We start from the raw sequence: 576,716 nt of genomic DNA, 5'->3' as shown, positions 1-576,716 counted from the left end.
AGGAGTCCATGAAGCATCTGCATCCGAATAACCCTGGGGAGATTTTTTTTTTTTTAAGATTTTATTTATTTATTCATGAGAGAGAGAGAGAGAGAGAGAGAGAGAGGCAGAAGGAGAAGCAGGCTCCATGCAGGGAGCCCGACATGGGACTCCATCCTGGGTCTCCAGGATCACGCCCTGGGCCAAAGGCAGTGCTAAACCACTGAGCCACCCGAGCTGCCTAGATTTTTTTTTTTTTTTCAAATATGGAATTAAGATTTTTTTTTAGATCCTCAGATAATCTGACTTAGTGGGACTTGAGAATCTATATTTTAAACGTCTTCATCAATCATTGTCATGCTCAGGTACAGTTGAGAGCCACTGTCTAGGGCAGTGTACTTGGCCAAGTCTTGAAAAGAGCAAAGCCATGCCTTATGTTTTATTTTCTAAAATAATAGTGACAGTAGCTACCACTCAGTTACTTTATGTTTCAGTTTCTATACTAGGTATTCCCCTATATTGAGTTAAACACATAGTTATTGAGAGCCTGTTACGGTGTTGAATTTGCAGTCATCTAACCCTAGAAGATTTCTTTAGCTTTAGGACAATGAATGTTTTTTAAGCTAGACAGCCTATGAACAGGCTTTATTAAAGCATTGCCTCCCTTTCTTTACCTTAGTTTACTTCCTTTTTGTGAGGTGCACAAAGTGGGTTGTGGCTAACTAAACAACTGTCAGATAGCCAAGAAATAACATTGAAATTGATAGCAAGTGCATGGTTTAGACACAAAAGAGTAGAGTGGAGCACAGTGTGATAGGTAAGGAGTTAATAGTCTGTGTTTTCAGGTAGTGCATCATAGATTCCCTTCAGGGTGCTGATAGTATGCATAGGAAATGCCTCCACATATATATTTTTCCCTTGTCTGTTTTATTAATGTAATGATGCAGTTGTGCTGATTTGTGTTGTTGGAGCTGTTAATATTTTTACATCTAAGGTGAGTAAATTGCAAATTGATTCATTCAGAAATATTAAGATCTATTCCAGAGACAATTTCGGGGTATGGTGTTTCATCTTTTTTAAAGTTTGCTCAAGGGATGTCTGGGTGGCTCAGTGGTTGAGCGTCTGCTTTCGGCCCAGAGCATGATCCTGGAGTCCTGGGATCAAGTCCCGCATCGGGCTCCCTGCATGGAGCCTGCTTCTCCCTCTGCCTATGTCTCTGTGTCTCTCATGAATAAATAAATAAAATCTTTAAAAATAAAAAAATAAAGTTTTCTCAAGATCACATTCATTGGCAGTGGAAGTAGAATCAGAATCCTTAAGTCCATCTGCACTACCAGCCACGCTGATAGAAACAACATGGTTAGAACCCACCATCCTTAACTGTTGCATCAAAGTATTTGAGAATGGATGGCAAGAATTGACACCTCCCAGTTTACTCTGTGAATTCCAGTAATCCCAACATAGAAATTATTTTTAAAAGATTAAACGAGTTTGGTTTTAAGAAACTTTGCTCCTTTGGGGTTGTAAAAGCATGGATTATCCATCTATGTGGTTTTAAAGGCTCTTTACATCTCCCTGCATGGTCTGATCTGTTTCAAGTACATCTGCTATGAATGTAACTGAAAGGGAGACTGTCACAATTTACAGGTCTTGGCAATTTCTCCCCAGGGAAATAGAGAAGGGGGATCTGCTAAGTAATCAAAGTTTCAAAGGTTCTCAGCCAATAAATCCATAGCAAAATTTTAAGCATAAGGAAAACAGAACAATTTTCCTTTTATCTATGCAAACAGCCAACCTCATCATCACGGAGTGATTTTCTGACAATAAATAGGAAATGTCTCTTGAACATTGGCTGGTCTTTCATTCAACAACATTTATTGAGTACCTTTCATGTACCAGCATTTTAGGCACTTCAGGTACATTGGGAACAAACAGATAAAGATGGCTTGTCCTTCAGATTTTTCCTGTTAAACTTTTTTTTTTTTTTCTTACTTGAAAATTTTATTGGTCAGGGATAAAGGAAGTCAGGCAGCCCCCCAGGGTTCCACAAGCTCTCACTGCTTCCGCCATTGATGGGGCGGTTCACGTGCTTGGGGGACCCCAGGAATGCCTGAGCTTGGGTCTGGCACTGAGGGGCACCACATAGGCCAAGAGCAGAGGCGGCGGGGGAGTCCAGGCAGTTGGGGGCCAGGACCTGGTGAATCAGCAGCAAGTCCAGCAGGTTGTAGTTCCCAAAGGAGATCCGGTTGCCCACGATGAAGGCCTGGCCCCCCTCATTCTGGGACAGCAGCGTTTCAAAAGGCTTCAGGTAACCTGGTAGTACCTTCACTTAGATCCTCCACACCATCGTTCACTACATCCAGCAAGGCCACCTCCTGCTGGTCCTTCCCGTAGAGCCCAAGGGAGCAGCCTAGGTGTTGCAGGTGGCATTGGACTGGTACAAGGTGAGGTCTCCATCCTGGAACTTGGGGAGCTGCCCATACAGACAGGAGGCCTTGAGTGAGCCCTTCATCCAGGTCTCCATGGTCACCACCTCCTGCTTCCAGCTCTGGCTGGCCCTGGTCAGCCAGCAGCGTGCACATGGCCTCACAGGGCCCTCGAACAGGGAAGTAGATGGTGGCGTAGGGCGGCATGGTTGCAGCACAGGGGCGGTGGCAGTAGCAGTAGCAGTGGCAGTGACGGTGGCGGCAGCACTTCCTGTTAAACTTTTACACATTTTGGAAATATCAATGGAATACAGATTTCGTTGGTCTGTGGGTTGTAAACTGGTAATCAGAGGCTCAGTTCAGCTTACAGATGATTTCTTTGGTTAGCTGGGCGGACTTTAGTGAGTTTGAATGCTTTAGAAGAGCTAGACATTGACCAGAAGACACAAGTCTGTGCCATTTCTTACTGTTTGCACCTCATCGGCTTCACTCCTCCACTTACATGTCTGGCTCCTGAAGGCATCCGGGTCTGTGGCTGCTGGCATTTAGTATGTCCAAGCTTGGAATTGGTTCTTTCTGTGCATCTGGAATTTTCAGTGTAAACTCTTTCATCACCTCAAGGAATTCAGATGCTCTGAATTCTTGGTCATTCATGGGTGTCAACTCCCACACATAGTCACATAAAAGATTCTGAGGCCAGAAAGGCCAGTGGCTTACATGGCTGGTAATAATAGCTAAGATGTTTCTAGAACTCTCTATGCTGTTCTTTCTTTTATGCTGGAAATCTTTTATGGTTTTTTTTTTCCTGTTGGCAAAATGTACATGGTGGTTACAGGGGGGAAACAAGCTCTTGCATCTATATTTTAGGAAGATAATGGAAGTCTTCTCTCATTCCTCTCAAGTGTCAGCCAGCTGCACTGTCTGGACTCCTACACTCGTCCTCTCCTTTTGAAATGGAATGCTCCTCCCCACTCCCTATCCCCACAATTCCTCCCGGTCTGTTCAATCCAATTCATCCTTCCCTTAGGGTTCCTATCTTATTCATTAAAACAATTTATCCTACTTTAACTCTTGTTGGTTTTCCCTTCTCTGAAGTCAAGGCACATTTAGGAAAGTCAATACCATCCATTCATTCTTTTCAACATTGGTTGATTGGCTACCCTGCCCTGCCCCAAGCACTCCAAATTGAGCCCTTAATTATCTATTGTACTGTATGGTTTAGTGATGGTTATGGTCATCCTATTTCCTTAACAAAGTGTACATTTTTCATTAGAATGGACCATGCCTGAGACCACCATTTTCCATACAGTGCTCTTGTAGGAGTAAGAAAAGGACCCTGTCGCCACTTGGGTGCAATGCTTGGAGGCGGAACACACCGCCCCCCTCCCATTGCCTACTCACCTGTGCCCCCTCCCCAGGACTGGAACACCTGCACAGCCATATGGGGGAACCCATGGAGCATCGGTGAATGACCCAGCAAAGAGCAGACCCCTCAGAAAGACTTGACAAATCATTCATCTTGTTTAAAACAGAGAAAGTCCTCAATTATCATTAATAATGAAAAAAATTCTTCCTAACCACATGTTAACCAGGCTCCTGAAGGTACCAGCCAATTTCAGGTCCTATTTTAGAAGCATCACATCCTTGTTCCACTCAGTTTTTACTAGGAGGTCAAACCTGGGTGATTGTGACGGTGAGAGGAGGTTCTGTTAATAATTGCACCAGGACTGGGACGCCTGGGTGGCTCAGTCAGTTAAGTATCTGCCTTTCGCTTGGGTCATGATCCTGGGGTCCTGGATGGAGCCCCAAGTTGGGCTCCCTGCTCAGCGGGGAGCCTGCTTCTCCTGCTGCCCCTCCCTCTGCTCATGCTCTCTTGCATGCACACTCTCTCTCAAATAAATAAAATCTTTAAACATAATAATTGCATCAGGACCACAGGGGCTCAGTGGGCCTGTCCCAGGCAAATGGGGTTATATATCCACAGTAGTAAAATGAGAAGCACCTTTACCACCACCATCTAAGAAAATATGTTAGTCTATTTATCCTGCTGTATCAAAAATGCCTCAACCGGGTGGCTTATAAATAAAACAAATTTATTTCTCACCATCCTGGAGGCTGGAGAGTGCAAAAATCAAGGTGCCAGCAGATCTGGGGCCTGGTAAGGTCCCACTTCCTGGTTCATAGAGAGAGCGTTCTGTGTCCTCACCGGGTAGAAGGAATGAGCTGTCATCCTTGGCCCTCTTTTTTCTAAGGGCACTAATCTCAATCACGAGGCCTTCACCCTCATGACCCAATCACCTCCCACAGGCCCTGCATCCTAATACCATCACCTTAAGGGTTAGGATTTCAACATACAAGCAAAGTGGGGGGAATGTACACAGACCATAGCAGAAGATATCAGCTCTAGTCTCCGACAGACATTGGGCAAAGAAGGGACACCTGCACCACCACCACCACCACCACCACCACCCCCGCCCGGCTGCCACCAGATTCAGATCAAGGACTATAGCAGAGTGGCAGGATACAAAATCAATGCCCAGAAATCAGTAGCATTTCTATACACTAACAATGAGACTGAAGAAAGAGAAATTAAGGAGTCAATCCCATTTACAATTGCACCCAAAAGGATAAGATACCTAGGAATAAACCTAATCAAAGAGGTAAAGGATCTATACACTAAAAACTATAGAACACTTCTGAAAGAAATTGAAGAAGACACAAAGAGATGGAAAAATATTCCATGCTCATGGATTGGCAGAATTAATATTGTGAAAATGTCAATGTTACCCAGGGCAATTTACACGTTTAATGCAATCCCTATCAAAATACCGTGGACTTTCTTCAGAGAGTTAGAACAAATTATTTTAAGATTTGTGTGGAATCAGAAAAGGCCCCGAATAGCCAGGGGAATTTTAAAAAAGAAAACCATATCTGGGGGCATGACAATGCCAGATTTCAGGTTGTACTACAAAGCTGTGGTCATCAAGACAGTGTGGTACTGGCACAAAAACAGACACATAGATCAGTGGAACAGAATAGAGAACCCAGAAGTGGACCCTGAACTTTATGGTCAACTGATATTCGATAAAGGAGGAAAGACTATCCATTGGAAGAAAGACAGTCTCTTCAATAAATGGTGCTGGGAAAATTGGACATCCACATGCAGAACAATGAAACTAGACCACTCTCTTGCACCATACACAAAGATAAACTCAAAATGGATGAAAGATCTAAATGTGAGGGATCCCTGGGTGGCGCAGCGGTTTAGTGCCTGCCTTTGGCCCAGGGCACGATCCTGGAGACCCAGGATCGAATCCCACATCAGGCTCCCGGTGCATGGAGCCTGCTTCTCCCTCTGTCTATGTCTCTGCCTCTCTTTCTCTCTCTCTGTGTGACTATCATAAAAAAAAAAAAAAAGAAAGAAAGATCTAAATGTAAGACAAGATTCCATCAAAATCCTAGAGGAGAACACAGGCAACACCCTTTTTGAACTCGGCCACAGTAACTTCTCGCAAGATACATCCACGAAGGCAAAAGAAACAAAAGCAAAAATGAACTATTGGGACTTCATCAAGATAAGAAGCTTTTGCACAGCAAAGGATACGTCAACAAAACTAAAAGACAACCTACAGAATGGGAGAAGATATTTGCAAATGACACATCAGATAAAGGGCTAGTTTCCAAGATCTATAAAGAACTTATTAAACTCAACACCAAAGAAACAAACAATCCAATCATGAAATGGGCAAAAGACATGAAGAGAAATCTCACAGAGGAAGACATAGACATGGCCAACACGCACATGAGAAAATGCTCTGCATCACTTGCCATCAGGGAAATACAAATCAAAACCACAATGAGATACCACCTCACACCAGTGAGAATGGGGCAAATTAACAGGACAGGAAACCACAAATGTTGGAGAGGATGTGGAGAAAGGGGAACCCTCTTACACTGTTGGTGGGAATGTGAACTGGTGCAGCCACTCTGGAAAACTGTGTGGAGGTTCCTCAAAGAGTTAAAAATAGACTTGCCCTAGGACCCAGCAATTGCACTGTTGGGGATTTACCCCAAAGATTCAGATGCAATGAAACGCCGGGACACCTGCACCCCGATGTTTATAGCAGCAATGTCCACAATAGCCAAACTGTGGAAGGAGCCTCGGTGTCCATCGAAAGATGAATGGATAAAGAAGATGTGGTTTATGTATACAGTGGAATATTCCTGAGCCTTTAGAAACGACAAATACCCACCATTTGCTTCAACGTGGATGGAACTGGAGGGTATTATGCTGAGTGAAATAAGTCAATCAGGAAAGGACAAACATTATATATTCTCATTCATGTGGGGAATATAAATAATAGTGAAAGGGAATAGAAGGGAAGGGAGAAGAAATGTGTGGGAAATATCAGAAAGGGAGACAGAACGTAAAGACTGCTAACTCTGGGAAACGAACTAGGGGTGGTAGGAAGGGGAGGAGGGCGGGGGGTGGGAGTGAATGGGTGATGGGCACTGGGGGTTATTCTGTATGTTGGTAAATTGAACACCAATAAAATAAAATAAAGTAAAATAAAAGGACTGTAGCAGAGAGCTCACATCATTACATTTTAGAGACTTGAGTGGGCTTTGATCTGATTAGTCACCATGTTCTCTATCACCCTGGCTTTAGAGCTAATCCCTTTAGCGTTAATATTGGGACTTTCTAAAATATGTTCCCACCCCAGTGAACAACAGGTGCAAATCCTCTTCTGCGTGGCACCATTTTCAGCGTTGCTTATTCCCATCCGTCATCATCTTTCAGCTTCTCAGCACTCACAGTAGGGTGGTGGTACAGCTCTCTGGAAAATACACCTCAGTGAGATCCAATGTGCCTTTTGATCAACACAGCAAGATGCTTAGCCCCGGGTGGTCATGGGATAAATCCTAATTGGATGTCTGACCGTGAAAAAAGAAGAATTGTTCTCAACCCACACTGTAGGGCTCTGAGATTTTTGTCTCCAAGACCAAGAGAAGTTCCACCTGACTGTAAATGAGGCAGTAAAGAGGATGGCTGAAGGGGGGGCTAACCTATTTCCTGGGACCTTTAATCTCAAGATCAGGGAAGTTTCACTTGACTCCAGCTTCCTTCTCAGAAAGTTACACTCTCTTCCCTTAGTCTTTCAAACGTGGAGGACAAATGTGTAGTCTTCCAGGAGTTTCCAATCTGCTTTGAGGACACCCTAGAATATTTCTGACCCTGAACCTTTTAAAATAGACTAAGAAACTCACATGCAATACACATGCACAAAGCCCCCTGTATTTATGCCTATATGTATAGCTCATTTCTGCGCAAATAGATGCACACAAACACCTTTTATCTCAATAAAGAAAACATGTTCTATTCATAGGAAAATAGTCGGGTCAGGCTTTCTGGGCTTTTTGTTTGTGCGCCGCAGGGTGCCTCCTAGCACGGCAGGGGCAGGCATCCGATGTCACGCCAGCCACCTACAGCATGCAGGGTGCCAGAGGCAGAGATGAGAGTGCTAATTAGGGGGTGTCAGGAGACAAGGCAAGAAGGAAGGGGGCAAAAAAAAAAGCATAAAACTTTCCATGAAGATGGAAAGTAAAGGAGGGTGGGTTTTTCCTTTTTATTTTTGGTGGGAATTGTCTGCTTTTCGACTGTACTTCAAAATAGTACTCTGTCCTTTGTTCTGTAATTCAGAGCCAACATCTGAATTCATGGAAAATAGCTGGATTGTCTTTTGCATGTTGCTTGCATGCTTGTAATAAACATGTATTTATCTGCTTGTATTCCAAACCTACGTCACGATGACTCTCTCCACCTCATACTAGCCATTGCCAACAGTTTGTACTCAAGAGTCTTCAGGAAGGTTCCCCAGTTTCGTGAAAGTGATCTTAAACAATCCAGCCCGCCCTATCTTCCTAGGTGCCACTTGTAGCTTCGCGTGTTTCAGGGACATAGCTTTTTATTTAAGTGGTCCAACCTCCCTCTCCCTGGATGGTTATATTGGACACAGTAGGCATTGCTTTGAAGGACCTTATAATGTTTCTGTTAAATACAATGCCTTTCAGTAACTAAAGGTTTGGATGGTTCCAGTCACCCATTTTCCATGTCTCTGGATCTGATGTTGCCTTCTATTCTCTGCACAGACTTGTCATCTCTTCTAGGTAAGCCTTTCACAAGCTGCTCTGCATATTAAAATCCTCTGGCAAGGTTACAGAGTACCCGGTATCAAAGACTCACATCAGGAAGGAAATCAGAATCTTCAGAGAGGTCATCCAGGCACTGCTGTCTTGAAAAGTTCTCCAGGGATCCCTGGGTGGCGCAGTGGTTTGGCGCCTGCCTTTGGCCCAGGGCGCGATCCTGGAGATCCCGGGATCGAATCCCACGTCGGGCTCCCGGTGCATGGAGCCTGCTTCTCCCTCTGCCTGTGTCTCTGCCTCTCTCTCTCTCTCTCTGTGTGTGTGTGACTATCATAAATAAATAAAATAAAGAAAAAAAGAAAAAAAAAAGAAAAGTTCTCCAGATGTTTCCAGTGCTCAGGCAGGGTGAAGAATCACTGGCTGTGTCCTCATCGTGTGACACATGGGCTTCAGGAATGCCTCTGAGCAGATGAATTTGGCCCTGTTCTCTTCTCTTTTGGACTCCCTCTTCCCACCTACTGCTTAATCAGCCTTTAAAAAAAAATTCTTAATCAGATCCCCAGGAGTAGGGCAGTGTGATTAAGTCATCTGGGCATAAAGTTGACAGAGATGCTCACTCTCGGGGTCCTGAACTTGGCACTTGATTGCTCTTGAAATAAAACTTATGACTTCTATATTTATCCCCCTCATCCCTACCTAAGCCTACCTATCCTCTACCTCATTGGGCAATCTTGTTTAGCAAACACATTTTAAAGAAAAAAGAGACATCTCTTAAATTGTCTTTAGGGCCAGCACCAAGCCACAGTTTAAAAAGCCATTTCCTTCCCTTTAGAAATACATTGTTTTTTTTTAACCAAAATATTTTATCCTGAGTTATTTGCTTCAGTTTTTAACAAATACAAATTTCTCCTCAAGAGACCAAATTCCAAAATTCTTTGTTCCTTTCTGAGACAATGCCATCATGGAGCTCCATCATGGAGCTCCAATGCCATCATGGAGCTTTGGTACCTATATTCTATGTCAACACTCCACATCCACCTTGTTGGGGTGGAATTACTTAGCTTTCACAGTGACTAAGTGAAATGATATATTCCAGATGGCTGTTACAGACCTGGGCATCACAACAGATATCAGTTTTCTTGCCTTTTGACCCTTATTTCCACTTGCCCACTGCATAACCTCTATCAGAAGGTCCCTTGCTGGCCTCAAATGAATGTGTCTGAAACAGACCTCATTGGTCTTCCCTCTAGACTTCCTTCTTCTACACCTCTCATCTCCTGTTCCTGGTGACTTGCCCTACTTGCTATCTCACTGCATTAGACTGGAATCCTGTCACCCTCCCATTCACTTAACCTTCCAGTCAATCCAATCCTGAGACCTTCTCATCTACCTCCAAACTCATCTCTATAACCAACTCACCCATTTCCTGACCTGTCACATTCAGTCACACTTCTTTTTTTTTTTTTTTTAAATCTTTATTTTTTTTTTATTTTTTTTTATTTATTTATGATAGTCACAGAGAGAGAGAGAGAGAGAGGCAGAGACACAGGCAGAGGGAGAAGCAGGCTCCATGCACTGGGAGCCCGACGTGGGATTCGATCCAGGGTCTCCAGGATCGCGCCCTGGGCCAAAGGCAGGCGCCAAACCGCTGCGCCACCCAGGGATCCCTCAGTCACACTTCTTTACAGAGGTTGTCTTACTCCTGAGTGAGTTCTTTCTACTCTAGCCAGCCCAGTACACTGTACTCCTGACCCAGTTAGCAGCTACCTCCCATGGGACGTCCATCCAGAGAGTGAACTCCTTGGTTCTAAGCTCCCATAGCCCCTGGTGAATGTCCCACCTTGGTCCATCTTGGTTTTTATCATAGTTACCATAATTGTCTCTGACTATGACTCCATGAAATCGGGATTCCTTGGGGACAATAGCCACTTACATCTATCTTTGCAGCCCTAGTCTTGAACTCAGTTAAGGACAGCTAATAGGTTTACAAGGGACATTTGTTAAGTGAGAGAACAGTGTGGTGGTGGTAAGGAGTAAGGCATCTTAAACTATCTGAAATCAAACACTTCAGTACCTATACTTACTAGTTGTATGAATCAAGACAAGTTACTTGAACTGTGTCTGCTACAGTTTACTTGTCTATAAATTAAGTAATAAGACTTATTTCATGCGATTATTACAAGAAGTAAATCAGTTAATAAATTCAGGCATTTTCTAAAATTCTATGAAAATACTCCCTCTCTTTTCTTCCCCTAGCAGGTACATATATGAATTCAGAGACCAGGTACGATCTTGAAATCACCTGTGGCACCTAACCCAGGATAGTGGTTAAGATCAGCTATGTCATAGGACGATTGTGAGAATGGATGAATTTAGACATGTAAAGGACTTAAAATGAGGTCCAATACATATTAAGTGTTCCATAAATGTTAGCTCCTTATCCTAATGATAATTTTTGTTATTATTGCCATTACCTTCCCCAATTCCTTCAGTAGCATTCCAATTTTAACCTAGTTAAGTACAAAATCTGTGGCCCAAGAATATGCCTGATGTACATGCATCTCATTTATAATCAACACTTACTACTTTTGCAAATGCTGTTCTCTTGAGCCAGTATTTTTTGCCATTCCTAGTCTTCACTTGTTAGAATCCACTCACTCTCTAAGGCTCATCTCAAATGTTAATTTCTTGAGAAAGCATTCTTTGAGTTTCTAATTCTTCAAAGAAAACATTCTTTGAGTTACATATGAGCTCTTCTTCTGAATGCTCTGTGAACTTTCTTGATATATATATATATATACAAAACATAGGGGTCATGTCATTTAACTGCGAGAAGGAGGGTGAAGTGGGGCAGTATTCAGACTGGACCATCGAGGGCATGCAGTGGGTAAGCAGGTTGTGGCTATGACTGTGCTTGCACCTGTGTCTGGGTTTGGCTTTGGCCTTTTTTTTTTTTTAAAGATTTTATTTATTTATTCATGAGTGACAGAGAGAGGCAGAAACATAATCAGAGGGAGAAGCAGGCTTCTTGTGGGGAGCCCGATGCAGTACTCGATCTGGGACCCCGGGATCATGACCTGTGCCCAAGGCAGACACTCAACCACTGAGCCACATGGGCATCCCTAGCTTTGGCCTTTTATACAGAAAGTAATACAGGTATTATTTCCTTGTTGGCAAAACAGGACCATTTATTTTTGTCTTGGAGGGCAGGAATTGTGCTTCACTCATCTCAGTAGAACCTTTAGTATGGAAATAGTGTATTTTGCAGCCAGTAAATTTTTTTCTTTCAAATTGAATAGTATATATAAATTTTACTAAATCTTAACATTAGAGAAAATGTAATATATTTTCTCTGTGATCCAGACATCTCCTCTGTCATTAGAAAGATCCACAGTTGGGCTCTACAAAACATACAAGTACAAAGAAAGATCTCTTCTTTATGTCACAAATGAGCTATTATTACATCCATTTGCATTTGTTCTTATTTTATTATATTCCCTGTCAGTGCAAAATATGCTGCCTCATTCTCTGATCAATCATCTATGTTCAAAGTATAGCCAGTTGGATTATTAAAACCCTAATTGTGGAACAGTTTGGGGATCAGAGCATCTCCAAATATGTAAATTGTCTGAAGAATTGACTCCCCCAACTACCCGAACAGAGACTATATCATTCTTGGAATAATTCCTAATGTGCGTTAGCCTATGTGGAACGTTAAATATGTTGACGTCTTGAGAGCATTTATAGAACTTTTTTGGATAGCCTGGTGGGCTGATATCCCCTCTCCTTATTCTACTCAGCGCTCTGGAAGGCTGACCTGAAATCAATGAGTTTCTTGATCTTCTGGTTCCAATTGCATTTCGGCCAAGGAGGAGCACCACTAAGAAATGGAAAGAGGAAGGAAGTGACTGAGTCTGTCTTTCCTGGCTCCTCCCTGCAGCAGTACCTTTGTGGTAGTACCCACCAGTTCACACACAGAGGCAGGGGGTTCTGGCTATAGATAACCACGCCCTCCCTCTTGTCTGTTGAAGCCTAGGGGTGGTAACAGCTTGAAGGGCACTAATCTTGTGCCCTGTTGACGTCTTAGCAAACTACAAACGGTTCTTGTATCACAGTGTCCTCAAATTCCCATACTTGGGTATGCCCTTTGTTTTTTTCTAGAGACTGATAACCCATTGTTGCACTTACTTCTCTTAAAGTGATTCAAAGATCAGGTAGGCAACAAAAAGGCACTTAGGTGCAGCAAAGAAGCCTTTCCCAATCTTTAACAAGTTCTAACTTGAGGTCCTACAAAAGCTCTCAAGGAAAAGCCCTGAATGAGTGAGGAATTTCTCATATGGTTCCTACTGTGTCTTCCTTGAATTGGATCCTGAGCAGAAATGCCAGTGAATTTGTCCATTCAAATCCATGTTTACTTGAGAGTTTGTAGATTTGCTGCAGCATGTTTTGAGCAGAAAATATTTGTTTAAAGTGAAAACCTGGAAGCCAAAAACGTATGATTAGAAAATAGAAAATGTCATATTTTAAGTGGGGAAAGATGGTCGCAAAAGCGAAAGATTCCTTTCTGTCCTTAATTATGTGGCTGGGTCTTCCTGGACTCTTCATCTAATCTGCATAGATACAGAAATTACACAGCAATCTGGAAGCTTAAAAAAAAAAAAGAAAAGAAAAGAAAAGAAAAAATGGCAGTAATTAAATGACAAAAAACTATATTCACATAAAATTAAGGGTTTGACTTAAAGCCATGGGGGGGCATCTCCTTTTGTTTCTTCCTATGTAGCATTTAAAGGAGAATGAAACAAAAAGTGCTTTCTGCAAATGTCTGAGCACTAACTTGTAGCCCAGCCTCAGGAGACGTTTGCTGGTCACAGGTACTCTATATGCCCAGCACGGAGACTTGACAATTCTTGGTCCCATCCCTGGGCTTCATGTAAAAGCCCGGAAGAGGCCCAAGAGTCAGAAAGAAAGCAGAAATTCAGAATTCAGTCATTCAGTTTATTTGCCCTCTCAAGAGGTTAAAAAATCCATCTTTGACCAAAATGGAGGTTATGATAATTATGAGAAAGGATAAATATCTCAGATATACAGAAAAGCACCTATATCCATGCCCACCCGTATTTATGTATGTGAACATTGTGCCATTTTGCTTTTTTTTTTTTTTCTTTATTTTTTTAAATAAAATCTTCTGGATATAGTTGGAGCCACCAGGGCAACCCTTACTCTCCCCACCCCTCCCACTCTCTCCAGAGGGAACCACAGTATTGATGGTCATGTCTACCTTTTCTGTTCTTTGTTTTAGTTTTTTACTTTAAGATTTTAAGATTTTATTTTTAAGTGATCTCTACACCCAACATTGGGCTCAAACTCATGACCCTGAGATCAAGAGTCATACCCTCCACTGACTGAGCCAGCCAGACATTCCCTGTCTGTTGTAATACTCTGACTACATAGGTATATATCAGAAATAGTGTACATAGTAGTAGTATTTTGTGAGCTTTTAAACTCTAGATGAATTGTGGTATACTCCATTGTATTTTCAAGAATTATCCGTGTTCATACATGTACCTCTAGCTCATGCATTTGAAATGCTGTACTATATTCTATTATATAAGTATGTATGGTGGTTTGTTTCTTCACCTTCTATTGATTAATATTTAGAATGTTTCCCTTTCTTTCTGTCATTATAAACAGTGTTTTGATGAGCATCCTTGTAAACAACTTCATGTGTATATTTGTGAGAGATTCTCTAGGATCTATATTTTGGGAAAAAATGTTGAGCAAGTGTCAAGTATGCCATCAACTTTACTGCCATTGCTATACCCTTCCTCTCCAGAGTGACTAGACAATTAATGTTCTTACCACAGGACCTGAGAATATTCATTCCTATCCCATCCTTATTGGTAGTTTATATGATGAAACTTTTTTAAATTTTTAAAAATTTAAAAAATTTTGCTAATCTAATAGTGGTTTTATTTGCATTTCCCTGGTTATTAGTAGTGGAATTGGGTTTTTTCTCAAATGTTTATTGATATTTCAAGTTTTCTTTTCTTTTTCTTTTTTTAAGATTTTATTTTTTCATTTGACACAGAGAGAGACAGAGTGCGAGCACAAGTAAGGGGAGCAGCAGAGGAAGAGGGAGAAGCAGGCCCTCCAGTGAGCAGGGAGCTCCACACAGGGCTCAATCCCAAGACCCGGGATCATGACCTGAGCCAAAGGCAGACGCCTAACTGAACCATCCAGGTGCCCCAGTTTTCTTTTATTCAATGATCCATTCATCTCCTCTTGCTCCTTTTTCTTTTGGGTTGTTCTTCTTTTCCTAACTGATTTGCATGGCTTCTTCTTGCTTCATTCTTGTCCTTTGGCAATTATATGTATCAAATAGTTGTCTTGGGGGGAAGTTCCAGGTTCTGTATGCTAAGCAGCAAGCATCCCATATGCCTTTCTCAAATGATGCATTATTCCAGGGTTGATTCTAGGCTTTGCCAAAAAGGAAGAAGCAAACTTTTTATGATATATATTCTCGAACATAATAGAAGGAGAGTAAGTCACAGACCTCTGTGGATCAGGGCCTGAGTTTTGGGGATGAAGCTTGGGAATTTGGGAAAAATGATGGATTAGGAATGTGTTGGAGAATGAGCCAAAGCTCATACAGCCAGGGGAAACCTGGACATTTACAGTGGGACAGAAGCAGAGGGGATTCTATGAAAGCGTGTTAAGTGGTGGGGAGTGGTGTGGGCTCTGTGCTGGGCAGTGTGACTCTATAGTATGATGGCCTCTAATGGCTTTCAGGACCTAGAGAAGGAGCCATCCTAATTCCCTACTGTCAGCCCAGTGTCATAGCATGCCAAGGTAGGCGGGCAGGAGGAGAGAAACCAAAAGGGATTCAAGAGAAAACCTCCCAGTTAACTGCCATGCCCCACTATTAGAGACACTAAGGACTTTGCAGTGATCAGCCAGAGAGGATGGCCAAGAGCCCCTACCAGCCAACTCTCCTGCTGGGAGTGTGACAACTAAGTTGGGATAGGGAATGCGAGCTCTGATCTGTCACCAAATTGGAATTTGGCTTCAGACCATCAAGCTTTGTTTTAGGCCGCCTCCAATCTACAACTAGCAAAGAGCAAAAGTGAATGGTTTGCATTTTACCTTTGCTTTCCCTTCCTGTCCCCCTAGTAGAGGTTGTATGAGTGGCAAAATAACCCTCAAATAGGTGGAGGCAGGTCAGAGGAAATTCTCACTGTATCTGCCTGGTCCCCGAAAGGAGGGTTGATGATAGCCTATTAGCACCAGTGCCCCTCTAGCTTGTACAGTACAATGACCTGTGTTTTCATCCAAGATGGTAGGTAAAGGCTGTAAAGCAGTTAAACACTAAAATCCCCCCATCTCTTAGGTTTCTTACTATTACACGTTCAAATAAACTAATCTGCTTGATAAGTTTTTTTTTTTTTCCACTTGGGCAATGAAACACCGTCTCATAAACCAACCAAGTAAAGGAACTGAATCAACCCATGTCCCAGGTGCAGTGAGAAAATTAGTAAATGAAATAGGGGCGCTCCTGCCGCTTCTGACTTCAGCTAAGTGCACCCTCTCCTTGTTAAGCCAGTCTTCCATCTCTGCTGCTGTGTTGTGTTGGGTTTTGTCCTGGTAATATCTGTGTTCTCATTTGAGTGAAGACTGTATAGCAGATGCGGTAAGGCTTGATAGAAGCACAAATATGGGTGCTAATAAATAAACTAGTCTTGCAGTATTGATGAATTCTCATGAAGTGTTTCCTTTTGTTCTGTTTCATTCAGCAAAATCTGTATTCTCTTAACTTCTACCTTTCTGATCCATCAGAACCAATTCTGCATGTCCTTAAAGCAGGTTTGGAAAACAAACAAAAGTAGATGAGAAAATTCCCAGATTTCTTTCTGGCAGTATCAACTGGTTATTATCCCAGAGCCAAACAATGTTGCCAGAGACTATTAAAAAAAAAATCAACAAATAGGGGAGAATCAAATCAGTTTAGTGTCATAGTCTGCCAAAGAGTGAATAAGCATGTTAGAGCATGTCTCCTGCCTCTTCCAACATTTGGGAATAACAGACAAAATCTTGGGTTAACGTGACACTTCAAACTAAGCAAATACCTAGCTCACCCTTGACATACATCTTTACAATCCTATTAAAAAATCTTGGTAAGAGTAGATTATTGGGTTTTCTGAGATGAACAGTCATCACGATGTACATTTCTTTTCTAAGGGTATCATTTGCACAGTCTCTGGAATTTCTTCGGTCATGCTCCAAAGTATAGTGGGCTCTTAAGCAGTAGCCCATTGTAAATTCTCCAGCCAGATCCCTTTTACAAGGAATCCAACTGTGTCTAATGTTTCTAATTGCACTTCTAAGAAAAGAGAAAAAACTGTGTGCTTTAAATTAGTTTTTATGGAAAATCACCAAATCTGGTTCCCAGTCCTATCCTGATCACCCAGTCATTGTGTACTTGGATCACATTTCTCCTCAAATAAAGCAACATTACCGTTCTCTTCTCTCTAGAACCCAATGAAGAGCCTTCTCCCCTTAGCTAAGAAGTCCTGCAGATGAGACTGAGGGCTGTCCCCTTGCTGTGTGGGAGAAAGATGTGGGCTATGTTGGTCAAGTATGCGTAGGGAAAGTTTCTGCCTTACTCAGGGGGTTCTCCAGCCTGGCTGCAATCACTGGAGAAATGCCGACAAAGAAATACTCAAGGCCCACCACCTGCTGATTCAATCAGGTTCTCAAAGTGACAGCCCTAGACCAGCAGCAGCAGCACCTAGGAACTTATTTGAAATGCATGTTCTTGGGTCCCCAGCCCTGAGCAATCGGAAATTCTGAGGTGGGGGCGAAAGGAGGGGGGCAGCAACTAATGCTCCAACGTGATTTCTGATCACATTCAAGTTTACAAGGAAGTGCCCCTGCAGTTGACTTTTTTTAAAAGATTTTATTTATCTATTCATGAGAGACAGAGAGAAAGAGAGGCAGAGACACAGGCAGAGGGAGAAGCAGGCTCCATGCAGGGAGCCCGATGTGGGACTCCATCCCAGGACTCCAGGATCACACCCTGGGCCAAAAGCAGGCACTAAACCACTGAGCCACCTGGGCTGCCCGCAGTTGACATTTTTTAAGTGGTGATTCTAATGTGTGACCAAGAATGAGAAGCTTTCCGTTTTTCCTTCTCATCCTATTTATTTACTTCTACTTGGTTTCAGCGGAGCAAAGGCCAACTGCTTGTTTTGTTTCTGGTGCTGAAGATCAAATAGCCATAGCTGAGAGAGTTCTGGCTTCCTAGCTATGGTTCTATAAAGCCATTAAGATTCCTAAAAAAAAAAAAAAAAAAAAAAAAGAATATTAGAGTGGAGAAGACTTCCAAACATAATGAAAACCCCAAAGTCAGCCTAAGATGTGTCTGGGAGAACCAGTGTCCAGGACCTACCACTTAGCCAGAAATGAAACCCTCATCCCAGAGTACCAAGAAGTATTGCAAGACCCTAGGAGAAATGGGAAAACACAATATTATTTTATTAGTATAATATTAATTGCGACTTTTTTTTTCTTATTGATAATGTCGAAAATTTCAGCACAAATTTTCGGGCTAATTTTATTCTGGGAGGGATCTGAGAGTGGCTTCCTTACAGCTATTCACTTAATAAAACCTCCCACCTATGTCACTGAGCTTGAAGTCTGATTGATATGCATTCTTGGTGCTTTAAATAGAAAGAGTCAACTGTGAGAGCATTTCCTTCTCTCCAGCTTCTCCCAGTTTTCAACCTCTCCCTTCCCATCCTTCCCATTAACCCTGGCCATTTCCATTCCATTGCCTTTATTGGCAAGCTTTCATTTCTGTGTAAGACAAATGACTCTTAACAGAGTCCCAGTTCCCTTTCCAAAATCCTGAGGACTGGATATCTTTTAAAAATTCATTCTCTTTTCAATTGAAAGAATACTATGCAGGGTGCATACTGTATACGGAGGTCCCCAGTGAAAGGTATGGATAATCGGACTAAACAGAATAGAAGCTATAAATTACTTTATGATGGATAAGTTTAGATTTTGCCATCAAGTGAATGACGACAAAAACTTGTGGGTTTTCTGAGCTTTTTGCATTTCAGTATGCTGAATACGAGATTGTAGACAGTGTTCTATTCTAGAACAGAGAGGCACCAACAGAATTGAAAAATCCTAGAATCTTGAAACAAGTTTAAAACATCTTGGTTCTACAAAGTAGAGATTTTTGACATTTAGGGACAGAAGTTATGAATATGTAGCTTTGAGTATTCATGCCTAGATCCATGATAAATCAGCAGGCTTAAAACACTTCTATGAGATGACAGCCTGGGGCAGTCACACGGCCCGTTAAGATAGACTACGGAACAGAACAGCGTTAGGATAATGGCCAACCATGTGGAAACAAAGTGAAACTGGTTCTTTCACTCTCTTCTCAACTACAACTCATCCCAGATGGATAAAGCCATAAACATTCTTAAATAAAGAAGTGACTATTTTTATAATACTAGAGCAGAGAGGACTTTTTTAAACATAATTGAAAACTCCAGAAAGTCATGAGAGGTAAGAACTGTTAGATTTGCATAACGAGCCAAAAACCCCTTTAGGGTAAACATCATTATAAAAGAGTCAAAAGTGACCCAAAGATTGATAACACAAGCTGGATCAGCATGCATTAAAAGGGTGCTTTTATAAATCAGCAAGACCATCACCCAAACTGGAAAGTGGGTGAAGCAGTGAGCTACAGAGAGAATTTGCAAAGGAAAAATGAAACGATTCTCAACCTCATATTTAGTTAAATAAGACTGAAGTGGAAACCAATCACCTGTCATATTAGTGAGGATTATACTGTTTGGTAAGTCTGTTTTTAGGAATTCACCTTACAGTTATACTCATAAATGTATGAAAATATGCATACAAGGATTTTCACTAGAAAATATATTTGTTATTTTCAATAACACTGAGTTTCTAATTTCCAGTGAGAACCGGAAATCCTTCAGTAGGAGAGTGGTTAAGTCCATGAACATGCACCCACACACCAGCCAAAGAATTCTAGAGATGTTAAACAAATGAGATAAATCTACATGTGTTGGCATGGGAAGGTGTCTGCTCTGTCTGGGTCAGTTGCAGAACAGGGTGTGGAGTATGATTGCCTCCATGAGTGCACTGGTTTAAGCACAGAAAATGTGTGGGATAAGGGTGCCTAGGTGGCTCAGTTGGCTGAGCATCCAACTCTTGGTTTTGGCTCAAGTCGTGATCTTAGGGTGGTGAGATCAACCTCTGTGTCAGGCTCCACACTCAGTGGGGAGTCTGCTTAAGATTCTCTCTCTCGGGATCCCTGGGTGGCGCAGCGGTTTAGCGCCTGCCTTTGACCCAGGGCGCGATCCTGGAGACCCGGGATCGAATCCCACGTCAGGCTCCCGGTGCATGGAACCTGCTTCTCTCTCTGCCTGTGTCTCTGCCTCTCTCTCTCTGTGTCTATCATGAATAAATAAATAAAATCTTTAAAAAAAAAAAAAAAAGATTCTCTCTCTCTCTCTCTCTAAAATAAACAAGTCCTAAAAAAAAAAGTTTAGGATAATACACAACGTACCTCAGAACAGTGGTTACTCTTGGTAAGGCAAGCCCAGAGGGACCAGTGTTTTATACAATTTTCTATACCATTCGATGTGTCTAAGAGAAGCAGGCATTAATTCAGTGTTACGGAAAGCTTTTGATATCTGTGCACCCTTCTTGCAAGTCAAAGACAGCTTTGTATTAGTCTTATTTTGATAGATCCTTCACTGTGCCCTGATGGAGGTAGGGTTGAAGATACAGTAGATTGTACTTTTGCAAGGATGCCCTATTGGCGATGGACCCCTTATTATCAATTTGCAAGAATGCCTTATTTTATATTAGCTTTTTGCAAGAACCTTAGGGAATTTGATCCCATCCACAAAGGGGTTACAGACAGAGACCATGAACTTTATCCAGAAGGAACTCTCTGATGTTCAAGCTTTCTGGACTGAGGAATATTCTTCCTTTCACTCTTTGTATCACGTTCTATATTATCCAGTGTGTCAGGGAATGGTTGGCACCAAATTGTATCCATAAGTGTCCAGGAAGTCCTGTTCCTGGGGGATGCCAGAGCCTGGGCCCATGGACATCCTTCTTCACCCGCTCTCGCAGCTTCTCGGTGTACACATACAGCGAGGCTTGCAGTCAAGCCAGATTGCCCAGGCCCTTCCCAGGAGCTTTTTTTTTTTTTTTTTTTTGCCTGCTGCCTAAGAGGACATGATGCATAAGTCTGAAGCCAAATGGGGACTGCCAGAAAGAGGAAAAATAGGTGCCAGCTATGAGACCCCGTTCGGTTTTATTCCTGTTGGTGTGGAAAGAAAATTGCTGGTGCGGTACTCCTTCCAGGCTGTCCTCCCACAACCCAGCAGTGTGACTGCAAAACAGTCAGAATACACTTGAAATCGGAAAGCTCGTGGTTGCCCTATCTGCCAGGGCCTGCAGTGGAGGAGAGCCAGGAGGGTTGGCAGTGGGAGCGCAGCCGAGGTGGAGACCCCAGGCCCGTGAGGAAAGCACCCCCTGCCCTGTCCCAGGACGGAGACGCCGGATATCTGAAGTCTCAAAGTTTGAGACTATCGAGATTTCCCTGTCATCTTATTTTACATCCCCCCCCCCCAACCACCACCACACTCTTTTAACTCATTTTAAGCTTCAGCATGCAAGTCGGATTTCTATTAGCAGCCAGTCGCACTGTTTGCAAAATAACTGATGAATCAAAAGGGGGATCGACATGGAAAATAAAAGCCATGAAGCTTTTTTATCAGTGCGATTTGCATCCCTGGCTTCCTAGCAATCCATCTGATTTACAATGACGTCTTCCTGACTCCAAATTTAGACTTATTTATTCGGGAGCTTCGCTTCCGCCTCTTCACTGCTACCTCCCTACAAGGCACCGGAGAAGTGAACGCTGTATGTTTTGGGTTCGCTGATCCAACAGTCATTTCTGAGATCCATACAAATGGAAAACATACCAATAAGACACGAAACCCTTCATTATTCTAACGTATGTACCAGGCCCTGCTCTGGGCGCCTGCCCTCCCCTTCTCCCTCCACCCCCACCTTCCTTCCACTCCTCCGGGGGCAACCCAGAAACCCAGAGCCCAAGCATCCAGCCCTGCGCCTTCCCTTGCACGGCTGCAGGAAATTCGTTTTACAAGGCTGGTTTTAACTGAACTACCTGCTGTGCGGCACATTGCTACTGTTTGTGAAATGAATGATGGGAAAGGCAAGTCTGTGATTTCATTTGTTCAGACCGATTACTCACACGTTGCACACGGTATCATTTGCTTGTCACTTAATGACTGACCAGCCTGCCTGCATCATTAGTGCTGTGGCGCAGTGAAAGGAAGACCTCGCCATAATGAGGAGCTGAAGGAAGCGGAGTGCTGTTTTACCTAAAAGAAATGGTGCGCAGAAATCCAGCACAGCTGCAGGTGTTCCGATGACAATGTGGGAAGCAGTTAGCTTCCAATTTAGCAGAAAATTAAGAGCGAAAAAACTGTTATTTGTGAGAGAAGATCCTCATGGCAGGCAATCATCCTCGCTCTGCATCCACAAGATGAGCATTCAGCTGTCTTTGTCCTGACTTAAAACAATTGGTATCTTGGGCTGCATTCAACACCAGATTGGTGCTTATTATCTGCAGTTTATTCTTTCTTGGGATATTTTGTTTTTTTCCCCCCCCCCCTATTTTATGGTTAATTTGCTTGCTTGAATGTAAAGCCATTTAAGCTGAAAAATCTGGATTGTGGCTGAGCATTGTGCCAGGGCTCTGAGCTGTATGATACAAGATAATTGGCAATTTTCAAATTCATAATCCATTTTGTTTCCCTCGTCTCCCCCCCCCCCTTCTTTGTCCCTTCTGCTAGCTTTTTTACCCTGGTCTTTGGCATAATCTTTGAAAATGGTAATGGAGGGAAGGTGAGGCGGTGTAGATGCCTCCAGTCAAGACATCTAGACTCCGGAGGTGACCCTTGAGCAAAGTGAAAGGGCATGCAAACTCGGGTGTGCACCTCTGGGAAAAGCAAACTGGTGCTTTCCCTGGGGAAGAGTGAGGGCCTCTTGAGACCAAAGCTCCAAGTCCCTTTGTAGGATAATCCAAGGATCGTAGCTTTCCTTGGGGGCTTTGTAGTGGAGACAGGCAGGAAAACCCTCACCTCCTACACACCCTACAACACCTTCCCAGGTTCCTGCTTGGTGCTGCTCCAATAGGTCCAACTAATGTAGCATCATCTGGTCCTTTTGCCCTTGGCCGGGTCAGTCAAGGTGATGACAGATACCTCAATCTGTGTCTGCTGATGCTCTTTTTTCTACTTTAAACAGGTCTAGCCCATGGGGTCAACTCCTTAGCGTGGGATCTCTTCTTGTTGCATTCTTTTCTGTGCTCCTGACATAACAGGGTCCCCAGAGTTCACTGATTTCAGCCAAGTGATTCCTAAGCAGCTGAGTCTCTCTTGGGAGAGTTCTTTAGGAATGAGCCAACTGCTGTTATTCTGTCCTGACCCGGACTCAGGACTCAGGACTCAGGACGGTGGTCGTGCTCCTGCTGCACCCCCAAGCTCTCCGGGCCAGTTGCACGGCTGCCACTGCAAGCTGGTGGACAGGCCCAAGAGCTCCCCACCCTGGTGCTCCACTGCCTCGGCTAACCAGAGGAGGCAGGGATTCGCTCTCATTGAGACAATGTGCTTTTCGGTGATACTTTTATTCTTTCAAATGTCCAGGCCTTCTCTCCTGGAAAGCAGGAGAGTAGCATCCTTGCCACTTTTCTGCTCCTTATTCATTACAATGCGTTCATTTCCCCCATCCTGTCACTCTGCTCTTTCTTTGGATGTACCTGCTAACAGCACCAGTGAAAACCGTAAGACATTATGTTTCCCCATTTTGCAATAATTTTCCACTTGGTTTGTAATGTTTTTCGGCTTAAATTTGTGTAAACTCGCAGAAGGAAGATGCGAAAGCAAAAGAATGGAAAGCACGGTGGCCAATCAAAGATCAAACAAGCAACAAATTAGTAGACTGAGGAGGAAACAAGGAGCGGGAAGGGATGGGGAGAAAAGGTTTTCCGCCCTCAGCTTCTATTTGATGTTTGTCTCTCATTACTCTGCCTTTCTGCATTCACCTTCCTCCCCAGCTCAGATGCGCACATTCGCCCTCTCCATAGCTGTGTTTATTTTTCAAAAACGCTGGCAGGCCTCAATTTCCAATTTATGCACTGCTTTCTGTGGTCTAACTTGGATTTCCAAGTCCTCCCCACCGCATGTGTGGCTGTTCATTTTACTACTTCCTCGCGCAGATACTCTGCAGTCACCAGCTGGCCTGAGAACACACTCAGCCACGCTCTATTTTTGTGTCCACTAATAGTCACTCGGTCTTCTGTTCTGCCAATTTGGTGCATAATATTTTCATTTTCTCTATATTCATTTCCAATACTCCTGTCAGCCTTCAGCATCTACTTCATTAAGCTTCTCCTCTGGTTTAACAGCAATCAGCAATGAAGGATCCTTTGTGAGGCCGGGGGAGAATTGATCTTGCTTTCTCGCCACACTTGCCGACCTGCCAAAGCAAGGAGGATTTACTGCGTGTCACACAGATTGCCTGGAGGACGCTCTGTGTCCCCATTTGTCACGGGGCTTCCATTGCTCACCAGGCACAAGGGCTTGTAAACTTATTTCTGAAAATGTGAAAGGATTATCCTCGCTCATAAAATGCAAAATTTGCTTAACTGCCTTAGGAGATTTAAGGCTGCTCCACTTGTTTTTCAAGAGAGGCTTATTTGAATTACAAAGTAAGATTGCCCCGGTGGTGGGAGAGAGGGAGGTGATGGCCACCAACCGGTCATCCTCTTCGTAGGGAAAGCCAGGCAAGAAGTGATGTCAATGGCCCGTAAAAGAAGCTGTTCCGTTGCCTATGTGTGATTCTACACTGTGAAACAAAGTAGTGGATGAAGGCTTCTCTTTCCTTTTAATTTAAGGATTCTTGGTCCAATCTGCCTAATTTTCCTAAAGGGTGAAGAAACTTCAGTGCAAAAGAGCACTGACAAGAATTAAACTCCATTTGCTATTTCACTTTATTAGGCTCCCAAGAAATCATGGATTCCAGAGGGAAGACGCAAAGGCCCAGAGCAACGATAGAACCTCCACACTTAATAAGTCCAGTAACAATTTCCTAAATATGCATATGACAGATTTCCTGTCTTTTATCATTTATGGAATCCCACAGTCAGCTTATTTTTGTACCCAACCCAGACAGAAACCAACTCCTACAAACTAAGTTGGATGTGATGTTTGTAACACACTCCAAATATGACCATACTTTTTGTAAAACCACCAACCAACTAAAAACACAAAACAAAACAAAAAAACCATGGCTCCTTTATTAAATCTAGATCCTTCAAAGAGCACACCTTCTTGCACCAGCAATAAAATAAAAATCCTTATAAGAAGAAGGCAGTTCTCTCTCTCGATGGTCCTTTGTCCAGGGCCAGCCTGGAAAGGCTGACTCATTCATCTCTCTCTCCCTGCAGATTCCTCGGCAACAATGATGAGGTCTTACTGAAGTTTATATCCCAAGCACCTATATTGGCGATTCGTACATAGTAAATTGACAGCTGGGGGATCCCTGGGTGGCACAGTGGTTTAGCGCCTGCCTTTGGCCCAGGGCGCGATCCTGGAGACCCGGGATCGAATCCCACGTCGGGCTCCCGGTGCATGGAGCCTGCTTCTCCCTCTGCCTGTGTCTCTGCCTCTCTCTCTCTCTCTCTCTCGGTGTGACTATCATAAATAATAAATAAAATTTTAAAAAAAAGTAAATTGACAGCTGAATAAATGGCTGAGGAGTGTGCTTCTGTGCTCGCCTAATTCTTCCTCATTCTCAGCGGATAATTTCGGGTCAGATCTGTCCAATCACAGCATTCAGTGAATTCATGAATTTACAAAAGGCTAGGATACATAATTCTGGTAGGGAGTAAACTTTTCTTGAGGCAGTGTGAAAATGTAGAGTTAAAGAAGATTTATAGGGCACCTGGGTAGCTCAGTGGTTGAGCATCTGCCTTCCGCTCAAGGCATGATCTCAGAGCTCCAGGACTGAATCCCACGTCGGGCTCCCCGCCGGGAGCCTGCTTCTCCCTCTGCCTATGTCTCAGCTTCTCTCATGAATAAATAAATAAAATCTTTAGAAAAAAAATTTTTTAATTAAAAAAATAAAGAAGACTTATAAAAGAGAATTTTCAGGTGTAGTGTCATGTGATGGGTGGAATAAATGATAGCTGCAGAGGTAGAAGAAGGAAACAAGGATGTTTATGTGACCAGCTGAGCCAAACGTCCATCTTCATCAGAGGTGAGAGGAAGAAAACAGATTGTGGCATGTGGAAGTGGGCATTTCAGGACCAGGCTGCATCAAACTCATGAGTCAGGGCAGCCTGGGCGGCTCAGCAGTTTAGAGCCACCTTTGGCCCAGGGCGTGATCCCAGAGACCCAGAATCGAGTCCCACGTTGGGCTCCCTGCATGGAGCCTGCTTCTCCCTCTGCCTGTGGCTCTGCCTCTCTCTCTCTCTCTCTCTCTCTCTCTCTCAATCTCTGTGTGTGTCTCTCATTAATAAATAAATAAATAACCTTTGAAAAAAATTTTTAATAAATAAATAAAATCTTTAAAAAAATGTTTAAAAAAAACTCATGAGTCAGGGGGACTTTGCTACTCTTTTCTGTCTTTCTTTCAATTTCTGGTCTTCACTCACGAGGTACACAGTGGCCTTAGGCTGCCACATTCCTCTATCACCAAGGGAACTGCAGGGCGATTCACTAAGTCTTACCAAGGCAGGACACCAGAAAGTCCTGTCATGTCACTGAAATTAAACAGTGTATATCAGGAAAAGGAGCTGGGGATACAGAAACATATAGAGAGCTATTCTGTGTGACACAATCAAGAGTCCCCTCTAAGCCCCATAGGGGCTGTATCCAACAAATGAATATTCTTTTCCTTCAGTTCTCTGTGAGGGTACTCAATGTTTGTCCCATCCCTTTTGCTGATTTCATTTTTGTCTTCAGTTTTCTTCGTGTGCCTCGCTCCTGACTGTCCCCGTCAGCCCCAGCCTCTCATGGGGGGATCTGGTGTTCTGTGTCCAGCCCTCTCGGGGTGGCTCCCTTTCAGTGTCACTTTTACAGTCTAAGTGGCACCATTCTGTGCTTTCCCTCCTGTCACTGGTTTCACCCTCATAGGTCCCCCAAGCTTAAACTGTGAAATGTCCTTGACCCTTCATTCATTTTCCCTTAACTGATCGGTTCTGGCCAAATGAAGTCAACAGTTCACTGTTGAAGTCTTTTCCACTTTTGCTGTCCTACCCCGATTGCAATCTTGATAGCTTTATAACTAAATTACTGCCTTCTCATCGCAAACACTGCTTCCCCACAAATACACACACACATCGTCCCCTTCTCATGCAACTGACATGCAGATGCCAGGTTAATAGTGCAAAAACACAATTTCTGTTAAGCTTATATCTTTCAGAGCTAAAAGTGGTTTTCTAATTGGGAGAATGGCATCAATCTTTATGTAGTTAAAAAAGTACTATCTCTCAATATAAATCTACATGTGACTTTTTTAGTACCTTCATATCAGGAATATAATTCTCTACAGTTTGAAGTGCAACTAAAATGCCCCCAGATGGGGATCCCTGGGTGGCTCAGCGGTTTGGTGCCTGCCTTTGGCCCAGGGCACGATCCTGGAGTCCCGGGATCAAGTCCCGCATCGGACTCCCAGCATGGAGCCTGCTTCTCCCTCTACTGTTCTATGTTTATCATGAATAAATAAATAAAATCTTTAAAAAAAAAATGCCCCCAGATGATTACCTACAGGTTAAAAAAATAATCCTTTTTTTTTTTTTAGAATTTAAGGATCTCCACACTCTGATTCCATTTACCTGGAAGATGCCTTTGTCTGCATTTTACTCTTTCTGCATCCCCACAAAGACAAAACTTTTCTCTTATCCATGTAGATGGTTTTCAATAGGAAGAAGAGGAATATAGATACACTTGGAAGATCTAGAAATTACATAAAAATTAGTACACATTCCACTTAGGAGAAACTTATCTTGATACCCAACTGACACCCAATTAGTTCTTTCTTTCCAAATTCTGCCAAGTTTTGGACAACTTCATGCTTTATAAAAACTTTATTTATTGAAAACCTGTTTTACATAGAGTGCTTTTATATTCAAGACTATATTTTAACATTTCTCACTAATAGGTTGAACCATTCAATGTCATTGATATCTTTTTGTAAAAGAACTATGGATATTTTTCTTTTGGATTATTTTAAAGCACATAGGAACAGAGCAGTGTTTAAACATTTTTTTTTTTCATAGTTTTGCACAGGATGAGAGGTACTAGGGAAGTAGAAGATGCTTTGTTCAGTAGAGATCGTGGCTGGTTTGTAGCTATACAGTCAGGCTGGGACTTGTGTCTGAAGCCAGAGGTGGGAGAGCTAAACAGTGGTGTGTAATAAGGAGAAAAGACTTTGGAACTCCAGAAGGCCAACCTGAGAGGGAGAAAAGGAAGAAGCAAGTAGGGGGTGAGAGAGAAGTCTGGCAACTAGGCTGAGATGCAGAGTGTTGTGTGGATGGGTCAGCCCATGAGACATCCCTAGGGCATGGACAAATGAAAGGCAAATGGAAGGGCTATCAACAGGAATGATGGAACACCCTAGGAGTCCATCAAAAGGATCAACAGAGGGCAGCCCGGGTGGCTCAGCAGTTTAACCCTGCCTTGGGCCCAGGGCGTGATCCTGGAAACCTGGGGTGGAGTCCCACTTCGGGCTCCCTGCAGAGCCTGCTTTTCCCTCTGCCTGTGTCTCTGCCTCTCTCTCTCTGTATCTCTCATTAATAAATAAATAAAATATATATTTTTTAAAAAGCCTCAACAGATTTGGATGTATTCATACAAAGGAAGTTTCCATAGCAGAAAAAAATAAATTTAGCTATGCAAATTAACATGAACTTTATAAGCTTAATGTTCAGTGAAATGTTTGCCAAAGCAGATGTCATATGATGCAATTGGTACAAAATTTTAAAACATGCAAAACAATGTCATAAAGTGGAAATAATAAATACCAAATAAAGGGTAGTGGTTGCCCCTGGCAGAGGGCAAATGGGAGTGTAAATGAGGAGGCATACAAAGGGGCCTTCAATTCTGTTGGTAAGCATCCATTCTTGAGCTGGGAGGTTGGTACATGGTGTTCATTTCTTTTAAACTTTTTTTTGGTATTTCATAAGTACTTCATAATATATTTTACTGAGTAAATTTTATTTCTTAGAAGTTTCAGATTTATAGAAAGTGAAAAGTTCCCATATGCTTCAAACACTCAGCTTCCTCTATCACTTAAGCATCTTACTTCGGTCTGGAACATTTGTTACAGTTGGTAAACTAATAGTGATACAGTATTTGGGGCTGAAGTTCATATATATTTTTTTAATTTTTTTATTTATTTATGATAGTCACACAGAGAGAGAGAGAGAGAGAGAGGCAGAGACACAGGCAGAGGGAGAAGCAGGCTCCATGCACCGGGAGCCCAACGTGGGATTCGATCCCAGGTCTCCAGGATCGCGCCCTGGGCCAAAGGCAGGTGCTAAACCGCTGTGCCAACCAGGGATCCCTGAAGTTCATATTTTATTCACATTTCCTTGTTTTTTTTTGTTTTGTTTTTGTTTTTGTTTTTTAACTAATGTCTTTTTTCAATTCTAGGATCTTATCCAAGAAACTATATTATAATCAGTCTTTATATCTCCTTGGGCTCCTCTTGGCTGTGACTGTTTCCCAGACTTTCTTGTTGTTGATGAGCTTGAGTGTTTTGAGAGTACTGGTGTTTTGTAGAATATCCCTCTACTGGGATTTGTCTGATGTTTGTCTCATGATTAGACTAGAATATGTGTTTTGGGGAAGAAGAGGTAAAGTGCCATTCTCATCACTCATATAAAGGGTACTCAACTTATCACTGTTGATGTTGACCATGATCACCTGGCTGTGATAGTCAGTGTCTGTCACATTTCTCTACTGTAAAGTTACTCTTTTTGTAGTAAAGTTTCCCCTTTTTATACTCTATTCTTTAAAAGGGTGTCACCATGTGCAGCCCCCACTTAATAATAAGTAGTACTGTGTCATGTTCTACCTCCTTGAGGGCAGAGTATCTACATAAGTTATTTGGAATTTAGAATGGGATACTTATTTCTTCTCCCCATTTATGTATTTGTCCAAAAATTTGTCAGTATAGTCTTACAGATATTTATTTATACTTTGAGTTATATTCTAATACTAGTTTGTTTCTGAAATTTTTTCAGCCTTGGCATTGGAAATACTTTCAGTTGGTTCCTATTTCCCTTTGACATGTCCCCGTGGTTGTATTTTGTTTGTTTTTAAATCACTTCCTTACTTTCTGGTACTATAAAATTCTCTAAACTCACCTTGCATATTTCCTGCTCAGGTCCTAGAATCAGCCCTTTCTCCAATGAGCCCTGATTACTTTTATTTATTAATGGTATTAGAAAGCAAGATCTGGGTGCTAGCTGTGCTTGGTGGTACTGGGGTGTTTTTGCTTCTATGTCCTTTCAGCAGACAAAGAAATATATGTGCAACAAACCATGCATAGACACATTTATAAATATTTTCCATGTATAATTATCTGTATCTATCTTTTTTTTTAAGATGTTACTTATTTGAGAGAGAGAATATGAATGAAGTGAGGGGCAGAGGGACAAGCAGACTCCCTGCTGAGCAGAGAGGTTGACACTGGGCTCAATCCCAGGACCCTGAGATCATAACCTGAGCAGAAGTCAGACCTGAGCTTAACAGACTGAGCCACCAAGGCACTCCTATCTGTATCTATCTTAAGCTAAATATGAATTCATATCAATGTCTCCAATTGTAATCTATTATCATATGAATCATTCTAATCTCTTCCCTTTGTAAATTCTCACTTCAACAGTAAGAAAGTGGGCTCCCACCACAATGCATTTTTAAGCCAGTCTAAAAACTGGAAGAAGAAAAACGACTGTATACATGTGGGGAGTGAATGTTAATAGTTCTTCCACTACAGAAAGTTAATTCTACCTATCTTAAGTCTACTCAGGGAAGTGAAAAGCATGGTACCGGAATTGTCATAATACTGTAAATTTCTTAGAAGCAGAATATATATATACATCCTACTTTAGTATACAGCTACACACAATTTTAATGTAGGATAAGAACACTGAACTAAATACGTACCTAAATGTCTCCTACTTACAGAAGAAAAAATTTACAAATCTAGTGAGCCTAAACATTTCCACATCAATTTTACGAATACTCAGTTAAAATTAAAACGTCAACTTGATATTATTTTTACCCTAAATAATTAAGAGCTTTCATATATTAAGAAGAAAAACTGACGTTCCTCATGAGTATGTGGTAAGCTGGGCATTCTCCTAATGACCCGAGACTGATGTAGGTTGTTACTCCTTTCCTAGAGAGAAAGCTGGCAATGAGGATGTTTTTGTCCTTTGGCTCAATGATTTCTCTTCTGAAAGTCTTGTCTGGAAGTTAACACTCCTTCAAAAGGTAGGCAAATATTTCTGCTCAAAGATATTTATCACAGGATGATCTAAATCAGCAAAAGATGAAAACCCATGTTGGTGACTGAAAAGACAGCTTAGCTAATTTATGGCAGCCTCATAGAGACACTATTTTGCCCTGAAAATAATGGGTGTAAGGAGTTTTAAATATGGGAAAAGGATAATACTCAAACAGTCAAGGGAAAAGAATCAAAATTGTGTTAGTATAATCTCATCTCTGTTATAAAGTAAATACCACAGGGCACGTGGGTGGCTCAGTTGGTTAGGTGTCTGCCTTCAGCTCAGGTCATGATCCTGGGGTCCTGGTATTGAGCCTTGCATTGGGCTCCCTGCTCAGCGTTGCAAGGGGTGGGGGGGGAGTGTCCTACTTTTCCTTCTCCCTCTGCTCTCCCCCACTGCTTCTGCTCTCTCTCTCAAATAAGTAAATAAATAAAATCTTTAAAATAAAAAAAAAAAAATAGCACAATTTCATAATATCTAGTAGAAAATTCTGAATGCATATGTCGCCCAGGAATTCATCCTACACTCTGTATTGGCTTAAGCGTCAGATGTGTATGTGCAATGAGATGTATTCTGGAACTGTTTGTGACAACAGAAGATGAGCAACAACTTCAAATATTTATCAAAAGGGGACTGATTAAATAAGTTATAATATACCCAAACAATGACTAGCATGCATTGAGGCAGTTTTATTGTAGAATTATATGTGATCTCAAAAATTTAGTATTTAATGAGAAAAGCAAGTTGTGGTATACAAACTTTTTTTTAAAATATAAGCATTCATTCATGTTGTTTTTATACTGATAGGACAGCTCTTAAGGATATACAAAACTATTAAGCATAATTGCCTCTGAGGAGGAGAACTGGTTAGCGGAGGGTCAAGGGGGTGGGAGAAAGAATTTTTACTTCTTTGACTTTTGCATATTTTGACTATCTTGCTGCAGGCATGCATACCTTTAAGATAAAATAATGTTTTAATTTTAAAGAAAAGAACAAGGGTGTCTATCTAGTAAATAGTTTTTAAGTTGTTTGCGATGTGTTCCAGTCTTATTAAAAAAAAAAAAAAAAAAAAAACTCTCAATCTCTCCCAGACATAACATCAAGGCTTCACTCAATGCCCTCTGGGAATAGGTCTGTCTGTTTGAAAATCAAGAAAAGCAGCTGAATTTCACATCTAGGCTAGAGCAGTGAAGAAAGGGAGGGACAGCAGTTAAGAGAGTAAAGACATTCTCAAAATCAGGTGAAGCCACAGAAGAAGGAACCCAAGGGGCTCAGGATGACTATAAAAATGCAAGCCATCCAGAATGACAAATATCCTGAGGAGGGTTTCAGAATTCACACAAGACAAGAAAGAGCTGGAGAGTGAATGAGGTCATTTTATCTGCAAGGGTGGATGCCTCCATCTGGCAAGAGGATCTGCATTTCTATGTAAAAGCTGTTGACACCCTTACTGATAGTTTCTCAAGGAAAAAAGGCCCTGGAAAAACAACTAACAGAAATATTGTCTCATTTAAAGACAATGAAACAGCAGACTGAGCTGGGTTCAAAAGTTTCCCTTAAAATTCCAAGCAATGTTTGAGACTCACTCATTGAAATTCTTTGATGCTTTTTCAGCAGATGGGAAAGTTGCATACACGGATGGGTGCATGGATCATAGTAATGCACGAATCTGACAGAAGTTTCACAAAAACCTATAAACCCATTAGACACCTAACTAAAGAATATTTATAGCTCTAGTAATTAAAAAAACAAAACATTGGCTATAGATCCAAACCAAAGATTTAGCATGAATGGGTTCTTGGAAGATAATGAGAGAAATCTAATGCACTACTTTTTACTAATTTTTTTTACTTAAGATTTTATTTATTTATTCATGAGAGACACAGAGAGAGAGAGAGAGAGACAGAGAGAGAGAGAGAGGCAGAGACACAGGCAGAGGGAGAAGCAGGCTCCATGCAGGGAGCCCGACATGAGACTCAATTCTGGGTCTCCAGGGTCACCCCTTGGGCCAAAGGCGGCACCTAACCCACTGAGCCACCCAGGCTGCCCACTTTTTACTAATTTTTGATAGATGACTAATTGTTCATAGTAAATACTAATAATAGAGCTAGAAAAAAATCATGAGTTGCTTATGGAATCAATGACTTTAAAAATTTGTGATGTAGAGAAAACTTCAAAACAGCTAGCACACTGCAGTGACATGGGTCATGTAGCTAGTCTATCTGCAGTCTATTTGCAGCCCGTGTTGGATTATCGCTGCTCTCAGAATAATAAACAATGCTCTGTTGAGTATGAGATTTTGAAACTGTCCGAAGCTCTCATGTTGGTTACTGCAGCAGAGAGAAGACAAAAGAAGGCTTGTGGCTTCCATTATAAGGAATCACAATGTGTTGGAGCACATGGGGCTTAGCCTGAGGCAGGAAAAAAATAAAAGTAAGTTCATTTGCAGTTCAGTTATGTCTGAACTGATTAACAGTAAGTATAATTTGTGAACTATTACTATTTCCTACCCCAGGCAGGTTTTATGATTTTCCACAATTATCTCAAACGTATTTTACAAACTTTTGACAGCAATAAAAACATAAAGGTCTACAATTTAGGTGGGTAGAGACAAGCTCTGCAGTAAAACAATTTGACAAGTTTTCCTGCCAAGGTAGAGAAGGGATTTACAACATAGTAACTGAGAAAAAGTGATTTTAGATCCACAGACATTGCTTCATAATTTCCTTTTAATTAGTGGTTGAATTCCTTGTTAAATGGACATTCATATTTCTGATATCATATTATCTTTTCTAAAAGAGGGGATTTATATTATTTTTAACACACTATCAAATTTACTATAAAAAACGTAGACACTGAAATTTTTTCTGGTCGCTGGCTGCAAATCTCGGATTATAAAATCAATGATAACGACTCAGAATTTGTAGCAATGCATTGAGTTAATGGCCTTCTTTGCTGTTGCTAGTTATGAAAATATGTGATTTTAGAAATCACCAAGAGGAAATGTGACCCCTTAAATCACCAGCTTGGTCATAGGCTTTTATACAAAATTATTTTATTGAATCAAAAAGCCCTATTACGTTGAACAATTCTCCAAATATCATTAGTTAGAAAGGTAGTTATGCTGCCTTAAATTTCATTTATTTTTTAAGCCATAGTATCACATATGTATTGCTGCAGACAACCAATCCCAAAACTTAGTAGCTGAAAGGAGTCGCTTATTAATTCCCATAATTCTGTAGTTTGGCTGAGAAATTATTCTTCAGGTTCAGACATTTAGCTGCACTGATCCAACATGGGGCTAAGCTTAGCTATGAGAGGGTGGAAAGCCATTCTCTCTATGCCTGACAGTTACCTGGAGCGGTCAGCTGGGACCCTGTAAATTCTCCTTTCCATGACCTCCCATCCTCCAGTAGGTTAGACTGAACTCCTGTATAGAGTGGGAGAAATGTACCAAAAGGGCAAAGGCAAAGCTGCGAGGTCTCTTGAAACCTACAGTTCTGAACTTGGACAACGTCACTTCTCCCACATTCTATTGGCCAAACCATGTCACAAAGCAGCCCAAAGTCAAGGCATGAATAGACTCCAGCCCTTGATTGGAATAGCTACCAAATATATTGGCCATGTTTTCCAGCCTACAGCCCTATAATTGGAGAAACTCAGTTCCTACAGCTAGTTCTGCAGATTGTGAAAAAGATGACTTGAGGTACTTTACTACTACCTTTTAGAAAATTGTGGAAATGATACAGGTGTATCAGGATTATTCATGGGAATGATGTCTCCTGGAACCATGCAAAGCACATAAACGAACCTGACAATGGTTGTCCTGCCCACTTTCACGTTAATGGGAACTACAGTAAAAGTAATACTGGCTGGAATATCAGGAGACACTTGGACATGATACAAAAATAAAGAGGGTTAGAAACCAGAAATCTGGGCAGCCCAGGTGGCTTAGCAGTTTAGCTCCGCCTTCGGCCTGGGGCATGATCCTGGATGGAGTCCCATGTCAGGCTCCCTGCATGGAGCCTGCTTTTCCCTCTGCCTGTGTCTCTGCCTCTGTGTGTGTGTGTGTGTGTGTGTGTGTGTGTGTGTGTGTCTCATGAATAAATAAATAAAATCTTAAAGAAAAAAAAGAAATCAGAAATCTTACTCTCAAGTATTAATGATGACAATAGATTGTAATGGTCAAGAGCTCAGACTGTAGAGTCAGATGGTCTGAAATGAAATCCTGGTTCCATTGTTCATGAGCTCTGTGATCTTAAGCAAACTACTTCTGTGTCTCAGTTTCCTCAGCTGTAAACTGGTGATATTAATGATACCCCACATCAGCTTGTGCTAGGAAAGTGGCCAACATGGAGGAAGTGCTGCCTCATAAGTACCCGTTGTTTACATTCCCATCACCGTCATCATCATCAGTAAAAGGGAACATCCATCCAGTTCAGTACACTATTGAAAAGGGAGGGAAATAATTCTTCTAAAACCAAAATAATCGGGATCCCTGGGTGGCGCAGCGGTTTGGCGCCTGCCTTTGGCCCAGGGCGCGACCCTGGAGACCCGGGATCGAATCCCACATCGGGCTCCCTGTGCATGGAGCCTGCTTCTCCCTCTGCCTGCGTCTCTGCCTCTCTCTCTCTCTCTCTCTCTGTGACTATCATAAATAAAAAAAAAAAATTTAAAAAAATAAAAAATAAAACCAAAATAATCATATTACATCAGATATCATCTTCATACCCAAGCTAAAGGGAGGAACATTTAAAAAGATCGAAATTTAACCAAGAATTTATCTAGAAATCTTCCAAATTGGGATACCTAGTTCACTTCATCAAATAATTTAAAATGGCATAATGGTGACAAGGATAGAACTAAAAGATAAAATGTAGGAATTGTCCAAGGGCTTTGGTTTGAATATTTTGTTGAAGAAATCTGAAGTTTCTAAGAAGCCTCTGAGTGATCTCCTAGAAATTGAGGGAATGAGTATCATAGTGAGTACTCATAGTATCAGTGAGTTTCCACAGAAAATATGCTAAATACATATCTACATATTACATATTAGTAACCTACCCTGTCCTCTCCCCTCTAAATTTTGTTCCATGAGCACGTATGTATATATATATATATATGTATATATATATATGTGGGTTTGTACTTGGTAACAGTCCAGAAATCCATGTTTATTTTGGTTTTATCTTTGTTTTTGTTTCTTTTAGGAATCCAAATTTTTAATAATCACCTCAGGAGATTCTTAAAATTTACTATGATTGGGGTACACTACTCCCCCTCAAACAGGATCTATGAGCCGGTAGCGTGGGCAGTGTCTGGGAGCTCATTAAAATGCCGAATCCCAGGCTCTACCTCAGACCTCCTGAATCAGAATCTGCATTTTTAACAGGATCTTCATTTGATACCTATATATGTTAAAGTTTGAAAATACCTAGGTAACAACTTTTGTTTGGTTTCATTTTCCAAATTATTCTCAAGCACTACAGTTTGGCATTGAAAGTATTAGCTAGGTGATTACTTGTAGTGTTCTCATATAAATTCCTTCAACAAACTGCCCACAAAATGATAAACCAAATAATCATTTTTATCATACCTGGTGTTTATGCCTCAATATTATTAAGTCTTATAATGGTGGCTTTAAAATGCTATTTTAATAAATAATACAGTATATAATTATTCTGTATATAAAATTATTCCATATAGATATGCACAGACTGAATATAATTATATATACATACACACACACAGAATCTTCATTACTGATTCAAAAAAAGATACCACCACCACAACAGCTATCATTTTATAACATCTTTGACAACAGACTGTTGTATACATTTATATATGCTTAATAGGTATATTAAACACAAACCTCAAATTCTTCATAATGAAACCACAACATTATATTATTATATGGTAGTAATTTATATGCTCTTGCTTAATACATAAGTAAAATCCCCTATAGCTATGTTTTTCCTTCCTCTACCTTTTAAGAAACATTTAAAACTTCCATACTTTAAAATTAATTCCCCTTTAATTATGTTCCTCAGTTATATATCACTTTACCACTAAGCAAGTATTTTAGTAGGTAAGGCATAGTGCAGTCTCTTTTTATGACTTTTCCCCCTTTCTTTTTTTTTTTCTCAAAGATTATTTATTTATTCATGAGAGACACAGAGAGAGAGGCAGAGACACAGGCAGAGGGAGAAGCAGGCTCCATGCAGGGAGCCCGACATGGGACTTGATCCTGGGTCTCCAGGCGCTGAAGCCAGCGCCAAAACCCTGATCCACCCGGGCTCCCCTTTTCCCCCCTTTCATTCACTAATTCACCTAACAAATTATTATTGAACTGAGCATGTTTCAGGCTTTATATTCATGCTGGAGACACAGAGGATAACAAAATATCCATATCTTTGAGGAGCATCATCTAATAGAAAAGATGGACAAGAAAGTCGGCAATCATAAGTGGATTCAATAAGTAGTTTTTAAACACCATTTTCTGTGGTGCAGAGGAGAAGCTCACAACTGGGGAGGGCTCAGGGACCACTTGCACATAATGAAGTGACCCAGGAGCTGAGGCCTAATGCGTGAGCAGAGTTAGCCAGGGGATGTGGTGAGGAAAGGCGCTACAGACAGGAGAAGAAAAAAAAATTGAAAGTGTGAAAGAGCCTGATATGTTTGGGGGAATAGTTCAGTATGGTTGGAGTAAAGTATGTGCATGTGTTTAGACATGTTGAAAATGTTGGCAGAGGCTGAATTGTGGATGCCAGGCTAAAGCATTTGAGCTGTATCCTGACAGCAACAGCAAGCCATTGAAGGATTTATTCAGGGGATCGGGATAATCAAGTGTACAGTTTGGAAAGATCATCCTGTCAGATATGTGGAAGATGGAATGGAGACAGTGGGGCAGCCTTGAATACTAAGTCCATGAGCCAGAGCAGTAGGCATAGACAGGAAAAGACAAATTAGAAGCCTAAAGGGCAAAATGGACTTGGCTTAGTGTCCCGTTGAGTATAAGGGTTGCAAGAGAGAGCCAACTTGCTAGCAGAGGTCCCAGGCGATGGTGGTGTCAGTCACCTGAGTGGGGAACACCACAGGAGAAGCAGGGGGAAGGGGGGAAAATAAGATATGTGGGTTGGCACAGGTTGAGCTTGAGGAGCCTGCCCATTAACCCCCTGGAATTATGAGGTGCTCAGCTAGTGTAGGACCCAGAGGAGGGGCCTCAATTTATTTACAGTGTCTGCTATGGGTGACTGACCATGAGTCACCATTCTCCCTTGTAACCATGTCAGCTATCACACATGGAAAGGGATTTTCTTCCCAAAGCTCTATAGAAGTTCCCCTAGCTGACCTCCACTGAAACAACATGCAAACTTTTTTCTTTCGTGTAAATCATCAACACTGACTTCACCGAACACTGCCAGGTGTAGGTTCCTCTCAAGTAGGACCTGCATCCTTTCCCACCGATTGAGTTGAATACTTACCAGGAATTAGCTGTATTTGTTCCCAGATGTAGTTGCTATTACAATTATGTAATTTAATTAAATATTCTATGGAGCAATGAAATATAAATGTGCCAATAAAGAATAAAGTTAGAGTTTCTATGAAAACAAAAGATGAAACTTTGAAAAGACCTCATAAAAATATATTCAGTTAAAAATTGCTGTCAAATTAGTGATGAGACAAGTGTGATAGATTAGGGGAAATAATCATAGTCTGGAAGTACTCAAGTATTCAGATTGCTTGTGTATTAATTCTCTTCATTCCACTTTGAGGAAAGCAAGCTGGGAGCTGCATGAAGGATTGGGTGTATAGTTAATGCGAGAAAGACATTGAGGAATTCTAATCAGGGGACCCATTTTCAATGACAACGTCTTGGCCTTCCATCAAAAAACTAAATTGGCTGGTTAACGTGCATTTATCATTTTATATTAGAATGTTAAAGCTATGTGTAAATCTTTTTTTTTTTTTTTTAATGTTTCCTCGCTTTAACTTTTTGATTAAGTAACTAGTAGTGGTCCTGGTCCTTCTGATAACAGGGTTTCCAGTATATATGAAATCTGTGTCACATACTATCTACAGATTTTAAAGAAACAAAGCAGCCACAAAAGAACCTAACCTCAGGTCCCCACAAAGCAAAGGATCCTCTGATGGTAGCTCTGCCTTTCATTGTAAGTTTGAGCTCAACTTTTCCCAGGCCGCTACCCCAGTTATTTCTCTTGAAAATGGTAATTTTACTTTTTTCATTTTTTTGGAAGATGAATTTGAGAGAAAGTGCAAGAGAGTGTGCAATTGGGGGAGGGGCAGAGGGAGAGGAAGAGAATCTCAAGCAGACTCCTTACTAAGCATGAAGCTGGAAGCCAGAACCCTGAGTTCATGACCTGAGCTGAAACCAAGAGTCAGATACTTAACCGACTAAGCCACCCAGGTGCCCCCAAAATGGTCATTTTTAAGCAACTAACTGCATTTAAAAAAAAAAAAAAAAAGTTTGATGTGTCAGAGGCAATGAAAATTTTGCTTTAAAACAAGGTAACAAATTTCATCATCTCTTGCTCCAACCAGACCACAAGAGATGTCATTATTCAGTATCATTTAGGATTTCCTGCAGGCATATTGATGTTGAGAGCTGAAGACTTCCTAGGAACATGACCTTGCTGCCTTATTTGCTTTCACTTAAAAAAAAGTGTGTTATGTAAACAAATATACACTATTTGTTCAAGTGAAAGCAATTAAGTGCAATTAAGGCCTATCAGTCAATATTTCCCAAGCTTCCTGCATCATAACACATTATACCTGTCGAAATGCAGGACTAATGGGGCTTAAGTGACACCCCAGTGGTTAATCCATTGGCTAAATTTGGAAACACAGGGAAAAATACTGTGCAATTGAACCAATCTGCAACCCAAACATCTCTAGAAGGAATCTTCTCAATGATTATAAGGAAATCAGCAAAGGAAATGCTTGGTTTTTCATTTTTTTAAAAAGGAAAAATGTCTTTCATTACAAGCTAGTGGCTCTTGGATCAAGGATTTTATGGACATTGTTCTGTAAGACTCTCGTGTTTTGTTTTGTTTTTTCAAACAATTGAGAGATTTCAAATAGGAATTCAGACTTTGAGGCTTTTTTCATATCAGAAGAACTTGCAAGGATCCACTAAAGCTGAGCTGTATCTGCCCATTTTGGCAGAGTGTATGTTCTTTCTTTGAGATTCCTACACATCACCCACGTGTTTCCTGTAGGCATTTAAGCTTGTTACTCTCTCTAGTTTTAGAGAGTTAACATTTTAGGGGTGCCTGGGTGGCTCAGTCCGTTAAGCATCTGCCTTTGGCTCTGGTCATGATCTCAGGGTCCCCGGATCCAGTCCAGTGTTGGAGAGAACCCCTGAGCTGACTGCCTGCTGAGCAGGGAGCTAGAGGCCAGGCTGGATCTCATGACTCTGAGATCAGCACCTGAGCCAAAACCAAGGGTGGGAGGCTCAACTGACTGAGCCCCTCAGGCGCCCCACCCCCATCATTTCATCCTAATTACCTCCAAAAGCTTTATCTCTAATACAGTCCTGTTGGGACTTAGGGCTTCAACACATGATTTCTTCCGAGGTATGGGAGTGAAGAGAGGATTCAATTCACAGCAGACAACATGTAAACGAATGAGCCTAACAGTATTTCAGTAAAACTTCTACTCACAAAAACAGGCAGTGTGGGCTGCTCGGCTGGGCCTGCGTGCTTGCTGAATTCGGGTGACCCCTGTCCTGCATCATTTCTTGATTCATTTTAAAGCTGTATTTTTCCCGGTTCACCTCTTTCTTTCCATCTCTTGTTGCTATTAACATTGGTCTCTCCCTAAGCAGGCGCCCCAGAAGGCGGGCTGTGAAAAATGAAATGTGGGTTTTCTAATTGCCAAGACAGCTTTGTAGGGGTGAGGTGGATGGCTCAGCCCCTTACCCCAACGGGCCTAATCTCCCGTTTCCCCAACAGGTTCCTTTAATCTTTGGGGGGGGGGGAATCAGAGGCCCAGAGGAGGGACTCTTTTTCTTTCCAAGACACCTCGGGGAGGGGGGGGGGCTGGCACCTTTCCCCAAGGCGCCCAGGAGACTCCCTGAGAGTGTGTTTCCGAGGATGCTGCCTTCTGGGCGGGAGGGGGGCGCGCACCGGCCCCGCGAAGCTGCAGGGGACCCCGCGGGGCTCTCCCTGTTTACCTTCTACCCACACAACCTTCCTCCACCAGCATAAACAGTGTCGCGGCAACACTCGCTGCTGTTTTCGTGGCAAGGATGTGTTGACAGGAGCTACCTAGCTGTGAATGCAAACACGATGCTGCCGGCAGCGAGTGCAGACGGGTTAGCAGGTACCGCTTCCCGCGGGCAGATGTTTAACCTTGACGCGGGTAGTAATTAAGCAGAACCTTGGAAACGGGTGCATCCCCGGGAGCCAATTAATAATTTGGAGGGGGGAGATGTTCTGTGCAGAGCTCCCCCCACGAACCACCGCCGAGTGACATTCCCCCCTCCACCCAGTGGACTGGGCTGGGGGATCATTTGTAACAAAGCCCTGTGGTGCGGGTGTGAACAAATTGTAATTAGGCAAATTAAAGGAGTGTTGCATGTACATCAATTAATTTCTGGTCGCAAGATATACAGCGATCGGTATTCCTTTGGTTGCACATCAGAGGCTGTGACTTGGCAGCAGGGCTTACCCTCCTTCCCCCTCTTCCCTCCCATCTACACCCCCAAGCCGTCGCCCCCCTAATTCTCCTAGCGCTACTTCGTCCCAGTTTATTTACTTCTTTTTAACACCAGTGTAGCAGTACACACATTTCCATGCGGTCTTCTGCCTTTTGAAAAAAAATCCCTTAGCCTGCTTAAAATGATGTTTATAAAATGCATATCAAGCATATATTGCTCCTCTGGGCACAACAGTGATAACATCCATTTCCTCTCCCACTGAGGCAAAGAAAATAAAATAAGGCTTCTGTGAAAGAATGGCAGGCGCAAGTTGGGGACTTCCCCACAGAGTAAATTGTCTGTGGAAGGCGGGTGATTCAATGTAATTGTCCCAAGTTAGGTGCCCCTACTGTGGATTTCTGCGGGCCTGAGTCATCCGCCCAAGAAAAAAAGCCTTACAGGAAATGGAGTTAAATAATCAGCCTCTCTTCTTGCTGCTTAGACAGATTGTATGGCGTTAACCGCCCTTGCCCCCTGCACAATGCTGTAGTCATGCCCCTGTAGAGCTGTCTAAATTTGCACACTAAAATTTTATGGAAGAAAAACACGATAATTTCTTTTACTATATAGAGCCCGGCAGGCAAAGAATAAATAAAAGCAAAATTTAGGCCTCCACTATAATTTAGCCCTAATGGTTCCTTCATCTTTGACTGAAGTTCCTGGATGCCAAACATTCATTCATGTACCATTATTTCATTTTTCACAGAACCTATTATCCATTTTTCACTCTGGCAAAACTGAACACTCAAGAGTTGGGTTGCTCTTCTGTCCTAAGCAGGTTGAAGAAGAAAGTTGTCTAGACCATGAGTGAAAGGACGCAGGGGCATCCTGTTCAGTCCTCGTGGCAGAACCAAAGCTCCTCCTAAAATCAAGCCCTCCAAAATACCAGAATGCCCATGTTTAATTTGGGGATACTTTTTATAGCTAAGCATTTTCATTTATACTTTTTATATAAATATCAATCTACATAGATGTGAGTATATGGATAAATGGATGGGGGAGTATTTACTCATATAGAAGTCCCCCTCTGCACCCCATAACGCTCCCCATTTGTGGCGCTCACCTGGTCCTGTCATTCCACACTAGACATTGTTGCCTCCCTTTGCCATAAACACTTCAAACGCCAAGCCTTTCCTTGCTTTTGCATCACATTCCCAGCCCCACAGCCACACAGCATCGGGTGCAGCACCATACCATAGCATAGGTGCTCAGAAAACACTCCTTGAATTGAATAGAGAAGGAAAGTAAAGCCCTGAAGAATTCTAGATGTCAGGGAGCAGGAGTTATATCATAGATACTTGGGAGAAAGCCCCTGGTGATGGGTATGCCCCACATGGCTTCCCCAGCAGGGCCAGCACCTTCTCCAACTGCTCCTTCCCTCTGCTCACTCTGCTCTAGTCAGATTGAGCTCTTTCAGTTTTTCATGGAAACAACCATGTTCTTTCCCAACACCCTTTATCCTTGTCACGTCAACTGATGAACAACTTCTAATTGTTTTTCATGTCTCAGCTGAAAATTCATGTCCTCCGAACCCCTCATTGCCTTCTCAGGGAGAGGTTCAAGTGTCCTATATACTCCCATGGTGGCTGCTTTCCTCCTGATAAGCCTCACTCCATATGTAATGTTCAAGAATTGTCCTTACTGATGTACTTTTGATTTGCTGAGAGGGAAGGGACTGTGGCTGTCAGGCCCACCATGTTATTCCCAAATATCTAACATAGTAGATATATTTGTTGGACATCTGGGTACCTGGATGGGTCAATGGATGGAAGGATGAAGGGATGCATGAATGGTGGGATGAATAAGTAGATGAGTTGATGGATTTGTCTGTCCTGGCCCCCTTTTGGGAGCTGGAGATATAGTGCTCCGCTCTGGGTTGACCTCTCTGGAGTTGAGCCCAGTAGGGACTTGGGCTGTGGGGACCATTTTATTATAAGTGGTAGGTCAACAGGCAGAACCAAAGATATAGAGGCAAAATGAAAAACCAGAAAACTGAAGAGAAGACCAAGAAGGAGAGAGAGGTGTGCTCTGAGGATGGGGGACCATAGCTAGGAAGAAAAGGAGTCTGAAAATTGCCTTGTGAGGGGCTATACTCAGTGTTAGGCCCTATTAAGTAGAGGTTTTCTGTCTTCATCTGATGAAAAAAACTGTTGCTCAAACCAAGCTGTTTTAATGATTTTTTTAAAAAGATTTATATATATATATATATATAATATATAGTGGGGTGGGGGAGATATATATATAGATAGATAGATAGATAGATAGATAGATAGATAGATATAGATATATATATATAGATATATATATATATATAGTGGGGCAGGGGAGAGAATGTCAAGCAGACACCACACTGAGCTTAGACCCAGAAGCAGGTCTCAATCTCATGGCCTTGAGACTATGACCTGAGCTGACACTAAGACTTGGATGTGAGCATCCAACTGTGCCACCCAGGTGCCCCACACCAAGCTATTTTAGACAAGCATACAAACTTGGGAAAAGAGTCACCATTTAAAATATTTTCTCCCAGAAGTTAAACACAAGGATATCCTCTGTTGTTCTACATTTCTGATTTCATCAAGCCAGTGACTTATAATGGACTATAAATCTCCAATTTATCATGCCCTACCTCAGTGGTTCTCAAACCTGGCTGGAAACTGGAATCACTGGAGAGCTCTTAAAAAACAGCCCGCTAAAAAAACAAAAAAACAAAAAAACAAAACAGCCCGCTGCCTGGGTCCCACCACTGAGATTCTAGTATATGACATTGCAAAATTATCCCCTGTGACACTGAAGTGAAGCCACAGTTGCAAAGCAGCTACTCTTGCTCCTCAAGAATGCTACAGTCTTGCTTCCCAAAGTGTGGCCTATGGACCGGCAGCATCAGCGTTACCCGGGATGAGTATCTCAGGTTTCACCCAGACCTCCTCTATCAGAATACATGTTTCAGCAAGATCCCTAGGTGATTTGTATGCACATTACAGTTGGGGGAACACAGCTCTGGTTAACCCAGGAGTTATGAGAATTCAGAGAATGTCCACCAAGCCCTGGACCAAGGGAAATGAGTGTCTGTACTAGTGGGCTAGGGCTGCTGTAACACAGTACCATAAACATAGTGACTAAGACAACAGAAATTTATTTTTTCATTGTTCTGGAAGCTGAAGCATGGGACATTAAGGTATGGGAGGGTTGGTTCTTTATGAGGGCTATGGGGGAAGGATCTGGTCCAGGCCTCTCTCCTTGGCTTGACAGTTGACATATTCATGCTCACATGGTGTTCTCCCTGAGTGCCTGTGACCAAATTAATCCCCCCTTTTCCTAAGCATACCAGTCATATTGGATCGGGGGCTACTCCTACCTCACTAGGTTTCATCCTACCTTAAATAATTACATCTGCAATGACCCTATTTCCCATAAGGTCACATTCTGAGGGACTGGGGACTTCTACATAGGAATTTTTTGCATCAGACACTCCAACTTGTAACAGTGCCCAGGCCAAGGTCAATAATTAGGCATTCCTTCAAATACTCTTGTGTATTTTTCATAATCTCAGATCCAATCTAAAGCAACTTATTCTAAGTCATGAAAAATAAGAAATAAGGACAAAATGAGAACTTTATAGTTCTCCTTTCAGGATAAAGCATATCCCACCCTCCATTTCCTTCTCTTATTTCTTTGCTTCCACTCGCAGCATATAAACAAAAGAATGATCTCAGCAACCAGGGAAATGCTAATTTACAACAGGATATGGTAACAGAAGCTTGCCATAGCAAAGTACCACAGACTGAATAGCTTAAACAATAGAAATTTTTTAAAATTATGTATTTATTTATTTAACAGTTATGGAGACTAGTGTCCAAAGTCAAGATGTAGGCAGGTTGTTTCTTCTGAGGCCTCTCCTTGGCTTGTAGATGGCCATCTTATTCATCTTCCTATGGTTTTTCCTCCATGCATGGCCGTGTCCTAACTTCTTCTTATAAGGATGCCAGTGATATTGGATTGGGGTACACCTATATGACGTCACTTACCTAACTATTTTCAAGGCCAGGTCTCTAAATACCATCCTATTCTGAGGTACTGGGGTAAGGACTTTAACATATGAATTTTGAGGGGACACAATTTGACACAATGTGGCCCATGGCAAGCAAAGTTGGTGTCAACTACTTCCAAAAAGCATAAAACCCAAAGATGAACCAGTATAGAGAATCAACATGTTGTAAACTCTAGTCATTTTGCTTAAATGGTGGTCCCTGTAAATTCAGTGCCCTGCTTGCTAATCATCCTCTCCTGCAGGGAGGGGCCAGGGCTTGTACAGAACAGCTCCTTCGGGGTAGTCCCTCTACCTGGACAAGGTGTGCTGACCAGGTGTGTGGCGGCCTAGGACCTCCAGGTGGAGGTGGGAGTGGGGGCAGAGCTTCCAGGCCTCTGTCTTTTTCTGTCACCAGAATCTCCAGTCCCACTAAAGAAGCTGCGGTCACAGAGCCACTGTGGATGTGAAGCCCTGTTCAGTGAGGCAGAACAAAACCAGCTGCCAGCACCTTGGCGTGGCTCTCTGTTTATATCTTTCCCTTCCTCGGCTGTGCACCAGGATTTCCCAGGAAATGTCAACTTGCTTTTCTGACCAGTTTCTCTGTTTCTTTTTTTTTTTTTTTTTTTTAAAGGTTTAAGGAGCCAGCTTTTTTTTTTTAATCAATTTTTTTAAATTTTTATTTATTTATGATAGTCAGAGAGAGAGAGAGAGAGAGGCAGAGACACAGGCAGAGGGAGAAGCAGGCTCCATGCACCGGGAGCCCGACGTGGGATTCGACCCCGGGTCTCCAGGATCGCGCCCTGGGCCAAAGGCAGGCGCCAAACCGCTGCGCCACCCAGGGATCCCAGTTTCTCTGTTTCTGATGTGTGAGCAGCCAGAGGGAAAGATGGAACAGGACAGACCAGGAAAAGGAGAAAATCTGAGATGAACTGGTAACTGTTTTTTTTCACTTTTACAGGTGGCCTTAGTAGCCATTAAAAATTTTCATACAGAGGAAAAGGCTGGGAGGTTGGGGATACCCCCAGTCCCTCCCTTAATAATTTGCTTGAGTGGTATAGAATTACATTCAAAATCTAAATTTCAGATGAATTCTGGTTTAATAGGTATTCTATGATATGTAGAACCTAATTAAAATTCTTAATCTCAGTTAATGTATCTTAACATACATTTCTATAATGTGTGGGACTACTTAATTTTGCATAATTATCGAGATGAACCACATCTAACATTACAAGAAAATTGCAACCTGTCATAAAATAAGAGGGCCATATTATAGCAGAGTCCTCACCCTCTGAGATTCCCAGTTAGAAAAGCCGAATAATGCAAATAAATCGTCACTCCCCAATTTGATGCTGCTTTGGTGATTTGATTAATTATTGTGAAGTGAAACAGCTAACAAAGAAGGATAAATAAAAATAACTTCTTGCATCCAGAAAAGGGTGTAAATTTTAACTGCGATGCATGACAGCAAATGTAAGCAAGAATTATAAACAATGGGGCGGGCTGAATGAATTAATATGCATCAGCCTTTATTGCTGGAAATAGGCCCCTATGTTGTACTGGTACACTGTGGTTTCACTCAACTGCAGATCTGGCTTTTCTTTTCTACTTTTCTTGTGAATTCAGAAACTGTGTTCTCATTAACAACAATGAGGAAACACCAGGGCAAAAAGAGGAGCCTAGAAATGTGTCACATCTGTTTGGGTGCTTTGCCCTTTTTTCCTAGATCCCGCTATTTTTATAAAATGTTTCTGGGTTTCGTTTTGATTTCATTGGAAAGACAAATGAAATACAATCATTTCTCTTCATTTCTTAATATGGACCAGCTAACTCTGCAGACATTAAAGTCCCACTGCAAATTCCTGCTGGCTAATTTCCACTAGATCCTCAGTCATCTTTTCTTTGGTTCATTCTTCATGAGAAGTCAAATCCCAACCTCAAAAGCTATTCTAAACATTTTACCTTTCTTTAATCCCCTAACCCAGGCTGACCTCTAAGCACTTACTATATCAAGTTTAAGAGAAGTGCCAAGCACAGACCCAGCAACTATTAAGCACTTAATAGTTATCTGTGGAGTGACCTACTACCCCAGTATATATCTGTCTACATATAGACTTCCCTGAATGCTCTGCCCCCAGTTGCAGCTCTTTCTGGTCCTGGGGAGAACTTCTGCCCCATATTTGCATCTTTTATTTTTTTTAAGATCTCTTTAAAAAGATTTTATTTATTTATTTGAGAGAGAGAGAAAGCATGCATACATCGTCAGGGAAGAGGGGCAGAGAGAGAGGGAGAAGCAGACTCCCCATTGAGGAGGGAGCCTGATGCAATGTGAGGCTCCCAGTGAGGCTCGATTCCAGGACCCTGAGATCATGACCTGAACCAAAGGCAGCCACTTAACTGACTGAGCCACTCAGGTGCCCCTAAGATTTTGTTTTTTAAGTAATCTCTACACTCAACATGCGGATCCACCTGAAGATCCCAAGGTCAAGAGTCATGAGTTCCACCCACTGAGCCAGCCAGGCATGCCCCTCACACTTGCATCTTCTGTAGCTTCTTAACTGCTCTTTTTCCTAACAGCTCCCTTTTAGTCTCCAAACATGTTACCAAAAAAAACAAAAACAAGAAAACCCCTGATTTACAAAACAATCACAAAGCAACAATGACAACAAAAACCAACCAACCCACTAAATAAGCCAAAAAAACAAAAACAAAAAGCCAGAAGAAACCCCAACGTTGTAACCTTGCCACTAAGGCTCTCAATCCCCTGAGATTGATTCCATCACAAAACAGCCCCCCATTCCTGCTTGTCAAATATGTATGCACCTGGGTCCAGAGGAGGATGTACGCCTTCCTCTACTGAACCTTTCAGCCCAGAATAGGCCACTTGCCATGGGTATCTAAGAGGGCCTCTCCCTGAATCTCCACCTCTCCTTCTTTTATCCCTTTGTCATCTGTCTGGATGCAACCTGTCATAAAATAAGAGGGCCATATTATAGCAGAGTCCTCACCTCAAGCCTTCTCTTGAGCACTATGTGCATCTTAGCCAGCAACTCCCATTTGTCCTGGATTCTCATATTCTTCAGTGTGGAACACCTTCCACACCAACAGTCCTGTCTCTTGCTAGTATGGATCACCTCTCACCACATAGCATGGATGTATGATATCCTCAACACTGGATATGAAAGAAAGATAATGGAAGAGAAAGACAGCTTTACCTGACCTGACTGCTTGGTCCATCTGCATTTCTATTTTTCTTTATTTCCTGATAAACTTCTCCAAATGGTCAACAACTGCAGCTCCCACCCCCTTATTCTCCAAGATGGGTTCTGGCCTAAATTATCACGTCCCTCTTCCTCTCTAGGGCTACTCTCTAGCACCTTCTAAGTGTGCACGTTCCCCAGCTTCCCCTTCGTCTAGCTCCCGGGCACCCCTTCCATATCTGTTCTTGGGCCCTCAGTCATTTCCTCTTTTCCCCTGTAAACCCATCCAGTGTCCATGGCTTAAAGTTTCCCATCTCTTTTCCTCATCAAAATTTCCATTCCCATCTCCTTGGCACAGGAATAGCTAGGCTGCAAATTCTAACTATTCACATTTAATAGCTCTGCCTGGTCCTCTAGGTTCAGAGGGCTTATGGACTGTGACTTCACCCAGACTCAAACCAGCTTGTCACGAAATCATCAGATTCAGTCACCTCTCCAAAAGAACTAGATGCCAACATTTTTCTTTGGCATTCTGTTTAGTGGGCATCTGGTCTTAGTATTGCTAAGTACCCAATTTCACCAAGCCAGTCATGCATTCCCTACATCATTCACTAAAGCCAGAAGTAGAGTAGGCATGAGTGTGTGCGTGCATGTTCACATGCACACACACATGCACAGACACACGTGTCTGTATGCATACACACAGCTGTGGAAAACTAACCTTGGCTTAAAAGTCTTTATATAATATGGAGGAAATGAAGCAGGGTCAGGCTAAGGTTTTCTTTCTTTCTTTTTTTTTTTTTTTTTTAAGATTTATTTATTTATGATAGACATAGAGAGAGAGAGAGGCAGAGACACAGGAGGAGGGAGAAGCAGGCTCCATGCTGGGAGGCCGATGTGGGACTCGATCCCGCGACTCCAGGATCACGCCCTGGGCCAAAGGCAGGCACCAAACCGCTGAGCCACCCAGGGATCCCCAGGCTAAGGTTTTCAAAAACACATCATGTGTTTTCATTTTTCCTACTATAACTGCAAAGTACAAAAGCCATAGCTTTTGCATTTAAATTTACTGACTATCATATGCCATTCAATTTCCATTAACATTTTATTCCTAGTATCAGTCTTACTTTTGTTAGGGTACTTTGAACCCCATGCTCAGGTGGCAGCTAACACCTTTCAACATCTCTCACCTGACAACTGTCTTGTGGCAACAGAGGTGTTTATCATCCTGTGGCCATTCTTCAACACCACATACATGTGGGACGGCCATGGTGGGACACTATTGAAGAGCTCTGTACCAAGAAGTATGAGGTGAGGGTCTTGCCCTAAAGAGGCTATAAATATATAAAATGATAACTGAACATTCAAAGGATTATTAGAAGTAGAGTGGTAAGTGGGATTAAAACCATTAGCCAATACATATGGATCAGAGCAGAGGGGAGAGGCAGAAAGGACGCTAGGGTTGAGTATGAAGGGATTAAACCTGTTGGGCTTAACTTATCTAAAGAAATAAGCGGTTGGGCAAAAGGAGGTAGGCCAACAAAGAGGATATAGCTCACAGAGAGTCCATGAGACAATGACTGGCCGGGTCCACTGGAACATTGCCAGGGAAAGAAACCAGTGTAAGCAAGAGGTCTAGTGTGAGGATGGAAGCAACAGGCTAGCAGAGCCAGATGCTATTATACACTAAGAGGTTTGCTCACCAAGCAACCCTCTGATAATTTGCGCCCCACCTCTTTTTCCAGTACAGCTTACATACATGAAACAATCGTGTCTAAGACCACCCAGTGTCCTTGGAAAGAATATTTTTCATAGTAATTTTTATTGCATTCTGATTTCACACATCAAGCTTTTGTGACATTTGCAGTGTGAGTCAGCTTCCCTGAGCGTGATCAACTCTGGGATGTTGAAAAGATTAGATCTCTCTGAAGTTTTACAGCTGGTACCAGCTGGTACCAAACTCCATACTTAGGGCAGAGACTGATATTTTTTCCTGAAATTGATTCTCCCTTTTTCTGTAAGTAGCAGAACTTCTGAATTTTAGCTAGATATATGACCTCACAAATTACTCTATTTCCTGCCTCCCTATACCCTGTGGCCATATGACTTAAGTTCTGTAGAAGAAATGTCAGTGAAAGTGCTGTACACAATTTCCAGGTCTTGACCTTACAAGGAAAGAATATGCTCATGTGCCCTGTCCTTGCCCTTTTTCTCCTTCCTACTTGCTGGAAAGTGGACAAGTAGACTCAAGATGAGATAAAAAATGGCTTAACAGATGGTGCATCCAGGAACCCAGGTCCCCAAGACCACCGAGTCAACAATGATTCCCTGAAATTTTTACTCTCAATGATTACATGAGAAATAACTAATGTCTATGCTGTTTAAGCTATTATTATTTAGCTGGATAGAGGAACCATATCTAGCAAATAATGAACCATAATCAATTCTTTTGGAGGATAGTCACTATACCTTCTCCAGGCAATTTGTTTCCATTTATTTCAATGGGGGCCTTTCCACCAGAAACACCTACAGTAAGTCCAGTTAATACTGTAATCAAACAAGCAATATGATGAACATGGATACCAAAGTAATAAGAAAATATGCACAGGGACAAGTTAAAAGGGAAAAATGATAGCAACTACCTTTTTGGAACACTCATTATGCATTGAGCACATTAAAGGATCAGAATAGTCATTTTGTCAACAACCCAATTTGGTAGATATCTCTATTTTTTACAAATAAGTAAACCAAGGCACAGGGAGTTTAAAATTCCCCCCAAAGTAACACAGCTAGAAAGTAGTAAACCTAGGATTATAATCCAATTCTGTTTGAATCCAACCCTGTATGTTGGCCAAGTGAAGCCCCATGAATAAGTCAAAGTGTAAAACAGCAATTCTCACAATTTTACACATCAGCATCCTGGCTGCAGCAGGAGGCCAGCTGGGAAGAAGTCAAGATGATGTGTTTCAGGAAGACTTTATTCGTAACTTATTCAGTCCCCCAAATGCTTATGCACAGGAAGAAGAGGAATTGTTCAGGACAGCAAATGCAAAAAATTCATCACATCATTAACTTGTAGAACAAATAACAATTGCTTCAATTGAGAACTTCCTGTGGAATGACTCAGGAACCTGTGCTTGAAGTCTATTATCCAACCGTGTGATTAAATTTCATTGCCACCACCATGTTGATCAGCGCTAATCTTTTTACCAGTTCCCAGAAAGATGTAAATGTTCTTAACCAAATCATTTTATCTTTAAATAACTCCCATATTTAAACTGCTCTGATTTTTAAAAATACTTTGTTAAGATGCTAAATTACTGTTTTCCCTATTTACTTGTTGCTTCTTAGAATAAATGTTAAAATGGAGTCCTCATCATCATGCCAGGTATTCTGCTAGCCTTTGGGAATGCAGGGATGAATAACCCCAGAGGGGCCCCTCAGAGTGGAAAATATTCATTCCTATAAATAATGAATCACAGAAAAATGCAACAGGCAGATCTTAGAGCATCCACACCATGGGAACTCTTGGCCCTGCCTCGAATTAGGGAGGTTTTCAGAGCTGCCCTGTCTTTTCTCCTTTGGTATGAGACCATTCTCTGTTCCACCTCCACGAGTCTCTCAGGAAAGAATGCTGGGAGAGTGACTGCTCGTCAGGTAGATAGTTCTTTATCAAACATATTATGAAATGTCGTATTTGGGCCAACATATTTTAAATTGAAATATAGGCAGTCTGGTCAATGTTTCTTTCTTCTGGACTGGTGGCTCACCATTGTTGTAGGAAAGGCAAACTTTACATACATATAGTATATACATATAGTATATTTCCTAAGAAATACTACAAAGCTCAATTAACTTAGTAGTTTTTAGAAGATATAATTTGCTTAATTCATTTGGGGACTAGCTTTGTATATCAAGCTGCTTACCTTTATTAAATATACCTATGTGATATTTTGTCAGTGCTTTCTTTAAAATCTCATCAGGAAAGAGACCACAGCAAAATCAACATCAATAAGGACATATCTGGGGTGCCCAGATGGCTCAGTCAGTTAACTGTCCAGCTCTTTGCTTCCGCTCAGGTCATGATCTCATGGGTTGTGAGATTGGGCCTCACATCAGGCCTCACATCAGGCTCCACGCTCAGTGAGGATCTGCTTGGATGTTCTCTCTCTAAAATAAAGAATTCTTTAAAAATAAATAAATAAGGGCATCCCTTAAAAATTATTTAACTTTAGCTTTTTAGCTATGAAAAATTCCCAAAGTGATTAGACAGATGGCTACCTAGCTACCAAAAAAGGGTTGAATATGGAGTAGTAAAGGCAAGCGAATCCATATTTGGAGAGCAATAGCATCAATAAAGATTTTTGACATTATTATATCTATGGGCACAATAAACTACAGTGATTTTTGACAAGTGCTATCAAAATCCTATTGCAATCATCATCCCAAGTATCATATAGTGGGGAAGCAGACCAAAGATAGGACTCAGAATGACAGTAACCAAAAGAATATAAAAATGTTTAAAAAGAAAACCTCTCATTTCCAAAATTTGTATTAAACTTCTGGTTTTTATTTCCATGGAAGGTAATAGCCTCATTTATATGGGTTTATTTGAATATTGAACCAATTCTAGCTTGTAAGTTATGTGACATTTACACTAAACACAATAGAATTTAAAGCGCTAATAGTAAGTTCCATATGTGTTATTACTTTTGAAAAATCACTGAAAGAATAACACCTCAGAGAAGAATATCTATTTTAAACAGATGCATGAAAACAGTTATGAACTTAACAGTAGGAAAACGGTTCAAGAAGCAGTGGTATATTCAAAGAGTAAAATCTTACCTTTATTAGATATACCTATGTGATATTTTTCACATAAACCCATAAAGATGTTCTTTTCAACAGTTCGAACTTGTGAACACACGGGCAGTTGAAGGTGAATTGAAAAGGTGGGATTCAAAATTGAGTCTGTAGTGTGAACCTGTGACCAGACTCAGGTCCGTGGACCCAGCCACACATGTGAAGTAAGCATATTAGGACCTGTGCTCTCAAAGGTCATGCTTCCTCACATGTTGCACACGTGTCTACTTCACATATTAAATCTCCATCCCTGAGCATGATTTTTAGTATTATCCTGAGTGGGGAAAGTTCAGAGCTGGGGGCCATCTGGGTGCAGGCTGCTTCAGACCTGTCTGGGCTTGCTCCTCTGCGTCTGCTTTGTTCCGCAAGAAACATGATAACTGGCCACAGGGAGCTTTCCAGGTGCCCTGGGCTTGTTCTTGTCCTTAGGGTCCTCAATTATCTCAACCAGAGCCTTGTCAACAGTGAACAAAAAAAAAGTGAGCCTGAGGGCACTTGGGTGACTCAGTGGTTGAGCGTCTGCCTTCAGGACATGATCCCGGGGTCCCAGGATCCAGTCCCACATCGGGCTCGGCCTGCTTCTTCCTCTGCCTGTGTCTCTGTGTCTCTCATGAATAATTTTTTTTTTTTTTTAAAGAAGTAATCCTAGAATATGGCTGGAAGAGTAAAGAGAAAGATTCATTCACCAAGGTTATTCCTTGGTGGGATTCTGTGTGATTCTAATTTTCCTTTTTTTGTATGTTTCTGTGTTCCAAGTCTCCAGAACCAGTATATGTTCCTTTCCTTCCCCTTTCCAGTCCTCCTCCTCCTCCTCCTAACCATCCTTCCTCCCTCTGTCTCTCCTTCCTTGCCTCCTTGTATTAATTACCCGCTAGGTGCCAGGCGATAGGCTAGACACAGACAAGAAGCAGATACAAATAACAGCGTCCCCCGAGGAAGATGCTGAGCCCCCGCCACTAAGCCTTGAAACTTCCAAAATGGCTGCAGATGGCCTGAGGATGCCTTTCCCATCCTGGGGCTGTGAGAAATGGGGGCAGAGAGTGGCATTCTGAAACCTGCAATAATGACAATTAAAAAACACAAAAAAACAACCTTCCTTGCATTTTCAAGGGAAATGTAGCCGGCGGTTAACGTGTTGTAAATGGCGGACACCTCTGGACAAACACAGACTACAGATTTTTCCACACAGAGATGCGTGACCTGGGGATGTCGGCACCCATCTCCTGCCACGGGTGTGAAGAAGCACGAGTCATTTTGGGTTCTCCCCAGAGGATCCTGGTGAAGGCTGCAGCTGTGGAGGCTCGGTGGTGGGCGACTCCCACAGGGAGCCACTCAGCTTTGGCGCAGCTGCCACTTGTCACACACCTGCTCCTGACTTACTGCCTTGTGGGTGGACTTCCGGGACTCGGGATTGGAGGGGGAGGCAGCAAGGCAGCCCCGCTGGGTTCTTTTGACCCTCTGCAGCCTGGGGGCCTTTTGTGAAACCGCTGCCTGCTCTCCTGGACTCCCCTCTCAACGTCTGAGGGACCAGCTCCCCAGCTCTCCCCCCAGGGGAGCCCTCAGCAAGGACTCTGAAGGCCCACGGTTGGCAGAGACAAAAGCCATCTATGCCTGGTGACCGAACAGCTGTAGGAGAATAGAAAAGCCTTCTCTTTCTCAGACCTTGCTATACAGTTTCTTTTTCTTTCTTAGTGTTCTTTTTCTCCCCCCACCCCCTTTCTTTTTTCTCTTTGCTTCTGTTTTGGTCTGAGAAGCTGTTGTGAAAGACTAGCTGAATTGTAGCCCGGGAGAAGACAAAAAAATTGAAAAGACAAGTAAGCATCCAGAAACCTGGAAAGAAAAAAAAAAAAAAATCTCATGAATAGGACTCTGACCTCAGCTGACTCAAATAAGGTGTTCATTACCAAACGATTAGAACCACCTACACAGGACAAAGTGAATTTCTAATCAACAGGTAGTAATAGCAAGACCCCCTCTCAACAGCCGAGAAGCATTAGAGTGGATTATCCATGAAGAGAGGATTAGAAAGAGAGAGACCCGGAATCCAGCAAAGGAAACCCCAGCGGGCCAGCTGGCTAATGTTTGGGATAATCATTCCAAACGTATTAAAATAAATTGTAAGAAAGAAAAGGCTGAAGGCAATAAAAGCAAGCTTCACACGATACTGTATATTGTGGATAAAATCATGTACATTTGCAATAATCACTTCCCCAGAGGCAAGCAGAAAAGGCACCGCCAGCAGAGAGTGCTAGAATTTAAAGACCCAAAGCCTGATGTGTGCTAACAAGAGTTGCTAGAAGGTGGGGTGGGGGACTTATAATAGAGTCCGCTTGATAGACATCCTCCTGGTCCATTTTTCTGTGGCCTGAGGACCATTTCACAATGTTGAAATGGGAAGGATTAGGTGTAGACGACTCCACTCCTCCAAGGTCTTAAAGTCAATCTTGCTGGAGAGGACTTCATTCCCATAAGCGAGGACAGAAATGTCTTTTTTTTTTTCCCCCCACACGAAGGGAGTTTTGCCAGCACTGCAGATGTAGAGGGTTAAAACCCCCTTGCCCTCAGGGCTCTGCTCCACCAGGGGAAGCACCAGGATTCAGAACCGGACAGGAGAGTAGGGTGACCTGCTTTTGTTTTCACCTTATCCAGAGCCTGCCTTACCTTGACTGTCTGCCATTTTCTTGTTGAGTGTTTCTGGCCTATTCGAGGTGGTCTTGTTACTTCCAGGAAATCTGTAAACGCTGTTTATTTAAATGCTCCCACAATTTTTTCCAGTTTTAGTCTAGGCCAATAAAGTACAGCAGCTGGCCTAAGCTGGGGGGATGTCGCTGGGCGCCAGCCCTTTGTTCCTGTAATTATAGGCTCCTTCTTAAACGTTTTCATCGTGAAATCTGAAATTCCTTTATCCTTAATTTTTGAGTGATTAAGGGTATCTTTACTGAGGAGGCTCCTTTCTGAGTTGATTTGAGAGTATGTCATGAGTCCTTGGCTCAAGTGAATCCCATCCATTTGATTAAGTACCTAACCTGCAGTAGGCACTGTTTGAGGTGAAGTCGAGTACAAGATGGTTTTATGGTTTATTGGGAAATCAGACACACAATACATAATCAAAGCAGTGGGTGAAGAAAGAGTAAAGGCTTTCAGAGGGCTCTTTGGCAGCCTAAAGAGAAAGCTCCTGATTCTTTTAAGAAGGATGCAAAGAGGTGTCTGGAAAGGATCTGAATGTGAACTAACCTGGAAAGAAAAGCTTATGTAAGAAGCCAGGGGTCGAGCACACATCAGGGAAGAGCAAGAGGCAAATGCACGTATAAGAGCTGGGAGGTTAGAGAGCTCATGACCTGTTCAGGGGATCTGCAGGACATTTGCTGTGGCAGGATGGCAAGTGTGTCCTGGCATTTTGAGGTTGGCAGGAAAGGAGCAGAATAGAGGAAGGCTGCAGAAGATAATAGAACAGAGGGAGTCAGAAACCAGATCAACCTCATTGTTATGCCCCATAAAAAAATTTCACCAAAGCAGAGTTTGCTGGGTACTGAATGTTGCACCAACCTTACTTTGCTCCTATTCTACCTTCTGGCTAATTTTATGTCTTGCTAAAGTGTCCTTTGATTTGGATAGCTGTTCATCTGGTTGGGCTTGATTCATGTTGATACACGAAAGTGTCAGAGTCCCTGACATTTGCTTCCTTTGGGAGATTTCTCAAGGAATCAAGACCAAGGTTAAATCTATTTCCCCAAAACCAGGGATTGCCTTGCACAGCCATCTAACCAAAGAGCTGCAAATCTGTCAGAGTTTAGAACAGAAAACTGAAGACCTGGATCCACCAATACATTTCAAAGCAGAATGGTCTTTCCCCAAGTCTACCAAGTTATTGCGCTACAGAATTGAACCCCCGCAAGAGAGGTCTGTGTTTGTGAGGAGTAAGAAAAGTCAACGTGATAGGTTCAGGCTATTAACATAATAGTTTTTTATTTGTTCGAGATTTTATTTATTTATTCATGAGAGACACAGAGAGAGAGGCAGAGACACAGGCAGAGAGAGAAGCAGGCTCCATGCAGGGAGCCTGACGCAGGACTCGATCTCAGGTCTCCAGGATCACGCCCTGGACCAAAGGCAGATAGATGCTCAACCACTTGAGCCACCCAGGGATCCCAACATAATAAGTTTAGAACAATAATTTTTTTAAATAAAAATTGCTTATTTATGGAATGATGCTTATTGCAACAAGTGAAGCAGCAAAAGTTAGATACCTAGGAAGACAAAATTGTAATGCCTATTAATCTACACTAAACACAGTAAAACAATATAAGAATGGAGACAGCCTGATAGAGTGGTTAATGGCCTGGGCGTATTGGTCAGACAGACCAGGTTGAAAATCCTGAGCATGCCACTTACTAGCTAGGTGACCATAGACAACTTACTAGATTTCTCAAAGCCTCGGTTTTCTTATCTGCAAAATGGGAATAATGGCACCACCCCCTAGAGAACTGGAGTGAGATTTTAAAGAGATAACATGTCTTAGGTGCACGTGTGAGGCTGACCGGGTAATGGGTATCTGTGAGCTGGTGCTATTTTAAACCTGATGGGATGAGTGGAGTCTTAACTCCTCCATTAATTCCTCCAGGAAAAATTGTTGATATTTCTTACTCATCCCTTACCCCACAAGGCTGGGCTGGTGCCCCTCCTAGGAAATACATTCCCATAACATCTGCTTCTACCATTACTTGGGAACACTGTCCATTATGCAGTACAATTGCCCACTAGTGGTCTGTCATCCCTGCTCCCCCAGCCTCTGAGAAACTTGAACCCAAGGGTGTCTTGTTCACCTCTGACTTTCCAGGTCTTGGCACAATGTCTGCCACTGGGTCCACTCGACTTTTCAGAGAATGATTTATCTTAAAAAAAGCTTTGGTTAAGAAGAAATCTGTCATGATCAGAAATGCATCTTTTTCACTGTGAGCCAAACTATTGTTATTATATCAAATAAACAATGCACGAAGGTTATCAACATTTAGGATGCTGTCCTCTGGCTTATAGCTGGAATGGCAACAGGCTTTAGCAGTAGAAAAGTCTGGATTTTAAACCAGTTTTTGCCAGTTGGTGGATATGACCTTAGGAAACTGATTTAATTTCTTTGTGACTTTAAAATGGGGATAAACCAACAAATGCAAGAAAATATGTAACATACCTGACATATAGTAGACCCCAATCAAATGGAAGTTGTTGATTATATTAATGTCATTTAAATTGTGTTAATACTTTTGCTGATGTTTTTGAGTACCTGGAAAACTATTGATATATGATTTTATAGACTATGTCAATAGTAGTAACTAATATTTATTGAAGGATATTAATTTGCCAGGCACTGTTTTAAATGCTGTATAAATTTATTCCTCATTATAACAACTCTATGATAATGTACCATCATTATCATCATGCCATTTTATGGATAAGAATACTGAATAAAGAGAGATCAGCAATTTTCCCAATGCACAGTTAAGTAATATACAGAACCTAGACACACAGCCAGGCATCAGGTCCATACCCTGGGCTATCACCCTTGTCAAGGACAGACCAAGAATATGGCTTCAGACAAGTGCATGGTGGAAGGAGGACTGAGATGCTAGCTGCTGCTCTGCTTCTTCGGAGACAAAATTCCCCTGAGTCGGAGACTTCAGTTCCCTTCTGTAATATATGAGGACTCGTGTTGTCCTCACAGAACTCCAAAGTCAGGTACAAATATCCCACTTTTGCTTTCTACAACGGTCTTCTGGAAACCACACTGTGAAGTAAATCATTGCCAAGTGTTGCATATTTTCCCGTAGGAATGATGTACTAATTGGGGATTGTATTCCTGAACAAGGCCTCAGAATCCAGTAAATCATTAATATGAGCCAAAATATGTCAGGAAGGAGATATAAAACAGAGGGAGATATAAAACAACCATAAACCTGTGGCAGGTTTTAAAAAATAAAACTATCTTCCAAGTTCCTCAATATAGGCACATAGTACTATAGCCAGATCAAGCAACTATGTAAAGAGGAAAGCATTGCTAACAAATTAAACTCATATGAATTCAGTATCCTTTCTTTTCTTTTTTTTTTTTTTAAGATTTTATTTATTTATTTGAGGGAGAGAGTGAGCATACAGAGGGAGAGAGAGAAAGGGAGAAGCAGACCCTCTACTGAGCAGGAAGCCCAGCAGAAGGCTGGATCCCAGGACCCCGGGATCAAGACCTGAGTCAAAAGCAGATGTTTAACTGACTGAGCCACCCAGGCCCCCCCTGAATTAAGTATCCTTGCTACTAGCAACCTCTAATTTATTATTATATTGCTCCGTTTAGAGTAATCTCAGAGGAAATCATTCTCTGGCTTGTGGCTTCCAAATTTCTCTGGAAAAGCAGAGGCATTCAAAATAATTCCAATGACCTTCACATTGCTCTTAGAATTAGTCTTTCCCAATTTAGTCACTACAGCTTCTAAATATTTAAGGAACCATGGAGGACTCGTGGTTCAGAGCCTTTTGAAACTGGTCTTTTAATTTATTTTTTGTTTTGTGATTCAACCTCCCCGCCACCTCACTTCCCCTCATCTGTGTGAGGGACAGCCTGAAAGAGGGGGAAACTGACAGTTGGGGAATATTTAGCTTCTGGTTCCTTTGCATTCTTAGTAATGGATGGTGTTTTAGGGCTGATTACACAAATACATACCCACGAGAGAGCCAGGCCCCTACTTAGAGATGTCCTCAGACCCTGTTGTCCAAATGGAACAGAAATAATATAGTTATGTGCACTCACCTAAACCATGAGAATTGAAATTTTTGAAACAGTTGCATGTACTTTCATCAGAACAGTGATGATTGTATCATTATTACTAAGTGGAAGGAAGAGTTTATAGTACAATTGCTAGGATTTCACAATTGTGAATAATAAAAGTATAAAGAAATCCAAAGAAAGGATCCCTATTTTTTAGTGGAATTTTGATAATTGTGTTCCCCTTTGGCCCCTCTAAATGTTCTTATCCATCTGCAAAGAACAATTTCTTTGCAATAATATTTTTTCAACTTCAAAAGAAAAATCTGGACTGCCAGATACACATCTGTTTCTCTTTATTCCAGTATGAAATCCTTGAGCGACATTTGCAGGCTGTTGTGTGGTTTTAGTGCATACCCAGGAATCGACCAGGTCTTTGCCCTATGAAAAAATATTTATTAATAAAATAGATCCATTAATAACAGTAACTGAAACGTGGAGATTTTACTTTTTAGCTCATTTTAAAAGTAAAGGAAACCAAAAAGAGGCTGAAAATTTCTAGAGTGTTCTGTAATTCTAAGTTATTCCAGTAGATGGCACTGTTGTATAAAACAGCCCATCAACTGGGGTCTAAGGAAAGATTTTTGCTGTCCTACAAGAACGCTTTCTCCCCTAATGTACAAATCACAGGAAAGAGGTGAATAATGAAGAGAATATTTCTGTGGTACAATAGGGATGGCGCTAATGGGAAAGTCGTATTTGAATGTATATATATTGGTCATTCCAGGGACCATACGCTTTTATCTATGATATGAATGAAGTCTACAAGGCTAACGCTCTCTCTTCCCATGCCCCATCCCCAAGTTTAACAAACATTTGTGTTTTTTTAAAAGAAGAGGCCAATATACCTGAGCTGTATTTTGATTATTACCCATTAATTATTTCCCCATTATTACCACTCTTAGATAACAATGTGGACAGACAGATTGACCCAATTTTTGTTGTGGTGGTGGTTCATATTTTCCTCAGCTTGCTCATATTTATGGAATTGCATGGTGGGAAGATGATATGCTCAGGTACCCAAAAGACTTCACATCTTGGGTTTTCCGCTTGCTCAATCCCTCTTAGCCCCATGGTCCTTGTTTGGAAGGAATGAACCAATGACAAGTTCCAACTGTGCAGCTCTGAAGGATTAGACGTCTCCATATACACAGCCAGGCAGCATACACTGCGCAGAGCAGATCCTCAATAAATGGTGGCTATTGGTATTAAAATTGATATTGCCACAGGATCTGAGTAATTGATTATTCAGTGACTAATTTCTGGCCTTATTCAAACTTTGAACATTGACTTAGGGGTAAGAAAATTGAGGTAAGAGAATGGCTAGCCTTTAGGTGGGATCAGTCACTTCTTCAAGAAATATAGACCCCCAATAACTACTTCAAAGTAATGCGAGTACACCCTCATCAGAAACAAAATACTGTTTTAATAAATCAAGATGATCCTCACAGCTCAAACACACCCTGGTAGGGAGGTGATGTTTGTCCAGTATAGCAACTGGGGAGTAAGGATTTCATATCCAAAATGGGTCTTATAAAACACATGCTGCAAAGCACATATTTTTCAGATAAGAATCCTCAGGTTCGGCAAGGTTTTTTGTATTTTTTCCCCTTTTGAAATAGTTTTAAATTTAGAGAATAGTTGCAAAATTGTACAGAGAATTCCTGTACACCGTTCACTCAGCCTCCCCTACTGTATAACATCTTATGTAACAACAGTAGGTTATGTAAGGAAATTAAACTTTGGTTCAATACTATTAACCAACTGCTTCTGGGGTGTCATTGCTTCTAGGCTGTTCCAGCAGACAAAGAGTGTCATATATGTTTACTAACCCATACATACACATACACCTCTATTTATTTCTCTTTCTACTTACACACACGCACACATACACAATTTTACACTGATACCTCTGATTCTAGTTCAATACCACAGTGTTCATTCTTGTTGAGATTGTCTTCCTTCTTTCTTTATTGTGACCTCTTTCTCTGACAGTGACAACCTACTCTCTTTATCTATATCTGTTTCTTTGTTCAATTCTAGGATACACATAAAATAGTTTCAGAATAGCTAGCTCACATCCCTGTTAGAAATGAATTGACTAGTGAAGGCGTTTATATACAGGGTCTTGAGCTTTTAGCTTTATGATATCAAGTCAAAATCATGTTTTCCAAATGTACTCAGCTTAGTTCCTTTTCTCCCCACTCCCATCAGTATGATTGTGTTATTCACCTGTTATACAAGTAGGTTTCTTTGTTGCTGTTCATGTTCCATGTGGTGTTTTCTCCATGTTCCTGCTGATTTTAATTCTGTTTTGAGGTCTGTGGAATATTTCATCATTCTAAGAATTGGAGCTATAAAAGATGTATTCTGAGAGAAGGTGACTTCCCCCTCATTCTTGCTACCCCATTCCCATTCTCCCATCCCTTTTAGCCCATTCCTGCTCATTCTCTCTGGGAACTTACAGAGTTTATATTCTGGTGTTATCATCCCTGTGTTTCTCTTTCACAAGGAAGCAGATACGTGTATGTTTTCTTATGTCCTTTTATCTGTGAAAGCTAATCATACTATATAGATAGGTTTTTGTACTTTGCTTTTTATACCTAACAGTGTATCCTGGAAATGACCTCATCTTGGTTCACAGAAATCTTGCCTCTTTCCTTTTTACACCTGCATAATGCATAGTTTTCCACTAAGTGGATGTACTTTAGTTTATTCAATCCACTCTACTCCATGTGAGCACTGAAGTTGTTTCATATTATCAATTACAAACAACACTGCGGCAAATAACTTTGGACATATGATTTTTACATTGTTGGAAGTATGTCTTCAAGATTCCTAAAAGTAGGATTGCCGAATCAGAAGATAATTACGGCTGTAATTTGGTAGTTTCTTGAAGAGTTGAACATATAATTACCATAGACCTCGCAATTCCACTCCAAAAGAGTTAAAAACAGGACCCAGCAGGTACATGCATAACCTATTTACACAGCAGTATAATTCACAATAGCCAAAGGTGGAAACAACCCAAATGTCCATCAAGAGATGAATGGATAAACAAAATGTGGTGTATACATACAATAGAATAGTATTCAGCCATAAGAATGAGTGAAATTCTGGTACATGCCACAACATGCATCAGAAACATTAGTCTTAGTGAAATAAGCCATATACAAAATGAAAAATATGATTCCACTTATATGAGGTACTTAGAGTCATCAAATTCATAGAGACAGCAAATAGAATAAAGATTATCAGGGGATAGGGAGAAAGGGATTGGGGGTTAATGTTTAAAGGACACGGAGTTTCTGTTTGGGATGATGAAGTTCTGAAAACAAATAGTGGTGACGGTTACACAATGTACTTGTGCCACTGAATTATACCCTTAAAAATGGTTAAAGTGGTCAATTTTGTCATGTGTATTTTAATCACAATAAAAATCAATTTAGGGCAGCCCGGGTGGCTCAGAGGTTTAGCACCACCTTCAGCCCAGGGCCTGATCCTGCAGACCCAGGATCGAGTCCCACGTTAGGCTCCCTGCATGGAGCCTGCTTCTCCCTCTGCCTGTGTCTCTGCCTCTCTCTCTGTGTGTGTTTCTCATGAATAAATAAATAAAATCTTAAAAAAAAACAATTTGAAAATATACACATGTAGTTTTGTTAGGTATCACAAATTCTCCCCCCCCCGCCCCATCGCACAGGAGTTCAGTGTGTTTTCCCACAGCCTTGCCAACAGAAGATATTATTAGCTTTTTAATTATTGTGAATCTGATAGGTGAGAAATGCCATCTCAATATTGTTTTAATTTGCATTTCTCTAATTATGTGGGAATCTGAATATATTTTTAGATCCTCGAGGGCTATTTTATATCCTTTTCTGTGAACTGTATGTTCCTATTTTTTTCCTCATTTTTTTAGTGGATTTTTGGTCCTTTGCTTCTCCATTTTTAAGATATATATGTACATACACACCAGGGATATTAACTTTTTATCTGTAGTACATGTAGCAAATACTATCTTCCAGTTTGCCAGTGGTCTTTGACTTTGACTATAATGCTTTTGCCATGTAGTTTTTTTTTATTTTGATGCAGTAAAATTTACTGAATTTTTTTCTTATATTGCCTCTCTATTTTTGAATCATATTTTAAAAGCTTCCCCCCCCCCAAGGGGCACCTGAGTGGCTGAGAGGTTGAGCGTCTGCCTTTGGCTCAAGTCATGATCCCGGGGTCCTCGGATCAAGTCCTGCATCAGGCTCCCTGCAGGGAGTCTACTTCTCCCTCTGCCTGTGTTTCTGCCTCTCTCTGTGCTCTCATGAATAAATAAATAAAATCTTTTTTTTTTAAAGCTTCCCCCTCTCCCCACACACACTGAAGTTGAAAGAGTCACAGTATATTCTTCTTGTATTTGTATGGTTTAATTTTTTACACTTAGAGTCGCTAAATTTATTCTTGGGAGTTTTGAGAGAAACGGACCTAATTTTATCTTTTTTTCTAAATTGTTTCCCAGTTTTCACAGCACCATTTATTAAAATGTCCATCATTTCAGCAATAATTTGAGATGCCACTTTTACCATATGTTTGATTTCCATATGTACTTAGGTCTTTTTTTTTCTGGGCTTGTACTCTATTCCTCTGTTCTCTATATGCATGTACCATTATCATACCGTTCATCAATGCTTAATACTTTCATTGGGATTGTATTAAAATTTATACATTAACTTATGGGAGACCTATATTTTTATTATGCTGAGCTCTTCTATCTGATAATAGAGTACATCTTTCCAATTGTCTATTTCTGTATCTTTGAGGAGTGTTTTAAATTTTTTCTCATACAGGTTTGCACATTCTTCATTAAATTTATCCCTAAGTATTTTATCTTTTTGTTAGTTTTATAAGTGAGTTTTCTCTACCACGATATAAATTACAGCTATTTATTTTACTATTTGATAATACTTTTGTAATACTAAAAAATCTCTTTTTCAGGGCACCTGGGTAGCTCAGTTAGTTAAGCATCTGAGCCTTAATCTCAGCTCACGTCTTGTTCTCAGGGTTGTGAGTTCAAGCACCACACTGGGCTCCACAATGGGCATGGAGCTGATTTTAAAAAATAAGATAAATTAAAAAGTCTTTTATTTTTTCAATTAAGGCATTTTAGCTATCATGAGCTAAAAGACATAAATGTATCTGCACTTAAAAATTAAGTTAGAAGTTCTGTTTCTCATGAAAGTTGGTGGTGAACTTGTACCTTGCCCAAATTGTCAATCTTTACCACCTACTACGGTCTCATAATTGTATCATATCACTGAGCATGAAAACCAGAAGACACAAATCTACTTAAAGAGTCAGCATCTACTTCAAAAGTTACTGTTTTATAGGAAAAGTTTGCCTGAACTTAACATACAGCCTCAAAGATGCATATATATATATATATCTCAATCTGTGGAGCACAACTTTTCAAAAGATTGTTGTTCTGGAGACCCGGGATCGAATCCCACGTCAGGCTCCCGGTGCATGGAGCCTGCTTCTCCCTCTGCCTGTGTCTCTGCCCCTCTCTCTCTCTCTCTCTGTGTGACTGTCATAAATAAATTAAAAAAAAAAAAAAAGATTCAAAAGATTGTTGTTCTAAATTGGGAGTCCACAAAATTTTCCTGTGTAAGTCTAGATAGTAAATATTTTTGGCTTTGAAGGCTCCATATGGTCTCTGTCACATGTTCTTTGGTTGGATCTTGACTTGGATTTTCAACCCTTTAAAAACATAAAATACAATTCTTTCCTTCCAACTGTGGTCTGTGGTTTGCCCACCTCTGTCCTAAAATAATTTTACTCATTTTCCATCCCACATTTTCTTGTGCTTGTTCAAAAATAAAGCAATAGCTCTTACTGTGTTGATTCCATTATCAAAAGAAGAACTTCAAAAATAAATGATAACATTTTTATATCAGTGGTGTTTAAAAAAAACAGTTAATTTGAATAATTGTCCAATTTTTTTTACCTAATTCATGGATTCAACATAGAGTGTTTGGAAGTTCATTCTGTCAAGAAACCTCTGACATTATTGTGAATGCTACTATAAATTCCATTATAACATTTAACATAAAAAAAATAAGCCCATAAGTTTTTTAGTTTTTTTCATTGGTGATATGAATACAAATATTGGTGGACCTCAGTATCATAAAATCATGGTGAAAACAATATTCTTTTGCTTTGTTTATACATATTTATTCAATAACCTTTCTTACAGAAAAAAATACCACTTGGAATAATGTCAATTGCCGTTGCTCCTATAATAAGTTCACTGTGGTTTTCAACTTATTAATTGTCCTCTTGGTCTTATTCCAGTCTTTTATTGGAGTATTGGGAACATGAAATTGCTATTTATACTTTACACCAAAAAAAAAAAAAAAGCAGAAATCATACCAAAAGACTAGTTCATTGCTCTTAAGTGGATGAATCATGCTCTTCTGAATATCCAGAACTTATGTATTTACTTATTTTTTTACACCAGAGATTTGCTGCTTATCCAGATTCTTAAAATGGGCTTACAGTTCAGGCAGTTCAAATAATTCCACCTCTTCTAGTTGAAGAAAAGGTTCAGGGCAGGACTTTTGCAGAGTGGGGCTTCCACTGCTCACTCCTTGAGAAACTGAAGATAAAACTTTGGTCGTGTGTTGCTTAAAATACATATTACCACTAACATCCTATATTTCCTTAAATACTGCTGAAAAGGCCGATGACATGCTTCAGAGAGGACACTTCCTAGCTATTCTGTGTTTAAAATCTGAAATTTGGGGATCCCTGGGTGGCTCAGAGGTTTAGCACCTGCCTTCAGCCCACAGCGTGATCCTGAAGTCCCAGGGATCCAGGTCCCACATCAGGCTCCCTGCATGGAGCCTGCTTCTCCCTCTGCCTGTGTCTCTGCCTCTCTCTCTCTCTGTCTCTCTGTCTCTCATGAATAAATAAAATCTTAAAAAAAATAAAATAAAATCTGAAATCTCATTATTATTAAAGTGAAGCTGTAGTCTTGGCAAATTCAAGATATGTGGTCATAATATTGTGGTAAAAACACAATGTGCCTTAGCTTAAACCCATAAATAGTTGGAAAGGGAGAAGGAACCTCAAATGAAGTTTGCCTCCAGTGAGTATCACATATCTCATTGAGGGGCTTCTTCACAAAACCTTGAGGACCTCAGAATCATGTCATAAAATTTATTTTCTTTCCCCCAGCTTTACTGCCATATAAGTCACAAGAATACATCTTACATTATCTTACATGTGGAATGTAACAAAATTAAGCTCATGGAACAGAAGAGTAGAATGGTAGCTACCAGGGATTGAGGAGAAGGGGAAAGTGGGTAGATGTTGGTCAAAGAATACAAATTCTCAATTATAAGAGGAATAAGTTCTGGGGTCCAATGTACAGTCTGGTGACAATAGTTAATAATACTGTGTTATACACTTGAAATTGGCTGAGAGAGTAAATCTTTCTTCTTTCTTTCTTTAGATTTATTTATATATTTGAGAGAGAGAAAGCAAGCAGGGAGAGGGGGAGAGAGAGAATCTCAAGCAGAACCTCCGCCATGGACCATGGAGCTCAATGCAGGGTTTGATCTCAGAACCCGGATCCCTGGGTGGCGCAGCGGTTTGGCTCCTGCCTTTGGCCCAGGGCGAGATCCTGGAAACCCGGGATCGAATCCCACATCGGGCTCCATGCATGGAGCCTGCTTCTCCCTCTGCCTGTGTCTCTGCGCCTCTCTCTCTCTGTGTGTGACTATCATAAACAAATAAAAATTTTAAAAAAAAATTAAAAAAAAAAAAAAAGAACCCGGAGATCATGATCTGAGCCAAAATCAAGAGCCAGGGCAGCCCACGTAGTTCAGCAGTTTAGTGTCACCTTCAGCCCAGGGCCTGATCCTGAAGACCCGGGATCGAGCCCCACGTCAGGCTCCCTGCATGGAGCCTGCTTCTCCCTCGGCCTGTGTATCTGCTGCTCTCTCTCTCTCTGTCATAAATAAATAAATAAATAAATAAATAAATAAATAAATAAATCTTTAAAAAAAAATTAAGAGCCAGATGCTCAACTGACTGAGCCACCCACGAGAGAGTAAATATTAAGTGTTCTTACTAAACTTAAAAAAAAAAAAGCTAACTATGCAAGGTGATGGGTATGGTACAGGCTTGATTGTGGTCAGCACTGCACAATGTGTATATATATCAAACCACCCTGTTGTACACCTTTAAACAATAATCCTATGAAAAAAAAACCAGAAGGCACAGAAATGTACTTGGAATTGGTTACATTACATATATACTTATAATTTCATTCACATAAGTTGCAATATTCTAATCAAAATGGAAGCAGTAGTTATCAAACAAATAGATTTTAAATGTAAACAGACTAACTGAAACTCAGAATTTTTGTGATGAAGCTGTTGACTTACAGAAAAACAATAGAGCATGCCAGTATTCACTGTCTCTCCTGCCTGCCACCAGTTGGCTTCTAGAAACTTTCAGCAGTAAGGGGGGGCCTGGCTGGCTAAGTCCGCAGACCAGGTGCCTCTTGATCTCAGGATTGTGAGTTTGAGTCCCACACTGGGTGTGGTAGATTACTTAATAAAATCCTAAAAACAAAAACCTTTAGCATTTAAAGAACCACTTTGTAAATCATGTAGGTGTTCCGTGATGTGTAGAACTTTTAAATAAGTTAGTCGCCTACATTTTAGTTGTATTTTGTCAAAATCAGTTGGAAGTCTTTAATGATATACAATCCTCAATACACAAAAATAGAACATCAAAAAACGTTAGCTTTTGACTTACTTAGTAAATTGCAATGACTAAAAATAGAGTTTGCAAACAGGAAGAGATGGGAATATATTCCTACAAAAGCCGGGGAGGACCTAGGCTAATAAACCAATAAGCACCCAAGGGGGGTACAAGATACAATTTTTATTTTATTTATTTATTTATCTTTTAAAGATTTTATTTATTTATTCATGAGAGACGCACACAGAGAGAGAGAAAGAGGCAGAGACACCCGCAGAGGGAGAAGCAGGCTCCATGAAGGGAGCCTGACGTGGGACTTGATCCCGGGTCTCCAGGATCAGGCCCTGGGCTGAAGGCGGCGCTAAACTGCTGAGCCACCCGGGCTGCCCCAAGATACGATTTTTAAATCCTCCACGTGATTTTGGAATATCGCCACATATAGAAAACATTTTTTGATGGTGCTCCTAATTTAAATTGTATAAATTTATATTCTCTGCTAGAATAGAACATTGAGTAGCATCTTAATTTGGCTTAATATTTAGTAGAATCATAAGTAGAGAAATTATTTGATCAGTGTTGTCTTATAAAAATATTTTTTTAAGAAAGTTATTCAGAGTGGGGATGAAACAGGACACATGAGATTCTTTGGGCTGAGAGATTTTTCACAATTTACTATGAAGTAATTAGAATTGTGGATAACCTCCATTTAGCAACATTTGCTCTGACCTTACCAGGTATAGCAACACTTGTAGAGAGAGTATCTTCTCAATGAAAAATATGGCCTACTTAGAAAGGTCAGTTTCAAATACATCAACCATAAAATATAAATGTGAAGAAGATTGATGGCAATTTTATGAAAAAGTTAAAAATCGGACCACATATTCTCTCTGGTAAAATAGTAATGATTGTGTAGACAGATATAGCCAAGAAATGGATTAAAATGAAGGGATATACGATTTTAAAAAAATACTTACATTATTTTTAATATTGTTGTGGGTATCAGGACCCCTGGGTGGCTCAGACATTGAGCGTCTCCCTTTGGCTCAGGGTGTGACCCTGGAGACCCGAGATAGAGTCCCACATCGGGGTCCCTGCATGGGGCCTGCTTCTCCCTCTGCCTATGTCTCTGCCTCTCTCTCTGTGTGCATCTTGAATGAATGAATGAATGAATGAATGAATAAATGAATGAATGAATGAATAAATAAATAAATAAAATCTTTAAAAAATATATTGTGGGTATAATCTGAAGGATTGTTTTGATGATCAGTATAAAAAGATTTTGTTTCAATGTACATAATTTTTATTTTGGGAATTTTATTATTATTTTTTAATATTTATTCATGAGAGACACAGAGAGAGAGAGAGAGTGAGAGAGAGAGAGGCAGAGACACAGGCAAAGAGAGAAGAAGGCTCCATGCAGGGAGCCCGATGTGGGACCCCATCCTGGGACTTGGAGATCATGCCCTGGGCTGAAGGCAGGCGCTAAACCGCTGAGCCACCCAGGCATCCCTAGAATTTTATTTTGAATAAAATATCTGAATAGAACTATTATATATGTTTATCAACCTCAGAAAAGTTTTTTCTTTAAGATTGTATTTATTTATTTGAGAGAGAAGGAGAAGGGGAAGGAGCACAGGTTGCGGGGTGTGCAAAGAGAAGAGGGAGAAGCTGGTTCCCCACTGAGCACATAGGACTCAATCCCAGGACCCTGAGATCATGACCTGAGCTAAGGCAGATGCTTAACCAATTGAGCCACTCAGGCACCCCATTAAGCAGTTCTTAATAAAGTAATCAAAGTTTGTTTGAAATTATATATTTACTTTGTTAGTATCTTCGTATCTTCTTCATGCTCCAGACTATCCTAGATGGTACGGCATGTGGTTATATATGGTTATCCTGTATCCTACTTAAAGATCATCTCACCTGCAAAAGATAAAACTCACCAGACAATTAAGAGGACTATTTTATTCAGGTTATTACAATAGGGAAAATGTTGATTAAGAGGAATGTCTCAAGAAAAGGAAGAGAGCCTGGATCATATTATCTGGAGGGAGGAAAATACTATACATTGACACAATGAGAGGTAAAGGCCTTTCCGAATTACATAAACATACAACAAAGAGCTTCTGGCTTCTATTCTAAAATTTCAGCCATGGATAAAGTGTGAATACAGAATTTCAAACTTCACTGAACAGCATCGAAGGGCTCTTCTCTTCCTAGTGGGAATGACTTCTTAAGTGAATTGAGCTCTAAGCAGACAAATAGACAGAACAACAGGAGAGACTAACAATTAGATTCTATCTCGTTCACCCAATTGAGACAAGAACTCTATGAACCACCAATCCATTTGCAAAGACCGCCAAATGGTGAGACCATAAAACCAAAAGAAGGAGGTACCAGAAATGAAGAAAGTACTCAAAAAGAATCCAGTTCAAATCCATATAAGCAATGGGTGAGAGCCTGCAGCACAGGGATGCCTAAGTGACTCAACGGTTGAGCATCTGCCTTTGGCCCAGGGCAGGATCCTGGGTTGGGGATTAAATCTCACATCAGGCTCCCTGTGGGGAGCCTGCTTCTCCCTCTATGTCTCCGCCTCTCTTTCTGTATCTTTCATAAATAAAAAAATAAATAAGTAAGTAAGTAAATAAATAAATAAATAAATAAATAAATAAATAAACAAACCTAAAAAAAAAGAAAAAAAAGAGCCCGGAGCACAGGTTAAGAAGTTGGACTCACCACTGGTTTCCAGAACACAGGTCAAGAACAGAGTATAGAGGGCTCCCAGGGCCTCCTTTCTTACATGGAGTGATTGCGCTTCTGAAGGTGAGGTCCAATCCTATCCAAGTCACAGACCAAAATGGGGCATGATGAAATGCACCCAAAACTAAAGAGATGGTTTTATTTAGAGTCTAGCATTCGGGAGAACCTTCAGTAATGCAGGACCTCTCAAAGAAAAGGAAGAGGATCTGGGGTCTTATAGAAGCAAGTATTTTTCTGAAGAATTTCTTCTATAACACTGAGGTAAACAACTTTGCAGACTATTCTTGAAGACGTGCTTTTATGGGCACTTCCCCTTGAGACAGTTCGTTTCACACTGAAAGAGCATTCTTACTGAAAGTTTGAGCTAGAATCTGCATTATCTAAAGTCTAAAGTCTTCAACTCAGTTCACCTTCCGTTTTGGGAAGCACCTGGGCCAGGTCTAATCCCTCCTTCACAAAACAGCCCTTCAGTTATTTTAGGAAATCAATGAAATCTTCTCTCTCTAGACTCAGCACCTCCATTTCCTTTCACTGGGGCCGCCCCCACTCACCCCCATGCTTTTTACCTCCACATCCTGTGTTCTCTTCTAAGCTCAAACTAGAAACTGAGTAAGTTTTCTGGCCCACACCTCAAATAACTTGCCAATTGGGGGTCAGGTGGATTCCCAGTTTTCATTTTAATTGTGGTAAAAACACATACAGCATAAAATTTGCTATCTTAACCATTTTTTTAAAGGAATGGTACAGCAGTGTGAAGTATATTCACATTGCTGTGCAAGTACTCTCCCCAGCTGAAAACTCTGTACCCACTAAACAGTAACTCCCCAATTCCCCCTCCTCAGCCCTACAACCACAGGTCTACTTTGTGTTTCTACCAATTTCACTACTTTAGGTACCTCTTATCCGTAGAATCATACAATCCTTTTTGGCTGACTTAATTCACTTAGTGTGATATTCCCAAGGTTCATCTGTGTTGTAGCACACGTTAGAATGTCCTTCCTTTGTGAGGCTGCATAATCCATTGTATGCGTACACCACACTCATCAAGAGACACTTGGGTTGCTTCCACCACTTGGCTACTTTAAATGACACTGTTAGGTCTGGGTATATAACAGTAATGAAAGACTTAATTAGCTAAAAAAAATACCAGGCACTTCAAGTCATACCTTACATGCTCATTTCAACATTTTTTGAGGATTTGTGGGTATGACACTATTCAGAGCACTGTAGGGAGGAACAGAGATTAAGTCAACAGTAAATTCTACTCTCAATGGGATATGTATCTAATAAACTTGACCATATGCTGTTATTCTCAGTAAGTTATGTTCCCCATGAATAAAGTCTGGCCATTTTCAGGCTTAATTTCAAAAAGACCACTAGAAGAATAACAGAGATCAAGAGATAGTAACTGAGATCAAAGGAGGAAGGAGAACTCCCCAAAATGGCATTTGAGAGACTTCTGAGCAAACACATTTCCACCAATGTGTAAATCCTTGCGCTCCGTTGTCTCTGAGTGTTTTGTGGATTTCTCAAAAAGCCCTGGAATTTGATGAACTAGCAAATTTGAACTTGTGGATCCCCTGAGCTAGAGGATTCCTTACATTTTCTGCTATTAGATAATATTCATCGCATAACTGATAGATTATGTAAAAGTTCTAGGGGAGGGAAAATGATGCTAAGAAGTAAATATTCAAGAATGCTTAATGTAAGTTTTTGTGGAACAAGCACACTTGTATGTGTTTGGAGTTGCCCATTTTGCATAAGTTGCTTTAAAAATAAGGGGAAGCAGGGATTGGAGACATATTAAATTGAAATGGTGATGACTCACTGATACCACTGATAGAGTCCCTCAATTCCAGAATCTCAAGCACTTTACCTACTTTATGCATAAAAACTCAAAATCGTTTTGCCTGTTTCACATTTTAAAATTAATTCTGGTAAGTATATGCTGCTAATTATTTACTCCTGCAATTTTGCAATGGCCTTTCGTCAAATGCATTTAAAATTTCTGTCCCTTACATCAAATCCTTTGGGAGATAGCACAATATAAAGGATAAATAGAGAAGCCAACATTCTACTCTCATAACCTGAGGTCTTTCTCCAGAGTGTAGCCACGTGACAAAGAACTATATCAGGCAAGCCACAAGACAGCACATGGAATAGCAGGTCTGTCAGGCACTGAGCACCCACCCTGGAGTCAACTCAAATGTCCCTCTGGGTGTCTGCAAGTGCTAGGTGTGGTCTCTGCCCTCAGGGACCTTCCTGTCCAACTGGGAAAGCAGCTCTTGGATGAACAGGGGGCAATAACAAACAATAGAGAATAAAATTAAATGCAGAGTTTTCTAGTATGAGACAACAGTTATCTTATCGGAATCGTGACTAATTTGAGGATCTTAAATTTATTCCATCCATTGACTGAATCTATTCAGGAATCAAAATAGCACATAATTGAGATAAAATATCCAGGCCTTGAGTACTTCTTTGCAGCTTTTAAGCCAGGATGGCCTGTCTGGAATGACACTTGTGGTACAGTCTAACCCACTGATCCTCAACCTTGGCTGCATCTTGAAATCACCTGAGAGCTTTAAAAAAATCCTGATGCTTCTGTCCTACTTCAGAGATGTCAATGTAAGTAGTACAGAGTGTGGCCTGGCTTTCTGGAATTTTTTAAAGCCTCTGTAGGGATTCAAATGTGAAGTCAGGTTGAGACTCTCTGATCAAAATGCTTGCTACATCTCGTTCACTTTATGAATATTTATTGGATGCCTACTCTGTGCATGGCTCCAACTGCTGTGCTAGTGTGGCTGTCAGGGAGGTTGTTCACAAACATCATGGTTTTCCTGCCAGGCATGTGGTAGAATTGTATTTCTCTGTTCCTTTAACTTAGATGTGAACAAATGACATGATTTTGCCAATGAAATTTGTGCAGAAATTCTGTGTGATGCTTCTAAGACAATCCTTTGAGAGCCAGCACACAATTTATCACATTCCTTTCCCCCCCTTGATTTGATGTAACTGTTGAGATGATCCCCTGTCATCCTGGGTCCTATCTTGGGATGCTACTATGAGCAGTGTCCATGCTGGCCTGTGTCAGGCATGTAACAAGAATGAGCAAGTTTAGGGGGCTAACCCACTAAGATTTGGAAGTAATTGTTGCAGCATCACATGGGCCACCCCTTAGAGGAGATGGGTTACATGTGAACCTTGACCTCCATCTATTCTTCAAAATAGGTAGTGTAAACCTAACTAACTATAATCTAGGTTGGTAGGTAATATGAGTTTAAAGCATTGGAGTCTTGAGTTTGTTGCTTTGTTTATTGAAATATTATCCATGTAAGCAAATCTGTGCCTCCACTTTCTCACATGTACTAGAGGAGTGTTACACAGATGCATGCTGTGTGTGTGGGGGTGGGGGATAAAGAGGATTAGCCATACGAAGGGCTCAGTCCAATGGCAGAGTCATTTTGCATGCCTGACAAATTATACCATTAGCTAATGCTTACATGGCATTTATTATGAGCCTGCTGTAATTCTAAGACCTTGACATGATGTTCATTCATTTAATCCTCATAACATTTCTAAATACTAATTTTAGCCCCAATTTAAAATGAAGAAACTGAAGCATGGAATGTATAAGTGACTCGCTGGTTTATTCAGCTTGTAAGTAGAGGAGCCCATGGCTCTGAAACCCATGCTGGTCACCACATCACTGCTACTGCTAATGATCACCAGTGGAGCTGCCTCTGTTACAGAGTCTTGTCTGGTAGTGATTAGTGTCTGGACTGTGAGGCTTACTCCTCTGGGGTGAGTGGTAGCCTTCAGTGCCATGAGACTTCTGGTTCTGAGCAATCAGAGACCACAGTAGCCCAAGAGTACATGGGGAAGACCCTACATGGTGGCGGCATTATGCATCAGAAGGTAATTTTAATGATATCAGGACATAGAAATTTAATAGATATTGGTCAGTGTTCAAGCAATTATGACTTTTTTTGTTTGAGAGAGCAAGCTCAAGTGTGAGAAAGAGAGAGAGAGCATGAGCAAGGGGAGGGGTAGAGGGAGAAGCAGGTTCCCCCCTGAGCAGGAAGCCCCATCAGGACCCCAGGCTCATGACCTGAGCTGAAGGCAGATACTTAACCGACTGAGTCACCCAGGTAGCCGGTAATCAAGCAATTCTAAAATCAAAGCAAATGATCCTTCTTTCTATGTCTGAGATTATCCATCCCTGAAAGCCCAGAGCAAAATTTTAGAGAATCAGAGAATAGTCTCCCCAGGCCAAGTAGGGACCTGCTGACAAACCCTTCTTTTCTAACTCTCTTTCTGTGGTCACTTCCACTTACATTGATTGCATTTTCAATTTGTCTCCCAGTGACATAAGGGAGAGGAAACACAAATTTGCTGTTTGAGTTTTCATTAACTCCAGGCCAAGCTCTTAGACTCCTGCTTGGCTTTTACCAAGGCCACAGCTCTGCTGGGGCATTGCTAGTGTAGGAGCAGAAAAATATTCCCTTCTGTTTCATGGCTCTTTGGCTGAGCTAATCACTAAATTGACATAAGACAGATTAACAGGAGAAAAACAAAATTACATACTTAGGGGAGCGCCATAAAGATGCAGAGACCCAATGGGCAGCCAGGTAATGGAAACTTCTATAACATCCCAGCTAAGAAAGTCAGGCTGCCAGTGAAGGAGCTCAGCCAAGGGGTAGGGCTGAGAGGATAGAATGGGGGAGGAAGGCCCTCCAGAGGAAGGCAGAGGCATTTCCTAGGGAAAAGGTTACCTGATGGGCACTGGGGGTTATTCTGTATGTTAGTAAATTGAACACCAATAAAAAATAAATTAAAAAAAAAAAAAAAAAGGTTACCTCTGGTAATCGTCCCCGGTCGCCTTTCTCCCTGGTACACAGGCCCTTTTCCAAAGTCAGTTTAGGCAGTTGTAGAGGAGATAGAAGTTTTCCGAATCTACTGGGTTTTGACTCCCTTTTCTTCAAAATAATCCTCATGCCCAAACTGACATATTTTGGGAGGCAAATTCTGCTTGCTTGCACTGGACCACCTTACCTGTTCTCTTCTTCCTCTCCTCTTTTTTTTTTTTTTTTAAATTTTTTTTTTTTATTTATTATTTATGATAGTCACAGAGAGAGAGAGGCAGAGACACAGGCAGAGGGAGAAGCAGGCTCCATGCACCGGGAGCCCAATGTGGGATTCGATCCTGGGTCTCCAGGATCGTGCCCTGGGCCAAAGGCAGGCGCCAAACCGCTGCGCCACCCAGGGATCCCCCTCTCCTCTTTATTAGATCACACAGCCCTGTGAGTGGCCATGCCTCACCTCACGTTCTGCAGGCACTTTGAAGATAGTGAACTAACCCATGCTAATTAAATTGAAAAGATTTAAAATTCATTTCCACAAATATTTATCAAGTTCCCTGTGTGCCAGGTACTCTTTAAACAACTGGCGATGAGGACAGAAGGATCTAGTATGGTGATGTAAATAAATATCAGCTCAGGTGATGTATGTAGCATGTAGGAAGAGCACAGTCTCTGCTCTCACAGGCTCAACATCTGATGGGAAGTATGGACAATTCAAGACGCCTACTGCCCAGGGTGGGACATGCTGTGGAAAGAGCTGCCCAGGGTGGGACATGCTGTGGAAAGAGGTGAGCACTGTTTGCTCAGGGATGAGGCCTTGACTCTACAAAGGCCTGAATTCAGGACAAGCAGGAGACAAGTTACATAAACAGTGAAGAAGAGTGGCCTGGCCTGTGGAGGCACACAGCGTATGCTGTATTGGATCACTTTCTTTAGGGCTGCAGAAAGGAAGGAGTGTGTGTGTGTGGTGGGAGAGGAGGACAGGAGAGGCCAGCCCTGGATGGTCTCATTTGCATTTTATCCTGGGGAAGCTTTTAAATGAGGGGGGTGAATGATCAGGTTTGCACAGTGCAGAAGGTGGTTGTTATAGGTTGAAAGTTTGTGACTCCCCAAAATTCATATGTGAAATCTTATCGCCCAATGTGATGGTATTAGGAGGTGGGCCTTTGAGAGGTGACTCAGTGATAAGCCCTTATAGATGGGATTCATGCCCTTGCAAGTGAGGTCCCAGAGAGACCAGAAAGTGGATCCCCACCAAACACCAAATCTGTTGGTGACTGCTTTCCATTCTTTTGCATGTATATCCAGAAATAAAATTGCTGGATCATGTGGTAATTCTTTTTTTAATTTTTTGAGAGGTTATACATAGTACCATGCTATATTTGATAGTGGCTGCATCATTATACGTTCCCACCAAGAGTGCAAGGATTCTGATTTCTCCACATCCTTGCCCAAATTTGCTATTTCAGTTTATCTTTTTGTAGTAGCCATCCTAATGAGGTAGTATCTCGTGGTTTTGATTTACATTTCCCTAATGATTAGTGACATTGAGCATCTTTTCATATGCTCGTTGGCCATTTGTATATCACCTTTGGAAATTATTCAGATCTATTTTTTAATCAGTTTTTTTTTTTTTTTTTGGCTGTTGAGCTGTAAAAAAGGTTTTCTATATTCTGAATATAACTTCTTGTCAGTCATATGGTTTGCAAATGTTTCCTCTTATTACATAAGTTGTCTTTTCATTAATGTTAAATGTGTCCTTTAATGAATGGAAGTTTTTGGTTTTGATGTAGTAGTTTGTCTATTTTTACATTTCTTGCTTGCACTTTTGGTGTCATATGCAGAAAAGCTTTGTCATATCTAATTTAATGAATCTTGACCCCTATGCTTTCTTCTAAGAGTTTTACAGTTTTATATACACCATTCTTTAAGATGTTGGACTCTGTAGGAAAGGAGAAGAGAGAACTTAATGCCACGGGAAGATTATTTGGAGATAGAGAAATCTCGTATTTATAAGCTAAGAGGAAAATGCCAGAATCGAGGTAGAGTTTGAAACACAGAAGAAAGTGGATGATAGATAGTGGATCAAGGTCTCAGAGATCACGGAGGTGTGTTTAGAGGGCAGGTGGAGTGTGGAAAGAAGTGATATCCAGAGGTCAGAAGAAAGGAGCAAAGCAAGGTATCTTGTCAGATGGTTTCCATTTTCTCCATGAAGCCATGCCCACATCATTTAATAAGAGGAAGGAGAGGGCAATGGTGAGTGGTGAAGGCTTAGAGAAACTGCTGAGAGGATGGACAGGGAGCTGGCCACAGACATTTTAGAAGGCCTGCAAAGCAGCTAGTCCGTGCGTGTGCGCTGATAGTGGTAACAACCACATAGTGTTATCTTACAGGCTCTAGCAGCTCAGGTGGAGAATGAAGAAGTTAGGCTGTTGGATTGAATTTGGATAAGGGTTTTCATCTCAGACATCCTATTTTTCATTTTTTGATACAGGTCCAGACAGATACAGCCTCAAGTCTTAGTTTCACTAGTTCCTAGCTGCCTAACCTTGGGTAATCGACATAATCTTTCTGAGCTCCAGTGTCCTCACCCATGCAGTATAGATAAAGATTGCTGTATTAAAGGAGATGAATGTAAAGTCAAAGGCATGTAGAAGTCTGATAAATTGTAACTACAGAAAATATCATTTCAGTAACTCTCTATACTCAGTTTTATTATAAAGAGCTTTAGCTCTAGCCTAAAAAAATAGTTCAGCAGCATACTATAGATCATTACATTTTTTTTTATCGAGGTAAGATGTACATAACACAAAATTAACCATTGTTAAATGAACAATGCAAAGGCATTCAGTACATTCATGATATCTTACAGCTATCACCTCTAGTTCTAAAACATTTTTGTCGTCCCAAAATGAAACCCCGTACCCATTAAGCAATGGCCTCTCCTCTCCTCAGCCCCTGGAAACCAGCAAAATGCCTTCTATGTCTAGATTTACTTACTCTGGATATTACAAGTAAATGGAATCATACAATATTGACCTTTTGCACCTGTTTTGCTTTTTCATTGCATAATGTTTTCAAGGTTCATCCATGTTATGGCATGTATCAGCACTTCATCCCTTTTTATGGCTGAATAATATTCCATTATATGAATATGCCACAATGTATTTACCCATTCATCTGTTGATAGGCATTTGGGTTGTTTATAATCTTATTGACATAAGAAGGGAGGAAACCCTCAAAAGGAAAAAAAATAAGCAAAAAGATTTGGCAACCATAGAATTGATGCTTAGAACTAAGGTACATCTAACACCTACTCTAACCACATCATTTTTCAGAAGAACAAGGCCCAAGCTCTCCCAGGTAGCTTAAAGCAGAGTTAAGATTAGAACATGAGGTCTAGGCTGTAGGAAGTAAACAACTGAATAAAATTATCTTAGGAAAAGCCCATTGAATGAGTATCATCAAGAAACACACATTCAGAGGGAAATGTATGAATGACGGTCTTGCCAAATGTGAAAGCAACAGCAAATTCAGCTCTGTTTTGGATTCTGTATGTAAAGACATCAAAAAATTACAGCCCTGCCCATAATGGTCTGAAACTGCTTAGTTTAGCGTCTTATGACTCAACATCATGGTTTTCCCAGAAGCAGATCCTGAGATCTAAAAGCATTGTATGCAAGGGGTGTTATATTTGAGAAAGTTTAAGGAACATTCATAACGAAGTAGAGAAGTACTAAAGTCTCTACCATTAATTCCGCTGCCTTCGTGGGAACTGGAACTTCATCTTCTAGGAAATGGTGCAAAACACATAGAAAAGAATCCTTCCCCCCACCTCAAGGGGACAAAAAACTGGGATATTTACACACAGGTCAGTAAGCTCAGACAGGCACGCAGACCAAATGAACCCTGGCTCAAGGAGGGAATCTAGAAAGTCGTATATTAAAAAGTGGAAGCAAAATATAAAAATAATTGCTACCAGTGTCAGGGAAAAAACTCATCATTTGCTGCTGCACGAACACCACCAAGGCTGAGTGACATCTCTCCTTCCCTTTACGTGCTCGCTTTACCACAAGTAAGAAATATCTGTGGCCACCAGGTGCACGAGCTGTCAACACTAAAGTATGTGGTATTTAGAAGAGATTTGGAAAGTGACAGGAAAATTCACTGCAAGACAGCAAGAGAGAAGAGGGCAGAGCTCTTTGCCTTCTTACTTAACTATGACCTTGTCCATTGGTGCCAAGAAATGATGACAATACAAATAGGGCCTTGGGAGGAAGCAGGAGGTGGTGGGGAAAGCACTAGAATAGAAATCAGGAGAATGTGTTCCCAGTCCTGATGCTGTAGGACAAGTCAGTTCTCTGAATCTGTTTCCACATCTCTGAATTGGTAGGTAGGGTAGATGTTTTGAAGAGGTCTTTCTTTTCCAAACGAAGCTATGTGATTCTCAGTTGGTTGTGAAAGCTCAAACAAAGTCTTTCTGAAAAAAAAGAGATTTAGTTGATTGGCTTATTAATCCATTTAAGCTACTCTTACTGGAGGTAGAGGGGTTTAAAGGATCAATATTAGTACAGGTGTTGAAAGCTAGAACCTGACTACCTGGGTTCAGATCCTGGCTCTGACATGTACTTACTGTGCCATTCTGGGAAAAGTATTCAATTGTTTTGTGCCCACCTTACCAATCTATCAGTTAGGCCTGTTCCCAGGACATGGACTCTAGCACTTTCAGCCATGCACAGGCTTACTGAGCCCCTTGTCATAGCCTAAAAAATCCCCTCAGCTGAGAGGGACAAGAAGGTGTTGGCCTTAAGAGAACCCCGAGAGTGTGATTGAATACAAGAGGATATGGAGTGGGTCCTGACAGTAGCTGCCACATTTCAACCACCCCTCTATTTCTAGGAAAACACCCTTCCTATGATCTATTAGCTGTTGACGGGGGAAAAGTGTGGTGAGAATAATACAAAGAATAAAGGCTTTGGGATCCAGCAAACCTGAGTTCTAATCATGCCGCTGCCTCTTATTAGCTGTGTGACTTTGGGCAAGTTCCTCACCATCTTTAAGTCCTTGCTTCCTCATGTGTGAAACAGCTAAAAATATCTCACAGTAAAAACTCACTAGAGCCATGTATAAAGAATTGAGTAAGACTAGCTCTCTATCCTCTCTCTAATTCTGGGAGGTACCTTCAGTGACATGAGGGAAGAGGTTTTTTTTTTAAGATTTTATTTATTTATTCATTCATGAGAGACAGAGAGAGAGGCAGAAATAGAGGCAGAGGGAGAAGCAGGCTCCCTGCAAGGAGCCTGATATGGGATTCGATCCCAGGACCCCAGGATCAAGACCTGAACCAAAGGCAGATGCTCAACCACTGAGCCACCCAGGTGCCCAAGGGAAGAGTCTTGATGCTGAAAGAATGGGTGGGGAAGTGAGGGACAGAAAATGCTACATGGTGACATAGTAACCAGAACTCCTATTATTCTTGTTTGCGGGCATATTTTTTTCTTTCTGGACAGGCTACTCTCCTCTTCCACAAAATTCATTTATTTATTCATTTGTGTGCTTGGTTTTGCCATTTTTTGGGAAGGCCCTCAGGCTGGGACAGGATGAGGGAGAAAGGATAGGGCTAGAGTAGACTTTGCAAGAGTCTGTGCATGGATGTCACCTGCTGGGACCTGAAGAGACCTATGTAAGGAAAGAGGCCATGGGATTGAAACCACCGGCTGAGATCGGCTCCCTATGCTGTGACTTCATGTCCTATGATCCATAAACACTTGATGAGCCCCAAACTCATGCTAGGCTTAAGCGCAGTTGGGTTTCCTATAGAACCAGGCAGTGGGGTATTCATGTCAAGTTAAGGCTGAGCCAAGATGGCCCATAAGGGACTTAATTTGTGAAATAGAGGAGTTTAGGAGAAAATATAGTCTGGGTTTGCAAGAATTATGAGAAGATGGAAATGGTATTGTCTCTCTTCCATTATATCACGTGACTGTAATGTTTGAATCTGTTTATACACAGTAGGTAAGTGGGGAAATTAAAACCATCGAGATGTGTGTGTTAGTTGCAATCTCTGAGAAGATGCCAAGATGAGGTGGAACATGCCAGAAATATATTAGGAAGAATATCTGTGACAGAAAATGGGGAGGGAGTCAGGGTAGAACCACACTGCAGGTCAAACCTCAAGAGCAGGAGAGGGGGAAGAAAGGGAGGACGTGTGGGTGGGAGCGTCTTAGGCTGCAGCACCGTTCAAGGAAAGTTTGGCATTGGCATCAGGGAGTCCTCCAGCCACACACCATGTCTTCCAGAAGAGCACCTGCTCTGTTGTCTCTGTCACAAAAAGAAATGGGATAAGAAGGTGACTATACTTTTTTGCTAGTTAACACAAAAAACATCATCTAGCTGAAAATAGTGACCTATGGAGGAATATACAACACACACAGGGACACCTGAGTGGCTCAGTAGTTGAGCATCTATCTGCCTTTGGCTCAGGGTCTGATCCCGAGGTCCTGGGATTGAGTCCTGCATTGGGGGTCCCTGCAGGGAGCCTGCTTCTCCCTCTGCCTATGCCTCTGCCTCTCTCTGTGTGTCTCTCTGAATAAATAAATAAAATCTTAAAAAACAGAACAAAACCAACACACACACACACCCTCATCTTTTTTCTCTTACCCCAGTTCACCTTCTCTGTGGTGATATCACACTGTTGTCTCAAGTTTGTGTCATTTTCTCAACAAAAATTTAACACATCAGTTTTCTCTGCTTTCAGTGGAGTTGAAAAGCACTTGCTGTGGACTGAAATTATTGACGATAATGCCAAGTGCAGCAGGCTAGCATTTCCTGGAATCTTGGTCCTATTTGGAACCATACCAGCTGCTTCTGTATAGAAAGGGGGAAACTGTGTTTAATAAATGCGTCAATGTCACTTTCCTGCTTTTGATCATGTCCTATAGTGATATAAGAAATTTTTACTGGGGAAGCTGAGTGAAGGCACGCCTATCGTTTTTGCAACTTGTTAGTCTGTAATTATTTTGAAGTTAAAAGTTTAAAAAGTGTTTAACACAGAATCCCAAACATGAGTAAGCCTACTGGTTTTAGGAACCCACATCATAAATGGGAAAGCCTTAATTATGGAGAAGGGTCTTGAAATAATAAATAATCTTTGAAAGAAATGATAAAAGATGAATGATACCACAAGAGCAACAGGCATAAAGGCATATGCATTTTACTTGCAGGGACAGGATTGTAAACCCAGCTAAAAGGAGAGCTTAACACATTTTCTGGGGATCCCTGGGTGGCGCAGCGGTTTGGCGCCTGCCTTTGGCCCAGGGCGTGATCCTGAAGACCCAGATCCTGGTGCATGGAGCCTGCTTCTCCCTCTGCCTGTGTCTCTGCCTCTCTCTCTCTCTCTCTCTCTCTGTGTGTGACTATCGTAAATAAATAAAAATTAAAAATAAAAAAAATAATTTTCTGACTGTATTTTGATAATATTTCTCCATTTCTTTCAAGATCCCTGCCTCTCCCTGTCCCCCCACCACTCCTTTCTTCCTCTCTATTTTATTCTCCCCTCTATTTTCTCTCTTCTCTTATTCTGAAACTCACCTTCAGCAAATATTGAAACTCCTACCTTAATTCTCTGTGTCTTAGCTTTTCTCGAATATTTTCTCTTTTTCTTTTTTGCTTTATTTTCCAGGAGATTTCCTGAACCTTATCCTCAAAATCTTTCATTGGTGGTTTTATTTTGATGATCATATTTTTAATCTCCGAGAACTATTTGTTATTGTTCCTTTCTCCTGGCATCCTGTTCATCTCTATGAGTATAATATCTTCTAGTACCTCCTTGAGGGTACAAAGATTTTAAAAATATTTCTTCTGTGTGGATTATCTTTTTTTCTTTTTTTTTTGCCAGGTTTATTTTTCCTTTTGGTTTATTCGAGTTTCTTTCATGTTGGACGAGTTCTTAAATGCCAGGTGTTCCTTGTTTTATTGTTTATATTCAAGAGGGGTCCATACAATGCTGATTGGAAGCTCTGATGGCCTGGATCTGACTTGGTGGCCAATGGCCCTCATGTTAGGACAGTAGAACAGAGCACTGAACATTGACTTGGGGACCCTCAGAAGTTAGTAGGTGGGGTTTCCCTCCTTGGCTTTCCAGTCTCCCTGGAGAAGAAAATGCTGATTTTTCTGCCCCCAGCTAGGATTCTAGGATGTGCAAGGAGTAAGGAAAGAATTCTGCAGGTCCATGAAACCACATTCTATGTAGACTTTGAACCAGTCTGCATGTTTTCAGAGTCATACTTCACTCTGCCCGCAGCTGTGCTTCACCTCCAGGCTGTGGAAACAAATTGATCTCCTTTGTCCCCATTCCCCTATGGATTTTCACTTCAAATTCTTCCACTCTGCTAGATCGATTAGCAGTCATCCATTTGCTGGGCTTCTCCAAAAATAGAAAGTGTCTCCCATTGGTATCTCCTATTCCCTTCTCTTTACCCCTGTGAGTTTATGCATTTGATTGACTTCATAAGTATTTTAGTGGAGCCTTGAGAAGGAGGGAGGGTAAAAACAGTCAGTCTGTCATCTTTAGCCAAAGGTTGCTTATCTTTAGATTGACAAAAAAAAAAAATCTGATGGAATTGAATTTGTCAGTATAATGTAAAACATTTCCCCCAGGAGACTCACCAATTATCCCAATAGTATTTACGGGATAGTCTTTCGTTTCCCTATCAATTGAAAGTATTGTATCCTGTACTAAAGTTGCATATGTACATGGATCTCCTCTTTAACATTCTACTCTGTTCTTTTTCTGTATTAAAACCACAGTAATTATTCTGTCTTCCTAGTATATTTTGATATCTGATAAGGAACATCTCCTCTTTGCTCTTCTTGTATAGGATTAGCTTTACTATTCTTGAGGCCTCTTCTTATATATAAATTTCAGAATTTGAAGTTTGTCACATTGCACAAAAATTGTGTTGGCCTTTTAATAGTGATTGATTAATGTGTATATTACATTTATGGAGAATGGAGTGTTATCATTCACCAACAGTGTATAGCTATTTCTTTATTCAGCTCTTTTTTAAGTCCCTCAGTAATGTGATAATTTTCTTCACAGGCTTCATGCATTTGTAATGGTTTCAACCAGTAGAGCCATCTAGCCACCCATTTCAATTTTCTAAAGGCTATTTGGGCTTTGAAGGCAGTCTATGTGATGTAACCGCTTGCCATTATTTCAGACCATGTTTTATATTGTTGACTAGTCAGATGTATATTCTAGATGGAGAAACTTGAGGCTTGAGGTCCTAGTTGATGAAGCATTTGCCCTTGTATAGTGCTAGTGGCTAAGCCTGTGGGGGAAGGAATGCAAATTCTAAATCCAAAGAGATGTCAACTTCCTTTACTACACAGTAGGTGCCTCTCGCCCTGTGGACAGGCTCTGATACAGTCCATCTGCCAGCAGTGGGTAGTTTGTATACATTTGAGATTGTGCCAGGTTGTATTCACTTTGTTCCCTTTCTGCAGCATTATTTTGGTTTTCAGAGATACAATGAGACCTATTGAGCAAGATGTGCAGCCTACCACGTCCTGATACTTTGTGAACCCACTTGATGTTCCGCAAGTTGATTGATAAAACTCTCATCACTATGTACCATTCAAATTAACCTTGGTGGGCTCAGTTTTTTCAGCATCTATTGAGCCCAAACACAGTCTTACACTACCCAACTGTCCATTGTCCACTTGGCCTTATTGGACTTTTGGCAGTTATTCAGGAGCTGGTATGAATATGTACCAGGTGGTTAGTAATGATGGCCAGCCACGCTTTGGCCTAAGAGACTGCTTGTTCTCTGCTCTTTCCACTTACATACTCTAAACTTTTGGCCAGAGAATGGCAGTTTACCAGCAATAGCTATCAACTAATATAATTGGTGAAACAAGCTATGGCTTGTGATTATTTGGGAAGGATCTCAAAAGTAGAGCTCAGTTGAGCCACAGGTGAAGACTGTTCATCCAAGGGCACTAAGGAGTCTTCAGTCTTTGTGCTCTTCTGGCCTTGTTCAGGAACCCGGCTCTCCACCTGGTCTTTCCACTTGGCATATTCCTGACTACTGCCTTCCATTTGGAGGAGACACTCTGGAGTTCCTTTTTATGAGTTAGTTGCTCTGACGTACCTGAGACATGATTGCACACTCCAAGAGGAGAGTAATAAAAGTGCCCATTAGTAGTTAGGGTGAGCTCCAGTGAAGCTCAGTAGAAATAACAATAAATGACGAAGATGATGATAATAATATTGAGGGTTTACTCTATGCCCGGTACTATTCTAAGTGTTTTACATATATTAACTCATATAATCCTCACAACCCTGTTGAGGTAGGTTCTCTCATTATTCCCACTTTAAAGATCATAAAACTGAGGCACAGAGAGGTTAAGAAATTTGCCAAAGGTAACATAGCAAATAAGTACAGAAGGTAGGATTTAAGCTCAAGCCAGGTAGTCCTGTGTCTGTGAGTTCAAATACTGCCTCCAGACTTAGTTCAAATTGTGAGTATCAGTTTCAGGAAGACACTGAGTCCAGAACGCAGTGTTTCACAGCCCACTGTCAGCTGGAATAGTTGAAGCTGATACACCAAATGTCGTTGGACCTCAAATGTGCTACTCACAGTATTGTCCTTTAGTAATAACTTAGCATAGTGGGTGTTCAGTTCTCCATGCGGTCACTCCATCTTCTTCCAGGTTACCTGAGATGTAGGACCCAATAGGATCCACAAGCGTGGGGTAGGATTTTGCCCAAATCCTAATAGTCCTACCAGGGGTCAGACTTCTTACTTGGATTTGAGGACTGTCAGGGCTAGTAACTTATTCTTCAGTATTCAGTATTCTTCAGTAGCTGCGTGTCCCTCCCATGCTATTCCCATGGGCAGGACTGACAACCATTGGACTCAGAGGGCACAGTGCCTGGGGCCCAAGATACTTTAGGGCCTACAAAAATGTTTTAATTTCTTTTAAAATCAGAAGAGAAACATGAGCATCATAATAGTGAACATGTAATCATGAATCCAGGCAAGGTTATATTTGTCTTCATACCAACAAGATCACAAAATAGAATTTTTAAAAAGATTTTATTTATTTGAGAGAGAGAGAGAGAGAGAGAGAGAGATGGAGAGAATGCACGAGCAGAGGGAAGAGGGAGAAGCAGACTTCCTGCTGAGCAGAGAGCCCTCTACTGACTCCATCTCAGGACCCTGGGACCATGACTTAAACCAAAGGCAGATGCTTAACCAAATAAGCCACCCAGGCAGCCCCCTCACCCCGCAAAATAGAATTTTTAATATTTATGGAGAAAGGCACCTACAAAGGTGAAAGTGCCTAGGGCCCACAGAAGTCACAATGAGGCCCTGTCTGTGTGCATTAGTTATTTTTGCTGCATGACACCCTCAAATTCAGCAGCTTCAAATAGCAAACCTTTACTGTCCCGTGCAGTCTCCAAGGGTCAGGAGTCTGGGAGTGGCTTAGCTGGGTTACTCTGGCTGCAGGTTCCTCCCAAGGCTGCCATCATCTGATGGCTTCACTGCAGAAGATCTGCCTCTCGGCTCACTCCTGTGTTTGTTGACAACTCTCTATTCCACACTGGCTGTGGGCCAAATACTTCAGTTCCTCACCACTATGCCTCTTTATAAGCTTCCGGAGTATCTTCACGTAGTGGCAGGTGGCTTCCCTCAGAATGAGTGATCAGAGAGGAAGAGAGAGAGAGAGTGTGAGAGAGAGAGAGGGGAAGGCACCATGACAAAAGCCACAGTCTGTTTGTATTTTGTTTGATTGTTATTTTTGTTGTTGTTTGTGGTTAACCCAGCAGAGCATATTTCACACATATGCTCTCCATCTACCGTGGGTGGGCAAGGAGGTCTGCTCATCACAGTCACCCAGAGACCCAGGCTGCTGAAAGTTCCATCTGGACACATGCTTCCAGAATTGTGGAGCCAAGAAAAAGAAAGTATGTCGAACTGCATGCTAGCTTTTAAAAAAATTATTATTTTTTTATGATTTGAAATTATTATAGACTCACAGGAAGTTGCAAAAAGAATACTGAATTTCTTTTATTTTCCACTTAGAAAACAAGTATCTCTTCCAAAAAAAAAAAGAAGTGCTTCTGAGACCCTCTGAACTCTGTTTTTAAAGCGTCTGTTAGCTTTACCACCCCAGAGAGTTCCAAGGACTCTACTTGTCTTTCTGAAGCTAGAGGTTCTAATCTGAAAAGAGTAGGATGATTGACTCACAAACATTAAAACAGAAACTCTACTTAAAAGTGATCATGTAACACACATGTAGATGGCACTAAAAAGGAGGGGGAAAGATGACTCAAGATCCCCCCTGGGAGTTGATGTGCATGAGTTGGGGGGGGGGCGGTGACAGGAATAAAGAGGAACTTTAAAAGATTTTACTTTCTATATGTCTATATAGTTTGTTTTGTGAGAATTTATCATGTATATATAATCATCAGGAAGTCTTTAATTTTTTCTTTGTATCTACTTCCTTCTTTTGAATCAATCATGCAGGTAGAGTTACATTCAGTAAACATTTCTCAGGTTCATTCTTGCTCCTTCCACACACACAAAAATTGGCTCTGATCCGATTTTTGCCTACAGGTCTCCAATCACAAGTCCATTATGGGTGTGAGGAGCCCTCAGTCCCTCAACCTTTCCTATTTTACTACCGTTGGGGCTCCAGGTGTCAGATATTGGTCCAAGACCCACACTCTCGGCGCCTCCAACTAGAGGGATTCTCTGTTAGCCAGACCACCTCCACCGTGTCTGAGAAACCAGGAAAGCATGTCTCAGGGCACCCTGCCATCAGCTCAGGTTTATGTAACTGCTGGGCAGAGCCAAGTGGTAGTCATGGGAAAGCTGGGTAAATTCCACTAATACACTCCTTTGGGGGTGCAAAGACTATCCTATCTCTCTCTCTCCCAAGTGTCCTTGGTCTTTTCAACTTCAGATGGACCCTTCGAAATATAACTGAAGCAAGGTGGGGAGTGGGAGTGCAGCCAGTCCCAATGATGACACTGTGTGCAGTATTTATTGAACTGCAGATTGATGGAAAGGCAAATGCACAACACATATACAATACACACATACACACACAGATATACACATACATCCAGATATGTGCACAACACACAGATACATACACACACACAGTAAATTACCAGTTTACATTCCAAAATCCCAGCAGAAAGGATGTGGCCAGATAGGACCAGAGCAGGTGCAGTCTTTGGGAAGCTCTCCCCAATCCTGGAAATCTTGTAAGGAGGATGTGAAGCCGCCAGAAACGTTGATGACCCAGGAATGGTCTGGGACAACTGAGAAGGCTTAATTTTCTGCTTTACTGCTCACTTTTTCGCATTACTCTTCAGGAAGAATTTGCCTAAATTCACTGTTTACTGCTTCTATTTACAGAAATGCTTTAAAATATTGGACTTTCCCATATCTTAAACCAAGCAGAGCATCTGGAAGGTCTCATTTCACCTGGGGAAGAAAGCAGTCAGTTTTTTGGGTATTCTTTTTTTAATAAATTTATTGATTTTTTAAAAAGATTTTATTTATTTTAGAGAGAGAGAGAGAGTACATGTAACTGGGGGGAGGGGGGTGGTGGGTTAGTGTGCAGAGGGATAGAATCTCAAACAGCCCTGATTGCAGAGCCCAGCACAGGGGCTGCATCTCATGACCCTGAGATTGTGACCTGAGTCTACAGCAGGAGTTGGGTGCTTAATCAACTGAGCCACCAGTGTGCCCAGGATATTCTTAACCAGAACCTCCTTCTAGCTTCCAGAGGCTCAGGAAAGGCTATTTCCCTGCATTTGTCTTTTCTGTGTCCAGTGTACGGGTGCCTTTTCTCTCTTTTTGCCATCAGCATTCTTGTCAGATGACTAGAAGTTTTTTGTCTCTTCCAAGAATCAGCTTGTTTTTCTATGTTACCACCATTGCTCATTTTATTCATTGTCGTTTTTATCTTCATTATTTTTTTCTTCTATTTTCTTTGAGTTCAGTGCATTCTTTTTTTCTCTGATCTTTCAGCTGAGTGCTTAGCTCATTTATGTCCAGTATGTCTTATATTCTAATGCATTTTAGTTTGAGGCTATACATGTCCCCCCAATTTTTTTACTGTATCCCTACGTTGTGATTAGAAGCACTTTGAATATTTCTTGGTACTTTTTTATATTTTGTATTTTATTCCCTTTGAACCCACAGTTATTCAGAAGTAAATTTGATTTTTGTCTGTTTTGAGTTTCTTCATCCTTCTGTTTCCAATTTCTAATTTGTTTTGCATTGAGATTAGAGAACATGACAGGTGTGATTTTTTACTCTGCAAATATCTGATATCATCTTATTGCCTGCTCATAGTCCATTTTTGAATGTGTTTTAGTTGTATGTGTGTATTCTATATCCTTCCTAATAATTGGTAAACTGGATAAAATTTGCCAGGAGATAGATATGTTTAAAGTTTCTCACATTAGTGTTATGGATTTGTCAATTTCTCTTTGTAATTCTTAAATTTTTTAATATTTGAGATTATTGTTGCAGGTATGCAAAAGCACAATGATTTTACCTTCTTAAGGGATTATTCCATTTATTATTCTATAATCTCTCTTGATCCCTATAGTGCTTGTTATGGACTGAATGGTGTCCCCCTCCCCCACCAAAATTCATATCCTGAAATTCTAACCCCATCCTAGTACCTCAAAACGTAACTGTATTTGGAGATAGGGCCTATAAAGAGGTAATTAAAGTAAAACAAGGTCATGTGGGTGGGCTCTAATCCAACACGGCAGGTGTCCTTGTGAAAAGAGGAGATTAGGGCACAGACATTTACATACACAAAGGAAAGACCATGTGAAGACACAGTAGGAAGACAGCCATCTGCAAACCAAGGAGAGAGGACTCAGAAAAAAGCCAACCTGGCAAAAACCTGAGTTTGGATTTGTAATCTCCAGAACGAGGAGAAAATAAAGGTTGAGTCACCCAGTCTATGGTATTTGGTTATGGAAGCCCTCTCTGACTAATATAGTGCTTTTTATCTTTTATTAATAATGTTATGCTAGTTTCCTTTTTGTTATTACTTGTCAGGTACATCATAAAGATTGGTAAAAAGGAACAAGGGTATTCTTTTTTTTTTTCTTTATTTTTAAAATAAACTTATTGACTTTTTAAAAAGATTTTATTTATATTTTAGAGAGGGAGAGTGAATGTAACTGGGGGGAGGGGGTGATTTATAGATGCCATGATTTTCCTGATAGAAAATCCTATGGAACCTTACAAAAATCCCTAGAATAAGTGAATCTACCAAGATCTCAGGAAACAGTCAATATACAAAAATCAATTGTATTTGTATATACTAGCAACAAACAATTGGAACATGAAATTGAAAAAAATAATCCAACTGGAGATGAAAAAACAGACAAATAAATATTTAAATCAGGAGTCATGGAGTGAGACTGATTAGAGATGAGTAGAAATAGGCCAGGGAAGTGGTCTCAGGATCCAGCTCAGGGTGTTGCGACATTTACACGTGAAACTGAAGAAGAGGGGATCAGCAAAGGAGACCAAGCAGGAGTTGCCAATTGGAAAGAGGAACCAGAGGACATGGTGTCTCAGAAACTGAGAGAGGCCATGTGGCTGAATGAATCATTGCTGCTGAGCACGCATGAGTGAGACAGAAATGACCATCGTTGTTGGTAACACTGATGTCTTTGTTATGAGGACTGAAACCCAATTAATTTGGATTCTGGAGAGAATAGAAAATAAGGAAATAAAGATAGCTACTGTAGGCAACTCTTCCAGAATGTTTTGTTGTCAAGTGGAGGACAGATTTGGACTAGTAGCTGAACAGAGACTGTGTAATCAAGGGAAGTTTTCTTCTTCTTCTTTTTTTTTTTCCTCTTCTCTCTTCTCACTTTTTCTTTCTTCCCTTCTTTCTTTCAAGTTTGGAGGCTTTTCACAGGCCATAGAGAATAATCCAATAGAGAGGGAGAAACTGATTACAGGAAGTAAGGAGATGATAGTTGCAGAAATGAAACTCTTGGGAAGAAGAGAAGAGATGAAAATCAGGGTCCAAACAGAGGGGCTGATCTTTCATAGAAACAGAGTCACATTACCCGTTTTGCAAGAAGGAAAGCAAAAGGTCTACATTCAGATACAGCTAGCTTGGTCTAACCAGTGACAGCAAGTTGAGGGACCCTATTCTAGGATGGTTTTTGTTTCTGCTATTACATGGGAGAAAATGTCATTAGCTGGCAGTGATGGGGAGAGAGGTAGAGTGAATGAGACTGGAGGAGAAAAAAAAGTTGTAAAATGTGAAATAGTATTTGGGAAGGGAGGGAAGAAAATACACCAGGAAGATATAGTCAAATTGTTGAGGAATATTGAGAATCTGTTTGAAATGTATGGTCATGAGATTAAAGTGAGACCAGTCAATGGTCAGCTGTCTTGGTGCAGGCGGGAAGTGGTTGGATTGTTTGGGCTTCACTAGAGATGGCATCTTGATGTACAAGTAGGACACAAGGAGAGAAAATCCAGGGAGTTAAAAATAAGGAAGTGGCTCTCGTGACATGGAATCCAGGCTAAGGAGGCAAATACAGTCAGAAAAAGAGGGATGGTGAATGTCTGTCAAGTGTCAGTGGATCGGAGGGCTTTTTTTAAAAGATCTTATTTATTTATTCATGAGAGACACACACACAGAGAGGCAGAGACATAGGCAGAGGGAGAAGCAGGCTCCATGCAGGGAGCCCAATGGGGGACTCCATCCCAGGACTCCAGGATCATGCCCTGGGCCGAAGGCAGGTGCTAAACCACTGAGCCACCCAGGCATCCCTGGATTGGAGGTTTTAATGAAGTTGATGTGGTGTCGTAATCGAGGTGTTGGAGTGAGTGACCCTTAGGTATGGGAGTAGTTGTCAGAGAGTGAGATGTTTGAGATGATTATATCAGAGGTGGCACAGATATTAGTGGTGACAAGCTCAAGCACATGATCATGGGAAAGACTAGTGAAGGTGAAGTGGGAGAAGTATCATAGGAGATACAGCCATTGCTACACCCTTGTCTTTTAGCTCCAAACTCACCTTCAATACCTCTCTTTGTCATACTGGGGCTGGAACTTTGCAGCTCACTTGTACTTTGCCAAATGACTCCCTGTGACACTCTGCCCGTGAGGGAGTCCAGAGCAAAACTGCAGAGCTGGAGGAGGAAGAAGGGGCTTGCTCCTACCTGTTTCTCATTTCTAACACTGTTACCCCAGCAGTGTTTCTTCACCCAGGCAGCAGTTCCTTCCTATAGCAGCCAACGAGTCCAGTTTGTGTTTTCCCACTACTTGCAGAACCAGCTTTATGGAGCCCGTCTCAGAGATAGCAGCAGCAGCCAAGCAGACTGCCCTTCAGACGTGTGTATTTCAGCTCTGTAGGCTCTCTTCTTCTTAGTGTCTAATTTATTCATGAGAGACATAGAAAGAGAGGCAGAGGCATAGGTAGAGAGAGAAGCAGGCTCCCTGTAGGAAGCCTGATGTCGGACTTGATCCTAGGGCCCTGGGATCACAACCTGAGCCAAAGACAGATACTCAAACTGAGCCACCCAGGCGTCCCTAATTTTTATAATTTTTTATAATCCTAGCCTCCTCCCTTTACTCCACCCAGCCCTTGGGATGGTAGCTGTCTATTCCTTAGTGTTCTCTATTTACCCTTTCATTTACCTTGTTAAGATTTTTATACCTAGCTAACAAGTCTTCATATTAAATTCTCTCTGTGCAAATAACTGGCGTGGTTCCTGTTTCCTGACTGCACTCTGATCGACAAAGAATGTGAGAAAGTCAAGAAACAGGACACCTAGATGTCAAAGTGACCAAGAATGATGCTAGGAGTAGGAGTAAAAAGCAAGGCAGTGATTCAGAGGCAAAGGTTACCATGAATGTGACAAATTGAGCACTGTGAGAAGAGGGACATTAGGTGCTGATGTCTGATTGATTTTGCGTGCTTAAATATTTAACTTGCCATCTTCCCATCCACAATTTAGGCTTGAAAGTGACTACATTTAAAATCCACCAAGTTCTTTTCAAAGGTATACTTTATCACGTCTTCTCCCTCCACCTGGTTAAAATTGTAAGTTAACATCAACTCTCCAGTCACATTTCTCAAAATATGGTCTGAAGATTATCCAGATCCAAATTTACTAGAATGCTTGTTAAATGTCCAGATTCCAGCAGATAGATAGATCCAGAATGGAGGGGTTTCCTAAGTAGCGTGATTTTTGTAAAACCAGGACCATCCTGGGCAAATTGGGATAGTTGGTCATCCTAATGCTGGACCTACTGAATCCACATCTTAAGGGGAAGGGCGGATAACTGCAATTTGAAGAAGCACTTCAGGTAGTTCTTAGGCACACTAACCTGAGAACCACTAATCTAGGTATCCCTGGGCTTGATGTGTGCATCGACCTTTTTTTTTCCCCCAGGCATCAGGCTATCTCCATATTGGGGAGCATTTCTTGACTTATTGTCATGGAATATTGTGGAAATCCTAGCAATCTCTCCTGCTGCTGATAATGAGATCTTGAGGGTAAAAAGTGAATCACACTTCTTTTTCTTTCTTCCCTTGGTCCTTAGAACAAGAGGTACCACAAATGCTTTCTCATGGTAGTGTGGGTTGACCAAGTGTAGTTGAGGGCTTCTGTGCCAGACTATCACTGGCACTATCCAATGTATCAGTTAGCTTAGATTGCCATAACAAAAAACCATAGACTGGGTGGCTTAAGCTACAGAAATCTATTTTCTCAGAGTTTCAGAGGTTGGGATGTATAAGATCTGGGTGCCAAATGATTCAGTGTCTGGTGAGAGCTCTCTTCTGGCTTGTAGAGAGTTGCCTTTTTCCTTGTGTGCACACATGGCAGGGAGAAGGAGTAGGAGAGATATCCTCCTCTTTTTTTAAGCCCATAGTCCCACAGCTCTGATTCTTGGACCTCATTCAACCTTAATTACCTGTTAACGACCTTATTTTCAGATATAGTAACATTGGAGTGAGGCCTTCAACATATAGATACGGGGGCAGGGACAATTAAGTCCTAGCATCCAACAAGAAATGTATCACTTTGCAGCTGTCCCACATGATGCTGCCATGGTGAAAAAATGTAAAGTGCTTGCTCATTAATCCCCACAAGACATGCTAAACTTTTCTCTCTCTCTCTCTCTCTTTTTTTTTTTTTTAACAACCACATCTGTTGACTACTACCTGACATTTTGAATAATGTGCATGGAACAGATGTTCTAGTCATCAAGAAGAGGGAGAGGGTACAAAGAAAGGGCTGCAGAGGAATTTTGCTATTTGCCAGAACCTATAGATAAAGCAATAAAAACTTAGAAAATCCAAACATTTAAAATTATTCTTTTACTCTTACTCAATATTGTACAAGGAGATCTAGCCACTGCAGTAAGGCAAGAAAAAGAAATAGAAGGCATATCATTTAGACAGGAGGTAATAAAACTCTCTCTATTTGCAGGTAACATGATTATCTATATAGAAAATCTCTAAGAATGTCCCAAAACCTCCTAGGAGTAATAAGCAAGTTCAGCAAGGTCAGAGGATAAAAGAACAATGTAGAAAAATTGATTACATTTCTATATAGTATCAGTGAACATGCAGAAGCTGAAATTAAAAATTGTTTGCAACAGCATTGTAAAAATATTATTTACAGTTGCTCCAAAGCAAATGAATACTTAAGTGTGCACTTAAAATCATGTATAGTATCTATATGCTGAAAATTACAAAATGCTGATGGAAGAAATCAAGAGATGTAAATAAATGGATAGATATAATTGATCATGGATTGGAAGAATCATACAGTAAAGATATCAATTCTCCCCCAATTAATCTATAGGCTTAATGCATTTCATATAAAAATTCAGTAATCTTTACGTTGCTATTGGCAAGCTTATTCTTAAATTTATGTAGAAAAGCACAGGCCCCAGAATAGCTAAAATAATCTTTACAAAGATGAATAAAGTGGGAAGAATTACTCCATCTGACACTAAGGTCTTAACTATACAGCTACAGTAATAAAGATAGTGTAATACTGGCTGAGAGGTATCAGTGGAACTGAATAGAGAACCCAATAGTAGACTCATACAAACATGTTCAACTGACTTCAACAAAGGTGCACAGGAGGGATAGCCTTTCCAAAAAACAGTGCTTAAAGCTACTGGGTAAAGGAGGAAAATATGAACCTTGACCTAAACCTCACACCTTATTAAAAAAGGAACACAAAACCGATCATAGACTTAAATTTAAAATGTAAAACTATGACTGTTTTTGGAAGAAAAAGTGGTACTTTGGAATGGCTTCAAGACTAAAAACTTTTGCTCTGTGAAATCACCTATGCAGAGAATGAAAAGACAAACTACCGACCGACAGAAAATACTTGCAAATCACATATCTGACAGAGGACTCCTATCGAGGACATAAGAAGAATTCTCAAAATTCAACAGTAAAGAAACAGTCCAATTAGAAAATGGGCAAAAAGAAAAAAGACAGACATTTTATCAAAGAGGATATGAAAGATGGTAAATAAGCACATGAACGATGTTCTACATTATTAGCCATTAGGGAAATGCAAATAAAAAGCACACTGAACTATCACTACACACTGCTCGGAATGGTTAAGATAAAAAAAATTAATAACAATACCAAATACAGGAGAGGAGCAGGATACTGGATCCGAGAGAGGAGATCAGATCATTCACACATTGCTGATGCGAATGTGAAATGCTACAGTTTGGTAAAAGTTGGAGTTTCACCTGAAACCAACTTACAACTACCATATGACCTAGTAGGTGCACTCACAGAAATGTTCACAGCAGCCTTATCTGTAATGCTCCCGAACTAGAATCAACCCAAGTGTCCTTCCACAATTGATGGTTAAAACCTGTGATACATACATATCATGGAATCCTACTCAGCGATAAATAGGAATGCACTCATTGATAGATACAACTCTTTGGATCAGTCTCCAGAGAATTATGCTGAGTTTAAAAAGCCAATTCCATTTTTAAAAAAGTAGACTCCACGCCCATGGTGTGTAAACTCAGAACCCAGAGATCAAGAATTGAACTGGCCACTGACTGAGCCAGCCAGACACCCCTAACATTTTTGAAACGATAAAATGTTATAAATGGAGGACACATTTCTGGTTACTGCCCGTTAATTTAAGGAGGGGTGTGGGTGTGGTTATGCAAGGGCAACAGGAAGGCTCCTTGTGAGGTTGGAATGTTCAGTACCCCCACTGCTGAGATGCAGGCACAAAGCTACATATGTGATATACACACGTGTGCACACTTGCAGGTCAAATGGGGGAAATCTAAATTCAAATGGTAAATTGTATCAATGTCAATATCCTCAATGAGACTGTACCTTAGTTTCCCAAAATGTCACTATTGGGGGAAACTGGGCAAAATGCACACAGAATTTCATCTCATTCCTCGTAAACTGCATATGAATCTGCCATGATCTCAATAAAAGTTGCAACCAAAAATGACACTTTTAGAGGTGTATTTCATCTCTCTGTGGATCCCTGGAGAGAAAGAAACAATCTACTTTTTAAAAAATGAAGGTACAGTCTGCTTAAGGGCTGTTTGCCACAAGACCACAACTGTGTTTATTTGCAGCTCTAAGGGATGCAGGGGGACTTTAAAGCTTAGAGGTCTGCAGCGATGATCAAATACTGGCTGAAATGTGAGGTTACACAGCAGTTGCTTTGCTGGAGGGAATTGAGAGCAAGATGCTGAAGCAGAAGCTGTCGGTGCAACCATTTTTGCTCATTTCCAAGGTTTTGGTTAAATGATTTTGTGAGGATGAAAGATACTTAAACACTTTCAAGCAGTTTTGCCCAGAAGTTAATAAATCTCAGAAGCTAATTATAGTATTTTAGTGTGTAACTTTTGCCTAATCTATTTCAATTGTTTAGTTTGCCCCCCTTTTTTTTTTTTTGAAAGCAAGAGCAGAAAACAAGTGTTAAATTTATGATGGCTTGCTTGCATTGCTTTTTCTGTTCACCTTGTGGGTGAATACCCTTTTGGCTGTAATGTGGGCACTGCTTTCCCTTCTCTCAGAACACATTTTTTTAGGCTCTGAGTATTAACCCAGGTACTCATCGTCAATAGAACACGAGTAGTTTCTGAAAACGTACAACTCCATATATTACTATTATTATTGGCTTGGTTTCTGTTTGATTGTTTTGCTTTTCTTCCTGTTTTGGAAAGCATGTTTCAATTTTTCAGGTGTAATAGATTCCGTCTGGGTCATCACATACCCCAGCTTTTCTAAACAGTGGCAGAAACTTCTACTGGAAGGAATCCTCGGCCTTTCCTGGGTTCTATAGAGAACTGCAAGCTCTGGTATATATAAAATGCTTGACAGTTTTAGAGTGTTTGGAAAGAAAGTGATGAGGAAATTGGAGTGGGAGCAATTCTAGGAAAGGAGGCAGGGGAGCTGGTATGTTGTTTTTCTAAGAAAACAGAAAGACTGAATACGTAACATTTCAGTTTACTTGGACATGGTTTGAAACAGTCCACCTCCTGTTTATGAGAGGAGTGTGCTAAGGCTGTGGGTGCAAAATGACATTCTGTAATAAGCCACGTTGAACATGCTTTCCCAGTATATGACTTCTAGTCCATATTTCATATACAGATATGACTTGCTTTGGAAATAACAGTCAGAAATGCCCAAGTCCTGTTGAATTCTGTTTCCGGAGCCCACCTTGGAATTTATGGTTATGGGTTTCATTACATAGTCTTAAGATGAGACCTTGAGTTTTACACTGTCAGAAATTTCCTGGTACTGGGCTACAGTTAGCAAGGTCAGGAGCTCATTTGGACTCAAAAGCTATAAACAAATCCAGACGTGATAAGCAAAGTCAGAGCCCAAAGCTGTAGAAGACATGGTGATCAGATTATCAGCTGGGAGTAATCTTATCTCAGTTTAGCCACATGGGAGTCCAGACCATGTGTAGATTTTGGAAAAGAGAGATGATACAGTATGTGTTGTGGGGTCGGGAGGCAGGGGTGAGGGGGGAGACTCTTGAAAAGAATGCAGACACCTGCTAAATGTGCTCTGTAGAAGGAGAAGTACTTTCAGAAACAAGGAAGGAGAAGATGATAGAATTCTAAGGACAGTAAATAAGTAGGTTGCAATGATAGTACATAAGGAACTTTGTTCTCATTTTTTTAAATTAAAGGTTAAATTTCTCTCCCCACCCTCAAGCAACCTGAATCAAAGTAAAAAGTGAGAGTATCCCTTTGTGGTAGGATCCATCTGGGTTCTCTCTTGCCTCTGCTGGGTCACCACAAGCAAGTTTCTTAAACCCTCGCAACATCAGTTTCCTCACCTGAGAAATGAGGATTCTCTTACATATATCACGTGTTACTGGTGGTAACTGAGTGCAATCATGTGTACACGGTTCCTGGAATGTGGTGTTTAATAAATGAAAAGGTTATTACTATTAATACCACTTTACAAGTGTCCACCACTCTAGCCTTCTCAAAATACAATCACATCTGATACTACACGTTCCTCTTTGTAGAAATAGTGTTGCATGGATTGGGCAGGTATGCATGTCCCCATTTTACAGATGAGAAAGATGAAGCTCGGTGATTAGTCCCTAGGTAACCCAGCTGGTGAACAGTAGACCTTGGAGGACAACCACAGTGGTTTTAAGCAAAAATCAGAATCACCTGGATAGTGATTAAAACCCAGATTGCTGAACTCCCCCACCAGAGTTTCCAATTCAGTAGGTTTGGGGTGGGGCCCAAGAATTTGAATTTTTTTTTTTTTTTTTTTTTACCAAGTGATGCTGATATTGCTGGGCGGAGGATCCCACTTTGCAAAACACTGAGTTAGACGAGGGCAATAGTTGTCCAACATCCATGCTCACAAAATCACCTGGAGGCTTAAGGGAATAGATGAACAATAAATGAACCCATAATTGCCCAAGTCTGTGGATTTTCTATCGCAAAGGTGATTTGATTATTCCAAGTAAAGAAATCTATAATAACTTTGGAAATTCTACAAAGTGTGGAAAACTGTGTTATTAAAAAATGCATATATAGAATTAATACAAAATATTTGTAGAGCCAACTGTTTAGAGAAATTTTACTTTTCTGATCCCAAATTTTCTTTTTTTTTCTTTTTTTTTTCCAAATTTTCCATTTCATTATGCAACATTTCCTATTATTGCTTGCCGTATACAAAATAGGGCTAACAAGTAATTGAGATTATGGGCTTTAGCTAAAGCAATAAAATTTCCTTAATATTGTAATGAATAGTGACACTTTGAAATTCTTTTCTGAAATACTAGGTAGTTGGTATTTTAGCTTTGACAAAACAGAAATTCAAACTCTGTTTAAAAAATATTCTGCATTTCACTACCATACTCATGAAATGTTTTAGGACTTTTAGTCACTTAAGAAGTAATTAAAAGTTATGTTTTACAGATATACTTCTTTCTGAACTCTTTATGTTGATATCTTATAGTTTATTTTTTATGTATTTTTTTAGTTTACTTTAAAATAATGTGACACAGGGGCGTCTGGGTGGCTCAGTCGGTTATACAGCTGACTCTTGGTTTCAACTGAGGTCATCATCTCACAGTGGTGAGGTCGAGCCCCAAGTCAGGATCAGGCTCTGTCTGTACTCAACGTGGAGTCTGCTTCAGAGTCTCTCTCCCTCTCTCTCTGGCTTTCTGTGTATCTCAAATAAATAAATAAAATATTTTAAAAAATAAAATAATTCTGCACATATAATCTATTGTGAAACCCCTTAGTTCTTTAAAAACTGCATACCGCAATACTTTTGTTGGTACTAATTAGAAATGGATCATTACTGTTTCTTTTGATAATACATTAAGTTCTTAGAAAAGTAAGGGCTTTGAATAATCTGTTTTCAATGAAAAATCTTTAAAAAAGAAAAAAAAGGGTCGCCTGGGTGGCTCAGTGGTTGAGCATCTGCGTTCAGCTCAGGGCATGATCCTGGGGTTCCAGGATCCAGTTCTCCATCAGGCTCCTCGCAGGGAGCCTGCTTCTCCCTCTGCCTCTCTCTGTCTCTCATGAATAAATAAATAAATAATCTTTTAAAAAAATTTAAAAAATAATGTTTTCATTTTCATCCCTTTATTGTCAATACCTTGTTATAATCATATTTTATGTTCATAGACTAAATTCTTAATATTTTCCAAAAGCCCTATGAAATATGGATTGCATTAATCAGATTTTGAGTTTATATAGCATCTCTAAGAAATCTCAAATGCTTTGAAAATATTTTTTCATTTATTTTCCCAGCACTATTTTTGAGAGCAGATGGGTAACTGTCACAGTTGAAAGATTAAATGAGAGAATGCTTGCAAAGATGAACTCAGTCCAGGGTTTGGTGCCGAGCCAGGGCTCATTTAGTCAGCTGCTGTTACTGATACCATTACTACTATTGGCTTTTTGGTTGAACCCTGGGCATTACAGTTTCATCATGATGTGTACTCTTCTGCACCCAATACATGATGGCATCGATTATTGGTAGTTCATGCCTTTTTCTCCATAGCCATTCAAGTGGTTATTATCAGAATGCATTTAAAGTGGCTGTGACAGCAGTATCTTGACAAGCCAAGTCAGGAAGATAGAATACCAGCTTGTAATTAGAGAAAACTTTCCAGAACGGCACCCGGTTTCTGTTAGATGATGATTTTGCCACAAGAGACTTGATTCTAGATCTTTTATTCTGCAACAACTTGAAGATGTTACCTCTGAGTGTCGCAAATTTAGTGTTGTCTTCCCTTCTAGGTTGAGGTCTTATCTAATCTCAGTGAGATGGAAGTTTCAAGATACCAAGAGAGAGAGAAAACAAGTGGGGGTGTTATCTTATGTAATTATCACTTCATTTATTCATGATCAAATATAATGCTAAGTCGTATTCAGATATTGCCCACATTGCTTCCACTCCTCTGCCAAAGGTGGATTCTTCGCTGGGCGTCTAGAATACCAAACTGGCACACTTCTCTGTTATAAGGGGTGTGCTGAGGATTTGCCCAGAGCTGAGCTCTGTGGGAAGGGCAGAGATACTACTAAAGAGCAGAGGTGAAATGTTTGGACTCATTTTACAGAGAAAAAGTTGTGGACCAGGGCTGATTAACAATCACAACTATTTCATGTCATTTGAAGCATGTGTGGTAGCATTTAATCACACAGTTCTTATCTTCTTGAAGGTACTATGGACTAAGCTTAATCTCATAGAAACATTTAAAAAGCAAGCAAGCATAGATTTCTAGACAGATTCTTAAAGAAATTCTGCAAATATGACATCTCTTTTCCCTCTGTTGCAATATGTATACTATTGCTTCTGGGAAGGGATACTCATTCTTGCATTCTTTGGGGGAGTCAAAAGCTCAACCTGGATTTTTGACTGTGCTGGAGGTTGGCACTCCTCACCTCCATGTTGTTCAAGGGTCAACTGTAAATGGAATGGAACCAAAATCTAACAACAAAACACACCACTACAGAATCAATTTCTAAGTACTATTCGTGTGCCTGGGCTTTGCCAGACAAAGAGAGATTCGAGGTTGCCATGTGAAGATTTAGGACTAGTTACAGCAAATTCCTAAAGCAAGAAGGCTCAGCTACATACAGGTTTCTAAATAAGAACTCAGTTACTCCAGGTGCTTTGCAAAAACCTGACCTATTTCAATTTTACAATCCCTTTTGCAAAAGGGATTTGATGCATCCTACAATGAAAGGAAGTGAAAATAAGATCACTGGTTCACAGTGAAGCAAATATACCCCCCACTCCCCCCCCCCCCCCCCCCCCCCCCCCCGCCAAAGTTCTAATGTAATAAATTTCACTCTTGAGTTTCCCAGCACCCAAAAGGTAAAGAAGAATGGAGACAATGTTGAATTTGGAGGCATAAGGAATGTTTTCCAGTTTGGCAATCTGCAGTTGTTATTTACTAGCAGGGGGACAGGGATCTTTCTCTTAATGTAGCTTCTTAGATCCTGTCTCCATGTTTAAAAAATGTGGGTAATAAGAACCTGGAAGAACACTGGGAAGATTCAAGGAGATAATGAAGGAAATTTCTAAACCATAATAAAATGAAAGTGGCTATAATGAATCGTTTGCATGACCCAATAAAAAGAAAACAAAACATTAAAAAAAATCATACCCTGTTTTATTTTTTTTATTTATTTTTTTAAAGATTTATTTATTTATTTATGAGAGAGAGAGAGAGAGAGAGAGAGAGAGAGGCAGAGACACAGGCAGAGGGAGAAGCAGGCTCCATGCCGGCAGCCTGACGTGGGACTCGATCCCGTGACTCCAGGATCGCGCCCTGGGCCAAAGGCAGGCGCTAAACCGCTGGGCCACCCAGGGATCCCCATACCCTGTTTTATTGATCATTCTTCCCGCACAGTCTGGAACATGGGGAGCACATAACACATGTTTGCTGAACCAATGAAAGTAGGAAGGGCAGTTCCCAGATGTTTTCTCCTCAAGCTTGGGCAAATGTTTGGCCAACTTGATTCACTGCTTCAACCAAAAAAACCTAAGTGTCATCACCAGGGAGGGCTGCCGAAATGTCTCTCATGGTACAGAGGTTTCCACTCTGAACTCCTGACCACAGTGCTCAACAGGCTTTCCACGCCGCCCCGCACACCTGCTATTATTTCAGGCCCACTTCATCTACCTCCCTCCACCAATACCTACTTGGAGCCTTCCGCAATCTCCAGCCACTTAATTCTTCATTCTTCCTACCTGCACTTCAAGAAGTCCTCCCTGACCTGTGCCAAGTTAAGTCTCCCTATTTTAAACCACTGTAGTACCACTTACCTTTTCCCTTGTGGCATCTATCACAGCTCCCAGTTTACATTTATTTGCGTCATTATACATGAACTTCTCACATTAACGGTATCTGAATGGTTGACTCGTTAACTGTTACATCATTATTACGTTTGCTTGCATCATTATTAACACATATCATCGTGCTGGCGGCGGGCTCCCTGACTGTAAGCTCCAACAGAGCAGGGCTCCTGTTTTTTGTTCAATCTTGGGTTCAACACAGTTGACGCATAACTGATGCATAGCCGTTGCTCAGCCAATTCCTCACCTCTAGAACTCTCTGTCTAGTGGGGCCGTAGGCCTACACGTATCAAGGCATGGCAGAGGCTTTCTAAAGTCCGAGGGAATTGTGCAGCGCCCCAACCCCAGGGCCTTGCTAAAGGGCTTGCTTTGCAAAGGGCGAAACCCCGTAGCGACGGTTTTGGGAGGCAGCAGGACCCCGCCCCTTTACAACAGCGAAGCCAAACGAGCTCCCCGAAGTTAAGCTCTAAACTGCGTTTCTGGAGCAGACACTCCGCCTGCCGCAGAGGCTGGCGCTGCTGCAGGGCAGGACCTGGAATGAGCCCTGCAAATATCCGGCGCGCGGAGCCGGGCGTGCCAGCTGGAGGCTGCGCCGGGACTGCCCCCTCGCTTCTCCCGCGCGCAGCCCGGCCGGACCGCTCCACTCCCTCCCTCCGCTGCAGGGGGGGAGCCCGGCGCCCCCGCGCTGGCCGCCGCCCCGGGCCGCGCCCCCCCGCAGCCCCCGTGTCACGCCGCGGGCGCGGCGGAGTTCACCGGCCGCGGACTTCGGTCGGAGCCCCGAGGCTCGCAGCCCGGGGCCGCGGCGCCGAGTGGGCGGCGCGGCGCGCTCCCCCCCGGCCCGGGCGCCGAGTGCGCCCCTCCCCCGGCCCGCCGGAGCTCGGGCGCAGCGCGCGGGCTGCGCGGCCGCGGGGCTTCTGCGTGCGCCGGGCCCGTGGCGAGCCGCGTTCCCGGGGCCGCGTGCTCGGAGGAGGCCGCAGCGCGGGTGGGAAGAATGGAGCTGGCGTCCCGCTCCCAGGTGAGGGCCCCGCCGCAGCCCGGCCCGCCTGCGCCCTTGCGCCCGGGCCTCCTCCCCCTCCCCCGCCCGCGCTGGAAACGTGGCCCTCGGCCGCCGCGCTGTGGACCTGGCCGGCCGCGCCCCGCAGGTGTGCGCCCTGGGTCTCGGTGCGCCCGCGGGGCTGGGGAGCCTGGGCGTCGCCTCCGCCCCGGGTGGGGGCCGGGGTGGGGGCCGGGGCGGGGGCGGGGGCCGCGAGCCCCGCGGGGGTGGCCGCGTTTCGTGGGAAGCGCGGGCGGGAGGCGGCGGGGGCGTGGAGCCTGCGTCTGCACCGGGTGGACCCGGCCTGGAGCCCGGGTGGTGCGCGGAGCCCTTCTGGTGCGCGCCCCCTGCTTTCTCCGGGGATTGGCACAGAGATCAGGAAGTTTCAGAAAAGTGTGATATTTTTCTAAAAAAAAAAAGTCGGGAGTCCGGGAGTCCAGTTCAACTTGGATGATGGAGTGTAATTTACAAGGAATTGCTCTTGTATTTGTTCTAGAGCTTTTATGTTTTGCAAGGGATTTGTAACCCTTTGGGAGGGGGAGATGGCAACGTCATGAGACCAAGTTAAAAAACAAAAAAAAGCAAAAAAAAAAAAAAAAAGAAAAGAAAAAACCCGAGATCACAAACCGTAAACACAGCGGGACCCCGATTACGCTTTATGGTTCTAACTAGGTTTTTAAAGTCTCGTTAACAAACACTTGAGAGAAGCCCCCCCCTCCATCCCCGTCCCCCCTGTTCCAGTGGGCGGTGGGAATGTGGACGTGACTTCAGTTTTCTGTTTTACTTCTTAAAAGAGCTTTTCCTTACTTTCTAGTAACGAACGTACCTAGTATCTTCAGAGGTAAGCAGTACCAAGTTTTTTCAAATGGACTAAAAATAAAACTTTTAGAGGGGGAAGGAAGCAACTTGTGGGAGCCCGAGAGGCTTTGTGTGACGGTTGGGTCCCCCCCCCCTTGTGTTTGTGAGTGCCTTTGACTCACCGCTTGCACTTTATCTTGGACTGGTGCTTCACCTCTTCTCCACCTGGGTGCTGGGCCTTGGAGGCGGGGATCCGATCCGGGCGTTGGCCTTGGGAGAGCGAAGCGACCCAGAAGCGACCCCGCGAGTCAGTGGTGCCTAAGCTCGGGCCGCTGTCACCTGCCTGGGTCCCGGCGCAGATGAAAGCAGAGCCACCCGTGGTCGCTTTGGCTATTGAGTGATATCCTAAAGGCCTCCTGGAAGTAGACATTTGAGAAAAAATTGTTGTGCATGTTGAGAGAGTACTATTTTTCATTTTCCCCAAATGAAGGGAGGTATTTAAAAGCAAGGAAAAAAAAAAAAAAACGACAAGAGTACGAATAAGAAGGACCTTGAGACAGGCTTAGTTTTTTGTTTTATTTTCCACTGACCTTGACCATATAGGTTTAGCCTCCTCTGCTTCTGGGAGGCTTGGGTTTCTCTAGGACTTAACCCTTTCTGCAAGGAGCCTTGCGGCCCATGTGAGTTTCATCCGAAAATGTTTCTTGAGGGGATCCCTGGGTGGCGCAGCGGTTTGGCGCCTGCCTTTGGCCCAGGGCGTGATCCTGGAGACCCGGGATCGAATCCCACATCAGGCTCCCGGTGCATGGAGCCTGCTTCTCCCTCTGCCTGTGTCTCTGCGCCTCTCTCTCTCTCTCTGTGACTATCATAAATAAAAAAAAAAAAAAGAAAAGAAAATGTTTCTTGAGAACATGAGCTGGAAACCTGTTGTTCTGCTCCACCTGTACTTCCACCACTTAACTACACAGTTCATGTTTAGATTTAAAATGTCCCGGAATGTGTCGTCGGGAGTGAACGTTTTACCTTCAAATAATAAGGCTAATTTTTGGTACCTCTAAAACGTTAAATAAACTATTTACCGGGTGGGGGTAATCCGCAAATTATATCTGTCCCATTATACACTAATTAGGGCAAATTACTGTATGTAAGATGATCAGGTCCCCCCCCCCTTTCCAAAGACCTAATTGACAGCACAAATTAAGATGCGTGATGATTTTTCCAGTGGAAATGTTCCTGTTCATCATAATTTAAATGTGAGCAGATTATAGTCTCTTTAAATTAGTGGAGAGGTTCAATGGGGTGGGCAGGTGACTGCAAATAACAGCACTTAATGAACGTTTCAGGCACAGCAAGATGTTAAATTCATGTGGTTCTACCCTGTACCCCGGCCTTATGAATAAAGCAGTGTGATGCACCGCCTGAAGCGGCATTAGTGCACAGTGGCTTTTAGTCTCACACATATACTAAATATAATTTCCATCCCTCGGAAGGGGCACAGCCGGAACCGGTTCCAGCAAAGCAGCTTAGGCCCCATGTTAGGGGAAGACCGTGTTTTAAACTGAAGTCCTTTCTAGCTTCTGCTTTTTTGCAACCCTCCCTCCCCCCAACCCCAGTGTCTTGGATTTGATGTCCAGCTGTGTGGGACCACACCTCCTGTGGGTGTAGACCTTGTTGGGCTGACCACTGTTGTCTTTGTGCCTTTTTGTGCAAGGGTAAGATTAATACCCCATGAAGGCGAGAGAGCTTTCTGAGAGCTCGCAGCCGTGCAGCTTAGAATTGCTGGAGGATCAGACTGCTTCAGCTTCCTAGCAGAGGAATCAGAAAGTCCTGGATGTCGGTGTTACCCTTTTACTAAACTGTTCTTGCTCTAGGGTGCAGGTTGGACCCTGCACCCTGCAGAAGGAAATGAGGCTAAACTGTTTCAGGAATAAGCATGGAGTTTGGGATTGAAGTGGTAAAGAGGAATTTGTCTGGTATGGACCTCATAGCTACAGAGTATACTCTCTGGTTCTCTGACTTCATGTCTGTGTCCAGAGCTTCAGAAGCTGCTTGGGCAGGCCGGGGGTGGTGGTGGTGGTGGTGGTGGTGGTGTGTGTGACTTCTTGGAAGGACAGCACAATAATTTGCCATTTTAATGTCCCATATTTAAAAAAGACTGGTGGGTGGTGGGTTTGATGTATTTCTGACAATCGCATCCATAGAAGAACTGAATTCTGAGTAATGAGAAATTTCAGAGATCACAGCAATTCTGATCTGGGCAGGTACGCAGGACAAAAATCCGTGAGATAATTGTGTGACTTAAAACCACTTTATCGGGATGCCTGGGTGGCTCAGCGGTGGAGCGTCTGCCTTCAGCCCAGGGCGTGATCCTGGAGACCCAGGATCGAGTCCCACATCAGGCTCCCTGCATGGAGCCTGCTTCTCCCTCTGCCTATGTCTCTGCCTGCCTCTTTCTGTGTCTCTCATGAATAAATAAATAAAATCTTTAAAAAAAAAAAAAACCACTTTATGACTATTACAGTAAACTAATGAGAGGTCAAAAAAGCCATTCAAATGGAACAGGCGTGTTCATTTTAAACTGTTCTTGCGAGTTCTGCTTTACCCATCAGCACTTTCTCTGAGCTACAGTTTAGAATTTTTACCTCCAAGATACGATTTTGTTTCATAAAAGACCTAGCTTTATTCACCAACGTGGGATTGACAGAGGCTGATGGAGGAGGGATAGAGATAAGAAAATATTAGTAGGATCATTTTATTTTCTTTTTGGAAAGCAGTGGTTTCTGAATGCTTTATTTATTTTACTTGAAGTTTTTAATTTTAAATCCTGTATCATTAACAGTGTTTATTAGTTTCAGGTGTACAGTATAGGGAACCAACAGTGTCTGTACGTACATCAGTCAGAGCTCATCATGAGATGTGCGCTCTTAATCCCCGTCACCTCTTTGATCCATTCTTCCCCCAGCTTCCCTCCGGTAACCATCAGTTTGTTTTCTCTCTGAATGTTTTTAAATAGGACCACGCAGAGGCATATTTGGTAAATATAGCTGAAGATAGACACGCAGAATACTTGGTCTTCCACGGTGGTAAATGCTACCTTCTGTATTCGGTGCAAAAATACCCGGTGGAGTCTCAAGGTTAGAGGGGCCAGAGTTCGGGTGTAGACAGCTGATGGCTTCCTGCCTGTGCTTCTTCATAATCGCCAGCTGATGACGGAGGGGCTCCCTGACTGGGCTAGTCTGTTTGTCAGGTGTTCTTTGAGCACTTTCTGTGTGCTGGATATTACAGTCATTCTGGAACTCCTTGCCTCTTCTGCCTTTGCTGGAACTCAGCTGGCTTTTGCTGTGCTATGGAGGCCTACAAGTCCTTGGGGTTTGGGGAATGGGAGAAGACCTTAAGAGCCACCCTCCTGCCCCCCATGGAAACTATCCTTTCCTTTTATCAGATTTGATCCTCGCTGTAGTTCTGAAGTGTCTTGTATTAACTCTGTTTTAAAGATAAGGTGAACTAGAGTGATTTGCTCTGGGCAACCCAGCCAGGAAGGGGCTGAGCCAGGATTTTGTCTTCAGAGCCAATGCCTGACTTGCCACTGGACTCACGAGATCTCGGCAAGGCACAATTTTGCAAGTTGGCAAGGTTGGGCAGTCACTTCACTGAAGTAGCGTTAGGAGGATTGAAATCTCTGTCCACCTTCTAGTGCCATTGAATTAATCCAGGGCGGGCAGCCCCGGTGCTCGGCGGTTTAGCTCCACCTTCAGTCTAGGGCGTGATCCTGGAGACTCGGGATTGAGTCCCCTGTTGGGCTCCCTGCATGGAGCCTGTCTCTGCCTCTCTCTCTCTCTCTCTCTCTCTGTGTGTCTCTGAGTCTCTATGAATAAATAAAAAAAAAATCAATGAATTAATCCAGGACATGCTAAGTATAATGTATTATTTAAATATGAGGGGTTGTTAGCACTCTGGGATTTTCTCATAATACCTTTGCTCCTCCCTTTAGCTAGAAGGGCTGAGCATTAATAGCAGCTGGTTCTGGTTCTTTTTTTTTTTTTTTTTAATTTTTATTTACTTATGATAGTCACACAGAGAGAGAGAGAGGCAGAGAGACAGGCAGAGAAGCAGGCTCCATGCACCGGGAGCCCGACGTGGGATTCGATCCCGGGTCTCCAGGATCGCGCCCTGGGTCAAAGGCAGGCGCCAAACTGCTGCGCCACCCAGGGATCCCTGGTTCTGGTTCTTTTTAGACACTGACCAGATTAGTCTTTGGACAGGCTTCTTTTGATACTGTGTAAAAGCCAGCATGGGAATATGAATAAGATCCAGAAAGCTTTTACATAGCAATGATATATAGATGAATTTTGTATTGTACAAGTACTAGAATACTGTTCATAGAAGCTGAAATAAAATAGTTGGCACTAGTGCCCTACCTCCCCTACTCTCTGGGTGTCATTTTCTAGATCTTTCCCATCCAGTGTTTGCTTGTGTTTAGTTACCGTTTTTTGCCTAATTTTGCAGTATGATGGCAGTTAGAATTCTGCTGTCTTTAGCACTGTCCGTGCCATTTCTGGGTAGCTCAGAGTTCATGGTTTTCATTTTTAATGACTGCAGCATTTCACTGAAGGGTAAGTGTTTTATATACTGTTGAAAAATTTTTGCTTTATTAGAAAGACTTTATTAGAAGGAACTTTACAATAAATGTCTTGTGGTGGTACGTGCCTCGTGTTGGAGTCCAGGCTGTTTTTAATTATCATGTATTTAACTATCTCCCGAAAGGAATGTGCCTACTTTGCAGTGGATGGGAGTCTCTGATGGATGTTTTTTCTCCTGTATTGTGCTGTGTTAGCTAAGAGGAGTGTTGGCTCAGGGTAGAACCCGGGCTCATGATAACTGGACTAAAACATTGTTTTATTCCTTAAATTAGAGCACCTGGCAGTGTATTTTTAGTTTAAGGGAATGTGGAGAGTAGTCTTAGAGGTGTGTTCTTTAGCATCTAGGAAATGAGCAGATGCAAGCACGTGCTAACGGATGCAGTGCCTGTGGATTGGGCTGTCCTGGAATTTTGCAAGTTGGTCACGTGGATGTGGAAGGGCAGAGATAGCCTGCTCTTAGCTCCTCTCCTGTATGGCACTGAATCACTTTGTTTTGCCTTCTTTTGTATTGCTTATTTCAACTATAAAGCATCTCTTAGATGTCTGAAAATACGTGTTCATCGAAGGTTGGATGTCTAAAGGTAAAACAGTAGGTTCATAATATGGGGTTTCTGAGAGCTAAGAAGAATGTATCTCTGGATCTGGGTGCTGGTTATAATGGGTTCGTGCCGTTTGTAAAACTTTACCAGGCTGTGCGCTTAAGCTATATGCACTTTCTGTTGTACTTAAAACGCTTGAAAAATAGCATGTCAAATCCCTGTGAGTCCTGAAGCCCATGCTTTCAGGCTGCCCAGGGGTGTGGGTGACGACTTCCCAGGTGGCTTGTGCCCTACCAGTTGTACCGATATCCTCAGCACTGGGTGTAGTCCAGGGATCCCTTCCCATAGACCCCCTCTGATGTTGCCCCAAGCCCTCCAGAGCAGCAGCACAGCTGTTTGGGACCCCCCCCCCCCTCCTTTCCCCCATCTTTAAACCTCTGCTTACAGGAGGGTCCTATGTACCTGGAGAGTCCCTTGCATCTGTGATTGAGCTCTGGCATCTGGGTCTTTTGGCACAGAGCCTGGCCTGGCACTGCCTTAGCTGTCTGCCGGCAAAACTTCTCCGTTAGGAGGGCCCTAGCATTTACCCCAAGGTAGTGGGTGGTGACCCTAAATCATGTGGCAGGCCAAAATGATAATTATTCTGATCTGTGCAGGGCCTGGCATATAGCAGGTGTTAAATATTTGTTGGATTGTAAAAAAAAACAAAACAAAAAAAAACACGATAGTTTATGGCTGTCACTGGGTAGCGAGAGGAAGTATGAGTTAGGACAGGTTGCAACATCCTTTAGTGGGGTTTCTCAAATTCTTCTGTTGGACTGATGGCGGAGGCCAGTTCCAGCCTGCCCCAGAGGCCCGGAGGTGCAGCAGCTCCACCCTGTCAGTGCGGGGGGGATTTTTTCATCCGTTTCCAGTTTTATCTTTGAAAGTTAGGCCTACTTTGCATTCTATTCCATAATATATTTTTATTTATTTTAACACAAAAAGGTTTTTTAAAATTATTCTCCTGGGGGAAAACATTCCCCCTCCCCTATCCCATCTATGGTCTTGAAAGCCTTCGGGCTGTACTGAGTCCCTCAGTTTGAGAAGCGTAGAACTGCTTGCTGAGTGTAAAATTTAGAGAGCATACCTGTAATAAATCCTGAAGTAGAAAAGCTACCTCCCCGCCTAGTCCCCCACTCCATAATATCTTTGTATTGAAAACTCCACGAGTCTGAGGGGAGTTAAATGGGAAAAGCAAAACAAATCAAAAACACTTCAGTTGATATTGAAATAAATCCCTAAGCGTATTTTTTAAAATGCAAAATATCTAGTGCCTTTATTTTGTTCTTGGTAACACTGGTTTAACATGGAAAGTTAAGAAAAATCAAAGTGTCTTTAAAATTAGTGCTTATTCTTGGGACACCTGGGTGGCTCAGTGGTTGAGCATCTGCCTTTGGCTCAGGGCGTGATCCCGGGGTCCTGGGATCGAGTCCCGCATCGGGCTCCCTGCATGGAGCCTGCTGCTCCCTCTGCCTGTGTCTCTGCCTCTCTCTTTCTCTCTCTGTCTCTCATGAATAAATAAATAAAATCTTAAAAAAAAAATTAGTGCTTATTCTTCATCTTCTCTCACTTGCCTTTTTTTCCCCCCTGACAATTGGTTCCAGGCATTTGTTGTTGTTGTTGTTGTTATTGGGAGAGTTTTTAAATTAAAATAAGGGAAGACAATGGGGTTTCGTCCAGCCATTCCTGCACCTGCCCCGGGGCCTCTGACGTAAAGGCCCTCCTGCTGTTGGTCCACACTGCCCGCTTCAGCGTCTCCCTGCAGGGGGTACCTAGTCCTCACGCCCTTCATCGCCCTTCATTGCACCTAGCGTGTCCTCCTCCTTGGCTGTAACTGGGACCCAAGAAGGGACGCACTCAGGAGCCTGTCCGTTCCCTGCGGCACAGAGCCAGGACCTGAGTGGTGTCAGCAGCCTGCACACGCGTGCCGTTGCAGAGGTTGTTCAGAAGCCTTTTCCCGACGTGCGTGCGTCAAGAGGACCCCTGTATCAGGCCCTGAGGCCTGGGCTGTGGGAGGCACATCCTCCCCCACTGCCCTGTCACCGTGAAGGTCCCTTCAGTGCTGGTCTGGAGTGAGCCCAGGGGCGCTCGCCTGCCCTGAAGGACAGGCCCCTCCTGCCTGGCTGTTGCCCACATTCTTGGTTCTTGCTCCCACCTGTCCGCGCCTCCTCGAGCCGACTCTGCCCTGCAGCTGTGGGCACGAGGCGGCCTCTCTCTCCTGTACCCCTCACCGCCTGGTTGTTGCCCTCCTGCACTTCCCTGATGGTCCCATCTCTTGCAGCACATTGAAATTGTGTTGGAGATGGGACGCCTGGGTGGCTCAGCAACTGAGCTCCCGCCTTCAGCCCGGGGCCTGATCCTGGAGACCCGGGATCGAGTCCCATGTCGGCTCCCTGCATGGAGCCTGCTTCTCTCCTCTGCCTGTGTCTCTGCCTCTCTTTCTCACTCTCTCTTTTTCTGTCTCTCATGAATAAATAAATCTTTGAAATCATTGGAGCATTGTCTCACACTACAGGGCATGGCTCATCCCTCATGGGACTCCTTCGCCTGGTGGTACCCTCGTAGTACTCCACTAAGGAGAACACACTCTCGAGTAACTTTCAGTAATGAACGTGGACATAGCCTGCTCACACAGTGCTTTTAAGTCCTAGTTGGGAAGCTGTCAGGGGTCTGTGCAAATGATCTCTCCTTTTCCTTCTGGGTGTATGAGGGGAATGCATTTTCCTGGTCCTCATAACAGGCAATGTTGTTGGACCTGGTTTGACCTATAAGATGTAAGAAACGTTCTGTGTCACTTCTAGGTGCTGTTTTGTTTTGTTTTAAAGAGAGACAGATGGGTGGGGGAGAGAGGCAGAGGGACAAGGAGAGAGAATCTTAAGCAGGCTCCATGCCCAGCACAGAGCCCAGTGGGGGGCTCCATCTCACAACACAACCCTGAGATCAGGACCTGAGCTAAAATCAGGAATCGGAAGCTTAACCTACTGAGCCCCCTGGGCTCCCCTCAGGTGGAATTTTTAAATGCCAGTGCATCATTTGCCACGTCTCCTTCCCTCTGCTGCTGCATCTGCCAGCCTTCCAGATACTGGTAGCGGTGTCCGCCCAGGGCCTGTGTGGGGACAGTGTGGAAGAGTGTAGAATGCTTCACCTGGCTGGCCCAGGATGCCAGGTCATGAACAAGAGAGAAACCTTTTTTTGTCTCAACCCTTTAAGACTTGGAATTGTTACTGCTTTATAACCTGACATGTCCTGACACACAAAGGCTCTCACGTTTCAGTTGTTCATCCGAGTGAGCTGGGATTGTGGTAGCAGTAGAAATATGTGGGCTGCTTTTCGATTCTAAGTGAATGGGGTCAGGCCAGTGCTCCTGTATTAAGGGTTTGGTGTTCAGGGATGGATAGTGGTGCCCTGTGGTAGGCAGGAGAGTCCCACTGGAAGTAATAGTCGTTCTGTCCAGAATGCTGACAGTACCTGGTTGAAAAACACTGAGAGCAGACTTGTCCAATTTGATAATCAGTCTTTCAGAGTCCAGTGAAATCTTGATGTTGGCTTCATATTTCTTGTCTGCTGACCTTTTTGGAAAAGGAAATCACCCAGCACTTCTCAAGTGGTTTGGCTCACTTCCGTCCCAGGACCTCTGCCAAAACTCCAGGTCCTCTTTTACTCACCTGGAAAAATCTTCTAAGCCCTCTGCATATGCATGTCTGTAAGTTTCTCCTTACATTATCACTTTTTGAAATAACAGTGGTCATTTTTTTTGCGATTTGTTTTGGAAAAATATGCATAACGTATAATTTACTGTTTCACCAATTTTTAAGTATATAATTTGGTGGCATTTGGTACACATTATTGTGCAGCCATCACCTTTGTCCATCTCCAGAACTTTTTCATGATCCTAAACCGAAACTCTGTACCCTTTAAACACTAATCCCTATTTTCCTCTCCCCCTCATCCCGCCACCAATGGTAACCACCATTCTACATTTCTGTGTCTATGAATTTGACTATGCTAGGTACAACGTGAAGTGGAATCAGTATTTATCCTGTTGGGTCTTGTTTATTTCACTCAGTTTAATGTTTTCAAGGTCCGTTCAGGGATGTGTGTGTGTGTGTATCATAATTTCATTCCTTTTTAAGGCTGAATAACAGTGCATTGCATGTATATACCGTGTTTTGTTCATCCATCCATCCATGCCCATTGGGCTGTTGCCACCTTTTGGCTATTGTGAATAATGCTATTGTAAACACTGGTATAAAAATACTTGTTTGAATTTCTGGCTTCAATATTTTTGCACATATACCTAAAGTGGAATTAGTGGGTTATGTGCTAATTCTGTTTGAGTTTTTGAGGAGCTACTGTATTTTTGCCATTGCAGCTGCTTTGTTTCACCTCCCCACCAATGCTGCACAGAGGTTCTAATTTCTCCATATATTCACCGTCACTTAATTTGTTGTTGTTGTTTTATAATAGCCTCCCAATGGATGTGAAGTGGTATCTCATTGTGGTTTTGATTTGCATTTCCCTGATGATTAGTGTTGTTGAGCATCTTTTCAAGTGCTTATTGGCCATCTGTTTATTTTTGGAGAAATGTCTATTTAAGTCCGTTGCTCTTTTAAATTGGGTTTTACTGTTGGTGTTCAGCTGTAGGAGTTCTCTATATATTCTGGATATTAATCCTATATCAGATGTATGATTTGCAAATATTTTCTCCCATTCTGTAGATTCCCCTTTTCAATCTTCTTGATAGTGTCCTTAGATGTACAACAGTTTCTGATTTTGCTGAGGTCTACTTTATGTGTTTTTTTTTTTTTCTATTGGTTGTAGTGCCTTTGGTGTCATATACAAGAAATCATTGCCAAGTCCAGTGTCCAGAACTTTTTCCTTTGTTTTTTTTTTTTATAAGATTTTATTTATTTATTCATGAGAGAGACACACACACACAGAGAGGCAGAGACACAGGCAGAGGGAGAAGCCTGCTCCACGCAGGGAGCCCGATGCCGGACTCGATCCAGGGACCCCAGGATCACATCCCGGGCCGAAGGCAGGCACTAAACTGCTGTGCCACCCAGGGATCCCCTCCTTTATGTTTTTTTAAAGAGTTATGTAGTTTTAGTGTCTAATTTTAGGTCTTGGATATGTTTGTGGTTTTTTTGTTTGTTTTTGTGAGTGGTTGTTTTAAGGTAAGGATCTAGCTTCATTCTTTTGGATGTGGATGTCTAGTATTCCCAGCATCATTTCTTGAAAAGACCATCTTTTCCTCCATCAAACAGTCTTGGCACTTTGTCAGAAATCATTTGTTCATCGTGTATGTGAAGGTTGACTTCCAGGCTCACTGTTTGTTCTAGTGCCCTGGTTTGTATGTCTGTCTTTATGTTAGGACCACACTCTTTAGATTACGGTAGCTTTGCGGTAAGCATTGAAATTAGTAAGTATGAACCCTCCTTCATGTTTGTTCTTTTATTTTTTAAAAGATTTTACTTTTAATCTCTACTCCCAATGTGGGGCTCGAACTCAAAACCCCTGATCAAGAGTTGCATGCTCCACTGAGTCAGCTAGGCACCCCTAGTTCTTCTTAAATATATATATATATATATATTTTTGTTTGTTTGTTTTGTTTTGTTTTGTTATTCTGAGCCCCTTTAGATTCCACCACATGAGTTTTAGGAGGGGCTTTTCTTTGCGAAAAAAATGTCAGGATTTTGATAGAATTGCATTGGATCGATAGATAGCTTTGGGGTTGTATTGCCATGTTCACAATATTTGGTGTTCGATTTGTGAATATGTGATGCTTTTTCATCTGCTTCTGTCTTTAATTTCTTTCAGGGATGTTTTGTAGTTTTCAGTGTAGTCTTTTGCTTGTTGCCTCAGTTAATTCCTGAGTGCTTTAATTCTTTTTGATGCTATGTTAAATGGAAATGTTTTCTTAATTTCCTTTTCAGATTGTTCATTGTTATCATGTAGAAATGCAGCTGATTTTTCTGTGTTGATTTTGTACCTTGTAATATTATTGACTTAGCTAATTAGTGCTCACAGGTTCTGTGGAATCTTTAGGCTTGAGTGTGTGTGTGTGTGTGTGTGTGTGTGTGTATGATCGTGTCACTTGCAAACATAATTTTACTGCTGCTTTTCCAGTTTGGGTGTCTTTTATTTCTTGTATAATTGCTCTGGCTAGAGCTTCAAATACTGTGTTGAATAGAAGTAGTGAAAGTGGGTATCCTTGTCTTATTGCTGATTTTTAAGGGAAAGCTTTCAGTCTTTCATGGTTGAATGTGGGGTTACCTGTTTTTCATGCATGATCTTTATTATGTTGAAATTTCCGTTCATTCTTTGTTGACTGTTGTTTGGCTTGGTTTTTACCATGAGAGGGTGTTGAATTTTGTCACATGCTCTTTCTGCACCTGTGAAGATGATCATGTGTTTTGTTTTCTTCCATTATGTTCATGTGTAGTGTATTACGTTTGTTGATTTTTATATGTTGAAACATCTTGAATACCAGAAATATGGCTCACTCAGTCATCTTGTGTAGTCCTTTTACTATGCTACTGAATTTGGCTTGCTGGTATTTTGTTGAGGATTTTTGCATTGATATTCACAAGGGATGTTGCTCTGTACTTCTCTTGTAGGGTCTTTGTCTCTCTTTGTCATTAGGGTAATACTGGCCTCATGGGATGAGATAAAGAAGTGCTCACGTCTTCAATTTTTTGGAAGACTTTGTGAAGGGTGGGTGTTAATTCTTTAAATATTAAGTAGGATTCACTAAGTGAAGCCATCTGGGTCATGGGATTTACTTTGGGGGGCTTTTGACTACTGATTCACATCCTTAGTAGTTAAAAAAGTCTATTCAGATTTTCCATTAATGAGTCAGTCTTGGAAGGTTGTGGGTTTCTAGGAGTCTTTCCATTTCATGTAGCTAACCCAGTTTGTTGGCATTCAACTGTTTCATAGTACTCTTCAATTATCCTTTTTATTTCTGTAAAATTGGTAGTGATGATCCCACTTTATTTCAGTAATTTTTTTCATAATTAGTCTAGCTAAAAATTGATCAGTTTTGATGTTTTTAGAGAACCCAGTTTTGGTTTTGTTGATATTTCTCTGTTGGTTTTCTGTTCTCTATTTATATCTGCTGTAATCTTCATTATTTCCTGCTTTCTGTTATCTTTGGGTTGAGTTTGCTATACTTTTCTAATTTTATGGTGTAAAATGAGTTGGGTTTGAGAGCTTTTTAATACAAGTGTTTACAGCTTTAAATTTCCCTTTTAGCATTGCTTTCTCTGGGTAGCATACATTTTGGTACATTTTGTTTTCATTTTCACTTGTTTGAAACTATTTTCTAATTTCTCTTTTCATCATTTCTTCTTTGGAGTAACTCTTTGGTTGAATGTGTTTCATTTTCAGGCATTTGTGAATTTGCTAGCCTTCCTTCTGTTACTGATTTCTAGTTCCAGTCCATTCGGAGCAGAAAAGATAATTTGTATGATTTCAGCTGTTTTAAATTTGTTCTGGGGATTCCTGGGTGGCGCAGCGGTTTGGCGCCTGCCTTTGGCCCAGGGCGCAATCCTGGAGACCCAGGATCGAATCCCATGTCGGGCTCCCGGTGCATGGAGCCTGCTTCTCCCTCTGCCTGTGTCTCTGCCTCTCTCTCTCTCTCTCTCTGTGTGACTATCATAAATAAATAAAAATTAAAAAAAATTTATTCTGACTTATTTTGTGGCCTAATATTTGGTCTGTCCTGGGGAGTTTTCCATGTGACCTTGAGGAAAATGTATCCTACTGTGTTGGTTGGGGTGTTCCATATATGTCTGTTAATTCAAATTCGTTTACAATGTTGCTGTTTCTGTTTCCTTATTGATCTTCTGTCTTATTCTATCCATTATTGAAAATGGGTTATTGAAGTCTCCAACTATTATCATACAACTATTTCTCCTTTCATTTCATTTTTTTTTTTTAAGATTTTATTTATTCAGGAGAGAGAGAGAGAGAGAGAGAGACAGAGACACAGGCAGAGGGAGAAGCAGGCTCCATGCAGGGAGCCTGATGTGGGACCCAATCCTAGGACTCCAGGATCATGTCCTGGGCCAAAGGCAGGCGCTCAACTGCTGAACCACCCAGGCATCCTCTCTCCTTTCATTTCTGTCAGCATTTGCTTCATGTGTTTTAGAGCTTTGAATTTTTATGCATGCATATTTTTAATTGTTATGGCTTCTTGGTGAATTGGCCCTTTTATCCATATGCAGTGTCCTTGTAATATTTTTTTACTTAATGTTTACTCTTTGTAATAGTAGTATAGTCATTATATCTCTTTTTGGGTTTCTATTTACATTTGTGTATCTTTTCGTCCTTTCACTTTTCAACCTAAATATCTTTTTGGTATGAAGTGGGTCTTTTGTAGACAGTGTATAGTTGGATTCCATTTTATTTATTCGTCTTTTGATTGTAGAGTCTGATCGTTTGCATTTAAAGTGGTTACTGTTAGGGAACTTTTGCCAGTTTTTTGTTTTTGTTTTCTGTATTCTTCTTATAGCTTTTTTGACCCTCGTTTCCTCCATTACTGCCTATTTTTATGTTTTGTTGATAAATGGCATGTTTTGATACCCTTCTCATTTTCTGTGTATTCTATAGATTTTTTCCCTCTGGTCAGCATAGAGTGTCACATATAACATTCTACAATTGAAGTAATCTGATTTGAATGATACCAGTTTGTCAGAGGCATACAAAAACTCTGCTGCTGTACAGCTCTGCCCCTCTTTTTCTTATTAGTATCACCAGTTACATCTTTATGTATCATACACCACAAAATATAGATTCATCGGTGCATTTTTACATTGCAGAAAAATAAAAACTAAAATTACAGACCAAATTTACGTTAATACCAGTGTTTATATTTTACTTAAAAACTCTATATTTCATATGGCTTTGCTACTCTCTAGTGCCCTTTCATTTCATCTTGAAGGACTCCCTTTAGGATTTCTTGTTAGGCAGTCTGGTACTAATGAACTCTCTCAGCTTTTGTTTATCTGATAATGTTTTCTTTTTCTTTTCTTTTTTTTTGTTTTTTTGTTTTTTTAAAGATTATTTATCTATTTACTCATGATAGGTGTAGAAAGAGAGAGACACACAGGCAGAGGGAGAAGCAGGCTCCATGCCGGGAGCCCGATGCAGGGCTCGATCCCAGAACTCCAGGATCACGCCCTGGGCCAAAGGCAGGCGTTAAACTGCTGAGCCACCAGGGATCCCCTGATAATGTTTTCATTTTTCTCATTTTTGAAGGACAGGTTTGCCAGATAGAGAGTTCTTGGTTGACAGTTTTTTCTTTTGGTGCTTTAAATCTATCATTCCATTGCCTTCTGGCCTCCAAGGTTTCTGCTGAGCAATCGGCTGACAGTCCTTTTGAGAATTTCTTGTGTGTGATGAGTTGCTTATTTCTGGCTGCTTTCAATATTCTCTTTGTCTTTCACTGGTTTAGTTAAAGTGTGTCTCAGTGTGGGTCTCGGGTTTATCCTCCTTGGTTTATTAAGCTTCAAGTTTTCCGTCAAAATTCCGGAGTTTTCAGTCGTTATTTTGTCAAATAATCGCTCTGATTCTTTGTTCTGTCTCCTCAATTTGATTTTGAACTTCTCTAATGACATTTTCTGTTTGGGTATTGTATTTTTTAACCTCCAGAATTCCTGTTCATTTTAATAAGTTCTCCTTGTCAGTATCATTTTGCTTATCCAGTTGACCCTGAATGACACAGATTGGGACTGTGTGGGTCCACTATGCATGGATTTGTTTACAATATAGTATTATAAATATATGGTCCTTATGACTTTCTTAACATTTTCTTTTCTCTAGTTTATTGAGAGAATACAATGTATAACACACAAACCATGTTAATGGACTGTTTGTGTTCTTGTCAAGGCTTCTAGTCAGCAATAGACTATTAAATTTTGGGGGAGTCAAAAGTTACATGTGGATTTTCAACTGTATGGGGGGGGTCAGTGCCCCTAACCCAAGGGTTCAGGGGCTAACTGTATATCATTTTCCTGATTTGTGTGTGTGTGCGTGCGTGTGTGTGTGTGTGTGTGTGTGTGTGTGTTTTCCTTTTGTTCTTTGAGCATAGTTAAGGCAGTTGTCTTTATTTCTTTGCATGTCTTTGATCCTTTGTTGAAAAGTGGGTGTTTGAGGAAATAGCCACCTCTTCTAGTCTTTGCAGACTGGCTCTGTGCTGGGGAAGTCATTCATTGATTAGCTGGGTATGCTGTGAGCTTGGAAACTTAAAGTCTTGTCAGATCTTTGCTGAGCATGTGCCCGGCCTGGTGTGAGGTTTTCTTACTTTCCAGATGTACACAGCTGCTTTGAATGCCTTGGTTTCCCAAGGAGTCTTTTTTTTTTTTTATTTTTAAGAATTTATTTATTCATAAGAGACACAAAGAGAGGCAGAGACATAGGCAGAGGGAGAAGCAGGCTCCCTATCGGGAGCCTCATGTGGGACTCGATCCCAGGACCCTGGGATCACACCCTTAGCCAAAGGCAGAAGCTCAACTATTGAGCCACCCAGGTGCCCCTCCCAAAGAGTCTTCCCCATGCTTCTCTTGGGGCTTTGGGTGGTCCCTTGTATTTCTTCATTTGTCAACTCAACTCTAGCCTCAGCCTTTTGTCAGTCTGTAGTCCCCTGCAACTTTTGTGAGCAATGGCTGGAGCTTCTTGTTTTGGAGCTGAGTTAGGTGAGGGAGGACCATTCCCTTCAGGAGGTCCCCACTTGGTTTGAATGTTGCAGTCAGTGTCCGCTTGGGTCTCTCTACTTCAAGGAACCTGGGAAATGGGCTGCAGCATCCTCTGGATCATCCTCCACCGTGGAGGGGGACCAGCAAAAGCAAATGAAAATGCTACATAATTTCTTACCATTTTGAAGGTGACTTTTTCCTGATTGGACATTTTCTTGGTTGCCGTAGACCTTTTATCATTTTCCAGAGTTCCTATAAGATTAGTTTAGCCAGTTTGTTGTTGTTTGTCTCCTTGTGGGAATGAAAGCTTGGAGCTTTCTAGTTCACCGTTTTGATGATGTCACTCCCTGTTTGCTATTTGGATAAATTTTCTAAAGCTTTTAAGATACAGAGAAAAATTAAAGCCAACAGTTATTAAGAAAATAAATTGTTTATTGTATACTAGGTATTCTATTGAACATTTTACATATATTATCTTATTTAGTTATCAAAGTAATTACATAAAAACTACTCCTTACATTTGCAAATGAGGAAACTGGGCCTTGGTCACTCAACTTCTTCACTGAGCCATGAATGCAAACAAGGCAGTCTGACTTAAAAACAACAGCAGCGCACCTCTTTACTACTCTGCTGACATTCATAATCTCCTTCTCCAGAAATCATTGCTATTAATTATCTTAGGTGTAACCTTATAATTCATTTCTGTTGCATTAATGCCTATTTATGATCATACTTTTTTTTAATCCACTGGGTAAATATACTTTATTCAACAGATACTTGAGTTCTACTCTATGCTGTCCACTGTTTTAGGCTCTGACACAGTGAGGAACAAACCCAAGCCCCTGTCCTCATGGCTTAATTTGTGGGAGAGGCAGACAATGAATGAGTAAATTTAAGTTATATAATGTCAGATAATAATAAATGGACTGAGAAAGTAGGGTAAAGGGAAGGAAAGGTAGTTATTTTTGGGTAGTGTGTTAGGATAGACAAGGCTTGCTGAGGAGAAGAGACTGGTGCAGGGAGACCTGAACAGAGTGGGCAAAGGCCTGAGGCAGGAGTGTGCATGGTCCTTTCAAGAAATAGCAAAGGGAGGGTGCTTGGGTGACTCAGTTGGTTGAACATCCGATTCATGATTTCTGCATAGGTCATGATCTCTGGGTTGTGGGAACACACCCCATGGGGTGTCGGCTGGTGATTCTCTTCCCTTTCCCTCTCGGGGGAAAAAAAAAGAGCAAAGGCGTTGTAGGGACTGGAGGCCATTGAGTAGGCATAGTGGAAAGGAATGAGGCCCCGGAGAAAGCCATGGTGGGAATGTAGGGTTTTACTTTTCAGTGTGATAGGCCAGTGAGGACTGGGGTGTATGTGGAAGGGTAGAGGTCTAATTCAGGAGACTCTTCTGCTGCTATGCAGACACGGGCCTGTAGAGGGAGCTCTGGGAAGCGCTTCACTGTGTGGCCAGTTGCGGCCCTGATGTGGAGCTGTATTCTACATTCTAAATATGATTTTCAGTGTTTAGTAAACCACTTGGCTACTTTTACACAATTTTAGACAAATTTGAATAGTAGAATAGTAAGTCTTTAATGAGTTTAGGTTTAAAAAAAATTTAGGTGAAATTCACATCATGTCAAATTAACTGTTTTTAAAGGATTTTATTTATTGGGGGGGAGGGGGGAGGCGAGGAGGGGTAGGGGCAGAGGGAGAGGGAGAAGCAGACTCTTTGTGAAGCAGGGAGCCTGACGCGGGACACGATGCCAGGACCCTGAGAATCATGACCTGACCTGAAGGCAGATGCTTAACCCACTCAACCACCCAGACTCCCCACAAATTAACCATTTTAAAATGAACAAATCATGGGGCCTTTTGTGTCTTATTTAGTATAATGCTTTGCAGGTTTGCCTACATCGTAGTGTGGATCGATACTTCATTCTTTTTATACCTGAATAATATCCCATTATATATTGTATATACTACAATTTCTTATTCATTTGTGATGGACCTTTTGGGTGTTATAAATAGTACTGCTATTAACATGCACACATATCTGAAATACTTTTTTGCAGTTCTTTGAATTATATACCTGAGAGTGAAATTGCTGGGTCAGATAGGAATTCTGTGTTTGACTTTTTTTTTTTTTTTTAAATATTTTATTTATTTATTCATGAGAGAGAGAGAGGCAGAGACATAGGCAGAGGGAGAAGCAGGCTCCATGCAGGGAGCCCAATGTGGGACTTGATCCCGGGTCTCCAGGATCACGCCCCCGGCCAAAGGCAGGCGCTAAACCGCTGAGCCACCCAGGGATCCCCCTGTGTTTGACTTTTTGAAGAACCACCAAAGTGTTTTCCATAGTGGTTAAACCGATTACATTCTTACTAACTATATACAAGTGTTCTGGCTTCACGTATATGAGATGCACAAGAGTACATCTTCTCCAACACTTTTTCCCTATGATTTTTGGACCCTAGAGGATGTGAAGTGGTATCTTGTATTTTTTTTTTTATTTGCATTTCCCTAATGACTAATGATGTTGAACATCTTTTCATATATTTATTGTCCATTTGTGTGTGTGTGTGTGTATTTTTGGGGGGTGGGATGAGGGAAGAGATATATATCAAGTCCTTCATACATTTTTGATTGGCTGATTTTTATAGTGACATTGTAGATCTTTATATATGCTAAATGCTGGATCCTTATCACTTACATGTTTTGTTATTTTTCCCATTCAATAGGTTGCCTTTCACTTTCTTGACAATGTTCTTTGAAGAGAGATATTTTTAGTTCTGATGAGGTCCAGTTTAATATGTCTTTTTCTTTTGTTGCTCATTCTTTTGGCCTCATAGTAAGTTTAGGCTTTTTGATTGAATTAAATACTAATTAATAGGTAATTATTTTATTGAAAGATAGCATTTGCCTAGAATGTCATTTGTAGGGGTACGAATGAGCTGTGTGCCCTTGAGTAAGTAGGCTAAGGTTTGTTCCTTTTTGAGGGGAAGTGCTCCAACGATGGATGAGAGCTCGTCATACTTTGGTAATCCTTGACTTATGATCCTCATAGCTATTAATAAATAGTTGATGTACTCCATCACCCTGAGTTGAGCTGTATTTTCTGGAAGTTTTTAAATCTCACTGAATATACCTTTTTTTTTTTTTTTTTTTTTTTTAAAGATTTTATTTATTCATGAGAGACAGAGAGAGAGGCAGAGACACAGGCAGAGGGAGAAGCAGGCTCCACGCAGGGAGCCCGACGTGACGTGGGACTCGATCCCGGGTCTCCAGGATCACACCCCGGGCCAAAGGCGGCACTAAACCGCTGGGCCACTAGGACTGCCCTCACTGTATATGCTTTAAAAACTACCCTGTTGTAGATGTACATGAGTACGCTTTTGTTTGGAAACCTCAGGCCTGTCTGTCCTCACACCAGTTCTGTGTAAGAGAGCTTGTCTTGTCACATCCTCCCTGTCATCAAGTGGGCCCTCCACTGCCAATGTATTGCTGAATTGCTAGTTGAGAAGGAAACTTGTCTTAATTTCTCTTGCTTTCATTACTTAGAGAGATTGAAGATTTAAAATATGTTTTAAGCCTTTTCTGTGTTTCCTTTTTAGTTAAATTTATTTTACCTATTTTATCTGACTCTTGGAACATTTCATTTTGTATGAGCTTTTCAGTAACAATTTGTCTATTTGTGGCAGATCTTTTCTCCAACTTTTGTTTCTTTCTAAAATTTTTTTTTAAGATTTTATTTTATTTATTTATTTGAGAGACCGCATGAGCAGGGGAAGAGGGAGAGGGAGAAGCAGGCTTCCTGCCAGGCCAGAAGCCCAATGTGGGGCTCTATCCCAGGACCCGGGATCATGATCTGAGCCGAAGGCAGACACTTAACCAAGTGAGTCACCCAGGTACCCCTAAATTTTTTTCTTTTAAGGACTTTAAAACTGATCCATGATACTACTTTTTCCCATTTTAATCTCCTTTATGTTGGTGCTTAAAGTCTTCCTCCTGCAGGGGCCAGCTGCATATTCACATGAATTATATTCTCCTTTGTGGTTTATTTTTTTTTTAACTCTTTGATCTTCTGATTTGTCGTATCAGGAGAGAAGCAAAATGGACTGTTTTTATTTACCTCAAATAGGCAGTTTTGCCAGCATCATTTATTGATATGATGACATCATCTCTTTCTCATTGATTTGTGGCGTTTTCCTATCAAATTTTAATTATATGTGCTAGGATCCATTTCTAGGCAATCTTTATGTTCCACTGTTCCTGCATCGTTTTCTTTTTTCTTTCTTTTCATGTACAGTAAAATTCATCTTTTTCAGTGTTCAGTCCTATGAGCTTTTTGTGTAGTCACTATCACAATTGATTTTATCTCTTCTCAAAAAAAATTCCCTCTGACCTCTAGCGTCAGACAGCCATTGATGTGTGTTCTCTCTCCTCTCATTTTGCCTTTTCCAAAATGTCACATAAGTGGAATCAGACAATATGTAGCCTTTCTTACTAGGCCTAATGCATTTGAGATTTATCTGTGGTATTGTGTCTATCGATACTTCATTCTTTTTTATTGCTAGCAGTAGTCTGTGGAATGGATGGACCGTGTTTTGTTTATCCATGCCCTAGCTGGTTTGGTTTGTTGGGAATAAAATTGCTGATAACAAGTTTTTTGTAAACATAAGTTTTTATTTCATTTGGGTAAACACCTAGGAGAGGGATTGCTGGATCATGGGGTAAGAGTATATGTGACGATATGAGAAGCTGCCACCTTGTTTTCCAAAGTGGCCCTACTGTTTTTTTGCGTTTCCACCACCCATTTTTGAGAGTGCTAGTTGGTCCAAATCCTTTCAGTCAGTACTTGGTATTGTCATGTTTTCCTAAGCAATTCTGATAGGTAGATAATCGTATCTCATCATAGTTTTTTTTTTTTTTTTTAATTTATGATAGTCACACAGAGAGAGAGAGAGAGAGAGAGAGAGAGAGAGAGGCAGAGACACAGGCAGAGGGAGAAGCAGGCTCCATGCACCGGGAGCCCAATGTGGGATTTGATCCCGGGTCTCCAGGATCGCGCCCTGGGCCAAAGGCAGGCGCTAAACCACTGTGCCACCCAGGGATCCGTCATCATAGTTTTAATTTGCATTTCCCTATTGGCTGTGGATGTCCCACATCTTTTCCTGTGCTTATCTGCCATTCCTGTACCTTTGGTAAAGTGTCTGCTCACATGTTTTGTCCCTGTTTAAATTGGGTAGTTTTTATTATTGAGTTTTGAGGGTTCTTTATATATTTTGGGTACAGGTCCTTTATTTGGTGTATGGTTTGTAGGTGTTTTCTCCCTTTCTGTTTTTTTTTTCCCCTTGTCATTCTTTTTATTTTTTATTTTTATTTTTATTTATTTTTTTCTTTTTCTTTTTTATTTTTATTTATTTATTAATGAGAGAGACACACACACACAGACAGGCAGAGACACAGGGGAGAAGAGGGAGAAGGGCAGAGGGAGAAGCAGGCTCCACGTTAGGAGCCCAACTTGGGACTTGACCCCGGGTTCCTGGGATCACACCCCTAGCTGAAGGCGCTAAACTGCTAAGCCACCGGGGCTGCCCCCTTGTCATTCTTTTTAAAGCGTTTTTTGAAGAGCGGAATTTTAAATTTTGATTGTCTTAATTTATACATTTTTAAAAAAGGTTCTGCTTCTGGTGTTGTATCAAAGATTTCTAACCTAAGGTCACAAAGATTTCCTCCTGTTTCTTCCAGAAGTTTTAGATTTTTTATATTTAAGTCTCCTCTATTTTGAATTAGTTTTTGTAAATGATGCAAGGTATGTCTGTGTCTTACGGAACAATTTAATTGTAAGAAATTTAAAGAAATGACAGTGTTTGTGATAGAAAATGATGCAAAACAAACCTATTTGTGGAGGGTTGAAGGAATGCTTTCTTCTGTGTAAAAGGTTCTTTCACAGATGTAAGATAGTACACCCGGCAAATTCTACTTTCCTTGCTATCAAAATTGCTTTCAAAACACTTAATAAGGAAAATGCAAAAGTGTGCACAGATTTCTTTTGTGCTGTTCCTTAAGGCTACGAATGGAAATTTGTTTCTGGTTGAAATATATACAATGTTTCTGGGATAAGAAACCTTTCCTGAAGCTTTATCAAAATCAGCTCTGGAATCAGTTGGCTTTAAAAAAGAGTCGCAGTTTCTTTCCTTTAAAAACTAGTTAATGATAAATATGTGCCTTCCAGCTAGGAGGCGGTATTTCTTAATCTAGGAAGAATACATTTATATATCACTGAGATGTAGAAAAGCCCTAATTAAAAAAATTATGTTTAATTTTAAAATACGAAATTTTAAATTAATGATACACTAATTTGTTTTCAAAGGTAAATACTTGATTGAAAAGCAGCTGGCGGTTTGAGGCATCTTTTTATGGCTTTTTTTTTTAATTGAATTTTAATTGAGGGTTAGGCTGAGGTAGTTAAAGTGATACGAAGTGTCCCAGAGCACTGCTCTGTGTTTCTCAAGAAGTGCTAGAAGGGCACAAACTAAGTAAGAAGCAAGCAGCAATTTGGCAGGGTTGATTTTTATTAGTATAGTTTAGTTGGGATAGAACAAAACTGGATTTTAAACCCAGGGTGGTTCTGCAGACAGCTCTGTCTCCCAGGCTTTCATTTAACTTCTGGGCTTAGAAGCCCAGATTCATGGGTTCAAGGTGTGATGCTGCCAGTCATGGAGGCTGAATACTGGACTCATGAGGTGATGTTTCTGAACCTGCCTTACAGTGAAGGGTTGGGTCCTTAAACCATGTGCCCTTGAAGTGCTGGGAGCATAAGAAGTGGATGGAAATCTAGACTTGCTCTGTGAGTTTGGGAAAAGATTGTGTTCATTTAAGGAGGGAAGATTTTCATCGTTAGTGTATAGAAGTACACCAGACTTTTATATCTTGTGATTTTGCTGAATTCCTGTATCATTTCTAGCAATTTTTTGATGGAGTCTTTTGGGTTTTCTATGTAGAGTATCATGTCATCTGTGGAAAGTTTGACTACTTTGCCGATTTGGATGCCTTTTATTTTTGTTGTCTGATTGCTGAGGCTAGGACTTCAATACGATGCTGAACAACAGTGGTGAGAGTGCACATCCCTGCTGTGTTCCTCACCTTAAGGAGAACGCTCTCAGTTTTTCCCCTCTTTGAGGGTGATATTAGATTGATGGGTCTTTTGTATATGGCCTTTATGATGTTGAGGAATGTCCCTCTATCCCCACATTATGGAGGGTTTTGATTAAGAAAGGATGCTGTACTTTGTCAAATGCTTTTTCTGCATCTGTTGGGAAGATCATACGGTTCTTCTTTTTTTTTAATGATTTTATTTATTCATGAGAGACTCATATAGAGAGGCAGAGACATAGAGGGAAAAGCAGGCTTCCTGTGGGGAGCCTGATGCGGGACTGGATCCCTGGGCCCCAGGATCACAAGCTGAGCCAAAGGCAGATGCTCAACTACTGAGCCACCCAGGTGTCTGTGTCCTGATCATAGGATTCTTATCCTTTTTTTTTTTTTTTTAATGTGGTATATCACATTGATTGATTTGTAGATGTTGAACCACCCCTGCAACCCAGGAGTAAATCCCACGTGTTTATAGCAGCAGTGCCCAAATATGGTAAGAGTCCAGATGTCCATTGACAAACGAATGGATAAAGATGATGTGTGATGTGTATGTATACACACACACACTAGAATACTACTCAACCATCAAAAGGAAGTCTTGCCACTTGGAATGACATGAATGAAGCTAGAGGGTATTCTGTTAAGGGAAGTAAGTTTGAGAATGACAGATACTGTATGATTCCACAATCATGTGGAATTTGAGAAACAAAACAGATGAACATAGGGGAAGGGAAGGAAGAATAAAATAAGACAAAAACAGAGGGGGAGATAAATCGTAAGAGACCCTCAACTATAGGGAACTATAGGGAACAAATTGAGGGTTGCTGGAAGGGAGGTGGGTCGGGGAGATAGGGTAACTGGGTGATAGGCATTAAGGAGGGCCTTTGATGTAATGAGCACTGAGTGTTATATGCAACTGATGAATCACTAAATTCTACCCCTGAAACTAATAACGCACTATGTATTCACTAATTTGAATTTAAATAAAACTTAGAAAAGGCCTTTCCCTCCATTTTTAATTGCCTCCTAAAGTTGGTCTTTTTTGTTAATTTTTTTTTAGATTTATTTATTTATTCATTCATTCATTCATTCATTCATGATAGACATAGAGAGGCAGAGACACAGGAGGAGGGAGAAGCAGGCTCCATGCCGGAAGCCCGACTCGGGAATCGATCCCGGGACTCCAGGATCGCGCCCTGGGCCAAAGGAGGGTGCTAACCACTGAGCCACCCAGGGATTCCCCTCTTTTTTGTTAAACTTTTAAAGGTCGTGGTAAGGTCCACATAAAATTTTTCCTCTTAATAATTTTTAGGTAGTGTTAAACACATTTAAATTGTTTAAATTGTTGTCAACCATAAATTGTTAGGCAAGCAATCTCCAGAACGTTTTCACTTTGTAAAACGTTCTGATGAACTCAAGCACGAGTCCAGAAGGGTTGGCCAGAAGGGTCTGTACCCATTAAACAACCACTCCTCTCCCCCATCCCTGGCAGCCACCCTTCTACTTCCTGTGTCTGTGACTTTGAGGTATCTCACATGAGCAGAATCATAATATTTGTCTTTTTGTGACTGGCTTATTTCACTTAGCATAACGCCCTCAAGATTCATTCCTGTTATAGCATGTGATAGGCTGTCCTTTTTTTTCTTTTTTGACTTAATGCTGCTCATCAATTAATCAAATATCAATTAAATACCTCTGAGTACTCAAGACTCTGTTCTTGTTGTGGGAGGGAGTGATATGGTGAGAAAGATGCCAGAGAAATGGAGAGATGCTGTCCATTAACTGTCCGTTAAGGAGGGTAAGATATGCACGTTAATAGCTAGCGTGAAGTAGGAAAAGCCACACCCCACAGGACAGAAGCAGAAAATGGGCCTGATCCTTTCTCCTCTGAGCGTGTGTTTGGCAAACTAGTGTCTGTCACCAAAAGACTTGGCTAAAGATGCAGAGTCCCAGGCTCTTCCCCCGACAGACTTGATTCGGACTAGTTTTTTTGTTCTTCTAAAAAAATTTTTGGAGATATAATATATTTAAAACCTAAAACATATTAGTTTCATGATTCAATATTTTTAGAATTTCCTTCCGAAGGCTAATACTTAATTCCACGTGTATATGAATTTTGTTTGTCCATTTATGCATTGATGGGTGCTTGGGTTGCCTCCGCTTTGTGGCTCTTCTAAACAGTGCTGCTGGGAATAAGGGAAGGGCAATTTTTAAATGAGTTAACTGATTTGTCAGCTCCAGTTGGTGAAAGGGAAACATTATTGAGGTGCCAGGGCTTTGGGGCAAGGGAAGAGCCAGGGGAGGGGCCTTATTTGAAACTTCTTGGGGCGCAGGTATGCACGTGAGCAGAATGCTGGCGGGGGATCATCTGGTTGCACTTGTGTCTTTGGCCAGTGGGTGGAGGGAGGGCTCAATGGTGCCACCCTGCAGGCACAGCACCAGGTGCAGGCTGGACTCTTTCTGGATACTGTAGTCTGAGAGGGTGCAGGCATCCTCCAGCTGTTCACTTGCAAAAATCAGATGCTGCTGGTCAGATGGGCTGCCCCTCTTGTCTTAGATTTTGGCTTTGACATTCTCAGTGGTCTCACGGGGCTCAACCTCGAGGGTCATCACCCTCTTGTCCATCAGGGTCTCTGTGTCCGCAAGGCCTCTGCCCCTGCCAAACTGCTGTCCCACCTTGTTGTAGAGAAAGAGGGTGGCTGGGCTATCTTTAATTTGAAGTCTTTCTTCTTACTTAGTTTTCTTAGAACTTCAGTGTCCACTACTATTAGTTCCAGACACTAGTAGATACACTGTTGGTAATATTTGAAATTTTGCATTTCAAATTTCCTTGCTGTTCTACAAAGCACCGTGAGTTCTGATGCACGCTTTCCCTGAATGAGTGTGAGATCCAAGCCCGTAGGTGTTTGGTTCTTAAATTATTAAAAGCTGACATTTTACAGCTGGGAGATTTCTCACCAAGACCAAGATTCCTGGCTTCTCTGGGAAGGCTGAAGGTGGGGCACACTGGATCCCCGTTCCTGCATGGCAGCAGTCTACTGGGGTGGACGGTGGCCAACCCTTCTGGACTCGTGCTTGAGTTCATCAGTGAGCCCTGTCCCATGGTGTCTTATGTGTCTTATCCTGAACTGCTGCCGTGTCATCCTTCTGTTTAGCCCCAAACCCTGTTGGGCTTGCATTCTTTGTTCCCAAGCTGAACTCTGAGGTAATGTTTATAAAGGGCCTATAAGTGAAATCTGTCGTCCTTTCTGGAGGAGGAGCTGTGTATGTGACTACTTTGTAGGTAGATGGTCTGGGTGAGAATCTTTAGTTCCTCTTGGATAGGGGTGGTATAGAGTGCACCTTTTCATCCTATACACCTTCCCTAGGAAACTGACTGCAAGGGCAGATGCATGTGATACCTCCAGCACTCCAGCATGGGTTACTGATGACCTGCTCTTGGCCAGGCCCTGTCTTAGGCGCTGGGGACTCCATCCTAGTTCCTGTGTTCTTGTAGGGGATTTGACTCCTGGTCCCCAGTTGACTCTTGGTGATGCATTATTATCCCTGCAAGGACAGAGTGGGCAGATGTAATGAGTGCATATGAAAGGAATAGAATAAATGTGTGTCCTTATGTGTGTCCTTTAAAAAATTATAAATCCATTAAACAGTCTTTTCACTTTTAGAAGGGAATTTCCTTGATTTCTTTTTGGTTAGCTAGATTGCAGTTTTCTTACTGTGCAAGTTTGACTAGTTATATATAAATGTACTGGTTGGGGGATCCCTGGGTGGCGCAGCGGTTTGGCGCCTGCCTTTGGCCCAGGGCGTGATCCTGGAGACCCGGGATCGAATCCCACGTGGGGCTCCCGGTGCATGGAGCCTCCTTCTCCCTCTGCCTGTGTCTCTGCCTCTCACTCTCTCTCTCTCTCTCTGTGTGACTATCATAAATAAATAAAAATTTATATTAAAAAAATGTACTGGTCGGCAGTTTTTAATATTTTCTTTCCAGTTACTTTAATTATTACCATTATTATTAGTAGTATTTTGTGACACAATCAAATGGAACATAAGCTTTGGAGGAAGAAGTCTGTTGCACTCATTGTACGATGCAACTACCCAGTGAGTCACTGGTGATGTGCACAGAGAAGTACAAATCCTTGGGCCTAATATGTTATATTGCTGAACTGGTCACACACATTAGAAGGGTGTCCCTGTGAATCTTTTAGCAGGTGCCTTGCATAGAAATCCTGATATCTTCGTCAAGTCTGTTAAACAGTGTCTTGCATTGAAGACACTTGAACATCTTACCGAAATTTTTGCTAAATCCTGGAGCTTGTGACTGAAACTCTTCTCTTAAAGCCGTTTGAAGTGAGGCAGCAAGAAGCAGAGCCCTGCATGCCCCAAGAATGCATAGTGGTTTTTGCTTTTTTGAAAAATTTTTTTTTTCCTTTTGTTCCTAATTGGTAATTACAGCCCCCCTGTGGCACCTCTGGAGCAAACGCCGAAGTCCTAGATGATCAGGGAGGAATGGGGAGGGTGGGACACAGGATTCACAGCCCGGCGAGCTGCAGCTGTGCCCAGGCTGATGCAGTTGCCGCCGAAGCACTGTATTCACGTTGCCAGCCTCTCCATTCCTTCCAGGTGCTTCCATTAAATCATGACAGGGTCTGCCTCTCCTCCTTTAACTTTCTAGTTAAAAACAAGCTTTTGGGCCAGTGGAGCTTTCTGACTCTTAGAAGGGTGAGAAATCAAACGAAGACAGCCGAAACCAATCACGGCCCTCCCCGACTCCACTTCAGGGACTGAAAGGGTGGGTTACGTAAAATGTAACACACTTACACTTTGGTAAGTATTAGTATGTTTCTCTCCTTACAAGCTGCTCTCTTGACCTATTGGTTTCATGAAGAAACAACAAAAAGTATCTTCGAAAAGATAAGGGGTGCCAAATACCTTTTAAATGTACCTCCTTATGGGGACGCCTGGGTGGCTCAGTGGTTGAGCATCTGCCTTGCTCAGGGTGTGATCCTGGGTTCTGGGATTGAGACCTGTCGGGCTCCCCTCCGGGAGCCTGCCTCTCCCTCTGCCTGTGTCTCTGCCTCTCTCTGTGTCTCTCATGGATAAATAAATAAAATCTTAAAAAAAAAAAAATGTACCTACCTCCTTATGAAAAGTTTTACTTTTCCTCCCAAGAGTCATTTCAGGCTTTGTTAGAGTTTCTTAGCATAAATGTGGCAGTTTTTTTTTTTTTTTTTTTTTTATTGTTTTTACTGGAATTTTACTTCGATGTTGGCCTGTTTGTCCCAAGAAGTAATTTCATTAGATGGTGTGAAAGCGTTTGTAATTAATCCTCTGACACTATTAAACTTGGCATATTCAGTTTCTGGATTCGTGCTCTGTATAAACCAAATGTTAAACTTCCTTTGTTTGAGCCATTGACTTTCTAATCATTTTTTAAACAAGAAACATAAAAAAAAAAAAACATTAAAATCGTGGTAAAAATAAGATTAGAGATTAGTAATTTCTTAAATGAACCTAACTGTAAAATTAAGTCAATGCACAGAAAAAAAGAATTCAAAGAATTGAAGTAACTTTTGAATGCACAACTCTGTATATGCTAGTGCAACACAGTGTGGTCTGTGCAACCTCGGGGTTCCCCAGAGACAAAGTTATTATAATAATTCTAAGTGCCAGTTTCACATAAGAATGTCTTGTAGCATTTGGGCACCTGGGTGGCTCAATCAGTTAAGCATCCAACTCTTGATTTTGGCCCAGATCATGATCCTCAGGGTCGTAGGATCAACTTGCTTAAGATTCTCTCTCTCCCTCTCCCCTTCCCTTCCCTCCTCCACCCTCCCCCCAAAAAAGAAAGCCTTATAGCAGTAAAAATTGTTTTATTAAAATCTCAATCCTTGAGGACGTCTCTTTAATATTCCCATGATGAATGAGAAGTACAGATAAAGTACATTTGCATCCCCAAGAACAATGATTTACTGTTGATGGTTATCGTTGGTAGTGGTGTTGATGGTGTAAGTTTGAAACTTTTTTGTGTGTATTGTAGTAAAGCAAATAGGTGAATGTATGAGAAATACCGAGGGTAGGAATTTTCATCGTGGGGAAGGGAAATAATGTGAAATTGAGGGAGGTAAGGAAGACTCCTGCTGTGTTGGATTTGAATTCAAGGTGTTACTATAGACGTGTGACTTGAGACATTCCGATGTCCTTACTCTGTCCAAAAGCCTAGAAGCAATGATACTTAGCTAGCAAAGAGCGTATGAGTTCTCACTTCTGATTTCTAAATGCCTGAGTGCTTTGGTCTGGGGCAGGTAAAGTATAAGGCTAGCTTGGTACACTTGTGCTGGAAAGCAAAGAGGTGCCCAAAGACCGTTAGGGTTGTGTCAAAAGAACATAGCAGCTGGCATGAAGGAGCTCCCAATGGCCAAAGTTAGAACAATTTGAACATCAGAAAGAGCAGTGACAGTGATGGATTATATAGCACGGTAAATTAAAATTCCATAAATCTACATGGGAGCGAGAGAAGCAGAGGGAGGGAGAGACAGCAAAAGAGAGAATATTGTGTTGGAGAAGAATGCCAGCTAATACATGAAGAACGAATAGAATTTGAAAACGACCATTGTACAATCGCTAATGTGTGGTAATTGATTCAAATAAGAGTTATCTATCAGTGGATGCTGAAACCACTCAGTGAATTGGTTAATCACCAATTAACCAGGGAAGGATAATCCCAGAAGGTCAACTATCACCCTACTTATTTCTTACTAAATACAAAGAGGAAAAGGTCTTTTTGCTAAGGAGAAATATGACACATCCTGCCGTAACTTGATCAGAGAGCATCACCACTGAAGACCAGAGATGGCCAGACATTAGGTGCTTTCTGAGTAAAGAATGCAGCACTACCTATGAAGTAGTCATCTTGCCAGAAAGAAGTGAACTTGAATCTGACAGCCTGTAACTCTAAATACCGAATCACAGGAAATCCCAGGAGATGTTGGAGTCTACTAAATACCATCTTGCAGCTGCAAAAAACAAACAAAAACCCCAACCTTCCAGACTCTCGCAAACCTCACAGTGAAAGGACCCAGTTTTTTAAAAAAATAAGTTGCCAAAGGAAAAAAAAAAAAAGGATCCATAAGAAAAGACTTTTCTGTTGATCAATGTATGGACCTTATTCAAATCATGATACAAATAAACCGTGAGTTTAAAAAAAAAAAAATAGGTTGACGGAACTGTGAAGACAGACTATGTATTTCCTGATGACACAGGGTGAAATGCTATTATCTTCAGTTGCTTCAGAATAATTTGGAAGGAGGGCAGTTGGATAGGGATACAGCTGGAGCAAGACTAGCCATGGGCGCAGGACTGCTTGATAGCTGGTCCCTGTGTGTGTTCACTATGCTGTTCTACCTACTTGGGATTATGTTTGAAAAATTTCATAATTACGTTAAAAAACACTACTAGGGGATAACTTGTTATTTTGTGCCTCCTTATGCATTGCATTGAGAAGTGCATGTCATCTGTATAGAATTGTTGCCAAAAATATTTCAGTAAAGTATATCAGTGACCAATGAGATAAACTCAGAACGTATGACATTCAACAAGGCAGTAGTCTTGGGTTATTTAAGTAATATCAGTGTTACGAAAAGCAGCAAAAAACAGTGTCATAAAAAAAATAAAATGCATGATCTTTGCTTGAATGGGTCCCTTTAGCCCCCTTAAAGTTAAAAAAGACATTTTGGGACAGTTGTAGACATTTAAATATGAGCTTGTATTGAATGATACTATTGAATTAATGTGAATTATTTTAGGTATGATTGTAGTTTTACGGATCTAAGGGGAATGGGGAATGTTTTTATTTTCAGGCGATGTGTGCTGAAGTATTTGAGGGTGAATTAGTATGATGTCTGCAATTTAAATATAGGTGGAATAAGCTGGCTCGTACTAAATAAATGGCTATTTCTTTAGGTCAAAAACTGTGAAATACTAGCAAATGCTGATGGTTCCACTTAATGTTTGTTGACAGAGAAAGCAAAGGTGGTGACACATGGGGACTCCAGGTAAAGAATATGTAGATGGTTGTCCTATTCCTTCAGCTTTCCATGTTTTTTTTTTTTTTTTAAGATTTTTTATTTGTTCATAGAGACACAGAGAGAGAGAGAGAGAGAGAGAGAGAGAGGCAGAGACACAGGCAGAGGGAGAAGCAGGCACCATGCAGAGAGCCTAACGTGGGACTTGATCCAGGGTCTCTAGGATCATGCCCTAGGCTGCAGGCGGCACTAAACTGCTGCGCCACCAGGGCTGCCCGCTTTCTATGGTTTTGAACTTGTTCAAAATAGAGAGTTGGGAACAAATAGGTAGTCAGCATATGAAAATGAATTCTGAACTAATACATACATACTTGTTAGATTAAGAGCGCTGATAACATTCCTTCTTGGAATACTTGCCTACAGTAGTGTTTACATTCTCTTGAAATTAATTTTGAAACTACTTGATTGAGAGGAAAAAAAGGAGCAACAAAGCTACTTATTTCAATGTATGAGTTTTCATGTCTGAATCAGCAGATGACAAAGAGCAAAAAAATCAAAGACCAATAGGTGGAAATGAGGAAAAGAGGAGCTTATTAGTATCATCTTATTTTGACATGGATGACATTTAAAGATTTTCTTTTTTTTAATTTTTATTTATTTATGATAGAGAGAGAGAGGCAGAGACACAGGCAGAGGGAGAAGCAGGCTCCATGCACCGGGAGCCCAACGTGGGATTCGATCCCGGGTCTCCAGGATCGTGCCCTGGGCCAAAGGCAGGCGCCAAACCGCTGCGCCACCCAGGGATCCCGACATGGATGACATTTAAAGACAGATCCACTGCAGGAGAAAAATAGTTGTTTTCTCACAAATGATGACTGTTCCTTTATTTTTTGTGTAGAGATCACATAGGGTTTCCATCTAGATATGGCCTTGACATTCTCTGTAAGATAGGATATATCTCTAGAGTTTGAAAAACAGTCTAATCTTTCCCTCCCCTACCTTCTTTTGTTGCCATGAGGGATCAGCTGAAGCACATTTTGCTCCGGGGTAACTGGGGTCTTCTTGGTGACCATGGCAGATCTGCGACCTAGTAGATTGATAGAGCTAGTAGATGCTAATCCCTCCTCCTTTCTAGAAAATTTCCCTAAGTGATTATAACAGCCCTCGGTCTTATCCTTCTTCTTTTTTGAATCCAAAACAGATCCCTAAAGAAGTGGCTGACATCTTTAACGCCCCCAGTGATGATGAAGAGTTTGTCGGTTTCCGAGATGATGTTCCCATGGAAACCCTCTCATCAGAGGAGAGCTGTGATAGTTTTGACTCACTGGAATCAGGGAAACAGGTACAGATGCTTCCTTTCATGGAAGGCACGGTCTTCTGGAAGCCTGGATCTTGGTTCAGATATTCTTTTATTTGAATATGGTCTGAGATTGGTGATAGCAGTTAATTGTCGAGCATTTTATTTTATAAGTGTTTTGCTTCATGTTTTAAGAACCAATGAGGCTACCTAGATCACTTTTACTGTTTAAGCCCTTTCTATAATAGTTTTTTTTTTTTTTTTTTAATAAAGAGGGCCTCACATGATCAGATCTATTTCCTTTGTAACCTCAGGGCTTGCAGCCTGTGTCCAGGCTGTATTCAGAGTGCTCCCATGTGGCTGGGAGGGGAGAGGTGGTCCTGCACAGCCACCGTCCACACCGCAGTGCCGTGCAGGAACGTGTGGTTACCACGAGACAGTCGTGTCCCTGTGCTCCTATAGCGGGTTTCCATTGACACCCTACTCTTGGAATTGCCGGGGAGAGCCTTATTCTTTCTTGGATTACTTTGATCTCTGGCAAACACAAATTACGTTTCTCTGAGAGTTAGTTTCCTGGAGGTTTATATTATGCCTTAGCAGTGGTATGGCCAGTCGAAATAGCTAGCTTTCTGTAGCATTTTCTTCTGCATTCATTGTGGCTCTCAAAATTCTTCATTCTCCCTGGACCGTAGCCTCTCTCAAGAGGCTGTAAATTAAACCCACCTTGCTTCAACTGGGCAAGTGTAGGAGGTTCTAGAAGCACTTTATGATACAGTGTAAGTGCCTGCTTGATCACTTGGCTGCCTGTGTGTTCCAGCCTCCTCCTGCAGCTCCCCTGATGCTCATGGCCCTTACCTTAGTTACAGCACTAAGGTCTGGCCGTGAGCTTTGCCTTACTCAGAAACCATTTGAGCATGGTCAGGCAGTGAGGGAGAGTAGAGCCCGTGGACCCGCCGTGAGGGGCATTCTGAGCAGCGCAGCATGTGTGTGAAGAGCTGAGCCTGGAGCCCAGCAGTGCAGTGGGCATCCAGAAACAAAACAGCTTCCATATCTTGGCTGTTGTAAACAATGCTGGAATAAACGTAAGTGTCAAATTAGTGTTCTGGTTTTCTTTGCGTAAATACTCGCTAGTGAAATTACTGGATCGTAAGGTAGTTCTATTTTTAATTTTTTGAGGATCCTCCCTACTACTGTTTTCCACAGTGGCTGTACCAGTGTGCGTTTACACCAGTGGTATGTGAGGCTTCCTTTCTCTCCACATCCTCACCAACACTTGTTTGTTGTCTTTTATTTTAGCCATTCTGACAGGTGTGAGGGGATACCTCATTGTGGTTTTGATGGGCGTTTTCCTGATGATTAGATAGGGAAGCAGCCTAAGTGTCCATCAATAGAAGAATGGATAAGGAAGATGCTAAATATGTGTTCAGTGGAATATTAATGCAGCCATGAAAAGGATGAGGTTTTTGCCATTTGCCGCAACATGGAAGGACCTAGAGGGTGTTAAGCTAAGTGAAGTAAGTCTGAGAAAGACAAATACCATATGATCTCACTCACGTGGAATCTAAAAAATAAAATAGATAAAAAGCCGAATCAGACCTATAAATACAGAGAATAGACTGATGGTTGCTAGCAGGGAGGAGTTGGAGAGATGGGTGAGGTGTGGGGAGACGGGTGAAGTGTGTGAAGGTGAGTGGGAGGTCTAGGCTTCCAGTTACACAGGAAGTATGTCACTGTGGGGGGCGGGGGGTGTTGGAAGGCACAGCATAGGGAATGTAGTTGATGATACTGTAACAGAGTTGTGTGGTGACAGATGGTAGCTACACTGGTGAGCACACTATCAAGAAGGTGAATCACTGTGTTGTACACCTTAAACTAATGTAACACTGTGTGTCACCTGTGCTCAAAAAAAAAAAAAAACAAAAAACAAAAAACCTTGTAAATGGGCAGGCCGGGTGGCTCAGCGGTTTAGCGCCACCTTCAGCCCAGGGTGTGATCCTGGAGACCCGGGATCGAGTTCTGCATCGGGCTTTCTGCATGGAGCCTGCTTCTCCCTCTGTGTCTCTGCCTCTCTCTCTGTGTCTCTCATGAATAAATAAATAAAATCTTAAAAAAACAAAAACTTAAAACCAAAGCAGCTGCTTTTGCTGCTCTGACCCCTGCTACTTCTGTGCATTCAAGCCCCCCCCTTCCTGCTCCCCACTGCCAGGTGTGATGCAGCGTGCCTCGGATGGCCTGTGACCGTGTGCTTTTCATTCAGCTCGCCCTGAGTTCAGGCACCTCCCCAGGGACAGGGTCGGTGTTGTTACTGTCCCTGTTTCACAGGGGATGACACAGGCTCAGGGCAGCAGCGAAGGGACTTGTCTCAGCCCCCACATCTGAGAAGCGTGTGGCCGGGATGTTTGAAATCTGGGAGCATCGCTTTTCAGCCTCTTCTTTTCTTCAACTCCCCTGTAGCGTGGTGGACCAGAAGCCTCACGGACACCCTCCTCATGCACTGGTTTTGCCCGTGTATATGCTGGTCTGTGCTCTTTGTTCTGCTTATCTGTCTTCTCTTCGTTTCTTCTAGAGTCCACCCCGGCTTGGATCCAGTTCAAATGCTGCTGCTCCTTGGAAGTTTTCCTGAATTTTCTTTTCTTTCCTTTTCTTTCCTTCCCTTTCCTTTTTTTTTTTTTTTTTTTTAAAGGTTTTATTTATCTATTCATGAGAAACACAGACTGAGAGAGAGAGGCAGAGACACAGGCAGAAGGAGAAGTAGGCCCCATGCAGGCAGCCCGATGTGGGACTCGATCCCGGGACTCCAGGATCACGCCCCAGGCCGAAGGCAGGCACTAAACCACTGAGCCACCCAGGGATCCCCTCTTTCCTTCTTTCCATATGCCATCTTGCTTGCATCTCCCTTAGAACGAAGATCCTGACTGTGGTTACTGTGGACCTGTCCCACTGCCCCGCTAACCTGTTACCTCCTCAATGGGAGGCGCCTCATACTTGAACAATGCTTTCTAGCATTCTTGGGCTGGACTGCTTACTCGTGTTTTCCTTTCCCCATGTTCCATATGCTCAGCTCCCACTGGTAAATGAGTACCCATGGGGTGGAATTGAGGTGGGATGCTTGTCTCACTCTTTTTAGCTCACCATCATTTTCCTGTCTGTTCCTTCACGTCACATGAGCTTCCAAATAAAAAGTGTAACCACTCTTTTAACCACTTTTCTGTTCAAAAGACAGAAAGTCCTTTGAAAATGTCTTACATTCTTGATCATGGTAGATAGATATAGGTGATCAAGGTCCAGAACATACTGCCTGGTATTGATTTGAAAGGATAGCAAATTCTGGAGAGCAAAGAGCTATGTGAGTGTTGTAACCAAGATTGCAATGAGACTGTGGAATAGATACTTTGCTTTATAAAGACTCACAGTAAGCATGGTTTTTTGTGCTTATCTTTTTTTTTTTCATTTTTTTCAAGGAGGTTCCATATGTAGTGTGGAGCCCGCAGTGGGGCTTGAACTCCTAACCCTGAGATCAAGACCTGAGCTAACATGAGGAGTCCGACGCTTAACTGATTGAGCCGCCCAGGCTCAGTTCTTATATCTTGTGGAATAAGGAGAGGAAAAGCAGGGGCCTTGGTTTAGGACTGTGGCTAAGTTGTTTTTGTGTTCTATCTGGTCACCAAAGATATTGATTTCTCTCAGCCTGACCATTTATTTCCCTGTGAAGCTTTTCAAAGGGAAAAGAGAGCCAGAGAGGACTGGACGGTTAGAACTTGCTGCTCTAAGAGGTGACTTGTTCTCTCTGGGCCCTAGGCAGGGACAATGGGTATATGAGGAAATGTACACGTAGACCCCCATTGCTCTAAACCCACTTGTAGAGACCGGCTCTGGGCTCTGTGAGCCAGATGTTTCCTGCTGGTGGAGCTAGCAGCTTCATGGTGGGTTTCTGCGGCAGCCAGCTGTGCACCAGTCTTCCTTACAAAAATAAACCCCAGGCCTGTTGCTTCCCCACCCCGACCCCACACATTCACAGTCCGTGTTAAGCAGCCAAGAGGAGCTGCACAAACTTGTATGGAGTATGCCACAACGTTGACTTTGGTCTTCCTTAAACACAATTTGAATTTCACTTTAAGGAAACTTCTCTTTTCTGTTTGTATTTTTTTTTTCCAAGCAGCTGCACCACAGCTATCAACAAAGGGACAAAGTAATTTAGCTCCAAGCACACTCACTCCAATTACCCATAATAATTCATAGGAGACATTTAAGCTTAAGAAAATGCTGGATATAGGCATTTCTTCCTCTATCCCCCTGTAAATTTTCCCACTCATCTATTATATCTGTTTTTCTCCAGAGATGATCTGAGCTTGAAGAAGTATATAATTAAAGTCAGGGAGAGGCAGTGGGGGAGATAAAGATTCCCCAACCAAATGTGGTGTGATGGGGGGTCATTGCTATATCGGGTGTGGGAGGAAGAGGCGTCAGAGGCAACTGGGGACACGGACTCCAGCCCTGGTTGCCAGCTTGGAGGAGGCTGGTCTGTGCGTCTCCTTCCCACACCGCAGGTCTGTCTGTCCCCTCCTTTCTTCCCGGAGTGCCATTTACGGAGCCCCGGTTTCTTTCCTTCTCTGGGTTCAAAAGACAAAGTCCTTTGAAAATGTCTTTCTTTTTTAAGGGTCCTGGCACGTCTTTCCTCCTGCTCACTGGCTACCTGGTGGGGGCTGCTGGCCTCGCACCTCCCACAGGAGAGGCAGGAGAGGCTGTCCCGGGGGCCGGGGAGGGCCGGGGCGGGCTCCGGCCCCTTCCCGCAGAGAGCCAGGCAGGTGCGCTCCCGACGCGGGGGAGTCGGCCTTGGACAGGTGCGCGGAGGGCAGGCCAGCGCGCGGCAGGGAGCCTCGCTCGGGATCGGGATCGGGATCGGTGCTGTGCCCGACCTTCCCCGGGGGCCCTGGCAGGAGAAATGGAGCCCACTCTCCCCCCCCCCCCCCCCCCCCACAAGGCAGCAAAGTAGCTGGCTCAGCCTGGGCCGTTCTGACATTTGGAAGTGGTGCAGTTGATCGTCTCAGATTGTTCAGTTCTGTTTCCCTAATCTGTAGAGGAACGTGTGTGTGCGCGCGTGTGTGCACTGGGGTAAAATACACATAACCTACAATTGACCGTTTCAGCCTCTGGTAAGTGCGAGCGAGCGCCAGGCTCTTGCGGGCAAGCTGCCAGGTGGCGCTGAGCTCGCGCGCGGGGTCCCCGTCACCCAGGGTGCTCCCCCACCTCGAACAGACGCTGCCCGTTCAACAGCCCTTCCCTGCCCCCTCGCCCCCCGGAAGCCTCTGTCTTCTTCCTTTATGATGTTTGCGTGTTTTTAATGCAGCAAGATGTGCGTTTCCGTTCCAAATACTTCACGGAAGAGCTGCGAAGGATTTTTATAGAGGACACGGACTCAGAGATGGAAGAGTTTGAAGGATTTACACAGAATGAGCTGAATGGAAATAGTAACCCAGAAGTGATGGTAATAATCCTCAACGTGGGAGAGTGCGGGTTCTCCTGTTTTCAGTCCTGCTCCTGAATTGTAGTTTCACTCGGAGGGAGTCACGTCCCAAACCAATGACTTTTTCTTACGTGTGTGTGTCTTAGAAGCCGGTTACCGAGATTGAGAAATGCTAGTCTAGGCTAATCCCTGGTCCCCCAGTCCATCGTACTCCTAGAGGAAGTCCACTTGTCTTTCCCTGGTACCTTCGAGTTCCCGGGGTGGGCGCATGTCTCAGGTGTCCCTTAATTGTCCTCGTGAAAGAATTTATTTCAGGCTTTCTTAGACATCTTTTTTTTTTTTTTTCTTAAACATCTTTTATCTGAAAAGAGGACCGTCTGTCTAGGAGTAGCAAGTTCTTACAAGTCCTTTCTTGTGTGCAAAGTCATGTTCTTAAGTGTGGAGTTAATTTGGCCCAAACTGAGCTGTGGTACAAAGAGTTTTCCCTGTGTGTTCTTGATTTGGATGCAGAAATGCTTTTTAGGGCAGCCCAGGTGGCTCAGCGGTTTAGCGCCACCTTCGGCCCAGGGTGTGATCCTGGAGTTCCGGGATCGAGTCCCACATTGGGCTCCCTGCATGGAGCCTGCTTCTCCCTCTGCCTGTGTCTCTGCCTCTCTCTGTGTGTGTCTTTCATGAATAAATAAATAAAATCTTTAAAAAAAGAAAGAAAGAAAGAAAGAGAAAAGGAAGAAAGGAAAGAAAGGAAGGAAGGAAGGAAAGAAAAGAAAAAAAAAGAAAAAAGAAAAGAAAAGAAAAGCTCTTTAAATGATAAAGATGGCCTGGCCATGTCAGATTCCTGAGGGAAATGTGCTCTCAGCACTTGCCTTTCGGGAGACTGGGGATTTCTTCCTTCACTGCATAGATTTAGGCTTCTGTGCTGCCAACTAGTATTTGAATCTCCGCGTAACTTTAAAGAACAGCCTTTGGGTTGTTTTCCCCAGGCATAGAAGTATTTTATACTAACTGAAAAATAGCACACATTTATCCCCCCAAATCAGTCCACCATCTCCTTCTTGGATATCAGGATAAAGGATAGAGGTTAAACCTCTTCACGTTCAGAAGCTCCTAAGGAGGAACCCCGTCTGGTGTGGAACTTGTATGGAAATCTAAATAAGCTGTAACTAGTAGGTTTGCTTTGTTCCTCACCTTTTCCTAGGGTGGCGGGGTGGGGAGCTTAGGCCTGAAAGCCCTAATGGTAGGCTGCCTTGTTTGATGTTGATCCCCCCGGGAATAGCAACACAGAGCTCTGCCAACCTACAGGCCCCAGCCCTCCTTTGGCTTTCTTTACTGAAGCTGCTTGTAAGGCCGTTGATGTGTTCTTGCCAGCCGGGCTCCACAGTTTTCCTTGCCAGCAAAGCACTAAAATCCTTCCAAATCCTTAATGGGTATCTTCTACTCCTAGTGACTTATTTATCTTCTGATTGTTAGCTAAGTGATCTCAGGGTATTCAAAGGATCCGTGTTTCTAGCACAGTGAAGACTACTCCAGAATTTTTTTTTTTAATGTTCTGTATATTTAGGGTATGAATTGGGACATGCTGACTACTGTCACTCATATCTTTGGGCAGGTCCACCTGCAGATTTTATTTATTTATTTATTTTAAAGATTTTATTCATTTATTCATGAGAGACAGAGAGAGATAGAGAAGCAGAGCCACAGGCAGAGGGAGAAGCAGGCTCCATGCACCGGGAGCCCGGCGTGGGACTCGATTCCGGGTCTCCAGGATCACGCCCGGGGCCGAAGGCGGGCGCTCAACCACTGGGCCACCCAGGGATCCCCTGCAGATTTTATTTTAAAATTCAGTGGACAAATAAGCATTATTGCCTGCCTCCCCAGCCTCCTGCTCACCCTAGTGAAGGCAGAGGAGACTGCCTTTTCTGATACTAGGATGTCACTTGGTGTCTGGTGGTCTAGCCACACATGAGGCTACCACAGCAGTGGTGCGGCCCTTGAGTTCTTTGCCTCCCGTCTTTATATTTGCTCTCACCTACTGTAGTCCTTCAGAGAGTCCTTAGGAAAGAGATACGGGTTAGGGGATGATGAAGATAAATAAAACCAATTTGAGAGAGAATTCCTCTGAAGTTCTCCAACACTTTCTGAAATTGGATTCCTCCAGTCCCATCGTTTTGCATTCCAAAGCTACCAGTGTAGAAAGTTCAGGATACTAAAAAACAAACAAAAGGATAAATCAATAACGCTATAGTCTTCTCCACTTAGCTTGTTGTGGATTTATATATACACCAAGGTTTGGTAGTTACATGAAGGGTTTTGTTTTTCTCCCTTTTCTTTTCCTTTCCTTTTTCCTTTCCTTTCCTTTCTTTTCTTTCTTACGTAGGCTCCAGCCCAGCGTGGAGCCCAACAGAAGGTTTGAACTTAGGGCTCTGAGATCAGGATCTGAGCTGAGATCAAGAGTCAGATGCTCAACCGACTGAGCCACCCAGGTGCCTCAATATATTTTTAAAAATAAATTTTCTTGGGGCACCTGGGTGACTCAGTGGTTGAGCCTCTGCCTATGGCTCAGGTTGTGATCCCGGGGTCCTGGGATCAAGTCTTGCATTGGGCTTCCCGCAGGGAGCCTACTTCTCCCTCTGCCTGTGTATCTGCCTCTCTCTCTGTCTCTCTCATGAATGAATAAATAAAATTTTATAAAAAAGAATTTTTTTCTTTTAAAGTAGGTTCCATGCCCAATGTGGGGCTTGAACTCACAACCCTGAGATTAAGAGTTGCACACTCCACCAACCGAGCCAGCCGGGCGCCCCTCCTCTGCCTTACTTTTAACTTGAGTCAAGCTAGAATTCGGGGGGCGAATTCACGGAGGGGGCAGCTGAGTCCTTTACCTCAGTCCTGGGCCCATCGTGGGCTATTCCTTGTTCTCCTCAGAGCAGCCCTGTTGTCCAGAATCCCTGACAGAGGGTCTCAGACTAAACTTCCCAGCATGTAGTAAAGGAAAGATGCGCAGGAGGTGGCCTTGATCTCAATGTTCAAGCCCAGCTCTGCCATTGCTAAGCGTCCCCTCACATCTGAGATGTCACCCCCTCATCACCTGGGTAATGTCCCCACCCTGCCATTGCCTTATGTTCTGTGTCTCACGTGTAAGGCTGGGTTCCGTTTTAGTGCCAGCAACCTGTACCAAGCAGAATTAGAAAATTCAGGGCAAGAATTTCCTGGGCTGCCTGAACAGGTGCTTCACAACAGCCCAAGAGCTGTCGGCCTTGATTTCACCCCGCGGCTCTGCGGGTTGCAGAAAAGAGAAGGGATATCCCTGGGAGTGAGGACCCAGCATGTCCTGGGAGGAGTTTCCCCCACTGACGCCGATGGCCAGTCCTCTGCTTGCTCTCCTGTCACTTCACTGAGGTGAAGTCGGCTCTCCTGTCCCTCCTGTCCCTCCTGCCCATGAATCCTCTTCCTGTTCTTCGGGGCAGTATGGTCAGTATTTTTTTCCCCCTCAGCACTCCATTTGTATTTGAAGATAACTCTAAGGCCATGCATTCCCTTTTCTTTGGCTCTTCCCCATAATACGTGGCCGGCCCACGGGGGAGCCCTGCTTTGTCGGCGCCCCGCGTCCAGCCCGCGCTCCTAGGAGCCGCCGCCGGTGGTCGTGGCCGGGGCACCGGGCCGCGGGAGGCAGCGGCTCTTGGACCGGATTCACCCGCAGACACCCGAGCGCCTAACTGAAGAGTTCGGTGGGAACTCAGAATAGGAAAGAGGAGCTTTCTTCTCATTTTTTCTCTACAATAATGTCAGAGTGCTTTAAAAAAAAAAGATTTATTATTTTTGGGGGAGCCTGATGGCGGGATTCGAGCCCAGGACCCTGGGATCACGACCTGAGCCAAAGGCAGGTGCTCAACCACCGAGCCACCCAGGTGCCCCCAGAGTGCTTTTAAGTAAGGTGTTTTTGAAGGTCTGTTAGGAAACATTGTTTCTAGTCTTTCTCCTTTTCTCTCCTTTTGTTAGCTCGTGGAGTCAGATTTGAGTGATGCTGGTAAGGAGTCTTTGGTGAGTGAAGAAGAGGAAGAGGATGAAGGAGAGAAGGCTACACCCAGAAGGAGGAGGCCGAGGAGAAGCAGCATTGGTCTTCGAGTCGCCTTTCAGTTCCCCACCAAGAAACTGACGAAAAAGTCAGATGACAGTTCCTCGGAGCCACTGTTTTCTAGCACACGCTTACAGGACAATAAAAAAGCAATTCTTGGAAGAAAGAGAAGCTGCAGAAAGGGGAAGGAAAGGGAAGATTCGGTCTCAGAGTCTGAGGACGACTCCAGGGATGAGGCTCAGGAGGGCTCGGATGCTCTGCTGAAAAGGACCATGAACATCAAGGAGAACAAAGCCATGGTAAGGCCGTGGGCGGGCAGTCCGGGCGCTGGGTGCGGGCACTGAGCAGTGGCTCCTGAGGCTCACAGAACCGCCCCCAGAGCGGCTGCCCTCGCATCTTTCGGGAAATGTGCTCTGGGCATCGGGTGTCCTTTTCTGTGTTCTGGACCCCAACCAGTTATTAGCTGGTCGGCTCTGGTTCGGGATCAGAAAGCGACTCCCCAGGACCACTTTTAGCTCCGCTTCCTGGTGCCGTGAACTCATGCTGCTTACCGTTTGCTATGAAGAGAAGTTCTAAATAGTGGTGGTGTCGGAGAGCAGAGCCGGACCGCTGGCCGGTTCCCAGCAGGGAGGAGCCAAGTGTACACAGGGAGTCGAGAAGCCACTTAAGAACCGCAGTGTGTGCTGGGGCTTCAGGACGTCATACGGGAGAATGAGAGAGGCCTAGGTACTAAACTGAGTGGTTTTCAGCCACAGTAACCCATCTTTGCTAGGATGAATGGCAGTAAAGGGGAAACCTTTGTCATGTGTATTTGGTTTTTCTGTATTTGTTCAGTAACATATTTGCTTCCTAATTTTGCATATGCAGAATTAATTCTACCACTCAGTCACTGTTAGCATTTTGGTAGATTTTTAATACTTTCTTTTTAAAAAGCACAATATGATAGTGTGTGTGTATTCTTCTATGTCTAATAAGAACATAAAAAGCTTCACTTTTGAGTGAAAATTCACCCTAAGGCATATTTATGGTTATTAGCAAAGGGAAATTTTTAGCACTGTGTCGGCATCTTTAAAATAACTATGTTCATGAGTTTTGAGTGACACTTACACGTCTGTATAACTCTAAAATTAAAAAGAATCCTCATTGGGGCAGCCCGGGTCGCTCAGCAGTTTAGCGCCGCCTTCAGCCCAGGGTGTGGTCCCGGAGACCCGGGATCAAGTCCCACGTCGGGCCCCCTGGATGAAGCCTGCTTCTCCCTCTGCCTCTCTCTCTCTCTCTCTCTCTCTCTCTTTCTCTCATGAATAAATAAAATCTTAAAAAAAAATCTTCATTGGCGTATTAATGCCTGTTAGTTGGTATTCTTAGGTGTTTATTTGGGAACATTTCCATAAATTATTTTTGTTAATGAGAAATGAATCAACATAAACAGTTTCTTTGGAGCTCTAAATAACTATCAGAACAATCTAGTTGAACCTTTTGTTTTGAACATGATGAAACTTGATCTCGGTGTGCACCATGATCTGTTTTGGGGTCACACTGCTAATTAATGGCCCCGTCAGAATTCCAGCCTCATGCAGCCAGCCTCATCATTCCAAGGACCCATTCATCTTATGATACGATCTTTATATGTAAGGAACGTGCATAGATTTTATTCCCATGAATGATGATAGTAGCCTCTCACCCCTGGAGATAACAATCTTTACAGATGAGGTTAAAAATAAAACAGCTGTTGCGATCTTACATGAACTACTTTAGTCAAGTTTCTCATGTTGGCAAAACTGAAGACGTGTTACGAGGTGTTAGATGAATGAGGCATATTGATGTCGGTCCTTCTTCTGTTCTGAACTGCAGCTCGCCCAGTTACTGGCAGAACTGAACTCAATGCCAGATTTCTTCCCGGTACGAACCCCGAACTCAGCTTCTGTAAGTAGAATGCCTTTATAATTCTTTATCCCGAGGCTGCTGGACGTAATCTGTCGCCAGATGGCTTTTGTTCCAGGAAGCACCCAGTTGCGTATGTCTGTGCTCTGACTTTCAGAAGAAGAGAACAGCGAGGCGGGCCTTCTCAGAGGGACAGATCACGCGACGCACAAACCCGACCCGCAGCGCACGGCCACCCGAGAAGTTTGCCCTGGAGAACTTCACCGTCTCAGCAGCCAAATTTGCAGAAGAGTTTTACAGCTTCAGGAGGAGGAAGACAATTAGTGGGGTATTTTCTGAGCACAGTGAACATATTATGCTTTGTCTAAGGCCACACTGAGGTCCTGACCTGGTATGTCTGGAGCAGCTGAGCAGTGATGCTGCTGATGGTGGTGCTGGTGGTGCTCGTGTTCCCAGGGCCACACTCCAGGAAGAACCCTCCCTTCCCCCCATCTAAGCTATAGGCTGGAGAGACTCCTTTACCTCAGTTTGAGCAGAGGAGCTGCTCAGAGTTAGGACCCTCAGCTTAATCTTTGAGGGAGGCAATAAGGGCCTGTCGGTGGCGTCCGAGGGCCTCGTGATTTGCCTTGTGGGAAAGGGCAGTGATTGCTCCTTGCCTTTCAGTTTTAGGAATGGGGCGTTTTAAGTGCCTTCAGAGTCTGGAGGGAGAAACTAGGTTCTTCCCATTTGCAGGTTTGGCCATTCATTGTGGCTCCTTTTCCTGTCCTCACAGAGTTTAGAGTTGGTGCCCGTTAATGGGGCAGGTAAAAACCTAGCTGCTCCTGTATTGTTGTATCACCTTGCCATGAAGGAAGTTGGCTCCGTGTCTGTGGCAGGAGGCTCCGTAAATGATTGATTCTCAAGAAATAGAAGAGAGCCGTGGTTAACATTAATGGTACTAGAGCTCTGAGACTGTGGGTTTTCTTTTTTTTTTGTAAATTTATTTTTTATTGGTGTTCAGTTTGCCAACATATAGAATAACACCCGGTGCTCATCCCATCAAGTGCCCCCCTCAGTGCCTGTCACCCAGTCACCCCCCTCCCCGCCCACCTCCCCTTCCCCCACCCCTAGTTCGTTTCCCAGAGTTAGGAGTCTCTCATGTTCTGTCTCCCTTTCTGATATTTCCCACTCACTTTTTCTCCTTTCCCCTTTATTCCCTGTCACTATTTTTTTTATATTCTCCAAATGAATGAGACCATGTAATGTTTGTCCTTCTCCAATTGACTTATTTCACTCAGCATAATACCCTCCCGTTCCATCCACGTCAAAGCAAATGGTGGGTATTTGTCGTTTCTAATGGCTGAGGAATATTCCATTGTATACATAAACCACATCTTTATCCATTCATCTTTCGATGGACACCGAGGCTCCTTCCACAGTTTGGCTATTGTGGACATTGCTGCTATAAACATCGGGGTGCAGGTGTCCCGGCGTTTCATTGCATCTGTATCTTTGGGGTAAATCCCCAGCAGTGCAATTGCTGGGTCGTAGGGCAGGTCTATTTTTAACTCTGAGGAACCTCCACACAGTTTTCCAGAGTGGCTGCACCAGTTCACATTCCCACCAACAGTGCAAGAGGGTTCCCCTTTCTCCGCATCCTCTCCAACATTTGTGGTTCCCTGCCCTGTTAATTTTCCCCATTCTCACTGGTGTGAGGTGGGATCTCATTTTGGTTTTGATTTGTATTTCCCTGATGGCAAGTGATCATGTGCGTGTTGGCCATGTCTATGTCTTTCTCTGTGAGATTTCTCTTCATGTCTTTTGCCCATTTCATGATTGGATTGTTTGTTTCTTTGGTGTTGAGTTTAATAAGTTCTTTATAGATCTTGGAAACTAGCCCTTTATCTGATACGTCATTTGCAAATATCTTCCCCCATTCTGTAGGTTGTCTTTTAGTTTTGTTGACTGTATCCTTTGCTGTGCAAAAGCTTCTTATCTTGATGAAGTCCCAATAGTTCATTTTTGCTTTTGTTTCTTTTGCCTTCGTGGATGTATCTTGCGAGAAGTTACTGTGGCCGAGTTCAAAAAGGGTGTTGCCTGTGTTCTCCTCTAGGACTTTGATGGAATCTTGTCTCACATTTAGATCTTTCATCCATTTTGAGTTTATCTTTGTGTATGGTGCAAGAGAGTGGTCTAGTTTCATTCTTCTGCATGTGGATGTCCAATTTTCCCAGCACCATTTATTGAAGAGACTGTCTTTCTTCCAGTGGATAGTCTTTCCTCCTTTGTCGAATATTAGTTGAACATAAAGTTGAGGGTCCACTTTTGGATTCTCTGTTCTGTTCCATTGATCTATGTTGTGATTTTTTTTTAAAAAAGATTTTACTTATTTGAGTAGGAGAGCAAAAGAACATGAACCAGGGGGAGGGGGTGAGGGAGAAGCAGGCTCCCTGTTGAGCAGAGCACCTGATATGGGGCTCGATCCCAGGACTCCAGGGTCATGACCAGAGCTGACGGCAGATGCTTAACCACCCAGGCATCCCAAGAGTGTGAAATCTTTATAGGTGTTTTTTAGCTACTGAAAATAGCTTATGCTTTGGCTTTGGCTCATTTTGCAGGGGAAATGCCAGGGGCACAGACGGCGTCACCGAATCTCCTCTTTTCGGCCAGTGGAGGATATCACTGAAGAGGACCTAGAAAATGTTGCCATAACTGTTCGAGATAAGATCTATGATAAAGTTCTGGTAAATTACATATGATGAGTCATTTGCATGATTGTGATTCTCATCTTTGTTGTTTGAAATCCTGCATGGTCTTTAAGCTGTACCTGGGCTTATACCCTCAGGCCTCCTCCCCTCTGAAAGGGCGGGTCAGCTGTAACCGGGAAGGGGAAGTCAGCTTCCTGCAGGAATTCTCTTCAGGAAAGTTCTCTTCAGGGGATGCATGTGATCTGTGGGAAGGCAGGAGTATGATTTGGAAAAGCATATTTATAATAGTAACGTTTTAAATATTTATATGGCATTTCAGTTTTGAACAGTGAAAAAACATACTGTGGGGTTTGTGTATGCTTTTTGATTAATACAGGAACTAAAGGTTGACAGCATCTTTGGTCAGTAGGAAATGGGTTTAAATTTTTTTAAACATGATTTGGAGGGAGGTTTTGTGGTATCATGCCTCATTTTTTAGGTAAAACAGTGTCCTATTAGGGTAGTAGTGGCAGCACGTGGCCTTGTGGGTAACCCCCCCCCCCATAAATCCCATGTTCACCCCCACCGCCTTCCTTCCCCAGGGCAACACCTGCCACCAGTGTAGGCAGAAGACCATTGACACCAAGACGGTGTGTCGGAACCAGGGCTGTGGTGGGGTGCGAGGACAGTTTTGTGGGCCATGCCTGCGGAATCGCTATGGGGAGGATGTGAGATCTGCGCTGCTGGACCCGGTAGGAACAGTGTTTGCATTTGTCATGGCTTGTACTGGCAAAGGGAAGCGGGTTGACCGTGAGGCTCCCTGGGCCCTTGCTCGGGGACCTGTAACTGCAGAGCTCTGTGTACCCTTCAGCACTCTAGAGGAAATGAAAACTGCAGTTTCCTTCTGGAAAGAGAGCAAGCTGACCGGTAGGGCAGAAGAGATGATTGCATTTTCCAGGGTCAGAGCCACATTTTCTTACAGTTCTGGTTTGGAAGGTGGACCTGTGTGCCTTTCTTCCAGTGGTGTGGTTACCTCGGGCCAGGCCAGGGGCAGGTGTGTCACCCAGTAGGGGGCTTTCAGTGTGCCTGGCCTTGGACTAAGATTTTTCTCTATTCATACAGTTAACTTCGTTTCAGTTGTTACTAATCCAACCTTATAAAGTAGGTATATAACCTCCCTGTTCTTTAGTTCCCTCTGTAAAATGAGAAAATAGTATGCTTAGCATATATGCGCTTGAAACTGGGCAGACTGGCTCCAGAGCCTGTGTCCTTAGGTGACCCCTGCGCTGTATAGCCTCTTTCACAGCAGGGGGTAAATACACTGTCCCCAGTTTGTGGACGAATATATACTCAGGTAGTGGTTTAGGAAGTAGAAGAGCCTCATTGTTCTTTTATATTCCAGAAATTCTCCACAGATTTTGATGAAGTGTCTATAATTTTCTGGGTTTCTGCACATGTGGGACCCCGGTGGTCAGCCTTTCTGGGCCTTTGAAATGTGGAGGGAGGAGACATGCTGGGTCAGCCCTGTGCCATCTACTGGAAGGGACACGGGACTCGAGGCTGGAGGAGAGGCTGCAGGAGCCAGGTTGGGGCCCGGAGGTCACGGGAGAACTTGCTCTTCCAGGATTGGATGTGCCCTCCCTGCCGTGGGATCTGCAACTGCAGTTACTGTCGGAAGCGTGACGGCCGCTGTGCCACGGGGATCCTCATTCACCTGGCCAAGTTTTATGGTTATAATAACGTGAAGGAGTACCTGGAGAGGTAAGTCTCACAAACCAGAAAGAGGCCTTGAGCCAGCCCCAGCCCCAGCAGGGAGATCGTGGAGGCAGGGAGTGGCTGCTACGTTGCAGAAGATTTTACTGATTTATTTGAGAGAGAGAGTGCACAAGCACGAGATGGGGGAAGGGGAGAGAGAGAAGCCAACTCCCCAGTGAGCAGGGAGCCAGACGCAGGGCTCCACCCCAGGACCCCGACGCAGGGCTCCACCCCAGGACCCCGAGATCATGACCTGAGCCGTAGGCAGACACTTCACTGACTGAGCCACCCAGGGCCCCGCAGATGTTTCTAAAACTCTCTGGAGTGCTGTCCATTCTGTGTCTGCTCGTGTGGGAGCAGCTCAGGACCGTTACCTTCCCTATTGGGACATTCCCTCCTTTGCTAGCATTTGCTGCTTGGCACTACCCCTCCCACATTCCCCCTCATTGTGTAAAACAGGATGCAGCAGATCCTGTGAAGGCTGAGTAGAGAGGCAGGGGCACTGTGCTCTTAGGACGCATGATGAGCTTCTGGGGCTGAGGCTACAGCACTGAACTCCATGGCCCGGTTGTGGGATGCGGGAGTGAGGCGCATGGCTCCTGGGGCCTGGCTCACTGAAGCGGGATGGGTCGGGACAGACCTTGCACCAGAGGATCCAGGTTTGGCTCTTTACTCCACACGTGGAGGTGGGGAACCTAGAGTGCAGCTTTGTTTTTTTGGCCTCCGTCCTCATCACACTAAAGCCCCCCTCCCCTCTCGTTCTCAGTTTACAGAAGCAGCTGGTGGAAGACAATTAGGAGAAAGAACCAGCCACCTCACTGTACAGCATATGCCAGCAGGACATGCCATACCACTTGTGCCTAAGATTTTTTACAGTTGTGTTTTTATACAGATATTTTGTAGATCTAAATGCTATTTTTTTAAGGTTGTTTATATACTTAAAAAGATCTCTCAGGAAGATGGCACAGCAGAGCAATCTCTATACATGTAGCCATAGGCCCCTATGTATATTGAATGGTTTAAAAGCATCTGCATATGATGAAAAAGTTTAAATGGGGTGGAGTTAAAGTCCAGGTAAGTTCCAGAGAAGACACTGTATAAGCAGCTCTTGCCTTTGACACTGTTGATCTATGTGGCCTTGATCTTTAGTTCCCAGTCAGTGACCACAGTTCTCTGGGCCATTGGAATTTGTTAAAGAATGTTCTGCTAAATTACGAAGTGCAATTAATCATAGATCTTGAGAGTACTAGAGTTTTATTTTTATTAAAACTTGAATGAACACAAAGTGGACTGTCCCGTTCCCGACACTGGAGGCCTTGGAGCACTGCCCCTTCATTCAGGATTCACCTGCTGCCTGAGGTCAGCGGCTTCAAGATTTTTTAATTTAAAAAGATTTTAATGTCTGCAAGAACTAAAATCCTGCTTAACCGATGGGGAGACTTTAGTGTTTAATGCAAATGTTACATAAGTGGGAGGATGTTTTAGGGCTTTCAGTAGAACAAATTAATGTGTGCAGATGCCAGTTAAAATCCTCACTGTTCTGGCTGAGGCTGGAGGGGCCATTTCATGCTTCTAGAAGCAGAGCCACACCTGCCAGGACCCATTTGGCTGTCTTGTCTTGGCTCTTCAACCTGAAGGTCCACACATAATTAGAGCCCCTCATTTTGGTTTTATACACAGGGCATTCGTATGTGTGTTTGGTTTCTTGTCTGTCCACGGGTATGGCTTTTGCAAAGATGACTGGCATCACAGAGGTGACCTCCTTGAGGCAGGCTTCAGCAATGGTTCCCGACTGTGTGTCCCATCTGGCACCTATGGCAAAAACACAAGGGTTGCAATAGTGTGGCATGTTGGTGCTGCTCCTCTAACTGTTGGAGGCAATAAATGTTTGGTTTTGAAATGTTTGGTTTTGTCACGTTACTGCTTGTCAGGGGCTTTCTTACCCTTACGGGAGGTTAAGACAGCTGCTCCCCAGGTGCCATAGAAATGCTGGAGGCAGAGCTCACTGCTCTACACCTAAACTTTCCTTTGAGAAATCAACTAATTTGAATTCAAAAGGCGTAAGACTCCGGGCACAATGAAGCAAATGCATTTGTCCTCCCTTAAAAAAATAATGGGACTCTGACTTCTTCAGCTGTAGAAGTAGTCTCTAATCCAGTACATTCTCTCCTAACTCCCACCCTTGGAGATTCACTGTTAATGACTTACAGAAGTCTTAGAGTAAAATAGCAGTGAAGTTACAGTTTTTAATAAGATTTTGAATAAATTCAGCGTAGGTCTTAATACCACAGGGTAATTTAACATTAGATATAGATGCAGGTTGAAGTGACAGCCATCACCCTAAATGCCTTAAAATTTGGCTGATGTTGATCACAGCCTGGGATACAGTTTTTTGACACTGGAAACAAGGCAAATAACCACTAGATGTAAGTGAACACTGACGAGTAAACAAAGGGCAAATACCTACCCGAACTTAAGAAAGGTCTTTAATAACCTGTACATGTGCTCCTCATGGTATCTTACCTTCCAGGAGGAACCCGTGGAGATAAGCCCCTTCCCGTGGAGGATGGCCATAATCTTCCTTTGTTTTTTTGGTTACATCAACAGTCAGGCACATTTTATCCAGTGGCCATTCATTTTTTCGAGCCATGGTCTGCATGATTGCTGTGGGAGGAGAAGGATCAGGCATAGCATGAAGGTGGTACAAAGGTTCGCAGCAGCTGATAGGAAGCTGGCTGTCTAGCCGGGCCTGCTCTGGTCCCACGGTGTGGTTCCAGTTTGTGGGCATCTGCAGATGTCTGCATTAGACTGTGGCCAGCTCAGGCCTGCAGGACCCCCTCCCTGCTCTTGTAAAAGGAGTTTGACTGGAACAGCTATGCCCATTAGGTCACTTGGTGTCTGCTTTTGCACTGTTGAGGCAGAGTGGGGCCGCTGGGGGAGAGGCCACGTGGCCCTGGGTGGAGAGTGAACTACATGCCACCTCACATGGCTGTCGTGCCTGGAATGGGACTTCCTCTCTTCTCCCCTTCTGTACTGGCCACGACCTGTGTGCTGGGGAGCAGAGCAGGCGAGGAGGGGGCCAGCAGCCCTTACCTGTTAGGAAGGACTGAGGGTTGAAGAAGCCAGAAAGCCACACCACAGCCGGGAGGGCAAGATCGTGTGTCCATGTTTCGAGTTCCCGGCATCGCAGAAGGAGGTCATTAAACCTGGTCAACAGAAGGTAGGGAGAGACAAAAACGTGCTTTTTAGTAATAGAGGAGTTTTCCTATAAGAGGAGGTAGACTTAGGGGACTGATAACCACAAAAATCTTACAGAACACTGTCCCTTTAAAATTAGATTTTTTTTTCCTGTTGAAAAAAGGAACAGGGACCTTGTTCCTATCAGGGACAAGAAACACAGGAATGTGGAAAATTCATTTCTACTTAATTCAGCGATCCTTAGATACTCCCTAGTGCTGGTTGGTGATCACACACAGGTGATCTGTGTATGATCCAGCTGACAGGCTCCAGTGCTGAGTGAGGACGGGGAGGGGAGGGGAAAGGAGGGGTGTCGGGGAGGGCAGGGGTGGTGCAGCTGCGACCATGATCTTCCCGTGTACATGGTCACTGGAAGGGGGGGGTATGGGGAGAGAAAGGTAATGAGATACAGCACCTCCCAGCCTGGGCATGCCTGCTTTTGAGAAAGTGCTGTTTTTACCCAAGTTCTGAACTCATCAGCACAACAGCTACGCAAGAGAGGAAGCCAACTCCCAGAGGCTACAAGGAGATGAACCTCTTTGATAAAATCAGAAATGACAACCCTTGAAATATAGAATTGAGGGCTGCCAGAAAGAGTGGGAAGATGGAGCAGGGGTAGGAGGTGGAGGACAGGCCCGAAGATCAGAGCCAGCAGGCAGTTCTCCAGAGGGGAGAGCCACACAGGCTAGCTCTGAAGTGTTCTGGGACCTGGTTTGGATTACAGAAGTTGTAGGGGGGATAGGTCACCATGAGGGAAATTCCTGCTGTCTTAGAACATGGCCCCTTATCCTGCCCCAGTTATATTCTTTCAAATAGCTGGTTTAGGGAAAACATACTTGAAGATAGGTAAAGTGAAGACCAGGAAAAGCAAGGAGAGGAAAAGACTTTTTATCTAAAATTGTTGCCATGAGAATATACATTGTAGCCAGTTTGCAACTTTTTTTTTTTTTTTTTAAGATTTTATTAATTAGGGAGAAGGAGAGAACATGAGCAGGGAGGAAAGGGAGAGAAGCAGGCTGCCTGATGAGCAGGGAGCCTGTCGTGGGGCTCGGTTCCAGGACCCCGGAATCATGACAGCTGAAGGGAGGCACCTAACCGACTGAGCCACCCAGGTGCCCCTGCAGCAGGTTTTTAAAAAATTGCTAGGAACGCTGTGGTGGTTCAGGGGTTGAGTGTCTGCCTTCAGCTCAGGTCGTGGTCCTGGGATCGAGTCCCCCCTTCATCAGACTACCCACAGGGACAGGGAGCCTGCTTCTCTCCCTCTGCCTATGTCTCTGCTTCTCTGTGTCTCATGAACAAATCTTAAAAAAAAGTGATTGCTATATAAATACAATGGGATTATGGTTTGGAAGTGATGAGGTAAAAAAGGACACTAAGTAGGAAGATCTCAAAGTAAAAGTATTTTTTTTAAAGAAAAGTATTTTAAAATGAAATGGAAAAAAAGGTGAACACAATTCTAGGAAATTTGAGTTTTCTTCAATTACAAATTTGACTCTAAAATCAGGGACATAGCCGGTTTCAAGAAAAATTGGCCACAAATAGTGCTAGCATATATCTTAATATAAACTGAAGACAGACTCCTCTGCACAGATAGGAATAAACATGAAGTTTTTTTCTTTCCTTTCTAAAAGTTAGCTGCAGACCCCTCCACAGCAGCATTTGATCAGATAATGCTGTCTACAAAGGCCCCAACAATGAATGGGTTAATTTTTTTTTTTTAATAACCAGCCAGCTTGTCATTTTGAGTATAAAGACAAGTGATTATATGGCATAAAAAACTGGCAGCAAACCCAATGAACAAGAGGGTTGATAACCCTGTAGAAAAAATAAGAGGAATCTGGACAAAAGACTTTAATATGTTTAAACTCCTAAGAAACTGCAATAATAGTTGTAAAAACAGGAATTTATAAAACCAAGTCTGGTTCCCCCTTTGCCCCCCCCCCCCGATATAAAGAACTTGGATTTGAAAACTGACTTTTAAAACTTCCCGTTGTCCAAAAATCAAGGGCAAGCACAGTAAACCAGCAACAATCGAAGACCTAATGAAGTTCCGTCCAATACCGATGAAATCAACATAGGATACAGCAGAGAAAGATCTAGACTGATAAGAGATTTCAGGTACATAAATACAGTGGAGACAATGGGGGAAGGCAGTATTTGGAGAAATAAGGGCTAAGAATTTTCTGGAGTAGAACCAACAGACTTACACATTTATAACTGCACACGGTCCCAAGGACTGTTTTAAAAGTCCACACACACACCTCACTCAGGACAGCCCGGGTGGCTCAGCGGTTTAGCACCGCCTTCAGCCCAGGGCGTGATCCTGGAGTCCTGGGATTGGGTCCTGCATCAGGCTCCCTGCATGGAGCCTGCTTCTCCCTCTGCCTGTGTCTCTTCCTCTCTCTGTCTCTCATGAATAAATAAAATCTTAAAAAAAAAAAAAGTCCACATCTAAATGCAATAGGAAAATTGCAGAACATTAAGAGTGAAGAGAAATACCTTAAAAATGTCCCAAAGAAAGATTAGTTGTGAAGGGCTGACAAGTACATTTAAGAACAGTCTCATCAGCTCTAATAAATGCCAGAAAACAATGGAGTTACCAAATCTCAAGGCCAAGAGAAAAGCTCTCTTACCCTAGAATTGTATACATAGGTGAACCACTGAGCAAGAGTACAGTGAAGAAAGTTCAGACACAAAGAACGCTGTTTACTCCACATCACGTACATGAAAAGTTGAATATTTTATCCTTTAGCAAAAAGATAACAGGGCCCAGAACAAAGGAGCCCAGAATGAGATATAAAAAGTAACAATGAGTGGAGAAATCAATATATGTAGTTAAACTGAAAATAATTATGGACTATAAACAAAACAAAAATACTATGGTTTAAAATAAGGTTGAATTACAATGGCAGACCAGAGGAAGCAGACGTTCAGAGGGATGTTAAAGTGTTGACTTTACGTTGTGTTAGAAAAATAAAGTGTATAGATTACAATGAAAAGTGTCTCCACAAAAATAATAGGAAATATACAGGGATAAACACGGAATAAAGAAACTATCAGGGGTGCCTGGGTGGCTCAGTTGGGCAACTGACTTGATATTTGTGTGGGTCTTGATCTCAAAGTCATGAGTTCAAGCCTGCCCCACGTGGGCATGGAGCCTACTTTTAAAAAGGCAAAAGAAAACTATTAGACTGACAGAAGCCAGAAAATATTGGAATAAAAGAAAAATTCACAAGTTAGAAGGCACAAAAGAAGATGGTGGAAGTGACTCCAACGTTACCATTACCATAAAATTTAAGTGTAACATGAATATTTTTGATAGGAAATAATAAAATCTGGTGTTGGACATCCATAGCATTCACAGAAATCCAGCGAGTAGCTCAACCCACTCTTCCCTGCCGTGGTTATTTGCTGCCATCTGCATCCCTTCCACATTACACCTTCCATTTTTAGGTTTGTACACATCCCACACAGCCAACACCTGGCTGCCTGGGGGGCAGTTCCAAGGTACAGTCATTGGAAATTCTTTGTAAGAGTTTATTTTGGAAAGTAATTTCTACACCCAACATGGGCCTCAAACTCAAAATCCTGAGATCAAGAGTCACATGCTCTACAACTGCACCAGCCAGGTGCCCCTCATCTGGAATTCTGATGGAGCCTTCCAGTTTAAGGCTCAGAGTAGCATTCTGGTTCATGGAAAAAAAAGACAGGAAAGCAAGGATAAAAAATTTCTGTACGAGGAGACAGGAATAGAGAGAATCTCCATCCCTGGCTTTGGAACACCTCCATGCACTCAAGTCTACACACTAAAGCAGTCAGTTTTACTGTATAATCTTTTAAAAGTTAGCTATGAGTTGGCATCAGTAATCATTAGCTTCGAAAGTAAGCATATGAAGTGACATGAAAGCAAACTCAAGTTGCCTCCCATGGCCATTTAACGACGGAATTTTATTACCTACGGTTTCCAGGTGATAAACTGAGAAATTAGGAAGATCAAGTATTTTGTCCTAGATCAAATAGTATAGTAAGGGGTGGAATTTGAATCTTGCTTTGACTTTGACTTTTCACTGATTTTTGTGTTGAAAGCACACTAAAAATCCAGTGAAACTGGTGGTACTCTCTGTACAATTATGGGCCAAGTATACTTCCAGAATACAATCTTCATAGTTGTTCTGACATAATAGTAATAACACTGAACCAGCACCCAGGTGGACAAAGGCCAGTGGGAGCAGGAAGGGGGCAGCTTACCACTGGGCCAGGCCGTAAGTAGATGGATAAGCCACTTTGCTCCAGTTGTCTGGGACTGTGTCGTAACTCAGCTGGGACTGCTGGGCTTCCATCTCAGGAGATAACATCAGCTCCCCCTTGCATGGAGAAGAGAGGCCACATAGTGACTATCCTTCAACATGGTGAAACGCACTCTAGGATCCCTTTTTAAACTTACCTTCCAACCAAGGTCTAATTGTTGAAGTGAGGAACGGATTTCCCGAAGGAGAATATTCATCCTTTCACATTCTTGGAAGCAAACAAGAACATAGGGGCTTCTGTTTGAGTTTTTTTGCATTATCTCCACCATGTTGAATTCTTCTGGGAGTTTCTCCAAAATGTCATCCGAGACATTCTTAACCTTAAATCATTAACACATATAAGATTTAGCTCCTTTGTATTTCATTTTTAGTCACAGGGACTAATGTCCTTGACTTTTCAAAGTCCCAGCATATATTCTACAATTCCCCAAGGTGCTTGCTAATGCACTTAAAAGATACCCACGACTCCCTGAAGATGGGCAGACAGGCGCTGAGGACTAGCTCAAGGACCTCTGCATCAATGCAGCCCCTTCCCCTTCTTTGGGTCCCATCAGGGGAGCTACTATTCGTTTGCAGTTTATTCACTGTTAGCAGTTAGGGAATAGAAGAACGTCATCAACTACATTTCACTTGTACGTAAAGATACAGAAAGAGGAAGTAAGATCCTGACATTTAGGTATTAAATAAAAATTTGAAAAGTCACACGAAGCAAAAATGCCCTTTAGGCTTGAGCTAATTCTGGTGAGTCTATGATATTGCCTTCCCAACTGACATAGCCTAAAGTTTTGGGAGCAATTTGGATCAGCATTTTTAACAGCAAGGAAGCCTCTGTCTTCTTTTAATTATTGCTTTGAAGAAATAAAAAATTTATACATTAAAGATGTTCAGAATGTATGTAATACTTCAATGTGTGTATTTTTTGTCCTTTTTGCTGAGCTGGGGAAAACCAACAAGTACCTAAAATGGACAAAAGATTGAAGAGCATTGCCTGTTTTCCACCTTAGGCAGCTTTCCTTCTTTTCTTGATTTTTTGGATTACTGCCTGTGCTTCTGGTATCTTAATCCTAAGGTGCTTTAGCATGTTGGCAGGTTATTTTTCAGGTCCTGGAACCTTAAAAAACTCATCTGCAGCAGTGGTAGAAAATATGAAGCACAGTGTAGTAGGCAAGTTAGCTGATTCCAAAAGCCATTCTTTCACCTAGAGTTTGGTTTCCTTCACTGGCCCTTTGTAGCTGTCTGGCAAGTCACCATTAATTAATCCTGGAATAGGGATCCTGATATTAGATTAATTAGATGGCTTATCTGTAAAGCACGTTCTTTAGTGCCCAGGATATAGTAAACAACTAATAGAGTCGCTGCTGTTTGTCTGTTTGGGGTGTTGAGGCATCTAAAGCTCATTGGCTTTGCAGTTTTTGGTTTAATGGTCAGCTTCTTTGTTGGAAAGATTGAAGCCCAACACGAAACAAAGACTTCATCCATCTTTCTGTTTCTATTGATACTATATAGCCTTTCCCAAATGGATGAATGTTTCCTTTTTCATCTTTGCCTAAAAAAAAAAAAAAAAAAAAGTCTAACATTCATAACAAGGAAGGTGTTAATATATAGGATAAAACACGCACAAATTCTAAAGCCCTTACATGTCAACCAAGGGCCTCAACAAATGGCCACATTTCAAGAAATAATATGGTAAATTCCTCGGACCTCAATGTAGTTAAATTTGATGCTTGGTGTGTTCCAACAACCTGAATCTGTGTCAGTCAAATCCTGATTAAATTGTGAGGGGAAATAAGGGCTAATTTATCTGGGGGTGGGGGGATAAACTATTAAGGTTTTAAATTACTGAGAAATGAGGTTTGAATCTAAATGTAAAAAACCAGCATTTGATGTCCATTTCTCATCATCATTTTAGGGCAATACATACCTTCAAAAGAATAATGCCAAAAGGAAAAAAAAAATAATGCCAGTCTCCCAAGATAATGTAAGAAAGACACTGTAACAAAATGACAGAGCCAAAGACAGAGAAGGGCAAGTCACAGATTTGGAGATGTTTGCGATACATCTATCTGACAAAGGGTGCATGTTTAGAATAAAGGGTCCTTAACAAACCTGGAAGAAAGCCTGACAACTCAATTTAAAAAATGGGCAAGCAACTGGAACAGGCACTTCACATAAGGTTATAGCCAGATGGCCAAGATCAAATGAAAAGATGCTCAGCATCACTCCTTGACTAAGGAATGTGAAATTAAAACCACAATGAAATGTTAACCTTAACAAAACCTCAAGGACAGAGAACGCGTGAAACTTGCACACTGCTGGTGGGAGTGTAAGTGGTACAAACACTTGTGAAAACTGCCTGGGAGTGTCTACTGAAGCTACGCATTACAGTGCACGATTCAGCAATTCCACTTCTGAGCAAAGAGGGGTGAGCAGGATGAACGGACACCTTGTGGAGTTGCCAGTGCCAGCTGACAAAAGACTACAAGAATGTTCGTGGCTATGATAAATCAAAATAGGAAAGAACTAGAAATAACCCAAACATCCCTCTACTATAGACTGAATAAAGAACTATATATATTCATACAAAAGAATACCAAACTAAATGAATCCCTGGTCCACGCAAGAACATGGGTGGATCTCACAAATGTAACAGAGAGTGAAAAGAGCTAGATGGAAATCAGTACATGGGATCCCTGGGTGGCGCAACGGTTTAGTGCCTGCCTTTGGCCCAGGGCGCGATCCTGGAGACCCGGGATCGAATTCCACGTCAGGCTCCCAGTGCATGGAGCCTGCTTCTCTCTCTGCCTGTGTCTCTGCCTCTCTCTCTCTCTCTCTCTGTGACTATCATAAATAAATTTAAAAAAATTAAAAAAAAAAAGAAATCAGTACATAAGGTATGAATGCATCCATCTGGTGTTCAAACACGGGCAAGGCTAATCTGTGGTGATCAAGGTTAGAGTAGTAATGTTTGGCCAGCAGAGGGAGGGATATACTGACTGAGTGTTGGAAATTAAGTATTTTTATTTGAGTGATGATTACATGGGTATATGGAAGGAGAAAAATCTATCGAGTTGTACACTTAAGATTAGTACCCTTCACTGTACAAAAATGTTACGGCTCAACAGAAAAGAAAGATCCTCTACCTTTTCTTCTGTGGACTGCCCCAGCTCCTCATGGATGAGTGCATTCCTGGGCTGCAGCTCTAGCAAAGTTCTGAAGAGAGTGTTGGACATCACTGTCAGGAATTCTATTTCAGCATTTGGGTGGAGGCCATACAGTGCTGGGCTTTCTGGAGGAAGCTTCTCCTCTACGTACTGATGGTAGCCTGAATAATCTAGGTTAGGTGGGGCTGCAAATCCTGGTGCCAGCAGAAGTTCATCTTCAATCTTCAACCACAAAGGAAAAAAGTCAGTTACTCGGAAGTCTAAATGGATTTGAATCTTCACACCCTAAGACATTAAGACATTTTGAGAACACTCAGTAAGAATGTCCTGTGCAATGCCAGATGGGTCGCAGGCTCCCTAAAATATTTCATGAGGCTTCTGTAATCAATCATTTTGTCCTGTGTGTGGCACCAGGCTGACCTCTGGAGAGGAGTCCAAGGAATGCACGTGAATCCTTGCTCCAAGAGAACCAAGTCTGCAGTTTTCTCGGAGCAACGTGATACATGCCCACAAAGGAATGACTGGGTGCTGAACCATCTCCTGCGTATCGGTCATCCATCACATGCTCCAAGTCATTGATTGTCCCAAACTGCAAACATTTTGCAGAGAGAAGATGGGACTCTAACTTCCCCAGGCAAGATGTTTAAATCTTAATTCTGAACTCACTTTAGTAGACTCTCTAGGCTTAGCTTTCCTAATGCAGAGACTTTCCACAATATTGCTCAATTTTATATATGATACATATGAATTTTATAACCAGAGTTCTATGTACATATATGGAAAAATAAGCCTGTATGTAACATTTTATAGGGCTTGGGGATCCCTGGGTGGCGCAGCGGTTTGGCGCCTGCCTTTGGCCCAGGACACAATCCTGGAGACCCGGGATCGAATCCCACGTCGGGCTCGACGTCGGGCATTAGCTTGCATTAGCAGTGCATGGAGCCTGCTTCTCCCTCTGCCTGTGTCTCTGCCTCTCTCTCATTCTCTCTCTCTGTGACTATCATGAATAAATAAATAAAATCTTTAAAAAAAATTTAAAAAACATTTTATAGGGCTGTATACACAGAGAAATCAGTGCTACGTCACCTTTGAGCTACTCAGGGCATAGTTCTTGTTGCTCATTTCCAGATCCATAGACCCTTTGAGCTACTCAGGGCAGAGTCCTTGTTGCTCATCTCAAGATCTATAGACCCTTGTTGCTCATCTCAAGATCCAGTATTGTTAGCACATACTGGTGCTCAATACACAAGTGCCTAATGAATGAAAGGCCAGGATAAGGCATTTATCATGCCCATCTACTTCATTAAGGTTGGAGTAGAGGGTAGACATTCCATGTGGAGGAAGGTTCTTAACAAAGGCAATGTGAGTAGCAATACCAAATCTCAGTGTGTGAAGGTAGTTCTTATAAACACAGTAAGTGCTTAAAATTTTCTAGTTCACTCAGCATAATCTCAGATTTTTTTCCTAATTTGTTTTTAATTCCCCAGGGCCATAACCGCCTCTGTTTTCATTTTCCCTGTTTCTCTGGCTATAGATTGTCTACATACGCTTCAATGTACAGTGAGATACTTTTTTTTTTTCCCCAGTGGGATACTTTTAAAAACACTTACCTAATGTAGCTCTTTTATGCCTATATTTTATTAACCATTTTCTGAAACTGGGGTTTCCCTCTATAATTGTGTATGTTATGCCATCTGGTCCCCTCACTCTTACCCAGAGACAAAGTTTTCACAAATTCTTACTTGATACTATGTACTCAGCACCTAATATAGCCTAACAAGCCTTGGAAGTGTAAAAGGTTCATGTACCCTTAGTTCCTAAGAAACTCACAGTCTGATGGGGATAAAGGAATCGATTTTTACACAACCATTTCATCTGCGAGTATTGGCTGTTTGTTTCTTCCCAGACCCGTTAGGCACAGGTTTCCTAGAGCGCCCGTGTCCTTAGAGACAATGCTCAGTGGCTGGCTGTGAATTCCAAAAGGCATTTTAAATATTTGAGTCAGCATTTCTCTTTTGGACTAGGAAGATTTCCAAGTCCATCTACTCTTTCATTTTGTGAGAAAAAGAAATCTGAACCAACAAATATGAGAAGCAGGAACTTGGCCCATCTCCCCACCAGTATCCATTAGCTTGGTTCATTTCACTCATTTATCCGCATTTTCTATCATTTTGTTTTTAGAAAATCAGAATAATCCATTTTTAAAAAAAGATTTATTTGAGAAAGAGCGAGTGCACAAGCAGGGGGAGGGGCAGAAGGAAAAGCAGATTCCCCACTGAGCAGGGAACCAGACAAGGGGCTCGATCCAAGGCCAGGGATCATAACCTGAGCCAAAGGCAGATGCTTAACCAACTGAGCCACCCAGGTGCCCCCAGAATAATCCATTTCAATCTCACCTGTTCAGGGTGACAGAAACAAAACTGTGGGGGAGACTTCAACTCATGTTGTAGTCAATGAGATAAGTTAGCCAAAATAAAGATAAGGGCACAAAATACAAATAATGAAAGCAAAAGTTAGAATACATATATACAAACCAAACTTTGTGCCCTGCAAACAAGGACTTGGTCTTCCCTTAAGTGCTCACTAGACTGTTGAAAGAAACATTAAGAGCCACAGTTAAATTGTCTTTCAATTAAAGACAAAGTTAAAAACAGAGTTTCAAGCAAAGAAACAGACCAAAAAGTGGAACCACTTAAAAATGTTCAAATGCCATGCAGCCTGGGAGTCTGTCTGAATGCAGACTCCTGGAGTGCTGGCGGGCATGCAAATGGAGAGACCGTCAGGCAGTCTTTTTACAAACACATGAAGAGTGCCTCTTATATGTTTGTTAATGAGCAGCACAAAAGAAAACCACGAAGGAAAGGCAAGGGCTTGTGGTTTACAGTCAGCCAGACGTGGTTCAGTTCCCATCCCTGAATGGGTTGGTGGCTCGGGGCTTTAAGAAATGGCAGTTTTTCTGAATTTCAGTTTCATCAGTGAAGCAGTGCTTCTGATAGCTACCTCACGATCCTGGCTGTGGGAATTTAGGGACCACGTATGCCAACGGCTAGGCACATAGTGAGTAGTCTTTTACATTCATTTGGATCTTTTTTGTGTCCTAGGAAAAGACATGATTATTTCAAATACATTTTGGTTTCCTAGAATGAAAAAAAAAAAAAAAAAAAAAAAAGACTGCCTGAGGAATGTTCCACTGTAAATTCCTACTATGATGTCAGAAAAGCAAAGTTTGAAAAGTGAGTTCATATAGGTTCTTAAGTGTTCTCTTTCTCCTTTAAGAAAATTGTAAAGATTTCAGCATACTCCAGGAGCTCTGTGAATCCTGGCCTGAATCCCTTTCCACTCAAGGCTTTCATGAAAAGCTGCTGCTTGTTGATGGACCCAGAACAGTAGAGCGATCTGCATACTGACCACCTGTCTTGCCTTTCGGAAACATCATTTGAAGAGGTTATTGTTACTCTTAAAAGAATCAATACTTCTAAACAGACCCTTCTCCAAAGATGATAAATGAACTGCCAATAAGCACACAAAAAGATGCCCAACATTGCTAGTCTTAGGGGAATTGCCAGTCAAAACCACACTCTGATACCACTTCATGCCTACCAGGGTGGCTTAAAACAAAAAAGTAGTGGAGGGGATTACAAGAGTGTTGGCAACAACGTAGAGAGTGTAGAAACTGATACACTGCTAGTGGGGATATAAAATGGTGCATCCACTTTGGAACTATAATTTGGCAGTTCCTTAAAATGTTAAATAGAGTTATACCATATGATCCAACAATTTCACTCTTATGTATATACCCAAGAGGAAATGGAAATGTCCACACAATGATGAATGAATAAAGAAAATGTATCCATACAATGGAATATTATTTGGCCATAAAAAGGAAGCACTGACACATACTATAGCATGGATGAACTTTGAAAACATGTTAAGTGAAAGGTAGCAAACATAGAAGGCCACATAGTGTATCATTCTACTTATTTTTTTTTATTTTTTTAAGATTTTATTTATTTATTCATGAGAGACACAGAGAGAGGCAGAGACACAGACAGAGGGAGAAGCAGGCTCCATGCAGGGAACCCAACAAGGGACTCGATCCCGGGACTCCAGGGTCACACCCTGGGCTGAAGGCAGACGCTCAACCACTGAGCCACCCAGGTGTCCCTGTATCATTCTACTTCTATAAAATGTCCAGAATAGGTGAATCCATAGAGACAAAAAGTCAGTTAGTAGTTGCCTGGGGCTGGGGACTAGGGAAGAGGATGATGAGTGACTCCTAAGGGATGCAGGGTTTCTTTGGGGGGTGGGGGGATGAGGTATCTAAGACTGTGGTGATGGCCGCGCAGCTGTGAGTATACTTAAGACCTGTGGATTGTCCAAGTGAAATTGGTAAATTTCCATTTGAACTTGTCTCAGTAAAGCTATTAAAAAAAAAAAAAATCGATGGTGTCGCACTCAAGGAGAATGATCCTCCACAGTATGAGAAAAAAGCATCAAGGATTTGAAGTCATTTTTGCAGAAATCACTGTCTGGCACAATTATGAGAGACACCAGGAAAGCCAGCATCTTGCCACTCTGCTGACTCTGTCCTTCTTACATCTTGTTTTCTGATATTTAATAAAAGACCTACCTCCTCTGCTGCCTCTCCAAGTGGTCTTGCTTATTGACAAGAAGCTCCTAGTTCACTGTGGGTCTGAACAAGTGTATTTGTCCTTGGCCTTCTGAGTAAAATATGCCATGGCCCCAAAGTGCCATGAGGGATTTTCAGAAATTACTCAACATTAATTTTATGATCAAGGTGTCTTGAGAGCTGACAGGTACATGGGTGATTTTCCAGACAGTAGCTACATTTTACAAATGAATAAATGAGGCACAAGGAGGTCCTGCTCAAAGCTGGACAGCAAGGGAGTGGCCGAATAAGAACCTAGAGCTCTGAGCTCCTGGGCTGCCCACTTTTGTGCACGGCGGCACCCCATGCCGTGCACCACACACGGCGCAGACGTGAGTCAGTGTTTGCTGACCCGTGCCCCTAATACTACAATCAGATCAGCGTTCCAGCCAATGCAGCGTGCCATACACAGAGACCGTGGTCTGTAGAGTCTGATTTTGAGTTCAAATCCTGGTTTAGCTACTTACCAACTGTTTGACCTTTGTCAATCGGGGTTTCTTTTCTGATGACATGGGGTATTAGTACCTACTTGGCAGGATGATGGTGAAGAGAAGAAATAATACACATGAGCTGTGTAGTACTGACCCCTAGCAAATATTTAATAAATGGTTTCCACTGTTATAATCACAGATTAAATCTAGTCAAGTATGAAATATAGATCATGAAAATTTATACTTCATAATAAAATACCTTCCATTTAGTAAGCATGTTGGTCTAGTGCTATACCAATGTTTAAACCTAACAAAAATACCCATGAAATGGGCCATTCTTGTTTTGTAGAGGATGAAACGGAGGTTCAGGGGAGGTGCCTAAAATCAAAGCATATACAGGGAGAACTGAATTTGAACCCTAGTATTGTTTTTTATTTAAAGCCCAGCCTCCTTATTGTTATTCTCTATTACCAGAAGGGTTTTTAATATATGACAACTTTCAGTGCAACCAGAGGTCCTAATTTCTAAACAAGTTAACCAACGTGAGAAGTGGTGAAGAGATGTCCTGCAGATGCACAAGTGTTAGATTGAGTTCCCAATATAAACAGCAAGAGTAGGACACATCTGCAAGAGAACAGAAGAACTGGGATTTTGCAGCATCTGACACCAAGTCGCCAAGTGTTTTAACTTCCTCTGTTGAGAAGGTGGCACCGTCTGGTGAGGATGCAAGATTTCAAATGGAGCATTTGGAGCCGAAAACGTCAGCAGATCTCCATGGGAGCCTGGATACCTAAATTTCTAAAGGGCTCTCCCCCACTCCAGTGCTGCCCCTCTGGTTTCATCATTTATATTTATTGTCCAACTATTTGAATGGGAGTTCAGACTTGGGAAGGTTAATGGACTGTCTAGTTTGGCAACAGTAATTGGCTCCCTATCCTCAGGCCACAGCCAGAGAGGGAACGTCAGCATGAGCTTCTCACTCTGCCCCTTGACCTCCACCATCATTTGGAGAAATCAGCCTCTGTAAAGGTCACGTGCCTGACACTGTTTATCTTTCCCATCTCCATGGTAACCTGCTCCCAGACCTCTTCTGAGGAGTGACTTCCAATTGTATTAAATTGAAAGTGTCTTTCTGACCTGTGAAATCCTGCTCATTAGAACTAAGGAAAGACCAGGAGTCTCACGGCAAAGGAAACAAATAATGGTCACAGGCCAGGAAAGTTTTCTTTTCTTTTTTTTTTTGGCATGGTCTCCAAATTGTTTAACATTATTAAAAGTAGTAAGAAAAAAATCTGTCTTCGATTTTCTGTATTAGACTACTTATAATAGACCATATTTTCTTTTCTTTTTTTTAAAGATTTTATTTATTTATTCATGAGAGACACGGAGAGAGAGAGGCAGAGGCACAGGCAGAGAGAGAAGCAGGCTCCACACAGGGAGCCCGAGGCGGGACTTGATCCCAGGTCTCCAGGATCACACCCCGGGCTGAAGGTGGCGCTAAACCACTGAGCCACCTGGGCTGCCCTAGACCATATTTTCTATGACAGGATTATTTCTCAAAATAGACTAAAAGGAAAGTGATCAAAACGATGTAATACTTTAATAAGATGAAGTTCTCAAAAATTATAAACAGGAGGTTGTTCAAACCATAAAAAATGTAGCACTACTTTATTTTTTTTGCAGTCCTTTGCATATTTATTAAGTTTTCATTTAAATTCCAGTTAACATACCATGTAATATTAGTTTCAGGTTTACAATATAGTGATTCAACACTTCCACACAACACCCAGTGCTCATCACAAGAGCATTTCTTAATCGCCATCACCTATTTCCCCCAACCCCGCATCCACTTAACCAACAGTTTATCCTCTGTAGTTAAGAGTCTGTTTCTTAGTTTGCCTTTTTTTTCTTTGTTCATTTGTTTTGTTAAATTTCACATATAAATGAAATCATATGGTATTTGTCTTTCTCTGACTGACTTTGTTTAGCATAATACCCTCTTGCTCCATCCATGCACCTGGCAAGACTTTATTCTTTTTTTATGGCTAATAGTCCATTGTTACATCGTTACTGCTTCTCCATCCATTTGAATGGACACTTGGGCTGTTTCCATAATGAGGCTATTGTAGATAATGTTGCTATAAACATCCGGGGGCATGTATTTCTCTGAAATAGTATTTTTGTGTTTTCTGGGTAAATACCTAGTAGTGCCATTGCTGGATCATAAGGTGGCATTTTTTTTTTTTAACATTTTACTTTGTTTATTGGAGAGAGAGAAAGAGTGCACATGCATAAGCTGGGGGCAGGGGCAGAGGCAGAGGGAGAAGCAGACTCCCCACCGAGCAGGGAGGTTGATGTGGGACTCAATCACAGAACCTCGAGATCACAACTTGAGCCTAAGTCAGATGCTTAACTGATGAGCCACTCAGATGCCCCTCTAAGGGTAGTTCTATTTTTACTTTTTGAGGAAACTTCATACTATTTTCCACAGTGGCTGCACCCACCAGTCTACATTCCCGCCAACTGGATAGGAGGGTTCCCCTTTCTCCACATCCTTGCCGACACCTGCTGTTTCTTGTGTGCTGATTTTAGCCCTTCTGGCAGGTGTGAGGTGGTAACTCATTGTAGTTTTGATTTGTTTCCCTGCTAATGAGTGATGTTGAGGATCTTTTCATATCTCTGTTGGCCATCTGTATGTCTTCTTTGGAGAAATGTCTGTCCATGTCTTCTGCCCATTTTGAATTAGATTATTTATTTTTTGAGTGTTGAATTTTATAAATTCTTTATATATTTTGGCTACTACTAACTCCTTAATCAGATATGTCATTTGGAAATATTTTCTCCCATTCCATAAGCTGCCTTTTAGTTGTATTGTTTCCTTCCTGTGCAGAAACATTTTATTTTGATGAAGTCCCAATAGTTTATTTTTGCTTTTATTTCCCTTGCCTCAGGAGACCTGTCTAGAAAGAACTTGCTATAGCCAATGTCAAAGAAGTTACACGGCACTACTTTAAACAGAGTTGGTATCTTGTTCAAGTGGGAAAAGACAGCGTGGTGTAGCGTGCCTTGTGTTTCCAAGAAACAGGCAATGGCCATGGCCATGGCAGCCTTTAGAGACGCAGCATGAAGAAAGTGTGGCCACCACTTTCAGCTACTTCAATATGGAAAACAGAGACAGAGGACTTTTGCCAGAAATACAGCCCCGGTCATAAACTGAACGGCTGTTTGGTCTTTGCCGACAGGGTTGTTAAGACAAGAAATGGGAAAAGGAGCTTAATCTCTCTCAACTCCAGTACAGGCAGTGCTCTACCCTTTCCTCACAGGTGGAAGACTGGGTTCTCACATCACATGTTTCTTGAGCACATACTTAAAGAGTTAGTGATCAAAATTTAGAATTCCATGGCTTCTGTGACAGATTTCACTTATTTTAGAACCCTCAAATTGAAATCAAATTCCTGTCTTCTGGATGGAGCTCTTCTTGCCCATGGTAACTGATGGACCTGGGGCAAGCCATGCCACAGTCTCTCTCTATAAAAGTGGCTAACAGTGTCAGTTCCGCATACCTCTCAGGGTTATTCCAAAGATCCAGTCAAACAGTTTATGTGAGGGTCCTTCATCTGGGCATAGAACATGAGAATGATGCACAAAAATAATCTAGGAGGTCTTAATTGAAACAGTTTCAGACTTCATAGATCTGAGATGGGGCCCAAGAGTCTGCATTTCTGGAGCACCTGGGTGGCTCAGTAGGTTTAAGCATCAGACACTTGATTTCAGCTCAGGTGAGGATATCTGTGCTCAGCAGGGAGTGCTTGAAGATTCTCTCTCTGCCCCTCCCCCACTCACATGTACACACGCAAGCATGCTCTCTCTCTCTCTGTCAGATAAATAATTAAAAAAAAAAAAAGACTGCAATTCTAACAAATTTCCAACCTCTGTGACAGTGGGCCAGAAGTATTTATATAGTGGAATTAGTTAAAATAATTCTTACTAGAGGGGCGCCTGGCTGGCTCAGTAGGAGAAGCATGTGACTCTTGATTTGGGGATTATGAGCTCAAACCCCATGTCGGGAGGAGATTAAATAAATAAAACTTAAAAAAAAAAATTCTTGCTAGGATTTTCTCTTCTGTAAAATTAATCATTAAGTGTCTTACCAGAGATGGATTCATGAATTCTTCCAAATACACCCGACACAGCTTGCGATCCCAATCATCTGTGATGTGGCCCCCATACATGATCTCACCAAAGAGGTAACGGAGATCTTCCCATGGGACCTGGGAGAAAAATCACACAAATGTTCATTTCCAGGCCCAGTATATCTGCCTCAAAGAGGCCAGTTAGCAGCACAAGCCTCTCTCCAAGCTCCTCTAACACCATGTCTCCCCAAATCCCCATCAACAGGAGGGCTTAAAAGAGGTTCAGAAATTGTGTAGGCTTTTACATAGAATTACATTCAGTCTGTTTAAACACCTTCGGTGAAAATTCACTAACACTGAACATTTAAGGCAGATTTTAAAGCAATCATTCCTAGAACATGATATGTAGGGAGACTTTATAAATTCAATATCTCATCCCCAAATCAAGAAAAGGTGTTAGTTCGCAGGGCCTTTGAGCTAGGTCCTGTTTTTATGATCCAATACCACGTTTTATTATCTCATTTAGGCAAATAAAGAAAATCTTGTACCATCTGAATTTGGGGTGTACTTAGGAAACCATCCTCTTGCAAAAATCCAGGCAAACCAATCTCCTTGCTACCAACTGACTCGAGGGCTCGGGTTAGGGCATGACTGGCCTACTACGCGGCTATTCTAAGGGTTCTAATGACTGTACCATGTAGTATTCAAGAAATATAACGGTGTCTCCTCTTTATTTGGCTTAGCAGGACTTGAAGCCTCTCTCTGCTACCCTTTAGCTTCCTCTGGGTTTGCAAAACATGCCAGTCTGTGATGAAGCCTTTCTAGACAGGAACCTTTATACCCTCAGGGGCAGTAGATTGCCTCCCAGCAGTTCAAGTAAAAACTTAATTATAGCCTTCATTTGTTGCATGATTTGACAGAACAAGTAAAATTGCTTCAACTGTTCCAACGTACTTGTTACAAGTTTATTTGAATTTGAATAAATGAACCTCAAATGGGTCCTTTTTTCAAGCTCGTCTGATGGGAGCGAGAAATAAGAGCGAAGAGCCTGGCCTGTAGCATGCTCCCCTGTTCCACCCCACGGGCACCGTCCACGTCGTCCTCATGGAATGCACGGGAAACAAAGAGGTCTCCATTTCACTTCTCTGGTACGTTTTGTTCATACCTGCTATGTATCCTACCACCTGATATGTGGCTCCCTGGAGATTTTAATCAACTGGAGATCTATCCTTCTCAATAACTGACTCTCTCCCCTCACATCTTGCTCTTTGTTTTTAACATCTACCTCCTTGAAAAGGGCATTCTGCACCGCCCAACTCTGTGCTCATAACCTAGCTCTCAAGTCCTGGCAACTCGCTTCACCATGTGTGGTGAATGGCTTGGGTCTAGACATCTGAGAGAGGAGGAGGCGTGAAAAACTGAAAGCTGTGTGGATCCTGGAACAACAGTGGGGGCGGCGGGCAGGACACGATTCACTTGGCCACCTGGGGTTGCCAAGTCTCAGGATGGGAGAGCCAGGGAGAAACAGGAGTCCGCTCCCTTCTCCTCATCATTTCTAACTCGACGCTGTACATGACACTCAGTTGGAATAGGGTAATATTCCCTGTCTCAGTCCTCAGGGGACAGTTATGAAGCACCTGTATAAAAGGATTAAGTGGTCCATTTCACTTTCTACCCAGGACTATTACAACAGTCAATTTTGCCTGCAATATTGTAAACAAAATGTGTTAAGGTCAACACAAAATATTATTTATTACAAGATCAAAATATGAGCAAATGTTGTATATTTTAAAAATGGTAGATATGGAATATTGATCATCACATACCATATTAACGCCATTTGTTTTGGATACAACTTCCTCAAAATGTGTTCCTCAGGAGAACACACCCATGTTATATATTAAGTGTACATATTCTGATAGCAGTCACATCACCTTTGAAGCTTGAGGAGACTTATTTGGTCACGAAAATTGTAACCATGATCGGCGAAAGAACATAAAGGAATCATTTACACATAGAAACACAGATGAGTCATTTTTAAAGGCCCTTTATAGAAAATGTAGCCCAGAGAATAACACCTGGTTTTGACAAATATATCTCAATTTTAACAGATTTAACTGAATGGGAAATGTTTCCTTTTGGAGGACGAAGCCAGAAAATTCTTACAAATGGTTCTTCCTTTTTTGAAATCCAATCACTGGGTTTATAAGAGTTTACACAAATGTTCTTGATGAAGCATTCCCATTCCCATCTGTAAAACACATTTTAGCTATGAAATAAAATCATTCATCTACCTTTAACTTCCAATCAAGGGGAACATAACTGAGAAAGTCACAACAAGGTGGCATCCTTAATACATAATAATGACATATGCAGGAAATGCACCATTATTTATACATGTGACGCGCTGTAAATTGCTTCCATCATAAGAACTAATTGTAGTGATTATTAATGCAGTGTTATGAACTGTCAGAATTGCTGTATGTAATTACATTTGTGCAAATGCTTCATTACCTGCCTAATGAATCTGGCATATATGCACATGTAAACCACTGTTTTTGTTAACATAATGAAGGACATTTTTTTTTCACTAAGCTGCTGATGTAGAACTGGTTTGACCTATCTTATGAAGTTCGAGCATCCACTACTGGAAAACCTTTGATCTGGTTTATTTTCACACTTGGCAGAAGATGCATATATAGTGTCAGCTATTTCAATAATAGCTTCGAAAGAGAAATTACGGTCCATTTGATAGTAGCCAAAGACTGACAGATTCAGTACACTCTTGGGAAGAGGTTATCCGACCACTGGCACTTACGTTAGGGTTTGCCTCTAAGTAGTTGTAGAGGACATTGGCACAAATGGTGAGGTCTCCAGGACTGAAGGGATATCTGCGGCTCCAGCCCCGGGGGCCGAACCTCAGTCTCCCGGCGACACAAGCATGGAAGTAGCACAGAGAAAAGAGGATGCTTTTAAATTCCTGCTCCTTGGAGCACGCTTCAAGTGTATCCTGGGAGAAAAGGAAAATATTTGATTATACTTCTGCATGGTTTCCAAGGGCAAGGGTCTGAATTTTCGAGATCTTGTATAAAACCTTGAGGGAGATGTAAGATAGGGGTGCCAGACAGTTTTAAGCACGGCTATCTATCCTATCAGAGCATAATGGGAGACTGACCATTTGGCGTTTGCCAGTCTATTAATTTAAGAGGAATGCTTTGACTTTTCTTTAGTTATTTTACTGAACGCTTCTAACTTCACTAGACAATGACACGATTCATTCTAAGCAGTGATAATACTGCTTGACATCATTTTCCCCTGCAAAATTCTCCTTGAAAAATCTAGCTGACCAGAGGACACCACCTTAGTTTCATCAACTTAGCAGAATACTACTTAACCCCAGCCCTTCATTTCCTCTGGTTTCATAGTAATACAGATTACTGGGGCACATGGCCACCCATCAAAAAATGATTTCCCATCCTCTCTTGAAGCCAGATGTGCCATATGACCAAGTTCTTGCCAAAGGAATTTGCACAGAAGTGATGTGTACAATTCCCATGTCATTTACTTAAAAGGATGTTGCTTGCCCTGGTTGTCACTCTTTTCCTTTTTCTGTGGGCTAGAAATGAGGATGACCAGACAACCATGGAAGCCATGAGTGAGTTCCAGCAGAAGCATCTACCAGCTTGGGTGTATAGCTAAGCTCATGAAACAGAGCTGCCAGTTACAGGTGAGAGAAGTCATCTTGTTTGGATCACTAGTTTTGTAGTGTACCTGAGCAAATACCTGTCACCCTGACAAACGGTTTCCTTCCAATGAACTTAAAGTAGAATTCACTGCTGGGTAGAAAGAATGGCATATGGAAGATTGGAACACACACACGCTTATACACTCTATAACACTTTTTTGAAATTGTAGAGGGAAAATTAAATCTTAGCATGCTGATATAAATCCTTCCACAGCCATAAAATTAAAAGGTGAACAACAGCTATCCAATCTTTGCCTTAAAGATAGTAATACTTTATTCTCAAATTTGGTAGTTCTGTGAGGCAAACAAGGACTACTTTAACTGATGTTGGGCAGTAGAAGTTAAGGCCAAAGCTGAAACTTTGTCTTGTACTTTATTTATTTTTTTAAGATTATTTATTTATTTATTCATGGGAGAGAGAGAGAGAGAGAGAGAGAGAGAGAGGCAGATACACAGGCAGAGGGAGAAGCAGGCTCCATTCAGGGAGCCTGACATGGGACTTGATCCCGGGTCTCCAGGATCAGGCCCTGGGCTGAAGGCGGCTCTAAACCGCTGAGCCACCTGGGCTGTCCTGTCTTGTACTTTAAAATGGCCAAATTATAGCCAGTCTCTATTTAAAATGGATTGGACAACTTGGGCCATTTAGCACCTTTCAGGTGGGAGATCAGATCTGATCTCCCAGGCAACTTCTAGTAAAAGTCTAAAGCAAGACTAGACTTGTCTTGTTCTAAGACTAGAAGAAGGGTTTTTTTTTTTTTTTTTTTTTAAGATTTTATTTGTTTATTCATGAGAGAGAGAGAGGGAGAGAGAGGCAAAAACACAGGCAGAGAGAGAAGCCGACTCCATGCAGGGAGCCTGATGCAGGCCTCAATCCTGGACTCAGATCATGCCCTGAGCTGAAGGCAGATGCTCAACAGCTAAGCCACCCAGGCATCCCTAGAGGAAGCGTTTTAGTTTCTTTATGTATCAGTTTCATCAGAATCCAGGGTTATTACTACCAGATATAGTTCTAAAACTGACCAGGCCATCCCTAGTGCTGACCCAACTAAATCACTAGGTCATTTGAAAACACTAGGCCATTTCTAGGCAATTTGCAGGGCTGAAGATACATCATCATTAAACATAACATTTCTACAACTAACATGAAATAAAACACAAGCTCATGAAAGAAGGAAATAGAAACTATATAACTGTAATTAATCTTGAAGAATATAAAAATATGTTAGTTTTAAATGTAAGGAATTTCTAGGAGAAACTTATTTAGAAATTATGATCTAGGGCAGCCTAGGTGGCTCAATGGTTTGGCGCCGCCTTCAGCCCAGGGCATGATCCTGGAGACCCAGGATCGAGTCCCACATCAGGCTTCCTGCATGGAGCCTGCTTCTCCCTCTGCTTGTGTCTCTGCCTCTCTCTGTCTGTGTGTCTCTCATGAATAAATAAATAAAATAAAATAAAAATTATCATCTAACATGTCACCTAACACCTCCCTGAATAACATATAGTCCACAGAAAACCAAGGTACTACAATAACCAAGTACATCAATTCCATAAATGTTTCATATAATCGATTTAGTTTTATCCTCAGTGCTTAAAAAATATATAGCTTAGGCATCTGGGTGGCTCAGTGGGTTAAGCATCTGACTTTTGATTTCAGCTCAGGTTATAATCTTAGGTTGTGAGATTGAGTCCTGCCATTGGGCTCTGTCCTGGGCGTGGGAGACTGCTTAAGCTGGGATCCTGTTTAAGATTCTCTCTCTCTCTCTCTCTCTCTCTCCTCTCTCCCTCTGCTCCTCCCCTGCCCTACTTCTTTCTCTCAAAAAAAATTGCAACTCAATGACATTTCATTATGCTCTGATAATATGAATGCCACTAGAAAAAAATATCAATTAAGTGTTTCTAATTAGAAAAAAGTATGAGTCTACCTGACATTTCAGGTAATTTGTATTTTTATAAACCAAATAAATGATGAGCAAATTAATATCAGAAAACACATGAATAGCATTGTGAACAGAGAACAGGTATCCACACTTGTAGAACAGTATTGTATGCACACAGATGCCAGTTTTATATGCACAACTACCAATTGTTTCTGCTACAAATCTTACAGGAAAAAGAAATCTAAGGTGCCTGGGTGGCTCAGTCAGTTAAGTGTCCAACTTTTGACTATGGCTGGGGTCATGATTTCAGGGTCATGGAATTGGGCCTTGTGTTGGGCTGCACACTGAGCATGAGGCCGGCTTGGGATTTCCTCTCTCTCTCTACACCTCACCTGCCCCTGCTAGTGTGTGCTCTGTCAAAAAAAAAAAAAAAAAGGAGAGAGAGAGAAAAGAAAAGAAAAAAAATCTGTTTTTATTTTGAAAATGTGGTTATTATCTGGGTATGAAAGCAACCTAAATAGTACTCCCTTGTGATATCTTCAAGAGGCAGGTGCTATTGAGCTAAAACACATAGGGAGGCAGGAACCCTACAGGAAATGCTTCTTTACATCTTGATCACTTAATGATTGCATTTATATAAATATTCTGGAATGCTCAGGAAAATAAAGGACTAATATTAAACTTGTTCAGTATGAACATATGTATCAAAGTTCAAAGGTAAATTCTGATTTGGGGGTAAGATTTAAAATGCAAATTTAACTGATTTAAATATTAATGCATGCAAAACAAAAACACCCAAAGAGAACAGTCCATTTGTCCAGATCCCTTGGGTGCTTTTCTCATCTGAGGAGGGTGCCCAGACAACACGAGCAACTGGAGCTCATTTACCTAATCCAAATAAGTACCCAAAGTAAATGGCATTCACTACCCTTGGTCTATGTCACAAGCTTCAGCTACATAAGACCATGGCAGAACACGAAACACCCAGGATGATACAGGCAGCCTTGGGAAAGTGGGAAGTCTGTGATACAGATCACTAACTGCCTGTCCTAAAATGTCTTGTTGCTGACTTTTAGCTGGGCATATGGCTGCCCAAGATAAATGGACTTTTCCCAGCCTCTTGTGCAGGTAGGTAATGCAATGTGACTGTGTATAACCAGTGAGATGAAAGGAGAAATATTATATATTCTCTTGTAGAAACCATCTTTAAAAAAGAGGCAAACATGTGCTCATGGCCACCTTCTTTGTTCATTCTTTCATCCTACTATCAGGAACATGGATATGGGGGCTGCCACCTGGGACCCTGGCAAGCCCATCCCAGAAACAATGAACTGTAAAAGAACTAGACTGAGGACAACTTTGTGTGACACACTGAGCTCTGAATGACATACCTCCACAATTCTCATGTGGCAGAAATACTTTTTAACCTTTTTAAAGCTACTGTTGTTTCATACTTCTTTCACAGGTAGCCAAGCATAATTCTAACCAATAAAAGAGTGCTGGGGACCTACTCAACAGATGACCAGGGAGTACAGGTTAATACCCTTAAATTACATCATCTGAATAAAACCCACATTTCATTTTCTAACATAATGACAGGTAAACATTCATAAGACTAGTCTACAATTTTTAGATTTCCTTTGGAGTTTTTGTTGGGTTGGTTTTGGCTGTAATAGGTTTGATAGGAAGTTCATCAAGTGAGTAACTTTGATTAACTTTGCTTTTGCAACTTATGACCAAATTTAGTCTTAATATTTCAGAGGATCCTTTCTACTAGATAAATACTTCCCCTGGAAGTACTTGAGTCTTTCTGGTAGTTGTAATCTTCAGTTAATCTAAGTGGCTTTCCAGATAATAGTCAAAAGAACTGATACTTACTTTCATGAATAAAGTAGAACATGAGGAGGGATTCATGCAGAGGCTTTGGGGAATCTTCACCTCTATCATGAAATGCAACACATTTTTTAATGTGCATTTCCTTGGGGAGAGTGTTGTAGTTTTATCAGATTATCAGAAAGATCCTTACCAATAAAAAGCTTAAGGATAATTGGGGTGAAGCATATTAGTTCATGAAATCTCACTTTTTCACAAATACAGACAATTGTCCTAGGAGGTTGGATAATACTATTTAAATATATCAAATTCTGGGCAGCCCAGGTGGCTCAGCGGTTTAGCACCACCCTCGGCCCAGGGCCTGATCCTGAAGACCCAGGATCAAGTCCCACGTCGGGCTCCTGGCATGGAGCCTGCTTCTCCCTCTGCCTGTGTCTCTGCCTTTCTCTCTCTCTCTCTGTCTCTCATGAATAAATAAATTTTAAAAATCCTAAAAAAAAAAAAAGTATATCAAATTCCTTTTTTGTATTTACTTTGGGAAAGAGTTTGAGAATATCATATGGTCAGAAATTATCAACTGAGGGATTAAAAAAAAATACATGCCTGCCATGGTTCACAAAAGAAAACATCCTGCAACTATGTAATAGACTCAACAAGATTTTTCTGAATGCCTCGTTTACACAGTCTAGTGTGTTTATATATACACTTAATTTATAGGTAATTAACTGTATTCTTCAAAATTGTAATCTTAGGTGGCCAATTATTATAATTCCTTCATAATGTTGGCTTGGGTTTTGGCCCAAGAGACACTAGCGAAAAAGTGAAGCATGTTGGTATGCTTCATAGAGAGTGTTAATATTTCTAACAGGAGGCTTAATATTTATACCAAACCATATGCATTTCCACTTTGGGGTTCATTCTACTTCTCCTAATAAGAATACTGTTTCCTAGGGTGCCTGGGTGGCTCAGTTGGTGAAACACATGACTACTGATTTTGGCTGAGGTCATGATCTCAGGATCGTGAGGTGGAGCCCTGGGTTAGGCTCTGTGCTGGGCATGGAGCCTGCTTGAGACTTCTCCCTCCTTCTCCCCAGGCCCCTCCCCTGGTCCCCTCACTCACACACACACTCTCTCTAAAACAAACAAACAAACAAACAAACAAACAAACAAACAAACAAACACTGTTTCCTAAGGGTGTCTAAGAAAGCAGAAGAACTGGGAACTCAGAGAAACAACAAAGGAAACTTGTTTGAAAGACTTGATTATGATACATGTTGTGATAATTTGGACAAGGAGAATAATTATAATGGTAGTATTTATGCTTGTATCAATTTATTTGTTTTATTTTGGAAGGAAATGAAAGTATAAATAAGGTGGCGCCATGGATATACTGCAAAAAGAAGACTTAACTCTACTAAAGTCAAAAGTAGATCTAAAACACTGAATATGATACTGGAACTCTTGCCATGTCATTACTGTTGTTGCCGTCCTCAGTAACAGCAACTGGAGTAACAGTGGCTGCTTCTCTTCTTGTGCTAAGAGATACTTGTCTGCCCCATTTGTCTTCAATAAGCAGGTTCCTCAGAAAAGGATGTAATTTATTCTCCTTAAACATGTGGCTGTTTTTTTTTTTTTTAAGCTTTTATTTATTTACTTGAGAGAGAGCAAGTGTGTATGCAAGTCCGAATGATGGAGGTGGGGGAGAGAATCTCAAGCAGACTCTACACTGAGCACAGACTGAGGGCTCTATCCCACAACACTGAGATCACCCCCTGAGCCAAAACCAAGAGTCAGAAGCTTAGCCAACTGAGTGTATGGCTGTAGTTTTAAGGCAAAACATAGATTTTCTAGTCACCGGGATAGGGAATGGCAGGGCGATCCTTTCAAGACATTAAGCCACACACTGATATTTCACTTCAACCCTCTGCATGAGATGCACACATTGGTAATGGCCCTGTGGTTTTGTGAGAAGACCCTGACTTTGCCCTGAGACCAGGCTCTGCTTTCTTACCTGATCAAAGTTGTAGAGGGCGGCATGCAAATTGGCCATCATTCCTGTGGGGGGTTCATTAGTAATTTTAATGGAATCTTCCAGAAGTCCTTGAGGGATGATGTGTTCATTTGGTGTAGGTGCAGATTCAGCACTCATGAAAACCCTGTAATCTCTGTGGCCTCCTTGGCTGAATTTTTCGAGGAGTTTTTCCAAGGTTCCTAGCCACTTGGCTACCAAATGGACATTCTGAAAAACAGTATGGCTTATAATTCTGGTGAAATTGAAGAATATTACTTAAATTATGGGATCACAACATTTTCCCATATACAAATGTGTAGAAAACTCAGAGAACCAGTATCTAATTTTTCCTGGATTATCATGTTAGGGAGCAAAACACCAAAACACAATTAACTGCACAGTGAACACAGATAGGGCTCTAAATCACCACAGGTCATCTTTGCTAACCCAAATCTCCTTCCAACACAGCTTAACTACTTCCAACACCCACTAGTCACCTCTGAGAAGTCGGGTTCCTGACATTTTTCTTTGTCACAGTTCAAACTCAATTATGGAGACTTATCTGGTTAGTTTAGTCAAGTATAAAAACTGAAAGCCAGAAATGTACCTCATCACTCACTTCATTGTTTCTGATACCAGCCTCCTCTACTCAATGCTTACTCATTAGTATATGAACTCCAAAGGATGTGAGGGGTGAATGGCTAGCTGAAAAAGAAGTTACTCTGTGTTAAGATGCTCTGTGGATTCCTAACACATTATTTTCATTAAACCCTAGAGCTGTCAAAAATCGAAAGAAATATATGTCACCACCATCACTTCTTCATTTTCAGTTTTGTGATTCACAATCCTCCAACTCTCTCATCCTAAACACCCACAGAGTACATGGCTGTTGGCGCTGTGAGAGCAGTATAAAGGCCCTAGCCTCACATGCTCTCTGGCACCAGAGACATCCTAAATATAATGATTGCCACATTACTCCTAGGGATATGTAGCTTTTCCCAACAAAGAAAAACACTTAATGTTATAAAAGCTACACACAGACACACACACAGACACACAAGGAATAAATGCAAATAGGGAATGGAATAGTAACATAGGTATCTTTCTTTGAAACAGTTTTGTTGTAACCAGACCTATGCCAATTTAGTTGTTCTCGTTATGAACCTTTTTCTTCCTTTGGCAAATACTGAACATTGGTAGGTGTCATAGCTGAAGTGTGTCCCCCCAAATTCATACGGTAAAGTCCTAACCCTCAGTACTTCAGAAAGTGATTGTATTTGGAATAGGTCTTTAAAGAGGTAAGTAAGAATAAATGCAACCATTAGAGTGGGTCTTAATCCAATATGGCTTGCATCCTTATAAAAAGAGGAGATTAGGAACACACACACAGAGGGAAGATCATGTGAAGACACAGTGAGGAGACAACCAACTACACACCAATGAAAGAGGCCTCGGAAGGAACCAACCCTACTGACAACTTGATCAGACTTCTGGTCTCCAGAACTTTAAGAAATTCAATTTCTGTTGCTGATCTATGATACTTTAGTATGGCAACCCAGGCAAATTTACGCAGTAAGGAAGGGCTCTGAGTTTCCCACCCTATAAGCTTGCTACTGGATTATAGCCATAGTACTCCTCATACCTAACTGTGCCACTTGCACAAGTAAGCAGAAACAACAACAATGAAACCTGTTTTGCAAGCTCAAATATGACCTAACTTATTGTCTACAAGATCTTACTAGAGAAGTTTACTTGCAATGAGTAGAAGGATATTCTAAGCAGTGACTCTGGAGTCAAGGAACAGAAAAATCTCCAGGTGAGCCACCACTGACCACAGCCACACTCTGGAGTCTGGCCTGGGAACCATTCTTGAGGATCATGGCTTTGACATTGGCTGGATTCTTGTGCCCACTTGTCCAAGGTCAGGGCAACAATGCCTGTGCAACATTTTTAGGCAATCCATGTACCTTGGAAACCACCCATTTTGCCCATGAAAATAGATTTTTAAAATCCACTATGTTCAATTCACAAACCATCTGGTGTGCATCTGAGACAGGTAGCTTACTGCTACCTATGCAATAGTTTTCTCTGGAGTATGGGCTTCTGATAAAATACTAGCTAACTATCCCTCCACGGGCTCCATCTGATCACAGTAACTGACCACTGGAGAGTCTGGCTAAGAGCTCACTAACATGTGCATACACATCACATGCCTATGCTGATATAATTTAGCGTTACATTACCAACAACATAATGAGTTCCATTATGCTGGTCTTCCCTTTATTCAAAGTCCTTCTTCTCTTTTAAATGGCAAAGAGATAGCAGAGACTTCTAGAAACTGGGATAGCCACCAGCTCGGGGTGGTCTCTCCTCGCCAGTTACTCAATGTGTGAAGAGGAACAGCTCAACAGTTGCATTCTAAGTTACTGGCTTACCACTAAGGACACAAGCCCAAGGTCTAGAAGAGATTTTCAAAAGCAGATCCTTCACAAGATAAGGTCTTTTGAGATTTTTTTTTTCATGGTGAAACTTACAACTTGAATTTTTGGGGCCAATGGGAACTTTGCATAGATAGAAAAATAACAAACATTTTACTTCAAATACTATGCTGTCTTTAGGATGACCATACCTCTCCTACTTCCTTGTCAGTCTGAGCCGGTGAACACATGAAAATTCTCAAAGAACTTTCTTTTGCAGGAAGATCTCAGCATCTACCCAACTGTCAGAGGAAGAACTGCAATCTCTGAAGAAAACAAACCCTCCACTGTCACCCGCCTGACCTTGGGAGCCTCAGAGGGGAACAGGTGAGCTCAAGTTACCTTACTGAAGTATAACCCAAGTTACAGGTATTGCTCTGCCAGAGGGTTCTATTCTGCTCAGACTCTGGGCAGCTTCTTCATAAATCCAATCCTTTTTATGCAGTAATGCAAAATACATCAACCATGGATACTGGAGACACTAGAGGTGGCCACATGAGCTAGCAGAGAAAAACGCTGCTTGCTGCCAAGCCGAACTGAACTCAAGGACCAGCTCTGCCACTTTGATGCTTGCTGTGTGCCCTTGAGGTTCTCTGATCATGCCGAGACTCACTGTTCTGGTCTGTGTAACAAGACAACAATATCTATCCCTGTGGTCCTTGCAGCTTAGCTGTCATTATTAGAGATAACATAGCCTATGAATTGCCTCGTAAAGGGTCTGGCATAAGTGAGAAACTTTGGGTTCACTGTGCTGCAAATCAAAAGGCTATTTCTAGACCTGATGAGAAAGCTGGTATGCCTTGCTGGAGGAGGAGTCAGCATGGCTCCTAGATTGCCCTCTAAAGCTGGCCTGGGCTCCACCTGCCCCTGGGTTCTTGCTAGAATCCCCAGCCAAGGGAGCCACTTGGGAGGACACTGGGTTAGAGATACAGACTCATATAATGCTAGCCCTACAAGGGATAAAGGGGTTATCTACTCTAATCCCCTTCACTCACAAAGGAAATGTAACACAACTAACTACTTAGGAGCAGAGTTAGAGTCGTATAATATATGTAAAAATGCTCTGTCAGCTTTAAAGCAACTTGCAAATGTGAGATATTGTGACAATGGCTCTGGCTGGCAATCTATACAAGCCTGTTTGTCCTCAAGCACTATTAGTGTTCCAGATATCTGTTAAGTCAGGAGAGTGAGAGAGTTCCCTCTCATATTTTAGTTTAAAGCACAATGGCCAGAAAGTTCCTCAAAAGATGATAGCTATCCTTGTCAGCGAGTCCCTTGGCAGCTTTGGAGGTGTCATTAATACCGAGAGAACCCCGAGGACTCTGCAAATCACCGTGTGGCAGGAGGAAGGATCATTCCCGTTGGCCTGGACAACTCCGTACTGTCCATCCCTTGTGTTCATTCCCAGTGTCTTCCAAGAAGATGTAATACTCACTTGGAGTAAGACCCAGTGTCCTTGTTTGGAAGCTTTCTCCAGTGCCTTTTCTGCCACTGTCTCCTGACCTTGTCCTAAAGACACATTGTGAAATTTTCCCGAGTCAATGGTAAACCCCAGTCTTTTGCCTGTGGGAGGATACAACATGGTAAGAGGAAGAGCGAATTGAGGAGAGGTAAGAAGAGTCTGGAATTCTGTGTCTCGGGTCCATCTGTGGCTACTGCTGTCACCTTCTACGTGACTTTCATGAAGAATTCGAACTAAACTTCTGTCGTTTCAACAAGCAGCATTTTGAGCTCTCCACAGCTGCCTCCTTGTGAGCATTAGCAAAGCCCGTGGAAATAAGTTCCTCTGGTTTTATGGTAATGAAGCTTTTGACATTTTGATAGATGGCAAGTATTGTTATTGAGCTTTATTAACTCTTGCAGGAGTAGCAAAGCATTTCCTTCATAAAAAGGAGCAACATGTGGTAGATATCACATCATTTTTTGAATAAATTGGCTCATTGGGTAAATGCAGGAGCCTCTCACCTTGTGGCCATGCTTGAATCGAGCACAGTCAGGTCACAGCTCTATTAACCTGGTATTCTCAGTGCAGGCTGTGGGGAATAGTAATCCAAAGCACAAAGCGACAGTGCCTTGCACAATCAAATAGGCTTGCTCTAATGACCACTATTTAGTCACAGGGGGCACCAGATTACACTAGCATGGAGAAAATTGCCCTCTGGCCCTTATATAGTCAAAAGGTGGAAAACAGTACAAAAGAAACTTGCATTATGCCAACCAGAGGAATGTTCCATTTGAACATTTCTTCAGACTACAGAGTTATTAGCCTTACATTTTCCATATACTCAATCTCCAACAAATGAAAAAGAAAGAGGGAGAGGGAGAGGGAGAGGGAGGGAGGGAGGGAGGGAGGAAGGGAGAGAGAGAGAGAGAGAAGAGAGAGAGAAACTAGCTGTGAATTGAGAGGAAGGTCAGGTGGGCACTGGGCGAGAGGGAGGGCAGGAAGGCCAGCCTCCTGGCTCCTCACCAAGAATCTCTAGGTCTTTAAGGGTGTCCACCCCTGGAGACAGGAAGAAGAAGATGGGAGTGGCTGGGCTGCTTTCTTCAAACGCTTTAACTAAATCCAATCTGGTCCTTCCCACATACTTTGCACCCAATTTTTCCTCCACAAAATTCCTATAAAAAAAAGATAATGCAAAAGACATGATCAATCCTCTTTGACCTTGAAAAAGGCCACAACTTGGATCAGCATAAATCACAAGCACAGGAAGGAAGCCAACTATGTTCATTACATGGGATGTTTTCACGGAACAGTATGAATGTAGCTCCATTTATGCATTGATGTCAGTGAGATCCCTCCCTGCTTTAGCAGCTCTGAAAATCAAAAGCCTACATTCCATTTGGGGGGCTACTGAGACCCCCCTCTGAGTACCACCAGCTGCCTGTGAATGGCTTTGTATCCCCCAAATCTCCTGCCAGATCCCCCATTACTTATTAACAGTTCATTAGATTTGCCACAGTGCAATTTTCCGGCCTGCTGGGCTTCTCATGAATATACAAATGCTTTTTGGGGTGTTTCTAATATAGGGAAGCTCAATTAAGCAGGGAGTATTTTCCAGCAGCATCAGATTTAGCAGAAAGTAAGTACTACTAAGCAGAATTAACTTGTAAAGTAGGGTACACAGAGGCATCTGCAAAGGGGAAATTAGTTGGACAAAGTGGAGGAAAAGACTTGAGGTGTGTCAGTGCTCTTGAAGGAGAAGCACGAAAGGAAGGAAGTTGAGAACTCTCTGGCAAATTCAAGTGAGAACACGACTTGCGTGAATTAAGCAGCATATTACCATTTAGAAGCCGAAAGGGCAAAGAAAAAGGACACAGGGACCAAGACGTAGCCAGGGGTTCCTGTTTTAAATTGCATTGGTTGTAAAGTTATAGGACTATTAGCGTCTCCATGATAGGAATTCATTTTTGTTCGATGTGCAAAATTGTCGGAGCCCAAATGACACCGCTAAATAAAGACAGTGGAAATTGCACTGGGATAATGCGTGCTCCTGGCCTCTGAACTCTGCTGACACCCATCTCTCTTGCTAGAATATTTCCAGTGGTTCCCCATCTCCCTTCCTGATGTCAGAAGGAAGGTTTTCAGGAAGGATAGGCTCAGTTTCACTCCAGCCTGGCACACTAGTTAGTGTTTAGTGAGTTTCAACAACAGTAGTGATTACGGTCTCAAAATTTCAAACAGAATTATGGCTCATCAATATGGACCACCAATGCCTACGCCAGAGACTCCTAGCCCCTAAGACTAAGTCTCCTCTAGGTCAATGTGCATTTCCAAAAATGCTAAATGCCCCACCTGAGAGCATACGTCATTCTGTCAGGGCGCACTGCTCTCAAAATAATCAGCTTCTGTATCAAACTTTTTTTCTTCCATTCTTGCGGCAACTTCTCTTTTTCTGGACACTCGGATTCTGCCCATTTCCTCCACTGTTTGGCAGATCCTTCCACATCTCGGTCTATGCCCCGAAATTCTTCCATAAGGGCTATTGCCTGTCATACAACAGGGAAGCAGATAGGAAGGGAAGAAATAGCTGAGAGTTTGAGATAAAGACTAGCGGATGTATCGAACCCCATGTGAACAAGTTGTGCTGCATAGTCTTCATTTCCTGGCCAGATTTACTCTACAACCTTTCCTGCCCTGCTAAGAGGGTGACCACTAAGCACTATATGAACTGAGCTCCCCAGTTCTCTGGCCTGTTTGGGTTTGGCCAATAGGAGGCACCAGCACAAGCCAGGAGGGCTGGAAGAGAGAGAAGAGGGGGTATTTCTTCCTTAGCTCTTTCCTCGTGGTGACGTCGCGTGGCAGTGGCTGTATTCCTCTACTAAATGCCACGGATCCTATAGGTTGGCTTTCGCCCATAACTTCATTTCTCAGCAGTTTCAGGAACTACTCCTTTTCCCATCTCCATTTCTGGTTGATTCCCTTAGTCTTCTTCCCATACAATGAAAACACACTCTTTGTTAAACATTTGTTTTTTATCATCTCTTTGAATGTGCCATCTGTTTTCTGCTGAGATCCTGACTGATCAACAAATGGACTTGAATTTATAATTCTAAATAACCTAATTAAAAATTCAATTACAAATAAACCTAAATATACTATAAAAATAAGGAATAATGGTTATTTTCAATGGGCAGAAATGTTCCCTTCTTAGAAAAAAGAGTAAATACAATAGTACGTTAGCATACAACAAGCATCTTTAAGGAATTCCAAAGTCTAGGGGAATAAACTCTTAGCAGTAGGATCTTCTGACAGAAAAATGAGTTAAGAATTGGTATCTGGGGCTGATGAATAACCATCACTTTTTTCTCTACAACATTCTGATCTGCTTAAACCTTTCGTAATGAGAATAAACTACTTTGTTGTTATGTAATAAACAAAAATATTTGGAAAAAGTAGAGAAATAATATAAAAAAGATAGATTTAGGCAAACTGATAAAAATGTTCATTTATATTCCTTGATTTTGCCAAAGGCCCTGCTGCTTATACATATTTATTAACTTTTCCACCCATAAGTAGGTCAAAAGTTCCTTTATTTCCAATTAATCACTTAATACTTTAGTAATGCAAAGATGAAGAGTATCATATTACATACCATAATTCTACAAATGAACTGGTATATATCACTCGTATTTTTAAAACATTTCTACTTCTGCAAGAACTGATATTTGAAGTAAGTTTCAGAAACTGAAAAACCATCTCCCTAATGTACCTTTAGAGCACTCCATGACTGAGAAGTTAGGAAGTCAACAGGACTCAGGTAGGTGTGTTCAACTGTGAAGCGAAGCAAGAAATCCAATTCGAGAGCGTCTATCTCCTTCTTTTTCAACAAGATCTTGAAGGCACACAAAATTGAAAAGGGTCATTTAATTCATATCAAAATTAGGACACAGGAGGTAGTCACCATTTAATAGATATGAGAAGAGGCAGAACCAGGTCTGCTGACAGTTCCTGTCAATATATATTGTTCTAAAGCTGAAATAATAAGTTTTTGATTATGCCTATGATCTCAAAAGCTTGACTAAAAATCAAATAATTATGAGGACTGTTTATGAGGACAATTTTAACACATGCCTATTAGCAAATTATTTGAAATATACCTTCATATTTAGTCTTTTGCCGTGAGCTCATACTCGTTTTAAAACTTGTTACACAAATTGAGAAAGCCTCAGGTGATAATGGATCATATTACTACACAAAAGGTAGAACTAGTATTATAATTTAGTCCTGATACAGAAATTACATCTAATAACCTATGAGATATGTGAAATAATTTTTTAAGAGAGGTGGGGGAGGGGCAGAGGGAGAGGGAGAGAGATAATTTTAAATAACTGGCGTGGAGCCTGACGAGGGGCTAAATTTCACAACCCTGAGATCATGAGCTAAGCTGAAATCAAGAACTCGATGCTTAACTGAGCCACTCAGATGCCCAGAAAGATTTTTCTTAAATGTGAGATTAAGAAAAAAAGGAAACTGTTGCTTTATAGATACAATTAAACAGTGTAAACTGAAATAAACTATTTTTATTTAAAAAATATTTTATTTATTTATTTGAGAGAAAAATTGTTTCGAGTCAGGGCATGATCTCAGGGCCATGAGACGGAGCCCTTCATCAGGCTCCCTGCTCAATGGAGAGTCTGCTTGAGATTCTCTCTCCATCTCCTTCCCCTCCCCCAGCTCTGCCTCTCTCTCAAATAAATAAAATTGTAAAAAAAAAATCTTTTGCTGAAGTCCATATTAAAAAAGATTAAAAAATAAAAGGATAGATCCCACTGAAGGTGGCATTGTGAAACCTGGAGCTCTTTTATGTATTCATTGGTCTTTAAAGGGACAGAGAGACCCCCTAGGACCACCCAGACCTGGACTCATAATTTTAATCTTCAAGAATTTCCCCGGTAGTAATTGGGAAGCTCTGTACAGGACCTGATAAGTGAGGAGGAAGTCTCATTGATCTGTTTTCAGGCTGATAGCTGATGTGGTCACTTAAAATGCATACCCATCCAAACTAAAATCTTGTGACCTACTCAAAAGTTGTACATGTCCAAGTTCACTCTGGTAAATTCATCCTCACCTCAGGCCACCAAAGGCTTCTAAGAAAGGTGTCATTTCTCCGTTCAGTGGAAGTAAAGCAGCTAATAGACAGAGGTATGGGATTTTGGCTCTGAGGATGCTTTAAAGTGACCAATTTCCTTACCTGAAAAGCCATCTGGGACAGGAAGGTGAGCTTATCCCTCTCAAGCAGTGCCTGGTTGGTATAGAGGAAGACAGCATAGGTGATGTCCTCCATCAGGATTGAGATGCGCCCCTGCACATCCTCTGCCTTGTCAGCCTGCTCAATTGCTCTGTGGAACAGCATGTTGAAAGCCTGGGGAATTTAAAGTAACTGGTAAAGGGTGGAAACTAATGTGTGATGTCAAGCTAGCTCTAGACACACAGTAAAAATGTGGAATCACTTTGTTAGTTTATATTTAACTTTTATATGAACTTTATATGAAACTGCCACCTGTTTTCCAAAACAGTCTTACCACTTTGCATTCTCATCAGCAACATGAAAGAGCTGCAGTATTGTACCTGTGCTAATACTTGTTACTGCTGGTCTTGTACAATTGTAGCCATTCTTTTTGATATATAGTAATACTTCATTCTGCTTTTATTTTGCATTTTTTAAAGCTTTTATTGATTTATTGACAGAGAGATAGAAAGAGAAAGCACAAGCAGGGGGAGCAGCAGAGGGAGAGGGAGAAGCAGGCTGTCTGCTGAGCATGGAGCCTGAAGCGAGGCTCGATCTCAGGACCTGGGACCATGACTTGAGCCAAAGGCAAACACTTAACCAACTTGAGCCACCCAAGCGCCTTACTTTGCATTTTTTGATGAATATTGAGCATTGAAAAAATGTGCTCATGAGCAATACACATAACTTAGCACAAGACATATCTGTTCAAATCTTTCATTCTTTGAGTTGTCCTATTGAGTTGTCCAAATTCTTTATATATTCTTGTATAAGTTCTTTGTTAGATACATGTATTGGAAGGAAGTTTTAATAGTCTGTGGCTTGCCTTTTCAATTTCTTAATATCTTTTGAAGACCATAAATGTTTAATTTGATAGGGTTCAATTTATCATTTTCTTTCTATTGTATCCTAAGAAATCTTTGCCTAACCTAAAGCTAAAAAATTATCTCCTGGTTTTTTCCTAGAAGTTTTATAGCTTTGCTTATCTATAGTTAATTTTGTATACAGTGTGATGTAATGGTTAAAGTTCATCTTATTCTGCGTGAATATCCAGTTTTTCTCAGCACTATTTGTTGTAAAAACTACCCCTCCTTCATTGTTTTGGTATCACTGCCAAAAATCAATTGACCATATATTTGTAGGACTACTTCTAGACTTTTTCTTTAGGCTAAGTAGTATAAGTTTATAGTTAGTCCTGAAATCATGTACTGTAAGTTTTCTGAATTTGTTGTTCTTCAAAATTATTCACTAATTTTAAATCCTTTGAATTTCTACACAAATTTTAGAATCACTCTGCTGATTTCTATTTAAAAAGCCTTCAGGGATTTGATGGAGATGGAACTGAACCTATAAATCAATTTGCAAAGAATTAGCATCTTAATAATATTGAGTGTTCTTTTTTTTTTTTTTTAATTTTTATTTATTTGTGATAGTCACAGAGAGAGAGAGAGAGAGAGAATGAGGCAGAGACACAGGCAGAGGGAGAAGCAGGCTCCATGCACCGGGAGCCCGACGTGGGATTCGATCCCGGGTCTCCAGGATCGCGCCCTGGGCCAAAGGCAGGAGCCAAACCGCTGCGCCACCCAGGGATCCCAATATTGAGTGTTCTAATCCATAAATATGGTATACCTCTCCATGGTCTATCTCAACAATGTTTTGTAGCTTTTCGCACATGGATCTTGTTTTGTTAAAATTATCCCTAAAAGTTTCATGATTTTGGAAGCTATTGTAACAGTACTGAGTTATTTCCAATCGTTTGTACCTGATATATAAAAACAAAATTTTTTTATATTGACTTTATATCCTGCAATCTTGCCAAAAACTCACTTCTTGGTCCTAGTAGCTTTTTTGGGTAGATTTCTTAAGATTTTCTATATACAAGATTAAGTCATTTGTTTAAAAAAAAAAAAGATACCTTTTCTTTTCTTTTTAAATGTCTGTCCCTTTTATTGTATTATTGCACTGGCAATAACCTGCAGGGTAGTTCTGAATAGAAGTATTGAGAGAAGACATTGTTCCTGATCTTAGGAGAAAGCACTCAATTTTTCAACATTAAGTATATTATTAGATGTAGATTTTTGTAGATGCCCTTCTTCACTTTAAGAAGTAACCATCTATTCTTAATTTTCTCAGTCTTTTTTTTCTTTTTTAACTGGGCATTGAAATTTATCAGATTCTTTGTCTGCATCCAATGAAGTGATCATATGGTTTTTCTCTTTTGTTCTATTTTATGAAGACTTGTGTGTGTGTGTGTGTGTGTGTTTAATATTTAACCAACTTGCATTGCTGGCATAAATTTCACTTGGACATAACATATTGTTCTTTTTATATATGGTGGGATTCAATTTACCAATCTTTTCTTGAGTAGTTTGGCAACAGTGTCCAGGAAGGGGTCTGCTCTGTGGTTTTCTTCTCTTGTAATGTCTTAGTCTGGTTTTGGTTTTGAGTAATGATGGGTTGGTATTATTAATTTAATTTTATTACACTTTACACACTGTAGTTGTTCCAAAATCCAGCTATTCTATGCTTCTCAGAATTTCTGCACACTAGCTCCATCCTACTAGAAACCTGCTAGTTATTCCTGACTCTTTTCATTATTGTCCATGTCTAATCCATTTCCAAGGGCTGATTATTCTAGCTTCAAATCACAGATCAAGTCTATTCACTTTTGAGTCTTGTGTCATCATATCAGTCATCTGCTTCAAATCTTTCAATGGTTTCTTTTCATAGACAAACTATAATCTAAAATCTCCCACCTGGCCAGTGAGGTCTCCAAAGACCTACATTTTCCCACATCTCTAGATTCCTGCCTTGTCATCTTCTCTCTCGCTCATTAATTATACCTCCAGGCACAAAGATTCATTCAGCACCTGAAATTCCAAACTCTTTCATGTCCCTCACATCTGTGTTTACTGTAAATACTCCATAGGAAGCTCAACTCTATAGGAATCAATTATAATGTCACTTCCTCTGAGAGGCCTTCCCTGAGCTAAGAGTGAAAGAGCCTCTCTCATCTATATTATTTTCTCATTGTATTTATTACTTTTATATATACACAAATAGACACACTCCTATGTATCTCCATTCATGTTTATTTTTTTCCTCAAAATTGTACACTCAGCACAACATCTGGCATGATGATTAGTCTCAACAGTTATTTGTTTAAAAAATGAGTGACAGAATGGATACTGCCCAGGGGCACAAGGGTATAGAGTAAAGAGAATGGCCTTTGGGATCATAGCCATGAGATCAAATCCTGCCTCTTACCATGATGATGTGAATTCTTGGACAACTTATTTAAAATCTGAAAATGTTAGCTTTTTTTTTTTTAATAGGGATAAAATAATATACTTTGTTGAGATATTGCAGGCATAAGAATGAACCACAGTATGAAAATGTCTTGGATGTAACAGTGACTTAATGAATAGTTGTTCTCATTCGTTCTCCTGCTCTACCAAAATAATATGAGAAATCTTTTTATAAGACACCTACATTTTCACAAAGTATAGGAGCCTCAAGGAGAATTCCCTTATAAACTCAAGACTCTGTTTAAGAACAGAAACAAATATATTATGATGCCACATAATTTAATGATCTCAAAGCCTTAATGGAAATTGTAAATAAAAGTTTCTGAGAAAATGAGAATTTTTTTCTTTCTCACTAGATCCTCAGGACTTCTTACTGGATATACTTATGCTTTTCCAGTGAATTTTAAACTTCCAGAAATGAGTTGAACTCATGAAATTTAAAATTTTTCTTAGCCTATTCAGCATTACCTTCAAAGAGAATTGATAGATGGGGTTAATTTTTTTGAGGTCATTAATAACAAAATAAAGAAGAGATGCTCTTGCTGCCACTGGTCTGTAACATTCTCGGGCCTCATTGATTTTTCTTTCATTTTCTTTAGCCTCAATCACCTATGGTAAGATCAAACAGGTTAAGTACCTTATTTTTCATATTCTTTATACTTACCTAACTGATAGAAGGAACATATCTGAAATGAAAAATTATTTGTATTAAAATAGACAACATGTATGGCATCTATATGCTTCATTTTTTCTAAAATTATTAAAGTCATATCTTAAAATACTTCTAAACTGAGTTTTCAGTGAGAATGGACATTACTCTAGCTGCTCTGCAGTTACAGGTTAAACAAACTAGATTGGTTTTGGTTTTACAGAATTTGTTCTGAGTAATGTCACCTTCCCTGCCTCCTCTCTTTTTCAGGTTTAATAACCCAGCTCTATCACCTCCCAGGGATAGCTTTTAAAAGTCTGCTGGGTCAATTCAATGCCGATAACTTTATTAGTCAACAAGGTATGCAAAAACAGCCAAGGTCAATAATATATCCAATACCCACGCTTACTAAAAAGGCATTATATGAAGACTCTCATGACTGTCTGACTTTGCACCAGATGATCCATATGCTCATATATTTCCATTTAGTTTATCTTTATGTAGTAGCCTCTGGGTACATTCAGAGAGATAATTAAAACAACAAAACACCACCAACAACCCATCAACCAACATACTCATTTTTATTCAAGGCTCAAATATATATATTTTTTTTTACAGACTTGATTCTTCAAACTTGCATATAAAAGGAAATAAAATGTAGAGCAGAGGGGGGATTCCCTACATAGCAATATACTAAGGAGACAGGAAGAGGCATTTTAAAAGACAATTAGAAGCTAACTTCAAAGCTAAGACCTAATTTACTTAATTGCTCCAATCTTTACCATCTTAGGAGCTACCAGAATTCACTTACTTAAAAGGTTAATTTGGGATTCCATTTCTTCACTTAAATTGAGACAAACATATAGAATATGTGGTGACACAGCCTCAACTGGGTAATTAATAGATTACTAGTAATGAGGACATTCCAGAAAGGAAATAAGGTTCCTCTCACTTTGAAACAATGGAATTTTAAGGTTCGTGGCCACTTGGTGTGAGTCCAAAGCGTACACGATGTGAAAGGCATATTGGGACATATGCTGGACATTCAGCAGGAAGTCTCCTCAATACAAATTTTTACTGGCATTCAGGAAATGTCATTGTTTCCCAGAGTGAATAATGCATCTGAGTACAGCAGGAGACCATCCCTTGTTCAGTCTCCTACTACTGAATGCCCATAAACAAAACATCAGCTCTAAACATATTTCTCTAAAAGGCACAACAGCCTAGGAAGCCTGTGGTGGGACTGCAGGGTGTCAGTCTGCCAGAGCTGGACTGCTAAACCTTTTTAGATTTTAGACCATATAAGCCAGCGGGCTCCAATTTTCTTCCAATTTGGTCATTCAGAAAAAAAAAAAAAAGGCTGACAGCGTTTCATGTGAATGACTGGATCTCCGCTGAAGAAAGACAACCACCTCTGAGAAGAGTTCAACCACCTCTGTCTTCATGTGGAGCCCCACACATTTTGAAGGGCAGTTTATAAATGACCTGAAATCCACAAGTCAGTGCTCTTAGAGAAACTGTCAAGTTTGATCACATTTTTATGCCAAACACTTGATTCAAAGGGAGAACTGTGACCCACCGGGTGTCCTTTGCACCTTCTTACCTTGAGCTCTATCTCTGCTGCGGTTGCTTTTGTCCTCTCTAGTCTCTCCACCAGCTCTGTGTCATCTAGAAAGCTCCCCTCTGCCGCAGAAAGGCGCAGAAGGAGGTCGTCCTCTAGATACTTCAGCTCGATCTTAAAGTCATTTTGGTGCTTTGTCAAAACCAACTAATACAAACCAGGAAAAGTGTGAGAAATGCTGGTTCAATTCACGCTTGTAAGCAGTTTCTTTAATCACTGATTCCATGGAATTATATAGAGTAAAACACACTTAAAATTAAAAACATACTCATAAAAAAAAAACAACAACATACTCATCATCATCCTTAAAAGGTTATTTTAAAACAAGTCATAAAATATGTTAAGAACTACTCTGCAGGGTCCAGAGAATGAATATCTGTCAATCATTTAACATCAGAAACCTACAGGAACAATCTATTCTATTGGAAGAAACTTCTGATTCCTGCTTCAAATTTCAAGAGTTGGAAGTCATCCTTTCCATCCTCACAACAGGAAAAAAGCTAATCTTCAATTCTTCTAATATCCATCAAAGAACTGAAGTCACAGGGCCAACTGCTACCCCCCAAACGAGAGAGGTGAGGGAATACAGACAATCACAGCTGCTGGCAAACTTTCACATAGTCATTGGCTAATTGCTGAAGGCAGAGCTTGAGGGTTAAAAGTCTCTGTGGGATCTGCATTAGGAAACCCTTGAGGCTTAGGTGGATTTACCTCTAGGAGACTTACAGATTCTCACAGTAAAGATCAAGGGAAAAAAAATCCACTCCTGCTTTGGGCAATGGAAGGGGATAAAGCAACCATTTTGAAATACATCCAGAGGGAAGTAACCATTTAAAATATGCAAAAACTTTCTGTTCTCATAACAAACATTCACCATCAAGGGAAATTATATTATCAGAGCCTCACCTGACCTTAGTGGGGAGGATGACTGGACAACTCAGCCTTCCCTAGATGTCCTTTCTCGCATAAGGGAGATAAAAATAAATGATAAACTCTTCTGAAGTTCAAACTCCAGTGACTCAAGCCTATTGGAAAATCCTGAGATTTAAACATAGGATTATAGAATACTTCCCACCCACAATGCCTTACCATCATACCATACCAACAGACTCCAGTATGATAATACTGGATTACAACAGAGAGCTGCAAGATACCGACTTTATTTAAGAAGGAGCATCTAGGGAAGTCCAAGGACACAGGAGACAAAAACAGGGATCTGAGAGAAAAGTGAAGCCTATGACACTAACAGCTCTGGCAAACACGACACACAGCCTAACACCCAGCCACATGAACCTAATGCCAAAGCTCTATTTACCTCACTTCAAGTTACAAAATACATCATATCTGGCTTCTGACAAAAAAGTACAAGGCACACTGCAAGATGAAAAACACAGTCTGAAGAGATAAAGCAAACCTTAGAACAAGATTCAGGAAAGGCAGAGATTTTGAAATGATCAGACTGGGAATTAAAATAACTATGCTTAATGTGGTAGGAGGCTCTAATGGAGAAAGTGGGAAATATGCCAGACTATATGGACAATTTAAGTAGAGAGATGACAGAAACTCTAAGAAAGGAAATGCTAGAAAAAAATATTATGACATAAATGAAGGCTGCCTTTCAGGGGCTCATCAGTAGGCTGGCCACAGGGAATTACCAGCCAACTCGAAGATAAGTCAAACAGAAACTTTTCAAAGTGGAAAGGAAATAGAAAAGGAATGAGGAAAAAAAAGAAAAGACTGTCTAATAAATGTAGGAAAATCACAAAAAGCTTAACATACACATCATGGGAATACCTGAAGGAGAAAAAGAAGAAATATTGGAGGTAATGATGGCTAAGAATTTTCCCAAATTAATGACAATCACCAAACCACAGATCCAGAAGCTCACAGCATATTAAGCTCCAATGAAACTCATTTCTTCTTCCCCTTCAAAGGCTTGGCGAATAGAGCGGGGTCAATCTGTTCCCTTGCCAGTCCCATGACAGAGAAGAGTCTCGCTGCCCGCTCCTGCAGAGTGCCCCCACATTTCAGTCCCAGGGCCATCAGTTCACCCTTGAGCCTGTTTAAACCCAGTGCCTTCATCTCAGCCACAGAGCTGAATGCCAGCAGATCAATCAGTGTCCTGACCCGGATCTGTGCTTCCTGACTGGCTTCCCTCTAGGCTGGCAAGGGGGGGGCACTTCCCCCACCGTCTCCAGGTGCAGCCTCTGCGGCTCTGTCCCCACTAGGCATCTCCACCTGCTGTAGCTCCCTGGTCACTCCAGGTCCTGTGCCCTCCTCTTCCCTGGGCTCTTCACCTTCTTCCCCCCTCTCCTCCTGGCTTTTCTCCATGTCCATGGCCATCATCCCGTCCACACGATCCTTGGCAGAGCTCTGCCCCAACCTGGCACACCCGCCTTCAGAGACACTGCGCCCAGAGCCTGTCCCTGCGCCCAGAGCCTGTCCCTGGGGCCCTGTCTCTCGGTGGCTCTGGGGACCGAGAGGCCTCACTTGGCACACTCATTGAATGAAGTGCTGGGGAAGGAGCAGCAGAGAGGTGGAACGCCCAGAAATAATTTTTTTTGCGAACTATATTGTTTGCAGTTTTACAGGATCATAGTCCACGATGTCAGAGTTAGAGCAGTGGTAATAAACGTGGCAGCTGGGGCCCACAGTTGGTGCCTCTGACCTGTGGCTTCCTTGTCTGCACTGCCTCGGCTGGCATTCTCTGTAAGTGCATGATGTGTGTGAGGGGGCCCTTGAGACAGAGTCCTCAGCTTCTCCTGAGGCTCTGCAATGTCACTTTCTTCTTTGTTTGAATATTACTTCACAGAATGGCACAAACTACAATTAAAGTGAGCACAAAGCCATTCTAAGTCATAGGGAAAGTCAGTGTGAGCCTTAGGTGGATTTGGAGCCAAGGCTGTAGGAAACAGGTAGCGGAAACTGTCATTTGTGAGCTGGCTGCAGCTAGGCAGCCCTTGTGAGCTGCTGGGCAGAGTAACAAAAAAACTACACCTAGACCTATCTTATTCAAACTACAGAAAATTAAATACAAAGAAAAACTCTTAAAAGAAGGTATAGGAAAACCTCACATCACTTATAAAAAAAAGAGGTAAAAAATTACATAGAACTTTTGAGAAATGATGCCAGAAAGAGTAAATATTTAAAATACTGAAGAAACAAAATAAATTTAAAAATCTGGAAAAAAAAAAAAAAAAAAAAAAGGGCAGCCCGGGTGGCTCAGTGGTTTAGTGCCGCCTTCAGCCCAGGGCCTGATCCTCAAGTCCCGGGATTGGGTCCTGCATCGGGTTCCCTGCATGGAGCCTACTTCTCCCTCTGCTTGTGTCTCTGCCTCTCTCTCTCTCTCTTTCTCTCTCTCTCAAGAATAAATTTAAAAACCAAAAAATAAAATAAATAAAATACTGAAGAAACAAACCATCAACCTAGAATTCTATATCTTGCCAAATCACTTCTCAGAAGTGAGGAAAAATACTTTTTCAGACACATAAAAACTGAAGGATTCTGTCACTAGGAGACACGTCTTATAGGAAATGTTAAAGATTTTATGTCACAGAGAAAAAAATGTATGTCAGAAACTCAGATCTCCATCAAGAAAGGAAGAATGTTAGAGAAAGAATAAATGAAGGAAATTTTATTTTCTTACTCTCAAGAGAACTGCTCCAAATAATAGAGACAACAATGTAGTAAGTGATTATAACTTAGGATAAATGAATGACAATAATGTTATAAGAGACTAGAGGGAAGAAATAAGAAAACTCTTTTAAAAGATAATCCATGGGACGCCTGGGTGGCTCAGCAGTTGAGCATCTGCCTTCTGCTCAGGTGGTGATCCTGGAGACCCAGGATCGAGTCCCACATCAGGCTCCCTGCCTGGAGCCTGCTTCTCCCTCTGCCTCTCTGCCTCTCTCTCTCTCTCTCTCTCTCTGTGTCTCTCATGAATAAATAAATAAAATATTTTTTTAAAATAAAATCTTAAAAAAAACACAAAATAAAAGATAACCCACATTTCTCAGGAGGCAATATAATATGCTAAAGAAACCACTATATGTTTTAAAAAAGTATAACTTCTATGCTGAGACAGGACATGTAATGGAATCATATAAAATGCTCAACTAAAATCAGAGAAGGCAGAAAGAAAAGGAAAAAAAAAGGGTAAGGAAGATTGCAGTAAATTTAAAAAAATGACTAAAACGGTAGATTTTAATCCAAATGCATCAACAATAATCTCTTTGAATTTTCTAAATACATCAATTAAAAGACAGAGCCTGACATAGTGGATTAAAACCCAACTGTCTGTTGTCTGTAGGAAATCTATCTTGCTCCAACATAAAGGGATGGAAAAATTAAATAAAGAATCACTAATGGAAAGAGAGCTGGAAAAAAACACTTCTGTTTTTTTTCACACTTCTAAATAAGTAAATAAATATGAAAATACAAGTTAATAAAATGTGTGAAATATAGCAAAAACAGTGCTTGGAGGAAAACTTATAGTGCTGAACACATATATTAGAAAAGGATTAAGATCTAAAATTAATTATCTAAGCTTTTACCCTAAGAAACTAGTGAAAGAAGAGCAAAATAAACAAAGGAAATGAAAATAAACAATACAAATTAGAGCAGAAATCAATAAAATTTAAAACAAGAAACCAATGGGAAAAAAAATCATCAACCAAATTTGATTCTTTACAAAAATCAATAAAATTTATAACCCTGTAGACAGGCCAATCAGGAAAAAAAGAGAGAAAGCACAAATTACAATGTTAGTAATTAAAGAAGGGCTATCACTACTGATTCTATGGGCATTAAAGGACAGTAAAACACTATGATGAACAACTGTATGCCCATAAATTTAAAAATTCAGATGCAATAGGCCAATTCCTTGAAAGACACATCTACCAAAAACTCATACAAATATAACAATATAATATAATAGGTCTATGTCTAATTTAAAAATTGAATTGACAATAATCTTCCAAAAAGAAAGCACCTGGCTCAGATAATTTTGCTGATGATTTACAGATTTAAAGAAGAAATGCTATCAATTCTCTATAATTTCTTCCAGAAAATAGAAGGAAAGGGATTACTTCCTAACCAATTTTATGATGCCAGCATTAGCCTAATATCAAAACCAGGTAAATTATTTAAAAAAATAAACAAACCCAAGACTATATACCATATCTTTCATGAGCATAGATGTAAAAATGCTCAACAAAATAAAAGCAAATCAAATCAAACGCGCATGTGTGCAAGTCTGATTCAACAACGAAAAGTAATATAATTAATTCATCTTATCAGAAAGTTGATGAAAAAGCATATGATATACCAATAGATGAAAAAGAAACATTTGACATAGTCCAACATTCATTTATGATAAAAATGCTCAGCAAACTAAAATACAGGAGAACTTCAAGTTGATAGAGAATTTCTAAAAATGAAACCTCTAATATCCCACTTAATGGTGAGAAATTACATGCTTCCCACTCCCCCACCTCCCACCTACTGGAAACATGACACAAATATTTCCTTTCACCACTTCTATTCAACATTGTACTGAAAGTCCTTAAGACTTTAAGTGCTTTAAGACATGAAAAATAAATAAAAAGTATACAGAATGGGAAGGCAGAAATAAACAGTCTTTGTTCACACATGGCATGGTCGTCTTTGTAGAAATTCCCGAGGAATTAACAAAAAGACACCTAACTAATAAGAGATTATAACAAAGCAGCAAGATACAAGGTTAATATACAAAAGTCAATTGCTTTTCTATATACCAGCGCTGCACAACTGGAATTTGAAATTTACAATACACACCCTTTACATTACTACCAATAAACTGAAGTGCTTAGGTATAAATCTAAAAAGTTATACTGAAGATACATATGAAGAGTTCTCCATATTCTGATGAAAGAAATCAAAGATCTTAAAAGTAGACAGAATTCATATTCATGATAGGAAAAGTCAATATTGTTAAGGTGTCATGTCTTCCTTTCTGTGATTCTACAATCAATCAAAATTCCAGCACATTATTTTTGCAAATATTGAAAACGTGATCCTAGAGTGTATATGGAAAAGCTTAAGATCCAGAAGAGTCAATAGTAGGTGTACGGAAGAAGAAGGTGAAAGGTTGACAATACTCAACTTAAAGACTTGCTATAAAGCTGCCACTAATAAGGAAGGTATCATATTCACAAAATAGACAATAGATCCACAGAAATATGCTATTGATCTTTGACAAGTAGTAAAGGCAATGGAGAAAGGATAGTCTTTTCAACAAATGGTGCTGGACAACTGGGTATTCACATGCAAAAGAATGAAGCTGGATCCCTACCTCACACTATATACAATAATTAACTCAAAAATGGATCATGAACCTAAATGTAAGAACTAAAACTATAAAACTCCTAGAAGAAAACATAAGGGTAAATCTTCATGAACTTGCGTGAAGCAATGGTTTCTTAGATATGCCATCAAAAGCACAAACAAAAAAGCAAAAACACATAAATTGGATTTCATAAAAATTAAACACTTTTGTGCTTCTGAAGATACCATTGACAAAGTGAAGACAAGCCACAGAATAGGAGAAAATATATAAGTATACGATATATGTCCAATAAGAGTATAATACTCAAAATATATAAAGAGCTCCTGCAACACAACAATAAAAATAGCCCATTTTTTAAAATGGGCAAAGGGTTTAAACAGATGTTTCTCCAAAGATGACATATAAAAGGACAATAAATATATGAAAAGATGCTTAACCTCATTAGCCTATGGGGAAAAGAAAATCAAAACCACAGTGAGATACTGCTTCATACCTACTATGATGGCTATTATCAAAAAAAGAGACAAATGTTGGTGAAGACATGAAAAAATTGGGTCCTTTCTACATAATTGGTAGAAATGTAAAATGGAGCAGTCACTTGAAAGCAGTCTGGCAGTTCTTCAAATATTAAACAGAGAGTTACCAAATGACCCAGGAATTCTGCATCTAGGTACGTACCAAAGAGAAATGAAAAATATACGTCCATATAACAACTTACACTGAACATTCACAGAAACATTGAACATCATGGCCAAAAAGTGGAAATAACCTAGATGTCCATCAACTGATGAGGGCATAAATATGGTATATAATATCCACAAAGTATTATTCAGTCATAAGAAAATGAAAAACTGATACATGCTACAATATGGATGTACCTTAAAAACATTATGCTAAATGAGAGAAGCCAGGTACAAAGGCAAGATATTTTATGATTCCATTTATATAAAATGTCCAGGACAGGCAAATCTATAGGGAGAGAAAGTAGATTAATGACTGCTAGGAGGTAGGTGGGAGGGGATGCTGGGGAGTAACAGCTAATAAGCACGGATGTTCTTTTTGAGATGCTGAAAATGTTGTAAAATTGATACTCTGTGAGTGACCTAAAAAAACACTGAATTATACAATTAAAAAAGGTATGTGGATTATATCAAAAACTTATAAAAAAAAGGTAGAAATATTACCATGTATTAATGAACAACAATGAGTGGATGTGTTTTAATAAAGCAGAACAGTATCTTACATAAATTCTACTTTTATATCACAAAAAGGAAGAATAGTATTAGTAGAAACTGAAATTGGGTTAGTGATATAGAGGAACTCTGTAATATCTTGCAACTTTTGTGTAAATAAATTAAAGTTATCCCAGAATAAGTTAACATTTATTTTAAAAGCTTGTTTTTTTTTTTAAAAAAAAGGTTTTATTTATTTATATATGAGAGAGAGAGGGAGAGAAGGAGAGAGAGAGAGAGAGAGAGAGACAGGCAGAGGGAGATGCAGGCTCCATGCAGGGAACCTGACATGGGACTCGATCCTGGGTCTCCATGTCCTGGGCTTAAGGCGGCACTAAACCGCTGAGCCACCCGGGCTGCCCAAAAGCTTGCTTCTGATAAAGAAAAAAATAGGGGGAGAATGTTGCTAATAATTGAAGCTAAATGATGATCACAGGGAAACTTAGAACTATTTTCTTTACGTTCATATATTTGAAAAACTTCACTATGAAAAGTAAAAGCAAAGAAAGAAATTAACCAAACGATCAAGGCGTTAGGGAAAAAAAAAACCCCAGGTGTAAATATATTACAAAACTGTTTTCTTATATGGTCATATGGTGTTTCGAATACGGACATGTTCTCTGTCCAGCTTGTCAATGATGTACAAAGCAGCATGCCTGTGGTCCTCTAACCCTGGCCACTTGGATCACTTGTCACTGGCAGGTTGCGATGGCACTACATGTGAGCACGCCTGCGAGCAGACCTGAGAGCCCTGTGCCCACTCGCACTTAGCCTTGGTCCCAGGGCTGTCTCTGCCCGGCCTGTTGACTGGTGCAGAAGTAAATCCACCTGAAAGCCATCTCAAATGGACTCTGAACATGTGTGAGAACCCCTCGCAGGGCCTGTAAAACAGATTGCTGGGCCTACCTCCAGAATGTCACATTTAGCAGGATGTGGTCTGTGGCCCGAGATTTCGCATTTAAATGCGAATCCCAGCTGATGCTAATGTTCTAGGAACCACCATTTGAGAACCACTGATTTATAACAGGAGCGGCAAACGCTTTCCATAAAAAGCAACATGGTAAATATTTCTGGTTTTGCAGGCCATACCATCTCTGCGGCAACCACTCACCCCTGCCATTGACTTCTTTCTACATTTTCAGGCCTCCTCTGTTGTTTTGGGGCTTTTTTTGTGTGTGCGTTTTTTTTTGTTTTGTTTTAATGGTAATCAACCCTCATTTTAATTATTTTTAGTGTTTTTTTCTTAATCTCTGTACATAAAACCATACATTTTCCTTTAAATACTAGTCATCACCAGCTATGATCCCCTGAATTTTTCCAGCATTATTCCATTACTGCTCCTTTTGGGTCTTTGCCCTGGCTGACAGGACACATTCCTGCTTCTCTACTTCTGTTTTCCATGACTCGCATCTCTTCGCTTGTCCTCATCACCTGCATGAAAGCAGATCTAGAGCTAGCCCATCTCCAACTGGAGGCCCAATGCTAACTACCTGTTTTAACACAAGTACCCTTGAATTGTTCATTGTTCATGTACATCCTCATTTTTCTCAATTAGATTAGACATCCCTAGTGGGCAGGAATCCTATCTTACACTCCTGAGTCTAAGCACTATAACTTGTGCAAGGCAGATACTGAATAAGTGTTGATGCAAGGTTTCTTAATTTTTTACCTTAAGTTTCTCCAGATCTGGCCTTTCAATACTGACCACCTCTGCCAGGAGCTGGGCTTCTAGACCATCTTCTGTGACCGTAAAATTGAGGAGGGTTGTCTGAGCCTGCAATTCAGGCTTATAGTGCGGATTTGCCAGTTTTGTGTGAAGGATAAGGCGAAAGTTCCTGTTAAATTCACATTCTTTGTCTCCAATCCTGATGTACCTAAAAAGGGCATGATACAAACATTCAGGAGATTTCCACAAACCATAACTGGTAATTAGGTGGCATTCCATTTCTTCTATTCTGATAATGTTACCTAGGCTGTAAGACCAGGTGATTCAAGATTATTCAAATATTGTCTCCCTAAAGTATAGAAGAAACTGGAATTATCCCCTAAACCTCTACATGATTGTTTACATGCAAAATGATGATAATACTACTCAACTCATGACATATTCATAACAAGAATATGCAATACATCACATGAAGGTTGTACAACAACAAACATTAGCTTCTATTACACTTTCTGTGGTTAACCTTACATTAAACATTGCTATTCTTAAAGGATAAAATGAGTATGTGTTTGGATATATCTGTGAATTAACTGTATATAAATATATTCAAAATTCATATATATATATTAAAAATATGCATATACTTTAAATTACTCTCCATTTCAGTATTTTTGGCCCTGGCTCAAAAGCAAAGTTTAAGAAGCTTCCCGTGAGGAATGCATGAGGGTGGGATCTCAGTAGCCATGGTTCTGTCCTATATATCCCTGTTCCCTCAGCCACGGGGACCAGAAGTGGGCACTTCAAAATACTCCAATTAGAGTGAGCTGTCCTGGGATTTAGGATTGGAACAAAGAGAAGGGAGAGCTGCAAATGGAACCCATAGTTCATGTTGATGACACCCTTTCCTCCTGGTAAACCGGCACAGCAGAGAAAGACATTCCTGGTTTCCCAAGGAAGATTCAATCAATATTTGGGGTCAAGAGCATGCAAAGGGGGCACGTTCTAGATTTTATGGGCTTCTGGGTCCCATCTTCCTCGACACCTGGCTGCATTTTTTTTTTTTTTTTCTGGCTGCATTTTTAACCCAGTTGCCATGACGCCTTGCAGCCTTGTGACACAGGCTTTGTTTGGTTTAAGCTAGATGGAGGTGGTTTCTGTAATTGCAAGCAAAGCTCTGAATGAATGCAACCTCTCCCTGAGCAGAGGGGCTTACTTTTTTCTACTCCAGATATATGGGTCTAACTTGTAAGGACTTCTTCACCCAGGCTCTGTTGCCCTCTGGATTGTGGAAGGGCTTTGGCCAATGGAAGCATTAGCAAGACATGGCAGGACAGGAGAGGGAGTTCAAAGCAGATCTCCTGGGCCTCAGTGCCATGGTCTGGTGGAGGTTGTGTCCTGCTCCGATCGTATTCCAGGTTTGGGATGGTTCCCTTCCCACAGCTCCGATCACAGGACCAAATAACACTTTCAGGCCTAGAGGTGGTAATAGCTTCCTGCTGTTGTACATCACTGGTTGCCTGGATTCTTCTACTGGGTTCCACTACCCTTCCCTTTGAAAATTCTTTCTGTGAAGGGTCACTGTATTAATTCTATTTTAAAAATTCCCAGCCTACTTTGTGGTCTTTTTTTCTGCCAGGAACCTGCTAGGAGGATCCAGGAGAGGGGTTTTTATTATTTTTTTAATTTTAATTTTTTAATTTTTAAAATTAAAAAAAGTATTTTATTTATTTATTCATTCATGAGAAACAGAGAGAGAAAGAAAGAGAGGGGGGCAGAGACAGAAGGAGAAGCAGGCTCCATGGAGGGAGCCCAATGTGGGACTCGATCCCAGGACTCCAGGATCATGCCCTGGGTCGAAGGCAGGCACTCAACTGCTGAGCCACCCAGGAACCCCCAAGAGGGGTTTTTAAGCTCACACACAGACAAATCACAAATACTGATATTTCTCAAACCCTTCCATCAAAGATGTCTGAATTGCATAGGAGTAAAAATACATGTAAAAAGCCTAGGACTGAGCCTGAAACACAGAGTATCTTCTCTGTCTTCTATTTTATACTAAATACAAAGATTCTTCATTCTTCCATTGTCAGTGCATAAAGGATTTTTTTTTTTAAGATTTGACAGAGAGGGATCCCTGGGTGGCGCAGCGGTTTGGCGCTTGCCTTTGGCCCAGGGCGCGATCCTGAAGACCCGGGATTGAATCCCACGTCGGGCTCCCAGTGCATGGAGCCTGCTTCTCCCTCTGCCTGTGTCTCTGCCTCTCTCTCTCTCTCTGTGACTATCATAAATAAATAAAAATTAAAAAAAAAAAAGATTTGACAGAGAGAGAGAGAGAAGGAGCAGGGGGAGGGGCAAAGGGAGAGGAAGAAGCAGATTCTCTGCTGAGCAGGGAGCCCTATGTGGGCTCGATCTCAGGATCCTGGGATCATGACCCGAGCCTAAGGCAGATGCTAAACCGACTGAGCCACCCAGGTACACCTAAAGTATTTTAATTATAGAGGTATCCTAATGATGACAATGTTATCCAAAGGCCATATTTTTTTCATGTAAATACAGTATTTTTTTAAAATACTACTTAATTTCACTGACCTATAGGGGATATGTTACTTTACTAAATTTATCAATTTTGGAAAATTAAATGAATTAAAAAGACAGACACTGAACATCAAGTTCAACATTCAGGCAACATCCTTTTTCTTAAAATGTCACAATACTTGCAACAACTTTTTTTAAACTTGAGGAGAGATGCCCCAAATTTGTGATGTGGCAATATTTTAGGTTGCTGCTGGTGGATGTTTCACAATTTTACCTTGCTCTGAGGTTAATCTATTGTGCCACATAATGAGGAAAAGGCTTCTGAACCCCTAGCCATTTTATCTGACTAGGCAGAATTTTGTAAAATCACTGTGGTGTGTAATGATTTTTCAAAAAGTCATCGTTTTCTTAAATCACTAAAGCTTTCATCACAAAATCCCTCTTAGTCACTACAGCTAAGAATCCCAAAAGACTGATAAGATTCATGACCTCTTCATCCAACTCTCAAATTTTGTTGCATTGTAATGATCTCATATTTGTAACAAAAATTTCACAGTTTTTGATTAAGGGTCTAAGCTTGAAAAAAGATCTGCCAAACAAGCCACCATTGGAGAAATTCTTTATTAAGTTGAATGATCAATCCATTCATGTTATCTAGTTTTGGGTTGTTTTTACTATGTCAAGACTTCCTACTCTTTAATGTTACTTTCTAGAAGAGCGAAGACCAATTTAGGTAGCAACTTTCTTCTAAACCAGTATGTATTTGTATACCATGATTCCCTCTAAAAAAAATAAAAAACAGGGGTGCCTGGGTGGCTCAGTCTAACAAGTGTCTGCCTTTGGCTCAGGTCATGATCCCAGGAGTCCTGGGATCAAGCCCATAGTTGGACTCACTGCTCAGCAGGGAGTCTGCTGCTCCCTCTCCCTTTGCCATCCCTCCACTCATGCTCTCACTCTTGTTTGTCAAATAAATAAAATCTTTGAAAAAATAAAGAAATAAAAATAGAGTATTCACATCGTTATCAGAAAGAGTGAGAAAAAAAAGAGATGAATGAATTACGGGGCAAATGTTATAAACGAACTAGAGAGCAGCTGTTGGTGCATCCAATGAGAACAGGGGCCCAGAGGCCTTGGTTCATAGGTCATGGAAATGACACCATCTGTTCACATGTTTGCAAATATTTTCCAGCTGATATCATGCTCATCAAAATCATCATGTACCTTATTGATAATTTCTTCAGTTCTTGGTTTTTATAGTAAAACATGTTACACCCAAACATTTATTTACTCAAAAAGCAATTAGTGAACACCTACACTATGCCAGGCTGTCGGAAAGTCTTGTAGGCAGTGGGCATATAACCAACAGGCACACATGCACTCTGCTCTCACAAACATTACTTAACTCTCTCATAATAGGAACCATGACTATAAAATCTTCCATACTGATGCAGCCATTCTTTCTGTTTAGTCCGTTCCATAAATGAATACACTCTAAGTGCCTACAGTGTGACAGCCACATCAAGATCAAAGATCTGCCCCATTAAAAGATAGGCAAAGAATGCAAATAGACATTTCTCCAGGGAAGATATACAAATAGGCCAAGAAGCATCTGAAAAGATGTTCAACACGATTAGTCATCAAGGAAATGCAAATAAAAGTCCCAGTGAGGTGCCACTTTACACCCACTGGATGGCTAGAATAAAACAAACAAAAAACCCCAATAGGTTGCAGCAGTGTTGGCAAGTAGAGAAGTTGGAACCCTCATATGCTGCTGAAAGTAGTTTGGCAGTTTCTCACAACCTTATGCATATAGTTACCATTTAATCCATATAGTCTACTCCTAGCTATATACCCCAAAGAATGAAAACACAGGTCCATATAAGCTCTGTATACAAAGGTACATAGCAGCATTATTCATAATAGCCAAAAAGTGGAAACAACCCAAATGTGTGTAAGCTCATGAATAAACTGTGGTACATCCAAACGATGAACTGTTGTTCAGCAACAAAAAGGGAGCAAGTCCTGATAATGCTACATGGATGGACCCTCACAACATAGTGACAAGCAAAGGAATAGTCACACACGTCCACATATTTTATGATTCTACTAATAGGAAATGTCCAGAATGGGCAAATCTGTAGAAACAAAGTACATTAGTGAGTGCCTAAGAGTTTCAATATAAAACTGACTGTGGTAGGGGACCCTGCGTGGCTTAATCTGTTAAGTGTCTCTTGGTTTTAGCTCAGGTCATGATCTCAGGCTCCCAGGATCGAGTCCTGATATGAGCTCCATGTTCAGTGGGGGTCTGCTTGAGGATTCTCTCCCTCTTCCACTATTCCTCCTTCCTGCTCAAGTGAACTTACTCTAATAAATAAAAATCTTAAAAAAAAATAAAACTGACTGTGGTGATGGCTGCATATTGCTTGAATATACTAAAACCCACTTACTTGTGCACTTTAAACAGTTAAATTGCATGGCATGTGATGAACAACAACAGTGTTCCCAAGAAAGAGAAAAAGGACAACAATATCAAGAGGTCAATTGGTAACATTTGGGCTTTTATCAATCTGCAAGGGAAGTAATTATGCTAACTACAGCTTCTCAGAGGTTCATGCTTGCCTTTTGAGCACAATGAGGCACGTCACAGGTTGCTCTTATATAAGAATATCTTTCTTGGTTAACTCCTTTTTGACTAAGACATATTCAACCATAGTTTCGTTTGGGCCGTCATCAAAATTTCTCCCACTACTTGCGCATCTCTTTCCAAGGGTTTCCAAAATTGATCCTAAAGGTAGCTTTGAGAAAGCTCTTTTTTTGCTTGCACTACTCACTGACTAGCTTTTAAAGGAACCTTCAAGAGTAATTACTATACCTCAGGTTCTCACACATAAGCCACACCAAAGATGATCCTCATTTATAACACCACAGTAATCAAATACAAACTTTAAATAAACCTCCGGTACGTCTTATGATCTTCTGATGGCTGCTCCATCTTGATCTGAATTCTTTCCTCCTTAGAGCAGCATCTCAGAAATGCCAGGCCTGTCACAACTGTTCATGACTTCAGATTCCATTTTTCCTAATTTGCTTATGAATTTTTACTTAAACATTTACCTCATAAACTTCCTGTTTTAATCACAAACGTCTATCGCCAGATGAAAAGAAAATGGAACTATCTTTACAATTTAAAAATGTGTGTTTAAATGAAGAACACTGGACAAACCAACTCCACGGTTTTCCTGATTGTTGTCCACTGGGACCGCTCAGCGTGGCCGGCTTAGGAACTGAGGTAAGAAGTTTCATTTCGAGGTCTGTGAGAGTATGTGCATGTAATGTGAGAATCAAAACAAGCCCCACAAGGTGACTAACTTCCTTTCAGAAGTCCTAGGATTCAGGCCTCAGGGAGAAATCTCTCCAGAGCAGGGGTTGGAGAACTATTTCTATAAAGGGCCAGAGAATCAATACTTCACCTTTTGTGGGCCACGTACATCTTTCCCAAATATTCTCTGTTAACAACCCTTTAAAAACCATTCTTAGTTCACGGGTTGTATCAAGACAGGTTGTTCACCTATCACCACTCTAGAAGATCACATGGTTAGTGGTGTGAGCATAATCTTCTTGCAGGGAAATAGAGGCTCATTACGCTCGATTTCCCAGTACCACCAAGCTATAATTTTTCCAATCAGCTACTACACATAACATTGCTTCCCAGCCTAGGCTCTCAAGAAAAACAAGTCTAAGACTGGCCAAAATGAAGCATGAGGTTTGAACGACTTTGCTTCTGGGTATAAGTGACAAATGCTTCCAACTGGTTAAATACTTAACAAATACCTAGGTCAAAGCAATGCTCCATAATGTGGCTCAGAGATGACGCTGTGGCTCAAATTTCTCCTGTACACCTATGTATACCCTGAAGTGTTCACAAACCCTGGTCTGGAAGTCAGAAATCAACCTGCTTGAGGAACAGGTCTGATTTTCTTGGTGAAGAGACAGTTAGTTAATCAGAGGAAAAGAGAAGGATGTCTGCCTCTAAAATTGGCTTTTATATTTTGCTTGGAAACATTATTTCATAGGTTCGAATTTCCCAGGGATAGTAAATTATCCTCAATTGGGGTGTTTATGATCTATGAAAGGCAAGAACTGCATAATGACTCAGTGGGTTTTATCATTGCTGCTAGGTTAATTTTTGGTTAATCTCCTATCTGGGAAAATTAAACAGACCGCTAGTGCTCTCTCATGATTTGAAGGATCCAAAAAACAACGGAGTTAACCAGAGGGGTGGGAAAAGCAAACAATCACTTGGTTGTTTCTGTCAAAGACATGAGTCCAGAGGTTATGACTTCTAGAATACAGCAGGCAACTACGAGCTCCTGAACTTGAACTTCAATGAAAAGCACTAACACGTGTGAAGAACAATTAAAACTTGCAAGTGTGGCTATTATCTTAAAGTAGCAGTTCTTAACACATTTTTGGGCCCTGTTCCCTCCATGCATGGGATTTGCCCCTGACACCATATCTCAGTGAGAATCAAGTGGGGCAGAAATCTCTGAAGCTGGGATGGAGTTGCTCCCAGAGGGTTTTTTTCATCTCTCCAAAGGAGTGATCACCACCTGCCCCTTTTTCTCAATGCCTAGTATGGAGGTTAGAAACGGATTATATGACCTCAGATCAGAAATAAAATTATTTTCCCCAGTACGAACACTATGGTTTTACTGGATAGGATGAATCAAAAACATTGTTTTACCTAGCTGACTTATTGTTTTAGAGCAAGAAGGGCCCCTGGAGATTATTCTAGTTTCCTTTATGGACCCAAAATGTTTATGACGTGTCCAAGGTCACAGAGCTTAGTGGCAGAGCTGGGACTAGAACCTGGGTCTCTAGATTCCTGGTATAAAGTCCATTTCACTGCATCACACCGCAGGTTAATTTGCTCTGTTTGATGGTGACAGCTTGTAACCCCAGCCTCCATCATTCACAAGAGGGTACTGAGAGGATATGATTGACGCAGTAACAATCTATGGCCACTAGGGAAAAAAAATATAAAGATACAGCTCAGAGACCATGCCCTGCTGATCTCTGCTTAGAGATTCTGTCCTTGTTTATGAAGGAGAATAGCACTGATTGTCGAGATGCCCAGGACTAACCAAAGAGTTGAATTTCTGATAGATATTTTCACAGAATGAATTAACTCATAAAAATTTTAAATCATTCAATGTACAGAAAAATTTTCTATCTTCTGGCTTTAAGGAAAAAGAATACTCTTTCAAATATGCCAAAATGCTTACTAGTTAGCTGAATAAATTATTATATAAAAGGCCATCATCTGCATTTTAACCATTAATTCAGTTTTCCATATGTCACATTTACAAAAAAAGAAAATCAGGTACATTGGGAATTTAAAATTCTTTCAGAGTTTATTCAAAATCCAGCCAAAAGGTGTTTTAGGATAAAGATTCCTAATTTCTTAAAGTCACAGAAGGTTATTACTCCTGTAGAGGACTGATATAAAAATACGTAAAAATGAATTCATGTCTAATATTCACAGCACTTCTGTGACAAACATGGGGAAACATTTCTCCCAGCTATGCAATTTCCTTGAAAACCAGAATCTCTGTGAGTTGAAGGAGCATTAGCTCAACATAATCAAGATGAGAATCTCAAATTGGAGATTATAATCTGGATATTTTATATGTCACACAGGTATCTGGCAACTGTGGAAATATCTTTTACTTTCATTGGAACTCTTCTCAAGATTTAGTGTAGCTGCTGCTGCAAATGCCATCAGTCCTGGATCATAAAAACCTAAATGACTTTCTCTACTGATTAGATATTCTGAGTACATGAACAAACACCATCATTATTTTTTATTGCCATCTAAAACAAAACTTGGAAAGGCAGCATATTCAATTTAGAACAAGGACCTGCTGCAAGGATGACTGTTTTCAAAAAGATCTGCAAAACCTTTCTCACAATGCCCTTTGGAGAGACATTTCCTGTGATACCAGATTAGCATATCGAAGGTCCATGCTCTAAGAAGGGCAATTCAGGGCAGCCCCGGTGGTGCAGTGGTTTAGCGTCGCCTGCAGCTCAGGGTGTGATCCTGGAGACCCTGGATCAAGTCCCACATCGAGCTCCCTGCATGGAGCCTGCTCCTCCCTCTGCCTGTGTCTCTGCCTCTCTCTCTTTCTGTGTCTCTCATGAATAAATAAATAAAATCTTAAAAAAAAAAAAAAAAAAGGGAAATTCAGACAGCTCGTAAGTTCCCTGAACTGGAGAAGTCTCCAGCTCTCTGAGCAGGGCCTGTTGGTCAAGGTGAAGAGATTGCGGGGGCTGTTTTGTTTTTAATTTATCTATTCATGAGAGACACAGAGAGGCAGAGACATAGGCAGAGAGAGAAGCAGGCTCCCTATGGGGAGTGTGATGCGGGACTCATCCCAGTGGGATCAGGACCTGAGCCCAAGGCAGATGCCCAACCCCTGAGCCACCCAGGTGCTCCCTGCAGGTGGTTTGAGATAAGGAAATAATATCATCGCACTAGTTGGGGGGGGGGGGGAACCACACTCAGGAAAAGAAAAGGAAAAAAAAAAAACTTTTCAGAGGACATCTAAAAGCCTTACTGCATGTCCTGCTGCTTAAAATGAAGCACTTCTGGAGGAGGCCTGGGAGCTGTGACTGCTGGGGCCTGGGAGCACAGTGGCAGGACCTGGTGGCACAGCGGGCAGTGTTACCTAGCAACCCCAGCAGGAGGGGCCGCCCAGTTGGTCAAACCCTGCTCCCCCAGAAAGGTCTGGGCTGAAAGCTGCGCAGCTGGCAAGACAGCCCAGGAGAAGGAGGAAAGAAGTCCTGAATAGAAATGAGTTAATTGTCTTGCTGCTTCATATAGTTAATATAACCAACACGTCCTTCTCGGAGAAAAGCAAACTTAAATTAGATTCTACAAAAAAAAAAAAAAAAAAAAAAAAAAAAGACTCGTGTTGCAGGGACTCCAGGTACCTTTGAAAGAAAAAAGGAAGCTAACAAAAGAAAACCAGAGATTATTTCTCTTCTGAAATATAGAATATATATACACATTACATATATTATGATAAATATGATAGCACACGTCTTTTTTAAAATTACACTAATTCTTTTTTTTACATATGTCTTTCAATATATATTTCATATTTCAATATATTCCCATATTTAAATATTATAATGCAGCATGAAAAAGAAATCCTGGTTCTGTTTGCATTTTTTTTTAAAGGAAATTTGCTTTTTTTTTTTTTTTTTTTTAAAGAAAAGATTTGTAAAAAAGATTCTTTATCTGTGGCCTGTTTGGAATTTGCCTTCACATGAAGTACCACCCAAGAGGACTATGAGTGTGTGTGTGGACTATTCGCACACTCTGAATGCTATTCTTTAAAAAAAAAAAAATCTGGACTGAATTTATGAATAGTAAGGTCTTTTCTGTGGTTAAACCTTATTTTGAATTTACAAATTAAGAGAGACTAGAATGCTGAATTCTACTATATGAGGGCACGAATTAACTTGAAAATAAAGCGATTTCTATATACAAGGGTTATAAAGAAAGAACTATGAATGACCTGAGTTTATTTAAAAACCATATACTTCCAGCTTGAGAGCACATTTTATCACAGTGTGGGATTTAATTTAACGTGATTCTCTATCTTTTTTTTTTTTTTAATTTATTTATGATAGTCACAGAGAGAGGGAGAGAAAGAGAGACAGGCAGAGGGAGAAGCAGGCTCCATGCACCGGGAGCCCGATGTGGGATTCGATCCCAGGTCTCCAGGATCGCGCCCTGGGCCAAAGGCAGGCGCCAAACCGCTGCGCCACCCAGGGATCCCTGATTCTCTATCTTAAGTCCCACCCAAGGCTTCATTTAAATAGATCTAACATCAGTTGTAATACAATCATGTAGCATCAACTGCAAAGGTAACAACATAATAATACCAAATAAACTGAAAACGTGTTAATTGTAAACAATCCCCTTTATTAATAATCTTAGTAGCACTTTTAGGTATCTTTCTTTTTTTTTTAAGATTTTATTAATTCATGAGAGACACAGAGAGAGAGAGGCAGAGACACAGGCAGAGGGAGAAGCAGGCTCCATACAGGGAGCCTGACATAAGACTCGATCCTGGGTCTCCAGGAATCCACCCTGAGCTGAAAGCAGACGCTCAACCACTGAGCCACTGGGCTGCCCTGTAAAATATCTTTCATTATCTTATTTCTGTAAAATAAATTTATAATTGTATAACTAATATTTCTGTTAGTTTTAAGTTCCTTTATATGACATGCTACTTAAGAACTATTATTAAAAGAACAATTACATGAAAATAAATGTAGGAAAAGTATAAAATGTTTTAAAAAATGTTTGTATGCTCAGAAACAATTAGAAATATATCTTACAGAAAGGTTACTCCAGCTAAGATTAAAGTTCAAAAATTACTTCAATAATACTTGGGGGGATTTGAAAGATTATAGAAATATAATTTTATGAAGATGCTTCACAGATCAGCAACTTCTCTATTATGTAAGCCAGTAAATTTGCTTTGGAAAAAGTACATGTTGATAAATCTTCCCAGATATGTTTTCTGTCGATTGATATGATCAGATGTATTTTACTTAAAATTAGGATTGTCTGGAGTTTGGTGGATTTAATTATTTGTAATTACCCAGCTGTTGTCAGCCTGTGGCCATTTTATGACAGTGGTATCTACTATGTGGGTCAGGTTCAACTGTATATCTTCTCAAACACAGATTTAATGTGCTATTGATGAAACCATTACTAGAACCAAATTAAAGTCTGGGCTGATGTATTGGTCCATAGGGACCTGTCAGACATGAAAGGAGTAATTAGTATTCATTACTTCATACTCCACAACATTCCAATTATTAATGAACTTCAACTTTTGGACTATGCTATATCTATCACAAGCGTCTTCTCAGACATTTGTTATTAGGAAGAATAAACTAATATTGGTTAAAAAAAAAAAGGCCCCTAAAACAAACAGAAGTAAAATAAACAAAAACACCATTAATGGTGGAAAACTTCAGGAGGGATGTGGCTTTCAGGAGGATGCAAATGTTATCCCACCTGTGTGGGAGGAAGAGGATTGCAGTGAGGAAGAGCTGGGTGAGTGCTCTGGCCTTGAGTCCCCATCTTTTCCTTGTTTTCAATGCTCTCTTGTCTTTACAATACAAAGGGAAATGTCTGCAATCACAAAACTAATTGTATGGACATAATAACATAGAATTGTAAAGACAGAAGGGAATAGAAAAATAATCAATGTTTATTTTTGGACATGAGAATAAGATGTCCATCAGAAAATTTACAACAACATAGGTCGGTTTGGGATGTGAGCAAGTTAAAATAAAAATTTTTCTGTTCCTGTTCTAATAATCCAAATGGTATCTCTATTATTAAAGCTCTGTTGGCCTTTATCCATTAGTTTTCTTTTCCATCATTTTCTCCTTTTTTATTTACTGCATTAGAAGAAAAATAATTCTTACTCAACCAATCTATTTTAATCTTGCATGTATATGGATTTTTAAAAACAATTTCTTTTCTTTAGAGTTACATGAACTCACAAGGAAGCATTTGCTTTGGTGAAACAGACATTTGGCAGGTGGAAATAATGCTTTCACTAAAATATCAAACATTATTCCAAAGTACTTTTAAAGCTCTTATAGGCAAGACTAGTATCAAAATGTGGAATGTCTTCAACTTTTTCCATTCAAAAATAAGAGCTGGAAAAAAAATAAGAGGTAGAATACTTCTTCTTAGGAAGAGGCAGTTAATCATACTGCATACATAACTTGTATTAAAAAAAAAAACAAACAGCAGAAGTGCACAAGTCCCTACCTCAGCTCACACTAGTGGTGAGCATGCAAGTTTGTACTAATACTCTGGAAACCAATTTGGCATTATGTTTTAAAGCTGACTGTGCACACACTCTACAACCTAACTCCAGAATATAAACTCTGAAGAACCTCTTGCTGTGTGCACCTGTAAATGTATATACAAATCTTCAGAGTACTAATATTCATAGTAGCATGGCTTGTAATGGTAGAAAACACAAACACAACTGAAATGTTCCTCAATAAGAATACTGAATAAACAGGAACAGTTATGCCACTGGATATTATTAGAACAATGAAAATAAAACAGAACTAAAAGCAAGAATACAGGTAAGTCTTAGACATGTTAACGGTGGAAAATTCAAGTCCCTTTAGATACACTATGATGACATTTTTGTAAAGCCCCAAATCAAAAAAAAATAAAGTACTTTAAAGTTTTGAAATGATAACAAAGTTTAGAATACTACCTTTGGGAGAGGAGGTCCAATGGGACCTTATTGGGAGAATAAGAGTGGCTTAAAGAGTGTTGGTAAATTTTCAGTTCATCGTTTGAATGGAAGATATATATCTAATTTATTATGCTTTATAACTTTTATATGTATCAGCATTAAATAATACAACTTAAATGACAAAAAACTCTCTCCTGTTCTCAGGAGTCAACTTAAAACATCAAAAGATGTATGACTGATTTTCTTGTTCACACATCCCACATCCAAAATACATGTTACTTCAGGATCTCTGGCTTAGTATCTGATTTATGCTCCCAATCACCAACATACCACAGTTATTATTGGTTCAAGATTCAAGGGAAATAATATACTTTGACTACCTATTTGCGCTATGTTGTTCATAATTTTTTTCCTCACCAGGTAAGAAAACATAAATGCAAAAAAAGAGCCTAAACAACTTACTTCAAATCACCAAACTAAAGGGGGGGCAGACCAAGATTTGAACCAAATTTCATCTTACTTCTTCTACCCCAGTATGCTAATTTCTAAAAACCATGTGCTGGCACATAAGCCCCACTTCATAGCCTTGAGGTTCTCTTGAAAATGCTCATGCAGCTAGTTCAAGATCATGGAGTCATCATTGTATTTATCTTCCCTCCCATGCCAAGTCCTACAGAAAAGATGGAAAAATATATGTTCAAAGAAAGAATAAGTTCAAAATCATGCTGGAAAGAGTACAAGGAGTAGAAGCCAAAAAAAAAAAAAAAAGAATTTAAAAAACTGATGAAAAATCTCATTGAAAACATTAGCAAAACTAATAATAATCCATGGAAGGCTAATAATAAACATGTCCTATTAACAAATCAAGGAAATATAAAACAAAGCAGCATGAGAGAAGGATTCTGTTATCTGATGTTTCTATTGGCTCTCTCTTGTATGATGGCATATTTACTGTGTTCTGTGATTTTTGCCTGTGAACTCCTATACCTTGGAATTATATTGTGTACAGTTCTCTAAAGTCTGGGTTGATGTACATAATTCCAGATAGGATTTTTATTTGCTTCTGCCAAGTACACTGGGGCGCGACCAATCTGGTGCCACTTAAAAATAAGTTATTGGTTTGAGATTTTTAGGGCATCTAAGTAAAAATTTGTCTTGAATATTTTTAAGAGAGTTTCTGATTAGGAACTCTCAGGGGACATTTTCTCACTTCTCAGTGCCAAAGTACAGAAAGGAAAGCACTCCTTTCCACAGGGCTGGGTTTTGTTTAGTTTTTGACAAGTTTACCCTCAAATTGAAGGCTTGGCCCCTTGAGGCTCTAGCATTATACAGCAGCCTCTTAGCAGACTTCACACCCTCAGCTGGCATGGTCCAGGCTCCAGGTATCCATCAAAACAGAAATTCTATGTCATCAGGTTTTAGCAGGTGCCCTCAAGAAGAAAACGAGCTTTGGAGTTCCTTGTCTATCCAATTCCTGCTTTTTTAGGCACACTCTTTTTCTTTTTCTTTTTTTTTTTTCTTTTTGGTCAACCAAGCGCTGGAAGATGTGAATATTTTAACACACTTAGTTGTTTTTCAGCATTCACACATCTAATCTGCCTGAAATAAAAGTCTGTGTTTTTATTGTTTTATTTTGACTTTGGTTAACCATCTTTTAAAAGACAAAGATGTTTCTTATTCATAGAGAACTTGTAATCTAATACAGATATAGGGCTGAAAAAACAAAACAAAACAAAACATAACTTACAAGGGACAGATAAAGGCAAAATGTCACAGTGGCCCAGTACAGAATGGACTCGGCATAGGAAGCCCTGAAAGTGGAAACTCAAAATTCCCATTTAATTAATTAAATGGCAGTTGGATTCTGAATGGAGTGAATTTGGGATTTGTAGAAAGACCATGTAAGTAAAACATCATATCATACAAGGGGGCAATTAATCTGTGTGAATAAAGGGAGTAAGTTATCAAATAGGTAAAACATTTCATAGGCTTCGGAGAAGAGCTTCATTTCAATTTACTGTAACAGGCAACAGAGAATTCTTAATGGGTTCTTCAACAGGCCAGTGATAGAAGCAATATTAGGAAAAGATTATTTTAACCACTCTCTGAGCTGGAGAGGAGTGAGCATACAGAATGTCAGGACATGACTTCATGCAGCAGTCTACATAGTCAGCCAAGATCTCCTTATCAAGCTCCGCTGGCTTCTTAGACTTCCTTTCTAGCACCTTCATCTTTGAATGTCTTTGAATGCAATAAGCGAGCTCATTGCTTCTTTTCCTACACTTACTCCTACTGCTGTACCACATCTCTCCATGAACCACACCATCATTTAACCTAGCAGAAGACTGTAAATCACCCTTGAACCTTCCTTTTTTCCCTTAACAACATCCCATTAATGACCATGAACTGATGAAACTAACTCCTTGAGAATTCTTTCGTGGGTCCTCTCTCTCTAGTATCACTGCCTTAGTGTAGGGTCATATCATGTCTCAACTGGACGACTGCAATTGTTTGGTAATTAGATCTTGGCTCCATGGACCCTGGTCCATGTCCCTTCCATCAGTACTTCATAATGCTGACAGCATGTCCTTCCAGACGCAGATCTGATTACATTACTCCTAGCGTGCCTAAAAGTCTTCAGTAGCTTCCCCACTGACATGCTCATGGTTCTCAAGTGAAAATATGGGGACTCCAGATTTGTTACTCGAGGAAGGAAAAGTCTGTTGGTTAAGAACCACTGCTGCTGTCAACTAATGTTACTGATAGGAATGGGCCCCTTTAGTAGGTTTGGGGAAAAGAAAAAGAATTATCAATCAATAGGAAAAGGTCAAATTAAAAGTCATCTGTGGGTACCCAAGGATGTCCACACTCTGGGGGGCCTGCCAATCTCTCAGGTCTCAACTTCCCCAGGCCTTACTGTCCTTTATCCCTTCCAACACAAGACTCTCCACTGATGTGGATCCTATTTGCAGTCCTGCCCAAAGCTGTTGGGCTGTTTTGCGTTTTAATATTTGGTTTATTTCTCTCATTCCAAAATTCTCTTCTTCCACTTGTGTATCTGACAAATGCCCACTCACCTTTCTAGATTCATATTAAATGTCAAGGTAATCAAATGTAATTTTTTCCACAAAGCCTTTCTTAGTCTCCACTATGGCAATGATGAATCCCTGCCACATATACTTCTAATGTCACACCAATGGCACTTTCTTTTATTGTTTACAGGGTCTGCCTCTCCCCTAAAGGAAATGTAGCTTCCTGAAACCCAGGGTCTCTATCTTATCATGCTGAGACTCTGCAGCCCCTGTACTGTGCCTGGTATAACAGTGCTCAGAGAAGTTTTATCAGTGACTGATACAGTATGTAAGGACTCTACCAGCACTCAGATTCTCTGGAAAAAGATACTAAAAATATCTGCAAGAGAGAGGGAAGTAGGAAAAACTGGAGATACAGATATGAATTTATACTCATATAAGTCATTGTTCCCATATGTAAGAGTTTAGGAAACAGGATCATTAACATAATAACTGCATGTGATAATCACCATTTGTTATATTCTTATGGATCATTTTCAATTCTCTTGGCCTTTACAAAAAAATGTTGGAACGATATGATAAGTTCTATAAAATCTAAAAGAGAGTAACTATTCAGGAAATAATATAATTTGGAATAAGTTGCTCTAGACTGTGATAAAGCCTTGATGTTCTATGAAAATAATTTGTTTCTGAAATATAAGACTTCTGGGATTCACAATAATATGTAACTATATCTATCCTGAGGAAAAATCATGACTCAAATTTATTAGTCCCTGGAAGTTTTAAATTTTATATACATATATATATATAATTAAATTTATTTTTATATCTGTTATATATTATTTATATTATATATTTAAATACATAATATATAAAATTATACATGTTTATAATATATTTAAATGATATAAATATATACATATATAGAGAGAGAGAGAGAAAGAGAGAGAGAGAAGAGAGGAAGAATCACCAAATTCTTAAATTGTGTTACTAAAGGTCCAAGTTAAAGCTAGAGAATGTGCATTTCATGATGAAACATTTTAGGCCTTCCTAATATAGTCAAAACGTTAATAACAAAGATTTCACTTCAGTGACATTCAAGATTTTACACTATATTTTTAACACATCAGACACGGCTACAATTATATTTATGTCAGAGTTGCAGTTTGTCAAGTAGCTTATTAGATTTTTCTAAATGCATGGCTGGGTAAATTTTGGCTTATTAAACAATTATAAGTTGTCAGTCACTTTAAATGGATTTACTCATATAATAAATACTAGTTGGCTAGGGACCATTTAAAAAACACAAGTCAGTTATCCTTAAGTAGACCTATTTCCACTTAAAATGGACAGGAATAAACTGGTGATGAGAAAGGAGACCGTTAACTTTGAGGCAGAGACTGGGTGTCAAAGCAGGGTGTTGGAGAAATTCTTTTTTTTTTTTTTTTTGTTGGAGAAATTCTTAAATGGTATCTCTTTGAAGAAAAGAGCCCACCAACAAAGAAAAGGAAACCCAGTGAAATAAGTGTAGTGAATGTAGGTTCCACACAGAGCCCATGGAATGCCATAACCCCTGTGAGCCTACAAAGGCTTGGTCAGAGACACACTTGCTGAATGTGACCTTTGACACATGCATAGAAGGTGCTGTGATGGGGATTCCTGGGTGGCTCAGGGGTTGAGCATCTGCCTTCGGCTCGGGGTATGATACCGGGGTCCTGGGATTGAGTCCCACATCAGGTTCCTCCCGGGGAGTGGGCTTCTCCCTCTGCCTATGTCTCTGCCTCTCTCTGTGCCTCTCATGAATAAATAAATAAAATCTTAAAAAAGAAAAAAAAAAAGAGAAGGTGCTATGATAACCCTTGGGAAATGGCTTCCCCACCCGTAGTAGAATGTTCTGGAGAGTGGGGTGTCCAGGGGAATGGCAGCTGATTGGAACATCACTTAGAGCTCTAAGCAGTTCTTAGTTGTTGGTGGCATTGTTGCTGGTATGGGAATGATTTTCAGGGTCCACTAATGAATTAAAAAAATATATATATATATTATATACATATTGCAAACTTCTTAGAAAAAAGAGAACTAGCCCAGTAAACCTCTCATTTTGTGGATGCCATTACTTTGGTTGAAGTGGAGTGAAACCAAAAACAGTGAATGGACTTTGAATTATCCTATTGAAAAATATTTAATAAACAAGGATACAAAAGATAGGTGGTTTAGGTAAACACACGAAAGGTGTCTTGCCAAATCTTAAACTGCTTTGGTATGAACTGATAAAGGATCAACTACTCTCAGATTTGTGACAGATTTTTTGGTTTATCAATCAGGGACTGGACAACATGAATCTAAATCTATCAAAGAAATAGTCTGAAAGTCTGGGTCATGTTGAGGTTACTTCTGACTTGGAACGGAGCTGCCATGGAATGGAAACTCAGAGACATCATCAAGAAGATTCCAATGGACTGCGCTGATTTTGAACTTAACAGAAGATGCTGATCACATTCATATGCAGCACAAAAAAAAAATTCAACAATACTTACTTCCCTTTTTTAATCGTGTTTCTGCCAAGCAGTGGATCAAGGACTGGGTCTATTGTTTCCTCCAGATTTTCAACTAAGATGACATCTCCAAAGACCAAAGCAGTTTCAATGGCATTCAAAAACCTTGAAATTCAATCAGAATTGAGATAATAAAATGTATATAAGCACAGGGAAAATGTTCAGAATTATTTATATTAAATTATATTTGATTTAATGTAGACTTTTTTTAATGAGACAGACTTAGAGAAATCTGTTTCATGAAGTATTCAAGTAGATTACATAGAAATTCATGATTAGATTTTGAGATGAATTACACAGTGATATTTTCCAAGTGAAATTCAACAGTATGAATAAGTCTATGTGTAAATTAGTTCTTTTGACAGTAACCATGGTTCAGACAAATGCAACTTACCCAACCATCATAAATTTAAATTCATTTAATGAGTCCTTTTTTGATAAAAAAAATTCAAAATATATTGAATACCTTGTGGTTTTGTCAAATATTCATTTTTTTAAACCTTAGTTTCAGTCATGATAAGTGGTAAATTATCATTATACTACATTCTCCCTCTCCAAAAATAGGCTCTCCCCCTCAAAAATAATTTCCTCCAAGTATTCAGATAAGCTAGGAGTACATATATCTGTATGACAGAAATTTCTTATTTCGTTTTATATGTGAAAAGATGATAAAAGGGTCAAATCAAATACCAGTAAGTCTAAAATTATTTAATATTAACTGAACACCAACTATGTACACAACAACTTTATTTATCAGACAGTATTGTCATGAGGACCTAATGACAGAAAGTCTTGGAGTAGACTCAGTTTTCAAAAGCAATATATAAAACTTGACTAAGAAATTCTCTTTAGGCATTCAACATTGGGACTTGCAGCCATGCTAAAATTCTACAATAGGCAAGATATATATTCAGGAATAGGATTCTAATCCACTGACAATTCCTGTGTTGCCATATGCCAAATGCCCCAAAGGATTACAGTCCCTCCTATTCCATTCTTGGTCTTAAGAAACTGATTTTTCCACTCGGGTGCAGTGTTTGATTTCATCTTCAACCTAATTTCATCTTCAGGTAAGTGGATGCCATGTAACAGAAATGCCCGTTCAGCAAAGATGTTTTACATAAAGATGAGCAAGCAGATAAACAAGAGATGTCATACTGTCACGTCACAATAGCAGAGCAGTCTAGCAAGTGCCTGGACTGTAAAAATCAGACCCATTTCACAGCAGCTAAACACAAGGCCAATCCTCCCAATTTCACATACCCTTTCTGGCCCAAATGTGTCACTTTCAAGTCAGTTCCGTACTTATTCTTGATCCACTTAATTCCCTGTTGCTGGGGATCTATCATCAGCGGCCAGCGCTCACAGTGTGTTAGGATGGTGGCATTTTCGGTGGACATCCTGTCATTGGGGAGCCCTTCGTTATTCCAGGTGGCAATGGTAGCGTCATCCGTCAACATAGCAATCACATCCAGGCCTTCAGTTATTGGGATGGAAACCTTGAAAATCAGAGTTGAATGCAATAAATGGCCAGCATCGCAAGGCAAATGACTCACTGTAACAGACAAGAAAATGAGAGACCAAAACCAAGACAACACATGCAAATTCTCTTTGGGAGCTCTGAAGCCACTGTGAAATACGATCTGACACCGATCACAGTATTTACCTCCCTGAATTCTGTCAAATGCAGTATTCAACATCTGGTTTATTACTGCATCTGATGTCAAGGGAAAGAGACTTGGCCCTACATCTATGGCTGCTCCAATAGGGAGGACACCAACTGAGACACCAGGGAGGACTATAGGACCATAGAAGTGTACTTGCCCCATGGGCTAATCACCCCACACAAGCAATGCCATACACAATATCTTGCCCAGGCAACTCATCCTGTGGTACAGGCCCCACACTATGCAGAGATGACTTCTCTTTCATGGATAGGTTCCATGGAATGTATTCAGTCTGCTGGCACTCCATCAGCTTACTGGCTGTACCTAGGAGCTGAGATTGGAGCCTCTCCACTGAGAGGGAACCACCCGCCCTGTGACTGTGGAAAGTAGCATTGCAAAATGAGGAGATAGCTCCTTTAAGAGAGAGGAAGAAACCTATTTTTAATTAATTAATTAATTAATTAAGATATTATTTATTTATTCATGAGAGACAGAGAGAGAGGCAGAGATAGAGGCGGAGGGAGAAGCAGGCTCCATGCAGGAAGCCTAATGTGGGATTCGATCCTGGAACTCTGGATCACGTCCTGAGCAGATGCTCAACCACTGAGCCACCCAGGCATCCCCCTATTTTATTTTAAAAATACTTATTTACTTATTTATTTGGGGGTGGGAAAGATTGCATCTATGTGCAAGCATGGGGCAGGGGTGGGGAGGTGGGTGCCAGCAGCAGGGGGAGTGTAGCACACATCCTGCTGAGAGCACAGAACCCTACATGGGGCTTGATCTCACGACCCTGGGATCATGATCTGAGCCGAAATCATAAGTCAGATGCTCAGAACGGAATGAGCCACCCACATGCCCCAGACACCAGTTTTAAAGAATTAGGCTCATTCTTTACAAAAGTAGACTTTACAAAAAATAATCAAGATTATAGAAAGAAATTTATTAAGGAACTTATTCACCGATATTTATGGAGCACCTCCTATGTAATAAACACTATCTGGAGGCTGGGTAGAGGGTAACATGGAAACATGCCTCAGAAGAGAGGGCAGTAAGAGACCTACTTAGAGTGGGCCGGTGGGATGGGGTGGGATGGGGCGTAGCAGCAGCAGGAGTCAAGACCTGTTGGTCGGCCATGGATCTTCAGCGAAGAAAATGCCAGAAGAGTTCTTACAGTAGAGCTGCGATGCAAATTAATGTCAATGCATCCTAGGGAAAGTAGCACAATATTCCTACGGTCTCTGACCACGGTGTTATCTTAGAAATAAATCAAACTCTATCTCCTATTGACACGAGCAACAAGCTTTGCTATTGACACACAGCTTTCTTAAAGACACAAGAAAATTGGTATCTTTTAGAATAAGCAGCCTCCCATTAGCAAGGGATCTGTGGCTTTACCTTCTTCCCTTCTATTTAATGCAAACAACCTGAAACAACCAGAGGCTTCAAATAACTTTAATTTCTGATGCTAAAAGGAATAAGAGATGGTATACTTGTAGATCTTTGTGTCCAAATTTGATAGTTTGAATTGTTTGAGCACCCACTGGGCACACGGTTGAGTGCAGGGGATTAAAGAGAACCCCCTACCATGTCTACATGGTCAGTCAAATCTAGTAGGGGAAATCAAGCAGGTAGCTCACATTAAAGAAGATCATAATTGCTGTGCACTACTTTGAGATTTAAATTTTTAGAAACAAATTTTAGGATATATTCTTTTTTCAAAGATTTTATTTATTCATTCATGAGAGGTACACAGAGAGAGAGAGAGAGAGAGAGGTAGAGACACAGGCAGAGGGAGAAGCAGGCTCCATGCAGGGAGCCCGATGTGGGACTCGATCCCAGTCTCCAGGATCACACCCTGGGCTGAAGGCGGCGCTAAACTGCTGAGCCACCCGGGATGCCCTTTAGGATATATTCTTGATAGTATTATGTTCAAATAGGTAGTTGCATCAGTACAACAAGAAATTTTCTTCATTAGAATATTTTTTTTAGATATTTACAATACAGTCATTATTTTCACAATAAACTTTAACCTAGGTTTAGGTAGGGGAAAATAATCTCATTTCACATGTATCTTCTTTTTAATTCATTCTTCTCTTCAGAATTCCTCAAATGACTCTGCAGAAAGGAAAATAAATCTGGAAACCCAATGCATAAAGGGAGCGCTTTAAGTCTCAAGTCAGCTTTGCAAGTCTATAAGGCTTCATCTAGTTGCTTCATTAAGTAGCATCAATTTAAGTGTCACCCTGATGCTACTAGGAGATGAGCTGGCAAGGGGGTGTGGGGAGAGGAGTGGGAGGGGTAGGTGGGAAAAAGAAACTCTCCTCTGCAGAAAAGAAACTTCTACTGGAGAGAAAGAGAGGTCTGGAAGTACATGCCATGAGCTAACTCACACTAATCCTAACACCAAACGTGTATCAGAATCCTCTGGAAGCTGACCAAGTGGTATATGCCAAAGGAAAAAAGTAAACTTCCTGATGAGGTCACACTTGCATATCTCAAAGGAACCCAAGCACACTATTGTTGGGATTGCAAACTGGTGCAGCCATTGTGGAAAACAGTAGGGAGGTTCCTTAAAAAATTAAAAATAGAATCATCATACGGTCCAGGACTTGTATTACTGGCTGCTTACTCAAAGAACATGAAAACACTAATCCAAAAGGACATATGCACCCTACGTTTACTTCAGTTATTATTTAGAATAGCCAAATTATGGAAGCAACCCAAGTGTCTATTGATAGAAGAATGCATAAAGATGTGTAATATATTCAACAGAATATTATTCAGCCATAAAAAAGGATGAAATCTTGCCATTTGCAACCACATGGTTTGTGGTTAGAGAGTATAATGCTGAGTGAAGTCAGTGAGAGAAAGACAAATATCATATGATTTCACTCCATGTGGAATTTAAGAAACAAATGAACATAGGAAAAAAGAGACAAACCAGAAAAAGAGACTCTTCAATACAGAGAACAGACTGCTGGTTACCCGACGAAATCGGAGGGATGGGTGAAATTGGTGATGGGGGTCAGAGACTACACTCCTGATGAGCACTGGACAATGTACCCAAGTGCTGTACCCCGTACACCTCAAACTAATGTAACACTGCATATTAAATATACCGAAATCAGAATAAAAAGACAAAATGCGAAGTTGCTGAATTAAAAAAAACAAAACCAAAAAAGCCCCACATTTCTCCTCACAGGATGGTGACAAAGCTACTAATATTTAGAAGGCTTTAAGTGTTTACAAAATTTATTCATCTACATTCCCTCTTTTCAATATCTCATGTAACTTATAGGAGTTCTCCAAAGCAGAGATCTCTGTTTTCGTGTAGGATGCTGAGGCTTAGAAAGGCTAACAGCACTAATAGCTCCATGTTTTGTTCTGTCTAGGAGCTGCTAGGTCAGGTTGAAGAGCAGAGTGTAAACCCCTCCATGAACCTGTCCACGCCCTGTTGTGTGCCCAGAGGACAACAACTCTGGATGAAACAACTTGGGATACCATTTTCCTTGGACGTATAGGCCCTGTATGCCCACTACCTCTGTCTTGTTTGGTCACCACCCTCTGAGCTACTCTTTGGATGGAAACAATTTTGAGTAACAGTATAATTTGGACCCTCAAGGCCACACTGCTATGCTGCTGTTTCTTCTCCATCCATCCTCCAGACTCACGCCCCCGAGACCGCACATTCTGACAACGCTTCTTCCCACATGCCCTTTAGCATCCTGGTCCTATGTGGACCAAATTACCTTGCTCACTAGCTGCTCATCTTCACCAAAATGCCAGTTCTCACCAAGGGCAGTAATTCTTAACCCTATGCTGCATACTGGAATGTACGAGGGCTTTCAAACACTGCCAACATGTAGCCTCCCATCACTAATGACTCGACTTCAACTAACATGAATATATTTTAAAAGTTCCCTCCTACCTGATCTCAACATGAGGCTGGGGTGCAAGCACGAGTTTCGCTGGGTCTCACTTCACTTGAAGTTTTCTCAAGTAGACAGTTTCCTTAATACTCTCAATACTCAAAATGTGCATGGGAAAGAACTGTCATTTTTCTTACTTCCCTACAGATCATTCCAAGACCACTGGTCTTCCATTTTTCAATTAAAAAAAAAAAAAAAGCCACTTTTGAGGCTCATGGAGTCCAGTTATACAATCTGCTATATGTCTCCTCATCTTCATTATTAAGGGCATAGCTATTGGTCCTTCTCGCCTTTCTAAGTTTTGCTATCCATCTGTGGCAATGTCGGTGCCCACATCGATAACGAATCTAATTTCAGGCCTTGACATCCTTCATGCCAAAGCTCTGCATTTCCTTTCCACTCCAGCATTCTGGGAGAAAAGGCAGAGGGAGAGTAAAGTAACAGAACCACCTGGGAAGATGATACAACATCCCCATCTCAGGGTTCCCCTACAGCCCCCCACTCCCAATGATGGTGACATGTTTTTGATAAGGGGTTATAATATCTCTTTCCTTAGATGACAAATGCTGTCTCAGACCTTGTAATAATCTGAAATCATTTTATTGAAATCTAAATACCTAATACCCACTTCTTTAAACATGATTGTCTATACCTCTCACCTTTAAATATAATATTTACTATAACCAACAGTAGTAAGATATCTAGTCTCTTACCTACCATGTATTTTTTTATTATGGATATATATATATATATATATATATATATACACACACCATTGGATATATATATAAATATATAAAAATATATTTTTATATATTTATATATATTTATATATTATTAAATTTTGCTATTTGGGCCATTTTTCTGCATCCAGTTCAGTGGCATTAAGTACATTCACACTGTCATACAACCATTACCACCACCCATCTCAAGTTTTTTATCTTCCCAACCTGAAACTCCATACCCATTAAGCAAGAATTCCCCAACCCCCTCTTCCTGCAGCTCCTGGCAACTACCGCTGTACTTTCTATGAATCTGACCACTTTAGATACTTCACAGAAGTAGAATCACACAATCTTTGTCCTTTTATGACTGGCTTATTTCACTTAGCATAATGTCTACGAGGTTCATCCATGTTGTAGCATGTGAGAGGAGTTCCCTCCTCTCTAACACTGAATAATATTCCATTATATGTATATGCCACGTTTGGTTTATCGTTCATCTACTGAGGGCTACTTGGATCGCTTCCACCTTTTGGCCACAGTGAATCATGATGCTATGAACAAATATACAAGTACTCGAGTCTCTGCTTTTACTACTTTTGGGTGTATACCCACAAATGGAATTGCTGAATAAGTTGGTAATTCTGTTTTTAATTTTTTGAAAAACTTTACGATATTTTTAACCACAAATTTCTGGCTCCACTTGCATCTCTATCTAGCTTAATTAGCACCTTCCATTCCTTAGCTGTTCCTCTGCCTGTCCCATGACCTTCTCTGCCTTTGTTTCCTTCTGGCTTATTTGACCTGGCTGTCATCTTCTGGTCCTCCCTTTTTGTTTTTACACTTAAAAAAGAAAACAACATTTATGTATTTATATTAGACACAGAGAGAGAGAGTGAGCAAGAGCAGGAGGGGCAGGGGAAGAGGGAGAGAGAATCTCAAGCAGACTCTATGCTCAGCACAGAGCCCAAAATGGGGATCGATCTCACACCCCTGAGATCATGACTTGAGCTGAATCAAGAACCAACTGTACCACACCATCCAGGCGCCCCCCCAACCCCGCCTTTTTTGCTCTCACACTTTTGTATTATGGATGAAGACCTTATTACTGTGACTACAAATTTATCTTTTGCAAGTTCATCCTTGGTTTCTTAAAGCTGCTTGGCAACAATTAACATCTATTTTCCTATTTCCCTCAACGGGCATTTTTGATGTTTTTACCACTCTCCTCACACATGCTCTCCTGATTCCAATTTGCTCATCTTCGGCCAGATGGTACTGCATTTTCCTAGCTTCCCAAGAGGAGAAAGACCAGCAGGTGAGGCTGCATCAACTTTATATCAGTTTCTCTGCCTCTGACCACCTTTGTCTCCTCCCTCCCACCTGAGTTCAAAGAGTCTTGCTTCTCCTATCCGAGGGTCATTCTACTGACCTCTATTCTGGAGTCCATTTCCTCTCAGCTTCTGGTGGCTCACCCCTTTTCACCCTTCCATCCTCCACAATTTCTTTTCCATTTCTTCTCTGGAAACAGATCCATGCTCTCATCTCACTCACATTGAAGAACCAACCCTGCACACACTCCATGTCTCTAACTAGGTTCTCTGCTTACCTCCTTACTATCATGGGCAAATTCCTCCCAGAATCATCTGTCTTTTCCTTCTACTTCCTCACCTCCCACTTACTGTGTAACTCAGTGCAATCTGGCTTCCTGGCTTGTTACACCTTCGTGGTCACAGAAGACCTTCACATTTCCATGTGTCATGGCATTTTCAGTTCTTAATTCTTCTCTCACTTGTCTCTGTGGCTTTGGCATCACTGACCATTCCCATGTTTATACTCTTGTCTCCCATGGCACCCCGTATGCCTGAGGTGTTCTCCAATCTTTACACTTTCTTCATCTTTCTCTACTTCCCACTTACATGTCAGCACCAAGTCAGTTCACTTTACTCTAAAGCTCCTCTGATGCGATGTCACCTCCCGAGTGCAGTTCTAACAATCACCTACACACATCGATGATTCCCAAAGCTGACTCTCCACCCAATAACTCTTACCCAGCTCCCTACTGGTCATCGACTCTTGAATGCTTCAGAGACACTGTGCAATCATCTTCCTAAAACCTTCAGCTCTTTTTCCAAACCAATTTCAATCTCTAGGGAATGGCACCTGCACATACTATCCTATCTCCCCCTCCCTCCCATATGCAATCCGACACTTTGTTTCACCAGCTCTTCCTCCATGCCTCTTCTGGCATCGCTCCCCTGCTCCCACGTCCACTGTCATTCACTTTGTTTAGCTCATTGTCTTCTAGATGGTAATCATAACACATGGCCTCAGGAACAATAGTCTCGTCCCCTTTCAAGTCACTATTTCTTCTGTGCCCAGTGTTAGCTGTCAAAATGTATAATTCTGACCACAGACCTACCTAAAATCTTTCAGTGACTCCTGATGTTTATGATAAAATCCAAACTCTGTTTCTTAGTTTATAATATGGGAATTCAAATATGGCTTATTAATTATGTAATGTTCATCTATATTTTCCAGTCTATAATGATATATCAGCTTTACATTTAAAAAAACTTACTTACCATTCTAATACTTAAATCACTTGGAACTCTTTTTGTTTGCTTTGAAGCTGTGTAGGAAGCACTAAGTATAGTTTTGCCCAAAAGGTTGGTCAGCTGTTCCATCACCATTCATTGAAAAATCCATGATTTTCCCCACTGACATGCAATGTATATTTAAGCACATATTCCTTTATTTTAAAATATATACTGACAGTCTGGTAGTTCCTCAAAGGATTAAACTTAGAATGACCATGCAGCCTAGAAAAATCCTACTCCTGCATATGTACCAAAGAGAAACGAAATACGTCCACACAAAAAAACCTCTACACAAATCATTCGAATGTTCACAGCAGTGTTTTTCATAATAACCAAAAAGTAGAAGCAACCCAAATGCCCATCAACTGATGAATGCATAAATAACATGTGGTACATTCATATAACAGAATATAACTCAGGCCTAACAAGTAATGAAATCCTGATACAGGCTATGCATCGTGGATGAACCTGGAAAACATGCGAAGAAAAAGAAGTCAGGCATCAAACACCACAAGCTGTATGAGTTCATTCATAGAAAGTGTTCAGAACATGCAAATCTATAGAGACATAAAACAGACTGGCAAATATCTAAGCCTGGAGAGGATCAGGCGACCGGAGCTAATGGGCATGGGGTTTATTCTGGGTGTGATGAAAATGTTCTAGAATTCACTGTGATGATGGTTGTACAACTCTGAGAATACACTAAACACTCCTGAAATGTATACTTTAAATGGGTGAATTATATGGTATGTAACTTACATCTCAATGAAAAGATATAGTGAACATCTACAATGTTCCAGCTGCCATTCCAGTCTAGAGGAGTTAGCAAAACATACAAAATTCTTGCTTCTATGTAGTTGAGGGAGAGGAAAGCTATTAACCACAGCAAATGAATAAATAAAATAATGTATCAGAAAATGATAAATGTTGCGGGCAATTGGGTGGCTCAGTCAGGTAAGTGTCTGCCTTTAGCTTGGGTCATGATCTCGGGGTCCTGGGATTGAGCACTGTGTCAGGCTCCCTGCTCTGTGGGGAGTCTGCTTCTCCGTCTCACTCTCTTTCTGTGCTCTCTCTCTCTCTCATATAATAAATTTTAAAAAATACAAAGTAACAAATGTTATGGTAGAAAAAAATGGAGTGGGATGAGGCATGTTGAAGGACGGAGGTTACAATCCTATCTAGGGATTTGAAGATGTTATTTGAACAAAAACTTCATGGATGGGAATGAGATACTTCTATGTCCTGAGAGAAGACACTAAGACAAAGATAGCAGCTAGTGCAAAGGGTCTGCAGTCAGAACATATCTGGTACATGCAAGAAAGGTGGCCTATGTGACTACAGCAGAGCAGTGAGGAAACGAATAATAGGAAGTGAGATAGAGTAAGAGGCAAAATCATGGAGGGTTTCATAAGACTTTGTATGATTTTTGGCTTTTGCTCTTATTGCAGTGGGGAGTCATCACAGGGATTTTCAAAGAAAATTCACCTTATCTGACTTGCACTCTTAAAGGATCATGCTAGCTGATATGCTGAGATCAGACTATGGGGAAGAGCGACAAATGCAGCAACAGGAAAGCCAGTTAGGAGGTTTTTGCAGTTATTCAAGAGAGGGATGATGGCTTGGCCCATGATGGGAGCAGTGAAGGTGGTAAAAACTGATCAGATTCTGAATATATTTTGAAGGTGTAGCCTACAGAATTTCCTAAACTCACTGCATATGAGTGTCAAAGGGAAAGTTACATCAAGATGACTCCAACATTTTTGGCCCAATCGAGCCATTGTTAAACAAGTTGGGAATACTTGGGCAGAAGAGCTTTTGAGGGAGGAGGTTGGGACTTCAGTCTGGATGTGCTATATGTGAGACATCTTTCAGACACTGGGGTGAAGATGCCAGGGTCTGGGCCACAGATACACTTTTGCAAGTATACTTGCTATATAAAAGGGTTCCTTCCAATGTCACTTTACATATGTCAACAGATCATTAACAAATGACATGCTTGATTTAAAGATTTTAAAAATCATGAAAATCAAAGTGACTCATTGACTGATTAACTTACAACCATTTGAATCCTCAGGATACCTGGGCCAAACTGACAAGCCAGAGACACTCAGGAGACAGTTACCTACAGGCAGGTGGAGCTCTAGAAAACACCCTGATCTAATGAGAAGAAATAGCAACAGTTGCTTCTTGAGAGGACAGGAAGAAGAAACACCTTTAGAGGAAAATTAATTTAAAAATTGAATTATTAAGCTATTTTAGCTCCTCTTGGACCCTGGCACAGGTTTCACATGGATGTGACTGTCCTCCCACTTTGCTGTGACTGAATCTAGAAGTCGTCAAAGAAAACTAGCTCAGAAACTGGAACCTTCTTTCTAGAATGACAAACACTGGTTAGGTTTTATGTAGCACTTTCTGCCAGGTGTCCTAGAGACAGAGAAGACTCTTCCAAAGGAACATCGCTCGTATAATTTGGAATCATCTTTTTCCGTTAGCCAGCTATGCCCAGAGATAAGTGCAAGAGTAAGCTGGTCGTGTCTTAGGGGCTACCTCTCAGTCTGCAGGGTGCCTGTGGGTTCAAGAGAGGAAGACAGAGCACTGCAAGGGGTGTAGGGCTATAGGAATCACAGGCCTGTGGTTAAAATGACAATGTGTTCAGCACATATCATCAGAAAACTGCTATTTTGCTTTGGGGATAAGGTCAGAATGTTGAGACATTTTGGATAAGTCAATCAATTCTATTGTTTTATTTGTATGACTTCTTCAAAACAAGATTTTATTTAATATTTGGGCTTTGGAGTAAGTGGGAAAATACACATCGGCTGACAGGAAACTTCCTAGAAATGTACACCCTAGGGATCCCTGGGTGGCGCAGTGGTTTAGCGCCTGCCTTTGGCCCAGGGCGGGATCCTGGAGACCCGGGATCGAATCCCACGTCGGGCTCCCGGTGCATGGAGCCTGCTTCTCCCTCTGCCTATGTCTCTGCCTCTCTCTCTCTCTCTCTCTCTCTCTCTGTGACTATCATAAATAAATAAAAATTAAAAAAAAAATTAAAAAAATATTAACAAATAAATGTACACCCTAAATAATCCTCTACCAGGGATTAAAGATCAATTTTAAAACGAAATTTGAGAAGGCACGTTTTCAACTTAAACACTGTAAAATGACTGGTAGCTTAAGTTCCTACTGTCAGGACTATGTTGCGCCGAATTGTAACACTAAGATGACAAGGTGAAGTTCAATTCTCTGGACAGAACAAGAGGAAGGTGAATTTCCTTATAATTTTGGAAAGAATGAGAAAGCTGGAGAATGCAGAGAAGACCATACAAGAGGACAATTGTCCATCTGAATTACTTATGGGGTGATCCAGGCAAAGACACCCATAAAGAGGATCAAAGTTTGGTGAAGATGAAACTGAGAAAAAGGGAAGGGCAGAGTCGGGCAGCTCAAACTCTGAAGCTCATGACACAACTGGAGTTGGACGGTATTAGTGGAACGCTTTATTCTCTTACGTGAAAGCCTATGTCTGGGCAGAAATACTTTAAGAGAAGCTTTGCACTTCCAAGCAGTAATAGAGATAACCTCCTTTTGAAAATCTTTGACATTAAAAAATGTGTGATACCACAGGTATATTAAATCATTACAAAAGGATTGTTCTTTTAAAGTTATTAATTATGGAATGCCTTTAATAATGAACTTTCCCTCAATCATTTCATTTTATTTCATCTGCACAAGTTCCACTGACAGGTATTTATGTCAGGAAAACAACTATTGTGAAAATTGAGGTATTATTACCAACGCAGAGCATTAATTTACAGAGAGACATAGGATGTCGTAAGGGCTTTTGTCAAGTGAGATGCCACAGTGTTGCAAAGAAAACAAGGGCCTAGAAGTCAGACTTCCTGACTTCCTAGTCTACCCGACCTTATGACACCACCTTAGTCACTTAGACTTCTGTGACTTCATTTTGTCTTTCTTTCTTTTTTCATTTTGTTTTTTGTACAAGGACTACCATAAACTAGATGATTTTAAATCTTCCGAAAGCTGTGATTTCACTCTGCTCATGGGTTTGGATTCTTAGATTTAGGATGACTTATTTTGATAATTGCATACAAAATGCTCACTTTTAATCTGAAAATAGGGGTAAAAAAAAAAAAGGCTTTAACAAATAACCCGTCACGTCAGGAAGAGAACTAGGTTTCATGCTATACCCCAACAATAACCCCAATTTGATTTCAGTTACCAGTTTTGTTAAAAGCAGTTGTGTAACTATATTGCTATAGTGTAGAAAATGTAATTTATTATTTCTTCACCCCTGTGTTGAAACCATCATTTAAACAAGAAACACTGTGACACACAAGAAATGTCTTCATCATACTAGAATTTCTAGTCAGTCAGTCATGACAGGGGTACAAAAGAACCTGGTAGACATACTGAGTTTTTCTACTGAAATTCCAAGATAATGTCTCCAAATGCTGACAAGCTAAGGAGGGGAGCTTACCTTGTGCTGGAGAAAGGGAACCCACTTGCAGTCTACCAGTTCCTGGCGATACGGTTTTGTAAAGGATCCAACATAAGACACAAATGCTGCCGTAAGGAGAACATCTCCACAGAGGGTCTGCTCTTGAGCTTCAAACGACTGAATAGACTGACACCAGCGAATCTTCTCTGACTGAAAGGCAAAGTTACTCAGATGTAACTGCAGGGTGAACACCAACAACAAACGCTTAACGTAACCACCTTCCAGCTCAGGTTTAGTCTACTACGCTCTGCTGCAAAGCCTTTAGAGGGAAAAGAACTCGACTGCATGACTGTCATCATCTTTCTTACATTTGAAACCCATGATTATGAAGGGAGCTCTCATACTCTCTTCAGGGTAGTTTACTGCAATATGGCATTAGATTTTTCCCATCTCCTTCTTGTTGGGTGCTCTAATTGTCTCTTCAAAAGTTGATAGAATTTCCCATCCCTTTGAGAGTGGAGGGCCAAGGGCTTCAGCCAGGACTGAGTGACATTCGGATTTTTAATGGCACCTTGGCTGCTCTGCATTCCTTCTGCTTTGCAGCAATGGTAGTATACCACCCTACACAAACATTATGTTATTATTTATTTATTTATTTATTTATTTATTTATTTTTTATTTATGATAGTCACAGAGAGAGAGAGAGGCAGAGACATAGGCAGAGGGAGAAGCAGGCTCCATGCCCCGGGAGCCCGATGTGGGATTCGATCCCGGGTCTCCAGGATCGCGCCCTGGGCCTAAGGCAGGCGCCAAACCGCTGCGCCACCCAGGGATCCCCAAACATTATTTTAAACATATGGCTATCAGCTGATTATAGACCAAGGGAAAATGACAAATACCACTCATATCAATAATTAAAATGTAAAGCTTAAAGAGCCACCTATCCCGGATGCTATTTTTTTTTTTCCGGATGCTATTAATTAAAGAAGAATGCTAGTAGTTACTAAACCCGGGTTATTTCTCTAATATGATCACTCTATTGGTGGAAGAACCTAGAGCCTATCTAAAAAAAAAAAAAATAGAAGTCAGGAGGATTTCACTAGTCTTGAAGACAATACACTCAAAGAACGCTGCTGAAGTCCTTGTATCTAGTTGTATAGCCATTTAAAATCTGATTTCCAGGTTAAGTATGCAGAGGCCTCAATATTGGATTTGAATAAAATTGCAATAAATATCTATGGATTAACTGAAGTATAGCTCACTAACTCACTGTTTCAATGCATGCTAAAATTTGTATTCCATTCTAAGAACATGCAAATTAATAGCAACTGAAAAAATCAGCAATCTGATAGTACAAGCAAGGAAGAACCCTGTGGAATTCAGCTCTGCTTGTGAAAGAAGAGAGACAACACAGAAAGCAAAAATGATGTATGTCAGAACAGACTGGAATGCCAGTTCCCTGCAAGCTACCATAATACCCACGACATGGAGGTTGTGAGACTACCAAGTGAGAATGGTTATCAAAGCTATTTGAAGATTATCTCCTTGCTTTGCCTAATAAAGATCACCCCAAGTTAGCCATATAAACACTAAGGCACTTCAACTCTTTAGCCCTTTTTATAGAATTCATTACTTTCCCCCCTCAGCTACAGACCATATATCCATTAATTTTGAAGAGAAATTTCTCATTTGCCTTTCCTCCATCTTTGTTGTCTTTGGATAGCAAATGATAAACAATAAAGTGCACCCACCTCATTCTCCAAAACAGCTTTGAAATTTGAAGATTTACTAAACATAGACTTATTGGCTATTGAAATCGTCAATAATTTCACTATACCACCCATGCAACATAAATCATTACTGACACCGGCTAACAAGGGTTTAAGAGTTGGAACATGTCCTGTAATAAATTTCTAGACAGTTAAAAATCACTATAATTTTATTCTAATGCATTATAGATTGCCTGTAATGTCATCCTGGCTGGGGTGACCCATTTCTAATTTTGAACAGCTGTTCAGCTCAGGAGTTAGTTAATGATTAAATATAAATTGCCTGATTTATTAGTCTGAATGGTTGAGACTATAGCTTCCAGGTCAATGCTATATAGACAAAATCATCAGTCTTGATGCTTTTCAGAAGTTAACTGTCTCCTGTTCTAGTCAGAAAGAATTTATCCTCAAAGAAAAAGGTCTGACATCTTCAATTAATCGTTAAAAAATGTGTGTATACAAATATATATGTAATTTGTTTTTTTGGCTAGTTAATATGATTTCACCTTCTTTCCTCTCCTTGTCTACATCATGAGTAAGTGAAGACTTTGGAAAACATTGCCGTGTGTTAGAGACACATGGTAGAGCCTGTTTTCTCCTTCATAGAAGTTTTGGACATCCGATGCCTACTTACATGGAAGCAGTCTAATTAAATGGCACTTTTTCATTTTCTTCGTTACCTCACAAATGACTAACACTTCAAACTACTTAAATCATATCACTTCCAATGGGAACAGGTGTATACTCCACTAGTAGCAGTGGAATTTCTCAACTGATCTAAGAAGAGTAAATATTCAAAGGGTTACAGATTTTTTTTTAACCAGGAGGCTCCCCAAACTCAAGCATTCACTCATTCAACAAGTATCTCTGGGTGTCCATGATGCGCCAAGGATTATTCTCTCTACTTGGAATCGAGTGGTGCAAAAAACAGATGTACTGCCTGTTCCCGAGAAGCTTATATTCTAGTTAGGGAAAAAAGACCTTCCCCAAAAGTATATGCATTCATATACATACATATATAACTGTGTCATGTAGTGACAAATGCTGTGAAAAAGATAAAGCTGAGTAGGAAGAAGAGTTACGAAATGGGGTGTGTGTGTGTGGGGGGGAGGGAGGTATGAGTGTGTGTGTGTGTGTGGGGGGGGTGGTATGTGTGTGTATATATGGGCAGAGTGAAACCAAATGATAAGGAAATCGTTTAGCAGCAACCTGAAGGAAGTGAGGGAGCTAGTGATGCCATTTGGAAATGTGTAAGCCATGTGAAGGAAAAAGGCAAAGGCCACAGGTATAAGAGAGACTGACAATATGAGAAAGCACAGGGAGGCCAGTGAAGGTGGAGCCAGAGGGAAGGGGACAGACTTAAGGACAGAGAGGTATCTGGGAGCCAGATCATGCAGGCTAGGGAAAGTCTTTGGACTGTACTTTGAGTTAGACAATGAGTTACTGGAAACTTCTGGGGAAGGGAAGACATGAATGTGCTTAATTTTTTTAATTACTCAGCTGCAAAAAAAAAAAAAAAACCTAAAAAAAAAAAACTAAAAAAAAAAATTACTCAGCTCCAATAGGGGGAGTAGATTGGGGGGGGGGGCAATGGTGGAGGCCAGGGCAGTACTTGAGGGATGAGGAATGGATGCCTGAACCAGTGTGGGTTAGAAGGCTGGGATCTGGAATGGACTTTGAGGGTAGAGCCCAAACAATATGCTGATGGAGTTGGGGTATGGGTCATGAGAAGGAGAACAAAAACTCAAGACAGAGTTCACAGCTTTTGGCTGTAATCACTGGAAGAACAGACTTGTGATTACTGAGATGGAATGCAAAGAGAAGATTTTGCAGGATGGTCCATGAATTTATGGTCAATGAACTATGAGTGTTAGAGAGGTGATAGGTTTCAATTTGTAGTAAATTTTCATTTGATTTTTTTCAAGTCCACTTTAAAAGTTAGGCAACTGCCTAACCTAGCCTATTCCTGACACACAGTCTCCCTCCTTTGTTGCTAGGAGAAGTCTGCTTTTCATGAGTAGTGATGTTTCCATCCCCGTGAGATGAACTGTGATCAGCCAAGCCAACGATGAGAACTCTATTCCCCATCTTCCTGGCCTTTGAAGATAGATGTGGTCAATCTAGTTCTGGCTAAAGAAGCATAAGTGGCTGTCTCTCAGATGGGTTTCAAGGAAAACTTCAGTTTTTCATCTTTTATTTATTTATTTTTAGTTTAGTTTTTCATCTTTTAGATGAAAAATCCAGCCACTACAGGTTATTTTCTCTCTCCTGTGAATCTGGAGGAGGAACAGCCATCTGTGACCATGCTGCAGAATGCACGAGCGTGAAGAACCACATGCTAGGTATAGAGAAGCAAAAGGGTACAAAGAGATTCAGTGTCCAATCACTAATTCCCCAAATCAACACTGATAATGGCCTACCCGTGGAACTTTTTGGCCATACGTGAAAAATAAACTCCTATTTGTTCAAGCCACTGTAAACAACTTCTCTATCACCTTCAGCTAAATGCATTTCTAATAGTTCAGTTATATACTTTTAGGTAGCACTTAAATAAAAATAACAGCCTTGGGATCCCTGGGTGGCGCAGCGGTTTGGCGCCTGCCTTTGGCCCAGGGCGCAATCCTGGAGATCCGGGATCGAATCCCACGTCAGGCTCCCGGTGCATGGAGCCTGCTTCTCCCTCTGCCTGTGTCTCTGCCTCTCTCTCTCTCTCACTGTGTGCCTATCATGAATAAATAAAAAATTAAAAAAAAATAACAGTTTTACTCAGACTTAATGCACATATTGTGAAATGCACCCTGTGAAGTATGTAACTGAGTGGCTTTTAATATATTCACAGACTTGTATGATCATCCCACTAATTTGAGAATGTTTCTATTCCCTATTAGCAGTCATTTCAAACTCTGCCCTCTTGTCCAGCTCCTGGCAACTGGTAATCTGCTGTCTCTGGAACTTTGTTCATTCCAGACATTTCATATACATGGAATAATACAACATGTGGCATTTTGTGTCTGTTTTCTTTCACTTATTTTCATTTATTTTATATTTTCAAGGTTCATTCATGTTGTGATATGTATCAAAATTTCAATCCTTTTTATGGTCAAATAATATGCTATTATATGAATATATTATAGATGAAAGAGCAAATGAAATCTGTGCTTTCCTGAGAACAAAAGCTGTATGTTTTTCTGCCACTCATGTCCAAATAGGAGAAATTTAAAAAGAACTGTTTCAAAAACCTTTATTTTTTATTTTTTATTTTTTAATTTTTTTAAAATTTATTTTATGATAGTCACAGAGAGAGAGAGAGAGAGAGAGGCAGAGACACAGGCAGAGGGAGAAGCAGGCTCCATGCACCGGGAGCCCGACGTGGGATTCGATCCCGGGTCTCCAGGATCGTGCCCTGGGCCAAAGGCAGGCGCCAAACCGCTGCGCCACCCAGGGATCCCCAAAAACCTTTATTTAATAGGGGTGCCTAGGTGGTTCAGTTGGTTAAATATCCGATTCTTGATTTTGGCTCGGGCCATGATCTCAGGGTTGTGAAATCGGGCTCTGTGCTGGGTGTGGAGCTGGCTGGTCTCTCTCCCTCTCCCCCACCCTGTTGCACTCTTTAAAATAAATAATAAAAAATTTTAAAAATATATATATTTAATAGAATAACTATTAACATTAGTATATCAAGTTACTTGTGAAAAGATGTCACAGGAAAACAACCAACCAACCTACCAGGCTTAATATTAAAAACTCTTCTGAAAAAAAAAAAAAAAAAAACTCTTCTGATGGGGGCACCTGGGTGGCTCAGTTGGTTAAGTGTCTGCCTTCAGCTCAGGTCATGACCTTGGGGTCCTGGGATTGAGAGCCGAATCGGGTTCCCTCTCCCTCTGCCCCTGCTCACTCTCTCTCTCTCTCTTAAATAAATAAATTAATATTAAAAAAATGTTCTGATGGTAGAACTTAGTTGCAAGTGTGTATTAAAAGCATCAGACAACAGTTTGATCCTGCAGTTATCCAATACCTATCCTTGGTTTCTAATGTATCTTAGAAAACCACTGAGTTCATGGCTCTATACTAAAAAATGCAAAGAATCCCTCTCTTCTTTCTTTCAGACAGTTTCAACTACAGTATGAAAAGTCATTATTTCCTTTCATTGCTGATTCCATGTCTATTTAGTTATTATTGACAGCAAATAAAGATAAATAAAAAAAGGGGGGTGACGTGAATATTTTAGTTAGAATTTTGGAAGAAAAAGTCAACTTGCCTCAAGTTCTTTGACAAGCCTGTTAGCTAGTTCAATAGTTTTGTTCGTTTGGTTCACCTCTTCTTGACATTGGACTTTCTTGGCTGTTGCTTTTTCAAATGAAGCTGTGAGTCTGCTCAGATTTCGATCCAAATCCTAGGTAAGAGTTAAAATTAGCTTTTTAGCCATTGTTAGGTAAAATGGAAAGAGTATAATCATCTTGAAACATCTATTACCTTCAGGTCAATGAAACCAACCTTCCTGCCTCCTTGACTTTTGCCCCTTTAGCATACGTATGTTGGAGAAGAAGGATTAGTGGTAACAAATACATCAGTGCCACTGGAGATAACCAGTTTCACCATGAGGTCTTTTCACTTGCCTTCTGTACTCCAGCAGAGTGCACACAACCGCTGCGGGGAGGTGGATAGGCCCTCCAGAATCAAACACAGCCTGGGTGCACTGTTCCCTCTCTATTTAACCTAAGCCTCATCTTCCAGTACCACCTTTATTCAGAATAATGGTCATCTTTTGGTTCTCCATCTCTTGACTCTTTTCTTATTTCTCAATGATCCATAACTCAGGCAATGAAGAGGGGCATTAATGACTGAGCCACTTCAGACCTCAGCAACCTGACCCAGCCTGGGCCAATCAGATTTTATCTTCTGGAAATGGGCAACTGAAAGTCAGAGGTATGTCACTGTCTTTAGCATCAAAAGACCTGGAAAGAGGTATACATTTTGAAGGCCACCTGGGCTGGAGAGCAGGGGAAAAATCACATTGGAGAAAGAAAAAGAATAGGAGAAGTCACGCAGCACTAGGGAGACACTAAAAAATATTCATGGCAGCTTCTCATTTCCTGGATCTCTTTTCTCCTAAGACCAAATCACACTTCTTTCCCTCAGCGTTCCATAAGTTATCCTCAATTCCTTTTTGGCCTAGGTTTTCTAAGTAGGTTTCTGTTACTGATAGCCCCCTCTCCCCCCAGAAAACAACAAAAAAACCCCAAACCCTTGACTAAGCTATCAGTACTTGGGAGACTCCTTACTATAGCATCTTGCTATCTGCCAAGTTCTAACAATCCAAAATAAGATCCGTAACACTGCTTCTGTACGTAAGTGCCAAGTTCCAAGAGAATTTAATAAGGAAACTTGTAGAACACATATCACTTGTAATTTAGAGGTTACATATATTTGTCAATGACCCAATTATATCATTATTTAGTTTATATCGTTAAAGCAGCACCTCTAAAAGAAAAAGATGTGTCCCATTTAAGATTAACATGCAAAATAAGATAAAATAGATGAGAAGTGGAGAAGATAATTACACATCAGCATCTAGAAATCAGATTAAATAATATTTAAACATCTGTTTTAGGTTATTAAAAGGGCTTGTGGTTTTATAAAACACAGGGGCATATGTGAGCTCTGGCATCCAACACCTGTGCTCACGTTTAGATTCTGCTACCAGCTAAGCAGCAGCCATGGCAGACTGGTTACTTAACCTCTCCGTGCCTCAGCTTCATCATCTGAGAAATGGAAATAATGTTACCCAATTCATAGGGCTGACCTACATACACACAGAACTAAGGGATAAAATGATTTATATCCATTCCCTTCATGAAGTTGGCAAGGGGAGCTGGATGTTGGGAGACCACAGTCTCTTGCATTTGTTTCTAGGCCTCTTGTGTGGAAGCACTGGCAGCTTTTGTTCTGGACTCTTTCCTAAGATACCTGCGTAGCAAAGAGGCTCAGAAGACAGAGGCAGTGCTTCTCTCGGTGCCAGACAGAACTGTCTCCTGGGAAGATGAATAAAGATAGGTTTCTTTCCAGGGCAAAAGTTGAGCAGGTTTAGTTGCAGGGCTCTTTATACTGGGGGGCCCTGAGCTTGCCATTTCTCAGCTCTGACACTAACCCACTGGGTGTACAATGTCAGCTTGTCCCCCGTGTGTTAGGCTCACAGGGACTGGGGACCAGAGAACCGACGCACAGCGTCCATGCTGCTGGCTGTGCATCACAGAGGCCCCTGGTCCCTGACCCCCAGGTGTCAGGTCTTCTGCCGCCTCCACGAAACTGTGGCAGGCTAACTTGTTAGCTTGCAAGTAGGTTCCGATCTTGGTTCCTTCACAGGTCTCGACAGGCCCTGGCCTCTCGGGTTCTAGAAGTAAATATAGTGAGAAGGGAGGGACTCAGCCCAAGGGATCCAGCCCGTCAGCTACCCTAAAATCAGTGCCTTGCAAACTTGAGCATGCATCAGAACCACCTAAGAGGCCTGATAAAACCCAGACTCCAAGGCTCCCCCACCACAGTTTCTCAATCAGCAGGTCTGGGATTGGGTCTGAGAATCTGTACTTCTAATGAGTCACCAGGTGATGCTGATGCTGCCACTTTGTGAACCAGGGACCTGACGAGAATGACTTCAGATTTTCTTTATGGCCATCTTTGGGTCCTGTATGTTTGAGAGACTCTGCAGCCTTTTGTTCACTCTAATTCAGTATTTTTTTTCTCTCAACCTTCAAGTAAAGGCCATCTTTTAGGCTTAAGCTAACAAGTAAAGGGAACAAATGCATACAGACCAACACTGGTATAAAGGAACTGCTATCACAGCATAGATGCTGGTATCAACACATCCCTACTTTGTGAGGCAAGCAAGCAACAGGAGATGTAAAATTGGGAGGAAGGAAAAGTCAGAGGCTGCAGGAAACGAAGGCAAAGCTAGCAAAACTTGTAATTTCACTTGGGTACCAACAGAGAGAAGCTATGCAGAGATACTTTGTCCTTGCCATGACCAGCCATGGCATCTTCACATAGAATTGAACCTTGGTGGGGACCACAGAGACTCTGTTGCATTAGTAACTACTCTTTGGAAATCCATTTGTGGTAGGGGGATCGAGGGGACCCATTCTTCATCAAGACATTTCAATTATTACTCTGTCTTCTTTTCTCTGTGTCTGCAAACTTAGCTTGGAGGCTTATTGATATGTGAGCCTCTGCTTGTACCGCGGGTCTCTGAAAACAACTGACACGAACAATTCTATTCAGCTAGTTGCAGGCTGTGTCCAAAGAATAACTAATCCTGCAACTGCACTAAGTCTTATGTTTGGGATCACATGTGAGGCTGGCACCCTCATCCCTTCTTCCAGTAACATTAAATTGCTTACAATTTCCATGAAGCTATTCACAATAGATGACAACTTTTTTGAAAAAGTTTGACCGAGTTTTGACCAATGAAGATTATTTTTATAAAACTAGTATGTCTATCCTAAATTTGTCTAAAACAGCAGTTGTGGACTTGTTTTTCTTTTAATAGTCACCAGGTATTTATTGAACGATATATATGGTGCTGTAATAGGAAATGTGTGTGAACTGCACAGAAAGGAGAGGATGGGCAAGTCACATGGGTGAGGGGGCGACAGGAAGTCCAGGAGAGGAAGCAGTCTGCATAGAGAGGGAGGTGTGACTTAATGGGAGAGGTGCTGAAATTGTCCACATCTTAAGAAAACTTTTGGGGTTATTAACCATCTTATCAGAATAGCTATCAGAGAGAAGACATCTTTTAATTATTGAATAGTAAGATGAGAGCCCAACTGAATCCCTTCCTTGTATATTCAAAGGTCAATACCTTGGGCTCTGCCCTGGAAAGATGATCTCTCTCTTCTTTTGAAAACCTGCTCTTCAAAAAAATAAAAAAAGAAAAAAAAGAAAAAAAAGAAAACCTGCCCTTCAATCTGGGAGGTCCTCTCTATTAGGAAGTAACCCCCGCACACATTTTTTGAGGGGGGGCAATTTAATAAGTAGTGGTCTTATTAAAGACATCTGCAGGCCTAATTCAGGCCCCATTCTGTAAGAAGCTGAGCTTATCAGCTGCCTGGCTACTCTGAGCACCAGATTCCCTGACCCTCATGGCCTCCAGGTTACCAGCTAAGGGCCCCAGGACAGGATTCGCTTTGTGGCAGGAACGCCCTCAGAACATGGTGAGGTCTGCCCTAAGCTCCTGATGCTCCTTATTCTTCACACTCCCTCTGGACAACCTCCCTACATTCTTAAATCTATATTCTTTTTTTTTTAAGATTTTACCTATTTATTCATGACAGACTCAGAGAAAGAGGCAGACATATAGGCAGAGGGAGGAGAAGCAGGCTCCATGCAGGGAGCCCGATGCAGGACTTGATTCCAGGACACCGGGATCATGATCTGAGTCAAAGGCAGATGCTCAACGACTGATCCACCTAGGAACTCTCAAATCTACATTCCTGAGCCAGGCCTGCCTCTCAAACTCCAGCTCTTGACAGCTGAACACCTAACATACGGGTTTTCTATAGGAAGAGTGGAAACTCTCCCTAACATTTATGAAGCACTGACTATGTACTGCACACAGAACAGCATCTCTGTGCATCACGGTTCATAGATGAGGGGGTCACAGACACCACCCCCAGCTAGTTTAAGCTGTAGGGAATTTACTGGAAGGAAATGGAAGAGAGGCTATTAGGAGGGAGAGAAAAGGCAGAGAACCACACAATAGGCACCCAGGAGCTCCTGAGAGTCAGGAACAGGAACTCCTCCAACTGGACCCTATCTCTAGAATGCATGGACTCTGACCACAGTCTTTTTTTGTGCTCATGGTTCAAATTTTAGAGGCTGGAGTGAAAACTGGCAAAGTGTAGATCATATAGCCAGCCTTCAGCTGGAGAAGGGAAGAGTGTTCTCTGAAAAAAGCATCACCAGGGTGCATCCAGTGAGGAGGGATCATTTCCCCCAGACACATCAGGCCGTTATCACCCAGAGAAGGTAGCCTGGATTCTGGGTGGCCATGGATCACAAACGCCCGCCTTGAAAAGTAGCTGCTATTATCACTATGTTACAGAAATAAAACTGAATCTCCCATGGGCTCCCTAAAGTGGCCAGAGTTTTACAGTCTCATCACCCTGATTGTACTCCTCCTTGCCAAGCACCTAAAGTTCAACACTCCTCTTCTGCTTCCTGCTTCCTCCTCCATGTGCAACCCACCAGTCGGGCATGTATTTCACTCTCTCCATCACGGCTGCTCCTGCCCTGGTGGAGGCCCTAGAAGGACCCACTGCAGTGTCTCTAACTTGTGCGTCTGCATATGGACACTTCCCTCCCTCCTACCTCTACACAGTTGTTTAAAAGTCAGTTTGATCACACCATCAACCTTTTTGAAATCTTTCAAAGTTTTAAGTTATCACTCATCAGATAAAATTTAAATTCTGTAGCATGAAAGGCAAAGGCGGCCTTTGCTCACCTCTGCAAGTTCAATCGTCCTCACTCTGTGCTACTCCTGACCTTTCCCTGAATGCCTGTCTTACTTAGGGCTCTGGCCTCTTGAGTTCCCTCAAGTGCACCAACTGCTTCCTCCTTCTTCTTTATTCTTTGCAAGGAATACCTTTCCCAGTAACCCCGGTGATTCCTAGGAAACTTTTGAAGCCCATATCAAGCATAGCTTCCTTCTGAAACTTTCTCTAATTCCCCGGGAAGACTATTTTTTTGGTACTCCGGTCACCATCTATATATAGTCATATATGTACTTACGACACTGGGCTGGGATGACTGGATGTGTACTTGTAAAAATAATGGCAATGACAATATTTGTAGTTAACATTCTGTAGGCACTTACTATGTGCCCAATGCCATGCTAAATCCTTAAATGAATGACTCTCATTCAATCCTTATAATTCTACCTAAGAAATGCAAGCTATTATAAAGTCCATTGCACACATGAGAAAACAGAGGCTTGGAGAGGTGAGCTAACTCACACGGCGTGCAATAGTACATAATGGAGCCAGGATTACAATCTAGGCCGCTGGGCTCCAGAAACATCGCCTTTCATCACCATGTGCTATCCTCCTCCTTCTACTACCAGACCAGGAAGGATTTTTAAGTGCAGAAAGCATGAAAGTTTCTACTCTTTCAGGTCAGTGTCTAGCATACAGCAGACAAGAACTATCTATTAGACGAGTGTGTAGATGAATCTACTGATGAAAGCTCAAGCTCCTTTCTGCTTGCTTGGACTCAGATGTGACCGTATCTAAGGGGGGGGGAGGCACTAGCTCTAGGGAACTTTGTTAGTGTTACCTTTTGCACTCACCCCAAGCTTTTTCCTGATAGCCTCGAGTTTTTCAGTAGCTGCCGCCAATTCAAAGTTGGCTTGGGCTAATGCTTGCCGTTTGGGCTCGACGTCACAGTAGACCTGAAAATCCACATGGGGTTTAACTCATGGGGTAGTAAGAGACAAAGAGGACACACAATCATTCAATCCTACATCTGAGAGGAGCTTTGTCATTAAAATTTCTATTTCATCTACCAATTGGGGTTTTATTTCTTAGCAATGACACTACCCAATGGCAGGGCCAAAATCTATACAGCCTTCCAAGTTCAGCCTGGTTTTCCATGTCTGGATCATTTATTCTGGAAATGAGAGTTATAAATCCTTGCATAAAGTGCTATGTACGTGAAACAATATTAAGATGCTACAGGAAGTCTGTCCTAAAATTTGGAGATAATCTTCCTATCATTAGAAATTGCCGTGGGGAAGAACTAGAAGAGCTCTAGTTGGGACTGAGTCTTGATTTTATTTTTTTATTTTTTTTATTTTTTATTTTTTATTTTTTTAAATTTATTTTTTATTGGTGTTCAATTTACTAACATACAGAATAACCCCCAGTGCCCGTCACCCATTCACTCCCACTCCCCAGAGTCTTGATTTTAAAGTGGTAAATAAGTGTGAAGAAATCCTCTGAACCTAGAAAGGACCATAGGAGATAGCCTCACAGTATTAACCAAGCTTTCACCTTCTAAGTTCCTGCCAACCTTCAGAGTATTATTTGGACAGGTGGTTTGGGAGTTTTAGGGTCCCACTTTTTTCCTGTTGGAAAGAGAGGAAGGAAACTAATTTCTCTTATCTCTTTTACAGCAAAACAACACAGAACAGAGTCATAATCTAGCTGCATGCCCATCTTTCCACCTATGGTGCAAAGAGTGCACAGGAGTCACATATTTTCTTTTCTTTTTTCTTTTTTTACATTTTCTCATGAAGAAAAGCCACATGTTGACTACAATCTGTCCAAATGCTTACTCTATCCAGGCTTCCACTAACCAGATAGATCAGTAGGGTCCCATTCCTGTGGGGCCACAATTACAAAGGCTAGAGCCTGGTTTCATGAAAATCACTTTGGGAATGCCACTGGCTATACTTGGTATTTCCTCAGTAATTATATTTTTTAAAAAGATTTTATTTATTTATTCATGAGAACAGAGAGAGAGAGAGAGAGAGAGAGAGAGAGAGGCAGAGACATAGGCAGAGGGAGAAGCAGGCTCCATGCAGGGAGCCCGACGTGGGACTCAATCCTGGGTCTCCAGGATCATGCCCTGGGCTGAAGGTGGTGCTAAACCACTGAGCCACCCGGGCTGCCCAGTAATTCTATTTTTGAATGTGACATATAACCTTCAAAAGAGAGAGAGAGAGAGAGAGAGAGAGAGAGAGAGAGATGGTTCTTCAGAGTTAAGGGCCACACACTGTTCCTTTTTTACATCCAGTGATCTGCGAAGTGTTGACAACACAGGTGGCACATGGTAAGTGCCTGATAAATGAATGACTAAATGAAATGATAATCTCTCTATGCTGCCTGAAAATACAAACTTTAGATTAGACCATAATACGGTCAAAAGTGTATTTGTCATCAAAATACTAAAGCAAAAAAAAGTGGGGGCAGGGCTATTTCCTTATCTCATTAAGTCTACAATACATGGTGTTCATTTCTGCATTGAGAGCAGGGACTAAGGTGAAACATGAATTGAGACCTGCAGTTGGTTCAAGTCAATGCAAAATTAATATTTTTTTATTTTTAAAATAAAAAGGGATCCCTGGGTGGCGCAGCGGTTTGACGCCTGCCTTTGGCCCAGGGCGTGATCCTGGAGACCCGGGATCGAATCCCGCATCGGGCTCCCGGTGCATGGAGCCTGCTTCTCCCTCTGCCTGTGTCTCTGCCTCTCTCTCTCTCTGTGACTATCATGAATAAATAAAATCTTTAAAAAAAAAAAAACCATTTAAAAAAAAATTTAAAAAATATTTTGTTGATTTGAGAGACAGAGAGAAAGCGCGCGCGCACGCACAGAGGGAGAGGGAGAGGAAGAAGTAGACTCCCTGCTGAGCGGAGAGCCTGATACAGGGCTCGAGTCCAGGACCCTGAGATTATGACCCGAGCTGAAGGCAGATGCGTAACTGACTAAGCTGCCCAGGGATCTCGCCAAACTAATATTTTAACATAAAGAAATATAATTAATCTACCAGCAAGTTTTTATCTAATCAAACCAAATTAACTGCTCTCTGATTTACAGTAGCTGATCACTCTACCTTAAAAGAAAGATAGTTTCAAACATCTCAAATGTTACTTTTTTTGGCCCGGATAGAAATTAGTATCTTGATAGAAATTAGTATCTTGAAGGTCCTTGCAAGGAACAGCTGGAACCCCGCAGGGCAGGGCTGATACCTGATAGAACTTCACGATGTTGATGACCCACGCACACAGACCAGCTGCTGCAAAGGATTTGGTCCGAATCAGGCTTGGATTGAACTCTGGGTCTCTCAAATACTGCTCATTTACTACTTTTAGACAGTTTTCTGGAATGTGCTCTTTGTCATAGTTAATTAACGCTTGCAAAAAGTCATCAACCTGTAAAGCAAAAAGACTGATTGCAACGAACCCATTCGGGCTGCAGAGAAAATTCCAAGATCAAAAGTTAAAACCAGCTTTTAGGACTCACATTACAAAGGCAAAATTGGCAAGCGGCATTTATCCTACTGTTTGACTTGTTCAGTCTTTATGGTATGAAGTGAGAATTAGCAATGGACACTTTAAAAATCTCTTCTCTCCCAGGGTAAAATATTCAATCCCTGCACAGGAGGCATTCACATTTTGAAGAAAAAGAGAAAAGAAAAGGAAAAACACCTACCCAAAAGCCCCTCTGCCTCACCTTCTTGTGCATTAGTAACATTTTTTCCCGCATAAGAAATCCATGTAATTTTCTCCCTCCTACACTTAGCTGCATTCATAATTTTGCAAATAATTAGCAACCTTCTGAGTGCTGCTAGTGTTGACTTGGGCATGCTATAACCCCAAGCTAACCTCCAACTTGGCAAACAAAAATTGTGCGTTTAGAGAACACACGGCAGATTACACTCAACGAATGCAAAGATGATTCTCCTTGGTGTGAACATCTTTTGCTGTCAAGTACAGCCAGAGCACTAGGAAGAGAAACTGCTGGGATCTTCATCTTGCCAGGCCGTCTGATACCTTTCCCATGAAGATTTTAGCAGCTTTCCAACTTCGGTCTTTAGGCACTCTGCCCCGGGGAGCCAGGAGCACCATCACGGCCGCAGTAACGTTGGTAACGGCGTTGGGAGGGTTGGGAAAGGCTTTCAGCTCAGTGAGATTGACCTGAAGAAAAGCACAGCCACAGTGAAGATCAGAAAAGGTCTGGAGAAGGGCCATGAAGTTATCAAGCTGGTCTTCAGGGGCCTCCTCCCTCTCCTTGTCCCACCAGTCTTTGGTTTGGCAGTGTTCATTGCCCAGCGATTCCATCTTGGGGCCCCAGGGGGTTCTTTTCACCCTGGACACTTTTCTGATATTCTGGAGACAGCACTGGTCTTTTTTGCTTCCAGAAAATTCTTCATCTGATCTACCAGTCCTGCAGAACCTTCCTGACTGAGCGCAGGGAATTTAATACACAAACTTTTTAAGGTGTTACGGGTTCTATCCTACCTACATAATATATCTGCATTTTAACCAGTCCCTCCCAGAAACATCACCCCCTTGGTTCAGAGTGTCTTGGTTTTGTTCTTCTGCCCAAGAAACCTCTTCTATTACACTATGATGACTCTCAACTGGGAACGTGCTCATATAGGCTGAACCTACTCTCTGTGCAACTCCAATCTCCTGTCAAAATCTTGATTTAAAAAAAATTAAAAAAAAGAACAAAAAAACAAAATCTTGATTTAACCCACAGATGGTATTAATGTCTGCATAAACTACAAAGGCAAATACTTTGTGGCAGGAATTATTATCAGCAGTATATGCACAAGTTCATAATCTAAGGTTTACAAAACTAAGTACTTTCTGTGACATCTCATGAGCTAATATACTCTTGCTTATAAAACCCTATCAAATGTTCAGTCTGATTCTTCTCCATTACCACAAACTGCCTATTTAGTTGGAAATTTAAGGATGGGAAAAATAAGGACAAAGGCAAAACTTAAAAATATGATAATGATAACTGGGACCTGGCTATCCAAGATTCTTGCATAGTTCATAAATATCCTCATCTTTGGTAAATATATTGAGCTTTATATTTAAGTAACATTAATTTATTTTGTCTGGGCAAAAGATAATATATCTGGAGGAAAAGTTGTAACCGTAGAGAAGCACAAAGAAACATGCCAATGCTGAGAGAAAAATATAAAATTCCATTAGTAAGAGATAATCAGTTATTATCTTTTATTTTTTCCAATTTTTAAAAAGATTTTCACTCATTCATTCATTCATTCATTTATGAGAGAGAGAGAGAGAGAGAGAGAGAGAGAGAGAGAATGCATGAGCATTGTGGGTAGGGGCAAAGGGAGAAGAAGACAGAAACCTGAGCAGACTCTGCACCAAGCGCAGACCTTGAGGGGCTTGATTTCATGACCCTGAGGTCATGACCTGAGCTGAAACCAAGAGTTGGATGTTCAACCGACTGTGCCACCCAGGAGTCCCTCCAATTTTTTAATGCACAAACATGTTCTTACAAAAAAAAAAATTCATATAGTATATCTTGTCTTTAATCTGCTTTACTGAGTTAATAGATCCCAGACATTTTTTCATGTCATTAATTAGTATCCAACAATATTTTAATGGCAGCAGAGTTTGCCATTAAATATACTTGAATGCATAGAGTCAGTCTTCTATCATGGTATATTTATATTCTTTTCATGGTTTCAGCTTTGGGGCACCTAGGTGGTTTGGTCGTTAAGTGTCCAAATCTTGATTTTGGCTTAGATCATGATCTTAGGATTGTGAGACTGAGCTCCGAGTTGGACTCAGGATTCTCTCCCTCTCCCCACTCCCTCCACATGCTCTCTCTAAAAATAAATAAATCTTTAAAAAAATAATAAGATGATGAAGTTTATAATTTTATCCTGGTACTATAAGAAATACCCATGTAGATAACTCTTCGCTCATAGTCAATTATTTTCTCCAACAAAAACCCCTCACCAACAAAACACCTTGAAAAAGGAGTTGAATTATTTCTTTGAGGGGCAGTTGAAGTCTGCATCCTTTACTCTTTGAGGTTGAATCTTAAGAACTTCAGGACTGGTAATTGCCTGAGATTCTTCCCAGAGGCCTAGTGGAACCCAAGTACAGAATTAGCTACAGGTTCCTAAAATAATAGTGCCCACAATTCCATTTTTCCTTACAATACTCTTCTGACTATCACACATTATTTTCTCTTAGGGGAATCTGAATGCTCAATGAGGTTTTGCTAATAAGCTGAAGCTAAGAAAAATGATGTGGGCCCAACCTAGGTATCTTTGTTCCTAGAACATTGTTCTTTTCATGAGGGCCTCTCATTAATGCCACTTTTTATATCCAGAGGAAATAAAGAATCTGCACTTAGTTCTTAAAGCAACACATAATATGAACAACTGGATTTGGGCCAAATCCAGCTGCTAACAATCAAACTGCCTCTCATGAGAGTATAAATCCCACAGGATTGGAAGTATTTAAGAGGAGATTGCTTGTCAGGGTGTGGTAGGACAGACTCCCAAACGAGAAAGAAGTCACACTATTAAGGAGGACCTCAAACGTTTGTTCCCACTTCAATATTTTACGGGACTCATTTTCCTTTCGAAAACCTCTTTGGTTGCACAGAATTCTGAGTTCAGTTACTCAAACTCTAATAATCTTTAAATATTATCTGGAGGACTCCCATGAGCCAGGTAATCATCTTTACCCTGTTGAGTGTGTTGAGAGCAGCTGTTGCGGCCACCAGCGCAGGTTCAGCCTTGAGTACGTCAACCTCACACTCTCTCTGTTTCTGGGACACTTCAGTCTGAATGGCTGTCACCTAATCAGAGAAGAAAGCACACAAATCCACAAACACAAATCATCCCCTTAGATATTGTTACTGAAGTGTGCAGGCTGACTTAGATGTACTGTTCAATAATTCATTTGTCTCTATTGTGAACAGGTGAGGAGTCCGTCCCAAAGACCAATTTTTCTCAGGCACCATGTACACACAAAGCTTTGTATATGCACAAATACAGTCATAAACCCCAACTCAAATGAACTCAAATATTGAAGTGCTCCAAGAAGAGCTTTGACTAATTTAATTATAAGGTGCTGCTAATAATGAATTCAAGACAGAGATTCCTATGCTCTTCAATTTTTTTTCCTAAAGATTTTATTTACTTGAGAGAGAGACAGAAAGTGAGACAGCATGAGCTGAGCAAGAAGCAAATGGAGAGGGAGAGACAGACTCCCTGCTGAGAAGGGAGCCCAGTGCAGGGCTTGATCCCAGGACCCTGGGATCATGACCAGAGCCAAAAGCAGATGCTTAACCAACTGAATGAGCCACCCAGGCGTCCCTTCAATTTTCTTTTGGAGAATGTCCCGGACAAGTGGAAATCCAGGCTGGTTCAGTAACATAGAAGATATGCTTGCTAGAAATCCCTAGCTAATTTTTGTTTACATTTGCCTAAAAGCCATGTTGGCTATTCTTTAAGAATATATGTGAAGCTCTTTTTATTCAACTGACTAGAAGCTATTGTTCTCTCTGTGTATGCTTAAGAACAGATATAATTTTTATAAAGACTAATTATTGGTTTCTCTAAGGACCTGGTAAGAAACTACAGATAGGATAGCCCAGTTCTGTCTTTGGCAATGCAACGACCTGGTAAGAAACTACAGATAGGATAGCCCAGTTCTGTCTTTGGCAATGCAACTGATGTGCACCCCACAGCTGAGGGTCCAGAGGCTGCCTTCACATGCCAGAGAGGGTGCTACATCAGCCTTCTGATACGAACATACATCTATGCCTACAGGGAAGCCATGCTGGTAAACCTGAATGAAGAGCAAATGAGAAGCTTTGGGATTTTTAATTCCCCGCTTTCTCCCAACACACATACAAAATTCAAATGGTCAGGAAGAGTAAATTTTTGATCCTCAGCAAAAACTGGAGTTTCAAAGCTGTGGCACCGGGCACAGGATCCAATCACCATGGGGCATGTCTTTCAGGGACAGTGACCAGGGGATATAACATGAGAACAAAAGTGCATTTCTTCAGATGTGTTTGGAATGAACAGGTTTAACTATACCATAAATTGAACAGGGCTTACAACAAAAAATTATGTTGTCTAGTACAGCTTTATTAGCAGTAATTACTATTCTTCCAATTAACCATGATTTTGCTGGTCACTGTACCTTTTAGGAACATAATTGGCTCAGAGTAGAGATGTGATCTCCTGCCAACACCCACACAGCTTCCGTTAACATAAATAAGAAAACTCTGCATGCTTATTGAGAACTACTCCAAAACCGCAGCCCTCAAAACTGCCAAGAATGTACTATGAAAACTCTAAGAATAGGACATTTTCAGTGTGCTAGATAATACCACTGAGGATGAAAGGGAGTGGAGAGGTCAGTAAATGAGTTAATGCCTCAAGGTTATTTATCTTCCATAAGGATACAGTCAGTCTATAAATGCATTTTGTTACCATTTATAATAGCATCATTTTAGTTTGGTCTCAAGATCACAGAGTTTTAGTACTAGAGCAGTATTTCTTTTCAGTGCTATTTCAATGAGACTGAAAGTTGCTATTTTCCTTCTGACTCCCTTATAGTTCATGGAGTATTATTCTTTTGGGCAATTTTTATAACCAGAGCCATTTTGAACATTAATAAAAACCCACAAATGAAAATGAAAAAAAATACTGGTAGGCTAGTCACCTTATTTCTCATTCCCAATACTCTCTGTGCACTTTCGTTCACATGTCACACGCCACAGTTACCATTACCACAGGAGCCAGCTCCTGTGGCGATTGTGCCCAGTACCACAGTTCTGACACTCAAAGTTCTGTGGAGGACTCAAGCTTAACTCTTTCTGTCTATTCAAATTCTAAGGCACAATAATTTATGTATTTCAGGTGCAATGATACTCCGGTGGCGAAAATACTGTGTATCTTAGTGATAAGCCTCAGTGTTCAATTTCCTCTTCTCCATGGCTCCTGGGTAGTGGTCAGCAAGGTTCACCATGGGGAAGAAGGAAAGAGCTCCATAGATCACTTGGAATGTGTGTTTTTTCTTGACTGCTGTTAAAGCAGAGTTTTGGAGATATTCCCATTCTTGGGTACACAGAACTTTTCTGCTCTCTACTTGTCGAAATCTCTTTGAAAATGGTTCATGAAAGTTAGGGATGCTTACACTAAGAGAATAAAGTAACATTAATGGCTTATTATGAACTGAAGCATGTTGACCCAAAAATTGATATGGTGAAGCCCAAAGCTTAGTACTTCAGAATATGACTGTATTTGGAGAAAGGCCAGTTGGCCTGCTATCTAATCTTGTCCAGTCTAGTCTAGTCTAGTCTAGTCTAATCTAATCTATCTATCTGACAGGAAGAGAAAGCACATGCAGGCCAAGTGGCAGGCAGAAGAGGAGGGAGAAGCAGTCTATCCACTGAGCAAAGAGGTTGATGCAGGGCTTGATCCCAGGACCCTCAGATCATGACCTGAGCCATGAGCCGAAGGCAGATGTCCAACTGACTGAGCCACCCAGGTGCCCCTGGAGACAGGCCTTAAAGAGGTATTTAAGTTAAAATGAGCCTGTTGGAATGGGCCCTAATCCTCTCTAACTGGTATCCTTTTAAGAGGAGGAAATCTGGACAAGAGCAAGGGACACTCGGGATGTGTGCACAGAGAAAAGACCACATGAAGACACAGCAAGAAGGTGGCCATTTGCAAGCCAGAAAAGAGGCCTCTCCTTGAGAGGCTTCTCCAAGGGGAGAGGGAGAAACCAGACCTGTCAGCATCTTGATCTTGGACTTCTGGCCTCCAGAACTGTGAGAAAGTAAGTTTCTGCTGTTTAAACCATGCAGTCTGTGGTATTTTGTTCTGGAAGCCCGCGCAAGCTAAAACACTGCTCTTATCTGCCTTCGGACTATAAGTCCTAGACAGTCCTTCAAAATCCAGCCATACCCACATTTAGAAAAGAAACACATACAAAAACTGAAGACCATTCAAAATCAAGGAGGATGTCCAACCTTTGAAGAGATTATATTAGCCCTGTTATTTGGAAGGTACTTTAACTCTTGAGGATTACACTCAACAAAGAAAGCAGCATGAAAGGGCTCAGAGGATCCCTAGAATCTGGAACTGTAAGTCAAACAAAGGTGGAAAAACTCATTTTCATAGGCTTCATGGTATTTGTGTTGCTTGAAGTCACTGCTGATCATGTCAGTGGTTTGAATGGTTTGTGACTATTGTATGAATCTGAAGGAACAATTTCAACCTGCTGCTCTACAAGAGTTGTCAAGATGCATGGAAAGGCAGTCAGTATCTGCTTAGTTATATTAAATATAACAATGTACTTTTTAATAACTCTCATGTATTAAGGCTTGAGATCCCAATTTCATAGGATCACAGTGTCCACATATACCTGTTTAATAACTCTATCAAGTCTAGTACATTGCTGAATATATGACAAATGTGAACTCATAGTACATACATGATATTTTTTTAATTTTTATTTTTTAATTTAAAAAATATATTTATTTATTTATTTATTTATTTATTTATTTATTTATTTATTTATTTATTCAGAGAGATTGAGAGAGAGAAGCAGAGACGCAGGCAGAGGGAGAAGCAGGCTCCATGCAGGGAGCCTGAAGTGGGACTCGATCCTAGGTCTCCAGGATCAAACCCCAGGCTGCAGGTGGCGCTAAACCGCTGCACCACTGGGGCTGCACTACGTACGTGATACTGATTAGCTTCTTGACTCTATATACTCAGTACACTATTTCCATTCCACCATTGCCTCGATTTGATTTTTATCTTAGTACTAATCCAAAATATCTCATTACTTGTCTCCTGCCAGTCTTTCCCATTATAATGTAAGCTACATGAGGGTGCCTTGTGTGTCATATACACTCAAGAGCCTAGATTAGTGCCAGGGAAACAAAGTTGCTTAGTATTTGATATTGATAATTAAATTGATCACAATAAGTAAAGTGAGAGTACTTTTATGTTTTGGTATAGATATAAAAAATAGTAATTGTCTTTTTCATGTTTGAAGAACTTCATAAATATCCAGTCAGATGAGTTCTCATTTGCTACAACATTTTTTCCTTCTTTGCAAGGATGATTTTGCCTTAGGAATTCATGTGCAAAATGTGAAAACACCTCTGGAGCATTTTAAGATCTCTAAAAGGTATTTGTAGAGACAGGTTATAGAACAATTACTAGAACATCACTTATTTGTGAATGCTTGAAAAATATCTCTTGGGAGGAAACGGCTTATGATAATCACATCATATGTGATACCTAATTGGTTAACATAACATAATACACTTTTAAGGCCATCTTATCATTATCGGAATCTCAATGGAGACAGTTATTACTAGAATTAGGAATTATATGCCCATCGGCCATGCCAAAGTAGTTTAACTATAAAAACAAGTTTTTAAAAAAACCATTCAGCATCTTGATTTTCAAAGTATATTTCAATTCTTTAGGTGTGGAAGCTACAGGTAAAGATGCTCAATATCTATTAGAAAAAAAGAAAAAAAACAACTCAGTTGTCTATGAATGGCAACCCCATTGGAATAACTCCAGTATTTCTGGCATCATAAAAACCTAAGAATAATGCCATAAAAGCTACTGATTCAATAGCTATTAAATGTGTTCATAATTTATAATTTTTCATCAACCAAGCCCTGATCATAATCTTTTGTCTAAAATGAGAGAATTTATCTCAAATAAATATATTCAATTTTTAAACAAGTAAGATCCCTAAAAGTGAAATACCTTCAATTTGTGGCTGAATTTCTGGTAAAAGAAGAGGACAAAGAAGTTATATTTATTTCAGAATTGCCAGTCACCCAGGTACAAAGAAAGCAGAATCTATATAATCTTCAAAGTAATTGTTTCCAACAGTAAAACGTAATACAAAATGCCAGGGCCTCAATCGAATCAAAAAGAACAAATTTGGCTTAGGATTTAATAATAAACTCGAGTTGTATTATTAAAATGAAAAATTTGAAAAACCATCTTGCAAAGTGATGGAATGGGCTTTGTTAACAATTGAGTTGTTCAATTTGCCTAAAAACTGAAAACCTTTAGAAACCTCAGAGGTGACTTCATGACCTTTACTGTATTACAAATAGGCCTGATGTTCAAGATCCACATCCATTATATGCTTGAATGAGCTCAGTATTTATTGTTCTTTCATATCATTAAAAGAGCTAAAAGGGTGGGAAAATGCATAATGTAAAGAAAGGTCAAGTGGTAATCATGGTGTGAAATGCTGTTACATGTGTAACTATAATAATTCTTTAGATTTTATGCTCCCTGGAGAGGAAGTTGTTCAAAATTGTTCACCTACAAAGGTTTATTTTGTGCTAAATATAGCTCAGCACTCTAAATGGTGGAATTAGCCTGACCTTTCGCTCCTCAGCATCGGCAATGGCCTTTTCCCGGCTCACTTTCTCCGTCTGGAGCCCAATCTTCGTGATCAGAGCTTCGGCATCGTGATTTCTCAGTTGCAGCTCAGCTTCTTGAGAGGCAAGTCTGGCTTTCAGATCTCCCACCTGAAGGAAAAGTCAGTGTGTGGAAGTAACTTCCATCTGTAACAACAAATACCAGATATAGCTTCTTTTTTGTGAAATGAGCTCACAGATCCCTATCAGTCTGCAGTTTTTAATCCCTTTCTACCCTGTTCTGACTTTAGTCCCATGTGCCAAAATATAACCCCATCCTCTCCCCCCTCCCCCACCAATACAGGAGCAAAAAATAATGTTTTCCAGGGGCGCCTTGGTGGCTCAGTGGTTGAACGTCTGCCTTTGGCTCAGGATGTGATCCCGAGGTCCTGGGATCGAGTCCTGCATCAGGCTCCCCGTGGGGAGCCTGCTTCTCTCCCTGCCTGTGTCTCATGAATAAATGAATAAAATCTTTTTTAAAAAAAGGTAATATTTTCCAGTGGTTTTCTGAAAACTGTAATTTATGTCCACACTAACTAGACATTTATCTTCTCCAAAAGTCTGTGAGGTCAGGGAAGTGCCAACAGCCATCCCCACCCGAGGACATGACACCTGAGCATACATCACTCATAGCCCTGGTTTTTATGATCCTGTGAAGCTCAGACTCAAGACAGCAGAAGCCACAGGAAGACTTGCTTGTAAAGATAAGCTGGAAGAAGTAGGCCTTGCTTGGTGGCAAGCCGGAGGGACTATGGCTCCACCAGAACATCACTAAAGTTGAAGCCATCAGCATGCTCTGGCTGTTGGTTTTATCTGTTTATTCAACCTGTTACTTTGATGGAAATGCCCCCCACACAAGTCTTAGCTCTTCCCACAAAATACAAATGGTCCTCTTACTTAGTGCCTTCCACCTCATACAACCTTCAGCCTAATATCTACTACACAAAGGCAAACCACGGGTGCCTTGTGGGGATGGGTAGGGGTGTGGCCAAAGCCAGGGAGTATTCTGGATGGTATTCCTCCCTTCGGCTCCCCAACTAAACAGGCTCACTCAGCTCTTGAGGAATTCAGCTCTTCCTGAGGCATCAACAAATTCATCTGCTCTATAGAACAGTTCTGCTCACTTAGTTGGGAGTTCATGAGGTTCCGAAGTACTAGTAGGTTCCTAGGTTTGAGAATCACGTAAAGAAAATCAGATGTACGGTGCTGGAAAACAAACATGTCTCGGCTCTAGAGACACACGAAGGCAGCTTTATATACCATGATAATTAACTCTTTATTCCATTTCTTTTCCAGAAGTAGGTTATTATGTTTAAACAAATCATAGGGGATCCCTGGGTGGCTCAGCGGTTTGGCGCCTGCCTTTGGCCAGGGGCGCGATCCTGGAGTCCCAGAATCAAATCCCGCATTGGGCTCCCTGCATGGAGCCTGCTTCTCCCTCTGCCTGTGTCTCTACCGCCCCCCCCCCTCTCTATCATGAATAAATAAATAAAATCTTTTAAAAAAATAAACAAATCATAGAATCAGAGAACAATCAATCACGTATGTTGACTCAATTGCCAAAGGCACTTCGGTGGTTTCATCTCCTGTGACAATATCTCACTACTGTCCCAAGGACTCTTGTCACCTCCACCTCAACACAGTCTACTTGCACTTTGCCTAAATGGCACAATTACTATTACTGCTACCTGTACTATTTATTATATTTTAACCTAAGACTGATTTTTTAACCTAAGAACTCGAGGTACAGTGACAATAGCTTATCTATTCTTTTTAGCCATGTGAAACTAGACCTGTGTTAGGCTGTAACCAAAAGAATCAACCAAGAGCCTCTGAACAAACTGTTATTATAAGCCCTGATTTCAGTGTCTAAGGGAGCTGTTAGGTTTGAAGTATCTAGTGACTCAAGCCCTGGAAGTGAAGTTATCTATGGAGAAAGGTCGCTAGGCTATCTATGATGACCTAAGCTCATATCTAGAGAGGGGATATGTGGCTCTAAGAGGAATTTATGGCTTTATTGAAATGAATAAACAGGGCTGAAGTTTAGACACATATTTCAAATGGCATGGATATTCATCTCAGTGGAATTACTTACGGCAGATCCGTAGAGGACACACGCTCCAGTATGATGGCATTCTGTTCCACACACAACCTGATCCTACACTATAAGGCTTTCCCATTGCCCACATAAGTAACTATGCTTCCTTTCCATAATAAGTAGAAAATTTTAAAACTCTTAGGGAGATATTAAATATTCCAATCACTCCTCTGATATTATGAGCATTATATGCACAATTACCTAATGACAAGAAATCGTCAGTAGTCCTTCAATTAAGACTTCATGTATCTTCTTCTTAGACTTTCTGCCTGTACTTCTAGCCAAGGGGAAATAAGGAGACCCAAGCAACCCTGAACTTGGCAGACACCAAAAATAGCCAGTTCCTTTCTTTCTTCCTCTCCAACACCTTGTCTTTTTCCCTATGGCTGAGAGGCTGCCACCATAGATGCGTACTCTGTTTTTATACTCTTAGTTCTGTTATTTGGGAAAGGAACTCTAAGTGTGCTACAGGGTATTTTTTCCCTTGCCAAGGGCTGTCCCATCAGTTATGACAGTTCAGTTTGTTTGTTTATTCGAGAGAGAGAGAGAGAGAGAGGCAGAGACATAGACAGAGGGAGAAGCAAACTCCCCACAGGGAGCCTGATGCAGGACTCAATCCCAGGACCCCAGGATCACGACTTGAGCCAAAGGCAGACGCTCAATCACTGAGCCACCTAGGTATGACAGTTCAGTTTAGCTGGTGCTATCAAGTCAACATGTTGAGTTGGGGACATGATTCAAAGGTACACTGATGCTCTGGGAAACAGATCTCCTGCACAAATTGTCTTCTAGCTCAACAGGACTCTGAGGAAAGTCTTCACTAGGAAAAAGAATCTTGATTTAAGTGAGATGGAACTGGAGAGATTGTACAGAGAAGAAAAAGGAAAGAGAAAGGTGGCAGAGAGTAAGAGTAAGGTAACAAGTACACACACAGTAAAAAGAAAAATTTTTATTCAGCACAGATCAGTTTCACCAAGAGCCAGTCCTGGTTTTCGAAATGATGGGTGCAGGAGGTGCTGTGGTCTACAGAATGAGTGGAGGACGTGACCAGATAGGCCTTCAGAGTGTAAGGTACCACCGTGTGCTTATTTCTAGCCTGGGCACAGACAGGCCACACAGCACGCCTGGGGAGAAAACTGGCCCAATCTCTTGAAAAGCATAGGAGTATGACCTGATGGCAATACTCTGAAGGAGCCCTCTGGAATTCCTGGTCTTGAAGGGACCACCATTGAGAATTTTTCTCTCCCCAACTTGAGTCCAGATGGTGTGCAGCAAGCTGAGCCAGTCTCCAAAATCTCCATATTTGCTTATTCTAATTTTTTCCTCCCCTAGTCACAGAGAGGCAGCATGGGGCTATGGGCAACAGCTTTAGAGTAAGACACATCTGGGCTCAACCTCCAACCTCACAGGTTCTGTGGCTTTTAACTTTGCAAGTCGGATCTAAAAAGTGATAGTAGCAAGCAACACCTACTTCATAAAAATGTTTAGTTTTTACCAAAAAAATTAAATGGTATATGTAGAGACCTACACATGGTTAACATTGGGAACATTCTAATTTTCTTCCGATTTACTTCTGAAGGTTAAGGGTACTATCCTTCAAGGTAGCAGGGGTCTTATGACTGACACAAAGACTACCCCAGACCCTTTGTTCTAGAGAGATGATGGCCAAAAGCAGATGAGACATAAAGGTTGGAGAAAACAGCTATACTTCGGGACCTCAAGCAGAGTAAACCATGTCATGTCATCAGACAGGAAATAATGCCATCACTGGGGGGTTGAGAATCTGAGACCAAAAGGGATCCTACTTCCATTATTGTGTGACAAAATTCCTAACAGGGGGCAGCCCGGGTGGCTCAGCGGTTTAGCGCCGCCTTCAGCCCAGGGCCTAATCCCAGAGACCCGGGATCGAGTCCCACGTCGGGCTCCCTGCATGGAGCCTGCTTCTCCCTCTGCCTGTGTCTCTGCCTCTCTTTCTCTCTGTGTCTCTCATGAATAAATAAATAAAATCTTAAAAAAAAAATTCCTAAAAGGAAATGCAGGACATTAAAGCAGGCAGACAGAAGATGGGAGTGAGCTATGCCTCCTCCTTCAACACTTGTACACTGCTTTGCATTAAGCCAGGCCAACAGTGAAAGGCTCTCTCCAAACCAGCATGAGAGAGGAATCGGCCATTCCTTTTCTAGACTTAAGAAAGCACAAAGAGTGGTTTTTGTTAGTTTTTTTTTTTTTTGTGGTGTTATTAAACTGTAAATTTTAGCATTTGAAATGCTAACATGGGTTGAAATGCTGCCTCAGAAGTAACTACTACATATTTCTTAATCTTAAAAGCATACATTTCACTCAGTAGTAACACATTCTGATCATACCTGAGAGGCTGTGGTTTTTAGCTTTTGGATGCCATTTACCAGGTGCTCTTTCTTCTGGGATACCTCTTTTTGTTTCTTCTTCAACAGATTCTTAAACAGTGATATTTGTTCTAGAAAACTCTTTGGGGTGGTATAGTTGTGTCTTCTCTCATTCTGGTAATACCTGGTACTCATTTCATTCACGCTAGTATGAACGTGGGCCATAAAGAGGCTAATAGAATCCTTGTCCAGTGGCTGCAAACATAAACATGGTAATTCATATGAAATTCTCTCAAGTTAAAATAAAAATATAATTAAAAAAAAGAATAATCAGCAAAATTATGCCGTATTTTTTTCCCTAAAAGCCAGAACAAATTACAGGAGGATCTGGGAAGAGTTACTTATTAGTGTTTAAGAGATATCCACAGGATTAGAGAGGTAACAATAAAGCATTCAGCTTTGCCAAGTAGGGCAAAGGATTTTTATGCGCTCCACATACCAAACCCAAAAGCCAACATATAACACAAACAAAGCTTTTCACAACTTGATTTTTATCTATCAAGTGTGTGAAAGAAAAAAAATGGAGAGATTGAGACACAGTATTCTGAAAGTATTTGTGGTGTGCCTCCAAACTAAACTATAGCAGTCACACATACACACAAAGCTGAAAGTGAGAAATACAGTTTTACAAGAACCCATGTGAAAATGAACAGGATTTAAAAAAAAAACTAACAGGACTGTAAAGTATGAAAGTCATGGCTTCTGAGAGAAAAATATCATTTCTATTCTCATTTGGAAAAAAAAAACCAACAGAAAACAAAAAAAAAATGAGTAACCTCCCTTATAAGATTTACTAGAGAACCCCCCACTATACCATTCTTTCTATTTTGTCCTCTATGACTTCTGAAGTAGTTAACTTTTTAATTTGTGGAGTCACATCTCCCTCATTTTAATGATTATTTATTGCATTCTGTACAAGATGAACCAGGTTCAATTAATCAAGGGAAGCCTAAAAATCAATTAATATGAATTAAATGAGCTACACCAACTCTTAGGAAAGTCACACATAATTTACCAAAGTGTTGTCAATAACGTTCAGACATCTTTGGGAAAATTGCACACAAGTGGCTAGTGATGCAGTTGAACGTTTCAAACCTGCACCATTAATATTACAACCAGGGTGTGAGAAGAGACAGGCCAATTCTTGTTGGTGAAAAACAACTGCTTCCAAGCGACGTCTAAACACTTCGCTTTCCAACCTCATGAAAAATCCGTGAGTAGGTTTCAAATTTGTATATATAGGATGACCCTGCATATCAAAAATCCACCTCACTAGTAACTAATGTTTTCTTTTAAAGCAAAAGTAAATACAGAATGAGGCAAATCCTGAATATTCCTTATTCTCTAGATCTGAGATATGTGTCTGTTACCCAGTAGTGGATTCAGAATCCCAACTTATAAGGAAGTTCCATAACTCCATACAAGTGAGATCCCCTGAGGGATTTTTAAAAGACTTAATAAAAAGATTTTTAAAAGAGCTGCAATATGAACATGGATAGAAATTCATTCCTGTCCTGTCTTGTTTTAATGAATGAAAAGTGAGCACATGTCTTTCTACAAGATAAATACTTCTCTGGCCAAGTAGGACCTCCTCATGTGGGGTCGGGTTGGTAGGGGAGGACCTGGCCTCTGCCCAACCATGATCCTTATGAGGAGGCTCCTAGGCTGCCCTGAAAAGCTCTCTCCAACAACAGTTTCATTTGTAAATCTGCGATGGAAGAAGTGGTTTCCGGTAGAGCTGGAAGTGGCCCGAGACAACTTGTCTCAATGGGGCAAAATAACTATTGTTATCGGGCTTAACAAAATGGCACAGCATGGGAGACTTGCAGAGCCAGGGAGCAGCTGGTTGTAATTCACACTGTTTTTCAGAAAACTCTAATCGTTCCAGAACAGACCTCTTTGATGACTGGTCTTCCCTGCATTCTCAATTTGTCACTTTCTCTTATGATAAGGTCAGTAGTGACAGCACTTCCTGACATTAACAGCTGTGGCTTTTAAAAGGGTCATTGTAGAACTACTAATTGCAGTAATTTCATTAGCATAAATTATTTATTCCGCCATTCATTTATCTCCAGTTTTCTTTTTTGGGGGGGAGAGGGGGGTAAGTGCAGAGAGGATATGGAGGCTGGAGCTGCTGCAGAGAAGGGAAGGCAATGCTGAATTTTTCGTTTTTAGAGACTCCAGTGAAGAATGTTGTTCCTGCTACATTTGGGCCCCTCATGAAAAACCAGTGGATCCGATTCTGGAGTCATTCGGTGGCCAATCATGGTGAGAGCGACAATATAAACAAGCAAAGCGCCAGCATCACATGGTTATAAACCCAAGAGAGAAGCCCTGGACAACAGTGTTGTATTCACTGCATAGTCAGATATACACATGAAACTTTGTTTTCCCCTTGCATTTAGAAAAACGCTTCATTTTTGCTCTCTTGGTGGGCTCACTATAAGTGCAAAGACAAAGCTGCTATCTGGGGCGACGGTTCTCAAGTGGTGGCAGTCCCTACCACACCAAGTACCCCAGCCTCCTGACACGAAACAGCAAATGCCCAGTGTGTCCCTGCTGTTGAAAAGGTCAACTATCAGCAACCAGCAACCAACATCAGAGGCCAACGCTGAATCAAATATCCTAAATGCTATATAGGATTTTACACCTGCCCATGACTGGCTGGTCTCAAGACTATCCTGGTCTGTACTTTTAAATTCAGACTTTCAAGAGCACCGTATTCAAGGAAAGGGACGAGGGACAAAAGAAAATGGAGATGAAGGGAAAATTATTTTTTTAAGCTTAGCTTGGGATCATTTTGTAACATGTAATGTCATATACCTGCAGTCTGCCTTGAAAGTTTCTCTCAGAAATTACTTCTATGTTTATTTTTTACAGGTTTAATTGAAGCATAAGTGATATACGAAAAACTGTACATATTTAATATCTGTTATTTTATAGTAATTCCAAACCATGGGGTTTAAAAATCTATTATTTGTACTTTTTAGCTCCTTTGGGGGCACTCAATAATAGACACTAATTAGATACTGCGGTTGTAAAATTGTTTTATTAAATAAAGAAAATGTAATGATACATAAAATGAGCAGTGCTGCACTGGAGCACTTCTAAGTTCCTCAAAGTGCTGATTCCCTCTGAGAAAAGATTCTGGAGGCAGCCAGGGATGCTGGATTTGCATCCCAGGACGCAGGGTAGATTCCCTGTTCTGTACAGTTGGGCAAATGATGGCACTTCCTGAACTGCCTTCTGTCCACAAAAATCCAAGGTTAGATTTTTGGCTCTCCTTTCAGTCTGTTTCTTTTCATCCTTGACTTGCATTCCTTTTTCAGAATAGTCAAACATTTCTACGACAGTCCAGAGCAGGATTTAAGACCGTGGTTTCTGGCATCCCAGTGCTGATGGGGCCCTTACCTGCTGAGTGATCTTGTGCTATGGCCTCCATCCCTTCACCTGCGTGGTGGGGAAGCCAAGGGATCCCTCCTTAGAAGGCTAGTGAGTGGAGGTGGTGGGCACCCCTGCTCTCGGCGACGCTAACAGTGCACCAGTGTGGGTCCCAGGAAGATGACCTCTACCAGAGAGAGCAGCCACGAGGGTTAAATGTGGAGCCCAAGAGTTTTCTAAATCACATACTTGTGTCTTGTTTGTGTCCTCGTTTTGTTTTTTTTTACTGTCTGGTGAATCTATTTTGTTAGCTTGCTTGTGTTTTTAAATTTTTGTCTCTAATTTCAGAGGCAAATTTCCAAGGCCAAGGGCAAGATCAAGTCCAGCAAAGGCCAGTCATCTTCAAGAAGAGTTTCAGAAACTGAAAAGGTAGTCTTACTGGTTCTCTGGCACAACATTCCGACAGAGAAGCAATTGAGGACGGCGGGGGCGAGGAGGTGGCAATGCAACCCAGCTATGCCTCCCAGAGCCAGTGGGACAAGGCTACAGATGTAGCTGGTTCTGGCAAGGCCAGGAAAGCCACAAAACTACGACTAAGAGGGAGTGATGCCTCCATTTGACTGACTTGGACTTTGGGCTTACCAGCAAGTACTGGTTCACAGGCAGCTCTAATTAAGAGGACTCTACTCTCAAGGTAGAGGGGATTCCTAAAGTTTACCTAACTTCTACTGCTTTTTGCAATTCTGCTCTTAATTTGATCAATATGCACAGAGAAAGAAATGTATGATAAATGGTGTATTAGTGCATATGCACAAAAGAGAGGTGGGCTGAAGAACAGGGAAGGATGTTAACAATCACATGGGCCTTTCTTCGTCTGTCTGAATAGAGACTTAAGCCAGTTTGAGATTTAGGGAGATTCAGGTTAAATTTGATTGCATCTGTGTCCGTCTGGATCTTTTAAAATGACCTCAGTACTCTTCGGGAGGAGGCTATTTCCCCCCAAGTTCCCTAAATTTTTTTGCACAAGGCTCTCCACTTTATAAACTCATACTGAACCATCCTCATTTACATTTCAAAGAAAAAACTGTGCTAAAAGTCAGTAAAAGTCAGTAAGAAAAACAGTGTTAACATACCTATCACTAACAAAGTGCTGTTTACTGCTCTTCATGCTGTCCATATCATTTTAAAAAGGAACCCAGGGAATCATTGAAGAGATCAGTCCTCACATATATACAGTAAAGTAACTTTCCTCTTTGAGGGACATTTTTCCTCATCAGATTGGCAAATGGTAGTAAAACATGCCATTCATCTGTTACCAGGCCTTGCGAAAAGTTCTGAGTTGAAGAAGTGGAGGTATTTGGAAATGAATTAATTTCATTGGAAAAGCTGATGATACTGAACTTATGGAATTACTCAGTTGTATTGCATGCAAAGGATAGAAGGTTTTAACTTGTCGGTTGGCCAATATGGCCAGAAATGATGGGTTCCTCCATGGTGCTCAGATTTTTATGAGAATGAGACTCCACCCAATGTAAATCTCACTCCTTAGAAGGCTCATCTTTTCATTTCCATTCAGTAATTTCTGCTTTCATCAGACCCAGCTGTCAAGTATGTCCATTATTCACTTTGAGTCAAAAACCAACAGCACTACTTATCTTTTAACACCCATTTCTCCTGCTTTTTTCCCTGAATGTTCCTATCTGGAACCCACGTACTTTTCAGGAAGAGCTCCTCCCCATCACCTCCTCACAGCATGTGCTACCTGGCTCCCAGGGATACCCAAGGCACCTTTCCTCCTCTCCCTGCTCACACCACGTGCCCCCATCTGCACTTCCTAACCTGAGGAGTAAGGAGTATATTTTGACACAAAGCCTTCATATAAATACCTGGTGATACTTAGTGGTCAAACTATTTTGGTCATCTGCCAGCTGTCATTTAGTTCAACACCAGGTAGCAGAAAAGTAGCACAAACCTTTCCTTAGATGTAGGCAGCCTACACCCCTGGGAGCAAAGTGTGACCTGACCGAAAAGTCTATGCCAATGCTCAAAAAAACCTCTTGCCTTTAATGAATCCTTTCTCAGTGGTTAAAGGGGGTCACCTTGGATATCTATCTTACACTCAGCAAATAAGGTCAGCTACCAGGAAGTGCCTAAATTATGCAGATACCTTTCAGTCTTAATGATGAAAATTAAAACTAAGAAAATGATCAAATTAGTGCCCATACAAAAAATTTAAAAGCTATTTTTGACCTCTGCAGAAAAGGCACCACGCATTTTTAGAAGAAGATAGACATGTTGCCCTCTGAACGATAATTGCTGCTCCTAAGCAACAAATTGGGAAGGTGGGAAAGATAAATAAGCATGCACGGCACTGCAATGAAATCATCTGGCTGATTTGTTCCCAGGCATCATTTCAGCTCAACAGAAATGGTTAAAACCCTTTTAAATTCCTATTTGACAATCAGCATCCTATAGGAGGCGTCGTGATACCACGAGATAGAGCTTAGCACCTGCCGGAGGCCTCTGGACTTAAAATGATGCAAGTCCTGCCTCATCCAGCAGATGTCAATGGTCACTGGCATATCAAAGCTCCTTCAGTAGGAATTGTTTTGGAAACTGGGACTAACTTTGCCCGACTAACTTTCCGCTTGCATCAGAGAAGCAAAGGCGAGAAACTTCAAAGAGCTTTGTGTCAAATACCAAGTGAAACCATGCTATTAGCCTTGGGTTACTTCTGTATGAGAAATGAATATTGAGACATGAAGTGCACTGGTCTTTTCTTTAGCAAACCAGTGTGATAAAATGAACTGTACTAAGCAGAATTTTGTTACTGAAAGATACATCTTGATTCTCTTCCTAATAAATTGGTATTTTGAACCCTTCTTATAATGATCAGTAGACAAAACAGGGCCCTATGTTCCAGTAGATCTTAGCAAGAGCTAGGGAAGTTTGTGGTTTAATAACTGTCATTATTCTTTGTCTTATTTAACGGTTTTTCAGATTTTAAAGTAAAAAATATCTCTGGCAGATTTTATCTAATGCCAGTGTTATCTCCAATTAAATGGGGCTCCTTTGGTTCTTCAGGGAAACACAGTGAATGTAAAAGCAATGGTTCAGACAGAAATCCACCACTCCTGGGAGGGTCTACTATTCTACTTTCCTATGCAGGAGAACAAATGTACACGGATTTCTCCAAATCTAAGAGGTGCTGTGCAATGCCTCCTGACCAGTGGAAAAAAGTGGAAATCACTTAGGAAAATCCAACTACACATTAATATTATTCACTCTTTACCCAGAACGCCAGCTGCCATTGTTTTAAATGTCCAGGTAAGTGCATCCAATGTTGAGTATAGAGACAGGCCAAAGAAAAACTTTCTGGATGTGGAAAAAACATCCAGAAATGGAAGAAATCTTTTTTTTTTCATTTCCTTACAGAAATGTTTTGAGTGTGAGCATGAGAAAAGGAGAGAGGAAGTAGAAGAATTTGAATGTCATAGAGCCCTTATATACATGATTTAGATGTCGCGCGGCAGTTCAGCATCTAAGTAGATTAATGGGTGTTTTGGAAAAGACAATAAACCACGTTACAATACAGCTAGCTGCATACAAATAATTAGTTAAGTATGTAACTATGCCCAGATTTCTAACCATCCAGCCACCAAGAGATTCAACATTCCATAAAATGTGAAAGGATGTTTTGGAGAAGTGACAGTGATGCTCTTGGAATGAAAGGAGAGCAGAGGGGGTTGTCTCTGTTTACAAGAGACTTTCAAGTGGAAGCAGACACCATTCCTTACACAGCCCCAACTCTATTTTTAGCTCTGAGAATCAGTTTTAGAGTCCGACCTATTCTAGCCTTATCACTCAGTAGAATCAGAAGACAAATCTCCCTAGGCAATGGTCCAACTACCACTTTTTCAAACTATCTAATCAGAAAGGCACTAGATACCAGTAAAACTTCATTTCTAGGGAGACTGATAACCTTCCTATTTACATTTCTTTTTTTCTCTAAATTGGGAAGTGTACTGGAAGTGTTGGGTGGGTTTTTTTTGTTTTTTTTTTTTTTTTTAGTTTCATACAACCATTTTAAAATGTAATAGGATCTGCACATTTCATTATAGCCAAATGATTAATGTAATTTATAAAACATAAACCCATAAAACCAAGAAGCAGATACATTATTTGACTTAGGGACTGCTGGATTCATGGGGCTGATTTCTCACCCACCGATACTGTAATGAGAAAAACCACAGTTAATTGCCTTACTTTGTTAAGATCTAGCATTGCAGGACTGCGGGTGACTACTCTGTTGTGGGCAGATTTAAGGGACTCATGTTCAGCAAACCCTATACTATGGTTCAAGGAAGTAATGATCCTGGCTTTCTGGTGAATCCGTCTAAATAAGAACATGCCTGTGTGCTGTGTGTGCACATGTGTGCGCAGACCTCTCAACCTGGTACAAGGAGGTCAACCACCATTTTCCACAGAACATGGACGAACAAAGATGATCTTATCATGTTAAATAAGAGAGAGAACTTTTCCATTGGAGGTGTATTTTGGAAATTATTGAGGACTTTTGGTCAGAGTGAGTGAGTGTGTGTGTGTGTGTGTGTGTGTGTGTGTGTAGGAGAGAGAGGGAGGGAGGGAGAGAGAGAGAGAGAGAGAGAGAGTGTCAGAGGCTGACTGACACAACATACCTCAATTCCCTCGGTTTCCTCAATGAACCTCCTGCTGACGGAGACCAGGGCCTCTTGTGGCCACGCATGAAACCAGTCAATAGCTGTGCAGTTAACTATGGCTGGGAACTTCCGAGCTCTCCCTCTCAGTGTGTGACCAACGGGAGAGAAACACAGAATGATCTGTGGAGACACAAAGGGGGGCAGAAAGGGGAGGGTGATGGGTGAGCTGAGAATTATACTGCGATGCTCCACAGTGAAAGCAAGGAGCACAGCCAAGCCTGACGGAAACTACCTGAAGCACCAGAGGGGAAGGGGGCATTACCCTCCTTGCTCAACAAAGGATAAACCTGCCCCCAGGGGCCACCCCATAGTAACCTACAGAAACACTGCCATGTACTTGCCTTCCAACTGGTTCCTCTTCTTTTCAGCATTTCTAAAGATTATTATTAACAGTGAGGAATGTATTCCTTTCTATCACACAAGTAACTGTAGAGCAACAAAAAAAGGAAATACCCAAACCAAATCACCATGAGAAAATAACACCAATACTTTTCATCTTCTGTCTCCTTCCATTCTGTAATTCATCAGGTTCAATAAAACCTAGTAATTTACTTAAAAATGATTTGTATCATATTGAATGTTTACTTTGTTTTCATTTAAAATGAATCCACTTGCATTCTTCACTTTTTTTTTTAAGGAGGAAAAAATTCAGTTTATACATGTTCCTGATGAGAAAATGTTAAGTTTCTGGCTTAAACTTGAAGTTCTATTTAAGTATGGAATGATTTCAGGGTTAATTTACATCTGAATATGTTTCCACACTCTCTGTAGTGACACAGGGATTCACTTTGGCAGTGGTGCCTGAGCTTGGCTGTGACGGGGTCCACAAGCTGAATGAGGGAAGGAGGAAGGACCTCAGGAGTGACTGAGTGTCCCTTCTGGGCTTCTGAGTGTCATATGGCTCTCCGGTGAGACACCCTATGAGAAGTGCTTGCACAGAGGAGGTGTTGAGGAAGCACTCCTTTCATCCTCTCTGTTCTAAGTTCCTGTGGATTTGAGGGTATCAGGGGTAGAAGGGACGCCAGCTGGGGTAAGGTCTGAGAATGATGACCGTCCTGGTTTCCTCTTCTCTAGAATGGCATGGACTTAATATAAAACAAAGCTCGGAATTCTCTTGACTAAGTCTCTAACACTTTGAGATCGGGCAACTAATGAAATCATTTTTCAAAAGGTATATTTTTGCTTTTGACATTTAAAAAAACTTACATCACAAAAATATCCAGCATATAGGAAGCCATATAACATCTTATTGAACAGGTGTCTTCACTATGTTTATTTTATGTATTGTGGCACTTGAGAAACCAGACAGATAAATCCTAGTATTTAACATGTTTACCAATACATGAGCTGACCAGTCATGTATTCATTATATGTGAGGGTCTAGTTACAAGTTGAATAATTGCTCTAATACTCCATGTACTAAAATAACAAACTTCAGTTACTATGCAAAATTTTCACTTACATCACAGTTCTTAGGACTCTCCCATCAGCCTTCCTTTCTCCCCATACCTGAGTATTTCTTTCTATCTTAGAAGTTCGATTTCCACACCCAATTCATCTCTCATTCCTGGCAATTTTAGAAGCTTCATTTATAAATAATTATAGCAATCACAAAGGGAAAAAAGTATCCTTTGAGATCTCAATTATTTCCATCACTTCTGCATTTACTGCATTTCTCTTTCTGCTACTGGTACACTACCAGGTCTTAAGAAATTGTTAGAAAACAAAGTATCTGAGCCATGTGTGTTTAAACCTCAAGGAAAAATACTTTGTCTGAGTTAATATAATGATATCCCTTCATTATTTATTGAAAGATAATATAGATTCCTCATTGAAAGAATTATTTTTCTTTTCTACAATTTTACAGCTGAAGACTTTTTTCCCTATGTTATTTATTATGGCTCAAATAACAATCCTCCTAATGCCAGCTACATTTTACACAGAGGGCAGTTGGCAGGACATCAATGATTCTCAAAGGATTATTAGGAGCTGGTTAGAAAAGCAAATTCTTGGACCCAACCTAGACCTAAGGAATCAGAAACTCTGGATGGGGCTTGGCAATCTGTTTTCAACAAGACCTCCAGGTGACTCGCGACACCCGCAGCTATAACCTTCTGGTTTCAAATTTTCTATGGGAATACTTAAGCGAAACACTTAACATTTTCAATGCCCCTGCAGTTGGTGAAATACTCATAGAATGCAAGTCTCTTTCTATACAGAGAGTGAAATGAAAAATTTTGAGGATTTTAAATAACTTAGATAACCATGAAGAACCTAAATTCCAGTGTTTAAAACAGACTCCGGGAACTAATTTATAGAAAGATGTTCGGTTATTAATACTTCCTAAGACCAATTCACTACTCTATAGCTCCTAGTTTTGTTAGAAATCTTGCACAGAATTTCACCTGCCATCCAGCTTTTCTTGGTAGTGGTCTTATGTGAGATTTTTCTGAGAGCCCATGCTAATGTCTGGAAATTGGTGGCTGTTCTGTTTTTGTTTTCTTTTTGAAAGATTTTATTTATTTGAGAGTGACTGCATGAGCAGGGGAGATGGCAGAGAGGGAGGCAGAAGCAGACTCCTTGCTGAGCAGGGAGTCCCAGTGCGAGGGGGGTGGTGGGGGAGAGGCTCCATTCCAGAACCCTATGATCACGACCTGAGCCACAGGCAGATGCTTAATCCAATGAGCCACCCAGGTGCCCTGTTCTGTTCTTTTCTCAAACCATCTCCACATTTTTTTTTTATTATGAGCATGGAATGGAATGTCAACTCTGCTATCTGTTCATATACAGTGTGAGTACAGGCATGTTTCTCAATTGTACTGCACTGCCCTCATCTACTAAAAAGGAGAGACCACAGTCACCTCCCAGGGTCAACAGGAAAAGATACTGATCTATAGGAAAGTTCTTGTCACAGGCGCTGAAGCCTAAATGGAGCTCCATAAACTCTATGCTGTGTTACTTTAAAAAAAAAGTTTCCAAAACTTTATAGGTAAATAAATTTGAATTGTTGCCTCAAGGAAATATCGTGTGGGGGAAAAAATCATCCTGGATAATTTTCCTGTTATATTTCCCTTAATTTCATGAGATAAACACAGCCAAGGATTTTTAAGTAATACAAATACAAATGATTTTAAAAAGGGTATTAGGTTATCGATAATTTACTTTTTAAGGTTTACTGAGGTATAACTGACAAAGTTCTAAGATATTTAAAATGTAGAATGTAAAATTTTATACACCTAGACATTGTAAAAGGATTGCAAAAGGATTCCCCCACTGAGTCAATTAACACATCCATCAACCCATATATTTATCCTTTGTTGTCACTGTTGAGAACACTTAAGTTCTACTCTCTTAGTAAATTTCAATTATACAATACAGTGCTTTCAACTGTAGTCACCACGTTATACATTAGGTCCTTAGATCTTATGCATCTTATAACTGAGAGTTTATGCCCTTCTACTAATTGCTGCCTATTTCCCCCACCCTCTGGCAATGTTACACTTATCACTTATATGTAGTATTTCTCTTTCTCCGCCTGGTTTATTTCGCTTAGAGTAATGTCCTTGAGATTCATCCGGGATGTTCCAAATGACAGGATTTCCTTCTTTTTTAAAGCTGAAAATTTATTTCAAATTTCTCTTTGTGTCCAAGTGTGTGCATGCATGTGTACATATCTCACATTTTCTTATTCCATTTGTCCATTGATGGACACTTAGGTTATTTCCATACCTCGGCTATTATGAATAAATGTTGCTATGAATGTAGGAGTGCAGTTATCTCTATGAGATAATGATTTTGTTTCCTTTAGCTATATCACCAGAAGTGAGATTGCTGGATCATGTGGTAGTACTATCTTTAAGTTTTTACAGAACCTCCATACTGTTCTCCATAGTGGCTGTACCAGTTTACACACCTGCCAACATTGTACAATGGTTCCCTTTTCTCCATGTCCTCACCAGCATGTATTAATTCTCTTCTTTTGATGAGAGCCATTATAAATGATGTGAGGTGAAAAATACCAACAGCACCTTCCAAAGAGTTAGAATAAAAATGTGTATGGAACCACCAAAGACCCCGAACAGCCAAAGCAGTCTTGAAAAAGAAAAGCAAAGCTAGAGGCATCACAATTCTGGACTTCAACTTATTTTACAAGATTGTAGTGATCCAAACAGTGTGGTACTGGCATAAAAATAGATTCAAAGATCAATGGAACAGAATAGAAAATCCAGAGATGAATCCACAATTATATGGTCAATTAATCTTTGGCAAAACAGAAACTAATATCCAGTGGGAAAAGACAGTCTTGATACATGGTGTTGGGAAAACTGACAGCAACATGCAAAAAAAAAAAAAAAGAAAGAAACTGGACCATTTTCTCACACCATACACAAAGTAAGCTCAAAATGGATTAAAAATCTAAATATGAGACCTGAAACCATAAAAATCCTACAATAAATCACAGCCAGTAGCTTCTTTGACACTGGCTGTAGCAACTTCTTAGTTATGTCTCCTGAGGCAAGGGAAACAAAAGCAAAAATAAACCACTGGGACTTCATCAAAATAAAAGGCTTCTGCACAGCAAGTGAATAATCAACTAAACTTAAAAAAAAAAGCAACCTATGAAATGGGAGATATCCTCAAATGATATATCCAATAAAGGGTTAATATCCAAACTATATAAAGAATTGTTACAACTCAGCATCCAAAAACCAAAAAAATGGGCAGAAATCATGAATGGACATTTTCCTAAGGACATCCAAAAAGCCAACAGACCCCATGAAAAGATGCTCAACATCACTCACCATCAGGGAAATAGAGTCAAAACTATAAGGAGATATCACCTCACACTAGTCAGAATAGTTAAAATTAACAAGTTAAGAAAAAACAGATGTTGGCAGGGACATGGAGAAACGTGAACCCTCTTACACTATTGGTGGGAATATAAATTGGTGCAGCCATTGTGGAAAAGGGTATGGAGGTTTCCGAAAAGTTAAAAATAGAACTACCCTACAACCCAGCAATCATACTACTGAGTACTTACCCAAAGGATACAAAAATACTAATTCAAAGGGATACATACACCCTGCTTTATTTATTTATTTATTTATTTATTTATTTATTTATTTATTTATTTATTTTTCACTCTGCTCTTTTAGAAACATTATCTATAATAGCCAAATTATGGAAACAGCCTAAGTGTCCATCAACTGATGAATGGGTCAAGAAAATGTGGAATAGGAATATTACTCGGCCATAAAAAGGAATGAAATCTTGCCACTTGCAGTAACATGGATGAAGCTAGTGTATAATGCTAAGTGAAATAAGTCAGAGAAAAGCAAATACCACATTATTTCACTCATATGTGGAATTTTTAAAAACAAAACAAATGAGTCAAGGGGAAAAAAAGAGAGGCAAAGCAAGAAACAGACTCTTAACTATAGAACAAATTCACAGTTACCCAAGGGGAAGTGGGTGCGGAATGGGTTAAATAGGTGATAGGGATTAGGGAGTGTACTTGTTATGATGAGTACCAGGTGTTATATGGAAGTGTTGAATCACTAAATTGTACAACAGAAACTATTATACTGGATGTTAACTGGAATTTAAATAAAAATCTCGCGGGGAGGGGCAGGATGGCGGAAGAGTAGGGTCTCCAAATCACCTGTCTCCACCAAATTACCTAGAAAACCTTCCAATCATCCTGAAAATCTATGAATTCGGCCTGAGAATTAAAGAGAGACCAGCTGGAATGCAACAGTGAGAAGAGTTCGCGCTTCTATCAAGGTAGGAAGACGGGGAAAAAGAAGTAAAGAAACAAAGGCCTCCGAGGGGGAGGGGCCCCGCGAGGAGCCGGGCTGAGGCCGGGGCGAGTGTCCCCAGGACAGGAGAGCCCCGTCCCGGAGGAGCAGGAGCTGCACCGACCTTCCCGGGGGAAAGGGGCTCGCGGGGAGTTGGAGCAGGACCCAGGAGGGCGGGGATGCCCTCGGGCTCCCCGGGACAGTAACAGACACCTGCGCCCCGGGAGAGTGCGCCGAGCTCCCTAAGGGCTGCAGCGCGCACGGCGGGACCCGGAGCAGCTCAGAGGGGCTCGGGCGGCGGCTCCGCGGAGGGCGTTGCGCGGCCCGGGAGCGCGAATCCAACAGCGCATGCCCCGGAGCACAGGGCGCCGGGACACAGCCCAGGATCCAGCCTCCCCCGGGACAGGCAGAGGCCGGGAGGGCCCAGGACAGCAAGGACACTCCTGCCCGGAGCTGGGCAGATCAGCGGCCCCGTCCTGGAGCCTCCAGGCCCTGCAGACGAGACCTCCGGAGTTCCTGCGGGGGCTGAATCCAGGTTTCCAGAGCTGCCCCGCCACTAGGGCTGTTGCTCCTGGGGCCTCACGGGGTAAACAACCCCCCTGAGCCCTGCACCAGGCAGGGGCAGAGCAGCTCCCCCAGGTGCTCACACCTGAAAATCAGCACAGCAGGCCCCTCCCCCAGAACACCAGCTAGACTGACAACTTCCAGAGGAAGCCAAGGGACTTAAAGTACACAGAATCAGAAGATACTCCCCTGTGGTTCTTTTTTTTTTTTCTTTTTTTCTTTTTTTTGTTCTGTTTTGTTTTGTTTTGCTTTTTGATTTGTTTCCTTCCCCCACCCCCCCTTTTTTCCTCCTTTCTTTTTCTTTCTCTTCTTCTTCCCCTTTTTTTTCTTTTTCGTTTCTTTTCTCTTTCTCTTTTCTTTCCTTCTTTCTCTCCTCTCTTTTTCTCCTTTTCCCAATACAACTTGCTTTTGGCCACTCTGCACTGAGCAAAATGACTAGAAGGAAAACCTCACCTCAAAAGAAAGAATCAGAAACAGTCCTCTCTCCCACAGAGTTACAAAATCTGGATTACAATTCAATGTCAGAAAGCCAATTCAGAAGCACTATTATACAGCTACTGGTGGCTCTAGAAAAAAGCATAAAGGACTCAAGAGACTTCATGACTGCAGAATTTAGAGCTAATCAGGCAGAAATTAAGTCAATTGAATGAGATGCAATCCAAACTAGAAGTCCTAACGACGAGGGTTAACGAGGTGGAAGAACGAGTGAGTGACATAGAAGACAAGTTGATGGCAAAGAGGGAAACTGAGGAAAAAAGAGACAAACAATTAAAAGACCATGAAGATAGATTAAGGGAAATAAACGACAGCCTGAGGAAGAAAAACCTACGTTTAATTGGGGTTCCCGAGGGTGCCGAAAGGGACAGAGGGCCAGAATATGTATTTGAACAAATTCTAGCTGAAAACTTTCCTAATCTGGGAAGGGAAACAGGCATTCAGATCCAGGAAATAGAGAGATCCTCCCCTAAAATCAATAAAAACCGTTCAACACCTCGACATTTAATAGTGAAGCTTGCAAATTCCAAAGATAGAGAGAAGATCCTTAAAGCAGCAAGAGACAAGAAATCCCTGACTTTTATGGGGAGGAGTATTAGGGTAACAGCAGACCTGTCCACAGAGACCTGGCAGGCCAGAAAGGGCTGGAAGGATATATTCAGGGTCCTAAATGAGAAGAACATGCAACCAAGAATACTTTATCCAGCAAGGCTCTCATTCAAAATGGAAGGAGAGGTAAAGAGCTTCCAAGACAGGCAGCAACTAAAAGAATATGTGACCTCCAAACCAGCTCTGCAAGAAATTTTAAGGGGGACTCTTAAAATTCCCCTTTAAGAAGAAGTTCAGTGGAACAGTCCACAAAAACAAGGACTGAATAGATATCATGATGACACTAAACTCATATCTCTCAATAGTAACTCTGAATGTGAACGGGCTTAATGACCCCATCAAAAGGCGCAGGGTTTCAGACTGGATAAAAAAAGCAGGACCCATCTATTTGCTGTCTACAAGAGACTCATTTTAGACAGAAGGACACCTACAGCCTGAAAATAAAAGGTTGGAGAACCATTTACCATTCGAATGGTCCTCAAAAGAAAGCAGGGGTAGCCATCCTTATATCAGATAAACTAAAATTTACCCCAAAGACTGTAGTGAGAGATGAAGAGGGACACTATATCATACTTAAAGGATCTATTCAACAAGAGGACTTAACAATCCTCAATATATATGCCCCGAATGTGGGAGCTGCCAAATATATAAATCAATTATTAACCAAAGTGAAGAAATACTTAGATAATAATACACTTATACTTGGTGACTTCAATCTAGCTCTTTCTATACTCGATAGGTCTTCTAAGCACAACATCTCCAAAGAAACGAGAGCTTTAAATGATACACTGGACCAGATGGATTTCACAAATACCTACAGAACTTTACATCCAAACTCAACTGAATACACATTCTTCTCAAGTGCACATGGAACTTTCTCCAGAATAGACCACATATTGGGTCACAAATCGGGTCTGAACCGATACCAAAAGATTGGGATCGTCCCCTGCATATTCTCAGACCATAATGCCTTGAAATTAGAACTAAATCACAACAAGAAGTTTGGAAGGACCTCAAACACGTGGAGGTTAAGGACCATCCTGCTAAAAGATGAAAGGGTCAACCAGGAAATTAAGGAAGAATTAAAAAGATTCATGGAAACTAATGAGAATGAAGATACAACCATTCAAAATCTTTGGGATGCAGCAAAAGCAGTCCTAAGGGGGAAATACATCGCAATACAAGCATCCATTCAAAAACTGGAAAGAGCTCAAATACAAAAGCTAACCTTACACATAAAGGAGCTAGAGAAAAAACAGCAAATAGATCCTACACCCAAGAGAAGAAGGGAGTTAATAAAGATTCGAGCAGAACTCAACGAAATCGAGACCAGAAGAACTGTGGAACAGATCAACAGAACCAGGAGTTGGTTCTTTGAAAGAATTAATAAGATAGATAGACCATTAGCCAGCCTTATTAAAAAGAAGAGAGAGAAGACTCAAATTAATAAAATCATGAATGAGAAAGGAGAGATCACTACCAACACCAAGGAAATACAAACGATTTTAAAAACATATTATGAACAGCTATACGCCAATAAATTAGGCAATCTAGAAGAAATGGACGCATTCCTGGAAAGCCACAAACTACCAAAACTGGAACAGGAAGAAATAGAAAACCTGAACAGGCCAATAACCAGGGAGGAAATTGAAGCAGTCATCAAAAACCTCCCAAGACACAAGAGTCCAGGGCCAGATGGCTTCCCAGGAGAATTTTATCAAACGTTTAAAGAAGAAATCATACCTATTCTCCTAAAGCTGTTTGGAAAGATAGAAAGAGATGGAGTACTTCCAAATTCGTTCTATGAAGCCAGCATCACCTTAATTCCAAAGCCAGACAAAGACCCCGCCAAAAAGGAAAATTACAGACCAATATCCCTGATGAACATGGATGCAAAAATTCTCAACAAGATACTGGCCAATAGGATCCAACAGTACATTAAGAAAATTATTCACCATGACCAAGTAGGATTTATCCCTGGGACACAAGGCTGGTTCAACACCTGTAAAACAATCAATTTGATTCATCATATCAGCAAGAGAAAAACCAAGAACCATATGATCCTCTCATTGGATGCAGAGAAAGCATTTGACAAAATACAGCATCCATTCCTGATCAAAACTCTTCAGAGTGTAGGGATAGAGGGAACATTCCTCGACATCTTAAAAGCCATCTATGAAAAGCCCACAGCAAATATCATTCTCAATGGGGAAGCACTGGGAGCCTTTCCCCTAAGATCAGGAACAAGACAGGGATGTCCACTCTCACCACTGCTATTCAACATAGTACTGGAAGTCCTAGCCTCAGCAATCAGACAACAAAAAGACATTAAAGGCATTCAAATTGGCAAAGAAGAAGTCAAACTCTCCCTCTTCGCCGATGACATGATACTCTACATAGAAAACCCAAAAGTCTCCACCCCAAGATTGCTAGAACTCATACAGCAATTCGGTAGCGTGGCAGGATACAAAATCAATGCCCAGAAGTCAGTGGCATTTCTATACACTAACAATGAGACTGAAGAAAGAGAAATTAAGGAGTCAATCCCATTTACAATTGCACCCAAAAGCATAAGATACCTAGGAATAAACCTCACCAAAGATGTAAAGGATCTATACCCTCAAAACTATAGAACACTTCTGAAAGAAATTGAGGAAGACACAAAGAGATGGAAAAATATTCCATGCTCATGGATTGGCAGAATTAATATTGTGAAAATGTCAATGTTACCCAGGGCAATATACACGTTTAATGCAATCCCTATCAAAATACCATGGACTTTCTTCAGAGAGTTAGAACAAATTATTTTAAGATTTGTGTGGAATCAGAAAAGACCCCGAATAGCCAGGGGAATTTTAAAAAAGAAAACCATATCTGGGGGCATCACAATGCCAGATTTCAGGTTGTATTACAAAGCTGTGGTCATCAAGACAGTGTGGTACTGGCACAAAAACAGACACATAGATCAGTGGAACAGAATAGAGAACCCAGAAGTGGACCCTGAACTTTATGGGCAACTAATATTCGATAAAGGAGGAAAGACTATCCATTGGAAGAAAGACAGTCTCTTCAATAAATGGTGCTGGGAAAATTGGACATCCACATGCAGAAGAATGAAACTAGACCACTCTCTTGCACCATACACAAAGATAAACTCAAAATGGATGAAAGATCTAAATGTGAGACAAGATTCCATCAAAATCCTAGAGAAGAACACAGGCAACACCCTTTTTGAACTCGGCCATAGTAACTTCTTGCAAGATACATCCACGAAGGCAAAAGAAACAAAAGCAAAAATGAACTATTGGGACTTCATCAAGATAAGAAGCTTTTGCACAGCAAAGGATACAGTCAACAAAACTCAAAGACAACCTACAGAATGGGAGAAGATATTTGCAAATGACATATCAGATAAAGGGCTAGTTTCCAAGATCTATAAAGAACTTATTAAACTCAACACCAAAGAAACAAACAATCCAATCATGAAATGGGCAAAAGACATGAACAGAAATCTCACAGAGGAAGACATAGACATGGCCAACATGCATATGAGAAAATGCTCTGCATCACTTGCCATCAGGGAAATACAAATCAAAACTACAATGAGATACCACCTCACACCAGTGAGAATGGGGAAAATTAACAAGGCAGGAAACAACAAATGTTGGAGAGGATGCGGAGAAAAGGGAACCCTCTTACACTGTTGGTGGGAATGTGAACTGGTGCAGCCACTCTGGAAAACTGTGTGGAGGTTCCTCAAACAGTTAAAAATAGACCTGCCCTATGACCCAGCAATTGCACTATTGGGGATTTACCCCAAAGATACAGATGCAGTGAAACGCCGGGACACCTGCACCCCGATGTTTATAGCAGCAATGGCCACGATAGCCAAACTGTGGAAGGAGCCTCGGTGTCCAACGAAAGATGAATGGATAAAGAAGATGTGGTTTATGTATACAATGGAATATTACTCAGCTATTAGAAATGACAAATACCCACCATTTGCTTCAACGTGGATGGAACTGGAGGGTATTATGCTGAGTGAAATGAGTCAGTCGGAGAAGGACAAACATTATATGTTCTCATTCATTTGGGGAATATAAATAATAGTGAAAGGGAAAAGAAGGGAAGGGGGAAGAAATGTGTGGGAAATATCAGAAAGGGAGACAGAATGTAAAGACTGCTAACTCTGGGAAACGAACTAGGGGTGGTAGAAGGGGAGGAGGGCGGGGGGTGGGAGTGAATGGGTGACGGGCACTGGGTGTTATTCTGTATGTTAGTAAATTGAACACCAATAAAAAAATAAATAAATAAATAAATTAAAAAAAGAAAAATATTCCATGCTCATGGATTGGCAGAATTAATATTGTGAAAATGTCAATGTTACCCAGGGCAATATACACGTTTAATGCAATCCCTATCAAAATACCATGGACTTTCTTCAGAGAGTTAGAACAAATTATTTTAAGATTTGTGTGGAATCAGAAAAGACCCCGAATAGTCAGGGGAATTTTAAAAAAGAAAACCATATCTGGGGGCATCACAATGCCAGATTTCAGGTTGTACTACAAAGCTGTGGTCATCAAGACAGTGTGGTACTGGCACAAAAACAGACACATAGATCAGTGGAACAGAATAGAGAACCCAGAAGTGGACCCTGAACTTTATGGGCAACTAATATTCGATAAAGGAGGAAAGACTATCCATTGGAAGAAAGACAGTCTCTTCAATAAATGGTGCTGGGAAAATTGGACATCCACATGCAGAAGAATGAAACTAGACCACTCTCTTGCACCATACACAAAGATAAACTCAAAATGGATGAAAGATCTAAATGTGAGACAAGATTCCATCAAAATCCTAGAGAAGAACACAGGCAACACCCTTTTTGAACTCGGCCATAGTAACTTCTTGCAAGATACATCCACGAAGGCAAAAGAAACAAAAGCAAAAATGAACTATTGGGACTTCATCAAGATAAGAAGCTTTTGCACAGCAAAGGATACAGTCAACAAAACTCAAAGACAACCTACAGAATGGGAGAAGATATTTGCAAATGGCATATCAGATAAAGGGCTAGTTTCCAAGATCTATAAAGAACTTATTAAACTCAACACCAAAGAAACAATCCAATCATGAAATGGGCAAAAGACATGAAGAGAAATCTCACAGAGGAAGACACAGACATGGCCAACATGCACATGAGAAAATGCTCCGCATCACTGGCCATCAGGGAAATACAAATCAAAACCACAATGAGATACCACCTCACACCAGTGAGAATGGGGCAAATTAACAAGGCAGGAAACAACAAATGTTGGAGAGGATGTGGAGAAAAGGGAACCCTCTTACACTGTTGGTGGGAATGTGAACTGGTGCAGCCACTCTGGAAAACTGTGTGGAGGTTCCTCAAAGAGTTAAAAATAGACCTGCCCTATGACCCAGCAATTGCACTATTGGGGATTTACCCCAAAGATACAGATGCAGTGAAACGCCGGGACACCTGCACCCCGATGTTTATAGCAGCAATGGCCACGATAGCCAAACTGTGGAAGGAGCCTCGGTGTCCAATGAAAGATGAATGGATAAAGAAGATGTGGTTTATGTATACAATGGAATATTACTCAGCTATTAGAAATGACAAATACCCACCATTTGCTTCAATGTGGATGGAACTGGAGGGTATTATGCTCAGTGAAGTAAGTCAGTCGGAGAAGGACAAACATTATATGTTCTCATTCATTTGGGGAATATAAATAATAGTGAAAGGGAATATAAGGGAAGGGAGAAGAAATGTGTGGGAAATATCAGAAAGGGAGACAGAACGTAAAGACTGCTAACTCTGGGAAACGAACTAGGGGTGGTAGAAGGGGAGGAGGGCGGGGGGTGGGAGTGAATGGGTGACGGGCACTGGGGGTTATTCTGTATGTTAGTAAATTGAACACCAATAAAAAATTTAAAAAAAACTGAAATAAATAAATAAATAAATAAATAAATAAATAAATATCTCAAACAACCAAACAAAAAACAATAAAAGGTGTAAGGTAATATCTCATTATGGTTTTGATTTGGATTTCCATGATGATGAGTGATGTTAAATACCTCTTCATGTACCTGTTGACCATTTCTGGATCTTCTTCGAAAAAATGAGATTCAGGTCCTTTGTCCATTTTTCAATTCGGTTGTTTTTTTGCTATTTAGTTTTTTGAGGTCCTTGTATATGTTGGATATTAACCCCTATTGAATGTGTGGTTGGCAAATTATCTTCTCCCATTCATTAGGTTGTCTTTTCATTTTACTGATGGTTTCCTCTGCTGAGAAGAAGCTTTTAAGTTTGATACAGTCCTACTTGTTTATTTTTGGTTTTGTTGTCTTTGCTTTTGTTGTCAAATCTAAAAGATCATCACCAAGACTTTCTGCAAAGGATCTTACCCTCTATGTTTTCTTCCAGGAGTTGCAGCCTATTTTATCTTCGAGTCTTGAACCCATTTGGGTTGATTTTTGATTTTGCACATGGCCAGCCAATTTTCCCAACACTATTTACTCAAAAGACTGTCCTTTTCTCACTGTATAGTTTTGGCTTCTTTGTCGAAAATTAATTAACCATATAAGTATTGGTTTATTTCTGGGCTCTCTATTCTGCCTCACTGATCTATGTGTCTGTTTTTATGCCTATACCACACTGTTTTTTCCCCCAGATTTTATTTATTTATTCATGAGAGACACACAGAGAGAGGCAGAGACACAGGCAGAGGGAGAAGCAGGCTCTCTGTGGTGAGCTTGATGCGGGACTTGATCCCTGGACCTTGGGATCACAACCTGAGCCAAAGGCAGACTCAACCACTGAGCCACCCAGGCATCCCAATGCCACATTACTTTGATTCCTATAACTTATTAATGTAGCTCAGAATCAGGAAACATGATGCCTCCAGTTTGGTTCTTTCTCAAGGCTGCTTTAGCTATTTGGGATCTTTTTTGGTTTCACACAAATTTCAGGATATTTATTTCTATTTCTGCAAAAAATATCACTGGAATCTTGGTAAAAATGCACTGAAGCTGTATATCATTTGGGGTAATATTTGTACTTCAATGATACTATATTGTTGTGCAATCCACAAGCACAGAATATTTTTCAATTTCTGTCTTCAATTTCTTTATTATCTTAGTATTTATTTATTTAAATAAGATTTCTTTTTTTTTAATTTATTTATTCATGAGAGACTCAGAGAGAGAGAGAGAGAGAGAGAAATGCAGAGACAGGCAGAGGGAGAAGCAGGCTCCATGAAGGGAACCTGACGCGGGACTCGATCCTGGGTCTTCAGGATCACGCCCTGAGCCAAAGGCGGCACTAAACCGCTGAGCCACCCGGGCTGCCCATCATCTTAGTTTTTAGTGTAGACATCTTCTATCTCCTTAAATTTGTGAATGTCCTATTTTCTCAAATGCTTTTCCTACATCTAGTAAGATTATCCTTTGATTCCTTCATTTTGTTAATATGGTGTATCATATGGATTGATTTGTAGATGTTGAACCATTGCTATAATCAATCCCACTTGATCATGGTGTGTGATTCTTCTAGTGTACTATCAAATTCAGTTTGCTCCTATTTTGTTGGGGATTTTCCTATCTTTCTGTCAGGGATATTGGCCTGTAATTTCTTTTCTTGTGACATCCTTGTCTGCTTTGGTATCAGTGTGATGCTGGCCTTGTAAAATAAGTTTCTAGCTCTTCAATTTTTTGGAAGAATTTGGGAAGGATCAGTATTAATTCTAATTTAAATATTTGATAGAATTTACCAGTGAAAGCCATCTGGTCCTGTATAACTTACCTATGAAATAACTTCAATCTAGTAGGATATGTGCATAAATACTCATTTTATTTCTTAGGGGTCATTAGTTAATACCTGAAATACTCCAATAGAAACTGCAGAGGCTAGGGATGCTTAACCAGCATTTCCCATTTCTAATGGAAAGCCACACCGCAGAGATGGCTACCTGAGCTCTTAGCTAACTTCTTTCATCAACATAAATGGCTAACTAGTTAGCATCATGAACACTAGATTTGATTTTTTTTACTGACGAAATGAATAGTGTTTAAGGTATTTGAGGAAAATGGAAATATTATACTTCTACCTCCACTGCTATATGAACAAAAGAGGAAAGTCTATCAGACATTATAGTATCCCAACAATTATACCCTTGGCTTTTTAGACTTTTTGACCAGTCCTGTGGTAAACAGCTTATAGAAAGGCTGTTTTTATATGATCCAGTAAGAGTATCAGCTGAATCCTACCATGAGAACATTGCCACAACTGTCCCAAAGGATCTTTCCAGTAAGAGCTATTCAATTTCCTAAAAGAACAGAGCTAAAATTATAGTAAGCTTACAGAGCTGGTTTTAAAATTTTAAGACCCATGTTATGTGCTACGCACAAACTCTACGTGTATTCGAGTTCAGTTTCAGACTTCCTTTTCTTGAGTTGACATCCTGTGGGATAAGAGCTACCCCACCCCAGAACAGGTACCATCTACCTGTAAGGACTGAAGGTCACTGAAATATACACCTCCTCCAAAATAGTTCCTTACAACTGCAAATGACCAAATTGGCTTCAGTTAGCTCCCAGCAGTGGAATGAAAGAAAAGTCTGCTAAGAAAATAAAGTTAAAAATGCCTCAGACAGCTCTGCTGCATTCTGAAAGCAAATTCTCACAAGTAAGAAGCAAACCCTAAAATCACCATCTATGTATTTCCTATAGCTCTAACATTTGGACGTCAGAATCTTGTTTTTGGAATCCATACCATAGAATTTTCTATCCCCTTTTTCCCGTACACAGGTGTTATGACTCATTGGCAATAACCCATTTTTCATTGTGCTTTGTAATATGTTTCCATTTCTTTTGGATAAGATTCCATCATAAGGATGTATTTATTTGTATATCACTAACAGGACTCAGTCCATTTCCTCTTGTAATGGAAATTTGAATTGCTACCATCACTCTGTATTTTTTTCCAGTTGATATATTCTCAGATAGAAGTAACCCTCCCACATATTTACTTCAGAAGCTTCTATCCATAACTTAGGTTTGCATTTATCCTCAAAAGTCTTTTTCAAGAATGATAAGATCTGAATCTTACTAAGAGAATCCTCTTGGGAATGCAAGTTTAGTGTACAAATTCTTCCCTTATTTGACTGTTTTAGTACCATTTTATCATTCTTATATTTTCCCTTATCAACCACCATCAAATAGCCTTTTAATTTCAATTATTCTCATGCAATCCAATAGCATCTTCATCATATACACAGTCAATACATTTTTATATTTTATTTTTAGGTAACATACAATGATATAATTCGCACATCCTTTTATTTATGAATATTGGTATCAATTTTTATAAGAGGTAACATTTTACAGTATGGAGTTTTTGTTTTTTAGAGGGGGAAAGAGGCAGAGGTAGATGGAGAGAGAGGATCTTAAGCAGGGTCCAGGCCCAGTGAGGAGCCCAATGTGGGGCTTGATCTCACAACCCTGAGATCATGACCTGAGCCTATATCAAGAACTGGATACTTAATGGACTGAGCCACCCAGCTACCCCTATGTTGGGGAACTTTATTTCTTTTCTTAAAAAACAAAACTCTTCATAAATTCATAAAGAATTGTATGTGGAATCCCCAAAGAGAACAAGAAGCAAATCCATTCCTGAGGAGTAAAGACAGTAGGAGTTATATTTCCCTCTATATACTTTGAACACATATATCTTCTATATGTTCCTGAAGGGTGTATTCCTTCATCTTAGACACCTTGCTTAATGCCCGGGACTGAACTATCCACATACTACTTTTCAGGCCAGTCTGCAACTCCATACAGTAGTATAATAGTGCTTTGTTTTTATTTTTAAATAGACAACTGGTGCCTAATGAACTCCTGAATAGGCCCATATTTGAACCACGTCGTGCAAGTTTTTGGCTAATGGTGTATGCTGCTCTGCTAGTAACATTTCTGCTGACACTAGGTGGTGACTCCACGTGCAGTTCCAAGAACAAGTGACAAGTGAACAGTGACACACGTGCAGTTCCAAGAACAAGTCCCATATCCAAATGTAAGCAGAATGCGACATATGTGACCATGTTTTTCAAAATGCAAAGTTTTTTCAATTTAAGTGGATAAATCCTTTAGTCTTGGATTAAGCCCTTCACTGCTGGTATTAATAATTTTCTTTTATAATATAAAATAAGGGAGTTCACATCTACAAGAATAGATGTGTTTGAGATACTTCTCAATCCTCTCTCCCCTTCAATGAAATCTTTCTTGTCTTATCTTTTGTTATCTTATATTCCCCTTACCGCTCGTGTACATAGTTTTAATTGTATGCTCAGTTGGCTTGATTTGGAGGTTCACGCTTGTCTTTCCAAAAGTGAGGTAGCCAGGTGCTGGATCTTGCTCACTATCCTATGCCCTAGGATCAGCACATCATAGACACTCAGTAAATACATGCAGAGGCTCAGCATATAGATCAAGGAGTCAACAGATGGCAATGTGAAAAATTCTGAGCAATATGCAATTTTGATATCTGCATCCTAATTTGTTTTGAAGTTTTGCTCTTTTATGAAATTTCAACAATAGTGGACCTCAGATACAAAATACCAGGTTACCACTTTCATCTCTCTCTGATGTTCTTTGCATTTCTTTTATATAAATACTATCAAAAAGTGCAAGGACAGGAGGCAGGGTACTATAATCTGAGACATGTGGTCTTGATGAGCATAACACTGATGGCGGCAGAGTCTGGCAGGGCCTGAGATTGGTGCCAGACAAGAGAGCGTGTATTGTTTTCCATTAACTCAAGTTTCAGGATGAGGGGCAGGAGGGATACAAGACAGTGCTTCTGAGTGATAAAGCCATCCTGGGTGGTCATCTACATGAAGGAAAGGAGGCTGGATGCTCTGCTTGTTCACTACATGAAGATCTGAAGAGATGAGACTTCACCATCATGCAAGGATAAGGTTTTGCAACATGTGATTTTTCTACCAGATGGGTTAAGTATTTGAGCTTTTTATATAAGATCACAGACATATCATGAAAGTTACCTGTATGAGTAGTGACTTGTGGTTTGTGCTCTGTCCTTCTGTGTTTCTCTGCTGCCTCAATGGAAGTTTTGCTCAACATCTCAGCTGAGACTGTCAGCTCCCTAGATATCCTGTAAGTGAGCCAAGAGCGCATCACCAGCTCATCACACTGTCTGCTATCAAACCCCACATGGAAATTGCTCTTTATTCTGCCCAAGAAGGAAGGAGGAGGTAGAAAAGAGAGGGAGGAGAGTGGAGGGAGAAGAGGAGCTCAAATGGGGCCTGTGGAAAAATAGGAAACCAAGAAAAATTTAGAAAGCATCCAGCAGATTTAAAGGATTCTTTAATTCCATTGAAGTATCTAAGAACCTGAAGAAAGGGACAAAAACTTCACACTTTCAAGAGTCTAGAAGGAATGTTATAAAAACCCCATAATAGGAGAATAGGCTAAGATTTTAAAAAAAGATAAAACAAGGAGAAGAGTGAAAGGATATACATGATAAAATACAACATCTTTTCCTAAAAATATTAAAAATATCTTAAGCCTACATTTCATCCAATGTAATGATGGAAATCTTAATAATGGGAAGCTAAAGGCATTTCCATTAAAATAAAAAATAAGACAAGGACACTAATACTGTCACTTAAAAGTTTTAAACGGCACGCAAAAATTATGGCTATTATAATACTCAGAAAAGAAGTAATTATTAGAAAGGAGAAGTAAAATTTTGAAGGTTATGTAACTACTCAACAAACTCTAGAGTAAAAATGCAAAATCTACTGGACTGTTCAATGAACTGGCTGGTAAAATAACAAATAAACCATCTATCCATCCATTCCCTCCCTCTATTCAATGGCATTCTTAAATGCCAACCATGATCTGTGAGAAAATTTGGCAAGAGCAAAAAATAATATAAAATACTGAGAAAGAACTTAAGAAATGTGTAAAACTTATCAAGATAGCAACTGCTTTACTGAAGGTCAATGAAGACATTTGGACCAAATTGCAAGGTGTGCCACATTCCCAGAGAAGATAATCTGTTATAAAGGTATTTATTCCTCTCACATCCATTAACAAATTTTAAGCAATTCTAGTAAATCCCCAACGAGATGAGTGGAGCTTGACAGAGGGATTCTAAAATTGATATGGAATAAAAAGTTATTACTTTTAATAAAACAGAGTTTGTGAATGGAAAAATTCAATATTGTAGATGTAACCATCACCCTCAAATTAGTCTATACATTCTCATAGGATTTTTAAAAACATTTTTTTTTTTATTGTGAGAGAGAGTGGGAGAGAGCCCTTGCATGCACATGAGTAGGGGGTTGGGAAGGGTAAAGGGAGAGGAAGAGAATCTCAAGCAGGCTCAACACTCAGCTTAGAGCTCAACATGGAACTAGATTTCACAACTCTGAGATCATGACCTGAGCCAAAATCAAGAGTTCAACACTTAACCAACTGAGCCACCCAGATGCCCCTCACAGGATTTTTTAAAAAAGATTTTATTTATTTATTCACAAGAGACAGAGAGACAGATATAGGAAGAGGAAGAAGCAGGCTCCCTGAAGGAAGCCTCATGTGGGACTCCATCCCAGGACCCCAGGATCATGACCTGAGTGGAAGGCAGACGCTCAACCACTGAGCCACCCAGGTGCCCCGGATTTTTTTTTTTTTAATGTTAAGCTGATTCCATAGTTCATCTAGTAAAGGTACAAATAGCTAAGTAAATGTAGGAAAGTAAGAAGATACTGTTTTACTAGATTCCAGAATATACTACAAAGCCACAGTAAGCAAAGCAGTGTGGTATTGATGCAGCCTGAGATGAACAGATTTATAGAACTTAAGAGTCAAAAAGCAGACTACCACATATTTAAACATGTAGTTTATGATTATGAGACAGGTAGCCTTTCAAATCAGTGGTAAGAATTATATAATAAATGATGTTTGGAGAATCTAGGGGTTGGGAAAGTAGAAAAGCCACCTTGTACTATACACAATTCAGAGCTAACCACTCAAAGTATTTTAAGTTAAGATAGAATTTGGAATAATATTTTCATAACCAGGAAGTATGAAAATGCATCAATAAAAAAGCCTTAACATATAAAACCCATGTAAGAAAAATTAGATATTTTTAAATAATATAAACAAAAAGAGAAGTCATTGTGAACAAAGTTAGGATTGTGATGAGCTTTGAGAAACACTATCAACATATAAAATGGACAAGAACATTACGGACATAGGAATATTGTCCAGATAGAGAAAGAGTTCTCATAAATCAAAGAAAACTGTAACAAACCAATACGAATTTTGGTAAAAGGTATACATGAGTAAAGATATTTTATAAATAGATATCTAGAATAAAGTACGTGTGAAATATTTCACTCCATACACTGAATTCTTGGAATCATTTTTTCCCCTGAGAGCCTTCTAATAAAAAAGGCAAAGAGGAGTGTAAAGAAAATTGTGACAGATGTGAAAAAACATTTAAGTTTGGAATATGTACTTCGCACACATTTATATGCATATAGAAAACTGGAAGGATATATACCAATATGTTCTCAGTAGTTCTCTCCAGGCAATATAATTAAGCCTAATTTTTTCTCTTCATATGGTTCTGTATTTTTTAATTCTCTACAATGAACACATATATCTTCTATCATTAGAAAGGACTCTTTCATTCTCTAAAAATACAAAATCATATGAGTATGTATGTCTGTATATATGCACACACACTCACATACACACATCCTCAATAGACAGATACAACAGGACAGATGGGTATCTATCTAAAGTCTTGGGAAACAAAGGGGCTGCTATATACATTAAGTGTTCCTTTCCCTATGGCATCAGATGCCCAAGAAGGAAGGCAAGAAAGCAAAGTTTGGGACTAACTAAAATCAACAGGAGAGAAGATGAAATCACTATACTCCAGCTGCAAGATGAGTATTATGTAGGAAAAGAGGCACGTATGCAAACATGAAGAAGAGAAGGTATTTGGCACTTATTCACTGGTTTATTTCAAGCAATCCAAGGGCTCACATCTGATTGTCATTAATGAAAACTGTCCTGTGGGATTCAGAGGTCACATTTTGCATGCCAACAGGTTTTCACTGCCCTTGCATTCCAAATGGGAACTGGCTCTGGGTGGTGAGCATGGGTAATGGGGTGGCAACTCCACATCATTGAGCCTGACCTACCAGGTGTGCTCACCAACCCTGTAACACAGTTAGCTTCCCATGCTGCCCAGCTCGGAACATATGCAAGGCAAGTATCAGCTCATCAGGAGGTCTGAGTCATTAGTACATGCTGGTGAAGATCGCAGTATATGAAACTAACACAGAACAAGTCAGAATTCTTTAAAAATAACCCAAGGATATGAGGGTAGTATTTATGTACCAAAGAGAAAGAAGTTGCCATTTTCTAGCTAAAAAGTGGCCCCTTTTTATGCCATATTACTTCTCCCTCAGGGTAAGATGCTGATCACTACCCCTTTTCATGATGCAGCAGACTGAGTGACAAGGTCAAGAAGGAGCAGGAGTAGTTGAGGGAAATATGCTATTCCTCCTTCGCATTAAACAAAGAACAAATACAAAAACCAAAAAGCCTGCTTACTCATTTTAGTAGAAAAGAGATAGATTATTCAATCAGTAATCCTGTAGCAATGTGGGGAAAATGATCCATATCTAACTCCAAAATAAATTCTAGCTTGTACTGAGGTAAATACTGAAAAAGGGCCTCTGAAAAAGAGATACACAGAACATTGGTCTCAGCTTCAGGGAGGTCTCTTGAAGTGGAGTCAAAGAAAACAGGTGAAGGGAAAGACTAAGATTTATTTTTTATTTTTTAAAGATTATTTATTTGAGTAAGAAGGAGGGAGCTAATGAGCAGGGTAAAGGGCAGAGGGAGAGGGAGAGAGAATCTCAAGTAGGCTTCCCCTGAGCAAGGAGCAGAATGCAGAGCTCCATCTCACAACCCTGATATCATGACCTGAGCTGAAACCAAGAGTCGAACGTTAATCAACTGAGCCACCTAAGCACCCCAAGACTGATCGATTGATCTATCTATCATCTATCTATCTATCTATCTATCTATCTATCTATCTATCTAAGAGAAAGAGAGTGAGTCCAAGCTGGGGGAGGGGCACACTGAACACAGAGCTCCATCCCAGGACCCTGAGATCATGACCTGAGCTAAAACCAAGTCAGATGCTTAACTGACTGAACTACCCAGGTGCCCCAAGACTGACAGATTTAAAACAGTATAAAAATGTAAAACTTCTGTATATCCATCTGTACTGCATGAATATTAGTAAGTTCAAGGAGTAAAACCATACAATTATCTCAACAGATGTTGAAAAGGAATTTAATAGATACTTCCTTGACAAGATACATATTCTGAATCAAAAACCAACGTAAGATATAATAGTGAAACATTAGAAACATCCTTGTTAATGTAAAAATCAAGACAAAATTTCCATGACCATCATAATTATTTAATGTTCAGTAGATTTACCAATGCAATGAGGGAGGAAAGCAGATAAACAGAATATTAAAAAAGACAAAATATTACTTGCAGGCTATGCGATATCAACCGACAGAAACTACCAGAGAGGCTGGTTATAAACATAGTGGGTTATAAAATTAAAAATCAATAGCTCTCCTATATACAAATAATACACAATCAGAAAATCTTCTGAAAGAAATATTTCTTCTATAAAAAAAACTTTATGTAAGATTAAATTCTCTCAAATGTAAAATAAGCAGTCAGCACAATTTCAATCAAAATTAAAATGGAATGTATTTAGAATTTGACAAAATGATTCTGATGTTTTTCCAGATGTACAGACGTGAGAACAAAGAAAAAGTAGAAAAGAACAGTGAGATAATATGATATAAAATGTGTAATAAAACCTTAATAATTTATAAAATATAAGGATGGGATCAGTAGTACAGAGAAAAAAAATAAAGGATCTAGAAATAGACCCAATATGACATATATAAAGGTATTACTCTAATTCAGTAAGGAAGGAATACATGGTGTTAAGAAGAAAAGATACTGTTTTGGAAAAAAATAACTTGAAACCTCTCAGCTCACTCTTTACCATATATAATAATAAATGTATTTCAGATGTAAAGTTTTAAACATAACACTTATATAAAGGTACTAGGATGATGTATTCTGCTGCTATTCTAAAATCCATTTCCAATTTTATTCATAAAGTCCACGTGACAAGATAGAAAATTCACTTCCTCCCTGGTAGGCAAAGGTAGCCGATGACACACATGGCCACTAAGACATCAGCTTAGGGTCAGCTATCCAGAGAGCCCCAAGGTTGCCTGTCCCTTCCTTCTTCCTGCCGGGAATACAGACCCGATACAGCTGATGACACACATGGCCACTAAGACATCAGCTTAGGGTCACCTATCCAGAGAGCCCCAAGGTTGCCTGTCCCTTCCTTCCTCCTGCCGGGAATACAGACCCCACTGTACTCGTGTGGTGCTCACGAGGCAGGAAGCATCAGGAAGAGTGCTGGCAGAAGGGAAAGATGAGAAAGCATGGGTCTCTAAGTTTTTGGATATTCTATTTGCTGCCCAGTTGAGTTCTAAATGCTTCTAGTGAAGAGTTTTATAACCTTGGAGAGAAAAACTTTGCTAAATTCATAAGCAGTACCAAAATCATAAAGGAAAACACGGATTCATCTAATAAAAACTTCTTAAAATTATTTTTTTTAAGATTTTATTTATTTATTCATGAGAGACACAGAGAGAGAGAGAGAGAGAGAGAGGGAGAGAGGCAGAGACACAGGCAGAGGGAGAAGCAGGCTCCATGCAGGGAGCCCGACGTGGGACTCAATCCGGGGTCTCCAGGATCACACCCTGGGCTGAAGGCAGCGCTAAACTGCTGAGCAACCTGGGCTGCCCAAAACTTCTCAAAATTATAAACAAATATGTACCATATATACATTTAAAAGACAAATGATAAGAGGAAAAATATATGCAACACATAGGTAAGATGAATTGCATAGTATACATAGAACTCTTATAAACAAAACCATGTCTGAGTCAGTGGAAGAGTGGGCCCTCAGTAGCCGAGCTCTGGAAGTTTCTCAGCATCATGTCTCCTGTCCCACTCTTGCAAGCCCACCCTGATTTAATAAGAGAGGACAAAGATCTTACCTGTGAGTAGGAAGCATGTCAAAGACTGGCAGGTGTATTTTAAAACCAATGTAAGCTGCAACTATTTAACCTAGCAATACCCCTTCTAGGAACTTGTCCCATGGAAGCAAAGTTTTGTATGAAAGACATCTGTATAAGATGCTTGGTTTAGCTTTTATTCTCTGCCCTCCCCCCCCAAACAGAGAGAGAGCACGAAAGTGAGCGGGTGGGGAGGGGCAGAGGAAGAGAGAGAATCTTAAGTGGGTTCCATGCCCAGCATGGAGCCCAACATGGGGCTCAATCTCACGACCTTGAGATCGTGAACTGAGGTGAAATCAAGAGTTGATGCTTAAGTGACTAAGCCACCCAGGCAGCCTTGCGTTATTTTAAATGATGGTTCTCAAAATTTCAGGGTGCTTCAGCATTACCTGGAGGGTTTATGAAAACATACATTGTGTAACTCTCGTAGGGTTTTTGTTTCAAGAGGTCTGGGGTGGGACTGGAGAACCTGCATTTTCAAAAAGTTGCTGATTCTGTTGCTCCGAGGAACAGACTTTGATAGGGATTTATAACATTACAATCTCATATTCTATTATTGTACTTGTTTTTCCATTTCATAAAGAAAATGTGATCCAAATGTACCACCACAGAATAGGGAGAAATCTCTGGCCTTGTTACGATCTGGCAAAAATATTCTTAGTAACATTTTGATGGGGACAAAACTCTTTGGGCAACTGACCCGTGAATTCTGATCTAACATCAGTCCAGAAATGCTGAGTAAGATTAATGTGGAATTTCAAAGAGTAGGGCAAAAGAGAAGCTTATGAACACTTCACACCTCCAAGGAGAGGTATAGTCACGGCCAACCCACTATCTCATCCCCTTTCCCTCTGCGCTCCAGGCTCTGCTGCAGCCTGGACCTTCTTACTAGCTCGATGCATCTAGAATACTAGAAAGAACAGCGAAGTGGAAATTTTTCTAGATTACTAACCATTTCTATACCAGGAAGCGTGGTTCGCCTTAAACTGGCTTCCTGCCATGAGTGTGGAGGCATTTCTTATGTTACTCGATCTTTACTGCTGCTAATATTCGGTTACATTACATCCCTAGGAGTTACACTGAAGCACAGAGTAGTCTGTAGGGAAAATCCTCAGGTTGAGGCTCAGTACATCTGGTTAATAAACCTCAATTGTTTGCCTTGAGGTTCTGACATAATTCAGTTCCTTAATTCAAACCTCTCCCACTGTTCCCTTCATGATTTATAGCCCCTTATTCCATCCTAATTTACTTCCCAGCCTGATCCACTTCCTTTTCCCAAAAAGAACCCCGTGTTGCAGATATTCAGAGCAATCTTGGGTTTCTCCAAAAGTGTAATGTTCAGTGCAGTCTTACTCTTACATAGATGCTATTTTTTATTCCCAAAGGTTCCTCTCTACCCAGGGCTTCTCCATGGATTCCAACTCAAGCCTGGCATGTGGCAGGCACATCACTTCCTCCAAAAGAGCCCGCTAAAGTGAAGGATGCTGCACTCATCTGTGACCCATGGTACTACTTACATCAGTCCTGTATTATAATGATTTGTGAGGGCCCTTGTCACCTGGACCAGTATCAGCTCCTCAAAGACAGAGAACATGTCCAGTTTAGTCGAGCACCCACACTGTGTGCTCAACACAATGCTTTGTAGATGCTCTGCATCATGGTAAACCTTAAGAAGGTTTACTTCTGATGTGGGGCATGTGAAAATGCAACTATTCTTTCAAAATGAATGGCTGAAATTCAGACTCAGAGTAAGAATCCTGAAACAGAACCATGTGACCGTTCTAATAGCAGGTTTTAAATATTATGCAAGTAAACAAGTGTTTCTTACTTTGAGCTGTAGCTGCACCCTGGCCAGAAAGAATTTCCAACAATTTTCTCTAGAGTCCACCATGCCTAGGCCACGAACTTCATTACGAATTCCGGAAATTATGCTGTCTACATCTTCATCACTGAAGAGATCCGGGATTTCTCCTGCCCTCAAAGGAATGAATAGAATTACTGAAAGACAGTCACAATTTGCATTCTAGATATGATTTTTTAACACCTGGAATGCTTTATAATACAAAGTTCAGTTTAAGAGATAAAGAGTTTGAAATCAGAAATGCCTTTTTTTTTTTCCATTTTCAAGACACACAATGCATGGAGGACAAGCCCTGATGGACACACCCATTAAGCTCATATATGTAGGAATAACATTTACTTCATTGAAGGCTCCTCCAAGGCACCTCACATCCGTAAGCCAAAGCAATACACTCAAATTAGTTAGGTTTATAGGTTTCTCCCCAAAGACTGCCCCAGAAAACATCTCAAAGACAAATTATCTCTCTTTAAAGTTCACTGCAACTACAGATAATTTGTCATTGGGGAAGATCTTTCAAGGAATGTGTTGGTTTAATCACCTGATGCCAGTAAGTCATTAATCAGCACGAGAAAGCTCTCATCTAGAACCTGGGCATCTGTCAGTAGGAACACGGTGGGCATGTTCTTGGCTCCAGTTCTGATATACAAATTGGCAAGATCTACCTGTAAGGAAAGGAGGCCATCATTCATGCGTTGTTGAAATGCTGACGGGACGTTGGGAGTACGTGTGTGAGGGCTGGGAAGAAGTGAGTAAGTATAATGTGAGAGCGGCATGTTGTACTGTCCCCATTTGCACATTCTTTCCTCTCAGCAATCCCACAGAGGGGCAAACAGCATGACATCACCTCCTTTTCTGGCATATAATGATGAGCGTCATGTTCGTGGCTTAATGAAGCATCAGGAAGAGGACCGGCAGCTGATGGACAACTCCCTCCTAATAGACTGATAATGAATTTGGTGATGCTTTTGCCAAACAACGCAGTAAAAGGAAGACCCTGCTCATTTCAACAACTCTTTCATTGAAAACAGTTTTTGTTTGGTTATTTATTGAGCTCTGTTTAGTGATATTCAGGGCATGAGATTTCTTTTTTTGTTTGAAAATGGCCACGTTTCACCCACATTTCACTTGCCACAAATATTATGGCATATTTGAATATTATTTTGTAAGTACTCTTGTGATTAAAAAGCCAACTTTTAAAAGCACATGAGAGTTTCTTGAATGTTTTCCCATCACATTTTATTTTCCTGATTCATCCAAAGTGGAAGAAATCTATTTGGACTTGTAAAGGCAGTATTTTTTTTTCGCCCCCTCCAACATATAGGAAAACCAGCGGTGTTGAACAGCAGGTGTGATCAATACAAAGGAAAAACTCTGTTTTAAGCTAGTATTTAAATGATTTTTTTTTTTTTTTAAGATTTAAAAGGTTGATTGATTTATTTGAGAAATGGAGAGTACACACACACACAGGGAGGTGGGGCAGAGGGACACAGAGAGAGAAACCCAAGCAGACTCCATGCTGAGCACAGAGCCTGACTTGGGGCTCTAACTCGTGACCTTGAGATCACAATCTGAGCTGAAATCAAGAGTCAGACGCCCAAGTGACTGCACCACCCAGGTGCCCCCTACTAAATTTACCATGAAGGAGAAACAGGTAAATGTAACTAAATCCCACAAAAGCTTCCCCCCCTCTTGGTTGTGGAGGCTTTGGCCAAATCTGGGAGTCAGAGCTGACATGCGCACACTACCAGGTCAGGCCTTACCGGCCAGGCAGGAGGGAAGAAGGGCTGCCTACCGCTCCTACTCACCCGGAATTCTTGGATTCCAAAGCCTTCAGTCAGAGTGATTTGGAAGACTTCAAGGCTGCAAATGTAAGCTGCCAGCCGGGACAAGCTCTGCTTGCCACTGCCGCCCACTCCAATCAAGAGTGCATGACCCTGGGGGGTCCGAAGGATTCGGCTGATGCGACACCTGCTCAGAGACAGCACACCTGTCTGAAGTCTGAAGAGCTGAGGGACTGTGTCTGTTTCATTTTTTAGAAAAACACCTAGACATTAAATCTGAATTTTTATTTTACACTTCCAGTGTTCCTTCATCTGTTTCTCCATCAAACAAAGATGCCCCACACACTGATGCCCAACAAACTGTCCCTATGGGGATCACATCTAGAGCTCTCATTGCTTTCTTACTGTCCATATACAAAGGCCTTTTCTTGAGGCTTCAAGTTTTTTGATTAGCAAGAATGACCCCAACTTTACACTGGCACCTATGTGCAGCAACATCAGAGAATGTCTTCATGGGCAGCCCGGGTGGCTCAGTGGTTTGGTGCCACCTTCGGTCCAGGGCATGGTCTTGGATACCTGGGATCGAGTCCCACGTCGGGCTCCCTCCATGGAGTCTGCTTCTCCCTCTGCCTCTGCCTCTGTCTCTGCCTCTCTCTCTCTCTCTCTCTCTCTCTCTGTCTCTCATGAGTAAATAAATAAAATCTTTAAAAAACAAACAAACAAAAAAGAGAATGTCTTCATGCCAGAAACTTCTGCGGTAGAATTACTTAGGCAAGAATGGATTTGTTTAGGCCAACAAACATCTCACATGTGATTTACTTCATGCAGATTCAATACTTGTCTCTAGGAGTCTTCCTTTGCACTAAAGCTTTGTCTGTCCTCAAGCACTCTCAAAAATGTACTGAAACCTTTCAGAATCACTGAGTTAAATTTCTAGCAAGGCCAACTAATCCCTTGTTCTATTTTATTAAGGAGATTCTAAATGATTGCACTAATGATACTGCTACATTTTACAGTTAGGAGAAGGTTGGCCTAAACATCATCTCGATTGAATAAATAGGTCATAATTACGTTGTAAATATTGAGAAAACAAAAAAATCGAAATAGAAGTATACAGATACCTAAATGCAAAAAATTAGACACCTTTCTCTAGTTGCTTTTCTGAAATGAATGTAAACTTCTGGCCTTGAATGATCCATCTAGATAGGTTTTTTTGTTTTTTTGTTTGTTTTTTTACAACACATCATGAAAAAACAAGGTTCAGGTACTTATAGTAGGACAAGCACATCTCAGCTGAAAACCTTCAATAACTAAAAAGACAGGTTATTTTTCCAGGCTCAGTCTTTCCATCAGATTTACTGTACATTTACATCACACACAGAACCACCTCAGAAAAGCCATAAAATTACTCAGAAGCAAATGAAAGCCAAAGTTACAAAGCAGAGTTTTCCTCTCATTTTAATGTATGTTTTGAGGTTTGTACCTCACTGGATTCTTGAAGGAGCCAAGGTCCTTTCTACAAGTCCTCAAGGACACATTCCAAAATTATCTCTAACCCTGAGTAAATCAGCTGCTAGCTTTGACTCCCTGATCAAAGAAACAGCTTTAGTCTTTAAGGTCACTGAGATCCCCAAGAGGAAGGATTACAGGAGAAAATTCTCTCCCTCAGTGGTCATAGTGGGGCCTCTTTCACCTGCCCCATGACATACCTTCATAGTCAGTGTGTCCAAACCCAAGCAGGAACAGTGTTACCAATACTTCAATTAGCACTACAGTCATGGATTCTAACTTAGAACCTTTGTAATAACTGGAGGATTGTAGCTCCGGAGGGATCAATGAAACAATCAATACTTCCCACACTGGTAGTAAGTCATGATGGGAGGTCTCCTGAGTTTTTCTTAGCTACTTGTGAAAATTGAACTCTCCACCTCTTTAGTGTGTCTCTTGGAATTTACCTCTTCTCATCCCTCCTTCCTTTTTGACTTATTTTTAAGCATGATTTCATTATTTTAATCTTTGCCCAAGTATCACTCGGTGGAAAGGCCAGTGTTACTTATTGAATGACATCCCCCAAAATTCACATATTAAAGTCCTAACCCCCAGTACCTCAGAATATAAGTTTATCTGGAAATAGGGTCACTGAGGAAGTAACTAGGTAAGGCAAGATAGTATCATTCTGGAGTAAGGTGTTTCCCTCATCGAGTACAACTGGTGTCCTTATGAAAAGGAGAAATTTGGACACACGCACACACAGAGGGAGAATGCCATGTGAGGACTGAAGTTAAGCCACCACCAGCCAAGGAGCAACCAGAAGCTTGGAGGGAATTCTGGAACAGATCCTGCCTAGCACCTACAGAGGGAGCATGGCTCTCTGTCACCTCGACTTCAGACTTCTTGCCTCCACTGTGAGACAATAAATACCTGTTTTTCTAAACCAGCCACATGTGTTTTCTGGTACAGCAATGCTAGCAAACTAATACAGTCAGTGACAAATCACAGGGACGAGGGCAGTAGCATTGGACATGCAGACCCACCCCACTGTCCACACAGCCATAGCAACAGCCAGCTGCTTAGACTATTCCACAAATGGAGTCACTCTCAGGCTAAAACCTGTTGAAAAGCTTCTCATTGTACTTAGAATAAAATAGAAACTCCTTCCTCTTGTTACAAGGAAATACCCATTTTGGCATCTCCATGCTTGTCAAATACTTGCCCTCCATTCTGTAGTCATGATGATCTCTCTTCTGTTTCTGAACATTCAGCCTTGGGGCCACATGAAATTTGACCTTGCCTAGAGTATTCTTCCTTCAGATCTTTCCATGCTCTTGCTTACCATTTGTTCTCACCTTAAATGTCACACTTCCTCACAGAGCTATCCAGACCCTTTATGGGAATACACATATTTCTCAGAATTGATCTATTTCTCAGCAAGACATCACTTTCTGACATCTTGCTTATTTTTTTATGTCCTTATAAATGTCCATCAGCATCACTAAAATGTAAGCTCAGCTAGAGTACAGACTAGACTATCTTGTCTGCTGCTGTATTCCCAGTGCCTAAAACAATGTCTGACAGCAAGGGATCTATGGATGGTTGCATGTTTCGTGCACTGCACAAGGCACCCAGTCTAGGGGGTGAGACAGAGCCTTGTCGGCCATGCTCTACTTCTGGACAGCGACATCTCTTTAATTACCTGCCAAGAAAACATGCCCCCTTCCTTCTCTAATTTGTCCCAGAATAGTGAATAGGCTGGCATTATTCCTGTTTAGCACTCAGTAGGCACAATTTCAATTAACATGCTTCATCAATGACCAGCAGTTTCAGTTCATCTTGTTTCTGCCAGTTAGGAGTTTTTTGGCTTTGTATGTATCACATGCTTTCCTCTTTCTGAATATTCTTACCTGTCAGGGCTATAGTGAAATAAAATGAAATAATGGGTCTGATGATACTTCAGAAAGTAGGCTACTGGCCTAAGACGTTACTAAGATTAGGACCTAGCTTAGACAGTCGTACCATTACGCTGCATGGCAAACAAGAGATGGGAACTGCCAGCTCAGAGTACTTAGAATGATCTACAGAAGAACAATGATTGTGGAGACCTAGCCATTTTCACTTTGTGAACAAGCATCATGACTCATCAACTCACACATGCTGCATGGCGTCTTCAAATAAAACCAGGTGCATGGCAGCATTCAGTTCATTGTAGTTGTCTAAGGCTTCCATAAGAACTTTCTTCAGCACCTCCCAGTCCTTCACCGGCAGGTAACATGGGTCTTGGCCACCGTGAGCAAAGTGGCAATAGATGAGGGGCTGTTGAAGCAGCATGTGACTATCTACACCCTGCAGGAGGAGGAAGAGAGAAATATGGTCACGACAGCCATCCGGAATGATTCATCTAGAAGCACAGTGACCCATCGAAGGAAGAACTTGCAGGTCAATGTGGGAGTCGGTGGGCAGAATGTCCCCGAGCCCAGACCAAGTATATTCTTGAATCACAGCTGTTCCAGCAAGGTAAGCATTTGCACAATTCATTCACATCCTTAGAAGACTCTGCCCCAATACCAGTTCGCACCAGAGCAAACAGTGACCTCTGACATCCAACACACTCACTTCAAAACATTTACAAGCGGTTTCCAGCATTTTTTTCTGAAACAAATCACAATCCTTTGGGTCTACCAGTTTGTCTCCATAAACACGAGAAGATTCATGAAGCCACAGGCGGATTAAATCATTCGGGCATTTTAAACATTCAGGAGAAGCAAATAAAATCCCCTACAAGGCAAAAACGGGAACAATTAAAAACTCAGAAAGTGAGGACATTCCCCAACAGCATTTTCCTTTAACATTTTAACTGTATACTAAATTTAGCAATGTATTAAGTTAAAAGAATTACCATAATTGGATTATTAGAGTAGTAGTTTTAATGTCTGGTAAGTAACATCTTAAAAGTTGACTATTATTATACCCAGTTTTGGAATGCAGGTAAGAATGTAGGGATGTCACAAGCCAGCCCAGGGAGTAAATAGCTCATCCGATGACTTGTGCCTATTAAGTCTCCCAACAGATGACATTTCCCAAAGTACCAGTAGCTAACGTGAATATTCCAGAATCTTGAATTGTTTTTATTCCAAAATCCTTTGCTAGCAGTTAATCTAACCCCTTCCATGTAGCAGGTGGAGAATATAAGACCGAAAGTAAATTGCTTGAAATCACACTTTGTGGGTAGATCCGCAACTGGCCTCAAAACATTTTGGCTCCCACCCTTTTTTCACACAGCCCTTCGGTATCTTGGATTCATCTACACCCACTCCTTTGGGAGAGAGTCAGCTGGCTCTGGATTTAGAAGAGAACACAGCAGAGCTGGAGGCAAGTAGTTACAGCCTCAACAACTGTTTGGTGGCACGAGGTGTAACTGACAGACTAGATACAAGCGATGAGCAAGCCTCTCATCCACGTCATCTATGGCTTTCCTTCCCTTCTTTCCCTAAGATTAAAAATCAGCTTTGCAGCACCCAGGTGGCTTAGTTGGTTAGGCATCTGACTCTTGATTTTGGCTCAGGTCATGATCTCAGGGTCATGAGATTGAGACTAGGATCAGCATCCATACTCAGCATGGAGTCTACTTGAGATTCTCTCTCTCCCTCTGCCTCTCCCCCTGCTTGCTCTCTAATAAAACAAACAAACAAACAAACAAATAAATAAAGTCTTTAAGAAGAATCAGCTTTTATTTTTTTAAAATACTTTGTTTATTTTTTCATGAGAGACACACACACAGAGAGAGAGAGAGAGGCAGAGACACAGGCAGAGGGAGAAGCAGGCTCCCCGCAGGGAGCCCTACGCGGGACTCGATCCTGGGTCTCCAGGATCACACCCTGGGCTGAAGGCAGGTGCCAAACCGCTGCGCCACCAGGGCTGCCCCAAGAACCAGCTTTTAAACAACAATGTATTGAGCACAGTCTTTCCAGCAGGTGCTAGAAATACAGCAATGACAACGAGGGGTCTGTGTTCTCAAGAATCTGGTGTCTGATGCGGCGCTATAGTTTTAAGGCATTTGCAGTCATTTAGAAAAGAGGATTATAAAAATATAAAAAAACAAAAAAAAATCATCAAATATAAAGAAGCCTGAAATTTTTCACTACCTCTCTCACAAAAGGACTTTAGGCCATAAATAACTCTCTTCAGCTGCTTCTACTGTAGAAGATGGATCACATCAGTTGATTTTAACTCCAGGTTTCAATTTCCTCTTTGGAATTTCCTTTCTAAACCAAATACATAAACAGCGTCCTTTTGGCAGGTAAGCAAAATAAGTGTCAAGGTCAAATCAAAATAATCTGGTGCCATAAGAAATTGAAGTTTCTCTTGACTTATTTAAAAATCATTATTGCATTAACATGAAAAAATAACAAATGATCTCCCTTACTTGGCACAAAAGGAGGCACTCAAATATTTATATGGACTACATGGACAGGGAGTCAGATTTCCACCCTTGCTTCTGTAGCTAAGTCTCTGCACAACCCAAGTGAAAACACTAGTCCCATTGATAAAATGGGAATAAAGCTGCCATACATCCTTCACAGAGAAGTTTATGGTATATAATCAAAGAACACATACAAAAGTACACAGTATCATCTTGAACTAAGTTCCATAATTGAATACCATTAATGTTACCATAATCATTCCTCTACCCAAGATGCACAATCCAGAGCCATCAAGGTACCTGGAAGATGTTTGACAGGTCTCTCAGATTAAAGAGGTAGTGGAATTTCACAGCTGTGGGTAAAAAGTTATGTGTCATCATCTGATGGAAAGTGATTGTTGCCTGTATCAGAGAGGGGCCACTCTTGAGAACTGACGGACCAAATGCTTGCTGCTGAAAATGGAAGTTAAGAATTTGGCTATAGATGGTTTGCAGTGCATCCAAGGATGGAAAGTTGAATGCAAACACAGTGAAATGTCTCTGAAAAACAAAACAAATGTAAGAGTTACATATAAAAAGGATTATAATGGTACCTATTAGATTGAAAAAAAAAGGCCATTTTTAAATCCCTTCCTATATTCCATGCCCACTGTCATATAACTGTGGTACCTTCCTCTCTGGTTCTGGGCCTGGCTATGTGACTTGATTACGCCAACAGAGTAAGGCAGAAATGATTCTGTGCCAGTCACTGTCAGAAGCTTGTGTTTTTCCACTTGCTCTCTGAAGGCTCTACCTTTACCATGAATTGTACAAACCTACTAACGGATGAGACACATGAAGCAGAGCCACACTGTCCCTATCACTTTAATCAAGTCATCATAAATTCACTGATAGTCAACTCCCAGGCATATGAATGAGCTCATCTAAGATCATGAGAGTCACCCAACCGAGCCCCCAGTGATTCCAGATAAGGGAGTAAGCAACACTTACTCTTCTATAGTGTTGTGCTATGCATGTTATAGTTGGTGGAGGTTATTGTTATTAAAAGTTATGCACACATAAAACACACACGTAAATATTTATATGAGTTTTATTCATCATTCCAAAATGTGGAAACAACCAGAGCATCCTTCATAGATGAATGGATAAACAAACTGGTATACCAATACAATGAATACTACATAGTAGTAAAAAAAAAAAAAAAAAAAAAAGGAGATATCAATATCAAGCCATGAAAAGACATGGAGAAACCTTAAATGTATATTTAAGCTAAGTGAACGAAGTCAATCTGAAAAGGCTACATACTATGGGATTTCAACTGTGTGACATTCTGGAAAAGGCGAAACTATAGAGACAATAATAGGATAACTTGACTGACAGGGATTCGGGGTGAGGTGAGGAAGGATGGATGATTAGGTGGAGTATAGAGGATTTTTAGCAGTGAAACTATGCTGTATGGTATTTTCATGGTGGACACCTGGCATTATTCACATGCCAAAACCCCCAGAACGCACAACACAAAGAATGAACTCTGTGAACTTTGGACTTTGGTTAATCATAATGGATTCATATTGGTTCATCAATTGTAATAAACGTAGGACACAGACGCATGATGTTTGTAATAGGGTAAAATAAAGTAGGAGTGTGAGAGGGTATATGGGAACTCTACGCAGTCCTTTCAACTAAAACTGCTAGAATGATCCGTAAACCTGTACTGGCTCTTAAAAAATAATCCATTAAAAAAAAAAAGGCTTAACTCAATGTCCAGGAGGAGTTCTAGTTTGTACTCAAAAGCATCAAGAATCATACTCTACAATGTCTGAGGTTTTAATTAGGGCCTATTTGGGAGATGACAGTAATCCACATCCTACCTGTAGTCTAGGATTGATCGTGAAACTGCCCACCATCAGATTCATGCAGGCGACGTATTGACAGTTGCGAATTTCTTTAAGCATCGCCTTCTGTCTGTCATACCTGAAAGAAAACAGAACCTTAACTTCAAAACCTGAAGATGACAACACAACAGAATCCCCCAGTTTCCAAAGGACTTCATCACCAATTGTCTCCTCTGATCTTCATAATGGTTCTGTGCTACTGGGTGTTTTTGGGTCTCATCTCAGGGACACAAAAATTAAAGCTTAGACAATGGAAGGCTCCATAGCTCCTCGGATGCCAGACTCAACATAAGGAGCTGAACCAACACCTACTGCTACTGCTTCCTGATTCCCATATGCCTCTATTTCCGGTTGGAAATATCCAAAGCTAAGCTGGGGGCTCTCCTTCTAGTTAACGGCAGAGATGGGCACACTGCAATCCCCAGCCGCTACCAGTTACATCCCACAGAATAAGGTGGAGAGTCTAAGCAATTTAGTGTGAGTTAGTGTCTGAGATTTTAATGCTTCAACTAGACAGTAATGTTTCTAAGACACTTTTCAATCCAATTCTGCCAAAGATACAGAGGGAATTATGATTCTGAATTTTGGATGACGAAAAGGGGATGTAAAATGAAACCCAAAAGTCATCACAAAACATGCTCCTCAGAAGAGGAAGAAGTTGGGGTAATTTCATCCTTCAGTGTTCACCCTTCATAACAAGAATTCGATTTCAGGAGAGAAGAGAACACAGAGAATCACTTACCAGTGTCCATAATCAATGTGCTGACGAATCAGAGTGTGGGGCTGCACTGTGCCATATAAGTCCACTTCAGGCATATTCATGTCGTCGATGAAATAAACTAACTTTTTATTTCCTTCTGGACTATAGATACGACCAGCTTTTTTCTCTAGAGGTTTCTCAAGTATTCCTGAAACAAATGCACATTTTTGCCCACTGATCGGATAAAATCAGTTCCATCCTTAATCTTTCTTTCCCTCATTTTTCCTCATCTTCTGTCCATTTCATGCACTCCTAAGTCTTCAAGTGTCATATCTCTGCTGGTTAATATTGAGGATGACCTTCTGTTCACCTCCTCTGTGTCATGCTTTCCTGCCAACCTCCCTTCTACCGGCAGAGCTCACCTCACCACCTTTCCCACAGCGTCAGTACCTGAAGCAGGCTATCACGCAGCCAGCAATCTGAGGCAACGCCATTGCTAGCCTGTAAACGTTCGTCCCTGAACCCAGTCCAACATGAGGCCCACTGCCGGTCCAGACATGGCCTACTCCCTTAGCCCTCTATCACGCTTGCAAGAGCATCTAGGGACAACTCAAGAGAGTCCCCCATACCTCTCTTTCTGGGTCATCCAGGGGCACAAGTATAAGGGAATACTGTATGTAGACTCTATCCTGTGCACACATTAACTTACATTTCTTCCTGTGCCTAAATGACTTTGTTTGGACTTGAGAGAAAATCACGGGGGTAGAAAATCCTAAACAGAGTGTGTAAGATGTAGTATCTAATAGTTGCTGACTCTCCAAATCAATGATGAATAGCTTGAGGACAAGGAACTACATCATGTTCATGACTATATCCTGTTGACAACCACAACAAGTATTTGTTAAATGAATGAAAGAACAAAGATGTATATTATGAATAGATTAACAAAGCCCTCTTCCAAGAAGTGGACTTGGCATTTCCAAACGTGTGCTTCCTATCAGCCATGGGTGCCTGGAGGTTTGGCCAACACCAAGCAAGCCAATCCCACAGACAAGAGCACAGAAGGCGAAAAGGAAGGAGGTGGGTTAACACTCTGTTAGTCAGCTAGGTGCCAAGCTGTAGTATCATCTTTCTCTCCTCATCCCAAATCTGCCTGACCACAACTTGTAAACAATACCTCGTGCCTCTTCCCTTTCACTATTCCTTCTACAATTTTAGTCCAGAGCAACATTACATTCAGCTGGTACAATACCCAGGGAGACTGGTCTCCTCCAAAGGACAACCTGCATCTTTTTAGTTCCTACCTCCCCATAAATGGCTCGCCATTTCCTAATACCTGAAATACATTCTCTTCAGCTTGCATCTTAGCTCTTTCTACAGTTACAGTGACCAACCATTCCACGTTGCCTGGGACTATTCTGGTTTGTTTGTGTTCCTGTTTTCTGAGAGAGATAAAGAGAGAGCACACGTATGAGCTGGGATGGGAAGGGGGTGGGAAGGGTATGGGAAAGGCAGAGGGGAGAGGGCAGAGAGAATTAGAAACAGGCTCCACTTCGAGCACAGAGCCCAACTAGTGGCTTGATCTCATGACCGTAAGATTATGACCTGAGCCAAATTCAAGAGTCAGATGCATAAGCCGCTGAGCCACCCAGGCGCACCGAATTATCCTGATTTTAACACTAAAATCTCCTCACTCTATGGCAAACCAGACGGTTGGGCATTCTATCCACAATATGACTCCAGCCCACCACTACAGTCTTTTCCCTGTCTTCTACTCCATCCCTGTGCTTCAGTCAACTGAGAGTTTCAATTAATTGAATGTGTTCTATATAATCTTCTCTTTCCTACGTTTGCTTATACTGATTTTTCTATCTCAGATCCCATCTTTGCCTGCATACCACCCCACCTTGAAGATTGGAAACCCAAACGTTCTTTAAAGTACACTGGTCTTTCTATTTGTTGTACTAATAGGCAATGTCTAAATCTTACACAGCACCTAGACCCCTTCAGAACTAGTAAGATGAATTCAGACAATCACAGAAACCAAAATCAGGGCAACCCAACAAGTTTAATCAACTACTAGAAAATAGAGATTTTTCACTGTCACCATCCCCAATACAACCCTGACACTCTCCTGGATAGTGACAGATCTACCAGTATCAGCTCTTTCTACACTACCTCCTTACTTCCCATACCTACTTAGCTTGCCCTTCCTAACTCAAATCTGCCCCAAATTTTGTTTACATGGATACATCAACTCAAAAGGTAAAGTTATTCTGACAATTTTTCTAAGATTTAATTAACAGCTTGTGGCCTGTCATTTCATCAATACAGTTTTAATGAAGTTCTCCTAAATCAATCCCTTCCTTGAAAAGGTAACCAGGGCACTCTTGCCTGTGTACACCCTTATGTCACTAGGGTTCCATAAAATTGATTAAAGGTGACCAAACTGTGTAGAGGCAAAGCAATGAACACTGCTGAGGTCAAGTCTTGCTGTTCTACAGGGTAATAACCCAAATAAAGCTATTAGTGATATAAAAAGCCAAAATCACAATACTGAAACCAAGTATATTTTGCCCAGATTGGTGATAAGTAAAAATTCATCTGAGGCCTAAGAGAAAGGTCTAAAGCCTAGAGAAAGTAGTCTTCCCCCTTGGCCTACATGCCTCAGCCATGACAGTTTCTGATCCCTCGTTTCTAAAATACAAGCAGTAGGAACACTTACTTTGCAGAGCTGCAGACGTTGTATAGTAGTTGAAAGGTACACGGGTCACTATGTAATCCTCAGAGAGACTTGCCAGCGTGTCACCTACGAAGGCTGTCTTTCCCACCCCAGCATTTCCTACTAGCATGAGGGGTTGTCCTTTCTCAAGCAGCAGCTCTACGAAATATCTGAGACGAGTTGTCTCTGTTGTGTGAACCACAACTCTCTGGAACACAATGAGACAAAAGTCAGAAAGAGAGGCATTCCAAAATTTCGTATCTGAACCAACACAGTAACTTGAGAATGAGACCCAAAGAATTCTTAACTCAAGTTAACACTCGGGAGGAGAGACCTTACCTGATCTTCAGTTTTGCACTGTCAGAGTTCAGACACCATAGCTTGAGAGCAGCTGCCGAATGCCATCAAAGTCCAGCAGCATAAGCAACTGATTTATCTCTTCCAAGTTAAGTGTGAGCCAGAGCCCCCTATCACAGAGCACCTGCACTCTGTCCAGCCTCGTGTTAGGCATACAAGGGAATACAATAAGCGTTTAAGAGACCAACCACCACTCTTCAGGAGGTGACAAAGCATTTGAAAAGTCAAGCCACGCATAAACAAAGTTGGCAGCAATGCCTTGGCTGGGTAAGATTAAGTGGCAAAATGGTGAGGGGAGAGTTTACACTAAAGGAGCTCAGCACAGTGAGTGACCCACTGGTGGGAAACAGTGATTTTATGTGAAATATTCCTAAGTCCAAAGTACATGTCAAACATATTATACACTGTTTTATTAAAAAAAAAACTTTACAACAATGCTTCTGTTTTGAAAATTAGCTATTTATATATAGCTTATTATTTCACAGCAAATCTAAGGTGGCTTAGGGGAGTACAATAAAATGAATGGAAATAAACGCCAGATTCAGAGAACATAGACTAATATATAATATCACGGAAAGAGGTAGCTGGTGTAGACATGCAAGAAATAGAATCCTGCACTGTGATTAAAAGAGAGTTGACATTTCTTGCACTTTTGGTGGCCAAATTCGAAAGGGGGTAAAGGGGATTTAGAGTGTTCTTTAAAACAAACTAACAAAGCAAAAAACCACAAAAATGAAACAAAACAAAACACACCTAAATGTTACAATATATTCCTTCTCTGTTTGGTTACCATATACTGAACACAACTGGGTCTTTTATAGGTCATTCAGGATCATTTTTATGATTATGAATATTTACACTAGAATTTTATTTTAATTCAGCAATACTCTCAGGGCCACTGAGAGCACAGGCTGTTCTATGCTACATCAAACAGTCCCAGAGGATTGTTTTTCATCAGAGTTACATTTTATAATATTTTTCCCCCTCTTTTGCTGTTCATTGTCATCATGTGCTTTTTAATTTGGCCTTTAGCTCTTTTCTCTAGACATCAATACCAATAATCCACACTTACTGAGAGCTGAGTATGTGACAGGTACTATGTTAAGCACTTCATATGCTAGGTCGTATGATACAACCAATCTATAGGAGAGTTTTGTCATGATTTTCAGTTCAGAGACAATGAAACTAAAGCTTAGAGAACACTGATAACTTGGCCAAGGTCATAGCAAAGTAGTAAGTAGTAAATAGTGATGCTTGGATTAAAACCCAAGCCTGTCCAGAGCCTGAACCTTGTCTCACCTACCACACAGAAGATGTCAGGACATGGCTTGGATACACATTATATAATCTCTTGCTGTGCCCATCTTCCATATATAAAAAGGTTATTAAAGGTTATGCCTTATAAAGTTAAAACCCTGAAGGGAAGCACACACACAGAGGCCATGTCAGGACACAGCAAGAAGGTGGCCATCTGCAAGCCAAACAGAGAGGTCTCAGGAGAGACTAAACCAAACCAAACCAAACCTCCCAACACCTCAATCATGGATCTCTTGCCTCCAGGACGAAATTCATTTCTGATGTTTAAGCCACCCACTGTGTGGTATTGTGTTAGCACACTACTAACACAAGAAGACGCGGCCCCTAATGCAATGACTGGTGTCTTTATATAAAGAGGAATTTACATACAGAGACACACATGGGGAAAATGCCACATGAGGACTGGAGCCATGTTGCCACCAACCAAGGAACACCAAGATCACCATTGAACTGCAGACAGATGCCTGGAAAGGACTGTCTGACAGCCTCAGAAGGAACCACTCCCGCTGATGCTTTGTCTTTCAATGTGGAGCTTCCAGAGGCAGGAGACAATAAATGTCTGTTGTTGAAGCCACCTACCTTGCAGTGCTTAGCTCCAGCAGCTCCAGGCAATGAATACATGGGGGATTTCACACTAGCTGCCAAGTTAATACCATAGAAACCCCCTATATTCTACTCACACAGCACAGTAGGAAATGGTAAGCTCCAAAGTGAATCAGAATGACATGATTTTAAGATGTCTAATGAAAAGGAAAAGAGATTGGAGCAAAAGAAGATTGAAGAACAACTCAACAGCAGAGAAATGTAGAGCAACAATCTAGGAAGATAAATAATTTAAAAAAAAAGATTCATTTAGATTTGTCAGCTGCCTGGAGAATTCAAAACCTATGAGTTGGGAAGTTTAAAAACATCCATTTTATGCCTTGAGGGTTAAAGGAAAGACATTCTATGTGGAAAGTGCTGTCTAATAAATTCACAATAAGGACAGATGTAAGAATCACTGGAACTAACAGAAATAGGACTTCTCACAAAATTTCTAGGAAGATAAAAAGAAAGCGGTTATCATAGACTTAAGTTGAAATAAAAAAAATGCATCAACGTAAGTGCTGTCTCACTAGTTGTTCTTGTAACTAAGATTCTTCTCTCCCAGGAAATATGGGATCATATCAACAATAATTTTTCTGTCAGGCAGGCAAAGAAAGTCTGCTCCAAAATGAAAGAAAAAGAAAAAAAAAAATGAAACAAAAAGGCTCAAATTAGCACAGTGTGGCTTGAAAATCACTATGTTCCACCCACCTACCTGCAGAGGTACCTCTGGATCCATAGCAAATTTGGGGACTTTATCAGCCCAAGGCAAGAATTTCTTAGTTTTATGGTCCAAATAATAATCAAAGATTGTCCCCTGGGACGGAAATTTCACTGCTTTCATCTCTTTATGCCACCACCGACTGAATTCAGCTTGAGAGCCAGAAAGCTGAGGAGAACAAGAGAAATCCTTATTGTAGACTGAGAGGTAATTTTGAACACATATTAAGCCCCTTCACATCCTGTTCAACACAGTATTTGCAATGTACACAGTTATAATTACAAATGGGATTGAGTAACTGACCCAAGAAAAATAAATAACTAGAAGTAACTTATAATGAGTGATAATATCAGAGTGGCAGAAAGCTCTAATTGCCATATATCCATCAGGTACAAATTTTCTGGAATAATTATTAACTTAAAAGCAAAGTAAGGTTAGGTGAACCTTAGATTACCCCTGGGTTATTCAATTTAACAATGAGCTCTCATGCAAATTACCATGTTACGTACAGTAAGACAGTATTTCTCAAAGACTGGTGTCGATTTTGACCAATATTCACATCAATTGATAATAAAGATAAGAACAAAGGAATACTTTAAAAAAAACTGGTAACATTATTTGATTTAAACACTGTCCTCTCTCTGAGTTTATAGCCTTCTTGGACCTTCTGGTGTTGAAAGAGCTTTTCCTTTATAAAATCTAGGTACTTGTTTTGGTCATTTTTTTATGAATGTCCTTATTTAGAAAAGTAAACATTTGGTAACCCTATTTCATTTCTTCAAGTCCTTAGTTGAAATGTTTACCTTTGAAATTCTCAATTTGGGAACCCCTACCATGAGGGATGAGGAAAGGCATGTAGTCTGGCTAAAAACTCTAGAGAGACAAGCTGCTGCCCTACAGAAAGGCCTGACGGTGGTAGGGACCAGGAAGGTTCTCCTTGCTAGAAAGTGCTTCTTTTTGTATGATGATAGGTTCAAGCCCTTTGTTACTAGATCAGGGTTTGGAAAGCAAAGAAGGGGGTATGGCAATGCCTATCAGCAGCTTATAAAACCCTTCTGTATCTCTATCAAGACCTGGCCCTACATCCACAGAATAACCCGCAGTGATTTCTATATCGGCAAGATAATCTATCAGAGTGAGTTTGGGTGAACTCGAAAAACAGTGTGTGAGTGGCCACTGCATTCAGTAGTCTCATACTTTCTAAGTCCTTAACCCCCATTTTTCTCCGGTGACATTCTTAAAATTACTTTCTCTTTGGTATCCTGTGTCCTTGGACAACAGCCCACTTCTTGCACTGGGCTGATTGCACACATGAGTAAAGACAGGATGGCTGCAGAACACGAGTGTGTACTGAGGGCAGAGAAGGGTGAGGGAGTCTTAGCAGGCAGAGCTTGCCCCCAGCCTCCAAATACACTGAGCGCACACTCCTACTTACCACACTCGTGGATTAGGGATTCTAGGCTCATGTGAGTTATTTTCAAGTTGGTGGCATGGTTTATTTAATCACCCTACAAAAGTTGGTCTTAAATTAGTGTGGAAAATAAAACACCTAGCACCATTCTCTGTAGGCAAAATACATAGGATTTCTACTTCACATCAAAATTTGCTAACAGCTGCATCAACAAGATCATTTTAGTGACAAATCTTTGATTCATTAGTTCGCTCAACTACAATGCAATTGTTCTATAGTGGGGAAGAAAACCAACAGAATTTCTGCCCTTATTGAATTCATCAGGAGATAGAAGCAGAGACATGAGGATGCATGGTGGAAGCAGGGGCTAAGCCAATAAATACAGAAATGAACAGGTGTTGTGAAAGTAGAGTTTGCTCTAAGTGAGAGTAACCGAGGTGAATCTATTAGAGTCATGAGAGCCATGTTGGTTTCAGGAGTAGAATTCAGTGATTCACCACTTATATAGGGCACCCAGTGCTCATCACAACAAGTGCCCTCCTTAATACCCAGTACCCATTTGACCCATTCCCCTATCCACTTCCCTCCATCAATCCTCAGTTTGTTCTAAGAGTCTTATGGAGGTACCTGGGTGCCTCGGTAGGTTAACCCTTTTCTTTGCATCCTCACCAACAAGGGATGAATCTATTTTAATTGTATGTTTAGGTGAACCACCTTTGAGAACAGGCACAGATTAGGGAAGAGACCATTTCAAGAAGCAGCAAGAGGTCATCACAGGCAAAGATCCTGTGGTATGAAAGACCTTGTATTCTAGAAGCTGGCACTGCAGCTGGTGTAGGGGGTGGCAGGTGGGGGGAGGGAGTAGCAGAAGAAACAGGGCAAGACAGGCAGGACCAGATCCAGAGGCCTTGTAAATAGTATTAAATTTTTCACTTTATCCTAAAAGCAAAACAAATCCATTAAAGTGTTTTAAACTCTCAAGTGTATCATATAATTCAACTTACATTTTAAAAAAATCATTCTGGCTGCTGAGAGAGTAATGGATTATGGGGGAGGTACAGAAGCAGACCAGTGAGGTTGTTACCTTAGAAGCCAATAGAGAGGTGATAATAGCAGTTTATGGGAGCTCAGGGAAAGTTGGTCCAAGACCTATTTTGGAAGCTGCCTACAATGGCCTGGCTTAAGAACACAGGTCCTGAGTCAGTGAACTCCAGTCTGAACATGGCTTCGATGTTACCTGGGCATCTGGGCATCCTCAAGCAGGCTATGTAAGTTCTGGCTCCTTTTTTTTTGTAAAAGGGGAGAAGGATAGTTGTACTTATACAGAGAAGTTTTATTTATTTATTTATGTTTGAAAATTCAATAAAATAGCCTACTAAGAGGCCTAAGCACATTCTCTGACACCCAGCAGGCACTCAGATTTATTCAAGTAATAAACGTCTCTTAAGAATATTTCTTCTGTTTTTTTTTTTTCATTTGTGTTTCCAACTTTATAGTCTCTGTTTTGAATGCTTCACGGTTAGAGCCCTTTTTGAAAATGTGAAGGTGATGGTGATGAGGAGGAGGAGAAGGATGAAGATTAGGATGCCTGGGTGGCTCAGCGGTTAAGAGTCTGCCTTTGGCCCAGGGTGTGATCCTGGAGTCCTGGGATCGAGTCCCACATCAGGCTACCTGCATGGAGCCTGCTGCTCCCTCTGCCTGTGTCTCTGCCTCTCTCTCTCTCTCTCTCTCATGAATAAATAAAATCTTAAAAAAAAGAGAGAGAGAGAAGGATGAGGATGAAGATTCTTATTTAGGGAGAGAGTGTCTGGAGGAGCTAGGTGACCACTATGGTGGTCCGGTGCCTGGCCTGATGGACGGCCTGGAAGGCAGCCGTGCTTGAAAACTGGCAAGATGAGAAGGCAATCAACTGAGAAGGAGGTGGTCAGGAATGGAGGGATCTCAGCTGTCCATATCCTACGCACACAATTTTACCTGGTTTACATCCTCACAAAGGAAAAACCTCTTGGAGAACACAAGAAAAATAAAACAAAAACAAAACAAAACATGGGGGGGGGGTCAGAAAAGGAGAGGTGAGAGTCTGCCCTTGGCCTCCATGGAGAAGTCCATGCATGCTGTAAATTGTGCCAGAGAAAAACCACATCAAGTCACCCCCCAACACCAACTCTCGACAAAGCAACACACTTGGAGATTATAGAAGGAAATGTGGCTTCTGAGAAGGATCAAAATCAGATCTAGCAGGCCAAGTGAATCTCATGCCTATTTAGAGAGATGATTGATGGTAACCTAGTGACAAGAAGCAGACTGGCCCACAGGTTTTAGCAACTATGTATTTGAGGACCTACGACAAGTAAACCAATGGAAATATGGGCCCTCTGGGGCTGTGATGCCTTCCAATTTAAATTCCGTATTTACATCCAAAAACACTTGGCCAAATCGGGAAGATGCATCCCATTTATTTTTAAGGCAAAGAATCAGGGGTACTAGTAGGATCAGTTAGGACTGTGGGAGATCCTGAGGTCCTTTAGAAGGTGTGGTCTTTAGAGATACACAGGTGTGAATCCTGGTGCTGTCATTTCCCATCAGTGTAACCTCGATCAAGTTCCTTTGCCCCGCTGAGCTTTATTTACACTATGAAGATACTCTGAACAATTATTGGAAACATTATACGACAAAAATCTACATACAGAGGAGCATGGTGGAGGTCAGATGTGCCATCTTCTAATGTTGAAAAAGTCCCACTTTGCACTTCAGGAAGTCTAAGGTGTGAGTACACATGTGAGTGTGCACATGTATGCACGCACTTGAGCAAGCTCATCTCAAGTGTTTGCCTAAAAGCAATCAGCAGCCATGGATGAGCAATACTAGGAAGGCTGTGCAGGCATGGTAGCCTCATGTTAGGCTGAAGCCAAGACCCTGTTGTCTGGTCCACAAACAATTACTCCGGGGATCATGTAAGAGACTAGTGACAAGGGCATCAATTTCAAGATTCTCATGTGCTGTATATTGAATATACTCATTTTCATATCGATATTCATATGTTGAAGCTCTAACCCCCAATGTGATGGTATTTGAAGATGGGGCCTTGAGAAGTAACTAGGTTTAGATGAGGTCATAAGGTCTGGGCCTTCGTGATGTCTTTATAATGAAGACATCAGAAAGATTTTTACTGTTCTTTCTCTGCCTTGTGAGGACCCAGCAAAAAAAGCACCTGTGTGAAAGCCAGCACGAGGGTCCTTGGTAGAACTTGACCATGCTGGTACCCTGACTGTGAGCTCTGGCCTCCAGAACTGAAAGCAAACTTCTTTCTGCCAGTTAAGCCACCCAATGTATGGTATTTTGTTACGGCGGCTCGAGCTAAGACACCGTGGCAGCCCAGGACAATCTAAAGATGATACATTCCTGAGTTAAGGCTAGAGGGATGGGCAGGTGGGGACAGACTTGACAGCTGTTGTGTGAATGAAAGGATCTGATGACCACTGGTGTCTCCTGGGTTTTTAACTTGAGCAACTGGAAGAAATATGAGTATCTCTGAGGATAGGAGAGGGTCAAGAGGAAGAGCACATTCGGGGCTGGAGCACATGAAGAGCTCAGTCTCTGGGACAGTGAACAGTGGCTGATGTCTGGAAGAGCATGCAGCTGGCACCGCTCCAGAGGCAGGTGCAAACAGCGAACCCTGAGCTCAGAAGGGAGATCTGGGGCACGGTTATGGGTTTGGCAGTGTCAGCCAAAGTGAGAGCTCCCAGCCTGGATGAGCTTGCCTAAACACATTGGCTTACTGGAGAACAGGGCAAACAGCAGAGATTTATGATTATATTAAGTAAAACAAAACATGGGGATCACATATAAAGACCTACCCCCCCCCAAGTAAAACTGGTTCTATAAATTATTTCTGTCAACTATTTCTAAACATACCTGATCTTGCAGCAGAGTGCCTCCGAATGCCCAGATACAAGCAAAGACAAAGTAGACTTCATAAACCTCTTTTGGGCTGTCAGAGGGCACGTTGTCAGGAGTCAACAAACATTCCAGAAGGGCACAAATGGTCTAAAGAAAAAGAAATAGCCATTCATTTTGTGCAACAATTCCTTAATAGAACCATAAGGTCATAGGACATACTTAACAAATCTATTTGGTCCTTTAGAGATTATAGAATTTCCCCCAATCTGTTATTTGCTACACTGAGACAAAAATCACTGTTGTGGATTTCCAAGTTGATAATGGAAAACCTTTGCCACTTTTAATGAAATCGATCTTCTAAGTAATCAACTATTTTTTAAAAATGACTACCTTACCCAATTCATCATCACTAAAATGAACACGAAAGCATATAGGCAAAAAGAAAAGATAATAGGGGATTTTTTTTTTATAAACAAGGAGTCACAGTAAACATAGTATTCTATAGCTCACTTTTTCACCTAGAAACAAACTAAAGATACCTTGCCTTATGAGTAAGTGCTGCCCTACACTATCAGTGGGAATGAGTGCTTAAGATTCTACTTAACAGAAAGGTATTTATTCATTTCCCTCTTGTTGGACATTTAGATAAACCACTTTCCCTTAGTGTTCTGGCAGTGGGTTTTTCCCACCTGTTGTATAAACTTAGAAAGTTGGACTGGCAGCCTTTGCCTGTGACTTTTTTTTTTTTTTTTTTTTGAACACCAAACTAAATTTAACCGTGAAAGAGATGCTATTCAGGAACCTGTCCTTCACTCCCTCCACGTGAGACAAAAATGTGCTATCGGTCATAAATTTAGCCCAAGCTCAGGACAATCAGGTAAATAAAGAGGGGAAGGTGGCTGCTTGCAAAGGCCTGTCCCAGTGTAATAATAACCGGTACTGATCATGTTTTTGAGCTACTTCTCAGAGGCACACAAACAGTTGTCACTTAGTAGCATTATTTCAGAGGCTCAGAACCCTCCAGAGGCTCTGGTACCCTTCCTCTGGTTTCTCAAGGCAGCACTAGATTTGATCACTATCATACAAGCAGCAATGCAAGCTGCAACAAAACAAGTCAGGATTGGTGTGTCTTTCTTTCCTAGCCATGAAAGCTGGGGAAAACCCATGGTAACACGGAAAATAGGTCCTGGAAATAATTTTCAAAGGTTTTCAATTTGAAAGTTGAGCACTTATAATATTTTGCAATCTTCTTTCTTGACTTCTATTATGTCGTATAGTTCCATATTTGCCAACTTAAAACAATCCTCTAAGAGAAATAAAAATCATCCATTTGTTATCAAGAAAATTAATTTAAGACTCTGAGGCTTTGCTATTTCTAAGTAGAAACTCTGGTGGACTAGGGGACTGTTAAACCCAAAACTTCAAAAGAGACTGGAAGGTTACCATGTGATGTTATCTACTGATCTGGAGACTCTACCAACTTGTAACTTCTCTGCTTTCTCCCAAACACAGTACTTGGAAAACACAGAGTTTTGTGTCAGCAATTAGTAACATGAGACTCTGGTGCCTATTATAAAGGAGTTAGTATATGTAACCAAATTTAAAGCAAATACATTTCATATATTGAAAAACAGAGCCCATTAATTTCTTAAAGTAGTCATTTGAAGGTATTCCCTTTTGTACTCCTGTTTGTCTCAAATTTTGTCCTTACAAGTAATCACAGAAAAGAGACTACTCTATAAAACAACAGCTGAAAAGAGGCTGAGGATAAAATGCCATTTCTGAATACTACAAAAGGAGGAAGCGAGAGGGAAAGTCATATTAATTCCTACTGACCTATTTTCACACTACTCTTGAATGAAAAAATTCACACTACAGAGAATCACACAAATACATAAGTCAACTTGAGAAAGAACACAATCATGCTTTTGCAAGTACTACACCAGAGGAAGTCTAATTAGGCTAACCACATAATTAATTCATTATGAATAAATTCAGACCTGCTTTCAGAAATAAATTATACCTCAGATAATTACTGTTGAAGACTATCGTTTACTTAATTGGTGTGTGAATTATCCAAAAACCTGAACTTTCTCTTCTTATTATGCTTGTGACTATTTCTAATTTAGCTTCAAACAAGTCTGGTTACATAGGAACTTAATGGTAACAAAGTACTCCGAAACCAATTTTGTTCCTAGAGAAAGAAAGAAAAAAAAAAAAAAAAAAAGGATTTCTAATTGTAAACCTCTTGTTGTGAAGTTTTCTACTTATAAAGGCTGGGGACTGTTTTTCTTCATGCTGAGATTAAGATCACAACCTTCATTTCTGTGTGCTGTGAATTATTTTCATTTGCTTCCATGACAACCTATCATATATACCCTTCCGTCTTACCAGCTGTCCCAGAATGAGGATCAGAGCAGATCTATTCCTAGAGTATTATGACTTCTCTCCTTGAGACTGACCTGACCCTATGAGTATCTGGGGTGGTGGAGGCGGAGGGGAGGGTGGAGGTGAGGTGGGGGTGGGGGCAGAGGTTGGTGAGAAGAGAAAGGAAGAAGAGGATGGGAGGGCCGTGGGTGGATAAGCTCAGAAGCTTTCTCTTACTGGCCAGTATCTTTAGTCTCTGGGTTTACTGTTGTCCAAAACCATCCTGAGCACCTTCTCTGGGCCAGTTACTTAGGAGACAGAAAAATAAATACGGTTGTTCCTACTTTGTTCTTCTTATTCTACTCCAATATACTGGGAGGAACACAATGATTAAGGAAACACATACTCGGCCCCGGCTATGTGCGAGGAACTCTGTAATATCTGGGGACATGAAAATAAACACAAGACGGCTTCTGTCCTCTAGATGACAATCTCATGAAAAAAATAGACTACAACCCCAGGTGATAACAGAATGTAACAGATGTGTCATAGAGGTTTGCAAAACTCGCTGGGGAATATGGATCTGGGGAAAGAGAACTGGAGCAACCAGACAACTTCAGAAATCTTTACGTCATCTTCTTTTATTTTTTATTTTTTCAAGTGGGCTCCACTCCCAGCATGGTGCCCAACGTGGGGCCGGAACTCACAACCCTGAGGTCAAGACCTGAGCTGATATAAAGAGTGGGATGCTCAACTGACTGAGTCACCCAGGCACCCCTCTTTGCATCTTCTTAATCAAGCAAAAGCTTCTCCTGCTGTGATCAAGCGCCACTACTGCATCAGGACTAGAACATAAAATGGTGTTGCCCAAGACAAACCTGCACCAGGCTGTTCTCTGGAATTGAAGTGATGGTTTTAAAGCTTGTTCTCAGTTTATCCAAGCATGCAGGAATGTATTTATCAAAAAGAATAGTTAAATTGGCCTTTTCTGATTGATGCCGCCTTCTGTCTATCCAACTGGCCACATACCTGAAAAAGAACACAGAAAAGCTTTTATTGAACACTGGGCTTGAAGAGCAGAATTTCACCAACTCAAAAGCTTCCCCCCCCTTCAACACAGCTTGGTGCCATCCTTCAGGGACATGTTTAGTGAGTTCATTCTATTTCTCAAACTGCAAATATTTTTAAATGACCCCTTAAAAACTTGTTCTAATGGCCATTTTTATCTTAATGAAAAAAAATGTAAAAGAAACTCCTAATAGCACTTAGAAGGCAAACATAATAGAGTCTAAGTAGGCCATTACTGAGCATTTATAAGGAGGTGCAGCGTGTCATTTCCTAAGGGATTGAAACTAGTTTCATAGGGTAGGCCTTATTTATGAAAACAGCTTGGGATTTTTCTTGATTAATCTTGGCATCAATTACTTGGAAATGACAAGTCCGTTACATATAAAAAGGTGAAAATTCCATAGGGGCTATTTCAAAGTCCCTCCTTTTCCACTGGACTGGATGTAACTCCACCCTGATAAGCAGATAATGTGTTTCCAATAAGTAGCTCTGAAATGGTATCTCATGCTTGGGTACATGTGTATTAATCTGAAGCTTATAGAATGTTATCCATTTTGATACATTAATACCCCTAACATATTAATAAAATCATACTTATCAATAAAACGAAACATAGCCTAGTAGCTCCCACAGTAGTCTCCAGAGAGAAACTGTGTGATGTTAAATGAAAAGCAATTGCTCGAAAAGTTCTCATCAAACAGGAGGCAGTGATAATAAATACATTTAGCTGCCAGCAGAGCAGCTATACAATTACAGCTGTATCTTGCTATAAGCAAATCCGATTTCACATTTCTACCATCAGAAGAAATTAAGGCAAGATAATTATCCTATAAAAGTCTCCCTTTGGTTTTTACAAATTGCCACAATAGGGCTCTATTAACCATTCAATCACATTTACACCATAGTGAGATTTATAAAATATCAACTGTCAAAACTTCTTCAGGTCCAAGAGAAATGGTTTTCATTTGAAGTCCAGTTGCGTGACAGTAATTTGAGAGAGCATCTCTGGGTGGTAGGGACGGCAGGCAACCTGTCCCATTCCATTGGAACAATGGAAAACAAGTGTTAGTTATTGGAAGTGGAGGCACTAAGGCCTCACCTACCTTTTAGCAACTTGTTCAACTGCACAGCAGCTGCCGGAAGTAGAATCTTAGTGTCCAGATCTTGCTGGGGCCATGGGGGTGGCAAGGGGCTTGCTCAGGGAGAGACTTCTAAAGTCAGACTGCCTGGATCAGTATCCCAGCCCCACCATTTTTAAACTGTCACATAGGGTGAGCTGCTGAACCTCTCTGTGCTTCCAGTTTCTCACAAACTTCCTAGATTGTTGAGGATTAGGTGGTTTCTCATGTAAGTGCTCGGATTAGAATCTGACACACAACAAATTCTCAATAAATGCTATCCAGTAGAGAGACGGTTGAAGTCAGAGAATTGGGTTCAGATCCTGGCTCAGCCTATGTCTGCTTCTGCTTGAGGCAGGATAGTTCTATAGGGCAGCCCAAAAGTTGGCGGCCAGTGCTCTGATAGGTACAACAAATTCTACCTTCGCGCCCTGCTCTTTGGTGTCAGTGGGAGCAGAAGCCTATGGGGGATAACCAGGGGCTGAAGCCTCAAGAGAGCCAAGAAGGGGAAAAGGGATTTGCCCTCCGGGGCAGGTGAGAGCTACTTCACTGATCCACCCTGGCAGTAGCCCAGGTCTCAAAGAGAAAACCTACCAGGCCCATGAGCAAATACTGTCCTTATAGAAATTATCTCTATAGGGAAGGACTTGAATTCAACTGAACCAGGAGACATGGCAAAAGGTGATCTTGCATGCCCCCCTAAAAGGCCTCAAATGACCTCTGTTAGGAGTCAACCATACCATATAGCATAGGGAGTCAAAAAGTCTATATTATCAAATATAAGCAGTTTAAAATTTCTCATATAAATTATGGATAAGTTTTCATAGTTTGGAATAAAAATAGACATTAAAACACAGTGAATTCAGAAACAGACACTATAATCTTCAGCAATGGCAAAAATTGAAGATAGAGATCTTTGGTGACAATTCTCTCCACCTTACTCCATAAAAAAGTTCCTTATGGTTTCTAAGAGATGTTATACATTTGAACATGACCCAATGAAAGTTAGGGCTATTAGAGGACATACAACTGAAAATGACATAGTAAAATGGCACATTTTATTTCTTACCTACATAAGAGATCATTGGTGCCCCTGCCTTAGAAAGTAGCCACACTGTGATGCCTTAATGCATCATCTTCATCGCAATATCCAGGTCACTGGACTCTACGGCATTTTTGAATGTGTTCCATATAATCAACTGTGTTGCCCTTCCCTTCTTCAGAGGTGCTATTCACATGAATCTAAGACCTTCTAGTTTGGAACTAACAAGGCGGCCAAAGTTTTCATACTTCTAAACAGTTTTCAATTTATTACTTAATAGTCTGGGACTGCAATAGTGTCCTGTAGGAGAACAAGAACTCATTAGAGCTCTCATTATATAATGTGCCCCCAAAAGCAAACTGCAGGTTCTCTATCTTTCACGGTGGCCTGGAAAAATGGCAGAAGTTATGGTGTGTTGACTGGTAGTGCATGTCAATGATTTCTGAATCTATATGTTTGCAAATATAAACAGGATGGGATTGCAGGGGTAAAAGACAACAAGCTTATCTGATGCAGGTGAAAGGATGAGAGAGACAGAGTCAAAAGGATATTATCAACCAAAGTAATAAAGGAATAAGTATGATCTAAAGATGTGGCTCCTAAAAGTTATCTTCCAGTAATCTCTTAGAATCAGACTAAATTCCAGAGATATCCCCACTGTTTCATTATCTGTGGTTTGAGGAACACACCATTGGGTAGATCTCATTTTCAATTATGTTCGCTTTAAATAATTTTAAATTAAGTGATTTAAAAAATTTTAAGTGGATTCAATAATTCTGAATAAATTTAAATAATTCATTGCCTGTTTGCTTTTCCTTTTCTATGCATTTAATCCCTTTTTATGCATTTCATCCCTTTCTAATGGGAAAAAATCTTGCTGATAATATTTTAGAAATTTTCTTCTAATTCTGGTTCTTTTTCTATTTCTCAAGATCTCAACAGACATACATGCACTGTCTAGCATTCACCTAGTAAGCTTACTTAGGACTGAGAAGTAAAATAGTATTTGATCTCTATAGCCAGTCACATGTTCATGTGATTTTAAGGATGTTTGTTGATAAAAATTTATTTTTTAGAAGAACTCAGTGAATTTAAAAATATCTAAGAAGCTCACTTGATAATGACACTACCTTCAGTCCTTGAATAGAATAGAATCACAGAGAGACACCATAAACAAAGCATTTTATCATCTCTTCTATCCACAAAACTTAGGGTTTAAAACAATATGAATTAAGAATGTATTTGCCAGTTCTGTTTACTGAAAGAGCTTAAAAGCAAGGACTTATCGGTAGCAATGAGCACACCTAGCATCCCTATCTTGGATTCTAAATACCATTCCTTATACAAAAAGTAGTTTCTTGTGGTTCTTTGGAGAAAGGACTGAATCCAGCGAGTGTCAGGGAAGAATGAAATGAGCCAGAATCATTTGGTTAGCCAGAAAGCCAAGCACTCAAAGACTGAGAATGAAAAGTGAAAAAGATCATGTAAGGGGGCTGCCTGGAAGGGGCTCTTATTGGCAAATTTGGGGCAAAGTGAGTATTCAAATAGGATAATGTTCATAATGAACTATAATCCACTGAACTAAAAGAAAAGAAACCATGAATAGAAAATGATACCCATGAAGAAAGAGGGAGAGGGAGAGAGAAAGTGAGAGACACAAACAGAGGGAGGAAGAGGGATGCAGGAGGGAGAGAGGGGATGGGGAGGAGAGAAGAGGAATTATTTATAGGAAAATGTCACCTCATATATATAAATAGAATGAATGAATTAGGAGGTTTACCACTTTGTAACCACCAATGGGTCACTCTTCTAGGCATCTGGCTTATTACCCTCAAAACTGTAAATGTCATGAAACAAAAAGGTGGGAGGCTAGTCTACATTAAAGGAGAATATACACACAATTAGAGGCAGTGCATGGTCCTTGTTTTGACAAGGGCTTTAAAACAGACAAATCTACTGAGGAAATTTCTGTTAACTGAGAAAATTTGAAAAATTACTGTTTATTAAATAATACTGTATCAAGAACAAATTTCTTAGGTATGTGAATTGTACTATGTTCATGTAGGACAGTATCCTAGTTCTTAGGGGACAGATGCTCAAGTACTCAGTGGTAAAGGGGCTAATGTCTTCAGATAATTTTGTAAAAATAAATAGAAGTAGAAAATGTGCCTCTATGTCCATGAGAGAATATGCACATTCAGAGAGAAAGTTAATGTAGTAAGATGGTAACAATTGGTACTGTAGAAAAAAAAGCATATGGTATACTACTAGTATTTCAAATTTTCTATAATTTTGAACACTTTCAAATTAAAAAGTTGGGGGAAATTGAGTCCTAAGATATCAGTTTAGAAAACTGGGTTGAAAAAAAAAAAAAAGAAAACTGGGTTGATAATTTTATCTCAGAAGATAATTAAGGATTGAATGAGTCAATACATCAAACCTATCCCGTAATTAATATTATGACATTAAAGTAAGATAGCAATGTATCCAAAAAATATGGAGTGAAAACATATCCCCCAATCTGAAAAAGCCACTTTTTTGTAGTTCATTTAAAGATTCTGGTAGTAGGAGGTAAAAATATAAAAATATCCTTTAGAGAAGATCTCCATTGTTTTGGATAATGACTGTGGTCACACACATGAAAATTAAAACTTACCCATTAATCTTAGATAAAACAAAAGCCGCCATAAAAACAAAGTGTAATGGTGAGGACAGAGTTGTTTAACTTTCTTAAGGAATGCAAATTGGGTGTCTTTTCTAATCAAATAAGACTCTTTGACTTATTAGATAAAAGTCCTCCTTGAAATAAGGATTTAGACAGCTTTTATTAGCACAAATCTCCATGTGATGTTACTGAGACTGAATTATAGACCTTGGGAATTGAGAGGTTCATGATTGAAATCAGACAACACCCAGGGGGGTGAGGGGTCCCCTGAAGGAAATGTAGTATGTGGAATGCCTCTGCTCTCTGTATGGGAGGGAGACAAGGGATACTGGAAATTCTCTATTAGGCAGCCCCCAAACCCATAGAAGCATCCTTAGAAGACAGTCTGAATCCTAGCCAAGCAAAGGACTTACTAGCTCAAGAAGACCTTTCCATTTTAGGCTTTTGAAAATCACCCTTTCCCCAGACAAATCCAATAAAACACTGTTAAACACAGAAGCCTGGGCATGGGCATACTTGGCTGTAGACTCAAGGAATAAGACTTTTAATGAACAAATCAGTACCCAGACAAAGTAGCCTGGAGAAGTGCATCAGTTAAGCATCTGGGCAGGGAACAGAGGTCATCCTCAAATCAGGGTCACAGGGAAGGATCACAAGCAAGACTTGGCTTGCCAAAGGTGGGCATGGAGCTGGGAAACTGGGAAGGAGAGAGCCATGCCACAATTATTAATGGAGCCTGCTTAGTGTACCTGTGCTTGCAGGAACAAGGGAATGAGGGACTACCAAAATGTGGAAGGGATGGATCTCACACTGAGATTTAGAGGAAGATGACCTGCAGGTGAGGGACACAGTCATCCTGATGTGACATACTTATTCTGAATCAAAGCATTACCGCTATTCATGCATGGCTGTTCATGTATGAACATACATGTTTATATGACATTAATATATTTATATAAGTGACTTCTTTATATCTCAGTGCTCCGTATGACCTATTATTATTACTTTTTCACTTATTGGACAAATACTGAGTTCTTAACATGTACAAGGTACGAACGGCTAAAACTGACAAATGCATACAGGTGCTAATTTTATTTTCTTTAAGTCAGCCTAATCAATTAGCTTTCAATTTATTTGCTAATACCTTCTTCAAATGATCGCATTAAATTTTAGTTTTCAAAACTAAGATTGAGAAAAAGAAACATTCACAACAATAAAAACAAAAACCAAACAAGATTTAAAACATGGGCAAAAGATTGAAGTAAACATTTCTCCAGAGAAAATATGCAAACGGCCAATAAGCACAAGAAAAGATGCTCAGTATGACTAATCATTAGGGAAATGTAAATCAAAACCAGAGTGACATACCATTTCACACCCAATAGGATGGCTGTCATAAGAAATAGAGAAAATTACAAGTGTTGGTGAGAATGTGCATAAATTGGAGCCCTTGTACACTGTTGGAAGGAATGCAAAATGGTGCAGCCACTATGGAAAACAGCACGGTGGTTCCAATAAAAATTAAAAATAGAATTACCATATGATCTAGCGATTCCACTTGTGAGTATACATCCAAAATAATTGGAAACAAGGACTCAAAGATATATCTTATGCCCATGTTCACAAAAGCATTATTGGCAACAACCAAAAGTAGAAGCAGCCCAAGAACCTATCAGCAGATGAATGGATGAGTAAAATGTATACGTACAATGGAACATCATTCAGGCTTAAAAAGGCAAGAAACTCTGGAACATGCTGTAACATGGATGAACTTTGAAGGCATTATGCTAAGTGAAATAAGCTTATCACAAAAAGATAATTACCGTATGATTCCCTTTATAAGCGGTACCTAGCAGAATCAGATTCATAGAGGTAGAAAGGGAAAAGGCACCGAGGGCTGGGTGTATTGGGTAGTTATTGTTTAATGGGTATGGGGCTTCTGTTTGGGAGGATGAAGAAAGTTATGAAGATGGCTGGTGGTGATGGTTGTATAACAATGTGAACGTACTTAATACCACTGAACTGTACACTTAAACATGGTTAAAATGTTTTCTGTTATGTATATTTTATCACAATCAAAAGAAGAAGAAAAGCAGTACTCACGGATTCCAGCCCAAATCTTGTGGGTTCACATACAGAATACCGGCTCTGGAAACAGTAGCTGGGGTTGCAGTCCGTAAGTGATGAACCTCAAAGAGCAGCCTCATGGAGGGAGTAAGTGCTATGCGCTCATTGCTGGCCAAGGTCAGCACCTGGAGAGAGCAGCACAGCATAACAGACTCGCTGTCAAGTTCCGGGGCAAAGGCTATGCAGCTATCTCACCATCACAACACAAAGTACTCCCTCTCGCGCGGCCCCCTGTACAAGTGCCAGAAGCAATGAGCTCACTGTCCCAATGGAAGGGTGGTCTGAATAAAGATCTCAGTTAATCCCAGAGGGCAGCTCCCTGACCCTTGAGGAACAAACTCACCAACATGGACTCATTCATGCCAACCTTTCAATATCTGTAGTAATTACTACTAACAGAAGACATTGGCTCTAACTGCTCATTACATTTAAAGGCCTGAACACCATAAAAATAAAATTTGTTTAGAATCTGAAATTCCACAATTATCAATTGTCCTGTAGAAACTCATGCAAGTATAAAGATCTCAGACCTACAATTTATGATGAACAATGTCTTAATGCAGAAAAGCAGTAATTACCGCTTATTTAAGAGGGTTAGTAATTCTGTTCTGTAGCAAGGATGATTACCTATTTCTTTCACCTGACCCTAACCACAGACCTTGCGCTGCTTTAAGTGGTGTCTCATGGACTTGGAACATTGCTTTTTGTTTTTGCTGGGAATGCTGGATTAGCCATAGCAAATGCTTGGAAATGCATTTTGTAGCCACAGGAACTATTTAATTTTAATGGCAAAATTTCATCATTTTTTTCTTTTTATTATCCAAGTATTGCAAACTTGATCAAAGTTTTAATAATTTATGCCTGGCTCTTAGAAAATGGTAAGGCGTGTACCAAATTCTCAGATATATCTCTCTTTAAAGATGGTTACATTTATACAGATAAGAAGAATGTATTTCCCTTTAATTCTTTAACAGTGAAATTCCGAGAATTATGAGGATAGTGCCACTTATCAAAATAGCAATTACATAAAGAACATTAGGTTCATGATTAAAAACTAGTATTCAAGTCAACAAGTGAATAGATCTTACTACACTCCAGGTGTGATATTTAAGATTCAGCACTAGGGTATTATTCACCTTGTTATCATCCATGACAGTATTTAGGGACTCAATCCACATGGGATCAATATCTCCATCCAGGATGATCCATTTTGGCCCATCATGCTTAAGATTCGCTTGTTCTCGCAGAATGGATGAGAAGAGACCTACACATTAAGAGTAAATGATCCTAATATAGAATGGACTTGAGTGCTGTTTATGTCTAAAATAAACTGCAATTATTCTATGGGAAGCCCTTTTATTAAATAAATAAATTTGCTGTACATTTGCTGCCTTTTTCTGATGAGGATGTAGGATACCTTTTGAGCTATATCTGGACTGCAGACCAATGGGTAAGTTTTACTTCCATGAAGATGCACCTTAACTTCTCAGAGGCTTTCCCACACATCAAACAAAGATGATAGTAGGGCCACTGGGTGGCTCAGTTGGTTACATGGCTGCCTTCAGCTCATGATCCCAGGGTTCTGGGATCAAGCCCTGCACCAGGCTTCCTATTCAGCAGGGAGTCTACTTTTCCCTCTTCATTTGCCCCCCTTCCAGTTCATTCTCGCTCAAATAAATAAATAAAATCTTTAAAAGAAAATGATAGTAGCTTCCTTGAAGAACAGTTGGAGGGATTTATAGAAGAAAACATACATGCAATGCAAAACTTATACCCAAAGAAGACATTATCCTCTCCCCTGTATGTATGCTCAGTATCTATTTTAGGCCAAGCATTAGTTTATTCCATTGTTCTCCATTTTTCTCTAACAATATTCATGGAAGAGAATTCTGAAGTTAACTCAGAAGTGTTTTTTTACACTTCTTTGAGAAATTTGGTCATTGGTTTATGACTTCATAAGATTAGAAGATAAAAACCTTTTATTTATTTATTGGTCTTACATTCTTTTATTATATGTATATGCAAATCTGTTTTATGTACAATAATTGGTTCTACTAAATCATCATACTACTTCTACTGATAATCTTCCCCAAGACAGATTCAGGTGAGATTAGGTATTTGCACACTTCATGGACTAACGACACTTGAGACTTTGTGACTGATTTCGGTTTTGAGGTCATGCACACAATTCAAACTAGACTCAATACAATATTAAGGTGATAAAAGAGGGCTGAAAGCTAGGATGGGACTTGGAAGGAGTAAACTATGTATTTTGCTTGCACTGGAGCCACCACGTGACCAGCAACCACTGTTTATGTCTCAGAGCTCTTTTTACTGCAGTGTGAGGGGCTTCTGAACATCTACAGTGACTGTGTGGTAGGAGGACAGACAGCAGATGGGACCCGCTGTACACTTCGCTGGGGGCTCATTTCTTCTCCACCTCTCCTTTCTTGGGTTCTTGTTTCAGCTTGTCATCAGCCAGGGCAGCTTCGATTACATCTTTGGCCAGCAAGGAGTAGCATAGTTTCAGGGGGGAAGCAGAGCTCCTTGGTGATGTCGATGTTCTCCATGGTCAAGGCTTCCTCCACCATCTCCCCTTTTACCCATTCAGGTGCTAACAAGCTGGAGTCAACTGCAGACCCACAGCCAAATGTTTTAAACCTGGAGGCCACAAATTTCCCCTTTTCATCCACTTGAATCTGCAATTTCATTATATCACCATATGCTAGGGCCCGTACCAATCTGGTTCTAGCATTTTTTTTTAAGATTTTATTTATTTATTCATGATAGTCACAGAGAGAGAGAGAGAGAGAGGCAGAGACATAGGCAGAGGGAGAAAGCAGGCTCCACGCAGGGAGCCCAACGTGGGATTTGATCCCGGGTCTCCAGGATCGCGCCCTGGGCCAAAGGCAGGCACTAAACCGCTGCGCCACCCAGGGATCCCATGGTTCTAGCATTTTTTGATGCTAGAAGGGACCCCACATTTCTAGGATTTTCATAATGATCAACAACCTTCTTGTGAGAGCTGGGCCAGAGCCAACAGTTCTTGGGCAGGCAGACGTGGGCTCCAGAGCAGCAGGGCCAATACCACCCGTCTCAGCCAGTGAGCTCCAGCCACAGCCATCCGGGATTGCGTTTGTGCAGACCCATGCCTATTTATTTTTTTAAATTTTATTTTAGAGTGGGACAGAGGGGCAAAAGGAGAGGGAGCATCCTTAAGCAGACTCCCTGCTGAGCATGGAACTGGATTTGGGGCTCGATCCCACAACAATGACGTCATGACCTGAGCTGAAATTAACAGTTGGATGTTCAACCAACTGAGCCACCCAAGCACCCCAATAAAAATATTTTAAATCCATAAGCCTTTTTGCTGTCACTACTTATCCAAGTATTGCGTGTGTTACATGATGTATTTAATAACTACTGCTTTTTCAAAACTCAGGTATATAATATAAAAAAAACTTAGGTATATAATATAAGAAGTAAGAAAAACTGTTTTGATACATGTATGTGGAAGGTTTTGTTTCCTCTGTGAAATATTTTGTGTAAACAATAAATGACAGTATGTAGAATCTACTACTGTGACTCATTTTTTAAAAAGTGTGGGGGGCACCTGGGTGGCTCAGTTGGTTAAGTGTCTGTCTTCAGCTCAGGTCATGATCCCAGAGTCCTGGGATTGAGCCCCACATTGCGCTCCCTGCTCAATGCGAAGTCTGCTTCTTCTCTCTCTCTGCACCTCCCCTCTGTTCCTGCTCTCTTTCTCTCTCCCTCTATCTCAAATAAATAAATAAAATCTTTAAAAAAAAAAAAAAGCCAGCATCCTTTTATAATGATCACTGATCTGAACGGTTTCCACAAGTTTTCAGCATAAACCAGTATTATTCCCTTTCTGCCACAGTCCTTTAAAAAAAATGATAGAAAGGCTAAGAGTAAATTTTGATTGTCCCCAAATTAAGGAAATGGTGTATACACATGGTAAGAAAACAGAGAATGGCGAGGCGTGCTCCTATAGGATCCTTAGCAAAGTCGTCTCTGATGTGGGAATTGACCAGACACCTAAGGCATGCGGATTACCAGTAGCGCGGCAAATGGTGGGAACACCAAGTGCAGAGGCCCCATGGAGGGAAGATCCTTGGCATGTTCAAGGAAGAGCAAAGACGCCAGAGTGTATGGATTATGATAAGTGAGGAGCAAAGCACAGGAAATGAGATCAGAGATGGGGATGGGGGATCTAATCACAATGAACCTTCTAAGCCTGGGATAAAGGTTAGGTTCTAAGGGAGATGGAACCCACTGGAAACTGCAAGCAGAGAACTCCTATTTTGAAGACGGCCCTTTTGTCTGTTGTATGAAAAATGAACTGCAGGGAGACTAGAGCGGGGACTACTGCACAAATACAGACAAGAGGTGACAGTACAGGCTAACAGGGGAGCAGAAGAAAAGACAAAAGGTACTGGGAGACAATAGATTATTTAAAGGTAAAGCCTGTAGGATTTGCTGTGAGGTTGAACGTATGGCATGAAAGGGGGAAAAGGACTCCAAGATGATGCCAAGATTAGTGTATTTACTGAAATGGAAAGTAGTAACAAATTTTAACAAAAGGATCTGCTTGTCTGCAAAAACAAACTTTCAGGACAAGAAACATGTCCCATTAACTTTTGTCCCTGGTGTCTAGAACAGAGTCTGCCTGAAACTCCAAGATAGAGACACAGAGTGTCTGGTAGCAGATACTTTACAAATTCACCTGAGGCAGTCAAGTTCATTTCCTTCTTGGTTTACAGGGTGTCCTGACATAATTGACATGGGATAAAATACACAGCTCTGAGCACAAACTTGCTGAATGCAAATCGACCACTTATTCAAATCTAATTTTAATTTATTGGTTATAAATGCTGTTGTGAGCTACTATATTTCCAATAATGCCAACACATAAACAATAAATCTACAGCTATGACTGAAATTGGCCTGAACCGAGAAACGGTTTTCTGGATAAAGAAATTTTAGCACTTGTAAAGGGGAAATACTACTTGCCATCTTTCCATTCTCGAGTAGCGTGATGTATGAAACCAAAGAGTTCATCTGTTGTCACAGCTTTGGGGTTTAAGTCATTCCAAGTAGGTTTTTGTTTCATGTTAACGTATGTTCGGTTCAGCGTTCTCAAAATCTGAAGGGAAGAAGGAAAGAAGCTAAGAAAACTAATACTCCTGTAAGGCAAATGGAAAGTAAATGATTTCTAAAGGATTTTCTTTATTCATTTTATGTTTCTAGAAATTCTTCGGGTGTTAAGTATGGGAAAAAAAATTGACGTGGGAACATTTTCATTACCATTGTCAAAAATTTAATCCTACAATCACTTAGGATCTCTTCACCTGATTCTTTGAATCCTGTAGACTAGAGGAAGTCACTCTATCATTTGAGATTTTAAAACATGTATGCAAATAAGTAAACAAATGTTCCTGTTTAGGTTATTAAAATCCACTCTGCCTATATGTAGGTGCATCAGAATCACTTAGTGGATGTTAAGACTCGGATGGCCGGGCCTAATCCTGGAATTTCTAATTCAGTAGGTCTAGGATGGGACTGAGGATTTGCATTTTCTAGTAACATCCCAGGTGATGCCTGTGATGCTAGTCTGGACATACTTTGACACCTAGTGACCTAGAGCAATAGTTCTCAGCAGGAGATGCCCTGGACCTGAGGAAGAGGCCATGTACTGAACAGAAGCCACGGATGCTGCTCAATATCCTACAATGGATGCACAGGTCAGCCACCACAGAAAAGAGTTATTTGACCCAGCACGTTAACAGTGAATGAAGCTGAGAAACTCTGATCTAGGTAAATTGAGAAAAAGAATCCTTGAAGCTAAGAATTTACTGGATAGATGCTTTATCTGTGTCTGTTTAATTAACTGACACTTTACCCCAAGTATCTGCCCCAACTATCCTTTTTTGCTTTCTCTGAAAAGCCATGATTTTTATTTTAGATATTTATCATCCTGACCTACTCATAGGCGTTTGAAAGACTGATAAACAACTGCCAAAGACTTTGGAAGAGTAAGTTGCTAAGTAACATGGCCCTGAGCTCCAGTGTTCTAGTTCTATCAGCTTAAGTAAAGGTTGAATAGAACAGAATCAGTGAAGACTAGATGAAAGAAATTGAATGCCTTAGGAATATTAAGCTTGTATTTTTAGAAACCATTAATCTACTGGAAATTACAGAATTTAATTTTATCCTTCCCTGAACCATGGCCCACATCTGAAACTTACTCTAACAAAATAATTACAGGTCTATCAGTTATCTACTTCAATATTTCAGTTATTACATTTTTCACTAGAACATCCCAATACCGGGCCTCCCTTTGTAATTGTTCTACTTCGGGTTGTGATCTAAATACTGGCAAGTTCCATAGGCACCCATGTTCTAAAGTCTCATATGCCTACTGATTATTTTTAGTCTTTGGCTACTCAACATGTTTATACCTAAGCACCCTGAATTAAAATGCATATAATTCTGCATATATGGTCTGCCAACCAAGAAAATAAGTATGTTGCCAGGATTGTCCATAAGATCAAACAAAATCAAGCAGTGGAGTAAAAATGGGGGAAGAATAACACCCAGAATATATCATCGCTGTGCACAATAAATCACACATAATGCACCCACCACAGCACATAACAGGTACCCCCCGCAAATGTGGTTTTGCCATCTCCCTTTTCAAGTTTGCCTTTTCAAGTTTTCTTTTGCTCCTTATAGAGGGCTGCTTGTCTGAGAACATACCGAAGGAAAATATTTGTTTTTTCTTAGTGATATGGGAAAGAGAATCTAAACTAGCTTGGGAGAGATTTAAAAAAAAAAAAAAAAAGTAGTTTTGATAAATATGGAAAGCCCAATCTTCTTCCAGCTTGCTTTTCCTATTTGAACACAAGGTTCTATTTGTTACATTCTCCTTTGCCACAGATATGAAAAAAAAAAAAAAAAAAGAAAGAAAGAAAGAAAGAAAACAGTGTCAACTGATCAAAAAGCAGTATTAGGGTCCCAGATTCTAACTCAAAATTATGGGGAACTTCAATGAAGCGAACTCTTAAACAGAAAGGAAAATATGCCCAACCAACGTTTGTTCCTTCTGTGGCTGAAAACTAACAGGCAATTTACCATACCTTACTCTTGCCCGTGCCTGCGTTGCCAACCACAAACACAGAGTGCCGCACAGCCAACAGTTCCTCAAGCTGGACAACCTGCCAACCGAACAGTCACCGGTTCCTTTCATGAGTTGGTGATTTAACAACAAAGTAAAAAACAAAAAACAAAAACAGGAATCCCCCTTCCCCCCTCCACAAGAAATCCCTACCCACTTCTGGTTAATTCTTTACTTAAAACTCAAGCCAGGGCAGCCCTGGTGGCTCAGCGGTTTAGTGCCGCCTGCAGCCCAGGGCATGAACCTGGAGACCCAGGATCGAGTCCCACGTCGGGCTCCCTGCATGGGGCCTGCTTCTTGAAGCTCTGCTTGTGTCTTGGCCTCTCTGTGTGTGTGTGTGTGTCTCTCATGAATAAATAAATAAAATCTTAAAAAAAAAAAAAAAAAAAAAAACTCAAGCCAGCTCCCACTGACAAAATTACGTTCCAGGAAAGTTATGAGAGATGACAAGTGCCAACTCCAGTTTCTCCTGGATCTCCCCAAGTACAACATGGGAGCAAGAATGAAGAAAAACCATTACTCAGTGAGTCACTGATAACAGGCAGAAGGGAGGTCCATTAGTGCTTTCACATGGCAGGAATTCCTGACCAAACAAAGGCCTCCTCACAAAGTGCTGAACGCAAAGAGTACACAGCTAATTACCGACCCTCGAGTAATGACTTCCATCCTTTAAGATACCTAAGATAGACACCGAGTGCATTTTAATGTCCAAGTATTCACTACACCCAAGTAGAGCAAGCATATGCACAAGCCCTTGAGGAGTCGGATGTCATACGTGCCAACATTTCTTTCCCTACTCAAAGCACGTGCTAATGATTCACTTCCTGTTTTCTCTAAGGTGGAGAGAGCAAAATTAATTTCTGAGCCATGTCACTAAGAACAACGAGGGGATTTTTGCCAACTGCTGAAAAAGTATGCTTACGCTTACAACCATAAGTTCCATAGAAGTTCCTTCCATAGTTCCATAGAAGGAACTATGTTCCTTCTCCTGGAATCAAACTATAAAATATCTCTCTATTCTATCGTAAAGCCTGTCAATTTAGAATACTTAAAAGAACACATTAAGTATAAAGGTCCGTGGCATACGTAAGTTAACATTTTGGCTAATGACCACTTAGATTAGAGTCATTCCCATTGTAAATCTCAAGAGCTGCCATGAAAAGCACAAGCTTCTTTTACCTTAAGGGTGAAGCTCTCCTCAGGCTGCAGCCGGAGCTCCAAGGTGGACTGCCTAACCACCTGTTCAAAGTGTGGCGCCCTCCTCCGGGGCACATCCAGGGCTGGGAACAGGTCACCAACCAGTCCCAAAAACACGGGAATGTCATCCGTCACTATTTTAGGCAGGTTGAAGTCCCTTAACGCTCTCATGAGTACCTGGAAAGAAAACATTTTATTGAAAAAGCCAAGACAGGGTGTAACAAACACCTCCACAACTGAAGATGTTATTTTTACTTTACATCTAAAGCATGGGATATTGATACTGGTCCTCTATTAGGATGGCCTTCAGGGATCCCTGGGTGGCTCAGTGGTTGAGCACCTGCCTTTGGCCCAGGGTGTGATCCCGTGATCCCAGGATCGAGTCCCACATCAGGCTCCATGCATGGAGCCTGCTTCTCCCTCTGCCTGTGTCTCTGCCTCTCTCTCTCTCTCTGTGTGTCTCTCATAAATAAATAAATAAAATCTTTAAAAAAAAAAAAAAAAGGACGGCCTTCTACCTAGAGGGAGGGTCAACGTTTACAAGTTCACCTATCCGAACACGAGAAAGCTCTGCTGTTATCACAAACCTCAGACTCCAGGCAGCAAGGAGGCTCTGATCCTCCAATGATCTTGACAAAGGGTCTGAGGCTCTTCCCTCCTTAGTCCTCAAACTCCAGGATATAAATTAACCAGGCGCATCAGATCATTTTGTTCAAAGGGAATCTCTGAGAATCTCAGACTGACAAACTGAACTGTTTTTAGTTTGGCTATTTGTTCTGTATTGGCTGAAAACTAAAGAGGGCTTTTGATTTTAAAAGCAGTAACCTGAACATCAGGATGACTTTTACAGAAAGAGATGAGCAATTCAAACAGCAGTAACAAGACAGCAGAACAAAGAAATGCAAGAAAATCCCAACCCAATTATGAATTATGACTGAGAGGAGGAGAAAGAAGTATCATAGAAATAGAGAATTAGGTAAGTATCCTTTAACATGAAGAGAAGCTCTAAAGAAATCGATCTTTTTCAGCCTCTCAAGCCGTATGGAATACATACAGCCCTGCATATCCATGTTCTCGCTACTTAATAAAGGAAAAATACTTCAAAAAGATTAGAGCAGAAGGCTGTTATTGTTTCTCCCCAGCAAAGGTAAAACAGTCCCCTAGCAGCTGTGAATGACCACCTAAGCATTTCCCTGGTGTCAGGCGATCATCCTTCCTATTCATTGTTCACACTCATCTTCCATCCCACAGAAGGAACACACTCTGCTCCATTAGATTCTGTTTCCACTGACTTTTCAGGATTCATATCCCAACTCAATCAGATTTTCTAAGTGTTCCTCAGAGGAAATCAACCAGCGGTTGCTGAATTATTTGAGTATGACCTCCAAAATATTTTTTTGTAGCTGATATTTCAAAAGCACCTAGAAGGGTACTTGACGGGATGAGCACTGGGTGATAATGCCATATGTTGGCAAACTGAACTCCAATAAAAAATAAAAACAAGGGCAGCCCGGGTGGCTCAGTGGTTTGGCGCCGCCTTCGGCCCAGGGTGTGATCCTGGAGACCCGGGATCGAGTCCCGGTCGGACTCCCTGCGTGGAGCCTGCTTCTCCTTCTGCCTGTGTCTCTGCCTCTCTCTGTCTCTCCTCTCTGTGTATTCTCATGAATAAATAAATAAAATCTTTTTTAAAAAGATATTTACAAAAATAAAAATTTGAAAATTTAAATAAAACTTAAAAATTTAAAAATTTAAGAAAACAAAAACAAAAGCACCTCGAAAAATCCCATTTTCATTCCTCCAGTCCTATCCTTACGCTCCAGAATACTTGCCTTTTGTAACGTTAAGAAATGCCGGTCCTCAAAACATTCTACATGCAAGAGAGAGTCTGCTGGGAGTTGCGCTCGGCGAGGCCCACCTTCCCGGGACGCGCCTTCACTCCCCTGAAGCCGCCCAGGCCCTGGCTGAGCACCACACCCGTGTCAGTTAGCACTGCCCTACCTGGTCTTCGGGCCTGTTTTTATCCCCGCGTTTCAGGGAGCCCGCTACGACCAAGACAGATTTGATAGCGCGAAGTCCCCAGTCATAGTGATCCTATAAAAATCAAAACAGAGGTTATATTTTCTCAAAAATTTTATGAGGGAGTAAGATTGTCACTTCAGAGGTAAGAGTCAAAAGCTCTAAGGAAAGACTTCAGACAAATACATGCTTTAGGGATGGGAAGTAGGATCTTCTTCTCTGGGAAACTGTAAAAACCATGTCCGTTCGGCATCCTCCTGCCTCATGCTCCTGGCTCTGTGCCTCTGTCAGCAGATCTTTTCCCGCCACACTGAGCTGCCATGTGTGCCCCCGGCTCCACCTGTCTTCCCCGCTCTTCTCCCCCATCAAGCTAACTCAGAGGTTGAACTACCAGAACGTTTTCACCTCCAAACACGCATGCTTCTTCAGTTAAATGGACAACCCTGTGAGTCCACCCCTCCCGGCCCAGATCTCTATCTGCCCTAAATACCCTACGTCAAAATCACTTGGATGCTCCAGTCCTGATGGTGGCATTTAATACAGTCCAAGCTGTGTTATTATAATTCAGTGACAAAATAGTACCTCTGCTTTGAGACTTTTTGCATAATCCTGATGGAAGATTCCTTTCATAGGCTCTGGGATCCTGGAGGACAGAGCCCAGACCCACTCCTTTCTATCTTCTAGGTCCCAGCATGGTGCACTGCTCAGGGCAGGTGCTCAGTAAAGGGACAATGAATTAACGGACTGATCACATATAACTGGCCTACTGTCTTTTGCCTTTCATCTACAACCCACAGAGTGATGGCCCTTCTCTAAAATATCTCCCAACTGTGCCTCTGGGAAAATCTCCACCCTCTCCAAGTATCATCATCTATATAAAAAGGCACATAAAAGAATCTAACCACTTTACAGGGCTATTGTAGGAATAAAATTGAGTTAATGCTTTGTGGGCAGTGAAACAATATATCCGTGTATAAATATGTCCTTCTTCAATCCATTAGTGAATAAAGTCAATTTGGTAGGTCTTGACCATCATTCCTGCTGGCAATAAAACAGAACAGAATAGAATGAACAATTCCAGAATGTGTTGCAAATAAGAGGGGTAAGAAGTGTTTGGTGAAAATGTTTGTTTCAGCTGTGCATATGACACACATGGTTGCGTCCTAAGTATCAACAGAAGTAGTATTTTTTACTGTGAGTCATAGAAAAAAAAATCAGTTGAGAGCCACTGATTAAGAAATTGACTAGAGCTTGTGAAGAGGAAGAAAGGGGGAAAAACTGGAGTGTGGAGGCCAGAGAGATTAGGAAGGAGGTTAGGTCAGTGCAGTAAAAACATGAAAGGAAAGGAGTTAGAACAATTCTGGACACAGGTTGAAGAGAAGTTGGTGACCCTCCAAACATGTAAATGTTGCTAAGTGCTAAAATAATCTTCACCATTTTCATTACGTCACTCCCTTAGTCAAAAATGTGCACTGGTGAGGCACCTGGATTTTAGCTCAGGTCATGATCTCAGAGTTGCGAGATCAAGCTCCGAGTCAGGCTCTACGTTCAGCAGGGTGTCCGCTTGAGAGTCTCTCTCCCTTTCCCCCTGTAGCCCGCCCCCAGCCACCCACATGTGTGTTCTCTCATGAATGAATGAATGAATTGAATGAATGAATTCCTTTAAAAAGTCCACTGATTCTTTTTAGATTCATCCCTACAGCTTAGAATAGCAACTGTTCCTAACTCAGGCCTTCTGTCCGGGCCTTATGGCCTTCCCTCATCTCAGCTAGGACACCTGTCTAGTTGGACAACACTTCCCTTGCCTAGAAGTTGTACCTTACTCCCAAAACCTCCCTCTTATAACTATGATAATCTTCTCATCCTGCATTTTCTTCTAATTTTTATTTCTTGTAAATGCAATCTCCTAAGTTTCCTGAACTCCAAAATCTGAGTGCCCCTATTTCATGTGTTCTTGTATACCCTCATCACCACCAACAACAAACATATTACTTGGATATAGTAAATGTCTCACTAAATGTCTAAATGTCAGCCCTGGAAATGGATGTGGCTACAACTCTGTGTTGACTGGGTTCGATGACATTTTTTTCTTCCGACTTCTGCCTATGATAAAATAAAAATGAACTCCTTGTCAAAATAAAAAGGATATTACAAACAAGGAGAAAAATATAAAAATCCTCACAGTCTGATTACCCAGAGACAAAAATTAAAAACCACAATGTATTTTCCAGTCACTTTATATATATATATAATATATATTATACATAAATAATATATTTAATATATATATTAAAAAATACATAGTATCTAAAATATAAAACATATGCAAATTGTAGATCACATCTAGTCTGGTATGCTGTTTTTCGTATATAACACTGTCATAAATGTTTTTCCATATTATTAAATTCGTTTTGAATTCCCTCCAGATTGTAAATTTATAGTTATTAAAATGACAACATGAATTTCTCTCTCAGATCCCAAATTCCACCTCAACAGCAGGTAATTTAAAATGAGTACATCTGTCAGTACAGGTAACTATGTGGTTCTGTGGTATTTTAATACTTTCATGCTGGAAATCTGCAAAATAATGTCACCAGGACTTAATGAAAGGTCATCAAGAGACTGAAGTCAAAAGTGACCACAAAGCTGAATTCAAAAATAACAATACTAGTACCTATGTCATTTTTGTAGCACATCAGCAACTTCAGTGAAACATCAAGAAGCTAGTGACTAGACAGGAATAAAAGGCACAGCGCAGAGAATACAGTCAGTGGTAGTAATACTCTTGTATGGTGACAGACCGTAGCTACACTTGTGATAAGCATAGCATAATGTATAGAGAGATCAAATCACTATGGTGTACACCCAAAACAAATAACATCACTGCCAACTATACTTTAAAAAAAAAATTTAAAAAGTAAGCTAGTGAGGAGAGTTAAAAGTCTGACCCACTTCAGAGACTAGGGAACTATAGAGAAAAGTAAAAACAAAAACAAAAAAGCCAATCCCACCTTAAAGTAAAACATTATCACCAAAATGGGAGAAATTTTAATTTAACATGTATTTTTTTAAAAGATGTATTTATTTGAGAGAGGGCATGCAAGAGAGCGAGAGAGAGAGAGAGAGAGCAGGAAGAGGGCAGAAGGGTGTGGGGGAGAGGCAGACTCCCCACTCAGCAGGGAGCCCTAACTCAGGGCTGGATCCCAGGACCCCAGGATCATGACCTGAGCCAAAGGCAGATGCTTGACGACTGAGCCACCCAGGAGCCCTTAATTTAACATTTCTTGAGAGGTCTTCAGAAAATCAGGTCTTATGAACACTCCTGTCATCTCTCACTAGAAAATAATGTTCTTACCAAGAAAGGAAGACATCATAAAATTCCATGTATAATTATAGCATTGTTGAAGGTTAAAGAAAATCACATAGCCCATTGATAAAATCACATACCATTGTACAACCCATTGGTACTGTACAAAGTACCAAAAAAAAACCAGTCAACTTAAGGGGTGCTTGGGTGGCTCAGTGGGTTAAGTATCTGCCTCAGGTCATGATCCCAAGGTCCTGGGATCAAACCCCACATCGGTCTCCCTGCTCAGCGGAGAGTCTGCTTCTCCCCCTCCCTGCAAGCACCTTTCCCTTCCCACTGCTCATGCTCTCTCTAATAAATAAATAAAATCTTTTTAAAAAATCAACCTAAGGGATGCCTGGATGGCTCAGTGGTTGAACATCTGCCTTTCTCGGGTCACGATCCTGGGGTCTTGGGATCAAGTCCTGCATCAGGTTCCCTGCAGGGAGCCTGCTTCTCCCTCTGCCTATGTCTCAGCCTCTCTCTCTGTATCTCTCATGAATAAATAAATAAAATCTCAAAAAAAAGTCAACTTAAAATATCTCAAATTTTAGAAAAAAATAACTATAAAATATTTTCAAAATGTTATGGAAAATCAAAAATTACTCCAAAATGTCTGATGCAATGTGTGTGATAAATTACCCAGCATCTATATTTCCAAAGCAGCTTTAATGGGATGTAAAAACCAAGCAAAGGAAAAAAAAAAAAGAAAGAAAAGCCCCTCACCTGCTTGGAGAGGAGCCCCCTGCAGAGCGTGTACAATGTAACGAACTTGCGGGCTAATGAGCGGGCCTCTGCAAACCCTTCAGCCACTAACATGATTTCACAGATTAGCTCGATGTCAGGGGCCACCATGGCACAGGGCCTAAAAAGTAAATAAGAAATTCAACTTTACAATGTTATAAGGTACTAAGTGCCAATTGCTGAAATCAAGTGATTAATTTGTACCAACATTCTAACCATTCCCAAGCACCTCTGTCCATCACAGCCAACAAGCTCCTTCACTTCAACTACAAAATGTCCCCTCTGTTACCAGATATGTAGACAAAGATGGAACATGTGAAATTGGTAGAAGATTGGGTGTAGGAGTTTAAGGGAAATGTGTGGTGTATCCAGGAAACTTCTAGAAGTTGTCACTTTGCAAAGATGAATGCTATCTGGTGCTGGAGGCCACTTTTTCCCATGGCCAGTGCTTGGCTGGTAAATGTTTAATGACCGGCTCTCCAAAAAATAGCATTGCTGGTTTCCTGAAATAAATACCTCCACCATGGCTAACTTCAACCTCTCAATACATCGCTAAATGTGGGCCTGGCAAGAGATGCGCAGCAGCACACCGCCAAGCAGACAAAACAGATATGAAGGACCCAAGAGCATCAATATTAACAAAATAGCAAAATTTAATTAGGAAGTGATGCATTTTGAGTATTTTTCGCCTTTGTTTTAAATACAGTCACGTGTTCATATAATTTAGTTTCTATCAGTGGCTGTGCTTAAATAACAAACTCAAAAATTTCATGAAAATTTAACCCTCAGCTCTTTCAAGGTGGTACAGGCCATTTCCAGCATACCACTGCCTCAGGCCAGCTTTGTTAGACTTTTAAGATCAAAATTTAGTGAAACATAACGTTTAAATCCCCTTTTTGGAGGGGGACTTCCAGAAAGGCCTCCCCAAAGACCACTGCCATTTAATGCAAAATCTCAAAAAAAAAAAAATTCCATGCAACTGAAGTGCAAAGAAGGAACCAAGAAAGTAAGTCTGTGTTTTGAGACTTCTTAAAGCACACAGTCCAATAATATTTATCCACCTGCTCTTGTAAATATAATTATAGTCTACTTCATGCATATCTAATTTTCACGCTGAACATTCCTAAGTTTCTTTGGAGCTGTGCCATGAGAACTTCTCCTACTTAAACTGAGCCCACACTTTCCCCACATTTTTGTACTCTAGCATATGATAGAAGCAATAAAGATGAACAGAAGTAGGGGAGAGAAAAAGTGGTAACTGACTTGCTTGCTAAGTGCGTTAATATTAAGGACTTGTATTTTTTTTTTTTTTAAGGACTTGTATTTACTAGCACTTTCTTCATGTCATAGAGGGTGCTAGAAGCTTTTCATGCACTTTCTCCCTTAACTCTCACAACTCTAGGAAGTGGCTATTCTTCTCACTTGTATTTTGGAGAGGTGCAGACCAAGGTTCTGAGAAGGGCAAGCACATGCCCAGGCCCCATAGCAGGGAGGTGGTGGAGTCATGGTGCTCTTAAGGCTCAGGCATTCTGTCTCCACTCATGAATGCTACCTGCATCATCCAAATTGTCCTTCAAACTTTGCTGATGCAAGTACTAGCACCCCAACATCAATGATGCTGTCCATAGTTTAAACCAAATTTATGAAAACATCACTAAACAATTCCAAGTTTTAAGACCCGAGTGAAAACAGGTAGGAGACGAACTGGGATACAAATGTAAAAATACTGCATAGATGTAAAAGTTTCAAATAAAAGCATTCTATAATCATTACATTTCTAGGATCGTTATTCTCTAAGATTATTTTTCAAGAAAAACATATTACAGAACTGTTGTGCTAGACAAAGCTGTTTTATGAGGAAAGGAAAACATTCAGTAAGCATGCTAGAGTAGTTGACTATTTGGGAAAAGAATTCTGTTTAAATACTCTTGTTACCTACCAAAACAAGTTCTCAATAAATAAAGTACTAAAATTAAAAAGTATAAAAATTAGGAGAAAATACAAATGAAACATGGTTATGCAAGCTTATGTAAGTAAAACTTAAGCTTAAAAAAAATGAAAGAGGGATCCCTGGGTGGCGCAGCGGTTTAGTGCCTGCCTTTGGCCCGGGGCGCGATCCTGGAGACCCGGGATCAAATCCCACATCGGGCTCCCGGTGCATGGAGCCTGCTTCTCCCTCTGCCTATGTCTCTGCTTCTCTCTCTCTCTGTGTGACTATCATAAAAAAAAAAAAAAAAAAAGAAATGAAAGAAATCTCTAAAATCTTTTTTTTTTTTTTTTTTTTTAAAGGTTTATTTATTCATTCAGAGAGAGCGAAGAGAGAGGCAGAGACGCAGATGGAGGGAGAAGCAGGCTCCATGCAGGAAGCCCGATGTGGGACTCGATCCCGGGTCTCCAGGATCACACCCCAGGCTGCAGGCGGCGCTAAACCGCTGTGCCACCGGGGCTGCCCGAAATCTCTAAAATCTACAGAGGTTCTTACTTTGTATGTTAAGTGGCATATCCTTTTGAGGGCAGACAGTGAAAAATACATAGTGTGAACACCCGAGAGCTCTTTAAAAACGTTAACTGATAAGCCTCAAGCTCAACAGAGCAAGAAAAGGAGAGAAGACACAAGTTATCCATGACACACATGGACTTCAGGACCTCACTATTGATAAGGGAATATCATGAACAAATGAATGCCATTGCATTCAATAATCTGGATAATGTGAAGAGATTTCTTAAAAGATGCAAATTATCACAACTAATTCGAGAACAAAAAACATCTGAAAGACTCCATATCTATTAAAGAAATTGAGTTTAGCATTGAAAAAACTGCCACAAAGAAAAATCTAGGCCCAGATGGCTTCACTGAATAATTCTATCATATATTTATGGGATAAATAATACCAATTCTACACAAACTCTGAAGAAAATAGACAAGAAAATGGCCAACTCATTACACCAGTTTAGTATCATCCCAATATCAAAACAAGTTAAATATATTATAACAAAGGACACTGCAGACCAATATCCCTCTGGTGTAGATATAAAAATCCTTAACAAAGTAGTAGCATATTGAATCCAGCAACAAATATAACTATAAAAATAGTATCTCTTGACCAAGTGGAGTTTATCCCAGGAATGCAACACTGAAGAACTGTTTAGCATTTGAAAAATCAATCAATATCATCCAGCACATTAACACAAAGAAATATAAAACCACATGAAAACTGTAAACTAGAACTTCTGGAAGAAAACATACTTGAAAACTTTTACAACATGGGGCTAGTCAAACTTTCTTCACCAGCATATTTTAAAAAGCAAATTGCTAAACTATATTATGCCAAATTTAAAACTTCTTTCATGGACCCCAGTAAGAAAGTTAAAAGGCATGCCACATGTTAAGAGAAAAATATTTGCAATATATGAATTTAACAAAGGAAGCACATACAATACAGCACTTCACAAAAGTGAAGTATGGGAATGGCCAGTAAGTTATATGAGAAAATGTTCAACATCATTAGCCATCATGGAAATGCAGCAAACTAAACCCACAATGACCTGCTACTATGTATCTCTTAGATGGTCTAAAACTGAAAAGACTGGATATATGAAGTTTTGCTAAGAACGTACAGCAAGTGGAATTCTCATACACTGATGGTGAGACTGTAAAGCAGTATAACCATCTTGGAATTCAGATTGGCACATTCTGATGAAGTCAAACGCACGTTTGCCATGAAACTTTCACGCATATTTACTCAAAAGAAAATGTATGTTCACACAAGGATTGTAGATGAATGTTCACAGCAGCTTTACTCATAAAAGCCCCAAGATGGAAACAACTCAAATGTCCATCAACTGGTGGACAGTTCTACAAATTGTAGTATGTCTCCACAATAGAGTACACATCAGCTTCAAAATGGAACTACTGCTATGCTCAACTTGGAAGAATTCCAAAACCTTCACGCTCAAGGGAAGAGGCTAATAGAAACAAGTACATGTTGTACAGGGTCATTTAACATGAACTCAAAGAATGACAAATTTAACCTAAAGTCACAGAAGGCCCATCTGTGGTATGGGTGTTAACCTCAAAGAGGCACAAGACAGCTCCCCAGTTGTGTTGGAAATATTCCAAACCTTGATTGTGCTAACTTTTTCACCAATGGTACCCTTAAATGCATGCATTTTATTATATGGAATTTTACCTGAACAAGGTTGATTTAAAAAAGGAGTTAAACATAACTGGTTCAGATCGAGCACAGCTTCTCTAACAGACTGTTAGTAAGGATATATGTTGGTACATATTTTTGGAAAGCAGGTCATCAATAGGTCATCAATCATTCACCAGGTAGCTCTACATGTAGGAATCTATTCTGGGTAATAATCTGAAATAGGTAACTCTTCATGTGAAAAGATGTTTATAGCCTGTTATTTTATGATCATAAAAAAACTGTAAAGAAAAACACAAACCCTTCATGTCAGACAATAGGGAATGGTTAAGAAAATTATGGACAAGCCATGAGAGAGACTATTTTGAAGCTACATAAAAGAGCATTTCCAAGGAATTTCCAATAATACAATAAATTACTTATGTCAAAATAGTAATGAGAACAAAATAAAAATCACACCTCACCTGGTATCTAAACTCCATAAAATCTGAATTATAAAAGAGACCAGAAAAAAATATAACAATCATTTCTGAGACCAGAAAAAAATATAACAATCATTTCTGGGTGTTAAAGCTGTCACAGTTTCTTTATTCTTTTCTATATTTTCCAAATATTCTGTAACTGGTAAAAACTATTTGTATTAAAAACATTATTGCAAAAGGGCTGGTATTAAGTGTTCAAATGTACCATGTAACCTTTAAGTAATGATTTTGAGTTCTGGCTTCATATTTCAAAAGAGTTAATTTATTATGATGAAAGTTCTCACTATCAGGGAATCCCAGAGAAATAATAAGGGGTTTTCCATAGGAATTCTCAAGAAAAAACAAATCATTTAACAGTGCAAACCAGCAACGTTAGGTGGCATGAGTGCTCCAGATGCTAAACCATGAAGCTTAACACTTGCCTGAAAAGAGCTTTGAGATTTTCCGGTAATTCGGTTCGACCAGCATATCCTGGGTTCATAGTAATAAATATTCCAACTGATGGCTTCAGTGTGATGGCTTCCCCAAGAAATACAAATCTACCAGAAGAAGAATGTTGATGGAATTAAATGTGTTCCTTAAATGTGACTACACATTGACAAATGCAAACCACTGCAAAATGCAAATTATTATTAGGGAACTGTTGATTCTGGGTGATTTTCTTTAAATTCATATGCATACATATTTTGAAGATGTTTTCAAGCATGTTTATTAAAAATGCACTCCCTTTCCCTGCAAAGAGTGACAAATATAGGAGGTACTCTTTTCTATTTTAGCACAGCCAGATAGGCTAGACTATAAAAATGAGGACTTGACTACTTTAATAGTTATTGAGAGGTGATGTCATTTCTGCCTTCAATGTGGGCTGTGATTACTTGAATAGGATACTACACAGATAGAAAATATCCATGTTAAGAGGACAAAGTGGCTTCTTTGTTCAGTCTTCATTTTGCCTATCTGCTCACCCTCTCCCCTCACTCCCTCCCACCCTTCTCCCCACTTATTCAGCAAAAGTCTCTGTTGAGTACCACTGAAAGACAGAATGTGTGGTGGTTATGACACAGTCAGAGCTCCAGTCAGCTCTGGAGCCAGACTGTGAGTGTTCAGAGACTAGCTCTATCGCTTAAGACATGTGCCAATTCCCTCCATCTCATAAGAAGGCAAGAGGGAGGGGATAATATTACCTACCTTATTGGATTATATGAGGATTAAAAGAGATTATGCATATAAATGGCTAAGAGGACAGTGCCTGGGAAATGGCAACTACTCAACAGACATTAGCTATGACTATTGCTACTGTCATCACTTAAAGGCACTGGAGAAGCAGTGAAAAATTTGTAGAAAGATCTGCAAGGGACCAGTTAGATGCTGTTGGCCAGGGCCATGGAATGGACAAAGGCCAGAGGAGTCAAAGTGAAAGATAAGTGGAAGGAGATTTTCAGATGAGGGTAAATGACAAAGTATAAAGTTTTCTCTTATTGAGAAACAGAAAGGCTCAAGTAGTTAAAGAGCTGGGCCTATGTCACAGAATGGAGAGTGAAATGAGAGCCAAATTTTTAGGATTAAGGGCTTCTGAGGCATTAGACAATTAAGAGAAGATGGATTTTGTGTAGCCAAGGTAAAAATGAAGAAAACTTCATTGCCAGCCTATCACACCAGGGAAGGCAGACAGGTCTAGCGCTGCTCACAGAGAGGGAACTAATCTAACTGCTCTCCCGTGACACACAGCAGGAATAACCACAGTCAAGAGTATGGACTTTGAGGGGGTAGAGCCAGCAAGATGCTGTAGGCTTCACTAAGGCATGATCCCACCTATCAAATCCTTGGATATAAAAATTATGTAATAAAATTAATGCAATCATGAAAAAGCCTAGCCATCTGTCATTGAGCTAGCATGAGATGAACAGGTACAACTCACATATACACAGACATGGACAAAGAGTAAACTATCAATAAATATGGTTGGGAGTGTCCAAGAAATCCTTGCATGGATCAGTTACATAAGTCTCTGTAAGAAAGGATGGTCTCCAACAACATATGGGTCACATCAAATCATAAGATTTTGACTAAAAACTAAAAATATGTCTGGGGAGGGTGCAAAGAGCAAATAATCTAACTTCTCTAACATGGCAGGGGGAAGTAAGGCAGCAGACATGTGGTCACAGGCAACTGATACCCTAGCGCCATGCAGTAGATGGACTGAGGGGTTTTCTAGGAGGTAGGAATATCCAGATGTTGTCTACAATAACTGGAAACCTATATAATATAGTTTCAAGGGGGTAGACAATCCTTCCCTCACCGGGAGACTGACATGTTCCTGTGGACAAAATAGCTAGCTGAACAAAATACCCTAACAGGTGGGGTGATTGGGTAGGCCACATAAATGGGATTGCCCTTTATTCAAAAAATGTTACAAAGAAAATCACAATTGAGTACTATAATACTTATTTAGGATTTAAAAATATATTTTTTTTCTAGAGAGAAAGAACCAGCGTGGGGAGGAACAGAGGGGAAGGGAGAGGGACAAGCAGACACCCCACTGAGTATGGAGCCTGATGCAGGGCTCAATCTCACGATCCTGAGATCATGACCTGAGCCAAAATCAAGAGTCAGATGTTTAACCCACTGAGCCACCCAGGTGCCCCCATACTTATTTCCCAAATTAAGCCATCAGATCCTAAGTGCCAGTCATGTTTTATCTTTTAGAGTATGGCATCATGTTGAGAAGTTATTAGGCTCTGGAGATATTTGGGAAGCTTCTGAAGTAACTAAGGGAGTAGCAGAGTGTGTGGGTGTTATCTACTATGATGGAACAGTGATCAAGCAGGCGTTGCTGGAGAGGCCAGGATTTTGAATTTGGATCTATTAAATCTAACAGGCCTACAGGACATCAAGTGGAGCCTTGAGATGCCCCTACCGATACAATCTTTGGAAATCAAGGTATCAGAGAAACAATGTCTGGGCATTTGGCAGCCAGCAGCAAGCAGAGGATTCTCAAAGCATGTAACTGGGTGAAATCATGAAGGGAACAAGACCCAAAGATTGAGGCCTGTGATATCAAGTATTAATAAGATCAAGAAATACTAACAAGAAAAATTAACAGCAAACACTGACACAGTGCTTACTACATGTCAGACACTTGTCCAAATGCTCTGTATTTAGTTATCATAGTCATCTGTATGGTAGCCACTGTACTTTTTCCAATTTTATAGAGGAGAAGTAATCAGCTCAGGAGCATCCCTGAGGGTGGGAGAAAAACCAGGAGAATAGTGGTGTCCTGGAACCTATAGGAAGAAGTGTGCCCTACAGAAGGAAGGGACCAATGGTGTCCAGTGCCACCAGAAGGTCAAGTTAGATTACGACATGTCATTATGATTATTTAGATTAGAGGTGTTTATTTTTTTCAGTATTAAGGTAGTTCACTTTTGTTGTATTCAACCATTAAAAACCACTAATAAAAAATGGGAAATCATTCTTCAAAATAAACCAGTTTCTTTTCTTTTATCCATTTCTTGAGACCAAGAGAGGCAGCAAGAGAAAGGAAAGGTGAGGTTTTTACTGCATTACTTCATGTTCCTCCTTCTATTTGTAACAACAGAAAGAAGCAATTCTCTACTCACCTCTTTTTCCTGTTTCTGATGGCATCGTGTATCATTTTCACTTGTACGGCCACCACTGACAGAACTTCCACAGAAATTCGATTGAATTCATCAAAGCAGCCCCAAGCTCCTGTCTGCACCAACCCCTTATAGATATTTCCTATGGACTAAGTCATAGAGCAAGGCATTAAGAATTTAACAGAAGGGGGTTTTGAGCTATTAGTTTCAATCATTCCAAATCAGGGATAATATTGTTAGAATGTAACATTTTCTAACTCACTTACTTTGTAGTCCATTTGCTCTGAACAGTTGAATACATAAACCATCATGCCAAGGGCACGTCCAAGATCTTTGGTAGTTTCTGTTTTCCCTGTACCAGCAGGTCCAGCTGGAGCTCCACTCATGGTTAAATGAAGTGATTGAGTTAAAGTAATGTAACACCTTTAAACAATTGAAAGCGCAAATATTATAGTCTGGTATGAGATTTTTAGAAAACATTAGGGGCAATCTAATTTTTTTAGTTTAAAAAGTCAGGCTCTAGAATGTGGAAGTAATAAAAAATATTGATATACCTATAACTTGTTCATGGCAATAACAAGAGTCAAAATATTTTATATCAAATTTAGTTTTAGGTTGGCTATTTAAAAATAATAAAGCAGATACTGCTGTATTTGTCTCATTTCCTAAGAACTGTGTATCAATACAAATAACACTTGATTTGCAGTGCTACTACTGAATTTCTGATGTGGGTAGGCAGAGATACTATTACTGTAGCAGACAACAGCTCAAACTATTGTTTATAAAGGAAAAAAAGAGAAATCTTGGAGGATGAATGAATTAAACATTGACTTCATTAAGCTGCTACTTAATGAATACATTAAGAGATATGTAAATATATATAAAAGCAGAACATGCAAATATATACATATTTCAATGTATAAAGTAAGTAAACACAAGACAACTTGTTACATTTAAAATACATGTCAGGAATTCATTTTAAATGTGTTGCTACATCCATTTAAATTATGACAGGGCAGGGGATCCCTGGGTGGCGCAGCGGTTTAGCGCCTGCCTTTGGCCCGGGGTGCGATCCTGGAAACCCAGGATCGAATCCCACGTCGGACTCCCGGTGCATGGAGCCTGCTTCTCCCTCTGCCTATGTCTCTGCCTCTCTCTCTCTCTGTGACTATCATAAATAATAAATAAAAAAATTTAAAAAAAAAAAAAAATTATGACAGGGCAGCCCCAGTGGCGCAGCGGTTTAGCGCCGCCTGCAGCCCAGGGTGTGATCCTGGAGACCCCGGGATCGAGACCCACATCGGGCTCCCTGCATGGAGCCTGCTTCTCCCTCTGCCTGTGTCTCTGTCTCTCTCTCTAGCTGTGTCTCTATGAATAAATAAATAAAATCTTTAAAAAAAAATAAAATAAAATAAATTATGACAATACCTATTTTTGCAGGAAAGACTCAAGAGGTTCTCAGACCGAGGAGAATTATGCAAAGACAGAATGTAATACTCATAAAGAAGAAAAGCTAACAAATGGCAAGGATCTAATATGAAGTTTCCATAAATTATTTTTGTCTTAGTATGGACGGTGGACCAATAAAAAGACATCCATGTGGAGGGCTGAAGACCGGGGACTAGATGCTAATCATTAGATGTTAATCTTAAATAAGTCTTTTGCCATCAACATGCCTCGGATTTCTCCTCCATAATCCGAGGTTTATTATAGGGCTATATTATCAATACCAAAGGTAAATGCCTTAAGAAACTCAGAGTACAATGCAAATAGAAGCAGTTACTTAGGAAAATGTAAAGCATCTCTGGATTTTAGGGCCATCACATGTTTAATTGCATTTTACAATGAATATGGAATAGGAAAGACCCTGGAACTAGGAATTACAGCATTTTTTATACGACTATCCCCTAGTAATTTTTTCTCACAGTTCCACATTTGGGCTGGACACGTGGCTGTCTGCTGTACCTACCACCTTCTTGTCAGAGCTGCCAAATGACCAAGCTCCAACCAACATACTATGTGCTGAAATGAAGTGTACAAATCCCACAACGCCTCCTTCCTGATATTTTGCCCTTTTCACTAGCTGACACAAAGGTGGAAGTCACATCTGGCATGTCAGGCCATGTGCTGGTCTGTATCACTGAACCACTCTCTTCTGGATTGTTATGCAAGTGACACACCAGCTTCTCTGTAACTGAAGCCATTACATTTTGGGCCTCTCTGTAACAGCTTAGCCACCCACGCTCCACACCAGTCCACCCATGCTCCAGGCCAAGTATCTCAGTTATAAACTGAGGACCTATGTCTCTCAACCTGCCCACGGAGGGAAGCAGGAGACACTGCCTGCCTTGCCTACCACACAAAGGGAAGGTCAACATCAAATGAGATGTAATTAGCATATGTCAAAAGGTATCACTGTGTTAAGGTAAACAATAAACAACACAAAAAGTGAAATGGAAAAGACATGTACACAGAGTGAACATCTTCTGCAGCACCACTCACTCCATCAAAATGAACATTCAGCTTCCTTTTAACTTGCAAATAAACCAAATAAACCACATAGTGATTTTTTTAAATTAAAAAGCTAGTAAGCTAGTAGGCCTCACATACTGGCACACTTTGAAGTGTCTCTTCCCTTTTTCTCCTACACCCTGTGCCTCTCTTCTTCTCAGCTTTATTTATACTGGCAAGGATGCAATAGACTCTTAGCATTTGCAGTTTTGACTGTTCTCAAGTGATTCTGTCAAGGTACAAGTTTTAATCTCTCACACTGAAAGAAGTATAAAAATTAACCAATTAAGATAGTAAATACTGCATTTCAGTTAGAGACAAGGTAAAGAGAACTGAGTTAGAAAAACAGAATTACAGGGGCGCCTGGGGCTCTGTCAGTTAAGCATTCGACTCCTCATTTCAGCTCAGGTCATGATCTCAGGGTCATGGGATCGAGCCCCGAGTCTGGCTCCATGCTCAGCAAGGAATATGCTGGAGATTATTTCTCGCTCTCTCCCTCTCCCTGTACTCTCTCTCTCTAAAATAAATAAATAAATCTTTAAAAAAAGCAAAAACAATTACAATTTATCTGTGATGATATCATGGGCAGATTAATACAAGCAAGAACAATCACAAAGCTAATGGCACAATTTCACTGACTTCCCAGGTCCATCAACATAAGTGTTAGCTTTACTGATATATTTAAAACTGTCTATACTTTCATTCCCAGATAAATTGTGTGGTATAGTGACATTGCATAATTGGGAATACTCCTGTGATTGTGAGATGTTTTTTCTTTCAGGAATGCCAACAAACAAATGTGCTTTCTCCCACCAAGTAATTCTGCAGAGGCTGGAATACTAATAAGGAATTCTTTATTAATGTGACATATCCCTATCTCTACAACATTCATTGTGTGTATATCCTGATTTAGAGTCAAGTGGCAATGAACTTCTAACGGTAGCCCCCTGTCCCTTGACATACTTGAGACACGCTGACTCTGTCTCTTGAACTGGCCAATCTCTTTTCCCCCTTAGGAACTTTGCACTTGTCTCTACCTGTCACTTTCTGCCCTACGATGTTTACATAGCTTCCTCAGTATCATTTAGGTCTCACCTCACACAGTCTATAGTGGACTCTTCATTCAAGATACTTTTTAACATATCACCCTGTTTGATTTTTGTCATAGCATATATTATTACCACCTAAAATAACGTTATCAATTTGTTTTTTGTTCCTCTTCACTCCCAGCCAATCGCTTGGCATTGTCAACTAGAAAGTGCATTCTTTGGGACCAGGAACCATGCCCATTTAACTCTGGAAGAATACTCAACACACTGCTTCCTAAGTGTTTGTTAAATCATTAAATGGATGTATGTTCCCACTCTTTTCTCCCTTTCACTGGAGGTAACCCTTCAAAAATCATTCTGCATGTAGGCAATTCCTATGTTTACACTTTAGATGAAGGGATGCAGGGGTGGGAGGTAGTTACAAATCCTGGCATCAGGATGTTAGCCACAGATAATGAGATAGAATGGACTCAATGATCAAGAGGGCTGTCTTTGACCATATTAATTTGCTCATGAAGGGGACCTGGGTGGCTCAGTCAGTTGAGCCATTGCCTATGGCTTGGGTCATGGTCCTGGGAACAAACCCAGCCATCAGACTCCTTGCTCAGTGGGGTGCCTGCTTCTCCCTCCGGCTCTGCCTCCCCGCCATGTTCTTTCTCCCTGAAATGCAAAAATTTTAAATCTCATGATTTCATGATTTGTAAATTGTCTAGTGTCTGTACTTCTGCTTCTCTGATTTGGTTCTCTTTATCTCTAAAGTCAACATCTGCTATGTCACTTCAGTAGTTCATTTACACAGTTTTCCTATCTTCCAAGTTTATTCATCATTTTCTCTTACTCCATTCTGCTCTATCTCACACACCTTTGCCCACACTTGGGGACTTTTCCAGCTCGCTTTCTCCCATCTGACTCCAACTTATCATGGTTACCTGTCAGTCAGAGGAGTGATCACAAGCCGAGGACTGTTGCCTAAATATTCATAGAAGTACTGGAATTGGGCATCACAAATATGAACAAAGCAGTGTTTCTGGGTATCCTCCCACTGGTGACGAAGCTGACACAGCCAAGCAAAGGCTTGGGGACTGACAACCTGAAAACATCACATGATCATCATACACAAGACACTGGTAGTTTCGAGGGCAACAGACTTTATTAATCTAATCAATTCTGCTGATTCACATCTCTAGAATCTGTGTAATTGCCCTTACAAAAGGGCAATCTCATGTATGCTATTGCAAGTTGCAATTGCATATAGATGGTTCAATACTTAATCTGAACTACGTGTCATCAGTCTTCAATTTAAGATGGCTTTTACTGTCAAACAACATCAATTTGTTCAACAATGCTTTTTTTTCCCCCTTTTATGAATTAGCCCTGGGGATTTCATCACTTTTCTAACTTTATACTCATATCATTGAAAACAGATGGAAAAATACACTCTGTAGTAATACACATAACCTGTAATTTCTGCATGTCACAGATATAAACAAACTATACTTTCAACAAAGTCCATTCTAAAGCCAGTTTTACTTTTAAGGCAGATTTCCCACTTCATTTTTCATTAAATCAAGTTACAGTATTTTTTTTCATTGCTATTTCTTATTTTAATCCTATCCACTCTTTTTCCAATTTGAAAAGATAATTCCAGTCTCATACTCTTGTAACCTAGGATTTCTCGGGAACCATTTAAGTTACCCAAATTATTATCTACTATGTATTCTGACATCGACATAAATCTCCAAGTTGCACATTTGTGTATTTTAGATGATCAGAAATTAGGCAAAGTCTTTACCTCTTGGAGTACAAAGGACATGTTTTAAAACATAACTTACCCTACTCCAAGTAATCACCACTAATAAAACATAATCAAATATGTAAGAAGGTACAAGGTCATATTCAAAGAGTAATTATCAATGGTTCATTATCAAAATGAGAATACATGATAAGTGATATTTTGCAAGGATCAGTTATGGGTTAGCAATGAAACAAGATCATTCACTAATGGTCCATAACTTGGATAAAGAAGTATTTTACAAGTTTATGGCTTACACAAAGAAGCAGTGCTTGCTTGCACTTTCTGGAGAGAATTAAAATTCACTTTCATTTTTATAAATTGAAAGTGAACTAGCAAAACAACAGGAAGCATCTCAAAATACACACATGCATTCAAATTGAGAAGGGAAAGGTCTTGCTTTAGAATACCACTCAAGACAACAAAAGGGGTATGGAGAAAGTAGCTGATAGGCATGTTATACCAATGCTGTTCAAGAGACCAGCACACTTGTGACATTTCTAAGTAGGAATGTATTTTAGAAAATAAGCTGAGGAAATTCTTCCTTCACATTAAACACTGTCAGTATTTAAGAGACACAAAGGCTTTGTAAAGAGGTAAGAAGGGTATTAATGCCCTGCAAGGATTAGAAAATGACTTCCCTAAAGTCTGTCATTTAGCCTTAAAAAGAAAAGACAAGGGATGACCAATATTTCTCTTTCTTCAAAAGGAAGCCAATCAAAGGCACACAGAAATGGTTTAAATGACAATCTTTAGGCTATGGGCTGGGAAGCCACAGAGGTGAGACTAACAGGCCAACGGACCAAGTGGATGAAGGGTAGAAAAGCCTCAAGACAGGGAAATGAAAACGGTGACTTTACAAGGTTCTTGTATCCTGGGTTAATTATTTGGATGATATGCTTTAGAGGTTCCAGAGTTGGCCAAACCTGTGGGATACCACTTGGGATAACTTTCATGAAAATAATTAGCTAACTCAAATCAAAGTCATTCATAGTAAGACAACTAACTTCATAGGACTAATTAAAAATATGCAACTTTTAAAAATGACTTCTTTAGAAGTCCCTCTTGACAATAAATACCACTGTTAGGAAACAACAAAAAAATACATGGAGTTTCTGTGAACAACTTGCCTTCTGGGAAATAAGTTTGGCCACCACATCTCTGGCATGGACGTCGATGGTACAAATTGTCATGATCTTCTGCCTTTCTCCAGGTAGAAGTTCTCCCAGTAGAAGTGCAATCAGGGTATTCAACTGAGAAATCTAGAAGAAATTGTGTAAAAAGAGGGGAAAAATTATAAATAGTCTAACAGCCCAACAGCCTTCTTATTTGTGAAGAGCCCTGTAGTTTATAAAACCATTTCAAATATGTATCTCAGCTAGCATTTAAACAACCCAGGGGTAAGAGAGAAAGGAAGGGATGCTATTAAATTAAGTACTTAAATACAATAAATATTATAACCCTCATCCCCACCCCACCCTTGAGCTGAGACTCAAGAAGGCAGGCAAACTCGAAAGTAATGACAAAGTCAGAGTTAACAGCAAAGTTTTCTGGTTGCACTGAACTGATTCTCCGTCCTCATGACAATTAGTCCACAACTTTGCTGGGACAGAAAAGATGACAAATTTTTAAAGATCAAATTGAGCTAACCTCTGTAAAAGTACAGTAAGAACTAAATATCAAGTGATTTTTGTTGTTTTTAAAGATTTTTTTTAAGATTTATTTTGAGAGAGAGAGAGAGAGAGAGAATGCATGAACACATGGGATGGGAAGGGAGAGAGATGGAGAATCCTTAAGCAGACTCCTTGCTGAGGGCAGAGCTTGATGCAGGGCTGGATCCCAGGATCCTGAGATCATGACCCAAGTTGAAACCAAAAGTCAGATGCTTAACCAACTGAGCCACCAGGTGCCCTCTTATTTGGGGGTTGTTTTGTTTGTTTGTGTACAGCAGACAGGATAATTACTAGAAAAATATTTAAAATGTAACCTGAAGACTGTTGCACTATTTTTTCTTACTCATACTATTATTTTTAGGTCCATTGATTTCTTACATCAATATTTTTCAAACTAAAGGTCTCTTTTCACAGAATGCAAGGGAATGAAATGGAATGACAGGGAATATAATGGCATAGAAAATGTTGCATTACAGAGTATGTATCATCTTGTGAAACTTTCGATTTCAGACTTTTGAGTGTATACATAGATGTGTAACCTAGATCTGATACAAAATATTTCCCATTGTTAACTGTATCAGAAAGCTCTCAAAGATCCTCACTTAGGTGAAATGCCAGGACACCTGCACCCCAATGTTTATAGGAGCAATGTCCACATAGCCAAATTGTGGAAGGAGCCTCAGTGTCCATTGAAAGATAAATGGATAAAGAAGATGTGGTCTATGTATACAATGGAATATTACTCAGCCACTAGAAACGACAAATACTCACCATTTGCTTCAACGTGGATGGAACTGGAGGGTATTATGCTGAGGGAAATAAGTCAATCGGAGAAGGACAAACATTATATGGTCTCATTCATTTGGGGAATATAAATAATAGTGAAAGGGAATAAAGGGGAAAGGAGAGAAAATGAGTGGGAAATATCAGAAAGGGAGACAGAACATGAAAGACTCCTAACTCTGGGAAACGAACTAGGGGTGCTGGAAGGGGAGGTGGGCGGGGGGTTGGGGTGACTGGGTGATGGGCACTGATGGGGGCACTTGGTGGGATGAGCACTGGGTGTTATGCTATATGTTGGCAAATTGAACTCCAATAAAAAAATAATAATAAAAGAAAAAAATGAAAAATAAAAAAGATCCTCACTTAGGTGGTCATTTGGTTAGCATGCTTATTTATTCAGAGTATGCCTGCTTTATTCAAGGCTTCTTAGCTACACACTCCTCTCCCACCAATTCTGTTCTATTTTAGGGTAACACAGAGTAAAACAATGCTGCCTTTTTCCTTTTTTACTCTGCAAAGGACAGTCAATTACAAACTGTTAGCTCCTGAGAGAATTGGTAATGCATGACTATGACACATCACCAGAGGCTCTCAAACCTTTGTGGCCTACTGTCAAAAACACGCTCCCTATAGCACTATTATCACATCCCAGAAAACAGCCAGCACTGCAGACTTCCCTGGGCCTGCTGGGCAGCTGACCTGGAGAAGGTTATGTAATTCTAGTAAGGATGGAGAGGGAAGGCAGAAAGACAGGAACCATAATAGGCAGTTTATATTCAATTAGAATATGCAAGGTGCCAGGCACTAACTATGTTATCTATAACATTCCATTCAATCTTCATAAAAATCAATTATTATCTTAACTTTGCAGATGAGGAAATTGAGTCATAAGCATATTAGCAGGAGAGGGGTAATTCAAACCCAGACAGTCTGCCTTCAGAGCCTGAGCTCTTACTGGTCACATCCATTAAGACCCACCTACCATCTTTGAAAATAAAACACAATGGAAGGCTGGTTCAAAGGAATAAAAAATGTACTTTATACATTCAGAACATACACAAATCTCATAAGCATTTCTCTACTTTTAAGACTTTACATCTATAAAAAGTAGCCGCATTATAAAAAAACAACAGAGGTGATCATTATTTCATATAAGCCATGTTCAGTGTTCCCGTGAAACCAAATCTTTGGCTGTCTAGTACACTACTTTGTACGCAGAGCCTCTAAGGAGCTAGCTGCTACACAGCAGGTACTCAGTGTTTGCTGAGGACATTAATGAATGTACATTAGCCTATGCACATGGAAGTTCACCTACAGAATCCATATGCATGTTGGTCAGAAAAGAGGTATTTTGGCATTGGCTATCTTCTCAACTGGATCATGATATCCAGTCTTTTACATCTCACATCTTACATCAGTTCCAGTATTTGGTTAAAAAGCATGGGCTGTAACAACATTAATATCTTATGCCTTCTAAGAACATTTATAATTTCAAGTGCTTTCACATGCATTGTCTTGTCTGAGGCTCCTACACCTTGTGATTTCTCCCATTATTGATTCGTCACCAAAGTTCAGTCAAGTGAAAGATGATTAGAAGTAGAAGTCGTCAACATTATCTGCTCAGCATCATAGGCTGGGGATCTGATGCTGTCTCTCAAGATTCAATGTTCCTGGCAATGCTCTCTTGTAAGTAATAAAATTCTGTACCCACAAAAAATAAGGTTATAAAATGTCAATCATTTGGGCAGTAGCATTAGGCACTATCACCATCTGATCAAACTGTAAATGCATACATTTTAATGGCCTGTGACATATAAAATGTATCTTGGAAGCTTTTAAAAAAGAAATACCCTCTCATGTAATCAGCTCTTATACTTGCCTTTGATCAAAGCAATGTTACATGATGTTCTGCTAGGATCATGGATGTCTGTCTGCCTCAAGTCAACTGTCTGTCCCCACCTTGAAACTCAAGTGGCTGTTTTCCTTGTACACCTTGCCTTCGGCTGGAGGTTAAGCACAGCCTATATCCTGAACTGGAAAGAAGCCTACCATCGAATATAATCCAAACCCCTCATCATGAGCACAAACCCCTTCATGACCTCCTAACATCCCTTTCCTACCTCTACCTGTACTGGCCTTCTTGATGCACTTCCATCATGGCTGTTTCAAGGCCAGAGAAACTGTTTCATCTGCCTGGAGACATTCTTCCTCTGATGTTTATACGGTTGGCTTCCCATCATCATTCATGTCTTAGTTCAAACTTACCTCCTCAAATTGGCCTTCCCTGGCCATCGCCTTTACCATTAGTTCCTACCCCATTATTCTACAGGCTCCTATTTTATTCTCCTCACAGTACTTACTAGTATCCCATCATTCACTTACTTATTTCCTTGTTTACTATTTGTCTCCTTCAGCTGACTATAAGCTCTAAAGTAACAAGTTAATTCAGCAACAGCTTTAGAAAGAACTCAACACTTTACGGGTCACCCGTTCTGCAGCCCCCAGCACACTGGACAGTTCCAGCACTGCCCCTGCTCAGCTAGGAAAGAAAGGCAAAGAATTTGAGTTCTCACAATTGCCCCTCAAAGTGGAGTTCCTGGAGTACAGTGCCAAGGGTGGAAGAGGGGACACTGGCTCCACTGACATCCAGGACCTGGAGAAGTGGCTGGCTAAAATCACCTGAGGGGCAGAGGCAAAGTGCAGGACGTGATTGTGTGTGTGTGCGTGCATCTGACAGTTTTGGAAAAGGGTGTGGTAGTCTGGAGTTGATAAAGAAGGGCTACAAAATGTAATTAGAAAACATTTTCTTGGGATCCCTGGGTGGCGCAGCGGTTTGGCGCCTGCCTTTGGCCCAGGGCGCGATCCTGGAGACCCGGGATCGAATCCCACGTCGGGCTCCCAGTGCAGGGAGCCTGCTTCTCCCTCTGCCTGTGTCTCTGCCTCTCTCTCTCTCTCTCTCTGTGACTATCATAAATAAATAAAAATAAAGATTAAAAAAAAAAAAAGAAAACATTTTCTTGTTCTGGAAAGAAGAAATTATCGTTGAAAGTTAAAAAAAAAATTTGTATCCAGTCCTACAATCCCAGACCCAGTACAGTGGCCAGCAGAAGGCAGGATCTCAGTACACACTCATCATTTGAATGCAGGGAGGAAGCAATGAACAAATGAATGGCAGCAACAATCCACACCAAATCCACATTTTATTTTCTCCCATATGGTAAGACAAATCTGATTACTGTCTTAGAGGTTACAGGTCAGTGCAGAAGGTAGATACGTAATTATAATCATTTTGCTGGAGTTAGAAGAAAGTGCTATGATAGCACACAGAGAGAGGGTCTTGCCTAATTGAGGGCTTGGAAAGACATTTTGGAGGGAAGGGTATTTAGGTTAAGACTTAAAAGATGAGTACAATTTAGGTTGTAAAAAAAATGTAAGAGGCTGGCCACCCACAGAGGCAGAGTGGAAGCCACCAGATGAGGCTCATATGAATACCCAGGAAATAGGGTGACCCCATCAGGGAACTGAAAGAACTGTAGCCTGGCACAGGGGCAGGGCTCTCCACACACATGCTGGAGAGAGAAGGGTACCAACACGCAGGGCTTGGCCACCTTACCAGAGTCTGAACTTCAAGGGAGGGATGCCTGGGTGGCTAAGCAGTTGAGCATCTGTCTTTGGCCCAGGGCGTGATCCTGGGGTCCCAGAATCGAGTCCCACATCGGGCTCCCTGCATGGAGCCTGCTTCTCTCTCCGCCTGTCTCTGCCTCTCTCTCTCTCTTTCTGTGTCTCTCATGAATAAATAAATATAATCTTTAAAAAGAAAATAAACTTCAAGGGAAATAACAAAGTATCTACCATCTATGAATTCTTATATTTGGATAAAAATAGAAACAGTTGCCCAGGGCAGCCCGGGTGGCTCAGCAGTTTAGCGCAGCCTTCAGCCCAGGGTGTGATCCTGGAGACTCAGGATCGAGTTCCATGTTGGGCTCCCTGTGTGGAGCCTGCTTCTGCCTCTGCCTGTGTCTCTGCCTCTCTCTCTCTCTGTGTGTCTCTCTCATGAATAGATAAAATCTTTAAAAAAGAAAAAAAAAAGAAACACTTGCCCAAAATAGCCACATGAATCATGACCGCCACTGAGGTTTATAGGTTACAGATGCCTAAGACACTCAGGTGTTCGAAAAGAGGGCTACTTGTTTGGTGGGATGATGGTGTGCTCATCATGAAGGAAGGTATCAGGCACAGAAGGTTATAGACTCCGGGTCAGAGAAAAGGACCAGTTCTTGATCCACGGTGGTGGCTGATTCTCAGTTCTGTCCTGACCCACCCAGCTCCTGTGCTGGTATGGTACAAAAGAGACCATGTATGTGAACCTGAAGAACTATGAGGCTGAATACTACACACTTAAGTAAGTTGACACAAGAAGAACAACTTCCTTATAGCAGAAGTGTGCAATTTCCCCATCAGGCAAGGCAGATTTCCCAACTGAGGCACACCGAAGCCACAGTGGCCGAGAGGCTGGAAGGGCCCCTCTGTTGAAACATTAAGATCTGAGCTTACAGTCCTCAGCACACATTGCAAGGTAACTACTATAGCACTTGAGGGGTCAGCTTCAGAACCCTCAATTCCTTTCCAACAGGAAAAGGAATGTAACACAGAAGTAATGTTCTTTTCCTTTTATAGCAATAGCAACAAGGATCTTGAATCCTGAAAATGACCCCTGTTTCAGCTTCTGCAGTATCAGAAACAAAGGATTTTCTTTTCAGCTGGAACAAAGCAGAGTTCCAAAGAAATCAGGTCCGATGGGCTCTTGACACTATCAGGGCATGTGTTGTGCAGCCCCCATTTGTGGTCTTCCTTTCCACTGTTCATTTCCTACTTCTCCATTAATCATATTGCTGAAACCAGCACAATATTGAGCAATGAATGTCAGGGACAGTGAACGTAATTACCTCATTCTTGACACTAATGGAAATGATTCCTATGTTTCACCATTAAGCATGATTTTCTCTGCAGGTTTCTAGTAGATATTCTTCATCAAGTTATAAAGTTTCCTTCACATGCTTGCATTAGGAAAGAAAAAGGTGTAAAATCGGTAAGCAACAATGCTAAGAAACTTGAAAAAGAGGAGCAAGTTAAGGTAGAAAGAAGTAATCCAGATAAAGCAGGAATCACTGAAATATAAAACAATAGAGAGAAATCAACAAAGTCATAGTTCTTTGTAAATAAAATTGATAAACACACAGAAAGCCTGATTTCAAAGAGACAGAGAGAACACACAAATCACCAATACCAGGAATGCAAGAGGGACATAATGTGAGATCCTCTAGTTGTGCTAAGGATAATATCAAGAAACAAAAACCAATTCACATCAATACATTTGAAAACTTAGATCAAGGCTGAATGTAAAGGTCCTATAAAGGTCCAGACAGTCAATGTTTGAGGCACTGAGGTCTGTCTACAAGGTTTCTATCGAAATGACTCCACATGACTCCAAATGACTCCATGGCAGCATTAAAGCACCCAAAGTCATGAACCAGATTTGGTCAGAGGGCTATAATTTGCCAGTCCCTGACTCAGATGAAATGGATAAATGCCCCGAAACACACAAATTTTTATAAGTGATGTAAGAATAAAAAGAGGAAAAGCTACAGAGCAGCATATATATAAAAGAAATTGATCTATAACTAAAAATGATTCACAAAGAAAACTCCAGGCCCAGATGGCATCGCCAGTGATTTCTATCATAAACTGTTTCACAAAGTACATGAGAATAAAATATTTTTCAGTTCCTTTTAAAGAGTATTATGCTGATCCCCAAACTGGCAGTAGTATTTTAAGACAACTATAGATAAATGTCCCTTATGAACATATATAGAGAATTCCTGGACAGAATATTAGCAAATGAAATCCAGCAAAAATACATATAGACATATATAAATGATAATCCATTATAACCAAGTGGAGTTTATTTCAGGAATGCAAAGTTGGCTTAGCATTCAAAAATTCACCACAGTAACAGAAAAAAAGAGGCAGATACATGAATAATCTCAACATATTTGAAAAAGATCAATGTCTCTTCAAGATAAAAACTCTCAGTTTGAGGCACCTGGGTGGCTCAGGTGGTTAAGCATCTGCCTTTGGCTGAGGTCATGATCTCTGGGTCCTGGGATCGAGCCCTGCATTGGGCCCTCTCAGAGGGGAGTCTGCTTCTCCTTCTGCCTCTGCCTCTCCCCTCTGCTTGTCTTTCTCTCTCAAAAACAAACAAACAAAAAACAACTCTCAGTACGTAGCAATGGAAGGGCTCTCCCTCTATTTCAGAAAGGACATCTACTAAAACCTACTAGAACAACTATCATACTTAATGGTGAAAATTATTTTTTTTAATTATTTATTTATTCATGAGAGACATGCAGAGAGAGAGGCAGAGACAAAGGCAGAGGGAGAAGCAGACTCCACGCAGGAAGCCCGAAGTGGGACTCAATCCTGGAACCCTGGGATCACACCCTGAGCCAAAGGCAGACGCTCAACAGCTGAGCCACCCAGGTGAAACTTAATGGTGAAAATTTAAATTATTCTTCCCTGAGACTGGAAATAAGTTGGGATGTCTGCTCTAACTACTTCCATTCAACATGGCACCGGAGGTCCTAGCCGTCATTAACTCAAGAAAAGGCAATAAAGGGCAAAAAAATAATAGGAGGCAAGAAGTAACACTGTCATCACTGACAGATGATATGTCCATGAATACAGCAAACCCTATGAAACTATTAAAAAAAAAAAACCTTACTAAAACTAATAGGCAAATTGGACAAAGCCCTAAGACACACGGTGAATATTTAAAAATCCATCTCTTTTATATATCAGCCTCAAACATTGGAAAACAAAATATTAAGCATCAAAACATAAAAACTATCTAAAAGTAAGTCCAGCAAGAAATGTGTAAGACCCTAACATTGAAAACCACAGAAAATATTTTGAGAGAAATTAAAGACAACCTTTGTCAAGACATATACCGTGTTCTTCAATAGGATGCATCATGGCTGAGATATCCACCCTCCCAACATTCCTATTTATATTTGATACCAGTTAAAAATTAGGTTAAAAGATTGGGCTTCTAAAAATAATATGTTAATTTATTTATGAAGATATAAACAGAATCTATAATGGCCAAAACAATTTTGGGAAAAAAAATTTTTAATAGAACTAATGGGAGGCTATATACAACATGATTTCAAGGCTTGTTATAAAGCTACGTACAATTGTAATACATACAATGTGGATTTGGCATAAAGATACAAAAGAGATGAATACAACAGGAGAGTCTGGAAACAGACCCATATATATATATATATATATATATATATATATGTCTATATATATATAGACACACACACACACACACACACACAATCAATTGGCTTTGACCAAGGTGCCAAGTTAATACAACGGAACAGAAAAAGATTTACATATGGATCACAGATCAAAATGAAAAACCCAGAACCATAAAGCACCAAGAAGGAAACAGGTGAATCTTTTTATGACACTGTGATAGGCAAGAATTTCTTATACCTGACATAATAATTATCAACCACAGTAGAAAAACTTGACACACTATACATTAAAATGAAAACATTCCATTCACAAAATGTACCATTAATAAAATGAGCCATCTGTTCATTTCCTTCCCAGGAACGGTAACCATATAAAGAAATCCTCCAACCAAAGGGGAACCCTTGTACACTGTTGGTGGGAATGCAAACTGGTGCCCCCACTTTGGAAACAGTGTGAAGGTTGCTCAGGGAGTTGAAAATAGAACTATCTTAAGACCCTGTAATTGCACTACTGGGTATTTAACCCAAAGACACAAATGCAGTGATCCAAAGGGGCACCAGCTCCCAATAGCCAAACTATGGAAAGAGCCCATCAACAGATGAATGGATAAAGAAGATGTGTGTGTGTGTATATACATATATATATATACACACACACACACACACATACATACATACACATAATGGAATACTACTTGGCTATCAAAAAGAATGAAAAAGAATGAAAATTTGACATTTGCAATGATGTGGATAGAACTAGAGGATATTATGCTAAGCGAAATAGGTCAGTCAGAGAAAGACAATTATATGATCGCACTCATTATGTGGCATTTAAGAAACAAAACAGAGGATCATGGGGAAGAGAGGAAAAAATAAGACAAAATCAGAGAGGGAGACAAACCATAAAAGACTATCAACCATAGGAAACGAACTGAGGGTTGCTGGAGGGGAGGTGAATGGGGAGATGGGGTAACTGGGTGATGGGCATTAAGGAGGGCACATGATATAATGAGCATTGGGTGTTACATAAGACTGACAAATCACTGACCTTTACCTCTGAAACCAATAAACAGTATAATTAGTTGAATTTAAATAAAATTAAAACAAAAACAAACTGGAAAAAAATACTCTAACAATAAAAAGACAAACATCCCAATTTAAAAAAAAAAAACAAAAACAAAAAAACAGGCAAGTTATTTGGACAGACACTTCACAATAAAAGATATATGAATGCCAAAAAACATGTGACATTACTCAACATCTTTAAATATTAGAGATAAGCCAATTAAAACCACAATGAGATACTATTTCTCACCCTCTAGAATGCCTGCAATCATCAGTATTGACTGATGACACCCAATACTGGTAGTATATGAAGCAACTAGAATTGTGTCACCTAGTTAATGGGAATGGAACAATGGAGACCTGTCTGGCAGTTTTTTAAAGGGGTAAACATATATCTTCTCTATGATTCAGCCATTTCACTTTTAGATACTTTATCCGGGAGAAAGGAAAATCTATGTGTATCAAAAGAATTGGGCAAGAAAGTGCCAAGCAGCTTTAGAAATAGTAGCCTCAAATTGGAAGCCCCAATGTCAATCAAAAGAATGGATAAACAAAGGGTGGTAGAGTTATACAATGGAATACTCAGCAACAAAAAAAGAATGAACTTTTAACACATGCAACAACATGCTTAAGAAATGAGAATGGTCTGAGACTTTATTTTATTTATTTATTTATTTATTTTTTTTGGTCTGAGATTTTACTTGCACGCTAAAGTCAGCCTGGTACTGCTAAAGGGATGTTAGCAGAAGACACAGAGCCTCTGGGTCGCAGATAAAGGACAGTTTATTAGTCACACTGACAGTATTAAGCAGTATCAAAGTATCAGCATTTGCACCAGTTTCCAATCCCCAACTTTTAAAGGATAACCCCAAAAGAGCCACATAATGCTTATATACACAGTGAGTTGTGTTACAGGAGAGGAACCTTGAGTTTAAGGAACCCAAAATCTTTTCTCACAGATAGTAACCATGTCTGAACTTTGCCCTGGAGATTTTTAAATTTATTATACTGGACAGTAAGCCAATCTACCTTTTGCTCTAGAGAGAAAACACTACAGAGGCTATCTCCCAAGAATGTTTGTATAACAAATAATCTTGGAAGATAGTCTACAACAAAAGTGGTTAAGTACCTCTGCTCAAAAAAATGTACAAAATTTGAGATCCACAAAAGATGGTCTCCTAACAATAAGTGAAAAATCCAGACCAAAAAGAGGATAGATTAATTAATGAGATTGGCCAACAGAATTTTCTTTTGTACTTTATCAATGCCCACTTTTTCTATCAAGTTTCTTAGAACTTTACAAAATGAGTAAAAAAATTCCATCTTTTTCTACACTCTAGAACAGGTGATATAACATGGTATTTATCTTTTTTTTAATATCTGATAAAACCACTGTAGTGGGGCTCAACTTTAGGGCTAGGGATGCAAATTCAACTACCTTGATTACCACTTCAATTACTTCTGTGGTTACTGGTCTAGTCTCCACCTCATTTTGAATTTATTTCAGAAACAATGTTCATGGAAAATCATCCATTTAATTTAAATTTCAGACTTAATATTTAGCATAAAATATTAAGTCACACATAGTGTTATACGATCTATTTAAAATCTCTTCTCATAGGAAATTATGGTTCCTTTCCCTGATCTTTTCTCTCTCTTTTTCTTTTTTTTTTTTTTTTTTTTTTTTTGCTTTGTCCTTTTAACTGCAAAAATTTGTTGTTATGGTCTATTCAAAGAAATAATTCCTGGATTTATGGATCAGACTGGAATCACACCACATATGTGTAATAAATCTCTTTTTCTATTATATCTGTCACTGTAGAGATCCTGAGTTACTTCAGAATCTGTTCTGCTACTTTCTCTAGAACAGGGGTTGGCAAGCCACAGGCCACTAGACAAATCTGGTTCACTCTGGTTTTTATAAATAAAGTTTTATTGGAATCTTAACATGTCTATTCATTTAAAAACTGCCTATGGCTTCTTCTCTACTACAATAGCAGAAATGAGTAGATGTGAAAGAAACTATATAGCCAAAAACCCCTAAAATATTTCTATCCCACCCTTCAAAGAAAAAGCTGCCAAAAAAAAAAAAAAGAAAGAAAGAAAGAAAAAGAAAAAGCTGCCCAAGCTTTGCATAGTAGCAGTATTGTAGCCAATGAGGTTTATCCGAGGCGCGATTATTGCTAATTGAAAAAGCTGCCCAAATAGAGGTCTAGGGTCAAGATGTAGTAATAGCAGAAGTTCCCAGTAGACACCTCACAGTATTTATGACGCACTTCTCAGGGCTTTATCCTCGGAGCAAACATACCCATTGATAAATCTCTTAGGCTATACAGGAGACAGAAGGTTCCAACTGTCCACCTCTTCTCCATTTACTCTTTATCCATGACCATGGACCCCACAATATTTTTTATTTATTGAATCTGAGTCTGTCATTTCCCTGGAATTTCATTGGATAAAATAAGCTTATCACTGTAATAGTCTCTTTTTGTTTTACCTGTGGTTTTCTCTGCTCTTAATGATCAATTTCATCTGTCATCAACTTCTAGGCATTCCTCAAAATATCTGGTCCAGCATATCCAAATATGATTTTATTGCTCCCTTGTCATTCCATAAAATTTTGGCTGTGCTAAAGTAACCTGGTTGAGCCCAAGATGGAGTCGCTCATGCTAAGCCCTGTGTTAGCAAACCAAAACTTAAGTTTCTGTGGTCAGCTTTCTCAGAGAGGCAGCCCTAGGTCAATGACTCAGCACCTGCCTGCTCAGTGCAAGTTACCTGATCCAGATCTAAGACTTCCTTTTGATTCATAGGAGGAAAGTCAACCCAATTTAACCAATCAGCAAATGCCCAGTATAATTTCCTTGTTCCTGCTCAGTGGGACTATAAAAATCTCTTGCTTTGGGGCACCTAGATGGCTTAGTGGTTGAGCGTCTGCCTTTGGCTCAGGGTGTGATGCTGGGGTCCTGAGGTCGAGCTCCCCGCATGGGGCTCACCTCAGGGAGCTTGCTTCTCCCTCTGCCAACATCTCTGCCTCTCTCTGTGTGTCTCTCATGAATAAATAAATAAAATCTTTAAAAAAAATAAAAGTCCTTTGCTTTATCAGCTCTCTGGTGCTCATTTCTATTAGACTGGGTACTGTCTGATTCACAAAAGATTGAATAAAAGTCTCCTAAATTGGTAAATTATGGAAAAGATGACCTAGCGTCTTTTAATAGATCAGAGGGGGGTAAAGAGTATGTGCTCCACTCATGGGTTCCTGCTATATTACAAAGCATGAAGCTATCAGATCATACTTTTCTAGAGAGGTGTAAACAAAAATTTGTGTCCAATATACACTGAGTAGCTTCGGGCTTCATAGGCTTTCCTATTAATGCAATAAAATTGGAATAAGGTAGGAATACTGTCAACATTGTATCCAATTGGTTGTGAAAGAATTTCTCAATGACTAAAAATGAGGCCAAACACCAGCCCTAAGAAGCAAAATTAGTCTCTTTCTTATATATATTTCTTAGTCCTTGTGGAAGAGGGGATGGATGATTTTATATTGCTCATCTTGAGTTTTACTGAGAGGATTCTGGGTCATGTCCCAGCACAGTAGCAATTAAGCTTTTCAAGTCCAAAATGTTTCCATCTCTCCTTTGATGATTTTCACGGGGCTTAATAATAAAGTTAGAGCAGGAAATCCTTCTTACCAGATCCCAAGCCTCCAAAACAAAATATTTTGGCCAAGGACCCCACAAATCTGAGAAATTAAATTTACTATAAGTGTAATATTTTACACATATTAATGTGAGGAGCAAGCAAAGAAATTTCTCGTATAGGTAGATCATCAATTATGGCCAACTCTGATCTCAGTTTAAAATGAAGCGATTTTAAAGGACTAACGTTCATTTTAAAAAACTGCTCACAGTATTAGCACAAGTAATTTTAATTAAAAACAAACTCTAGCAGATGGTTACATCCATTTTTGAATAGAGAACTCTAAAGGGGTTTCAATTCAGATGAACACACTTCTCATGAACCACACTACAGCTTCAACAGTGTTCAAATGTTAGTTTCTCTAAAATGCATATTAGTATCAGTTGCAAAATTGAAACACTGTATGGAAGGCATCTGTTGGCTGGTCTGTCAAACATTTCAATTTGTGCTAGAAGTGTTTCATAATTAAGCAGATAAATGCCTTCTTCATAAACCTTTCTTGTTTGCTTCCCATTCAGCATGAAAATATTACATAACTCTTGAACAGAATGGAAAACTTTAAAACTATCTTAAGGGAGAAAAAACCCTAAATTCTGTTAATTAGTGGAATATGCTGAGCTTCTGGGATATGAACAACTTTAGCTCTAAGAATAAAAAGAAGGAACCCAATGTTGCTGACAGGGGAGAGAGTGGACACTTCTCTTACAGTGCTACCGGGAAGGTAAATTTGCACAATGTTCCAAAGGCTTAAAAGAGGCATACTCTTTGACCTAGCAATCTTACTTCTAGAAGCTTATCCTGAAAAAATAAAAATATGTACAACATGTATATACGCATATACAAGGCTAGTTACTGAAGTATTATTAATGATAGCTAAAATTAAGAAACCAACCTCATCGTTAAGGTTTAAGTAGTATTAAGTAGTAGTAATAATAGACCCCCTGCAACACACTGGATTAAGATGAATGGACAACTCCTTCATTAACATACACACATACACACAAACTTGTAAATAAAGCAAAAAATACACCCACATGCAAAGTCTATAACAAAACATGAGAAAGGTGGAAGGAGACAAGGGGATGGAAGGAGGAGAAGAGGGAGGGAGGGAGTGTGTGATAGTCCCTGATGCCAGGAATGTATCTCAAAGTAGAATGTGGTTAACATGCAAATGTCATGGCAGCCTAATGTAGGATTTGGGTACAGATTCAAACATCTGGGGACTGAGGTTTAAACTGCCACCTGGGAATGCAACATTTCTGTCTCCGGCCTCTTACACTCCCTGAGCAAGGCTGGGAGTCAGAACTGAGATGCTGAAATGTAGCTGAGATTCTTAGAGTCTTACACAGTCCAGTAAAGGGCTCTAGAAAAATTCTACCCACCAGCTCAGAGAAGCAAGATGAAAGCCTTTGGAGAGGGAAAAAGTCCCTTTAGAGATATCAAAACTTCAAGCCCATGCCATGTGATCTGGAAATCCTTGACTGAGTAATCAACCCCAAAATTAATCCAGCATCCACAAAACCTGTGGAGACCTAGAAGAGGCATGGAAGAAAAGCACTATGGGGACACATGCTCTCTCTAGGGCGCACAGAATTTGTACAGAAAGACTAAACCTACATCAACTTTAAAAATGAACACACAAAAAAATTCAGTTTAAAAGAAGAACCAGCCTTAAAAGAACTAGCATTACAACAGTCTAAATGAGACTATTATAAATGTCTCTTTCAAAGAATTCAGAAAAAAAATATAAACCATAATGAAGAAATAAGACATTATAAGGGGGGTGGGGTAAGTCATCCTAAACTGATTTTTAAAGAACCAAAAAGAACTTTGGGAAATTGAGATACAATAATCAAAACTCAACTGATGAAATGAATATTTATACTAAAATATTTATAGGTTAAGATTACTGGCATCTGCAATTTCCCTTGAAATGAGTCATAAATATAAGGTGGACTGAGGGATCTATAGCGGGGTGGATATAGCATAGATAATGTGATAAAGAAAATATGTTCTTTGTAGAATCTTGGTGTTAGGTTTGCACATCATTATACAATTCAATTTTTTTGTATATTTTTTAATGTTATGATAAATTGGGGGAATAAATTAATTATGCATCACATTAGACACCATTGTTATTGTCACTTTCTTAAGAGTAACAACAGCTAACACAAAGTTAAGAGTTGGATACTTAACCAACTGAGCCACCCAGTTGGTTAATTAGTGGAATTCTAAATTCTGCCTGGTTTGTCAGACACTTTTAAATTGTATTTCAAATATATTAACTAATTCTAGTCATAACTAATCCTAATTAATAAGTATATTAATTAATCTTAATATTGTGAATATAGGTGCTATTATTATTACTGTAACACTGAGGCACAACGTGGTTAGATAAGTTGCCCAAGGCAGCACAACTAATAAACTGATGGTAGAGATGACATTTGAAACCACATAATATGGACCTCAATACTTTTTTCTTAATCATAATCTCTAAGAAAAAAAGTTAGTGAAATGGAAGATAGATTCTACAAGTCACCTAAGGGGCACCTGGTTGGCACAGTCAGTAGAGCACGCAACTCCTAATCCTGGGATTGTGCATGTGAGGCCCACAGCGGGTGCAGAGATTATTTAATAATAAGCTATTCAAAAAATTACCTCAATTATAGCACAAAAACCCCACAGGGTTTGAAAATATGAGATAGAGGTTAAAAGACAGGAAGGATGGCATGGAAAGGCTCAACATATAGCAGATAAATTTCTCAATGAAGAAAATAGAGCAAATGGAAGAAAGGCATTGATCCAAAAAGAAATGGAGAGGAATCTTCCAAAATTGTAGACAGACATGAAACTGAAGATTCAAAAAGTTCACAGAGTCCTTAGCAGGCTAAATTTTAAAAGCAGGGAGAAAAAAATCTACAAGTATATACAGTAAAATACAATCACAAAAAAGAAAAAAAATCATAAAAGCAGCCAAAGACCAAAGACAGATTGCTTATGAAGGAAAAATAATTTGACCTGAACGTTTACAACAATGAAGGCCATAAAGTAACAGAGTATTTTTCAAATTCTGAAAGAACATAATTCTCAACTTAGAATTTTAGGCCTTAACTGTAAAGAATTCAAAAGAAAGACAAGGATTCAGCCAATGTCCTACTTATCATCCATCAGCTGCACAAACCACTAAAAGATATACTATAGGAAGAAGGGAAATGGATTCTAAAACAAGAAATGGAGTAAAAAAAAAAAAAAATTTACATTAGGGCTGCCTGCGTGGCTCAGTCGGTTAAGTGTCTGACTGGTTTTCGGCCCCGGTCATGACCTCAGAGTCATGAGATCAAGGCCCACATCTGGCTCCACATTAAGCACAGTATGCTTGAGATTCTCTCCCTCTGCCCCTTCCCCTGCTCATGCTTTCTCCCTAAAAGTAAATAAAATCTTTTAAGAAAATTAAATGAAATAGCAGCATGTAAAGTAGAAAGTGAAGATCAGAATAAAGATTTCCAAGGTACTTTGTGAGGAAGAGGTAAGATCTACTAACAGTTAACCACAACATAAGCACCATAAAATCAAAACCTTCACTGCTGGAACCACAGAACCTGGAACAGTACTTGATCAGCCCTCAGACTATCAGAGTAGCCCTAGAGAAGGAAGAAACAATTCTGCATACCCATATAAAAGAATTCTATTTGGCCATTTTTATTGTCAATTTGATATTTATTTACAGCAAGAAAAAAGGTAAATATTATATTGAGTGAAAATACAAAATAACAAAATGTATGAAATGTAAAAAAATTTTCTATATATTTAGAAATATTGATAGATATCAGCACAAATACACATTTATGTAAACAGCTGCACACTGACACATATTTATACAGAGAGGGACAGATAGATGTCTACACATTCACAAAGAAAGAGGAAAAATGTTTGATGTCAATATGCCAATATGTTATCAATGGTCACCTGTGGGAAGAGAATCTATGAAAACTTAAAAAAAACTTAAGTTTGAGCAAGATTGATAATACTGGAAACTTACGAGAGGATGTTATAACTATTTTTAAAAATCCTTATTTCAATAGATAATGAAAGTACTTTTAATAAAAGCATGGATATCAATAAATTAACTAACTAGAAAGTTATTTTTATAATAAAACCATATATGGTTAATTGCAATTTAATTATTAATGTCCATGAAAAAAAAATTACCTACTTAGCTTCCTCATCCAAGTGGCATTGACTAGAATCATAGAGCTATTGCCCTAAGAGGAAATCAGTCACTTTTAAAAATCCACTTGTAACTTAAAGCCTGCTAAATATAAAACCAACGCCCTATTTTCCTAAAGATGTACATGAAGAATATTTTCTCTCCAAAAGTAAACAATACAAAGACTTCTTTAGTAACATAAGTAAATCAGGGGATCTCTACTCAAGATTCGAACAAAATTAAAAGAATCAAAACACTAAACCTGAAATTCCTGAATGTGTAAATGACACAAGTACCCTTCATTCTCTGAATCTATTTAATGTTTAAGGGGCTGAATTAAAAGTACTGCTAAGAGGGACGCCTGGGTGGCTCAGTGGTTGAGCATCTGTCTCTGGCTCAGGGTGTGATCCCAGGGTCCTGAGATCGAGTCCCACATGGGGCTCCCCACAGGGAGCCTGCTTCTCCCTCTCTGTGTCTCTCATGAATAAATAAATAAAATCTTTTCTAAAAATGTAAAAAAATAAACCTACTGCTAAGAGGACACGCAAAGGAGAGCAGTGGAAAGCATTCTGAATTCTGCAGGTCCGGCCAGTGTTACTTACAAATTGCACAACATTGGGAAAATTGCTTAGTGTCTCTGCATTTGTACTTTATCCAAGAAAGGTAGACACACTAATATTTAAATGCCTTTCAAGCCTAATATTCTCTTAATCTAAAAGCCAACAGGAAGTCGGAATTATGCCACAACTACTAGCATCCCTTAGGATGGGAGGCTTGAGGAGAGGTCACAACCTAAGTGGGGTGAATAAAATGGAATTCAAAATAGACCATTTTCCAAAATTGCTCATCTGTGATTTGTAATTAACCAAAACCCAAAATACATGAAAACATCTGTCTTTGCCCAACAGCCCTCCATCTTTCTGAGTCATGCAGATCGTGTACGTATTTTGTAATAAATACACCATTAGCCTAGATGGAGAGTCTTATACAGAAGGACAGAAATAGGCACCATATCTAAGGATGTGTGATATCCTAGAGGCTGGGGGGATAATGGATGTGATTTTTTTTTTTTTTAAACCATGTAGCAAACCGGAAGGATAACACAAAGCTAGAAAAAGAAAAATCAAAGCACTGATTGCTAAAATCGTCCCAACATAGCACCCAGCACACAGAAGACACTCCGTAAATGATGGAGGAATCAATGTTTACCTCTTCATGTCCCTTCAAGTCTCAAAATCACGAATCTATAAAATACCTGTTTTTTATGGAAATCCTTTAGGGCCGTTTCATAGCCTTCCTCCAGTCTACTGAAGGCTATTCCTACATCTGTTGTCCACCAGATCTGTGAGCCTGTTAGTGCAACTTGTGCCGGGAAATCCAAGATCCACAGTTCTCTTGGTTTTTCCTCATAGGCCACTATGGCTTCTGTGATAGAATGTCGCACTGTACTTTGCATAGTCTGTTCAAGTCGCAGGAGCCATGTCTCCACCTTTTGAAGCAAAGTGAACCAATTTAGCACAGACTTAACTACAGAAGAGAGATAATTCCAGCCCCCCATGGGTTCAAAGGCCCCCTGAGAGGCCTCAGGTAGACTTATTTTTAAGATTTATTTATTTTGAGAGAGAGAGAGAGAGCACACAAGAGCACAAGTGGGGTGGGGGAGGGAGAGAGGGAGAGGAAGAGAATCTCAAGCAGACACCCTACTGAGCGCAGGGTCAGACTCAGGGCTTGATCTCATGGTCTGAGGTGAAATCAAGAGTCAGATGCTTGACTGACTGAGCCACCCAGGCACCCCAGATTTATTTGAAATCTGGATAGAAAACTAGAAGAGGTATAACTCAAGGAGTAAAGTGAACAACAATGCATCAAATCCATTGAACCTGATTTCTCCTAGAACAGTGCTCATCTTATTTCACCCACTGGATGGCAAATAACTTTCTGCAGCCTCAACAGAGGAAGTGTTCTCAATTATTCATTTTCAGACCTGAAGACAAGGGGGTTCTGGACCAAGATCCCCTGTGGTAAGGCACAGTGTTCTGAGAAACCAAACTCCCAGCGATCTACAGAATAATAGGTTAGAATAATATTCTGGAGCTTTGGGGATAGTGGTAGATTGATTTTGAAAAACTGGGTTTTTTTAAAAATAATTTTTACATATACTGAACATTCTTCTTTAAAATCTTCTTAGTTCTTAGTCTTAGGACAAAGTGTTTCCAGCAAGTGTCTTAATTATATTTCCTACTGGTTCTCATCTTCACACTTGTCAAAAATTAGACAGCAGGAGAGTATAAGAGATAGGACAACTGCTGACTTGTGAAAGTTAATCTTTTTTTTTTTTTAATTCAAGTTTATTTTATCCCCACAAATATATTTTAACCAGTTTTCTATCCTATCCAAATATGCTTTGTTGTATTTACCCATATATCTGTTTCCATTATATAACAAAAAGGGTATGTATACTATTTGTAAATAGTTGATCTCAGCAATAAAAAATGACTATTAAAAATCAATTCCAAGAACAACATGAGATCGTGAAGATAGTAAAACTGTTTTTTTTGAGGGGGGGAGGGTGCCTGGTTGGCTCAGTCAGTTGAGCATCCAACTCTTGGGTTCAGCTCAGGTCACAGTCTCAGGGATGGGGAGATCAAGCTCCACATCTGGCTCTGCTCAAGATTCTTTCCCCCTCCCTCTCCCTTCCCCTCTGCTCCCCATCCACTCATGTTTGTTCTCTCTCTCAAACAAACACATAAGTATAGTCTTTAAAAAAAAGAAGAAACTTCTTTGCCCTTCCACTATGAAGATGGCAGAAACATTCATTCCTAGAATCTTTCTCTGGAGAACTGGGAAGGAGTAATGTGTAGTTAATGAGCTAACAGCCTTGCCTACTGAAAGAAAAAGTTAGCACTGCCCTAGCAATGTCCTCAACATCCAAAAAGCCTTCACCTCTGATTTTATAACTGAGTTTTATTCACATGCCTGAGTTCAAGGTCTCTGATCTCATCACTACTTTAGTCATGAAGCACAATTCTTTTTTTTTTCTTTTCTTTTTATGAAGCACAATTCTTAATGCTTCCCAGCAACTAGTTCCTTCAGGAAATCAGGTATCCTTAGAGCATTTCCCCAACACTCGGATCCCTGTCCTCAATATGGCCACCTATTCTCAAGAACTTCCCAGTCCATTTGGGAAGACCATATAAGTTGGTATACCCTCTCATGTTCAGATGACTATGCCAACAATGGCTTCTTAGCTCAGCATGATTTCAGAACTAAGCTCTGATGAGATGTTTGATCCCTTCCCTTTCTGGTGTTTCTTCGGCTTCTGCCCGACTCTCTATAACAACAATTACCACTTCCCATTACTGCCAATTATCCATTTCTTCAAAGAGCCTAAAAGCTCCTCAAGGACAGGGATCATGTCTTATTCATTTCAGGATCCCCAGAAACTCAACCCAGCATCTGGTACATAGTAGGTATTCAAATAGCACTAATCAAAGAAAATACAAATAGTCTAAATTGGAAGGAGCAATCATAAAAGTGTAGGGGAGAGACAAGACCAAAAGGAAAAGCATCTTTTTATCAAACAAAGGCAATCAGAGGATGAATGTGGTATATAGCTCGAGTCTCTGGCCTAAATTGCTTACACTGAACAAATTAGAAAATGTGAAAACTCTCAGTACCAAGGGTTCCTACTAGTGACAACCATATCCGTCAAGTGGCCTGTCCTCCTTCTGGGCACTATGCCAGTCGGCTAGCAGTCTGCTGGGGAGGGAACAGACAGCAACACACTTTTGTCAAGATAGGTTATGGTGACTTTTTCTAATCACTGTAATAATATCCTAAAGAGCCCAAGAGATCAAAAAATATATTTTAATCAAAGTAATCCACCATCTGTTTCCCCTTCATTTGGCTGGATTTCTTGGTACAATATTAAAAAGCAGCAGAAAGAAATAAAGAAAAGCCCTGTTTAAAAAAAAAAAAAAAAAAGCTCCCATCACGTTTCTGCAAGGGACATTTTAAGGAACCCCACCTCAACCCAAATAGCTCTATAATGGAGGCTACTGTCTCAGGGACTCTGCGGATTATCTCAAGCTGCACAAGCATCATCATAAAAAGATGCAATCCCTCTACATCATCTGGAAACACCAAGAGCTCTTTCATAAATCATAATGAGCCATTCTTGCAGTTAACCGTTAAGAATATTTTCGAGGTATTTGGCTGTGCGAGGAGAATATGCTAACTTAACTGTCTGTGCACATGGTAATTAGGGAACGTGACATCAGCACAGTAGACTCCATCAACTTTATTTATGAGCAGCCATTTAGAACATTCACATCACAACCCTGAGCCACAAGCCTCTTTAAAACATGCTTTCCTGCAAGGTGCTGTTTCACGCAAACTCTCAGTGGCGAAACCAGTAAGCTTTGCAGGAGGCTTAGTCGCTGAGGTCCCACCTGCTTCTCTTTCTGGGGTCCACTTACTCAATCTGCGACAATCCTGACCAGTTCAACTGCTAGCATTTCAGAGACTCTACAGGGTGCTGAAGCCACATGAACACAAAATGGGAAGCACAGCAGATGATGACATGGCACAGCTGTCACACTAGCCATGGGTAAAAAGGAAACTGAGCACAAAACTAACCAGGGCCTGATTTGACAGGAGGTGACTTTTTTTTCTTGTTCAATTCAACCTTTAAAAATTATCCCCAAAATACTCCCATAGCACAGAAAACCTCAGAAATCTTACATGGCCCACGCATTCGCATTCTGCTTGGAATGGGATGTATTCCTTTTCTTTGCTGTACATTCCAATCGCTCTGTGGGTGGACACATCCTGACCTTCTTCAAACTGCAGATCTGCAATGCTGTCAAAGAGTTTGGCAAGGTGACGTGTTACCTGAGATAATTTAAAAAGATAAGCACATTTCTTACTGAAGATATATTCAGGTAATCTGCTGATGATGCCATATGAATTCACAAAATTTTCTTTATATAGTCACAGAGTCGTCTTGAAATGTTTTTCTTCAAAATAAAAACCACTTCTTAAATTCCAGAGTTTAAATGACCTTGATGGCAGTGCCTGGGTGGCTCAGTGGCTTGGGCGTCTAACTTTTGATTTTGGCTCAGATCATCATCTCAGGGTGATGAGACTGAGTCCAGCATGGGGCTCCACGCTCAGTGGGGAGTCTGCTTGAGATTTCTCCCTCTCCCTCTGCTCCTCCCCTTACTCTGGGGTGTGTATGCATGCATGGGCTCCCTCTCTCTAAAATAAATATTTAAAAATAAATACATAAATAAAATGACCTGGATGGAGAAGTAGCCAGACACTGGCTGCATCATCAGGCATTAGATGGTAAATGCTTATCATAAAAAAGTTACCTATTTTTTTTTACTTGAAGATTGGACACTTACTAACTTCTCTGTACCATATACCTGTAGCAATCATCCTGCTGGAAATTTTGTGGTCATGTTTTTGAAATGCAAATATATACTTATACTATAAAAGGTCATTTACTACAAGAAAGCTGTGTTAAAGTATCTGAAAGGAAATTTTAAGTTACATACAACCATACTCTTGTGTGGGGTCTTATGTTATTGTGCACTTGCTTTGACACTTTAGTGAACCCTATGGTGTATTTGCTATATGAGGAAAATGGATATGATTTCCCCATTTTTAGTGATAAGGAAATTGAAGCTGAAATACTAGAGGACTTTATCAAGTTGGCATTACTAAAACTAAGTGGTTTTTAGATTTTAAACCTCCAAATCCAGGCCATATCTATGAAGTTCAAATTCTGGCACCATTAACTTTTATATCCTAAATATAGCATCTCCAAAGGAGCCTCCAATAGCATAGTGAACTCTACTGTAGGCCCCAGACTAACTGAAAAATACAACAAACCAAATCAAAAGACAGAGATCATCTTTTGTTCAGCCAGAGGCCAATGTGGAAATTAAAGCCTAATTGGAATACAGACTACCAGAAGAGGAATACTTGTCCATGTAGTTATGTCAGCACAGACCAGGACAGGGCTCTCCATCTAGAGGTCCTGGCACAGAGGACCGGAGAAGACAAAGTGCATTCTGGAGGTGGACTCACAAGGAAAACCATGAGGTGAGCCACTCTACCTCTTTTGGGGCAGACTGAATGGCAGAAAGTGAACCTGAGGCAGCATCAAGAATGGGAAAAAGAGGCCCCTCCTTACACATGATACAAATAAATGCTGCTGAGTGGAAAAGTTTGGTGTTCCTCAAAAAGTTCAACATAAAATGAAGACCCAGCAATTCCACTCCTAGGTATGTATTCAAAATATTTTAAAACAGGTATTTGTACACAAATGTTCAAATCCTTGTACACGAGTATTTACAGCAGTCTTATTCACAATAGCCAAAAGGTGGAGTCAACCCAAACGTCCAATGATGGATGGCTGGACAAAATGTGGCACATATGCACACAGGGATACTTTTCAGATACAAAAAGGAAAGAAGTTCTGTTATGTATGACCTGGATGAACCTGGAAACATCATGCTAAATGAAAGAAGCTCATCACAAAAGACCATACGTTGTATGATTCCGTTCAGATGAAATATCCAGAATAGATCAATCCATAGAGGCAGAAAGTACATTGATGGTTGCTAGGGGCTAGAGGGAGGAGGGGATGCAGAGTGACTGCCTGATGGGCATGGGGTTTTATTTTGGGGTGATGAAAATATTTTGGAACTAGAAAGAGGTGACGTTTGCACAACTCTGTTAGTGTACAAAATGCCACTGAATTGTACACTTTAAAATGGTTAATTCTATGTTATGTAAACTTTGTACCTCAATAGAAATGAAAGGTGCTGATAACCAGGAGATGGTTTAAAGCTATATAGCATTACCAGCCGCACATAGATGCCATCTCTGTCATGAGTTTTTCTTGAAATACAGTTTAACTGGACTTGAAAACTATCCCAATAGCACTTCTAGGAACAACACCAATCTGCTTAAATTTCCTGTGTGACAAGACCAACAACAATATTAGTAAGGAACTCCTTAAAGGTGATTTAATCTTTGAAGCTTTTGGCCTTAACATTTGTGCTGTATTTGCAGTTTTAGTATTAAAGGAATTCACAGCTAGAAATTGGAGTTTAAAATAGATGACTTTTTGAGACTCTCACTTACTTTAAAGGTAGACAGAGCAAGAGCTGATGATCAGTGCTTGGGTTATCATATCCTCCTTCATCCCTGTACATTACCCAGAGGACATTTATACACAGAAAGTGTCTCCAATAATCTAACAATTCACTGTCACAGCTGAAGTGGCCAGGAAGTACACAGATGTTTAATGGCTTCTACTGTGTAATGGGCCTAAATAATATTCAGGTGAAAAGCTGCAGGATAAATGAGACCTCAACTATTAGATACTCTCAGATATTACTGCTCTGGTGAGAAAACAGTTTCAAAAGGACTTCTAGTCTTGTAGTCTTTCAATCCCAGTGACCAGGAAATGCAAAACCCATGGCTTGCAGTGCTCCTATTCTTATCCCCGGCTTGTTTGAAGTTGGATGTTTTCATATCTTGTCTTCCATTGAAAACTTCTGAGAGAATACAGCTGTTTTGTTTGTTTTTTTAACTAATGGGGCCCTGGTGTCCTCCAATTTGTTCTATTCTATGAAGATTTCTTTGTATTTTTTAGCAGTAAAATATAATTCTTTACTAGTTTGATGTTAAGAATACCTTTATATAATTAAGAAGATCAGTGCTTTATAGGCCTATTTTTCTCACTAAAGAAATAGAAAGATTTGAACACTTCAAATCATAAATAATCAGAAATGTCATTATACCTTACACAGGTTTCTAAAAGGTTAGCAATAAAAGAAAGGTCATACTCCTTTTGAAATTTGGATCAGCTGCCAACATTTTATCCTTTGAGTTTTCAATGTCGTCAAATTTCTTTTAGAGTCTCTTTAATGTGAAGCTGTTTTAAAGAGAGAGGACTGGTATTTCCCACATTTCCCTTGGGACATTTTCATCCATTTTGGCACAACTGTGTTCATTTGTATCAGTATGTTCATTTTCACCAAAATCCTCTGGCTACAAATCTAGAATTTCCAAAATGGTAGAGAGCCTTCATTCCCAGTGAACATCTTCTGTAACTACATCTATCTTTAATACAAATTTAACTTTTAGCATGATCAATTTTCATTGCTGAAAATTTCATACAAAAATTTCATACAAAAATTTCATCGCTTTGCTAGGCTTCCAATTTTATTAATTTCCCTCCCTCAGTTAGGTGTATCCATAAAAATGTTACATGTTTCATCACTGAGGACAGGGAGGTAACACACTATATGCTTTGATACCTGTGTTTACGCAGAGTAACAGATGCGTGATGGCCAGTCATGGACAGACTTCAAAAGGTCTATCTTAAATGCCCATAAGGTATGATGCACATTTGTTATTCACTCAGTAATTTTTGTAAAGAACTATCAATGAAATCTATGTCTTTTGCAATTACTCGCATTTAATATATACCGTAGTAACTTAACTTGAACCATGTTGTTGGGGCACTGGTGTTATTTAACCAATCCTTGGTAACTGAAATATCTATACATGGGAACTGTGCACAGGAAGATCTCCCAATGAAAGAAATCTTAAAAATCTCTTAAGATTTTAACTTATAAATGAGTTAATATTTTTAACTAATTAAAAAATAACAAAGTAATTAAAAAAATATAAACTCATTTATGTAATTTTATAATGTAAGATGAAAACCAATACAGTGATCACATCAGCTGATCTACCCTATGTTCACCTAGAAAACAAAGGCAAAGAAAAATGAAATTACTATAGCTTATTATTACATTCTTAAAGCTTACCACTTGCTTTTTGTCTGTATCTAATTTCATATTGGCTCCATCTATGAAAGATGCCTCTGCTGATTAACTGAGATAAACATAAAAGCCCAATATCACTCCTGGCATGGAGAGTGCTTCAAGATTTATTCCTGTAGTCATTAACTCATCTATTCATATTTATGGATAAGAGTTTTGGTATGAGTCATAATAGTAAGATAATTATGGTAAGAGTCATGATGATAATGTTTGTATGGACATAAGTAATGTCCAAAATGCAGGCAGTCCTGTCCATTGTCAATATTATCCCTCTAGAATAAGATGAAAATGAGTCTGTAATTTGTATAGAAACAACAATTTAAGCGAATCTGTCAAAATGTTACTCTTTTGTTTAAATATTACTCCATATCAGTGACAGTGTACAGGGAAATGCACATGCAACATCATTCAAAGTCTCAATCTGCAAAAAATTCCTAGAAGGTGATTAAATCAATTATGGCAGGGGCACCTGGGTGGCTCAGTGGTTGAGTGTTTGCCTTTGGCTCAGGTCGTAATCCTGGGGTCCTGAGATTGAGTCCCACATCGGGCTCCCCACAGGGAGCCTGCTCTGCCCATGTCTCTGCCTCTCTCTCTGTCTCTCTCATGAATAAATAAAACCTTAAAAAAGATTATGGCATATTCATACAATGAAACCTTTTATTGACACTAAATATACTGTAGAAGAACATTCCAATTTTGATTAAGTATATAAGACATAAACATAGACACATTAAAAACTACAATCATTCAAAAATAGTATCTAGCAGTGTATTATTCTGATCTACATTTTTCATATTTTCAATAATGGATGCAATTACTTACATAATCCAAAGACACTAAATTAGTTTTTTATAAATTTTGTACATCACTATAGTCAATACTAGGTAAGACACTGTTTTTACTAAAATGCTTTTACTAGTTTGCTTTTACTAAAAATAAGATATTTAATATTTTTCCATTTGACTCTCCACTTATGAATATAACTTGGACATATATAGATCACTGCTGATTCTATTTAACATCTTTAGCATGCATACAAAAATTTATATATAGTCACAATACAAGTGCTGAATTTTTAAATAACCTTTTCAAAGTTGAGAGAAGTAAAAAGAATCATGTGTGTACATCTTAAATAAATTTTAGCAAAGTGAACACAACACTTGTAATCACCAACAATTAAGAAACAGGATATATATGCGCCCAGAAAACACTTCATATCCCACGATAGCCACTCATCTCTCCTCTCAAAAATGGACATTATCTTTAGATAATGTAGATTCATACAATATGTACTTTTGTGTCTACCTTCTATAATTCAACATTATGTTCATGAGATTTACTCATGTTATTAGGTGCAGCACTAGTTTGACTTTTTCCATTGCTCTGTGGTATTCCACTGTAGGAATGTTAACACAATTTATTTATCCATCCTACTGTTAAGGGACATTTAGACTCTTTGTAGTTGGGCCTATGATGAATAATAATGATGTAGCTATGAAAATTCTTGTATACATATTTTTGGTCCACATATGTATACACTTCTTCTGAGCATACACTGAGAACAGAAAATGCTGGAAAATAATGTATTCTTACATTCATTTTTATTAGACACTGTTACATAGATTTCCTGAGAAGTCATATCAATTTATAATCCCACTGGCTAGATAGGAATATCTCCCTGTTCCACATTCTTGCCACTAGTTAGTATTGGCTCTTTCATTTTAGCCTTTTGGTGGGTTTGATCTCGGTATCTTATTGTGTGAGTGTATGTGTTTTTCTAATCCCAAGTCACGTCAAAGCCTGAGGAACTAAATGTGCAAACTGACAACAGGGGGAAATAATAATTCATGATATTCTCATCAATCCCCCTGTATTCAATGACATCAGAACAATGCCACAGTTGTTATCCAGGTAGCTGCAGCAAGGAAAACAAAAACAAAAACAAAACAAAAAAAAGCAAAGAAACCAGAAAAGACTAGTTCCATGGGTTGGCAGTTTGATAGTCATTTTCTTGTTTTGTTTCTAAATTTCAAGTAAAATCTTTTACTTTAAATCAGTAGTAGCATGTAAAAGTCCTCGAGATTGGTGAATGCATATTCACGTATTTACACATGTATATGTAAATACCAGCTAATGTGTTTTAATTTGCTTCTGCAGTGTAATTAACTACTCCAAAGTTCAGTGGCTTAAAACACCAACAACCTCTTTGCTCACAGCTCTGTGTGTCAGCTTTTGAGATGAGATGCCTCAGCTGGTCTGTGATCATTTGTGGTTCGCTTGTGATCCATGGCTTCTCTCACGTAGGTGCTGGTAACCCAGCTGGTAGCTTGGGCACGGGCATGTGCTTACCATCCAGCAGGCTAGCCTCGGATCATTCATGACATGGTAGTCAGAGGTTTCTGAAAGCAGCCATAAAGTATGCCCTCATGTGCATGAGCTTGTCCAACCTCTTGCTAAGGATACCTCGGGCCAAAACAAGTCACGTGGCAATACACATGGAGCTACAAGCTCTAGCCCAGATGAAAACACACCATCACACTGAAAGGGCATGGATGCATGGAGGGGAAGAATTTGTGGATGTTTTTATAATATTATAAGTACTTGTCTTGTTTCTTTACGTACTTTTACATGCTTGGTTTCGTGCTCAGAAACCAGAGATAGTACCTATTCTTTTCCCAGTTTGGTATACAAGGAAACTGATGTTCAGAAAAGTAAAGTAGTAACATAGCCACCAAGCAACAGAACCAGGATTTGAGCTGATCTAGGATTTCAAGGTCTCTGTTTTTTTTATCTTCTGCTTTCTGATGGATGGCTGGTATGCCTGTTTTGTCTACTTCCATACAATTAACATTTCAATGCTCACAATTTTGTGTAGATCCCGATTTCCATCTGGTATCATCTTCCTTCTGCCCGAAGCACTTCCTTTAAGATTTCTTGTATTGCCAGTCTGCTGGTGATGAAATCTTTCAGCTTTTGAATGTCTGGAAACATCTTTATTTTGGCTTTACTTTTAAAAGATATTTTCATTGGATAAAGAACTGTAGGTGGATTTTTTTCCTTTCAGTACTTTAAAGCTGTTGGTCCACTATTTTCTCATTTGCATTGTGAAGCCTTTCATCATGCTTACATTTACTCCTTTGTACATAATGTGACTTTATGGATGATCTTTGGATTTCCTTATCACTGGTTATGAACAATTTGAGTAATCTGATACAGTTTTCTTTGTAGCTTCTGTTTGGGTTCACTGAGCTTAAAGCTATGTATGACTACTTTTTCATCAAGTGAGAAAACTTTTAGCTGTTTTACCACCAATATTTTTTTCTGTCTCCTTTCCTCTGCTTGTGGATGTCCAACATACACATATGGAACTTTCTTTTCTTTTCCCTATCTCCATTTTTTTTACTATACAAATATAGATGCAACTTTCATGTTTCTGTCTGCTAATCCCAATGTTTGTATCATTTTTTAAGTTTTTTTTAAATTTATTTATTCATGAGCAACACAGAGAGAGAGAGAGAGAGAGAGAGAGAGGCAGAGACACAGGCAAAGGGAGAAGCAGGCTCCATGCAGGGAGCCCGACGTGGGACTCGATCCCAGGTCTCCAGGATCATGCCCTGAGCTGCAGGCGGCGCCAAACCACTGCGCCACCGGGGCTGCCCTGTATCAGTTTTGATTGATTTGTTTCCTCATTATGAGAGTGAAATATTCCTGACTCTTTCCATGCCCTGTCATCTTTAATGGTATGTCACACATTGCGAAGTTACCCTGCTTGGAATTGAATATATTTTTATTCCTAACTTCTTGAGTTTGTTCTGGGATGCAGTTGAATTACTTGGAAACAGTTTGGTCCTTTTGGGTCTTGCTTTTAAGATTTGCTTGGAAGAACTGGCATAGTGTGTAATCTAGTGCTGATTATTCCCACTGCTAAAGACTCTAAGAAGCCCCTCTAAAAGTTTCTGGGGGTTCTCTCTCCATAGTTCTTTCCTCTTTGGTACTCCGTTCTGCCAACTAGCTAAATTGCTCTCCTTGGACTCTCAGCTCTGAGCCCTCAACTCTGTGAGCCCATCAGATGCTTCCTGGTTCCCCCTCCCTGTACCATGCCTGGAAACTCACTCAGGGAAGCAATTGGAACCATCACAGAGCTCTTTTGCTCCAAGTCTGTCATGAATTGCTATCCTCTGTTGTCTGTTGTCCAGTGTTTAAAAAGGTCTTATTGCCTATATTTTGTCAAAGTTTGGGGTTCTTTGAAGAAGGTGGGTAAATCTAGCTCCTGCTACTCCATCTTGGCCAGAAGCACAAGTGTATCTTTCTTTGTTTACTTTGCATCTCTCTGCTGACTTATGAAGTCAAGCAACTCTCCCTGTTTACTGGTCATTACAATACCTTCTTTTGTGAACAGCCTGGTTATGTATTCTATCCACTTTTATATCGGATTATCGATCTGTCCTCATTTCTTTGGATGTAGGAGCTGCATATTCTGCATAAGAGTCTTTTGTTTGTTTGAGGCATTGCTAACATCTTCCCCACTTTGTAGCTTATACTGTTAGTGCCTCAACAGTATCCTTCGATAAGGCAGTTTTCAACTTTAATACAGCCAAACCGGTCAGCCTTTCCCCTACACTCAATAGTTTCACGCCCAACTTAAGAAATTTCTGCTTAAAAATAGTCCTTTCTTGTATGTTATATATTTCATTGAACCTTTCATTTTTACATCTACATTCCCCTAGAATTGATTTTTTTAGATACAGTATGTGGTAGATGCCCCCTTTTCCCATCCCTGCACATTTATATCCAAATGACCTCAGAACTGTTCATTGTCTGTCATAGATTCTAGGCACAGCATCCTCCTTGGTGATGCCGGATACTAGTTTTTATTTTTTCTCCTGCTTTTAGTTCCACAATCCTGATGAAAGCTCTGATCAGCTTTTCAGACTCTGTTATGTCTTGTAAATAGCCAAATGTTGCCAAGGGAACATCAGGCAAATCTCTCTATGGTTTCTTTCTGCTCACATATTAGCCTCTGAACTCTGGACTATTCTTCGATGCTCCTTAAGAACTCTGTGAAGCATTTAAACAGATCTAGTTAACTATTTTACCCAGCTATTCTACTTGTTCTCAGAATCAGAATGCACAGTACTCTGTGAAAAGCTCATCTCTTACAGCCAGAAGCCCCGCCAACTCAATTTAAGCGGAAGCTGAGCAACTTCTATCAGGTGATACCAAACAAAGGCTAGGACCAGGAGTTCTAGTTGCTACAGCAAGACTGAAAACTCCTTGGTGGCATTATTCCACATTTATAAGACTTAATTTTTGGATCTCATAACATTAAGGTGATATTTTATTTCTACATTGTAATACCCCTGATTTTGTAGAAGTTTCAATTGGCTGTGGAAAGAATTCCAATGAAGGGGTGGTAAACAAAAATCTAAGCAGTGACAAACACACTCGCAAAATGAACAACAAAAAACGATCTGTTTGAGGCTAACCATTTGGTCTACCATTTGAGGTTAACCGTATATTAAGTATTTTGTTAGGATAATCAAGGATAATCCCCATGGGATATATAATTTATAACACTTAAAATTAGATGGTCTATTTTCTTGCCACGCACCTAAATGCCTGTCCTTTTGAGCATGAGGCTGCCCTTATACGAAGGCATCCATTTACAACATGATGTAGTCCCAGACTATACCATGTGAATCTGCTCTCATATGGCCATTTCTATGACAAACTATACTCATGTGAGCAGCTTCTTTTCCTCACAATCGACTTGAAGTTCAACAGAGACAATGGCAAGATGGTCGAAACCATGACCATCTGTGCCTGTTTCCCTCTCCTTCCTCTTCCCCACTGCATCCTCAGTCCCCAGCCTCAACTCAAGGGCAACCCTTCCCTCCACTTATCTCACAGCCCTCTAGTTTTCTACTTCCTCTAAGAAGTTGCAACTTTTTATAGATTGTATTTCAACTAAAACTCATTCACTTTTACATGCCCTCCACTCACCACTTGAATTTTGAGCCCTTTTCACCTTAGTTGTTGAAGGAAGGCTAATCCCATGAGAAAAGACGGCAACACACTATGAGTGACTGTTGGGCTCCACCATCCTGATTTCTGGAATTCATATGGTGAGACATATTCACTCAATGGAGCAAACACTATACAGAAACACACTGTGCTTGTGGAAATGAAGGGTCTTACATACATACCCTGAAGATCCAGCAGGGCTTTCTGTCACCTAATATCAAGCCCATGCCTCATAAGCACCTTTCAAAATGCCCATATTTCTAGTCCATTAAAGGTATCAGTTTAATGCAATCACTGAAAATTTGGGCATTTCTTAATAGACAAATTGGCAGATTTCCTCTTATGCAGATTTGGGTTGACACTACTGAAGGACATTTCTTGATGAAAACATTAAACATTTCGTAAATATGTATTCCTGACTTTCTCACTTTATTTTTTTAAAGATTTTATTTTGGGGCCCTTGAATGGCTCAGTTGGTTAAGCATCTGCCTTCAGCTCAGGTCACAATCCCAGGGTCCTGGGATTGAGTCCCACACTGGGCTCCCTGCTCAGCGGGGAGCCTGCTTTTTCCTCTCCATCTGCTGCTCCTCCTGCTTGTGCTCTCTCACTCTCAAATAAATAAATAAATAAAATCTTTAAAATATATATATATTTTTAAGTTATCTCTACACCCAATGTGGGGCTTGAACTCATAACCCCACAATCAAGAGTCCCATGATCTACAATAGAATCAGCCAGGTGCCCCCTGATCTTCTCATTTTAGAGAATGCACCGTGGCCTCGATTTCCCCAACAGTGGAATCCTAGTGGCCACATTAAAACAAGTAAAAAGAAACAGGTAAAATTAATGCATTTTATTTGACCTAGTATATCCAAAATACTTTCAACATATAATAAAAAAATTAGATATTTTACATTCTTTTCTTCATAGTTAATTTTGCAAGTCAGGTATATATATTTATAGCACATCTCAATTTGGATTTTTCTTTTTTCTTTTTTTTTTTAAAGATTTTATTTATTTATTCATGAGAGACACAGGAGAGAGAGGCAGAGACACAGGCAGAGGGAGAAGCAGGCTCCAAGCAGGGAGCCTGATGTGGGACTTGATCCCAGGTCTCCAGGATCACACCCCGGGGCTGAAGGCTGCGCTAAACCGCTGAGCCACCAGGGCTCCCCTCAATTTGGATTTTTCATCACAAATACTTGATCTGTATTTCAATTTCATAAAATATACTGTTGCAAAAGTAGATTTATATGGTCAAGTTGTTCCAAACACATTTACGCTTTCCAGTGACTGAATCAAATGTCATTATTTATTTATTTTATAAATTTATTTTTTATTGGAAATGTCAGTATTTAAATTTAAATCAATTAAAATTTATTGAACTTAAATATTCAGTTCCTCAGGGGCACCTGGATGGCTCAATCATTTAACAGTCTGACTCTTGATTTTGGCTTAGGTCGTGATCTCAGGGTCATGAGATCGAACCCCTGCTTAAGATTCTTCCTCTCCCGCTCCACCCCTGTGCTTTCACATGCTCCCTCTCTTTAAAAAAAATCAATAAAAATAAAAAATAAAAATTTCCGTTTCTCAGCCACATTTTTTTAAAGATTTTATTTATTTATTAATGAGAGACAGAGAGAGAGAGAGGCAGAGACACAGGCAGAGGGAGAAGCAGGAACCGTGCAGGGAACCTGACGCGGGACCCGATCCCGGGCCTCCAGGATCAGGCCCTGGGCTGAAGGCGACGCTAAACCGCTGAGCCACCTGGGCTGCCCAGCCACCACATTTCAAGTGCTCCATGGCCACGGCTGGTTCATGGCTACCCCACATTAGACAATACAATGTAGCACATTCCTTGCAAGTTTGTCTTTCTTTAGTATAGATCCATCATGGAGAAGCTTTCACTCATCAGGCAGTGGACAAGCAAAGAAAAAAATGTGTAAACTCTTCAAGAACAAAGGGATCTTTCAAATTATTAGGATTCAGTGGCTAAAAACATCTTGACTACACAAAATTTTCAGCTATTTGAAGGCACTGTGTAACAAAGGGACTGTTATTCCAACTGCCTTTAACCACTACACCAGCCACTTGAAAAATATAAAAGGATGCTTTTCTAAAGGGGGAAAAAAAATCAAAGGATGTGAATAATGAATGTGTAACTTCAAACCAGTTGCACATAACTATTGCACCATGCCAATGAATCCTGCAACTACACCTTTAAGTTTGTATCTCCACAGGCAACTACCAGAGATTTTGATCACTGAAGTTAAACAGGGCCCACACACAAGTCCTTTAGATCGTTCATGCCATTGGGAGGTCAGGGTGCATTCTGGAAGGAGAACATCTTTAAAACGTGATCTTAACCAAGCTCCCCATCAGCTAACAATCACCGAAGCCTCTCAGGACACTGATTTCATCCCTCTGGCATTCCCATTCACTTGGGAATTTCTGCTTACTGGATGGAGGCTGTAGTGGTATCAGACCTCCCGGGCTGAATTGTTCAGGCTGATCGAGTTCCATAATTAACTGCAGAAACTCCCACTCTGAACCAACACTCTTAAATTCAGTGCGGCAAGTGGAAGAAGGTGCCTGAAGAATTCAAGTCATTCACAAGATGTCAACATGAGTTATCTACCCACAAAGGGTTTCTTTCCTGGCAAAACTTCCTTGTTATGCCACAAGCTGCAGTTGCCATATTATTTTGGTCACACTACAGGGAACACATTCAGGAATCTAAGGACCAAAGGCAAAGACGAAAAGTGGTGGCTGGTAGTCCAAAATGGATTCTGATATTGGAAAGGACGTAAGAGTATAGCAAGGCCAGACTATTTGTCTTAACTGCCAAAACCACTGACTTTTCCCTAGTAAGAGACCAAGAATTCTGAGTGTCTCTTCACTTTGCAGAAGCACTTGAGGGGAAAGCAGCAGACTGAGACTCTAGAGGACTCTAGCTCCTTCTTGATTTCCTGCCCACTTTAGTCACTCCTGACCGGTCATCTGCACCACAGAGGAAGGGAAATACTTTTTTCTAATAATGTACTTTTACTAATGGTGGGATATGATTTTATGTAAATATGAATTGTTAGAAGTTTCATTTAATGTAACTACAAGATCTCAATGAAATCACTTTTTGAGCACAATTATATCAAAAATCCTTTCAAAATGCTCAACATCACTCAGCATCAGGGAAAATACAAATCAAAACTATGATGAGATACCACCTCACACTAGTCAGAATGGCTAAAATAACAAGTCAGGAGGGCAGCCTGGTGGCTCAGCAGTTTAGCACTACCTTTGGCCCAGGGTATGATCCTAGAGACCCAGGATCAAGTCCCACGTCAGATCAAGTCCCACGTCAGGCTCCTGCATGGAAGCCTGCTTCTCCCACTGCCTGTGTCTCTGCCTCTCTCTCTCTGTGTCTCTCATTAATAAATAAATAAAATCTTTAAAAAAAAATAACAAGTCAGGAAATGACAAATATTGGTGAGGATATAGAAAAAGGAGAACCCTCTCACACTGTTGGTGGGAATGCAAGCTGGTGTAGCCACTCTGGAAAACAGTATGGAGGGTCCTCAAAAAGTTGAAAACAGAGCTACTCCATGACCCAGCAACTGCACTCCTAGGTATTTACCCAAAAGATACTAATGTAGTGATCTGAAGGGGCACCTGCACCCCAGTGTTTATAGCAGCAATGTCCACAATAACCAAACTATGGAAAGAGCCCCGATCTCCATCAACAGATGAATAGATAAAGATGTGGTACATTTACAATACCACTACTACTCAGCCATCACAAAGAATGAAATCTTGCCATTTCCAATGATGTGGATGGAACTAGAGACTATTACATTAAGCAAAATAAGTCAGTCAGAGAAAGACAATTACCATATGATCTTACTCATATGTGGAATTTAAAAGACAAAGGATCATAGGGGAAGGGAGGGAAAAATAAGACAAAATCAGAGAGGGAGATAAACCATAAGACTCTTAATCATAGGAAACAAACTGAGGGTTGCTGGAGGGAAGGGGGTGGGGGATGGAGTAACTGGGAATAAGACTGATAAGGGGCACCTGGGTGGCTCAATCGGTTAAGGGTCTGCCTTTGGCTCAGGTCATGATCCCAGGGTCTTGGGATTGAGCCCTGCATTGGGCTCTCTGCTCAGTGGGGAGACCGCTTCTCCCTCTCCCTCTGCTGTTCCCCTCACTTGTGCTCTCTGACATTCTATCAAACAAAAAAAGACGTAAAAAAAAAAAAAAAGGCTGATGAATCACTGAACTCTACCTCTGGAACTAATAATACACTGTATGTTAATTAATGGAATTTAAATTTTAAAAATGCTCTGGAATTAGAGGGCAAATTCACTGAGTAAAAAAGAAAAAATTTAATCCTTGCAAGAGCTGGCAGGTCAGGACATCTATAAACCATGTTTACATTGTAGCCACATGGCTGGACCCTTTTTTTTTTTTCCTGAAGATTTATTTATTTGGCCACGGGTGGGGTGCAGTGGTGGTGCAGATGGAAATGGACAGAGTCCCAAGCAAAGACTCCTTGCTGGGTGTGGAGCAGGACTTGGGGGCTTGATCTCATAATCCCAAAATCATGACCTAAGCCAAAACCAAGAGTTGGATGCTTAACCAACTGTGCCACCCAGTCACCATCTCTGGACCCTTTTGCTGGTAAAGAGCAACATCTGCCTCCTTTGGTTAGCACAAGGTAGACAACACTGCCAGTGGCACAGCACAGATGTGAGCAATTTTGGAGAACTCTGTGCTGTGATCTTAATATTCAGCCTCATTTTGATTTAAAATCTTTTTAATGTCTTATACTACCCTAGTCACTCATTAGGGAGTGGTAGCAGTACTAGGACTGAGCAATGTACCTGAACTGGAGATTTAGAACTTTTGATTAAAATGCTAGGAGGAGGGGTGAGAGCTTCCACAGTGAATCTCACAGATGTGAGAGAACATACTAATATTAAAGTAATACTGAAAACGTAAAAAGAATGATCTAAAAGGTACATCTTTGAAGGGTGTGTATATATATATATAAAACCAACTCATCCTGTAACTTAGGAAGGATAATTAAAAAAAAAAAAGTTGGCATCAGGGATGCATGTACCAGTGAGCCAACAGTTTGTCTGGCTAGGGCATGAAGCATTTTTTGATTCTTTGGATCAAAGAATCAAAATGCGTATGTGCATGTTCTGAAGATGGCAAATATGGGTTAGGACAGGTGAGGTTCTCCAGAGCCTGTAAGATACATCTCAACCCCTTACCATCTTCTACTTCCACACACCCTTTCTCCAGCAAGTACTGCAGGGAGGAGGGAACTGGGGTAGCTGTGTCACACCTGCAAGTTATCAGCCCACGAGGGGATGCTACGGCTTTTCCTCACTCCAGACGGGGCAGGACTGCTTTGCCCAGCCCCCATCCTTAAAGCTATTCAAGTGAGAGGGGTGTTGGGAGAATCACTCGTAGAAGCTACAGGTGTCTTCAGGACATGTCCCTTGTTGGCCATCTGCTGAGGTGGAAAATGAGAAAGATATAACCCAATGGCTGATTTCACTGATTTCAGAGCAATAATTGGAAGCATCAAGACAGAGCTAACTCTGAAGTATATATATATATATCCCCTAGGAGATTCCCCCCTGCCCCCTGAGAACTGGCACCCATTTTTCACAAGAGACCCAACATGTGGACACTTACTGTTGGGGATAGAGAACAGTCCATCATTGCTGTTGAAAGAATCCATCAGTGCTGGTGAAAGTATGAAGAAATGCTATTGACTGGCTGATGACAACCCTACCCTTCTCCATGATAACTGAGTGGGAAGAGGATATATGATAAAATAATCAGTGTCTCCCTCTGCCAACTCCAAATTTATTATGTGAAAGCCAGGCCTCAACAGAGATAAGATTGATTTTTAACTAGACCTTGCTGAACTGCCTTTGGTTTATTTTCTTTTTAATAAGAAAAAGAGACCAGGTTGTAAGATACCTACCTAGAGTGTTATGAAGGGGTCTGCTACTCAGTTCAAGGGCATTCACCAGGGCACATTTGTGATTCATAATCATAGAAAATAACACTTCTTCATGTCTGTATTCCCTGTCATTAATACTGTTCAATAAACCAGTCACACACATATTTATTATGTTTAAAGAATGTAATTAAAAGAAAAACAATGTTACCTATTTACAATGTATGCATCTCTCTTCTAATTTACGCACTGAGAATTCAGAATTGTAAGTATTTTGGATTTGAAAATCTTTAGGAACATATACCTGTAATGGAATATGATACCTTCTATCTCAGTCATGTGCGAGGGTCCAGCTGCTGGTCATGAGAATGTTCCCAGGAGGCTACTGAAGCTTAAGTGTGATTCTGACCACTCTCTTTGAGACTAATTAAAAAACAAAACAAAACAAAAACACCTCAAACATCCAATTGTGTGATACGTAAATGAGAGATGGATATATGGAGTTGCTAGCCAATGTCATCAAAGGGATTTTATTTACAAAGCCATCTGGAAGTTACACAGATATAGGAAACTGGAACTGAGGCTGGCTCTGGAAATACTGCCCAAGTTAAACTAACAAGTCTGTCATTAATAGCATGACTGCCAGCAACAAGAGTCATCCCATCAAATTTAGGTTCAGAGAGAAATGAGGAATCCGAGAGAAATAATCACGATAAACACCATGTCCAAAGAACAGTAGAATCCAGCAAACTGTAAAGAGATACATATTCCAAAGACAATGCATGAAAATATCCAGAGAAAGAACATGGAGAGAAATCCTCGATGATAAAGCACAACTTGTAGCTTTGCAATAATCTTATATACAGTCCATCCTCGAAGGAAGAGCCTATGTCAGCTGTCCCCACGAAAATACCTAAATGCATGTGAGCAACTGAAGAGATGCAAGTCCAAGGCAACTCCTCTCAATGTTTACAGGAAGGAGTGCTTTGGGATTGGTACCAAGTCTGTTCTGTGATCTGAACCCTCAGATTACAAAAGATAACAGCTGTTTTTATTTGCTTTAAATACTGTCATGGGTGTTATGCTGTTCCTGCACAGGCAGGGTTACGTTACAGGGTTACATGGATGATGAGCATGACAAGACACCAGTCCACCGCTGGCACCACTTAAGACCAGTCCAACTTAATCATTATGAAAGTGACTTGCGAGTCAGGGAGCAGTAGGAGACCCAGCCGTGGTCTTGTTCCAAGTGACCCATTCTGCCCTAGGAAAGCTGTTAACCAGGCAACAGATGCTCCAGCCCCTGTCTGAGAATTCTGGGGTATTCGGAGCCAGTGTTTCTGCCAATAACTCCTTGCAGGTCCCTAAGCCTTGTACGTTTGGTACCCTTTTCCTTTACTGAGGACCTAGTTCCTTTTTTTTTTTTTAAGTATGCTCCATGCCCAGTGGGGGGTTTGAACTCATGACCCTGAGATCAAGACCTGAGCTGGTATCAAGAGTGGGACGCTTCACTGACTGAGCCATCCAGGTGCCTCATGGACCTAGTTCCTTTAGCACCAGCTTTGACTTCCCTCTGTTGCTGCACTACAACTTTTTATTGCCCGTTTTCTAGTTCCTGACACATGTAACATGGTAGGTGGCATCTGACAATGACAGAGAAACTATAGCATTCCTTAGCTACTGTAGTCAAACAGGAGACTTCCAAAAAAATATACATTACCTGTTTAGGCTGAGCTCCCTTTGAGAGGATGTCAAGTAAGTCTGCAGAAGAGATGAAATAGAACCGTGGGAAAGCCACACGCTTAGTCTCTAGGTACTCAGCAAGAGCTTTTTCACAAAGAGAAAGCCTATGGGAATGAAATATCTTTTTAAGCATACCTTGTCCATTCAGTTATTAAAACATCAACAAAACGAAACCCAGCTCTTCTCATCTGTCCACTCACAACAATAAGCTTACTGTCTAACACATAGCCTGACTTCACCTCTTTGACACTATGATCTTTTTTGTGATAAATCTATAAGTCATGCCAAGTTGGAGGAGACAGGTACACATACCATGGGCTGAGGCTAAATAGAGTATTAGACTTAGGTTGATGTCATTCCTCACCTTTTTTTTTAATGATTTATTTAATTTGAGAGAGAGAGAGAGAAGGAGGGAGGAACAGAGGGAGAGGGAGAGAATCTCAAACAGACTCCCAGCAGAGCATAGAGCCTGATGCAGGAGTCGATCTCAAACCCTAAGACCACAACCTGACCCGAAATCAAGAGCCAGACACTTAACCAACTGAGTCGCCCAGGTGCCCCAGTCCTCACTTTTCTTAATGACATTCCTACTCAGCAAGGGCAACTAGGTTTAGCATCACTCATTCTGAGCACAAAATGCATTGGTTAAGATGTATTTGGTTCAAGGTCTTCCTTTACCCACTGAATGCCTACAAAACACAAGTGGCTTCAGCTCTCTCTGGTATTTGGGGGAGTCCTAACAGAATCATTTCTGCTTTATTGTTCTTAGCAGAGATGACCCAGAGACCAAACTCCCAAACCCCCAAGGTCACTAAGAAGTAATTAACTTCTGGGGCACCAGGCTGGCTCAGTCAGAGAGCATGTGACTCTTGATCTCAGGATTCTGAGTTCAAGCCCCACATGGAGTATAGAAATTACTTACATAATTTAATTCCGTGCAGATCCACCCTTTTAAAATTATGGCTAACTTATCACTAGAAACTTCAAGATTATGAAATAATTTTGCTTACATAATATTCATTTTTATCTAGAGCTCTTCTCTACTTTGCAATACAAAGTGATCAAAATTCTGTACAAACCTCTTCTTTTAGTAGCTGGTTGCCTATTTTTAATCAAAAGCCAGAATATTCTTACCACCACTAGCTGTGTAGACTTCTATGCAAAATTACAAATGGCCCTTAAGGATTTCCTAAGTACTAACGTGCATTCTAAGAATAATTTCTAGTATAAACTAAATACAAAATAAACGACTTGAGATTACTAAGCACAATCCAAGTTCCTGGAATAGAGTAGATGCTTAATAAATATTTGCACAATACTTCAATAAAAGAAGTGATTAATACTCTTGATAATATTTCAATTTTACTACTATGATAGTCCTTTCAGGAAAGAGAAATGTATTTGATTTACATTATATACATACCATCTATTATGCTCAAGGCAACTAGACAACTATAAACAAGACTAAAGTAATTTGGTACTGGTGTGTCTACAGTAACACGATGCTAGATACTATAAGATACTTAAAAGCAATCTCATAAAAATTTAACAAATTCATCACTTTATAGTTATAGTTTTATAGTTTACAGGTATAGTACACTTACCTGTACTGTAAGTCTTTAAGTTTTTCATAGAGATTAGGTCTGCATGTTGCATCTAGAACATTCTTTATTTTAGCTGTCTTCAACATTAAGTCCTGTATGAAAGTATAAGATGGAGCCATTGATATTAGAAATTACTTTATTCCATCTTTCACCCATTTGGGGAATTTAAAAATGAGGAACAAACTGTAAGAGAGTAAAGTTAAAGAGACTTCCAACACCATGTCTATTCACTTTTGCTTTAAACTTTTAGCTAAAGGTCAAAAACCAAGTATAATCACACAATTCTTATCAAAATAAATCTGATGGGCATCATCACCATTCTGCGTCAAACAAACAAAAAGAATAGAGAACCCAGAATCTTCAAAAGTACATTCACTTATGAAAATGTGACGAAATCAATTCTTTCTTTCTTAAAAGTTAAAATAGTAGCCCTCTGGGTAGTGTTCTTTACATAAGAATAAAAAAATAGTTATTCGTTTCTCTATAAAAAGATATAGCCATTATTCTTTGCTGGATGTCTTTCAAGTCCTTCATCACCATCATATGCACATCTGTGTGTTTTCTGTGGCTCTTAGGAAATAAACAGGTAACTAGTGGTATTGTGACTGGCATGCCCTCTGCAGTATTCACTTCACTAAGATGACCGTTATCAGTCAGCAACCTGCGGTTTAAGGGAAACATAAGACCTGCTGCTTCTTATATGGCCAGAAGCTAAAAATGGTACTTACGTTTTTAACTGGTGGAAAAAAGTCAAAAGCTGCTTAATATTTTGTAGAACACGAAAATTATAAGAAACCCAAATTTCAGTGTCCATAAGTCAAGTTTTATTGGTGCATAGCCACACCCATTTGTTTACTTAATGTGTTTTCTTTCACACTACAATGGCAGCATTAAGTGGTTGTGACAGAGACCATACACAACCACAGAGCCTGAAATACTATTATCTAACCCTTCACAAGAAAGAGCTTCCCCATTCACTTCCTAAAATGCAAAGGGGTATTTTTATAAATACAATGCCCCAAATCATGGTTCTTTACAAGATTTTCATATTGTTTGGAAAACCTTGCTAGGATAGAAAACAGTCTATCTTCTATGAACCTTAAATTCAGCATCTACTCCATCGAATCTTCTAGCATCTTTCACAAGCTGGATTCGAATGTCTTCTGAACAAACAAAGATGCTTTCCAGGTGAGACCAAGTTCGCTGGACTTCCATCCAAGTAAAGATGACCAAGTCAGCTATGTTTAATTTATTTTGCCAGCTTATCACTTGTTCAATAAAATATTCCACATACTTGCTTTGAAGCAGACTCTGCAACTGAACCTAAGAGAAAGACAGAATTTTAAATAACAGGTCAGTCGGGAGACGAAGTGCCATGAGGGAGGGACCATACCTCTTCCTGGATTCCTATGAACTAGCATGCAACACCTGGAACAGGCATTCAGTATTTGCTAAATAAATCAATTAATGGCATTAAATACTCATACTGCATTTTTTTCCCAAGGGAAAAAAAAATAAATGCAAGTAACTGCATTTCCTGTGTCTTCCTCAAGAAGACCATGTATTCTCTTTGCAGGCAGAAAAAAATACTGTGTTCCAGGGGGCAGCTTTAGGAATTACATTTTATTTCTTCATCTTTTCTCATTCTCTCCTTGGGGTCCCTGCATATTAATCATTGCAAGGTTATAAATATTTTTCCCCAATACTGAAAAAACAAAACCAATTTCTCTGCAACTTCCTAAGCCCTCAGCTGCCCACTTTTCCTCTCATGTTGCTTGACTACCAAGCATTGATGCTGAGCAGTCTGATGAGCACTTGTCACCATCCTCTGAGGTTGAAATCTCAGAAAATTGCTGAGTAGAAAGGCCTCTTCTCATTCCCTTTCACCTCTAAGTATTTAATACATTTGACTCTTCTCCCCCACCACCAATTTTATTAAGCTATTACAGACATGAAGTTTAAAGTGTACCAGGTGATACTTTGATACACATATATATTATAAAATGGTAACTACAATGAGGTTCCTTAACATCTCCATTCCTCATAGAATAACCATAGTATTATGATCTATTCTCCCAACAAGTTTCAAGTAGACAATAAAGTATTGGTAACTATAGTCACAACGACATAATTTAGATCCACAGGACTTGCTCATCTTATACCTGAAAATGTGTATCCTGCGGCCGACATCTCCACATTTCCCTGCTCCCCAGCCCCTGACAACCACTGTTGTCCTCACTGTCTCTAACACCCTTCTCTGATTGCCATTCTTTACTGACTACCAGCCCAACTTACAAAGCTCTCCCAGAGTTTTTCACCCTCCTCAATACAAAGTCTCTCTCTCATTTAGACCCTTGGAGCCCTAATCTCGGTCTCCCTGCTCAAGTCCAAATTCCTTGAAAGTAAGTGTTTATGTCTTTTGATACTAAATGGTGCCATGCCAAGTCCGGGACAAGGAGAGACCCAGTGAATGAAAAAATATTGAGTACTGGAACTTGGAAAAAGTCTAAAATTGTCATTCAAAAGAAAAAATCTGTAATAAAAACACTCATCTTACTTGGTTGTGCTCTAGAGTCTCAAAAAGTTGTTCATCAGATTTCAGTAATGGAATGCCCGTCCGATAGTGAACTTCGTAAGAGAACTCCATGGTTGCCCAGGTCTGACTGATTTCAGTAATGGCCTAGATGTAAACAGTATTAAGTTATGTGAATGGAAGTTTAATTTATGATGAACGTCTATGCATCTGAAATTTAAAAAAAAAAAAAACTTTTATAATTCTAAAAAAAATGCTATCCAATATTAGCAGCCTCATTTTTTTTCCTATAATTCATGGTGATGAGATTCAGAGAATGAATTCCATCTCACAAAAACAAACCCTCTTATCAAATTTCTGTTGGACCTGAGTTTTATATCCTTCTCTGAAACAGGATGCTAGAGCAGAAAGGGACTTCAAAAGTTATCTACAAAAAAAAAAAAAAAAAAAAGTTATCTACAGGTTGAAATTATGTACACAATAGCCAGCAGGAGACAGGCAGTGCTTGGAGTGTCTGAATGTGCACCTGGGTAAGTCAGTTACCCCAGTGTACCTCAGTTTCCTCATCTGTAAAACAGGGTAAGAGTATTACCAACTTCAGGATTAAATAATTTAAAGCACTTAGAGCAGTGCTTGCAACAAAATAAATGACATGTGTTTTCTGCTATCATTATCACCACCACCACCACCACCCTTATCACCTGGGCCAATCCTCCTATTTTACACCTGTACTGTGGCTTAGAAGGATTCAGTTTCCTGCCCAAGTCACACACACACCCTAGCAGCAGAGAAGAAAATGGGACTCAGGTGTCCACCTGCCAATGGCAGGGGAACTTCTGAGTCTTAGGGGCTACTGCACAGAATGAGTTCAGTGTAAAGAGGAACAGCCCAAAGACCCCACCTTTTCGGTTCCCAGTTCCTTCACTGCTTGGTCCACAATGCTCCGGACATCATCTTCCACTTGGTGTAACCGCAATGCTAACAGATCTGCCAAAGTTGTGGCTTCATTGATTGAAAATCTGACCTAATTAGGAAGAGAAAAGGGCAGAATTTACATTACACATGTATTAATGGTTCTTGTGCCTAATGGCCAGAAGAATGAATCACTGCTAAATATATTCAAGTGGGCTGCTGAGCACACCTCTAGTTCTGGAAGGTGGGGACCATTAAAGACAAAAGCTAAAAAGCTCATAGTTACTGAGGCATCAGCCACCAGAAGCTAGGGCCAAGGTTCAGGCCATGTTCACACTCCACTACTTTCTTTTGTTTCCTAGCCTTCCCTTGTCAGCTCATTTCTTATCTCTGTGCCCACAAAACCCATTTTTAAAGAGAATCACAGTGTTCATTTATTTTAATTTGGTTGAAATCCCAGGAATCAGGGAGTAGCTCATTTGTCTTTTCTTCCTCAAGTACTCTATTCACCGGACATAATTCCCAGTTGCTTCCGTGATTTAACTCAATTTTCTCACTAATTTAATCTTCGTTCCTTGGCAAAAAATATTTTTACTCATAGCGTCATTACTCATATTTACCATGTGACAAAATAATTCACATTTCCTCATCTTGTTGACTGTCGCCACCCCCTTCCTACAACCCCAGTATTTGCTAAGAAGCTCTCTAGTCTTCCTAAGTGCTCAAACTCAGTCACACCCCTCACACATGAAGACCCAACCCTGCTACATGGGTGCAGGGAAGCCCGTTCCTTTCCTGTGGTTGCTGCTAACCAATGCCTGCCTCTTGAGAGCCATAGCCCTTTCTGACTCTCCCCAACCTGTGACATTGCTTGTCACCTTCTGCCTCTCTGCATAGGGTGACTAAGCATTCCTGTTTGCCCAGGACCAGGGGTTTCCTGGGATGTAGGACTTTTAGGGCTAAAACCTGCAAAGTCCTGAGCAAACCAGATGAGTCAGTCACCCTCTATCTACATTACTTCTGATCTCACTCCAAGGGTGACAGGTCATGGACCCAGGTCTGTCTCCAAAAAAAAGAATAAGCAAGAATATCTAACAGGGCTGCCTTGATTATTTGTGCAGTTTGTGCGCAGAAACGCAGACACGCACCCAGCCAGCTAACAACTGGAGGCTGAGTCTAGCTGCTGCCCTGACACCCCAGGAAGGCCTGCGAGGAGGTGCCTTTTTCTAGCCTGTACAGAGGCCTGATACTGTGAAGAGCAATCTCATTGCAGGAAAAGGAGAAGGGGGATACGCGGTTTATCATATATTAAAAGATTCAATAAAGGTTTTCAGAATGAATGTATCAATCTAAATACCCAAAGTCTGAAAGACTATGGAAAGCATAATAATATTAGCTTCAGGGACCATTTACTGAACACTTACTATATAATCTCATTTCCAATGTGCTAACTACATCTGCATGGGAAGCATAACAGGATTAGTTCTATTTCATAAAAGGGGCAAGTGGAGTCTGGAGAGCAGGTAACTTGCCCAAAATCCAGATGTTAAATCCAAAATGTTAAGTGGTAGGGTTGGACCAATAAAGCCTCAGCCATCCCCCTTCACCAGGCTGTCCCCTTCCTCAGCTTCCCTACTCTACTAACTCTGTCTTCAAGTCCTGAGAGCCTTTCTTCACAATGTTGCCTAGGAGAAAATGTACACCTCAGGCTGACTGTTAGTATTTTAAACTCCTAAAGATCACCTTCTCTGAAAAATAAAGTAAAAAGTTGGTCTATCTGCTCTCAAATAAGATGTAGAAAGGCAAGAAAATATAACCTTAAGAGGCATGAACACAGGATAATTTCATACTTTCCAATAAAATCAAAAGACCATCAAAAAAGACACCATTATTAGATGCACCAGGGGCAGGGAGAGGGGGCTGCGGAGAAGTCACAATTTCAGAATTCTCTCTTCCCCTAAATTCTCTTTTATACCCTCTGGTTCCTTCCACAATACCCAAGGCTCTTTGTAGCCATGTTGTGCTGTATACAAGGCCCTTACATTATCTCACTTGATCCTTAGGAGAGTCTTCTGAGGGGATCCCTGGGTTGCTCAGCGGTTTAGAGCCTGCCTTGGGCCCAGGGCCTGATCCTGGAGTCCCAGGATCAAGTCCCACATCGGGCTCCTTGCATGGAGCCTGCTTCTCCCTCTGCCTGTGCCTCTGGCTCTGTGTGTGTGTGTGTGTGTGTGTGTGTCTATTATGAATAAATAAATAAAATCTTTAAAAAAAAAAAGGAGAGTCTTCTGATGTACGAGAGCACACAGCATCCTCTCATTTTATTAATAAAAAACAAAACTCAAAATAGGGAAGTGTCTTGTTTGAAGTTGCATAGTCAGGAAAAAAAAAACAAAAAAAAAAGAAGTTACATAGTCAGTAAAAGGAGGGTGTCTTAAGTTCAGCTGCTATAAGAGAATACTATAAATTGGGTGGTTTAAACAATAAACATTTATTCACGAGCTCACTGTTTTAGAGGCTGGAAGTCTGACACCAGGGTTCCAGCATGGATGGCTTCCTAGTGAAGGCCCTCTTGGTTTATGGATGTCTGTCTTCCTGCTGTACCCTCAAATGGTAGAGGGTAGAAATTTCTGGTCTTTCCATCCAGTTCTAAAGGCACTAATCCATTCACAACAGCTCTACTCTCCTGACCCAATTATCTCCCCAAAGCCCCACCTTCAAATGCCACCACACTGGAAATTTAGGCTTCAATATATTAATTGGGGCAGGGGAGGGGACATTTAGTCCACAACAGGAGCTGAAGGAGGATCTCTGCACGGTCAGTATTGGTTCTATCTTGAGGAGCCTGACATCCACCATCTGACTGGAAGTCTTTTCACAAATCCCACCTCATCCCAGATGAATAACGTAAACCAAGGAATAATACTTCACAGACACAAAAATATTCAATTAACAAGACCCAGGAAACTGACCCCAGTGGCCTTCATCAGCTGGTGCCAATGCCTGTCTCTGAGAGCAGGGCTCTGTAACTCCATGACAGCCCTCAGGGAAGCCGCCATGTCCTTCACCGCGCTTTCCAGGCCTGCATAAGCATCCCACACACGGACTTCCTTGTCTAGTGACCAGAATTCCTAAAGTAAAAAAACAACAGACCCCCAGATATATTAGTACATTTGATAATTTGTGTTCTATGAAAGAATAAATATACCTTTCCCTGGATTATGAAAGAGTGGAAGCATTTAAGCCCCTTGGTTAAGGGCAAAAGCCAGAGAAACAGAAAAAGATCCACTCATTTGTACATTACAAGTCCTCTGTGTACAAGCCACTTGGATACACGGCTTTTTTATTCACAGGCTCTGACCGGGTGTCTCATGAGGAAACCCCAGGGACACTCAATGTAGGGAAGTTAACCTCTGAATTTCCAGGATGTTTACAAAGAAGAGCGTTTCCTCTGGGAATATAAATAAACAGGAAATGGAAACTGTTACCTGGATTACTAAGATCTTCCTCTAGAGACCTGTTTAAAAGATAGCCTTGAAATATCGATTACCATTGAGTGTGTGTTCCTTGGAACTTAAATATTTCATGATTTTCAGATGTGTCAAATAGGGCCCTTTGACTTGGCTCTCTTCCTGGCCCATGAAACATCAAAAATTATAAATGAGAAAACCCATAATGAAATGCTAATTCAGCACAAGGAGAACAGTGCCACTAGTATAAAAAAAAAAAAAAAAAAGCTCCAGCCAAGAGTGGGGGTTTAAGTGTCCCCCTGAAGTGAGATAAACTATAGAAGAGTGATACAGGGACAGGCACAATAATGAAATATAGTGACCCCCTGACATCCAAAAGAATCACAGGCCATTTTAGTTAGGGTCTTTAGTTAGATATTAAGGATAAAATGGGGGGAAATGGGAAGACTTAATAGAAGCTGTGCACAGGACTGAGTTAAAGCAAAGATGTTCTGAGAAAAAGGTAAAAGGCCTTGCCACTTTTTAGCTGCCTTTCACTTCTGTGCATTTTGGCTTTACGCAAAGAGGTTCTACGCTCTTTAGAGCATATATGGCTATGGGGACTAAATATCAAAGCATGACCTTCAGCTCTATTCCGTATATACTGAGCCATGTTGGGGTATCAGAACAGAGAATAAGAACACAGATCAGGGACACTTGGGTGGCTCAGTGGTTGAGTGTCTGCCTTCAGCTCAAGGTTGTGATCCCAGGGTCCTGGGATTGAGTCCCACATCAGGGCTACCCACAGGGAACCTGCTTCTCCCTCTGCCTATGTCTCTGCCTCTGCCTCCCATGAATAAATAAATAAAATCTTAAAAGAAAAATCACAGTATTCCGTATTTCTTCACAAGTGGCATACTTCAATTAATTGCCCCAAATTCCAGAATCAAAAGATATCTTTTAATACAAAATAATGGTTGCCACGGAAAGAATTCAAAAGCTCTTATAAACCTAACTTCTCAACCCTGGTACTTTTAATCTTAATATTCTCCATTCTACAGAGCCAAAGAAAGTTCAAGATGATAGACACTACTAATAAATTCATTTGCCCTAATACACTTTCATCCACTCATTCACAAAAAGACAGGCTTGATTAGAAAGCAACTGGCTCAGGGTTTAAAAAAAAAAAAAAAATGCTGTCTCCTATCATCCTATTTGAAGTAAATATGGACACACAGCCTAACATACCAGATACTGGGTTAGGCAAGATGGGAGGAGGTGGGGCTGAGAAAGAGAAATGGTTGAATCGACAGTTATGAAACTTGCCTTGGCAAACCTTCTGAGTTCTACATCCATCTGTTCCACATTAATCTGTCTCCACTGGGTTTTAGTCCAATTATCAATGCTTCTCTGGAAACGCACAAGCAGATAAAAGTGTCAACAACATTTGGTGAAAGCAAGTCTCCACAGCAAAATATATAAACTGATGATACACAGTGATTCCATCATCCAGTGAAAAGCCAATTATTTAAATATTAACTGCACTTGTCAAAACTTCCCTATCAGCAAAACAAAAAAGTTGTCAGGACATGTCAAACTTAAGGTGAAAACATTATGATATATTAATTTCTAGTAGCAGTGACAAATTCTATTTACATACCATCATTATCATTTAATCCTGAGGACTCTGAACTGATAAGCGTATTGCCATAAAATACCAGATTTTTAAAGTTTATATGTAACATAAAATGAGCTTCTATAAGGCGATCTTCATCCATTATCAACAAAATGCTCAGTAACTTTTTGACTCTATTCTGTTCCTTAATACATTTCTATAAGGCTTTCAATTAACTTCAAAGTAACTATGTGTAATACATGTTGCAATGTACCTGGTTCCCCAGAACTTATTTTTCACTTAAGTTTGTGACTTAATTAACAGCATACAAATTAACTTCAGTCAGCTCCATTATATATGCACATACATGATGTGGGAGTGTATATTTGCATGCACAGGTACATACACATGTAGTATACATTTATATATTAATTTCACTCGTATCCTACATAATCCCTGAAAAGAATCTGAACTCACTACACAGCTCCATTCAGATCCAAAAGGAAAGCAACTGATAATTCAGAGAAGAATCTTTAATAGATATCTACAGAGTTTAATTTGGGGGGCAGGGGGGTAGGGAATATAATGCCCACATATTTTAAGATATGATAAAACCCTAAGAGAATGATATAGATGCTAAAAATTGCCTTTTTATACCAAATAAAATTAAAAAAAAAAAAAAACAGGCAGTATCTTACTGTAACATAAGTAATGACATCCCAGAGTTCCTTTAGCAATTTTATTTCTTTGCGACACTGCTTCATTTGTTTGTACTCTGGAAGAGCCACTTCAAAAAGATGGGTAGATTCTTGCACCTGTAACATTTCTTCTTCCAGTAACTCAAGCTCTTGATTTGCCTAAGGAGAAAACACACGCACATGCACACGAACACCTTTAACATCCAATGAATTGCCAGAGAAAGAGAAGCCACGTGGTTCTGTACACCTCTGGTTATGTCAACATTTACAACCTTTATTTTAAAGCAAAAATTTTAAAAAATGAGCAGTGTAATTATTATTGATAAAATGTAGGTTTTAAAATAAATAAAATAAATAAAATAAAATGTAGGTTTTTGATGAGCCTACTAGTGAGAGCAGACTAGTCGTAAACACAATCATGTCACCAATAATGCTTCATACATATTTCAGCAAAATTTGCTCTTGCATCAGATTTCTACAAAAACAGTCTTTTTTCTTGATTTTCATTGTACAGCTGGGGGCTTGGCTGGGGAAAAAACGGGGAGCCTCTAGAGCTTCCACTTAAGAAGCAACCACTTCTTTAAATAAAAAAAAGAAGTAGTAATAGTAGCAATAGTAGTTTCGGATTTAAAAAATATCTCAGAGATTTTCAATAGTATAAAATGTACTGAAGAGAATTCATGAAATAAAATACTGGAGCTAAAAACAGTGCAACAGGAGAAATTTCACTGTATGACAATCTTTCCCGAGGCTCATCTACCACCCCATCTTTGTAGGACAGTGTGTGTGTTATGCCAAAGGTAAGTGGGGTCATTCTTTTCTTTCTTGATAATCCAACTCTTAATCTTAGTTTTTATTAACATAGTAGTGTATTCACATGGTAAAAGTTAAAGAAGTATGGAGGAGCCTGCCATGCAGAAGTAGCTGGTTCTCTCTCCAGGTCTTCAGGGCACCATATCTCTAACTCTCAATTCTGTGCGCAAGCTTCTCCTTCATTTATCAAGTGGAGACATTACACTAGGTTACTGCTTTGCAAAAAAACCGACTTGATCATTTTTCCACTTTCTGTATTTTCCCATCCTCCTCCCAATACCCAAGTATTATATTACTTTAGTTGTTCTGATTTTTTAAAAATTTAAGTATTCATACTTACTCCTTTTGTGCTACATCAGTTGTCAACTCTCCTAATCTCCTACTATGTCAAGAAGAGTATTTGCACTTTCATCCTCTTTCATTATACAAGTTACGGGCTTCGTTTTTTTAAGTTATGCCTTTATAAACTACAACTGCAATTCTCTTAGTTTTATCAATTCTTTATTATGAAAAGTTCTATACACATCCAAGGGAGCAGGTGTGTGTACACACCATCCAGCTTAGGACCAGGTTATCAGTAACTTTTAATAGCCTCCTCACTTTAATTTCCCACCTTCCCACTACAGATTTAACCACCTAATTTTTACTTAATATTCCCCTTTAATTTTTTACTACATATGTATGCACTGCTAAATGCTAAAATGTTAAACTTTGTTTTTGAAGTTTACGTGAATAATTTTATACACTACATTAAGACATTTTATTTTTGAGGTGTACTTTACATATTCATGAGGCTGTATAAACTTAATTAATTTCCACTAACTGTGTAAGTACTACCTTGCATGAATATTACATGTAATCAACCCCAATTAATGTACTGTCCTTCTGATGGTCATTTAGGCTCCCTGGGTAAGCAGTACTCACACTCCCAAGCATCTTCATGTCCCCTGGTATAAATGTTTCATTTGCCCCCACAGCAGTGAAGGCTTCTATGTTTGCCTCTGCTTTCCACTGTAGATTCAATTACTCCATTTTTTAACCTGCCCTTTAAGAGCTTCCTCTCATTTTCCAGGGAGCTCAGCAATACACTTCAAGTTGCACATTTGTGAACATGTTTTGGCCCCTGTCTTACAAAAGGATTTTCAAAGTGTCTATAGACTATCATGCTCCCCAAAGTCAGCAGCACTTCTAGTCACCATTTTTTCTGATTACTTATATACTAAATCATTCCTAAATATATACACCTAGTTATGTTAATTCAAGTGTTTCTTGTATATTTGGCCACAAGAAACAAAAGCACTTAATTTAAGTTTACTGAGGAATCATTTATAAAGGAGAGATTCACCATACTATTCCCTTTGACTCTGGAGGGTCAAAGGTTTCTGCCTTGTGGAGTGACATGCCTTGAGTTCTAGGACCTATCATACTAGCCAGAGCAAGCACATACATGCCGCCAGATGAATGCACTTAGATGAGTATTAGACGTGCATGCACACACACACACACACACACACACGACTTCAAAATAAAGGTAACCCAGCACTACTATATTCAAAACATCCCTTGACACATTCTGTAGGTACAAAGATAAATATCCCTGACTTTTAAATATTTAGCTACATGCCATTATATTACAGCATGCAAATGGTAGCATTCAATAAATAACTATAGTAAATGTTTACATACAGCACATTGGTTAGTCAAGTAAAAATGTCTCCCTTTCCACAATCTGTTCAGACCACCTGCAATTTAGAGAGAATCTTTAAAAACTCCACAACTCCATTAGCATATTCTAACCCACAACGAATACATTAACCAGTTTTCTACAGCCAAGTGCAAGAGATCTTCTGCTACAAAATGGTGTTTTCTGAAAGGGGTGTAAAGCAGTTAAATGCAATTCATCCCAGAATTTGGACAGAGAGGTACAAGCTATGTCTTCATGTTCTGAATGAAGCTATGTCCTGCTCTAAGTTTTATCCCAGTCTAGAGGAGTAAAGACCATCTCTAGTATGAAGTAAAAGCAGGATGGCAACCTCCATGAAGATCTCAGAAAGACTCATGGCTCCTGAATATAAACTTCACCATAATTGCTCATTTTGGCTGTTGGTTTAAGAATTCCTCAAGAAACACAAGTGTTATTTTTCTAATGAACTTTTAAAACATTTTTTTCAAGTCTTGTGTGAACGACTACTCACCATTTTGGGTTATTTGCCCATTATATTCACCTTTATAGTCAACTATAATAAAGCAGTTCATTAGAAACCAGGCATAATATTTGTATCCACAGTTAAGAGGAAGTTATGGGCTTTCTTTACTATGGCTAAAAGTCACTAGCAAAGTATCACATGGCAAACAATAATACAGCTTAAAAATCCTGATTAAAAAAAATTGGACAGCTAGAATTTTAAAACTAATCTGTCACTGTGTAATCTCCAAAATTACTTAAAAACACATACATTATGCTTTATCTGAAAAAAAGAGAAGAGCCGCTATATCACAGGGCGGCTTTGTAAAAACCAGAAGAAATAACATACAGCAATAGGCTTATAGTTCTTGACACAGTTACATAGTAAGTGCTTAAAAAATAGTACTTGTTACTTTCACCAGCATGATCACTTTGATAACAACGGTGGTTTGGGGAGATGCAATTTAAAATACTATTGGGGTGAGCAGTTCATAATCCAGTTTTTAATAGTTAATTCTCAACTGCTATAACTGACTGCCAAAATAAGGCAAAATATCTCAGTACCTTAGCATCTAATTTGACTTTCTATAAGATATTGTAGCAAAAAAAAAGTTGAGATCAGCATTACCTTATCAAGCACCGTGTAGGGGTTTTTTGCATTAAAACCAAGAGGAGCATAGAGTCTGAATCTCTCTCTGAACTCGGCCTGCTTCTGCTGATGAGGGCAGAAAAAAACTAAAGGTAAATTTAAGAAATAGCTTCAATTACCCTCATAAAAAAAATATCTTTCTTTAAAACAAAAGGAAAACGAACATAATACCCACAAAACATGGTAGCTAGCTTACATCAAATGAAATACATTTTTTCCTTAGGAGGGTGACTTCTGCATTTTGGAGAGGTGAGACTGCATGTCTGACAGTTACTGCAATCTTTTTGGTAGTTTCCCATCTTTCAGGTAATTCCTACAAAAACAAAGGTGCAAACAGGAAATTACTTTAGCACCCAAATCAAATCAACTCCACAAGATTTCCATTACTCCAACCTCTATACATTAACCCATGGCATCTTCACATTCTTCTAGCAGAGGAGTTTATCCCCAGAAAGATACAAGCAGCTAAAAGGCTGCAAGCCAGGCTGACCCCTGGACACCACTGATTCCTGTCTTCCAAGCATAAACCAGAGTTGTCCTCTGTTGTAATTAGCTCAGAATACAGAATATCTTTTCCAAATACACACCAATTTCCAAAATTTTTTATTGTTAAGGGAATAAAATTAAAGTGCTCTAGAAAGCACTTTACCCTGCTATCAGGTGGAAATGGAATGGGGTTTAGCAACTTAGCAAGTGAAGAAAGATGCTTTGAATCTGGTGGGGCACAGAGGAAAACGTTAATCTATCTCATCCTGCACTGTTCTCTGGCTTCCACAGCTCCGTGTTACTTTGTCTTGATGGAGAGTTTGAGCATTTAGATTAGGTTCACTCTAACCAGGATTTCTAAAGCAGAGAGAGGCCAAGGGAAGGGAAGGTTAATTCCTACTTGATGTAGAACAAAAGCAGCAATAAATAGTTCAGGTAGCAACTCAACTCTGCACTCCCTGACTACAATGCAAATAGGACAAGAGCAAATTATTTTCTTTGAAGAGCCGTTGTGCATAAATGCTGTTGAAAAGCATTCCTTGTGCCCAGACTAACAAAGCATTGTTTCTCTGGGTGATCTCCTAGGACACTGAAATTGTTGTGTCATACAAAACCACTCATAGTGAGGGGACTCTACTTGTGTAGCTCAAGTGCAAAAACAAAGGTTCTAAAGACTATTTTGTAAGCCTCAATAAATATTTGATGAATGACTGAGTAGCTGCCAATTATGAAGAGTACACCATGCTAAGTGTCAACTATAACCATGTGGGGGATGGGTACTAGAAAGATAAAATACATTCTTCCAACTTAAATTGCTTTGTAATCTGTCAGAGTAAATGGGAAGCACCCAGGAAATATTCCATGGGACAGAATGTGTTAACTTCCAGCAGGAGGCTTACGGGTTATGGAAAGAAAATGCTCTGAAGGCAACATTCCCTACAGGAATTATCAAAACAGACCAGGGAACAAGAGACCTGGGCTTTAAATGTCTTTGTCCTTCATCTCCTCCTTCCACCCTTCTCATCAAAACTCTGTACCTTCATCTGTACGGTCTCACTTTGCATTTCCAATTGATCCCATGGAACCCAAGTATCATTTGGAGTCCCTTCAGGAGTAATGGGTACAAAGGTCACATCCCTGGGCTCAAACACCTTAAGCCCTTACCGGTTACAGTAGACCTGCTATTACCTGCTTCATATTTAGGGATTCCAAGTAAGATTCTACTTGATAAAGAGATTTTCCTTGAAAACCAAAAGATCAGATAATCTCCAAAGTCTCAATGATACGATCCCCACAAAGAGGTAGCACTGATTCTGTGACTGAGTGTAATGACTGGGTTGCAGCAGGCAGAAATTTGGGCAAGATCCCTTGAGATCCTGTAAGGTAAGACTACCAGCGCAGGTTGGATAGAATGGAGCCCCAATGGCAACTGGACAATATTCAGAGGCTAAAGGCAGTCAGTGAAGGCTTCTTAACAAGGAAAGGACTTGATAAAATCTATACATTAACGTTTAATCCTGCCTCAGACAGTACTGTAGATACGTGAGTGAGTGAGGACACAGCCACAGACCAAAGCATTGGCAAGTATTTGGGAAATGTTATAACTGCTAATGACTGTGAAGAAGAAACAAACAGTAACTATCACAAGCCAGTTTAATTAAAATAAAATTGGGGCACTGCTATCCTCCACGTGCCATTTGTATTGTCTACAAATTTTATTTTTTTCTCTTGAGCAGCCTCTTACTGACAGAGGCACACGTGTAGCTAGAAGGTGGCCCACTTTCAAAATATTAAAAAGCCAAACATTTTCAATAATTCATGAACTGCAATGAGCCTAACTCTTATAATAGAAATTCTAGAAGCCATAGCTAAAATCCCCCATATTGAAGGCCTGTGTCATAACTGGTTTCTCTATTTTAAGGTCCAAGATCCAGCTCAAAGAATACCCAAAGCTTTCTAAAAACAAATATTTGCTGTGTGCCTCACACTATTTCATCTCTCACTCTTGTTATGTACCTATTATTCCACATTTCATCTCCATGTCTAAGTAGATTTCAGTTTAAGGACAGCTTTATAGTTAAATAGAATTTAGTAATGCATCTGTATTAATTCTTTATAGTTTCTATAGTCAAAAGAGAGCAACTGTAAATACACTGTTGCATTAATCCTCACAAACAAAACAAGAGCTAGAAAAGGCAGTAGCTGCTGTGAGAAGTCTGACGTTTTCTCAGAAAGTTAAACTTGGAATCACCCTAGGACCCAGCAATTTCACTCCTGTGTTACAAAAAGAAATTGAAAATAGGTACCAAGGGAAAAAGAAAGGAAGGAAGGAAGGAAGGAAGAAAGGAAGAAAGGAAGGAAGGAAGGAAGGAAGGAAGGAAAGTACTCAAATAAATACTTGCGCACCCATGCTCATAGCAGCATTATTCACAACTGCCAAAAGATGGAAACAACCCAAATGTCCCCAAGTCCAACAACAGATGAAAAGCTTAACGAGTTGTGGTAGATGTAAATACAATGTACTGGTGTTGAGACACAAGGAAGAATACAGCATTCACATGCCTCAATGTCATTGAACCTCAACAATATTTTGCCAACTGTTAGACCAGACACAAAATACCTGCTATTGTACAATTCCATTTACACGAAGTTTCTAGAATAAGTAAACCCAGAGAAACAGGCAAAGACTGGCAGCAGCCAAGGACTGGTGGCAGGGTGGTAGGGAAGAGTAATGGGGAAGGGTGGCTAATGAGTGCAGAGGTTCTCTTCCAAGTGATAAAAATGTTCTGAGATCAGAGGTGGCAGTTACACGACATTACGTACGTACTAAATGCTAGGCACTCTGAAATGATTACTTGTATGGTATGCGAACTGTGAATCTGACCTCAACAAACAAGTGGGAAACTGGAGACCATACAAATTCTAAAAGTGAAGGATCTGGAGAGAGATTTCACGGAAAAGGAAGCATGCTCTGAGGCAAGCTGATGGAGTGGACTCATCTGGTCCTTGAAAACAAATTCGAGTCCCAGGCTCCAATCGCAAGTTTTCTTAAGTTAATGGGTCCACTACTCACATTTGCAAGGTTAAGTATCAGCCCATTCTGGAAGCTAGTGAGTAATGCAAATATCTATAGATCTTCCACATAGGCATGGGAATAGAAGCTCGACTGTGAGAATCTGATTCATGGTTTCAGTTATAACTAAAAAGACTTTGATCGTCACTGAGCACAGAGCAGCCACCAAGTCTTTCCAGAGCATAGCAACAGAAGAACGACACAGTACTCTTATTTAGAAAACAGTGATTTCTCCATCCAAATTGGGCTTTATTTTTTATTAAAATGTCCATGATAGGTTTCCAAAGACTAGGACCCTTCCAAAGACTAGGGATATGTTTCATGTCTGAAAGTGGAGTTAAGTGGAACTCCAAGGAGCAGCTCAGAGGCTATTGGCTAACTACCTCCTAACACAAAGGCAGTGAGCACAGCGGTCAGATGGAGTATGTTGGCATGAAACACACCTAGATTCATGCTGGCTGGATCAGTGATTCGTGTGACCTTGAAAGATGTATTAAATCTCTTTAAGTTTCCAATTCCTAACCTGTCAAGTGCCTACAGTTATCTACAGTACAGGGTGTCATAGGATGTCCTAAGAGAGGGCATGTAAAGAACTAGGCTAAAGGAGGTGCCAACTTATGTTAATTAGGGGTCTTTTACGACTACACTTACCTCCAACTGAATGTAGACTTGCTCAGGCATCTTCTGGCCATAGTTTTCCAAGAGTATGATGGTCTGTTTTAGTGGCTCAAAGAGTTCATCTGTAGTTCTCTGTCGGCTTCTTACTGCCAGAAGATGCCCCATGATATCAACTAAGCCATCGTGATCACCCTCACTTAAATCTTTCTGAAGTCCAGCATCTGTCTCCTTTATAAATTCTTGTAGCTCGTTCAGACTATTAAATACATATTGCAGATATACATACACACATATACATACATGAACACAGACAAACCCAAATTAGCTCATTAAAACCTTTAGAAGTATAAGACTTCTGATAGGGAAATAATGAAAATAAGATTCTACTTAAACATTACTCATTATCTCTGTTAAGAAACTGGCAGTTTTTAATGTACTTAAAATTTATGTCTCAACTTTAGAAAGCAGTCTGGTGTTATAAGCTTGTAATTTCAAACAATGAAGCATAGAAGACTACCTGTCTATGACAAATCTCAAAAGATGCTCCTGAAACATCCAGCTCCATTTCTTAATAATGTTCAGCAAGCTCACTTTGAAAGGCTTCATGTCCACCTTGAACCAACTATCAAATACTCTGAAGTCATCAAACTTGCTCATCTGAACATACAGAGCTTCATAAATGTCAATCTATAATTAGAAAAAAAATTCCTTTAACAGTTGAGTCAAAAATGAGCAACTACATCGAATACCTAAGTGTTTTCCTTGCCTGCTCTTTGAATTGTTCAAGAGTTGGTGGTTGTGCAGGGACTTCTTCATACACATGAGCATCCACTTCCTCAGATGACACAGTCTGACCATACAGGAGAAAATGCTTCATAAACTCAGCTCGATCATCAACCCAGAGGTACGCGTATGTGTCCAGGGTATTTCTGAAGTCCAAGACTTTGTTGATGACATCTGCCACTCTGTTCATTATCTCCTGCCTGACCTCTACCAGGCCCAACATATTCTCCATGTCATTCTAAATGACAGGAAAAGCAAGCGTTTGTTAAAACCAACCCGCTCTGTCAATTACATACAATGTACCATCACCCAATGCCATTCTTCAAAGGGAGAATAGTTGGTAAAATCAACAACTGTGTTTTTTCCCAACTTTTCCTTTCCTTGTGCTCCCCATTATCTCAATTTATCGTTAAATCATTAATATGAAAGGTCATACACATTTTCAAAGGAAATACCTGATAATTTGCTATTTCCAGATGTGCTGCTACTCGCTTCATCTGAGCAGACATTCTACAACTGCTGCAAAGCATTTCTTCTACGAGATCATAGAAGCCATCCCCAGCCTCTCTTTCTAAAGAAGGTTTAAAAAGAATATCAGGGGGCATTAAGATCATCTGTGCTTGAAAAAATGGTACGGGTTTCAGCTGTTTCTCCGTATTCATCAGAAAGAAGTCTAAGTCATGCATTATAGCTTGAAAAAAGCCTTCTACCACAATGTCATCAATGAATTCCACATAAATCTTCCAGGTATCCAGAGAAGGATTGGCTTTGAAGAGCTTCCTATTTTCCTAGAAACATAAATATTAATAGAGGAGTACAAGCAATAATGAGTACAAAGATGAAAGCTTTCCATTTAAATGTTTTGTTAAAGAAAGGACCACATTTTTGTGCACAAGATAGGAACATTTAAATGCCAGGTCATAGAACCTTAAGCTGAACACTAAATATCTGAGCAGGATTTGGTAACACTTAGTATCATTTATAAAATACATTCAAAAGTCCTCCTTTAAAGGAAAAATCAATTTTCTTATGAAAATTGCTGTCTTCAAATACAAACAATAAATCCATGAGTTTTTAATGCTTTCTATATGTACTGGACATTTAGAAGGCATTCATGCTCTATCCCTAACTCTATGTGGCCTTGGGCTTTATCTTCCAGACCCTTATGTGTAAATGAGGTTTCCCGAACTGGTCTTTCAGAGAACACTGTCTGGACTATCCAAAGATCACTAAGTCAGCAGAGTGCTAAGTACTCTAAGTCTTTCTTGGAGATTCACTCTGCTACAATTAAAAATCAACTTAACTTGGTTTACCCAAAACAACCAAACAACACTTTGTGCAAACCACCTATAAGCAACCTATGGAACAGTAACTCAACTTGGGGAACAACAGCCGGGTGTGGTCAAAACTCCCTTTGTGTTTCAACAGTATTAAGTTCTTCTACCTTGACATCTCCCAAGAGTATGGGTCATGAACAGGTCAACAGGGCATGACAAGGTCAGACATGGATACGGTTTAGGACTGCTAGAGGTTGAGCCTACAGTGTGGCAGGACTAAGGACATAGATTTGAAAAGGTCAGGTGGGTAGCAAGGGTTGATTCCAAAGATACCTTTCTGAGTGGTAAAGCTTACATAGTCATACAGTCCAGAGGGCAGATGCCCAAGGCAGAAACTAGAGCACAGAGAAGAGGGAGTACTGAAACGAGAGCTGTTTATAGGGTTGACTATACTCTGTCCTTTCTTTGATCATTTGCTACTGTGGATATATGATCCAGATTCAAAGGTGTGTGTTACATGCAAGAACCATAGCTACAGAAGTAATAAGATAGGGCCAAGATTGGAAAGTTTTTTGAGGGATTTCTTGCCCTCAACAAATTTAAGGACCTCTCCTTTCACGATGCCGAATTGCCCAACCAGGTAGAACCATTCACAGCTCTATGTGTCTGTAGTGTATGTGACCCACACCCCCAGAGTCATGTGTTGTGCCACAGATATCCTGGGCAGCTGTACATAGCAGTCCTGGCTCCTTTGTAGGCACTAAAAAGGAGAAGTATAGATCTTAGAGCTGGAAAAAAAAAAATCCTTAAAGACCATCTTGTTTAGCCTATTCATTTGAAAGATATAAAAACAAAGACCTAAAATACACCAACAGTCACACTGGTAGGAAGCTGGCACCTAAGCTAGGAAAAGAAACAAGACCTCTGGACTCCCTTGGGCAGTCCGGGTGGCTCAGCGGTTTAGCGCCGCCTTCAGTCCAGGGCGTGATCCTGGAGACCTGGGATCGAGTCCCATGTCAGGCTCCCTGCATGGAGCCTGCTTCTCCCTCTGCCTGTGTCTCCGCCTCTCTCTCTCTCTCTCTCTCTCTTCGCTCTCTCTCATGAATAAATAAAATCTTAAAAAAAAAAAAGACCTCTTGATTCCCTAAAAAAGGACTCTTCCAAACATTCACAGTACAGTATCTGTGACTGCCTCATTGCTGATACTTTTTCATCCCAAGATATCCAGTTTATATACTGCAATGCCATTCATAAGAATTGTTTTTATTTTCAACATTTTAATATAAAGAGAAAAAGGGAAGAAGGGCTCGGGGTCACTCAGTGATGGCTCAGGTCCCTTCCAGATCCAAGCTTTCATGGTTCTACCCTTCTTTCTTCATCTTGGACTCTGCCTGCAAACTATTGCCTGGGATCCCCCAGCCACACAGGGTGCAGCATGAAAAGGCAGAGATGACCTACCCTCTGTAATATTTCCACAAATTCCCCCCAGTGACACTCCTCAGAGGAAGTCTGAGGACCAGGCTCAAAATCATGGGCTGATATGGGGGGGGGGGGGGGGGGGGGGTGCAGGGAACGATTTTATCCCTATTTTGAAGTTGACTTCTCTCAATTTAGAGCTTTTCCTCTGTTCCCATACTGAGAACAAGGTCTCCAGAGTTGCTTAGTTTTTGACTTAAGGAAAAAAGAATAGAGCCCATCTTTTAGTAGAAAACTTCCAACCTTATCTTCTGAGGGGACCAAATTCTTAGAATAATCCCCAATGCCTCCCTCTATGATGCTTCACATCCAGCCTATTAGGAAATTCTGTTTGTTCTACTGAAAATATATCCAGAATCCAGCCACTTCTGATAGGCTCCATCATCACCACCCCCAGCCCAGGCATCACTCATCTGTCACCTAGGTCACTGCCACAGTAACCCACCAGGCCCTCTGCCTTCCCTGTGCTCTAGTTGCAACATGACAACACGCCAGTCTCTCTTCCAAATGAGAGGCAGATCATGTTTACTTCCCTCTCTTCCAAGTTCTGCAATGAGCTGCCCACGTAGCCCAGAGTAAAAGCCCAAGTGTGTACAGAGGCCTGCGAGGACTTCCCTGATGTGCCCGCCCCCCTCCTCACACCCCGTGAGCATCTGACTTCAGCTCATCGTACTCTCCACCCCTCTACTCCCTCAGCTGCCCCACATGCACCTCCCTGCACAAAACACATGCCATGGTCCTCCCTGAAGCCTGTTTCCTCTGTCTGGAATACTCCTTTCCCAGGGCTCACTACGTGGACTCCGTAACTTCCTGCTCATCTACCTTCTCATTTAGGCCCATGCTGATCATCCTACCTAAAACCCCAGCCCAGCACTCCAAAACTCCTGCGCCCTGCTCTTATTTCATCTTTGTTCTGCAGCACTCAACCAATTCTAACGTCCCTGCCTTACACCCGCTGCTTATTCCGTCTCTCCCCTCACTAGCATGCAAGCACCACAGAAGCAAGGCTCTTTATTCTGTTCACTCAAATATCTTAAGAATCTATAAAGGGTACTGGGGCCCTTAGGAGGCTCACCTTAAGCGAATGATAATGGAATACTAAACTACGTGGTCAGCTATAGTCAATTTCAGGAGAAAAACCATGGTCTGTCGCTTGTTCTCCCACTGAGAGTTAGCCTAGAGACAAGGGTCTTCACTTAACGCCTGAGAAAATTCAGGCCTGGATTCTGGAAAACACAAGACTAAACACCCTGGTTTCCAACCTCTACAGGGGGCAAACCCCAGGCCATGGTGCTCTGTGATGGTGGTGTGTGTGCACAGTGAGGGTGTCATTGCCCTGGCCAAAGGAGAGTGTCATGGTCTAAGGACCACATACATCTATAGAGATGGTGCCGTGTAACGAACATGCTCCAAAGGAAATGTGGAATACGCTTTTTTGTTCCCATCCCTTTTTCCTTAATAAGAGTGAAAATGAACTTCCCTGTATGTATCTCCCTCGAGCTGCCCGGCTGTGAGCGCCTCATTCCTGACCTTTGCCCTCCTCCCTCCAGTTACTGCAGATGAACTCTCCAAATTCTTAGCTACAGCCAACTCCCACATGTATTTACAAAATTCCCTTTCCTTCCAGGACTTACCTCTGAGAATTATTTTCCCTCTACTAGATCACTCCCATCAACATACAATCACTCAGAAACCTCAACCAACATTAAAAATAAAATCCTCCCCATCTCTGACACGCCCCAGGCCCTGCAGAGTTTTTAGTTCTGGCCACCTCAGACATCCTCAGTTTAATGGCTTTCTGGTCCCATTTCTCCCATTCTTGTCAGCCACTCCAATCTAGCTTCCACTGTATCAAGTTAGCTCTGTCACAGCCATCAAAGGCCTCCATGCTGCAACATCTGCCAGCCTCGGCCCTCATTTTCAGGTCCTGAAGGAGTATGGGACAAAGTCAAATGCTTTCTCTTCCTTGGCATCTCTTCTTGACTTGTTTTCCAGGACAGCATCTCTCTCGATTTTTCCTTCTGCTTCACTTGCCTCCTTTTTAGCATCCTGTGCTGGACCCTCCCCTTCTCCCTGGCCTCAGAGATGACTTCAGGGTCAGTCCTTGGACCTCTCCTCTACCTATTAATCCCTACATTAATCCCTACATGAAGTAGGTCTAAGTCCCTGGCTTTACATATGACATACGTGCTCCTGGCTCTCAATTCTATGTCACTGGCCTGGTCTTCTACCCTAAACTCCAGGTCTGTGGGCATATGTGTCTAATTAACATGGGCCAAACCAAAGCCTCTCTTTTTTTTTTTTTTTTTTTTTAAGATTTTATTTATTCATGACAGACACAGAGAGAAAGAGGCAGAGACACACACAGGCTCCACGCAGAGAGCCCGATGTGGGACTCCATCCCGGGTCTCCAGGATCACACCCCAGGCTGAAGGCGGCACTAAACTGCTGGGCCACCGGGGCTGCCCCAAGCCTCTCTTTTCTATACAAAATCCACTCTATCACAGTTCTCCCCCATATCAGTAAAGGCAAACTCCAATTTTTCAGTTGCTCAGACCAAAAAATTTGAATCCATCCTTGAATTCTCTCTCTCCTGACTCATCATAGCAAATCCTGTCGGCTCTACCTTCAAAATATATCTAGCATGATTGTTTCAATCACTACCATTCTGACCCAAGCCGTTATCACCTGAATTATGATAATAATCTCTCAAAGGTCTCTTTACCTCCTACCACCTCCTTGCTCCCCTCTGATTTACACTCAACAGGCTAGCCTTTGAGTAGAGAGTGTCTGGCTGCTATTTCACCTCATGGTAAAAACCCAAGTTCTCATAATGGCCTGTCAATACCATGTATCTGTCCTTGGTCCCTTCCAAGCTTCATCAACTACTACTATTCTCCTTGCAAATTCTGCTTCAGGCATCCTGGCTCTCTAACTGATCCTTGGATAGACCACCTGTGCTTCTTCCTCAAACTTCTATACTTTTTTGCTACCTAGAACACCCTTCTCCTGATATACACATGGCTCATTCTCTTTCCCTTTCAGTTCTCTGCAGAACTGCTACCTTAGTATGGAAGGGTTTCAGATCACCGCATATAAAATACACTGCATACCAATGATTCCCTATCCTACCTGCTGTGTATATATATTATATATATATATATATATATATATATATATATTTTTTTTTTTTTTTTTACCATTTCTCCTATGACCAATTGACCTATTCCATATATGTCATTTTCTCTACCTATTCCAACTAGAATGTAAGGTCCAAGAGATAAGGGACTTTTTGTTTGGTTGCATTTGTTTTCTTTTTCTGCCTTGTTTCTTTGGTTTTATTTTTGTCTTCTCTTAAATTGATCACTCTAGAATAGTGCCTGTTACTGTTTTTGAAAATTCAAATACATAGTAAAAGGAGAGTGACCATTGTCCACCATTACGAGAAGGCTGAGAGGGTGGCAGGAGGTGACACGGTCAAGATGGCTGGCACCTACAGGCATTCTTCAAACAGGGCCAGCTATGAATAGCATCCCAAAGAGCATGTAGCTATGACAAAGACAAGGATTCCAGCTTTAGGCTTTCTGTTTCATCAATATATCTCACATTCCAATCTCTTCCCTCAGGGATGAAAATAAGCAAGGGCTGCAGAAATTGTAGGCCCATGAAAAAACTGGAGGTGAGTAATGCAAATTCCTCCATTTTAAATGCTTAACAAAATCATACATAAAGCTCTCTCCAGCCCAATAAAGGAATCCAACATTATTAGGTTATATCTGCTCTTTGTCAACTAATTGAAAAGATCTTAAGTCAATGTCAAAACCTTAAAAGCAATCACCTCCACCAAGTTATGTATCCTGCAGCCATCTTCTTGAATTAGCTTGTATTTTTTCGTAAACAAATCAGCCTTGTCCTCCAAAGTAAAGGCAGTCTCCCTTCTGTGCTCCCTCCTGGGAAGGAGCGTACACTCTGCCCAAGCTTTCATGGTTTGCTGGATCACTTTAACATTGCTCTGTGTGTGCTCCACTCTGTGTGCCAATTCAGACGTGGCTGTTTTCACCCTCTTGATGTATTCGCAGCAGTCATCCTGCCACGTCAGTGACGTCACGGCTGCCTGCAGTTGCTCATCCAGGGCCTTCAGCTCATCTTCAACCAGAGGGTATTCCACTTCCAGAAGAGTCTGCTTCAACTTATTATAGCCTTGCACAAGAAGTTCAAGATTTCCAATGTACTGGGAAAAGGAAATCCCAAGACAAAAAGTACCAAATATTTAAAGCTACATATCTTAGAGGCATAAAAGTACTATAGGTCTACATGGTCAGCATTACAAATCAAAATATTTCTGTTCAAAAAATGCCCTAATATCTACAAACACTAACCTTTAAAATAGTGTTTCTTTTTTTGAAGATAGCTAAAGCTGACCCTGGTATGTCGGACTTCTTCAACATCAAAAGGTATTTCACTTCTCTCAATACAGCCACAAGCTATTAAAAGAAAATCAAGGATTATTGTGTATTTTAAGAATGTCATTCTCTTTTAACACGTTAAAATCCAAACGCTTAAAATTTTATCCAATGATTATAAAATTTTCAAATCCTCAATGTAAAAAGGCTATTGTTTCATATGTTTTTTAATAGAAGTAATTATACATTCTTATGACACAGAAGTATAAATAACAAAGGTAAAAATCACTGGCTGTGGCCCACAGTCAGAGAAAGAATTCAAGCAAAAGAGTGACATGTGCACATAGAGATGTGAAATGGAAGGCTATACAGGGACTCAATCTTTTCCCAGTGCTGTTCTGCTACAATGTTTGTTTTGAAAACATAAATTTGTTGCAATATAACTGACAGACTAGCAATGTGGGCCTACCACAAATTTGGTCTGCTTAACTACAATGTCATTAGCAAGAAACACTAGGTAAATGCTAAAAACTGCACTCAACTCAACTGAAAGGCTTAGAAATATGCAAAATGCTCCTATGCCAACAGCCACCAAATACCTCAGTTCACTCAAGTATGATGAGCCACTCCCATTCACACAGGGGGTACAACTTTCTGCCTGGTATCAGACAGCCCTCCTTCTATCACCACAACAATGCACAAACTGCCACCTGTCCAACACCCACTTCCATGAGCAAGCTTCCGGTCTTTGTCAAGGGTAAGTGGCAAATTTACTGTAGTATTTAAGTATTATTTGGCCATTTAAAATGTATAAAGTGCTGTTCTTCCTAGTTTCCTATTTTCTAATGCACCGCTGACAGCTTTTAAGTGCGCTAGCCCTAACCCCCATCTTCCCCATAAGTGCTCTACTTTTTATTGTGCAATCTTTCATAGCACAGTGATTTTTAGGAATGCACATGTCATGTTGTAGCAGAAGTGACTATATCTATAAATCACAGGCTCTGAGGAAAAGACTGCATAACATGTTTAAAAGGTAAACCAGTTGACTTCCTTAGGCTGTCACACCACAGGTGAACTAGTACCATACATTTTGTTTTTAGAATCCCTTCAGGTACAATCACAGGAATTATTCCTGAAACATCTCAGGAATTTAGATTCTTTAAGCAGGTTTTATGAAATCAGACATAGAAGGAATCCTAAGTTCTTTTTTTAAATATTTTATTTATTTATTGAGACACACAGAGAGAGAGAGAGAGAGAGGGAGAGAGAGAGAGAGGCAGAGAGAGAAGAAGTCTCCATGCAAGGAACCCGAAGTGGGACTCGATCCTGGGTCTCCAGGATCACACCCCAGGCTGCAGGCGGTGCTAAACCGCTGCGCCACCGGGGCTGCCCAAATCCTAAATTCTCTCAGTCATATTTATATATGTGTGCTAAGGTTTGTAAACATAATTAAGCGATGCTATTTTTTGTAATAATTTAGGACAACAGATGAGAATTTGGGTACAGATTATAACAAATAAATCCACTGAGGCTAACTTTCTCACTTCTTACCTAGACATACATTCGAACTGACATGAAAGACAGGACAATCACTAAAAAAACAGCACGTAATCTCCACTATCTAAAAAATTACCAAATATTTACTAGTTTTTTTGTAATGACAACATACAGATATTTTGTTTGCCCTTTCCTGTAAAGCATATTCATTTAAGTAAACAGGAAAGGTTTATTTTGTGCCTCCTACCAAGCTCTTAGAGTTGGAGACAGGTTAAAATATATACATACACATATATCATTTATCAGTTATAAGTACATAGAGTATGTTACATATAAATATATATACACACAACCATCTATATATATAATTGCTATTAAAGTTCCTGCACTTTCATTATCACATAACATGAAATTTTGGGAAAATAAACTTATTCAGATAATCTATGAAATTTCTTTGTTAGGTGGTTTATCATAGGATAAAAACCATCTCTTCAATAAAGGTAATTTTCATCCTGGATATACTTAATTATTCATATTATTTGGGGTATTTATATGTTGTTTTATGTTTTTTTGAAAACCATTATATAAAAATTACCAATTTAACCAACATATAACAGTTTATTGCCCCCCTTGAAGGATATTCTCATTCCATGTTTCATGGATTCTCCAAATCTTACATGATAAAATTTTAATTAAAAACGATATGTGTGCTACAAATATAATTCATGCCAGAAAACTCTTATAAAAGACTAATGACTACATTCAACTGAGCTAACATTTATTAAGTATTATCAAGTGCCCAACACTATACTAGAAACACAGAACACAAAGATAAAATGAAATGTACCCTACTTTAGCTCATTATCCAGTAAAGGTGGAAGCAGTAAATAATCGCAAGGCAAAAAAAAAAGTAATTAATATGGCATTTGGGAAACAAATCTCTAAAACAAAGACTCATTAGAAGCTGATTTCAGTTATAATCCTCATAGGACTAACATTCTCCCAAATTAATGTAAATGACCGGAAGTATCAGGAATACACTTGTAATAAAAATAAAAATATATAAAACCTAGAAACATCAGACCCCTACCTTTGGGTCAAAGTTGACACCGAGAAGACCATTTATGGCACTGAATTTAATCAAGGGTTGATTCAAATTGAATTCACAGATTTCATCCACGTTACTTTTCCATTCATCATAGATATGATTTTCAAATTGCTCTAGCAAAGCGACCATTTCAATATACTTCTGATAAACTAGGGCATCATCAGGACTTTCCAAGAATCTGTAGGAATATGATTTTTCTACTTTCCTACATATTAGATGTCAGCTTAACTACTTTACAATGATACATACAATAGAAAGTAAAATTAAATGCACTATAGAAAACAGGAATAGAAATAAGAAACGCCAAATAATGCTTATGAATTGTTTTTGCCTTAAAAGATAGAGTTACAAAATGAATGCAACTCCAGAGACGTACCAAAGTACAAGAGCAGAAAGTTACCAGTTCCTACAAAGAAAAGAGGAAGGTACAGAAATCTGTCAAATAAAAGGAGTGCTAGTAACTGAAGAAGAGGAACCAAAAACTACCAACATACTGCAGGTGCAAAGGAAAAGTGGGAAGAAAATATATAAGGACCTGCAACGGGCAAACAGATGGAAGTTTTAAGGGTCCCACTGAATGTATTCTAAAACGATGGGGGGATGGATCTCTCTCGATGAACTCAGCCAACAAAAAGTTAAATAGGGCAATGACTCTTCAAGGGCTGAAATGAACAACTCACTACCCTCTAAAAAAAACCTGCCTGTCTCATTAGGATAATTAATTTACCATGAAATAAGCCCAATAACTTACAAATACCGGAGAGATGCAAAGTTGGACCAAAATGTCTGAAGTCGTTCAAAGACCTCTTTAGCCCATTTGATGTTGCCTGAAGTAAATGGCATATTCCTGTGAAGAATGACATTTCCACGCTCGATCTGCAAAATCATATTTTGGTGAAGAGGGAGGAAGGGAATGTTTAATCAGCATGCATTTCCAACCTTGTAAGCAATTGTTCATTTCGGTAGTTTCACAGTACAAAGACGTGAAATGTACGTGTTAAGTAATCTCAATAGGAGTTATGGTTCCTAGAGCAGGTTCTTCATCTGCAGAAGGCAATCAAATAAAGGCATAAAAGGTTTACCTTCCTTATCTAATCTTTAGATCTTTAGATAAATTCTAGCTGATGGCCACCACCCACAAAAATGATGCTGGGGATGTGCTCAGCTTCATCCCCTACTTACCTGTTTCACGTGGTCATTATACAATTGCTTACACGTATCCAATTCTGCATTAAACATGTGCACCAGTGTGCTGTAATGTGGGCTGAAAATTTCCATGACAACTGGTTTCTCTAGAAAATTCCCAAATACAGTCAAAAGCTGTAAAAATCAAGGTTAAAAGGTTAAGAACCATGGATTTTTAATATAGTTACTCAGTTATCTCCCCCATTAAACCTCCTCCATGACTAGGGTTAAAGCAAAAATCCAGAACCCGACAAGAATCAACTATCTCCAAATCTAAAACACTTTTCCAATAAAACAGATACAAAATGTAATTTCTGTTCCTTAGAGGAGTCCTAAACGAACGGTCTGTCAGTAATCCCTGCTCACGGTAACACTACTTCTTCCTGCTGGGCGCCAGGAAATGTGGCTGAGGATGCTTTGCAGATACAAAAGCAGAAGCAAAATCCATCCTTATTCACTCTCCCCTCCTATACAAGTGCTCTTTTGATGCAAATATCCCTATTGAGGACCTCCAGGTCACACCACTAATATTATACCGAATGTTATCAGTTACTGTGACTGTCCTGTCCCTGGCAGCCTGTGTTCCAGGTCAGACCATGTAGTCACCCCAGCTGGCCTCAGGCAGCAGTGACCTGTTCCCAGGACAAGCACTCCACAGGCAGACAGTTCCTTTGATGTGAATGTTCTACCTCAAACTAATGCCTTGAACTAATCACCTTCTCCCTTGCTCGGGAAGAGAACCAGGACACAGCAGCTGAACCTACAGCAGTCAAACTAGTAGGGAACAAGCCTACTAGCAAGGAGAAGAGGCCAATGAGTAGGGAGACCAAAAAAACAAACAAAACATGTGGCCTGAAAAGGAACACATTACCAGCAGCAAAAAAGTAAAGGTCCTCCCAAATGTCTTTGCATAGTCCATGACCCCCTGCCCAGATCCCAGCTAACTTTCCCCACCAGATTCCACAAAGCTCAACTACTTGCAAGCCTAACCTTGGGTATCTATTAGCCTCCAGCCTTACTTTTGGCCCCATGTGGACCCTGTGTGAGACAGCTTTCTTTGAAAGCACAATTGTGTAATTAAAACACGTATTTCTCCATAAGCAGTGTTTATATAATGCTGACAAGGTGGCCAGGTGCTGTATTTTAACGGCCATAAAATACTGTTATCATAGGTTTCAGGTAAGAAAATGGAGCGGTGGAGAGGGAGTATGCTCCCCAAATTCACACCGCTGGTGGCAGAGCTGGCATTTGACATTGGGCAGTCTGGCACCAGGGTCTGTGCTTCCCTGTGTGGGCTCTCAACAACCACGGTGCCACTGAAAATTATTTTTGTCACTTGCTGACTGTGTGGGCTTCAAAAATGTTAGTTATTAGGCCTGTTATAGAGGTATTTCTTTAAAAGAAGATACTTCCTTGGGGTGCCTGGGTGGCCCAGTCGGTTAAGCATCTGCTTTTGGCTCAGGTCCTGCTCCCACGTTCCTGCCTCAGGCTCCCTGCTCAGTAGGGAGCCTCCTTCTCCTTCTCCCTCTCCTCCTCCTCCCACTCATGCTCTCTCACGCACACACTTTCTCTCTCAAATAAATAAAATCTTTAAAGATAAAAAAAGATACCTCCTCAAAGTAAGAAAATACCATGAGCAGAAAACCATATACCAAGCTTGGTCTGTGCTTTATTAGCAACATGCCCAAAAACGAAAGCTTTTTTAATTCCTTTTAGGGAAATAATAGGTGTTCTTCAAAATCTGTTTTCCTTAAACAACAGTTGACCAGGACGTGGAGAAAAAAGGAACCCTCGTGCACTTTTGGTGGGAATGCAAGCTGGTGTAATCACCATGGAAAAAGGTATGGAGGTTCATCACAAAATTAAAAATGGAACTACTATATATGTTCCAGTAATTGCACTACTGGGTATTTACCCAAATACAATAACACTAATGTGAAAAGATATATGCACCACTATGCTCACTGTAGCGTTATTTACAACAGCCAAACATGGAAGTATCCCATCAAGAGGTGAATGGAGGGGCAGCTCCGGTGGCACAGCATTTAGTGCTGCCTGCAGCCCGGGGTGTGATCCTGGGGACCTGGGATGGAGTACCATGTCGGGATCCCTGCATGGAGCCTGCTTCTCCCTCTGCCTGTGTCTGTGTCTCTGTCTCTCTCTCTCTCTCTCTCTCTCTGTCTCTATGAATAAATAAATTTTAAAAATCTTAAAAAAAAAAGAGGTGAATGGATAAAGAAGTGGAGCATATATTTTTTTTTCAATGGAATATTAGACATAAAAATGAATGCAATCTTGCCATTTACAACATGGATAGATCTAGAGGGTATAATGCTCAGCGAAACAAATCATGCAGAGAAAGACAATACCCTATGATTTCACTCATATGTGGAATTTAAGAAACAAAGCAAAGGAAAAAAAGAAATGAAAAACCTCTTAACTATAGAGAACTGGTGGTTATCAGGTGGAGGTGGGTGGGGGTGGGGATGGGTAAAATAGGTGATGAGGAATAGAGAGGTACACTTACAATGAGTGCTGAGTAACGTACAGAAACTGTTGAATCACTATATTGTATACCTGTAACTAATATAACACTGTATGTTAATCATGCTGGAATTCAAGTAAAATTATAGGAAAAATATCATTTTCTTTAAAAACTGCCTCATTAACATTTTCTAAATTTTTACATCAACCACATTCACTGAAAAAAAAAAAAACTCACAAAGAAAAAACTATATAAAGTAAAATGCAAATCAGTTTAGACACATTTGGCTTTTCCCCCTACCCAGTCATATCCACTATAACCAGTATAGAAACTGCTAAATATTTAAAGACCTGCTTGGTTAGCTGCTACCTAGCAAAATGCAAATTAACTTTCTTCTTCCAACCACTATTTTGTTGACTTCGGATTTCAGGTTAACGTTCAAAAGCCAACACTGATTTCACAAACAGGTGCAATCTACCAACACCGGGGAAATGCATTTACTCCACAACTTGTTCTTTCAAATGCTTACTGTACTGACCACAACTCAAACACTAGGAGCTTCCCAGCTGCCTCTCAACTTGCCTACCTGATATGCTTATTGAGATTTGACTCCAAGTACACAAGAGAAAAGATACAGAAAAAAATATTCTTTTGAGATACTGAAAAGCCCACAAATGGTAGTAAAGAAAAGTCTTAACCTTTTAGGTAGTACACATTGTCCTAATTTTTCGGCATTACAGATACATAAAAACTACCCTCTGGGATGAGAACGGGGGGGGGGGGGGGGCATATGAACCTCTTGCTTCATGAAACTGAGAGCTATTTTGTGAAGAGTTTAGACATTTTCCTTCTGATCAGCCTCAGAAGATGAAAAATGGACTCCCACCACATGCTTCTTGCCCTGAATATACCATCTGAGATCCATACAGTTTACCTTTTCTTCTACTTCTCTGTTTCACTATGTAACATGGTTTTTCATAACGCTGTTGCCACTACTGAAGTAGTACATCTTTGTATTTTTCCTAGGTTTGCCTCTTCACAAGATTTCTTTAATCTTGTACATTTCATAATTTTCAAGCTTTCAATTTTACTGCCTAAAGACTTTTCTGGATACATCTTATACATTTCGGTCTACCTTCATGCAGACACTGTAAATTCTGGAGAAACATCTTTTAGTGTTGTGCTTTGTCTTGTTTTTTTACTCAGTGCCAACATTGTAGGCTTTGAACTACAGTTTCCTATTAGGGTAGAACACTGTTTGGTCCCATTGCCCTTCCTGGTCATGTCTTTGCCGAGAGCAGGCATGAATCATGGTCTTCAGAAAACTGTCTGTAACTATTTATTCCCTGGAACCTAAAGGCAAAATAGAGATCATCATCCTGTACCTATGGTAGAAATAATTTTTCCTCAATATGTGACCCTGTAATTTTTTCTTTCTGCTACTACTATTCCTGCTCTGACTAGCAGTCGGTCCACACAACTTCAAGCAGTGTGTAGATGTCTGCTTTATAAGACACAGAAGAAGGGAATCTAAAGTAACAAAACCTGTAAGATGATGTCCCAGGCCTGCAGAGCTACTGGGCAGGGGGGCTCTTGCTGTATGTTTCCATAGACAAGATACAAATATGTGCAAGGTTAAAGACAAAAAACACGACAAAAAGATAAAGTTGTTTAGAAACATAAGTGGCACCTACTAAAATAGAATCCATTATTAACGGCTGTGCTACAGGAAGGAGGGAGACATGAATTAGAAAAGGTATGAGCCTCTGTAAAAAGATCTATACTCTTTCCTCCTGTTATTTATAAAAGCATGTAACAAAGTAGTTCCAGTAACACAGAGTATGATACATTATGTAGCCATTACAAAAGTAGTGAATTCTGCTATAAAACCAGGAATATTTTTATGATCCATTCCTAAGTAAAAAAGGTTATTGAAGAGGGTCAGCCAGTGATATCACTCTTGTCAGAGGGATACATGTATGCATACGTAGCCAAAGAAAAGCAGTGGCAGTATTAAATAGTAATTTCTGAGAGATGGGATCACAGGCAGCTAAATTTTACAATAAGCTATATATTTTGGCGAATAGCATCTCAGTTTCATCTACCAGCTCTTACAAAACAAAGAACTATTTGATCCTTATGAATGCTTTTCTTTTTTTCAAATAGGCTCCATGCCAGTGTGGAGCCCATCATGGGGCTTGAACTCACAACCCTGAGATCATGACCTGAGCTGACATCAAGAGTCAGAGACTTAATCGACTGAGCCACCCCGGACCCAATCCTTGCAAGTTCTCTGTGATAAAAAGCTTGACTGGGGCCAGAAGACACTTGCACCTTCACCACCACCCAACCAGTCATGTGAATTTAAAGGTTGAAATCAAACAGTAGCCTGTGTAAAGTCTGTGTCTGTTCTATTGTTTTGCACTGCCATTTTCAATGAATTGTGCCCACGATTCCCTAGGTGTGTTTCTTCGGAAACAAAATTCTCCATTCCTCTTTTGGGATGTCATCTGAATTTACACCTGACTTGCAGTTGACAAGCCGGTTTCACACAGTGTCCCTCTTCCCCACATCATAAGCTGTCCTTTTGGGAGGTCTAAGAAAATGTGTTTCTTTTATCCAACGTGGAATACAAATATCCCATACCACATTTCTTCATCTGTCCAACATTTTTTTCATTTCCTAACATCTGAAAGTGGACCATGTTATATAATTGATGGAATCATCATCTTTTTTTAAAAGATTTTAGTTATTTATTTATTCATGAGAGACACAGAGAGAGAGAGGCAGAAACATAAGCAGAGGGAGAAGCAGGCTCCATGCAGGGAACCCGATGCAGGACTTGATCCTGGGACTCTAAAATCACACCCTGAGCCAAAAGCAGGCACTAAACCACTGAGGCACCCAGGCATCCCTCATCATCATCTTTTGGCAGCATTTTAATTTATGTACAAAAATAATGGTGTGTGTGATTATCAACGGTGTCTTATGCCTGATGAAATGTACATTTGTATACAAATTCCTATTTGTTTCAATCAGAGTAGCCAAGTGGGTAGGTGAACCCAACACACATAAGCAACAGTAAAGAGAAAATCTTGCATTAAGTCATTTTTCACTTTTCACAGTGGCAACATTTTGAATGAGGATTTCACAGGCCATGCCAAACTGGCTTTAAAGGTAACAAGAGCTCAAACACTGAATTTGAGAAAAGATCAATAGTCCAAAGTCCTAAAACGGACCTTGTCCCAAGCAAATACCATTCATTAGTGCATTAAGTAAAATGTAACTCAGTGAAGGGAATATCAACAGAATGTGACCAGTTAATAGTTTGCCTGGATCAGAAAGGAATGTATTCACTCCTTTCATCTAACAATCCGTATTATTCATTAGTAAAATATTCTTTAATGATAGCTTCTTCAGAACTAACCTTGAATGCAGCTTCTAAACCATTGCAGTTAAAGAAACCTTCGCAAAGAATTGTCCCAAGCCTTCTGTCAAAATCCAAAGTTTTCGACTTAAACGCGACATAATCACTTTCAAATTCCTGGAAGAGCCAAAGTAAGATGGTTTATGGGAAAGTATCCAACAGTGAAAATAGCCATCACATAGGCATGACGTGGCTCCCTCCCTCTCCCTCCCTGCCCCTTCCCTCCCCAACCATGTTTCACACTGGGATCCCAGACAAAACCAAGGAAGGGCTCTATCTGGCTAACTGCTCAAAATGGCAGCCTTAGAGGAACCTGGAGCACTTAGCACTGTCAGCCTGTCCTTTCCACTGGCTCAGACCCCCAGTGACACAACTCTGACCCGCCAGCCTGTCCTCCCTCTCTCCCAGTCCATTGTGATTATAAACGATAAAGCAAAGCCTGGCAAAAAATCAAAAAGAAGCCACTGTCATCACAACTTCAGTCCAAGTTTAAATAGGAGAGTTTTTTGTTTTGTTTTTCATGGAGCAGAAAGCCTAGCAAGAAGCACTTTCTTCAGGTGAGAAGTGAAATCACAGGTCTGTAAGAAAGCATCGTTGGTGATACAGATCAAACACAACGCTCTTGTGTTTTCCCAGGGTGTTAATATGCAGTTTAACAGCTCCCAGTCTCTGCTTAATACTTACCACCCACTCTCATAATCAGAAAGAATGAAATCATGGAAGAGCAACTATCATCCGTATGGCAGCGCAATTCACGGTGAAGAAGCCCCAGAAATTCACACTGTGGGCTCTCCGATCAAATGGCCCCTAGAGCACACACCACACATTTCACATCATGAAGTCCTCTGTTACCTCTAGAAATCAAGCCTCATCTATTCATAACAGCAGTAATAAGGACAGCTAACATTCAGTTTTCTGTTCTAAATGCTTTAACTCAATTTGCACAACACATGGTGTAGGTAGTATTGTTTTTTTTTTTTTTTTAAGATTTATTTATTTATGATAGACAGACAGAGAGAGAGAGGCAGAGACACAGGAGGAGGGAGAAGCCGGCTCCATGCCGGGAGCCCGACGTGGGACTCGATCCCCGGACTCCAGGATCGCACCCTGGGCCAAAGGCAGGCACTAAACTGCTGAGCCACCCAGGGATCCCCGATAGTATTGTTTCTATTTTATAGGTGACAAAACAAACTCAGATAAGTCAAATCATCTGCCCACAGTCACACCATTGCTAATTGGCAGAATCAGAATTTAAAGCCTGGCAACCGTGATGTTTCTAATGTCTCTATGAAGGACTGCCCCCTTGTGTGGACTTTCACATGTCCTGAGAACAGAGTGTAATGGCAACGATCTAGGGCTCTATGTGTCATCTACCACAATGTTATATTTAGCATCAAGAGGAAGTCTCCAGGTCTGAATGAGAGACAGTCTCTTCATTCAAGGATCACTGACTTTCAAAAAAGTAAACAAAACCTCCCAACAAGTCCTAACAAGCCTAACTTATCCCTCCTCTCAGTATGGCAACAAGGAACATACAACTTGGGCAGCCTAGGTGGCTCAGCAGTTTAGCACCCCCTTGAGCCCAGGGCATAGTCCTGGAGACCCGGGATTGAGTCCTGGATCGGGCACCCTGCATGGAGCCTACTTCTCCCTCTGCCTGTGTCTCTGCCTCTCTCTCTCTCTCTCTCTCTCTCTCTCTCTCTCTCTCTCTCTGGGTCTCTCATGAATACATTAAAAAAATCTTAAAAAAAAAAAGAAACATACAACTTGAGATGCTCAAATATTACTTAAACAGTTAGTACTTAACATCTCAGCAAGGGGAAAAGGCAAATCTCTGTCCAACTGTCTCTCTTCCTCTCTCAAACTCTGTTTTACTCATTCAACCCAAATTCAGAACAGGCAATGGCATCTCTCCCCATGGAGTCCCACAGATAATCCCAATTCATTGTACAAATCTCAATTCATCATCTACTCTATGAAGCAGCTCTTTTAAGACACCCAAACAGGAATTTCAGCCATCTCCTTTGCTCCCTTCTCTCTGAGTCAAGTGCTATCTCTTCTCTTTAACACCTCTTGAGTACACCCACTGTGCTTCCTCTCTCAGTGTCACTCTGGTCCAGATCACCATACCACTCACCTGGATTTCTGCTAAGCACTTTCCAACTATTTCCTTCACCTCTGTTATTGTCCCTCTAATTCTTCAAAGTGCCATCTAAACAAGCTTCCTAAAATAGAAATCTTATGGGCACCTGGGTGGCTCAGTCGACTAAGCATCTGCCTTCAGCTTAGGTCATGATCCAGAGGTCCTGGAATCGAGGCCTGCATCGGGCTCACTGCTCATCGAGGAGCCTGCTTCTCCTTCTCCCTCTGCAGGTCCCCCTGCTTGTGCACGCTTGCTCTATCAAAATCTTTAATAAGACAAAATAGAAATCTTATGATATCACTCTAATTCATAATTCTTATTTTTTAAGATAAAGTCTCAAAGTCTCACCATATTCCACAAAACCCTATGTGATCTGGACCGTATTTATTGCTCTGAACTATTCCAGCACCTTCTCCCCTCCCCCATTCACAGTAGGATCTTGCCACACCTGCCTTGTCACATCCTCTCTCTCTGCAAGATACAATTTTCTGCTAATCCCTTTCTTTTTAACTACGCTTCACCTGCTTAATTTCTATTTATTTTTCAGTTCTATTTATCCTTCAGTGACTTTCTCAGTTTCCTTGCACCTCCTTTGGCAGGGGGCCTTTCACAAATGCTCTCACAGCACTCTGTACTTTTCATACCCTAGCACTGAGCACACTGGGTAACTGCCTACCTCTATTCTCCCCTGGAGTCAAAGCTCTGGGAGTATAATGAAGAGACTTAGTTTTCAGAGTTATAGTACCAATATTTAATAGGGTTCTTATAGCACATAGCTGTTTCTCGTTAAATACTTACTAAAGCATAAACAAAATGCTGGTATTAATAAAAAAAAATAAAATAATAAAATAAAATAAAAAAATAAAAAGGGATCCCTGGGTGGCGCAGCGGTTTGGCGCCTGCCTTTGGCCCAGGGCGCGATCCTGGAGACCCGGGATCGAATCCCACATCGGGCTCCCGGTGCATGGAGCCTGCTTCTCCCTCTGCCTGTCTCTCTTTCTCTCCCTCTCTCTGTGACTATCATAAATAAAAAAAAAAAAAAAAAAAAAAAATTTCCTGGTATTACTCAAGAATCATTATATACTGCAAAATACAAACACATAGAGATTAAATATGCTACTAAAAAACCAATGGGTCATTAAAGAAATCAAAGAGGAAATAAAAAAATACCTGGATACAAATAAAATGCAAACATAATGTTTCAAGATCTTTGAGACAAAGCAAAAGCAGTCCTAAGAGGGAAATTTATTGTAATATAGGCTTAAATCAAGAAACAAGAGAAATTTCAAAGAACCTAATCTTACATCTGAAGGGACTAGGAAAAAAGAACAAAGTCCAAAGTCAGTAGAAGGAAATAAAGATCAGGTAGGAAATAAATAAAATAAAGACTTTAAAAATGGAAAAAAAAAAGGATCAGATTAGTGAATCTAAGAGCAGGTTCTTTGAAACAATAAACAAAAATGATAAATCTTTAGCCAGGCTCATCAAAGAAAAAAGAAAACTCAAAATCAAAAGTGAAAGAGGAAAAGTAACTAACACCACAGAAATATAAAGGACTAGAAGAGACTACTATGAGAAATAATACATGAACAAAGTGGGCAACCTGGAAGAAATGGAAAAATTCCTAGAAACATGCTACCTTCTAAGACTAAATCAAGAAGAAATACAAATCTGAACAGATCAATTACTAGTAACAACAACAACAAAAAAAGCATCAGGAAAAAGAAAACAAAACCCAAACAGAAGTCCAGGACCAGGTAGCTTGACAGGTGAATTCTACCAAACATTTATTTTTTTTTCTACCAAACATTTAAAGAAGAGTTAATACTTTTCTAACTATTCTAAAAAAATCTGAGAGGAAGAAATATTTCCCAGTTCATTCTATGAGGTCAGTATACTGATAACAAAACCAGACAAAGACACAACAAAGAAAATTACAGAGCAATATCCTTGATGAACACAAGTGCAAAAATTCTCAAAATATTAGCAAACCAAATTCAACAACACACTGGAAGGATCGTTCACGATGGTCATCATGACCAAAGACACATTAATGAAATAAAGGATAAAAATCTTATTATCATTATCTCAATAGATGCGGAAAAAGCAATCGACAAAATTCAATATCCACGCATAAAACTCTCAATAAAGTAGGTTTAGAGGGAACACACCTCACATTAATATAAGCTACATATGACAAACCTGCAGCTAACATCATTCTCAAAAGTAAAAAGATAAAAGCCTTTCTCTTAAGATTAGCAACAATACAAGGATGTCCACTCTCACCACTTTTATTCAGCAGTTTAGCACCTGCCTTCAGCCCAGGGTGTGATCCTGGAGTCCTGGGATCGAGTCCCTCTGCCTATGTCTCTGCCTCTCTGTCTCTCATGAATAAATAAATAAAATCTTTAAAAAAAAAAGTATCTTTGGAATATTACAAGAAACTCATTAAGGTAGAAACCTTTGGGGAGAGAAAGTGGAAGATTAAGGGAAGAGACAGCAGAGTAAGAAGAAAGGGAGTACATTTTTGCATGTGTTACACTTCCAAAAGAATGTCATGCTTTTAAAGAATAAATTTATCTTGAAAAATAAGCAGGTAAGGCATATGAAAATCCTGTAGATAGCTACTAAATTTCTATCACTAAAATTAGAAAATGCTACACATAGTAATAGAAGAATCAATCATTCAGAAGACCAGAACAGAACAGAGGACTAATTATAGGAATTATAATACAACCCAGTATAGATTAACTAAATAACAACTCTGAAAATGTATTCTACATTCTGGTATAATGACAGACTAGAAGCAAGACACGCTGCATCTTGGATCAGTTCACCTTGGGGCACAGGTGCTCAGGTAAATTCCTCCAACTGCATCTCCTCCCCCCCCCATGAACTTATTCCCTTCATTTCAACGAGGAGACAACAAAGGAGACAAATACTAAAGAGTCACAGTGGCACAGCGGAGAGCGTGCTAGGCATGGGCTGGAATCTGTTCCACCCCTGGGGACAGTGTCATCTCAGGTAATTTGCTTGTTATCATCTGCCTGGGTGTCACTCTCAGGGTTATAGTGAGAATGAAGCAGGAATGTATGAAGGTTTGGTACGATTCCTGGCACCCAGCAATTGCTCAGTAAATATTAATGGACTCTGATTCACAGAGACTAAGTGGAGCCAAGATGTTACTTTCACAAACAGCCACCACCTTTGCTTAGTTATCTGGAGAATTTTATTTAATCAACTAATACCTCAAAATGTCAGCAAAGCTGCTGAGCTTAAAGTCACCAGATTTGCTGTTAAATACAATTAATAAAGCAAATCTCTTAACAAGTTTGTTATTTTAATATATTGTGTCCACATTCATTTAATATCAAACTTGCTAAAAGACTAGAACATAATGATTCCAACAACTAAAAATAAACACAATTATGCAATGCAGTAGCGGTGCTAATTATCATTACAATGACAATCACATTACAATATATAAATGTATGAAATTAACAGGTTGTACACCTTAAATCTACACAATGTTGTATGTCAAATCAATTTCAATTAAAAAAATAAATAATCCAAGCCTCTCCCCATAATTGTCTAACTCCCAACAGTTCCATAGGAAGAAGTCAAGGAAAATACCTAAAGTGATCTTTCCATTCAAAAATAATTGAGAAGCCCAATAATTTTTTTATGGATACGCCTGAGAAAATCCCTATGTTCTATAAATGGACCACAGTGGCACACCTCTTTTGCCATGGCAATAAAAGCTCAAAGCCTGATTATAGGCTTGAGATTGATTAAGAGAAAAACAAATACTAGCATATCCAAAAGCAAATTACTAGCAATTATTTCTTTAATTTACTGAACCATATTTAAACCATTATTATACCAAAATCATGATACACTCAACTGTTCTGTTAGCACTACCATATATTCAATAGGGACCAGGGAACATGCAGATGTATACACAGGGGGAGGAGAAGAGCAAGGGGTAGGCATGTGGTAAACCTATATGAATATACTAGATTGGAAGTAATTTGAGAAAATGTCTCATAAAAATTACAAACTGATTTCACCATAAAAATCAATAATGTATTCAGCTAAAAAGCACCAAATAAAAAGCTTATTAAGCTAAAAATATGTAATCATTCCAACATTCTGAAGCAACACTGATAACCAGGACATGGTAAAAAAAAAAAAAAAAAAAAAAAGCAAAGCTCTTCAACATAAATCAATTAAATGAACTTATAGTTAATTAGCATTTTAATTTTAAGAAAGGATCAAAGTCAAGGAGCTTCTAGATTCTACTCTAAAGTGAGATTAGCAGATAGGAGGATGAAGGAGCACTTCAAGGGCAGGTTACTGGGGTCTCCAACCTAGACACAGACATCAGAAGTAAGCCTGGGGGCACCTGAGTAGCACAATCGGTTGAGCCTCTGACTCTTGATTTTGGCTGGGGGCATGATCTTGGGGTTGTTAGACTTGTGTTGGGCTTTGCAATCAGCAAGTAGTCTGCTTGAGATTCTCTCTCTCTGCCCCTCCTGCTTATGAATGCTCTCTCTCAAAAATAAATCTTTTTTTTTTTAATTTAAAGGAATAAGCCTTGCCTGTTTTACTTGTAAAATAAATGGGGCTTCAAAACAGTCAATACCAAAATACAAATACCAAGCAAATATGTATGAATGTCAAGAGCAAACGAAATTTCTATTCCTCCTTGATTGGGACTGTGCCAGGCTTTGGGCAGAGAGGATAAATTCAGGAGCTTTGGTGTTGCCAAGGTAGTGACATCAGCTAGACCCAGCCTCATTCTCCAACCCTGGCACTCTGAAAAACTGCCAGGTTTTCTAATCATGAGGAAATCCAGACTTTGCTACTCAAATGCACCTGAGGATCCCATGCATGCTGGGTCTCGCACTCCTCTGCCAAGCTGTGCAGGAGAGCTAAGCCAAGGCGCTGCAAGAGTTCTATTCCATGCAGATTCACTGAATGCCTGCCAAGTGTGAGACATCTTACCAGGCTCCGGAGATGAGCTCAGGCTATTTGTCACCAGGGCCCTAGGTTCCTCCTACTTTTCCATAAAACAGCAGGACACATCGTGGCTGTGTCCTCTCATAATTACTTTCACTTCCCAAAAGCTAACTACAGTTCAGAAGGATGAAGTTTGCTGACCTTGTCTTCAATAAGGCTAAGGTACTGCATCTGTGCATTACAAAGAATCAATTATTTGACCAAATATAAACACAACAGTGAATAAATTCATATTCTGTATTAACAATGAAGATTAGAGCTAAATCCTTTTTTTTTTTTTTTTTTTTGGTACCTGGACTTTACCCTTCTTGGCCAAGAACTGAAAACAAAGCTATTTTTTATCCTAAAGCTGCAAGGATGCTCACAGGTATCTCTCCCCAGCTACTAACCTGCTGGGAGTGGCACAAAACAGAACCACCTAAGTCTGAAAGCTTCCCCTTATTTCCTTGAGACTGAAATTATGAGACTACAAATAGCACTATAGAATTAAAAAAAAACATGAGACAATATACATATTAATAATATATGTAGTGAATGGATGGAAACTAAATGTTCAAACAGACCAAAAAATTATCCAATGATTCCAGAAAAGGCTAAAATAAAACACACAAGTTACAGAGAAATCAGACAGTCATATGAAAATGAGTTAAGGTGAAAAGTTCCTTTCCAATACACATAAGCCAGAAACAAATCCAGACTGAGTCCACTGTTGTTAAAAACAGTTCTAAATGTTCTAAACTTCTAAATGCAAAGGCCTAAGCTCCAGTCCCTGATCTACCACTAAGTAGGTAAGAGACTTCGTAACCAGATAGTACCTATTACCACTGTGACCTTTCATCTTTCCCAGCTTTAAAATTATAGGGTTCTATGAAATGAAAATGCAAAGGTACAGTGTTACCATATTATTGTAATCAGATGGGTCATAAGTGCTCTGTTTAAAAACTTCACGCAGGTCCATAAATTCTTCCATCATCTTGTTGATTTGTCCATTTAAAATCGCTCCTTTGGTACCACCAAATTCAAGTCTTTCCAGTTTTTCAAATTCCAATATGGTGACAAATATATCCTTTGTAAAAACACAATACAATAAAGATCATCCCACCATATTGACCAGGACAACAGAATTTCAAAGTTGCAAAGAAAAAGCACTATCAGACATTCAAAATCAGTGAGTTAATGGATGCTTACATGACAGAAAATTATAAATGATTTAAACGAACAAAGTTGAGGCAGCCCAGGTGGCTCAGCGGTTTAGCACCGCCTTCGGCCCAGGGCCTGATCCTGGAGACCCAGGATTAAATCCCATATCGGGCTCCCTGCATGGAGCCTGCTTCTCTCTCTGCCTGTGTCTCTGCCTCTCTCTCTCTCTCTGTCTCTGTCTCTCATAAATAAATAAATATATAAAATCTTTAAAAAAAATAATAAAAATAATAAATGAACAAAGTTACTGCCTCTTTAAAAACCACATTCCCATTTTTCATGAGAATTTTCTAGCAGTACAAGTAATATGTACTTTGCCATAGCTAAACATATGACTCCCTAACTTTATGTCCTTCTAATCCTAAATCAGATTCCCAGGTAATACATACAACTCCGATTTGTAGACACTTACACTTTGCAGTGAATCACCTCCCTTTCTGAGAGGGGGTGTAAGACCTGTTAAAGAAGGAGGACCAGTTGCCCGTGGTTAGGTATTTAGCAGTCATATTTTAAGAGGCATTCAGACTGGTTAAGAGGATGAGAATTTTCGAAAAATGAAGCTCTAGTTTGGGATCAAATTCAACAAATTTTATATTAACAAGAATGTTCAAACTTGAAAGAAGTTTAGAGAGTCCAAGGCACTGCTAATAGTACTTGTTTAAAAACAACCGTTGGCCAGTTGGCTCCATACAAATGTGTGTGTGAATGTGTGTACATGGGTGTATTCATTCAATGTTCGTTTTTTAAGTACCTGAAACACATTTATACACAAGCACATATTTCCATGTTCTTTTTTTTTTTTTTTTTTATGAAGGGCTTTTAGTAAGGCTATCTCCCACTCTCTCATCCAAATAGGTTAAACTGTCTCCTGAATGACACAGAAAACTACAAGATTTTTTTCAACCCACCCACAATATGAATAAATTACAAGTCCATAAATAATACCTTTATTTTCGTGAAACGGTCCAGAAATTTGTCAAATCTACAAAACACCAGTTGAGAGTGGAAATCCCATAGTTTTAGCTCCTTATTTCCCATAAAATAGCTTGCCAATTCTTTTCTATAGTTGAAAAAAGACTTTTTGAAAGTCTTTAGGATATTAATAGCCACCTGAACCTTTTCCAGAGAGTCTTCAACTTCTCCTTTCAGAAGGTCTTCAGGTGAAAGGTAAGCTGTTGCCTAGGATTTAATGAAAGGAAACTGATTAAAACTATGTTTTAAAAAATGTTTACTTTTATAGTGAAAATACCTGTTTCAATGAATGATTTTTTTTCAATGAATCGCTTTTTTTAAAATATTTTATTTATTTATTTGAGAGGGAGCATGGGGGGAAGGGGCAGAGGGAGAGGGAGAAGCAGACTCCTGCTGAGCAGGGATCCTGACACAGGGATCAATCTCAAGACCCTGGGATCATAATCTGGGACAAATGCAGATACTTAACCAAGTGAGCCACCCAAGTGCCGCTCAATGAATCATTATTTTTTTAAAGATTTTGTTAATTTGAGAGAGAGAGAGAAGTACAGGGAGAAGTAGAAAGGTGGAGTAACAGAGGAAAAGGGAGAGGGACAGGCATATCCCACACAGAGCACCGAGCCAAACACACGGCTCAATCTCAAGGACCTGTTATCATGACCTGAGTCAAAACCGGGCTCCCTGCATGGAGCCTGCTTCTCCCTCTGCCTGTGTCTCTGCCACTCTCTTCTGTGTCTCTCATGAATAAATAAATAAAATCTTAAATAAATACATTAATTAATAATAAATGATAAATGTCTAGAATTGGGCTAGCAATGCTATGAGACAAAAAGTAAATTCTAGAAATTCAGACACTTGGGTTTCAATGACATACTTGTATACAATGGGATAATCAACAGGAGACTCTACAACTTCCAAATTTATACTTTCTAGCAATGACTGCTAAGCTTTGCAGGTATGACAACTGTATAATCAGAATCTGCATGAGTATTCTCACTACAAATATTCTGCATAATTTTTCTTTCATATAAAGAAATATACAACCCAGAAGGGGAAACTCTCTGAGACCAGAGACTTCAAAAATATGGTTACCTTACCTGGCAGCACTGGGTCATTTGTAAAGATGAGAAAGAGCTAATATAGGTAAGTGTATCATGGTAATTTTTTTAGGTTGGCAAGCATCTCTCCTGGAAACATTATAGGACATAAAATCTAGTGGAAATAATGCCACATAAACTAGTTTTAAGTAGATAAAATGGAAAGGTAAGAAGGGTTTTTAAAAGATTCATAGAGGGGCACACGGCTGGCTTGGTCAGTAGAACATGTGACTCTTGATCTCAGGGTCAAGAGTTCAAGCCCCATGTCGGACATGAAGACTACTTTAAAAAAAAAAAAAAAAAAGACTCACATAGCAGATTCATGTAGCAGTGGCCAAATTCTCACAGGACAGTCACCAAGTGACTTCACCTGGTGCCTTTCAGTCCTTCCCTATCCATACTTGTTAGGGAAATTCAGAATTTCCCTTTTAAGGACCTCAAGAAAACATAAATTCTAAAGGTTCTTTTGTATACTATTTCTTCCTGATGTACCTTAAATTCATATAAATCATAGCCTTAAATTGTGAGCCTTGAATTTTTTGATTGCTGAGAAAGTTGTTACATATCTCAGTGGAGTATGTAGTGAAAGCCATTGAGTTCAACCCACCAGATGGAAGAATTTTTTTTCCTAAATGTAGACATATTATTCTCCTCCCATTAATGGCTACAGTTTTACATGTAATATAGACTGTGCCATCAATTTTCAGTAAGAAAATCATGTTTAGTTTCTAAAATCCATACTGATTAGGATCCTTGGAGTTCAAGCTGTGGATTCCCAATCTGTACTCTTACTCTCCACTCAGACTGCATGGAAAATTACTTTGTGCATGTAATCCCTTAGCCATGTGTGTTATAAAGGAGTTCACATTTTGATATGGGCTAGGGATTCCAGAGACCTTTATCTTTATTTATTCTTAATAATAAATGTGCCCTGTGTCCTTTTATAAAGCTTAAAAAAAAAAAAGACTATGGAGACAACTCAATTGCCTTCTCTGTTTCAGGAGACCCCTCTGACTCAATTACTCAATTATTCAACTACCTAACAACTTCCAGACAAGCCATCCTTTGCTCATTCTTACTCTTCCTGATGGATCTTCACACAAATGACACAATCACAACACTTAACCTCCCAAAGACAAGAATATAGTACTAAATACCCTAGGTCAGAAAATCCAATCTATAACCTTTCAATAAGGAACAGGATGTGGGAAAACAATCAGTGGGGGGTGGGAGACCTGGCTATGACCCAGTAAGGGACCGCTAACAGCCTTTGTAATATTGGCTACATTATCTGAGAGCATCTCAGTTTCCTCATTTATGAAATGAGAGATGAATTAAGTGAACCTCAAAATCCCTTTTAGCTCTTTAACTCTGAATTCTTTTCTGCTTCCTATAGCAAATCTCTGGAGCATACCCAACCATGAGCACTCTCTTCTCTCCTACTCGATGGTACCGGCACAAACCAAAAAAAACCCCACGGGATTTAGGATGAATTTGTCCCCACTCCAGGGGCCTTATACACTAAAATACTAACCAATGTATTTAACAGTAAGCCAATTAACCAATTATTAATTAATTTATCAGTGATACTATGTTAGTTGGACTTCTGTCTCCTGGCTGTTGCTTTGCTTTTTTTATGTGCTTTTATGGATTCTTCTTTCTGCTCAAACCTGACATCTCTTTTCCAAGCTCACCTCTCAGGCTTAAACTTTTCTTCATCTAGGATCTTGAACAACAATATCCACAAACAAGATACCAAGCCACAGAATGGACAGAACGGTTGTCCTAGAGTGGTAACGAGGTACACCAAACAGGGAGTGGAGTCAGGTTACCAGAGAAAAGCTGCCAGTCATTAAAAAAAAAAAGACCCCATTATCAAAACTCCAATATGCCATCACCTGAGGTGGCCAGATGATGAGATGATGCCTTTTTTTAAATCTGACTAAATGATTAGAAAACAAGTGAAAAGAAAAGAAACACATTTACTTCAAAAACAAAAAGGATCTGAAACTGAAATGCCTAGAAGGATCAGCCATATCATGAAAATGAATGAAACCAACCAGGAACAACAGCAAATAGTGGAGACCACAGTCACCTAGACAGCACATGACCTTTCTGCGGGGGTACCTGAAGCTCTCGTAACTGACTGCCAATAGCAATTGTGTTGTGAGATCTCTGACTTTCCAGGGGAGGTTGCAATACTGAAATTTAAGTAAACCACATCCATTGAAGCAATATTTTTCTAAAATTTTAAAATACCACAGAAAGGGGCACCTGGGTGGCTCAGATGGTGAAGCGTCTGCCTTTGACTCAGGTCATGATCTCCAGGTCCTGGGATCGAGCCCCACAGCAGGCTTCCTGTTCAGTGGGGAGTCAGCTTCTCCCTCTCCCTCTGCCTCTTCTCCCTGCTCTCTCTCTCAAATGAATCAATAAAAAATCTTAAAAAAAAATACCACAGAAGATAAAACATTGTACTGATGTATTAGCTAAATGCAGATGAGAGAATGCTAACTTATTACCTCTGATGTTTAACACAGCAAGGGTTCAAATGTTTCAATCATAAACACATTAAGGTCAATAGATTTATGGAACACAGAGTACATGAAAGCTGCATGGTGAAATTATAAAACACACAAAATGCGTAACTACATAAATTGTGCAAGGTACAAAATCAACAAACAACATAGTACCCCTGTATACCCAATGAATCACCCCACTTTTAAAATGGTAATGCTCAACACTGAGTTACAGTAAAAGTTTTACACATTGAAAAATAGCAATGTAATTGATATAACCTTTTAAAGAAGAATTTGTAAATATCAAAAATTGTTCAAGAGTAATTAAAAGATTGTACCCTTTGATCAATATCAGAAATTTATATTAAACCATTTATCCAAAAAAAATAAATAAATAAATAAATAAAAAAAAAATAAAAATAAAAAAAATAAACCATTTATCCATTTAGTTAAGGAAAAAGGATTCTCATATAAAGTGGTCTTCTGTATGTTGCTTATAATAGAGGAGACTGGAAGCAAACTAACATCCAACAGTAAAATAATTTTTCAAGGAGCTAGTAAAATAAAAACATATATGATAAAATGCATAAATGTGTAAGTTTTCAGAGAATGAAAGATTTTTAAAAAGCTCAATTTTATGGTGATACATGTGCAGGACTATTTCTATAATACATTTTATGCAATGAAAATATTTTACAATTATCATTGGTACACTACATATTACATTATAATTAAAAATCAAAACTGTTATTTTAAAATATGGAGCCTAGTACAATGGGTAATAAACTGCCACTTAAAAACTGAGTGACCACAGGAAGGCTATTTATCTTCTCTTGACCTCAAGGGATTTTTTTTTTTAATTATAAAATGGATCTACTAATATTATCTATGTCATAGCATTGGTAGAGAATTACATCTATAGTTTTTGTAAAGGCTTAGAAGAGTTCCTAGCAAATAACAGGCACTGCACAGTGCTTGTTAATGTAAGAAATAAACTAGACAGCAAATGACTGGGGAAGACTTGGGAGAGTTCAGCTCTTCAGGGAACCCAGGTATGAAAGTTGGCCCATTACAGACTTTTGATTTCTCTCATGTTAGGGCACATTTATTATGAAGTCCACTTAAGAATCAAGGAAATCAGGTCATTACAACATTTGTACAAAAGCCAGAAACAGTAACTAAGCAACAAGGGAAGCTACATTATTTCCTTGGGAGCTTGGCAAACTGGCCACTGACATAGACCAGAAGCCAGGGATAATAGGTTTACAGGCTTACAGGACTTCTTATAAGCCACCTACTATAGTAAATAACCACCTCTGGATTATACATTAGCAGGGCTTTGTAATAAGTTTTTACAAATCTCAAAATGAGATGAGTATCTTTTAAAAGAGATATAGAAGAAATTGTGAGTATAACTGTTGACTCTTCAATAGGGATCACGATCTTTAACATGGAGCTCCAAAGCCACTAGGACCCAGCACACTTGCTTAACAACAAAGAAAGAAATAGAACAAAGCCAGAGAGAGAATAAAATATAGCAAGGAACCAACCTATTATCTGTATCAATAGCTGCAACTAAAAAAAAAAAAAAAAAAAATAGCTGCAACTAGTTTGGAGGTCAATAGCTTAGAACTAGCCTTGACTGAGCCTCCATTAAATGCCACACTGGGCATTCAACTTAGGATATCTCTTCATCCTCAAATAGTCCATGAACTGGACATTATCTTCACTTAAAGATACGAAAACTGAGGTTTGAAGAAGTAATTTAACTCCCCTTAAGTATTTCAATTAGAATTGAATCCAAGTTGTTCGGAGTCCAAAGTCCTTTTCCATATACTCCACCTCGTTAAAAGCAGAAAGAAACGCACACAGTACTAACTCAATCTCCCAAACCAGAAACTCTAAACTGCAAGTTAGGAGATCTATTCTGTAATCTGCATTTCACCCTAAATTCTCAGGGAAATCCAGCAAATGATGCTATTTTTCAACTCTCAGGTAGTTCATCTAAAAATATATCAGGGACTTTTTTTATTTATTAATAAATGAATTAAAACACATTTCCCAAACCACTGTTGTTTAGCCGGCAACAGTGTTCTCTTCACCACTTAGAACAGCAAGGTTCTGGGACCTGGGCAGCAGGAGCTATAAACTGTTCGCCTTGTCTACGAGCTGTCTGTCTTGTCTATGAGCACACTTTTAGGGTTCCAAATGCCCTCCAACTTAGCCCACTGTACTGTAAAGCATTTTTATGTTCTATGCGAGTTACAGTGTCAACACGCCTGGGAGGCATTAGTCTAGATCAGAGATGTAGGTCAATCACCCTCCTCTGAGCAAGTGACCCAAAACTGTCGCAACTATCCTATCTCCACTGCCACAACGATTGCTCCCGGAATGGAATTAGAACCCACTGGACCAGAACTAAGAAAGAAGGACAGCGTCTTTCCAGGGAAGTTCCTCCACTAGAAGGATATTCATCTGCAGCGACTAAAAGCCATCTTACTTAACAAGTAATGACAATTAAGTCTAACACAATGACCAAAATGGAAGATGGCAGGGAGCTTCGAAATTATTATCTGAGACTTCTGAAACAGGCTATTCCAGAAGCTACTGCACTCTTAGACTTGCCAGTTCACATGAATTTATACTTTTTTTTTTTTGCTTCAGTTTGTCAGTTGCAACTGGAGGCGATCCACTTCTCATGGAAAGCATTCTTTTTTTTTTTAAGATTTTATTTATTTATTCATGAGAGACAAACACAGAGAGAGAGAGAGAGAGAGAGGCAGAGACACAGGCAGAGGGAGAAGCAGGCTCCGTGCAGGGAGCCCGATGCGGGACTCGATCCCGGGTCTCCTAGATCAGGCCTTGGGCTGAAGGCGGCGCTAAACCGCTGAGCCACCCGGGCTGCCCCTCATGGAAAGCATTCTTAACTCAAAGTCTAGGCCATATACAGATTCTGCTTCTCTAGCATTTGTTTCACAGAAACTCCTTAGGGGTTCCGATATACACCCTGCTTATGGAGCTTGCCATGGCATGAACTATGTCTCCCCGAAAATTCACATGCTGAAGCCCTCACCACCAGTGTGATTATCTAGAAATTGGTCTTTAGGAGGTCATTAAGGTTAAATGAAGTCATAAGAACAGCACACTAATCTGATTCGACTGTGACTTTGTAAGAAGAGAAAAAGAGCTCTCTCCACACCATGTGAGGAGGACACAGAGCAAAAAAGGCAGTTACGGCAAGCCAGGGGAAAAACCTCTCACCAGAACACGACCATACCGGAACCTTGATCTGAGCCCCAGTCTCTGAAATGGTGAGATAACAATTTCTGAAAATAAAGCCACCCGGTCTTCAGCTCAAGCAGACTAAGACACATCCTCAATTGAGAACCACTGGATTACATACCCTCCAAGTATCTTTTAGCTTTCAAATTATATAATATTCTCTGATTTTATAGATCCATGAAGAATTAAATTTCATACAGAAGATTTAAGAAAACAGCCCCATTTCAAAAAAGCATTTTCCAAGTGAAGAATAGAGAGATATAAATAAGAGATTTTTAAAGATCAACTATGAATCAATTTTTAATACAATTGCACTATTTTTTTTATAATTTTTTTTCCAACCAGGTCTCTACTTTCCAAAAGTCTTCTCTCAGTGTTCCTGTGGAAACCAAAGGGTAAGCCACAAAGAAACCACTATGCCTATCTACTTTTTTTTATCTTTTATATTTTTTGGTGGGGAGGGATTGAGGGTGGGGTAGAGGGAGAATTTTAAGCAGGCTCCACGCCCAGTGCTGGAGCCCAACCAAGGCTCAATTCCATGACTCTGAGATCATGACCAGAGCCAAAATCAAGAGTCAGATGTCTAGCCAACTGAGTCACACAGGCACCCAACCTATCTGCCTTTTATTAGAAGTTGTCTTAAATCTCTTTGAAGAAAGGTAGGGTATTAAACAAATCCAGTAACAAACTGTCCTTTGAATGCACCAGACGGATTTCCACAGCTTCTCTGCCATGTAGAATAAAAAGCCACCTGGCCTTTGCTACCATTAAAGTCCTTTCTGAAAAAGGAAAGGAAATTGGTGTTCTTACTGTAGACTAGTTTTATTTGTTCTTCATTGGTTTAATAAAACCTACCACATGGCAAGGATTCTTCTTCCCTTTTTTTTTAAAATATTACATACCTGGTCAATGAAGAGATTACAAAACTCTTGCAATAAAACTATAATCCGAGCAGGAGTATTATAAAACTTGGAATGACTCCAGATGAGGCAGATGGTATGAAATAATGGGGCGATTAGCACACGGATCTGCGGGAATTCCATCTCCTGGAGACACTGAACATGTCTTCTCAGGGGTCTCAAGTAAAGCTCTACATCCTGGGCTTCTAGGAGTGCTAAAAGGAAGGAAAACCACCATTAATGTGATGCAGTCTCTTTTTCTAAATTCACTTTACAAGTTCAAGAAAACAATGCAAAACAACATGGCTATACTTAAATGTGGTCCTCTTTCTTTTTATATGGCTTATTCCACAACTGAGCTATGAGTTTGGAAGGCTTTATTTTTTTTTTTTAATTTTTATTTATTTATGATAGTCAGAGAGAGAGAGAGAGGCGCAGAGACACAGGCAGAGGGAGAAGCAGGCTCCATGCACTGGGAGCCCGACGTGGGATTCGATCCCGGGTCTCCAGGATCAGCCCTGGGCCAAAGGCAGGCGCCAAACCGCTGCGCCACCCAGGGATCCCTGGAAGGCTTTATATACAGTCCATGTGTAGCAGCATTCAAGAGAGCCCTGGTGTTGTTAACCTATACAAGTAAACCGTGATGCAAGACTTGGTGGGAAAATACACCTTTAAGATCTAAAGAAATTTACTCAACTCCATGAAAGTGCAGGAATAAAACATGGCTGCAAAGTTGTAGTCACTTTATGATTGAGGTTACAAACTCATCACTAGAATGTTAATTCCTATTAGGTTCTTGGTATCAGCACAATTTCAGCATCTCATTCCAGTGTCCAATGAAAGTCACTCAGGCAATGACTGGGGAATTTTATATTATTCAAAATATAACTACTAAAATTGTTAAGGACAGGTGATAAATATTTTGAAACTAGAGGGAGGTGAAGGCTGTATGACATTGTGAATGTAATAAAGGTCACTCAACTCTACACTTCAAAATGGTTATCTTTATGTTAAATGAATTATATCTCAATCTTAAAAATCCTTAAGCAGGGTGAATAAGGAGTATTTTTCAAAAATGCTGTGTGTGTGTGTGTGTGTGTGTATGGAGGAAAAAAATATATATGAAGAAAAATATTATTACTGTTTAATGTAATCCAAATTTTCTCTTGATTAAAATTGGTCATTTTAGGGACTCCTGGCTGGCTCAGTCAGTATAGCATGCAACTCAATCTCAGGATCATGAGTTCAAACCCCACATCGAATGTAGAGTTTACTTAAAAAAACTGGGGTGCCTGGGTGGCTCAATCGGGTAAGCTTCTAACTCTTGATTTCAGCTCAGATCATGATCTTGGGGTTGTGAAATCCACCCCCACATCTGGCTCCGTGCTGGGTGACAAGTTTGAGATTCTCTCTTTCTCCCTCTGCCTCTCCCCCTCACCCTCCATCCTGCTCTCTCTTAAAAAAATAAAAAAGAAAATTAGTCATTTAAATGTCCCCTAAATGGATCTCCATTAACTGCATTTTGCTCCTGAGACTACACATACCTTTGAGTAACTGAAAAAAGGCTTTACTTATGAAAGTAGGGAATGAAGTAAATTCTTATTTTCTGGTTTTACCCCCAAAAGATTCCATCTAGCTGTGGGCGGAGTTAGGGGAGCAACACAAACAAACCTGACAACTTTTTTTGGCTGTCAAGAGTCAGGAATGCACCCATTCATATTATCCCACTTAGCATGGAACCAATTTATCTGTTCATCTAAACAATGAAGAGCTAGGAAGAAAGAGAGCATCCATGAACTCTTTTCTTCCCTGGTTGCACTCATGTTTTCAAATGATGTTAATTCCAAAATTAAATAATTACATCTGATAAGGGCCTTTAAAATGTGGTAAGCACATCTGGTGATTTCACAAGGCCTCAAGTGTGTCCTTGAGCAGGGTCCTTCCACCTCTAACTCAAAATGGCTCTGGGCCACTTGTTCCACTGAAAGTGTTTTTATCTGAATCTCAAAGTCCATGTACTCCTGAGGCCCTGAGTACCCCCTAGGATCTGTTCCTACAGAAGCTTTATCCACAGAAAATATTCATCTTATACTAACACAGAAAAAATCTGAGCAGCTTCTACTTACTGAGGACATGTTTACTATGTGCCCAGTGCTATGTACCCTGTATACTTTATCTTTAATCCAATGGTTCTCAGCCAGAAAAGATTTTGCCGCCAGGGGACATTTGGCAATGTGACAATCAAAAACGTCTCCAGACAACTGCGGGGCGGGGGGGCGGGGGGTGAGGGGGAGGGCTGGGAGGGGGCCAGGGATATCCAGCAATGCATTGGGCAGATGTCAACAGCAAAGCATTATCCTGCCCAAAATGTCAATGGTGATAAACACTGATAAGATTGAAAAAAAATGATAAGGTTGAGAAATATTGCTCTAATCCTCAGAACGATTCTGCAAGGAAGATGTTACTTTGCCAGTTTGGCCAATGAAAACCAGAGGCTCAGCAAATTGAAGACATACTGAGTGGATCTGGGACAGGAATCCTCGTCTGATAGAACTTCAAACCCAAATATTCCCCATCCCCCCATGATCCTTTCCCTACAGAACTCCTGGGGCAAACCCTGAGGAGATAACCTAACATTCAAGTGTATTTGATATATTTCCCAACCTTACAAATGATACATAGGAAGAAACTAAAATAATTTTCTAAAGTTAGAAACCAAGAAAGCTATACATCCCAATTAGATTACAATTTCATCATTTAAAACTGCAGTCTCAGGGTGCCTAGGTGGCTCATTGGTTGAGTGTCTGCCTTTGTCTCAGGTCATGATCCCAGGGTCCAGGGATCGAGTCCCACATCAGGCTTCCTGAAGGGAGCCTGCTTCTCCCTCTGCCTATGTCTCTGCCTCTCTCTGTGTCTCTCTCATGAATAAATAAGCAAAATCTTTAAAAAAAAAAAATCCCTGCAGTCTCATATATGTGCCAATTTGCTTAAATAGGCTTCAAGAAACATGAGGAAAAATCAAGAAATGAGAGGGCTGTCACCCCTGGGTGGAGCTGAAACTAGACAGCAAGGGGAAAAGGAGACTTTTCACTGAATATCTTCTTGTAACTTCTGGTTTTTAACCACATCCAAGCATCTATTCAAAATTCAGCAAACAAATCCTCCTCTCTGTATGTTTAATCCTCACCAAAACTTCAATGAAGACCTGGAGCTCTTTTGAGCTAAGTAAGTGGTAGATACCAGGCACCACAGATTCTATCAGAACGTAAGAGGACTAAGCATAGCCACCCTGTTGACTAGGAAATCCCCACGTTGGGCTGCCACTCACCCCCCTGCAAAGGCCTTGCCCCTACACACACACACACACACACACACACACACACACACACACTCCCCTCAGAACTTCCATCTGGAGCCTGTTTGGTAGGTCCCTACAATTTATCCTGAAAATCATTTAATATAACTGGAGAATGAAGTACTGATGAAGATGAATTTATCCTTCGAAGAGCCAAGTGCCATCACTTCACGAACATGTTAATGACAGAAGGGTAGATGAGGCTGGGCAGGCAGGCAGGCAGGGGTGAGACCATGAAGGACACCAACTCCAGACCAAAAAAAACGAGTCTTACCATTTTTCACAGCTGTGAAAATGCCCTTTAAAGTTGGAAAATAGCTGCTTTGTTTAATTTTCAGGATCCTAACCATGTTGAGGACAACAGGAGCTCGAAGCTAAATTGAAAAAGAAAATGTAAGAGAAGCTGGATTAATGACTAAATAGATGCATTTGGTAATAAAATACTTAAGTTCTATTCCACTCATGCACATCACATATAGCGTTCAGTATACAAAGACTTTATCTGCTTTCAGATTGAAAATAATTTTTAACAGCATTTTTTTCCTTAAGCTTGAATATTATTTTACATTTATAGCTCTTGAGTTTTCAGAAAGTGTGTCAATTTACACATTATGTGAAAAATGTTAAATTTTCCATATAAAATTTCTTGCTAGATTTCAGAAAATCTGAGAGACATGTGAACATGCAAATGAATGTCTTGGTTTTCAGAACATTAAATCAAGTAATATTTAAGGCAAACACCAGAAGAAGCAGTTAGCTCTTCCAAAGCTGCATCCCTCCACCAAGCAAAACCCTACTCCTTCCTAAATCAATTCAATCAACTAGATTAATTAAATTTTACCATCTTCAACATTTCCCTGGGGAACCTCCCTCTCTATGCCACAGTGTTTCTAATTATCAAATGCTGTCAAAATATTCTCAAAAAGGCAAAATTAGGGCAGCCCGGGTGGCTCAGCAGTTTAGTACCACCTTCAGCCCAGGGCGTAATCCTGGAGTCCAGGGATCGAGTCCCACGTCAGGCTCCCTGCATGGAGCCTGCTTCTCCCTCTGCCTGTGTCTGCCTCTCTCTCTGTCTCTCATGAATAAATAAAATCTTTAAAATTTAAAAAAAAAAAAGGCAAAATTACCTTTAATCCCCATTCATTTTTACTTTTTGGGGGGAGAGAGAAGGAGAGCAAGAGAGAGGACACAAGCTAGGGGGTAGATGGGATGGAAGGGGCAGAGGGAGAAAGACAGAATCCCAAGCAGGTTCCTCGGCCAGCTCCAAGCCCCATGTGGGGCTCGATCTCGGAGTCCTGAGATCATGACCTGAGCTGAAATCAAGAGTCAGATGTTTAACCAACTGAGCCACCTAGGTGCCCCAATCCTGATTCATTTTTAAAGTGCACACCATATAGAACTTTGGAACAAGGAATGAAAACAGACTATTAAGTCATCAAAGACCATATTTCAAACTTTTAAAGTGATTAGAAACCACGGCTCTAGAAACCAAATTCTACAACTGAGTTTGCAAAGTCAGTTTATAAGCAATTTGTAAGGCTTTCCACTTACTTGATCATAAACGCAGGAGAGATTATCCCTCCTCATCATCCAGAAATCCAGTTCAGTCTGAGGACCCGAATGAAGACCATTCAGCAAAGGCTGCGCTGAATCTTTTTCTACAATCTCCTGGATTTGATGTGACCATTTAATAACTACAGACTCAATTGCGTGGAGTAGTGTCCTTTCATTTACCTCTAGTGCACAAACTCTGTAATGATTAATAAAATAATTCAAAAATCAATGATCTCATCTAAAGAAAGATAGGACTTGGATTTTAAAAGGTTATTTTTTCCATGAACTAGTTTTCCAAATATAAATATTTCAAAATCAGATCCTTTATTTTTATCATCTCTATTTTAGCTATGGCATAAACACTGTAAAACAAATGATCATGGGCAGCCCAGGTGGCTCAGCGGTTTAGCGCCGCCTTTGGCCCAGGGCCTGATCCTGAACGACCTGGGATCGAGTCCCATGTCGGGCTCCCTGCATGGAGCCTGCTTCTCCCTCTGTCTGTGTCTCTGCCTCTCTCTCTCTCTCTGTGTAAATTTATTTATTCTCTCATGAATAAATAAATAAAATCTTAAAAAAAATCATATCCTCAAACAATTATGGCCCAAAGAATACCGCTGACAATATGGCAATTGTTACAGCTTGCCTTTTAGGCAATCTGCTTACAAGAAGTATACTTTGTAAGGAAATAATATACATGGTACTCTGCACAACATTTAAAAATATGATATAGTTTTTTTATTAAAGATTTTATTTAATTATTCACGAGAGACACAGAGAGAGGCAGAGACATAGAGGAGAAGCAGGCTCCCTGCAGGGAGCCCAACATGGGACTCGATCTTAGGACCCTGGGATCATGCCCTGAGCCAAAGGCAGACGCTCAACCACTGAGCCACCCAGATGCCCCAATAAATGATATAATTCTAATAATTCTCTATCTTGCTAATAGTTCTGGTGATGATGTTAATTGGGTACGTGGGCCCTCCATTTTAATGTCCTTTATAAACCGTATCATTACATACCTGGTCTCAGAGTATGTCCGATCCAGGTCCATTTTCTCTGCAATCGTGGGAATTGGGAGAAGAGTTCTTCTCAACATTTTGCCCCGAAAAACATGCATTTTACTTTTCATAACTTCTATGTGGCGTTCCATGTCTTGTGAAATAAAACAGGACCAGAATTTATGGTTGTTCCTATTAGAAAGAATTGGCACTAAAATCTGCAGAAAGAGAAATATTTTTCAAAAGAAGTTAATTTACAGACAATGTACTCCTCCAAAGAGTTTCTTGTCACACAAAATTGGTCACAAAACCACTCAATTTCTTAAGTATCTTCCTAGGATACCAATTTACAAAAGGGAGGACAAAATCAGTATCCCATTTAGACTTAATCAATTAGACAAAAATCTCTCAAAGTGGAAATATGATGTGACTTGTTCATTCACTTACCCATTTATCAAGCATTTGAGGAGGTTCCCAATAACTCAAACATTGCATAAAACAGAAACAATTGTGTCAAGTAGGCAATCTGCTCTTGTAATGCAAACTGAGCACACTGGCAGGTACATGAATGAAAAAAATCTTTTTGAATCACATCGAGGCAAAAGTGAATTAATCTTCTCAAGCCCTAGGTGGCACACCGGTAGATTAAGTTTCATAGTCAAAAACATGTTTATTAATTATTTGGACCTCTTTTGGAAGTCCCTCTATCATTAAATTGGGAGTATCATGCATGTGACACCATGTATGTGAAAGCTCTCAAAACTCATTTTTGAATTTCCACGGCCCAGGGGAATTATATGTTAATAAGAATTATATATATATAATTTAAAATTAATTATATTAATTATATATAATTTATATTAATTATAATTTAATTATATATAAAATTCTTATATGTTAATAAGAATTTGTTAAGTGAAGTTATTAGCCTCGTTTTGCTTTCCCACTCCTTTTTAGTATCCATTAATTTTAGACACATTTCATTTTTCTGATAATCCATCAGGTTTACCAGTATTATAAAATTTCCATTAGCTAAAATGCTCAGAAAATAATTACTCCACCTTTTCAAAGTCTATTTTGACAGTACGATCACTTTTGTTTTCTAACGGGGTTGAAACAAATCTTTCTGAATTGTATTATTACATTTTCCTGCTCAGCGCCCACTACGCGTCAAGCTAGGAAAACAGCAGAGTAAGAAACAGTAAGAAGATGAGCTCAGTGGATTAGGTTCCTTGGTCTAAGAACTGCCATAATTAGAAGCATTTCAGGATGCAACGTGGAGACACAGGATAGACACCTGGCTCTGGCTGAGGCAGGTGGTAGGGAGGACTTGCCACGAAAGTTGCCAGGTGATTAAAATGCTGAAGATGAAAAGTCAGACCAGACATCCCAGAAAACCAAACACTGACATATAAAATCCCTCAGGACTCCACAAGTATAGTGTTTCTGGCAAACTGCCAGGCTGGCCTGCTGGAATTAGCTTCGGGGAAGGCAGGGGAGCTCATGAAGAGCTTTGGAAATCACACTGAAGAGGTAAAGTTTGTTGGGCAGGACATGCATTGACCCACTGGAAAATTTTCTCTACCACGTCCCCGATTTCAACAGCTCTTTCTACACATCAGGCGTGAGGAAAATTCTGCTTATTTGGCATAGCTAATTTACTGGGTATGGTTTCAAACGTTAACTCCATTTATGATTCTCTGACGAAGCCAACTTCTTTTAAAATTAAGTATTTCTGTCACAAGCTGTAGATCAAACAGATTCTGAGCCTTGTGCTTTGCAGAGCAATCCGTCAAAGAGCTAGAGCATCACTATAAACATCATTTGAAACAGACCTAGGATGTGCTTTTTAATTACAACACATCTTGCTAAACTATATCCAAAGCAATTCAATTAACTGGGGGGTTTTGTTTCAGTTTTTTGCCTACTTTTGGGGGTGTAGAGGACAAATTCCCCACTTTTTCTGAGAACTAAAATAATTTGAATGTTTATATATTCAACATATATACAATGTATAACTACACATTAAAGAACTATGGAGCCTTTGCTATAGTTTTCTTTACTTACTTTCTTTGATTTTTTTTTAAGATTTTATTTATTTATTCATTTGAGAGAGAGAGAGAATGAGCAGAGAGAGAGGGACAAGCAGACCCTACATTGAGTGTGGAGCCTGACCCAGGGCTCAATCCCACAACCCCAAGATCACCACTTGAGCTGAAACTAAGAGTCTAAAACCCAACTGACTGAGACACCCAGGTGCCCCCCTTCTTGAATCCTTTTTTTAAACTGAGGGTTTTCTTTTTATCATGGTTCTTAAGTCAATAGAGACTATGACGTGGGCAATACTTTCAAAAGGTAGGAGCCAGGGCTTCTCCCAGACTTCTTAAATTGGAATGTCCAAGGATGGCGCCTGGACACTAACTACAAAAACCAAATCACACTTCCATTTGGGATCGATAAGCCAAATGGATAATAATAACTCACAATTGGGACACCTGGAAGACTCAGAGGTTGAGCATCTGCCTTGGGCTCAGGTCCTGATCCCGGGATCTGGGATCGAGTCCCACATGGGGCTTCTTGCAGGGAGCCTGCTTCTCCCTCTGCCTGTTTCTCTGCCTCTCTCTGTGTGTCCCTCATGAATAAATAAAATAATAATAATAATTCACAATTATTGTTTCTTTAAGGATTCAGGTCAATATAATAAATATGTAACTTTTTAAAAAACTATGTAACATTTTAAATACTTTTGCCAAATATAATACAGCTGCCATAATAACGTATGGGTCCACATAATGTTGAGGAGCTACTGAAAGTTCAACTTTGGATATGTTAGATTTAAGACGTTATATACTAAGTGGCCATGTCCGCAAGGAAGGTGGACATCTAAGCTTGGAGTTCAGAGAGAGATCCAGACTGGAGAAGAAGTCTGGGAGGCCCCACCACATCAGCAATAATTCCCATTACTCAGTGAGTATCTGAGTCAAACTTCAAAAACTGTCAACATTGAATATAAGTATCATTTAAATGAGAAAAAAAAGAAATATGAAGACACAAATGACTTTCCCCATCTTCCAGTTCAAACATTTTATCCATTTCCTTCCTGATTCTATCCCATTTAAGAAGCCAAACACTGGGAAACTCTCTCAGTACTTTCAAACCAATCACTAGGTCGGTAACAGGCTCTACTTCATTCAACAGAATTATCAATTCACCAGTCCTCAAATGTAGTGTTTCTCCTTACTGCACAAATCAGAAAGTTACAAGGTGATTAGCTTGGAAAGCAAGTCATGAAGGACCACTGGCCTTCCATTTGGTTCTACAACTTCCAAATTAAGCCTGCCCCGATAAAAACCTTCCCAGACCATGCATTACCACAACCATCTTTCAAGCAACACATGAATTTGGACTTGGCCACTGCCTTTGCTGACAACCATCTGAAATACATGGCCATTTGTTTGTTTTTTCCAGCCTTGTTTCTCACCAACTTCCAACTCTGGTTCCCCAATCCAGCTACATTAATCTATTCCTTTTTTTAAAAAAAAGGAACCTGGGATACCTGGGTGGCTCAGTGGTTGAGTGCCTGCCTTCACGCTCAGGGTGTGATCCTGGAGTCCCGGGATCGAGTCCCACGTCGGGCTCCCTGCATAGAGCCTGCTTCTCCCTCTGCCTGTGTCTCTGCCTCTCTCCATGTCTCTCATGAATAAATAAATTTAAAAATCTTTAAAAAAAAACAAAACCCTGCATTTCCTCATCTCTGTGCCTTCACATTGCTTCTCCCTCTGCTCAGAAAGCCCTTCCTCCTCCTCCATCTAGCTCTCTCCTCTTGTCCTTCAACATATAATTTACTATACAACGGTGGCTGCTTTCCAGAGTAAAAAGGAACACTAAAAATTATTAGCAGACATTAACTGATCTGTAACAGGTGAAAACCAAGTGCCCCAGGCACATAGAGACCTGTGATCATCCCATTATAGTCCCACACCCCTGCCAGCCCTCCAGGTGAGGGGGTGGGGGGGAGTGCCACTAGGTTCCCACAGCATGATGCTAAAGACTCTATGGTAGCCCTGACTCCTGTGGCCTCCCACCACAGGCTCAGCCATCTGCGTCCCTCAACAGACTGCATACTCTGAGGGCAGAAGCTACAGCACTAATTGCCACGTCTGTGCAGTCACCAGCACCAACTAGGTCTTCAATAAATATTGATTAATAACTAAGATTAACATAAAATTCCCCAAGGGTCCTTTTCACATGCTGAAAAAGATTCTAATGGAAATATCAGAGTTCACATACCAAACACTTCTCTAAAGAAATACTTTGAAGCCTCAGCGCTGTCTCTTATGAGAACAGGACATCAATTCACCCTTAACTGACTTTTTTTTTTTAATTTTTTAATTTATTTATGATAGTCACACACACACAGAGAGAGAGAGAGAGGCAGAGACATAGGCAGAGGGAGAAGCAGGCTCCATGCACCAGGAGCCCAATGTGGGATTCGATCCCGGGTCTCCAGGATCGTGCCCTGGGCCAAAGGCAGGTGCTTAACCGCTGCGCCACCCAGGGATCCCCTCTTTTTTTTTTTTTTTTTAACTTGGCCACAGCAACTTTATTTATTTTTTTATTTTTATTTTTTTATTGGAGTTCATTTTGATTTGTCAACATATAGCATAACACCCAGGGCAACTTTTTTTTTAATAATAAATTTATTTTTTATTGGTGTTCAATTTGCCAACATACAGAATAACACCCAGTGCTCATCCCGTCAAGTGCCCCCCTCAGTGCCCGTCACCCATTCACCCCCACCCCCCGCCCTCCTCCCCTTCCACCACCCCTAGTTCGTTTCCCAGAGTTAGGAGTCTATGTTCTGTCTCCCTTTCTGATATTTCCTACCCATTTCTTCTCCCTTCCCTTCTATTCTCTTTCACTATTATTTATATTCCCCAAATGAATGAGAACATATGTTTGTCCTTCTCCGATTGACTTACTTCACTCAGCATAATACCCTCCAGTTTGTCCTTAACTGACTTTCAATCGTTGAACAAGTACTGAGCTCCCACTACAGGTCAGGCCATGTCTTTGGTGTTTGGGCCACAACAGGAAGCAAAAACAAAGATTCAGAGCAGGGACCAGGTGAGGCAAGTGAGGCATTCACGCTGGGAACAGAATGTCAAAGGGCACCAAAAACTCAGAAATCGAGATGAGTAGTATTTTAAGATTTTTTTTTTTTTAAGATTTATTTTACAGCGTAAGAAAGCATGCGTGCACACTCAGGCATGCAAGTACATGGGGAGAATCCCAAAGCACACTCCCGCTTTGAGCACAGAGTCCAACACTAGGCTCGACCTCATGACCCAAGAGATCACAACCTGAGACAAAACCAAGAGTCAACTCTTAATCGACTGAGCCACCCAGGTGCTCCTTAAGGTATTTTTTAAATCAAAACACCAAAAAAATTCATGATGAACAGATTATCAACATTTTAAAATAAGGACATGGGGATCCCTAGCTGGCTCAGTGATTTGGCGCCTGCCTTTGGCCCAGGGCACGATTCTGGGACCAGGATTGAGTCCTGCATCGGGCTCCTGGCATCGAGGCTGCTTATCCCTCTGCCTGTGTCTCTGCCTCTATCATAAATAATTTTTTAAAAAATATTTTAAAAAAAATAAGGACAGCACCAGTATTACTGACTTATTTTTGCCTCAGGCTCCAATATGATCTAGTACAGCCCTGTTAGCAATCCGTTTTTTATTTCAAGTGTTGACTTTTCATTTTGATTTTTTTTTAAATACTGCACTAAAATTTTATCTTGATTACTGAGTTGTTTTTTCCCCCTCACCTCTCTGTAAATTTTGCTCTTGAAATGGGTACCTCATTTGCTAACCCTAGTCCCTATCCTGCAAAAGATCCTGCCCTCCGTCCCAAAGGGTAGCTTTCCTAAAAGGAGTTATTGGAGCAAAAAGAAGTGAGGACATGAAGGGGATGACCGAGTGAATTCTGGGGAAGATAAAAAAAAAAAAAAAACAGCAGGGGCAACAGCATACCTGAGACAATTAAGGAATAGCAAAGAGGTCCCAGCAAGTGAGAGGAGTTTAAAGAAGTCTTTGGGAGGTCAGATGGTAGATTTGGACTAGGGCTTTCATCCAGTAATAAACCCAAGAACCACCTGATGATCCTGATTCAGTAGCTCTCAAGGTCTTGAGATTCTACAGTTGCAACAAGTTTCTAAATAATCCTGAGAGCTCTGGTCCACACAGAGAACATGCAAAGTCTAGACAACTACAAGCACTTCGGCCCTTATTCAGAGTGAAAGGGGGGCGTGGGCAGGGTCTGAGTAGAGAAGGGACACGTTCTGACTCATACTTCAACAGAATCACTCTAGCAGCTATGTTGGGAATAGGTTCTAGATGAGAACCAGGCAAAAGCAGAGCGACCAGTTGACAGACTAATGAGAGACATGGTGAACCAGCCCACAGTGGTAGCAGTGGAGGAGAGTACGGAGGCTGATTTTCAAGGTAGAACTTACATGATTTCCTACAGAATGGATACCAAGGGTGACACAAAGAAAGGAGTCAGGGATGAATCGGAAGTCTTCTAGACTGAACAACTGGAAGGATGAAGTTCACAACTACTATTCTGGAGATTACCACAAGTAACGCAGATTGGGGAAGATCAGTTCAACTTTGTATAGTATGTTTGGGATGTTTATTACACAACAAGCATGAACTGCAGGAAAACAAATGGATCTCCAAGTTTGAAATTCAGGAGAGAGAGATCTTGGCTAGAGAAAGAAGTTTAAGAGTACCTTGCACATCACGATAAGTCACTGTTAATCAGCCAATTTTGTGAGCTATACTGTATACCAAGCAAAGACGATCCTTATAAAATCCTTTAAAGGGACACCTGGGTGGCTCAGTGGTTGAGCCTCTGCCTCTGGCTCAGGGCATGATCCTGGAGTCCTGGGATCAAGTCCCATATCGGATTCCTTGCATGGAGCTTGCTTCTCCTGTCTCTGCCTCTCTGTGTCTCTCATGAATAAATAAATAAAATCTTTAAAAAAGAAATCCTTTAAATTTTTTTTTTTTTTTTTTAAAGAGAGTGAGAGTGCAGATATGTGTGGGGAGAGGGAAAGAGAGAATCTCAAGTAGACTCTCAGCTGAGCATGGAGCCTGACTCAGGGGTCCATCCCATGACCCTGAAATCATCACCACCTAAGCCAAAATCAAGAGTTAGATGCCCAACATCCTCAGCCACCAGACCCCCTCCTCCCCTTACAAATCCTTTTAACCTAATTTATGGTCATGCCTTAGGGCCTTCCTTGTTCATACTGAATTGAAGTCTCGTTCATAAACTCCAGTGATTTCATAAGTGTGATCTCACTTTTTTTCTCTTCCCAATACTCAGATCCTCAAGGATAATTAATTTAATCTTCTAAACCACTTAAACTCTGAGGTTCTGAACAGTTTATCCCTATGATAAATATACTTGTTGACAGCTTACTCTCTTTCGTTTAACCTTTTCCAGACCATAAATGCAGACCCTGAGACTGAGACAAATTGAGAGAAAGATCAGAGGAACTTGAAAAAGCTGTGAATCTTCTGCTAAGAGACACTGATGGTAGTGTACAAATTCCAATGAAAAGTGTATCCTTGCCCTTCCAAGCCCCCAAGGATAGCAATCTCGAGTCAAATGACCAAAAGCTATTCACACTTCATATGAAATCCTTTCATCAGGTTCAGTTCAATAAAAATTTCTGAAACTCCTGCTACAGAACAAAAAGCACCCCAGTGCTCTGGGGGATGGAAATCGTAGTGTCTCCCTGAAATCATCTAAAACCAATCCAACAGGAGGAGAGGGAAACTGAGGTAGGGTACTGAAGTTGGGAGTGAGAGACCGTGGGTGGTCCCAAGGCAGCAATGACACAGAGAAGTAGAAAGGACAAGAAAGAGGGAGATTGGCAAATCATTAGTAATAAATACGCTGGTAATTATTCCTATGTTAAGCATTGACCTTAGCAGGATTGCACTGATTGCTGAGATCTGATTTTCTTATATCTAACCCATATTTCCTGAAGTTTGGGGCACGTTAGCATCACTGAGGATCTTTAACTGCCACCAGACTGCCATTCCATTCTCATTTTTTTTTTAAGATTTTATTTATTTATTCATGAAACACAGAGAAAGGAAGAGACATAGGCAGATGTAAAAGCAGGCTCCCCATAGGGAGCCTGAAGCAGGACTTTATCCCAGGACCCCTGGATCATGTCCTGAGCCAAAAGTAGGCTCTCAACCACTGAGCCACCCAGGTGCCCCCTTCTCCATTCTCATTTAATTGGTATTAGGAGTGACCAGGGCAGGAGCAAGTTAGAAAGTTCCCCAAGGTGGGATGCCGGGTGGCTCAGTGGTTGAGATTAAGCATCTGCCTTTGGCTTGGGGTATGATCCTAGAGTCCCCTGTGGGGAGCCTGCTTCTCCCTCTGCCTGTGTCTCTGCCTCTCTCTCTGTGTGTCTCTCATGAATAATAAATAAAATCTTTAAAAAAAAAAAAAAAGAGAGAAAAAGAAAGAAAGTTCCCCAGGTGATTCTAATGTTCAGCAAAGTTTAAGAACCAATTCTCTGGTTCTATAGAACCCAGGCATTTGGCATGTCTTTCCTCAAAGCTGGTGTGTGAGCAAGCACCAAAAGTATGAGGTTAGACACGTAAAAAAGATCAGCTACACCTCAGACCTACTGGAGCAGCTTGCCTTTAATAAAATCCCCAGATCTCACATTAAATCTCATTTTAAAAACCTCATGTTAAAAAAAATCCTGTATTAGAAGTGTAAGTAACCCGGGTTCAAAGAGCATTTCTCTGATTTAAGGGGAGAGAAAGAGGAATTTTAAGGCAACCATTTCTAAAACTTTGCTTCCATTACCCTTCACCATTATCTGACCTGAGTGACACAGAAACCAAAAGAAATCTGAAAAACTTATAATACTCATTTCCGAAGTGTAAGTTTGTCTCTAGTCAACGTGAAATTTCAAACTATAGCTCATTACAGGAGCCTACTAAATTGTTTTTTACTTCCATTATTTAGAAACAAAGAGAAAAAGGATGATCCTACACATTACTATCTATTGAGTATTAGCACTGGTATCATCTCATTTCAGAAACAGTCTGTTAATCACATTCCATCTGCCTTGGTTAAAGAGATTACTGGCTTCTATATTTTTTTTTAATAGCCAGAGTTTTTCTGAACAATTCCAAGGGTCAAAGAGATAAAGATTCAAATATTAGAAATAGACTAGTACCTCATCTAAGAAAGCAGTTACGTGTCCAAAGGAGGAAGAAGTTAACTCTCCAAATAAAACCGTTTGAGAAAAATCATTTACTCCAATGTTTTCGGTAATCTTCTTGGTAATATAAACAAGTTTATGTTTTGCATCTTTTGGAATCTGAAACAAGAGCAAGATAATTGAAGTTCACAGTGTAGTTTCCATGCTAACAAATAGGATTTGCTTTATCTAACTTATAGCTGGATTGCTAGGAAAAGAAAAAAACTTGGCATCTTATCTACCTTTATAAATAAAGTAGTTCCGCTGCTCTTTCACACCCCCCTTTTCTGCAAAATGTATACAGTTTCCTTTGTTCTTTTATAATGCTAATTTCACAGCATTATTGGTGTGGAAATTTCACCTTTAAAGGGCAGGTCAATTACCCAAGATCATTACATACCATAACATCTCATAATTAAAAACAAATAAATATAAGGAGAATTTAGAATTTTCCTAGCTCAGGAAAGACTTATTCCTTTTTATAATTTTTTGTTGTTGTTTGGAAATAAGCCAAACTGAAACGAAGACCAGGCAGAGAAGTTTAATTTTTATTTCTATTCTCAAGAGAGTGTTTAATGAAGATATTCCAACATTTCCACAACTACTGAGTTATTTCTTCAGATATAATCATTTAACTTAGGTAATACTAGAGTTATGTGTCCTACCTCCTTGCTTATTTTTTAATTGGTGATAATCGGGAAAGTAGCAAAACAAAGAATTTCAAAACTCAAAACACTAAGGCAAACTCTTGTTAGTCTCTTTCTTCTCTGGGATTCCAGTTCTCAACTATTAAAGTGACCACATCTAATGATGATTTAAACACACACACACACACGCAAACGAACACTTTTACATTACACTGAGGCACTGTGCAACACTTAAGCCTGTAAATCTTGTTCCTAACTTCTCACACTTAAAAAAAAGAAAAAAGAATGAATACAAATGCTGTACTTGTGATGCCTTAACCTTCAAGTGGAGGAGCAGTCTAAATTTTTAAAAATTAAAAAAAAAAAAAAAAAAGGATGGAAGGAAGGGCAAAGAAAAAGGGGAAAAGGTGGAACAAAAGGCTCGTCCCCCTCCACGGCTGGTAAATACCTTGAGTGTGCAGATTGCCCGGGCACTCCCTTTTTAAGAACTAAGTATTCCACCTCTGAGATGAAATGTGACAAGCAGTCACACCGAGCGCACGACAAATTATTCAGGCTCTGTGATACATTTTTTCAAGACGGGTCCCGGACTGACCCAAGAGCGCCTGAGACGAGACCCAGCGCGCCCCCAACGCCCAGCCTGGGCAGCTGCTGAAAGCGCAGCCTGTCCCGCTCCCTGCAGGTCCGGCAGGCCCACCTTTTAGAGAGCTAAAGCACAGCGGCTCAGCTGCAGAGTGGCGCCCGAGCGGGGTTTTGCAGACTCCAGGGCGAGAGCTCCAAAGAAAGTTTTTCCAGGGGCCGGAGCGCGTGTCCCCGGGAACCCGAGGAGGCGCGTCCGGCCTGTCCCCGCCCAGCCGGGCAGGGGCGACACCGGGGCCCTGGGCGGTCGCCCCTTACCTCCCTGGAGACCGCGAGCGGCCCCGCGGGGGCGACGCTGAACGCAAGGCAGGCGGGGCTCGGGCTCGGGCTCGGGCTCCCCAGGAACTCCCCCAGGACCTGCCGGTGGTCCTCGCTCTCCAAACACTGGCTCCACTTCTCCGCCGGGATGCCCAGCATCAGCTGCAGGCGACTGCCGAGAAAGCGCACCCGCGCGTCCCGAGCGAAACTCCGCGCTCTTCTGGCCGCCGCCTCCTCCTCCTCCTCCTCGTCCTCCTCCTCGTCCAGCTCCACCACGCCCGCCACGTCCAGGCGAGCGCCCGGGGTTCGGCGAGGGGCCGGAACTCCTAGGAAGTCGCGCGCTTCCCGGGCTGCCATCCAGCACGTCCGAGAGGATGCGGGAACGGTCGGCTCCGCCCCGGGCGGGCGAGGACACCGCTCCCCTCCCGCACGCGCCGCGAGGGGCGCCCACCTCCTCGGGCGAGGGCGAGCAGCCGGGCCGATCGCCCCCACCTGCTGCTACTCGGCTGCGAGGGATGCTCGCAGCTCGGGTCCCGCGGGCGGAAGCGCAGGCCGGTCCGGAGCGGCGCGTCCCGTTTCCCGGGAGACGGCGCTGTGGGCGGGGCCTGCGCGGGGGGCGGGGCCTGCGCGGGGGCGGGGCCTGCGGGGGCGGGGCCTGCGCGCCCGGCTCGGAGCCCGGCGGGAGGAAGGGCGTGTCCTCCGCAATTCTGAGCCGCCAGGTGGGCTGCCCTCCGGGCCTCCCGCTGCTTGGCCTTCTGGAAGTTTCCTGGGGCTCCCAGCGAGCAAGAGTAACAACAGTCCAGCTCCGATTAATCATGATTTAAGTAGTGCTGTCTGGTGCAGAGCTGTATCCTGCACCTTGATTATTTCATATAATCCCTAAAAAGTCAGGGCTCCGAGTGCTCAGTTTGTTTTATGGGCAAGGGAACTGAGTCACCAAGTGGCTGAGCAACGAGGAGAAAGTGGAACAGGAATTCAGGCCCAGCGCTGCGGGCTTTTATTCACCTTGTTGAAGGTGGTCCAGATATTACCAGGAAAGAGCTAACCTGGCAATGCAACTTTCCTAGTTGTGGAAATACAAAATCTAGGTATCCGAAATCCTGATTCTGATCCTCACCTGCCACTTAGTAGAATGTTAATACACCCAATAAGAAAATGCATAGTGCTCTTTGTACACTACCAAGTAGTACTTAGAATCATCACGCAATCCAAGAGTGCGAGGTCTGGGGAGAAAAGTTTCAGATTAAAGACAGTCTCCATGATATTGCAATGGGATTTCAGTACAGCCCATTAATGACATCTGTTGAGACTCTTAAGGAAGCTCTGAATCCTGAAGTAGCCAGAATTTGGAGGGAGGATTTCTTGAACTAGACTTTTTTTAATGGGTCCTCATTCCTTGTTCATTTCAAAATAAAAGCTTCAATCCTCTCATAGTAGTTCTGAAGAAGTGTTGCCCTTAATAATCCATTATAATAACTGATTATTGATAAATAGATGTTTTTAGCAAAATTAGGACCTTCAATAATTTCTCTTTTGGGGATTTGAGTCTGATGACAATCTGTAAGCTTTTCTAGTGACATGATCAGATTCTTGAATTAACACAGACTCCTGGAAAGCCTTTATAGAGTTCAGGCCATCAAGGGTGCTGGGTATGGGCCACAGCAATCTTTGATCCTCCAGTGGTTGGTGTGCAAGTCTAGGAATCACTGCAAACACCTTACAGAGGGCTTCTTCCTCTCTTCTCTCACCCCTATATTCCAGAGAAACAAATTCTGTAAATAAGAATTGACTTAAAAGTGAAAAAGCACTTTCAGATGCAGGAAACAAAACAAAAAACAAAACTAGATAATAATGCCAATATTAAAGTACAATTTTTAAAAAATTAAATATGAAAAAAAATTAAAAAATTAAAAATTAAATATGTAACTCAAAATATAGAATGAAGACATATCAAAGATCCATTCACTCATTGCTGAGGAAACAAAATGATGAAGTTGTTCACAGGGAATTAGAGGAAAAGATTTCTTGTCAGTGGAGGAAGACTGCAGGTTCGATACAATACTCCTTAATGTCCTTCAGAATACTATAATATTAACTTTTGTTTGAGCGGCTTTTTTTTAATAATTTGATTTTAGAAATAATTTAAGTCTGTAATGAGCAAAAATCTATAAATAAAAATATAACTTCATAAAGTTCAGATCTGAAATCAGTAGTAAATAATGAGTCAATGATCCCAGGGTCCTGAGATTGAGCCCTGCCAGGCTCCACGAGTCTACTTAAGATTCTCTCTCCCTCTCCCTCTGCCCCTACACCTCAAATTAACAAATAAATCCTTTAAAAAAAAAAGGAGTCAAAAGAGGTACATTTCCCTAGATAATTAAGTAATCTCTTGGTTAAATAATGTTAAGTGACACTGAAAAGACATGCTGCCTTTCATTTACCTTTTTCCCAAGTTTTGAACAATTTTTCTTAATAACAGTTAACATTTATCTATTGCCAACCAGCCAAGGGCTGTGTACTGTGCTGAGTTCATTTATTTGTTCCACAAGTATTTACTGAATGCCTTCTAAGTGCTAAGCACAGTACTGGATGCTGAGAATACAACAGACTAAGTTTTTACTCTCATATCACTGGCAAAAACTAGAGTTATGTAGGCTAGACTAGAGCTTTACCAACTCAGTGTGCCTTCACTTCTACCAGTACTGATAATGTGACCTTGACCAGCTATTGACCTTCTAGGGGCCTCCGTTTTATCATCTTAAATAGGTATAATAAGATGGCAGATTTGATTATTTTTTCTGCAAATATTCTCTCTCCCCCACCTTCATGATTGAGTATCTTTTCTGTTCCTTTCAAGTGGCATTTGGCCAAATGACCTGCTTTGGTCAATGGGATGTTAGCAGACATGACACAAAGGCTTGAAATGCATTTGCATGGTGGAGCTTGCCCTCTTGTGCCCCTGCCATTATCATGAGCAGAACATCCTCAGCTAGCTCTCTGGTGCAAGGAACCAGCCTGGACCCAACTTGAGTTTAGAGGCAAGTCCAGCTACACCTGCTCTAAATCAGTTTATCCTTGGTCAACCTACAGATGCGAGCACAATAATAAATGATCACTGTTTGAAATCTCATAAATGTGGTAGGTTTGTTATGCAGCAATACCATGGCAATAGTCAATGAAAGGGTTGTCCCCAGAATTAACTCAGTTCAAATATATAGGAAGCATGAGCACTTAGGTCAGTGCCTGGTACACTTAAGCATTACAAAGAGTTTATCAGTTAGGGAGTGCAAAACATGAGAAACTGAAAAAGCAAAGGTGCGATATGTTTATTATGTCAGATAACGATAGATTCTAAGAGGAAAAGCAAAGGAGAGTCAAGAGTTGGAAAGGACAATGTTAATTAATATCAATGCTCAAGAAAACTTCATTTTTGAGCAGGAATTTAAGTGAGGAAGTGAGCCATGGATTCTGGGAGAAGACTATTCTGGGTAGAGGAAAAAGCAAATAGACCCAGAGAGATGATGTTTTGGAGAAACAGCAAGCCCAGTAAGAAGGAATATAGTAGGAGATGAGAATAAAAAGAAACATGTTGTGGTACCTGGGTGGCTCAGTCAGTTGTGTCCAACTCTTGATTTCAGCTCAAGTCACAATCTCAAGGTCAGGCTCCACATCCAGCCTGGAGCCTGTGTAAGAGTTTCTCTCTCCCTCTGCCCTTCTACCCCACCCCCTCATTCCACCCCTGCTCCCTCTCTAAAAAAAAATTAAGAAGAAGAAGAAGAAGAAGGAGAAGGAGAAGGAGAAGGAGAAGGAGAAGGAGAAGAAGAAGAAGAAGAAGAAGAAGAAGAAAACATGTGACCAAATCACATAGGGCAATGGTAATGGCTGGGTTTTTCTTAAAACGAGATGGTGTTAGTAGAAACTGCTAACTGTCCCCACTGTCTACTCACCCTTTATTCCTTCAGGTAATAGAACACTTAACCCATTCCAGGTTTTAATGGAACTCATGGTCACCCAACTGGAAATTTCATTTCCTAGTTTCTCTTGTAACTAATGGAAAGTCAAAGTTATGAGGTACAACTCATGTGTCATGTTTTTAAAAAGGATCTGCCAACCTCCATTTCTTTTGTCTTTCCAGCTTGCTCACTAGTATATGAACATGGTTTCCTGAGTCATGTTCATTCATACAAATGATCCTTAAGCATATGAAAAGATGCTCAACTTCCCTCACAAAAGAAAAATACAACTTCAAACTATAGTACAATACTTTTTTTTTAACGTATTAGCTTTAAGATTGATGTATTCTTGGTATGAGTAGGGAAACAGGCACACATCACTGCTAGGAATTCAAAATGCTGTAATTCCAGAGAATATAGTCAATTCAAAAAACAAAACAAAACAAAACAAAAACCAATGCATTTTGCCCTTTGACCCAGCAATCTTTACACAAGGAATCTATACACAAAGCTGGTTATCACAGCACTACTTATAAGTAGAAAAGACTGGAAGCTACCTAAATGCTCAGGAACAGTTGACTTGTTAAATAAACTACAGAACATCCATATAAAGGGGTAATATGCAGCTACAAAAAGAATAAGGATACCTCTATATGCTTTATTTTTTCCTATATATATATGCTTTAGTGGAATGATTTCCAAGATATATTTTCTTTTTTAAAAAAGATTTATTTACTTATTTGAGAGAGAGAGAGAGCATGAGTGGGAAGGGCAGAAGGAGAGAGAGAGAGAGAGAAGCTCAGACTCCCCACTGAACATGCAACCTGACTCAGGGTTCCATCTCACAATCCTGAGATCATGACCTGAGCCAAAACCAAGAGTCAGAGGCTTAACTGACTGAGCCACCCAGGTGCCCCTCCAAGATATATTTTCAAGTGAAAAATGTGTATGCTTTGCTACCATTCATCTATGAAAGTAGAGATGGGGTACCCCTGCCCTCCCCCACAGTATTTAGTTATGTGAAAATGTAATTACCACAATGAAAGAATAAGACAAGAAGTTTTAAAAATGTTTACACATGAGAAAGGATGGAGAAAACAGAGATAGAAGCTAGACTCCTGAAAATATTCATCATTTTCTGTAGTTGATAGGAATCATGTAAATATTTTACATAATTAAAAAAATAAGTTTAAACTTTAACCTCTAAAAATAAAAAATACAATGAACCAAATGAACTTACCTGTATATTGAGTTACTGGCATAACTGTACAGAGAAGAACTATTTCAAGTAATTTTAAAATAGTAATCAGTGTATCCCTAAAAAGATAAAACCTAAGAACAAAAAGAAGTGCACAAAACAAAATAAAAATGATATAAACAAATAATTTTACATTGTAGTATATTGCTGGTAACAATGTGGGTAATATTGTAAACAAGATTATGTATTGTGAATACAAAGCTGTCATAGATTGGATTCTTAGATAAATAGATTCTAAGACTGTGGAGTTCATAACTAATTAGGGACTGTGCTCAGGAAAAAAAATATATCTTTAAGGGAATAGAAGTAAGACTGGGCAGAGAGGGCAGTTGAATTGTCAGGCAGCTGCAAGAGAAGCTTTGGTTGATCCCATGGGAAGCTCTTTTTTTTTTTTTTTTAAGATTTATTTATTTATTTGAAAGAGAGAGAGCAGAGGGTGGGGGCCAGAGAGAAAGAAAAGCAGACTCCCTGCTGAGCATGGAGCCTGATGTGCAGCTCAGTCCAACGAGCCTAAGATCATGACTTGAGCCAAAATCAAGACTTGGACACTTGAACTGAGTCACCCGGGCACCCACCATGGGGAGCTCTTAAACTATGATGCCCCTTTAGAGATGTCCCAAAGTAAGGAAAGAGAACCACACCTTTGTAGTTCCATATTGCACCAGGGGAGGAGGTATAATCTTGGCCAAGTGAGGATCCATTGGCCTAGGGCAATTCTGGGGAAAGTCTCAGCAGGAGGCCTCAATAAACAATATTTCCAGCAGATGGGGCAATGAGCTCCTTATTCCCTAGAGAAAAGATCTGGGCAGCATGAACCATAAAAGCAAGTGGATGATAATTTCTGATTGTCCTTGGAAACCAGGAATTTGGGCATAGTGAAACAGACATAAAATAGATGAGGCTAAGTAAAAACACTTTACACTTGATTTTAAAATTCAAGTTTCAATGTATAGTCATGATTTCTTTTGTCTTCAATAAATATTTATTACCTAGTTTTGCTCACAGAAGAGTCTGAAACAAGAAGTAACCCTGTTCACTGAACATCCCTAGTGTTTAGATGTTGGTCTCTAAATACCATTTTCCACTCATACAAACAGGGAAATTTGGAGAAATGCCTGATTCCAGCTATGGGGCAGAAAAAGTACAAGTTGGTCTTGGAACATGCAAAAAGCAGAAAAGCTATCAAATACTCATGACAACATGACAAAATTTTTCAGGAGTCAACTTGAAGAGGCTTCCACTACCTTAAATTTGAGTCTCAATAAAAATAAAAACTACAATAGCTTGAAATATTTCAGGCATATGGCAGTCTATGTGTGATGGAAGTATGCTTCTGCTTATGATACAGAAATTTGAGAAGAGCTTTGCTCTCACCCTCACTACAACAATAACAAAATATGTTGAGAAATCTGCAAAATCACAACTTTGCTTGAACTCAATCAAACACCTGTGACCAGGTGAACTTGCTGACCAAATGAACTTACTCTGAAGCCTTTGAAGAGAAGGGCTATGAGCCCTTGATTACCTAGATGTGATTCCTCTAGGCTGGTGTCTGGGTGGCTTAGTCAGTTGAGCATCTAACCTGTGATTTCAGCTCAGGTCATGATCTCATGGGTCATGAGATGGAGCGCCACGTTGGGTCCCATACTTAGCAGGGAGTCTGCTTGAGATTCTCTCCCTCTACCCCTCCCTCCAGTCATGCACATGTGTGTTCTCTCTCTCTCTCTGTAAAATAAATATATCTTTTAAAAGTAGGAAACACTTAGCTTATTTTACAAATTACTATTAATTGTGTGTGTGGTCTATTTAGAGAATATAGGGCAGCCCAGGCGGCTCAGCAGTTTAGCGCCTGCCTTCGGCCCAGGGCATGACCCTGGAGACCCAGGATCGAGTCCCATATCGGGCTCCCTGCATGGAGCCTGCTTCTCCCTCTGCCTGTGCCTCTACCTTTCTCTCTGTGTCTCTCATAAATAAATAGTATCTTTTTTTAAAAAAAATTTTAATTAAAAAAATATTTAGAGAATATAGAGACCACGGGGGTCACAGATACAAGGAGAATGTGTACTCACCCTCTCACAGTCTTTTTGCCATGGAAATGGCAGAGTTCTTACTAAAAAAGTTTAGTGAGAGTCCTGAGAGAAACTCCTTACAGCTCAGGCCTGAGGAAAGTGAGTAAGATGCCACTTGGTCCCTTCTCTCCTGTCTCTTCTCTGGTAATTTCTACCAACACTCCTCCCCTAAAAGAAAATCATATCATAATATATAAATGTAACATATGAATACACTGTACACTTAAAACTTACTTTTATGTCAATTATATTTTGATTTTTATATATGGAATAAATAAGGAAATACATACAATGAATGAATTCATTAACTGATCAATCAACACCCCTTCTATCCAAAAGATGTAGCCCAACTCCCCTCTCCCTGAAGGTAAGACTGGATTTAATGACCCTTGTATTGAACAGAAAATGACAGAAAGACCTAAAGGTGAAGCAGACATTGAAAAATACTCTCTGGCAAATTAGCTCCCCCCTAAACACAAACTACTGTTACAGATATTTGAAGCTTGAGGTGCCCTAAGCATAACCATAGCAATAAATCTCAAACCAGGTCAATTACACATACCATGACAGAGATGAAGAATGCTTATAAGTGCATTAGAAGACTCAACACATCTGAGCAAAGAATCAGTGAACTTGAAGATAGGTCAATATAAATTATCCAAAATAAACCATGAATAGAAAAGAGTATAAAAAGGAGGACTGGGTGGCTCAGTTGGTCAAGTGTCTGGCTCTTCTTGATTTCAGCTCAGGTCATGATCTCAGGATTCTGGGACCAAGCCCAATATTGGGCTCTGCACTCAGTGAAAGTCTGCTTAAGGATTTTCTTTCTCTCCCTCTACCCCTCCTTTGACTCATGTGCATGCACGCTCTCTCCTTCTCTCAAATAAATAAATAAATAAATAAATAAATAAATAAATAAATACATACATCTTAACCAAAAAAAAAAAAAATAAAGAAGATAGATCATCCAAAAGCTGTGGGACATTATCAGTCTAAATGTGTAGTTGGAATCTCAGAAATGAGAGAGAGAATGAGGCCAATGAAATATTTTTAAAATCATGGCTGAGACTTATTTTTCAAAAGTAATGAACCATACTAACCATAGTTCTAGGAAACTCAGAGAACACCAAGCAGGATAGATACCAAACAAAGCAAAACAAAACAAACAAAATCCCACATACACACCTAGGCACATCCTATTCAAACTGTTTTAAACAAAAGATAAACAAAATAAAATAAAATAATTAAAAAAATGAACAAAAGATAAAAAGAAAAATCTTAGAGGCAACCAGAGAGGGAAAAAGAAAAAGTTGTATAAAGGAAAAAAGTACAACAGATTTATTTTTAACCCAGAAGATAGTGGAGCAACATCTTTAAAGTACAGGGGAGGAAAAAAAGGAATTAAATGACAATTCTATAGTGGGCAACAATATCTTTCTAAAATGAAGGACTAATAAAGAAACTTTCTCCAATAAACAAAAACCAAGAGAATTTCATTGTCAGCAGAATTGCACTATAGGGAGGTGGCAGAAAAAGATAGATGAAACCTGGCTTTCAGGACAAATTGAGGGAGCAGTGCTGCTTATCCTTCTGTACTTCCTTCATGGTTTTGAACTTCTGCATAAGAGAAATAACTGTTGTTGTTTTCATGTGTGTGTGCACGCGTGGTTTTTTTTTTTTTTTTTTTTTTTTTTTTACTGTATTTTCAGTCTCTGTGTTATAGCATTTTAGCTTGTATTCTAATTTGTACAGATGAGAGCCAATCAGGGATCTTTAAGCAAAAGAATGACATGATCTCACTAAGGTTTTACAAGGATGATTCTAGCTGTTTGCTGTGACTAGACAATAAAGAATCAAAGATTATAGTAATAACCCAGATGAGGGATATTGATGGTGCTATTCAGTAGTGGAAGTGGTGAGTAGTTATGAGAAGTGGTTAGATTTTGGATATGTTTTCAAGGTAAAATGAACAGGATTTTCTGAAAGTTGTGGAATATATGAAAAGAAATAATTATGGATTAATAGAATTTTCTTTTTTTCTGAAAAGATGAGAGATAGCTTTGAGATGTGCTAAGATAAAGGGGCCTGGAGATAGAACACATTTGAGGAAGGAAACCAGAAGACTGATTTTGGACATGTTACATGTGAGATATCTAATAAATGTCCAGCTGGAGATATTGAAATGTCAGTTGGATATATAGTTTTGGTTCAGGGGAGAGATGAAACTTGAGAATCATTGGCATAGAGATAATATTCAAAATTATGAGACTAAGGGCATCTGGGTGGGCCTTAGTTGAGCATCCGACTGTTGGTTTTGGTTTAGGTCATAATCTCAGGATTGTGGGCTCGAGCCCAGGATTGGGCTCCAAGCTCAGCAGGCAGTCTGCTTCAGATTCTTTCCCTCTGCCTCTCCCCACACTTGCTTTTATGCTCTCTTTCTTTCTCTCTAAAATAAATAAATAAATCATTGAAAAATTAAATTAAGGTATGAGACGAGACTAGAGATTACCTGAGATAATCCGAGGACCAAACCCTGGGACTGAGGAGGAACTCGCAAAGGAGACTGAGAAGGAGAATCTAACGATGTAGGAGGAAAAAGGGGAAAGCAGAGTTCTAGGAGCCAAGGTGGAAAAAATGTTTCCAGAGAAAGGGAGTAGGCAACTGGACCAAATGCTTCTGAGATGTCAACTGAGGTAAAGACTGAGAATCAGCTGTTGGACTTAGTCACACAAAGTGGTAATTAACAACCTTGAAAAAAGGTTTGTCAAAAGAGTGGTAAAGTAAAAGACCTGATTGGAATGAGTTTAAAAGAGAATGGAAAAAGAAAATTTGGACACTGTAAGTATGGAAACCTCTGTTTAGGAGGAGCAGAAAAATGGAGTAGGAAGTAGGTGTGGGAAGAATTTTCTTTTTCTAGATGTTTTCTTGTTTTCTAAATATATAAATGCATTTTTTTTCTGATGAGAATGGTTTAATAGTGAGGGAAAATGTTGCTGATGCTAGAGAGAAAGAGAAAGGATTGCTGTCTGTAAGCAGGTAAGAAAAGGATAGAACCCAGCTTTAAAGAGGGGTTTGCCTTAAATAGGAACACAGATTTCATCCACAGAAGCAGAAGAAAAGGCAGAAGTAGCTTGGTACATGTAGGGATGGGAATTTACAGAGATTCTCTTCTGATTGTGCTTATCTTCTGATGAAGTAGGAACAAAGTCGTCATTGGAGAATTCCAATTAGGGACGAGGTGTTCAAAATTTGAGATTAGTGAAGGTGGTAAAGAGTGGCTCAGGAGACTGGAAAAGTGAATAAACTATGGAAGTAGAGGTTTGCAGAGCTGCACTAAAGGCCCACTTGAGTTTAACTGGTATGAATTTGGGTGTTTTTCTTCAAGCCATATTCAACTGCATGGTTTTTGGAGCTAAGTTGGCTGGATTTAATCTTGGTTGGCCAGGGTAGTTTGATGAAGGGAGACTGGAGTGGGAGAGTTCAGGTTGTATGGAAATTAGTCATTAATATATATACACATATATATACACATATATATGCACACACATTAATATTTTACTACAGATGCAGTATCACCTTATACCTGTTAGAAAGTCTATTATAAAAAAAGATAACAAGTATTGGGGAGAATGTGTAGGAAAAAGAATCTTTGGACACTGTTGATGGATGGGAATGTAAATTGAAGCAGCCACTATGGAAAACAGTATGGAAGTTACCTGAGAAAATTAAAAATAGAACGACCATATGATCCTGAAATCCTACTTCTGGGTATGTATCTGAAGAAAATACAATCACTGTCTCACTATCTTGCAGAGATATCTGCACGCCCACATGCACTGCAGAATTATTCACAGTAGCCAACATGGGGAAATAACCTAAATGTCCATCTATGGATGAATGGATAAAAAAAATTGAGATGTATTTAAACATACACACACATATATAAACACACACACACTCACACACATATAAAGAAGGAAATCCTGCCTTTTGAGAAAACATGAATAGAACTTGAGGGCATTATGCTGAAATAAGTCAGACAAAGAAGGATAAATATTACATAATATCGCTTAAATGTAGAATCTAAAAAAGCTGAACCTATAGAAATAGAGAGTAGAATAGTGATTACCAGGGCCGGAGTTCAGGAAAAATGACAAGATGTGGTCAAAGGGTATAAATTCCCACTTATAAGATGAATCAATTCTTAACCAGCATGATGAGCATGGTTAACAACGCTATATTGTAATCCTGAAAGTGGCTAAGAGAGTAGATCTTAAGTGTTCTCACCACACCTAAAACAGCAACAACAAAAAAAGGTAATTATGTGAGATGACGGAGGTGTTAATTAATCTTGTGCTAATCATTTCACAATATATATCTGTATCAAATCATGACATTTTTATCTTAAACGTACACAATGTTACCTGTAAATAAATCTGGAAAAAAAAATAAATCTGGAAAAAATTTTTTTACTAAACTGAGTATGGAGAGAAATGAGGGGTGAAGGGACAGTAAAAAGGTAATAGAACCAATGGATTCTGACAGGGAGAAAGGTGAATAACTTGCCTGGAGTATGTAAATATTCAATTTCCCCCCTAGAAAGTAGGATTTCTGCTAAATACATCCAAGGACGAATTTAGACTTAGCCTTCAGGACCAGCCTCATAGGTAATAGTATGTGACTACTTTCACTGTCCTAAAAAGGTCTCCTCCTCTGTTTGCTAATGTCCAAAATCCCCTCACTGTGTTTGCTCCAATTACACAATTATTCTGTGAGGATAAGTGATCCAATTTCACAACTTTTCTCAAGTGTGATGAATAAAGTATTTAAAAGAGCAGGAGGAGACCCAACAAATGAAGGAAAAAGGAGTGTTCTGAGGAGAAAAGTAGAAGCGAACAACAGTAGAAATGAAAAATAATTTAACAATCCCGCCAAGAGGGATACATCAGGGAGGATGCTTCACTTTCAACTGCAGTTAACCAAAAACCCAACTGGGAGTGGAGTGTAATAAGGACATTTATAACCTTACAGAACTCTCATTGTAGTGAAGTCATGGATTGGTTATTTCAATGACTCAGGGATGAGACTTTGTTCATCTCTCTTTTCTGTGGTATACAATACGTCAGTGACTCTCCTATCCTGGCTGCTAGGTGCCAACCATGCTTTCTAGCGTTCCGTGTAGGTTCTTGTCCAGAGGCAAGAAAAAGGAACATCTTCATTTCTGAGTAAAGAAAACTTCCAAAGCCTTCCTGAAGTCTTCCCCTTACATCTAATCAGCATGAGAACTCCTTGGTTAGTTTAGCTAATTAAGACCCAACTCTAACCTTCTCTTAAGGATATAACCACTAGCAGGAGTCTGAGAAAATCTGGGTTCTGTTAGTGAGAAAAAAGGGAAAAATAAGCTTCCATTTAGTAGTTAACCAAGAGAGATATTGAAGGTGTTTTTTTTTTTCTTTCTCAGATGTCATTAATAACATAAAATATCACAGGAAATACCACCTTGTGTTAACATAAGTGCCCATGAATTACAAAGACTTTATCATTTTGGGGGGGATGCCTGGGTGGCTCAGTGGTTGAATGTCTGCTTTTAGCTCAGGTCGTGGTCCTGGAATCCCCAGTCTCACATTGGGCTCCCTGTGGGGAGCCTGCTTCTCCCTCTGTCTGTGTCTCTGCCTCTCTGTGTCTCTCATGAATAAAATAAATAAATTCTTTTTTAAAAAAGACTATCACTGTTTTTTTTAAGTGTAGCTAAACATTTAAGGGAATTTATTCTTGGAGAAGTCCTTGATGGAGGCCATCTTAAGATTTTGAAAGGAGAAAAAGAAAAATGGTAAAACTGTGAAAACCATGCAATTTGAAGAATTCAGTTATCTGGATTTCCAGAGATATGATGCCATTAAAACAAGTTGGTGAAAGACAACTATAATAGGAAGCTGCTCTCTCAGCCCCTAAGATACATAACATGGGTATCCAGAAGAGTGACATGCCAGTGAAGATACATATGCAAATCAGACAGGAATGTCAACTCATAAGGTCAAGATCATTCAAAGTAGATAGAAAACAATAGTTATTTTTTCTTACCACTGTTTGATTTGATTTAAAAAAAAATTCCTTCCAGAAAATAAGCATGAGTTTAAGAGTTAAAGGAAGAAATACAGTAGAAAATTAAAAGATTTGCAGAAAGAATAATTTCATAATACTTAGAAAATACTTAGTTGTACTGGCAATGACTGACAAAAGCAAGCAAGAAAGCAAACATAACCACAAGACTCTCAGGACAGGAAATCCTCACCCACTACTTGGTGTAATCTCTTCCTGTACGAGTGTCATGCGCTCCTCTTGACATTATAGTTATCTATGGAGTTTTCTTATTTTTTTCTTATTAGCACCTAAGCCCTTTGAGGGCAGGAACCATCAGAGACTTGGCCATTTATTAATTTTATTTTATCCCCTACAGCATCTAGCATAGACCTTCTAGCACTACTATTGTTCAAATATTTGTTGACTTGAAATAAACCCTTTGAAAAAAAAATGCCAGCAAAGGGAGGACTTCTGTTCCCTCAGAAATTCTAGTCAGGGAAAACGTCAAAAGTCTCTGAAGGAAGAAGAAAAAAGTACATCTGTAAAAAGAGATTAAATTATAGGTGATCAGAACAAGAAAGCAGCTTTATTTTTAAAGCACTTGTTCCAGAGGAGAAAGACGATTCAGAAATTAAATAAATTCATCAAAAGAATATGAGAGGCAGTTAAGTTGTAGAGGGTATAAACACAATTATTTCTGAATGTCTTCTAAATCATATTAAACATTATTATTTCTATTCCTATTTGTTAAACCTTTCCTTGAAATCAGCAATGAGGAGAAAGCCCGAGGGAAGTACTCAGCATCATGCACAGGTGGGAATTAAATGAAGATTAGTGATCCCTCCCAGCGTGGAGGCAGCAGACGTGTTTGGAATTAAGTCTCAGGCTCAAGTTTAGCATTCAACAGTTGGCAAAGCCCTCTCATATAAGATGTCCTATTTAGTGGAGAGAGATTTAAGGAGGAGAGCAGTGTGCTTAGGTCAGATAAATCTTTTTCCTTTCATACTAACATTGCTGATATACCCATTGTAATGTTGCTAAGGTTTCTTTCTGAACCAGTAAGCACTGTTTGCTGTTCTCCCTAAATATGTATTTATATTCCTAATAGATTGGTAGTGAATTGTTCCAGGATATAGAATTCTTCATAAAACTAGAATATTCTCAAATCTCCAAGGATGAGCACACCCTTTTATAATGCCCAGCACCAAAAAAACCCTACCACTTTCCCAGCAATGCCAGCCCCTTACAAATAGGGCATCCTCTGTGACTCTCCAAGGGCTGCGTGGGCTGGGAGAGGTTAAAGTTTATAAAATGTTCTTTCAGTTCACACCAGCAGACTCTTTCTCAGTCGTCCAAGCCCTTTGTTTCCCATGCAAACAATGGTGCAAATGCAGCTATCCTCCTCCCATGAACCTCAGTACTTTTGTCCCGAAATGGTCAATAAAATTGCCATTGGCAAGATCAAGGACTTCGAGAAGAAAGAGGGTAGATGAGAACAGAAGAGAAATCACAAACACAGCTGAAAGTATATTTCATCAATTCTATGGTGCACATTTTTTCACATCTCTGAAGTTGGGGTGTGTGTTCTATTTGTGGTCTGCCAAGAACCATGGCTGTTATTAGTGCTCCTACCATACACAGCTGCAGCAAAGATTGCTAAGAAATTCCTGGAGATAAAAGTCAAGCATTCTTTTATGAAATGTTGCATTATGAATGCTGTTAATGTCATAGAAAATAATATTGGTTGACTATTCATGACTTCTGGTTTATTAATTATCTATTGCTGCAAAACAACTCCACAAATGTAGCAGCTTGAAACAACATTCATTTGTTGACTCACCAGTTCCTGTTGGTCAAGAATCTGAAAGGGGTTTAGCTGGGTGCTGTGGCTCAGAGTTTCTCATGAGGTTGTAGTAAAGATGGTGCCTGAGGTAATAGTCATCTGAATGCTTGACTGGCCTGGAAGGCCCACTTCAAGCTCACTTAGGTGGTGGTTGTCCAGAGGTCTCAGTTACCATGTGGGCCTCTCCATAGGGCTGCTTACAACATGGGAGCTGGTTTCCTCTGAAGTGAGTAATCCAAGAGAACAACTAAGAAGGAAGCCACAGTGACTTTCTACGTCCTAGTCTTGGAAGTCCCACACTGTCATTGCCACTTTATTCTGTTCATTGGAAGCAAGTCACAAAGCCCAGCCCACACTCAAGAGGAGGGAATCAGGCTCCACTTATGGAGTATCAAAGGAAGGAAGGAGTATCAAAGAATTCATGGACATAGTTTTAAAACTACCACTGTTGGGCACAAACATGACTGAAAAGTGAGTCACTGCATATGAACTAACTTTCATTTGGATTATTTACATTTCTTTTTTTTTTTTTTAAAAGATTTTATTTTTTAAAGTAATTTTTACACCGAATATGGGGCTCGAACTTATAACCCTGAGAACGAGAGTCACATGCTCCACAGACTGAACCTGCCAGGAGCCCCTCATCCAGATTCCTAATGTATGTACAGGAGTGATATATGAGAAAATATCTGTCTAAATAAGAGTTCTTTCATAAATGTAAAATAAAATTTCTAAGTAATATTAAAGCCTTGTGCTGTACTGTTATTGGCAGGTGTTTTTTTTGCCATATATAAATTAATATATATATAGTTATATATATATAACAATCAATTGTGTCTCAGATTCAATAAATACAGTTAATATGCTTTTAAAAACCAGTGAAAATAAAGTTTAGGAAGCAATCACCTTAAAAAAAAAAAGGAAGCAATCACCTTTGTTGATGTAACAAACCCTTTCTCTGATTTGCTTTTTTAAATTATTAAGTCATCATAATCCTCAGAAACTATTTCACACAATTACAGAAAAATTTTAAATCAGTCCTATTTTTAAGTGAAATGACTTTTCCACTTGCATTTTTCTTTGATTTTTATATGTCCTAGTAAAATGCTTATGTAACTGATTGAGCTTTTTCATAAATCCAACAATTAAAAAGATAATTTCAGGACTGGGTTTTACTACACATATATTGAAAGTTTGGAGTAAAAACGTGCTGTCTAGGGCCCGTATTCCGCTGTATAGCCACAATGGTTATTATGATATTAAGATAATTCCATACTAAGAAGCATATAGGCACTATGGCTCCTGATTGCTCTCCTACCATCCCATGACCGACCCAGGATCCAGCAATAGAAACAGTACTGCGTGGCAGTACCTTGGAACTTTTTCTCTACTACTATGCCTAGCATCTTTTCTGACTGATGCAAACTGTGCTGTTATAAGTACTTTGACTATCACACCTGTATCTATGATAATGAGAACCAATAATTAATTTTTGTATTTTTAAGGGGAATGAGCTAAACTTGTCACAGAGTAACTGTTAGTTTGATATTTAAACATAACTGATTTTTTATTGGGTATTGTAGGTTCCTGAAAACAAAGCACTATCCTCTGGATTCATGAGCTCAGCTACAAAAAAATTAAAGCAGGAAGGTTACTTCCAATTATTCTGGAAGTATTCTGAACAAAGCCAGAGTTAAAAAACATCTTGGGGATCCCTGGGTGGCTCAGCGGTTTAGTGCCTGCCTTTGGCCCAGGGTGCAGTCCTGGAGTCCTGGGATCAAGTCCCACATCAGGCTCCCAGCATGGAGCCTGCTTCTCCCTCCTCCTGTGTCTCTGCCTCTCTCTCTCTCTCTCTCTCTGTCTATCATAAATAAATAAATAATCTTTAAAAAAAAGAAAACATTTTATAAACAAGGAAATAATCTTTAAAAAAAAGAAAACATTTTATAAACAAGGTAATGCTTCTCCTAAAAATATAAAAAGTCTATTTTATACCTGCAAAATGATCAATTTAATAAAATTCTTTAGGTAGGTTTGCCGTTTTTTCTTCCTCCCTCCCTTTAATAGATTTTATCCTTAAGTAATCTCTACATCCAATGTGGGGCTTGAACCCACAACGGTAAGATTAAGAGTTGCATACTCCAATGACTGAGCCAGCCAGGTGCCCCCTTTTCCTTCTTTTATGTCAAAGTTTACATTTACAATTTCATGCAAGAATAAAAGTAAAATAAAGGACTTGGTGGACATACTTACAAAGACTTAATACAAACCGACATCCCCACTGTTCTGAAAAACAAAGCAAACAAGAAAACATATGAAGAACAGAGGCTCTTTCCATAGGTTCCAAAACTCCATTCTAGTCATGATTTATTCCATAAAAATGAGAATTAGAGGCACCTGGGTGGCTCAGTGGTTGAGCATCTGCCTTTGGCTCAGGTTGTGATCCCAGGGTCCTGGGATCGAGTCCTGCATCAGGCTCCCCAGGGGGAGCCTGTTTCTCCCTTGGCCTATGCCTCTGCCTCTCTCTCTGTATGTCTGTCATGAATAAATAAAGTCTTTTTTTAAAAATGAGAATTAAAATAAGGTTATATATTACCGTGAGAATAGGGCTTATTTCTCTCACAATCTTTTTGTCCACATAATTATAGAAAGTGAGAAGAAGCAACTATAATAAAAACCACAGTAACTTATAAACTTACTTCTGACTTATGAACTGTATTTAGAAATAGACATGATGCTTCACCAAACATGCATGCACACACACACACATCATATGTACATATATAAATTTGACAAAGAATAAGCTAACACAAAGAGAGCTTCAAAGATGTCAAACAGTTAAGTTAAAGTTGTAACCATTTACAATTTCCTGAACTGAGTTGGAATCTTTTTTCCAGTTAGCTTATTGCTTGCCTTTAAATTTTTCCTCTATAGTGTTTTCAGACTTGTTAGTGGGACCAAACTCTTGGAAGCTATGATGCCCTTTACATAGCACCATGAATTACTGACATATTTAATTCTAGCATAAAATTATACAAGCTAGGAACGATTTTACCAGCAGAAGATGTAACCTTTATTATGGCTCCCACATCTCAAAAATAATACTACTATCAATAAAATAGTTATTAAACCACATTTCATAGCAAAATAATAAATAACACAACTTGAGCCAAGCCAACCATCTAGAAATGCATGATTCAAAGACCGATGTGTGACTGAGACAACTGCTTACGTTCCATTTCCTCCTCTTCCTTGTGATTTGCTTTTGTCTGATCTTTGCTCCCAGGGTCTGACTTCTTGGCCTACTCTGACTTGAAACCTGTTCATCTTAACTTGGCCCAACATGATTTGAGCCTTGGCTCCTCCCTGTAGATGCAGGCTGTTTTAACACACTCCCACCTCTCAAGTGGTGGCCTGACGGTACCTCTGGGAATCTAGCCGAGGAATGGATCCAAGGAGACAGGGTTAATGCAGGAAAGAGGAATAGCGTCCCTTGTGCCTGAACTTGGCATACAATAGGCGCTCAATAATGTACTGACTGACTGGAAAAAGTATCTTCAAAAGTCAGCTTGGGAATGAAAGGGGTAAGTCAGAATAAAGGACAGTATCTGAAGCCAAGTAAAAGGATAAGGTGGCTGAAAGTGGAGAGTGGGAACTAGCTTGAGGTGCTCCTGAGCCTGGCAGGACACTAAGCCAGTTTGGACAATTTATTTACTTACATCCTATCTTATTCCACAAAGAATCTGAACAGCTAAGTCAAAGTAGCTTGGAGCTCATAAATGTGGAGCAATCTATTATTTTTTCTGAATCGAGTTTGAAAGGTGGTTGTCTATGATAAGAAAGCCATTTGGACACCAAATGGCACATTTTCTTTTCGTGGCTATAATTTGGCAGGGAGCTGAAAACACAGGAGTACTTTTGCCCTGTAAGCTCAGATTCATTTTGTCTATTTAATAAATACAGAGAATGTTTTAAATACAAAATATTTCCCATACATGTCCACAAAAAAGGTTATCAAATAAGTGGGCAGCTGTTTTTTTCACTAATTGGTTTGTTTCTGTTTATCTGGTTGTCTGCTATCACCTTGAGGTAGGCAAATTGTATTTGGAATTAACATTTTAAAATTAGGTAAAAACTAGAGGCATCCAACTCTTAATTTCAGCTCAGGTCACAGTCTGAGAGTCCTGGGATTGAGCCCATCAGGCTCTGTGCTCAGCAGGGAGCCTAGTATTCTCCCTCTCTCTGCCTCTCTCTCTGCTTGCTTTTTATCTCAAATAAATCTTAAAGTTATGAAAAAAAATGACTTGAAGCTTTAATTTTTACACTGGGAAACATAACTATCCTCTAATTTTGAAATAGAGCAACCCAAACTCCATCATAAGCACATAGTTTGAGAAAAATATACAATTAAATCAAGAAATTCCCACCGAATTTTGCCCTCTTTTCCCTTTATGGGACATTGAGAATTAACTTTTCAATGTATTTGTGTCCACTTTCAAAGCTTTTCAGCATTGGTCCAACTGAGCAGTCTTCCATGCCTCTCCCCTTACCGTTTGGATTAATTCATAATTAACGGTAACTGCAATCGAACACTCTTGTATCAGGAGCTTATCTTATTTATCTTATTTGATCCTCTTAACAGACCTGTGAGGCATAGTGCAAAGGAGGAAAAGAGGATGCAGAAAGGTTAATATGCCCAAGGTTGTGTGGCTAGTAAGCGACCCAACCAGGAATGAAGCCCACACCCCTCTGGCTCTCAGTTGGTGATCTCTGGATCACAGGGCTGTGCTAGCACTGGGAAATCCGCCTACTTCATTGTCAACAGGACTTGACACTCCAGTGGCAAAGCATACAGGTCCTGCAGGGTGTTGCTGTACTGCTGTGTCTTCTCTCTCTCCTGTTGCCTTTTGCCCCCTCTGGACTGCCGTGCTTCAGCCATAGTCCAATCTCAGGTCTCATCCCTCTTGCTGGAGTCCTCTTCTCCCAACTGCTCCTCAGGTGCCAATTTGCAAGGTTCGCCCCTTACTCCAAGTTTTGCTTAGACATCACCCTCATTACAACTGCAGCCTTGGCACTCCTCATCACCAGTACTCCGCTTGCCCTCCCTCGCCCTTACCACTGTAATATGTGTGACCTCTGTGAGAACAGCAATAGGTCTTCTTGTTCTCGGTCTCTCTGCCTTCCAGATTAATGCCTGGCACAAAGTAAACAGTAGGTTCAAGGAGTGGAGACTCAAAAAAATTTAACCTATTAGCTTTTGCTATTGTCAAGTCCTATAGCAAATTAGTGTCCAGAAACTGATGGAGAGGGAGTTAAGTAACAAGGTAGTTTCATGGCAACTGTCGGTACAAATTTTCATATAGTATTTTAGTCCATGTGTATATGTTTAGGCCTATCTCTAATTTCTTACTTTTTCCTTTAAGCATCTTTAAAAAGTTGTATTTTGAAATTTTAATTTCTTATCCAATGCAAATGTTGTATGTATCTGTAATATTATACATAGCATATACATTATCTATATAAATGTACTTTTTATTAAAATATAGGGAACATTGGGGCATCTGGGTGGCACATTTAAGCATCTGACTCCTGGTTTCCACTCAGGTCATCTCCTCAGGGTGGTGGGATCGAGCCCCAGGTCGGAATCCCTGCTCAGTATGGAGTCCACTTAAGTTTCTCTCTCCCTCCCTCTGCCCCCCCCAACCCCTGCTCAATCTCTAATATATAAATCTTGAAAAAAAAATATAGAGGTAACAAAAAACCCCTATGGATTATGTTTACATTGAACAAAAATTTAAACAGTGCCAGCTATGCAAGGGGAGTATTGTTAATTGGGTGAAATGCAGCTACTGTTTCCCTGAATAAAATTCCTTATTATGGTATTTTGATTTTATGGAATATTTCAGATATAAGCTTATATGAAAATTTGGCTGGACTGTCATCCAATTTTCCTGGGTGACTTCACTAGGCAATGTACAATGTATGTAAGTCTTCAGTATCTGTGCTTAATTGTGGACAAAATAGTGATACATGATTTATTGTAAAAATACTTTTTTTAAGGAGAACGGATTTTTATGTCAGTATGGTCTAACACATGTACTGCTAATTTAAAACCTTATTACATACATGCATACATAAATTGCTTTTTCTGGGCCAAAGTACTACAAGCAGCACTTTTTTTCTTTTTTTTAAATACATGACCACTTGGGATTATTATTAAAATTCTGAAATCTAGGAACCTAATTGGAACGTTTTTTTTTCCAGGAGAAATTATCCAAGCACTATCCAAACAATTACCTTAGACAAAATAGAAGTTTACAAGATCTATCTTCTTTCCTCTCTCCTGCTCTCCTATTTGTACTTGAGATTACTTGCAGGTATCCAAAAATAAATTATTTCATTGCCACCTGCTACTAGGAGGAACACAGCCAAAGATGCTAATTAGTAAATCTGAAAAGAATGAAAACACATACCTTAAAAATCCTGCTACACAATTACAAGTTGGTTGTGTGTATATTAAACAGATATTATTGCCTGGCAATAAATACAGTTAACACGATTCAGATGTATTGAATAAACTAGTTTGCATTTCTTGCACATACCTTCTCTGAACCCCTTAAGCATCTGTACTTTTAAATAGAAATACTAAACAAATGATATTTTTTTTGACTTGTGGTCATCCTTACCAACAGCACTGTGAACCACACCACATTATATTACAGTCTTGCTCTTAGCACTGCTTCAATCTTCCCAGCTTATACCAATGGTTTCATGTCCACAATCTAGGAAAATGTAAAAAGTATCATTTTTTTCTTCCATCCAGTCTTGTTCGTAGACATGGTTGTTCCTAGAAGTCTCAAGAATCAAGCTAGTACTATCATACTAAAAGTAAAAATAAGAGGACAAAATCTTTATTTTCTAATTTCATTATCATCTTTTATGTGGTATCATCCTGAGGCTTCCAAACACAAATTTTTCTGTTAATTCTATCATCTTTCATTTTGATACAAATTTTTGAAAATTCTCTTGCTGGTTTTGTTTGGAAGAATAGCATACATTTAACGGTTTCTTGGTTTGGTCATTGTTATGAACACATTACCTTATACCGCAGTGTGACATACACATACCTTTACCTTAGGGCTTTCCTGTACAAGACAATCTATCCACACACTCTTTAGCTCCCATTACCATAGACGTAAAAAGACTCTTTGTGGAGAGTCTTCTGTCAGCGGGTCAGTGTACTTCCCCTGCTGCCTAATATCCCCTGCCCCTCACTTGGCTGTATCATCTAATCGGGCCTGGGCTTGGAAATCTGATAACTGAAGTTGTTACAATAACATATTCATTATGTGAGTAAGGTTCTTCATGAGATTTGCTGGGCTCTCCCCAGAGGAAAAGACAACAGCTTTTGCTTACAGATTTTGTGGCATTTATGTGGCACACTCTGCTTCTTAGTGTTTCTGTGAGCTTAAATAATATTTTAATTATGTTTTCGTTTTTAGCTCTTCCTACAATTTCCTAACATTTATTGCTTAAAAATATTTAAGTAAAAAATGTCCCTAAATCAAATTTTAATTTCCATAAATGTCTAGAGCAATGGCTACAAATTAACATGAAATCTGCATTGGTGTTCTTTGGCAGTATGTTCAGAGAAATGGTGACCAGATCTTAATACCAGGAATTATGAAGAGTTGCCAATACGTTTTCTAGTGAGAAGCATTTACTTGCCAGTGTTCATCGTGGTAAGAAGGTTGATACTTCAGATAATTTATTGCTGCTTTATAGTATACATAATTAAATGAAGAAACATGTTAAACTCAAGGGAATTTTTAATAGTTACTTGCAATTGTTATTGCAGGCAACAACTTGTACATGATTTTATTTCCAAATCCACAAAAAACAAATTTTATACAAATCAGCACTGTAAAAATGTCAATTACAGCCCCAGAGGCTTTGCTGGCAGAATAATTGTCTAAATTCTAGGATATGGGAAACAGGTTTTTTCTGGATTCATCTTTTTTTTTTCATTTTCTTTCTTTTTTTTTTTTACAAAAAAAAATTTACAAGTGAAATGTTACTACAAAACTTTTTATAAGGAATTTTTGCAAAACATTTACATTTTACCATCAACTATTTCTGTTTTAAAATCATTATGTAGATTTAATACCCTATGCTGCACATCAATTTATGTGGGATGACAACTTAGTGACATGCATAAAAAAAACACCACAAGGCATTAAAATGAAGACTTAAATACAAATATTGTTGCAATAAAACAGTTATAAAATTGAAAAATAGGACCTAAACATCATGCTTATCTAAGTTTGACAAATTAACTTTTTCTCCTAGATTACACACTTTTATTACTGCTCTCATGAGAGTGTGATAAATAATGACTTAACATCAAGTTCTAATGTAATCAGCAACACATACACAAACCTAACCAAAGAAAGTATACTGTAAGAAAAAACTATTCTAACACTGGAGTTCTACCATGATAAATACATAGCTTTGCACTGATAATTACAATAAAGAAAAGTTTTATAACGGTGGCAAAGGGAATGAACAGTGAAATGCCATTAAATATGACTCTACTGCACATCTGTGCCCTATTACTTATAACAGCTATATCCCACTGAGTCAAATAAAGGACATTGAAATTTACGATTCTTATAAGACAGAAAAGTGGATTCAGAATGGTATGCAGAACAGACTGTCAAAATATTTCTAATTTCAGTGGTGAAATGTGCACCTGCTAACACAAATTAATGTATTTTATATGCCATAAAGCTATCCAGATTCCGTTTGTTAAATTTATAATAGGCCTCATTGTTGATTAAAAACAACTTCCATTTTTGATGATCATACCCAGGTATGCATTAAAACTGGTTCATGGAATAATGGTGCAGAGAGCTCATACTTGGTATTAACAACAACAAAAAGTGTCACTTTGAGGAAACATGATTCAAACATTAGGAAAGTTTCTTTGCATAAAAAAATTTATAGCACTGATTGTGTAGCATAATGATAGATAAAATATATATTTGATGTTTCAGCTCCTATATAATAAAATTAAAATTAACACTACCAAATGCTCCTCTGTACCAAACAAAACAACAAACTGATTCTGATGTTTTAAAGCCAGATACATCAGTTGTTAAGAGTACATTAAATAAAATATACAAAACAATTTACAAAATCCAACTAAAATTTAAAGACTTTGTTACAAGTCTACAAAAGCTTTAAGAAACTTGAAATTTATAACCACAGTGTAAAAATTTTTTTTTCCTTTAATCTCAAAGCTTTTTTATACAAACTGAAAGCACAAAAGACCTTCAGTTTTATATAACGCTACAAAGGGCTGGCCTAAAGTGTACATAGTGTAAACAGTGATCATTACAGTATTTCTCCTTCATCAAAAATACAAGAAACATCACAATTTTGGAAGAGAATTCGCAAGAGTAGTACTTTTCCTGAAATAAAATAGAGAATGCACAAGAAAACACGTACCTTTATTTAAACGGTCCCCAAACGAATAATGTTAATAAACCAGGCAGTGAAAATTTTAGTTTTCAAATGGTCAATTCCAATTCCATTATGTTTTCACATAAGTACATTTTTAAAGTAAGAAATATCTTACTAAATACTTAAGCTGTTGGTATAATCCAAATTTTTTTTTCAAGACTTTTTGGCCATCTTTCCTATAAGACCCTTGCATAAACAATAAAATACAATGGTTTCCTTTATCACTTATTTGAAAATCATTCTGATTTTTAAAAAATAACCTGCTTCATAATATCACATTATTATAAATCTGTTAGGCTGTCTTTTTAGGGAAAATTCAGTTATTGGCATAACATAAAGACATTTCTATGTTATAAATTCGTAACCAGCCTTCTAACACAGTACTAGAAATAAATGAGATTGGCTAAATTTTAGTAGAGAGGAAAACAGAAATTGTAATGTAGTTAAAATAATTTTCTGCCGGCCTTAAAAAAAAGGTGTGGTAATTCCTTCTTTGGCTACCAAGTCAAAGCATAAAGAATTCTGCACATTGTCAACATAACTCATATTTACAGAATATGAAACTACAGAATGATTTATACTCTATGCAAATATTTCCAATATAAACATTTAAAATGAATTTTGTGGTTCAACCTAGGGTTAGGAATATAATCAAATCCTAACTTCAAAACTTTACATGTTAAGTTGCCTCATTTTATTTTTCTGAAGCTATTATGAGTTTTGTTTTAACACCCTCCCCACCCCAGTATTTTCCTAAGGTTTCAATCTAAAATTTAACCTAAAGTTTAGCTCTAAGTTCCTCTTGTGTCTCCAAATGGAGAAAGTAATTGGACTTCACTGATTGTCTGCATACACACTACTATAATGTAGTGGTAATAAAGATCTGAGCTGCATCTCAGATTACTTTTTTGGAACTTACCTAATTCAACTGTTGAAGATTTTCTAACATTTAGAAAAGACGGCCAAAACTATTTTCAGTTGATTTTCCAAAAACAAGCTAAGGAAAGAAAGTATTATCCCTATCATCAGTTAACTATCTGTTTTCTGTGCTATAGGAAAAAAAAAAACACATAAAATTATTACTGACTGAATTTATAACAAAGTACTCCCAAAGAAAACAAGTCTAATTAAGGTCCAGCCTGCAAACTACTGAGGTCTGTCTTTTTAAACAGGTTAACACATGATGTTAAGACAGGGGGAAGATTCAGATTAAGGATTATGTGATTTATTTCCAAATAACTACAACTTATAGTATGGAGGAAATACTTTTCTGTTTCCAGTACATCAGTTTGATTTTTGTATTTTTAAAAATTCGACACTTCACGTGTTGACTCAAAATCTTGGAATACTTAAAGAAGCCAAGAATGAAAACATGATTTCCTACTCTAATCCACTCGACCAGCCCATTTCCAGATTTTCAAAGGTGTGTAAACTTAAGTGCAGCACTAGAGGTCTCTGTTATAAATAACTTTTCAGAATTCTTCCATGTTGGTTGAAACATTGGGAGTTGCTGGGTTTGAATCTTGAGAAATGGCTGCAACTGTGACAATTCTTGGAGAGCCAAGCACCTCTGTAACAGATGAGTCCAGTTCTCCCGAGGTAACAATGGCAAGAGCTGTCCCACCACCTTTCTTATTCTGGTGCGTTTTGACATGTTTGGAGAGGTGATCACTCCGCATAAACCTTTTGGAACATTCTGGGCATTCAAATCTCTTTTCACCTGAACAAAAAAATAGTAAATGAAGTCATACACATTTTATTTAAACGAAATTATAATTTTAAATAATTTCTCTTTTGATCATACTGTACTTTCGTTTAATTTCTGACTAATTGCAAAATAGTTTTTTCCTGTTATTTTAAAATGCCATCAAACAAGAGGTGCCTGGGTGGTGCAGTCGGTTAAGTGTCCACTCTTGGTTACAGCTCAGATCATGATTTCAGGGTCATGAGATCAAGCAGCGTATTGGAGTCTGTTTAAGCTTCTCTCTCCCCTCCTCCCTCCCCTGACCACTCTCTCAAATAAATGAATCTTTAAATAAAAATTAAAATAAAATGCTATCAAACAAGCAGGGCTGTATAGGAGAAAGAGCATGTGATTGGGAATCAATGACCTGAGTTAATGTCCTGATTCTACTAAGGCCTGGAAGTAGAGCTGGAGCAAATTCAATAACTACTCTGTTTACCCATCTACGAAATAAGAGGATTTCTAACAGATAATCTCAAAAAACTCTTTCAGGTATAATATATAATGTTCAAGGCTTATGTCTACTCTTCCTTAGAAACTGTCTCCGTTTTAATTATAATGCCGAGAGACATAAACTATCTTAGAACTACTTAAAATAAAGCCAGTTAATAATTTAATAGTGTACTGAGTTTCTTCATAAGGCAAAAATGAGAGTCAGGCAAATACTCCATTTAGAATTTAATTGAGTTTTGAGGTCTTACAGAGTAAGGCTGTTAGGTTCTTGCATACAAAGTGATCTTAAATATGCTCTCCTCAAGACGTAAGACAGTTGAGAGGAACTAACAACTTCTCTGTTTTGGAATAAAAACTAGATGTTAACTAAAGAGAAAAATGTAGGACCCCTGGGTGGCTCAGTGGTTGAGCGTCTACCTTTGGCTCAGGTCGTGATCCCAGGGTCCTGGAATCAAGTCCCCCACAGGCTCCCTGCAGGGAAGCCTGCTTCTCCCTCTGCCTATGTCTCTGCCTCTCTCTGTGTCTCTCATGAATGAATAAATAAAATCTTTGAAGAAAAAATAAAGAGAAAAAACGCATTTCACTTCTGTGTGTAATGAGTGTAGTGAACAAAAATTTAGTGAAGTGGTATAACATCATGTTCACCATGGATCAACTATTCGCTTTAGTCTTTCCCTCTAAAAATTGTTACAGGAAAGAAATGTTTTCCAAGTCTGATACTAGAATTTGAATCCTAAGAAAATTCAGTTTGGCTGACTTCTTTACTTAGCCCTACTTTTAACTTATCAGTAGAAAATCTGTAGGCTCAACTTGCTCTATATCAGATAATCTCCCCTCTTTGTGTTTGCTTTTATTTTTTAAAAAATTACACTGACAGTAATTCATTGAACTTTTCTCTTTCAGTCTTGGAAAATTAAATGAAAGGATAAATACATGGTTTAGACGAAATTCTCAAAAAAAAATTTGGATTTTCTGAACACTGATACTTAGACAAGGGCAAAACATGATTAAATGCAGGTTTTAGGTTAAGATCAATCTTGAATTCTACCTTCAAGTCTCTCATTTTATTTTAAAAGAAAAATTCACAGCTTACAAATTTTAAAGCTGGAAAAAATCTTAAAGATCTTATTTTACATTTTTCATCTTATAAATGAGTAAGCTGAGGATCAGAAATTAATTAATCTTCTTGGGAATCATACAACTTATTAATATCACAGCAGGATTCAAGGCACTGTAATTCTGGTTTGGGCTTTTTATGCTAATCATCAAAGTGCAATTAGAGACATCGATTCTTTTACAGCAACAATGGCCAAGAATAGAAAGAAATCAGGTAGGATCACCTGATCAGGTGGATCTTGTGTCTTGCTTGAAGACACAAGATCATTTAGTAAGTACTGACTCAATTGGCTGGATCAAGCTGTACATAGTAGCTGTTTAGTCTTTGCTAAGCTGTAATGTTCATGAACTAATCATTTTGAACAAATATCTGTGCAACATCTATAATGTGCCAGGCACTAGTGATACAAAAATGAACAAGAAGAGACTGACACTTTAAGAAGTTCTATTATTTTGAGACAGTCATTTGCAATCATGTGGAGCTCTTAATATCAACTGAGAAATAAATTCAAGTCCCAGCTACTATAGTGGCAAACTGCATGGGATATCATGGTGACATGGTTTGTATGTGGACCTTTTAGTCTGTCTACTTCTAACTGGTGTGGGTGTCAATTAATTTTAAGTAATAAAAGTTAGCTAGAATCTCAAGTTTAATAAATTATGTTGCACAATTTAACATTAGGGAAATGACATTTCAGTTTGCTACTCCTTTTCACAAAGAAGTGTGTTTTCTGTAGTGGCAGACAATTTCTAAATTTCTTACTGTTAGCAAACATTATCAATATACTTTATCTCAAGGAGGTTAGAGTTCTGGTACTAATATAATACAGTGTCTCTTCCTTATATTTATAATTGTCTTAAATATTTTATAATTATTCTTGAGTTTATTACTTTTATGATTAGTGCAACAAATTACTGCAACTTGGTATTAATTACTTATAATAAGCAGAAATGGCCTCCAAAGATGTCTATGACTTAATCCTTGGAATTTGTGAATGTTTTATTAGATGGCAGAAGGGATGATATAACTATTACAGAGGTTAGTACAGAAAGATTATTCTGACTTATCTGAGTGGGCCCAATCTAATCACACGAGATCTTAAAAGCTGAGTTTTTTTCAGCTGGAGTCAGAGTTGCAACAGGAAAAATCAGAAACATTAGAAGTGGAAGGGACTTGACTTGCTATTGGTGGAGGGTACCACATGGAGAATATGACAAAGAATGTGGACAGCCTCCAGAAGCCAACAGCAGCCTCCAGCTGAAAGAGCCCAGATAACAACTTGATTTTTGACTTTGTGAGATGCTAAGTGGAGGACCCAAGCCCAAACCTACTCAGATTTCTAACTTAAAGAAACTGTGACATAAAAAAAAAAATACTGGTTCTTTTACACTGTTAAATTTGAGACGGTTTGTTATGGCAGCAATAGAAAACTAAGAGTTACATAAGTTATAATCTTGAAAAAATTAAGGCCTAATAAGGAAATAAATGATAGCTGATCTACTATAGGATTCAAAATCTGTTAAGTATCTTCATTACAAGTATCCAAAGGTGATCTAGGATCATTCCCAAATTTTATTTCTATAAGAAAATATCAAGAACATAACCCAAACAATTCTGGTTTAATAAACTGAGTACAAAAAGAAAGAAAGAATTGCTTGGGGGCACCTGGGTGGTGCGACGATTTAAGCATCTGACTTGGTTTTGGCTCAAGTCATGATCTCAGGGTCCTAAGATTGAGCCCCAAGTCGGACTCCATGCTCAGCGTGGAGTCTGCTTGAGATTCTCTCTTCCCTCTTCCTCTGTCCCTTCCACTCATGCTCTCTCTCTAAAATAAGTAAATCTTAAAAAAAAAAAAAAAAAAGAACTTGCTTCTTTGACCTAGGTTATTTAGAGAATGCCATGTTATATTACATGATTGTTAAAATATAGTAGTCTTTTACAGGAGGACTTAAGTAGAAAATTCATATTTAGAAACTACATTAGATTACTTCCTCACATAATATTCCTAACAGTAATTTTTCTCAAAAAAAGCTGCTGAGGGGTACCTGGGTGGCTCAGTCAGTTAAGCAACTGCCTTCAGCTTAGGTCATCATCTCAGGGTCCTGGGATCCAGCCCCATGTCAGGCTCTCTGCTCAGTGGGGAGCCTGCTTCTCCCTGCCCTTGTGCCCCTTCCCTTGCTTGTGCTCTCTCTCAAATAAATAAAATCTTAAAAAAAAAAAAAAAAGAAAGAAAAAGCTGAGATTTTCAATGGAATCATAGGTTTGAATGAATGCAATAAACCAGATCTTTTAAGTTTATTTGAAGTACCATCAAGAGCCAACTATCTTGCTGTCATAGTTCTGCCTGTAATCTGGTTTTCAACATGCTGCCTCAAATCTAAGCTAATAAAATGTATAAAACATACTTTATGAATTAATGTTATTTCTGTTTGTAATGGTAACACATAGACTAAAATTAATTTTTAATATTAATATTTATAAATTAAAATTTACAAATTAAAATTAATTTCAGGAACAAACTAAGTGACTGTATTGGTTTCCCCGGGCTTTTGTAAGAAAATAACACAACCTGAGTGGCTTCAAATGATAGATATTGATGTCTCTCACAGTTCTGGATGGTTAGATGTCCAAAATGAAGGTGTCAGTAAAGCAATGCTCCCACCAAAGACTCTAGAGAAGAATCTTTCCATGCCTCATCCCAGCTTTAGTGACTTCTAGCAATCCTTGGCCTTTATTGGCTTGTAGCTGTATCTCTCTAATCTCTGCCTCTGTCTTCATACAGCCTTTCCCTGTGTCTCTGCATCTTCTCCCTTCTTACAAAGATACCAGTTTATTTATGCCCGCTAGGTCCTAAATCTTAGGTACATGGTATGACTTCATCTTTATTTAATCTGCAAAAAACTTATTTCCAAATAAAGTCACATTCATCACGGATTAGGATTTGAACATCTCTAAGACACACAATTCAACCCACTAGAGAGATTCTTTTAAATGTCTGGCATTTGTTATAACTAGGTAAAAAACATACCCCTTAGCTCATGAATTACTTTACCAAATATTCACAGGTAGCATATACAGCTGATCTTTGAACAAGGGGTTAGAAACACTGACCCCCATATCTACAAGTTGAAAATTTGTACATAACTTTTCACTACCCCAAAACTTAGCTACTAATAAAGGCCTATAAATACTGACTGGAAGCCTTACCAATAGCACGAACATATTTTGTGTTAATTATATATTGTATCCTAACAATAAAGTAAAGAAAGGAAAACATTACTAAGAAAAGCGTAAGGAAGAGAAAATGCACTTGCAGTACTTTAGGGTATTTAAAAAAAAAAATCTACATATAAGTGGACCCATATAGTTCAAACCTGTGCTGTTCAAGGGTCAACTATATATAATTTTTTAGTATATAGTATATAGCTCTGTACAACTTTTATAATCTACATTAAAGAAGTAATTTTTTTGATTTGTTCTAAGAAGCCTAGTTATTCAAACTGGGAGGCTTTTTGGATCCCTTCAACTCTCTCCTCCAATACATTCAACTTAACAGTCCCTCTTAGACACATTTTTTTTTTTACCTACCCAGCCTAAAGTATCTAAACAAATCTCTTCATGAGTACCCTCAATTCTATCATTACTTGGAGATAAAAGTAAATTAAAAGGGGGGATCTATATATAATAATTTCAGAGAAATCATGTGGCTTAAATTTTCTTGAGGTAGAAGAATTAAGAGTAAAGAGAGGCTGAGTGGGAAAGACAACGGAAATAAGACTTAAATATTTTTAAGTCATCTCTGCCCAACACAAGGCTTGAACTCACAACTCTGAAATCAAAAGTCTCACACTCCACCAACAGACCCAGCCAGATGCCCCAGTAAGATTTGGATAATTATTAAAATAATGAGGAATCTGACCAAAAACAAATAGGAATCCAAATGCTATTCTGATTGATGAGCTGACATTTGAGACTGACTTTATAGGGACATCAATTTACATAATGAATAACTTCATTTCCTCCTTCAGCAATTATTCATTTGAATATAGAAATCATTTGGTCAATTTTATTACAAATGCTTATTTATTTATTTATTTAAAAGATTTTATTCATTCATGAGAGAGAGAGGGAGGGAGGGAGGGGCAGAAACACTGGCAGAGGGAGAAGCAGGATCCAAGCAGGAAGCCCGACGTGGGACTGGGTCCCGGGTCTCCAGGACCACACCAAGGCTGCAGGCGGCGCTAAACCACTGCGCCACTGGGTCTGTCGTCTCTCTCCTTCGGCCCCTAAACCCTGAGCTTGCTCTGTCATATACATACATAAATAAATATTTAAAAGAGGAGGAAAAACTCACATTCTCAGATTAATAAAAACTGAAGAATGTATTGCTAGCAGATTTGCAGCTTGATTATTTTAAAATGTGAATTGTAATCCTAAAAGCAGGTGGGCACTAAGAAAATATATTAATACTATAGAGAAATGACAAGAGTTAAAAAATAACACACAAGGAATATTTAATACCAAATGCTAATAATAGAGGAATACAAGAACAAAAAAGACAAAAGACATGTAGAAAACAAATACCAAAATGACAGAAGTCCTCATCAGTAATTGTATCACTTGTGAAAGTATTAGAGGTTCTGATTAAAAGGCAGAGGTTGCCAGAATGAACTAAAGAAAAACATGGTCCAACTATATGCTAAAAGAGGCTCACTTTATTTATTTTTTTAAGATTTTATTTATTTATTCATGAGAGACAGAGAGAGGGGCAGAGACACAGGCAGAGGGAGAAGTAGGCCCCATGCCAGGAGCCCAACGCGGGACTCGATCCCGGGACTCCAGGATCACGCCCTGGACCAAAGGCAGGTGCCAAACCGCTGAGCCACCCAGGGATCCCAGAGGCTCACTTTAAACTCAGACATGCATAGGCTAAAAGTAAAAGGATGGAAAAAAGATGTTATCATGCAAAAGACAGCTGAAATAATTATATTAATAACACAGAAATGTGATAAAAATAATTACTACTGACAAGAATCCTTTATAATGATAAAAGACTCACTCCCTCAAGAAGATATAGCTACTATAAATATATATGCACCTAAGAACAGAGCCCCAAAACAAACTATGAGAAACAAAACAGAATTGAAGGGAGGTAGACAATTCTACAATATACTTATCCTTCTCCAATAAGCCTCTTTTCAACTGGTAGCAGTTATCACTATTATCTCTTTTCTCACATTTAATAATCACCAAGTCCTGTCAATTTTATTACACTATTAATTTTTGATCTGGCCTCACATATTCTTACAAATTCGGTTCTAGTTAAGATCTTGTCAACAATCCCTATCATCTTCACTAAGTGGTCTCAAAATTATTCCATATAAGTCTCTTCTCCCTACAAATACCAAATGTCTAAAATAAAAAGATGACCATCTGATTAACTGCTGAAAACTTTTAGTGGTTCCTCATTTCCTAAGGCTGTGGGAAAAACAAAATTAAATAGTGTATAACATACTATGATAACCAATCTCTGTCTACCATTAAAAAAAAAAATCTACTGTCATAAATATTATCATTCCAAACACTGAACTGCCTGCAGGTCCTGACATATGATACTTTCTTTTTTTGTAGGAATTGGGTTCTAGTTCAGGTTAAAAATTTTGACTCTGCTCTACCTACTTACTAGCCATGTAATTTTGGGCAACTTCTCTCTTCAATTCTGTTTCTTCATTTTTAACTAGGAATAACAGAGATACCTATTTTATGTTACTGTTCAAAGGATTAAAAGAGAAAATGAATGAAAAAAAAAAAGCATTTAGAAAACTCCCTGGGCACTGAAAGGACTCAGAAATATTAGTTGTGGCTGTTGCTGCCTGTCTGAGTTTGTTTACTCTACTGTTCCCATGGCTCCTTCTTACTGGTCACTAATCACTTAACTTGGCTCAAGGAATGAAGTTTGGACCTTAGTAAAGAAGGCCCTCATAAGACTTAAGTTTAGTCCTTATTTATAAAACGATAGGGATGCATGAAATCATTTTTACAAGTTCCTCTAGCTGTATATCCTATTATCCTTGGAAGAGTTAAGAGAAGTGCTGTATGATAGACACTGAGGCATATGTATGAGGCTGAAAAGAAAATGGTTTTGGATTTTTAAAAAGAGAGACAGAGAAGAAGAAGAAAAAGAAGAACCATAATCTCTCCCTTTTTATGTTACAATTTCTCAAAGAAGAGTTTGTCTCCCACTTCAAAACCTTATGTTTTCATTTATACAGAGTAAAATCACTCTTTTTTGGTATACGGCTCTATGAATTTTGACAAATGTATTAAATCTCTTAGTCATCATCAAAATAAAAATATGGAAGTTGGTATCACTTCCAAAAATTCCTTCATGATGCCTCCTTATAGTTGGGTTCTTTTCTCCCTATGCCCTAGAAAACAATAATCTGTTCTCTGTCTCTGGAGTTTTTAATTTCCATATTATGTCATATATAAGTGAAATCATACAATAGGTAGTCTTTTGATGGTGGATGGTGGGATCGCTCACTTAACACAAAGCATCTGAATTTCATCATTGTGGTTGTATTAATAATTCATTCCTCTCTGTTGGAGGCAGTACTCTCTTGTTTTTCTACATGTGGCTGGTCAATTCTGACAAATGGTCAAACCATTTCTTGAAGACTGTTCTTTCTCCATAGAATTATTGTTGCATAATATCTGTGTGGGTCAATTTCTGAATTCTCTTCTTGGTCTTATCTATGTGTCCTTCTTTTTCACCAAAACCTCACAGCATTGAAATACTGTAGCTTTATAAGAAAATTTAAAATCATTTAATGTCAATCAGCTAACTTTGTTTTCTAAAAACTGTTTTGACTATCTAATTGTTTTGCCTTTCATATAAATTTTAGAATCAACTTACGATCTACAAAATACTCCCGCAATTTTAAGAAGGAATGCACTGAATCTGTATATATATATATGGAGAACTGATATCAAAACAATATGGGCCATGGAATCCACTAAATGGTATATGTCTACATGAATAAATCATCTTTAATTCTTTCATCAATGTTTAGTTTTCAATATAGATATCTTGCATATATTTTGTTAGACTTACAACAAAGTATTTTATTCTTTTCACCCTATTAAAAATGACACTATTAAGCTACTTGTATCTAGTTGTTCATTGCTAGTATGTAGTTAAGACAATTCATCATATATATATATTTTTTTATATAAATTTATTTTTTATTGGTGTTCAACTTGCAAGCACATAGAATAACACCCAGTGCTCATCCCGTCAAGTGCCCATCACCCAGGCAGCCCCCCCCCCGCCCACCTCCCCTTCCACCACCCCTTGTTCGTTTCCCAGAGATAGGAGTCTTTCATGTTCTGTCTCCCTTTCTGATATTTTCCACTTATTTTTTCTCCTTTCCCCTTTATTCCCTTTCACTATTTTTTATATTCCCCAAATGAATGAGACCATATAATGTTTGTCCTTCTCCGATTGACTTATTTCACTCAGCCTAATACCCTCCAGTTCGTTCCATCCATGTCGAAGCAAATGGTGGGTATATTAACCTTGTATCTTGCAATCTTGCCAAACACAGCTTTTTTGTAGATGCCAAGGTATATCTAAATAGACACTTATTGTTGTCTGCAAATAAAGACACTTATTTTATTAGAATCTGTGTGGTTTTTTTTTCCTGCTTATTGCACTAGGTAGGACTTCTAGTACTAGAGTGAAGAGAGTGATAAAAATCAGTCATCTTGGGGCACCTGAGTGGCTCAGCCGGTTAAGTGTCCAACTTTAGATCTCAGCTCAGGTCTTGATCTCAGGGTTGTGAGTTCAAGGCCTGTAATAGGGCTCCATGCCAACTTAAAAAAAAAAAAATCACATCTTTTCCTCGTTCCTGATTCTATATATAAGTATTAGGTCCTTCATCATAAGTATGATATTAACTATAGCTTTTTCATAGGGACGCCCAAGTGGCTCAGTGTTTGAGTGTCTACCTTTGGCTCAGGGCATGATCCCAGGGTTCTGGGATCGAGTCCTACATCGAGCTCTCTGTGAGGAGCCTGCTTTTCCCTCTGCCTAGGTCTCTGCCTCTCTCTCTGTCTCTCATGAATAAATAAAATCTTAAAAAAATATATATATATATATATATATAATTTTTTATAAATGTCCTCTACTTAAGAATATAACCTTAAATTCTTAGTATGCTGAGAATTTTTATCAAACTGAATGCAGATATTACCAAATACTTTTTGTATATATATTTAAGTAATCATGTGATTTTTTTTCCCTTCTGTTAATATGGTAAATTATTTCAACTAATTGACTTTAAAATGTTCACTCAGCCTTTCATTCCTGAGTCATGATACATTATTCTTTTAATATATTACTGGACTTGGTTTGATATTTTGTTGAGGATTCTGACATTTGCATTTATGAGGCTACTGGTCTGGTTTTTTTTTCCCCCTAGTAATGTCTTTGTCTGGCTTTGGCATCATGGTAATGAAGGCCTCATAAAATAGTTAAGAAGTGTTCCCTCATTTAGTCTCTAAAAAAAAGATTGTGCAGAACTAGTATCATTTATTACTTAATATAGAATTTTTCAATAAAACCATCTGAGCCTAGGATTTTTCTTTGTCAAAAGTTTTCCCTAAAACTCAATTTCTTTAATAGATATGGTACTATTCATGTTATCTATTTCTTCTTGAGCAAGTATTGGTCATTTGTGTCTTTTAAGGAGTTGGTCCATTTCATCCAAGTTCTCTAATTCAGAGTATAGAATTATTCACAGCATTCCTCTATTATTATATTGTCTATAGGGGCTCTCCTCTTCCATTCCTGGCATTGATAAATTTTTGTCAGTCTAGCTAAAGACTCACCAATTTTATCTTTTCAAAGAAAACTAATTTTCGAGGACTAATTTTCTCTATTAGATCACTTTTCTATTTTCAATTTCATTTATTTTATCCTATTTATTACTCCCTAACTTCCTGTTTTGGGTTTAATTCATTTGTTTTTTTCTTAGTTAAGATAGAAACTTATTCTACTGAAGAATTATTGACTAATGATTCCTTGTTATTTTGTCACCCTTTGTTACTAATAAAAGCAGTCACTGCCATAAATGCCCTCCAAATATTGTTATATCTACATCCCACACATCTTGATATGTCTTTTCATTCAGTTGAGAGTATTTTCTAATCTCCCTTGAGATATCCCCTTGACCTACAGGGTTAATCAGAAATGTGTTGGTTAGTTTCCCAAATTTGGATTTCTCAGATGTTTTTGTTACTGACCTCTAGTTTAATTATCTTATGATCTGAGCATACTTTGCATAATCTCTATTCTTTTAATTTGTTAAGGTATAACTTATGGCACAGAATATGGTTTATCTTCCAGAATGTTCTATGTACTTATGAATAAATTTAAGTATTGTTGCAATTGGCTTGAGTACTCTATGAACGTCAATTAGGGCAAATTGACTGATAATGTTCTATACTCTTTCTACTTTTCTACTTGTATCAATTATTATGAAAAGAGTATCAACTCTACAAGAGTAATTTGTGGATTGCTCTAGTTTACCTTTTAGTTTTATCCAGTCTTGCTTTATAGATTTTAGAACTGTTATTAGGTGCCTATTACAATTAGAATTGTTAATCCCTTCATGTAAAATGAGCCATTCCATCATTATAGAATGTCTTGTCATACCTAGTAATTTTCACTGTTTTATGAAGTCTACTTTGCTATATTAATATAGAACTTAAGTTTTCTTTTGATTAGTCTTTGCATGGCATGTATGTTTTTCCTATACTTTTAAATTTATCCATATTATGATCTTTTAAGTGGGTTTTTTGGTACACAATATTTAATTTTAATTTTTAATTTTTAATGTAATCCAACAACCTTTATCTTGTTAGGTTTAGACCATTAGCATTGTATATAATCACTTACTTGATTAGATTTAAGTCCATAATTTTGTTGTTTTCCATTTCTATCCTGTTTTTCATTTTTGTTTTTCCTTTCTCTTTCTTTTTGATTATGTGAATATTGTTTAGCATCCTATTTTAATTTATTACCCTATCACCCCAGAATCTCTGTATTTTTGGTAATTGACAAAGGAATTGCAATATATATAGCTAACTTTTCACAATATATATACTGTGTTCTATATTTTCACACTAAAACAAAGAAGCTTTTCAATCATACAGGTTTCTTTACCCTCTCCACTTTCCATTATATTTAACAAATATATTATATTCACATATATTAAAGACTCACCACTACTAAAATTTTTCCTTTAAACAAACACATTTTTAAAAAATTTAAGCAGAGGAATAATAGACTGCTTTATGTATTTTGTTCTTTTGTGTTAAATTCCCAATTCTCCTCTGGTATCCTTTCCCTTCAGCCTAAAAAAACTTTAAGTACTTCTTTTGGAGTAGATCTGATGACAACAAATTCTTAGATTCTCTTCATCTGAAAATATTTTTGTCTTTCTTATTTAAGACACTTTTGCTGGGTATAAAATGCTGAGTTGGCAATTCTTTCTTTTTTCTTTTTTTTTTAAGTCCTCCAGTTTCTTAAGAGCATCATCCATCACTCAAATTTCTATTCCTCTATACATTACATGTCATTTGCTTTAGGTTCCTTTCAGATTTTTTCCCTTATCTTTAATTTTTAGCAGATTATCATGTATCGGGCAGGATTCCTGTCAATTCGGTTTGATATTCAATGAGCCTCATAAACCCATAATTTAGACCTAATATAGGAAATCTCAATCATTATTTTGTTAAATATTTTTCTATATCAATCTTTCCCTCTTCTCCTTCTGGGACTCCAATGACACTAATTTTATAAGTTTCACAGTTCCCTGAGACCCAGTTAATGTTTTCCACCTGATCTTTTTCTTCTGTTCTTCAGACTGTGTAATTTCTAATGATCTGTTTTCAACTTCAATGATTCTTCCCTGTTATTTCTGTTGTTAAGCACATATAAGGAATTTTTAACTTTGCATAATGCATTTTTTTTTTCAGTTCCAAAATTACCATTTAGTTCTTTTTTAGAGCTTCAATTTTGCTTCTGGAAACTTCTGCCTTTTTATTTCAAACATATTTACCTTTACTCTATGGCTGATAGTTTTAACAGCTTCTTTATAGTCACTGTCTGATAATTCCAACATGTGGATCATCTTGACACAGTGAGATTTACTTAGATTCACAGTATGTCCAATAACTTTGGGTTGTATCCTAGACATTTTGGATATTATGTTGTAGTCACTCTGAGTCCTGTGGGGAATGTAAGTTTTTGTTTTAGTAGGTAACTAACCCATTCAGTTTCAGACTAATTCTATCTTGCCTTCTTTGGGCATGAGTTTCAATATTAATTTGTTTTCAAAGACTGTTATGTTTAGGTCTGCTCAGCACATGCTGGCAATCAGGTGATGGTTTATAAGATAGTTCAGTTCTTGAAGCCTTTATTATGGTTCTTTGGATCTGTTCTGTGCATGTACAGCTAGGGGCGAGCACAGAATTTTTGTTCCGTTAATGAAATCAGGGATCACCTTTTACAGATCTCTGCAAAATTGCCCTCATGCCTTCTCAAACCCCAGGTGTCCTTCTTGGTTCCTCTGGCCAGAAAGCCAGAATTCTTAGGTCTTCCTATACTATCCTGCACATACATATGATTGCCATAACCTTCAGAGTAAAATGGCAAGAGAGATAAATAATAGTGATTCCCTCACATTCAATGAAAAACAAGGTTCTGGGGTCCTTTGGTCAGAGATACGAGTATTTTCTCAGGTTTTTTAGGTGTCTCTGCTGCCACTACTGCAGTGCAACCTACAAACAGGGCTGGCCTCAGAGCACAAGGGCCTCTTTTCTCAGTCCTCTGGGTGGATATATATATGGTGTTTGCTGTGACACTTGCTATTCAGTGCCCACAAGGTCAATGATAGGAGACAAAGGAGGGAAAAAAATCCTATGAAACTCACTTGTGTTATGGAAAGTTATACAAGTTTTGATTGCATCAAATTTCTGAAGACTAGAATAGAGATTATTAAGGAAGAGGATATATCTAGAAGAGAGCCAATCTATCTTCTGTAGAATTATGTAAAAGTTTCAGACTCAAAATGGGAAGAAGAGGATATAAAATATATAATAGTAAATTAAAGTCTGTACATGGACTATTAATCCTACTATCAAAAAACTGGGTCAGAATATTTGATGGTTTGTATCTACTAAAATGTGGTCCCACAGTATATTACTGAATTTTGGTAATTAGGTATCTTGCAGTATAACTCACAGTTGTCCCTATCCAATTGCCTAGAATGAAAGTCACCAGTTCATAAAACTTTTTCCTTTACTTAAACATAGTTATCACAATCATCATCAACTTGAATAAGCAAAGGACCCTGGATAATTGAGGAAAGCCTACAACATCAGAAAAAGGCAAGGTACAGACAAAAAAAAAATTACCTTGGAGAAAATAGAAGTATTAAAAAATGTATATCTAGCTGGAAAACTCCGAGATTGTCAGTAAGCTCCTGCATTTCTACAATAAGAAGAGTATGCTATAAAAAATAATAGAAAGCACTCTTGGAAATTAAGAAAATATTCAAAAGAAATATCCGAATATAAAGTTAAGAAATCTCACAGAAACTAAAAGGTAAAAAGACAAAAAAATAAGTTGTAAGATATTAAAAATAAATCAATATAGGGAGTCCAACTTACATGAAGTAAGACTGCAAAAAGAATAGAGAATAAAAAAGGGTGAATGAAAGAGGGTAGGAAGGGGAAGAGGGAGAACCCAAAGTTGAAGAGTCCAACCAGTCTGCCCAATAAATGAAAAACTATGTAACATACATAATTAGGAAGTTAATTAGAACATAAAAATTATTAACAGAAACTCTTACAGTCAAAAGAAAACCAGAATGGGAGTATGTAAAAAGCACAAGGAGGTAATCTAAAACAACTTCTAAAGTGGCCAAAGATGGAACAATTTGAGCAAGAAAATAATGACAATATTGGATTATAACCCCAAAATAAAATAAATACTCATGGGTCCATATAAATGAATGATTAAATAAGCAAATAACTGGAGAAAAAGGTATAAATCTTCCTTGCACAAGAATCGAAAGAAACTGAAAATTGTACAAGGAAAGAGCAAAACAGAAACGACTTTTAAAACAGCAAAGTAATTGCTGTAGGCCAGAAATAATGAGGAATGCTAAAAGGGAAACATTAGAATTTTCTTTACAGAGAAATATGATATTTGCATAGATTCAAAGAATCCTCCTTCCCTAACCCACCTCACACATTTACTAAAACTAGTTTTAATAAATTCTTTGCCACTTCTCCCTCCACAAGGTGAAGCTTACTTCACTGGCCCTTCAGTGTAGAATGGACTTAGTAGTGCCTTGCTTCTAATAAAGAGTATAGAAAGTACCAGAAAAAAAAAAAAAAAGAGTATAGAAAGAAAAAAAACAACAACTTCACAATGGAGATACCTGGCATACACTATCTTAATGAATTCACCAGCAGTAAGACACACTGACATGGTATACTTCTTGATGAGATGAAAAAGCACAATGATGTCTATGATATACTTCTCAACAGTTCATAATCTCAGTCTAATCATGAGAAAATAAGCCCAAATTGGAGGGTAGCCTATAAAGTACCTAATTTTCAAAACTGCCAAGGTAAGAAAAAACAACAACAAAAAAAAGAGTAAGGAAATTTCAGATTACAGGAGACTAAATAACCATAAGAAATGCAATGTGGGGGATCCCTGGGTGGCGCAACGGTTTGGCACCTGCCTTTGGCCCAGGGCGCGATCCTGGAGACCTGGGATCGAATCCCACATCAGGCTCCCGGTGCATGGAGCCTGCCTCTCCCTCTGCCTGTGTCTCTGCCTCTTTCTCTCTCTCTCTCTCTGTGACTATCATAAATGAATAAAAAAATTAAAAAAAAAAAAAAAGAAATGCAATGTGGTATTCTGGACTGAATCCTGGAACAGAAAAAGTATTATTTGTGGAAAGGTCCGTAATTTAATAACTAATATTACACCAATGTTAGCTTCTTAGTTTTCATAAGTTATGTGGATTATGTAGTATTAGACGAAGCTGCATAAAGGGTACATAGGAACTCTCCGTACTATTTTTACAACTTCTTCTGTAAGTGTAGAATTATTTCAAAGAAAAAATACAAATAAATAAGTAAGTAAATACGCTCTTAAAAGTTGACAGGAAAATCAGATCTACAAAAAAGTAAGAAAAGAGTAACAATGGACTTCATACTAGTAAAACAGATGTAAGAAAAGGATAGAGCACTGCCACTAATGTTTCGGGTATCATTTACAACCTAAAATTCTGTATTAGCCAAGCCATCTATTAAGTTGGAAAGCAATATAAAAACATTTTCAGACAAGTTACTTCCTAGAGCTGTACTGTAGGAAGCATTTCAGAATGTTTTACAGAATGAAGTAAACCAAGCAAAATGAAGGCAGAAGATCTTGAGAACACTTTATCAAAACGAATACAGCAGGGAAGAGAAGTCTCAAGATTATACCTATGCAAACTTATTAGAAAGCTGGAACCTCTGAAGAAAAGGAAAAATTGGATGGAGCTGATATTTTTTCTTGAAAAGGTGAAATAACAAAAGGAGGTGATTAAGTTAGCCAATGCAAGGGGGGGAAGGCAATTAGAAACTTCAAGAAAAAACAGGAAAGGATATATAATCACTTATCACATCACATAGTATAAACATAATTATTGTTTATTTTGTTTATTGGTGTTTCACTTTACGAACTAAACTAAGCTAGATGCCTGGTGACTAAACTAAACTAGGGATGCCTGGGTGGCTCAGTCAGTTAAGGGTCTGCCTTGGGCTCTGGTTATGATATCTGGAACAGGCCAGGGATCAAGCCCCAAGTTGCGCTACTTGCTCAGTGAGGTGTCTGCTTCTCCCTCTCCCTTTGCCCCACTCATGTTGTCTCTCAAATTAGTAAATAAAATCTAAAAAAAAAAAAAAAAAAAAAAAAAGGAACTAATAAGCTACTGAACAAAGGAACAGTGCTTATTGGAAAAAAGTAAACATTTTAACATCAAGAGAAAGAGAAGACGTAAAATTTTATGTAAGAGAGGTTAAGAGGTAAAACAATGAGGAATGAATGAAAGACATACATGCTAATATCTGTACCACAGAGTGGTGAGTCAAGTGATAGCATGAGGCCTGCACTTTTAAAAAAATTTGAACATCATCAGATGGTGTAAAGTGAGGTAAATTCTTAATTCTCAATGCAAGAAGGGTTAGTGTCTAATACTGACATATGGGTAACAATAAGAGTATTATTTAGATATATAACAATTATCACCGGGAGAATAAAAATGCAAAAATAGTTACTAAATTAAAAATGGTTCTCTTAGGGATTAGAACATGGGATGGGGCAAGGAATCCCCTTAAATATTTGTGGGTTTTTTTTAAGATTTTATTTATTTATTCATGAGAAAAAGAGAGAGAGAGAGAGAGAGAGAGGCAGAGACACAGGCAGAGGGACAAACAGGCTCCATGCAGAGAGCCTGACATGGGACTCTATCCTGCATCTCCAGGATCACGCCCTGGGCTGAAGGCAGCGCTAAACCGCTGAGCCACTCGGGCTGCCCCCCCCCCCCAAATATTTGTAAACGATATATCGAATAAGGGATTAATATCCAAAATATATAAAGAATTCAGACAACACCAAAAAAAATCTGATTTCAAATGGGCAGAGGACTAGAATAGACATTTTCCCAAAGATGATGTACAAGTGACCAATAGATACATGAAAAGATGCTCAACAACCCTAATTATCAAGGAAATGCAAATCAGAACTCCAATGAGCTATCACCTCACAACTGTCAGAACGACTGGTATCAAAAAAAACAAAAAATAATTGTTGGTGAGGATGTAGAAAAAGGAATCTGCATGTACTGTTGGCAGGAATGTACTGTGGAAGCCACTATGGAATATAATATGGAAATTCCTTAACAAATTAGAATAAAAATTCCATACAATTCAGTAATTCCTCTTCTGAGAAGAAAGCACTAATTTGAAAAGCCCTATGTATCCCTATGTTTACTGCAGTGTTATTTACAATAGCCAAGATCTGGAAGCAACCCCAGTATCCTCTGACAGATAAATGGATAGAGAAGATGTGGTATATAGGACAGTGGAGTATTACTAAGCCATTAAAAAAAGAATAAAATCTTGCCTTCTTGCAAAAGAGGGATGATAGGAGGCATTATGCTAAGTGAAGTAAGTTACACCGAAGACAAATACCACAGGATTTCACTTAAATGTGGTATCTAAAGAACAAAACAACAAACACAAAACAAAAAGTGACTCATAAATCCAGAGAACAAACTGGTTGTTGCCAGAAGGAAGTGGGGTGGAGAGATGGGCAAAATAGGTGATGGGAAGGAATTAAAAGGCACAAACTTATGGTTATAAAATGAGTATGTCACAGGGATGTAAAGTACAGCACAAAGAATACAGTCATAACTTTGTACAGTGACAGATGCAATCACTTATTGTGGTGAGCATTTCATAATGTATACAGAATGTCAAATCACTGTGTTGTACACCTAAAACTAACATATGTCAACTAAAATTTAAAACTAATTTTAAAAAGCAATCCCCTTAGCATTGTAACCACTTTATGATTTAATTTTTTTGATAGATTTTATTTATTTTTTGAAGTAAGCTCAACGTGAGGCTTAAACTCACAACCCTAAGATTAAGAGTTGTGTGCTCTACTGACTGAGCTAGCCAGGTGCCCCTATGATTATGCATTCCTTTGGAAACTAAAAAAAAAAATGTTTTTCCAAAAAGCAAAAAAACAAACAAAAACAAACAAACAAAAAACCCCACTATTTTCAGTAATCAATAAAAGTAACTCATATATTCATTCATATTAAGGTACTGAGTTTCTACTTAGCGTAGTGGTTGGCCTTTAAATAAAACATCGTTCTTAAAATGAATGGCCAAGGCTTTCAACTTAACATATTAAATGCTTAATCAACACTTATTCATTTCAAAAGATATTGTTTCATATTCTCTTCAAAAACTTTAATACGGGGATCCCTGGGTGGCTCAGCAGTTTAGCGCCTGCCTTTGGCCCGGGGCGTGATCCTGGAGTCCCGGGATCGAGTCCCATATCGGGCTCCCTGCATGGAGCCTGCTTCTCCCTCTGCCTGTGTCTCTACCTCTCTCTCTCTCTCTCTCTCTCTCTCTCGTGAATAAATAAAATCTAAAAAACAAAAACAAAAACAAAAAACTTTAATACTTAGAAGTTACTATAATCGGTCACTAAAAGTAACAGCAGCATACTGATTTAAGCTTAACAGTTTTCAATGTAACGTTTAATTACAAAATTTTGTATATAATGTATTCAAGAGGTCTGGAACACTGAAAGTAAGCTTAAAATACATTAAATTCTGAATTATTCAGGCTAGTAGATTATAATGATGTGAATCTTTTTTTTTAAATAGAAAATATGCCTCCAAACCATTAATAATTTGGTTTTGAAGTATATGAGTATATAAACCCTTAGATAAATTTGTTTTTATATATCTCTTGGATTGTGGATATGTGATAAGAGAGGCTTTAGAGACTCATATTTCTCAAATAAAATGATAAAATCACAATGTGAGGTTCCAAATCAAAGAAAGGGGCAATTTTTCTTGGCTTCCCTAACTTGTCCCACTGCTAATCCAGAGCAGAAATACTGTATCCTATCATACTGATATTAACAGCAGAGCATTTTTTTAAAACAGACATCAACACAGTTATGGGATTAATCACACTATGTATGTATGTATGCCAGTATCAATGGTGAGGTGGCATTATTAGAAGCTCCAATGCAATACCATATGGGAACCTTTAAAAAATTTTTTAACTAAAATTCTTAGTTTTAGCATTATGCTAACTAAGGGATTCAGCCAGTATACTAAGACTCATCTGCCTACTAATTTATGTACATATCAAACTAAACTTTTAATAAATTTAACAACTATTTTTTGTTCTCTGAGACTATTTTCTAATCTGTAAAATGGAGCTAATATCTATCTCACAGTGTTACTGTTAGAATCAAAGGAGATTATTTATTTGAAACATGTGATGTATGGTAGCTGATCAATACACGTCAATTCTATTTCCTCTTCTCTCTCCCATGTACCTTGGTATAAGTTCAGGGGTAAAGTCTAATTTGAAAGATTATCCCAACTATTAATTTATTCAACAATTAAATACTGAAACTCAAATGTGTATCAGACATATTCTAAGTAGAGAGGGTAGTGGTTCTATGTAAAACTTAGAAAAAGGGACAAAACCCACAAAAAAAACCCACTTTAAAGCATTAGAAGAAAATGTTTTTAAAAACTTTATGATCTTGAGGAGTGCCTAGGTGGCTCACTCAGTTAAGCATCTACCTTTGGTCAGGTCATAATCTCAAGATTTTAGGATTGAGCTCTGTGTCGGGCTCCCTGCTCAGCAAGGAGTCTGCTTCTCCCTCTCCCTCTGCCTCCCTCAACACCCTGCTTGTGCTCTCTCCCATATACTTGCGCTCGCTCGCTCTCTCTTGCTCTCAAATAAATAAAATCTTAACAGAAACAAACAATTTTATGATCTTAGGATAGGAGAGTATTTCATTAAAAATAAGAAAAGCAAAGGACAAAAGAAAAAAACATATCTGACTAAATAAAAATGTAAAATATCCATGTGACATAAAATAGCAAAAAGATAAAGACTAGCAATATAGGAAGAAATTTTAACATATAAATCAGTAAGAAAAAGGAAAACAACCCAAAAGAAAACTGAGCAAGGAAATAATCAACAGAAAAAGAAATATAAATAACCAACAAACATAAAAAGACGCTTAATCTCATGGATAGCCAGGAAAACGACTACTTAAAAAAATGAGAAACCATTTTAGATTTACAAAAATGTTTTTTCTTTTAAGCAGTAAGAGTATTTATCTATTTTTTAAAGTAGGCTCCACACCCAAAGTGGGGCTTGAACTCATCACCCTGAGATCTAGTTACATGTTCTACTGACTGAGCCAACTGGGTGCCCCACACCGACAATTTTCAAAAGCTAACACTACTGAATATTGGTGAACATATGGCAAAATGGAAACTCTCAGTTACTGCTAGTGAAGCAGAGATAGTAACAGCAACTCTTTAGAATTCTCCATGGTCCAATAATTCTACTTCACATACATGTTCACTGTATTTTCACAGTAACAAAGTTTGTGACAGCAAAAAATCTAATGATGATTTAAGTAGTAGAAGGAATGGATTAATACAGTATGGCAGAGTCATATTAACAGAATACTAAGTAGCAGTTAAAAGTACTACAAACCTATATACATATACTTATATGTACACATATATACTCAATACATCTTAAAACAATGATAACTGAATTATGGTATTATACCATTTATGTAAAATTTCTAAACACGTAAAACCAATATTTTACATATACATCCATGAACAGTATATATAAGAGTATTAAAGCTGTACTAACAACTTACAGTGTAAATTCATGGTAGCTATTGTCTTTGAGAGGACAAAGATGATGTCAAATTTATATAATTTGTCTTAAAAAATAACAAATATATTAACAGCTGTAAACTCTAAATGAGAAGTATATATTTGTTACATTATTCCTTACACTTTAGTCTTTTTTTCTAAATTGTAAAAAACCCAAAAAAATAACAAAGGTCACCAATAACATCATAATTATACTCTCTTCACCTATTTAAATACTGCAAAAACTAATATACATGAATTCAACAAGCTAATACAAAATAATCAAATGGAATGAATATATTTCATGTTACGTACTTATGCTGATAAACCTTACAAAAAGTAGAATAAAACATATCTCGGAAATGAGGTAAAAATTTTTTATCTTAAACATCTCATAAAATCACTAAAGTGAATTGTCTTTAATTTGCATATTTCCAATTTCATAGCTAAACTATCCTACAATTTTCAACTGAACACTAAAAAATTAGTAAAATGTACAAGCCCTAAAATAAGCCAACTAACCTGTATGGGTTCTTCTATGTCTCTGAAGCTCATCACTCCTTGTGAATCTTTTGCCACAAAACATCCAGTTGCATACAAAAGGTCTTTCTCCAGTATGCCAGCGAAGATGTGCTCGGAGGTGAGATGTTTTGCCATAAACTTTTCCACATCCTTCAATATGACAGATATGCTGTTTCTTTTTTCCTGGTTCATTACTGCCTCTAACAAAAACAAGAGCCAAACATTAATTACATCCCAAACACCAAGCTTATAATTATGAAAAAAAGGGGGGGGGGGATGAGGATCAAGGTTCTTAAAGGATGCATTTCTAAATGGGTTTTAAAACTCATGATGCCACAACTGTAGTTAAGAATCAGAAAATTTTCAATTAAAAAAAGAGTTATGTACTAAACTCAAAACTAATATGAAAACATGTTTATCTCACAAAATTCATGTTCTACCATGGACTTCATGTTCCTTCCCTAATAGGCTCTCTTCCCTTGGGAAAAAAAAGTCTCTAAGCTTTTCAAGACGCTTGAAATTCTTCTCTAAAGAGCCAAAGAATGATAATCCCCACTTAAAAGAGTAAGGTTCAGAGTTTCACTTCCAGCAAGACAGCATGAAGAGCTCCATGGGTCCACTCCCCAGTGAAAATTATAAAACAAAAAAACAAACAAATACCATCTACAGTCTCTGGAAACGGTTCTATGAGCACACAGCACATAAATAAATAGATACTCAATAAAATAAGTGTAAAAATAGTGAAAGTCTATGGTATTTGAACTAAAACCCAACCCTCTATCCCTCTGCCTCGTCACCTCCCTTGACATAGAAACACTCTAGACTGATACAGCCAAGGAAAGGGTTCCCTTTTCTCACCCCCCAATTGGAGGGATATCTCCCCAGGAAGGGGGAAGATGTCAGCATTTTTCATTCTACCCCCACTTATCTGTTGCTGAGGCTAAGTTCCAGGCAAGTATGGCTGACAGGTAGGGAACTCTTTTCTATCCAAATCCAACTCGAGAGACTCCAGCTCTACCTTGGATAGGGCACGATGAGAATACTGCAGGACAGATAATCCTTGACTCAGCTCATTTGCCGGGCATACATCAGAACTTCTAAGCCAGCAGAAGCAAGCCAAGAAAACCTGAGGCTACTGCTGCTCCCCTGCCACCAAAACTCCGCTCCTAGAACAAGGATGCTCCTCAAAGAATGTACCAGTATCCCAACCCCAAGTTCAAGAGCCATAACAAAGAGATCTTGGCCAGTGAGGAAGCACAGCATAAAAGAGAACTCCAAATCTCTTCCCAAAGGAATCAAATTCATTTGCAAACACAGTGTGAAAAAGTTTGAGCCTAAGGGCACTCTTAAAAACAGTGGAGTCTACTGCAAAACACAATTGGGAGGAGACTAACAGATATACTGGAGAAACAGGCAAAACTATAGGCTGACTAGGTTGTCAGAAAGACCCGAGGAAAGAGGCAACTGGAGTAGCTCTCCAAAGTCAGAATAAATCTCAAACACAGACCTGTTGATCTAGTCCTTAGGAAGAATCTGATTAGATCAGTCTGTAATACAGGTTACAGGGCATTTTGCAAACAATGAAACAATCAGCTAACAATTAGGAGAGTTTAACAGCTGGGTGTGGTCAGGGACAGGACAAAGATCCCTGCACAAACCACTGTCATCCAGGGTCACTAAGCATACCCAATTCTACAACCACTGAGGAGCAACATGCTTCATGCTGCAGTTCACCAAAATAACCCAGTCAGTCACTACATAAGCAAGCAAACAATAAGTCAGGAGTGGGGAAAGGCAGGGGAGCAGTACTAAGTGTTGCTACAATACATTATACCATCCAGTTTCCAAAAAAAATATGAAACATGCCAAAAATAAAATAGGGGAATATGACCCATACACTCAAAAACAAACAAACAAACAAAAAGAAAACAAGCAAGTGAAACTGTGAGAGCAAAGAGATTAACAAGACTTCAAAGTAGCCATTAATAAATATGTTTAAAGAACTAAAGAACACCATGATTAAAGAAGCAAAGTATAATAACAATGTCACATCAAACAGAAAATATCGGTGAAGAGTTACAAGTGATTAAAAAAAAACAATAGGCAATTGTGGAGACAAGAAGTACAAGTGAAATGAAAAATTCACTAGAGGGAATCAAGAGAAGAAAGAAATAGCAAAATTCAAGATAGATCAATAGAGATTATGCAATCCAAAAACAGACAAGAACAAGAACAAAGGAAAATGAACAAGGTGCCTGAGAAATGTGGGACACCAAAGTCTGAGTGAGGGAAGCAGAGAGATGAGGGAAAAAGGGAGGAGAAAAGGCAGTGGAAAAAATATTAACTTATTGAAAAACATGGATCTATACATACAATATTGCAAGCAGTATAACTTCACAGATCCACAAACACCTCATATACTGAAAATCCTGAAACCCAAAGACAAAGTCTTGAAAGCTGCAAAGGAAAAACAACTTGTCACTTACAAGGGAACTGCGGTAAAAGAACTACTTCTCAGCAGAACAATGGAGGTCAAAAGACAGAATGAAAACATGTGCAAAGTACTCGAGAAAAAAACTGAAACAACACGACTCTATCCAGCAAAACTGCCTTTCAAAAATAAAGGTGAAATACAGATATTCCCAGATAAACAAACACAGAGAATTTGTTTTGAGCAGACCTGCTTTGCAAGAAACTAGACTAAAGAAGTTCTTCAGGTTGCATCAACTGAACCCAGAAAGTAATTCAAAAGCACACAAAGAAACAAAAGAGCACTAGCGAGGGTAATTATATAATTATAGAGGACAGTGTAAGTGCATATTTCTTGTCTTACATGATTTAAAAAATAATTTTATAAAACAGTAAGTGTAAAATGTATTGTCAAGCCCATAATATTATAGAAATGTAATCTATTTAACACATTTGCAGTAAGAGCACAAAGCAGGGAGGTGGGAGCAAAGTTGTAGTGGGATAAGAAAATGATGCCAGAAAGGAACTCAAATATGAGGAACAAATACAGAGAACTAGGATAAAATTAACAAAGCAAAAGTTATATATACTTGCTCATCTTCTCTCAACTCCCCCCCCCCCCCACCTCAAACATCAGACGTGAAAACACTTTAAAACGAGGCCCTGGCAACCTCCAAATTATTCTTGGTGACCCTGAAATCCCTCTGGTCTCTCAATTTCTTTAAATGACAACATTATATAAAGCAATAATTTATAACAATGTACTGTTGGATCTGTAACACTTGCAGACATAATATGTATTATAACAATTTATATAATATGCAATAATAACATCACAAAAGGAAGCAAAAGGAAACAGACCTATAAAAAATAACATATCACTGGAATTAAGTTAATAAACTTTAAGCTGATTATGATAAGATATATATGGTAAGGCCAAGAACAGTTACTAAAGTAACTCAAAATAATACAGTGAAAAAAATCATTAACAAAATTAAAATGCTACTTTACAAATTAAAGTGCTATATTTGCTTAATGCAAAAGAGAGCAGTAAAGGAAGAGAGAAACAAAAAGACATGAGACACAAAAAACAAAAAGCAAAATGAAACACACAAATTCAACTATATCAATATCAAATGTAAATGGATCATACAATCCAATCAAAAGACAGATTTTGTCAGATTAGATTTGAAAAAAAAAAAAAACAAAACCAAAAGGGGCATCTGAATGGCTCAGTCAGTCAAACATCCAGCTGACTCTTGGTTTTGGCTAAGGTCATGATCTCATGGGTCATGGGACTGAACCAGCATCAAGCCCTGTACTCAGCAGGGATGCAGGGAGTCTGCTTGAAGATTATCTCCCTCTGCTCCTCCCCCTACTCTCTTTCTAATAAACCAATCTCAAGAAAAATACAACAAACAAAAAAAACCAATATCCAACTACATGCTGTCTACAGGTGACATAGTTGACATTCAAAGACAGAAAGATACAGGGAGATTTAAAGCCAATCAATTAGGCAAAAAAGCAACAAGGAAACAAGACTTGATAAACTTGACCTAACAGACAACCACAAAATACTCCATCAAATGGTAGCAAAATATACATTCTTCTTAAATGCACATAAAATGTTCTCCAAGATAAGCCACACACTAGGCCATGAAACAAACCTCAATGAAAAACAAATAACAGTGAACATGAGACTAGAAATCAATTATAGAGGAAAGTGTAAAATTCACAGATACCTAGAAATTAAACAATACACCAGTGGGTCAAAACCAGTGGGTCAAAAAAGAAATCCAAACGGAAAGCAGGAAATGAAGATACAACATACCAAAATTTAAGGGATACATAGAAATAAGCAATACCTACAGAGAAATTTTTAGCTCTAAATGCCTACATTAATAAAGATCTTAAATCAATAACCTAACCTTCCATCTTAAGACAATGGAAAAAGCAAATTAAATCTAAAATAAAGCAAACAGAAGGAAGGAAATAATAAAGAACAGAGCAGGAACTAATGAAATAGAGAATACAGAAACAACAGAGAAAAATCAATGAAACCAAAAGCTGATGTGACTTGATTTTTGAGAAGGTCTACAAAACTGAACAAGCCTTTAGGTAGACTGACCAAGAAAAAAAGAGAAGAAAAAAATTACTAGACTCTGAAATGAAAGAAGACTCATTACCAACCTTACAGAAATAAAATAAAAAAAATTATAAAAGTATACCAAGAATAATTGTATGCCAATTACTTAAATAACTTAGATGAGGTGGATAAATTCCTCAAAAGATACGAAGTATCAAAACTGACTCAAGAACACTCAGAAAAAAAACCTTAACAGTAAAGAGACTGAGTTAGTAGTCAAAAATATTACAGAAGAAAAAGCCCAGGCACTAGATAGTTTCACTGGTGAATTCCACAAAACATTTAAAGCATTATTATCAGTTCTTCACAAACTTTTTCAAAAAATAAGACTGGAGGGAACACTTCCCAACTCATCCTATGAGGCCAAATTACCCTTACCAAAAGCAAACAGACGTAAGAAAACTGAACAGTTCTCTCTCATGAACAGAGATGCAAAAATCCTTAACAAAATATTAGCAAATTGAATATAACAACATATTTAAAGAATTATATGCCACGACTAAGTCAGATTTATTCCACAAATGCAAAAGTACTTTAACATCTGACAAGTAATTAATATAACACATCATACTGATAAAGAACAGAAACTATGTGATCACCTCAACGGATGCAGAAAACCATTTGAAACAATCCAACACCCTTTCATGACAAAAACACAATGAAGCAAGAATAGAAGGGAGCTTTCTTATTTAAGGGCATATGTGAAAAGCTCAGAGCTAATATCATACTTAATGGTGGAAGATTGGGCATTTTTCCCTAAGATCAGAAACAAAACAAGGATGTCCACTCTTGCCACTTCTATTCAATGTTACACTATAGGTTCTGGACAGAACAATTAGGTTAAATAGAGATAAAAGTCATCCAGAGTGGAGAGGATGAAGTAAAACTATCTCTATCTGACATGATCTTACATATATAAAAACCCTAATGAATCCATTAAAAAAAAAAAAAGAGTTCAGTAAGGCTGCAGGATACAAGATCAATAAACAAAAGTTAACTGTATTTCTATGCACTTGCAATGAACAATAAAAAAAAGGTTCCATTTACAAGAGGATCAAAAAGAATAAAATACTTAGGAACAAATTAACAAAAGTGTAAAACTTATACTCTGAAAACTACAAAACAGTGTCAAAAGAAATCAGATCTCTAAATAAACAGAAAAACACATACCATGAATAAGGATCAGAACACAATACTGTTGTCAATATTTCTTAAGCTAATCTAAAGATTCCGTACACCTCCATCAGAATCCCACCTGTCTTCTTTGTAGAAACTGACAAGCTAATTCTAAAATTCACAAAGAATTGCAAGTGTCTTTGGCATTATCAAGAAAGTAAAAAGAGAACTCTCAGAATTGGAGAAAAAATTAGCAAATTGTGTATCTGATAAGGAACTTTTATCCAGAATATATAAAGAGCTATTACAATTTAACTTTAAAAACTAATTTAAAATGGGCAAAAGATCTTAAAAAAAAAGACACCTGGGTGGCTCAGCAGTTGAGCATCTGCCTTCGGCCCAGGGCATGATCATCCTGAAGTCCTGGGATCAAGTCCTACATGGCTCCCTGCGTGGAACCTGCTTCTCTCTCTGCCTGCGTCTCTGCCTCTCTCTGTGTGTGTCTCACGAATGGATAAATAAAATCTTAAAAAAAAAAAAATTGATTCACTCATTTTAGAGACAGCAAGCAGGCGGAGGAGCAGAGGGAGAGAAATCTTCAAGCAGACTCCCTCGCTGAGTGTGGAGCTCTACATGGGGCTCAATCCCAGGACTCTTGAGATCATGACCTGAACAGAAATTAAGAGTTGCCTGCTAAACCAAATAAACTACCCAGGCGTCTCTCTCTTTTTTTTTTTTTTTATTTTAAGATAAATGGGCAAAAGATCTCCACAGACATTTGTCCAAAAAAGATATACAAATGGTCAATAAGCACATAAAAACACACTTAACTAATGAAGTCATCAGGAAAATGCAAATTAAAACCATACTGAGATACACTTCACACACATTAAAAAAGCTATAAACACGGGATCCCTGGGTGGCACAGCAGTTTGGCGCCTGCCTTTGGCCCAGGGTGTGATCCTGGAGACCCGGGATCGAATCCCACGTCGGGCTCCCGGTGCATGGAGCCTGCTTCTCCCTCTGCCTATGTCTCTGCCTCTCTCTCTCTCTCTGTGTGACTATCATAAATAAATTAAAAAAAATTTTAAAAAAAAATTTAAAAAAAAAGCTATAAACAGAAAGCCAAATTATAACAAGTGTTTGCAACAAGTAGAACTTTCTCATACACTACTGGTGGTAATGTAAAATGGTATAGCTATGGAAAATAAGCAGTTCCTTAAATGGTTAGACTTAAAGTTACTATATGGATCATTAATTCCATTCCTAGGTATACATTTAATAGAAATGAAAACCTGTGTCCACACCAAAATCTGTACAAAAATGTTTATAAGCAGCATTGTAGCCAAAAGGTGGAAAAATTCCAAGTATCCACCAACTGATAAATAAATGGATAAGTAAAATACTGTGTATCCATATAATGGAATGATATTAATTCATTTAAAAAAATGAAGTACCAATACCTAATACATGCTATAACATGGATAAACCTTAAAAACATTATGTTACATAAATGAAACCAGGTGCAAAAAAATCACATAATTGCACGAGTCCATTTATATGCATGTCCAGAATGGCAAATGCATAATGACAGAAATGTGTTCAATGGTTGCCTAGAGCTGGGAGGACTGGAGGACAAAAGGGTGATGACTAAAAAATATAGGTGTTTCTTTTGGAGGTGATGAAAATGTTCTAAAATTGTGATGACAGATGCACAACTATGTGAATATACTAAAAACCAAGGAAAAGTACAATGAGTGAATTGTATGGTATGTGAATTTTGCATCAATAAAATTAAAGTTTTTACATAATTAATGAAACATGGAAACCATTTTTTTAAAAAGTATAAGCTATATGTTAGTAAACCACTAAAACTCCATTCTTTGACTAGCTCAATTTAATCCCTATCATAACAATATTGTATCTCCACTTCTGTGCTACAAAGCTAGTGACATTCTAGTGATCAAAGTACCAACCAATGACTTGGTTTTAACTATTTTATGCCATCCAGAGAGATAAAGTTGGTAACAGAGTATTTACCTTCCTTCTCCTTCCCTACAATTAGGACAGGAACAGGCAACTCTTCGAAGCCTCTTGCCAGGTTGTACCTCTTGATCAGAAGCTTGCTGGCCTTGCTGCAAATGCACTTGTGTGAGTTGGTCAGGACTAACAGCACCTATCGTTGCGTTAGCAATTCCTCCAACTGCTACAGTTACAGGAGCTATTGTGGCTTGTTGGACCTTTACTCCATCTTGTCCTTGCTGCTGACCTAAAAATTGGGGAGGGGGGGAAAGAGTATTATATTTTCTATTTCTAAAGAAAGGATTAAAAAAATTCCATATGGACATTTTAAAGCTACCATATTTGTTCTGATAGTTAATCTGTGTCAAATAAAATAGCAAAGGGACAATGATTTAATGATTTTTACTATGCAAATCCTCCTAAAATACAGTATTCTCATGTAAGTAGCTCAGGCTGCCTCTATATCAGGTTTGTGGGACTACACATAAATCATTTAACCCTGTGGTGGCTTTAATTTCTCCATCTGTAAAATGAAGATAATAATACTTGCCACCTACCTACCTCACCAAAGTGCTGTGAGGATTCATGAGACATTATTTGAAAAGCACTGAGACCCTCAGATGAAAGATGCTATATCCATTTCCACAGTAAGCAATAGATCTCATTCACTCTAGAAAATACAGGAATGAAAACTAAACAAATGATTAAGTTTTATAGATATTTCTCATTCGTCCATACTTTAAGCAAACATCTCTTTATTGAGGAATCTTTTTTTAATTATACTGAGTTAAATAGTTTTTTAAAAAGTAAAACCATGATAATTACATACTATCACTATAATCATAAAACAGACGTTTAGGCAATTACTACTTTATTCACTCATGTTACGTAGCTTAGACTTACTTCACTTTTCAGGTTATACATACACCAACTTGGTTTCTTCACTTAGAGAAAACTATGATAAATAATATATAATATGACCCAAAAAAACATCTACTTTATCTATGGTTTAAATTGATCCTGAAGTGCATGTACCTTATAATGATCCTTCCTTTCAACATAGTACTTTCTCCACATCAGGTTCGGAATAGCAGAAAACACCAATTTATAAAGGAATGCTCCTACCACCAAGAATTGATGTAAGAATTAAACAAGTTAATTTACCCCTTACCACAGTGCCTGTCACAGAATTGTTAACTATTTGTTAGCTATTATTGCTATGAGTCTCCCCTGAGTTGGGTGGCAACACAAGAATAAAATATAGTAGCAGAAATAAACATGTGAGTATTGGGTGTAAAATAAAAGGGCTTATTTCAAAGCTGCATATATAGTACTTTAAACACACAGAGCTACCAAGAAAAGAATAAAAATTAGCGAGTGAGGAAAGAGTACACATTTTCCAAACAAAACTAAGCCTCTGATTCTCTCAGCCAACATCAATCTCATTCTCCTCTGTGTATTCAAAACACAGTAACTATAATACAAATGAAAAACATGTCTTTTGTATTGTTTTAATAAGGACACATATTTTAGTTTTTTTCTGCTAAAATTTAAATTTCTGATCACCTTTGAATAAACATGCTGTGATAGGCAAAGCAATGCAAGTAGTCAGATGTAGTTAATTCATGTGCCATTCAATGACCATGCACTTGAATATCCTCAAGTTTCCTCATCTCTTAATAATTCTGACCTCCCTAAAATTCCTTTCCTCTATCTACTTCAGAGAGTTATCAAGATCAAGTAGATTTCCTAAAGAGTAAAGACTTTGTAAACTGTAAAACAATATGTATAGGCAAAGTATATTTCTTATGCCTTTATGTATCTTCTGAATGCTTAATTTTTTCAGCTGTTGTTCATACAACACTAGGTCTTTCCTTTCAGGCTGCAATGGTATTTAAGAGGTCCTTCATTACGTTAAAGTACTAGGAATTCCCAATCACTGGCTGATCATTCTCAGATCCCTTGACCACTTCCTAGATAGATTTTTAAACTCTTCACATTATGAACATTTGTCAATGCCTAAACAACTTGGCAAGTTATTTCCACGAAAAATATCAAGCCAATCATATTTGAATTTATATATTTAAGCCTGACAACTCTCTTGACTTCTTTACCTAGCTGTCCTAGACAGTTCGACATAGCTCAGTATTACTTTTCTTTCTTTTCCACTGCTACCAGTCAAGTATAAGCCACTAAATTCCTTACCAAGGCTTCCAGGCCCTGCTCAAGTTTAACCCTACCCTCTCAGACCTCATCATGTATTATCAATCTCTCCTCTGTTCACTCTACTCCTGACACACCGGCCTTTTTTTTTTTTTTTTTATTAGCCCTCAGACATATCACGCTCATTCCCTTCTTTGGGCCTCTGCACATCCTCTCCAGTCTAGGTGGCAATGTCTTGGCACTCAAATCTTTGCACAGCTGACTCCATAGTAATATTCAATTCTTTTTTTAAAAGATTTTATTTATTCATGAGAGACACAGAGAGAGGTAGAGACATGGGAAGAGGGAGAAGCAGGCTCTCTGCAGGGAACCTGATGTGAGACTCGATCCCAGGACCCTGGGATCATGACCTGAGCCGAAAGCAGCTACTCAACCACTGAGCCCCCTAGGTGACAGTAATATTCCTATCTAAATTTAAAACTCTCCTCTTTACAAATACCATTCCTGATCACATCATCTAAAATGGTACCCTTTAGTGTATTTCTGTATCATCACCAAGTTTTGTCTTACTGGGATTAAATTATCTTGTCCTTTTTAACTTTTTTCTGTCTTCGCCTCACTTTTGAATGTTAAGTGCCATGAGAACAGGGATCTTGCCTGTCATGTTCACTGCAGTCTCCAGGATGTGGAACACTACTCAACACACAGCAGCCACTCCATAACATAAGCTTAATAAAGGCATGTTTAAAAATTAATTCATCTTCAAAACCTGCTCCTACTAAATGTTTTTGTTTTGGCAAATACTAAGTACCACTCTCCTTATTAGCCACACTAAAACTTTAAAACATAAACTTTGAGGCTACTTTTCCTTTACCCATTAATTACATCCATATGATAGCCAAATTAAAGAGTGCATAAAAGCATAATAGCTCTTGCAGTCATCTTATCTTTCTGTTACCAGAAAGATTAAAAAAAAAAAACCAAAAAACTCTATTGTGTCCTGTTCTTTTTTACTTATTTATCAATAGAAGTGCTTCAAAAATATTACAAATTCTTTTAAAATAGTATAATGATTGTTTAATATTCCATTATACACATATACTATGCCTTACAAAACCATTACCCTAGTATTATACATTAACGTTCTTTTGAAACACTACAAGTAATCCATAAGCAACATAAGTATGAACAACCTGAACAAAAATATTTGTTCTTATTACTTCCAAGACATGGAGGCCTAGTGATCAATATAAGTAATACATACAACAGAAAGCGAACAGCTTTTGGAGTTAGCTAGACCTGAATTCAAATACCAGCTCCGTCACTTAGCTGTTTTGTGACTTTGGGTATTTTATGTACCTCTCAGAACTACAGTGTTTTTTTTTTGTTTGTTTGTTTTTAAAGATTTTATTTATTTGAGAGAGAGAGTGCATGAGCAAGGAGAGGGGCAGAGGGAGAGGGAAAGGCAGTTACACATACCCCCTCCCCCCACCGCTGAGCCAGGAGCCCAACAACTCAAGAATTGATCCCAGGACCCGGGACAACCTGAGCCGAAGGCATATGCCCAACTGAGTGAGCCACCCAGGCGTCCCCAGAACTTTAGTTTTCTTAACTTAAAATTGGGACAGCAGTACTTAGTGCAGGGGGGTGTAAAGAGTAAGTAAAATAACAGATATAAGACATCCAGTAAATATAAGATGATAGCTGCTATTGTGGAGGATAAAGGAAATGGAAGAGAGTTAAGAATGGCTTCAGGTTTTCAGTTTGGGCAGTGAAAAGGAGCTGGTTTAAGAGTGTGGGATAACCAGTCTGATTCCTAGAAACACTGTCTGTGAGATCTTTTGCACATGTCTCTTGCACAAGAGCTGCATTCACTTATACTTCCACTAGAAGTATACATGAGTACTTCTGCATTTCATGCACAAGAGAAATTCAGTAAGATTTAAAAAAAAATTAACAGACAAAAAAATTGGTATCTCATTGTGGTTTCTAACAGAAGTGATCCCCTACTCCTTTGATATTCTATGTATCATGAAGGTATAAGTCAATGCAATAAGATAAAGAAGTAACACTTCTATATGAGAAAAGAAATTCGAGAATATCAACAAATTATTAGAACTAAGACATTTATAGACAAGATCAACATAAAAATTAACAGCTTTTTTCTAGATCAGCAATAACTAATTCAAAGAAATAAAAGAAAGAATATTACATTTACAACAGCAACAATAACCATGAATACCCAAGAATCAATCTAATTAGAAATGTGCAGGGACACCTGGGTGGCTCAGCAGTTGAGTGTCTGCCTTCGGCTCAGGGTGTGATCCTGGGATCTGGGATCAAGTCCCACATCTGGCTCCCTGTGAGGAGCTTGCTTCTCCTTCTGCCTGTGTCTCTGCCTCTCTCTCTATCTCTCTCTCTGTCTCTCATGAATAAATAAATAAATCTTTAAAAAAAATTAGAAATGTGCAAGGTCTCATATGTGGAGAAAGGGGAACCCTCTTACCCTGCTGGTGGGATTGCAAGCTGGTACAGCCACTCTGGAAAACAGTACAGAGGTTCCTTCAAGAAGTTAAAAACAGAGCTATCCAATGACCCAGCAATTGCACTACTAGGTATTTACCCCAAAGATACAAACATAATGATCTAAGGGGCACCTGCACCCCAATCTTTATAGCGGTAATGTCCATAACAGTCAAACTATGGGAAAAGCCCAGGTGTCCATTAACAGATGAATGGATAAAGAAGATGTGGTGTGTGTGTATATAACACACACACACAAAATGGGAGTATTACTCAGCTGTCAAAAAAATGAAATCTTGCCATTTGCAACATGGATGGAACCAGCCGTATTATGCTAAGCAAAGTAAGTCAATCAGAGAAGGACAACTACCACATGATTTCACTCATATGTAGAATTTAAGAAACAAAACAGGAGCATAGGAGAAGGGAGGGGAAAAATAAAACAAGACAAAATCAGAGTGGGAGACAAAAATAAGAGACCCTTAATCACAGGAAATAAATTAAGGGTTGCTGGAGGGTGGGGTGGAGAGATGGGCTAACTGGGTGATGGGCATTAAGGAAAGCACGGGATGTAATGAGCACTGGGTGTTATATACAACTAATGAATCACTGACCTCTACCTCTGGAACTAATAATACACTACATGTTAATTGAATTTAAGTAAATGTAAAAAAAAAGAAATGTGCAAGTCCTGAGGAAGAAGACATGAAGGACATAAAGCAAGACATGAAAAGAAATATACGTCCTTATTATAAATGTGTTAATTTCTCTAAAATCAACCCATATAAAGTAAACACAATCATAACAAATTTTCCACAAAACTCTACTAGCTGATCCAAGATGTGAAAAATCAGCCAAGACAATTTTAAAAAGGTAAACAGTAGAATAAAAATGTATTACAAATCTTAAGTAATTAAAAACAATGTAACAATGGCTCAGAAAAACCAGAATACAGGATCTAAAATAGATGCACATCTACATGAAATTTAAATATATAATAAAAATGACATCTAAAATTAGGGGGAAAAGAAGAAAATGATTTGTTTTGGCTTGGTATGCTTTGGAGTTGGGGGTGGGGTGAGGAATTTCAGATCTTAATCTTACACTATTTACAAAAGTAAAATGCAAACAGGTATTTTTAAAAAACCCAACTAAATGTAAAAACAAAATTACAAACAAAAAATATTAGAAGAAAATGCAGAACTAAAGGGTTTTCTTAAATAAGATTCCAAAACAAAGAAAAATATTGATAAATTTGACCATTATTAGAATTTTATATTTCTTAAGACAAAGATACAACTTCATCTATGTAGCTCTACCTTTACCTAGATCAAAATCTGTGAAGTAATCCTTATTCTTGATTCCTTTCTCTCATACTTTATTCCCTATCCTGCTGAGTACTCCTTCAAAACAGATTCAGGATCTGAGCATTTCTCCACCACCTCCACTATTTGCACCTTAGTCCAAGCCTTTCTCCTGATTGATTACTACATAGTTAACTGCCACCACTGCCCTACTCTATCAATTCATTCTTAACAGAGTTCACAGAAAATGTCGCTTCTCTCTAAACTGCTACAGTGGCATCCTACTATATTCAAAGTAAATGCCAAAGGCCTTATAATCACCTACAAGGTCCTATATATAAATTGGCCACCCATCACCTCTTCAATCTCATCCTCTAGTTCACTCAACTTCAACCATGCTAACTTCTTTACCATCCCTTGATCATAGAAGGCATAATCCCAATTTACAGCTCTTAAACTCTTTCTGCCTAGAATGGTCCTTCCTCAGCACATGTATGTTCAATTTTCTCACTTCTTTCAAATCCTTATTCTAATACCACCTTCTCAATGTGTCCTATCTACCCTCACTGCTCTATTTGTAACAGTTTTGCCCCTCCCTCCCCAGCAATCCTGTTTTGCTTAACTTTACTTTTGCCAGACTGTGAAGATGAATACATTTTATCAGTGTTTAAAATAGTAAAAAATCAGCAACTACCTAAATAGCTATGAATTGCAGAATTCAGACAATAGCAATGTTGTGTAGTAGTTAAAAAGAATGTGAGAAATCTACATACAAACCTAAGACAGACCTCTAAAAAACATGACAGACCTCTAAAACAAAGTTCCTGATGTTTACGTTACAAATATTAGGTATTTCCTACAATGATATTCACGTATAATAAACAAACTGGAAAAGGTCTGAAAGGACATGTAACAAATTGATTAAGAGTGCTTACTTCTAAAAGAGGATTTGAAGAATGGAATGTAATCAGCAGGAGCCTTTTTAGCTTCACTTATATCAGTTGCACTTTTTTTTTTTAAACAGGAAAGTAAAAAAATAAAATAAAAAAAAATAAACAAGGAAAGTGTTTCCATGTATTACTAACATATTAAAGATCAACTTTAAAAGGAAAAAAAGTTGACAATTCATAAACCCAATATAGCATTTCATTATTACTTTTATTTGCATTTTTAAAAATTCCTAATGGAGTTGAAATGTTTAGAGGCCATTTGAATCCTCTTACGCATTCACACCTTTGCCATTTATCTACTAGGACTCAAGTCTTTCTTTTTGTGTGGTTCTATTTATTAAGGACCTTTGTCTTATGCCTTATTTGTTGAAAATATTTTATATAAGTTGCAACCACACACACTAAAGCCAAAGGAAATATGGCCTGGTTGATTCCCGTGAAGTCGGCTATAAATGACATTTTAAAAAATTAACATTTAAACATAATAGGAACATGAGGGGAAAGGAGAAATAACAAAAAATGAAGGTACAATCTTCGTGTCCACTTCCTTCAACTATTACTGATTTGATTCTTTCAGCATTTCATACCAAACCTTTGAGGCAAATAGGACCGTCATTAATATTACCATATTATTGATAAGAAAACAGAGTCAAGATAATCCAACTGGCCCTTGCTTCTTGTGTGGAAAACAATGTTTTACATGTTTTTTTCTTACATAGTGAGTACTAGGTAACATTACTGTGTAGGTAAAACAGACCCACAAATCTGAAAAACAAAGGGAACTATTTATCTTTTAAAAAATTAACCCAACTACCAATTCACTGAAAATCATCTACTTTGTAAAGCAACAGGTTCATGATGCTATTTTAGGTATATGTGTTTCACAGTTGTATTTTTTATACATAGACTAGGAATAACGTTTATCTCCTAGAACTGAACAGGAAAAACAAAACTGTTTATTTCTATAACATAAAACTTGTCATGGAGGGCCAGGGGGACTTCTCATTCTTCTGAATAATACTAAAATGAGTCTTAACTCAGCCTATTTAGGTTTATTTCCTCTAAAGATTAAACTTGACATCTCCCTAAACAGAACTAAGGGCCTCTTAGACATAGGAAAGAATATGTCTCTGTACATTTCAAATGATTTTCAATAATATACTATGAAATAGAAGTTGGTTTGCTTTACACTGACTTAAAACAGACAAGGAGAATGTATATTCCTAAACATAAAAAGATAACCAGGTATGTCTCAGGCTGGAAGACAAAGAGGAGAAATGGGAAGTGAACGCTAATATGCCTGGGGTTTCTTTATGAGGTTATGAAAATATCTTTAAAATTAGATTGTGGTGATGGTTGCATAACTCTGTAAACATACTAAAAACCACTGAATGTAATCTTTAACTGGCTGTACTGTATACAAATCATACCTCAATAAAACTATTCTAGAACGGAATGGGGGTGAGGGAGTATGGATAACTGGGAAAAAAAAATCTACTTTTTGTTGGTTCTAAATTTCCTCAAACTAGTGGTTCTCAACTAGAGGTAATTTTGTCTTCCGGGAGTATTTGGCAATGTCTGGAAATATTCTGGGTAGTCACAATTTGAGGGATTACTGGTATTTAGCAAGGAGAGGGCAGGGATGCTGCTAAACACCTTACAATATATAGGACAAAGATCCAAATTGAATATCTGGCCTAAAATGGCAATAGAACTGAGGCTAAAACAAAACTCTGACTAAACTGAGCTCCCAAATAACTACCGTTCATGGCTCTCATATGTTCATATCATTATAAACTATAACAAAAACTGAAATTATGAAAAGTTAGAATATATTTGTATGATACTCATAAAAACTATTAAAAAACTACATGAGTCTTCATAAAAAACAGAAATCACATGACTCTGAATTAAAGCCCTTGCAAAGAGAGTAATATAAATTTGGGAATGGGCTTTGACAGCTTTGACAGATAATGACTTGGATAGATTCCATAGCACAGTGGCAATACAAAGAATAATACACTAAGCTTGGAAATTAAGCCCATTAATTGCAAAATACTTCTTTATTTAAGAGCTATAACAAGTGTGTTCTACAGAAGAACTATAACGAGAATATTAAGAAATAACTTGTTGTTCTCTACATTCTTTAAATGAAGATGAACCATATGAGCCAATGACTTCTGAGACTATTTGCACATCATGGAACACATGGAGGGGTGGGAATTAACTGATATAACAATGTATGGAACACATTAACACAATATCCCCAATATGATAAATACTCAAAGAATGTTAACTTCAATACATTTGAAATTGCATGATTTATTAAGTACAAATAACTTACTTAATAACAGCCATTCAAATTTGTGTAGTCTTAGATCTTTAAATGGGACCCTAGGGTACAAGTGAGATTTACTCATTCAACAAACATTTCCTGAGTACCTGCTATGTGCTTAACACTGCTGGGTAAATAAAAATGAATAAGATCTAACCTGAAATTCTCACCTGTAGGGGAGACAATTATAATATGTACAATAAAAAGCATAAAATAAGTAGTACAGAAGAAAGGAATTCACTGTCCAGAAGAAACATGAAGGCTCCATGAAGAGAAAAAAAAACCAATGACTGGTAAGAATAAAGCCAAGTAGGAAGGCCATGGGAAGAGCACATTTAAAAGTATAATTCCGCATACTGCCAGAGATTAAAGTTCCAGAAGTGAGGAGCTAAAAAGAGAGTTGGAAGGATAGATGAGGAAGGACCTTATTTAATTTCTTAAAACAGTGACTTTTGGGGGTGCGTGAGAAGTGGATTCTTATTAAGGTTATCATTCAAACAATAGATGCCATATAATACTTAGGTTTACTCAATTTACAAAATGGCCAGAACTGTACTCAAATAGTTTACACTTATACTTTGTCATCTAATGCTCTATCCTAAGGTTCTGAGGGGTTATATAAACTTCGCTATTACATAGCAAAGCCAAAGTGTGAACCTAGGTCAGTCTAAATCCGATGCCCTCTACTCCTCTTCTATAGACTATAACATCCTCCGTAGGAATCCGGGATATTGTTTGGGCTCTGGAGGCAATACAGTAATAAATGGTTTTAAGTAGGAAATTAATGGGTTCAAATTCACAATTAAATTATAGATACAACACTGCCAATTGTTCTGAATTGAACAGAGTATGGAAGTTCTATTCATTTTTAAATAAGACCTGAAGAAGATCTATCATATCCTCTACATTACATTATAGACATGATTAAATCTGTGTGCTAATATGACCTTTACTCAGATTAAACAGGAAAGTTGCTTTGACCGAAAATATGCATAAATTTAAGATGTAGGGTTTTCATTATCTTTTATTAAAAAATGACTAGGTCAAACTTGGTTTACAGGCCAAATATTTCTTAAATTAAGGATCAGAAATTCAAGAATGTCTAATACACAGTGGCTGTATTTCTAGAATAAGTATCTCAGAAGTATACATAGGCAAAACCTGCCTATCAATTCCAATTCTTTTTTTTTTTTTCAATTCCAATTCTTGAAAACATTGCTCTTTTTGATCCTCAAACTAGGAAGGAAAGGCAACTCTAGTCATGAGGCATAGTAGGTGGTACTTAAACTTTTTTCTACTCATTTGAAGGCCTAGAGAAGTTGCATTATTCATGAAGAGCAGATGTGGGCAATGAAAAGTATATGGGGGCATTTTTTTTTTATGTTAGCCTGATACCTGCCCAAATTCAAGAAAGTGTAAGGAAGAACTAACATATTCCTAACAAAATGAGTATACTTAGGAAGGACATCTAAGCAGAATTAAGCACAGAGAATACTGATTTTAAGAAAACAAACGCCAGCGGGCTCCAAACTTTATTATATAACCCCATCAGTAAAAATACCTTAACTTCACAACTTTATATATTTATTCATAACTTACATGTATAAGTGCATATCAATGCATACATTATAAGATATACAAAGATTTTGATTAGAAAAATAAACTCTAATACCTTCCTACTTTCAGTTTTGGAGATCAATGTCTTTCAAAACAACATGAATAAGACATAAACAGAGAAGTACTAAAAAACAAAACCCAGCTAGACACATAACTGCTAAAAGCTCACATCAAGTCTGCTTAAAACTCACTGTATTGATACGGTTTGAGATGGTTATGATTTGCTTTGGAGATCTATCTAAAATGCTTAAGGAAAAAAAAAAAACAGTGCACCATGAATACACAGAACAAATCTGGTGGTTGCCAGAAGGGAGGCAAGTGGAGACACTGGCAAAATAGGTGAAGGATAGTGGCAGGTACAGGCTTCTAGTTATAGAATAAGTAAGTCATGAGACTGAAAGGTAGGGCATAGGGAATATAGTCAATGGCATTGTAAAAGTGTCGTATGGTGACAGATGGTACCTAGTTGAAGTGAGCATAACAATGTATACAGTTACCTAGAGAACTGTAGGAATATATATGAGAACTGAAACTAATATAATGTTGTGTGTCAAATATACTTCAAAATATAAGTAAATAATAAAAGCAGCCCAGCCATCACAGGAGAGTGTGCATTTCCCCAAAATGTCTCATCAATATTTGAGGACACTGCTAAAAAAAACACCAGCACATAAAATTGTTTCTGGTAAGAAGAAACATTAGATTAAAACAGCAATTGTGAAAATAATTTTTACTACAGAATTTCACATGCAGCATTATAACTAAAGTTTAATTTTAAGAAGTCCCTCTTAAGGAAATCTAATGACATTTTTTAATGTTTGTTATAGAAAATGGGAAAAAGTAAACAGAAGAATTTATCACTATTTATTTAGAATGATCATATTAAAAAAAAACACTAACTGGAAGGCAACAATATCCTAGTTATTAGATGTAGAAAGATGAACTCTGTATTAATGGATACAGCTTCAATCACAAGGAAAATCATAACCACGACAGGCATCATGTTAAGCACTTTCACATATTTCACACATAACCTGCTGAGACAGGTTATTACTCCAAAAGACTATCTACCCCCTAATGCTCCAATTCCATGCTCACCAATTATTTCTGATTATTAGTTGGTTTCTCAGGTACCCTGACAACAGGAATAGAATATTAACAGCATTCCAGTAATTGGGAAGATTTATCTCTTAGCTAATATTAGAAAGAAAAAACAGTATTCTAGTTTATAAATCAGCCTCTTATCAATCCTGATTTTATAAATCAATTTCTCTAGGATCTGTACTGAAAACCAGTTCTTGAAATTTCAAAGCTACAAACTAAATCATAGCCTCTTCTATCACAGAACACCTTAGGAAGCCATATTCTAAAAGAGGAAAAGTACCTAATCATCTTAACTACAAATAATTACACACGTACACTCTCTTCAATAATGCAATAATAATAAATTATTTTAAAGGCAGGCTGACAACTTTTAAAGTTTATATGAGCAAGTATAAATAGTATGCAAATTATGCAAAAACATACAAAATACATATTGAGTCATAAGGATTCCATGTGCCTATATAAGAACTTTGGGAAAATAATGGTAGAGGACCCCCAAATTAATGCCCCAGGGACTGGAATATCCTAGTGTCATGAGAAAGTTAATAGAACTCTCTAACTGCCTAATTTTAAAAATATGACACTGGTTTTTAAATAAAGTTAAGTATTTAAGTGTGTCCCACTCATTTCCTAAAGTCCGTGTTCCACAGACTCCCTTATATATTTTCTTATACTTAACTTGCAGCAGTATTGTTCCTACAATCCACCACTGATAATGATTTTTTAATGATGTAAACATCTGATGTTGCTTTGTAATAAAAATTCACATTTTCCTCTAAAATTACTCGATTACAGAATACTATTAGGCAGTTTTCAGGGTTACAAATTAATAACTGGCACATAAACCAAAGGACTCAATTTGTATTTTCCTCTTCATAATTTAGAAGGATGACACACAAATAATACAACGTATAAAGCAGCTCCACTTCATGTACTCAGGTCAATTTACTATAGTAAATGTTTACTGAGTGCTTCCCATAAGTGAGGGAGTAAGCAAGGCAGGAGTTGGGGAGCAAAGCTCACTGAAAACAAAGACATACACTTGTCTTTGACTCCTAATTATTTCTATTTATTCTGGCCTTAATGCAGATTAAGGGTCAACTCTTTTTTATTTTATTTTTTTAAGATTTTATTTATTTCTTCATGAGAGACATGGGGCGGGGGGGGGGGGGGGGGGGGGGGAGAGATAGAGGCAGGCAGAGACCCAGGCAGAGGGAGAAGCAGGCTCCATACAGGGAGCCCAACGTGGGACTCGATCCCGGGTCTCCAGGATCAGGCCCTGGGCTGAAGGCAGCGCTAAACCGCTGAGCCACCTGGGCTGCGCTTTTTTTATTAATTTTAATTTTTTGTAATAGGGTCAACTCTTTTCAACTCTTTGTCTACACAGGGGGGATTGTACATTATAGAAACCCTTCCCAGGAGGCAAAAAACTGACCCAGAAGAATATGAAGGTCTCCTTTAAAATTGCAATATTAAAAAAAAAAATCCAATTTCCCAGCTCCCATTCATTCTTTATTGATCCATATTTACTTAAGAAAGTGGTAGAAAAAAAAAAAAATCAAAGGAAAATCTGACCCCTTCTACATGGAATTTTAATAGTTTTTAAAGATTTGAAGCTTGTTTCAGTTCTTCAGAGGTAAACAGAGTTGCCACTGATTGTCGTGATCTATCAAGAGCCACTGTCACAAACTTTATTCCACATTAGGCTCTCTCACTTCTTGAAAATAATATGTATGAAAGTTTAATAACCTAAAAAGTCTGCAGTTGTAAATCTATGAAGGTTTGAGAAAGGGAAAAGGAGTATACTTTCTAGATAATGAAGCCCTGAAAAAGACTGACATGAGAAAAAGAACTAGATATAATAATAAATAGATGCTAATAATAAATAATAATAATAAATAGATGCTAACACTTAGTGAAAAATCTTTCTGTGTTCTAAGCACTGTGCAAAGCACGTTACATATATTATCCCACTAAACCAACATGATTATTGCCATTTTATAGATGACACTCCTATCTAGAGAAGTATCTGATCAAGATTTAAGCGGCAAAACCAGACTTCAGTCAAGCTCTAATTTTAAGATTCAGGCCTAAACCTAAAAACTTCAGTTAAAATCACTGTTATAAAGATCAAATCAGTCTCTAAGAATTCTGGTCTGGGTCACAAGGAAGAGGATGAACACTTTAACTGAGACAAGGGAACTCAGGAGGGGAAGCAGCTTTGGAAAGGAAAATCGGTTCTATGCTCTATGCTCAAGATGTCTTCCAATGTGCAGAGCCCCAGATCAAACTGTTACCATTTAGACCTATTCCACCTCCAAGAAGTCGAGCTCAGCACTGACTCTTCTCCGATCACTATCATGCAACCTTTTACCATCTTTTCTCCCAATACTCTTGAATTTCATCCTCACTTTGTTCTGCTGTCATCTGACTGAACACACAATCCAGCAACCCTCCTGACTTCATCTGGCATCCTCTACTAAACCCTTCCCCCTCTGGACATCTGTCATATCGGATGGCAATTCTCCTAAGAAATGCCTCAGGAAACAATACTATTTCATCTCCTACCACTGCCTCAGAAAACATACTCAGTTGTTCTCTTGTCTCCACTCTCTCTCTCTAGTCCTTCTCTTTCCTCTATGTTCCTACTGAACCAACCTCCTTAAAACTAGATTAGCCTCATCCCATCCATGTCCAAATTGTGCAATCCAAAATGGAGATTCAACCATGATATTCCAGTTCTCAGGGTCCTTCAAAGGTTTCCCATTGCTTTCAGAATACCATTAAAATTCCTTATTATGGCTTGGGAAGAATCTCCCATGACATGGTGCTTGCCACCATGACTATAGCACACAAACTCTTGATCTGAACACATAAAACCATCTGTGTTCTCTTCCCTAATCACATCTTGCTACTACTTGACTCTGACCTTTTGCCTGGAATATCTTTTCTCTGCCAACCTGGCTAATTTCTAGTCATCCTACCTGAGCTATCCTGTATCAATCACCTCCTCGAGGAAACCTTCTTCACAAATTCCTTCATCTGATTATACAGTACACTTGTGTTTTCCACAGAAGATAGGTAGGTCCTGCTGTTTAAGCATTATCACAGTATATCATAACTCATCTGATTTCTAACTCCCAATATTCTTTCTCCAATTATATGTCTATATAATCCATAATAACTTACGCATTGTGGTGTCCATAAACCACAGTACTTGGTAAATAATAGGACCTCACTAAGTATTTACTAAATGAATAAACATAAATCATAGACTTAAAAGACTTTATCAGTTCCCAAGATATTAGCCTCTTCCTGTTTTTATCAAACTTTTCCAAATGTATCCTATGCTTGATAGATCAGTATTTTCACCACTTATTCATGTAAATGCTTTCAGTTTTGCTGTAGTATTCCCTAAATTGTATAAAATAACGCCATCCTATAGAACTTTCAATATTCTGAATCAGCGCTGTCCAGTATGGCAGCTTCCAACCACATGTGTCTATTAGCTATTGAGATGTGGTCGGTGCCACTGAGGAAATGAATTTTTCAATTATAATTAATTTTACCTTAAGTAGTCACAAGTGCTGGTGGCTTTCATATTGAACATCACAGTTATCAGGTCTTTTCAAATGATCCAAACAAAATCCACCAACTTTTCCCAAATGCTCATTCTTCAACTCATCTTTCCAACATTCAACATCCTCTGAGATTCCTCTTAGCTGTTGACCTACCGTCCTATTCTCTTCCTATCTCTGTGTTCACTTTTTTTTTTTTTTTTTTAAGATTTCATTTATTTATTCATGGGAAACACAGAGAGAGAGGCAGAAACATAGGCAGAGGGAGAAGCTGGCTCCCTGTAGGGAGTCTGATGTAGGCCTTAATCCCAAGACACCATGATCATGACTTGAGCCAATGGCAGACATTCAATCACTGAGCCATCCAGGTGCCCCTGCTTTTCCTTTTCTTGATTCAACATTCTACTTTTGTTCCCAAATGATTGAGTATAACCCTAAGGATAGTTCTTATCCTTCTGACGTCAAACCCCAAACTGATTCTCTCATCAATTTCACACAGTGCCATAATTTCAATCACCACCTGTACGTACAAGACTTCCAAATCCAGATGCTCACTGTGATCCCTCTTCTCAGAGTCACACTCCAAATACAAACTGGACATCTCTAATGAATGTCAAACTTAACAAATATAAAAATTCAGGGTTTTCAACTTTTTTTTTCTCAATGTCGTTTCTTTTAATGGTGGAATCACTCTCATGGTCACCTAGGCTCAAATTCTTAAGAATTACCTTTAAGTTATTTTTCTTCTCTACACTCATGAATCAAATCCTGTCTATTGTTTTCTTAGTCTCTTGAGCCACACACTTTACACCCAAGTTCAGATTTCCCATCACTGATATGTGAACTAACTCTATGGTCCCAAAATTGGCTTTCCTGTATTTCCTATGTCTGCTAGGTAATAAAATTAAAATACCACCTCATACATGAAACTTCCCTTCCTCTAATCCTCCAAAACATACACATTCACACACACCTTCAATGATCTGTCACCTGTCCTTGGTCTCACATTGTCATTCTAAAATCAGATTTTTACCAACCTTGCCAACTTCATCTTCTATCATTTCCCTCAAAGTCTCCACTAACTCAAATGGCCTACCAATTCTTTCTTAAAGAAAAGAATTTTCTTTATTCTTGTTTTGGGTTGGGGGGCTGGGAGGTTTTCCTTTGCCTCAAGAATTACTTCATGCCTCCTAGGCTTTATAAAGCCTTTCATTTCTGCTCTCGCTCTCAGTGCTTCTTCCTGTTCCTAATTTCAACACTGCTACCTTTTACCATTCAGTCTGCTTTTAGCATATATCATTGCATATTATTTCTATGTACTACCTTTAATTTTAATGAATATTCTGTCTCCTCAATTAGAACAGAAGATTTTAGGAAGCAAAGACTGTTTCTTACTCATTTGTTCTAGAAACTTAAGGAATAATCACAAAAAAACAGATAAGATGTTGAGAGGTTGTAAATAATAAGACAGAGAAAATCAGCAACCAAGGACACTAACTACTAAATGGACAAAATAGGAAATAATAGGGGAATAAGTAATCTAATACAAGAGCCAAGAATACAGGCAAAAGCAATCACAGAATCAGGATTAGTATAATAAATGCCCCAAAACAGCAAAATCTTGGAACAGTTATCATCAAAGGACTCTGAGTTTTTCTGTTTTATAGGCAGTTCACCCAAACAAGCAATGGTCAAAATAAATAGGTAAAACATAGGATTTCTGTTGTGTTTTTTTCCCCTACAATGGTATGTATCTTAATGAAATCCTATATATCAAGGCAAGTTAGCAGTTTGTGCAGGTGGGTATGAGAATTCCCCAAATTATTAGAATGATAGCCATAACTGCATAGAAATTCACAGCTGATCTGTCCAGCCCTGGAAATACAGAACTGGCACTCAGTGCTATGAGGGTACAATATGCCCTGTCTGTTCTTAAGGTCACAGCTTAAAATAGTTACACAGTCCAGGGCCAACAGAGGCTGGGCCAACACTGTTAGGCTGTCAGGGATCAGTCTAACCCCACAGATGTCTATTTTAAGCTACATCTCTAAACACCAAATTGAGCAACCAGGAAATACTAGTTTTCTACTATCAAATGCAGGTGAACAAGTCATAGATTATCTCTAAAAATGTGTATGGGATCATTCCAACCGTGTAAGAACCATACATTGTCTACCATGCAATCCAGACCCATCTTCAGTTTTGGGGAACTCAGTTCTAGTCATCTTTTCACTTCCAATGTAGACAAGAAGTATGAGCTAATCTTTGTGGGGAAGAGAAGATATTTTAAAATTACACTTACATTCTTGAACACAAATTTTGGCATATTTGGTGGGGAGAAGTTAGAATACAAACAAAGAAAAAGTTTTATTCACTCACATGAATTCACAATCTGATTTAAAAGAAACCTCATTTATAGAAATAAACCTTTAGAAACAGATAAGACAATTCTGTTCGTTTGATAGAAGAAACTAACTTAAAGATGTGTGATGACAAGGAAAAAAACACACTTCACTGTAAAATTGTAGTCAAAGCCTAATACTTTGAACAAATGATCTCTATATTTTCTTCAAAAGTTATAAAAATTCTTGGGGCACCTGGGTTTTCAGTTGGTTAAGGGTTTGACTCTTGGTTTGAGTTCAGGTCATAGTCTCAGATACCTGAAATTGAACCCTGAATCAGGCTCTGCTTGTTCTTCTCCCTCTGCTTCTCCCCCTACCTCACACTCTCACACTCTCAAGTAAATAAATAAAAAATCTTAAAGAAAAAAAAAGTTATAAGAACTCTTCATATTAACTATTTTGTCCTTTCAATTTCTTCATCACAACAAAACTCCAAAAGACCAGGAATTTTTAATACCTCTACTACTATTTTTTAAATTAGTGATTTATTTCATTATGCTCACAGTTTAGGTTAGGTCTCAAGATTACATCCACATGTGAATTCAAACATGAGACATGGGAATAAGCAGAAACTAAATTATATAAAGTAAAAGAACTACTGAAAAGGAAAAACAATGGATCACATTTATATGCCTTTCGCCTTTACATATTAGGGTACTTATTATTTTATATTTCTACTCTGCTCTCCCTTGGAAGAATTCAATGTGCTTTATCAGTTTGGGGAGGCAATAATCTATTCATTATCTAAGAATACTCTTCATGATTATCAAAAAATACCCTTGATGATTCTGAAAAGGAAAGAAACATACAAATTTCTAAACTTAGTAAATACCATATAAACTTAGAGAATAGCTTGGAAAAAAAAAACAAAACTACATTTAATTATTTCTTAGAAGGCCTAAAAAGTTTCTAAGTTTTTTTTTTTTTTCTTAAAAGATTTTATTTATTCATGAGACACACAGAGAGGCAGAGACATGGGCAGAGGGAGAAGCAGGCTCCCTGAGAGGAGCCTGATGCAGGACTCAATCCCAGGACCCCAGGATCATGACCTGAGCCAAAGGCAGATGCTCAACCACTGAGCCACCCAGGCACCCCTCTAAGTTAAGTTCTTTCAAAGGCTACCAGATTTGTATCACATTAAAATTTTACTTTCAATTAATACACAAAAAATTGTGAATGATTTTAATATCCTAAACAAGAAAGTGTAAATTTTGTCTAGATTTACAGTATCTGGAGTATAGATGTCCAGGTGAATATCTAATGTTTCAGTACAAAAAGGTACTATAATATAGAACATAAGAAAAAAAAAAAAGAACATAAGAAAAAACGTTAACTTTTCTTAGCAGTTACAAAACACAAGGTCAATTTAAAATTGATACATATCATTAAATAAAATCAGAAGATTTTACAGTAACAGAATACTGAGATTTTCATACTACCAAAGGGTTATTAATAAAATGATTCTCTCTTATTCAGTTAACAAAAAAGCAAAGCATTTCAAAAGCATTTCACAATCCAAAGTTTCTGTATACTACACATGAAATAAATATCAGTCCTTGAAATAACTGACAAGTTTTAAAGAATGCCCATATACTTCTGGAAAATGAAATCAAATCATTAAATATAAAGCAATTTTTTCAACAGAGCTACAAATATTTACCAAGCACCAATTATATGCAAGGCACTATCTATGCACACTGGAGGAAGCGAAGATGATCACAGTACTATCAGTAGTAGTGTAGTAGGCCTTAACTTAGTTCCCATTCACAACTGTTTGTTTTCCATTACAAAAACTGAAAGCTTTGGCAGTAAGAGCATTTGGCAGTTAAGAGCATCTCAGGGCCTCTAGATCAGGTAAAAGCTGGCAAGAAAAGGGTACATGGGAAATCAGGCAGGGAATGGAAAATTTTTTTGAAAATTCAAATGCACCAGATTATTCTAGATCGTTCCTCTATGATTTAAGGTCATACTATAAAGAAGTTGCTAAGTACTTTAACATATGATCAAAAAAATATATAATTTCTCTCATCCAGAAAATTAGAGGATCCCTGGGCAGTAGCTGACATGCAATTCTAGAACAAGCTAGACGGCAGTTAGAATATAACAAATTTTCATGGGCATAGATTCCTCAGTTAAGTTGTACCTTGTTCAATTACTTAATGTACTTCTTTAATCTAAACCAAATTTCACCTTCCATTATAATTAGATTTTGTTCAGTTTTCTAAGGAAATCACTAGTATCTGTAGAGAGAACCAATGTAAAGCCACCTCTCAGGCTTTCCTTCTTGTTTCTTTGATGTAGAAAACCAAACTCAATCCAATATTTACATAAAGATCCAGCAAAACAGAACAGAGCAAAAAACTATTTCAACCCAAATCTTATTTTTTTTACCTCTTAATATTAAGTCTACCGAAAAACAAAAAAGAAACCAAAAAAAAAAAAAAAAAAAAAAACCACTAAGGAAAACTCACAAAAAGCTCTAACTCATTCTTTAACTATAATACACCGTTCTCAGTAATTTCTCCCCATATTATCTCATTCACAGTATGATTATTTGACCCAGTCAAATATATCAAAGAAGTACAAATACTGGGAAATGTTCACAAGAAAGTAGCTAGCTTAAAGGCCATTACAAGTTTCTAAGTTTGTAACTCTAACACCAAAAAAGAAAATAAAGGGGGGAAAAAAGAGATGAGACACAAAATAAGTGAATTTTGGATATAAACATCTGGATTTGGACATAAAATATATATTAAAATAGTTTATGAAATAAAATTTAAATAAATACATTAAGTTTTAGTTTTGCTAGATGAAAAAATTATTTCAATAGGAGCAATTACTTAGCAACCAAACCACTGCCACTTGGGAAAGGAGAAAACAAAATTAACTTTGGATCTATTCCCTTGAGAAAGAGAAGAAAAACTTGCCTATAATTTTCTTTTTAATAAAAAAAATTTATTAACACATGTCAAGTCTTGAAAGGTTAAACCTAGGTTATCTGGGGTTTGCCAACAACTAAAGGTGTGAGCTGGGGTTATCTATAGATCTACTCTGGGCCTTAGTTTTATCACTTACAAATAAAGGGAGCTAAACCAAAAACCATCTGCAAAGGTAGCTTGGAAATCAAAATTTGTCATCTTCCAGTGAGGTTCAAAAAAGTTGTATACACACACATACGTAACTGTGTGTATATATGTGTGTGTATATGTATATATGTATACATGCACACATTTAATTACACACACGTACATATCTCAGTATCATCCTGAATATTCCAGTTAATTCTAAAGGAAACTTCCATATTTAACGATATTTAATACTATTCCTTTCTTGGGGATCCCTGGGTGGCGCAGTGGTTTAGCGCCTGTCTTTGGCCCAGGGCGCGATCCTGGAGACCCGGGATCGAATCCCACATCAGGCTCCCGGTGCATGGAGCCTGCTTCTCCCTCTGCCTATGTCTCTGCCTCTCTCTCTCTCTGTGTGTGTGTGTGACTATCATAAATAAATAAAAAATAAATAAATAAATAAATAAACCTTTAAAAAATACTATTCCTTTCTTTTTTCTTAGAGAGAGAGAGCACGTAAGTGGGAGAGGAGGAGGCAGTGGGACAGGGAGAGAAGCTCAGGTAGGCTCCATGCTGAGCTGAAGCCCAACACATGGTTCAATCTCAGGATCCTGAGATCATGACCTCAGCTGAAATCAAGAGTCAGATGCTTAACTAAATGAGCCACTCAGGTACCTCAATACTATTTCTTAATAAGTTCTTTGCCATAAACAGCATAAAAGAAATCAGCAGCTCATTGTTTTAAAATATAATGTGTTAAAAAATGTGGACAGCCCAGGTGGCTCAGAGGTTTAGCGCCGCCTTCGGCCCAGGGCGTGATCCTAGAGACCGGGATCAAGTCCCATGTCAGGTTCCCTGAATGGAGCCTGCTTCTCCCTCTGCCTGTGTCTCTCTCTGTCTCCTCCGTCTCTCTCATAAATAAATAAATAAATAAATAAATAAATAAATAAATAAATAAATAAATAAATAAATAAATTTTTTTTAAAGTGGATATAGTAATACTGACAGATGAGAAGATTGCCTTGAAAAGACAATTTGTTGTTCAGTTTCCAAGAGGAAGGGGCAAGCCATGCCACAGGGGGCTATATAGAGAAGCACCAGAATTAGTAAGAAGGCAGAAAGAGGGGGAATTGTGATAAGAGCTTTTACTATGTTTTCCACAGGAAGGAAAAGGCAAGACAGGGGAAAAAGGCTTAAGATTGGCTAGTCTGAATAATTTCAGAGCCCTGGAGCATTGAGGCTGTTCCTCAATGTTGTCTGGGCAGGTCACCTAAACTGTCAAGAGCCTATAAAAGAATAGATTGGGGAGTGGGCTCTAGATTGGTTTGTACCTGAAAAAGCACACATAAGGGGGAGTTGTTTACTATCTCTAGGAAATGAGTAATCCTGAAAGGGGCAGTCCTCTCCAGGGGCAGCAAGGCCCCATATGTCAAAGCATCAGAATACAAAAAATAAAACATAGTTAACATATGCAATTAAGCTGAGTAATAGAGAAGTCTCAGTACTGCTGATATTTATTGAACAATCAGTATATACCAACAGTACATATACACTATAGATATAAAAACGACCTTGTAATAGAAATTGAGACTGAAAAATGCTCAATACACACATCTATTAATTTAGAAGTAAAATAGAAGGGTAAATTTATAACAATTAATAGTTACCTCTATTTAGTACTTACTCCATTTAATCCTCAGAAAAACCCTGTGCAATAGGCAGTTTAATCTTCATTTTACAGGTGCTTACTAATTGCTCAAGAACGCTAAAGGACATCACCATATCACAGAAAGTAACTAGCAGACCAGGGGACTGAAGCCTGGTCTTGATTCTTGTCCACTGCTATTTTCACCAGCACCACAACATCTCCTTCATTTTAAAAGTTATAGTATATTGGATAGTGTTATTGTATAGATTCCTAATCACTGAGGACTGACTGCTCAATGGCCTCTAACTGTAGCAACTGGGCTAACACATGGAAAAGCATGTATAATTCTTAGTAACTAATGGACACATAAATAACTTACTGCGTACTTTTAATAGTATTTGAGGGCACAATCTGTGTTTTTTTTTTTTTTCTTTTTAACTTCTGTAGAATAGTAAAGTACTATGCGCCACATAACTTAAGACATGATTTCCAAAATAGCTTTTTACTCTTTAGGAATAAGCAGTAACTAAACACACTTTTAAAAAAAGTGTTTCTATAAATTTAAATTAACTTACCAAATGAAATTCCAAGCAAATATTTAAAAAAAGGAAAAAAAAAAAAAAAAAAGAAAAAGAAACCCAAGCAAACATTGTGTTTAAAAACTCAGGTTTAAGGAAAATCACTGTTTTATCATTATGTAATAAAAAAAAAAAAAAAAAATCTTGGGGCTCCTGAGTAGCTCAGTCCATTAAGCATCTGACTCTTGACTTTAGCTCAGGTCACGATCTCAGGGTGGAGAGACCCAGTCACCTGTCGGGCTCTGCACTTGGCGAGGAGTCTGCTTGAGATTCTCACTCTCCCTCTGCCTCTGCCCCTTCCCCCTTAAAAAAATCTTCACAGAAGACATTCTACAAATGCAGCTTGACATTAGTATGATTCAGCATTTAAAATACTTTCTTTCCAAGGTGGCAAACTGGAATCTGTTATTAAACTCTAATTGTGCCAGCAGTTGTGAGGGTGAAAATGGTGTTCTTCCTGCTATAATACTTTTAAGCTTAAAATTCTAACATTCTAGCAGATGAATATACTACTACTCTCATGAGACATCTATGGACTACAAATCGGCTGTCATATCTGTCACCTTCCAGGATAGGTAGTAAAAAGTTTTCTCCTTTGAAACTGAGATACAAAGATTCACTTGACTCTTCTATATTTCTAGATTTGACTCTACTGTCCCTGGGGCCGGCTGACTAAAAGTCTAAGTTATGAGGTGGTAAGGTAATAAAACACATAGCTGAGATGATCATTGTTAAGTTGGAGAGAAAAAAAGAAGGCAACAAGGACTGTGGTAAAATCATTGGTCTGAAGATCAGGATCTAGCTTTTGGAAAAGTTAGGAGGTAATATTAAATGAGAGAGCTCTCTGTGTAGTTACTGTGGCTGCAACATTTATTCTCACAGGGCTAATCTATGCTGCTTGTTAGCTAGAGGAGCTCAGGTCTAAGCAAATATACTCCCTGGCTTAAAGGGCAGCTGGTCTCTGACTAGGCATCTTCAATGTCTATACCCAAATGCAAGAACATTTTGAGGAGTCAGAGGAGTTCCCAGATGACAATCTGAATGCCCAAGGGTATAGAGTCTTGGCCCTCATTTTTTCTGTTGCTGAAGGCTAGGCATGTGCTTAGTTTAAAAGGATGGTGGCTTGGGCTGCCCAGGTGGCTCAGGGGTTTGGCTCAGGCTTCAGCCCAGGGCGTGATCATGGAGTCCCGGGATCGCATCCCACATCGGGCTCCCTGCATGGAGCCTGCTTCTCCCTCTGCCTGTGTCTCTGCCTCTCTCTCTGTGTCTCTCATGAATAAATAAAATCTTAAAAAAAAAAAAAAAAAAAAAAAAAGACGGTGGCTTATCATTTTCTAAAAATTTTGCAAATCCTCAATAACGCCTCAAACTTAAAGACTGACCTTTCTTAAAGGAGAATAGCATTAGACTCAATATTAGGTTTGGCTTCAAAAACTTTGCCATTAATAAAAGCAAAACTTGACATATTTAGAAATACGGACATATCTCATTCACAGTTTTACTCCCAAAAGTAATAAACCTGATTTAGAAACTAGAAATGCAGTTAAATGATGTTTTTCCTGAGTTTTCCTCTTGGCTCACTGAAATAAAATCTAAGTTCAATTTGGTTTTCATATAATTGTGCTTAAAATTATAAAATATTAACACCAAAAATATCTCAAATACCTTATTTTACAAAATACATATACAAACATTTCATTGTAACTAAAGGAAAAAGCCAAGACCTCCATTTCCAAAGGTGACACAACTATTTAGTGGCAGAGTTAACCTGCTACCCAGCAACAGAGCTTTTTTCTTAAATATATCATGGTTACCTCTGCTCATCAAACTGCTTATGGAATGAAACATGTTTGCCTTCCACTTTGAAAATTATACATAGTTATCATTACCTGTTCAGATAGCTATCAGAGAATCTTTTTAAAAGCACACTGAGGGATCCCTGGGTGGCTCAGCGGTTTAGCGCCTGCCTTCGGCCGGTTTAGCGCCTGCCTTCGGCCCAGGGCGTGATCCCGAGGACCCAGGATCGAGTCCCACATCAGGCTCCTGCATGGAGCCTGCTTCTCCCTCTGCCTTTGTCTCTGCCTCTCTCTGTGTGTCTCTCATGAATAAATAAATAAAATCTTTAAAAAATAAATAAACAAAAATAAATAAAAGCACACTGAAAGCTGTGAACATTCTGATTTCAACAATTTACTCTGTGACTTGGGGTAGGGGTGGGAGTGTGAGAAGTATGTTAGTTAATTTTTTAGAATTATCCCAAAATGAGTTGGTATCCTTAAAGGATAGTGTTGAGAGAACAAGGAAGGTGATAAACAGGTTCATAAATATAGAATATAATCTCCTTTTTACTCAATGTTTATAAAGAGTAAATATATATATATATATATACACACACACACACACACACACACATATATATATATAAACATGTACACACACACCAAAATAGAGACGGGCAAAATGAAACTCAATCTCATCTTTTCAAAATATAGAGACTGAACTAAATTTACTCCATTCTCACAGACTATAAATTTACTTTGGTGTATCAAACTCTTATAAAATGTAAACTGGTCTTCAATTTTCTTTGGTAGTTACTTTATTTTTTAAAAGATTTTATTTATTTGAGAGAGCAGAGTGAGAGAGAAAGAGAGAGAGCATGAGCAGGGGAAGGGAAGCAGGAGTAGAACAAGCAGACTTCCCACTGTAGGGCTTGATCCCAGGACTTTCTGGGATCATGACCTGAGCCAAAGGCAGACACTTAACTGAGCCACCCAGGTACCCCTGGTAGTTACTTTAAAAAGGAGAAAGAAAAAAAAAAAAAACCTTTTAAAAACTTTTCACAGAAACTAATTTTCCCAGCCCTAAGGATTTATGATTAAACTGGAGTAAGATTTTTGAAGCCACATGGAATTTGGGTTCTTTTCCCAATATGCCCATGTATTAACTCTATAAAACTGGGCAAATTATTTAACTTTTCTGAGCTGGGATTTCCTCATCTATTAAAAACAGCAATAATCTAATTATGAGATAAAATTCACCTAAAGGACCCAAAATAAATAAATAAATAAAATAAAAAATAAAATAAAGAACAGGACCCATGATTATAGAACATGTCTGTTTTGTTTGCCCCAGCACCTAGAACAATGTCTGGTATATTATAAGGTAGATATTCAATTTTGTTTTATTATTATTTATCCACTAGACGATAATAAAGGTAAAGCACCAAGGCTGTCACCTGAACTAATGGTACACAAAAATGACAACAGAATTATCTGAAGAACCTAAGTTCTATACATATAAATCTTACTGCCTTCGGGTTTTGTCAAAGTCATTTCTTAATATTTCCTTCAGAAAGTAAATTCCTATCTACTCACTCGTCACATGCAGTTCAACAAGTTATGAAATGTAAGCCTCATAAAGCATACACTTTTTTGCATACCTGACAATTTTATTGATTTTTGTATCAGTATAACATAGTTAATATAACATATATTAACTACTATATATTGATTATATTTAAGTGTTTAATATAAATATCAATGTTACATATTAAATATTAATATTACACTGAATATTAATATTACTGTATTATAAATGTTAGTGAAAATGAAATCTAAGACTCTTCTATGGCTTATAGTCTTAGAATCTGTTTTTAAAAACTCATTCAAAATTGATTTATGGTACACATATATTTAATAAAGGAAAGGTTCTTCCTAACTTCAAATTCCCAATCAACATAGGATACAAAGTAATAAAATCTCTTTCTAATCCTCTCTGTGGCATTTATGCCCTATGCCCCTAAAGGTAGATAAAGAGTAGAATGCTCAGCTAAAGATATAGGAATCTATACCTTACTGAATATTCTGCATTAATTACAATAAGTTATTTAAAATAGCATTGCTTAGCTGTAAAGATAGGTGATAGTCCTGTTCACCCAGACCAACCTTAAAAAAATTACTTTAGCTTATTAGTGCCTAATATATTGGCAGTATGATTATGCCCAAGATAGTACCTCTGCTAGCCCTGGTTTCCTGTTTTATAAACTGAGGTCACCATCATTACCTTCTCCATAGAATTGCAAAAATTAAATGGGTTAATAAATATAAAATGTTTAAGCACAGAAGACGCATAAGAAACAATTTCACAAATGACCACAGGAAACATACACTATAGCACGTGGGGAGTGTATTGTGAGACAATTTAAGTACTAATGGACAAAGTGCAGCGTTCTAGAGACAAAATGTGTTTATTAGATTATGTGACCCTGAGCATGTTATTTACCATTCTAGACCTTAGCTTTTTTTGCACATGACCACAATGCTTAACTTTATACAGTGTTCTGAAGAGTAAATGCAGTTTCTGGCATACTACAAATATACAAAAAATGTGAGCCAAACATATAAGTTAAAGAACTCTTTTACTTATTTCATTCATAGAAGAAAAATTAATTAATTTCTTTCCCCATTAGAACATTATGGAAGAGGGAGTTCAGTCCCATGTATTTAACAGTATAAGGAAGACATCAAGCCTCACGAAACAGATGCTGAATATCCAGTTGCTGAATTTATAAATGTAGTCTCCCAGCAGACAGTCCACGAAATGGATGAAAGTCTATCAAGAGATTACTAAATCCATATACGTGCCTTACCATTAAAATCAACATACAGGGCAGCCCAGGTGGCTCAGCAGTTTAGTGCTGCCTTCAGCCCAGGGCCTGATCCTGGAGTCCCGGGATTGAGTCCCACGTCAGGCACACCTTTGGATTCTCCTCAAAACTCCCCTCACTGAATGGAGCCTGCTTCTCCCTCTGCCTGTGTCTCTGCCTCTTTCTCTCTCTCACCCCCGTGTCTCTCATGAATAAATAAAAATAAAATCTTAAAAAAAAAACAAAAAACCTCCCAGTGTTATATTTAAAAAAAAAAAAAAAAAAATACATACTAATATCCTGCCAATGAGAACAAAAGATGAGAGAAATTCTAGAAACAAAAATACAGTGTGTTCTAACTTTATAAAACTGTTAAAAAAAATCACAATTATGGGGCAGCCACGGTGACACAGCGGTTTAGCACCGCCTGCAGCCCAGGGTGTGATCCTGGAGACCCGGGATTGAGTCCCACATCGGGCTCCCTGCATGGGGCCTGCTTCTCCCTCTGCCTGTGTCTCTGCCCCTCTCTCTCTCTCTCTGTCTCTCATGAATAAATAAATAAAATCTTTAAAAATAAATAAATTCAATTTAGAAAAAAAATCACAATTATGATAAAATTAAAATAATCAAATTACTGCTTCAACAAGCATACTATAATTTGTAGCATTTGTGACAAATATCTGTCAAATGTTAACATCTCAAATTAGTTCATCTGTAGATTTAAATATATGGGAAAATGTACAGGATTTACAAACCACTTTAAATATAATCATTTCTCCTATATAAATTCAGTCAGTACGTGTCACCATATGCACCTATTCTTTTCTTCTTCCCTCTTCCTCAACTCCTTGGCGTAGGCACCCTCAACTACCACCAAACAAGGATTTTCCACCCCTTCTCCCACCCCCCACAGCAGGGACAGGTACCCACTTACCACAGCACAGATCACTATCTGGTTCCTATATTCCTGTGCAAAAGCAGCTCCGCTTCTGTGAACAAAAAGCTATGGTGACTTGACTCATTATTTACAGAACTATACTAAACCCTCTCTGGCCACATAATGAGGTACCTTCATAATAAATTTAGAGGGACAGAAACAACCTGTAAACTTTAAACACCTTTGGATTCTCCTCAAAACTCCCCTCACTGCTAAGATTCTCAACCTGCAGCTCCAACATATGGAACAATCAGATATAATTTCCTTTTATTTCATTTTATTAATCACTTTTCCTTTTATGATCATAAAATCTCTCATTCCTTTTTTAGTATGCACGTAGAATCTATTCCAAGGACCTATTGATCCCATTCTCCTATGAAATCAAAGTTCTTCACCTGTGTCCTTTTCCCTAGTTCAGTATCAGGATTATAATGTACCAAGCAATATTCATCAATGTGCAAGTTGAAAAAAAAAAAAAAATATATATATATATATATGACACAGCCCCTGCCCACAGGTTTACAATTCAACTTTAGTGTGTTAGTATTTCTTGATTCCAGTGTGAATTTTGTAACATTTGTAGAAAAATTCCTAAAAGAGTTCCAAACTGCATGTAAAGTCCAACATAACTATTTAAAATGGCCTTCCTCATCCTGACCTCGCAAAACTTGAGTACTCCATTAAGGTCCAGCTCAGTTATAACCCACTCCATGAAAACATTTCTGGAAGCCTAGAAACAACTAGTTTTTCTTTCCTGTGGGCTTCTAGTAACACCTCACTCATAGGCTTTATAAACCAAATGCTGTGTTATAATTTTAATTTAACTATATATTCATCATATTCCATTGAGTCTAAGATGCAAGTGATTGTGAAGACAAAAAATCTGCTAATTAAATTATGACATGTCTTTGAATATATGACGCATTTCAATTTCAAAGATGTTAAAATGTTTTTAAAAAGTACATTTTAGAAGCAAAGAAATAAAATACAGTAGGTCTCTGTAACAGATAATATATTCTATGAGAGCAGCAAGCATATCTCACTTCATCTTCAGTTTCTTAAATGCCTGTTGCTATACTTGATATGGAGTAGAGGAAAAGAACTGGCAAATTTCATGTTTTTACCTAATCCCTTACCACTTTTTTCAGGTTGACACTCAGCACTGAAGGGTACTTTGACAACCTGTTCTCTATATTAAGCAAGTTCACTGCCATAGCCTTTCTAAAGGCCATTGTGAATTCATGACTAAATTAATCAACAACATGCTTTTTACTGGCCTCCTGATTCTAACTTTTCCACACTTTTATCTATAGAAAAACACTTTAATATCACTTGCTTCACCAATCTTTCCATTAAATCTCTTCCATCCACTAGATGTTTTTCAAACTTATTTTTTTTCAAACTTATTATTATTTTGGCAGAATCCTTTCTTCAAACAAAACATCAGGAAACAGTCCAATAAACACACAACTTCTGTGAAGCAAAGGTGGCAGGCTGCTCACTGGGTGTACCCTGAGAGATACTCTGAGACCGCCACACTGCTACGGCAGCACAGACGAGAGAACGTCACTCACTGTGTTAGCTACATGCTTTCACATGAGGACTTTGTGCTTTTCATTTCAAGTTCAGCTACTTGGCTCCCTCTCTCTTTACCTTTCCATTGTCAGACTCAAACGTCCACTTTCCAAACCAATCTTTGAGACTTGTTTCAAGTCCTCACCACAGAAAACCTTTCTTGTTTACTCCAACCCACTGATCTCAGCAGTCTCTGAGTTTTCATAACTTGTTTTCCGTATCTTAAAACCCAGTATTTAAGTATGAACTCTCATACGTAATTGTAGCTGCTCTGTAATTGTTTAATGCATGCTAGCCTCATCTCCCCAACAGGGGCATCCTTTTAAAACAGGTAAGTACTTTCAGAGTCTAACACAGACTGAGCATGCAGCAAACACTTAGCTCTTGTGCAATGAAATACATGGCTTCTTTTCCACCAGCAGATACACCTCTTTCTATCCTTAGTTGGACTTCAAAGGTTTCTGATATTCCTTTTGTACAACTTTCTCATTTGCATCTAATATTTAGCTCAAACTAATATTCACAGCTAAAACCACTCATTCTCCCACTGTATCTTCTGATTTTCTTAATAACAATTTCTTTTCTCTGGTTTACTTTAAGAATACAGCATATAATACATACAACATAAAAAATGTGTTAAGTGACTTTGTAAGTCATTGCTAAGGCTTCCAGGTAACCATAAGCTATTAGTAGTTAAGTTTGGGGGGAAATTAAAAGTTACATGGGAATTTTTAATTATGTGAAGGTCATCACCTTTAACCCCATGCTGTTCAAGGGTCAACTGTAGAATTTTCTTTATAATATTCAAACATTTTTTGCATGTATTATGTCCATTTGATTTTTGCAACTCTATGAGGTAAAAAGGGAAGGAATTAATACCACTATTTTACAAATGAGAAAAGGAATAAAACTCCAATTATAACATGTCTGCCCAGGATTGATAAACTAATGAAGAGCAGTACCCAAGCAAAAATTTAAGAGTTCTAATTTTCATTCCCGTTGTATTATAAAATTTAAAATGTTTTCCTGCGGGCTATACAACTTCTCAAGCAAATTGTGAGCACCCCACCCAGGCACTCAGGTGCACCAACATGATAAGGGTGGCTCCTGCAGCAGTTTCCCTTCTTACCTTCCCCAACTGTGACATAGTAATATTTAGTAAATGACATTCTCTCACTTCTTTTCTGTGTACTCCATCCTGACTTTCCCCAATTAAAAAGCATTTGCCCATGGGTTCTTGCTCTCTGCTTCCCACCTGCTGAGCTGATCCAGCTCCCTTGGCATTCCCTCTCATGTGATCCCCTCTCAGTGTACAGTGACAGTCTCCCTAGGACATGTGAGTATAATATTCTTTTTCCTGTGCCTCTTTTGTTTCCTCTTTCAGCCACACCTATCACTGAGAACACAAAATACCTGTGCTCTAGAAAGCTTCTCAGTACCTATGTCTGCAGCAGTAATAAACCTACTACTTGAACCACACCTCTCTGATAAAGCAGATAGTCCCTACTCCTAACTTTATTACCATACCTAAAGAAAAGAGAATCTTCACGTACCTCAATTAATACTTTTTCTATTAAAAAAAGGTCTCAAGGGGTGCCTGGGTGGCTCAGTCGGGTCGTAATCCCATGGTTCTAGGATTGAGGCCCGCCATCGGGCTCACTACTCAGTGGAGAGTCTCCTTCTCCCTCTGCTGCTCCCCCCTACTTAAGCACGTTTATGTGCATGCGTGCACACTCCTCTCTCTCTGTAAAATAAACTCTTAAAAAGAAAAAAGGGGTCTCAAGTCTCAAAGACTTTTTTTAAAGCCTTTCTCCTTTTAAAATAAAAAGGAAAAAAAAATAAAAAAAAAAAATAAAAAGGATTTAGCAATAAATAAAATCCATTTAGCAATGGATTCTGGAAAATTGTAATTTTATCTTGACATGAAAATACTTCAGTGCCTGATAGGTTTAGTATTTTCTGCATAATTTTTTAAAAAAGACCTATGTGCTAGATACTCTGAACCAGAAAGAAAGACATACTGGATCTGTTTGCTCCACAGGGTAAATTAACAAATTTGAAGCTATGAGTGCTTCCAGAGTTTGAACTCTATCAGCATCCTAGATTTTCCAAATGCTCTCCAATTCTACTAAAGAAAAAGTAATCATGTTGTGCATACTAAAGTGACAGTATCAGAAACATAACTAAGAGCCACTAAGATAAAATATCCTAACTACAAATCAATGTTGGACAATGAAGTATATGTCTAAAACATTAATGCTTTGGTAGTCACCAAATAAAGCTACAAATAACATAAAAAATGGCATCAAAGAGTACAGTAAGTCTAACAAATAGTGAAGAATAGAAATCTATTTATGAATCAAACTATTACATTTATTGCTTAATAAAGTTCACCTTAATTATACTACCACTATAATAAGAAAAATGGTAAATATGACCCTCAAATCCTCACCACCCCAATCCCTAAATATTTGGTCATTTATGTTTAAGATAGAATTCTCACCATATGCTGGATGGAAGTACCCAGAATAGGACCATATAATCAAATATTCATAGACTCTTCTATTTTAGATTAGAAGAAGACTTGCAGTTTACCTAATCAAACTTTTGATACAAGAAATTCTTCTATATTCTGCAGGGTCTCTGACAGATGACATCCAGCCTCAAAGAAAGATCACTACTCTGAAACAAACCATTCCATTACTTTATGGCACTAGTCTCTGTAAAGATACATATTCTATTAGTTTCCTAGGGCCAAACAAAACAGATTTTTAAAAAAATGCTTTTCATATATCCAAAGATAGTGGTCACACTTCCTATTGTTTTAACAATAAAACCCTCCACAGTTCAATTATTGCTAATGTGAAATGTTTTCCCGCACTCTGCATCTCAGAAATATCTCCTGATATGCTTGCCAGTTTCATTTAAAATGTGGCACACCTAGCAATGCACGCAATACTGTATAAATGGCCTGACAAACACAAAGTAAAGGAGGAGCTTTACTCTACTTAGTTCATATTAAGCCAATAAATCCCAAATCACCTTCACATGTCCTGCTGCCAACCTAGGTTTTTCATCTTGGGGGTATACAATTTCCCCTACCCCTTTAAACAGAGGATCTATTGTATTTATTTTGCTAATTCTGACCCAGCATTCCAGACCATTAAGATCACTTTGAATCTCAAGTCTATCCCCATCATAATTAATAGCAAAGTATCCCAGCTTTCCCTCATCTTTAAATTCATTTAAATAGGCCATCTTTCACTATAATATTTGTTTAAAAATATTCAACAGGACTGTGTTCCAGGATAGAATCCTATGCCATAATACCAAAGACTTCTATCGAAGGAGACAATCATTTTTCATGTAATTGAGCAATCAGGTATGAGCCTTAAAGAAATCATGACAGGTGCATTGGTGGCTCAGTGGTTGAGCGTCTGCCTCTGGCTCAGGGCATGATCCCGGGGTCCTGGGATGGAGTCCTGCATCGGGGTCCCTGCAGGGAGCCTGCTTCTCCCTCTGCCTATGTCTCCACCTCTCTGTATCTCATAATATACAAATAAAATCTTTAAGAAAAATTAACAATAAAGAAATCATGACTATCAATGCTGGAATCAAAACATATTATGGCGACATTATTTCTTTTCTCTACTCATCTGGAAACTCTAGAGAAAGAATAAATAAACCTAGTTTCTTAGTGAACCCATATGGTTCCCAGTGATCCCTGAAGTCCTTTTTAAATGCTCAGAAGCCAACTACTAGATAATTCATTCAGCAACTTTGTTAAAGACGTTATGAAACTCATCTGTCTGCAATATAAGATGTTTTCAAAAAGTAAGGTACTTATTCATGCTCAATTCTTCAATGCTGCACAATTTTTAAGTTATTTATACCAGCCTGAAACTGAATTTGAAAGTTCCTTCTGACCCTAGGATGGCACTTTATCTGGATCATTCTGACTTCCAGAAGGTAACTAAATGTCCCTTATCTCTTCACTTACCTTGAACAAATAATCTCAGTAAATTACAGGTCTAGTCATTTCAGCTGGAAGTGCATTTTCCTTGCTGGTTAAGAGAGGTAGAGTGGAGCAGCTTTGTCTTTTCTTCATATTGCACCATTATACTCAAGTAGTAAGTGTCTTTTGCTGTGATCTGAAGCCTTAAAAGTTGTTTAAAATTATTTTAAAAGCCTACTTTATTATGAGTTTCTGCTTTCCTGACATTATTCTTAAAATGTCAAGCTGCTTTGTTTTCATTCTTAATCCTGTGTCCTTTCTTCTACCTTTCATGTATTTTAAAATGTGAGTTTAACACAGAGATCTCCATGCAGCCACAATAGTTTCTACTCACCATGTCTTTTACTACCTTTAGTCATAATTGTCTGCCAGTGCCACAGGATGTTAGGACTAGAAGAAACTTTAACTGCATAATCAGCATTTCAATTTTCGAAACCATTTACTCTTTGTGGGACTTAAAGATATATCAGACACAAAAGGGTGAAAAATAGCCTTTACCTGTGAACTCATCCTTTTATCTTAGATCTCCTGAACAAAAACCTCAGAATCACAGATGACTTTAAATCATGGTTCTACCACTTACTAGAGAGCAAATTTTCTTAAATAAAGCTCATGAGGCTCTCTGTAAAACAGGCACAAGATCATCTTACAAAGATATCGTGGGTTTTAATGAGATAATATAAAATATCTAACCTAGCACCTGACACACTCTATGGGAAATGATAAATGTTTTTCTTCCTCCACAACTCTCTTTAAAAAAAAAAAAAAAAAAAAAAAAAAACATTTCTAAATATAGTTTGGGAAAAGATATAGTTATCTGGACAGCCTGAGAATTTGCTTACCAACATATAGAATTTATTAATCTCATTAGTTCTGATTTTGCTCTTTCAAGAGAGGACAAAATACTACCACTAAGATTCCACCATTAAACTCAATAACAAGGAGACCTAGGGAATTGTGCTTTTTACCAACACTATATTCAATATACTAAAGCTGAATATCCAGTGACAACAGACACAATTCATCTGGAGAAGACAAAGTCAAGCTACTCTCCCTGTCTGGTCCCTAAACTTCAACTACATTTACTCATCTACTAGCAAAAGATTTGGATAACAAAGCCAGCGATACAGCAGAAAGACAAGTGGAGCACCATTAAAATTCTAGTCCTGGGAATACCTGGGTGGCTCAGCAGCTTTGCACCTGCCTTCAGCCCAGGGTGTGATCCTGGGGTCCCCGGATCAAGTCCCGCATCAGGCTATTGGCATGGAGCCTGCTTCTCCCTCTGCCTTTGTCTCTGCGCCTCTCTCCCCCCCCCCCTCCCCCCCCCCCCGTGTCTGTCATGAATAAATAAATAAAATCTTAAAAAAAAAAATTCTAGTCCTCATTCTGCCAAAAAGTACAAGACATTCAACTTTTCTGGGCTTCAGTTTCATTTCTAAAATACCACTAAGGAATGAGGGAGGGGGAGAGATGCTCAATTATCTTTAAATTACATTGGTTAACTACAGTATCATGCGTTTATCTCACCATATACATACATAAGCAATTTGTAGTTCAACAGGTTCCCCTTTGCCACAATCTGCTCATTCATTAGGTAGCAAACTGTCAAGTATTATGAACTAAATCAAGAGTAGAAGAGCCCACAGATTTCCCCTTTCATTGTCAATTCTTTCTATGTCATCCCCCAAGTACTTCATGTAGCACTGTAGAACCTCTGACCCATATTTCTGCTCTTACTTATAACAGAAAAATACAAAATTCCTTTATAAATAGACTTTAGCAGTGATACCAAAAGGCTATAACTGGTGGCAATAACCTCAAAGATACTTTCAAACTAAAATTCTATCATCCTATAAATCTGTTATTTCTCTAAGACCTATCTATGGCACTTTCCCCTATCTTCTTTCTTAATCAAGCTTCCTTTTTTTTTTCTCTTCAACTTGCTTTTATGCCTGCTCCAGTATTCCTCAAGTATTACTTATTTATGTTCCTTGATTCAGATTCAAAAAGCAGATAATTAAAACTATTTCCCCTTGTGCCCCTCCCTATCCTGAAATCCTCCTCAAAGATGCCTTTCTAAAAATTAATGTGGCTCTACATTGGATATATTTTCATCGTCCGTGAAAAACTTAAAAAATTGGTAATGATATTGTTATGTCATCAACAAATCTTAAAGGTCATGCTATATATCATCTAATGGGTAAAAACAACTTGGTAATTCAAAACCTAAATCACTTGTACAGGGTACAAAATATAAGTTCCTCATAACAAGCTCAATATGTAACAAACGGTACTGTAAGATTTTAGAGAAATAAAACTACAAGAGCAAACTTGATTAAAAAAAAGAAATAACTAGATATCTATATAGTTATGCACACAAATGTGTTTATATATCTAGATATATATACATCCCATGTATGTTATTTTAAGATGCCTAAGAAAATCCAAATTAACAGAATATATGTATAGTGAAGAAAAATCATATTAGCATTAAAGTTCAAGTCAATACCTACTTTTAGTAGCTCTGTAAAAAAGATTTGGTGTAAGAGGCTGATTCTACTTCATTGTTTGGTTTCTAAATTAAATATAAACATCAATTATTTTGCTTGGGCCCCATTTTCCCTAATTATGAAGAACTGGCCTTCCCATTCCTGATTCTGCTACATCCCAAGGTTTCATACTCTAATTCCAAAAAAAGTAAAGTTAGACAGCTAAGTTTTTGAAGGGCCAGCAACATCTTATCTTTGAGTTTGAACTTTTGTGTAAGAATTAAACATTTTAATTGCCCCTAAAATGAAAAAAAAAAAATCCCTCCATCACAAGCAAAAACATGATCTGTTACCCAAAACCAAATCAAATCCTGTCAATGAAGTTAATTACAGATTTAGATATCAATGGTCCCCTAAGTGTTCTAAATTCTTTAAGCAGATGTAACTTCTAAAGTTCATTTTATTTAGGGCTCTTTGGCTACCTGAGTACACCATGCAAAATAGGTAGTTTTTTACCGCAAATATCTTGCTTTCCTCACTTAGTTAAAACTAAAGATGTTCTGAAACCAGCAGTACGATGTTATCTTTGTTATTAAGAAGGAATTCTTTTCCTCCAAAGTCAAACTCCTAATTCTAACAAGGAACAAACAGTAAGTATGTTGAAGGAACATATACTTAGTTCCCACTACAATTCCAACTAATTAAATGCTAGATGCTCAGCCTGGAAGTCAAGATTCTGAGAGAGACCAAACCACAGAAACACATTATGCTGAATTCATTATCAAGGAAAGAGATTCCTCCTAGGTTGTCACTAACATTCTCATTTCATAAAATCAAGTATGAAGCTCCCTAGCTTCACGAACTTCATATGATTACCTTACACAATTTTTTTCCTGTCCATATCATCCAGACCCTTCCCATATCTCTTGAAGAGTAACATGAGGATGGAGGATAACTTAGCCTGTTGTTACTGAGCTAGTCATTACAATCTGTCAAAGCCAACTATTGTTAGTAATTTTTTCAAGGCTGGTAATAGTGTCATAAATATTTACAGCAAAAATTTTCCCATGAATTAAATAAATTAAATACTACCAGTCAGGAGGAGGGGACACACAAAAAAACCAAAAAACCAAAAAGTACCAAAAGGTGGGGACACAAAGCAGAAGATCAGAACTTCAAGGACTCAGCTATAAAAGGGGTCTATGGGCACTTATTGCTCATTTTCCCTCTTCTAGAGATAGTGAAGTACCTGGTGTCCCACTCTTAATGTCTTAAAAGCTCAAAGCCAAAAGAAATTAAAGAAAAAAGAGCCATTTCATCAGCTTCATTAAAACTACTCCACAGCATTACTCCCAATCCCAAAGTGCTATCTTCTCCATCTCCTCTACACCTTAATTTAGCAAATATTTGTCAAGCACCTACTATATTAAAAACGTAAGGTAAAAATCCGTCAACAACTAGGCCAGATTAGTTACATTGACTTGTAGAAGTTGGTAAGTTTCTAGTCTTTAAAACATGGCTATCTTCTTAAAACGACTGAGCATATCTATTGGAATATAAACTCTTCAACATCAACGAAATTTAAAATCTTTTAGTTCAGGAAAAAAAAAAATCCAACTAGGTGAAGTTTAAATATCCTGATACACTTAAGTGAAACCCAAATCATGTAAACTCCTTTAGTAAAAAAAATAAAAATAAAAAAACTAGCCCTGAAAATGAAGACTAAACGTACCTCTTGGGAATGCTCAGCATATTGCTAGTTAATACATGCTTGTGAAATTAAAACCCTAAGTTCTTTTTGCCATCAAAATCCATTCCTTGCGGCACACATGAACTAGCTCCAACACCCAACTGCTTCGGTATTTTGCTTTATGGTTCACGACTGATGTCTAGATCCTTGGTTCTCAAATCTCAGTGAGATTTAGAATGACGTGGAAAGTTTATTTGAAAAGCAAATTCCTTGACCACACCCCCAAAGTTACAGTTCAAGAAAGTGGATCCTGCCTTCCTAATAATGTATCATTCAAATAAATATGAGTTAGGCAATCAGAAGATCACACTTCTACTATCAATGACTTACCCTCACAATGGGTAAAGGGAAAACTATGAGTTGTAACTGATACTAATTGCAGCACAAAATTAACTATTCCTAACCTAAGTTATAAATTATTCAATTACCTTAATCATAATTCACTAATGGTTAATACGCAAATCAAAATAGAAGTGAAGTAACTTTTGCTTTGATAATGCAAACTGTCATTCAACCCATTAAAAACAGACATTTTTTCAGAAATAAGATATTGTCAGTTTTTACTAAGAGTATGAACAAAGCAAGCTATGGGTTATAATCTAGAAAAATACTTATATAATTGTGCTGTAATAGCGTTAGGGGAAAAAGTACCACAGCCAAAATACCCTTTGATCAGGTTATTGTGCTGTCAGTACAGAAGCCACTAATCACATGTGGCTATTTAAATTAAAAATTAAATAAGCTAAAAATTCAGTTCTTCAGTTGCACTGTCCACATTTTAAATGCTCAATAGCCGCATGTGGCTAGTGGCTAACATATCAGATAGGATATACAACACTTCATCATCACAGGAAATTCTACTGAATAGATTTGGTTTAGAGGTAATAGGCATCTAAATAAAACTCATAATCTGTTATTCTTAATCAGAGAACTCTATCTGGTAATACTCAATTATAACTATATACATCAACTTTAGGTATTAACTGTAAAACAAAAACCCTAGCATAATTTTCCTGAAGCTTGTTTCAAGAAAGGTCATTAAAAAGTGATGTGCTGGGGATCCCTGGATGGCGCAGCGGTTTAGCGCCTGCCTTTGGCCCAGGGCGCGATCCTGGAGACCCGGGATCGAATCCCACGTCGGGCTCCCGGTGCATGGAGCCTGCTTCTCCCTCTGCCTATGCCTCTGCCTCTCTCTCTCTCTCTCTCTGTGTGACTATCATAAATAAATAAAAATTAAAAAAAAAAAAGTGATGTGCTTATTCATTTCAGATTATCAAAATAAAAATATTTAATTAAACTGATCTGACAGTATCAAAGGCACTAAAACACAACTAGGTTTTCACCAAATCAGAATCAGTAAAGTGTTTAATTATGAGAAAACAAAAGCTATCAGATAAAATAAGACGAGTCGAGAAAATTTAATACTTAATAAGACTAGTTTTCCAAATAATTCAGAAGTCCCTCTTTATAGAACAAATAATTGCTTTACAATTGGTTTTAAAATGACCTTATTAGAATTCAAATTAGTGGCATTCTACTATTTTCATTTTTAACTGCTTTTCAACAACTTCACACTAAAAATAATGGAACCATAAGATTTAAATATAATTTTATATGTAAATATTCAAAATCCTGAGAAAATCCTGGTTTTAGCAGAAAGCACACATAAAAATTGATTTGTAACTTAAAATTGTTCTCTCTAAACTGCATCAATATCTAGTTTAAAACAACACTGTATACTAAAATGCAAAAGGATGAGCAACAAGATGCCGAAGCAAAAGGAACTTCCAATTTAAGAAAAAGCTAGCCTTATTACAAAGTAGAATTAAAACTCCAACAAGTTCACAACTGTATTACCAAGTCAGCTTTAAACCCACTTCCTTTTAAAGAAGATATAACCATTTTTATTAGAGTTCTTTCTGAAGAGTTCAAGTGTATTCAAATATGATCTCTAAATTACAGAAGACACTCATGACTCTAATCAGGAAGTTTTGCTCCACAGAAGAGTAACTTTATAAAAGTGTCTAGCATAATTTAACACATAAACCCTAATAGAAAAAGGTACAGATGTGAATGGGTCACACTGATGACTATAGTTATGACAGTTAATATAATATTCCTTTGATTTTAGATTCCTTATAATTATGTTTATTTCAGATATCTACATCAAACCTAAGAGTTAGCAAGGAAAAGCAGTAACTAATTACTATTAAAAACCATGTAAAAGGATCTTATAGAGAAAAGACCGTAGTAACTTACCTGCAACACTAGTGATTGTAACTGGAACTCCTTGCACTTGAACACCTGCAGCACCCAGGTTGGCAACACTCACTGTCTGAAGGTTAGGCACTGATGCAAGCTGGGCAGTATTCAAAGTTATTGGGGCACCAGCAACAGCCACAGGAGCAATCTGAGCAAGAGTTGTGCCACCACTTGAAGACACTGGGGTGATGGTTAATTGTTGGGATAACCCAGCATTCTGAACTTGCAAATTTGAAAGACTCTGAATATTCTGAACCTGTACAGTTTGCCAACTGATTTGCCCTGAAGGTGTTAAAGTTGGAGCCCTGATAAGCACCTGAGTCGGATTTACTGCTTGAAGTTGAACATTCTGCAAAGGCTGCTGCTGGATGGTCTGAATGGTCTGCCCTGACTGAAGTTGAAACGACTGCGGTGGAATAGCCTGAATAATCTGTTGCTGAGGCTGTTGGATCTGGATCTGCTGTAAGATAGGCTGGCCTACAATCTGCACCTGCTGAAGAGAATTTGATTGATCCTGTGTATTCTGTATTCCATTAGACTGAAGCTGACTGGAGCTCTGTGCTTCAGACTCAGTAGCAGCAGGTGTTTGAGATTCTTCAATAGTGCGTTCAGAACTACTGGCTGATGTGCTTGCATACTGGCCCGTGTCTGCTGAGCTCACTAACGTGTCACTGCTCGTCAGAGATGTTGAAGCAGTGGTTGTGCAGGTAGTGGAGGAGGAGGGAGATTCCGGCATAGTACTGGCAGAAGCAGTGGTGGTGGTGGGTGTGGAAACTAACTGACTCCCGTTGGAAGTCCCACTATCAGTAGTAGTAGCAGGCTGGCCAACCTGTCCAGTCCCTCCTCCAGCAGTCACGTTGTTTATCACTGGCAAAGCTAAAGTCACTCCTCCAATGTTAATTGGTAGGGTTGTTACAACTTGAGCCTGAGTACCAGGAAGGGTCTGTAATTGCAGTGGTATTGAGACACCAGGTCTAATTTGGACTGGAACGGTCTGATTTGCCAGGTTTTGAGCAAGAATATTCCCAGAAGCTGTCCTATTAGCAGCTGTGAGTATAGCTTGATTATTACCTGCAGAAATGAGCTGAATTTGGCCCTGCAAATCCTGTAGAGATGAACTACTAGTTGGATTGATTTGAATTTGCTGGCCTTCCACTGTCTGAAGTTGAGGAATCACTTGGTACTGTACACTACCACTTGGATTTTGCACTTGTATGACTTGAAACTGACCAGGGGTGGAAGAATTACCTGATTTAGTTTTTGTAGGGGATGCACTCCCGTTATTACTGCTGGAAGAACTAGATGAACTAGAAGCTGGTTGAGAAACGTTATTTTCTTTTGAAGCAGGAGGAGTGGAGGCAACAAGTTGCCAAGTGTTTCCAGCAAGCTGTGTTGTTACCAGTTCTAGCTGTTGCGGTTGATTTTGAAGTTGCACCAATCCTTGGCTTGGATCTATAATTATTTGTTGTTGTCCAGTTGCTTGATTTTCACCAGGAGTCCCTATTTTGCTGCAAGTAGCTGCCAGTAAAGCCAGAGGAGAGGGCTGAGAGTCCTACCCAAAATGAGATGGTAAAGGAGAGGGGGGGGGAAAAAAGTGGGCGGATTTAGTGGAGGCTAGTAGTTGGAAGGGGTTTGTTTGTTTGTTTATTTGTTTATTTTGACAGCTCTACACTTCAGAACTTACTCAGGAAGTGACAAACCAAAAAAAAAAAAAAAGAAAAAAGAAAGAAAGAAAAAGAGAAAAGAAATAGCAACAAAAGCAGTAAGACAGAAGGATAAGCAAGCAGATATGTAATATAAAGTTCAAATAAAAGGAAATTTCTAACAAACTTTTCTTAAAGTATATTCTCATAAACTCAAAATGCCCTTGGGAAAACACACACACACACTGTCTTCCACTAGTCTTGAGTTCCTGATGTCATTTTAAACAACGTTACCCCTCAAACGTGTGAAATCTTTATGAAATTACAATTTAACTTCCTCACTCTCAGAAAGATGCTTTGAGCGGATGGGCATTTGTATTCTGTTCTTCAGTTCTGGGCAATTAAAGGACAGAACTCCCTCTCTCCCCCTAACGTCTCGTGATGAATTTTGTTTTTTGCTTGTTTGTTTTTTATACCTATATACATATGTCTGCTTTTACCTGGGAGCCTGAGGTTTTGGGTTTTTTATTGTTATTCTCTGGCTCAGAGGTTTTCCCTCCTTCTGTAGCCATCGCCGCCGCTGCTGCCGCCGCCGCCGCCGCCTCCTCCTCCTCCTCCTTCTTCTGATCTGCAACAGACCCCCCCCCCACGACAACAGGTTATTAGGATTATTATTATTCGCCTTCCCCCCCCTCCCCTCCTCTCCCCCTCCCCCGGAACATTAATCTCCATAAACCCGCGATCCACGCACACGGGCAGGGGGTGGGGGAGAAGGAGGGAAGGGAGGAGGGGGATATCACAAAACGTGGTTTGAAACCCGACCCATCCGCTCCAGAGCAACACCCAGAAGGTTGTTCTCTCTCAGACATCAAGACAAAACACAACCCTCCTTCCCACCCCCTGATACCCTCCCTTCGTCTCCTCCTCCCCTTAAAGCATCTCGGCGGCCCCGGGGGAGGGGGGAGAACCGAGCAGGGTCTGGGGAGGGAGGGAGGGAAGGAGGGAGGGAGGGAGGCGGTGAAGGAGACCGAGGGGGGTGGAGAATACGTACCGCTCATCCCGCATTAACAGGACAAACCCTCCGCCGGAGACACAGGGATAGAGGTGGGTGGGGGTGGGGGCGAGGCGGGAGGAGAGGCCGGTCCCGCCCGCCCGCGGTGGCTCGGAGGAGGCTGTAGCTGGCACAGGCTCTGCCTCTTTTTCCGCGAATGGCCGCCGCTGGGCTGTGGCGTAGCAGCTCCTCTCTCCGCCCGAGCCCGGCTGACTCGCCCTTGATTGACAGCGGCGGCGCGCGGCGCGGGCGGCGGCGCGGGCCGGGGGCGGGGCCGGGGCGGCGCGAGCGCGGCCGACTCCCCACCCCCCTCGGCCTGTCTCCGCCGGAGCCGCCGACTCTCCACCCCTTCCCCCAGCGGATTGGCCGCCGACCTGCCGGGGGCCGGGGCGCCGGGGCCGCCTCCTCTCCACCCCCTTTCCCGGGGCGATCCCTTCAGCCGCTCTCCTGTCCCCGGCGCGGCCCCTCCGGCGCTCCCTCTCTCGGCCTCCTAGCGCCGGCCGCCGCCGGCAGGCCCTCCATACAGCCAAACTTGTTGTCTCAGGATATCCCGCCCCCTACTCATTTCCCGGCGCCCTCCCCCCGAAACCTGCTCCAGCACCCCTCAGAATCGCCGCCAGAGGGGAAAAAAGTAGGGCCGTCGCTCAGGGGAAGCGCGGGGGCCGGGCGAGCGGGCGCGCCGACCACCGCCGCCCCGGCGCGCCGGGCGGACTGCCCGCTGCCCCCTGCGCAGGGAGCATGGCTTTCCCGAGGCGCATCCGGACCCGGGCGCCCTTTTTCCCTGGCTCGGTCCCCATTGGCTGGGCCCCTGGTGACGCGCTCTGAGTGGTGGGAGCCGAGGGGCGGCTCGCCGCCTCAAAGGCTGTCGGGTCTTGTAGTTTCCGGCGGCCGCGGCGGCCCCCGCCGAGGCACCGCCTTCCCTCCCGCCCCCGGCCGAGGCCTGGCTGCGGAGCGGAAAGCTGCCCGAGGGGGCGGGGGCGGCAGGGCGTGGCCGGGGCCGAGTGGGAGTTGAGCTGAGCGAGGGGGAGGGGGAAGGGGTGTTGTTTGTCTGGGCCTATCCGCCGCGCGGGGCTGCCCAAACCACCTCTGCCACCGCCTCCTCGGCTCCAAGCCGCTCCCCGCGGGGCGAGCTCACACCCGGAGCGCTTGGCGATTGAGCGGGCGGCGGCGTGGGGAGGCGGGGTTTGCTGTCCTCCGGGTTTGAATGAACCCGGTTTCCAGGAGCGGTGCCTGCGCTTTTCCTTTCTTTGCTCACCTCCCTGGCCCAGGCCTTCCGTTTCAAATACGAGGCCTGCTGTTTGCCACGGAGAAGCATCTCCCATTTTATTTGTCGTCTCCGGCCGGCTCGCTGGCCGCTGGCACAGGCCCACGACCCACCTGCCCAGGTTGCACCGTGCTTTGCCACACAGCCCCTGCGGCGGGCGGACCTTTCCGTCCTAACGGGTCTCCCAAGATTTTGGAGGCCAAGAAAAAGCCCGGCCCCGCGTCAGTCCGCCCCGGTCACAGTCGAGCATAAGCTGCTGGGCAAGGTGGAATCCACATCTGGCTGCACAAAGCTTTCTGGTGTCGGATGCACTTGAGCAGCCTTCAGAGTCCTGAAGTCATGATGACCCCACGGAACGGAGTAGGCGCCTGATCCGAGTGTACCAGCGGTGGAAGTGAATTGCTAACGTAAACATTGGCCCTGGGGACTAGGCGCTCTTACACACCCAGGCTCATAGGCCCTTTCACTCCCTTTTGACCTGGGCTCCACACACACAACAGGAGCCGCGAGCGGTTTTTGTCTCCCGCTTTGAGGCCTAGTGCGTTGCAAGGATGAGGAGGTCCCAGGTGCTGCGCTTGACTGGCATTTCCTTTGCTTGTTAAAGTAATTGCAACATTGGCTGATGACAAAGCCAGCAGTGCAGAAAGACAAAGCATTTCAAAGAATTACATAGTATTTATTGCCTACCCCTTCTTTAAAAAAAATTAACCTGCTTTGTTCCCCCCCTCCCCCCCGTGTGCAATATGGAAGCTCAGAAGTGCTTTCTTGGATTTACAGATAAACTGTCTACCCCTGAGTCTTTTTTTTTTTTTTTTTTTTCTCAATCCCCTATGGTAAATGAAGGAAGACATTTTGTAGTCTTATGAGTTGGGGCATTCCTTGGCAGCTTTCTTACCTTACAAAACCTGCTTCAGAGGGAATGTATCACTGGCTCTGAACCACAGATTTAAAAAAAAGAACGCTTATCCGTTCAGTATAGATCTTCAAAGTGTTTTAAATATTCTGATTAGTGGTATTGCTGGTATTCATGAAACACATTGGAGAGGAGGAAAACCCTCTGGTTTCTTAGTAGAGACTTCTGTAATAATTGACAATAATAATAATTGACAATTCTGGCAAAAAAAACAAACACCAGAATTTTATTTACATGTATAACTCAAGTATGCATGAGAGAAACCCAGGGAAAAAATGATTAACTCCCCCAAATGGCTTAAAATTCAAGGTTAAATATCTTAATAGGGAAATGGGATGTAGACCTCTTAGG

The 576,716-nt window shown here is 39.8% G+C and overlaps 3 protein-coding genes, 1 long non-coding RNA gene and 3 pseudogenes across 8 annotated transcripts; 3 read left to right on the top strand and 4 right to left on the bottom strand.

The window, feature by feature from the left end:
- Nucleotides 1-1,987: 1,987 nt before the first annotated feature.
- Nucleotides 1,988-2,612, bottom strand: LOC482348 (annotated as a pseudogene).
- Nucleotides 2,613-105,997: 103,385 nt separating this feature from the next.
- Nucleotides 105,998-156,369, top strand: CDCA7L (cell division cycle associated 7 like). Of its 5 annotated transcripts, none has more exons than XM_038557076.1 (10): nucleotides 105,998-106,122; nucleotides 139,225-139,365; nucleotides 144,668-144,805; nucleotides 148,778-149,152; nucleotides 150,705-150,776; nucleotides 150,892-151,062; nucleotides 153,332-153,457; nucleotides 154,003-154,152; nucleotides 155,025-155,161; nucleotides 155,922-156,369. In XM_038557076.1, the coding sequence occupies exons 1-10, from the start codon at nucleotides 106,099-106,101 to the stop codon at nucleotides 155,950-155,952; spliced, it is 1,365 nt and encodes a 454-aa protein (XP_038413004.1). In that variant the 5' UTR covers nucleotides 105,998-106,098; the 3' UTR covers nucleotides 155,953-156,369. The 5 variants fall into 5 exon arrangements, with proteins under 5 accessions (XP_038413004.1, XP_038413005.1, XP_038413003.1 ...); XM_038557077.1 differs by lacking the exon at nucleotides 105,998-106,122 and adding an exon at nucleotides 106,964-106,981; XM_038557075.1 differs by lacking the exon at nucleotides 105,998-106,122 and adding an exon at nucleotides 137,962-138,053 and having other exon boundaries at nucleotides 150,895-151,062.
- Nucleotides 156,370-156,392: 23 nt separating this feature from the next.
- On the bottom strand, nucleotides 156,393-475,165 carry DNAH11 (dynein axonemal heavy chain 11). Its single transcript, XM_038557079.1, is given in 82 exon segments — nucleotides 156,393-156,967; nucleotides 157,679-157,819; nucleotides 158,249-158,361; nucleotides 162,641-162,756; nucleotides 162,837-163,019; nucleotides 165,840-166,082; nucleotides 175,112-175,231; nucleotides 177,912-178,103; nucleotides 184,560-184,787; nucleotides 188,472-188,599; nucleotides 189,504-189,652; nucleotides 190,830-191,023; nucleotides 192,247-192,369; nucleotides 193,729-193,899; nucleotides 197,541-197,681; nucleotides 199,325-199,489; nucleotides 208,569-208,773; nucleotides 226,980-227,102; nucleotides 228,261-228,496; nucleotides 240,417-240,587; nucleotides 246,405-246,539; nucleotides 252,486-252,587; nucleotides 254,887-255,069; nucleotides 255,691-255,834; nucleotides 258,386-258,499; nucleotides 264,089-264,235; nucleotides 268,589-268,822; nucleotides 276,706-276,867; nucleotides 303,300-303,442; nucleotides 303,871-303,994; nucleotides 305,138-305,300; nucleotides 308,760-308,953; nucleotides 309,224-309,385; nucleotides 311,331-311,570; nucleotides 312,902-313,004; nucleotides 313,668-313,833; nucleotides 316,351-316,555; nucleotides 319,322-319,495; nucleotides 324,654-324,785; nucleotides 327,884-328,034; nucleotides 335,002-335,150; nucleotides 336,162-336,312; nucleotides 340,053-340,189; nucleotides 342,183-342,260; nucleotides 343,400-343,594; nucleotides 345,416-345,508; nucleotides 349,506-349,644; nucleotides 354,582-354,698; nucleotides 357,780-357,925; nucleotides 358,043-358,199; nucleotides 362,266-362,426; nucleotides 364,259-364,390; nucleotides 383,136-383,369; nucleotides 386,624-386,773; nucleotides 404,475-404,601; nucleotides 406,102-406,193; nucleotides 407,200-407,424; nucleotides 408,659-408,781; nucleotides 409,536-409,658; nucleotides 412,516-412,674; nucleotides 414,319-414,402; nucleotides 415,306-415,464; nucleotides 418,932-419,018; nucleotides 419,149-419,265; nucleotides 423,163-423,385; nucleotides 423,647-423,816; nucleotides 423,896-424,150; nucleotides 424,368-424,700; nucleotides 430,504-430,896; nucleotides 431,045-431,149; nucleotides 433,656-433,851; nucleotides 434,425-434,549; nucleotides 434,856-434,993; nucleotides 440,771-440,887; nucleotides 448,834-449,001; nucleotides 450,081-450,314; nucleotides 457,905-458,116; nucleotides 461,531-461,630; nucleotides 462,808-463,006; nucleotides 463,830-464,026; nucleotides 473,092-473,235; nucleotides 474,660-475,165. Coding segments are annotated over 82 exon segments (13,569 nt in total). The 5' UTR covers nucleotides 475,017-475,165; the 3' UTR covers nucleotides 156,393-156,719.
- On the bottom strand, nucleotides 337,451-338,149 carry LOC100687492 (annotated as a pseudogene).
- On the top strand, nucleotides 339,307-358,555 carry LOC111098796. Its single transcript, XR_005369531.1, has 3 exons — nucleotides 339,307-339,475; nucleotides 357,038-357,099; nucleotides 357,758-358,555. It is a non-coding gene; the product is annotated as an uncharacterized LOC111098796 (long non-coding RNA).
- Nucleotides 376,101-376,260, top strand: LOC119867676 (annotated as a pseudogene).
- Nucleotides 475,166-497,672: 22,507 nt separating the features above from the next.
- SP4 (Sp4 transcription factor) lies at nucleotides 497,673-574,417 on the bottom strand. The gene is made up of 6 exons (XM_038557073.1): nucleotides 574,189-574,417; nucleotides 573,638-573,765; nucleotides 571,492-573,046; nucleotides 530,573-530,801; nucleotides 522,802-523,001; nucleotides 497,673-501,108 (listed from the first exon to the last, which is right to left on the bottom strand). Exons 1-6 carry the CDS (start codon nucleotides 574,193-574,195, stop codon nucleotides 500,861-500,863), a joined length of 2,367 nt encoding a protein of 788 aa, XP_038413001.1. The 5' UTR covers nucleotides 574,196-574,417; the 3' UTR covers nucleotides 497,673-500,860.
- Between the last annotated feature and the right edge of the window lie 2,299 nt (nucleotides 574,418-576,716).

This window comes from Canis lupus, chromosome 14, assembly GCF_011100685.1.
Source record: "Canis lupus familiaris isolate Mischka breed German Shepherd chromosome 14, alternate assembly UU_Cfam_GSD_1.0, whole genome shotgun sequence".
NCBI lineage: Eukaryota > Metazoa > Chordata > Mammalia > Carnivora > Canidae > Canis > Canis lupus.
The sequence above is the reverse complement of the archived record's forward strand: the minus strand, read 5'-3'. Positions and strand labels throughout refer to the sequence as shown.

Coding starts and splice junctions, on each gene's coding strand:
- SP4 (XM_038557073.1), bottom strand. Junction 530,802..571,491: donor TACAATCACTAGTGTTGCAG/GTAAGTTACTAC, acceptor CCCAATTTTTAG/GTCAGCAGCAAGGACAAGAT. Junction 523,002..530,572: donor TGTAGGGAAGGAGAAGGAAG/GTAAATACTCTG, acceptor TGTTTTTGTTAG/AGGCAGTAATGAACCAGGAA.
- CDCA7L (XM_038557074.1), top strand. CDS start 138,006: ATGTTTGTTGACAGAGAAAGCAAAGGTGGTGACACATGGGGACTCCAG. Junction 144,806..148,777: donor ATAGTAACCCAGAAGTGATG/GTAATAATCCTC, acceptor TCCTTTTGTTAG/CTCGTGGAGTCAGATTTGAG. Junction 153,458..154,002: donor AGATCTATGATAAAGTTCTG/GTAAATTACATA, acceptor TTCCTTCCCCAG/GGCAACACCTGCCACCAGTG.